The sequence below is a fragment of the Callospermophilus lateralis genome, chromosome 15 (genome assembly GCF_048772815.1).
Source record: "Callospermophilus lateralis isolate mCalLat2 chromosome 15, mCalLat2.hap1, whole genome shotgun sequence".
NCBI classification, from domain to species: Eukaryota; Metazoa; Chordata; class Mammalia; order Rodentia; family Sciuridae; genus Callospermophilus; species Callospermophilus lateralis.
Genome location: NC_135319.1, coordinates 88,973,287 through 89,550,002, shown reverse-complemented (window position 1 = coordinate 89,550,002; position 576,716 = coordinate 88,973,287). Strand labels below are relative to the sequence as shown.

The window sequence follows — 576,716 nt, the reverse complement described above, 5'->3', positions numbered from 1 at the left end:
TTACGTACTGTGGCTTTGCAACACTACTCCCGGGCAAGCCATCTAGGAAGCTAAGAGTGCTTTTCTTTTCTTGCCTAACCTTTGTTTTCCCTGGAGATAATAACTTTATCTCTTTGATTCACCTAATTTTGTATGTACTTACCATTAATCCAACACAAAAGCTTCAGTAGTGGTATAATCGCCTCTCAATGCATCTGTTCAGACTTCCTGAAGAAGCTTCCGGAGCTTGCCACCCACGGCCTGGGCCTCTGCCCCCTGCCTCTCCAGGTGCCTCCGGAATCGCAGGCTTCCCTCCTCTTGCCTTCTGTCTTCATCAGACCTGGTGCTCTGCCCTGTGCTCCTCTTTCTGCACCCAAACTCTCTTCTGGTGTGGAGCACGACTGTCCGTGGAGTCCCGGGAGAGAGTGCATAAGGAGCCCATCTCCAAGGCTGCTTTCTGGAGACATCCTGACTTCACATCCACTGACTGATGATCTGGTGAAGAACTCCTGCCAGGAAACCACTTCCTTCAGAACCAGGAAACCCGTCCGCCATGGCTCTCAGCTGAAGAAGGAGGCCCTGCTTTGCATGTGACCCTTTTCTTTCTTGCTAGACACTTGTAGGATTTTTTCCCCTGAGTTTTCTGAAATGAACAACGTGTGAGCAGACCTGTTGAGGTCTGTTTTCACTACATGCTGCCTCTTTTGTGTTCTCTCTGACTAGAAACTTATATCCTTCTGCATTGGGCATTTTATTTCATTACTTCATTTCCTTTTCTCTTTGGGAAACCTATCTGTGGGGTCTTCATTTTTTGGAGGTGCTGCGGAAGGAGCCCGGGGCCTTGAGCATGCCAGGCAAGCGCTCTGCCACTGAGCAACACACCAGCCCTAATTGTACTTTTAATTCCTTGGGTTTCAGTTATTTGTAGTCACTGTAGTCCAAAAATATTAAGTGGAAATCGAAAAAAAAAAAAAAAAACAATTCTACATTTAAAAAAAATCTTATTTCTGCATGTTATTATAATTGCATTTTACTATCATTTATTGTTATTCTTTTACTGTGCCTGAGTTATGTATTAAGCCTGGTCATAGGTATGTATATAGAGGAAAACAGCATCCACAGGCCTCAGTGCTGTCTGTGGATTCAGGCATCTGTAGAACATGCTCCCCCTGGATAAGGGGGGATTGCTATATTATTAGGTATGAAACCTCCTGATCCTCTGATTACTTTCTCCTATTTCACATTCCTTCATCTTTCCACTCTGCTTTCTTGACCAATAATTCAAACTCTCTACTGACATGTGATCTCTATTGTGGTGTTTGGGGGTTTTTTAATTCCCCAAAATGTTTCATCCTTTTTCCCTGAGTGTTCTTCTTCTGTAACACCCAGTTCTTACTTTATGCTTTCCTTATATTTGCTTAATTCTGAAAGAATATTACTAATGGCTTTCTGTTTGGGTTTGGCGTGATTTTTGATGTAGTTTTCCTTTTTCTGTGTGATTCCATCTCCTGAAAGTCGCTTTTTTCTATTTGTGTTGATTTTCACCCTTCATGGTGAAGACGTTTTCAGATGACTCTTAACACTTGGCTGTCTGCTTCTGTTAAGCAGAAGCCATGGCAGAACTCACTGGAAGCTCTAAACACAGGGACAAGTCACCTTCCATCAGCCTCAATATGGCTGACTGCTCAGTCAGAGATCCAGGGCTGGGTTTTTTCCTTGGGTGCCCAAATAACCAAGAAAGCAGCGTCTTCATCTCCTGACTAGAGGGCGAAGTCCAGCCTCATGGATCTGGGTGAGAGTAGAGACTTGGAAGGGGTCCTTGGCCCCAGTGTGTCCTCATTCCCCACCCTCAAGTCTCAGTACAGCCCCTCTGTATTCAGCCATGTGTGTCCCTCTAGTCCAGAGGCTTCTTCTCCAGCACAAACAAAGAATAAATCCTGTGTCGTGAAGAAAGACGGGGAGAGGTATCACCTGGAAGAGGAGAGGGATTCGGGAGGCTGTTTGCTTCTTAACAATTCTGAAAAATCATCTTTATTTGAGTCACCTGCCTTAACCCTACCCACTTCCAGCAGTATCCAGGGCCCCTAATCACTAGGTCTTTTGAGACTTATAGGTTTAAATTGCTTTAATTCTGTTTTTCCTGCCTCCGGTTCTAGACTGTGATAGATCTTCGACCCCTTTTCTATCATGCTGTGTCCAAATTTTTATTGCTTTCATTGCTCTCATTCTCCTTGACCTTGTGAATTTATGCCTGCTTTAAACACTTGGGTTGTGATTTTGGAGAACTTCCGGAGGAAATAAACATGGATATATGCATCGCATCTTCCACCTCAAAGCAGAAAGCCAGCCAGGGTTTCCTCGACAGAGCTGCAGTAATCAGTGTCGTCAGAATTCATTCTTTTAGGTCTACCTTTAGAGCCACATATAAATGTTTAAAATCATTTCTTCTTGCTCCATTTCTGAAGATAAAATACAGCTAATCGTGGTCTTCCTGATGCACGTTCTCAAGCACTCTGCTAAGCCACCATTACATGCAAACGGAAGTGGCTCTTCTTTCTTGTCAGGAAGCATCTTAACTTTTAGCTGTGCTCAGTGCCCTTACGGTCCATTCTGATTCTCTAGATATCTTTTAGCCAGAGAATCCTGGCTAGTCATTTTTCAAATAAAATAAGTATAAGTAAACAGACACTGTATTCACTTAGTAGGTGCCTATTGTCCTCCAGGCACTGTGTTGAGTACAGGAATTGGAACAAGGAACTAGAAAAATGTGCTCTATCTGCGGGAACCACAGGTCCTGTTTTAATGGAGCCTAAATTTGATGGTCATTTTCTCAACTGAGCCTTGAAACTTGGCATGACCTGCATTCTTCTGACTGGCCATTTCTTAAATATGCTTGCAGTCACTTTGAATTATCTTCTGAAGTTCTCTCCTGCAGGATAATGACCCTGTTAGTATATCAGAGAATTCACACACACCAAATAATTGTCTTGCAGGCCATGATCTGGAAGGAAATGGATTTCTGTTTTCATCAACTTGCAGCAGGGATGTCGCTGGTCCTTCTCGGCACATTAGTTACATTTTGTATGTGATGTAGAAATTCCTCTTCACAGTCTTACCTTCTTTCCCAGGCTCTGTGGTCATGCAATGGAAGGAAAAAACGTCTGCTTATGTTTTTTCATGATGTTTAATTCATTTTCAAACTTAAACATTTTACATAATGTATTCAGATTTGCTTGCCATTAAAAATACGTTAAAATACTTATGTGTTTGTTAAAACCATGTTTGGTTCTCCTAAGGTCCTCGCTTAGCATCTGGACGACCATCTCAAGAGACAGCGGCCTTAAAGGAAGAGTCTCACCTTCCCGCCCAAGGGCGTTTCTGGGAAGGGCTCACCTCTCCTCAGACCACCCCACCCCTAACCACCTGCAACAGGACCACGGGGCTCTGATTCCTGAGTCTGCCCCATCAAAGTCCCAGAACCCAAGCCTGTTTGGCCCCTCTCCCCACTATAGAGACTTAGCCTTTTGCGTCAGCTCTGACAAATACATCCTCGTGTGGCTCTCTGCCTGGTCTCCGTCGTTCATGTCTCGTCCCCCGTCTCTTGTTCCTCGCTTTCCCTTCGGTCCTTATGAGGACATGAAATAGAATTAAGAGTCCACTGTAGGGAATGATCAACTGCAGCGGCCACAGTCAATGGCATAAAACTTGCACCTAGAAACTTAGGAACAAATGTGTGCCCCTGAGAGCTCTGTGGACAGGTCTAGCTGTAAAGTCGCCTGGATTTCCCAGTCACCGGCAGAAGGGATGACCCAAGCCCATTGTGTGGCCGCCTGGACTCTGGGTGAGCCACGGTCCTGAGGCAAGTAGCACTGGCGGGACTCGCCTCCCAGAAAGGCTGCCCCCCGGCAGAACACCTGAGCCCAGGGAGGGGCTGTGAAAGGAAGCTGATGGGGTATGGTGAAGGTGGCACTGTCTCTTCTTATCTCTCAGGTCGCCTGTCCTATTCCAAATAGCCAAGGGCAGGTGGGAGACAGGAAGAAGCACCGATCCTGAAGGCCAAGTCTAGACCACAGAACTCCAGAGCAGCTGGCCTCTGAGGGTTCGTCCTACTCCTTGATCCTGGTGCTTTAATTTCCGTAGACTCTGGAACACTCAGAGAAAGCCTTTCCTTAAGGAAGCATCCAGTGGACTCCCACAGAGTGGCTCTCGGCATGAGGGTTCAGTGACTGTTGTCACAAGTGAGGTTCTCTCACACATGCGTGTGGTTCACATCTGAGGTTCAACGCACCATGTTCATCCGGAGGGTCTTACTCTTGGCCACAGCAGATGAGTCCAGGGAGAGTGTCCACCTGGAGCCAGGTCAATCCGAATCCTCCTCTCAGGGTCCCCAGACAGGAGTTAGAGAGGCTCAAAGTGCCCCCATGTCTGACTAACGTGGAAGCTCTTCTCAAGTACAAGAGGAGGTGACCCAGAGCAGAGGAGGGCTGTCCCCACAGGAAGCTGGCTGAGGCTGAGGTCTGCTTCCAGGGGCTTCCGAGGCCCAGCCACATGCTCTGCTACGTATCCTATGACAGTTCCTCTTACCTGCCACCAAAGGAGTCTGATCACTACTCCCACCGGGTCCCAGCACATGCCAGATGTTGGTTCCCTCTCGTTCTTCCTGCAGCACAGGAAGCCACAGTCCTCCCAAGGCTTGCTCACTTCCCAGAGCTCACGGCAAGCGGTGTTTCAAATTACAGTGAAGAAGCGAAGACAAATGGAAAAGAGAAGCACACTGGGACTAAAGTCACTCTGAGACGGCAGAACGCTGCTGGAAGAGCCAGCGCTGCCAGTGTCCAGCAGCCAGGAGCCGCCTGGGCACTCCTCCTCCCAGCAGGCTCCTTCTGAAGGCCAGGCCGCTGGAGGGCAGCATCACATCCCTCTCCGCCCTGCGTCTCTGGCCCACTGGGCTCATGCACTATGCAACACACCTCCTAGTTAGTTGGTGGCAGCTGCTTGGGGACAGGGGATGCATCTTCTCCTCCTCCTTGGTCTTTAAATCCTGTGATACACAGTAGGAGTGACATACACAGATCCTCGTGCCTTAGCAGATTGCCTAGCGTCTGCCTTCACCAAGGAGTGGATTGCCCTGCAGCGAACCCAACGTCTCTCCTCATGCCCACTGGTGTGAACGTCATATTCTATTTATGCCTACATCCCAAGGATCCAGAACTATTAGGTTTTGATGTTTTGTGTTAGTGGCTTCTCCTGCAAAAATCCCCAAGGCTATGCTATCACAACCAAAGCAAAACCACTGCAGGGCCTCAGAGCCATGTGGCTACCGACTCACAAGGACTGGGGATGCGAATTTTGTGGTTCCTCAGAAATGCTGTGTCGACAGGATTAGTGGCTAATAATAGTGTAATATATGATTAGTTTTTTATGGGTAAATATTTTCTGCAAACTTGAGTGCTATCCTAAAATTAAACATGGAAAAAGAAACTTGTGCACATAACTTAAGCAAAGAAAATATAGCTGAAAGTAAATAGACATCCCACACAACCACTCTACTGGAAGAATTGTGAAAATGTATGGTTTTTAAAAATGTGCATTTCATCTTATAATTGCTTTCTTTCTCTCTTTCTTTCTAGAAACAGAATATCTTACTCTGGAGGAGAGGAAGGAAGGGGAAAGCAGAGGACTGTCTAAGTCTATTAGGCACATTCTAAGTCTATTGGCACATTCCACCATTGGTCTGAGGACCATTTCAGTGGGTAGGAAGATTTTCTTTTCTTTCATTAAACCTAATTATATTTTGAAAGTTCAAAAGCTTTTAGTGGCACTTACCAGTACAGTATTTTCTTAGTAGAAATACCTAGATGGAGGAATCTCTTAATAGCAAATGATTTTCAAACCAGAGGTGATATTTATAAAGTCATTATCATGCATCTCATGTTATTATATATAACCATTTACATGTAAAATCATTTTTGATGTGTATTAATTAGCAAGGCCTCCTCAAACGAAGCCACCAGATTTAGACCTGAAAGTAGCTTCAAGTAAAATGTACCCCTTCATGTCCAGAATCCTAACAGGTGTCCTGCATTTCCTCTTGGTCTGCGGTGTTACAGCCTGTGAAACAGAATGGCCAGAACACAGGCCCAGATCAGAGTCGCCAGCAGAGCCGATTTCCAGCCACTGAGGATTACAGCTGTAAAGCAGACAGCCCCCCACTTGACCCTGGAATTTGGTAGTGGAACATTAGCACAGCTACTGAGTCATGGGACTTGGATTACATAAGACCTCCTGTTGGAATTAAAAACAATGTCACGGTCATGTTTTATTCTGACTCCTATGTGTAAAGCTCATGGCACAAAATGCAATCCTTGCATTATGGGCAGACACTGAGTTGTGGTAGAGCACAGGAAGCTGATTACTAGTTGTCCCAAATGAGAGCCCTCAGTTAGCTTTGATGACTGTGGCAATGGAGATGCTGGTGATGCTGGTACTGTGCTGAGATTCATCATGAAATTGACAGGGGGTTTTGTTGGACATATACTATCAGGCCCTATACTGAGTGTTTCATAAATATGAAATCATTTAATCTTTATATAACTCTATACATAGTTATTGTTATTAATAGTTCTCTAGAAACTGAATCCTAGAAAAAATAAGTGACCTTCCCAAGGATGCCAGTTCGTGAGAGGCGAGCTGGAATTACTCACGGCTCCACAATGCCAGAGCCCACATCCTGGCAGGGATTGGAGGAATCAGAGCATGCCAGTAACACCTGATTCTGTACATTGGGCTGAGGCCAGGAGCCCAGGAAGATGCCCTCCCATGCTGGGTTTGCAACCATGCAGCCGCAGCTAGTTCCTAATTAAAGAGCGGTAGGCTTAAACTTGGATCTTGCAAGTGTAAGTGTCTCCTCCCCCGACCTGGCAATCTTACAGAGATAACAGGTAGTGCATAATGATTTAAATGTCCCCAAAGTTCTTGTAAGAAATTGAATTTAGTCTATAAAATTAATTAGTTTAAAAAATTACTAAGGAAAGCCTAGCCTCAACAGTAATGCTGGCCTTTTGCAAAGTCCTTATAGAGTTTGAAATTTCTAGGATCCTGGACAAGACCGACTGTATTCTCATTGACAAGTTCACGCACGAATCATTTGAAGTATAACACGATAATATCTGTAAATCAGAAAGCAAAGACAGTGCTTACCCTGAGAACCCACAGAGTATGGATTAATAATTAGTTACATGCCCCTGGTTTATTTCTATAGAACTCACTTTCTTCAACTGTAAAACTGGAATTACAATAGCCTTTCTAGCTATGTCACAGAATTGTAAGGATCTGTTCAGATGTGGATATGAAAGCCCTTTGAGATATAAAAAGGAAAAAGCCTTATCCAAATGGAAGTGATTATTTTTTTTTATAGTTACAGCTCCAAAGTAAAGCAAAAGATTTCAAAAATCTCATCCAACTAACTGCCCTTCCACTCTCCCTTGACATTGCCCTTTTCCTGCTTGTGGGTGGGTGTGTCCAGCTAGAGAGGCCACTGCCTTTACCATTCCTTGCCGGCCCAACTTGGAGGAGGCTGACATCCAGGGCACACTGAGATGGAGGGTGATCCAGAGCCTGCTGCAGCCACTCTCACCTGGGGGTAGATCAGCATTCACTCTGGGCTGAGGGAAGGGAGATCCCACCCAAGAACAGGGCAACTTCATCCTGATTCTGCTTACTGAAAGTGTTCTGCAAGACTTCTCCGAATCAACACCCCAAGCCAGGTTCCTTGGGCAGGTGAAATGCTGGGGCCATGATCTTAGAGAACATCAAAGCTGTTTGGTAGAAACCATGACAGGGGAGGAAGGGCTGTCATCTGACTTCAGTGGGATCAAAGGACAATAGGGTCTTGCTCAGGCAGCAGCGAGGCAGCACAGGTGCATGGCGTCCTGCAGTGGCCCTGACTAGGAGCTGCAGAACTGTTGGCTCTGAGCTGCTTAGATCAAAGAAAGCCCTGGGTCACCGCGAGTGCACTAGGATAGATGGGGCTTCAGTCATGATGGACTCTGGGGCCCCAGCTTTTTCCCCAGGGCTGGTACTCCCTGTCCTCCTGTATCACGGCCCAGTGTTTGAAGTGTTCCCAGTCATGCAAAAATGGCTGCCAAACTCCTGACCCCTCCACTCTGAAGCCAGGAGAAAAGAATTGTCCCAGGCAGGTTCCACAAAAGTCTGGGTTTCACATGCTCATCCTGCACCAATCCCTGTAAAGGGGAACTTGGGAGCTGTCGGGTCACGTGAGCACCCCTGAAACTGGGGCTGAGCCTCACAGAATGCCAGGACCCAGAGCCTCCAAGTGCCGTCTTCTGTTACCATAACCAGAAATGGGGGTAGAGGATGGGCAGTGCCGAGCAGCCAACATCCACTCTGCAAACCTGGAGGAAGCCAAAGGACATCATGACAGTCACCTCATGACACCCTCTAGTTCCTGAAACTGAAGTCCAAATCCTGGGCTCTGGGGTTGAAAACAGTCACCCTCCTGTCCTTCACAAAGCACCCATCTCATCATTCCTATCCTCACTCACCCAACATCAGCTCATCCAACGATATCGTGGATAAACACTTGGTCCTTGTTCGTTTTTTGATAATGGAGTACCCTCTATGGTGGTTTGAGAACGGCATTCATTAGCCCAATGTCTCCCTCTACGGCATCGTGGGCAAATACCCGGTATTCTACTCCTTTGATACCTAGTTTTGTTAAACCCTCCTCCTATGGGGCAATTCCTTTTAAAATGTCCTGTTTGTTCACAATTGTAGCATGTTCTTGGCCTGGAATCTAAAGCCTGTTTTACTGCAGCTGCCACAATTTGCCCTTGTTCATTAATGTCTCTGGCATCTAAAGCCTGTTTTACTGCAGCTGCCACAATTTTCCCTTGTTCATTAATGTCTCTGGCATCTAAAGCCTGTTTTACTGCAGCTGCCATGACTTGCTCTTGTTCATTAATGTCTCTACATAATTTAATATATGTGTTTAAATCTTCATGTTTCCATGGTCTAATGATATCTCTGCACCAACGATTCGCTTGGTCATAAGCCAGTTGTTTTATTAATGGCATTGCTTGTTCTGTATTCCCAAAAACTCTGGTGGCTGTTTGAATAAGCCTATCTACAAATTCAGCATAAGATTCATTAGTTCCTTGTATTATCTTAGATAATTGACCTTGTAAACCTCCATGTCCTTGTAAAGTCTTCCATGCCTTAACTGCATCTACAGCAATTTGTAAATATACACCAGGATCATATGCAATTTGTTGCTGCTGATCCTCATAAGGTCCCTTTCCTAACAACATATCTAGATTTCTCTGAGGATAACCAGCTGCTGCATTTCGCCTAGCCGTCTCCTTGCAAAATTCCTCATTGGCAACCTTCCATAACAGGTATTGTCCTCCATTTAGCACAGCTTTACACATATTAGCCCAATCTGCTGGCGTCATGTTCAAGTTGGTAATGGATTCGACCAAGCTTACAGTGAAGGGTGCTTGAGGACCATAGGTTATTACAGCCTCTTTTAGCTGCTTCACTGTTTTGAAATTTAAAGTATGGTAAATTCGCTGCCCTCCTACCTCAAATACAGGGCATGTTAATACTTGAGATCCTGTCTCAGGATCTGAACTATCCACTGCGGGGTTTGGGGGCCTCTCAGCATATGGACGTGGCCTTGTCAGTTGGACACTTACGCCCTCTGGTGATAGAAAGGTGTTAGTAGCAGTCTCCTGTAGAGGTGGTGCTGTTGGTTGGACACTTAAGCCCTCTGGTGATAGAAAGGTTTTAGTAGCAGTCTCCTTTTGTAACTTTCCCCCTGATGGCTTTTTCTGCTCTAAACTTTCTTTCTCTGTCTGATTAGTTCGAAAGACCTTCTCTTTTACTTGAATCTTTTCCTTTTTCTGACTAACTTGAGAGACCTCCTCATTTACTTGAATCAATATGTCTTCTCCTTCCTCTACCTTTGTCTGAATTGAAGGCTTTGGACTAAGCAAACCAGATACCAACGCCCACAATGCCAATGTGCCAGCTGGCAGAGTTCCTGGGCTGTTCTTTTCTATTCTTTTTAAATCTTCACCATGATGGTTCCATTGTGATATATTTAACAACTCCTCCTTAAAAAGCCATGGGCTACATTTTTGCATTGTATCAACGTATGCCCTGACTGCTCTTGATTTTACTGGGATGCCTTCTTCCTCTAACAATTTACTTAACACTCTTTCAGTTTGTTTTTTACTAATTTCTGATCCCGTATTTCTACTATAATACAACCCAACAAGATGACGCCAAACAAAACCGAGACAGAATGAAATAAAAATGGAACCACACAAAATCATTATAACCTTTCTATCCTCCTGACATGTGCATCCGTCCTTTCTCCCTATCTGTTCCTCAGACGTAAATAGTTTTTCCTCAGAAGTGAGCGGTTTTTCTTCCGTCTCACTCATCTCCAGGGACAGGCAACTTAAAACAAAAATGAAGCAAAACAAAAGAGGAATCTTAAAATGGCTCCCCATCCTCTCACCCTGCCCTCAGGGGCGAGCGGTTTACTTACCCTCAGTCGCTCCCCGTACGGGCCACCAAATGCCGCAGTCTGGCTGGGCACAATTCAGGAGCCACTTGTCAAAAGAAACTAACTTTATTTTTAGAACCACACAAGATAAACAAAACAGCTCCTCAGGAAAAAACCCTCAGAGCCCAACTGCCACCACTGGCTTCCCACAAGCCACACACCCCAACAACCAACCTCCCACAATCCTCCTGCTCTTGAGGCCGATTGGCTGGGTCGCATGGGCGGAGCCAAAAAAGTCCCCCAATGAGCAGCTCCGTGGTCTGAAAGGGCAGGGAAACAGCCCAATGAGCATCACCGCAGAGGAGCCAATCAGCTAGTTGTTGCTGGGGCCGCTGTGAGCCAATCATCAGCTGGTAGTCTGAAAGGGCAGGGAAACAGCTCAATGAGCATCTCCACAGAGGAGCCAATCAGCTAGGTGTTGCTGGGGCCGCTGTGAGCCAATCATCAGCTGGCAGTCTGAAAGTTTGCTGGAGCCCCTTCGGCTGTGGCTCTCAACACAAAACACCCAGGAAATCATCAATTCAAAACCTACAGAATGTGCCCTCCCTCGTGAGAGAGGATTTTATGTTTTCAAATCAGTGTGCTTTACCCAGTCTTAAGTGCCTCTGTGCATAGTTGTGTCTGCCCAACGTGCAGAGCAGGGCCGAGTGCCAGGGATAAGTGTGTGACCAAGGGGACTTCCTCCAGAGACCCTTCTGAGGACAAAGTTCCTCCCTTTGAGCTCTGAGCAGTAAGATTCTAGTTTCTTCTGCTTCTTGAGTCAGTGGCTCATTGCAGCCCTGCGACCAATCAAGACCGCTGAGGGTGGGGGAGCCCAGCACTGGCTTTTGGGGAACTCCCTCGAGGCACAAGAAGAGCTAAGTGTGCAGCCGCTTCAGCCCTGGACAAGCAGCATTTGAAACTGAAAGTCCCAGTGAGGTCTCCAGCACCCAGGCCGTGTGGGGTGGGAGGGAACAGACAGGAAGTCGGAGCAGAGGGAAGGTGAGCAAGCTCCCTGTGGGGTGGGAGGGAACAGACAGGAAGTCGGAGCAGAGGGAAGGTGAGCAAGCTCCCTGTGGGGTGGGAGGGAACAGACAGGAAGTCGGAGCAGAGGGAAGGTGAGCAAGCTCCCTGTCTCACAGACAAGTGCCATGGCTCGATCATTGTTTGCAGTGAGAGGTGAGACCAGGTTGGGAAAGCAACCTGTGGGCCTTTCTGGAGGGCACAGGACGCACTGAGTACAAAAACCCTCAACAGGCAGAGGCAGGGTTTGGAGTCGGGCACAGCTAGTGGAAGGCTCGTGTGTCAGATGTACAACTTTGGTGGCTTAACAGATGACTCTGGGCTTCACAAAGACAATACTTTTGTTTCAGGGAAGAAACAAGAGAACTCATGTTCAATTCTCAATGGAAAACTTGCCATTAGCATTCAGAAATGCATGGCTATTCTGAAATTATTTGGGGGGATTAAACTCAGAGCCTCCTGCATGCTCTAAGCATACTCTCTACCACTGACTACACCACAATCCCCTTGAAATCTATTTTTTAAAAAGGAAAGGATGGAGAGCAGGTGGGAGAAAGGGAGGGAGGGAGGGAAATCAAATCAATCAGGGGATTTCTTCACATACAAAGGGAATAAAAAGAACAAAGTTTAAATACCAATGAAGATAACAGAATAAGATAAAAATAGATTTGGCAGGCCTAAATTAAGATGATGAGGAAGAAATGGTGCCACTGCAGAAATTTAAAATGTTTTAGAAGCTAAAATTATGAAAATCAACACTGGAGAAACCAATTCAGTTACTGTCTGGACAGGAGTGTGAGGCAGAGATAACATAAAGGCCCAAGACAAGAAAGTGAAAAAATGACAGGAAAATTTATTACATTAAGATCAAGATCCAAGTCTCAGATTGGGTCCCTTGGGGGACCTCAGCCAAGGAAGCTGCTCTACCCCTTGTAGACCTCTGTGATCTGGGACTTTGGCCACACACACAGCGCAGCCAGGGCACACACCTGGCCCTGGGTCACAGCCTCCCCCCATCTCCTAACATCTGGCTTGGGGGTGCATCTTCCCCCAACCACTGTGATGCAGACCCCTGCTCCCACTGCCTCCCAGATGAAGCAGTATGTAGAGGAGGAGGAACGTGGTTCTCCTGCCACTCCTGGAGGCCTGAGTGTTGGAGGAGGAAGAAGAGCATCCAGGACACATGAATGGAGAGGAGCAAGCAGACAAGTTTGAGCAAAGGTTTGGTGGGTGGATGGTGGTCACCACCCCCTGTTCCAGACACAACGGCTCATCTGCAGCAAGGAGGAGCAGCCACGTTTTCCCAGGACTGCATGACCAGCCCCCTGAGACACAAAAGTGCCTGTGCATTTCCTCCTGACTGGCTTCCATTTTCCTTCCTCCTTGTTGTTTGAATCACTTTCCAAGTGAAGGGCGGCCATGATGCCTTGCTCATATTGTTTGGGGGGAATTCAGACCAAGATAAGGATCAAAATAGGAAAGACAATGGAGATGACATGGATATGGGCTGCTCCACAGATTAGAGAATAGACTAAAGGAATTAAATGATAATGAAAACATAAAAGAACTTCAAACAATGTACCATGAACTGGGAAATTAGTGAAGAATAATTAATAGAGATTTTTTTCCTGGTAAGATTATTGAACTTTAAAGAAACAAAAAGAATCTTACATTCAATAAGAAGAAACAGGTAAACAGTTTCTTTTAGCCAAAACAAAAGAAACAGAAAGAAAGACAGGCTATAACTTCTTCTCAAAGACATAATAAGATCTCAGAAAAAAATGGAGCAGTCAAAGGCCTGCACAATTTTGACAGGGAAGAAATGCTAACCTCAAAATGGCACACCCAACAAACTGCTCCTTACATGGCAGCTAGCAAAGGGCGTTCTAAACATGCAATGCACCGTGTGAAAACACACTTGAAGACAGACCCTAGCCCAGTAGGAGACAGAGTCCTTGTCCAAGATTTAAATAAAACCTTAAAACCATTTCTGATCTTGAAATGGGAATATATATTTTTCTTTCCCATAACCCAATAGCTACAAACTAAAGGAGAAAAATTTAAAAATATTTGCAAGAAAAAAACAAATTAATACAAAAAAATACTTGTAAAAGATGATAAAAGATTAATACCTCTTTCATAGGGAAATTTTAACATCAATGAAAAAAGACTGCCAATTGAAAAATGGGCCAAGCTCATGAAAAACCTCTGATAGAAGAATTCCAAACATGTGCAGGCACGCCATGTTTCTCCTCACCAATCATGAGAAAGTGCAGATTCAATCCAGGGTGCCCTCTTGCTTTCTACCTGCCATATAGGCAGGATTGAGAAGGGTAGACAATGTCCATGTGTCATAGCAATGTGACTCTTCTTGAGGGCAATGTCACTGTGTATGTTCAGGTTTTACATGGGTAGCCCTGTCGCAGCTTTCCCAGGGGTAGCATCTAATCCTTCAAAACAATCAGACCAATAGGAATGTATGTTTCCCTTAACACAATCCTGTGAAGGCCTCAATGTCCACAACAGAGGGTGCTGAAACTAACAACCGTGTGTCCCTTCAGTAGAATGCTGTACAGACGTTAAACACCATGGTGTATTTCAACATTATTTAACATGGAAAGACATCCATGCATATGGATGTGGAATTGAAAAAGTGATTTCAGAATGAGAATTGTGTGATTACACTTATCTAAAAATGTGTGTGTGAGTATGGGTGTGTGTGAGTGTGTCCTCCCACCCACATCACACAGATATCTGAACACATGGAGTGTGGTCACCTATGCACAGCAAGATTAGGGTTATACTTTGCAATCTTTGTGTTAGAGTCTGTAAACAAGTCAAGATGGCGCCTGGCATTTTGCAGAGGGAGTGGCTTGTGAAGTAATGCCATCGAGCCATTAAGTGTGGAGATTCCTTATTGGTTGACTGCTGTATCTAGTTTATGCTAATTAAGATAAGCTGTGTGGAATGTATATATACCCCTCCGGTCCTACAATAAACGGCTCCCACTCCTGCTGTATCAATCTACACAAGTTTCTCGTCACCCCCCCCCCCATTAGTTTGCCCAGCCAGCTGGGCTGCAGCATCTTTGTCCTTTTTAATATAAATTTCCTAAATATCTGATTTTTAAAATTTACAGTATGATGAAAAATACAAGCATCTTCATTTTAGAAAAAATACACCAAAAAGTTTATGCCAATAGATTCTGATTTGGGGCTGATTAGTAGGTTTCCCATGAAGCTTTTCTTGATGTGTGTAATCCTGACCACATCCATGTTGTGGAGATAGAGACCATCCAAACTGTAAAAAACACCCTGCTGTGGTCCAAGGATCAGGCACCATCGCTTGTATTGGCAGAGACTAAAGGCAGGTGGGGAGGGAGGAGCTTTGTAGTAGAAACATGGGGGGCTTCTGGTGGGCCCTGATAGGAGGGCGCTGTGTGGAGAAACTCGAGGTGGGTTACCTGAGCTCACATATCCTGTGCGACGGGGTGCAGCGCATCTTGGGCTTTCTCTGCTGGTTCTAATCTGGAAGGGGTCGGGGTGGAGGGTAGGGAAGCTGGCAGTCACTGGCCACGTCCTGACTGTTCTGAGCCAGCTGCTGCAGAGTGGCCTGGCTGCTGCAGAGGCGTGGGCCTGCATGGGCCTGCCTGGGCCTGCATGGTCATGTACAGCCCGGCCATTGTCCACTCCTGTCACCAGTCACCCAGTGCACTGGTTTGAGTTACACACTCAAACCCTTGCTCCATGTTGAGCATGGGCGTTTGGAATGTTCCCTTTTCTGAGTGCCAACATGACATCAGCACTGTGCTGCATGCACAACGGATGTTATTTCACTTTGTTCTCCCTACAGCTCTACCGTGACTTCACTGCAGGTTCCATTCTACAGATGAGGCAACTGAGGCTTGGAAAGGCCCCCGAACATGCCCACAGTTTGTTAAGTGAAATGCCATTTAAACTCGGGTAGGTCTGACTGCAAAGCTTGTGTTGTAAATCCCAAGAAATATGAGGCCCTGCTGAAGTGATTTGGCCACACACGTGGGCTGGGTTTCCAAAGCTCAGAGGCGCCTGGGAGAGAACACAATGCACTGATCCTGAGCTGCAGATCTTGCTTATTAAGGACTATAAAAGGACCTTCACCCATAATTCTTTTATGTACCTGGAGGGTTTCCATCATGGTGTCAGGAAGCAGGATTCTAGCTAATGTCATCCTTTGGCAGTGACCATAATTCACTTTGATAATTACTAACCTGCTTGCCCAAGGATGTGCAAAGTCCTATTGTGGACAGGAGAACAAGAGCTGCAAACTCGCCATCGGCCGTTTTCTCCAGTAAAATGTTTGGCACTTTTACTATTGAAGATGGAAAGGCACCACCTCCCTGTTATCTACAGAATGGCTGCTTCACAGTATCATGTCAGAAACTACCAAGTGCATAAGCAGAACTTTTATAATTTGGGGATTTTCCATTTCAGTTGGATCCAGTTGTTTTCTAATTGCTCCTTTGTTCTCTCCTCTGGGAACACATTTCCCCAAAGGTAACGTATCCTGGAAATGTCTAATGTCCTCATCTTGCCCACTGTGTCCTTCTGCCTTTTCTGTGGACTTACCCTCTGCCCCGTATCTCCCATACCCCACCTGCAGTCATCTTTTCCTACTACCCTGTGGCCATTCAAAAAAGGTCTGCATGCTCCAGTGAGAGGGCAGCTTTCTGAAGTCCAAGGCCTGAAACTCAAGTCCAACATCAGGCTAAGATCCCTCAGTGGGGACAGGCTCAGTGTCTAGGGTTAGACTGCTGCATTCCCCACCTGGCTGTACAGCTCACAAGCTCTGCGACCTTGGACAGATGGCTTAACCTCTCTGAACCTCCGGACTTAGCTGTGAAATGGGAATGAGAAGAGTATCTACTTCACAGGAGTTCTGTTGTGTTTTTAAGGTTATCATGGGAATCAAATGAGCTTGTATGTAAGCCCTCCACTATGTGTCTGGCACAATGGAAGACTCCCATGTGTTCGAGCCCTAAGGTCTGTCTCAGCCCAGCCTCACGGTTGTTTGACAGGACATGGGCACAGTCTAGGCCTGAAGGAGAGGGCGGTGTGTAAGCTGGAATAGGCCCTCGCCCTTGCAGGAGTTGCTCCTGGACTGTCAGTCACATTTGCTATGGATCCTTCAGCTTAAGAATCCAATCTGGGCTGGGATGATCATCTTTCATGGCCAAGGTGGTCATCCATAGCTTCTGTGGTTCACAGGCTGCAGGGTCCCCCAGAAACTCATCTCCCCGTAGCCATACCATGGGTAGCCCCTGCCTCCCTTGAGTCTGGGCTGGACCTGTAACTTTCTGTAGCCATGACGGGGTGTCAATGATGCCCTTCTTGGGGGGATTCTCCCCTTGCCGGCAGCCATATTGGGGCCTCACATGGAGAAGCACAGGTAGCTTCAGGAACCGGGTTGTCTCCAGTCAGTAGCCAGCAAGAAACAGCCGCAAAGAGACGGATTCTGCCAATGATCACGTAAGCTTGGAGAGAGACACTTCCTCAGTTGAGCGTTAAGATGAGACCTGCCCTGCATCTTGGACTGGAGTCCTGTGAGGCACCACTTTGGACAGCCCAGTGATGTCAGGCCTGCCCTTCTGACCCTTAGGGAATGGTGTGTGTTGTTTTAAGCCACAGGGTCTCTGCAACGATAGAAAACAAATGCCCTTGCTCTGATTTTTTCCTTCTCCTATTCAGCATCTGGCATCATTCCATGGGCAGGTGGAAGTGGTGGACTGTGGGCACCTGCTAGGGAAGCAGGCAGATCTGCCCCTTACCGGGTATGTGACCTTGAGAAAATCACTGTCTGTCTCAGCTCATCACCTGTCTGCCTGTGCAGATAGCACATCCCAGGCCCTCACGGGACTGTGGAGGAGTAAAGGGACAATATCTGGAAATCACTGGGCACAAAACCTCAAGCTTGTCAAGTGGGAATCAAACTGTCATGGAGAAGGAGCCTGTGTATGACCACATTCTGAATCCCATAGACAAGGGTATCTTTAGGTTCTTGGGTGGGGGGCAAGCTTTCTCCATATAAGGCATTAGCTAAATTTAGCACTTGATAGGCAGAAGGCAGCGAGGCTCAGAGACACTTCAAACACAGCCGGCACGAGGTGGAGCTCACAGGTGGGAGCTTAGCAGCTGCGTCACCCACAAGAACCTGGTTTTGGTGGCCCACAGAGGTGTGCTTGACTAGCATGACTGAACTATGGATCCATTGTGGTCTGTGCTCCAGGAAGGGGTCCTGCTGCCCTTTGTATAGGGAAAACATGTGAGTGGCCTCTTAACCTGGGGACAAATATACTGAGCCAGGGTCTCCGCTGCTCGGGGAAGTTACATGCCCAGCTCTGGGGAAGATGGCATCAAGAGTAGGACTTGTGCTCTATCTGCTGTGCGTGTGGTAAGAATTTGCCCCCATTCTGTAGGCTCTCTCTTCACCTCACTGATTGTTTCTTTTGCTTTGCTGTTTGGATCCATCCCATTTATTGATTATTGATTTTATTTCTTGCAGTATAAGAGTCTTGTTAAGGAAGAAGGGGCCTGATACGACATGATGAAGATTAGGGCCTACTTTTTCTTCTATTAGACGTAGGATCTCTGGTCTGATTCCTAGTCCTTGATCCACTTTGAGTTGAGTTTTGTGCATGGGGAGAGACAGCAGCTTAATTTCATTTTGCTGCACATTGATTTCCAGTTCTCCTAGGACCATTTGTTGAAGAGGCTATCTTTTCTCCAATATATGTTTTTGGCTCCCTTTTCTAGTATGAGATAACTGTATTATGTGGGTTTGTTTCTGTGTCCTCTATTCTATTCCTTTGGTCTACTAATCTCTAGAATATATAAAGAACTCAAAAAACTTAACCCCCCAAAAACAAATAAACGGGCCAAGGACCTGAACTTACACTTCTCAGAAGATGATATACAATCAACCAACAAATATCTGAAAAATGTTCAACATCTCTAGCAACTTCAGAAGTGCAAATCAAAACTACTCTAAGATTTCATCTCACTCCAGTCAGAATGGCAGCTATTAAGAATACAAACAACAATTAATGTTGGCGAGAATGTGGGGGAAAAGGCCCCCTTATACATTCCTTGTGGGACTCCAAATTGGTACAACCAATATGAAAAGCAGTATGGAGATTCCTTAGAAAAGTTGGAATGGAACCACCATTTTATCCAGCTACTCCACTCCTCAGTTTATACCTAGAGCACTTAAAAACAGCATACTATAGGGACACAGCCCCACTTCAATGTTTATAGCAGCATAATTCACAATAGCTAAATTGTGGAACCAACCTACATGCCCTTCAACAGATGAATGATAAAGAAACTGGTATACACACACACACACACACACACACACACACACACACACACAATGGAATATTACTAAGCATTAAAAGAGAATAAAATCATAGCATTTGCTGGTAAATGGATGGAGTTGAATATAAAGCTAAGTAAAATAAGCCAATCCCCCAAAAAACCAAAGTCCTAATGTTTTCTCTGATAAGTGGATGCTAATCCATAATGGTGGGGGGAGTATGGAAGCAACTTTAGATAGGGCAAAGGGGAGATAGGAGAAGGGAGGGGACAGGGGGGTAGGAAAGATGGTGGAATGAGATGGACATCATCACTGTTAAGTAAATGTATGAAGACACAAATGGTTTGACTCTACTTTGTATACCACCAAAGACATAAGAAATTGTGCACTATATAGGTACTATGAATTAAATACATTCTGCTGTCATGTATAACAAATTTGAATAAATATATAGATAAAAAGAGAAAATAGGACTTGCGCACAGCCCCATCAAGAGGTAGAGCCACAGGCTGCAGGGTTCATCTCATGCCATCTGAGAGTGCTGCCAGAGTCCAACAGAAGACAGTCCTTCTCAGAAGGGCAATAAAACAACACTCTCCCACCAGCCGAGAAGCCAGCCTCTTCCCCAAAGCATATGTGTGAGTATTCAGAGAGCAGTCCAGACAGAGAGGGTGGAGGACAGGCTCTTTGATGCTTTTTCCTTCCTGTTATGGCCTGATAAGCTAATAAGAGATGGGGATATTGAGCACAGGAATAGGACTCTGGTAGGGAACTATATGGAAAAGAGAATCCAGTGGTTCTCAGATTTGCCTTCCCCAGAACACTGATCCTTTCCTGCAACTGGGCAAAGATGAAAGAGATGGGGTGGAGCAGTAGCACTCTTGTAGGAGACGCCCTTTTTGGTTTGTTCTTAGACTTCAACATTAGAAATCAATAACCAACAGAAAGACAATGAGGTGGGCACCCCCAAAATACAAGTGTCAAAGGCAAAGCCTCAATTCTTGTATTTATCTGCCTGGGCTGTGCAGCTACTGTCACAAAATATTTGGTATATTTCTATGAACATTGCAGGAAATATTTGTAGGAACAAATCACTCCTCAATCTCACATGAAAAAGAATCCAGGGGGAAGGCACCCCACCTGCCAGGCAGGTTTTCAACCAAGGGCAGGAATCCACTCTGCTAGCCCCAGTTCCCTCAGAACCTCGGACAGCGCCTGTCTCCCTGCCCCGTCCTGGCCAAGACCACAGCTCCCGACTTAACTGTCTCTCAGGGCAGAGCTGTGGAGCAGGCAGGGAAGGAAGGGGACCTGTGGCCTGCTGTGACTCATAGGATGAACTGCTGTTTTGTTGAAGTTACTGCTTGTGTATTTCATTCCTGTTCCCTTAAACTCATGAAAGCTAAAAGATGCATTGGTAATGTCATCTCTCTGAGTCACTCAGAAGAAAAGCAGAAGTCTTGCGAGACCCTTCAGAAACCCCCTGACCTATCTGGCTCCATCTCTTTTCATCTGCTCTATGCTCACTCTGCTCCCAGAATATTGAAATTCTAGCTAGTCTTCTCCAGCTATAGCTTCCCGAGTCACTGTATTGGAAATTACATCCCCACTCTGCCCCACACCGCTCCCTCTCTTCCTTGCTGTTTCTCCTTGTCACCATCTAAAATATTTTGTACATTTACAAATATATATAATTACCTATAATAGGGTGTACGTTCCGACAGTACACTATTATATGTTGTGCATGCTATATGTATGTGTGCATGTTAAATAACACCTACCAGTTCATCTAATTAGCTCCTCCACCAATAATGCTAGGCAAATAAGAAAAATCAATTTCCCTGAGAACTTCTGCCAGATTGTTCACATTTTATTGGGCACACTTTACATGTATTATATTTTAAGTATATCATGTTTCTCCAACTCCATCCCAATAATTTTGATCTGTTTTCTTTTCGGCAGCTTTCCCAGTACCTGGAAAACTTTCCCTGGAGGTATGTGCTCAATAAATACATGCTGAGAAAATGGAGAAATAAATTCACAAACAACCCCGAAGGCTGGTCATAATAGCCCTGTCTTGGGGTGGTGGAACTCGGACTCAGAAGTTTCTAGAAGCTTGAGCAAGGTGACGCAACAGAGCAAGCATGGCACTGGGCTGGAGTGTGGTCCAGGGGCCCAAGGTTCTTGGGTCTTCTGCCTCCTGATTGCCTGCTCCTCCACACCGACATTCTCTCCCCAGACACCTACATGCCTCAGGGGCTCTTTTCCTTCCCCTCCAACGAAATCACTCCACACAGAACATGAAAGACAGTCAGGTTCAGGTAGTATTGGGGGAAATTAACTGAAAATTTACTCATCCCTTGGGATGCTGCATTCACAGGGCTTCCAAAACTTTGCCTGGTGCCTCCGTCTCTGAACATAAAGTTCTAGCCTCCACCAAAGCCGCCTGGTACTGAGGGGTGGGGGATGCCCAGGACCCTCTGGTCACAACCTCTGCCACCCTGCCACCCTATCATTTTCCTGCACACAGCCTTAGGCACGGGCAGGCAGGGTTGCTCTGGACCCTTAGAAACAGATGTCAATGGCCAAATGCAATCTACTGTCTCAGGGCTCCTGTTCCCCAGGAGGTTGGTGACCATCCTTGGTTACCTCTCCAGTGACTCTTCTTAAACATGACTCAGATATTTGTTTTCTTTAATACTTCATTTTCAAAACCTTATCAAAGCTATAATTTTTCCTCAGGAAGCAAAACTTCCAATCTGCCCTCTTGTAATCTGCTATAATTTTTCGAGTGCAAATACTTTTTCACAGTCCTTTTCCCTCGAGGCTGAAATGATATTTGAGACCTGGAAATGGAAAGAGAATCTTTCCAATTATGTGTTGGGTGTTTTATTATTTCAACCAATCCATATAAATGCAAATAGTTGAAAATTAGGACAATTCCCCTGAAATAGCAATCTCCCATTTTCCGTACACAAGATGCCTATCGACGCCAAGCTCACCCCAAGCTTATTAATGCAGTAACTCGTTTTCAGCTTTGAAGTAGTAAATAAGGCCTATCAGGCTATCTAATTAGCTCCCTACCAATAGTGCTGGGCAGACAAACTTACAGCAGGTTTTCTAATTTTATTGGACGTGCTTTCCGTATTGCTGGTTAGGCCTCGCTGTGCTGCAGAGTCTTGAGCTCCCACTTAGGGGCAGCTCCTCGCTGCACTTCCAGGTGCCGAGAGAGGAGTCCTTCTTGGGGCTTCGGGTAAGGAGAGTGGAGCTGCCTCTGGCTGATTGCTCTGAGTGTTCAAGCTGCCCCATAGGAACAAAGGAAAGGACCACAGTGACAGAAAACCAAAGAACATCGGGGTAGCTAGCCCACAGGGTGCAGTAGGGCATCTTACCTTCGTCCGCACCCAGACACAAGGAGTGAGCTGGGGAACAGGGTTTCCTTCACAAAAAAAAAAAAAAAAAGGATATTTCAGTGACTTTTAAAAACATCACCGGCACATACCTGCAATCCCAGAGACTTGGACTATGAAGTCGGCCGAGGAGCATCCTGGGTGTGTCAGCAGTGCCCCCATACCACCCACAGCCTGCACCTCACCCATCACCCAGCAGGTCCTCGAAGGCCAGGGCCAGTTTGTATCAAGACCAAAGCTGTGCTTGAGGATCTAGAAAATTAACCCTGCCCGCCTCTCAGGTGTGTGCAAACGCATGTGTGTGCACACACCTGTGTGGTTTGAGAAGTAGGAATAAGGAAAAACAAGTCATCTCAGAAAATGTGAGTTTACCTAAGAAATGTTTAGAAACTGCTGCAGGCTACACCTGGTCCCTTTATATGTGAAACACATGAAAGAAGAAACAGGCTCAAAGGGCCCAGTTGCCCTTTGGGATCCAGGGTACGGAGGGAGCACAAGGCAGGCAACACAGCGGTATATGTGACCCCCCTTCCCGTCTGTCCCACAGGCTCCGGCAGTGTCCTTAGACAGAGGACCCTGCACACTGGCTCTGGGATGAGGACAGCAGTGGACCCCTGTCCCCAAAGGAAATGGAAGGTGTGACCCAGGTGTTAGGCACTGGAGTTGAGAGGTGATCAACTCAAAGCCAGGGTCCTGGGGAGCAGACACACGGTCTTACAGACCATCTGGTCTTTAGGCAGGAAATGCCACGGGGAGGGGACAAGAGATAGCCTGTGTCCCAGAGAGGTCAGAGAGGGCTGCCTGAAGGCCTTGCACTTGAGGAAGGCTCCTCTGTGCTTCCCTAAATGTGTCTCCCTGAGGTCCCTGGTGCCTGGCTAGCTTTCCCCCGTACTTCATGCTCATCTAGACAGCAAGAGCTGACCAAACCACACCCAAACCGTGAAGCACAGAGGCCAGGACAATCCAGAACTGTACAGTCCTCGGGCTTGCTGTGACCTCCCAGCACTGTCCCCAGCCAGCCCTGCCTATGTAAAGACTTGTTTTGTAGAACCCACTCGACTGAGCAGGCTGCCTGGCCACTCTGAGACCTGCTCAATGAGACCATTCTCTGAAGACTCTGTGTCTGTATGTAAAGCTGGTGACCTAAGACAGTGCCTTTCTGAAGCTTCTGCGATGGTGAGTGGTGTCCAGTGAACACCCCTAGCGTGGTGCGGACTCTGGTGTGAGTGAGCCCAGCATTGCCCTCCTGCTTTTGGAAATAGCACAACAACCAATGCTGCAGTATCTTTTTTTAAAAAAAAAAAAAATCAATGTCAAGAGTTCCCGTGGAAAAGTCACAATCAAACCCATTAATTTGTACAATACTCTGTGTATTAATAAGCACTAATAACTACACCTTCAAAATGATTTACCACGCAAAGAGATTCCGTGGAAACGATGGCTGCACCTCCTGGGAGGAACGAGAGGACCTCAGTCAGCACAGTTTTGAGGACTGAGCACCCCAAAGACTCCCCCACCCATCAGGGCAAGCAGCAGGCTGTCCCCTTCCTGTTTCAATTTTAAAAGGCAACAAATTAACAAGACAAGCCATGTTTGAGTTCCTTTAAAACCAGGAAAGGGAAGAAAGAGTGACATCCAGAGGGCCCCAGTGATACTCATCGTGTGTATTGATCGACTGATGGATACAGTGGTACCGACAATGTTTCCTGCAGTTAGTTTCACAAGATGCTATTACAAACCCAAGTATCACAGCCCAGAAGAGTTGGCCCAGCTATGCCATTTGAGAAAACCATATTTAAAAGGAAAAAAAAAGAGCATATCTCTATCTCACTGTGGTATTTGATATGACAATACTGCAATATTACAGGCAGGGAAAAAAATCATACTTTCCTCATGACTGTAAAAAAACAAACGCTCACACCTTCTAGTCAATCTTAAACCAAAGCAAATGTGTCCGACCCCATTTGGAAAAGTTGCTAACTGAGCACAGAAATGGGTTTTTCTCTCACAAGCAAAAGTTTGGGACTGGTTTACATTTTTCTAAAACTCAATTTACTCTGAACCAGTTAGGAGAGGCAAGATTTGAGGATTGAGAGCAACCGACACTTAATGATGAAGATAGGACGGACTTTAGCCCATCAGTCACACTTCACATAGTTGGAGATTAATTCCCAGAGTCCTTCGCACACTTATTCATGGTTTTGCTCTTCGAAAGGAAGTTTTTTTCATCCCTGTGCCAACTCCATTGCGAAAGGACCTTTTCATAGATGTCTTCTCCAAAATTGGCTTTAAAAATGCTGGTCCCTCGCTCCCATCCAGCCTGGCCAGGCAGCTGCTCAGCAGGACCAGAAAGTAATCAGGCTTCCCAGACACCTGGTGATTCTGGTGGGGGAGGGAGGAGAGAATATAGCTTTAGGTTAAAAGTTTATTGCAACAGTAACAATTTTCAAAATCTTTTGGGGACAAATCCAATATATCTAATCTTCTTAAGGGCAGATATTCTGCTAAAACACAACGTATACTTTATCCAGATACAAAATATTATTTGGAGTGATCTGCCCACTTATCTAATTTTGCACTCCTTATGTAATTGCTGCTGTTCGGCATTTATATCAGGCACCGCATAGTTATCTTGTTGCTGGAACTTTATAAGGAATGTTTCAAGCAGCTTTAATTAGTCCTGGGAATCGTTCAAAAAATTCCCTTAGAAACACCACCCAGGATGACCAAATTCCAAGTTTCAGTCGGGAGCACGTTCCTTCCGGGCTGTCCTGGAGACTTGCCCAGGTTCCCCGAAGGGAGGTCTCGCTGTTTGGAGCCTGGCATCTGCAACTTTTGACTTTCAGTCCATCCCTCATTAGCCATGGGAGGCCTGAACTGTGCTGGCCACCGTTGGGACACTGAGCCAGAGAACCAGGTCTGGAACCCCAGCACTGGAGCTGGGCACCTAAGTCTAAAGTTCAACCCCATGTTGGCAGATGAGGAAACTGCACTGGAATGAGGATGTGCCCCCAGCCCCAGGGGAGAGCCGGACCCAGGGCTCCCTGAGAACCGTCACCACTCTCAGGCTTTCTCTCTTGTAAGGTTTCTGAAGAATCGCAACACACTGACGAGACACTAATACAAATCTCATTGGTAATCACAGCAGTGATTTGTCAGTGATCTCTGGGCTATGCTTTCTGTACTTCATCTTGTTTTATTTCCCCCCAAACCTCTATGAAGCAGGTACTATTAATTCCTTGGTTTCAGATGAGGAAATAAAATAGCCTGGAGCTAAAGCGGAGACATCTGATCCAAGCCCATGTTTCTCAACTGAGTAGAAGGACAAGAGCTGAATGCTTTTATTACAAATAAAGAGGCACGCCGCAGAGCAGAAATCATGCCCTTTGCTGTATCCATGCAGGAAGAAAAGTTTGGCCTCAGGTTACTGTGTTTGGAGGTGGAAAAGGGGCTCAGATGTTCCTGGAATCCTACACTCCCACAGGGGTGGCCTCCTGGGGGCTCCATCAGTCAGACCTCCCAGGCAAGCCATTCCTCGTGATCCCTGGAAGAACAGATTCGTTTTCTTTCTTTTCTTTCTTTTTGATTTGGGAATAGGCAAAGACAGTTTCATAAATATCAGTTATGGGAAAACCAATTCAAAAACTCAGAGTTGAACACCACTATGTGTTTTTCCCTGTTTCAACAGAGGGAACCTAAACATGATAGATTAATGCCATCTATTTTAAATTCCCAGCAGGAGGGGCCTCTGAGTCACTGCAGGAAGGGAAGCAATCCAGTTCTCTCCAGAAACGCTCCTGATGCCAAGTTTGTGCTAAGAACAAAGGTGCCAGCTCTGGTCATGAGCTCCCCAAGCCCTTCCCAGGAAGGCAGCAGCTCGCTGCTCCGAAGATAGCCTCTGCCAGGGCGGGCCCCTTGCCTGGTTGACAGACTTCATGAAGTCCAAAGCAAGCACAATCAACTCCTCTGTGCACCTTCACCTTAATCAAATGGACACAAATATCATCCACATCGGTACCAGATGAGTGTCAGGTGCAACAGCAGAGATACAGAAAATGCAGCGGGAGGAGAGATGTTTCATTTATGAGCAAAGAGGTCTCTTAAGTATTTTAGAAGAAAGAACATTTTTAATTTAAAAAAGCGACAGACAAGTGCCTCTTGTTCAACAGAAACGTCACAAGCAAATCTTTGGGGGAAGAATAGAAAGTCATTAGGAAGACATTTGAGACAATATACCAATTTATGGTTTGTGACTCATCAACTTGATCAATGTGGTGTCTTATAGAATCAATGACTAAATTAGTGTCGAATACTCATAGGGATAAGAAGGGGAAAGAGAAGCTATATTAAGTAAATGAGAAATAGAAAAATGGCAGATGCAAGAGTAGGGAGGGACCAGTAGTATAAATAACTAGGTCATCATGTCAGGATGCAGATTTGTCAATTAGGATTGGTGTGACTTCTCTTTATCCTATAATTGATTTCATAAATCACATTGATTTCAAGAATTACAGTATGATAAGTTTTAATGAAGAAAAGTTGAAGTTCACAATGTCATAAACAACCAAAGATATTTTAAAATTTTAACCAAAATATTGACATAAAACAACTAAAATATCATAGAAATAGTATTAAATATTCCAAAGAAATACATTCATTTTTTGAACATCCTAAATGGCTCAGTGAGCATGGTTGAGACCTAAATCAATACTCCTGAATAAATATATGAATTAATATTTTATGTAACATTTCCTTGAAACCTCACATTTTCTCTACAGTCTGCCTCTGAAAAAGGTCTCCTTTTTTTTTGTAAAACTAGAAAACTCACTGTTTCTGAAAATGATCATAGTATTTTTTATGTAATTTCAATGGCTAAATGTTTGCTGTGACTATGAGACGATGCATGTGGAATAAATAAATTGTCATGGGCAAGAAATTACATTTTATACCGAAAAGAACATTTCCCTATGCAGGGGGCCCATCCCAAATAATCATCAACACATTTAACACAGCCCAGCATTGCTGATAGTCATATAAGGCTCCCTTTAACCACCTGCATGAATCTGCTTATACTTTTTTTAATTGAAATCTCTAAAAATAAAGGAAATTCCTGCTCCGTCCCGAATTCCTTGAGATGAGTTTGAACTTAGGCACTCTAGAGATGCACTACTAGTCTAGCCACCTATCAAGCATCGAAAACAGAGCAACACCCTTACCTGAGATGATAGAACTGGATAACAGGGAAGCTCGTGCATTGTGGACAACAGCAGAGCGAAGACGAGGCTGGATTTCAATGAGCTGCAGAGTAGGAAAAACAACAGCCTCAGATTTAGTCTAATATTGACAAGTATACATTTGAAGGCATATAAAAACCCAACATTTCTCAATGAAGAAAAATGAAGTGTTTTACCTAATCATGTTGGACTTTCCAAAATCTGCGCAGGGAGGTGGTTTTATTGCCAAATTCCTCACGCTTGCTGGAAGACGCTCCTGCGGTGGCCCTTTTATACCAGAAGAGTTTAGAAGTAAAAATGTCATTGTGTCCCTTCACATGTGACTGGTTGGTCTGGCTGTGGCCTTTTGTTCTTGTTAAGAAGGAAAAGGACAATAACGTATAAACATTGTCATGCAGTTACTAACAGTTGACTTAATTTAAAGGTTACCATTTAGAATGCCCTTCAAAAGTTTGGTCCTCTACACCACATCACTGTGACATAGATGGCCAGAGGTCTCGAAAAGAACCCAAAGATTTTTTTTTTCTTTTTATTTGGAGTTTAAATATTTTAGAAGAATGACATTAGTTCCTTGAATATCTCAGACATCTTGTTTCAGAGACTGACACAAAAGAAATGGTTATAAGACCAAAGATGTTGGCAGATTATTCTCAAATGACACATGCAGGTTATTTAAGGTCTCTATGCTAGATTTCTTTCCTTTAGAACTTCATCTGTTAAAGTAGGGAAGTAATGGTGCACCCTTTTCCACTGGTCCTCCAAGTCAAGGAAGTACGCTGGTCTGACCCTCCATGGGCACACTCCAAGTCCCAGTCCAGAGTTCTGTGAGCACCATCCTCTGGGAAGCCTTGGGGCCCTGGTCTTCAGTGGGCATCGTGTTAATCAATTGGAGCAGGAGCACTAAGTGGGAGCAGATGCTGCTGAGCTTCAATGGAGGACAGCACCAAAGGCGGAGCTTTCTGCGTGGACAGCCAGCGCTTCTGAGATGGGGGCAGCATGTTTCTAACAACACCAAGGGCAGTCCTCGCCTCCTCAAGATCAGCACCTCTTGGAGGACAGTGCTGCCCCGGGTCTGGGACATTTGCCACCATTTATCAGTGCTGCACCCCTTTCTTTTGAGACCTGCCACTCCAAATGACTCACATGCCACTGTCAAAGTCCCAGTTTGCCTATCACAAAGAAAAGCAGGTGGACTCTCAAGAGGACCCAGATCCCAGCACTAGCACCAGGCTGGGGTCCTGGGCCAAGAGATCCAAACACCTTTGATCGGGAAGTTCTTGGGGACTTCATATGGGCACTGGAAGACAAAGGGCCTTCAGAGCACCAAAGGCTTGAACAGACACATTTTATTTCAATGTTTCCTTAAACGCAGCTGAAACAAACACATAAAAGCAAGAAGAATAGGGAGGAAGATGACAGTAGCAAGATCTTGTTGACTGATGAGCAGTTGACTGAGTAGATCTGAGAAATGTGCCAACAGAGCATTAAAGGACTCCAGTGACTGAGTCACAGTGGAACCAAGTGCTTCACCTGTGGCGAGCACAGGGCCGAAAAGGGGATCAGGCAGAAGTCTGCAGGCTCAGTGCCACGCCCTCCCACTTCCTGTTTTCAGACAGTGGGGACTTGGGAGATGGGTAGAAGTTTTTCCTGAGGAGAGGGCAAACCAGATCTCCCAACAGAGAGAGTCGGGCTCAGTGGCCCAAGCAGCCACCCTTCCAAGAATAAGCTCAGGCCAGCCTGGGACGCAGTGCTGAGACCCTGGACCTCTGTCCTGGCCACTCCCAGCACACTCCAGGCAGGTGTTTTTTCCCTTAAGACAAGCAAACAGAAGACCATCTCTGAGTTCTCTGACCAGCCCCAGAGGAAAACCTTGGAGATAGAGATATCAGGGTTTCCTAGTAAAAGCATCTCAGCTGGAATCCACTGAGTCCTCAGCTGAAAACTCCCAATAACACACAAAATTCTCCCATGGACTTTCTGTGCATACTCTTAAGTATAAACAGGAGTCCTGGACACAACTGCAATGACTATTTATAAACTTCTAACCCCCTAAGAGCCCAGAGAACGATAGAGATGTCAACAGCAATGTTGTGGACAACAACAAAAAAGTAGCTTGAAAGAAGTGAGAGGAAATAAAAGAGGAGTTCACTGCATCAATAAAACAAGAAAGAAAGCTATGTAAAGAGAAAAATAAAAGACAAAAAAGCTTATGAAAATTAGAACTAAAGAAAACTCAGTAGAAGAATTTAAAGATGAGGTTAACTAAATCTCCCAGACATTAGAGGAAAAAAGGACAAAGAAGAAAATAATAGAATAAAAGAATAAGAGCAGTCTAGTATATCTAACATAGAAGTAATAAGAATTCTTCAAGAAAAATAGAAAACATGAAGGAGCAGAAAACTCAATAACAAACTCAGGAACATTTCCCAGCAGAGAGTGATGATCTTTCAGAGCTAAAAAACTATCGAGTGTTCAACCCAATGGATTCAACACATACCAAAACATGTTATCAAAAAAGTTGATCAGGGTTGGGGATGTGGCCCAAGCGGTAACGTGCTCGCCTGGTTCGGGGGGCGCTGGGTTCGATCCTCAGCACCACATAAAATAAAAATAAAGATGTGTCCACCAAAAACTGAAAAAAAATATATTAAAAAATTCTCTGTCTCTCAAAAAAAAAATGATCAATTTTAGATCCTATCAACTTCCAGGTTACCTGCAAAAAGTCAGAAGTCAGGAATAGTTTGGGCTTCTTAAAAATAACACAGAGAATTTAGAAGTAGAAAAATGCTTTCAAAATTCTGGAGGAAAAAAAAGAATTCTAATCTAGAATTTACTTCTAACAATTCAAAAATAAACAATTTATTCCTATTCTTTAAGGATAAGTCTATAATAAACATTTCAAATATATAAGATCTCAAAGTTTTACTTTCCATAAACCTTTTCTCAGAAAGCTACTTCAGGGTATGCTCCATCAAAGTAAATACAAAATCCCATAAAGAGAAAAATGAGAGGTATACATCCAGGAGACGAACACAGGAGACAAAGGCAACAAGCAGCTTGGGGTGGGTGAGAAGGCAGTGGGAAAGAATTCTACAAGAGGATGAAAGCCAGACAAAGTCTAAACACCCTGAGAGGAGAATTAGACAATGAGTATTGGGGCTGAATCTATAACAGATCCATAGAGAACTAAGTGAAAGAAGAGAGGGATACTATTCACTCCAGTGAAAACAATGTTACACAGGAAGGAAAAGTACAAGTTAACTGCTTGACCCAGGTGGGAGAAGCATTTTCACAGTTAGAACAATGTAATTACTTAATAATGATCTAACCCAAAGAGTCACTCCGCCATATTGGGTCTTGGGTCTAGGGATGAGGGTATTTCTGTGGTGACGTCAATTACTTACCTTCTGTAGAGGCAGCTAAAGACATAATGAAGAGTGAAAAATAAAAATGCACCATGTTATTTGGAGATAAACACAAAGATAATCTTTTTTAAAAGGTTGAAAGTGATGGCTCTGGGGGAAGGAAAAAAACAGGGAATGGAGACTGCTATTTTCATAAAGTACTTCTTAGAGCAATTTGATTCTTTAAATAGAGCGCACTGTTGGCTGGAATAAAAGTGAAAAATTATATCATTATGGGCTAGGTATTTCTGAAGACGTCGGGGTCAGCTCTACCACTGCTTAGAGAAAGCTTGCCTGATTAAAAAAGACCCATCCCGGAAGTCAGAAGGAAGGGATAGAAAGGGAGAGGAGGAGGAAAAGGAGAAGAGGGGAGGGGAAGTGGGGGAGGGGTTGAGGAGGCAGAGGGAGAGAGAGATGAAAGACGGAGAGACACAGAGATGCAGAGAGAGACCTGGAGGAAGAGGTGGGGAGACCAATAAAGAGGTGGAGGGAGAGACGGCAAGATGGAGAGAGGCGAACACAGAAAGAGAAATGGGGAGAAAGAGGTTGACACTGTTCAACGTTCAGATCCAACAGAGTTTGAAACTCATTTCTCTCCTTTGATACCCGGTGTATATAAAGCAACCGTCCCTTTTATATGAACTACTAGCTTTAACTCTCTGGGAGCGGCCCTGCTACTAATCCATCCTCAGCTGAGGACACTGAGCCTCTAGAGGCTAAGCGATGTGCCAAGGTCACCTGGCAGTGGAGGGGAAAACCACATGAGCACCACAGGGCATCCACTCAGGGTGTCAGAGAGCACTTGAAAAATCAGACTCCCCCAACAACCGTGCACGCATGTGTACACACACACACACACACACAGAAGCTGGATTCTATTTTGAAATAAGATCTCTTTGAATCTCTGGTCACATTTTCTCCACATCACCACTTGAAGATTCCCACGTGACAACACCCCTCCACCGAGGTCAGTGCCCAGCCCTTCCCCTGGACCTGGTGGGGGTCAGCTGGCCGTCTCTTGCAGGCACCCACTTGATAGTAAAGGGAAGAGTACAAAGCTTCACACTGGGGAGGCTGGTGGGCATTTCTGATGTCCTCCCTCACCTTGCTCGGCACGTTCTCGCCCTCCTGTTTTCTGTCTACAGGGACAGAGGGCACGTCCCCCTCTTTGGAATGAACCACATAACTTGTTTGGACCAGCGGATCTTAAATGCTATGCAACCAACAGCATGAAAAGCAGCTGCTCGCTCACATGTCTGCCATCGTCCTGAGAAGAACATGCCCTCCCAGGCCTGCTGCTCCCAGAAACTCCTGGAGAAGAGCTCTCCCAGCCCGACTGACATTGGCCACCCAACCTGCAGACCTGGAGCAGTGAACTGGCTGGGGCACTGAACTGCTGAGCCTGGAGGGCTCTGTGAGCAGCACACAGGAGGCGTAGGTGTCGGATAAACACCGACTGAAGAAGGAACTGCATAAACCTCCTGCATGGCTCTTTCTCAAATTTAATCCTGTGACTCCTCCTGGCACTTTGACGGTCCCTCTCCAAACTCAAAAGACCACTTGGCTCCATGAGTGGGGGTAGAGACCTCTCCTGCATTGGCAACTGTTCAGAGAGTGGCCTTGTGGCGGGCGTGCGGGGTTGTGAAAGTCATGGAGCAGCAAGCATTCTGAATCACTTCCTGGAGACCTGGGTCTACCCATTCTACCCTCTGCCTTTGACAGTCACTTCTGCTACATGAAGCAACCACAGCGAACATGGCTGGTTTAAGAGGTGCTCTGTCCGCCATGTATTGACTGGATACCTGTTCTTCAGTCATTTGCTATGTGTGGGCCCTGCTCTGGACGTAGGCACTCAGGAGGGAGGAAGACACCACCATGCCCCGTCTCGTGTCTTCGTGGGATTCTCAGTCAAGGTTAGATACCAGGATTTGCTTTCTGGTCCTAAGCTTATTAAAAGCAGGTCTCAGGCAGCAGCTGGGAAGCCTGAGGGCTGGGCTGGGCTAAGCATGTGCTCCTGATTTCTGGATCAGGGCCAATGCTCCAGGCCCCCAGCCTCCTCCTGAGACCTGACTTCCCAGGAATGAGAAGCTGAGCCTGGCTTGTCCATCAGCATCAAGGACCAAGTGTCCTCACTCAGCAGTACAGTGCCCCAGCCTGCAAACATCTAATGCAAGATATTTCTTTCAACCATTTTTGGCAGGTGGGAGGGTCCTTAAAAAATGTAGGTGCTTCTGGGCCAGGGAGGGCAGAAATGAGGGTAGCTAGGAGCCTCAGGAGAATTCTCCCAGGGTTGCCGGTCCTGGGTGCCTCTGATCCACCGCGTGATGTTTGGGGTGGGCAGTTGGGGTGCAGTCAGCCCACGCACAGACTCCGTGTCAAGGCCTAAGGGGAAGGTTAGAGCCAGCTCAGACTTGGAATTTACCTGCCCCCTCATTAAGAGTCCGCTCTCCCACTCGTCGCAACGGAGCTGTCTTAGAGTCACCAAAGCCCTTTTCACGTAGCTCCTCCTGGCCTCAGACGGGGAGCCGAGAAGGAGCCAGCTCTTTTCAACTTTCTTCTGTGGGTGGACCCCGGACCATTTGGAAATGCTTCCACGTCAGCCCTCGGAAGCTCGGGGCCTCAGCTGGACCTGCTTTGGACTGACAGGATTGAAGCAGCTCCTTTCTTTTCTAATTGCCAGAGCCTGGTGTTATAGCACCAATAAACTTCCATCAAGAGCCAAGTTTATTGTCCCTGGGTTGAGCAACTTGCAGAAAGTAGGATTGAGAAAGAGGACAAAATGACTTTTTAAAATGACAAGCTGCCAAAGCTGAGCCAGTCAGTGCAGTTTAAGGTTGTGGTGTCTTTAAAAACATTCTGCAATTTATTTCATTGGCCCTAATTATAATACATATTAGTCCCTGCATCTCTCTGCATGTATGGAAAAATCGATTTGATTTTACTGCTTCATTCATACAACCGCTATATGCTCTCAAAGTATAATTAAAATGCCGAAAGTGGCCAGTTGCACTTTCTGATTTTATACCAGAGCAGAAGAAATAAAGGCTTGTGTGAAGCTTAGTTTCCTTTACTGAGATAAATCACAGCTCCAGTTCATGGCTGCTTCTAGAAGGCCTTGTGATGGTTTCCCATATGCATTCGGAAGAGCCCAGTAAGATCAATCTTTCAAGGAAATAAAAGGCAAAGAAAGTCCAGGCAATAAAGGTTCTCATGGTGGTGGAATGTAAAAGTGCCAGACACCCTTGGCTTGCTCCAGACCACAGTTTCTCAACATGGGCACTGTCCACATGGGCCCTGATGACCCGTGGTAGTGGACAGCTGCCCTGGCATTGTGGAACGTTCAGCAGCACCTGCCTCTGCCTGCTAGATATCACTACCCCACTGTAACAATGTCTAGAGACATTGCCAATGTCCCTGGAAGAGGGGTGCAGCAGCACCCCAGCCAAGACCTACTCTTCTAGAGACCAGCTCCATCCTCCACCTGGAGACAGGACAGGAAGGGTGGGAGCACACATCTTGGTGTCCCAGCTAATTGGCAGCATATTCTTTTTTCCTGATGGTGCATAAAATAACAGGCATCTTACAATTGATAGAATCTTAGGCTCCATGAAATATGGTGCCTATTTTTAGATACCATAGAACGCAGGAGTTTGGGACAAATGGCTCATATGTAATAAAATATGCTATTCGATTTTATTTTCACTGACACATGCTCTTAGTTACAAACTTCTGCTTATGCTCCCATTTTCCCTACACATTAGTCTGATTTTAACGATACTCTGAATTCACTTAAGAAGGAACGCCATATCGGACATGGCTTCATCCCATCATGGATGGCATCCTGTTTAGGAAATTTCATCAACAAAGATGTGATTTCTACAGCCAACTATTTAGGCACCTGGTGAACAGCAGCTGGATCTTTCTGGTAAGTCAGTGGCCTTTCTAAGTACCTACTAGGGGGTGGAGAAACCCCGTTGTGTAGGGCTTTGCCCTCCCGAGGCTGGCAGCCTCTTAGAAATTCGTCCTGGAAGCCAGAGACGGCAGTAAGAGCAAACCCCACCAAGGGGCAGATGCAGGAGCCACAGCAGTGCCAAGATGAGGGTGGGCAGCCCCTTGTAGAGGTCACCTTGACCATGAGGACAGGGCCAAGCCTGGGGATCTGAGCACCCGTGAGGAGCTGTTTTGCTGCTGCAAGGACCTCCTTGGATGGGCACAGTGGGTCCCCTGCAGGGCATGGTACCAGGCCAGGGCACCTGGAGGAGGAGTGTCGGGGAGTGGGCAGGGAGGCCACTTGTGGGCTGTAGTAGGACCCAGCAGGGAAGAGGCTAGACCAGGGCAGCAGTGGTGGAGGTAGAGATGGCAACCCACCAGTGCAGCTGTGGGTGGGACAGTGGGCGTGACGGGATGGTCAGGGACAGTGGGCGTGATGGATGGTCAGGAGCTGCATTTCTCACCAGCTCATCACAGGCACCCAAGCACTTGCTCCCCAAAGATGCCAAGGCCATGCCAGGCCACGGCCTCCCTCTCCCGCTCCTCCAGGGAACTTGAGCCTCACACGCCTCCTGGTTTCTCTCTGACCATCAGCTCACCATCTGTCACCCTCTGGGGCCTCTCTTCCTTCCTGGCCCAGCTCAGAGTCCCTCAGCATGATCACCCCAAAAGCAGCTCTCTCCCTCCGCCCAACATAGCTGCTCCACCCTGGGCCTCCCTCAAGAGCTGGCTGCAGGGGTGGCCAGGCAGCAGGAAGAGTCCGGGGCACTGCTGTTCTCCGGTGTGGGACATAGTTCCTGGACATGACGCGTGTTTTCTCCAGCAAAGGGAAGCTGCCGGGCAGCACTGACAACACCAAGGACCACTCGTTCCTGCCCCAGGGCCTTGGCAGTGACTGTCCTAGTGTCTGAGAGGGGATGGAGGGCACCAGGAGGACTTCCTGGGACAGTGGACCAGAGGGTCAGGTGGGCTGTCCCAGCAAGTGGGTTGGGATCATGGGCTTGAGGAGGGGAGGAAGGAAGGGGACATGAGGAGAGGGCATGGAGCCCTGGCCTGGAGGGTGGGGAGATGCGGGAGGAGTCCTGGGGACAGGAGGTTCCTGGACAGAGGACGGGAGGTAATATGTCAGCCCCCTGTGGCTCAGCCGAAGGGCAGAGCTGAGTCAGGTGTGAGGTCCTGGAAGGCACAGAATGTTCTTGTTTCTGGGTCTCAGAGGAGAGTGGACTGGGGTCACCCAGGAGACAGAACCCCTGCGCTGGCCATTTTGCTTGCTTGGGCCCAGGGCATCCTCTCGGGCCTTTTAAGATGGAGCCGTTCTAATCCTTGCTCATGGGTGTGAGTCAGAGATGCATCTGGGCTCCACCATCAACAGTCTAGGGTCACTTTCATGATGGCCCAGCCAGGGCATGACCACACATTGCCATGCCCAAGGAAGGACTGGAGCCTGCAGACATGGTCAGGATGGGCCGTAGGAGCCCAGCTCTGCCTTCCTTCCCACCCCGAATCCTCAGTATCATCTCTGGGTTGGCCAATGCAGAAAGCAGTGAGGGGAAAGGCCACAGTGCCCACCTGGCCACTGGGTCCTGTCACCCCACATTGTCTCACTCCCCAGGCAGAATTTTGCCTGGGCTGGGCAAGTGGCTTGAAGGAAAGGCATCAGATCCCTCAAGGCTGCTGAGGGGGAAGCAGGGGGATCTCCTGTCCCCTGGGGGCAGCCCTGGACTCAGTGGGCAGCACACTCCACCTGAGGGTGAGGGGCTGGCCGCGTCCTGCTCCAGGCTCCCGCCTTGCCTTCCCGTCCTTTGGGCATCTCCTCCATAGATTCTCCTGCCTGGTTTTTATGGGTGCCATAGTTATTTTCCAACTATGTACCCATTTAAACTTTACAATCTTGTATCAGGGTTGTATTCATGGACAAATAAATACCAGGCTCTTGAAACTTTATCTACTGGAAGCTTCTGCCCTGGCCTGCACAATGATCCTGATCTCCCAGCTAAAATAATTTCATGTCATTTCGCTCTAAAAGATAGAGCTTTCTGAGTTTCAGACTCCCAAACAGGGTGAAGATAAATTTCTATCTGATTCACACTCTTGTTATTCTGCAGAATATTTTTTATGATTTTTTGAATTCTTTCACTTAGAATGCTGAAGCTACCAGTGAGAATCAAGTATGTTTAATTTTCCTGTAAAACTGAACTTGAAAGCCCAGTTACAAATATGAAAATTACACTCGGTGAGGTTTGGATTTGAGTACACAGTTTAAGGTCCCCATGTCACCGTGGTTATGTTGCCGTCATGCGTGTTTGTGAGGTAGCATAGAACAAATAAATAGAAAGGAGACATAACGGGAGGAAAAGAAAAGAAAATTTCAATTCAAAGTTCTGCTTACTTTTCTGGGGCCTTTCCCTCCCAACCCAGTCCCTCTCTCCGGCTTGTAACTCACAAATTTCCGGGAAATCTACCTGAACTCTGTTAATTAGTCCCCCAATAAATAGATTAAGGAAAGAGAGAGAAAATATTTTGAAAAAAAAAACTATTAATTAAGAGAACTTTCCAGCAATACCTATTGATCAGATAATGAAGACCAGGTCATCTAAGGATCCTGAGGGTGACAAGACCACCATAGGCCATCCTGAGATCACCAGGCTGATGTCAACCCTACATGCCTTCCCATGCCCACCCTTTACTTTAAAACGAAGCACCGGGGACCCCACCACCGGCCCCAGACGTGTTTCCCTCGGCATGGCCCCTGTTCTCCCCTGGATGTGCATTCCCGGCTCTCCTAAACAAAGCTCTCTACTTCTGCTGACCCCTGCTGAAACCCTTTTCTGCCATGAATGTCAAGGACCCCACCTGTCCTGAGTCAAGTCCCACCTGGCCCTTCCTGGACTCCTCAGGCCCTTCTTGGGGAGACATCTCCTCTCCCATAACCCTGAGACTGGCTGTTTAAAGGCGGTTGCCTGTGGAAATTTCAAGGGCATCCAACTAATATTTTAACCACACAATTAGTAACAGATACTGTAATTCTCTCCAAACAAATGAACAGTTGCCGAGCCCAATGGAAGAGTCTCATTTGCACTAAATACATGTGTCATTTCTTCTTATTTTGCCAGCTCACTGAGAAAAATTCGAAATGCAGGTCAGATGCTGGCCAGGAGGAAAATTAAAGAGCCAGCAAGTACAGATGTGGGGGACAAAGAAGAGAGACGGGGAGGCCCCCCAGGGGCTCTTCAGGAAATCTCCTCAAGCTGGGAGCACAGCCCGGGCAGCCACTGTGGCCGCTGGGACAGGAGGAGCTCTGCTCCTGGTGGGAGGCTTGTGGGCTGGGCACAGGGGCCACCCGTCCTTCTTCCTGTTCCTTCCTCTGCTAGCTGAGGGTATGTCACTGCCATCTACAATCCTAGGCCCCTTCCTAATGCTGTCATCTGGTTCCTTCTCAGTGCCGTAGAGAAAACCAGAGGACGCGGGTGAAGCCAGCCCCGCAGGGCCCCAGCCTGGGAGCACTAACGTCGCCGTGCTTAACCCTGAACCGCATAGCAAGCACATCATGGTCTTGAAAAGCAGTTTCAGGCATTCGGTCCTTAAAACGCACCATGTAAATTTGAGAATGCTTATTTTGAATTCACCAACAAGGCACAGGAAGGTGAGTAAGCAGTCACAGTGCCATTTTATCTACTCCAGCCTTGCTTTTTTTCCAGGATTCTTGAGGGGAAGAATGATTCTGAAACTGTTTTAAAGTTGCCATTAAAGGTTACCAAGGGTCTCCTATCTTTGTGTCAATCTGGGTTTGGGGGCTTTTTGGTCATCTCCTGCTCCTATCTCAGAGGCCCAGGGGTCGCTGGTGGGGTAGGGATTTCAGCTTAGGGCTGCTCCTCCTGACTCTCCCACGCTCACTCTTCTGGCCTGGAAGTCAAGGAGGAAATCCTTCCAGGGACCAGGAAGAAGGGTGGCAGACACCTGCTTTCGCACCTTTTCTATTTACCCCGAATTTTTCTACCACCCCCCTTTCCCACTGGGCTTCACTGTGGACAGACAGGAGGGAAGGGGCCATGAGAATTCCTGACCTCCCTCCTCACCTCTGACCTTGCCCTGAGCTCAAGCCAAGCCCAGGCGACAGCCCCACCATCTTAGGGGGCCTTTGGTGCCCTCCCCCGAGGAATGGCCCAAGGGAGCCACCAGCATCTGGCTACCAGATTCCCTTATTTGACATCCCCTGAGTATACAGCCACCTCCAGGCCAGAAGATTAGGAAGTGGTTTTCTGTGCCATCACCAGAGTGGACTGAAATCAGGCGAAATTAGTGAAGTTTTTAAAACTTGTTTCCATGTCTATGTCAGGTGCTTCTCGTAGAGGGACAGCAGTGTAGCAGTGTTCTGTACATTGAAAGTAAATTCTGATATCTTGATCACCTCGGTTTAAGGACTGAGAGACCCTCGGAGGCTCCTAATGTGCAGAGAGCTTTGGCTGGAAATTCCTGACACACACCTGACAGTGTCTCCCAGGGCTCGGATCCAGGTTTCTCCCAATGCTCTGCTCAGCCCTCCCCCAGCCCTAGCGGCCGCCTTCTTATTTCCCAGCAGGACCTGGTGGAGAGTGCCCTGCAGGTCATTCTGGGGCCACCATTTGCTGTTTATTTATTTTTTCCTTTTAAGTTGTAGATGGACACAATACCTTTATTTATTTTTATGTGGTGCTGAGGATCGAACCCAGGGCCTCATGCATGCTAGGCGAGTGCTCTACCTCTGAGCCACAACCCCAGCCCCCCCGCCCCCCATTTGCTTTTAAACCTCCCTGGGAGGGACACATGCATACTCATTCCTCCAGAACAGACCCAAGGCCTGGTCCCAGTGCTAGACTCTGTTACATCAGGCCACTTTGCCCCCCAGAGCAGCCTTTGCAGCTTCCTAGACTGTGGGCATGGCCTTCCCTCTGGAATCCTGCCCCCACAGCAGTCTTGCCAGTGGCCTCACTTCTCCTGCAGGGAGGGCTCTGCCAGTGTCCACCTGAGTACTACAGACAGTGAAAACAGCCCTGAGGACTTTGCAAGTGACAAGGCAGAGCCAAGCCTGAAGAAGGGAACCCAGTAGGATGACGCGCACTTGCTGCCCGCTACCACAGGAGGCAACGGGGGGCAGGTGCGCAGGGGACTTGTCTTGTGTTCAGGAAGCTCTTCCTGGTTTGGGGCACTGCCTCATTCTTCCCTGAGAGCATGTGATTCCCAGAAGGCTTAGCAGCCCCCAAATCTTTTTCATAGTTATACTTTTCCTTCTTGAAAATGCGAATTTAGGGAGATCCTCAAGAAAGAGCAAAGTGGAGAAAAGGCTGAGTATGTTTTGAGGTTCTCTATGGGATTGGGGCAAATCCTAGGGTGGTGGGAACAAGAAGGCAATCTCCTGCCAGCTCCGGGGCGTAGAATCACCCCCACATCCCTTCTCAGTTTCCCAGGCCACACTGTTCCAAGCCAGCCCATCCGACTGCCACGCTGGGCAGCCGTGAATTGGGAGAAGTTCCAGCAGCCCAAATCATCCTTCTATTTGAATAGCACAAATAACCTGGTTGGGAAAGATTTGTGAGGACTTTTGAATTTTACTCTTTTGGAATCATTTCACTTATGTTGCATGAAAGACTGCTAAAGATTCATCCAATTCAGTCTAAAGAGTCAACACACCCACAGGGCAGATCACTCATTTCCTTACATTCACATATGACGCTCTGGGAGGAAGGCAGGGGACTTAAAGGCAGAAGATGGGACATTCTTGCACTGGTTTGAATGTGGCATCTGGAGCTTGGGATTTGCCACCTCCACCTGGAGGCAATCAGAGAGCCCATGGGGCTACTAGTGTGTGCCAGCATGGGTGACAATTGCACAGGCTGCCCCAGAGGGCTGACAGGAAGTTGCCACTGAAGAGAGATGTCAGCAAGGCAGGAAGGAGACCTGTCCAACCCTCATTTTCCTTGAGAATGAAGAGCTCCTTTGGTTTCTCAGCTGAGTGCATGACAACATGTCTTTTCTGTATGTAGCCACAAAATGAATTGCCAGTCATTCTGTGGAAAAGCAAAGCCACAGGAATGGAAAGACAATCGTCCTCAACTTTAGGTTCAAAGGGCAACAGCCACACGTTTCTGAGCCCGCTGTGTGTCCAGTCCACGTCAGCCGTGTGCCAAGCTCTCTTCTGTGACCACAGTCCAGTGTAGTGGGCATGGCCACCTGTGCTCCACAGACAAGCCCCAGAGACTCCATGCAGGACGGGACTTTGGGATGCAAAAGGCCGGGGAGACTGCAGGAGGCTCACAGGAGCCGCGGGCCTCTCGACGCTGCCTGGGACAGCACTGCAAGCAGACCCAGCCTCTCAGGAGAGGAGCTGGGGATGCACAAGGTTTGCTTCTCATCTGGAAAACCACCTAAAGGAATGAGCTGCTGCTCTGAGGAGCTCAGGGATAAGCAGAGTGGGAGCGGCCGGGCCAGAGGCTGATGCGCTCCCCTGCTGTTGGGGAGGAGGCGGGCAGGGGCACAGATGACCGTGACGTGGGCTTAGCAAGCAAGGTCAGCTACTCACCCCGTAAGCGCTCAGGCGTGGGAGTGTGGGGAGAAAGCTGCTGTGAGTGCAGAGGGTATCAAGTGCTAGGGAGAAGGCCCGAGGGAACTGAGCCCTCACCACTGCGAGGCGACATGCTTTATTAACAAGTGACTGGCAGGAGACGGAGCCACGCTATAAATGTCAGGAGCCCAGGTGTTGATGCCTATCGTCGGCTCTGAAAAGGTCCCTCTCAGAGAAGGTGCCAGCGTCAGGGCTGCAGTCCTGCCTGAGCGACAGCCCCGGCTGGCTCTGAGCTCTGGCCTGATTTCCACCCGAGAGCAGCCACTCGTCCAAGAATATCGCACAGCCTCAGGGACAGCATCCCCCTCCCAGTCCCTTCTGCACCAAATCAGAGGCTCTGGCTTTGTAGGCGTCTTTCCAGTGACCCTGGATGGCCATGTTTGCCTGGTTTGGTGATGGAGCCACCTGCAGGAAGCAAAGGAGGACCGGGCACCCCTCTCTCTGGCTCCGTCTCTCACGTCCTGAGCCCACCTTGTTCCAAGAGAGAACGAGGAAGAGCCTCAGTACTGCTTCTCATTGGCTCAGGTCCCCGGTGACAGAAACAGCCCTTCCTTCCTGGTGCGTGGCTTTCTTGCAGCTGCAAACCGACATTTTGCTGACCTTGTCTGCCCAGCACCCGGAGTCCCTGTCTGCCTGTTCATGACGCGCTCCTCTGTGGGCTTCTGTGGCACACCCTCTTCCTGACTTTTAGGTCCTAGAGGCACTTTAGCCCTCCTGGACCCCTTCCTCCAAGGAGAAATATGTAAATTATTTAAAAGAAATTATACCTTATGACTTCATTGGTATAAAGATGAATATAGTCCGGGCTGCTTGTATGCTTCTAATTTTAAAAGAGATCGAACGCACGCTCATGAACCCCAAGCCCTGGTCCCTTTGTGCCTCCTGACCCCAGGAGGAGGTTGGCTGGGAAAGCTTAGCTGCTTAGTTTAACACCCATTAAACTTTCTCCTCCGTGAGCTACCTACTGCCCACCACACCTCTGTCTCCCCTGGGATTCCTCCAGCCAAAGCCTGGCGGCCACGCCTACCCTTCCTCACAGTGCTCATTGTGTGTGTGTGTGTGTGTGTGTGTGTGTGTGTGTGTCTCCCTCAATGACCTGGCGACTCCCAGACCAAAGACTGCACCTTGTCCAGCGACATGTCCCAAGACCCTGAGGGACCCATGACAAAAGACCCATGAATACACTCGACATGGTAACCTCACTCAGTCTTGAATAATCCCTCATGATAACCTAAAGTCTGTACACACTTTTTTTAACTAAAAAAATAATTACCTAGGAAATAAATAGCACTACACCCTAATTCCAAGTTCGGGAAACTAAGAAAAATTGCTCCTCTGGATTTCCTTGCCTCTCTCAGCCATTTAGACTTGGTGGTGTTGGCTGTTGGAAAGAGAGGGCAGTCATCCTGAACCAGGGCTGTGAGTTCAGTGAGGGGGTCAAACCAAGCAGCACAATCAGGGTGAAGATGAGGCTTGACTGGGAAGCCCCCGGGGGGATGGTGTGGAGTTTCGGATGATGTGGCTCCACATGCAGGATGGAACGATGGTTCAAGCAATCCCAGAAGCACTGGAAACACGAGGAAACCCAAAAGTGACGATTCTGAGAGGTGCTGGCACTTTCCAGATGGCTTCAGCCCAGGGTTACGCTGAACACCATGGGCTCAGCCCATTCTAACAGATCTGGTTAAATCTGACCTGTGTCATGTGCTGATGATCTGACAGCTCTTTAAAAATGTGATGTCCTTTTCAAACCAAGTCAACAAGATTGCAGTCCTCCCAAACACATGGGTAATCTCTAATAAGGACCGGGGTCTCTCTACCTCCTCATCTCCATAAAAAGAAGAGATCTAGCTCCCACGCAGACACACACCTGCATGTGCCTGACCACTTTCGGCGTAGCAAGACTGAACCTTCCAGTTTGGCAAATAAGCACAACCAAGAATTTTCCATCGTCCCTACACTATACCTATCTGACATTCTCAATTCTTGTTTTCATGTTGGAGGGCTAATTTGTGGTTTCAGATAACTACTGCACTGTTTTCTCCTTTAGGAAACATTTTGCAGCTCAGGCAGGACCCTGTTTCCAAGGCTCTTTGTCGGGTTCCTGTGCACTTTAGCTTTCTTCAGCTTTCCAACATGGCGGCTCTGCCCACCATTGGCTCCCTCCACTCAAAGCTCTGCTGGCTCTGAATACACTGGCTGGTGCCCTGTGCCACAGCCCCATGTGACTTCCTCTCTTGAAAACAATGATGGCAGAAATCAGGATGCAGCCTTCCACAATATGCCAAAAAGACAAAAAGCACCTCCTTGTGCATTTATTTGGTTATCTACTGCAGGTGCTGATTCTCTGACAACCATTTCATTACAGGTTAACAAGGAGAAAATTTTAGGGTTAAGTTCATCATCTCAGGGGAACCCTCCCTTTGCCAGATAAGAAAATCTGCTTCTTGGCTACCCTGAAGAGCTTTCTTCTATTCCTTGTAAAGGTGTTCACTCTGGCATAGGAAGTTGGATCGCTCATTTGGTGGGATGACTTTGCTCACTCCTGGAAGGTTCCGGCTTTGTGAAGTGTGGATTTGCAACCCGTTCCTTTAGATCTTTGCATTGTGATGCAGATTTGGAAAGAGCTAAGACAAGTAGAAGAGGAGGGCATTAGGAGGGAGGTGCTGGGGCCCCAGTTGGAGAGAGCAGCAGACCCCAGAGGAGGGCCTGGGGGAGCATTATGTAAAAACCTCGGGTTGGCTGGATTTACTCTCTGGTGGCTGAGCAGTTATTAAACCTTCTGAGACTGGACTTTCTGCGTTTGGGCTTTAACCGTGTTCCATTTCAAACCTCAGGGGTCCTCAAGCTTAACCCCCAAGCTCTGTCCTCCCCTTGGTCCTGCCGAGTCATTGCACCTGTCCTGGCCTCCTTGACCTCTTCAGTGCTGGGCAGCTTCAAATGCCCTTCATCTTCTCTGTAGATGAGGACAGACAGCCTTGTTCTCCCTGGTGCCTCTGCTCTGCAGTCTGCCTCCCTCTGCCCACCTGCTGCACACCTGCTCAGGTGATCCTTCAAACACACTGCCCTGACCGATTTTGATGTTTAAGACTTCATGGCTCCTCGTTACCTTGGAATCATATGGAAAATTTTCACAGTGGCCAATGAGCACCTCCATCCCTGAAGGTGCCCCCTTTCCCAGCCCCATCCCTACAATCCCTGTCCTACACCCTGACCACTCCTCCCCATAGCTCTGATTGCTAAGGAGGAAGAAGAGATTTTTCTACTGGAAACTGGAGGTTTCTCTTGGCTCGCCAGACACCATGTTGTCCAACTTTCCCTGTATGAGTCAGGGTTCTCTGGAGAAAAGAACCAACAGAAAACATATAGATCTATATTAGATATACAGGATTTATTAGACTGGCCCATACAGCCAGCAGCTGGACAGGGCCACAGTGACTATCTGCAGGCTGGAGAATGGGAGGAACCAGTAGTTGCTCAGTCCAAGATGCTAAAGCCTCAGAACAAGAGGGATCCATAGTGCATCCCCAGTCTGGGATTGAAGGCCTGGAAATTCCCTGGAGAGTCACTGGGCAGAGTCCATTTTGGAGGCCTGAAGGAACTGGAGTCTGAGTCCTCAGGGGATCACAGTAGCAATAAAGAACCTGCTCAAGACTAGTTGAACTTGCACCTACTGCTGCTCCATTCAAGCCTCCAGCCTTTTGGGCTGTGCTGCCCACATTCAGGGTGGGTCTCGGCTTCAGTTCACTGACCAACATGCCGGTCATTCCTAGAGACGCCCTCACTAAGACACCCAGACGCCTCTTGATCTTAGGCATCTCTTAATCCAATCAAGTTGATGGTTCAGCTCAACTTCACATTCCTTTTCCTGTTTCTCAGCCTCCATTGCTAAATCCTAGACTTCCCTTACTCTCATCTGCACAGTCTGCCTAGGAGTTCACATCCCTGTAGCTTGACCTGTGATCTACGTACAAAGAATCTCAAAAGCCTATCAAAGCCCAGGCTTCCCCTTTAAGTTCTAGACTCGCCTTTCCAACCACAGTGTGTTCACAAGAGCACCTCTGGGAGATCTTAACACGTTCAAAGCTGACATTAGCTTTCTTCCTGTTCCCTGTCTATCCCTGTCTATAAACCACCCAGCTGTTCATGCTGACGATCTGAGGGTGTCCCCCAACCCAGGGATCAACAAGTCCTGGTCATTTAACTACAGAACACACCTCACCCTGCTAGTAACTGGATTCTGTGTACCCTCACTTCCGATCTGGATTATAAGCCCACTCCTAAGTGAATCTTAGCTTCTCCATGGCTCCTCTCAGCCCCTCTGCACACACAGCCGCCTGCATCCTTCTCTGAATCACAAATGAGACCTGGTCCTTCCCCTCACTGGACCTCAGAGAAGATCCCAACTCAGGGCCATGTCTTCAGTGTCCTGCCTGACCCAATTCTGTCTTCTCCCCATTCCTCCACTCCTTCCTGCCCCTGCACCTTTGCACATGTGGTGCCTTCTGCCAAAACACTTTCACCTCCATCTCCACAGTTCTGGATCCTTTGAAGCCTTTGAAGAAGCATAAATACCACTTTTTAAGGAAGTGTCTTCCCCTAGTGGCTCCTCTAAAATATTTTTCAGTTCCCTTTCTCATTACTTTTTGGATTTTACAGCAGTTTATGATTTTTTTTTGTTTTTTTTTTCATTGACATAACTTTCTTCTGACTGCCCCTACACCTACATAATTCTAACTTTCATAATGGCAGAAATCATGTCCTCCTTACATACCCTGCTGTGCTCAGAGCCAATTAGAATAGCACACAACAAATTCTTGTTGAACAAATGCACTTGAATACCATTTGCACTTTAAAAAAAATCATGTGTGATTACTCAGGGTATGCCAGGCTCTGGTGACAATCAGACCCAAATGTGCACTGCAGAGAGAACACAATAGATTCTTTTCTTTTTAAATATTTTTTTTTAGTTGCAGATGGACACAATATCATTATTTTATTTATTTATTTTTAAGTGGTACTGGAGATGGAACCCAGTGCCTCACACATTTGAGGCAAGCTCTCTGCCGATGAGCCCAGACCCAGGCCCAACTGCAGATCTTATTCATGCAATCAACCCCAGGGCACCCTGGTGGGGAGGACACTCTCCCCCTTGTGGGCTAAAGCTCCTTCCATTCCAGGACTTTCAAATTCTATATTCAGCTGTCAGAGAGGGGAAGCAAAATCACAAAGCAAACCATTCATTTATTTAAAAAAAAAAAAAAATCTTGGTCTCAAAATGGCACCCAGTGGGCATCAGCTGGGGAGGGAGACTGGGAAGGACATGGGTTTGGATAAAGCATGTCCATCCCTGCCGCAGTAGGGAGCATGAGGCTCCCTGAACCAGAAGAAGGGACTGAGGGAACCTTGGCTGGGTCACTGCTGACCTGAAAGACCCAGAGTACTTTACCTGGAGGGCCTCAGTCTATCAGTTTCAAGAGCAGGTTCAATGAGGCTATGTCTGTACTCCAAGAGACCCTGGTCACCATCTGTCCACATGGGGTGGGACAGCACTTCTTTGAAGTAGATCTGTTGCCATGAAAGTCTCCATCTGAGTGTCTCTTTTAAAAAAAACCTGTGATTGAAATTGTTGACAAGTCACATCAATCTCAAAGTTCTCCTTTGCTCCTAAATGCTTGAAATGTCATTTGATATGGCCTCCCCTGACTAGATATCCACATGATCATTCCTGGTTGGAATTTTAAATACAGGTAATTGATTCTGTATCTTGTAGCTGGTAATAAGTGGAGAACCTGTCCATCTGTTGGCAAAGAAGGCAGTTACTGTTTACCTCTCCATTGTATCTGCCTCCTGTAATTTGGGTTGCAGACGGCACCATCTGTTTCCAAAATCCACTTATCTGCAGTCGAGCAAGAGGGTAATAACCTTGCTGGCCCGGATTCAATCCGCCCCTCACTCTGGCCAGCCACTGTCCTCCCCCTTCCATCTGCGAGAAAGGCTCAGGATAGAGGGCTGGGAGCCCTCGCAGCTCAGCCAGGACAGCCCACCTGCCTCCCATGAGGAGGAGGGTCCTGCACCCAACAGCACCCAAAAGCCCTGGGAGGAAAGAAGCTGTGAGCAGACCCTGAACCTGGTGAACATGAAGATGTTTCTGTTGCCTGGGAAACGACTCCCTTTGTGTCCCAGGACCAACACAGACGCATTCTATAAATTTTCCTCTTGATGATCCTCTCATCTTGGTGACGTTCAGCATATCAGAAAAACCCTGACATTTAATAAAACTCAGAGAGCAATCCACTAAATCTGATTAACCCTTTTAATGTTAACTGTCACTTCCTGACACCCAAAGCAATGCTAAGAGCTTTAAGCTTGAGTTCAATTCACTACAACAGTTAACAACACAATCCCCCAGCTGCAGGGCCCCTCCGTCCCTCTCCAACTTATGTGGGGAGGAAATGGGGTTTAAACCATCTGGGGTGTATTTAGCAAACCAGGAAGAACTGTAAGGTGAGACAGCTGACGAGGAGTCATGCCAGAAAGGTTTGGGGAGACCCAAGCTCCATCTATGTATTTAGCCAGGACACTTGCGAGTGGCAGTTAAAACATGGGAGGATCATTTAGGAGAATTTCCTAGTTGACATTTGTGTGATAATCGACTCATTCTTAGCTATAACATGGTGAAGAACTGGGGATCCTTCTATTTTCTAAATTCAAGAATCGCCACTTTATCAGCATCCTATCTCCCATGCTCAATTCAAAGATATGTAATAAAAAACTCTATTAGTGTGGACATAAATTTTCAGTGGTTGTTTCCCCAAAATTGCTAACTACCGATGTCTCTACCGATTTAGAGATATTATCCTAGAAAATTAACCCGAGCATAACTCTCCAACCCCAGAATCAGAGCTGGGCTGTTGTGCGTGTCTTGACCCTGCCTCACAGGGGGGATTCTGACTCCCGGGTGGTGGCAGGAAAAGGGGCTGGAGTGGGGCTGGGAGAGCTCAGCTGAAAGACATCAACCCAGGGACCAGAGCAGGTCCTCTGGGGCCAGGTGGCCTCGCAGGCATCACTAGCAGATGGTAGCACTGTCCTTTGTGGCCTGGGATAGGCAGCCTCAGAACTTCTCCACGTGATCCCCTGGCAGCCACTGCGGATGAGGACAGTTTCCGTGTAGGGGACACCCATGTGCCTCCCTCGAGGGCACTGTCAGAGGTGGGAAGAGACTTCTCCCTGGACCCACGTCTGCTCATGCTCCCCAGCCCAGGAAGACCACCTCTTCTGAGCTAAGCCAGAAGTAACAGAGATGGATCAAAGTGCCTGAGAGGTTGCCGTGATGGCTCTGGGCCATGGTGACATCCTGCTGTCCTGCTGGTGGAGGTTGGGGTACGTATGGCTCTGTCCTGGTGAAAGGTGGAGCACCTGGACCATGCCACTTAAGAGGGCACCACAAGAGGCTTTACCTGAATCCCCACAAGCCACTCCAAAGACGCAGAGACCAGAGTCTTTCCTGAGAGGGGCATTTTCGCTGTCGTGTGCTGCTATTTGGCTGGGATAAAGCATGTTGGGGATGGAAACCAGACCTGCAGAGGAAGGAGACAGGGTGTGTCGAGCTAGGACTGGGGACACCTTCACAGGAAGTAAGGTGCTCACGTCTGCAGGGACTAGCAGCCAGACACCACAGGGTGAAGGCTAATAGGCCCTCGAGGCTGCAGATGGTCATCTCCAGGGAGAATTCTCTGGGAAAGGCAGAGCACTGGCTCACTCAATGAGTGTCTTCCGCCACAGAAGCTTTGAGCTTCTGTGGCGGAAGACACAACAGGAACCCCAGGGTTCTACCCTGGAGGGCTTCCAGTCCACCAGAGGAAAGAGGGTTCCTCACGCAACCCCACCAGCGGTGTGTGCCTCCGGGATGTGATGCCATGCATACTGTGATCATGTCACATGGTTCTGTACTAGTGTCCTGTTGCTCCTGGAACCAACTGCCACAAACAGTGGCTTAAAACCACTCAGATGTATTACCTGATGATTCTGGAGGCAGGGAGTCCACAATGGTCTCACCAAGCTGAAATCAAGAGCAGGCTCCAGGACAGAGGTGCCCGGCTTTCTCTAGCCTCTGGATGGTCTTAAAGTCCTTGGCTTCAGACTCCGCCATCTGGGAGTCTCCTCTCCCACCAAGGCCTGTTGCCACAGCTCCTGTTTCTAACTGTGACCCTCCTGCCTCCCTTGGGCCAATCCCTGTGGCATTGGGCCACCCAGAAAACCCACGGTCACCTCCATATTTCAAGAAATCTAACTAAACACATCTGCAAACTCCCTTTTGCCACGTCAGGTTGATTTGCAGGCTCCAGGGACCAGTATGTGATCCTGTGGGGGCTTTGCTTGGCCTACAATAATGACCACCCGTTTTCCCTTTGAATTGCTTCTCTAGTCACCACCACTCCAGTGGCAGAAGGGCTTTCTCGGTGACCCTGCTCCTCCCAGAGTGGCCACAAGAAGGTGAGAGGAGCTGGAGCGCGCAGGTCCTGAAAGCCTTGATACCGACTACTGGCACCAGCTCTTGAGAAAAGAGGTTGGTGATTGAATTCCAAAAGCCTCCGTTTGGAAAATCAAAATCTGAAGACCGAAGGAGGAGGGCATCAAGCCAATCCATATGCAATAGATTAGAGAGAGAACTCCGGTGTTCTGCCAAAGGGGAATAAAGCTTTGCCTGCTGGTCACAGGGCAGAGAATAGAGGGGACCAGCGTGAAGTCAGGAGTAGTCCCTGCAGCCCTGGCCTGCCACAGAGGTCAACACAGGGTGGGCGATGGGGTCTTCCGTGGCTGGGGGCTGGGAGGCTGCTCCCAGGCCCTTTCCTCAGTGCAGTCGATAGGGTGTGTCCCAGACTCTCCCCTCCTGGACCCCAGAGTTCTGTGCACCCTGCAGCAGGGTAGAAGGGCACTTGGAGGCCCTCCTTTCCCTCAAGATGTAAGCAGAAAGTCTGAGAAAGAGCTAGGGACCCAACGTTTAAGGTGCAGTGGGAAGCCAGGCTTCAGAGGCAGCACAAGGACGGGGATCAGATGGGTGAGCCACATGCAGAGGAGGCTAGCCCCGGGATGAAGGCAGAGACCCAGGCCCGGGGACCCACTCATCCTGGTGTGGCAATTGCACCGCAACCCAAAGGACAGGAGACGCAGGAGACGCAACCCCAGAGAAGAGGAGACACAGGAAAGCGAGAGATGGGTTTGCTTGAGTGGAAACTCGATTTTGACCTCATTAAAGAAGGAAGCCCTGCGTTACCCTTGCTGGGATTCAGGGAAAATGGGGCGTGATTGGCTTGCTATGTCTCAAACTGTAATAATCCCTCACTTGTTTTTTATTTAACTTTAAAAAAATGTGTCAGTGCATTATAGTTCCACGCAGTAGCGGGGTTCATGGGCACAGTCATAAATGCACACCACACAGCTCTCTCCATTTCAGTCCCCAGGCTTCCTGTCCCCGCCTCTGGCCCCCTCAGCCCCTTCCTCTACCTATGGGTCTTCCTTCTATTTATTTATTTTTAATTGGCATGTTAAGGCTACGTATAAAGTTGGAGTGCACTGGGACACATTTGTGCATGCACCTGTCAGCTTCGTCCCTCAGATCTTCCCCATCCTCCCTCCCTCCCTCCCTCTTCACCCCCAGTTTCTGTTCTACTTCTCTCCCTTCTATTTCTGGAAGATCCCCCTCTTCACTTTTCCCTCTGTCTTCTGTTTAGGAGAGCAAGCATTTGCCTCTTGACTTTCTTAGTCTGGTTTATTAGCTCAGCATGACGTCCTCCATTTCCATCCATTTACCAGCAATGAGACCTCACTTGTTCCTAATGGCCTTGACCCTTTGACAAAACTAGTCTAGTTGCCTTAAAAAAAAAAATACCCTCTGTTGTAGATTTGCTGATTGTTTCCTTGAGTAGTTGACTGATTTTTCCTCTAAGTACAGACTGCCAACCTTTTATAAATCATATTCTTAAAATGTCCATTTTTTATAATTTTTACAGTTTGTATTCAATTACAATAAGGATCCAAATGTGCCTTGATCCAGGCCATTGTGTATCTTATGGGGTCCCCACAGGACAAAGGAGAGGACATCGTGGTGCTGTCACTAGGTCCACTTTGTGAGTGAGGACACTGACCCTTGTCAGTCACAATCTCTCAGTTACAGGGAGACGGCTGGACTGGGACCTGAACCCTGCCTTGTCTCCATGGCCCAAGCACACTGTATCATGCCCACGTCACCCCCCAGAACACGGGCTCTTTGGGGGTCAACCTTAAACCCTCTAAACCCTGGGGACACGGCACCTCTGCCTCAGTACAGACTCGTGAACGTGAACACCGTGAACGCCTTCAGTGACCCGACAGTGATGACTGGCCCATGGCACAGGGCTGTGGAACGCAGGAACCAAGGCCCTCTGTTGGGCCATTAACTCAGCCCGAGAGATGTGAGGTTCATACAACCCCAGGCGTGGGCAAGGCAATGAGCAGGTCTGATTCTCATGCCGGGTCATGAAGAGGACTTGGGCACCTTGTGAGGGACAGCAACGACCTGGCTACAATCTCACACCCCTCTGCATCGCAGTGCCCTCAATCAGTCAATTGTACGGAAGAGCAGATGGGCCCCTAGAACCCTGTCCAGAGTCCCGTCTTCCTGGGGCCCGTTCTCCTCCCACTGTCCCAGCAACCCTGGCTCCTGAGAAGATGACTTCAAAGAATGGACTCAGGCCCTCCCTTCGTGCAGCTGGAGCATTTGCTAAAGGAGTGTCAAGCTGGTATCTCCCAAAACTCCCAGGAGAACAGAGGGAGCACGCGGGAGCCCACCCCCGTGGAAACCCAGCTTCTGCCTTCCAGGTCGGGTGTCAGCAAGTGGGGCTTTGGGGTCCAGCAGGATGGCCACACACAGCTCAGGTGGCTCAGAGCAGTGACTTCACATCTCTCAGAATTTGAGAAGTCCACATGCACCAACCTGTGTGCATTTTTAGTACATTTAAAATATTGTATGTGTTTATTTTTTTTCCTGAGAATACTAAAAAGAAAAAAAGAAAAAGTGCAAGAACAACCAAAGATTCTTTGATCTCTATTTCTGTAGCAGGTTCCTATAAGAAAAAGTTCTCAATACCTAATTCATTGATCTTTTCCAGCAAAGACCTGCAGCGCCTGTCCAGTACAGGTGCTAGGGTGCTCTTTACAACCATGTTGAGTAAGTAAAGTTTCTTGGGAAAAAAACTGGATATAAAAGAATGGCTTGGCCTGAACTCAAGTAACCCTCACAGTTTTATCTCCCTTGCTTGGTGTTCGGAGAGGCCATCTCGACCCCTGGTCATTTTCCCTCTATCAGCAATCTCTCCGTGATAACTGAACATCCCTGTCGGCATTCCCACAAGCACCAAGTGCTTATAAAGAGAATCAGATTTCCCATCTTTGCTCCTACAGATTCTGATTCAACAGACCTGGGATTTGGCTCAGAAATCTTATCTTTTAAATGCCTTTTGGGATGATTCTGAGCAGAGCCTTGTTTGGGAATCACACATTTCTAATTACTCAAAGCCAGCAGCAGGGAGAGCCTGCCTTGAAAGAGGACTAATTCCCTGCAAGGGGAAAGGCTAGCTGACTGTGGTTCTGAGCCGGGCAGACTAAGCATCTCATCTGGCTGCACGTGAGAATCACGGGGAGTGTTTACCATCAGGGTGTCTCACCCTCTTCCCCTCCACTGAACTGGGAATCCCTGTGATGAGGCGAGCGCATTGCTGATTTCTCAGAACTTTCCCAGAAGATTTTAGACCAGCCAAAGTTGAGGACCGCGTTAAATCAAACTCTCCAAATTCATACCAATTCAGTCGCCTTATGCTGACTTTTGAGGTCATCCCAGGGGGAATAAAAAGTCTCTGTCTTGTTAATTACTTAATAATGCCCTATACCTTGCAAATTACATGGCGTGTAATGCTCTACATTAGTAAGGCTGATCTTACCAATGTCCTTTTGCCAACAAAGCAACACTCGCAAGGTAAAAGTCGTTCACAGGTGAGCACAGCAGGCGGGGTATCTGTAGCGTGAGGCCACCTCGGGGAGGCGTACTGCTGAGTTCATCCCACATAGGTCAGGGGTTATAGGATCACTGCAACCTAAAGATCCATGTCAGTGTCTCAGCTTGCCTTTGAGTGGCAGGTGGGTATAGGGCGGGGTTCAGCATCCACACAACCACATGCTGTCAGAAAAGACAGCCAAGATAGACCGATTTTCTGGGATGTTCATAATTTACATCTTATTAAAGTATGATGTGAAAAGAAAAAAACCTTCAAAGACAAGCAGCTAAGTGAATCAAAAGTTTGCAGGAAAATGGATAAATGACTCAGGGAAAGAGAAGGCAAAAACAAGATAATATATATATTTAGGATCAGACTTTCTAATTTACTGCAATCTGTGATTCTCTGAAACTGACTACATCGGGTATAATTATTTCTGTCTAAATAATTTTGCAGACTTGCAGCATAATAACTCAGGATCACAAATAAGAATCAACTCCACCATGCTCACAACACAGCAATAATTATGTTCTTGAGTTGGTACATCTCCTTACAGCTTGGTGCACAGTAATTATGGTTTTCTCCTGGTGCAAAGCATATTAACCTGTGGAAATTACAAACCTTGAAGTGTAAGAAAAGTCTGTTTCTAATGGGAAAACACTACATAGGGCCAACTCAAATTTCCCACCTAAGTGAATTCAGTGGTACAGAATGGGCCTCCCATGTGGAAACTTCCAGGCCTTCAGCTTCCTACATGGAGAGCAAGAACTTTCAGTAGATAAGGTATAAATACAGTTTCCTGGGTGCTCCACAGAGATGGAAGGTGTACTCCACGCAGAGAGACCACAGGAATTCTTGAAACCTTCCCCAGTGGTTGGAGTTGCTGTAGCCTTCATCTTCATGCCGTTCACTCCCTTCAAAGAATAACCAGAATTCACTGTAACTCGTGGCTGCCTCTGGGGAGTGGTGGGGTTTGTAGGGGGCTGATGGATGTGGCCAGGAGAAGCACCTAGCAGGTGCATAGGCATGCATGATGTTTGACTTTTTTTTAATGTTTGATTTCTTAAGCCAGAGAGTGACAGTGCAGTACTTGTTATCTTATTCTTCATATATTCTATTCACCTAAAATAATTCATAATTTTTTTTTTCATTTTCAAAAAAGAAAAAATACAACTCTGAAAAGATGGTAGAGGAGAATATTTTCAGATTTTCCAGAATCTCTATATAACAACAACTAGGTAGCAAGTCAATGCCCAGGGACAATTCACAACAAAGCTGGAGAACAAGGTGTTCCCACAACTCCCCAAAGGCAAGAAGGTGGAGAAAATTCTCCGACAGCTGCCAGACTTTGGGGGCCAGTATGGGAGAAAGCAGAAGAAAGGCCTGAGAATAGAAGAGAGAACAAAATATACGGAAAATAAGAGCTGGCTATTAGAGGCAGCCTGTGAGCACAGCAGCTGATCTAAGAAGGCAGAGAAGCGTGGAGAGCCTGAGCCTGCCCTGTGAGCAACAGTAGGCCCTGTGCGGGGAAGGTTGAAAGGGTCTGAGGCTATGCAGCCTCTGTGAATCACTGAAGCAGACCCACTGGACACCTATCTAGGGCAGAGCTTCAGGCTGAGAGCATGCTGTTAGAGTTGCAACCAGAGCTGAGCGGGAAAGGGGTCCAGGGACAGTAGAAGTAGAAAGTGAGACACAGTGACAGGGTGGAGGAAACCATCAGAAGTCAAGCAGCCATACCAAACTAAGAGAAGGAGTCTATGCCATTAAAAAGCCCTTTCCAAATCACACCTCCACCAAGGTCAGGAAAAGGAATTGTATGTTAAAAATGACGTGAGAATACCTTCAAGATCAAATCCCATACAAAGTTACAATAAGGAAAGACATGCTACTGACTAGAACAACAAAAACGCCCCAAAATCCACACTATGAAAAGAAACCATGTCAAAATGTGCAGAAAGACCTAAGAAAACAACCTGAGATACAGGATAACAGCATAGATTGAAATTAGAAAAACTCAGAATCTGAGTTTAACAGAATTTAAAAACAATTAAAAGAATTTAAAAACAATTATAAAAAGTTTTAAAATGTAATTAGAAATAAGAGTTAAACAAGAGTTGATGCAAGAGTACATGATCAAACAGATATTGTCCTAATCATCAAGAGCACAGATGACGATAAGCGTTGGTGAGAGTGTGGGGAAACAGGCACACTCATACATTGCTCATGGGACTACAAATTGGTGCAACCAGTATAGAAAGCAGTATGGAGATTCCTCGGAATAGAATCACCATTTGACCCAGCTACCCCACTCTTCGGCTTATACACAAAGGACATAAAGTCAGCATACTACAGTGGCACCACCACATGAAGTTTATATTGATTCACAAAAGGCTATACTATGAAATCAACCTAGATGCCCTTCAACAGATGAATGGATAAAGAAATTGTGGTATATATACACAATGGAATGCTACTCTGCTTTGAAGAAGAATGAAATTATGGCATTTGCCAGTAAATGGATGGAGTTGGAGAATATCATGCTAAGTGAAATAAGCCAATCCCCCAAAACCAAAGGCTGAATGTTTTCTCTAATATGCGGCTGCTAATTCACAATAAGGCAGGGGGAACTAGAGAAGAATAGCATTGCCTTAGATTAGATAGAGGGAAGTGAAGGAAGGGGAGAGTATTTGGAGATAGGAAGTACAATAGAACAAGACAGATATTATCACTTTATGTATATATGTGGCTGCATGACCAATATGATTCTGAAATATGTACACTGAGAAAAATGAGAAATTATATCCCATCTATGTATGAAATATCAAAGTGCATAAAAGCATTATAGTGCCATGTATAACTAATTAAAACAAAATTTAAAATTAAAATTAAAAAAAGTCATAGGGACAAAATATGCAGTCTTAAAAATAAAAAAGAAATGAAGATTTCTTAAAACAACTCAAGATAATGTGACAACGTGGAAGACAGGCAAAAAGGATGCTACATCGTATCAGTCCCCACAAGAAGAACTCCCTGAGGAGCACTAGTGGACACAGAGTAATAATACGGTCTAATGCAGAGAGGCTTTCTTCAAGCAAGAAAAACATGACACTAATTATTGAAACAGCAGCCTACTTACCTGAGGCTATAGCACAGAAAACCAATAAGATTTGTTTCAGTAAAATCACTAGAAAAAATAAATCAAAAAGTAAAGAGAATCTTTTATATATCTAGGCAAAAAAAAAATGTGATTTAAAAGGGAAATAAAATTGGATCATTATCAGATGATTTTTCCAGCACTATTTTATGCCAGAAGAAAGGGAAGTAGCATATTTAAGATATTTAAAGAAAGAAACTAGGAGCCAGGATTTGGTAACACAGAACCACTGAGCTCAAGTAAAAGGAGCCACAGACAAAGGGCTACGAAAAGAGAAGAACTTGGGAATGTCGTTCACCTGAGATCTTCAGAGAACCTTGGCAGAAACAAGCACCACGTGAGGCCTGCTGTGGGCATTTAATATGTATTTTCTCAGAAAAGGACAACTGAACGAGAGCTAAAAGAGAAACGTCAGAGTTTACAAAGGCTGTAGTTAGAATATGAGCGTAACGAAAGAATTAAAATGTCTTCGACACTCACAGCTGGGAGAGGTGCCAGAGCTGTCCTCAAACGTCAGCATGGAGCGGCGGGTTGGAGGGAGTGATTCGGGGGCACTCCAATTTCCCCATCCCCTGGATCTTAATGGGAAGGAAAGGAGGTCCAGGGGAATATAGCAGAGGTCAAGTCAAACCCTGTGGGGCCTTGAACACACAGAAATATCCATAGCTACTCACGAGCTGTTTTTAATCTGTGTTTGGGGCAGAGCTGGAGAATGGTTATATATATATATATATATATATATATATATAAATATATATCCATTAAATATATATTACACACACATATATATATCCATTAAATATATATTACCATTTTATATATGTATTTGTTAGAGTCTGTAAACAAGTCTGGATGGTGCCTGGCAAAATGCCAGAGGGAGTGGTTTGTGAAGTAACAAAAGCGAGCCATTAAGTGTAGAGATTCCTGATTGGTTGACTGCTGTGTCTAGTTTATGCTAATTAAGATAAGCTGTGTGGAATGTATAAATACTGCTCCTGTCCTATAATAAATGGCTCCTACTCCTGCTGTATCAAAGTACACAAGTTGTTCGTCACTTCCCGGTTAGTTTGCTGCAGCTGGACTGCGGCATATATTCCTAACTCTGTTCACTGCAGCTCTGAACATCCAATACCAATGACAAGCACCAGAATCCTAGAACCCAGATTGTGGTCTGGAAATGTCATTTCCCAATGAAAGAAACCAGGGCTTCAAGAGAGACTTGATTTCAGGTCTGGAACAGGGGATGTATAAGATGGGTTTGGAGCGGCATGTAATGCCAGAGAGCAAGGAGGCTGACAGGATGGCTTCCCCTTAAAGCAAGCTTCAGTAGTGAGAATTACAATGGCTAAGACCCCCCCCCCCCAAATACATTTCAATCTATGAACTCATTATGACCTTTTAAACAGTCATCTGTCCTTTAGGGAAGTATGACAGAAGCCAGCTCACCACCTTGGAAGCCAGGCGAGCAAGGAGGACTCAGTGTGTGCCCAGCCCTTCCTGCAGGAACTGCACTGGGCTAGCTCTCGGCAGGCGAGGAAGGCGCTCCGGATGAGATCCTCCCAGCAACTACATGCAAAGGAAAGGAGGGAAGCAGGACATCACCAGTCTGCAGCCCCCGGTGATCTAATGGGTCTGGGCATCGAGCATCGTGGTGGCTGAGGTCTTAAAAGCACATAAATCAGATCCCCTGCCACCCCCAATGAAAGAGCACCACCTGTAGTCTTGGCAAATGGTCCAAAGTGAGTCAGATCGGGGGATGGGATCAAGCCGCCACATTCCAGGAAATGCAGAGGACCAGGAGCATTTGACCCGCCAAGATTATGCAGTCAGCAAAGCCCAGGGTAAAGGAAACTGTAAGGCGAACATCCCGGGACCTTCTGCATACCAGATGTCAGGGAAGAAAAAACATGTCAATCATGAAAACCTAAAATATGAGAGAGATTCAATCCTAATGGCTCATGACAACTGGATGGTAATTACTGTAAAAGTGAGATAGTGGTGACTTCCTGAGCAGAGGGAGCGGGGGTCTGTGATGGGGATGGGTCATGTGGAGGACTCAGGAGGTGACCCACCAGATCCCATTTCTCCAAGGAGTGGTGATTATTAGCAAGACTTCTTGCCTGCAATAATTCAGTAAGCTCTTCAATAAACAAATTAATAAAGGGTGAAGAGAAAGAATGCTGGGCTTTAATCCAAAGTGTGGCTAGACCACCTTGGATTACGATCCCAACCCCACTTGGACTCGCTGTTTTACTTGAATAAGTTGCTTAGCTTTGCAGAGACTTCACCTTCTCCATCATCAAAATGGAGTCCGCCTTGCAAAATAAAGATCAAAATGCTACCTTCTCCACATTTTTGTCAAGATGGAATACAACATGGTGACGTAGTTTCCCAGAGCCTCTCTGACTCGCAGGACACCAGCCCTGGGGACCCTGTGGGATAAGAAGGCGGGTCCAGCCACCCAGAGACAGCTGTGGCTTGCAGCAGGCCTGGGTCTGCCTCTCACTCCCTTAGCCATGATTTTTAGAAAAAGGAATAAAAATGAAACCTGCAGCTTTGGGTGACAACTGAGGGAGAGGACAGGCGTGAACATGTGGCCACCACAGGGAGAGAGAGCTGTGGCCATTGCCCTCCAGCACCTGGAAGGGGTGACCTGCCTAGTGGCAGGTGGACAGACTCCCTGTGTCCCCGTGGTCACTCCAGCCTAGGTGATTTTTAAATGAACCTGTTAGAAACAGAAACAAAACTTCATGGGAAACTTCTGTTGTGCAATTGCTGTGATTCAGGGGCAGGGGCAGTTCTGTGGGTCACAGAAGCAGCAGAGTGTTACGCAGAACAGAGAGACCACCCCCTGGAACAGAGATAGGCTGGGGACCAGAACGGCAGGGTGGAAGGAGTCCCAGCCCCAGGTGGCCTGGCAACATGGCCCAGCCCTTCATTTCCAAGAGGCCCTGGGAATAGACGTGGAGGTGAATAAGGAAAGTTCATCACAACATGCCCGGCTCTCCCTCCAGGCCTGGTCCTGGCCCTGCTCCTCTGTACAGAATCACCTGGGTCTGCTGGCGGGCAGTGAGGGGGCTCCTTCCCTGAGTCTAGAGGAGCAGGGTCCCCAGAAGTTGGGTTGCTCTGTCCTCTGGGTCCACTTTACCATGAGGCTCTGGCAGACTGCAGCCCTGTGAACACAGAACTCTGCAATCATCTTCACAGGAAGATGGTCCTCCTGATTGACCACTCCCCTTTAAAAGTGGAGGCAAAGAGCCCAGAGGTTAAAGGCTTAGATGTGTGGGTCAAATGAACCTGGTTCAAATCTCTACCCCTTGGCTAGCTAGATGGCCTTGGTGTGCTCCCTAGTTTCTGCCTGCCTCAGTCTTCTCACTGGGAATGATGTTGCCTCCGTCATAGAGATGGTGGGGAGATTAAAGATAAAGTGCTAAGCAAGCACTAAGCTCATAGTAAGTGCTCAAATAAATGTAGTTAGTTTTTTTTTTTTTATTACAATGAGGTATAAACTAGGAAACCATGATCTGCCCTACCTTTCAAAAACCCTCCAAACTATTACAAGAAAGTCTGTCTCTTCTCACTGATTTTAAGAAAGAGTCTTCTCTAAATCTCTTACACTCAAATTTGTGGGATTTTCACATTCTACTTCTATGTCTTCTGGGAGAAAATGTTCACATCTTAAATATAAGGCAAACAGTTAATGTCCTAATGTATAAAAAGTCTCTAAAATAGCAAAGATAATATAACTGCATCTCTAATTTCAAACATAGATACAAAACACAGAGTTTAGACTAAAAGTAAATGGCTACTTGATGTGTGAAATCACATTCCACCTCAGCCGTACTTAGACAAAGTCGAGCAAAACCACTGCAGTATCACTAATTACCTCTCACTTTTTTAACAGAATGCAGACTCTGCTCAACACACCATGTTGGAGAACCTGTGGACAAAGGTGCTCAGGTGTTCCTGCGGGAACCCACACTCATGTGAACCCTTTGCAGGGAAATGCAACGTTAAGCAGCCCTCAAAAGTCACCTCCTTTCCACAAAGCTGAGTCTCCCCAAATACAGAAACACATATTGTTAATTGTATTAATTGTTCCACTTTTTTGCAACAGTGCTCTATTGGAACCCATCAGAATGCCGACCACGAGAGACGAGTGAACAGGTAAAGTGCACCTGCAGTAGAGTCCTGACCTCGGAACTGGTGGGAGGGAGCCTCTGGATGCTGACAGGCGGTCTCTCTCGTATGCATGCGTGCTGCTCAGAAGAGAGCAAGGTGCAAAGCAAGTGTGCCCGGGGAGCAGTGCCTGGGGGTAGAGAGGAAGGGGGATGAGAAAGAACAGGTTTTACTTACCTTTGAAAAGAAAGAAACTCTGCAAGAGCAGCCGGAAAAGAACAAAGACCGCAGAAATGAGCAGATGGAAAGGTGACTGCTCAGAGAAAGCCTCTGATATAGTCTAGGCATTTGAATCCTGAAAATAGTCTATTTACTCAAAAGGAAAATTAAAACCAAAAGGGAAGGATGGGTGACAAAATCCAAAATAAAAATCAAATGGAAAAAACAAAACAAACTGCATTCAAGCCGGGAAGAGAGCAGGTGGGAGCCGGTCACCCCTGGGCATTCCAGCAGGGAACTCAGATGGTCCCCGGGAAGTGAGATTCGCCACCCGCGGGACAGCAGGCTTCACCAGCGGCTTCAGCCATCGACATGGCACTAGAATTGGGGTTGTGAAACAGTCCAGCCTATATGGAGGTGAACACCCAGAGACCGTCGTAGGAGAAGGGAGGCACCTAAAAGGTCCCGAAAACCTGGCCCTGGCGTGAGAACCAGTTAGCAAAACAGAAGGTGCCATGAGATGGAGGAGGCAGACTAACCCAGGACGGCATGGCAGGCGGTTCATCGGAGACTTAAGGGAAGAAGCACAGCGTGGGCCGCAGGAAGAGGAGAACACCGCACTGGGCCAGGAGGAAGGGGCTGATATGCCAAGCTAGGCAGAGGGGACATGGCCAGCCAGGTGAACCTGGTCTTCCTCAGAAAATATTACAAAGTGCAACATGAATTAAGAAGCTGTGAGTGTCCGTGGACAGCACACACACTCCGCTATCTTAACCACTTTGCTCTCTAGGGTTGGACATGCATGCTGGGGTCACCTGGTGGGCAACATGGTGGTGACGGCCAAGAAGGCTGTGGTCATGCCGAGCTGGATCCTTGCACCTCTCTGATATTAAATCTGAATTGGAGAGTTAGAATCCGTAAACAAGTCAGGATGGCGCCTGGCATTTTGCCAGAGGGAGTGGTTTGTGAAGTAACGCCAGCGAGCCATTAAGTGTGGAGATTCCTTATTGGTTGACTGCTGTATCTATTTTATGTTAATTAAGATAAGCTGTGTGGAATGTATATATACCCCTCCTGTCCTACAATAAACGGCTCCCACTCCTGCTGTATCAATCTACACAAGTTGTTTGTCACCCCCCGGGTTATTTTGCTGCAGCCAGACTGCAGCATTGGAGTATCAATAACGACTTGTAGTTACAATAAGTTAGTAAAGTAAATCCTAGCTTTGCCTACTGAAAGGGCCACAAGGCAATGACACCTCAGTAACCACATGGGTATTTAGTGCCCAGATCTTGATTTCTAAATATCATTCCCCTGTAAAAGGAAATAAGATTTCTTGGAACAGGAAATATGACTATGTATGGAGGGTGAACTCAAGACAACATTTTAAGCCAGAAAACATGCAAACACTCAAGTTAACAACCAGACTTCATCAAAATGATGGAGAATATATCCTGCAGGTCTGTTGGCTAAATGGAGTGACAATCTGAGATTATAAAGAAAGATTCTTGGGCTGGGGATATAGTTCAGTTGGTAGAGAGCTTGCCTCCCATGTACAAGGTCCTGGGTTCAATCACTAGCACCAAAAAAAAAAAAAAAAAAAAAAAAAAAAAACTATAAACAACAACAATAACAACAAAAAAACCTCATTCACAGAATAAGTAAAAATCCACAAGTCCATGATGACCAAGTGGGTTGGGGAAAGAGACTAGTTTCCAGGGTTATAGGTGGCTTGGCATCTAATCCTCACTCTAAACATTAGATTAGGTAAAAAGCATCTTTTTTTTTCATTTTATTAGTGCATTGTAGTCACACATGATAGTGGGGTTCTTTGGAGATATTCATAAATTCATATAATTTGCTCCATTTTAATTATTAGTACGTCTCCTTCCTCTTCCCACCTCCCTCCTTCTATTCCCCCTCCTCCACTCTGCTGGTCTTCTTTCTATTTATTTATTTTAAAAATCTGTAATTTTAATTATGCATAACAGTGGAATCCATTGTAATATAGTCGACATGTACACGGCATAATCTGAAAAATTCCACTCTGCTGTCCTTCCCCTTCCCAGCGCACCCTCCCCTTCCTCTCTTTCCTCCACTCCACAGTTTTCCATTTTCAAAGGGGATCTCATGAAAGATGCATTTTTGGAAGAAACTATAGTCATCTCTGGTTTATACTGAAAGCTATTTCTTTCAGAATAATGCCAAGTAATAACTGTAGAAATAATGATAAAATAGCTCACCATTCTATGTTCCTCAAGGAAATAACTGATATAGGGAAAGAGAATTAAATAATGCCCAAATCATCCTGAAACCCGGGGAACAAATGCTTGCATGGCACAACTGTGCGCTCATGATTGCTGATTGCCCACAAGGGAGAAAATCAAACATCCCGAAGACAGATTCTGCTGTCACCCCTTAACCAGGCCATCAGGCTCCTGTAGGTCATTGGGGTGATGACCTACACAACATCACATGAAGCATCCTATGAAGCCCAAAATGTCCAACCAGAGTCTAATCGAGTCCTTAGACCTAGTTGCCAGTTTACAGTAAACTTAGAGGGTGAGGGAATGGATCAGACACTGTCTGTCACTAACACTATAGGATTAGCAGAGGGCCACACTCATGGGGCTCTCACACCCTGAGTCTGGACTGAGCAGAGGCGCTGTGCCCCGTGTTGGGAGAATGAAGAGTTAAGGCATGATGTCACCCTCCAAGAACAAGTGTTCTGCTGGGGGCACTGGCACGAGCATGGGGTATACTTGGCCGTGGAGACAGAAAAGGGTGAAAAATCCTTGTCCCAGCCAAACACAGAAAGGCAAACAGCCCATGCTCTCACCTGTTCATGGAAACCAGTAAGTCAGCCTTGTAGAAGAACAGGAGGAAACAGTGATCACTAAGAAGGAGATGGGAAAAAGAGGGCAGAATAGGTTCAAAATGGCACCAAAACCCGAGTGGAGGAATCATTTCCGGTTCTTATTTAGCACAATAGAGTAGCTGTTGGTTGAGACAATGGTGACCTATTTCAGAATGACTGGAAAGAGAGTGTGCAAGGCCAACACACTGAAATGGTTCATGGTGAGGAGACGAAGTGCCCATCACCCTGTTTGGTTATTACACATTACGTGCATGTGCTGAATCGCCTCCTGTACGCCATAAAGATGAGCAGATGCTACGTCTCAATTACAGAAAGAAAATACTCAGCCCACCCAGGGGTGGACTCTGAAAGGGAGGTGGCCAACCTTTGCCGTTGTAGCTTCTAGTCTATTCCCAAGGATATTTGTAATCAGGGTATTCCCCTGGTTTCAGCTGAGGAAATTAAGTAAAGAAAATACAGAGAAAAGAATGTATGAGGTCTCACAGCAGAAAACTGGTCAAGAGGAGACCAACAGTGGATGGAGACCAACTGGTAATAACCCAGTAAGAACTGGAAAGAAGAACAACAGAACAACGGTCTGAGACATAATTGCCAAGGACTAGGATAGGTCACCCCAGAGCCACTCAGCAGGGTGGCTTCCAAAGGACTCCAACCACAGGAGTCCACTTATCTGAGGAGTGCATCCAAGACCCTCTGTGGGTGGTTTAAATCGCATAGTGCCAGGTCATACACTTTTCCCTGAAAGTTCATACCCATGATAAAGTTCGACTTACAAATTTTAGCACCGTGACAGACCAACAAGCCTGACTAATAATAAAGTAGAGCAGTGCTGACGATATGCCGTGATGATAAAGCGCACGTGAGTGTGCTCTCCCTCCACACTTTCCCATGATCCCACTGTGCTGGACGCAGCCCCCTTCCTGGGACACTGTGAGGAGAGGCCACGCCCGCAAGAAGAGATCCAGGGCACCGAAGGACATTGTGATGGATCCTCGGGGTTCTTTGAGCAGGCGCAGCTGTGAAGCCATGTCATCCATCTGCTGATAGCAGTGGCGCTGAGTGGCGGGTGGCTGGGCAGTGACACGGCATGGTATACTGGATGAGGACGATCCATGCCCTGGGTGGCATGGAGTGGGAAAGAGTTCTGTCCAACCGTTTCCTAAGTGACTGCATGCTGCAAAGAACAGCGTCCTCATTTACAAAGTGGCATAGTGCAGTACCTGGAGGTCTCCGTGTGAGCTGCTGCAAGGACAGTGCGTGTGACACACCCAGCATGGCGTCAGGCTCAAGGGCGGCCAAGAGCAGGTGTTCTGGGGGGCGTCTGGCATGAGGACAGGAGGATGTTCCTGACTCTGATTCCCATTCACACCATAAAAGCTGGAAAGCCGTGGTGTTTGTGAAGAATGGTTGGTAGGCCTGGATGTCACAGCTGAGGTGAAAAATAGATCCCATCACATCTGCCCGTCCCCACCAATTGACAAAACTCCAGGAGTACCTTGTAGGAATTTTCCTTTTTAAGATATTGTTTTCAGACAAACACTTGACCTCAGGGAAGGACGTGCTTAAAACCTGAGAGCAGGGGTCTGGAGAGGTCGCCCCCATAGTGTCTTCAAACTTCTGATGGTCACAGTAGCTTTGGGACAGAAGCCCAAGGCAGCCTCTGGGTCCTCAGGAAAGGATGTGGCTTCTTCTTCCTGCTCTGGTTGTCCCTGTCCCTTGGCATGGGCCTGATTTGATGAAGATGTGGTCAGGGAATGGAGCCATGGCAGGTTTCCTGGTGTCTGAGGTGCACGGCGACTTCTCTTGTCGAGTGGGGACAGGAAGCCAGGCAGCATCAACTCCTCCCCAGCCTGGGGCTCCACAGGAGGGCTCCTCAGCATGCACGCAGCGGCAGGCGAGGGCAGAGGGCAGAGGGCAGAGGGCAGAGGGCAGGGCAGCACTTCTGCTCTCCCAGATTTGCCTGGTGGTTGTCTCCTGAGGTTCCCCTTAACTGAAACCCCTGAGCAGAGGGCCGGAGGGATCCCTGCTGAGCACCAACACCTGCTCCCACTCCACGTGCCAGGCCTGAGGGCACTGGCTGACCTGTGATCAAGTCTGATACCTATCTCCTGGTGGAGTCGAATATCAGTAAGAGCAGAGCATTAAAAGGATCCCAAGCCATGCATTTTAGGCTCATGTTTAAAAATTCAAATCATACAAAATGCACTCAATAAAACGTAAGTCTTCTATTCAGAACTCCCAGTTCCTGGGAAACCATGGTTAACAGCATCTTCTCTGTACCGGCCCATGTAGACACGAGAGGTGTACACACTTGCTTGTCTATTCTTACACAACAGGGAGCACACCACACATCCTAGAATTCTAGACCTTGCTTTAAAACAATAGTTTCTATTGTGAATTGTAACACACCAAAAAAGGAAAAGAGATAAAACATAGACATACAGCCTAAGAACTATGACACCACAAACAGATACTCCCACAGTCAAACATGTACATAACCACCATCCATGCCGAGGAATGGGGTGAACTGTGTATCTCTAGTACCATGGTTTAATTGTACCTGCTTTGGAGCTTGCTATCACAGATGAATGCAGCTTTTAACCTTTTGAAGGTGATTCTGTGTGTGTGTGTGTGTGTGCGCGCGCGCGCGCGTGTGTGTGTGTGTGTGTGTGTGTGTGTGTGTGGTGCTGGGGATGGAACCCAGGGCCTTGTGCATGCGAGGCAAGCACTCTACCAACTGAGCTGTGTGGCCTCATTCTCTCACATGGTAACTGGGAGGCCTGTTGGTGTTATTGTCTACAGTTGCAATTTGTTTATTTACATTGTTGTACAGACATATTTCATTGTATGGCCATTCAAAAATAACTCACCCCTCCTATTATGAGGGATGTGTGGGTTGTCTGCAGTCCTGGTGTGAACCGTGCTGTGAATGCTCCTGCTCACCCTCTCGGGGCCTAGGCCTGCCTTCCTGTGGAACAGCTGTCCAGGACAGGGTTGGCTCCCTGCAGGAGATGATGCAGCGTACTGCCAAGACAGCCAGGCCAACTGACCCCCACTGTCGGAGCACAGAAGCCCCCCTGCCTCACACTCTCACCAACATTTGATAGTACCCGTCTTTTTATTTTAGCCATTCTTCTGAGTACTAGGGTCTTTTTTTTTTTTTAATAGGGTTTTAATTTGCATTTCCACCATTTAAAATGGCCCATGTGTCACTGGCCATTCCGTGTTCCGCACTTGGAACTGCCTGTTCATATTTCTTCTCTGTTGTCTGCCGCGTCATCAGACTTTTTGTTACTGATTTATGGAGATTGAAAAGGTATTGTGAATATTACCTCCTCATCAGTTTTACGAGTTACTGATATCTTTTTTGACTTTTCCACTTAATGTATTATATTATAAATATGTCATATCCGGAAATGTAGATCAATCTATTTTTAAAAGACTCATATTTTGAAGTATTTATGTTTTTCTGGTCATTTGCTATTTTTTTTTAAAAAAGCAGCTTTATTGAAGCATAAATTATGTGCCATCTAATTCATCCATGTAAAGTGTGCTATTCAGGTCACTTGGTCTATTTGCAGGATTTGCCAACAGCCTCAATATAATTTTAGAATATTAGTGTGTCCCCCAAAAGAAACTGTAGACCCTGGCCCTTGTTACTAACTTGCTTTCCTGGTGTGTTCTTACAGGTCTTCCAAGTTGGAGCAGGTGTGGTACCTCGTTCTTTTCTGTGGTGGACTCGCTCTCCACCACAGAAAGACCACGTTCCACCCTCCCACTCGTCAGCAAAGGGCATCTCATCCAGCCAGCTGCCATCTCAGAAAAGCTGCCCATCAACCTGGCAGCCTGTACACATGAGCCATTTTTTTTCTAAAGGTTGCAAGCATTCCTAGTTTTGATAAATATTGCCCAATTATCATCTTCTGCCTTCAGAGCAATGCTACATGGTGGTGGTGACTGTGGGTGTCATGGTGTGAGTTGGTCCCTACAAATTCATTTGTTGAAGTCTCAACCTCAGTGCCTCAGAATGTGTCTATGTTCCGAGGCAGAAGTAATCATGGTGAAGTGAGGTCGTACGGGTGAGCTCTTACAAGAAGAGGAGATGGAGACAGAGATGATGCATCCCGAGGCCTGACTCTGTGAGGACAGGGAGATGATGCAACCTACAGGCCAAGAACAGAGGCCAACCCTGGCCCTGGGACTTGTGGCCTCCAGAACTGTAAGCAGATGTACTTTTATTGTTTAAGCTACCAAATCTGGGGCAATTTGTTGTGGCAGCCCTAGAAAACTATCTTAATCCTCTCTTTCATGATCTTATTAAAAATGTTCCAACAGTTCCTCCCACTGGCTGATGCTATGTGGTTTCCCATTGTGGAAAGACTTCCATCATTTCCTGCTTCGTTAGAGGTTTTCATACTGTCAAGGTGGGGCAGGTGTGTGTGTGTGTGTGTGTGTGTGTGTGTGTGTGTGTGTGTGTGTGCGCGCGCACAGGAACACCAACTTACAGCTGGTTAATAGGCAGCACAAGTAAAATAACCTGGGTTCTGTGACTGGAATCAGAGGCAGTGGCCAGTCTAGTAGACCCGAGCCTCAGTGAGTGCATCTGACCTGAACTCCAGGCAAAGTAAAAACTGAATTGAGTGAGAGGACTCTCAGCTGCAAAATCTGTTCAATTGCTTGCTTGGTAGGGACAAATCACTTGTTTTAGTGACCAGATATCATAGAAATATTCCATGTTGCAAAATTATAGTAGGAGAAACGGAACTTGTTTTTCTATTACTTCAGACATTAATATACTTGAAACTTTACTTCATATGTTGCTTCAATGGTTCATCTTGGAAGCATCTGTGGAAAGGTTAAGGATCCAGGAATTTTCACCTTCCCCATGTCCACATCCTCCTCTTGATACTAAGATTATTCTATAAGTGTTCTATATATTTTTTCATTATTCTTAGATTGGCCTATATTTCACAATTTGCAATATTTATTCTGTTCTGTGTCCATCATTATCATTAATTAGATAGATTGAATCTTCACTGTCAATTCTTTCAACCAAATGTTTCTATTTTTGCTACATTTTATCATGTAATGTTTTAAATTGCTCGAATATTTTCAGTGTTCTTGTTCTACCAGGTCTGACTTGACTTTTATTCTCTTTTGTCTGGTATCCATACAATGTGTTCCCTTTTCTTCCCCACCTCTCTCATTCCCTTCCGCCCTCCCTCCCGCCTATATCGGTTTTCATCCTGTATTGGTTCATGCTGTTCTCAGGTTCACACTCAGTCAGTACCTTCTCACAGAAAAGTTTTCTTCTGCTATATCTCTGAATATGTTTTCAGCTCCATTGGCTCTTTTCTCAAAGGTCACTAATGTTGTTCAGTTTTCACTTTGCATCTCCTTTCTCTATCTTCCATGTGTAACATTCTCTCTGTAATCCTTTGAACTCTTTTCTTTTCCATTTTGTTTGCTCGGAGTTTCTCTGATTGCAATTTTAGCAATGCCAAGCTCTTTTGACAGATTCTGATTTGGCATGTGTTTCTGCAACGACTTGGTTTCTTCCTTCTCTCTGTTGGCTCTTTGTCCCCTTCTGCTGTCTCATCATCTGCCTCTCAGTGTGTCTAGCTGCCCACTCTGTGCTCGCTTCTGCATGACCGGGCTGCCTTTCACTTGCTTACCTTCACAGAGAAGTCACATCCACAGACACCTGCTCTTTCAGAGCATAACTCTGCGGTTGCCTGTTTTGGCTCTACATTTCATTTAGTGTGCTCTTTTTATCACTTTATTTATCATTTATGCAGTTTTACTTCTGAGACGGATTCAGTTCCTTTTGGGTTGCTTCTCAGGTTTGAATAAGTCCTTTCAAGGCCAGGTGTTTGCTCAAATCAAGGTCATGGAGGGTGGGCCAGGAACATGACTTGGGACAGGAACTGAAGGGCACGGTCGGGTTGCTGGGCAGTCTGCCCTGGAGCTACCTCTCTGCTTTGGGCAAACAGGAGGCTTGCCTGGCTCCCAGAATCCCAGCATGTAAGGGCCTTTCTGGTGTTAACTTGATGCTCACGTCTTGTCTGCTGACTGAGACCTACAGCTGCAGAGCTGATCCTCACCAGCTGTCACTCTGTCACCCTGGCACTCCCACTATGAGCTTCTTGCAAAGACACCACGTCTGCCTGGGTCCACTTCTCAGCTGTCTCTGCTGAAACCACAGAGTCACAGCATGCTAAGGAAGCCCCACCAGAACCCACCACTCCCCACGAGGTAGTTCTCATTTGGCCACTTGATAGTGCAGAACTCGGTTTCCTGTCCAGCGTCTGCAGAGTCCAGGCCCTCTCCTGGCATTGGCACTGTGTTCCCTGCTGCAGAACGAGCCAGCACACAGGTGTGCACCCTCCCTCACAGTGTCTGCATTCTGGCAAAAAGAAAGCCCTCTCTGGAAACCCACTCATTGACAGTCGACCCAGACAATGTGTCCAAAACTATGGCTTTGAAACCTGGAAATAACAGGGGAGGCTCCAAGTGCAGAATCGTCCAGTGGCTTCTGGATGCTGTCTGTTTGTCAGAGAAGAGACGTGGACCAGGAGTGTTAGCATTTTACTTTCTTCCTGAGAGTTTTACTGCAATTTTCTTTGAGCCAGAGAAATTTGGCCATACCAGCTAATAAAAATTCTCCATCTGCATATCTTCCCATGAGGTTACATTAAACCCCGAGAGCCCTGATAGGAAACCTCAGCTGTGGTGACAATATGTCTGATTTCAACCTCCCTCATGTTAATTGGGGAACTTTGCTGACACATGGCGTAATGAAGGTGGAAGTGATGGTGTGGTGAATGATTACATGTCAGAGGTTTTATCAGGAATGCTTAACGGCTAGATCTGCTTCCTGCTGATGACCAGGACGGCATGAGGAAATTAGCAAGAGCTAGACACTGGGGTCAGGCCACCACACTGTGATGAAGTTGATGGAGTGTGGAAATCAAAACACAGCCATTGGTGAGAATTAAAAAGTGTGGCTCGGGCAGGCAGGAAGGTTGCTTGGTGAAGCACACCCAGTCGGCGGAGTTCAGAACCCGTGAGCCACTCTCCCAGACGGAAATAGAACAAACAGCAGTAAAGGCTGTTCTGCGAGCCATCCCAGATGCAAAACAAACACAATCTTATGAAAATTAAAGTCTGATTACAGAGAGGGCTGTGCAAGAGATCAAATAAACAGAGCTGCACAAAGACATAGCAGCTTCGCCATAAAATAGTGCTCAGTTCCTGCAGGCGGGGTTTGGAATAGGGCTGAATAGGATCGGATTATTGGTTCTGCCCCTTACCTGCTGTTACGGGAGACTGTGCATTACAGCCATTGCCTCGTGACTTTGCTGCCCCCTCCCACAGTTGGCAGAAGATCTTGTCCTCCCCTGATGGCCTTGGCATGGGACTTGCTGGGTGTCTGCATGTTAATGGATGGGTCATGAGCATCGGCCTTACATGTGCTAGTGCCGTTGTCCCCGGTCCCTTGTGGTGCCCAGCTATGAGAAAGCCAGGTAGCGGGGGAGCAGGAGAAGCAAGTAGAAGACCTGAGCCACAGCCCAGCGGGGAGCCACAGCCAGCCCCCTCAGGGCTGCTCCTCCCAGCCCCACTCACGGGTCCACCCACTGCTTGCATCAAAAGAGTTTTTTCAATGAAATAAATAAAACTCAGGTCTCCGACACCTAGTCTCCTGTGCTTCTCCTTTTTCAATAGTTTTATTTATTAAAATTCCAAAATCCAATTTTACAAAAGTCTAAGATTTTCAATGAGCTCTATCTGTATTTGTGGCACTTTCAAATTGTGGTAAGATGCAGGTAACATGAAATTTGCCATCTCACCCATTCAGCGTGTTCAGTTCCGCGTCACCAGCACACACACTGCTGTGCCACCAGCCGTCCTCAGGACCCTGTCCACCTCACACCCCTGAAGCTCTGCTCCCGTTAACGGGCGCTCCTCCCCGGCAGTTCTTCTGTCTCCCTGAATTTGACGGCTCTAGGGACCTCATATAATTGGAGTCATACAGCATTTACTTTCTGTGTCCAACGTCTTTCCATTAACAAGATGTCTTGAAGGTTCATCCATGCCGCAGCCAGTATCAGAATCCCCCTCCTTTTCAAAGCCAAATAATCTTCCATTGCATGGGTAGACCACATTTTTTGTTTATCAATTTATCTGTTGATAGACACTTGGGTCCCCTGGATTTTTTTTTTTTTTTTTGAAAAATGCTGCTATGAACATAGATGCACAAATATCTGAAAGTCCCTGCTTTTAATTTTTTGGGGGTCTATATCTGGATGGAATTGCTGAATATAGAAATTCAATTTTACGTATTTATTTTAGGAACAGCCATACCGTTTTGCCTATTTTTACATGTTTTAAAAACAGTTGACTTTTGTGGGGGGAAATGTGCATTCAGAACCTAGACCAGGTCCTGCATCAAGTAACTCAGCCTTCAGAGAGAATGAGGAACTGACACAAGCTCGGGCAGCAGAAATCCATACTTCCGGAAGTTTATTTCTGTTTTGCTAGAGAGTTTTAAAAGTGCAGTTCAAGAGACGTTTCTCCTGCACAGCATCTCTTGACTCCAGGCCAGCACACCCTGCCTGGGTCCCGGGCCCATCTTCACTGTGCACGCAGACACCTTGCTCAGGTGTCTGTCTCCCTGACCTGGTATGAACCCTTGGGACGCAGGAAGAATTAAAGGCCTCTGCTTACCTGAGCAGGGATTTGGCTTGATCCATGTTGTGCAGCAATGTCTTCTTTACATTTCCAGTGATGTGCACCTCCTGGAGCGCCTGGCTGATTCTAACTGCTGGACTCATGCAGTGTGCCTGCAGGCTGCTGGCACCAGACCCCGGAGCAGCCCTCCCCACGGCCACCCCTGAGCTGATTTTCCTAACCTGTGGAAACCTCTGGTGGCCCTTTCTGCCAGCTCCCGTCCTGCCTCTCTGGTCACTGTTTTTGGTGTGGGCAGTGTCCCTTCATAGAGGCCTTCTGTCCTCTGTGTCCTTTCCATCAAGACTCGTCCCCAAGCCTACAGTCGTGCAGAGTCGAGCGCCCACCCCGTTTCACCTGGGAGCTCCTTTACTGGATTTCGCATCTGCACACCCTGCCACCATCCACCTGAGCTCCAGGACCACTCTGTCCAGTGGCTCAGCAGAGGTCCCCCTCACAAGCGCAACAACCCTTCACGCTCACTCTGTATCTGTCACCCCTACTGTTCATCCGGAGCTACTTAGTTTTGGTAATAACCTTGTCATCTTCCTCATCACACCTAGATGCCACTGACACCTCTCTCCAAAGTATCTGATGGTTTACTGAGAGGTCAGCTGTCCTACAGGGGACGTTCCTTCCTGCTGATGCTGCCATGCAGTTACTTTAGGCATGCACCATCTTTGTTGCAGCCATCAATGTCCCCAGCACATTGCTGCACAAGGTGGATCAAGCCAAATCCCTGCTCAGGTAAGCAGAGGCCTTTAATTCTTCCCTTGCAGAAAGATACCTGAGCTGCCGGAGCCTGGCCCCCTTGTGTCCTCTCTGCTGTGCTGGCGCTCAGCTGGGAGACAGAGCAATGGAGGAGTGAGCCCTCATCACAACAGGAAGGGGAGGTGCTCGTGCCAGCTCGCCGCCCTGTCCTACGCATGTACTGGTGTTTTCTGGTAGCAAAACAGAGGTCTCAAAATGCCTTCCAGCCCTGCCCTCACTTCTGTCCTTGTTCTTCACCTGCTGAGCCTCATGGGGACACACCACCTTGCCTCCCAAATCTTCCTGACAAGCTCCTTCTGTCCTGGTTTCGGAACAGAATTTCATCCCAGGAGCAAGTCATGAGAGGACAAATCTCGTGTCCTCTGAATCCCCCCTTTCATTGCTGCAGATGGTTCCACTGGCACTTGGGATGCAAACGCTGTCCAGGTCAGGGGTCTTCATGGTGCCCACCGGTGCCCTTCCCTGCCGTGCCATCTGCCAATGCCATTCTGCAGCTGCTCCGGCCCCACGGGGATCACAGCGGGATCACATGAAGATGCGACTGTCTGGGTGCCGTGCGGATCAGCGAGCAGACAGATGGTCTGCTCTCTGGAAACCTTCACCATGTGCTCAGCTCAGCAAGCCTGGAGGGTGACATCCTGGTCCTGGCCAGAACGGGCTCCTGACCTGGGCCCAGCTGCACGGGTGCTACCAGCCCAGGAGATGCAAGGAGTGTCTGTGGCACAGTGTGGCTCACCCAGGCTGCGCAGCGAAACCACACGTGTTCCAGGCCTCATGATCCGTGGTGGCTGCTGGAGCCTGAAGGCTAACATGCCTCCTCAGTCACATCACATTAATTCTCAAAAGGCAAAGACCACTTGGAGAAAGAAGGACAAATTCTAGGCACTATGGGTCTCAGGAGAACTGACTCATTACACAACACAAATCCTCACCACTCCCAGAGCCCCAGTCTGTGCTCTGGACCCTCCAGCCTGGAGCCAGAGGCAGGATGCACTTAAACTCTACCAGCTGGGAGTCGGCTGGCGGAGAGGGGAGTCAGGTTGAGACATGGCCCGCATGTGCATTTCCAGAGTGAACTCAGGCCCTGCCACTCACTTTCCAGCATCCTGAAAAACAATTAAAAGCCTGCTGCTGATAAGAGCAGGAGAGAGCACCACCCAGGAGGGCAAGTCTGCACCGGGAGCCGAGCCAGTGTCCTTGAGTCGAAGTGGGCTGAAAGTGCGGCCAGTGACCGCGCATACGAAATCAGCTATTTTTGATTCTTCAAGAGAGACATGGATAGGCTACTTCTCGAGGCAGGCTCCTGCGTAGGAAATGAGCCTGGGGATAGAGCAGGAACATGAGGATGAAGAGAGTGTGGATCCTTGCTCAAAACTGATGTCACTTATCCACGAGGAGCTGGATCGGAGCTTTGCCAGGGCCACTGATGGAGTAGCTGGCAAGGCACAGGCTAGGACCACACTAAACCCAAGAGGCCCCGGGCGCAGGCTCCGCAGAGGGGACCCAGGGAGACTGATGGGAGCCTGGAGGTGGAGCCGGAGGACAAAAGCAATCCCGAGTGCCCACGAGGCTGAGCCAGGCTGGGAACCCCTGGGAACAGAATAGCCTAGCACCACAGGCTAGAGCACAGAGAAGCGAGGGGACCTGCGTAGGCTCCTGAGAGAACAGCTCTCCTGATTGACATCACCTGAAGACTCTAAGCTGCCACAGGCCTCCTCCAAAGTGCAGCCCAGGCAGGGTGTTAGGACGTGAAATCACGCCATAGGGTACCTGGTGGTGCACACGTGGCCCCGCCTTGGTTAAAACCCAAAGAACCATACAACGTAGAGCAGCCCTATTTAAGCCATGGGTTTCCTTCATCACGCTGTACAGTGTTGGTTCAGTGGTTGTAACAAATGTGTCACACCAGGGCAGTGTGTGAGTAACAGGGCGAACTAGGGGAGAGACCATATGGGAACTCTGTGTGCTCTGCACAATTTCCCTGAAAACTGAGAGCTGCTCTAGGAAATAAAGTCTATTAATTAAAAAGAAAAAGGGGCAGCCTTAAAGAATCATGGGAGCCCAACTGATCTCACGCATCTAGCTCTTAAACTAGAAGAAGCTACGTGGAAACTAAGGGGGTCTTCCTAAGCCAGCTGACCTTGGGGCACTTGGCTGCTCCGAGATAAACTGGGTCCCCCTAGCTTACTAGGGAAACTGTCCTGGACTTCAACACCTGCACTTTAGTTTTTAATAGATTCCTGTGTCCTTGCATCAAGATTTAGCATTTGTATTTCCTTTTTGATGAAGAACTTCCTTGACCTCATGTGAATGTCTTGTTGTTGGCTACACAATACACAGCAAGAGGGAAGTTTCACAAAATAGTGCTGTCATTTTTCATCTTCCAGAAGAGCACAGAACTCCTCCCCAAACTCAGATGGAAATGCTCCAGCCAAATACCTTGTCACAGTTATACTTTGTAATTATACCTTTCATTTTAAATCTTAAACAAGACCACAAATTTAGTAAAAATTCTAAAACTCACAAAATCATTTCTATAGCCAGCTCACAAATAAACAGGTGACATAGCATAGCCCCAATTTGCTAGAAACAATTAAAAATAAACAAGAATCCTATCTGATGTCACTGACAATTTTTTTTTTCAGTGAGTGTTTCAAAGGGGTTCTATTTTTGCTAAACCACAGTTACGTGTAAGTTCCTGATTTTACTTCTTTGTCCCTGAGCTTTGATTACACCAAGATATTTGCCTCTCTGGTTCTCTCCTGACCCCTGAGGCAACTCTGGCAGAGGGAGCAGGTGGAGGACTCACAGTAAGGCCCCTGCCACCTTGGAGCAGACAAAGATGGAGCCCTTCAGGGAGGTTGGACAAATCCTCTGGAGCCCAGGGACCCACTCCCACCCGACTATGACAAGGAGCACCAAAGCACTGTGGACTCTAGGAGCCATCTGTGGGGACTTGCTCTCCCCAACAAGTGTTGACAGTGGTCACAGTCCCTCTTCAAAATCTCTGTGGAGTTGCCACCTGGCAGAACTTGGGCCTGGCCCCAGCCTGAGGGGTGTGGTCATCCCTTGACTTCACAGCACCTGAGGCACAGAAGCAATCACAACATACAACTCCTGAGACTGAGAATGAGAAGATGTCGTGGCCTGAATATGCGTGGCCCTCCCCCCAGATGCACATGCTAAAACCCTCCCTCCCCAGATGCTGAGACTAGGAGGTGGGGGCCTTCAGAGGTGATTAGGTCATGCATGGGAGCGAGGCCCTCATAAATGGGACCTCCGGGTTCTCTACCCCCTCCTTTCCTCTCTGTGAAGACGCAGAGTTTCCAGCCTGCATCTGGAAGAACCCTCACCAGCACCCATCTGCTGGCTCCCTGATGGTAGACCTCCAGCCCCACCTATGGTACTTGCTACAGCAGGCTGAAGGGGCCACGTTGGAAAGGGAGAGCAGAGAGAGGCTCTGTGAGAGCTGGACCCACTGTTGCTGGCTCTGAAGACGGAGGAAGGGACCAGACGCAGGAGCTGGTTGAAGCCCCTGAAGCTGGCAGAAGCAAGGCAGCGCACCCTCCTCTGAAGGCAGTTCTGCCCACACCCTGAAGTCAGCCAGGAGGGTCCACACCAGACTCCCAGCCTCAGACCTTTGAGGAGTCCTGAAGTGGTGGCCGTTGTTAGAGCAGCAGAGCATTGACGCACAGGACATCCTTTCTAGCTTGTGTTTTGGTGCGCTCACCGTCTGTCAGACCCTCCTCATTTCCTCACTCTATCCTCCTGACAATCCCAGGACAGCCCTGGTATTAACCTCATTCTTTAATGAAGAAACTGAGTCCAAAGAGTTAGTGTTGAACATGGGCTTGTGGGGTTCCGTGGCTTCCCCAGGGTTTGCAGTTAGGGAGAGGGAAGGAGGGGTGGCTCACAGATCATCTCAGGGTCCCTGGCTCTTCTGGGCTGACTGAGGAGACCGATGGAGGATGTCTTGGTCTGACGTGTGCTGCTCTATCACAACACCACAGGCTGGGTAACTTAGTTCAAAAAGTACTTCTTACTGTTCTAGAAGTTGGAAGTCCAAGAGCATAGCCAGGGGTCTGGGCGTTCTCATTGTCCTAACCTGGTGGAGGGATCACTTGACGAGACGGAGCAAGAGTGCAAACTTAGGTCTTTCTTCTCTTCTTATAAAGCCACTAATGCCATCACGGGGCCCACCCTCAGGCCCTCAGCCAATCCTAATCACTTCCCAAAGGCCAATCCACCAACAGGGCAATTGAGGGGTTAAGTTTCCATCACGTGAACTTTTGAGGGGCACGTTCAAGACAGAGCAGAGCGAAAGAATGAACCGTGCAGAGAATGACTCGGGTCCTTGAGCTAGAGGTTCTGGCCCCTGGGCCCACAGCAGATCCTCCCCCAGATCACCTGACTCTTTCTTTTTTTATTTTCATATTTGAGTCATTTTATTAATTAACTGGAATATTGGGTAGCTGAGCTAAAATGAAACGTTGAGCTGCAGTATATCATTTCTTTATTTTATTATCTTTATTAATTTTTTATTTATATATGACAGTGGAATGCATTACAATTCATATTACACATATGGGACAAGATTTTTTTTCATGTCTCTGCTTGTATACAAAGTATATTCACACCAATTCACGTCTTCATTCATGTACTTTGGATAATGATGTCCATCACATTCCACCATCATTTCTAACCCCCTGCCCCTCCCACCCTCTGCCCTATCTAGAGTTCATCTGTTCCTCCCATGCTCCCTCTCCCTACCCCACTAGGAATCAGCCTCCTTATATCAGAGAAAACATTCAGCTTTTTTTTTTTTTTTGAGTTGGCTAACTTCACCTAGCATTATCTTCTCTAACTCCATCTATTTACCTGCAAATGCCATGATTTTATTCTCTTTTATTGCTGAGTAATATTCCATTGTGTATATATATGCCACATTATTTTTATCCATTCATCTACTGAAGGGCGTCTAGGTTGGTTCCACAATTTAGCTATTATGAATTGTGCTGCTATAAACATTGATGTAGCTGTGTCCCTGTAGTATGCTGTTTTTAAGTCCTTTGGGTATAGACCGAGGAAAGGGGTAGCTGGGTCAAATAGTGGTTCCATTCTCAGTTTTCCATATTGGCTGAACCAATGTGCAGTCCCACCAGCAGTGTATGACTATACCTTTTCCCCCACATCCTTGCCAATACTTCTTGTTGTTTGTCTTCATAATAGCTGCCATTCTGACTGGAGTGAGATGAAATCTTAGATTAGTTTTGATTTGCATTTCTCTAATTGCTAGTGATGATGAACATTTTTTCATATATTTGTTGATTGATTGTATGTCATCTTCTGAGAAATGTCTGTTCAGGTCCTTGGCCCATTTATTGAGTGGGTTATTTATTTTTTTAGTGCTTAGTTTTTTGAGTTTTTTATTACCTTAGAGATTAGTGCTCTGTCTGATGTGTGAGGGGTGAAAGATTTGCTCCCAAGATGTAGGCTCTCTACTCACCTCTTTCTTTTGCTGAGAAGAAACTTTTCAGTTTGAATCCATTCCATTTATGAATTCTTGATTTTAATTCTTTCACTGTAGGAGTCTTATTAAGGAAGTTGGGGCCTAATCCCCCATGATGGAGATTAAGGACTTTTTCTTCTATTATACTCAAGGTCTCTGGTTTTATTCCTAGGTCCTTGATCCATTTTGAGTTGAATTTTGTGAATGGTGAGAGACAGGGGTTTAATTTCATTTTGTTGCATATGGATTTCCAGTTTTCCCAGCACCATTTTTTGAAGAAGCTATCTTTTCTCCAATGCATGTTTTTGGGGCCTTTGTCTAATATAAGATAATTGTAATTTTGTGGGTTAGTCTCTGTGTCCCTCTATTCTATATCATTGATCTATCAGTCTGTTTTGGTGCCAATGCCATGCTGTTTTTGTTACTATTGCTCTGTAGTATAGTTTAAGGTCTAGTATAGTGATGCCATCTGCTTCACTTTTCTTGCTAAGGATTGCTTTAGCTATTTTGGGTATTTTGTTTTTCCAGATTAATTTCATGGCTGCTTTTTCTATTTCTATGAGGAATGTCATTGGGATTTTGATCAGAATTGCATTAAATCTGTATAGTGCTTTTGGTAGTATGGTCATTTTGATAATATTAATTCTGCCTATCCAAGGGCAAGGTAGATCTTTCCATCTTCTAAGGTTTTCTTTGATTTATTTTCCTTTAGGGTTCTGTAGTTTTCATTATATAGATCTTTCACCTCTTTCATTAAGTTGATTCTCAAGTATTTTATTTTATGTTTTTTGAAGCTATTGTAAATAGGGTAGTTTTCACGTTTCCCTTTCTGAGGATTTGTCACTGATATTCAGAAATGCATTTTATTTATGGGTGTTGATTTTATATCCTGCTACATTGTTAAATTCATTTCCTAGTTCTAGAAATTTTCTGGTGGAACTTTTTGGGTCCTCTAGGTATAGAATCATATCATCAGCAAATAGTGCCAATTTGAGTTCTTCTTTTCCTATGTGTATCCCTTTGGTTTCTTCCGTCTAATTGCTCTGACCAGTGTTTCAAGAGCTATGTTAAATAGAAGTGGTGAAAGAGGGCATCCCTGACTTGTTCTCATTTTTAGAGGGAATGCCTTCAATTTTTCTCCATTTAGAATGATGTTGGCCTGGGGCTTAGCGTAGATAGCCTTTATGATGTTGAGATATGTTCCTGTTATCCCTAGTTTTTCTAGTGTTTTGAACATGAAAGGGTGCTGTATTTTGTCAAATGCTTTTTCTGCATCTATTGTCACCCTGACTCTTGACCTTCTGACTCAGCAGATGCCTGGTGTGTGGAGTTCAGCAGCGTGAAAGTCCAGAATCAGGATGCTGGCTTCTTCCCGACCCCACTCTACCTCTGCACCCGCAATCTGTGTGCAACGCCCGTCCTCCCATGATTCAGGGTCAAGGGCGTGTCAGTGCAGCCAGCCAGGTGCCCAAAGTCTGCGTCCCCCTGGGAAGCTTCACCTCGGCCTTGCAGTGACTCACAAAGTTCTGTTCTGCTAACAGAGGCACATCCGTGAGTAAACTGCTCAAAGTTTTTCTTTTTTAAAGAGTTCAACATTGCTTTATTTTGTCCCTACTTTTTCCACCTTGAAATTTGAAAACAGTGAAATTGTAAGAGAAAAACAAAATTTTGAGAACCAGAATTCTCATTAGAATCTACTTAGAGGCTCCTTTTGTGTGAATTTTGAACTACTCTAGAGAATTGCTTATTACCTAAAACTAGCAAATGCATCTGCAGGTGAAAGAGGGGCTTTAGAAAGGAAAACGATGCACTTTCCCCTTGTTTTAATTCATTTTTATTTTTATTTTATAAATGTCACCCGACCTTGGGTAATGAAGAAGAGACCTAGTTCTGAGTTTGTAGAATGGGACAGCCCTGCTGTCTTTGGCAGGAAAGGGGACTAAGAGCAGAGGAGGGAGAAGAAGGAAGAATCGCACCACACTGGTGAGACGCACCTCGGAGACGCTCCTGGGACATTTAGGAACAGCTCTGCTGAAAACTAGAACAGGTAATGTCACCTCTGGTGTTTCATCTGATCTAACTGAGAGAACGTGGCCTTGAATTCAAAAAACAATCAATAGAACACTTTTCAACAGACATTAATTGTGAGTATGTTGCCTGCCCGCCCTTCACCAGCACAGACGTGGTTACACCCCCCAGGAGCTCACGGGGAGACAAGGTAAACTGCGCTACAGGCAGAGAGGAACATCAGGGAGCCCATCACTGCAATTTATTACATTAAGAGGTTAAATGAGAACACCATATGGTCATCTGTGAGGGTGCCAGAAAACATTTACTAAAATCGCACATCCATTTCTGATATAAATTTTAAGTAACCAGAGAGTAGAAACACATTTCCTAAAATTAAGAGTACCCATTAGAAACATCTACCAAGCATCATACTTAGCAATAAATCATTAGACATTCCCATTAAAGCCAGAGTGGCAGATTGCCAAAAGTGGCCATAAATTTGTACCATCTCTGTGTGCACACTCTCCATAGGATGGCTTTGCCTCTCGTCCTCCTAAGTGGTGGATCTTTGTCCCCACTTCCTGAACATGGCTGGCCTCACAACATGCCTGTCAACAAGTGTGGTGGAGTGATGCTGTGGGAATCCAAGATGGCGACCCTGGAGGCCTTGCACTCTCTGCTCTCGTCCCTGGAAGTGCTGCGTGAGAAGTCAGGCCAACCCATGTAGGGTACAAGTGGACACAAACTTTCCCCACTGAGGGTCACTACTACCATCAGGTGTGTGCATGAGGCTCTTAGACCACTCTGCCCAGGTTGAGCTGTGGGTGGCTGCCAGCAAGTACAGCCCAGCTAAAGCCCAGCCCACCTTGCCACCCCCCCCCACCCCAGAATGGTAGATAGAGTTAAAAACCACTGCTGTGTGTGTGAGTTTGCTAAGGCTGACACAAAACAGACGGGGGGGGGGGGGTTCAAACAGCAAACAGTGATAGTGGCAAGCTACAGTTCTGGAGGCCAGGAGACAAATCCAAGCACAGCCAGGGCTATCCTGAAGGCTGCAAGGGGCAGTTTCCATTCCAGGCCTCCCTCCTTGGCTGGTGGCTATACTCATGAGCCTGTGGCATTCCGCCCAAATATGTGGCTGCCCAAATTTCCCATTTATAAAGACACCAGTCATATCAAATTACAGCCTACTTAAGGGCCTCATTTTAATTTGATCCCATCTGTAAGACTCCGTCTCCAAATGAGACCACACTCTAAGATACTGGCGGCTGGGATGTCAACCTAAGAATTGTTGGGGACACAAGTCGACCCCAATATTATACAACAATGGATGACTCATGCAGTCAGGCACAGGAATAATCACCATTATCCACCTTTGTTCTGAAGATTTTAACTAATAAAATATGAAAATAATGAGAAGCAAAATGCTTAACTATTGGAAGGGCAAAGACAGGATTATCATTATTGTAAGATTACCTTATTGTTAAAAGCTTTAACTAAAACACTGTTAAGACTTTTTAAGAAGAGAATTAAGATTCCTGCATACACATTAATTTAGTTTTCAAAGCAGCTTTCCTTTATATCAGAAATAACCAATTTGAATATGTAATTTTTAAAACTGTATTCAAAAAAGACTTGGATATGAATGTCCTATTAGCTTTATTAATAACACAACAAAATATCATTTCTACACCAAAATAGAAACAACACAAATATCCATCAATTGTTAAATGTCCAAATAGTGGTATATCCACACAGAAATGGTTGCATTTGACAATGTATACAGGTGTAGTATATACATTTTTATATAAAAATGTATTACGTTGAGGTTTAACACCCATCAAACCTGTACTTTATATGGGTGCATTCATTCTATGTATGTAAATTTTAATTCAAAAAGTAGCTTTTTCAATTTCCAATTTTATTAAAGTGATAAATCAAAAGAGAGAGAGAGAGAGAGAGAGAGAGAGAGACAGAGGGAGAGAGAGAGACATACACAAACATTAAAATGCCCAAAGAAAATGCGGAAGAACAATTTTATAACTTTTTGGTAAAAATAATTTAATTAACATGACAGAGCAAAGCAAAGCCATAAATTAAAAGATTAAAATTTTACATTATGTAACATTTTAAATTATTGTGTATCCAAGGGCATCATTATAAATGCTTAAAAATAAGCCACAAGGACTGGAGATGTGGCTCAGTGGCAAAGTGCTTGCCTAGCATGCACTAGGTTCAATCCCCATCTCTGCAAAAAAATAAAATAAAAATAAGAGGCAGGGCACTAGTTTGGAGAAATGGTAACATACTTGGCAAACAACATTGTTTGATCCTTTCCAAAACTGTTCCAGGACATGAAATAAAAGGGGAAAAATTGGGAACTAGTGACACTTGGAATGCTGAAGAACTGCGAAGGCAGCGACGTTAGATCCATGCAGGTGGCCAAGGAGCCAGGAGGGCGGGCAGGGCAGCAGGGGCTCCTGGCCTTGTGCACTGAGGGGCCCCGGGGCAGGACAGCAGGGAGCATCACACCCTTCCACACTGAGCTCCCTGCATGGTGACCGCACCTTTCGGACTCATTGACCCAGCGCTTCCTTTCTCCTTCCAAAAGTTGGGAATGAGAAGGGTAAACTGCAACCCCCATCCTCAAAAGTGTGGGCCTCAGAAGCCCATCACACCACCGGGAGCCCAAGGATAGTTGTCACTTACACGCTATAGCTATCAGTTGGAAATCAAGACAGAATGCACAACAATACTTACTAGTACTTCTTAAGAGGACAATACTAAAGCCATGATGTGTTAACATGAACAAACTTTTATTAAAAAGTAGCTTTATTTTCCAAGGCCAGCCACAAAAAATGTTGAACAGGGTGGAATTTCTTCATATCCCTTTAACACGAGGCTTAGTAGAAGGCGCTGGAGCCTCAGGCCTAACCTGTTGTGACATGCTGCTTTGGTTGACAGACAGGAAGAAAATCAAACCTCATACAGGCAGGGAGTTGGAAAGGGGGAGTTCTTAAGTAGCCGCCTCAGATAATCATGGATATTCTTTTCACACACTCACTCATTACAGGCTGTTAAGGTTTGTTCCACATGGAATCAGAAGTCCCACCAGGGATCTCCTGCTCTGCCACCTCCAAACTCTAGCTGTCCTTTGTGCACTTTGAATGGATCTTTTGCACACAAACATCACACATTAGACATTTGGAAAATCTCAGGTCACCGAATCATGCAGATCTTCCAAGGGTTGGGACATCTCATCATGAAGTGTTTAAAAGTCGTCTTTGTGAGCATCACCACCAGCTTTGTCTGGAAGGTATCTGCATACTGGGAAGCTGTCAAGCACATGACGGCTGACACAGTTTTCCAAAATTCCAAATTTCACTTAAAAGCTAGCGTTTTATCACTGACAAAAAAAAAAAAAAAAAAAAAAAAGCTGTCAGTTGTTTTCCTTGAAGTGACAGGTTTGCCTCGTTCCTTTTTGAAAAAAATGTCTAGCAAATACCCAAGTCTGAGTGGCGTGGGATGTCTGTCAGTCATTCCTTGAAGAAGCGGCATGTTCCCAGGAGGAAGCTCACTCAGCTCAGAGCAGATGCCGTGGCACCGAGCTCTCCTCTTTGAGTCGGGTGAGGTCGCAGCGGGCAGCAGGGAGGCCCTGTGCATGCCTCCCATGTCCCCACACAGTGTTGCAAAGGTGTGGGGACAAGGGCTTTGCTCCTTCATCAAAGGCATCAACTGAAGCTGGCGGGGTCCGTCATTGAGAACACATGAGCACCCACAGTGCAGCGTGAGCCGCTGCTGGGTCCCTGCAGAGCCGAGGCTGCCTTACGGCCACTGCTGCGCTGTAAGTACTGTGTCAACAGAGGCCACGGGGACAGACATCCAAGCACTATCAGAAAATGAATCCTGATTCCACAGAACTCCTGAAAGCATCCGAGGCTCTGGGAGATGCGCCCTGCTGTGCTGGTCCAGGGAGTCATCAGAAGGCTGGGCAAAGGGGCTAATGTTTAATACAAAAAGATATATATATATTTCATTTATGAAAATTTGGACAAAACTTGCAAGTGCTTGCGGAGGACACTGTTGAACTAGATGTCGGTGCATCCACGCAGTGGAATACTATAAAGCAGTTCTGGGGACAGGCAGTCTGCCAAGAGGTGGACGTCTGTGCCGGGGGCTGTGCTGGGGTGCGTATGGGGGAGTGGAGGACGCAGGACTGAGCAGACACTGCTGCAAGAGGCCTCAGAGCACTGCGGAGCCTGGAGGGCCGACCCGGGGAACACAGGGGCAGAGGCAGGGCTTTCGGACCCCCACGGAGGTCAGCCATGGAAGTGGGTGAGCCCAGGCAGGAGGCTGGCTCAGCAAGCTGGTGCCTGGCTGTGTTGAGAGCCAGCAGCGGGCAGGTCTCCAGCAGCCAGGCCATGAGTGTCTCCTTGCTAAAGGGGATTCTGGGCAGCCAGTAGAACACCAAAAGCTCTCAGGGAGACAAGGCAACCGTGTAATATTTAATACAAAAAGATATATTTAAGTGGAGTAAAAATCTCTAGCATAAGTCCATTTTCTGTACCAAAAAAAAAAATGAAATGAGAGTTTTTATGAAAATGAAGGCTTAAAGATAAACTAGGAACTCCACAGTAATGATCTATAGAAGTATCATTTAGGGAGAATGTCGTCTCTAAAAGCCCTGGATCCTTCTAGCTTCCTTAGTAATGAATATATGTCACTTTTATAACCATAAAATTACGTCTGTTCTCAGAAAAACAACCACAATGAAAGAAGTGCTGCATCCAGCCACAGCACCACGGCCCAGACGGACTGTCACACAACAGCTGTCCCAACCCGACTCTTCTCATGTAAGGGAACCTCACCACAGCAGCCAGGGGACACGTGCTGGTCATGCAGAAAGGGACCATGTCCCCCGGGTCTCACACCCAGTGCCCTCCATTCCCTGCTCAATTCCCCAAAGTGACCCAAAGAGCAGAAGCATGTCCACAGGGAGTCAGGAAACAGGAGGTGCAGAAGAGGGAGGTGCTGGGACAGCAGGGACAGCAGAAAGGGCTCTCTGAGCAGGCAGAGCCAAGTCCAGGCTGGGGACCGTGAGACAGAGGGACACTCAGGGAACAAGCAGTCCCGGCAGGTGGCTGCCCAGGAGAGGTGGGCTGCAGAGCAAGTCTGGCAGAACTGAGTCTTGAAGTCCTGCCCCAGGGAGTGACGGACAGCAAGGCAGAGGCTTGCTGGGAGTTTCCAAGCGAGTGATCCAATAATTCTGGTTCTGAAGTTGCACCCCAGGAAAATGGAACTGGCAGCTCAATTGTCCAGAGGCACACACCAAGTACAGAAATATCAGTACAGGAAATAAGCGGAAAATCAGTTAATGGATTTCGAGAAAAAGAATAGACCCCTTAGGAAGGAAGAATCCTGAAGCTCTTAGTGACATCGAGGTGTGACCCGCTCTCAGTGCGGCTCGGATCTGCATCCAGTTAGGCTACTGCAGGAAGGGTCTCCACCAGGGAGGGCCCCTTCCACTTTCCATCAAATCACAGGTGATTGACTGGACGAAATCAGTTAAGCGTCAATTTCGGGCATATCTGAACAACCACGGAGGCAACTTTGAGAAAATGGTGGCGGCAAGCTGAGACTGTGAAGCATGATCTTCAGCATGAAGGCCCTTCAGTGACTGTGTCACTTCGCCTCGGAACACAGAGGCCATCTTTGCACAAGGATTTCATGTCAGAAAGGGCAGGATCTGGGCCTGGGGACTCAGTGTGAGCCAGTGCTGTGGGTACCATGTAGCACTGGCCCAAGGGACACGTGGTCAGCCAGTGGCCCAGCCCAGAAGCTGAGTGCCTCCAGGCCAGCCACAGAAGCCAGGGGTGGGTGAGGCCCTGGGCTGCTGCTCTGAGGGAGAGAGCACAGAGCAGACTCCCCAGAAGGCTGCTGCCCCGCTGACCATGACCTCTGAGCCCAGGCAGTGTCTTGCCACTCACCACAGAGCCCACTCGGGTCCACAGGCAGGCCAGGGCTCCTGGCCTGGGCCACTACTCGTGAGAACAATCCCCATTCTTGAGCTTAGGCCAACCTGTGTGCTGGAAAACCCGCATCCCACCAGCTGTAGCCCAGGCCCAGCGGTCACCAAGAACATCAGGGGCAGCAGCAGCACCGTGGGGTCTGGCAACAGGAGCTCCGAGAAGCCCTGCCATCGCTGCGGCCCCGGCCAACGGGAAGAGGGGTGCCGCGTTGAGCGTTTCTGAAGTTGGAGACGGTTGCCCTATTTCAGGCGCGCAATGCTTTCAACACAACCCCGGGGAAAGTGTGATCTTGCATTTAGACAACCCTGTCCGCCCTTCCTCCCTAAACTATCTGCTCGGCACCCAGGATTGAGTGAGTGTTCCTAGAGCCGTGTTTTCACGTCACTCCCAGATCGTACCATGACTCTGCATTTAGAGTTGTTTCAAAAAATCAATGGAACTAAGAAGCATTCTCAGGAAAAGGGGGGCAGCCCTCTGTTTGCCCAGCAGCCCTGCAGAGCAGGGGGCGGCATGGCCAAGACACAGGTCCTGTTGGAGCCCAGGCAGGGACCTCTGGAGTGACTGGTCTGCACGTGGGCTGGGACTGTGTCTAGGTCATAGCATCCCATTATTGGGTAGGACTCTGTGTCCCTTTGGAGACGTTGGCATCTGAGGGGACATTGCCATGTGGGGAAGCTGTAAGGGGGGCAGGGAGGGTGAGGAGGGTCTGACCACCATGGGGTGGGATCCATGGGAGAGATGCCCCAGGAGGGCCTGCAGGAGCTGGGACCCCAGAGAGCAGAGGAAGGGCCAGGGGGGCTCTCCATGAGAGCCACTCAGCAAAGGGGGTGGCGGGTGGTGACACACTAAGCCAGGAAGTGGGCATGCCCAGCAGTGGCCAACGCCTCGCTTCTTCCTCAGATCCACCCACCCTGGGTGGCCGTGGGAAGAAAAACAATGTGGAGGCAGCTCTGAGGGCTGGTCCCTAGGCTGTGTCCCAGGTGGCCCGTGCAGACACAGCACCTGGCCTCCAGAGCCTCGCAGTCTGTCCAGAGCAGAGCTCAGCCAACAGCAGCCCTCAGGCCGCCTGCCCACTGCCCGCTCTTGCGAGTGGTTTTACTGGCACACACACGCTCAACTCTTGCGAGTGGTTTTACTGGCCTACGGTGGCTTTAGGCTCGGTTGGCAGCAGGGAGAAGATGGAATAGAGGTGACATGGCCCACAACGCCTAAAATGATACATTCAGCAACTGTTTGCCACTTCATCCCTTGGGGAGCAAACGAGCTATGATAGGTGCCACCTGCCTCTGAGGGGCTTTGTGATGGTTACAGAACTATCCTCAAGGAGCACCGTCCTCAGCCCACATCTCATGGGCAGAGTCAGTCAGTCAGCTCAGGTGGGAGCAACAGGAGGAGAAGGGGAAATGCCGAGTCAGCCGGGAGTGAGAAGCAGCATGGGCCCTTGCGGCAGTTTCTGCACAACTGGAGTGGCACCCGAGACAGGAGGCTGCAGGGCGGTGGGAGCTGGAGGGGCAAGAGGGGGGCCTCTCCTGGGGGGGTTGGCAGAAGCGTTCTGGCTGCAGGGGTGGAGGTAGGAGAAGAGGGGGCAGCCGGCAGGGTTCAGCTGGGAGATTGGGAGACAGAGGAGGGCGCCTGGGGTGGTGAGGACCAAGTGCAGAAGGACAGGGGGTGGGGAAAGAGCTAGAAGGGATGGGGGTGGGATCCAGGGAAGGGAGGCGTCAAGGTGACACTGGACCCCTGGCTGGGGCAACTAACTGGGTAGCAATGTGCCATTCACTGAAATGGAGAACGGGGGCAATCAGGCTGGGGGACGAGGGCAGGTGGTAAGAAAGAGTAGACCGTAGTTGGGGGTCATCCCTGTGGCCAGCGGGGAGCAAGAGGCAGGCCTGCCAAGGTGACTGAGGTGAGGGCAGCAGAGACACTGGCCATAAAGGTGTGGCTGGGATTAAGGGACATGAGTGACGGTGGGACTGCTGGAAAACTGGGGGGCAGGAGGCCAGCAGCACCCCAATGCCTGGCACGAGGGGAGAGAAAGTGGACACAGCAGGGACACCACAGGACGGGCCCCAGCCCTGCAGGGAGGAGCAGGGCCAAACTCCCGGCTTCACCCTCTTGCTCACCCACCGTCTCCTGAACAGGCCCGAGAGGTAGGTGGCTTAGTGCAGTCGGCATCCTGGATGCGGAGCAGGCATTGAGAGGGGACAGGGGAAGGGCGGCACAGAACCGCCAGCACCAGCACGGTGGCTCTGAGGTTTCAGGACGTCCCCAAGGGGAGCTGGCCCTGGGTAACTGAATACGTGCCCCTGACACTCTGGACAGAGTTCTGGGCTCAAAAGCCACCAGCCAGGATTAGGGACAGGGTAGGAAGATCCCCAAAGGTGCAGGAGACGAGCCACCCGTGGTGGTTTGTAGCTTCTGCTTTTTTTTTTTTTTTTTTCTTTTTTTGTAAATGCCACGATTGCAGGAAAAAGAAAAGAAAAGAAAACTCATAAAATCTCCATCTGGCTTAAAACTATGTGACAAAGGGTAACTGTTCCCACCCACTGCCATGTAACCAACCACCCCACTGAGCATAAATCTAAGAGAATTTCAAGATTCTGTGTCCAGAGATTTTTTTAGGCCTAAGACCCTCTGAACTGCTGCAGCTAAAGAGAAACCTGCCTCCTGAAGATTCCTTGGGTGTCTGGCCTCTTCCGTCCTTCTTCATTGTTAGTGGCCTCAGGGACAGGAATTTACACCCATCAGGGAGGAAACATTTGTTGACACAGTGAGAGGTGAGCAAGCGTTTGCATCAGGTGTGGTTTGGTTGGGAAGAGGGGCAAGTGGCAGAGCCAAGTGACAACGGAATGTCCCTCTGCACATTGTGGGATATGGCGGGGGGCAGGGGTGGTGCAGAGTCAAGGATGAGGCTCCTGCCTCCCCTGGAAGGCTGAGCAGGGCAGGGATCTGGCCTGCAGAAGCCTCTACTTCTCTGGGCCAGCAAACTCCTGGGGTTTGGATTCAAATAAGCCACTAGGATCTTAAGGGACAGCTGACCATCTCATCTGTCACATACTGGGACAGCCGGGGTAATGAGGGCATTACATGAGATGGCACAGCCGCCTAGGAAATGGAGGAACACCGAGTAGGCAAACACCAGAGTTTCCAGGATACACAGAAACCTGAGGAGTGGAGCCACCTGAGAAAATCCCTCAGCCCTCCCAGGTCAGCTCTGCAACCCCATCCCTAGTTTCATGGTGACAGTTAAGCAGGATGATGATTGTCAAGGGACAGGAAAGGCCTTGGCATTTGGAGGTGCCCAATACGTGTGAGTGCCCCCTGCCCGTGTACATTTCTGGGTGTTTGTCTTGCCTCTTTGGTTGACAGAGGCTTTAAACCCATAAACATGAGGGAAGCAGCCAAGCACCACGATGAGAGAACTGAGGCAGAGAATAGTTCACCCTCCTGACACAACGACGCAGCTGAGTCTCTTTGGAAGGACACTTGGATCCGCAGTCCCTCTGACGAGGGAAGTCTTTAATGGTGCGTGTAGCAACAGCCACCACCAAAAGGTAACGTGCTTTAACAGAGAGCTTTGCACCTGGTATTCAAAATACAAAGGGAATAAACCCTTTTGTTAGGTTATTCCATCTTTGCTTCAATGTTTATTTTAAATAGTTTAAGCTCTAGCTACCTAAATTATGGAGGAAAAAATTAAGCCAAGCCTGATTTAAAAAAATAAAAATTTTTCAGCTACCAGTTAACAACCGAAGAGTACCTTCTATTTTTTCCCCCCAGAATCTCCTAACTGTTCCAGTTTGACAGGAATTATGTTATTGTCAACAGATTTGTTACAAATTTATGAACCATTTTAGCCTCTTTCTGCTGCACCGGGAACATCTTCTGGTGAAGAGTTTGGAGAGAGGGTGCGAGGCAGATTCCTGCACGGAGCTCCCCACCCTCCCTGGAGAGCTCTGGAGGGAGGCTGCTGCACTCCGCCAGGTCCACGAGAGCCATTGCTTGTGTCTGTGGATGGAGCCTGATGCGAGGACATTTAGAAGTCATCTTCATAATACAATAAACAGAATGGAGCACCGGGAGATTCTCCATGCCCATTGACCTATGAAAGTGAAAGAAACCATGTGGCCACATAAAGAAAGGAGAGGAAATAAAGTTTCCTTTATGGAAACATTTTTTAAAACACTCTACATTTCATCACTGGTGAGAACACCCCAGAATGATTAGTCAATGTACTTTTCTTAACCAAAATTCACCCCTGACATTCTGTAGAGGGCATAGCTGCATCCATTACAAACTGCTGGAAGAAAAAAAAAAAAAAAACCAGTGCCCAACAAGCTGCTGTGCTGCACCGTCTGGGCCGCCAGCTTTGCCAGGGGTCTCCACGAGAGCAAAAGCCGGTGCCTCCCACCAGCCCTGCGACTGGGGGCCATCAAAACGTTTTCTTTACATACAAATGTCACATATGAGCCTTGGGCATGTAAATTAGAATATGATCATTTATCCAGACTTAGTCCTTATTTTTTTTTTTTTGAGAAACAGCTCTCACGCCAAGTTCTCAAGAAACAATTAGACGCTTTCTGGGTATAGTGTCTCTGACTGCATCTTTCGGTGGTGGAGTTGACCCAGTGGGCATTCAGAGAGTTGACAAGATGTCGACAGACTTTCCACATTTTGAAGCATGGACTTTTGTGAATGAAAATAAACCCAAAAGGAACTTCTACAATTTAAAACAAAAATCCTTGAAAATGACTGAGTAGCAAGATGAGAAGAAAGTTCAGGCTAAGTCCCAGAATATCAATATATAACAATTGTCTTCATATAACTATCAAGAAAATGGTAAATAGTCTTTCTTAGAAAATGCCTTGCATTTGGTTGAAACAGGTATACAGAATTTTAGTACCTTCTGCTCAATTTTGTTGTGAACTTAAAATTGCTCTTTAAAAAAAGGGAAATATCTTGCATATGCTATATGGAATTGCATTGGATACCACTAGGTAAGCCTTGGGTAAGTATTTGCAAACTGAACATTCAAAGGATTTTAAATCTACTCCACACACGCTGTTAGTTAACCTGGTCAATTATCCAAAAGGGCCAGGTCATCCAGGAGAGGCAGAAGATGTTTTTTCACCTCCAAATATCAGCCTGGATTGCAGATTGGAATAATGACTTCAACAAGACTAAGTTGAAAAGGGTTCATCATAATGGACCTACTACAATTGGAATTTTAACAAATAGCCATTTTATGCTCTGGTTGAAAAGTTAGCTAATCTATGTATTTTTATATATATATATATATAAAACATTTCACAAAGAAAATGTGTCTCCCACTGACACTGGAATCCGTGACCTTAGTGTTCAGCGTTCCACCCTCGCTGGTCGCTGCTCAGTGCTGAGCATGGTGCTCTCCCAGGGAAGGCCAGCAGGAGGGAGACCTAGCCTCCAGGGTAGGGCACAGGCAGCCTCAGCAGGGCGGGGGTCACTCCAGGCACAGGAATGGGCGCCAGCAGGAGTACTGCGAGGACTCAGATGATTTGGGGCCAAGGAAAGCTCTGCAGAGGAGACAAGGTGTGATTTTGGCTCTGAACGATGCCTAGACATGTGAGACAGGCAGGGCAGGGAAGAGGGATATCAAGGCAGGAGGGACAGGGTGGCCATGGACTAGGCAGGCAGTGTTTATAGTTTATATGTTTATGCTTATTCAGACACATAAGTAAATATATAAAGTAGCATATAAACATGCAAGTAAAACTTGATCCTCTCAGATAATATGTCTTATTTAAAAAACATCTGTGGATTGGGTACAAAAACTAAAAATAATTCTGAAAATAAAGAATGCTTAGGTCATGTTCTCAGTCTACAGTATATTAAAATTACAAGTGCACATTAATAAAAATTTAACCAGGGATTTTAATTTATAAACATGTTTGAGACAAGAGGAAACCAAGACAGCAATTATAGAATGTTTGTATAATAACAGTGAAACTCTAAAAGCAAAAGCCTTATTTAGATGAAGTCAGACTCTCATATGTTTATTAAATCTAAAGAGCTAAAAATATGCTTATCATTAAACTGAAGAAATGAGAGAGAGAGAAACCTGAGGAAACCGTGATAACAAAACTAATCAAGATAAAAAGAGAAAATAATGAAATTGGCATATGTTAAAAAAAGCTCAAAATACCAATGGGTCCAAGCAAGGCTTCTATTCAAATTAATAAGATTTTCCTCTGAAAAATCTAACTAAGAAAAACAATTGGCAACGAAAAGCACATCATTATGAATAAGAAAAGAATAAAATCACAGTTAGGACACAAAGAATTCTATGATAAGAGGTTTTAAAATTTGAATGAAACACATATTCTCAGGAAAATATACATAAACCAAAATCAATTCAAAACGAAATCAGAAGCTCAGGTGAGCCACAATAATTTTGAAATTCGTCAGGAAACTGAAAACCTAAGTGAGTCAAAGAGAAAACTCCTATCTCTCAAGGATCAACTGCCAAGGTCAAACCAACCGGCCAGCCCTCTTGTTCCAAATGCATCTGTGAGGTCCGTCAGACTCTGAAGCTCTCCAGGTGGTTTTGACCAATTCAGACCAAAGACCCACGGACAATGTCCCAATTAGTTCTCCACACAACACATTACATGGATGATCTTGAAACTCCTTGGCTTTAAACAAAAAAAACATTTATTAAGCCCCATTTTGGGGGGGAGTCAGCAACTCAGAAGCGACTTAAGTGGGTGATGTGGCCCCAGAGATTCCCCAGAGACTGCAGTAGGCTGCAGGCTGGGGCGACAGTCATCGGAGGCTGTCTGAACTGTATATATAAGTACAAGGGGGCTTGTTCTCAGGGCCACTGTCAGGGGCCAACATTGTTCTCTGGCAAGTGGACTCGGTTCTTCACTGTGTGGGGTTCCACGGAGGTGTTTGGGTATACTAATGCCATGGCAGGTACTTCTAGAGTGAGTCATCCAAGTGAGACCAAGGGGCACAGTGCCATGATTCCTTTAGACCTAGACTTAGAAGTCACACGCTCATTCTGCCATGTTCTGTTCAGTGAAAGGGAACCGCCGAGTCCAGTCCATCTTCAAGGGGAGATAAATTAGGCACCACATCTTGAAAGAGGGTCCTATTTAAAACACCAACATAATCTGCCTCCTGGCTACAAGTTATTTTTATTTCTCCCACATGCAAAATACACTCACCTCAGCCAGTCCCAACGTGTTCCTTATGGCATTAGGCCTGAGTATAGAACGTTTTCCTGAAGTTGGGTCCCTATTGGAGGTGGCTGCTTGGACACAGTTCCTGAAGTACAGCTCCTCAATGCACTGCTCTCGTGAGTTGAAGGGAAAGTTACCCGACCCTCTCACAATCAATAATGGTTGGAGCAAGCCAAAGATAATTGCTACTGGCAGGAAAAAATGAGAGGTATATTGTCAATCTTTAAATCATCCAGGCGTGCCGTGGAGTTTCTCAGATCTCAGTCCTATTCCTGCCTGGGTGCTTTGAACTAGTCTGCTTTCTGAATCGTCCTTGCTTTCCCACAACAAGCAATCATGTCCACACATACAGAATTTTCCCATCCTGTTTCCGTCAATGGAATTCTGGGGCCCAAAGGCCTCATTCATCTTCTATTGTCTCTGCCCCTTTCAGGCCAAACTAATGGCATTTACACCAATAATATTTCTTTCTAAAAGTTTGTGGATCTCCTACAACTCTTATTGGAGATTCCTCCCATTAGATGGAAGACACAGCCACAAATCTTTTCAAGATAAATTTTTCTCTGCTTGGGTTTTGGCCATAGGACAACTCTCCTAAGTTTCTGGGAAATACTGTTATTGGGTGAAACAATTCTCTGAGGCACCGTGTTTAGTCTTTCTGAGGTCTAAACAGAGGACTGTTCGGTAACAGCCTCGAGTCATCGAAGGCCAGCTCTCCTATGAGTGCCCTGGACTTGGCCTTTACTCAGAATCCATTTCTTAACTCCAGCACTCTGCCTGCTAGAGAGCCAAGACGTTTAAAAACTTCCCAGCTCCTTTCACAGTCCTTCCTTTCTGTGTCTTTGTCACTTGAACCTTAACTAGATCACGCGGTCCATTAGTCACCTCTCCATATGACCACAGTTGGGGTCTTGCTGAACTTTTTTCTTTCTGTAATGAGAGGCATCATGTATCAGCATCTTTATTTTTTTTTATTTTTTAAAATATTTTGTTTTAGTTGTAGATGGACACGATGCCTTTATTTTATTTTTATGTGGTGCTGAGGATCGAACCCAGCGCCCTACACATGCTAGGTGAGCGCTCTACTGCTGAGCCACAACCCCAGCCCTTCATTTCTTATTTCATGTGAATTGGTCAGCATTTCTCTTCTTCAGATCCTAATGGTTAGTTTGTCTTCAATAAGTGAGTCATTGTATTGAAACGTGCTAGGAAAATAGTGCAGTCCTGTCTGCAAGTCTGAGACGTGTCCTCAAATGCCTCACTGACTATCAATTCTCAGGACAAAATTTGGTTTGATTCCCTCAGACTTTCTTTACATGTGGATTTCCAGGAACATATTTACAGCCAGAAGTTGCTTGGGTTTAGAGACAATTGTTTAATAAAAACTATCCCCCAAACAAACTTTGTGTGCTCTGATAATCTCTTTTCCTCAGGGCAGATGAGAACAGAAAAGAGCACTTGGAACGGGCGGCAGTGGCCCGAGAATGGCGTCCCTGGAACGGTGTCCCTGGAGCAGTAGGGCCCTTCATTTGCTGTGGAGGAGAGCTTTCAGGCCCGTTTGAACTGACTCCCAGAAGAGCGCAGAGCAGCAGGAAGCTCTTTTACAGCTGCCTGCCTTGGAGCCCTTTGAATCAAGCTTGGGTTTCTTCCTTGCCCACTATTTCCGGTTCCCAGAAAGGATTCCTTTCTCCCTTTTCCGACATATGCTATTTTGGAAGATGCTGTTCAAAGCCATTCATCCCTCTGTCCTCTCATCCATCATCATGACCAAGTACCCAACAAGGGCATAGATCCAGGGGCCGAGGAGCTGCACCCAGGCCCTGGCCTGCTCTGATGGGTAGCTCCGTCTCCACTGAGGTTAAAGTCAGGTGACCTGTGTGCTCATCCTCTAACTAGAGTGGTGCACCCTGGAGTAACTGCCTGTTCTCACTGACAATGCTATCCAGTCCTGAGCATCGCACATGTGTCCCTGGAGATCAGGTCCCTTAATGCCACCCGAGGACACAGCTTGCGTCTTCCTAAGAGCCCTGCTTTTACGTTGGCAAAGAGTGCACCCAACCATCAGGGCAAACTCGGGGGGCTATGGGGGAAGGAGCCCTGTTTGAGGTCAGAGACCAGGGGATGCCGGGGAACCCTCCCACATGTCTGGGCTGTTGGACAAGAACCTTCTCTATGCGGCGTCCACCAGGGGTGGCTTTACCAATGACTTCTGAACCACCCCAGGGGGGGCTCTTGACTCAGAGGTCACAGGCCCAGAAGGCCTGCCAGGTGACCGGAGAGAGCTGGACGGCAGGGACCCTGAGAAGACCTTCAAAGGGACACAGGAGTCCCTGATGGTTGCAAGATGCGTGGACCCTGGTTGGCCCTGACCACAACGGCTGTCCTCTGATGTCCTCCCAGCACACTTCGCGGTCTACCATCCTTCATTTTACAGCTGGCTTAAGGCGTCAGAACTCCGTCTGCCTGGGCTTAGACCTGTGCTCTCTTCCCATCGGTGGCTGTGCTTGGGCCCCGTTGTAAATTACGAGGGAACCGAGCTTAGCATGAAACTGCCACTGTGGACAGTCTGTCACGTGCAGTAATAAGCAGCCCTGCTCCTAAGTGGCTTAAGACCACACACACCCACCTCACTCATGCTGCAGGACCACCTCGAAGAGAAGGGGGCTCAGGTTCCAGAGGGAAGCTCTGATTCCCGCATATGCCCCAAGGGGGAGGGCTTCCGTCCAATTGTTCATTGCTTCATCCCCAGCAGCTCAGCTGTGTCGAACCAGGGAGAGACAGAGCTCCAGCCACCTCACGGGGTGCTGAGAGGGTTTAGAGAGGCCACACATGCTCCAAAAGCCCCAGGACACCTGATTGGGCCTGCTGTGAGCCTGTGGGATGTCACAGGTACATGTCACTAAAACTTTCAAGACTTAGTTCCTCCTCCATGAAATGGGGAGGGAAATAATGTTCCTCCTCCATCTACTTATGACAATTACAAAAATCCAATGAAATGCTAGATGTGAAAATATTTTGGAAAAGTCAAGAGATTGGAAGTAAAAATAAACACACTTCTACTTTATATACAATGATAATTTACCACCAGTATAATTTCCTCAGCTCACTGCTAGGTGACTCCTGAAAGTCAACGGCAGTGATTTAAAGTTTTCTGAGAATTTTCTTTACATTTCACCACATTCAAGACAGAGTTTCCTGTCCCACCCAGGAAATCCACTGGAGAGGAACAAGTGAGGGGAAAGGGTGAGAATGAGCCTTGTCGGCAAGAGGCGAGCCTGGACACTCGGCGGGCACAGATGCCGGCTTCCTTTCCTTTCCTTGGCTGCTCACTCTGTGAATCCGCGAAATCCATGACAGGTTCCGGGCGTGTGCAAATTAGGCAGAGCTGCAGTCGGTGCCGGCAAGGTGATGCGTTGTCCCATGCTTTCTCTCCTCTTCTGACTTCTCTCTCTTCCTGGCTCCCTGCGTCCCTCTTCCCTGTCCACCTCCCTACCACTCTCCTCCTCTCTCTTCTCACTTTTCCATCAATCCCATTTTCTCTCTCTGTTCTGGTTTGAGATACCAAGATTTCTCAGAGATACACATGACCTGGTGCATAGCTGCGCTGATCTTGGGGGCCTGGTGATCTCATCTGCACAAGTTCCTGCACCTAAGCCACTTCCAGAAGCCCTCTGCCACCCCCACCTCTGACTCGACCAGAACCCGTCTGCACTGGGGCCTGTACCCTGCAGCACTGTTGTCTGCAACCCGCTCTCATGGAAAGGATTTCCTCTCATACCACATATGCCTCAGAGCTGGTGCTGCTGCTGGTGGCAGTAAGGATGGTGGTGATGATGGTGGTAGTAAGGTGGTGGTAATGGTGATGGTGGTGGTGATGGTGATGGTGATGGTGATGGTGATGGTGGTGGTGATGGTGGTGATGGTGATGGTGGTGGTGATGGTGGTGGTGATGGTGGTGGTGATGGTGGTGGTGGTGGTGATGGTGATGGTGATGGTGGTGGTGGTGGTGGTGGTGATGGTGATGGTGATGGTGGTGGTGGTGGTGGTGGTGATGGTGGTGGTGATGGTGGTGGTGATGGTGGTGGTGATGGTGGTGGTGATGGTGATGGTGGTGGTGATGGTGATGGTGGTGGTGATGGTGGTGGTGATGGTGATGGTGATGGTGATGGTGGTGGTGATGGTGGTGGTGATGGTGATGGTGGTGGTGATGGTGGTGGTGGTGATGGTGGTGGTGGTGGTGGTGGTGGTGGTGATGGTGATGATGGTGATGGTGGTGGTGGTGGTGATGGTGATGGTGATGGTGGTGGTGATGGTGGTGGTGATGGTGGTGGTGGTGGTGATGGTGATGGTGATGGTGATGTGATGGTGGTGGTGATGGTGATGGTGATGATGGTGGTGGTGATGGTGGTGGTGATGGTGGTGATGGTGATGGTGGTGGTGATGGTAATGGTGATGGTGATGATGGTGGTGGTGATGGTGATGGTGATGATGGTGGTGGTGATGGTGATGGTGATGGTGATGGTGATGGTGGTGGTGATGGTGATGGTGATGATGGTGGTGGTGATGGTGATGGTGATGGTGATGGTGATGGTGGTGGTGATGGTGGTGGTGATGGTGATGGTGGTGGTGGTGGTGATGGTGGTGGTGATGGTTATGGTGGTGGTGATGGGATGGTGGTGGTGATGGTGATGGTGGTGGTGATGGCGATGGTGGTGGTGATGGTGGTGGTGATGGTGATGGTGGTGGTGATGGTGATGGTGAAGATGGTGTTGATGAACAGGTACTTGTCCTGCTTGCTCCTAGTTGCCACTGCCTGACCATTCCTCCCCCAGACTCCTTCTGCTCTCAAGGGGGGCTGGTGAACAACAGGGAGCAAAGCACCTGCCCACCACCACCACCCTAAGCACCTCCATCACCTGGCCCTGAGTTACATGTGGGAGTGGATCTGTCATCCAGCATCCTCTGCCATCTGCAATCCCTTACAGTTTTTGTCCCCCATCAAGCTGACCCCTTGATCTCCCCCCTCAGTTTCCAGCAGTTCTGGAGACTGCTGTGTGATCCTCCCTGCACTCCTATGCCTGTCCTTAGTCTCAAGGTCCTCACCATCCTCGTTGGACTCTCTGGTTCGCCCTGTGAGCTCGCAGCTGATGACACTATCCACTGGCTCACTGGGAAGCACAGAGGACACCCTCAGCACATTGGGGTTGGTCTCTGGTCCGGCTGGCTTCAGTGCAGCTGAGGGGCCTCCAGCTCCCACTGACTGACCTTCCAGCTTCAGGCTGCTCCTCTGAAGTGTCTCTGGCTTTCTCCAAGCTGTGAAAGTGTGGGTTAGTTAAAACCTTAGGGGTGATCCTTAACCAATGGAATTGGAGTCCAGATGTCCCCAAACTACTGTGTGCAGTCAGGTGTACCTAGGGATGGAAGACAGTGGCCAAGGAAGGGGGAGGTAACTGGTCTGCAGACTATAAGGAGATTCACTGTGGTGAATTTCTGCATTTGACCCAAGCTCCAGTGTAGACAGACGATTCTCCCTGCATCCGATCTGCCTGTTTTCCTGGAAAGGACCAGACGGCTTCCCCCCACAATGGCACTGGACCTCTCCAGCAGGAGTGAGGATCTGCGAAGTGTTTGTGGTGCTGCTCCAAGGGGACAGCAGGGGAAGGGAGCTGCTAGCAGTGCTGGAGCAGGGGAATGTGAGGGGCACAGAGCCTTCCCCTTCAGCATCAGCTTCTTCTCAGTCCCGCACCTGGCACTGTCCCTGTCAGTAACAGCGTTGACGGTGCAGCCCCCTGGGCTTTCCCGTACTGAACCAGGAGTCTCGGGTCTCCAGGCTGCTCCAGTGGCCATCAGGGGGCCGGTGGGAGATGCGAACAGACACCTGAGACCTGGGAGGAGGAGGAGGCCTTTGAAAGGCAGGAGAAGGACGGTCAAGGAAGCGGTGAGAGTTCCCAGAGGCAGTGGAGGGAACCAGAGCACCAGGACAGCCTCAGGGCACAGCTGCCTCTGGGGCTGCCATAAAGTGGGGCAGAGAGAGGAGCCATCTGTAGGCCATTTCCAGGGCACTTGTGGGCTGTGCCCAAGCTCTGTCCTATGCTCAGGGGATTTCTGTGACACCATTGGTCCCAAGTGCACTTTCCTATCCAAATGTTGTTTCTTTGAATTCACTTTCTCAAAGCCTGGCTCACCATGAGCCCTGGGTTATTTTAGATTATCTGGAAGCAGCCTGCCTCCCATTTTCCCTCCCCAGGACTTGCACTGAGTGGCGGCAGTGTGACACCCTGCTGTGGGCATGGTCTCTTGCAATTGCAAAGGCCAGGCAGCCTCCTTAGTCTGGGGTGAAACCCCTGCCTGTCTGCATCTGTGGCCCCCTCCCCAGTGTCCTATCTGTGAGCACTGGTGCTATCCCAACCATCGGCAGGCAAGGAACTTGGAATCATATAATACACACCCAGGGTGGTAATGCACTGTGGCGAACTGACAATCATCTTCAGTAACCGCAGCTTCAGCTCATAAATGGCTGTTAGAAAAGCAACCACGGAAAAAAAGAAAAAAAGAGAAGACCCTCCTATTAAATGGTCCATTTCTAATCTGGAGTGACTTGTAAAAAGTCATCAAATAGAATACTGGCTGTGTGACCTTTGTATCTTATATGACCATTCTGTGCTTTGTGACCCCTAGACTCATCTAAGTATTGTGATGAAGAAAGATTATAAAAACAAATAAGGGGATTCAACCTCATGAGTTCTAAGATTCTCCTGAGACAAAATTCTGAGCTTTTTTTTTTTTTCTTCTTCCCTCACTCTTGCAAAACACGAGCCTCTTCTGGTTGTGGATGCCTCATCTTCTTTAACTTCTGATGGCAAATTTAGCAGGAAGGGCTGGAGTGGCAATGCACGTGAGAGACAGACCTCTCCGGCATTACAGGTTTTAAAATTCCAGATTGCTTGGGGATGTGGCAGGGCCCTGGAAGTCCTGAATGGTCTCTGCTGGCACATCCCTGACCCCAAGCTGCACAGAGCTGAGCCTGGAATGATCCCCAAATCACTGAGCACTCTCCACAATTCTGTGCAAGTCCTTTGCCTCAGCAGTGAGGCCCAAGGTACCTGGGAGCTGCACAGTTCCAGCCATTGCCTTCACAATTCCACTCTGACATTCCTCCCTTGGGGAGGCATTGTCCAGGGGACATAGAGGACGTGACCCCCAGGCCCTCATTCAACCCACCTGTGCTTCCAGGCTGCCAACTGAGCCTCCGCTGAAGGTTGTTAGACCATTAGACCAAAAGAAGCCGAACCCTTTACTCCAAGACTAAAATAATACATCGTTTCCATCAAACCACTTTTCTCTAACGTTTCTGAAAAACTGAAGGATGAATTCCACGTTGCTTCTCCATTATAATTGCTTTGCTTTTATGAAGCAAAGTTTGCTTTTCATGTGAAAAGGCTTCAGCAAGGCAGAGAAAGCCCACAGATGTCGTCCCTGTACTCTGCAGAGAAACCCAAAATATGTCGGCGCTTAAAAATCACCCTGCATTTTGCAGGTAGCTCCTTATTCAATATTAAGGGCCCTCCTCTCCAGTGCGAGTGTTCGTAATGCTAAATTAACTGTTAACAAGTATTTTTCAATAGTCTAATTTATGCTAATTCAAAGACATTCCTGTTCCCAAGCAGATTATTTTTACCTCCCAAATTGCGGTGCTTTCCCATTCATGGCTGAGGAGTCGGGGTGCCAGGAGGAGCGTCCTTCTGGGTGGCTGCTGGTCTCCTGGTCGTGATGGCTCCCTGGATGTGGCGGCAGGGCTCGCCTGGGAACTCGGTGGCGACAGCAGCTGTGTGTGCTTGGCTGTGGGCTGTGGATGTGATCTGTGCCGAGTGTTTGCAGGAGGAAGGCCACCAGCCTCAGGGAGCCAGGCGTGACCCTGGAGCAGTTGCTGGCCCCTCCCAAGGGCACCCCTCTCCCCTGCTTACCCCGCACCGAGATCATCATGGACTCTGACGGTGGGACAAAAACCAGACCCAAGACCCCTGCGGCTCTGGGCTTCAGGGTCCTCCAGGACCAGGCCTGGGTCAGCCGCTCAGGTTCAGAGGCGGGCTGTTCCGGCCACTCTGCTCCTCCTCCTCAGCAGGGAGAACCACACACCCTCACTTGGGGGAGGACGGCTCTTCGTTCCCTCTTGACTTTGAGGTGAAACCCAAGCTCACTCATGACAAGGGGACTCCTCGGCCTGGCCTGGCCTGGCCCAGCACCCTGCCCGCTGTTCCATGGCTCCTTGACCCGCCTGGCCCTCCTTCACTTCCCGCTCGGATGTCTCCCAGACATTCTCTGGTCACTCCCAGTCCCAGGTGCTGTGCCACGCCCTGCCCTGGGCAGGCAGCAGAGGCCCTCCGGACGAGGCGTGGTCCTCCTTCCCCACGACGACAGACGACTGTCGTTATTTCTGGTGTCCATTGCCGACTGAATGTTCTCTTCCCCTGAGGAACCTCAGGGACCACGTGCAGCCTGGTGACAGCAGTGCCTGAGTCTGAGGTCCCTGGCCTGGCAGGAATGCCAGGAAGATCTGATGGACAAGAAGGTCCCCCCCAGCCCATGGCTCCCCAGAGCTCCGAGACAGGGACTCTCCCTTCTTTTGGGCTCTGAGTGGAGGCTTTACCGTGGGAGAAGTGCCAGGGTAGCCCTTCATCTCCTGTTCAGGGGACACTGCACTCGGGTCGCCCTCAGGAAGCCCACCTTGTGGCCGTGGCAGCAGACTTCTGTGGAAGTCTGGGGAGAAGCCGACTCAGCCCGTGTGGATGGCATTCTGGGACAGCACAGCGCAGGGCGTTTCCCCTGCTTCATTTGAAAGCAGCTGCCCACGATGGCCGCGGACCAGTGTTTACCCAACAAGGAGGACTTCCAACATGGCCCCAGGACAGCCACGGACACCAAGAAATTAACAGGGATGCATCCCTGTCGCCCAATGCCCAGACTCCAGGAGGTGGTGCCAAGTGTCCTGGGAGAGTCCAAAGTACCAAATGACCCTATTCCAAAGCACAGGTCACACTTCTTGTCACCTGTCTCCAGTCTGGAAAGACACCCAGTGGCCGGCGCTGTTGAAGACGTAGGCAGGTGTTCCTGCGACGGCCTACGGAGCGGCCACTCAGCAGCCCAGCCCTCGGCTTGCAAGTGGATTCAGAGCCATGTAGGGTTGGCGCCGACCACCTCTCCTCTCAGAGTTTCTCCCAGGGGTTCTAGAAAGACAACTCACCCCACCAGCCTCTTCCCAGCTCTGGGCTCCACCTCTGAACCCTCCATAGCAATGGAAACACGAGCGGCGGGGCGGTGCGTCCCTCGCTTTGAGTCTGGCGGTGCTTCCTGGTGACGCGGTTCTGATTCTCTGCATTGGCAGGGACTTCGGTCTGCAGTGCATGGAATCGGGGCCCATGCACTTCACTGTCCCCTGTGATGCTGTTCTCTTCTATTTTTTGAAGAGGGTGGAGCCTGCCAGCCTTTCCCCTGTTAAACTAGTGGTTTTCCCTTATTAATTAATAGATATTTGGGGAGAAGAGGTCTTGAGATTTTGAAGACATCCTGTGCTTCCTCAAACTTGCAGTTAGTTATTTGTTGACTTACATCATTATGGACCCAGGGAAAATTCTTACTTGAGTCAACCTGTTGCTATTGTTATTTACTGTGACGTTGGGATTGTCCCCGACGTAGCCAGTCCCCCGCAGCAGCTACATGCTGGCTGCGTCAGTTCTTGAGCAGGTCCTTTCTTCCTGGCTCAGAATGTTCTAGGCTGTCTTGAATTCCCAGCTGTTTCTCCAACACGCCAGATTTGCTTCCTTGGAGAATGATATTTAGAAGCCAAAGGATGGATCGAATTTACCACTTGCCAGTGTTAAAAATAAGTATTAATTAGTGTGACAGAGTAAGGCCAGGTGCCGACAAGGCTGTGGGGCTGGCGAAGACATGGAGTCCTCTCCTGGTGGCGGTGGGGACAGCATGACTGCTGGAGGACCCCGTGACATGCCCTGGGGTCTTCAGAGCTACGGACAGAGGTGGTTGGCAGAAGACCAGGGGTACAGTGCCAGCCACCAGGTGCAGCCCAGAGTGACAGCCCCCACAGCCAGGAGGATGAGAAGGGCACCCCAAATGCCCAGCTCTAAGGCCACGCAGAGGGACAGCGGAGAGCCACCAGGTGGGCCTAGAGGAGGGCATCTGCGCCATGTCTGGCTCCCATGGGAAGGTCACAGCCCCAACCTCATAAAGAAAATGAAGGTTCAGAATTTAAATGAGGAAAATGTGCGATATTTCACTTTCTATGGATGAGACAGCCCTGGAGAGTGGACAGAGACAGAGAGGCGGGGAGAGACAGAGTGACAGGGAGAATGGCGAGAGAGGGAGAGAGAACGGCTGGGGTGTCAGACACAGGCAGAGGCCATCTTGGACCTTCCAGTCCCAGGGAGCAATGGCAACGGGAGCAGCTGGTGTTTGACCCTGTGGCAGTTGGTATTGTCATTGGCCAGTGCAGGAATTCATGAGTGCAGAGGCTGAGGGGCTCAGTGGGCGACTCTGTCTATGGGACCCTATCCCAGGTGCCTCTACTCTGAAGGCACCCCTTCCTTCAAAAATGCCACCTTACTAAAGGTTTGCTGTGGCCTCCCCGTGTATGTGTGTGTGTGTGTGTGTGTGGAGAGAAAGAGAGAGAGAGACTTATTTTAATGAATGGCTCATGCTATGGCGGGGCTGGCAATTTCAGTTTGTAGGGCAGGCAGCTGGGAGGTGGGCAGGAGCTGACCCTGTGGCCTTGAGGTAGAGGTCCTTCTTCTCCAGGAAGCTGTCTTGCTCTTAAGTCTTCCACTGATTGGATGAGGCCCACCTCCGGTATCAGGGGTGGTCTCTTTAGTCGCTTGTTGCAGACACTAACCACATCCACCAACATCCTCACAGCAACACCTAGGTTCTGATCACTCACCTGGGTGTTTTATCCTTTGCCCGACTGATGCAGACTACACCACAACTCCAAAAATAACTCCCTGGAATTATCAAAATGAGCCACGTCTGGTATCAAACATCCAGGAGTCCCCACTTCCCTCTGGAGCTTGGGACACTGATGCTGTCACAGGGCCTGGGAGGATCAGCAGCTTCTTCATGGGGATGAGGAACAAACTGCGTACCAACATCGGCAGGATGGGGACGATTACTGACCCTGCGGGTCCCTGCTTTTCTGAGCCGTCAACAAGACTGTAGATGATTTTCTGAGAAAGCATGTTGCCAAAAAAGTAGCAAAAGTTCCCAAGAAGACTTTAAAAAGTCAGTACAGTATTATAAAGTAATCAGAGATAGAACTACAAAGAAAACCGAAAATCCATCTAACCAAAAAAGACCTCCACAAACATGAAACACGAGGTTTGACCCCATGAATGCAGGTGGAGGAGACGATGAAATCTGTACGGATTAAAAAGATCAAGTCTTTACATGAAAGGATGATCTTAAAATTGATTTAAAAATAGTTTATTTAGAAACCAGGAAGCAATCTTCAAGCACCGAGGGTGGCTTTTAAATAGAAAAAAAAATTCTGTTTGCTAAATATAACTTTGAATAAAGGTGTGAAGAGATCATATTTAAGTTGGGTGAAGTAAAGGTGAATTTTAAATAAGCCAGACCACATTCGGGAAGGTCGAATTGTGTGACAATTGAATTTGCCTTTTGAGCTTCCTGGCAACCAAAGCAAAATTAGATTCATTTTAATGAATAAGTCTATGCTATGGCAGGGCTGGCAATTTCAGAGTTTGTAGGGCAGGCCAGCTGGGAGGTCAGCAGGAGCTGACCCTGTGGTCTTGTGGTAGAGGTCCTTCTTCTCCAGGAACCTGTCTTGGCCAGTGCAGGGATTCACCTTCCTGTTCTGGAGCATGCATGCTCTATAGGCAATATCACCGCCAAAGGGTGAAAATTTGCTCTTAGAGGACAAAAATGTCTTATTTTTTAACATAAAAACATAAATATACAAAAGCTACATAAACATATAGTATATTTGTGCTATTAAAATTTTACTGTGGGGAATGACTAGGGGGAACTAGGTTCTCAGAAGGGCCTAGAAAGGCAATGGTGAAAATCAGATTAAGAACACAGCTCCTGAGAATAGAGTTTGTGGCTGCTTGCAGAGTCCAGCCCCGAACCTCACCCCAGAGGGCCTGGACCTGGAGACACTGGGCACACACCAGCACTTCTACCATTGACACTGGAAAGCCTGTGCAGCGTGCTGGCCGCCTCCCCGCACCCCCAACTCTCTTCTGTTCTCTGTGCACTTCCCAGTTCTGGAGACCTGTGTGGGGAGCCTGCAAGGGGGCCGTGGGAGGTGGCAGCTGGGTTGTGGTGGGAGGCTCTCCTGGGTTGGGGACAGGGAGAACGGCACCCGGTGCCATTCCACTGCGATGCCTATAGGGCTCCCCTCAAATGTCCCACAGCCAGGGCTGGACTCGCACGGTCCCAGGTGGGTGTGCCAATGTCGCTGTCCAGGATGGTGCATCATATGCAGTGTGTCTACACCAGATGATGGGCATCTGTCTTGGAGAAAGAGCTCGGACTCATGAAGAAAAGACTTGCATGTTCACAGGTGTCCGCAGAAGCACATTCTCCTGGACTACCTGTGTTTGGAAAGAGGGGCAGTGGGGCCCTTGTCCTCTTTGTCTCCTGCCACCTACGATCCAGCCTTGAGGGCCTAGAGAAAGCTCTAAGAACCCAGGTCTCCCAAGCTAAGTTGCACCCCTCAGCTCTGCAGCAGCAGAGGAGGATTGAAGGAACCTAAGGGTGTAGGCAGGGGCCAGGACGGGAAGGAAGGCTTCCGAGTGCCTGCTCCTGTGGCCAGGACACAGACACAGAGGGACCCGGGTGCTCTCTAGCGGGCTCCAAATCAGAGGCGATCAAGACACACGAGTTCATCTTTGAGACACTAGAACAGAGACAGTCGCATTTGTACTTGAGATTAAAGGATAAAGACAAAATCAGTAGACACTGAGTTTTTTTTAAATAACATTTTATTTTTCATTGTCAATGATTAACTTTGAAGCCTACTAGAAGAGTATCATGATCATGGTGAATAAAAAAATATAGATGATAGAATAAAATATTAGGTTATATAAAGTTAGTCCTTAAAAAATCATCGTCCACCAACATTTTCAGGACTTTGGAGCTCTGAAAAACAAGATTGAATTTTTGCGTGTGTTTTTTTTATTTCCAGAAGTTAGGAATTAAAAACACGGACTGAGAATCCTTTGCAGATGTCTATTACAATCAACAGAAGGACCGCAAAAATTAAGACAAGTCGTAGGAACCATCATATATACAAACTTCTGTACAGAACCAGGGTGCAAGTAATCCATCCCACGGAGACTGTCTTACGTGTGGCATACACGTTCTTTTTCACGATAGAGTGGAAATTCAATTTTGCTAGACTCATATTTGATCCAGTATTCTTAATGTCGTTTCTGCCCCATAAATTAGTAACTGTTCAGTAGCTGAGAAATATCCTATTTTAAATTATACCAAGAGAAATGAGGAACTGCCCTGGAAAGGCTGAACTGAGTTGCCTACGTAGGTGGAATGTGGAGTCAACCAGGGCACAGGGACACAGTGCAGCCAGGAGGGGCTGGCCACACAGCCCGCGAGCAAAAGCAGGGCCGAGAGGACGAGGATCCTCCACACAGCGCCGTGCGCCTGCTCAGGGTGCCGTCTCCCACCCTCGGATCAGCCGAGCTCCTGCTGACCCAAGTCATTTGGCACAAAAAGAAAGGACGCTCGGGCAGACTGAGGCTCTCTCCATGGCGCCACACTCGGGGCCCAGCTGTGATACACTCGGTGGATGTCCTGTCCCCGTCACCGCCATGACGCTAAGGGCCACTGGCTGCACGGTAGCAACAACTCCTTTGACGGAAAAGCCACAGCAGTGAAGAGGAGACACGGGCGGCCCGTGAGGTAAACAGCAGACAGAGGCGAGGAGGGGAGGACAGACGGACGCCTCGCGGCTCTCACTGCACAATCCCCGAGTCCACCGACGTCTGCTTGCGGGTCGTCTTGGGCGGGGGAGGCGGGGGGGTTTTGCTGGGCAGCGGAGGTGGCAGATGCTAGAAAACAGGAGGAAGAAGTCACATGACTGATGTTCCCACAGAAAGCTCCCGTCTCCACGTGGGCTCATGGCACAGTGGGGGGGGGCTTGCCCTGCACTGGCTGGCTCAGGGCTGGCAGGACCAGGACACCCAAGCCGAGCACTTTTCACCAAGCCTGCGGGCCTGGGCAGCAGCACCTCCACCATGTGGCTGGCATGGCCGTGTGCTTTTCACCTAGCAGGTGCTCTGTGTCCTCGGCGATGCTCTCCAGGGGACACCCTCCTGCCGGGCGGAGAGCCAGGGTCACAGGCTGCTCCTGGAAAGGACCGGAAGCTCAACACCTCCAGCTCCATGGGCTCATGGTCTTTGCTGAGGCCGGAAAGCAGCCAGGGGCCGTATGTGAGGGAAGGGCCACAACACTTTATTTACAAAACCAGGTGGCCGGCTGGACAGGCCCACAGGCCAAAGATGGCCTCAGATTCACAGAAAGAACTTGGACTCATGATTGTAGAGCTGACAGAGAAACACCCGTCCTAACGGAGCGTCAGCCGTGTGACAGACTACGGCAGCTCTGCCCTACGGTGCTTGGGACCCTCTTGCCCCTCCAGACACCTGACCAGTGAGTCTCCGTAGGGCTGGGTCAGCGTGAACCAGCGAGGAGCGAAGGAATGAATGGAGACGCGAGCAGGTCAGGGGGCGGGAGCACACCCTCCGCAGAGCAGGCTGGACGAGGCGTCAGAGCACCCCAGCCAACTTCAGGGTGAGGGCGGTCTTCAGGCTCACAGCGGGGCTGGCGTGGAGCAGAATGTGAGAAAAGACGTTCTCCAGAGCAGAGCGGTGGCCCCGGCGTCTCTCCCCCCTGCCCAGGCTCCTCCGATTCACACACAAGTAACTGCAAGGACGCCCGGTGCTGAGCAGAGCCAAGCAGATCTGCAGCCGTGACACATAGCCGTCCTAGAAAGGAACGTGAACTACGGACCCACAGTCTTTCCAAGGTCGGGACGAGCAGGTGATGCCCCCCGGGAGTCTGGCCACCCCGGTGGTGTGATCACAGGGGAAAGCCACGCTGGGAGGCCTCGGGAGCGAGCAGGCCAGACGGACTACGCTAGAGATGCCCTTGGCGGCCACATGAGTGTTGGGCTGCTCACCACCGAGCAGGGTGACAGCTCAGGTGACTGGTCCTTAGCGCCATCGTGAAAGAGATGACAGCTTAAAGCAGCAGCAGCCAGAGGCAGAGCTGCCTGAAAGCCTGAGGCCACCGAAGAGAGTGGCAGGAGCTGTTGATCACCCCCACGGCAGACGATGAGCATCATCCTAAACAGCTCAAGGTGGCACCCCAGGGAGGGCAGTGGCCAGTTACAGCACCCGGGCCACCAGCCTGTCACCTAACACGCTCTCGCACTCAAGGACATTAACAGGAAACAAGGAGCAGAGAGAGTCGGGCAAGTCACCTGAGTCCACGCCCTGTGTGGACTGACCAGAGCTCGCACACACACACAGTCCTCCACTTGATCGACTGCACAGGGCACCCTCAGAAGGACGTTCCCAAGACACTACGACAGTGAAATGTTACCCCTGAGATGATCTGTAACCAAAATGGACCTGGGAGTGGTTCTAAGTTCAGAACTTTGAGTTTACTAGTGTAGGGACCTGGGAGACGTTCTTGATTTAAAACATAGAGTGAAAACAAAGACGTGATCTGTCAAGCCATTAAGAAAACAGCCCCCCAGACAAGACTGGGTGCCCTGGACCTTGTCTCCTTTGGTGCTAACATGTGGTCACAAGGGCCAGAGAAGGTCGGGTTTACAGAGGGTGCAATGAGCCCTTTCCGCCTCCCGGAAAGCCCCCTTCAGGGTAACCTGGTCCCTCCTCCAGGGCCGGTTCCCCACTATGACATCTTTGTGGGGACAGCGCCTATGTAAATGGCACTCAGGAGAGTCCCCTGTTCTTTCAATGTCCAGGAGGATGCCCCGTACTTAGTTCTCTTATACAAAAGGAATAATCAAAAAGACACTGTTGGCCAACGCCCTCTCTCCTGCTCTCGCACAGGAAAGATGAAAGATGAGCAGTGCTCAGGGAAAGAGTCCCCATAAAAACAGAAAAAGGAAAGAGAGAAAGGGACATGGCATGCAGAATTCACGACATCTGTGAAGGGAAAGGCCCACCTCCGGCGGCCACTTCACCCCTGTGTCCTCAACGCTCGGCGGGAGTTCTGCAGCCCTGTAATTACTTTATGGAGGCTGAAGAGCGAAAAATACGACCACTGCACAAACATGAACAGGGATATTTACTCTTCAGACTGAGCTGATTTGATTTTATAAGACTGCAAATAGCATGGCAGTGGACATTCTCCGCTCCCGCGTAGGTCACACACAGGCCTCCTCCCTCCGCGGGCTGCTGCAGAACCCAGGCCCTGAGCAGCCGGTGGCGGGGACTGGCCGGAAGTATGGGGGTGAGGGACACATGACATCAGCCATGACAGCCCAGAGTGCAGTGTGGTGGCCCTAGAAGGATGCTTCTAGAACCAGCAATTGGCACAGAGGCCCTGGCTCAGATGGCTTTTTGAGACTCTTCGCCAAGATTGGCCTTGGGAAAGGCCCAGGAACACCTCAGACAGGACTGATGACAAAACAGTGTCCTGGCGCTGGTCTGGAGGCAGCCAGGTCACTCCAGGCCACGGTGCAGAGGGCGCCAAGGCTGGGGGCACTGTGAGGGGCAGCCGTGCCCAGCCTGAAGTCAAGCTGGCTCCCTCTGCAGATCCTCCGAGCAGCCAGGGCCTGTAGCAGCCCAGGAGCCGCCAATGTGAAGGCGACGTCCCTCCGGGGAACTGCAGGGACAGAGCTCCTCTGGGGCCAGGCAGGTGCACGGTGGGTGTGCACCACCCCTGGGGACCACATGGCAACTCCAGTCACACAGACCCCTCAGTAGGAAAGCTGCTCTGCAATCAAGATTTCACCAGCACTGCCCCTGCAGAGGGGTGGCCCGTATGGCTGTTTGGAGCGCCTGTCCCTCCTCCTCCTCCTCTTCCTCCTGGGCGCAGCCCTGGCTGTGCGGTTCCCTGCAGTTACTGATCATGACGCAGGACCGTGGGTCTTGGCACAGTCCTCAACACGTCCACCAAAGCAAACTGTCCATCATATGATTTATCCCATCAGCCCAAAGCAAACCTGCTGTCCTCTGGAAGGAGATCCCAGGAGAGGAGTCACCACAGTCCTGGGTCCCAGACCCCCACTTACCCTCTGGTGTGGAGGAGGGGGCGGAGGTGTTGACGAGCCCATCAGGTCCTGGTTTTCCATCAGATTCCCATAGTCTGCCATGCTGCCCTTGAGAGGCAGAGGGGGCGGGACATCAGCCACATCCACCCCGGTCATGCCGTTCAGCTCCAGACCTAGGAGAGCGGGATCTGATTAGAACGAGACAGACACCCTTATGAGCTGATGGCTCACAGGGCTGCTCCTGGGTCTCTGTGCAGCAACAGCTTCTCCTGCAGGATCATGTTTCAGCAGAGCACAGGGCAGGGAGGGGTAGAGAACACAAAGTTGGAATTCCCTTCTGGTGGAATATTCTAGAAAGGAGACAGCAAGTTTAAAACCAGAGCTTAAAGTGAGGAATCTGCTGTGAAAACACATGTCAACATGGTCCCTCCCCTCCCCTGCTGGGGCCCCTTTACTTTGGAAGCATCTGCACGGTCGGTGTCATGGGCACTGCCTAGGACTGTGGTGTTTCAAACCCTGCCAGGGCCCTGTCCCCAGCCTGCCCTCCCTGCCTGCAGAGCCAGGGCCCTGTCCCCAGCCTGCCCTACCTGCCTGCAGAGCCAAGGCCCTGTCCCCAGCCTGCCCTCCCTGTCTACAGACCCAGGGCCCCGTCCCGGGCCTGCTCTCCCTGTCTACAGAGCCAGGGCCCTGTCCAGGGCCTGCCCTCACTGCCTGCAGACCCAGGGCTCGGTCCCCAGCCTGCACCCCCCTGCCTGAAGAGCTCCCTCAAGCAAAGCCACACACAGCCTCCACCTACTTTCCACTCTCACCAGGACAACCCCCACCCTGGGACACGAAGGTGTCGGGGGTCACGGTCACTGTGGCTGCTGCTTTACATAGGTGTAAAGTTGATGGATAAAGTGACGGGAGAGAAGGCCTCTCCATTGGGTCATCAGGCAGGTGCCTCCTCAACTCCTGGTTGCCTCTTGGGGGCGATTCATTTTCTTTCACATCAAAGAGAGAAAGTGAAACTCTGAAGTGTGACTCAAAAGTTTCCCCAGTGCTTCCTCTGACGACAGATCCTTCCTCAGAAGAGTTGCCCTGGGGGACAAGGAAGCTCTGCCCTGCAGTGGGGAGGGCAGGAAGGAGGCTTCCAAGAGGCTCTGTCCTCAGGAGTGGTGACTGTGGGTTGGATAGTGGAAGAACAGTCGTGACATAAAATTTGCTGATTTGACCATCTTTCAGTGCACAGTTCACTGGTGTGGATCATACTAACAGTATGGTGCAGCCGTCAGGCAGTGACCACCTCCCGCCCCCAGCACCTGGACACCTCTGCTCTGCTTTCTGCCCCCACAGGCCTGCCATCCTAGACACCTCACACGAGCAGAGTCCCGAGGCCCCGTCATGATGTCTCATTCCACTCACTCACTGTCTTCCAGGTTTGTCAGGTGGCAGCCTGCGTGGGAGCGCCACGCCTCTCGTATGGCTGAATAGTGTTCTCTTGCACAGATACTTCTCGGAAAGCACCTTTTATTCATCTGCTCATCAGCTGATGGACACTTGAGTTGTTCCAGTTTTTGACTACTGTGAATGTGTTGCTACAAATGCTCACATAAAAATACCTGTTTGACCCCGGTTTTCAATTCTTTGGGGGTGCAGACCTCGTACTAGCATTGCTGGGTCATATGGTAATGCTACACTTAACCTTTGGGGAACCACCAGACTATCTTCTGAAATCATTGTAATGGTGCCTCTTCTAATAAAAACCATTTTTTCAAAAAAGATCATGTAGTAATAGCATAAGGCTGTGGAGAGGCCCCTTGAGCCCTTCTCTATCCCATGCCCAGACACCCTTGGCTCACTAAGTTGCTTATGTGGACAAGACACTCAGCACCTGACGGTCTCCAGAGACAAGGCTGCTCCCCTTTTAGCAGGAAGAAAATCAGGCACAAAGGACACTTGTTCTCTGCCTCACAACCCCCCTATAGGGTAGTGCTCTCCTGCCTGGCGGCCCCGGGAAGGAGCAGGCTCCCTGTTCTGCTGTGGCCCTCACCCTGCTCCTCCCTGTCAGGATTCCTCCTCTCTGATGGGTCTGAGCTTAGTGGTGAAGAGCTGGTTACCACTTGTCGTGGGTTGGGTAGTATCTTTCCAAGATGTGGACCTACAAGGTCCATTCAGAACCTCTGAGTGTGACCTTACTTGGACCTAGTCTTCAGAGGTGTAATCAGTTAAGGATCTTGACATGAAATCATCCTGGACTTAGGGTGGACCCTATATCCAGTGACTGGTGTCCTTATGAGAGGAGAAGGTGCAGGGGAGGCAGGGAGGCAGAGACTGGAGTGATGGGCCACAGCCCAGGAACATCAGGGGTTGCCAGAGCCGGAAGGTGGGGAGCAGTCCTGGACCGGATCCTCCCCCAGAGCCCACACAGGATCCCGCTTGCCAACACCTTGATTTCACACTGTGGCCTCCAGAACCAAGTGAGAGTACGCTCCGTCAGTGTGAGCCACCCCCTTTATGGTAATTTGTGTGGCAGCTGTAGAAATTGGTGCAAACCAGAAAAAATAAGTTCTGCTGCTCTGCCTTCCGTCCCACCTGGAAGAGCTTCTTCACTCCGCATTCCTCCCAGATGCAGAAGGCCCAGGACCCTGGAATGCCTCAGGACCTGGTGATAAGGGAAGGGGCTGCCCCTGCACCTGTCAAGTCCCTCCAAGGAGAGCACAGAGCCTGAACAGACCCCTGCACTCTGCCTGCGGAGCTCTGCAGCCCTGGACTGGGCTGGGCCTGACTGGTTGGAGTCCAGATCCCCAGCCCATGCCAGGGACATCCCACACCCAGGGACATCCCATGGGTCAGGCAGGTGCTCATCCCAGGGACCTCCATAGCCCACACTCTCCATCCCATCTGCTGTCTGGAGAAGGGGTCCTCACTGTGGAGCCATCCATCAGGGGGTCCCAGAGCAACGCACAGTCTGTGTCCAGTGCAGGCAACGCTCCACTTACTGGACTGAACACTGAAGCTGAGCTTGGCCCTTGGTGTGACTGGAGGGGGTGTTTGCTGGGACGACGGTGACGTCGGGGACACTGAGAAGCGCCTTTCACTTCCAATGATGCTAATCACCTGGCTCTTCGGTCTCTGGGGTCGCAGGGGACTTATCTACATTGGAGGAACAGGAAAAGCACAGTTAGGCCTGCAATGGACCGAGTCGTCTCCCCGCCAAATTCCTTTGCTGCAGTCCTAGCCCCCCAGAGCCCCGAACGTGTATCTGAAAACAGGGGCTTTAGAACTGATCCAGGTAGACAATGTCCTTAGGTGGACCCTAGTGCAATACGACTGGTCCTTATAAAACAGGGAAAGTGTCATGGGAAGACTTAAGCAGAGGTGGCTGATGTTTTTACACCAAGGACCACCAAGGACACTGGAAAACCACCAGGACTAGGGGAAGGTGAGGACCGAATTCTCCTTCACAGCCACAGAAGGAAGCAACCCCACAGCACCTTGATCTTGGACTTCAGCCCTCAGAACCAGGGGAAACAGGCTTCTGTTGTCTGAGCCCCCCACAACATGGAGCTCACGCTCATCTACTGTCCCCCTGCACAGCCATCTGGAACAGAATGTCCCAGAGCAGCACGGTGAGCCACTCAGATGCCGAGTGAGACATCCAGGGCGCCTCCAAGGGTCAGGAAGGGACCAAGTCCAGCGGCTTCCTGTGGGCTTTCTGCTTCCCCTTCCTTTGTTTCTTTTCTGCTGCGCCACCAGGAATTCTGTTCCTCTCCCCTTCCTGCTCATTCCCGACTTCTGGATGCACTTGACTTCTCCCCACCTGAGCCCTTCCCTGTGTTTTGTTACATCAGTAAATTTAATTTATACATTTCTTACAACTGTTCGCAGATCATTAGGCCTCAGGGAACATGAACAATTACAAAATACTCTGTGGAAGGAGTAATCAGAAAAGTTATTAACCCCGCCGAACAGCAGGAGTGGAGACTGTCCCCCAGGAAGGGTGGCAGGTGGGGCTCTGGGCTTGCTGCAGCCTGATCCAGGGGCCTGGTGGGTGGGCTGAGCTGGTTCAGGCGCTCAAGAGCAGGTAGGCTGCAGTATCTGCCCCAGAAGAACCATCAAGGCCAGAGCCAGTCTGGAGGTTAGGAGGCTGGCGAGAGGGGGCTGGGCCCGGGAAGGGGTAGCCCATCTGGTAAGGAGAAATCCATTTTAGAACCACCTGTGGCCATGGGGGCCATGCCCAGGTGTCACCCCTCCTCTGCAAGAAGGCCAAGTCTGGCAGCCTCCCTGCTAGAGGAACTGGGAGAGGCCTGGGCACGTGGGTGGACATGCACACTGTCACGAGCTCCTCCCACTCCTCCCTGCCCATCCCACAGGGGGCACGTTCTGAGTCAGAGAGTGCAAGGAGGCTTTATGGGGGGACGCGGATGGCAGTCAGGAGGTCCAGCTCAGAGAGGCTCAAGTAAAGGTCATGAAATTAATTATTGACCTTTCAGATCAAGGTGGGCCCAGCCCCAAGGAGCGAGGAGGAAACCTTTGCAGAAGCTGGGGAGGCCCAGGGGGATGGGGAGGGCATTGGCAACCTTAGGAGCCCAGGGGGCAGTAGGGGGCACTGGGGTCACCCAGGAAGGAACTGCAGCTTCTCCCCAGTCAAGCACCCTCCAAGGCAGCCCTGGCCCTCCTTCCCCACCCTCCATGGAGCCCAGCTGTCCTTGCAGACCTTGCCAGCACCTGTGCCTTGGAGAGGAGGCCCCTCGGGCACAGACACCTAGCTGGACTGCTTACTGTCAGGATTCCTGGCCTCCTGGTGCTGCAGCCATGGTCATTCTGCGCCTTGGTCAGATGCTAACTGTGAGGTCAGGGTTCTGTGCTCTGACCCTGCTGGGTTCCTGTGGATCTGCTGAGGGTGCCTAGAGCCAGTGTGGGAGGCCCTGGTGCTGTTGCACCTGGCCCTGTGTTTGCAGGTGTCCTCGAAGGGGCACCATCAGGAGGGATGGAAACCTCACTGCGGAGGCACAGCACCCTGTCCTGGGACTCTGCACACATCTGGATGGTGCAACTCTGCACACAGCTCCCCTTCAGAGGCCTTCTGTCCATGGAGCTTGAGTAAAAACACATGAGACTCGTACAGTGGAGATCTGGGCCTGCTAGGGGCACTGGTACCCCAGCTTTCCAGGACAGTGGACAGAGAACACAGGGACAGTTCATCAGAAACATCACTGTCTTCTTTGTGTGTGTGTGTGTGTGCAGTGCTGTAGATTAAACTCTCTACCACTGAGCTACATGTACTTTATTTTGGGGCAGAGTCTTCCTAAGTTGATCAGGCTGGCCTCAAACTTGTGATCCTCCTGCCTCAGCCTCCTCAGCACTGGCATCAGAAATCTCTAAGTCTCGATGCTTGACCCCAGAGGGCTAGCCTCGGCCAGTGCCTCCTGAGTTGAAGTTCTTGGCCAGTTGCCTGCGTCACTGAGACACTGTAGCCTAGCAGCAGTCAGAGCACATGTCCACAGGCCTCAGAGGGTGCGTGCCTTCCTAAGCCATGTCAAGGCTCAGGCCTCTGCCTTGTGCCTCCAGACAGGCAAGCAGCATGTGACTGCAGTTAGAGATGGACATTATTCTCTGGTGGTTGAGACACAAACAAGCGGGTAAGTATGTCTGATTAAAGTTTTAGTCCCTTCTGAGCCCTTTGATGAGGCAACCTTTTAATCACAGCCAAGACAGAGCTGGCTGGGTCAGGAGCCACCCAGGAAGATGACTATTGGCCGCTGAGAGGCAAATGCCCATCTGTCTTCAGGGGAAGGTGGCCGCAAGCCCGACCTCATCTTCAAACTGACAGCCTGTGAGACCATCTCTTGATTTTCATTCTGCTCCCCAAACAGCACTTTCTGAAGCAGTCTGGGCCTTATTTTTTCCCTTGGATCCCAAAGACTGTGGTGTGCTTCTGGGAGGCACAGCCCCAGCCTGCCCAGGATAGCAGGCCCTGTGATGTCATGGCCTGGAATGGAGGGCACTCACGAGGATCTGCACATGTCCTACTAAGTCCCAGCAAATCCTTATCAATGATGGTCGAGAGATTTTGGATGTGGAGTGGAAGAGGTGGGAGGATAACCAGGAGCACAGGTCAGCTGGTGGAATCGAGAGGCCAGGGGCTGGCTGAGTGAATTGCAGCTCTCGGGCATAACCATGGCTCAGAGATTTCTGGTCAGGAAGGGGCGTGGGAGAGGCACTAGCTGACACGCAGCAGGCCTTTCTGACAGCAAGAGCAAGCCTGCGCCTCCGCTGGGATACCAGGACGCACGGGGGACCCAAGTCCAACGGCAGGACAAAGAGCCTAGGAAGGCCAGGGCCCTGCTGGAGACCACCCACCTGAGCCCCTTCAGGACGGAGGAGGAATGGGAAGACAAGCATCCTCCCTCCCGAGGAAAGAGGCCTCGCCTCTGGCCTTCCGATGGCCTACTGGGTAAGTTATTCATGGTTAGGGTTGAGGGGGACCCTAGGTTCTCCAGTTACAGTCCCATCAGCTACTGGGGGGCAAGGCAGGTCCAGATCCCCCTGCAGAACGTTACCGTTTCTGAGAGGATCACGGCCTCGGACTGCTGCAGGGGGATGTCGGTGGGTTTAAATTCCTTATCAAATATCTCCTGATGCTTGCTGTTCCGTTTTTCCTTCTTTTTGTCCTTCTTCTCCTTCTCTGGGTCGTCCTTGTCCAGCTTGTCCTGGGACCTGGAGTGCATTTTCTTTGGCAGCAGAGGCTCCAGGGCAAACCTAAAAGGAAGAATTTTGGGAATCTATGTGGTCTCCCAGGAGAGCAGTGGCTCTTCCCCTGCAGGGTCTGCAAGGCCACTCACAGGCACGGGGGGCAGAAGGCCTGCAGGCTTCCAGGAGGAGAGGAGTGACCGCAAAGAGAGGCTAGGAGAGTCAGACCCTGGGTGCCCAGCGTAAGCACCGTCCATGATCCCAGGGAAGTAAAAAACAGAAAAGGAACACTCAGAGGACACAGGGAAATGTGACGACGGGTGGACATTCTACGATGACCTTGAGAACTTTTGTTGATTTATGATGGTATTCTGGGTATACTTAGAATTTCCTGATATACAACAAGGAAAAATATGCAGATGCCAATGAGAAGAAATTTCTGGTAGCTTACTTCTGACCAAGTTTCTCTGATGACAGATATAGGGGTGGCTTCCAGGTACAAGCCCTTTGGATGACTCAGTGGGAATTCTAGCTCACAGATGCGTGGAGGTGCCCCTGAGTTTTCAGTCACAAGTGAGCCAGAGACCAAAGACCAGGATCTGAGCCTGGTACCTGCTCGTGGGCCTTGACATCCTTGTGACTTTATGCTACAGGTCTCATGTTCTCATGAAGGGACTGAGGTTGGTGACAAGTCCCATTGGTGGTTACTGAGTAGGTGACTCTTGTGCTAGTTTGTAAGGCACATGGCCCCAGGCTAGAAAGCACACCGTGACACACAGCTGCTCCCCTGCAGATGGCCGTCTCAGCACATGCCCACCGGGTTCTTCCTCCTAGCAGGTCACAACAGGAAGGAGAGAAATGGGTGCAATAATAAGATGGGAATCTCCCTGATCTGCAGCTTCTGCTTGAGAAAGGAGTGGGGAGAGAGGGCCAAAATGGTCAAAAGCATGAAAACACCTGAAGAACTTACAGCATAATCTATAGGCAAGGTCTTATTACTACTGGCACATTCTGTTGTCAAAATATAGCACATGGAAAATAGCACTTAAAAAGATGTGTGTTTGGGGCTGGGTTGAGGCTCCATGGTAGAGCCTTGCATGTGGGAGGTACTGGGTTCAATTCTCAGCACCACATAAAGATAAATAAAATAAGGTCCATCAACAACTAAAAAACAAATTTAAAAAAATGTGTGATCTCTTAATGGAATTATACTCCACCAGTCACATGAGAAAGAGCCTGCATCCTGATTTCTGACAAACATGTCCCCCACAACATTTTTTTATTGGTGCATGATAATTGTACATCAAACATGTCTTTTTAAACTGTGGTCTCCACATCAGTTCCACATGGTCAAGAGGAGGTCAACAGGAGGAGGTCCATACCTTAGGTGCCCAAAGTCCAGGTGGTCTCCAAGCCATGTGGAAGGGCAAAATCCAAGCCCTGCAGTGAGACCCAGCCAGACCTCAAGCTGGGCCTTGGCGCTCTCCACCCTCACAGCAACTTCCACACCTGACTGCCTCCACCTTGCAGAATCGACTGACCCCTTCAAGGGGACAGTGGCTTCACGAGGAGGGCAGTGAGAAAGCTGGTCACTGTTTTGTCTTAGTTGTGCTTTCTCTTAAACTTATTCTGATCAGGACAGTTGGAACAAAGCCACGGCACCAACCCCAGCCCGGCTCCCCGACGTGGAATGTGACCCTTGGAAAGCAACCCTCTGATGGGCACTCACAAAACTGCATTTAAAGTCCACTGAAGACACAGATGCAGAGGCAGAGAGCAAGAATCACACCTCCTGCCTCTTGATCTTCCCTCCTGACAGGGCTATGCAGTCGGGTCTGTTGATAGGGTGTGTCTAACAGGAATGGTGTTGGCCTAGGTGTTGACTGTGGCTGTTAACATCACCCAAACAGAGAAGCCTGCTCTGATGTGCTGAATGGAAGAACGTGCAGCTGGGAAGCCCTCTGGTCCAGCATGCAGGAAAGTGGAGGACACAGATACATGTCAACAGCCCTGCAGGGCACACAACCAGCAAAGGGACACAATAGGACGTGGCACCTTGACCCTTCAACGGGTAAATTACAAGGAAGAAAAAAATTTAAGTGCATTAAGAGAGACATAAAGAGTTAATAGCGACCAAAATGCAAATTAAGGACCTGCTTTGCTCTTATTTCAAAAAATGTTTATGACAACGAGAAATGAACACTGTCTCCTGATAATATGGAATTCCTGTTAATGTTCTGTGTGGTCATGAAGTGACATAGTTTTATTTGCTAAAAAGGAGTCCTTACCTTTTAGAACTTCAAATTGGAATGTCTGTGAATAAAATACGATCTTTGAAATTTACTGCAAAATCAAGTATATGGTGGGAGTGGGTAGGTCCAGATGGGAACAAGAGCGTGTAGGGGTGGGTAATTGTTGAGGCTGGCTGATGCGGGGGCGGGGCCTCATTATACTATTCTGCCTGCTTTGTATATGTCTGAATATATTCCATAATAAAAAGTTTAAAAAATTAAAAACGTTTGATGAAATATACCAACATTGACTTTAATCCTGAAAGCATTTTGAGACACCTGGCTTTGCAACAGGATACATATTAACCAATAAATCTACAGCTATTGGTGTTAAATATGAAATCTAATACATTATAAGCAACATCAAAATCTTCACGATTTTGTTCCAGGTTTTGCAGAACTTGAGACAATTAAATGAGCACGAAAGGACAGTGGACGACTTCCTGCTGAGGAAGAGAACTATGCTGTGCAGTTCCAGTGGCACACACACACACACACACACACACACACACACACACACACAAATAAAAACCCAAGAGAAAGACAGGTGGTTTTAGATTTTCCACATTATGAGAAGCAACTGCTGGCAGGGCGAGCTTCATTCTGCATGGAACCTGTGCCATTTGAGACCAAACCTCATTTTTGCCATGATAGTTAGATAGTGGAGGATGGTAATTCCAAGAATGAACAAAAATCTGAACTCTAATAAAGATGAGTTCAAGGTTAAACAAATGCAGGCTGGGGTGGAGTCCGTTGAATGCACCCTTCTCATCTAAAACTCCATAGCCGTTACCTACCTCACCCTGAGCGCTCAGAAATACAGACGAGTGCTCAGCAGGGGCCACCAGCCTTTTCCTAACTAGCCTGGAGATTCTCTGGAAGATCAGCTGCATTTAATTTCTGTATCAGTCTTGTTCTAAGTGACAGGCACACAAGATTTAAACCTCTCTAAATTGAGAATTTCCATATGGCTTTGGCCTTATAAATATCAGACACTGACTGATAAAAATTATTGTTCAGAAAAAAATGTGGGTATAGCTTGGAATTCTCTCCTGGGCACATTAATCATTGGCAACAAAGAACACTTAAGGTTGAGCCGTCCCTTGGGATTCTCTGGAAGCGTACGTATGTGGGCGGGTGAAGGGAGGCTGTGCTGGGTAGGGTGACTGGTTGCAAACCACATGGTTTCTCCTCAAAAACACACAAAGAGATCATCATTGAGGTCTTTGCAGTAATCTGAGGTAATTCAAAAGCCACAGTGTGTGCTCAGTGCTAGTTAACTAGTCTCATGAGTAGGTTCACGTTCCCGCTTGGTCACTCTGTGCTCTCTGGAGCAAGAATAGGTCTCCCCTGAGGTCTTGCAGAAAGAACGTGGCTCATAATGCCACTCATACGTGTTAGTAGCTGCTGGCAGGGAAGGGGAAGGGCGGAAAAGGAGTCTTAGTCAAGGATACAGTTTCAGTTTTATGAGATGAAAGTTCTGGAGGTGGGTGGTAGTGACAGTTGTCAATAATGTGAGTGTACTTGACGACACTCAACCTCAAAATGGTGACACAGGTAGTTCTATGATGTCTACCACCATAAAATAAATGGGGAAAACAAAGGATAATATGCTTCCTATTTTCCAGAACAGTCCTGGAAAGTACAGGACAGACAGATGATCATTCTCAGAAGTATTCAACTTAAACAGTATTTCCCCCCGACACACTTTTTTTTTTTTTTTTTTTTGTACCGGGGGTTGAACTCAGGGGCACTCGACCACTTAGCCACATCCCAGCCCTATTTTGTATTTTATTTAGAGACAGGGTCTCACTGAGTTGCTTAGCTCCTCGCTAAGTTGCTGAGGCTGGCTTTGAACTGAGATACTCCTGCCTCAGCCTCCAGAGCCACTGGGATTTCAGGTGTGCATCTCCCCACCCAGCTGCATTTCCCTTTAAAATTAACTCATCAGAAACAAAAGTGAATCTATAAAGTTCTTCTCTCCAAAATAAAAGGAGGCTACACGCCACTTGCCATGTGAGCCTCACCGAGTGCCAGCCAGCTTGGTGGGCAAGCGGAGGCTGCCAGGCTGGACCACACCAGCCGGGCCCTGGGGACGACCTGGAGGTGAGTGCGAGATGAAGAGGGCCCGCACACTGCGGCAGCATGCTGCTCCCGAGGCTGGCCCAGGAGGACGCCACCCACCTGACGGTCTGAGGTTCGATGGGAACCTTGCCCCAAGGGCCAGCTGAAGTGAGGACCCCTTCCCAACCACCACAAGACCCTGAGGGCCACGTTGGCACGATGGCCATAGTGTCCGGAGGGGCTGTTTCAAAGAGAGAACCCACTGAGCCAAAGTCCTCCGTGCGATCAACACCCAGGGGCTGGTGGCCCCTGCTGCGCACTCACCCGTCGGAGCCCGGCCTGGAAGGGGTGCTGTCGGAAGAGAGCGAGGAGACAGACGCCAGGGACAGGGGCCGGGAGGAGGAGGGCATGGTGAAGGACCGCACCATGGACCGGGGACGGCTGCCTCTTCTGTCGTCCAGACTTGAGGGCTGAGAGAGACAGAGAGGGAGGTGTGTGACGCCCGGGCCTGCATGGCCAGACAGCTGCGTGGCCTCTGGACCCCAAGGGCCCACACTTTTGTTAACCGTCACCTGTTCTGAACTGAGGAGGAAGATGATGATTATCTGAAAACTGACCCAACGTAAAAGATACCAGAGAGAACATTCTTGGTCTTTCCATTTTAAACTCAGTCTTCTTTCCTGAGACGGAGACGTACCAACCTGCTCCACAGAACGCACAGAGCAGAAAGTGTAGCGGGTCTCTGGGTAAACCCTGCACATCTCTGCATGTCCACACTGGACTTCTCTAGCTACAGAAAGAGGCTCCTGCCTCTGGCTCCAAGGTGGATTTCCTCCCGTGAGTGATGGGGCAGGAATTCGAGGAAGCCACGGCCTGAGTTGCGGAGGCTCCTCCTCATGGCTAAGCAGAGGACGAACGCTCTGGGAAGACGGTCTCTGCGTGGAACTGTGCACTCCCTTGGCATCTTGTTCAGCACAGAAAGAACCCGGCGCCACTGAGCACAGCATGTGCCCACCTCTGATGAGCCAGGAAGGGCTCGTGTACCTGCATCCTGAGCCAGATGTTGGCACATCTGGGGCTGCAGCTGCTGCACAAGCACTTCAACCTGAGGACCCGGAGCCACTCTCCTGGAGGCCATGTCCTCCTGCCACTTCAGCCTCCCACCCTGCCACCCTGCCCATGCCACACCTCGTTCAGCTCGTCACCTACAGGTGACCTGGGCTGGACCCTGGTTCTGGCCCTCAGGAGGGAAGGCTGGGTCTGTTTCTCAACATGTGATTCCAAATAAAATATGATTTGACTTTAAAGCTCCTTCCCAACAGCAAAAAGTTCAGAACTACAAGAGGGCAGGACTTGGCTAATGTTTCCTTAAAGGCCCAGGTAACAAGTGTTCAGGGTGTGCAGCCCCAAGGCCTCTATCAAAGCCAGTGCACTCGGCCATGACGGCACGCAGGCAGCCGCAAACCAGACAGAGATGAGTGTGGCCTGTGCCAACAGAGCTGGACTCACAAAAGCAGGCTGCAGGCCACAGTCTGACCGCCACTGGCCCAAAGCGGCTGCAGCTAGAATGTGGCAACAGAGAGCCTCCTGCACTAGCCCCATGATGGAGCCAGTGACATCTCCATGGAGATGTCCCTCGTAACCGATCAGCCTCTATGTGGAAACTAGGAACAGTACCTATAGATTATTCCCAAGGTGAAAAGGTTCCCCTACTCAACCTGGGGGCTCGGAGCCGTGACCCCTCCTTTTCAGAGCCTTTCTGTAGCCCCCTGGCTCCTCTGTCCCTGGAGGCTTTCCCCCTCAGCCTCTTGGCTGGACCCAGAGACTGGTTTTGTGTCCTTGCTATTCCCAATGATCCAGGAAACAGCTCTGTCAGCGACTCCAGGTCTACCGGGGCACTCACTGGTCACCGGGGCACCATCCCGCCCACCAGGCCCTTGCCTCTTCTCTCTGCCATCTCCAGGGCCGTGACCCTCTTCACATTTGAGTGAGATTTGCTGGCAGCTGTGGTCTTTCCCTGGCCATTTCTTCCACAGGTGCAGGGGTGGGTGGGCTTGAGAAGGTGGCTTCTGGACACCCACGGCCACCCCATGACTGTGCAGCAGCTGCCTTCTCGCCTGCCCCACTCTGCGTTGACTTCCACATGGTCCCCTTTGGATGCAGGTGGGAGAGAAGGAAGAGCCAGTGGCCACAGACCCAGGTGAGTCTCTGTGGCCTGGAGGGGGCCGCCTTTGTGCCCCAGCACCTGCTGGACAAGAGGAGGAGCAGTGCCCGGGAGATGCTGCTGAGCTGAAGTCGGGGACTCGGCCTGGGGTGCTGGAGCCAGGAGCCCCACTGCTGGGAGCACCCACACACCAGCTGACACATCACCAAGGGAGTGGTCTTCACATTGGCCACAAAGACCTGGGCAGTGGGCAGGTGGTGGTCAGTCAGAGGCCAGGAGGTGGAGGCACCCAGTGAGGACAGCCCAACCTGGCTCTTGGGAGGGTCAGAAGGCAGCCTGGAACCTCCCACCACCAACCACCAAGGGCTGGCCATGCCCTTGGAAGGTGACCTGGAGCCTGTTGGGATGTGAGCACGCACTGCGATGGATAAATGAGGGAGGACGGGGCTGGGGCAGGGGCCACTCCTGGGTTCCCACACTTGTGGCACCCCACAGGGTAGCTGTGGCTTTACTAGGTCACTTGCTTCACAAGGTCTTCTTGATTGAGCAGAGACTCTAGAAAATGGGAAAAAGGACTTTCATTTGATTCATCTGAAGCAATTAGAGCCTCGCCCGGTATCATTAGGTGTAGCTCCAGGGCCAGGACAACATGAGTGGGTTGCTATCTGTATGTCCCAGGAGTGGGGGAACCGGAACAGGGTGGACTTGTGACTCTGGCACTGACAGCATGACCTTGCATAAAATAAGGAAGCCCTGTGAGCCTTAGTGTCCTCCTGGGCACCAAGGGAGTCATCCTCCCACCTCCAGTGGGGTGGGGATTGATGGATGGTGCGGCTGGAGGCTGGTGGGCCCAGCACAAGAGGCAGCCACCGCTCGTCCTTGCTGCTGGCGCTCTCTGGTCTGAAGCAAACACTCATTTCAGCTGTCTTGGCAGGAGCAACCCTCTGGCCCTGCCCAGTGCCTCTGAGTTCTGCATGGTTACCTCCCAGCAGGACTGGAATGTCCAACCTGACCACAGGAGCTAACTGCCCACTGAGTCATGGATCGGGGAGGGGGTGCATTGGCAGAATGTAATCAAGGTGACCAGTGCTTCCGGAGAAGCAGGCATGTTTCATGGTTTCCTGAAAATGCTTCTTTCCACATGTTACTCAACTCTGAGCTTGGGCTAGACCCAGAGGGTGACATGCTGGTCCCTGGGAGGGGAGGCAGGGGCCAGGCCAGGGGTCTGTGATGCAAAGGCAGTAGTGGGGGCATCCCAGCATCACTCTAGTAGTGATGCCACTAGAGCTGGTCTGGGGGTTCTGACCAACTGGGCAAGGTGTGCTGGCGGCCAGGCCGGGGGGGGGCGGGGGACAACAGGGCCGCTGGAGGTTTCCATGGTGGGTTTGTAGGAGGAGGCTGGAGAGATGGGTCTGGAGATTCTAAGTGGCACCTGCCCCCTGTGGTGGTTAAGGTGAGCAGGGGGATGAAGCTGAGCAGGTGGAGAGAGGGAGGAGACTGGCAAGGTCCCCTGCACCAGATTTGAAGGCAGAGGCAGAGGACAGGATGAGAAATGCAGAAGTTTTCACTGGCACAAAGGCAAACCTGGGCCCTACCCAGTGCTGAAAGCTGCTGGCATTCCTCCCCAGGCCCCTAGGCCTGTGGCTCATCCCTGGAATGGTGGCCACTTAGAGCCCCAGGACTGGCAAGGTGAAGGCCAAAGCGAGGGGGCCAGAGGCTAGTGTATTATGAGTCAGAAGGTGTCCAAATATCTTCCTGAGGCTTAGGCTGGCCCACAAAAATTGACAGAATGGCTTATGTGCTTTCTTTGTTTTTTGTTTTTTTTTAAATCCATCCTTTTGGAAGCAGGATGGTACCATATTGTTTTCTGAGTTGCTTGCAAGCTTCAAAGCCAGCTAGGACGGGAAGGACACATTCCAAATTGCTCTTATTGTTGCATTTCTCAGTGAATGACAGGCCACAGGCCTGACTCTTTGCCTGCTCAGACAAGGCTGGCTGCAGGTTATCCTCTGGAGACCGAGGGCCCAGGATCCAGGAAGGCAGCTCCTAGGGTTATAGCACCCTAAATCCCCCTCCTAGCAAGCATTAGGGACCCTGGCCCGAGGCCCTGGCTGCCCCACAGAGGGTAGGTTTGGTGAGGATGATGTTGTTCTGCACATTACCCCCACCTCCTACTCTTGCTCTCCCCCACCGAGACCTATACCAGCTCACTCAGAGATAATGGTGACTGCAGAGACAGAGGTATGGAAAGTGCATGGTGAGTTTGACACTTTTCTGTAGTTTTGAAATATGCATTAAATGGTTGATGAAACAGGAAGCTTTTCACTTGGTAAGAAACTTTGAGAATACACAAGTGTTTATTTCTTAGAAAGAATTAAAAGTGGCATCAAATTTTGAAAGAGCTGCCTTCTGACGCACTCTGAAACTCTTCTTGCCACTCCACTCTGATTGCAATGAGCTGCCGGCTCCCAAGCTATCGAGCACTACTCAAGGATTCTGACTTGCAGGAAGGGTCCTCTAGCATTGCAGAGAGCCCTGGTTTCCAAGCCTGTTTACCTGCGGGGGCTCCCGCTGGGCTGTCAGTCCCAGCTTCCCACCTGCTGGGTTTTCAGAGCCAAACCTGCAGTGTGTCATTGTTGGCTCACAGGCTCAAACCCTGTTGGGCCCAGGAATAAGAACACGCTCATCTGTTGAACCTCAGGCCCTGGCTTGAAGACGCAGGGCTCAGTCATGCCCAGCAGGGGCTCATCTACAGAAATGAAACCGCACAGTTTTTTTGTTTTTGTTTTTTTTTTTTTGCATCATTAAAAACCTCAACTGCTCTTCTATTGTGCTCCTGACCCCAGCCCTTTTGATGAACTCATCACAAAAGTGCTTTTCGGCCCCCATCACAGCAGTCTCCTGCCCCCAACTGCCCAGGCTCTTGGAGGCAGAGTGATTTTCCAGCTGCTGCCCTTGATCTCTCTTCTGCCCAAGGCATGCCTGCGTCCCTTGGCCTGCCATTCAATCCCTGCCTCCTTCTCGGCCTGGGTCATTTCCAGTCCTCCCACAGGTGAGTCTCTGCAATGATTCCAAACATCAGTAGTCTGCCACTTTTGCTTCATGGCTATGGTCAAGGGTTTGACCTTGGACTGGGTAGCTCCACCAGTGCTTTGAGATGTCATGAGTACTGTTGCCCCGAGGGTTAGTTAGTCCTGTGTGTCCTGTGCTTGTGGGAATGGGCTCTGTCAGCCAGCCAAGCCACATGGCCTCTGTGAAACTTCTCCCTGGCTCCTTGACACCAAGGGTAGATGGTGTTTAGAGCAGGTAAACAGGGCATCTGGAGGTCAAGCAAGCCCAGGAGTTTTGCCTCACACTGACATTTCCAGCTATTGAAGGGAGGTTGCTGGGTGGCCAACTAATGGGCCAAGGGGCTGAGCTCCCTCCAATCCCACCACCTATGTGGGCAACACCTGCTCCTGTCAGCTCCCCTGTGCCCCAAGCCCATCACCTTCTCCTGGACACCGGACAGCCCTTCTCCTGAGACACGGCCCACTTACCATGGTGCGGACGCCATACTGCTTTTCCACTTTTTCTTTCAGCTGCTTGAAACAGGCTTCCATTCTCTCATGAAACGGCCTCAGGGCCTCTGTGACTTTGTCTCCATGAATCCTGATCCCTTCAGCCAAAAATGGAATCTGAAAAACACAGAAGGCGACGTTTGTTCTCTCCTTATTTCTTGGTTAATGGTCTAGAGAGAGCAATGCACCCCAGCGGAGAGTGGAGCCGGCTGAAATGCGCCTGCTGGCTTCCAGATCAAAGTGACTGGTTACTCGCCAGCAGGCCACTTCCCCCAAAGATGGATTTTCAAATGAAGAGCACTTGGGTCCCTACTGGAGGTGTCCAGTGGGCTCCTGAATGCTGAGGCCCATCACTCTCAGAACAGACTTCCCCCTTCACCTTCCTGGAGTTTTGGAAGAGCTGCACTTTGAATGTTTAGATGTAACTTGTTCTGCAGGCAAAGGGTCATGTTAGAGCATAAACATTTTTAAGGTAAGAATATCGCCTTTATAGGCAATTGAGAACCTTACTCCAAAACACAAAAATCTAATTATGTGTGATCTATAGTCCTGAAGGATATTCTTGTTTGGAAAGGAAAACTGAATTCATCCTTCCTTAAAACTAAAAATAATCGCTTCTCTGCCGACACTGCTGTCACAAGATATCCACGCCAACACTTCACTTCCAAGCGGGGAGATGACGCTGACCTTTACAAGCGTCACAAGAGACATTTTCATTCTTCCAGCTGCAGAGACCCCAGAGTTGCTGTGGAGGTAAACCTAGGAACAGCCTCCCTTATCTGTCCCTGGCCAATGCTCCTGCCCAGTGCTTGGACTGGGAATTAGACATTCTTCCATGCAATCAAACTAAGAGGCTTCCTCTTAATAATTACAATTAAATCAAAAAACTGATTAAAAACAGATTTCCTAATATGACAGAAGACCTATCTGCACCAGCAGATTTATTAGTAAGAGGGATAATAAGTACACAATTGAATTTCATGTGAACAAATTCAAGACGCCCTATCAAGATGAATCAACGCATGAAATGTATTGGGTTGCCATTTTTAGCCCGCAGCTGCTGCCTCTCTTGGTATCCAGGAAAGGGGGATACCACCTTGTTCCAGCGTGCCCAGCCTGCTCCGGGGCTGCACTGGCACAGAAGTTGGTTTTGCTGACAGTTGGGCTTAAACCCAAGGCACAGGCCAGGTATCCCTTTCTGGCCAGTTAGCACCGAAAGGACGGTGTGCAGGTGAGACTTTAAAATAGATGGGACTTTTTAATATTCCATGTGAATTCCTCACACAGATGGCAGGCTCCCTGGGGCCAGCCACAGTTTATTCAGGACCAGCAGCAGAGAGTGCTCACTGTACTCCTTCTGCTTCCCGAGCTCTGCCTTGGGAGATGACAAAGGCAGGCTGAGACCACTTTGGTGGCACAGTGAATGTGTCCATCAGGGCGTAGAGGCAAACGTGTGCCGGAAGGCCACCTCAAGGAGAAACACAGCCATCCTAGATACGGAAAGCATTTTTTATTTGGAATGGCCTTTCTTAAGTGTGAAAAATGCAATCTAATCATTTCTGTGTTTTGTTGTGTTCTGTCGGCATGATAAAACTCTTAATTGGTCAGATTCTTTACATCACAGGAGCCGCTTGCTGGAGTAGAGCTGAGGATACTTGGATGGGCGCTGGGACCATCTGAACTGTAATTTGGTGGTGAAACAATGTGCAAGAATTCATGGTTCTCAACAATCTGTGACAGTGACCGGAAAAGACCTTCCTAGAGGGTAGGATATGGTCCCCGGGGTCTGAGTATCTGGGGCTGAACTGAAACTGTGATGTGATTTGAAATGAAAGAAAACAGAAAACTGTCCTGTGCATATACCCTCCAACATATGAGGTGCTTCATCGACACAGAGAAGACATAGACGCCGACTTGAAATGGTCTTTAGAGACACTTAAGTGCTCAGCCTACAAAATATCTTAGAGTCATGACCTGCTGCAGGTGAACCTGGAATCTGCATTTCTCCAGGGGTTCCCAGAACTCAGAGAGCAGAGAGTATGGTCCCAAAGTCACACCTCCAGCTGTTCCAAGTGAGCTTACAGTCTACTCTCAAGGCTGGCCTCCTAACGAGTGTGCTGCAATTGAAGTTTGGTCTCGTGTGTTCCCTGCATAGATGCCAGCCTGCTCAGTGCTCCATGAGCACTCCATGAGCACTGAGCCTGGGGATGATGAGGGAGTTTGGTCTTTTTTCTTCTGTACATTTCAAAGGAGCAATATGTTCACACATAGCAGTTTCACATAAGAGTGTCCAGATTCATCTCTGGACACTGAGCAATGACAGGTGTGTTCAGGGGAACACAGAGCTATGCCTTTGAAGAAGTGGCTCAGGACTGGGTGTTAGCTGCAAACCTGGAAGAGACTGCAGGTAGCCCTGCCTCTTGTGTGGTAAGGAGCGGCCAGCACCGTCCTCTGCTTTAGAGACAGTAAGCAGGAGCCCCTGAGGCCAACTGGCCAGGCTTCCCTGTCGGCCTCGGAGATGAGCTTGTACATCAGCAATGGAAACTGGGCAAATGAGTCCCACGGCTCCCAGGAGGACAGCCCTGCTCCACCTGCCAGAGCTTCAGGAAAACCCAAACCAAATGAACTAACAAACAAAAAGAGAACAAAGATCCTGATAACCCCAAAGTTCTTATTTTTAATGAACACATGACTCAATTACTGATATTAAGATATGCCTTTTCAAAACATTTGCAAATGAGAGCAAAATCACAGGTAATGTTTTGAATATGTATTTTTCTTCACTCTTTGATTTAATGAAGTTGCTAGAAAACGAATTCTTTCAACTTCCCTGTGAGCTGCTTTAAAATTCATCCTTTAATACAGTTATTAGGGGTGATGACAGAGGGCTGACATAAAGTTGCTCTCTGGGGAACAAATTATTTTCCTCTGTAGGACTTGAAACTCTTAAAATCCAATTTGCTGTAAAAGCTTACGGGGGGAAAAAAATCAATAGAACTTTTGCAGACCAAACTAGTTTTTGTGTTATAGCATTCAGAGTTTTGAATTTTGTACCCTTTAGTTTCTATGGCATCTAAAATGGGATCATTTGAAATTTAAAGTCCCACTTTTTAGTAACGGAGACTGCTCACATAAGGCTTACATTTCATGCAAAGAAACCAGCGTTGGCCACCAGTGCCCCTTCCCCTTCCTGTCACCTCAGAGGGATCTGATCACAAAATACTTCCCAGGCAAACGGATTTAAGGCACGTACAGATTTACGACAGAGTCTAAGTATTTCCTTTTGAATGTAATCCTGGGTGTGTAGCTGAACACCCATAAAAATGGCTATTATAAAAAAAGAAAACAAATTAACAAATCTTGGTGAAGATTTGGAGAAATGAGGACCATGCATCATAGCTGGTGGGAATGTAAAATGATACACTCCCTGAAGGAAATCTGGCAATGACACAAAAAAAATCAAACAGAATTTTATAAGATCCATGAATTCTTGTTTTTTGTAGATGCCACAAAGCATTGAAAGCAGGGACCGGCACAAGTATCTGTGCACTCATGTTCACAGCAGTGTGAGTTACACTAGCCACAGGCAGAAATAACCCAAAGATTCATCAACAGATGATTGGCAAACAAATCCTGGTCTTCCCATGTAACGGAATATGGCTCAGCCCTCAAAAGAAGAAAATCCTGACACGCGCCACAGCATGGATGGACTTTGAAGCCATCCTGCCCAGTGAGCCAAGCCAGAGGAAGAGGCAGATGCTGAAGGAGTACACTCAGGAGAAGTTCCCAAAGTTGTCAAATCCCATGGAGGCAGGAAACAGAATGAGGAGCACCCGGGGCTGGGGGAGGGGAGGGGGAGTCGTTTGATGGGGACAGAGTTTCAGTTTTGCAAGATGAAAAACGTACGCTTCAGTGCTGTTAAGCACCTTCACATTGTTGTACACATCGGATGTACAACCATACGTTTAAAAATGGCTAAGATAGTGAATTTTGTAGAATTTATCACAGATTATATGCTTTATAAATACCCATATGATGTGCATATATAAATACAAATGATCAGAATTATAAAAACAAGTCCAGCCTGTACATTTGAATGCAAATTAGGCGGACCTCTAACTGCTCAGCCTCACCACCCGCTGTGTCTCCCTGGCCAATGTGCTGATGTCAGGGAGCCAGGAAGAGGGGACTTGCTGGGACAGTCAGGGTGAAAATGCCCAAGGGCTGTCTCCTCAGAGGACAGCCTTGCCCAATAAACTGCACAGATCTTCAGGCCCCAGCAGGGAGCTCAGGACCCCTAGTGTAGCCACATGGCCTGAACAGCACCCCGCCCAAGACGGGCAGGCCCCCCCTCCATTTCCTCAGCCCGGCCTGTGGGGTTCTGGTGAAGATGGGGACAGCCCCCTCCTCGCCTCCCACATGACGAGTGGGCAACCCAGGTGACAGGGCAAGTAGAGGTAGAGCTCCCCGAGAAGCACTCTGGACGTCCCCGGGCCACGGAGCCAGGAGGGTCTGAGACACACGGGCACGTGGGAACTGAACACGAAGCACCCTCTGGGTTGGGTTACCCACCTTGAAGACAATGGCCCTCCCTCAGGGCTCGGTAGCCTCAGGAGCATGAGCAGAAACAAAACACGATACAGAATCTCCCCTGGGGAAACCAAACTGAGGACACCCTGCAGCCCAGAGCCTGCAGCTTCGGCTATAGCTCCCGAGACTGCAGAGGCCGACACCTTTCCCGGGACAGGCTGCGGCAAAGGGCTTCGTGCCTCTAAGTCCTGGTTGATGTTAGAGAGATTTTCCAGCAGCTGGGCTAACTAAGCAGGGGGTGGAAGAGACCTTGTTCATTTGCGAGAGAACTTTCTGGATGTTCAAGTTCATGAGCGCAGCCCGGGGTTGGGCCCATCATGCTGGCAGGCAGTGTGCAAGGGGCCCAGGAGACCTGAGCCTAGAGCTGCTCCCCCGCCCCCCAGGCAGGCAAGGCCACCATTGCATACCCTACCTGCCAGGCAATCAGGTCCTTGAGCTTCTCGATCTGAGCCAGGGACTCGGGGTGCTCCTGCAGGTAGCGATCTGTGAAGAAGGCCTGTGGAGACAGACAGCCCTCAGTGCACCTCTCCTCCAACACGGAGGCGTGCACCTCTACCTCACACCAGGCCACAAACAGACCCTTGACCCTGCTCTCCCCAGCTCACTCCAGACCTTTTGTCACTCTCTCCCCAGTCCCAAGGCAAAATGTTAAGGTGAAACTATAAATGGAGCACACGGGCCACCAATGGGCCATTCACAGCGATGCCCCAATGCTGAGAGTCCAGCAAGGTCACAGCTGATTTAGGTCACCTGGCCAAGTTGGGGGAGATTGAACACCACCCAGCCAGCTGCACCTGTGTCCCCACCCTGCACCTGCCCCAGGCTGGACACAACCTGAGGGATAGGGGAGTGCCACCTTTTCCTCCAGGGATAGTTTGCCACCCTCACAGCCCACTCTCTGGCAGTGCACTGTCTCGTTTTTCCTGGTCTAGATCAGAGGTCAACAAGCCTTTTGTATGAAGGGTCAGACGGTACACATTTTAGCCCCTGCAGGGGCTGCCTCTGTGCCTGGCCACGGCTCCATCACTGCTGAGGTTGTTCAGTGAAGCCAGGCAGTCTCCAGGCTGGGGGGAAAGTGTCTGGAAGGCACTTGGTGACCCCGGGCATGCCACATGCCTTCTCGTAATTGGTGAAGCCCCCCATGACAGCCGGGTCCACGATGCCATTCAGGAGCATGGACAGGGGGTTGACGGGCAGGCTGGGGTCGTCCAGGTGCTGCTGCACCATGCTGCTGATCTTGTCATTCGTTAGCTGCATGGTCTCAATGGCATTCTCCAGTGGGCTGATCTCCACCTGCAAGGAATAGAAGATTGTACCACGGCATGGCCACATTCTCTGCCTGGGCCTCTCCAGAGGATCATGCTGCCCAGTGGGGCGGGCTACCTCCTCTCCCAGACCCCATCTCACAAGAGATGGCTGGACATGCGGTCGCTTGTGGCCCAGGCATGAACAGCTGGGTATTCTATCATCACTGTTCATGGAACTCTCTTGTGGAAATTCCAAAGAAAGAAAGCAAGGCTGCCCGGCTGTGGTCACATGTGGTCATCCTGGGAAAACACACAGCCCTGAGCGGTGCCTCAACACTACCCCAAAGGAGACCTTGAACGTGTTCTAGCTCTCTGCTTGTTCTAGAGTTGTCCTTCTAGAAACCTGCTGGCCACTTTGGTTTGGGAAGGCAAAGGAGGGGCCTCCACACACCCCCATGTGGAAGACGAACGCTTGCAGTCTCATCTGGAAAGTCATCCTTGTAGTGGAGCCGTCCGCGCAGGAGGCAGGGGACAAGTCACTCCTCCTCTTGGGCTTGCTTCCCTCTCTCCCGCCTCTGTCCTTCTCGGGAGCCCTGTCTGGCGGAACCCGAAGGTGCCCTAAGAGCAGCATGGTACGCGGCCCACACTGCCTACCAGGCCTTGTGCTCTCCCACTGAGGCTGGGGCCATGGGACCCACGTCCAGATGGCCTCAGTCCCTGTGATCCTCCCAAAGGAGGTGCAATGGGCCCCAGCCATGTCCAGGGACTGGGGTGTCCCCAGCAAATGGCTAAGCAGAGCCTCCAGCATTCTTGCTGCAGCCTCTGGGGGACGCCTGAGGGGTGGGGAGAGGAGGCTGGAGAAGGGAAAGCAGAGAGGACAGAGAATGGACAAGTGGGGATTGCCAGATTCTAGCATGACAATCCAGCGGCTGCAGAGGAAGTGGTCCACAGAGGCCATCGCCTTGTCGATGTGCCCATCTGTGACCCGATACAGGGACCTGTGGTCGACCATGTGCACACTATTGAGGGTGGCCCTCGTCACATGTGCTCTCAGGAAAGCCGTCCTCACCCGTGTCAGACAGTGGAATGTCCCATCCTAGGAACATGACTTCTGGGGCAGGATGCCATTTAACTGGCTGCTCATCCCCAGTCTCTAAACCCATTTACCTCAAGAAAGAACGTTTCCTGTTTTCGTCAAACAGGCTAGTGGCTGCCCCTGTGGGGGCAGGGTCTGTTCCCGGGGGCAGGGCAGGGGAAGGGGGTCTGCAGCAGGTTCCAGTCCCATCACTCTGGGATTATTTGGCTTCCAGCCCTTTTAATCTGTTAAAAATGGCCAGCACAGACCCAGGAGCCGCGTCCTCACAAAAGGTCAGGCTCCACTATCTCAGGGGCAGAGGCTCACAAGAGGATTAGTGCCTGCTCCTCTGTCCCATGGGACCTTACCACCTCCAAACTCCCCATGAAGGGGCTGCGGTTTTGCCACCTGACCCCACTCGGCACAGCCCTCCATCTACCTGAGAGGTCTGGAGAAAGGAATGGGAGGTCCCAGAGCAGAAAGGGACAGTGTCTCCCAACAGGGTAGGCAGAGAGCCTCAGAGGCCCAGCAGGAAGCAGGGCTGCATCCTGGCAGCCTCCTGGGGCGGGGCGGGAGGTCTGTCAGAGCAGGCAAATGCTCATGGAAGGACCTGGAGCTCAAGCCAGCCAGGCCAAAGGGGGATGGTGGACACAGGCTGGACAGAAGGTTGCAGCCTCGTCCTAGAGCCAACAACCAGGTGCTTTGGGGGACTCACTGCAAACTGGCGGCGAGTGCTACCCCCGGGCTGGGATCCTGCTGCATGAAGACACAGGAACAAAAACATTTCTCAACCAGCACTTTTAAACTGGCATTGCCACAGCCCTGACATTTCCACGCAGTTAATAGATCTGCTGCTTCATGTAAATGAGGCTGTCCCATAGCTCACCATAAATGTGAGTTTCATGTAAATGAAGCTGTCCCAAAGCCACGCAGAGTTTAGTTAACGAGACGGGAACCATCCTTCCTTTAAAAACTGTAGGGGCCGGGTCTATTCTCAGGCTATTTTTACTTGAAATGAGCGAGTGCTATTAATTCAGTTGTTTGTCATGTAAATGGCAATAAAACCATCAAGAAGAAAGATTTTGTAAAAAGTTTATGTAAATTGGAACTTGTTTTAAACTTTTCATTTAGTGAAGGGAAAGAACTGTCAAAACAGCCCAGCTATGATTGAAATTAAATATTGAGAGGAGAAATGAGATCTTGGTCTGGTTTTCTTACAAAGAAAGCCAGTTCTTGGTTGTGTTTACACAGCTCTTCCACTAAGATACTGGGGGTGGGATGGGGCGAGGTGTCACGGACGCTCGGAGGAACATGCAGCAGGGCCACCTACATTGCAGGGTCTGCCGTGGGCAGCCTGCCAGGAGGGTGTATCCGACCCTAGCTGGGAAGGGAATGGGATGATGGCTTCCAGGGTTTGTTCTTACCATGAAAACAGATTTGACTTCAAACCACCTTAAAATGCCAGGCAATTTATATGCTGTTGTGTATATGGTCCTCTCGATCCACATATTCTGTAAAAGGAACACAAAACATGTGTTAGGAGGCCATCAGCGGTGGATGGCTCTGCCCTCATGGAGATTTATAGGACCCCTGGGCAGAGGTTTCCTGAGCAGCAGGTTCTGCCTGTGTGCGGGGCAGGGCAGGACAGGGCAGGTGTGTGTTGCAGTGCCACCTCATAAGCCACGGTCTGCTTAACAGCCACACAACACATACCCAAGCATCCTGTTTCCTAGCCATGAGGTTCCACCTCCCTGGTATTTGGCAAAGAGAATGTAGGAGATGGGGAAGTGTAAATAGTTCAAACTGGTGGGGCCTCTTGAACAGATTTGGGATGGTGCCAAATGAGTTTCATATTAGCTGTACTTTGAGTTCAAAACGAATTCAAAGGTGCTAATGCATTCAGGAAGGCTGGGTTTATCAAAACTGACCTCTCACATCCTAATAAAATTGGTATTTTAGAACATTTTTGTGAAAACATAAAAATATGAAAATGGAAGGGAGAAAGTTACTCACCATGCAGAGATGACAACCTGAACATTCTGGTGTATTACTCAAGACTTTCCACTCTCTGCATTTTTAAAATGTGTACATACATTTTAAATAAAAATGCCATTTTATGAAATGTACTCTTTGTAAAGTAGACATTGCATATTGTAGGAAAAGGTGTCAAGCATCATTCTGCGCTGCCTTCAGGTTGCACAGAGCCACAACTCAGGGCAAACTGCAACCCTGGCCTCCGCCTGCTCAAGCCTGCCTGGCTTGCGGCCCTCCTCTGCCATTCCAGCCTGTAAGGCGGAATCGTGAGCACCAAGTCTTCTGCCAGTGGAACCAGAGGCCTTGTGCATGCTAAGCATGTGCTCTATCGCGGAGTTAGATTCCCAGCCCTACCAATAGGGATCTAGATTTATGTAGATGGGATCATGGGATGTCAACAATTCCGGAAAGCTGTCTGGGATCTTGGAAACCTCTAAGATTCCTGGAGAAGGAAAGCAAGGGCCCAGTTGGAACCTCAGGGACACAGGCCAGGCCCCCTGGGGTCGCCCTCTCAGGCACCAGCCTTTGAAGGGTAGCACTTGCTCTTTCAGAACCTGTCTAGACCCCACCTCCAGCACTTTCTCTGTGTTTCCACTCCTGGGAGGGGATGGCCATCTGGGTCTCCTCCTCCACTGGCCCTTGCCTGCAGGAGCTTCAGCCCTTGCAAGGTTTGAAGGCGCCGAGCCTCCTTGCCCTGCTCTTGGCTGGGCTTCCACAGCCTCTGCCCCTGGGGCCTGAGAAGCCAAGCTCCCGGTGAGACAGCAAAGCCCCATTTCCCTGGGCTGGAAACACCCTGTGCTTATCTGGAAGCCTGAGGTTCTGACCAGCCCATGGAGGACTAGACCCTGGGCTCCTGGCTGCATGCATGCCTGAGGACCTAGCGGGGTCATGTGGGTTTTCAGGGCCATCCAGGAGAGGCCCAGCCTGTGAGGCTTGGCATAGCTCAAAACATCAGGAGCCTGGGTTATTCCTAGTTCTGCTCCCCTGTTGCTGGCAATTTGGCAATTCGCTGGACTCCTTGTGTCTGTTTCTTTACGGTGAAGAATATATGCACTTCCAGATGGGAGAGGAGCGGAGCAAGGAAAAGCCAACAAACCCGCGACCCAGACACAACATACACAATGGCAGGATGGCTGGAGGCCGACTGCTCAGAAAGCTGCCCCCTTAGTTGGGTGTCTGGGTTGGACGTACCAAGGCTGGGCCCCCATTGTTATAGAAACACAGCAGCGACACTGGCCTTAGGCAAGAAAAAGAGCCTTGGTCTTAAGCACCAGTGTGTTAGAACTGTAGGTCTTGGATTTACTCAACTCCAAGCTCCTATTGACACACAAGGGGTTGGGCCTCCTAGCTGGAGGGGCTCCCCCAGGGAGCTCCCAGGAGTTGACATAGGAGATTCAGCTTTTTTTTGAGGATCACATGATTGAAAGAAACCTGAAGAGTTGCAGGGGGACAGAATGGAGGTCCCCAAGGCAGCCCTGACAAAGAGTTCCAAGCTTTGCTCTGGACCATGAACAGACACTGAGGCACCTTTGACCCCTCATCAAAGGCCACCAGATTGCAGACTAGAGCAGTGCCATCTCCTGCAGTGCTGGTGTTCCCAGAGTCCCCAGGGCTGCAGTCTCCATGCAATGTGGGCCTATACATGGGTTTCTGGAGGTTTTCCATGAATAAGGGAGAAATGTTATCATTTAAGAAAATTCTGGCTTGTCTGGTGCCTTTTTAAAATGAAATTCATTAAATCAGTTTGTACATATAATTTCTAAAAGGCTGTAATAAGGATATGTGTTAATATTTCCATGATTTCAGTGCAATGGTTTCCAAAAAGGGACAAATATTTGGTGATGTCTGGAACAACTTTTGGATTGGTTGTCACAACTGGGGAAGTGATACTGGCATCTGGTGTGCAGGGGTCAGGGATGCTGCTAAACAACCTGCAATGCATAGGACAGCCTCCACCACGGAGAATCACCTGGCCCCTGGCGCCAGCAGCATCCAAGCAGAAATCCCTCTGCAGCTGCTGAGATATAGTGAAGTTCAGGCTGGACACTGCATGGTGTGCCAGCATCTGCATCTACACTCAGCCCATCTGCTGACCCCCACGTCACCTGCAGGAGGTCCTGTAAGCACTGGGCATCTCATACCCAACTGTAGCTAGAGATTCAGCACCTGCTCCAGCACAGGGGCTGGGTTCAAGGGAAGCCCTGCACCTTCCCATGTTAGGCACCTTACTATACACCTGAAACCTCAAGACCTATTTGTGAAATGTTGATGGCTTTGCTACATTTGGAGGGGAGAGGAGATAGGATTCCCACACGTATTGCCCAGAGGCATGGCGGCCCCAAGGCCACACTCTTCCAGGGCACTCCTGTTGTTGGTAGAATGAGTGGTGTTGTTTTACCGCAAATTCATTATCTGGGTTTTTCTCTCCTTTCCGAATCGGCCTGGAATATTCAAATCTCTGGACCTCGTTCGCCCTGTAAAAGCTGCAGAGACAGAAATGTCATCAGACATTAACCTTAAACAGCCCGTTCACTTTTAGATGCAGGATCTGGCCTCAGCCATATCCCGGGAAGTGGCTGCCGCCTTGACCTGCTGCCTCCTCGCCCAGCAGCCTCTGAAGGGAAACCCTGGCAGGTGCAAAATAAACTTGAGGTTTTAGCACCTCTGGGTCCCTGCCAACCCTCAGGGAGAGGGGATGCTGGGTCAGAGTGAGAAGGTGAAGTGGGGAAAGGGAAGGGAAGCAGAGGGGCCAGGCCGCGTCTTCAACGTTTGCGTTTATTATTTAAGAAATTGTTTCATCATCTGCTTCAATAATTTAGCCATTAAGTTATTTGATAACTTAATAATTAATTACTTTCTAAAAGAGTTAAAAATTGATGCATTCATTATTTTTAGAAAGATGCTCCATAATTTAGTTTCAGATCTATAGAATGCAGATCTGAAAGAGTGGCACCCGTGGAATGTATGTGGCTGCCTTCCTCCTGTGGGCAAGGGTGGGCTTTGCCTATACCAGGCAGGGCGGGGGACTTCTTTCTCCCCCTACACTGAAATACGTCTAAAGGAACTGAGAGACCCTACGGTTCTGTATTTACTTAAAGGCCCTCCCTGAGAAAAGACATTGCAAACCTTAAAATGCATGCCTTGTGAAAACAATCTCTTGAAAACACACGGAGTCTGGGTTTACATCCATTACTGCTGACGAAAGGTCAAAGAAATGAGGAGAGTTCGGAGAAACCACCAAACTTGAGGATGCAAAACAAGCAGATCCTGAGGACCCTCAGGCCATCAAGGAGGCTAATGTTTTCACCGGAATGAGGATCAAACAGAGAAGAAAACTCTTCCCATCAAAGAGCCATCTGCAAAAGCAGATGTGCCCGCACCACTGCTACGTCAGGGGCGACTCAAACTGCAAGGCACCATCCCACGCAAATTCGGACAGTGAGGTTTAAAAACCACTCACAATCCTGGTTCATGGGTGGAGGGTTTTTATCTTGAGCTTAATCAGGAGCAAATGTTCGAGTCTCTTTCCGCCACAGCCTTGTATTTCCACTCAGATTGGGTGTGGGACTGGGCTTGGGCACAGCTGAAGTGCTCCACAGGGAAGTCTCCCCACCTAATGGGTCTCAAGCGACCAGAGGCCGCCTCCCTCCCCAGAGTTTTCCTTGTCCCCAACCTTGGGAGGGTAATCAGCATGGTACCCTTCAGGCTAGGGCCACTCCTCCCCACCCTGGGTGGAAGCTGGGAATCATGAGCTTCCCGTGCAATTAGAAGAGGGCAGAAAGAGCATGGGAGTGCTCAAAGCTGGCTGAAATCCACCCTTCAAAAGGCAGAGTCATCAGCAGGAGGGCCCCACAGCCACTCCCATTTCCCATCCTATGAGCAAAATTACCTTACAATCTGCTCGGACACCGGACGGTGGAACTTAGGGGGCAGATCGAGTTTGGGTTTCACCGTGAAGCACTGGATATCTGAGGGGAAGGGGGTTAAGGATCAACAGGCAGCAGGGATGCTGACCTGGAGAGAAGCCCGAGCCACCCAGCCCTGCAACCGCCAGGGCATGCCTTGCTAGCGGAGTCAGCAGGGTGTCTTAAAGGATACACTGGCCAGCGGAGTTTTTGATGTCGTCGCCTGGTGGAGACGTGGTCTTCATTTTCTCTGCGTTTGGAAACTGAGTTAGTAGTCGGGCTTCAAAGTCTTCCCTGCGTTCATACTCTTTCCCCCGGTAAATGAAAACTTTTCCCTGGAAACAAAGACGTTCATTGCATAACACCACAGGGGAGGCCAGAAACGCTCACAAGCCAAAGCACCAGTCTTCAAGGTATGCGGGGAAGTTTTTTTAAAAACGCGACTGCATGTAAGAACAGAACGCGATGGTGTGGCTGTTCCTCGTGGAGGACCCAGGGACAAAAGCCTCCCGAGCTGCACTGCCGAGGCAGCAGCACGTTACCCGCATCTTGAGATGTGTCAGTCTCAGCAGAGGCAACCAATTTAAAAGCTATGCAGAACCAGGGGAGCAATTGGAGCCCCAGGCCTGGTCAGAAAAGGCGGAGGCTGGCACGGCAAGCAGAGAAGGACACCTGCACTCCTTCCTGGGTAGGCCCCGAAAGGGTGAAGGACTGGCCATTGCAAAATGTGCCCAAGTGGTGTAATGACTGTTTCAAGCTGGAATTACTGGGGAACTGTAACTTCAGAAAGGATGTGGCCTGTTTTCCTCCGTGCAGCAAGGCATACCATACGGATCCTTCTGGGAGGAATGTCCTACCACGGATGGAAAATAGCCCTGATCCCTGGTAACTGGGCCAGCAGAGAACCTGAACAACACATTCTAAAGGAATCCTGATCTTCCGCCCCCATAGAGATAGCCCTAGAATTTACTACCAGAGTCCAGATTCATCTGTGCTGTCATTCTGTTAGGGATTTACTGTTCTTTGTCTAGAAAGCATTAAAACATCCTGCTTTAGCCATTGCCTTGGACTTCACTCTCTTGTGAAGATCCCCAGATACATGCAAAAATCATCAACTCTGATGCTTCCCTCTTGATGGTCAGCTCTTGTACTAACAGGTTCCCAGACCCAGCCGGACAGCCCACATAAGAAACTGAGGTGGGGGATCAGAGAGCAGGTGTCTCTCCCCCACAGCTCTACTTAAGTGGGTTTTGTCCTTCTGAAGGAATTGAAGATTGCCTGAGACAAAGGTGGGAGCTCAGAGCTTGAGCATGGCCATCCTCGGCTGATTCCTGGGCGACAGCAACAGAAGGGCAGAAACCAAGGAAAATGGATCCAGACCAAGATGCTGGGCTCTCAGCCTCCTGGTGGTGAGAGGCTGGAGAGAGGTGGATGGCAGGTCTGTCCTTACTGCAATCAGAGTTGCCGTGCGATCCCCGTTCACCAAGGAATGGGAAAGTAAATGGTGGTGACGTGAGATGAGAGCTCTTCTTCTGAGGGTTGGGTTTGATCCATCTCAGATGATACCCCCTAAGCTGGAGAGTCCGTCAGGGGCCAGACAAGGGACCTTGGTGGAGCGATGAAGAAGGTAAGCTCCCCTCCCTATACAAGGCTCTCGTGGAGCCCACCTCCAGATGAGTGTGACAGGGACTCTAAATACATCTGCAAGGCAGGTTCTTCTCCATCCCTTCGCAGATCCCCGAGCGGGTTCTGCATGTCAACTGAGTCACAGACAGGTCAAGGCTCCCCTGCCAGGGCTGTCTCCACCTAATTAGAAACTGTGGCAGGGAGAGACAATGGGTAGGAGCCCATGGGTGGGTCTTGGCTGCACTGGACCTGTGTCTCTTCCATCCGGAGATGTTGGGAAGACTCAGGCTGGTCATGAGTCAGACACAGCCCTGCATTATCTTGGCAATCCCTGGACAGACGCCAGAGAGAGAGGCAGCCAGAGGCAGCCGGGAACAGCATTTTGCTGCATATTTTTACATTTATCTCTCAGAGACTCAGCCTGAAGTCAAATTAAAATTTGTCTAATTAACGGGTTTTCAGAGATAGAGAGGAATCTTAGAACATTCGATTAGCTTATCCCTGCTACTGTCTGCAAGTTTGTGTCCCTCCTAATCAACAAGGCGGCGACGGTGTTAACAGTGGGATACTTGGGAGGCGATCAGGTCACCGGAGGCTTCAGAGAGGTCCCTTCCCTCTGCCTTGAGGGGAGCAGACCCCCACAGATGTCACATCTGCCGCATCTTGCTCTGGCTTTTTGGTCTCTGAACAGTGAGAAAACAAATTTCTTCTGTGTATCAACGACCCAGTTGAAGGTATTTTGTTACTTCAACCTGAGCAGACTAAGACATCCCTCTTCTCTAGGACCAGTGTATTCTGAGTTTTTACAAATTAGTGAGGAAGAAACGGTTTAAGAATTGAATAATTTTTCCACTTTATGCTTAGGTATGTCTAAAAGCATCATTAGGGAAGAAAAATGTTTTATTTCTATGAAAACTAATGCCAAGCAGAAACCAAAGTAATGTGTAGTCTTAATTAGAAATATAAATACACACATGGGTACCTTAGGAGGCTATATAAAGTCAAACATTCCAGAAATTCAGTGAGATTTAATATATAACAGGCTACTATGAAACTAGCATGCATTTATTATGTTTTATATTAGAAAAAAGCATAATAATAAAAATGTATATAAAGGCTTTAATATAAAAACACTAGTGAGTTATAGAAGAAAACACTAATACCCTTTTCCAGAAATGTCAATTACTTTGCATGCTGAGGTAGTCCCTTCGAACAAGAAAACAAGGGGAAAATGTACACACAGGCAAATATATTTATTCCTTGTGAGGAGTACAAATATTAATATGCAAAACCCAGATTGATTCGGGGAGAACGGCAGAGCCAGAGGAAAGCGAGTTCCAGAGGCTCCTCTGCCAGCTGCCTTGCCACCAAGTCTTCCGCCTGCTTTGTGGTAACTGCTAATGTCATTGTCAGACTGACCCCTGCCAGGTGATCTGTGAAGCGTAATAAATATATTGCCACAGCCCCACAAAATTATTCAGGTGTGGCGGGAAAGTCAGCTCAATATTAATCAAGCCCATTAAACTCTTTATTCATACTTTGCATTTTGTCCTCGGACAGTGCAAGTGACCCAGAACTGTGCCTGCAGCCCGCGGTGGCTGGAGCCCCCAGCAGAACTTGCGGCTACTGGCTCTATGGCCTCCTGTGTCCCAGGCTTTCCACGGGCAGACTCGAGGCAGGCTGCTGCCTGGCTCAATGTCGTCCTCATTCCTTGCAAGTCCAGCTAGCAGGTGCCACACTCAGGCATCCCAGTGTCCGCAGGGCCCACGGCCCCTCTGTCACCCAGCACAGCAGGGACTGCACAGTGCAGGGTGGGCTCTCACAGATCCACGTGGGGGCACACTTGCAGACACAAGCACTGATGAATGCCCTTTGCAACTTCAAGTGCATCGACCGCCACCTCAGGCCTTCCTTCAGTTTGTTTTTGAGGTTGTCACTGAACACCCTTTGTCACTCTCTGGGCAGGAAGACCTTCTCTCCAGTCTGGCTTTCTGATCCACCACTGTCTTCACTGCACAATGAAGGCAGCGGGAGGGGCTGGCAGCAGTGAGCCCACAGCCAGGTGCCTCAGTCACTGGGGCGGTCATTGAGTGAGGGGTCACCCAACCTTACCTTCTAGAACAGACCAGAACTGTGTGGGCCATTCCCAGAAAGAGTGACACGTCCTCAGCAGGGGGAACATTGGCATCTTGTGGGTGTAGGTGAAGGGGTGCCTCATCTCACAGGGAGCCCTATGCAATCAGCAAATGTAGGCCGGGAAGCACAGCTCTGGGACCAGGAGGATCTCCTTGCCAGCCTCACGGCCCCCCACCCCCCATAAAAACACAGCCACGCTCCTGGCATGGAAAATCCGGGCTGCCTGGGGTAAGAAAAAACCATGTGTCATAAAAACATGCCACAAGACATGGCAAGAAATCACGACCCTCAGGTCAGTGGCATCCAAGAATGTGCTTTTGAGAAACTTGAAACCACTTTACTAGTTGGTCAGGTAGCCTTTCTTCATACACATCTCCTCCAGCCTCCTGTGAATATTGGGAAATGGAGTCTGGTGGGTGATGGTGGTTACCACTCTGATCACATTCCAACAGCACCCACCGGCCTCCGGGATGCAGTGGATTCCTAGCATGGTGGCCCTGGGAATCCATCTCCAGTGTTTATATGTAATTACAAATACACATTGTAGCAGCATTATTCACAGCAGCCAAAAGGTGGAAGCAACCGAAACTTCCATCAAGAGATAAATAGATAAAAAGAATATGATGTATTGATACAACAAAACATTTTTCAGCCTAAAAGAATGAATGAAGTTCTGACACCTGCTACAACATGGGTGGACCTTAAGGACTCCATGCTGAATGAAAGAAGCCCGACACAAGAGAGACAGTACTGCGTGAGCCCACTCACAAGAGGTACCTAGAGCAGTCAGACTCATGGACATGGAAGGCAGAAGAGTGGCTGCCGAAGGCTAGAGGGGGCGTGGAGAGCTAGGGTACCGAGTCCTAGCTTTGCAAGATGAAAAGTTCTGGGGGTGGATCGACAGGGTGACAGCGGTGCGTGGGCCACTGAACTGTACAACCCAAAGTGGTTCAAATGGCAAATTTCATGTTATGCATATTTTAGCACAATTAAAAATACACATAAATCTTGGAAAGAGAGTTCTTTTCAGGAAAAATCAAACCTAAGGGTTACACGCAATCAAAGAAGACATTCTCAGCTCCTCCAGTTCAGAGTTGGGCTTCAACTTGCAAATCACCTTGGGAAAAGGGACTGCTGTCCAGGCAGCTGCAATCCCAGCTCAGACTGAGTAGAACAGAACTTACCCGAAGGAAGGTGGGGAACCCTTGTCCATAGTAGCCAACAGCGAAATAGTCGGGCTTGGGTCTGATCACTTTGACGATGTTTTCATAAAACTGAGCCTGCTTTTTCTGTAAGGAAGAGAAAGTGCAGTTCAGGCTTAAGCATCATTCCCCTGGGCTCCTCCTGTGAGCTCTCTAAGCTTTGGCAGCTCCTGCAGGGCGGGAGGCCCGGAGGCCTGCACCTGGATCTAATCTCACTGATGGTTTTGACATTCTTTTTCACTTATCCTCCATCAATCAGCAAGGGATCCTGAATAAACAAGCCAAATTCAGCAACCAGTCGTAATTCATGGGTGTTTTCAATAACCACAAGAGGTAACACCGAGACAGTCTGTTTCACTTTGATTACATGGCTGGCCCTTGGTGGATAAATGGTATGGACCAGGTATTGAGGTACATTAAAGAAGAATCAAAAAGGCTACAATTACTTTGCTCTAAGTTAATGATAAATATTGCCACATCATCATTGTGATCTCTTGAATACAAGACTGGTTAGCTGAGAAGGCTGGACTTTAGAAACTTCCAGAGCTTCCATCTGTCCACCCACCTCTTGTGGAAGGCGTTGGTTTTTAGAATCCAAGAAGCTCCTGGAGACTCCTGCATTCCCCAGATCACATACACAGGGGGTCCACTGGTGTCTATGTAAAATCCACTCACAGGAGCCCCAGTCTGGTAACAAGGGCTGGCCAGGGCCAGGAGCAAACAGCAGATTAGCAGGCCATCTTGCTGGATGGCACCAAGAACCAGGCCAAGGCTGGGGGATACCTGGGGCGAATCCCAAGGAGGAAGTGCAAAAGGAGATTCCAGGAGAGCAGGCTTGACCTGCCTCTTGTCGTTTAAGCAAAAATGATGAAGACCTACCAGCAATTCACTGAGTTGCTCATAATCAAACATTTCGTTCTCATACTGCTCCGCGAGTTCCTTGCCCAAGGCAATGGCCTCCTCCCACATCTGTGTGTCACAAGAGAGAAGGATGGTGAGGAGACATGAGCTGAGGGCTAAGGCCAGGGTCCAGCAGTAGGACAGCCACCCACAGCTCACAGGGGACAGGGGAGACTCACACTGCGTTAACCGAAACGCCAGGGGATAATGTCGGGGAGATGTCAGGATTCCCTGGAGGCTCCTGTCCTCTGGCTTAGGATGCAGTGTCTGTTGACTAAACTGGTCAACCCCTGGCTTATCTATCACAGTGCCCTCTGCCCATGGTGGTCTGCGAGCCCGTCCTCACCCACCCTGTCCTCCCACTGTCAGTCCTGCCTGCCAAGACCCGTCTCTCAGGACAGCCTTGGAGCCAGGCAGAAGGACAGCAGGTGACGGGAGGCTGTGAGGAGACTTAAGGGATGAGGGGCCTGATCTGGCCACTTTCCCAGATGATCCCACTTAATAAACGCCACGGTAAATAATTAAAAGTGCCTTTCCAAGTACCTGATTCTTAAAAATGTGGCTGAACTTTTGACACATGAGTAATGTGATCATTTGTTGATCTACAGGAGGCTAAATTTTCCTAGGGGAAAAATAAGATCCAGGGGATGCCTTGAGAAGAACGTGGAAATTCAGAGGAAGCACCCCCTTAGGAAGCCAGTCTGGTTGCTGCCCAGCCTCTCTGTGCTTCCACAGTGGCCCTCACTTCAGAACCTTCTATGATGGGTCCAGATCCAAAAGCTCCCGGCTCACCCCCTCAGAGACTGCAAGCACCCTGCACCGCACATCCGTCAAACTGCTGGACTCCAGACCGGAGCCTGCTTAACAAGGCTCAGGAACAGCCTCGCGGCTTGAATCCAGGGAAGCTCTACCCTCACCCATGCTGGGTCCCCAGCCACAGCCCCTCCTGCTGGGACCCTAAAGACCCATGTGGGCATCCTACTCCAAGGGAGGCAGCAATGCTGACACCCCCAGGAACATGCCCATGGCTCTTAGCTTCTCGCAGCTGACGATAAGTCCAGCCACCCGTCTTTCCGGGTTTAAGCCCTTCAACCACCTTGTGGGGTGGCTGTCTCTTCTCCGTCTGTGTTGCCAATGAGCAGGCTGAGGATCAGGCAGGCAAGTCATGGGCCCGAAGGTAAGTGGTGGACTTGGCCCAGGTTGGCCTTTCTCCAAAGTTCTTGTTCCTGAAGATCATGTACCAGTGCTTCCAGTTGCTCCCAACCTTCCTGCAGCAATGGGTTTCAGGATTCCAGGTGAGTCCCTAACCTGGAATCCCACAGGAATACAGGCTGCGGATCCTTACCTGGTGCACCTGTGGCACAAAGTGCCCCCACCCCACCTACTCATCTTTGTCTTTTCTTGTTACGATGGGCCCCTGAAAGCCTTGCTTATGACTGAATCACCCAATACACTGAAGAACCCTGTTTTACTTAAATGTTTCCAAATTACTCTTTTCATGTGACTACTCTAAAAAGCCATCAGCTACTTCTGACGAGAAAAAAAAAAAAAAAGATATTCTGGAGTAAAAGTCGTATTTTAGTACTTCGAAAAACAGCAGCAACAACAAAATAAGCCCAGAGTAAATTTCAGAGATAGGAGCAGTGTCTAGGGACAGGAGGAGGTGGCAGAGATGTGCTACCTGTGGTCCCCCACTCTGGGTTCCTGTTCCCTTTGGTTCAACAAGGCCTCACATTCTTTGAATACCTACATCTGATTCTCCAGATCTTTTGCAGTCCTTTGTCAGAGCCCAAGCCCACATTCCCAGGGAGGGAATCTCTCTCACTTTTAATGTTTCTTTTAAGCTCCAGTGAGCATGCCTCCCTTAGCATATTTCCATTTCAAAGATAACATTACTGTTCCTTGTAGGTCCCCTTCACTGGATTTTTCTTTAGTTCTCTGCAAGCGCATACGTTCACTTAGCTGCCCAGAATGCTAGAGTTTCTAATTCATTCCCCGGTAAAAGCTTAATCTGTCTTTATCCTAAATGACAGATGAGGTACTTTAGATACATATCAAAAGTAATTGTTTTTAAAAGAAATATAAGTCTTGAGTAAATATCTCACCCGGCTCACCCTGAGGTTACGTGCTTGTGTTTTCTATCAGATTTTCTATAAATATATATTTCCTTCTTCCCCTCCGCCTGTGTTAAAGGATTTTGCACCAAGGAGATTCTCATCTACTTCTAATTGGACAGGGCTTGAAAGAGAGTGTGGGTAATTCATATTTCCAACGTGAGCACCGTGGAAAATATCTCAGTGCCAGAGAGAAAACAGATTCAATATGATCTAGATTTAGATTATCTCAGTGAAAGAATCGCTTTAACCTTGGCAAGAACGTCTGGCCCAGCTCCACTCTTAGAAGAGCTGGAGGCTCAGGAGGCTCACGCAGCCCCAAATGAAAAAGCCCGTATCCGCAGACAGCTTTATTTTCCAATCTGACGTCCTGGATCCAGTGGTGACACCTCGGGAAAGCCAGCTCCTGGCTGCTCAGCGCCCGCTCTCTCTCCACCGCTCTCCACCGGAGGGTGATTGCTTCCGTTCCCTGCAGATGACGGTCTGTCCCCGCTCTGCGAACCTCCTGCTTCCAGGAGCCTCCATTTCTTCACGTTCCTTGAGTAGAAACCCTTCCTTTCGGATGAAACTCCTTTCTGGGTTCCCAGAGTGGCGGCAGGGAAGGTACCAGGTGAGGCTGATGGCTGACCACTGGGGTGCAGGGGCACGCTGACCCTGATCTGGCGGGATCAGGGAGCAGAAGTAGCCGAGTATCCCTTCGATTCCCTCCACCCCGATTCCAGCTGAATCACCAGGACCCAGAAGTGGCTCTGTTCAGCTTGCTCACCTGCTGTGACCCACAAGGGGATACTTCTTAAGGGAAGCGGATTCCATCCATTCTTCAACTCACCTGCTTCCCACACAGTGAAGGGAAAGGGCATACTCCACTCCCCTGAATTCCCAAAGTCCCACAGAGGCCTCCGATGTTTAAATGGATGAGAGGCAATGGAAGAATCCAGAGCTCCGGTTTAGGTCCCCCAGCATCAGTGGGGCCACAGGGGCCCGGGCCCAGCAGGAGGCCTTGTTCAGTCAGCTCTGTCTTCAGCCAGCTCTGAGAGTGAGAGAGAGGCCCTGTCTGTCCCCAGGTGTGTCATGAGGGGCCCCTTGATCTCGTGTGGCCTGCAACCTCTCCTTACACAGCGCATGCACCAGCCCCCACTCCCTCTTTCCTGGAGCAGATCCCCATCTCTGCTCCTCCTCCACTCTAACAGTACATTTTTCTCACACTTTGATAAAATAGGGTTCTTTTTAAATAGGATCAATCATAATGAACATATAATCTCTTTGAATATTCAAGAAAAATTCTGGCTAATTGATGAGACTCTGGCTAACATCATTCTGACCTGAAATTTGTCTTAATAACAACTGGGTTTTTAAAGGGAAACTCACAGGATGAGAAAATTTCACCCCAAATACTTAGAAAAGAAATCCAACCATTTCACCCAAAGCAGGAACTTGTTCCCAGACCCCTATTTTTAGTTCACAAGATGATGAAAAAAATGCGTCATTTTTTCGAGTTTGGTGCAAGGCAACGTGTGAACTTTGTCAAAGGAAGGTTATTTTAAGGAAAAAGAGCAACGCTTCAGCTGAAAGAGTCTCGGGGATCCAAACACCCCCGAGCTGTAAGTCCTGGGTCATCTGTCCACATGGCCAGGCGGTCTGGGTTCCAGCTGACTTAGCACCGGCCAGTCCTGCTTGGCGCGCTTGGGCCAGCCACCCCTTCTAGCTCAGCGGCTGTTTCGACTCCCATCCTCCACAGAGAAGCCTGGTGATTTTCAGTGCAGAACTTGGATTGAGGGCTGTATTGAAAATTACCAGGCCTCGACCACGCACATTTTTTAAGACAGACAATTCAGCGCACCTTCAGAAAAGAACGCTCCTCTGTCCTGATAAAACCGAACAGAGGCTTTTGGTGGGGGATGCTCAAAAGGGGAGGTAGAAATGGAATGGGGAGGGAGCGAGGAGTAATTATTAGCCCAGGAAGGAAGAAATGTTGGAGAGTGAGGAGGGGCAGACAGGAGTGAAGCGGGTGCAGAGAAAGGAGGAGATTAAGAGACCAGGAGCCGGGCTGAAAGGCATTTTAAACTTTTTAAACGGTGGAAAAGCAAAAATAGAAGAATGATTTTGTGTGGGAGAAATACAGAAAGATAACAGAACATAATTCAACAGTGAGAGTGTCCAATAGAAAGAAGCAGAAAATCCATTCAGCCTTGCTGGTTTCAGGGCACAAAGGCAGAGATTTTAATATAATCCGACCCCGCAGCCCCACCTCCACCTCCCTGCACGCACAGGGTGAACTCAGCAGGGGACTCAGGGTGGGGACCCTGTTCCCTGCCTACCTGCCCAGGGTCCTAGGGGTCACGCCTGCCTTCTCTGTCCCCCTGGGTAGCTGTATAAACTTGGAAGGTGAATGAGCTCAAGGATGTATGTGGTTTCACACAGTCATATACAACAAAGGCTTCCCTAATGACTTGAGCAAACAGGCCCTGTGGGGACACACAGTATCAAGAGAGGTGCCATGGTTTCATCAGACCGAGCTAGCCTTTGCCTTCTATTTCATAATCTTGCAGACCCCAGTTCTCCTTAATCTTCGGGTTCAACTGAGGTATTAGGTCCCCTGGCTCAAAGACACTTTCAAAAAATACGAACTGTGATTTGTTTCCTTAAAATTCACTAAGTTTAAAATCAAACCAAGGCAACCCTGGCGATTTAAACGCTGCGAATGCAGTGGGTACGGGCTCAGATTGAGCCTGGCGGAACCCGGGTCATCTGATAAGGCAGGCAGCCTGGTGGAGGCCCGTGGCCCTGCCCATCTGTAGGCAACCTCAGTCATTCAACCGACTGAAGGTGGTCATTTTTAACAGATTACAGGACTCTAGTCAGGAAGGCCAGCCTTGTCCTTGCAAGAACTTGTCTTTTTCTGATCTACAGAGACAGGAAACGAAAAGAGAAATCATCTTGACAATGACAGTTCCAGAAAACTGGTGATGCTTCTCCGGGGTTCTTAGAACTTCTCTTCACAGCTGTGCTTACTGCCCCGGGCCTTGTCCACGTCTCCTCAGGGTCAGATGGAGCCCCAGTTTGCTCATTCTCCAAAGGCCCTGAGGCTCACAGCTACACTAATCCTGGCATTTATTTCAAAATCACAGAGATGACATTGGGTCACAGGAGAGAAACACCTTATTTTGGTGCTTATTATATTTCTTTTGTCCTTCTGACATAAGTGCTATTCTTTCCTGGCTTTGGTTTGCATTTTCTCATTCTTTTTAGATACATTTCATCTTCTCACGTACTCATTTAATGTAAGGAATGCATACCAACAGGCACATGTGGGGTTCTGGCTGCCTGTGGTGGACCCAAAGGATATGCAATAAGCTTCCATTTCCTGCCAACATGTGGAGGAATGTGCTAGTTAAATAGCATTTTTGGTGCTTAATGAGAAAAAGTCCTGGCTCAAGGCAGCAGTGTCCAATAGAAATGCAACGTGGGCTACATATGTAATTTTAAATGTTCTAGTTACCACATTAAAAAAGTAAAATTAATTTTAGTAATACTTAACAATATCTAAAACATCATCATTTCAATATGTAATCAACGCAAAAAAACTTAATGAGATACTTGACATTCTTATTAGTTTGCTAGGGCAGCTATAATGAAGTCCTGACTTGTTACTAGCTAGGTTCCTTAACAACAGAGATTTATTTCTGGAGGTCAGAAGTCCAAGATGAAGGCCTTGGTAGCGCTAGCTCCTTCCAAGGCCTCTCTGCATGGCTTGCAGATGGCACCTTCTGGCCGTGTCTCCACGTGGAATTCCCTTGAGGAATGTCTGTGTTCAATCTCCTCTTCTTGTAAATTGGACTAGATTAGGGCTCATCCTAATGGCCTCCTTGTACCCTAACTACCTCTCAAAAGACCCCTTCTCCAATCACGTTTCCATTTGTAGGTTTGGGGCATTGGGACTTCAACAAATGAATTTTGGGAGGACACAAATCAGCCTATATAACAATTTTTTTCTTTTCTTTTTGCACTAAGTCCTGGAAGTACAGTATGTACTGTAGACTGAGGGCACAGCTTGTCTGGGACTGGTCACCCTATAAGTGCCAATGGCCTGCAAGTGGTTTGTGGCCCACTACTGGACAGCACAGGGCAGAGTCCCATCCTATCCCCAGCTTGGAAGCTGGTTTTTTGCGTACCAAACTCCCAGGGTCCCTCATTAACCAAAAATCTCCCTTCCAGTTTCCTTTGGACATGTCACCCACCAACCATCACCTGCGAGCCATTTTGAAGCACTTTTAACTATGACAACTGCAGTCGAGGAAGGGCCTTCCCACTCTGTGCTTCTTAGTGGTCAGCAATGGTCTCAGCCCCTCAGGCTTGTAAGAAAGGAGTGACGGCCGTTATTTCTCAAGTTCCCATAGACACACAAGCCTGGTAGAGACCTCGTGCCTTGGCCTTATTTCCTAAATAGAAGAGAGTCTAAATCTTGCACAGAGTTCATCTTCCTCTGTGCTCCACCTCCCTCAGCCCCCACCTGGTAAGACTCCAGTATCCTGGTCAGGAGGTGGGCGTGGGAGCCCAGTTTCTCAGGTGCTTCTGCATTGTCACCTACCAAGTCCCCTTGCAAGGAGGAAAGAGACTCAGTCGGCCACGATGAGGTCAGGGTAAAGGCCCAAAGCCAAGTTCTGAGAGACAAGGCTACTCTTACACTCCAGCTGTGGGAAGCTCTTCCCTTAGAAGAACTGCGTGCTTTGGTAATTTCTAGGCTTGCTCCTCCTGGGCCTTGAGCACTCTGCAGGAGGAGCCCACCTCCCTGTCTGATCGCTGCTGTGGTGCACACAGCTGCTGCTCACCTTGCCCTGCCCTCTGGGCTCTTGCCTACCCACTGAAGTCCCGTGCGGGCACAGACCTGCTTCAGCAGATGAAGTGAGCAGAGCATGGACAGGCCAGCAACCCCTTCCTGTCCCTCCCCTGGCTACACCCACGTGGCAGAACCTCCACTCACCTGGACGCTGAGTGGGTATAGACCAAGAGGGAGAAGCAGGCCCATGTTACCTGGAGCTCTGGAGATTCAGGGCCAAAATTCCAGCACATTCCAGCTCGCCCAGGCTGGCACGGAAGGTAATTATTTCCTATTGCTCTTTTCTCCAGAAAGTTGAATGCTTGTTGGGGTTAAAATGGACGTTTTGCCTCACCGCCAATCCCCGGTACTTCACGTCTCGTCCTCTCTGATCTCTCAGGCCCCATGCTCTGGCCACTCCAGTTCTCGAGCATCAGCAGAGGTCACTCCTTTCCCAAGCCCTTATTGAAATGTCACAGAAATGGCTTTCCAGGCTCGCGGTTTTATCATTACACCTTGAACAGGTGCTCCAAGACGACTTTCCCCAACCCCCTCTGACTCAAGGTGGGCTATAGATCATGTCACCGTGGCCGTCCTTCTGACTCCACCAAAACACCAGGAACCTGAGGACAGTGCCCACGGGCTCTCCTTCATGCCATTCCACTTTATCACCTGGACTAGTTTTCTCTAAGCCAGGCCTTTTAGCCTGGGTTCTGCTGGCGCTCTGGGCTGGACTGGCTCTGGGCTTGGGGGCCCTGTGTGCTGTGGGAGGCTCAGCTGCCTCCTCAACCTCACCCACAGGTGGGAGGCACTGGATGCCGTAAACCACCGTTCTGACCTGAAACGTTCTTTGTGTCCCTCTGTGTGATTTTTTTTTGATGAACCATCATTGCATAGAAGAGATAATTAGGCTACCTCTGCTTTTAAAAAGACGTTGTTCTTCTGTTTTTCATATCGGGGGCTGAGTATCCTGCTATCCGGAGCGTTTCACTGTCTGTCGGGAAGCTGTGGAACGCTGGGTATTCCCTTGTTGGTTCACCCATTCAACGAACGCCCAGTGAGCTCGGGCTGTGTGCGGGCAGCCTCAGCCTCAGCTCCATGGGGGAGGAACGTGGGAGCCTCTATTTCCTAGTGCTTACAGCTTCTTTGGGGAGTCATTAAAGATACACATATGCAAATTCTTCATTGAAAATTGTCATAAGAGCTCTAAAGAATGGCCTAGGGTGTCTTAGGGGCTGGAGAGGAGGTGACATTCTGGCTGAGATGGGAAGACATGTACCAAGGGACAGGCAGTAGGGCCTGCTGGGCAGGGCTGGAGCTCAGGACCCCAAAGGGGCCGAGTGGCTGGAACCCAGAGCGAGGGAGGGGAGGTCAGAGGAGGCAGGGCCACTGCCTGCAGGAGCTGGTATGGCTATCTGCAGAGGCACAGATTCCCAGCCTGAGGGCCTTGGGCCTTGGGCTTTCCAGGGCTCTAGGGGTTCCATCTCTGGCTCTGGACACTTCCCAACTCCTAATGGCCCCTCTCTAGAACACCACTGAGCATGAAGCCGCTGGGGGAAGGAACAGCCGGGCCCACTCCATATCTTTAGCCGTCCTCTGAGAAGTGGATTCCCCTGGCCAAGCCAATAAAACTGGTAAATGGCCCTAATTGTGAGAGCTTCTCATTTATATGAAGAAATATATTTGCTTCCCCTGACCTCCAAGGAGGTGCAGGTCACCCAACACTTCTGACCTGTCTTTCCAAGTGGCCTTTGTATGGGCCACAGGCCATTGTAAAGATTTGGGACTTGTTTCTCACATTAAGGACATTAAGGGACAAAAAGAGGTACATGAATGGTCACTTCAGAAATAAGGAGAATCCTGAGCTGGTGCCATAGGGATTCTGCAGTCAGCCAAAGAGAAGCAGCCACCTCCCCTCCTGGCATGGGTGCTGTTGAGGGTGGAAACGTGTCCCCAAGAAGATAAGTGCAGTCCCAAGCCCTGGTATCTAGGAACGTGATGTTTGCAAACAGGGGCTTTGAATATAACCAAGTTGAGATGAGGTTGGGCCGGAGAGGGGCGAGCCCTAACCCAGTGGCCAGTGTCATTACAGGAAGAGGGAAATGTGAACAGAGACACCCGCTGGGAGACGTCATGTGATGACCGGGGCAGAGACTGACGTGGGGGATGTGTCCACAGGGAGCAAATGCCAAGGACTGCCAGCCACTCAGCCATGAGCCAGGGACAGGAAACGCCTCCTCCCCAGAGCCTCCAGGGCAGGCCCCGCCCCGCCTGTGCTTTGGCTTTAGGACTAGAGAGGGTTCTGTAGCTTAAAGCCTCTTGGAGGTGCCATGGCACAGCCCAGGACATGCGCAGAGCTTCCTTCTTGGAACCCACATGTCACTTCTCTCAAAGAGGAAAAGACACAGACCCAGAGGCGTGAAGGACCCCCAGGAGGAGTTCTGACGTCACGTTGGTGGCAGATGTTAAGAACCTCTGAGGCTGAGGCAGCTCTTTTCCATGGTGACTGTGCATCTGAACCACAAGAACTACAGTGACGAGATGTGACACGATGGCTAGTGAAGGTGGCGGCAGGTCTGCTCTGAGTACAGGTCACTGAGTACAAAATTAAAGTCAATTAATCTAGACACTGCCCAAGTGTAGTGACACATGTTCCACTGCAGAGACTTTTCTGTGACCACAGAGAAGCGCAGGATGTCAAAGGAACACAGTCACTCCAAGGGCAGAGAACCCATCTGAACCACTGTCCCAGCCTCGGTTCCCCCAGCAATAGCCTTAAAAATATGGGTGCATTTTCAGTCCTTACGATCTGCAGAGCATTTTAAAAGAGGCTATTGACTTAAAAGAAAAAAAAAAAAAGATTTATACTTGTAAGCACAAGCTGGAGGAACATGCATAAAATATTTCAGTACACAATTTGCAACAAATTTCTGCTTCTGCAAACATCACAAGTTAAAAAGTGTGTTTACAGAGCCGTGGGGAGGTGCACATAAAAGGAAAACAAGAAAACGATCATTTTACCTTGCCTTTGTCGAAGTAGTGGATGATTTCTTGGTAGAGCTGCTCCTTCAGCTGTCCCTGCGTGGTGGCCTGGTAGCCGTCCCGCTGTGTCAGGTGGGCCACGCACACGTCCTCCGACCACTGGGGCAAAAGCAGAGCATGAGCAGTGCTGGGCGGGGTGTGTCTAGGAGAGCGCTGTGCACCTCGGGGGCCATGACGCGGTGGGAGCTCCCTGTCTGGGGCGTGCATGTGTGCCCCGATTCTAGGCAGGTATGGCTGGCTCTGTCACCAGGCTGCCAAGGCCTGGGATGGCAGAGCAAAGCCCGTCCAGGGGGCCCAGAAATATGAGGGAGGCAGAGTTGTGGTCAGATTCATAGAGAAGAGAACCCCAGGGATTCTGGAAAGCAGAGCCATCAGCTTGATGACAGACCCCTGAAGTTGGGGTTCATTAAGAGCCAGGTAACAGAGACCGTCTCAAGTGGGTAACCCGGCAAACTCTCTGTCATGTGGGTCCTCTGTTGCTCAACACAAAGAAGGTACGTGGATCATAGGTCGTCAGGATAGGGATCCAACAGTCCATCAATTAATACAGATGATGCCCTAAAAATAGGCAGCTGTCTGCAGATTTAACCACAGACCAGGGCCTGGCACAGACTGGCCAATTCTCCTGTGAACTGAGGATGCACCAGGGAGAAGGTGTGGCCGTGTGACAGGTGAGGCACGTAAGCTCTGGAACTTTGGCTCAACACATCAATAGCATTACGTAGAGGGCTCCATGACTGTCAGCAAATGTTTGGCCAGGACCTACTATGTGCCAGGCTCTAGATCAAAGATGAATGAGAAGGAGCCTGACCTCCAGGCTCCCCGCCACCCAGAGCCAGTGTGATTAGGGGTGACAGCATAAGGACATAAGGCAATGACAACTGGCTGCCTGGACACAGCAGAGTCCATAATGGAAGGGCCATGGCAGGATGTCCAGATGGACTCGGTGCTAGGGAGGCCACATCTGAACAAGGGCATCAACTGTGTGGCGTGTGCCAGGGGCCACACAGCTGATGAAAAATGAGGGGAGCTGTAAGTGGAGTGGAGAGCAGGAACAACTGTGGCCTAGCGCAAGGAGCACGGCAAGGCCACCTAGAGGCTTGCTCTCACAGTACCTGCCCAGTCACCTTTCTGCAGCCAAGGCCCTGGACAGCTTGAGCTGGCCCTCAGGGCTCCAAGGACAGGAAGCGGGGAGGACCTGCTGGCCTCCCCACCCTAGGCCTATGGGGGCAGAGCCAGACAACAGGACTTGCAGACCTGCCACCACGGGAAGGGACAAAGCTGCTGCCTTTGCAGGTGGCTGGTACAACTTAGCCGGGGCTGTGGCTACTTTTGTTAGGGGGTGGGGGATAAAAATAAAACTTTAGATGGTTCTGAAATGTAACTACAATAAAAAAGAGTAAGAAGGTTCAGACTCCTTTGGATTTTAAAACCAGTTTGTAAAAATGCAACATATTTGAATAGGGAAACAAAAATTCTCTGTACCTTCCACTTAAAATGGTGATAAAAGAACTTGATTGCTAAGCTATAAACGAATGTCTTCATTGCTCTTGTTTCTGGCCAAAAATATCCTTGGACAAAAAAGAAGCTTCTATTTGAGGATTTTAGTCAGCAAACAAGAACATATTTGTCAGGTTCAAGAATTTTCATAGCAATACAAATTATGTTGTTTAGCAAGTTGATTAACCAGTATGAATCCACATTTACAGCAATATCCAAATAAATTTAGGAAAATTTGCAAAATGTAATGGTATAAGAGATATGGAGAGAGATAATGTGACATTCACCATTTAGCTACAAAACTCAGAACCCAGTGGAAAAGAGCATGCAATTGGGCCTCTTGATTTGGACTGTGAAATATGCCATCATGCAATCTGTGGTGGACCCAGCTGTACCCAATAAATCCAGTGATTAACCAAATGTTGAGTTTACACACGTATATGTTTTACATTCACATATGCATGTAAAAGTTTATGTTCTATGTGAGAGAAAGAGTGAGAAAGCAGTTGTCAATCCCATTTTAATTTCCCTGGTATATAACACAAGGCTGACATTTGCTAAACACCTTGTTATTGAAATTTGGATTTCTGGTAAACAAAGACTATTGGAATTCACAGGGGGGTAGCTGCGGTCAGATGCACTCCCTGCAATCCCTGTCTTTATAAAGGATTGCTGTTGGGTCAGGAGGCCAAACAGGTCCTCTGGCAGTTAGCCTCGGAGTACTACCAAGAGGCGCCCAGGATGAGGCCTGAGCCCTTCTGCTTTGAGACAGAAGCAACGTCCACACTCAAGCCCTGCAGAGAAGCCGGTGTTGCTCATGTCACGGACGCTATGGGGAACTTTAGGATTGGCACCCAAGCTGAAGGAGTCTTCCTCCCGAGCTCAGTCCTGACCTCCCCCTGCCAGACAGGCATCACTTCCTGCCCATTTAATGACACTTCCTTTGGTCCTCTGCTATTCCACTTCAGATGTCTGGAAGACGGGCCTGGATCTGGGAGTGAGATTCCCTGAGGAAGCAATCTCTGCGGGATCACTCACCAAATTCTAATTGTTCTCTACCCGGTTCAGTATTTCCTAATAGTCATAAGGATATCATGAGAAGAAAAAACCTGATGGCCTGCTGAAATTCTAGATCATAAACCTAGAGGCTGTACGGCAATTTCCAGAACCACCTGTCCCCCACCCCTCTCTACCCATCATCCATCCACCTGTGCCTCTGTCCACCCACCTATTCTGGTTACTCACTGAGGGTCCTCTCTGTACTCTTCACTGCTGGAATTGGGCGCGGGGGACACAAACATGTAACTGCAACAAGAAACCCTGTCTAAAGCTACCCGTGCAATAACAGAACCACTGAGAGACGGCCATGCCAGACCTGCGCTTCCGAGCAACACTACAGAATAAGGCAGAGGACACTGAAAGGAGGTCTCAGCTTGAACGGCTCAGCACAAATGGCAGGATCTGGTCCCCACGCCCTTTGCCAGGATAACTAGGGGCGTGTCCCTGTGCTCCGCCGTGGATGGTCCTTCTTATTGATGTCGCTCTCCATCATTACTGAGGCCTGTTGCCAGGAAAGAGGCATTTCAGAATCCCTACATTGCTACCACCTCAGAGCCTGATGGTGGGAGCCTGGACTGCCTGGCCTCTTGTTAAGTCCGCGTGCAGCAGGGCCGAGTCCATAATGAAAGCACTTCCTCAACATTTTTGTTTATGTTGTTGCAGTTACTAAATATCCATAAAATAAATATCCTAAAATCTGTAACAGCAAACTAATATTCAGAATGATCTTTGACTCTGTAACAACAGAATCATAAAAGTGCCTGATGATTTTCATTACCTTAAGGAGCTTTGCATGGAGCAGCAAGGTGTAAGCCGCTTCCGTGTAGTTATCACACTCTTTGTGCAGGTCACAGAGCTTGTACAAGTACCTGAGATGACGAAAGAGAGGCGCGTGCTTAAAATGACACGGAATAATCTGTGTGGAGGATTGCAGGAGCTAATTCAACATTCAACAGTAACTCCTATCTGCACTGTCTTTTTATAATGTTCATGATTCATAATACCTCAAAAACTTTCAATGAAAAAAAAAAGCACTAAAAGCCCCAATAAGAGTAAATACATTCTTGGATAGATAGGTAGTAGATAGATATGAACACATATGTACATATGGATACACGTATTTTAAATTTTAAGTCTTTTCAATATAAAAATGAAGATGAAAAAGGTAGAGTTTCACTTCAAGCTGTCTTATTCTTTTTAATCTTTTCCAGATTTTCCCTCAGTCATTTGAAATGAGATTACACAATCTTGATTGTCATTTCCTACGTGTCCATTGAATTCAAATGCACAAAAAATCCATAGGAATCCAAATCCATAAGAATAAAGAGCTCCCCCGATCACAGTGAATAGGATCAAAAGAGGTTCTCGGCTATAAAGAAATGAAGGTTGCTTTTTAATATAAAGCAAGATACATTTTGGATGAAAGAAGCTGATTGTTTTCCCAAGTATACTATAGTAGTCAGATGCTGTTTTTGAAGGAGAAGGAAGAAAACACACACTCAATGTAATAAATATATCCTCAAACACTAATGCCATGTAGAGTTCATGCTTAGCCTGTTTTTCCAGTGTTGATCTTGATAATTATTTGACACTGGACCCTTACAGTGACCAGGAGAGAGACAGGCCTAATCCTGGTGCGTCACGTCACTAGCATGTTTCCCCCGGGATCGCTGAGGATCTGACTAGGGCCTGGTGCGTGGAGGCAAGTGCACTGTGGTTGAGCTATCCCAGCCCTGTCTTATCCTGGATGGGAAACCAGGTGAGGGAGCAAAATCTAGAAACATGGGGATTTGGAGTGAGTTAAGTGAGAGGAGACTGAAAATTCATAATACTGTCTATTTCTGGTAAATTTATAACTGGACTTCTCACTTAATCAGATGAGCGACTGTGAAACATTAAAATCAGTCAACTTTTTCCCCTAAAAGGGCCATATGAGTTGGTCACAGGGGTATAGAAGCCGTGAAATGATCATTTATAGTTTTGCCTCTGAGTTGGCTAAATGTGACCTCCAAATTCTGTACTGGTGGGGATCAGCTATACATGCTGAGAACAGACCTGGGGACCCCCAAACTCAATGTCAGGGGAGTCGTAATTTCCTATGAATTAACTGCTGAGGTTATAAGCGGTTCTTAACACGGATTGCCAAACAGCAATTACAGTGAGCAGGGTGCAGACCTACCTTAGATACATTTCTTCTCTTTCAATTTCTTTGTAGAAATTCTGAAAAATTAAGCCACATGTTGTTTAAGAAACCTGTTCCACGAAGGGTGTCATGTCACATTAAAAATTCAAGTTTCTTCAACTTGTGTCAAACCTGGGCTCAGGGACCCAGCTCTTTGGAGAGAGCTGTAGATTCACCCAAGTTACAGAACCACCTCCCGCTGTCACTCACGTGCTTTGCTTTCCTCGTGACCTGGCTTCCTGCACTTGGAAACCTGATGACTCAGTCTACTTCTGTTGGTCATGAGAAAGTCACCTGTCGTCAGTTAAAACAAGGTGCTAGCCACAGACAGGATCTCTTAACTGCTGTAATCTCATTCAAACAACCTGGATTTGGGATAGGCAAAGAAGCGGCACCCACATGATTTTGAACAGGAGGGGGCCCTTCTCTAGCTTCTCTGGAGCTAGAGAAGCTTTTGCGATATTCTAACTCTCGGTGTCCAATACAGTGGCCACTGGCCGAGGCCGTTTACAGGTGAAGAAATGTCAACTAACATTATATGAATTTAATGGTTCACCTTCCCAGGCACCTGCCACACTTGGACTGCTCAATAGCCACATGGGGCCATTGTTACTGTACTGAGCAGGGTCCACATAGAACCTCCCCTCTTCCCAGGAGTATGCGTTGGACAGCACTCAATACTTCCAATGCACACGAGAAAACCAGTGGCATCTTAAAGGCCCCTCGTGCACAAATAGGTCAGCAGATTGCAACTGATGGGATACTTGTATGAATTACTGCCAAGGACCTTCTGCATAAACGTTTCTATAAAAATTACCTTTCTTCATGTGACTCTCTCTACAAACACTTTAAAATCTTAATCATACCTGGGGCCCCAGACAAGCACAGAAGTCATCCAACAAGGCATGTGAGATTCAATACCTGAAAATGACGTTAGCACTCTAGAATCGGTGCCCGAGGTGAACAGGTGAACATCAGTGATATGAAGACCTACAAGGACCCAATCAGATGGCAGAGGCGCTTTAATTGCATCAGCCAAAGACAGTATTGCTTCCAAGATTCACCTCTCTGAGATGATCCGTAAGTACAGAAAGCAAGCGGGGCATGTTTAGAAACAGGGACGGAGACTTCCACACTGCGCTGTGTCTGACAGTCTAACATGCTGCGGGACCTGGGTGTGGCTGGGTAATGAGGATGTTCCCAGGTGAGAGCTTGGAGCGTCGGTGTGGAGGCGGAGCAAGGGCCGAGCTCACTGATGTTCACAGGCCGATTTCACACTCGTGTTTAACCCAGTCCTAGGGCTGGGTCCCTGTCCTTCACAACTGCACAGCAGGGATATCGTGACCTTCCTTTCTCTCAGAGATACAGAACGTCTTCTATTTTCGGTCAGATTGACATGTGTCCTCTTCCCAGGTCTTCAAAACCTCCCCAGAGCAGAGCCCCCATCTCCAATCCCAATTCCTATGGAAACCTCTGTGTCTTTTATGTCCAGTTCTGGATGCTCTGGTGCCCCCTGGGCTCTGCAGCAGCGCCTCTCACTCTCCCAGCAGCCGAGCCTCAAGGCCCCACTGCAGTGGCACTAGAGGGACCCTGTCCCTTCCAACCGACTGGTTGGCCTTGACATCCAGGGCTCAGACATGTGCACCGTGTTTCAGTTCTGGTTCCTGAATCGCTCCAACAGATGCGAAGTTGTTTAAGACTCTGGTCCCAACACGGCATGCCTTGCCTTGGAAGGGGTCATGGAGACAGAAATGGGCCTCTGTCATAAAGCGACTCTCAGCCTGCAAGGTGGGCATGCTGACGACTGCAGAAGAGCAAGGGGCCACACACCGAGTCGGCCACCCACGAGTAGGGACACCCCGAGTGGAGGCGACAAGGAATGCTGCTTCCAGAGTCAGTGAGGTGGGAACCAGGACCCAACACACACCCAGAGAAGCTTGCAGGTCAGGATGTTCAGGGGACTTAGAGCGCTGGGCAAAGTGACTGCTCATGACCCTTGTTTTTTCATTTTCCATTTTGATTTTCTTAGAGGGAAGAGCACGGTATTAATGAGCCTTATGACTTAGCATATTCCATAAACCCGGTCTTAAAAAAAAAAATCACAGAACTGGTTCTAAAATGGAAATTTGGCAGTGGACTTAAAGGGTACTGACACATTTTATGTTCTCTATTTTATTTGCTAACTTATTTATAAATGTACTTTTATTTTTAATGGACGCATCGTGACTGTACGCATTTGGGGTACAGGGTGACATTTCAATACACATAGCGTGGAACGACAGAGTTGGGGTAAATGAAACATCTTTCCCTCAGAACTTTTTCATTTATTTCTTTGTGCTAGGAAAATCCAAATTACTTTCCATTTTGAAATATTCAATTAATTATTGCCAACCATAGTTCCTGTATATTATGGAACATTAGAAGCTATTTCTGCTGTGCTACTGCACCCCTGTACCTGGTAACTCAATTTTTCACTTGATTTTCCACTTGATTTTTTTAACTTTAAAGATTTCTGCTTAGTGACAAATTGAGTATATTTATGTACCTCTAATACACATTAACATAGCTATATTCATTTAGAGATAGATATATGTATTTGTCTCCATAAAATTCTTGTTTCTACAAGTAAAGGTAAAAATGGACCAGGAGATTCATGTATGTATATAAAATTTAGAGGTAGGAGGCGTCTCCGTAAAACTCTAGCATCTTGTTTCTTTTTATCCCATGGACTTGTTATTTCATATCAAAACATTACAATAGGTTGGGATCCACTCTGGCTTCCCCAGGGGATGGCTCAAGACGGAGCTCTCGGCTCCTCCTGAAGTGACCCGGGATGTCACTCGTTGGGGGAGGTTAGTAGTGTGAGATCGTCCCGGCTGTCCCGGTGTCTCCCGGTTAAGCAGAGCTAGTGCTGACCCCAGCGACAAGAGGTGGGCCCTGAATCAGACTCTAAACCAAGGAGGAACGCATGTCAACATCGGAAACCAAACCGCAGGTGTCATTACAAGAGGGTTTCCAGGGGGGATTCTGGTGACCCATTCAGGCACATTCAGGGCACACCATCTCTTCTCCACCCAGTGCCATGTTCTGGTGAGCACAAGAGATCTTGCTTAAAACAAATACAAGGCTTCATCATCAGAATTGGAAACCTAATAAACCTACCAATAATTCTTCCTTATAGACACTCCAGGCCCCTGAGGTCCTTAAGGATCGGATAGAGCACTATAACTTTATGTCCATAGCGGGGGGCGGGGGTTTCTGAAAAGACCTTCATTTCTTCCCCTAGCAACACAGTGGTTTCTATTTCCATCAACCACATTGGCACCATGAAAGTCACTTATTGAGGGAAGAGGCAAGAATTTAAAGACACGGAAGGCAGAGTCAGGTGACTTCCTCTGCCTAGGATACAGGCCAGCCTACCTGGGCAGAGCGAGTTGCTGTGCTACTTGGTTAGTTTATAGGTAAATGCAAAGACAAACAGAGCCATGGGACAGATCTCAGAACACACCCCAGAAGCCAGTGACTCTCTGGTTGACCAAGACTCTTCTTAGCATGAGCAAACATGCTAAGGTTTGGGGGCTTGCGAGTTTTCCCCTCCGTCATGAGCAGTTGAATGATGAGACTATCCAAGGAATTCTTCATTGTGTTAGAGTGTTTTGAATTTCTCATTGGTGGGGGCGGTTTCTGCATCTATTACACATCTGTTCTTGCACAGTAGCCCCTTTGTCAAGAGAGCTCTTAGCATATAATTCGTGGTTGTTTCAAATGCCTGGATGGATAATTCCAAAACCTCTGTCCCATCTGAGTTGGGTTCTGATGGCTGCTGGAGTCTTCAGCCTGTGCTTGTTTGCAGTACTTGATTCACACTTCAGTGCTCAATTCACATTGAAAGCAATAATGATGCACTGGGTAAGAGCAAGAGGCATCTAGTTCTGGCTCCCAGGCTGATTTCTATCCCAGGATTCTGCTGCAGTAAGCTGTGCTTCTCTGTAGCCTCCTGTCTCTGTGGTGGTGGAAGCAGCCGTTTGCCTGAGAAGATGACCTAAGAGGAGCTGCTGATGCTTCAGTTTGACATTTTTCTAGGGGAAGGCAGTGACATTCCCATGCTCTTCAAGTGCTGGACGGCACACCAGAAGACCCAGTATTTGGCTTCTAAAGGAAAAGAAAACTTGCTACCCAAAATGTTTAATATCAGCCTAAACAGATTATCTGACCACAGGATGAAGGGGCTAGGACTGCTCATGAGCTTTAGCTGCAGAGTTCTTAATGGAAAGACACAGATTCAATATTGACACAAAGTGTATAGAAAGTGAAAATTCTCCCTTTTTTTTTTTTTTAATCTTTTGAATTCAAACACCTCGAGTAGCTTTTTAGGAATGAGTGACTTGTCCCATTCCTCCTGGCAGGAATGTCCATTTTGTGAGCTCCAAGCACCTGCAAATAACAGCTGTGGAAGTTAGGGGAAGCATCTGTTTGTTGGCCAACAGCAGGTAGGCGAGGGCTCTGAAATCCAGAGGCTGACGGCTGGGAACTGAAGGCAGAGATCTGGAGCCCAGGAGGAAGCAGGAGCTCTAGGTGTGAAGTGGTGTGGCTGCTCAGAGCTGTGAGGCTTGCCAGCCACTCCCTGGATTTGAGCTCTGGTGTCATCAAGCTCATCAGCTCCACTGGATTTCCTGGGCGTACCTCAGGAAGGGCATGTCCACAGACCCGGCCACACCACAGCAGCAGTGCATGGATGTCTCCAAGTTCACCTAGCCACTTGCCATCAATGCTGCCCTGCACTGACCTCCTGCAGCTGCTGGAAAAAAATGACCCCAAACTTCATGCCTGCAAGAACAGATGTGCATCCTCTCACAGTTCTAGAGGCCAGGAGTCCACAGTCAAGGCATCGGCAGGGCTGTGCCCCTCCTGTCGGCTCTGGGGAGGGTCCTCCCTGTGCCTTACAGCTTCTGGTGGCCCCAAGCATTCTGCAGCTGTGCCTCCCTCATTTGGACCTCTGCCTCCTCCTCCTTCATGTGGCCTTGCTGTTCCAGGTCTTCTCTTCTGCATCTTCTGAGACCATCTGTCATTGGACTTAGCCCTCTTCTCCTGTCCCCAGGTAATCCAGGATAATCTCATCTCGAGATTCTTAATTATATATGCAAGGACTCTTTTCCAGATAAGGGCACTTTCGTGGGTTCTGAGGATCAGGATGTGCGTGCATTTCCTGAGACCACCATGCACCCCGCTCACCAGAGGACACCTTCTAAACTCCTAGCAGCAGAGACTTAAGATCTGTGACCCACGAGGTGCTACCATGGTTACATAATGAGATGGCTTGGCCACCTTCGACCACGGCAGGGGTACATCTGCAGGGGAGCTGTTTCTGCACACGTTCAGAGTGCATCTGCAATCAGGTCATTACTCGGTCCTGGCAGCAGCAGATGAGGAGACGGGCAAAGGAAGCCATGTTCTGCTGTGGAGAGCCCCATGCCCACGGTCAGGTGGGCCCCGGAAAACCAAGGTGGGGCTCTGGGCATGCTGTAGAGATGGAGGGCCTGATTAGCTTCCCACTCACCAGCACATTGACGGTGCAGCTCATGCGGTTCTCCTTGTTCTCGTCATGCATGATGGTCCTGTAGTCCAGCAGCCTCTCCATCAGACGCACCACCAGCCTCACGAAGGTCTCCCCGGTCTTGGCGAGGTACTTGTGCTTCCTGCAGTGCTCCAGGAGGCTGGAAAATAACCAGGCACACCTCGCTGGTCACGCTCAGGAAGAAAAAGTCAACGGAGGTGCAATTTTAAGTGCTTCCCATTATTAACACATTTTAATTATTTCTGGGCTACAAAGTTCATTGTCGTCTAATTACAGCCTCCCAGTCTCTGCTCTGACATAGATCCCAGTGCTCATCAACACTTACATTTTATCGAACAGCACTTTGTACTGCTCGTCTCCGCGGCCTCCCTCCACTTCGTGATCCAGCTTGGTGATGATCTCATTTTCAAACTATGATTCAACAGAGGAGGAGGAAATCATCAGCATGGCGGATACTTCGTTTTGACTTGAGTGCAAAACATATGTCGGTGGGTTCATCACGGGTGCCGCTGAAGGCTGACCGCGTGTGAAAGATGCCATCCCTGAGCCCTGGGGGTCTCTGATGGTCCCCAGCCATAGAAAGTCCCTCATTTCCTTCCAATGGCAGAAGTAAGAAGTGGGGAAAGAAAGGCAAGAGAGTCACAGGGAACAAAACCAAGGAGTAATGTGAACACACGTCTCCAGCTTCAACTTGCCGAACAAGTAACCTCTGAAAGAGTCGGTGGCCCCTGGAAGTGAACTTCCCAGCCAAGAGCTCTCGCAACCTGAAAACACCCCAGGCTCCACTTCCTGCCCCCCTGCCATAGATCCTAGTGCAATATCTCCCTCCAGGTGAAAAATATTAAAAGCAACAGGGGCAAGGCCCCAAAAGAGACCACTCAGGAAGATCGATCCTGGGCCTGTCCTGTCCCCACAGAGCTTCTGAATGGATTTCCAGTTCCTCAGAAATGACTCTCAAATCCATGCTTTTCAAAAACTCTAAATTCTGGGGAGTGGCAAATCTTCAAACTGTCTTGAAGGGCCGCCTGGGCTGGAAGTCACTACCTTGAAGAGGAGGAGTCGGCTTGCCCCACCTCCTTCCCTGGTGGGACTGGGATTCCCGCCAGGGGACCACCATGCCACGGAGGGCCCCTTGGCTGCCCGTCCAGGTGAGCTAGTAGGAAGGAGGGGCTGTGGAAGTGTCAGGTCATGCAAGGGTCTCTAGGAGTCCTTTGAAAGATACCATCAATCACCCGGTTTGATCAACAATCCCCAAGGCCCCCACTATGATTAGGATCCTGTAAGAACTGAAGCTGCATGAGAGCAAGCATTTCTTCTCATCTGGGCATGGCTGTATTCCAGGGCCCAGACCGTGCATGAGGTGGAGACTCTAATGGAACGAACTTGCAGTGAGTCCATAAATGACTGGATAGAGCTGGGCAGGGCTCAGCATGTCAGCAAAAAAAGCCGGCCAGCAGACTGCTGACACATCCTGATCTCTGGGCCTTGCGAGCCATGTGGCGAGCACAGCTGGTCTGGGGCACCTGTGTCAGACACTGTCTATCCACTGGGGACTTGGGGTGCTGCTGCTGCTGCAGTGGCAGCTACCTGTGGCTCCTGGGCAACAGAAAGCCCGACCCAAGGAGGGATTTCCACACTGGCACAGACCCTCCTGTCCTCAATCAGGACACACGGCCTGAAGTCAGCGTCATCCTGCTGAAGATGAAACAGGACCTCAAAATGGGGCTAGAGAGGAGTAAGGAGTCCCGCGTGGCATCGGGGCTCAGCCATGCCTCAGCCTCGGGAGCTCTGTGAGGGTCCTCAGTTCTCTCCTGACCTTCTCCTTGTCTCCTCCCCACGTAAACAACTCCTTTTGATTCTTCTTAGACTAAGAAGTTCACAGCTCTTAGGAACATAGAAAGAACTGCTTCTCTTAGAGGAAAAAGAATGCCTTGCCTTTTTTTCCCTACCTGAAGTTTCATGATAAGGACTTTCACTATAAAACAACAACCCTCTTAAGTTGACCCACGATTACTCTGCCCTTCATAGAATTCTGTAAGAGGTCATTCACTTTGGAATCTGACATAGGAGAGGTAGCTTGCCAACAATTGCAAAGATGGGATTTCAAGCAGTCCTACCTTTTGGGTGGGGCCAAATATAAAACGATGCTTCGGAACAAATAACGGAGACATAAAGTAGGACTAAATTTAATCAAAATATATGATCCTACTTCATACATGTTTAATGAGTGCTTACGATGGGGAAAGTAGACAGAATGCAGAAAGCATGCTTCCTCCTAATGCAGAGACACACAGGCCTTTAAAATCGCTCATCACGTGTCAATCAAAGGTATTAGAATTTGGAGTCTACTTTGTGAAAATGGCATGTTTGCTCTGCTTCCACATAAACCTTGCTGTCACAAACAAGCAACGAGGAAGCTCCAGCTCCTTAAGTATGCTGCTTATCAAATTTTGACTGATGAATTTAATGTTTTTCTAAAAAGAGTGGATGAATGAGCACATCAGAACATAGCTGATTCTAATTTTGCTAACCTCTAGTCTAAACTAAGTAATTTGCACAAACACCTGGCAACTGTGTGCTGTTTATCAGCAAGGATTCAACACCAGAGATCTGCAGCCAGCCTCTAAGTCCAGGGTCTCTGTTAATTTTTACAGAACATACTAGAATCAATTTGCCACTGTGCTGTGAACTGTTGTCATAATCAGAACTAAACGATCGTGTCCAAATAAATTGGAGAAAGTACATTTGCTGACGGAGCAGAGTTGGTTTTATAAAAGTCATGTTTATCTTATTCTTGATGCACACTGTCTAGTGAGCTGCAGCAGGGTTCTCTGTGGTTAGGATAAAATTAGCAGGGGCTCACGATGCTGCTGAAAAGGCGGCAGAGCCACACTCATGTCACAAGCAAAGTCACTACGTTTCCCCTCTCTTTTCTGAATCACCAATGTTGCTACAAAAATACCCACAGGGTGTCCAACTTTAAATACTGAACAGAGCACTTCTAAGTATCTGACACCAGCAGCCCTCCGGGAAGAGGAAACGTACCAGGATAGGGATGTAAGGCTTCAGAAGGGTGCTTTGCATTGAACCTGACAGGGCTGGGGGCTGCACTCACGGTGGCATTAGCATTGATTTTAACTAACTAGAAAGGAACCATTGCTGTCCCCCCTGTTACCGAGGCAAGCCACGGGTTATTGACTCCTAGTCCATAGATTGTGAGAGAAGCATCCCCAGTAGCGGATAACCCCAAAGCCAGTTACTTTCAGCTTGGAATGCCTAATTTCTGTTTGGGGTTAGATTTATCACTGTCATTATAATACATTTATAAACATATAAAATCAGGCCTACATCTCTCAGGGATCCAAGAACACACTTTCATAAGAGATTGGGGGTTCTGTCCTAGCTTGGGCACAAACAATTCACCTCATGGACAAAGGGCACAGAGGCTGTCAGGAGCTGGAGAAACTGGGGTCTACACACGTGGTCTGCTTTGTATGACAGCAAAAGGTTTATTGGACTCTTTATGTGGGAACCTTAGTACACAATTGTTCCCTGCTCAAAGAGCTCGGCTTTCTCCTGGTTTTCAATGAAAAAATGCTCTGAAGATTCTACAGGTAGGATTGGGGTGTTTGAGCACCTCTGATTTGGGGCATGCCATGGAAGCAGGCTCCCTGTGTCCGCCCCACCTCCAGATGGAGCTGGACCATTTCCCATGGCATCTGCAGGAGGGGCGAGAGAGAGAAGATGCTCGACTGTATCTGGGCAGGAAACATGCCAAGAAGGAGATTCAGCAGAGACAGGCTGGCGCTTGAAAACCCCAGGGGCTCTGGGCTCCCACACTGCTGTCCTAAAGGTTCTGGATCCCCCAATCTGCCCTCAGCCTTTAATGCCTGTGCTCAGACACACATACACGGACACTTCCTCTTGCCCAGCCACTCTCTCCACTTCATTATGTACTGCATTCATCTCTGGCCCTCCACCCGCCTTCTGAAACCCCCGAGTCTTCCGGGGTCTACAGGCAGGCAGCTCCCTGACCTTGACGCCCCTGCAGAAGGATGCATGAGGCTGCGGACGCCAGAGGCACACACGGGGGCAGCCTGGCTGGAGCTGCCGGCTGCCTGGTCGTGACACCTGGCAACCCCTGGGACAGACACAGCAGCTCCCACTCCTACATGACACAGATCTAGGAGTGACTTTGGGCTGGGAGCAGCCACAGTGGAGCCTCATAGTGAGTCCTATTTAATTTAAAGGTCATGGGCACTTGGGTAGCTCTTTGGTGAAGAGCTTTTAAGGACAGAATTCAATGTACTCAGCACTCCTGGATCAAGGGCACCTTTACGTCTGACTTCATGTTGCATGTTGCACCTTCTCTCAGACCACTTTACTTCTGGCTTTAACAAATAAAAGCCTAATTCTTGAGCCACGTTTCCTTCTTAAGTATCCAAAGCAATAAAACCAAGTATTATTTTGAAATGAAAAGCACAAATAAACAAACTAACAAATAAAAATCCCAATGAATTGGAGAATAAGCAAAATAAAAATGCCACCAAACTTATTCACATTCATATTACAGTGCAAAATATATTGGCTTTTCCACCAAGTGGCAGAAGCTGCCAGCATTTACTTGGGTTATTCAATTATTTGCTTCAGGTTACTGGCATGGGCAGTAGGAAGAGATTATTCAAATAGAAACTCAGAAACACTGACGACACAAAGATTACTCATGTTCTAACATTGTTACAACTAAATGGGAATTTCTGGAAGTTGTGGAGCAATTTACTGAGCCTCACAAAGATGACAGAAAATAGCTCCATGATTGAAAATATTATTTTGCTGTGGCGCCTTTTCCATTCCACTTTTATTAATGGTATGTGGCCCATATGGTCATTTGCTGCAATTCTCAGCTGTTAGTTCTGTATTTTCCAAAGGCATAACAAATGGAATTCTTTAAAAGGATGTCAGGGGAGAATTTAAAGCCTGCTTTTGTTTATGAAGTAAAATCCAGTGTGAGGCTGAGACGCCAAGTATCATCCATTCAGAGGGCAGGGTTCTCGGAGAGATGGAAGGGAGGTCAGCTTGAGGCCAGGCCAGGGCTCGGCTCTGGCTGCCAAAGCCAGAGTGAATAGCACCCCACACTTCCCCCAGGCTACCTGGGCACGTTCTGAAACCATATCAAGTGAGGGGTCTTCCTCTAAAAAATGCAGACCTCATAACGTCCCCAGTTCAAGGGTAGATGTGCTACTCTGGGATTGGGAGAGGAGCAGGATGGGGCAGGTGACAATGACACAAATGTGGGGGTAACGAGAAGGTGACAGGTCACAAAGAAAGTGTCCTGGAGAAGTAATGGGAAGGCAGAAGCAGTGGGGGGAAATGCTTAGGAGAAGAGGAGGGCAATCCAGATCATGGGAGACTCTTCAGGAAGGTCAGAAGAGTCAGGATGGCCGAGGGAGCTGGGGCGTTAGGAGCACCCTGAGATAAAAGGGGAAAGGTGAGAAATGGGCTTCCATTGAGTATAGACTCCCTGGACAGGGCAGAGAAATGACGGCAGGATTGTGGGGAAAATAATGCAGGAGCCTGGCAAAGTCCCCTGTCCAGGGCCACCCTGAGGGCCACCGCTAGGGAAACGGCACACACAGCACCAAGAAGGAAGAGAACCGCCCAAAGGTAGGAGCTCATGCCCTTCCCAAGCAGGGGTGGGGACAAATTGGCCCAGTGCAGAGGGGTAGAAGAGCCACTCTGGTCACAAAAAAGTCATGCAGTATCTAGTCAATCAAGATGTCTTCCTTCCAGGGACCACAGATCACCCCGCTGTGAACACCAGCCTGAAAGGAAGCTTTTAAGTGGGAGGGATCTCTGTTCCCAGGCTGCTTTGTACAAACGGGGCCTCCTACTTCACCTGCTCCTACCAGGTCCAGTCTCCTCCTTGCTGGCTCGGAACAACACTCTCCCTTTGTGCCAGGTCCACACACAATGTGGTCCTGCACAAGTGACTGCCACAAGTGTTAGTTCTTTGCAGAACTGAGTCCCCATCTGCAAGGACCTGCCCGGCAGAGACAGTCAAGATGACTTGGGGACTCACTGAAGCCCTGGAGGGAGCGTCCCAGGTCACTGTGAGGACATGGCTCCCAAATGCATAACTCCACGCCACCTTGTCCTGCCACCAAGGCAGCCTGGCCAAGATGTGGCAGCTGGAGAGGCAGGGCAAGGGCAATGGCATGCTGATTTTCAAGGAAGAATTCTGGCTTTTCTTACAAAAATGGAGAAAAGAATTTGACTCTTGGGGGAATGTAAGGGAAAGAACATTCTGGTACAATGGCCTCCACAGGCGTGGAGGAGCACAAGGGCAGTGATTCTGGACAACTGTGGAAAAGCCGATGTGAAACATGCCCTTCTAAAGCGCCAGTGATGGCTGGATGGGGTTTAATCTCAAGCAAAATGGCAGGTGTCCCCCCACCCCCAATCCAGCAGATCCCCTCTCCACTCCAACTGCAAGAGCGCAGCCCAACCCAGACACAACACATATTTCACAAACAGCAGGAAATTAGGAGCTCCACCCCCAGAGACAGAGAAACTTGAAAAGGATGAGCTATGTCATATGTTCAAAACACAAAGTTTTTAAAACAAAAGCCTCTCGTCTTCCCCTCACTCCATTAGGTTTGCACATCTGCTATGAACGTGGAGGCAATTTAAGCCCTTGTTGATGTGACTAATAGTGTTAGATAATTGGATTTGTGGTGGATTAGTTAAACAGCAGCCAACCATCCCTGTCCCAGGAGCTCTTGGGTGGAGAGGCAGGCAGGGCCAGCTGTGCTCTGTGGGGGCCTCTTGGCTAAGGGGTGAGCCGCAGTGACAGCAGGAAGGAGTCGGAAAAGGTAGGAGGAGTGCCAGGGTGAGGACAGCCTCGCTTACAGTACGGATCTGAGCGTCTCCCGAAGGTCCTGGGGCTAAAATCTGCTCCCAGTTGGCCCTACCGGGAGGTGGGGGACTCTTTAGGAGGTGAGGCCTGCAAGTCTTGAGGTCCCTGGGGGTGGGGGGGGGACAGTGGGACCCCAGCCCTCCATACTCTCCTTTTTCTTCCTGGCCATGAGGTGTGCACCTCATTCCTGCCTGATGGCTGCTGCTGATCACCATGGAGTGACCACCTCCCATAGGGAGCCGCAGTAAGCCTTTTCTTTTCGTAAATTGATTATCTCACTTATTTGTTATGGTGAAAAGCTGACTAACAAAAGATGTTTTTTTCTTTTTTTACAAGCTTTAGCTTACCTGCCTTAATTTTAAAAACCTATTAACCAATGACTTAATGGCCAGCTTGAGTGGCTGACCATGTGCGGTCTGAAGCAGGCTCTCCTGTGGACCTGGCCCTGCCTGCTGTGCCCTTGCTGGCCTTTCCCAGGCTGGCCTGCTCTGTGCCAGAGAAGCTGCTTGCAGCTCACACCATGGGACTCAAGGTGCAAGGCTCCTTCATGGTAGTACTCAGAGAGCTTGGTTTTCTGGGAGAACACTGGAAGGTCTCAAAGCCCCTGCTGGGGAGTGGGTTAGACTGGAAGCAGAACTCATGGCTCCTGCCCACACACCTGGGGGAAGCTGGGGGACGGAAAGTGCTCCCTCCCAGGACTGTCCTGAGATACTCTGAAGCCACAGTGAGACAGCAAGTAGACAAGAAGAATGAGGAAGGGAACCAGACAGAAGCCAGGCCTCATCCATCTTCATTCCAGCTGCCCTTGGCCTTTACTTTGACCCAAAGACTACTTTTTAAAAATGATGAATGGTGTAGTGTTTTAAAGGCATTTGACCTTATTTTTCTGGGCTAGCGACATTTATCTATATAAACACATTTCCCCCTTTGCCTGATATATATATAAGTATATATTTGGCTTCTATTTTATTTTTATATTTCCAAGGATTGAACTCAGGGCCTCCTGAGTGCTAGGCAAGGCACTACCACTGAGCTACATCCCAACTCCTTTTTAGTTTTTCTTCTGAAACAGAATCTGGCTAAGTTGCCAAGGCTGGCCTCTAACTTGAGACCCCCCTGCCTTAGCTTCCCTTGAAGGTAAGCACACACCACTGTGCCTGGCTAAATACTGATGCCTGAGTGTTTTGAAAGCTCCTGGCAGTGTTTGTAATATGCAGTCAGGGCTAGGAACCAAAGCTAACTTTCCCCCCTGTGTTAGGATTGAACCTGATTCTTTAATAGCACTTTTCATAAACTCTGTCTTTGGGCTTGATTTACATAAAATTCAAAAAGTGATATAAATTTTCTGCCTAGGAAAAGTAGTTTAAATTATAATTTGTAGTTTCAGTGGGTTGGCAGTGAGATTGGGACCATGATCTGGAGCCAGCAGCAATGAATGTAGATGGGGCGTATCCTACAGAACTGATTCCAAACATTTTGGCAATGATGTCAAAAGTTACAAAATTACTTTGAATCAGCAATTGCATTTCTGAGAATGTATGCTGGGAAAACTTTCGAGATGAATTCGAGCTGTGTGCTTAAATGTGCTCACGGCACAGTTATTCACAGTAGTGACAATCTGCCAAGGATCCAGATGCCTGCAGTAGGGAATGGATCAGTCCAGGACAGTCACTCTATTCCATGAGAGGCAACACTCTTATTAAAATCAGTGACTACCTTGCAATCAAGGTCAGGGTCTCTAATGTATTGTCAAACATATAGTGTTAACAAAAAAAAAAAAAAAAGAAAGAAAGAAAGAATAAGAAAGAAAGAAAAATAAAAAGCCTAGCTACAATATTACACACATATAGGGAAACATACGTGTAAAGAAACAGGACATTTCATGTGCACTGATGACCTATCAATGAGAGCAGGCCTTCTGGTGTTGTTGTTTTTTTTTTTTTTTAAATGTCTTCTCTTTAATTTTATAAAAAATAAACAAGAGGAGACCTTCCTCTCCCATGTAAAAAAAGAAGGAATCAGGTAGGAAGGAAGGAAAGAAGGAAAGGACTGATTTTACATTTGGGAAAATAAAATACAGCTCCTCTGTTGTCCACACTGGAGTAGTTCCACATAGCAACCACCAGTCATGTTGTAAAGGTAGTAGAGGGGTCAAAGTGCAAGCACAATGACATCCCAGCCAGGGATCCTCTGTGCTTGGAGGGTATAATGGGTGTGCAGAGGTCAAGAGGTCAAGGGCAAGAACTCCAACAATCAGACTCTGTTCTTGTGCTCCCTGGAGCTTCAGGGGTCAATCCCCAAAAAACGAGCAAGCCAGGCTATGTGCAATGTGGGGCCTGCACTGGGAGCTGCCTGCTGCCTGGGTGCAGCCCAGAGACGGTGATCATGGCTGGGTTTCTGACCTCACAACAAGGCACAGCCACAGAAACACATCCTTCACGGTGCCCGGTACTCTGATACAGGATTTACAGGCCTGCTTTTATTCCACTTTCACAAGAGCCCTTCGGGTACAGCCCATTTTATGCCTATGTTAGAGCTCTGAATTGGAGACATAAAGAGACCAGTGATTTGTTCAACATCCAGGGACTTCGCTGAACCCAGGAATCCATGTCTATCTGATTGGGAAGTCTGGACTCAGCTCTGGCTCAGAGTGGCAGGTTCCTTTTGTTTTGAAATTCTCTTTTCTGTTCTAGGAAATAGCAAATGGTTCTTCATGGATTCTGCCTTTGTACAATAATGGTGAAGTCTACCAATGAACATCAGAACTGTTAAAAGCTCCCTTAAAAATATAGAGTACAAAGATGGGTAAAGAAACTCTACCTTCAACATTAGAAACCACTAAAATCACACTACTTTAACAGATGCAGTTTTCATTTCCTTTCGAAATAGGACTCTTTCTCAAAATTCTCCAGAAATCCATGCAGGTTGCTCAGCATGCCAACTTGCCTGAGTTGCTGTATTTTCTAAAAGCTAACTTTTTTAGGAGTCTTTTTTTTTCTTCAATAGAAGAGGCCCTGTCATTTGGACATTCAGGGGCATGTGCAAACGCATGAGAGCACCTGTGCATACGTGTGTGCGAGTGCGCAGACTGCAGGAACACTATGCTAACTTTCATGGGATGGAGGGAAGGAGATTTTGTTACTTGCTAAGAGTAAATTATGCAGAGATGCCCTTCATACTTTCACAGTGTTTCAAGCACTTTCTTTGAGGAATTCCCATCAGCCCCACAGCACAAATAAAAGATCCGGATGCATACATGGAAGAATTAAAGTAAAGAGTTTAAACTTTAAAGTAACATTACTATGCAATATGCAGCCAGTCTGATAGAATACAGTAAATAACATTTGGTCAGACACTTTACCATGCACAAAGCACGCAGGGTGGGAAAGAGACATTGACCCAGGGTTTAACATCTAAGTCCAGATAAAAATAAGCAAATAAAAGCAAAGGTTGAGAACAGTCCCTCCCCAGAGATGACGAGAAAGAATGACAACTTAGCCAACAAGGAAAATCCCAGGCCTTTCCCCCTTGAGCTGCAGGGAATTTTCACGCTTACCACCTCTAACACTAGAACCTTCTTTGCATCTCTTTCAGGGTTTCCAGGCTGTCCCCATCAGGCCCCCGCTGGCCACGCTGCACACGTGTGCCCTTACCATTTGGAAGCTTCGAGTCGAATGGAATTCACACTGCATCATATCAAAGAAGATGGGGATGGTGGCTTTGCGCAGTTCCGTCTCAGGAATGAGTGTCATTTCTAATATTGGGCCAACCATTTCTGGAATGAACTTTATCTTATGTTGACCTTGGAATAAAGAAAGGTACTATTCAGAAATAAAAAAGCATTCAAACATGGGCTTAACTTCACAAAACAATGTGACATTGCACAGGAGATCTTGGGAATGTTCCCGTACTTCTCACCTGTAGACAACAAACTTGAGAACCTCCAGCATTTCGCATAGGAAGTGGGCTGTCTTCCCAGTTTACAAGGGAAGCCATTCAAAGCCTATCCAATGGAAGGCCTGTGATCATGACTTGTGGGTTGCAGCAGAGCAGCCGCTGTTCCCATACACAGCTGCATGATCCAGGGCCTGAGCAGCCACCTGACAGCCAGCTTTGGAAGGGGTGGGGACTGGGATCCGAGGGCCAGCATCTCATTTGCAGACAATGACAAGAACAGAAGTGGACATGGGGAAGGTGCAGGTGGTCTCTTGGGCCCTTACTATCGCCGGCGTCTCATGAAAGTTTACCATGTGGCACCTCTGTAGGTAACGCAGAGTGACTTCTATGAACATTCCAAATGACCACAACCAAAGGAACCAAGAACAGCCCTCAGAACTTGGGCGGCAGAAACAGGAACAATTCTACCTGCTGTGGCTATTGGCTGATAGGAAAAGGCTTATTTCAAGAACTATGTTATCAGTCCCAGCTCACCTATCTGTCCAGAAATAAATTTTAAAGAACTCAAGAAAATGTTTCTTCAAAGGCTTTTCAAAAAACAGAACCATAATAATGAGCATATGTTAGCTAGCATCACTGATCATGGGCTGCAGGCAAGCCTCCGACGAAGCACCTTCTCATGGACCCCTCACGAGCGCCTCACGAGACAGGCACCTTTCCAACCCATTTTACAGACGAGGACCCAGGGCTGTCTCCATGGCTGCTCAGGGAGCTGCTTGGAGCTGCTCAGGGACCTGGAAGAGCAGGATTTAGACTGGCTCTGAGATTCTGGCCCTTCAGCTTTGGCCTCATTTTACTGATCCCTTCCCTGTCTGCTGGGCCCAGGATCTCTGAGCAACATTCAGACCCTGCCCACCTCTCTGCAGCAGCATCAGTGCACCCTCCACACCCCTCCTGAAGTCAGCAACCTCTCATCTTGAAATAGTACAGTTGGAATATTACAGTTCTAAGATAAATCCCTCAGCAACTAGAATGGCTTCTTGCAAGCACCAAAATTTTTATTTCAATAGTTTTTGCTGGAAATCTTGGCACTGCACTTTTGTGGGCCTCTGTCATTGGCTCTGATGGCAGCTCAGAAACAGCACTGGAAAATCTGGCGGCTGAGCCTAGAGACCCCAGGCCCTCTCTCCTGCTAGCTGTGGGTCTGCTGCCACTGTGCCCCACCCTGTAGTGGCCCCAGTGCCCTTTGGCTGTTCTGCCTCTAAGTTCCTGAGGTCTGGTAACCTAGGTGACCTTACAGAGCTTTAAATGAATGAGGAAGGCAGAAGGACAGAGAGGTGGCAACCCCAAGGTTCCTTCAGGACCTGGTCACTGGGCCTCTGCAACAAAGTTCTGGGAAACACTCTGCTCCACTCAGGGGCCACTACAGGACAAAATACAGAGGGGGTCCGTCAAGAGGGGGTCATTTAGAACCCCACCTAATCGTCTTTCATCTCCGAAATCTTCACTTATCTTCAAATCACTCCCAGATAACGAACATTATTTCATTTCCAGCACTTAAAAGAAAAATGTGCAAGAAGTTAGATGCTTGAATGAATTATTTGTGACATTTTGCTATGAACACCAGCACTTTATTCAGAGTTAATCAATCTTACTAATTCTTTTACACAATCAGGAAACAAGATGGATACCCTAAAGAATTTAGTATTCTTTACAATTCAGCTCATACAGATTTCCACAAAGAGAATCATCAAACAAATTTGGCTACTATAAATAACTGTACTTAAGAAAATACATAATCCTCCTACCAGCCTAAACAAAATTTTTCGAGGGATACACACACACACACACACACACACAATGTAACTTTCTATAAGGAGCCTGCATTTATTCATATTTGACTTTCAGCTTTTACTAAATCATTAATATTTAGACTGAGGCTGTTACAGCATGAGTCTCATCCTCGCCCAGCTGCTTGATGTTTCTGGAAGGCCCGTAACCACTGGAAAGCATTCTCTTGAAAATGCCATTAGATTCCGTCTCTCAGGTGACGCTTTCCTTGTATTATGCCGAAAAAATGTCAAAGCCAATGTTTCAGAAAACAGATGATACTGACAGCGAGTTGCTCATCAACCATGATTTCAGCATCATAAAGTTCTGCATGTCACCAATAGCTTTTATCCTTCCAAGCTGGGAGGAACGTGAAGGCAGGAACAAGTGGGTATAGATGGGGAGATGGGAAAACCATGTTACAAAACCCGGGCACCACCCTTCCACTAGGGTGGGAAACACTCTGGGCTGGAGGGGCTGGGGTTCTGGGGACTGAGCACAAGCTAATGGTAGGTGATGCTCACACTCCTCCAGCCCCTCAACCAACTCTTCTCTATGGCTCACCTCTTTCCTTCCTTCCTTTTTAACGTCTGCATCATGGCTTTCCCTGGGAGCAAGTCTAGCTCAAACTTAATGATGAACTCGGGTTTTAACCACGAGGAGATTCCTGCAGTGTAGACCTCAAGAAAAAGAGGATGCATCTTTCTTCTCCTTTGGAGACAGAGGAAGAGCAAGCCACTCACTACACCTCTGGCCATCTGGCCAGTCCCTAAGACTCCCTGGAACTGCTTCCCAGGGAGCTGACTTGCTCTGGAAGGCAGGCCCTCCCCAAGCAGCAGCCTCCATGGTGTCTGGATGACAGCTCTACAGTCACCAGTGCTCAGAAATCCAGGCATGAAACAGTCTTAACCCAGGAAAATCTCCCTACCCAGGAGCAGGCAGGGCAAAAACCCCACCAGCCGACCAAGACTATCAGGCCACACCGAGCCCTGTTGGGGTGGGCTCCGAGGAGAGCACAAAATTTACTCAGGCCCTGAAAACACTCCTATAGGAAATCCTGCAAGAAAAACATCCCAAACCAAATCAGCCATTAAAGACCTTGCTGTGGACACACTGGTTCTGGCCGACAGGAGGCAGGTGTCTGCTGGTTCTGGTGCTGAGGTAGGAAGGCAGGAGAGGTGCTCAGCAGGCTGCCTGGGAGTGAGCTTTGATACATAACTGAAGAGCCAGGTACACCACATCCCTGCTTTATTCTTTGGAAAGAGAGTCTGCCTTTGATGTCCCCTTTCACACTCAAAATATGAAAGACCCTGGAGGGAAAGCACCATGCCCGCCCCTGGGAGGTGCCCTGTTTATGATTGTGTCAGACTGAGCAGAAAAGCCCAGGTTCTTGCTCTGAGGCTGGGCTTGGAGGTGCACTCAGACCCTTCATCTCAAGGGACCACAGGGAACACTGGAAGATCCAGGGAAGAAGTGGTGTCCTAGAGCCTTCTGCACAAGGCCTGACCGAGTGACAGGTGACTAATTATAAGATGATAAATGTATCTGATCTGACTTCTATTTTTATTTTCTTGGCACAGCCAACTCTAGCAGTCTGCCAAAATATCCCAAACCTGAGCCCATTGGAAAAAAATAAAAAGCTGTGTAGAAAGTAAGTTGTGCATATCCTGAGATGTGCCGTCATGAGTTTTGAGAATGGCACCCTGCACAATGACTCCTATGGTCAGGTTCCACCATCTGGGACCCAGAGGAGGCAGGGGTCACTGCTTGAGGTGGCCCTTGGAGGTATTCTCAGGTGCTGCCTGAGATGATCCCTAAGCAGCAGATACCTTTATTATTATTTCTCTAACTTTTAAACATTTCGTTCTTTCCTTACCAAGGAACCTGACCTGGTAGGTAATGGTTATTACTCGCTGTTTCCGAGACCTTGCTTGGCCAAGGTCATGGTTTCCTATTGACCTCTAAGCTACATCTCAGGCCACAGCTGATGTTCCCAGCTGAAGATCTGCAAAACACACCTCTTATACATTGATCACTATATTCAAATCAGCAAGTGACAGGTTCAAACGAGGGGATTTTCTCTCTTAACTGCATCCTTTATGCTACAAATCAAAAGTCTCCTCTCGCTGGGCTCCGCTTACTTGGAACATAATGACAGATAATGTCCAGAGAACAAACTGCTCTGAAATGGCTTTAGAAATGTAAGCCAGACCTGAGTGGGTCTCTCTAAGGACCAATGTAGCCCATGGGAGAAGCATGGGAGAAACTCCCACCCCTCTTCCCCCTCTTTGCTTTCTTCATTGCTGTCACAGAAAATGGCAAAAAAAAAAAAAAAAAAAAAGAAAGAAAGAAAGAAAGAAAGAAAGAAATGGGTCGTCCAGTTTTGATGGTGGTCAATCTCAGGGATTCCAGAGTAACATTAAAAATACTTTTAAAAAAAAGAAAATCCGGGCTGGGGATGTGGCTCAAGCGGTAGCGTGCTCGCCTGGCATGCGTGCGGCCCGGGTTCGATCCTCAGCACCACATACAAACAGAGATGTGGTGTCCGCCGAGAACTAAAAAATAAATATTAAAAATTTTTCTCTCTCTCTCTCTAAAAAAAAAAAAAAAGAAAATCCAACACATGCTCTCGGGGTGTGGCCCTGGGGTAGACCACTTGCCTAGCAAGCACAGGGCCCCACAGAAAATCAAAGAGAAAGAAACAAAGAACAAAAAATAAGACACAAAAACTGAATTGGAGAAAGCACAAAAGCACTCATCAGGGTGACCGCTGGCCAGCTGTCGCTTGAGCTGGGTTCTGGAGTGTCCCTCTTCTGCAGGCAGTGACCCTGTGGTGGAGGGCCCTTCAGGGATGGGAAGAACCCTGGGAGGTTTGCGGGGCCAGGGAGAGCCATGTGGTCACTGCAGCCACTTTTGCAGTGAGAAGGAAGCGCTTCAGTATGCACGTAGGTCTCTTCCCCTGCCAGGGTGGGCGCCTCTCTCTCTTGGGAAACAGGATCCAGCCATTCCAGCAGGAAGTGCCTTCTTCATTTGAAAGCACGGGTGGGCCTGTCCCATGGGGCGGGGGGTAGTCCCACTCTTTCAGAAAGGGCTCAGGTAGAAGATGGCCTCAGAGAGAGGACTGTCTAGGAGAGCTAAGTGTCTGCACTGAGAGTCCAACCTGGCAGGCAGAGCCCATGTCACCTCCTTCGTTGATGCTGGGCCTAGCAAACAAGAGCCAGCATCTCCCTGAAAGCCACCTCTCCAAAAGTCCCTTTGGCCTGCCTGCCTGTCTCATGGGGCTGCACACTGTCCCTGTCTGGCACAAGTCCTGTCTCTGGCTGCCAGGGCAAATGACAAATGCATCTGTTGTGGCATGATTTTAAGAAGGAACCCAGAGAGATCAATTGGAGTGAATCACAAACGGTCCTCTTCTCTGCTCCAAAAGCCTTAACATTTGATGGCTGAGATCATCATGCATTTATGCCCTAGAACATCTGAGCCCTGGACTGGAAGGCTCCTGAACCCTTCAGCCCTAGCTCCTTCCCTCACAACCCAGAGAGCTGAGTCAGGGCAGGGCGGGACCAAGCCCGCTGACTCAGGCCGCCTGGGCAAGGCAGGCAGGGGCAGGGCGGGGTGGAGTTCCCAGGTGGGGTGTACTGGGTCTCTTGACCCCATGGGTTCCCACTCTGCCCCCAGGAGCACCAGGAAGACCAGGACAGGATGGCCACTGCAGGATTCTTGCCACAGAGACTAGTGGCCTCTGATAACTCAGAGCCTGTACTCAGGTCCTGCAGTTGTCACCTGCAAAAACCCCAGCACAGAGTGTCCTTATGGGGTCCTCGGTGGACTCTAGTTCTGACACCTGGGGCCTGTGGGCCTGTGCAGGCTCTCTCTCTGAGAGGGCACAGGGGACAGGGCCACTTTGATGCTCTGAATCCCTGCCTGGGGCTCTCACGGCAGAATCTTGCTTCTGGAAGTGTAACTGGGGTCCAGTGGGACTCCCACACCGTCAGCATGGCCCACAGAGTGCCCTGGTCTTGCTTTTCAAGGGGTTTGGCATTTCTATTTTGGGGTAAAAATCCATTTGAAAAAAACTCCATTCATTATTTAATCGGAAAGACAACTTTTGGAAGTTCTCTTAACTTTCCCTGGAGACAAGATGAGGCCACTCTTTCTGTGTCTGCTGACTGAGGAGGCGAGGTGTCAAGAGCCCTTCCAAGGGAGTCACAGAGGTCACTGAGAGCTTGCTGGCCACACAGGCATGGCCTGCAGAGCCTGCTGCTGTGCTCCCGGCTGTCCAGGAGGCGCTGGAGTCCATGCTCAGAGTTTAGCACTTGTTCTCTCCGCATGTTCCTAACCCCACTTTCCAGGCGCTGTCCAGAGCCAGCACTCACTCAAGAGCCAGCGGCCGGCTGTGGCTCTGTTCCCCAGCCCCACAGGAACAGGTGGCATCCTGCACAGGGGAAGCGAGATGAAGTGGACAGGGAAAAGAATCTCTGGGACAGAAGGGAAAGCAAGGCCCCCCTCAGGAAAGCCATTTCCCAGGCCACCCGAGAGGAAGAAGCACAGCCCTGATGATTCTGAGGCAGGAATGCAATGGAAGCCTTGCTCAGGACCTCCAAGGCCACCAGCCCCTCCTGGCCAGGGACACCTCTGCCTCAGGCAAGTAGAACAGCAGAGAGCAGGCCAGAAAGAGAGCAATCTCAACTAGGCCAGGTTCTTGGAGGGTTCAATAAAGGCAGGGAGAAGATCCCAATTTGTCACCAGTCACATTTCTTTCAGGAGCCTATCTAGAAGAACTAGACCTTGTATTGGCTACAATTCAATAAAGAGTTCCTTGTGGTTGTTGATGATAAAAGCAGGTGGGAACGCTGCCTTCACTTACATACAAAGCTGTATCAACTTCTTATTATTTCTTATTATTCTGTATCAATGACTTATTATTGCCTCAGCTGCAGGAGCACATTATGCTCCCACCACTTGGTGGCAGTGTACCTAAATACCGCATCCAGGTTTGAGTGGTCCATGAACTCCTCAGATGTTAAATTCTGCAAATCTGAACACAGTCAGTGGTGGAAAGGTCACAGCGGGATGGGCTGCAGGATTTCAGACCTGAGAAGTTTCCAGGGCAATGGCGCCTGCAGCAGAGTGTTCACCAGACACCAGGGGGTACTCTCCTGGATGCTCTGTTTGCCCACCAATCAGATTGTCTCTCCTCTCCCTTGGCCTGTCTCTCAACTACTGAAAAGTATGAATGCGGAGAAGAGTAATTCCTGCTGCCCAGGAACAGAAGCAGTCAGGTTGAGCTGTCCCAACGCTGCCAACCAGGGCTAGGGGCGTGACCTGGCTGGGAGTCATGATGTGCCCCCCAACCCCCCAATCCTGGCCACTCACCAAGGTTGTACCACATGTCTCTGATTTCAAAGCCGATCTGCCTCCTCATGTCTCCATACCTGGGAACAAGGGGAAGGAAAATGCTCAGTCACTGGGAGCATCTGAAATTCAGGCTCCAGCAAATGCAGCTAATGTCTCCCTCATTGACAAATGAAGGATGGGTCGGAGCTCCAATTTCCGTTGCCACCAAAGGCATCGCAGGTGGTGGAATACGGGATCTCACTTTCTGTGGGTAAAGTGTGGGGAGGGTGGTTGCTTGCTTCAGTCCCCAGGCTCTGGGGCCTCGGGGGAAGTTTGTTGTCTATGCATGCCGTTAGCATTTAGATGCCAAGCCGCACCCCACCACACACATAGCTTTCTGTGTTAAAATTAAACCCGGAAGAAAGGAAAAGCACATCCAGATTTCTCCTATTCTTCGACATCACTTTAAATGTAAGGAATGACTTAACACCAAAAAATGTCAACGAATGTTCCACCGGATTTTGTTTATCAGGGAAAATAAATGCTAATTTTCCTCCCGGTGGGCGAACAGAGGAGGTGTGTGTTTCATGAGTAAACAGAATTTGATGCTTCAGAAGATAAAGCTTTATTAGTTTGTGAGCAATTTAACTTTTTCCTTTATTGCCTAAGGAAAAAGCTGATTATATTAAAAATAATAATTTGCAAAATTATCATACAGTATTGCGGCTTAGCAGCTGCTTCGAGGAGCTCGCTGTTTGTCCTCCTGGCAGCTGACGAACAAAGGGAAGCCGATCGCAGATGAGCGCTCCGCGGCACTTGAGGCCAAGATCGGGCTGGTAAATCAAGCGCCCCGCCTGCCACCACCTTATTAAAGTCTCTGGTGCCCCAAGCTCCTGTCTGTCACTCACAGCAAGAGGGTTCCAGCCCTGTACTCATCTCTCCCTGGGAAGCGACTCTAGGCAGAGAGTCTCTGGGGGTGGAGGACGCGGTACAGATGGAGACTGAACTGGGAGCCCAGCCTCTTGCTCCCAGAGTCAGCTGTTACCTGCAAGCCTGGCCAGCACTCAGGTGAATGCAAAGCAGGTACTCTGTGAATGGGGGTGGGGGTCCTCAGCTAGCAACATGGCCATACCCAAGGCCACAGTGAGAAAAGGGCTGTCACAGACAACAGAGCCCCTGACTCAAGTTCATGGGAGACAGAGAAGCAGCACCCCCCACATATAACTCAGGTACCCCAAATTGCCAGGCGCAAATTGCCACCTGAACACTGTTAAGCTGTGCTTCCTTTGGGGGGTCTCCTGATTCCCTTTTGTGCCCTGGCACCATGAGAGGGGCACCCCACCTGGGGAGGATGCAGCTGGCTGTGTGGTGACCTGGCCTCGTCATCCTCCTGGCATTTATGGGGAAGGGGTGTGGGAGGCAAAGCTGCGTCCACGCCCAGTACAACCTCCTCTGAGGGTGGTCATTCTCACTGTCCAGGTGGTCCAGTCTCTTCCAGCCAAGCATGCATCCCACAAGCTTGGAACACAAGGTGGCCCCAGACACAAATGTCCCCAGCCTCTGTTCAGACCCTCAACACACCCAGGAGGCCAGCCACCCAGAGGAGGTGGGAGCCCTGTGCAGGGGGTGGGCCTCTTGGCTGCTCTCTCAAGCCCTGGACACTCCCACGTCCGAGCCACAGGGGACTCTGTATCCTTCTTGGATTGCGCCTCTGCAAGACCAGCACAGCCCAACATCAGGCTGAGCGCCTGGACTCCCTGCTGCTCCACCCCTGCCTCAGCTCCTCTCGGGTCCTAGGATGGGGACAGTTACAGCGACTTAAAGGAAATCCTAAGGTTTGGAAATTCATGCACAGGAGACCAGAGGCAGCCATGGGGGCACCTTGCAGCGACCCAAGGTGGCTCTCTATCTGGGTCTCCCTGGCAGCCACATTGATTTTAAGTTTTAATAAGAAGGAATCTCAACATGCCTCAGTCATCCCCAAAGAGTCACGGCTCTCATGAGAGCTCGATGGGGCTTCCGGTGCTTCCGGGTTCCTCCCCTGGAGGAGGGAAAGGTCACGGTGGCCCGTGTCTGGGCTGAGGCTCGTTATTGGAGCTGGTCCAGATCATGGTTAAATTCCTCCTGAAATCTGCAATCCAGGGATCTAGGCAGAGACAGCCACAGTGGGAATGAGGAGAGAAGGGTCCAAGTGCTCAGGCCCCAAGCCACTGTCTTCCTGTACATCTTGGGGTGCAGAAGCGCTGCACACCACAGCACCGAGCTCTGGCTTTCGCAGCACTTTGCTGTGTCTCCATCCTCCCTAGGACTGTGGGGCAAGCAGGCAGACCTGGCCTAATGCTCTTCCAAGGAACAAGTTGCAATCCAGTGTGCAGAACCGACATGTACGGGACCACAAAGACAGAAGGTCAGGAGCTGGAGGCGCCTGGCTGTCAGTGCTTCTCAGCACACCCAGCTTGCCTGTGTCCACCTGCAAATGGGGCACAGGGGCATATGCTTGGGAGGGAGCTGTTCCACCCCCAGGACAGCTAGGATCCTACATCCAGACCTACCTCTTATCCCAAGGAACAGAAAAACCATGTCCCCCAGAGACAGCCCAGACTTGGAGGTGAGGTCAACCTGAGCCCAAATCTAAGCACATCTGCAAATTGCTTGACCACTCTGACCCTCAATCTCTTCCATAGTACTGGCAAAGTTCATTCCCAGGCTTTGGTGAAGGATAAGAGGGGAGCCCTGGTGTGAGCAAGCACATGAGGCAGTCTAGGTTTCTGTTTCAAGCCTCCGACTGGACCTCATCTCAGCACCCCTGTCAGGGTCCCAGTGGTTGTTTAGACTGAGTCTACTAGTGAACATTCAATGAGCATTTCAGACAAGACCCACGAGCCCAGGGGACTAGCCAACGATCACGCAAGACATAAACACAAGTCGTGCACATCGCACCTATGAGTGTGACCTCACCTGGAAATAGGGCTGTGCAGATGCAATCTAGATGAGTAGTGGGGTCCCTAAATCCAACCACTGGGGTCCTCACAAGGAGGGGAAGATGTACAGACAGACACGTGGGAAGGCTCATGGAAGAGCCTAATCTGAAGACACGGCAGAGACTGAGTTAGCAGTCGTAGGTGAAGGGATGCCAAGGCCTGGGGACGGCCACCAGAAGCTGGAGAGGCCTGGGACACATTCTCCCTCTGAGCCACAGGAAGAGCCCACCCAGCTGGCATCCAGAGCTCAGACTTCCGGCATCTGTGACCATGAGGCGGCAAGTTTCTGTGGTTCCGAGACAGGCAGCTTGCATTCACCGTCCAGGCAGATGGACCTCGGCCATTAATGCAGTGAGTGACCCATTCAGTTAATATGCTGGCCAGTAGGGGTTGGGACCCACCAGGGGAATGAGCCCTTAAGGAGACAGGATGAGAAGACCTGAGACAGAACTGAGATCCAGCACTCACCCTCAAGGGACAGGCACGGCCAGGAGAAAGGCCCAGAGAGACCGGGCAGTGAGTGGGGAGAGTGCACGGCCACGGAGCTGTGGTTGGGCTGTGGGGTCCCTGAGGTTGGTGTGCTGAGGCTCGGTCTGCAGGGGGACCACTGAGGGAGGAGGGGACCTGATCAGGTCATGTGGTGCCACCCCGAGACTGGAGTGATGTCCCAGAGAGACTGGCTGAGCTCCCCAGACTGGCTCAGGTCCTCAGGGAGGCAACCGCTCTCTTAGGAGTGGGTTGGGAATCCTGGACAGTCAGGTCTCAAGGCTGGACGAGTCTCCAGATAGAGGGCCATCAGGAAGCAGCTGGCCTCCATCTCGCTCACATGTGTGCCCCTACTACACCTCACTTCCGCCCCCACTCCTCATCCCATGGTGACACAGCACAGGGCCCGCACCAGAAGCTGAGCAGGTTCTGGCATCACGCTCTTGAAATTTCCCATCTCCAAAGCCACTAGACCCAATAAACCTCCTCTTTTTATAAAGCAATTGGCATAAGGTATTTTGTCATAGCAACACAAAAGGGATCAAGATAAGGGGAAGGACAACAGTGCTGAAGGATCTGGGGAGAGCAACGGAGAGGACTGAACCCCGCCTCCCTGAATGAGGGCCTTCCCACCTGGCCAGGGGTGCTGAGGACCACAGGGCTGTAGCAGGAGCTTGGGGTGATGTCAGGGGAGCAAGGGGCAGAGAGGCAGGGAGGGGGCTGAGAGCAGGTGAGGCATCTGCATCTTGATGACAAAGATAGCAGGTTCCTGGAAAGGCAAGAGGGGATGGGAGCCCAGGTGGGAGCACCAGGAACCTTTCTCGTTAGATGCAGGGCTGACGCGAGGGCGCCACCAGGGCCCGAGGGGTGTTCGGTTAGCTTTGCCAACATGACGCTGGAGCAGAGTTCCCACTTAGGAAGTCTCCCTGGCTCTCCTTCTGATTCTCAAAGTGAATTTGTTTTGAGTCATGAGTCTCTTGAAAAACAAATCAGCACAAACACAAATTAAACAGCTATTTCCTGTTATAATCTGTGATGTAGAATCATAGCTTCCGATTAGGTCACGCTGCAAGACGGGGCTTGTCACGGCACATCAACTTCCTCCTAGTTTCCACAGGACGTCCTGCCTGCAGCTGGACGGAGCCCATGGGCCCCTCAGAGCCCACGGTGTGGGACCGGACGTGGTGTTTTGGTCAGTTGCAAACCTGCCCGTTGAGGAGGGGGTGGACTTACGTGGGGACAGCCCACAGTCTGAGTGGGGAGAGGGTCTCATGGAGGGCGGTCTCCGCACACCCTCAAGGGCACAGCGGGCCTTTGCCCCTCGGCTGCATCTTCTCATGCTGGAAATTTTCAGGGGCCTTTGATGCTCAGATGTGCTGGGAGCCAAAACTGTGAGCTGTTTTTCCTTCTGAAACAAAGTCCTGAAGAAGCTCTTTTGCCACATGGTCCCACAGGAGGACACACGGTGACTTGCATACTAAAACTGTCAAGCTGGCTGCTAATCAAAAGTCCACTCCAATGCGTTTTACTCCTACTTCTCGAGCCCTGAAAACATACAGGGCTGGAGGAGGGAAGGAAGCAGCCACAGCAGGGTAAGCGTTCCGTTGACACCTCGGTCATCCCTTGAGTCACTAGCACCCCGAGGACGTCTGAGGCTTCGGCCAGCTAAGTTTTCTTATTATGCACTTTGATTCTGGGGTTGCCTGTTCTGCGGATCACTGACCAGTTCTGTGCTCAGTTTGGGTTTGTAGCCGGTCCTCGGTGAGGCAAGGCCCACTCCTGGGTGTCGCCTCATTCACTGTGGGGAATGGAGATCCTAAGCAATCTGTGGCCCCAGCATCAGGAGGGCGGAGCACTACACGGGGGGATGCGCGGGCAGCCTTTGGGACTATAATTTCCTACTATTTGAGCCACAACGCTATGGACCAAGCAGAGATGAGAAGGTGCTAGGCTTGTGAAAAAGGAGAAAAGGGGTGGAAGATGCTCCTGAGATTCCTTTGGAGAGAGCCCAGGGGCAGCAGAGGGGCAGGCGTGGAGACAGTCCTGAGGATGCCCCTTCTCTGCAGAGCCTGGGTTCTCCACTAGGCGAAGATAAGCAGGTGCAACATGCTCCACTGAGCCCCAAGTCGGCCTCCAGCCCTGGCTCAGACCCATAGGGTCCCCCAATCCCCAGCCCCTCCCTCATGCCCTGCCCCAAGCCCCCTCCAGGCTCTGCTGCTCCCTCCACTTCCACACCCTGAGCACCTCTTTCTTTGGATTGACCATCGTTTAGGACTCTATGTCCCCTTCTGAGCTGACTGTTGACGAGTCAAACTGTCAGACCTCTCTGTGTTCCCCCCTTCCCTGACAAAACGTCCACCTGCTGGGAGGCCTTCTGATCCCTAGGCCGACCCTGCAGGCCCCCCTCCCGCTGCCAAGGCCACTCCCTCGCCATCTAGGCACAAGTCTCCATCAAAGGGGACTCCTCCTTATCTTCTGCCCCTGGCAACCGACTCCCCCTGCCTGACACGGAGCAGCAGGGCCCTCTTTACTGGATCATTTCAAACCAACCAAAACATTTCTAGATGTTGTATGTGCCTAGAAAATTTAAGAATTCAGGTGGGATATCTTAAGATACTTCTTATGCAGATTTTGCTGTTTGAAATGAGATTTGCACATGGATTATAAAGTGTTTAAGGTCGATTAAGGGAAATGAAGAATACAGCAAACACTGGTGACTCCTCACAGGGTTTAGGACGCTGAAAGGCCTCACAAGTTGCCCAGGGCTTATCCCAGGCTTATCTCAGTAGGAGAACTCTTTGTCTGCATGGCCTGTCATTGCTGCAGGGGGATCCCAGGACCCCGAGAGACCTCCCCCCCCAGACTCATTGTGGCCCTGAAGCAACCCTGTAGAGTTTGGGGAAGATACCTTCCAAAATGCTCCGGACTTTCCCTTGGGAAATGCATGGGACAAGGCACAGGGGACTCTGGCATCTCCTGTTGCTGCAGTCAGGAGAGAGCTGCATGAGGCCCGGCCCAGAGGCCCTGCTGGCTCAGGGAGGAGGACACCAGCTGGTGCCACTTCTTCTAGGCACCTCTCCTCCTGCAGACATCTTAAGGGCAGGTGCTTGGCAGAAATGGTTCTGGAGTCAGCTGCCATGGGGTCTTTCACTTTGGGTGGCCATCGTGAGCAGCGACTCTGGCACAGGCTGAGCTCTCCTTGTGCGTCAAGGAGTCATGGCAGCCCTAGGTGAGTTGCACTGCAAGGGATCGGAATGAGCGGGTTGTTACTATTTCTGCACTAGGAAAGCTATTGAACTACAAGGACAGCAACATCGCCAGCCACTGTCCCTCATTTCCTGTGGTCCTAGGGAACATGAATGTCCTGAAGTAGGAGTCCCATGTTGGGTGTGTCTCCAGCAGATGCTTCAAGGTAAGTCTGTCTCTGGATGGGTGGGCCTTGGGGAATGATGAGGATCTGTGTTTGTCCAAGGAGTGCACAGAACTCGTGGCCATGGGTGGGCACCCTCTGTCTACTCTACGCATGGCTCACCAAGTGCAGGTCTCTCTTCTGAGCCATGATGATTGTCTTCTGGGCCATGATCATTGTCCACAGCCAGGGCTCTTCGGAGCTGCTCAGCTGTAGGAGCCTGAGGGAAGCTGGCCAGGTAGTACCTGCTTTTCAGTTCGTTGGTGTGGGTCAAAGGCCAGGGAGCCCTGAACACAGTACAGGTTAAAGCCTTGGGCTCTGAGCTCCCCAGACCAGGATCCTGCCTTGCACTTTCTAGGCACAGTTAGCCAGAGATTCGACCACCCTGTCCATCACCTTGCTCATGTGGAAGATACAGATGACACAGAACTTAATGAGTAGTTCTGTTTATGTAAGGATTACATGTGAAAAGCACAAAGTGCTTAGAAGTTCACCAGCACATAGTACAAGCTCAGTAAATTATTTGCTGAAGCCTCTCACTCTCCAGGGACAAGGGCTTTCCATTTTTACTGCACACTCAGAGGATGCGAGAAGCGCTGAGCAGCTGCACCTCCTGAGCCGCCCCTGCAATCTTGAACCTCAGGAGCAGCAGGGACTTGGCAATGCCCGGGCACAGCCAGGACGTTGCCGAGGCATTCTAAACTGTGACTGGGCACCACGGTGCCACTTTGGAACTCTTTTCAATATACTTATGACAGGGACAATGGGAGCAGGGCAAATTCTTGAAACAGAGGCAGAAAGAGAGGAGGCAAGACCTCAGGGTGCCCAGCTGTTGGAAGGAACCTATGTGACCATGTTTTCCTTGATCCGGGAGCAGGTGCAGTGAAGGGTGCAGACTAGGGTGAGGGAACCCCAAGTGCCCTGCAGCGACCTCGGCCTTCACGGAGCTTCTGCCAGGTTTCCTCACAGAGGCCCAAGGGGCTGTCCAGTCCACTCAAATCTCCTGGACAGAAGACGGCTGTCTGTTGCCAGGAGGGAAACCAGCAGTGAGAGCTCCGCCCTGAGTTGCTGGACAGTCCCAATAGGCCAATGGATTTCACCAAAAAGCCTGATTTATAAGCAGAACTGGAGAATTAAGCAATAAAGTAAGGTGGAATGACATCAGAAAGAGTGCACAGCAAAATCGTCATCTCCAGAAGCTTAAATTCTATGTTGCTCTAATCGTCTTGAATTGCACCGACTTTGAACCTACCAGGATGAATCCTGCAATTTCAGATCTTGATTCATGGGTTAGAAAAGGCAATACCCAATTCATGATTTAAAACCACCCCTTCATTACACCGTGATTACATCTCAATTTGTACCCAGTTGGCTTAGAGAAGACATGAAAATTATGCTAATAGAGTTGGAGGCGCCTGCCCAGGTTTCTGATCAGGACGAGGACTTACTTGTTCAGGATTTTGGCTCTCTTAGCACTTGAGAAATTCTCCAGTTGCAAGGACTCTTGGGTGAGGAAAGCAACAGCCAGGTGAAAGTAGTTGTTCCATAGCTGAAAACCAAAACCGGGATGTGTTAAGTTGTTGAACGGCCTAATGTGTGATCTCCCAAAAGCTCTGAAACATTTATCATTTGCTTGACACAGACTTCTGAAATGTTTTTGAAAACCACAGAACTGCCAGCCAGTCTCCACGATGTGTGGTTCAGGCTGAGCTGTGGCTTCCAGGTTGCAGTGTATGCCCTTAAACCCCAGCTCTGCAATTCACTGCGCAGCTAATCTGACCTCTCTGTGCCTCACTGTCCTGGTGAGTTGGGAATTCCAACAGTATCTCGTTTGGCTTATGGGAGGCACCATCAAAGGCATGAAGTGTACAGAGGTGCAGACAGGGGCAACGCTGCAGAGCCTGTAATGAACACTTGGCTCTTATGATCATCACATCTTGGTGCTCCTGGTGGAAGGAGAGCATGATAATTCTTGATTCAGTTTTTTCAGTGCTGGGGACGGAATGCAGGGCCTTAGGCATGCTAGGAAAGTGCTCCATCACTGACCCGTGCCCCAGCCCTTCTGATTTTTTTTTTTATTATGTCAAAAAACTTTATTCATACACTCAACAATTAAGGAAAACTTGTTAAAAGATCAAACACTTTATATTTTGAGGATTTATGGATGTGATTTAAAGACAGTATTTAGAAGAAATTCATCTACCACCAGGACTGTAATCAAATGAGTTTCAGAGTCATATTGAAGTAAGTATGGACTGTGGTTTTAGTTACCTGTCAGGGGCATGGACATTTAGGGGCACTCATAGGCTTGGAGAGTGTGGGCTCCATTTGCTGGACCCTGCCTGGGAAAGGGCACCTTCTATGGTAGCACATCTATGCTTCCGATTGCCACAGGGCCCAGGAGCCACAGCCTGTCCTGCCCCACAGCGGGCTGCAGACATGCCCAAAGCTGCAGGCCATACGTGACACTGGGCAGGTGCCCCGGCCCCACAGCCCATGCATCTTCACTGCCAGAAGGGCCCTGCTGCTCTGGCCTCTTCTTATAGCAGGGGGGCTCCCACCCACAAACAAGTGTGTGGATTTTAATGTGTTGGGGTTCAGGCTGAGAATCCAGGGGACCTGTGGCAGCAATATAAAGTACATTGTCACTGATGCTCTGGGAAGAAGGGCCCCTCCCAAGTTGTTCCTTTTCTTTTGTTTTCAAAATGACCCCTCCCACCTATGTCCTCCTTCCATAGCACTCCAAGGACCCTGGCCATCACCAGCTGCATGCTGAGAACCACAGTCAGCACCTCTGCCAGGACGGGCCCGCTGTGTGCATGGTCCCAGAATTCATGAAATGTCAGATCTTAGGCATTTAAAGACAATGCGCCAACACAGGGCGTTTCTTTTTAAATGACAGTGTCGCTAGCTCCTCACTCATTTTCTTCTAAGGACCAGGACTACTGTGGAGCCAGAAGCATTCATGGTATATCACCATGACTCCCCCAAACAAGAGTCAAGTTTGTCACATCTGCCAAGGTGCAGAGCTCCATGCTGAACCTAAAGAGCACATGGCTTTTAGTGTGTTGGGGTTCAGGCTGAGAATCCAGGGGCCAAACTCATGTAGCAATATAAAGTAAATTGTTGCTGATGTTCTGGGAAGAAGGACCCCTCCCAACAACCATGACTGTGACACACAGGAATCCACCAGCCTGCCATGTGCAAGGCCAGTCCAGATGGACTCCGAAAACCTCATAAAGGACACAAATACCATCCCACATATTCCAGTAGGGGTTAGGAAAACACATGTAGGGTGAAGTTCCCCAACCCAAGTTTATTTATAAGTTCAGCAGAATTCCCAGTTAAAATCCAAGCAATGTGTGTTTAAAATAGAAATCTAACTGGCTGATTTTGAACGTCATAGGGAAGAGGAAATGCACAAAAATAGCCAAGATAATTTTGCATTAGAAAATGAATAGGGAAGAACGGGCACCACTGGCGGGACCTAGAGAGGCAGGTACCCAGCAAGAGGAGCTGACAGGCATGCGTGTGCAGCCATGCTCTCCAGGGCCTTCAAGCCATCATGATATGTGGAGCAGAGTGACATCAGAGCCTCACCCCAAGCTAGCTGTCTCAAGCCCAGATGGAGCACCCCCGGAAAGCTAAGAAAGGGGGAAGGCACGGACAACTTTGAAGCCAGCCTCAGCAACGGCGAGGTGCTAAGCCACTCAGTGAGACCCTGTCTCTAAATAAAATACAAAATACGGCTGGGGATGTGGCCCAATGGCCGAGTGCCCCTGAGTTCAATCTCCGTACCCCCCACCAAAAGTAAAATAACAAGCAGGAAGGATTTGCCAAGCAAAACAAAACCAAATAGCTGTAAAACAAATGTCAAATTTGAACAGAGACAAATTAAGTATTCTTAAACATAAGCTTAAACCCATAACCAGGTTATATCAAGGACTCCAACATTGTATATATGTGTATGCATATAGATAGATGTATAGATCAATATACCCACATACATATCTATATAGAGATGTGTGTATCTACACACACACACACACACACACACACACACACACACAGCCCAACAGAAAAATAAGCAGAGGAGATGATTAGACAGTTCGCAGTTGAAATTCTGTAGCTGGACGGTATTCTCAAGCTAACTAGTCCTTGGGAAAATGCTGATAAAACAAAAATCAACAATATCAAAGAAGTTGGTGCTAGAGAAGATTCTGCTGCTGTCAAAGAAGACTGGGGAGATTGCAAAGGGCTACATACAGCATTTTGGGAGAGTGGCTCGTCTCTTCCATCGGGCTTAAACCTTCCTAGCCCACCTGGCCATTAACCCTATCTACGCCCATGCCTGCAGGGTGACACACAGGTCTCACAACTCGTGGCAGCAGGTCTAGGTTGGTGATAAACTGGAAGCAGCTTCTAGGTAGTCAGCATAGAAATGCTGGATGAGTGCCATACATTGTATTGCAGAATATGACTGGACTGCAGACACAAAATAGGAACTAATTCATGTTAAAAGCAACAGGCAACAGGTGGCGGGCTGCAGAAGCACATGAAGGGTCAGGGAGATCACGCGGCAATTAGTCACAGCTGCTATTCCAGAGCAGGGACGAGAGCTGTAAGGGGCAGGAGGAACTTCCCAGAAACCCCAGGCACTGCCCGTGCACGGCTGCCACAGAGGACATGTCTGTGTCTATGAGGTGAAAACAAGTATCAGCAGGAAGATGATAAAAAATTAAAAATTATAAAAAGTCACATTGTTACCTGGTATATTATGACTATAATAGTATACAAATCTGATAGATTAGAAATTTGAAATTAAAAAACTATAAAAGAAATAAAGTGCACGTGCCTCAGAACTTCACCTAAAACACTCTGTATTGCATTAGCTGTGCATTTTCTGGAGGCTGGATGTACGGGAGAGTTCACAGGTATCTAATTTCTATTATCTGATGACACATTTTTGGATTAGCTGCTCAGAGTATATACATTTTTTTTAGGGTCCTTCTCGGTGAGCAATCCTACCCAGAAAATAAAAATACCATTTGCATTCTTTTTTATTTACAGACTTTTGAAAAATATTTTAAGTAATAATGAGAAATAAAATCACCATTAACAAAAAACACATCCGGAGTGCAACGGGATTGAGAGCCACTGATCCCAGATGCACAGTAGGGCATTGTGCCACCCTGATGGTGCATACACCATACGCATGCCACACACACACACACACACACACACACACACACACACACAAGCACTGCACTAACGAGATCTTTCTGAAATTGGTGGACCAGGTGATGACAACCCTGGGGCTGGGGACATAGATGGCACAAAGCCAGGAGACAGTATCAGGGAAACACAGCTCTACAGCAAGCTGAGTGCGGATCCCTCTTCTGCGCCTCAGAACAGGCAGAGAGATCTTGGCAGCCACACACTGAGGCTCGGGCCTCCTGCATGGAGAGTTCCTCCCTGTCACTCTGATTCTCTCTGAAACAACTCCATCTCCTAACTTGCTAAATTGAGCAAACACCCCGGAGGCGTCATTTCGCTCCTCCAGCTGCAATAGTACATACTGTAAATTTCATTTCCACACCTCGGATAAAGACCAATTAAGTTCAAGGATTAGGAATATAAACCACGGAGCGCCCATCAGCCATTTGTTTTAACACGATTCCTCTGCAAAGGTCGCGTCTGCCTCTTCTCTTACCTGTAGCTCAAAGTTGGCTTGGTCCAGAAATTTCTTGTTCAGCATATCTGCATACTGATTAATCGCTCGCAGGAAGACTCTGAAAGATCAAGAGAAAATTACATAATTACACACTCAGGCTCTGGCACCTCTGTGGGCTTGGCATTTCAATTAGACACCGCCCCAGACTGTCTGGGATGTGAAGCCTCCAAGTCCTGTGCAAAGCTGGGAGGTTTGGCCAATGAAAAGCTCACAGAATTCTGTGCAGATGTTCTCCAAATTTAATCAAGGAAATTAGAACATGCAGAATGAAGGAAACACCAAAATAACAGCTCTGAAAGTAACATTTGAGAAGTATTACTAGAAAAAATCTAATTAAAAAAAAAGGTGCAAATAAAATCCCTTCTTGAAGTTGCAATGCCTTAATATTTTATTATTAAATGATCTTTGCTTAGCTGGCTTTTTAAAGCCATAAATTTGAAAGTGCTGTCAGCATACACACAAGCAGGCTAGGAATGGGTTTGGTGCAGCACCACTGTGTTGGGTGTACGCCTGGTTTCAGTATCGTCTGCCTCATGAGCCACAGGCTAATTTGGACCCTCTTTACATGTTAAAATGAAAAATTTTTAGTGGATAGAGAAGTGATTTGATAAGAATTTTCACGGGGATTTCAATTCCTTGAATCATTAATAATATACCATTTTAAGCACAGTCTTCAATTCCTTGGCGTTGTCTTTCCTATGGTGAGATTTGCAATTTGGGCTGTCCCCAATGACAGTAGAGTACTGTGTTTCCCCAGCTCACTCATTCAGTAGATTTGTTTTACAACCCTCAAAAGTGTTGACATAAAGCTTCGACCAGCTCCTTCTCTGCAAAGGGCCCTCTCCCCCTGCAAAGACGAGGCTGCAGGAGGAACAGGCATCAGGTCACAGATAATGAACTTAATTACACTGCTCCATTCAGACAGCAGGAAGCAGCCAGAGTGTAAGGCAGATCTAGGTTACTTACTACCACCTGCTGCTCTCGGACAGCAGTCTCTCTTTGCTCAGCTCTCTTGGAGAAGTGCCCTGCCCTTGCCATCCCAGAGGTGTTCAAAGCCAGTGTGCGTGGGAGGAGGGAGGAAGGGGTGCCACCCCACTTCGCCCAGTGCATACTGCCCCACGGTGTCTCTCCCACTCCTCCTGCCTGCAGCTCTGAGAAAGGGGGCAGGCAGACACCATTTCCTCAAGAAGCCTATCAGCTGGAGGGAGGGCCCACACAGGTGTGCCACAGGGACCCCCCAGTGCTGGAGCTTGCTCTCAGTCATGGAAGAAAGCTTCAGACAGACTGATCTGGGTTCTTCCCTGGGGATGTTAAAATACAGCCGGAATGGAGGACTGCGTGTCTTTAAGTAGCTGTTAATGGAGGGCTGTGGGGATCACTGCCTTGTCCATCACCCAGAGCCCAGCTGGGCAGCAGCACCCATCAGCTCCAGGGCTGCCAGATTTTGCAAATAGAGAATGCCCAGTTAAATTTGAAAAATAGCTCTTGTTGCTGAAATTTGTAATTGCCTTTAAAAAAAATAAACTGAAAATACTACATTTGGGCATTCTGACAAATTTGTGTAGAACCCAGGGAAAACATTACAGAAAACAGGACTTGCCTCATGTGCACAGGAGGCCTGGAAAGTCTGGTCGGTGCTTGGTCTTGGACTGGGGTCTGCCGCCCCATGTTCAGTCCTTAGAGCAGAGACATGAGGCTAAAGAGAAGACGGGCCATCCTACCCACCTGATGCTCAGCACTTGTATGCAGATGGCCACTGCGGATGCACACTGTATGGACCCTGGGAATTACAGACCATGCCCTGGGCAGCAGCTTCCCGAACCCCAGGGTAGGCTCCCAAGCTCAAAAGCACAGACCATAACATTTTTTCCCTTAATTTTTTCCTTCAGTTTTAGAACAGGGTCCCTATGAACTCAAAGAAGACACTGTCTCCAGCTCTCTATGACAATAATGACAAGTTTACTAGAACATGCGTTATTATTATACAGTAATTATTTTGCCTCAAGATAGCACCCAAATAGTTGCAATATGCTATTTCTAATTAAGCTTTGAAACAATTCCAGTTAGCTAAATAAAGATATTTCTTAAAATGTTTTTTTCTTTTTAGAAAAAACAAAACAAAACATGTCATGCTGAAATGATATAAATCCCGAACAAAAACTTTTTAATGAACCGTCAACTGTAAGAGAGCAATGCGGAGAGATAGATTCTAATATAAATTTTTTAAAAAGCAAGGAGAGAAAAAGTAATACAAAAGGTAAGTTCTATGAGGAAAACTAAAGGAGAGATGGCATGAAAACTGTAATCAGGGCAGTAAATAAAGATCAGAGGAAGCTCAGGCTCAGTGCATGAAGGGTGGTGTCACTTCTAGAACCATCCAGAACAAACACAAACAACATCTTCCATTTCACACTTGCTGGGATGAAAAACCTAGCCACGTTCTCCAGACCATTTGAAGATAAATCAATTAGCTAACTAGGCAAAAAGAAGCATAAACAGAGACTTTTAGGTAAGAATATCTATTATACAATGTAATTAATAAGTTACTTCTAATAAATGTCAAACTGGGGAGCATAAATAAGGAAATCCCATTAGAATCTTAGCATAACGATCGCCATCAGTAGCAGAGGAGCAGGAGGAGGATACAGGCGAGCCATGTACCTGGAGTGAGGGCAGGATACCTCTCCAGACAGAACCAAGGGCTGCGCTGGACTCCGCAAGGCAAGATGGTCACTGTTTTTCAGGAGGTCAGTTGGAGGGACGATGGGTACAGTGGGCTTGCCTCTGAGTCCCTGATGTAGCTCTATCTATGCCAGACACTGGGGGAGCTGGCCCAGGGTTAGGAAGTCCTCCAGACCAGGAATAAATGACAGCAATCTCAAAGTCAGTGGATACACCTACTAGTGCCTCTGAGGACCCCGTGTCTACTCAGCACCTGGCGCGTGGAATATGTTCACTAGGTAACTGTCCCAGGAATGCATGCAGGAATGAGTGTATGGATGGGTGAGCTGGTCAGACTCTGACCCAGCTGGGCAGCTCGGGGAGGCCAGAGTGTTCCGTAGCCTCTTGCTCTCCCAGAGTCCTTGAATTCCATGCAGGCCTTTGGTGGCCGGTGGCAGGGCTCCAATCCTTTCAGGCTCCTGTTACTCCCGTTCTCATTAGGCATCTGCATGGATGGCTGGGTGTTGTCCCCCTTTTCCTCTTCACTGCCTTCATTCCTTTCTCCTCTCTGGTGCTTGTTCCTTGACGGCAAGGACCTTGTCTTTTACATATCAGGGTCCCCCAGTGTGCCTACAAGAACCTCCTGCCATGGCACATATTCTAGAAGGCCCTGCTTGAAGGAGCCACTAGTTTATGATGTGCCAATAGACCTCTCTGAGCCCAGGTGTGCGCCCAGGACTTTCCCCCAAAAGAACAAAACAGAAACAATCAAAAACACCCTGAGCTTGCTCCAGTGAAGAGGTGGAGTCCTCCGCCCGGCAAGCTGAGCGTCTGTTCTCGCCACTCAACTCTGAAGTGGGGAAGCCGCAGGTCACAATGAGGCCAGGCTGGGCACCACCCAGGGAACGGGAGAGGTGCTTGCAGAGACCAGGGCACTGGAAAGGCAAGAGCTGCTTCCACTCTTCCAGAAAAGTCAGGGACTTCAGGGGAAGAGATCAATCACTGAATAAGGAATGTCTCATTCCGAGCCAGGAGAATTAGGAAACTTCTAAGAAACAAAGCCGACGGTATGAAAATTTTAATGTTGTCAAGGACACTGTCCCAAATGATTAAAAACAGGGTAAGCCTGCATTTAATAGAGTTCTTTTCAATCATTTTTAATCTAAGGAAGGATTTATATATAATCAAAAATTGTAGAAGATAAAATCAAACCTACAGATAAATAATGCAGAGAGAATCAAGGGCAAATTATGTCATCCTAAGAAGGTCCAAAATGCCATAAGGCAAGAAGCCTGCAAGTCTTATTTTTATTCTATTATTCTATTTTTCTTTCTTTTTTTTTTCTTTGGGTGGTGCTGGGGATAAGCCCAGGGCCTCTAGTGCACTAGGGAAGAACTCACCACTGAGCCCCAATCCAGTTGATTTTATTCGTCCCTGTTCTCGGTAACTCCTGTGTCCAGGGAGTCAGAAGCAACATGCTTATCCTAGCATTACCCTCTTTCAACAATTTGGGACCAGTGGTAAATGGAGGCAGTTCATTCCCAGGACCAGATAATTCAACAAACAAATGAACAAACCAACCCAGGAAGTTTTCCCGTCTTCCTTCTCTTTCACCATGGACATTTAACCCTGGGGAGCTCCACTTGAAACAACACACAGTTAAATCCTGACACGTCACACGTGAGTTTAAGTGTAGTCGGCACACATACCCATGTGTACAACTGAAGTCTCCATCCCGTTCTACCTGCCGGCCAAAGGCTTCAGGTTCACAGAGACGCTGGGCCATGCGACCTTCAGTAAGTTGCTCAGCAGCAGGAACATGTGATCCTCATGTGAGGTGTGACGGATGTGTCCATCATCTTGACTTAACTGACACACAGTTCTGCATACACCAGACAGGGTGCCCCTAATGTATACCATCAGTATCTGTCACCTTAAAATAAATGTTACAATAAATAAAGAAGTGTCTCGAGTTCTTGAGATTCTCATATGTTCCACTAGAGAGAAAGCCACACAGCTGTGGCACCTCTAAGCTCCCAGAACTTTGAATCCATAGGCTTGGTTTTGTTCTTAACTTGGAGACAGAGGTGAGAAAGAGATATGACCACATCATACAAATCTCAGAACACTATGATCTCCAACGACACTTCACAAAATTTTAAGTCCCATTTGGTATGAGGGAAAGACATGTCTGATGACTTCTGCACTCTGCTGTCTTGGGGGTTCGGGCGGGGTGTGGACTGGGAAGGCTGCACCTGCAGGAGACACTGGGCACATGTTAAGCCTCTTGGGTTGTGATGTTTCTAGGGGGCGTCCAGCCAGCCTGGCTTCTCAGTCCACATGACACCCTGTCTTGCACAGAAAGGGCCAGGGGCTGCCTATGGCCCTGGCAGGAGACCATCTCAAAGGCTGCCTGATGGGAGGCGAGATGTGGAGCACCATCAGCAGCACAGTCCTAAATAATTACGTGTTAATTGAGAAGAGGGGAACTTAGCAAGTGGAAAGTAATCAGAAACCAATTTGACTATTACAAGCTCCTGGCACCATCACAGGCACTAAAATGACTATTATGACAGAGCCTCAGGCATTTCTAGAATCTCTGTTACCCAGTGTTTGCTGCCAATGAAACTCAAGATGAGGTGCCTCATTACTAAAGAGGAAAAAATATGGAGAAAGACATTGGATTTCCACTGGAACACAAAGCTCCATTTCTCAAATTGTGATGCTGTGAGGTTTTGTTTATTCCTTCCCTAAACTTACTTTAAGTTATATAATTAGATTATACAGTTCAATATGAGGGCATTTAAATACTTCTGGCACTAAAACAACTCCCTTTGGGGGAAAAATGCATCCTTTAACAAAAATGTTTTGCCCAAAATGGGCGGAGAAAAGGAAACAAATTAGAAGTGACAGATTTCATCCCTGCAGGACAGTAAGTCAAGTAATAGTAGCTGGAAATTTGTCTTAAAATGATTTCCGCATAATTCAGGAATGCTGGGAATCGCAGGCAACTTGAGGTCAAGAGATAAAAAAGACGCAGAGATCATCACTCACTCAAAGGGAAGGAGGGAGAAGGATGCTGTATTTTGGCTGATGGGTCCTCTTGCACAGCCCACGCTTGGCAGGGTGGCTCTGTCATCAAGGCAGTGACTAGAGAGTCAGCAGCTGCCATCGTGGGACCTCAGCTGGGAAACCGAAGCCACACGCACAGAGGTGACTTGGGAGAAAGACTTCTGGCATGGGGCGGCGGGGCGGGGGCAGGGGGGCGGTGTAATGAACACACAGAAGCTGGGCCCTGGGGAACGGCCTTGTGTTCTCAGGGCTTGGGAAAGAGTGGGAAGGCCAGTGTCACCAGAACTTTCTGGGAATCAGGCTAAAAGGGGCGGCTGGGGCTGGTTTATTGAGTGACCAGCAATGTGGGTCACAGTCTGCATGCATTTGTGGGTGGGCAGAGGGGGTGGGGTGGCCTGGGGACTCCAAAGCAGAGGTTGCTTATGGTCAGAAAGCCCCAAAGCCAAAAGACTAAATTGCTACTTTGCTCTCTGCACTAGCGAGAGTTCTTTTCGTCCAAGACTTCTCAATTTCTTTTTCAAATCAATAAAGGCTTAAACATCCATCAAGCTCTTAACTAAACCCCAGACTGCCTTGAGCATTTCTGCCCACTAGCCCTGGAGGAAGCAGACTGGGCTGTGAGGTGGACAGGACCACAGAGACTCCACGGGAGACCTGCTCTGCACTCTGTCTGGGCCCCCATAGCAGGGTCCCCAACCCAGGGGCAGAGGTCACAGGCCCTGGTCTGCTCATCTGGCTCCTGCTCTGAAGAGCCGCCCACATTCTGTCCCCGTCCTCACTGAAAAGCACGTGTGGTCAAGAAATCCTCGGGGCCAACGGCAGCAATTCCAGGAGTGGCCAGGCCCCACCACTGGGCCCCGTTTGCTCTCTCAGGTGACCCCCTGGCCCGTGCAACCGGATGGTTCCAGGTGCATTGGCAGCTCCTATGACAGGTGCTGTGGCCTCGTTCACATGAACCATGTTTCGTGCTCACAGGACCTCGGTAGGGATCATGTGATGTTGTACAAACCAGGAAACTGAGGCTGAGACGTTCCTGGTCCTGGAAGGGCAGGGCAGGCCTGGCCCAGGCCACAACCCACACCATCACGCTGCCCTCCCTAGGATCTTCAGCCTGTGCGGTCAGCACGATCCAAGTCAATCCTGCGATCATGTTGCTTTTCCTTTCCACTCAGGGTACTTGCCAGCATGGACCAAGTAGAGAGCAGGATAAGAGATGCTCACCAGGCTTCGGTAGCCACCAAGTTCCGCCCAAGACTGTCGCCCAGGGGCGGTGCCCTGCTCCTCCCATATCACCACCACTACTTCAATACTTCATTTTTTACAGCAGCTTTGGGTCCCAGCACCACTGAGCAGAGAGCACAGGGCTGGCGTACTCATTGAGACACACCAGGTGCACGGCCTCCCTCACTATCAACATCACCAGCAGAGGGTTACGTGTGTGACAACCAGTGGACCGGCCCTGACACCATAGTTTACCTTAGGGTTTTCTGGTCTCAGGCATCCTACAGGTTGGACAATGGAGAACAACATGCATCCCCCATTATAGTATCATATCAGTGCCCTAAAATATCCTGTGTCCCCCTGATCACCCACCCTCCCCTGGCAACTGCCAATCATTTTGTTGTCTCCTGGTTCTGTGTTGTCCACAACAACATCTCCTAGGAATCACACGGGTCAAGGCTCTCTGGTGGAAATGTGTTTCCAACACTGGCTACAATGGCCCTTCCCATCCTGCAAAGCAGGGCTTGGTCAAAGACTGTTTTTTTGTGAATGAACAGGCAGCTATAACATCAAGGGCACCAGGTAGGCTTTTTAGTGGCATCAGCACAGTCACCGCCACCACCCTCAGGAGCCTGCATCTGATCAAAGTAAGGCCCACACACCCTCCCCGGCCCCAACCCTGCAACCACCATTCTGTCTTCTAAGAGAATCCGACAACTCAGGGTGCCGAATCTGAGTGGAATCATAACAGCATTCATCCTTTCATGAGTAGCTTATTTCACTTAGCAAAATGTCATCAATTTCATTCGTGTTGGTGCTTGTGTTGGAATTTCCTCCCTTGACACCACGTTCACGCGAACGTCTCTTCGAGCCTCTGGATTCAGCTCTTTGGGGCGTACGCCAGGAACTGGACTGACAGATCACACAGCAGTTCTGTTTTTAGGGAACTGCCACACTGTTCTCCATGGCAGATTCAGCATTTGACACCCCCACCAACGTCTCCATGCTCTCGATCCTCGTAGGCCCTGTTCCCCTCTATGTCTGAGCAGCATCCATCCCGAGGTGTGTGAGACCATGCAGAGTCTCATCAGGACACAGTGACGGCCACACCCACTCACGTGGGGGTGTCCATGGCTTCCCACTCTAGCAACAGCAGTGTTGAGCCTGTGGGCACTTTAAGGAATGTTTTGCCAACCCCTGAAAAGCTGTGATTCAATTACAATCTGCCCTCTTCCATCTTTTTTTTTTTCTTTTTTTTTTTTTTTTGGTGGGGGTGGGTGGGTTGATGGTTTTAAAAAAATAAAACTTATTGATCAAAAAAAGCTTTAAAAAGCCACTTCCAAAATTTAGGGGTGATAATGGCCCACTTGGAGCCCTGAAATGGAGGTGCTGAGTGTTGGGATGAACCTACTCCGAGAGCAAGGGAGGCGGGTCCCCTGTCTTGCAGCACCAGGCTCCACCGTGCCTTAGCGGATCTCATTTCAGCACCATGTTTCAAAACCCATGTTCTGCAAATATTTTCTCCAAAAGAACCTACAGATTGGGAGCACGACTTTGCAGACTAGACCTTTGCCAATTTGGGCCTAACATCCTTTGAAGCAAAAAACCAAACCAAACCAATCCAAAGCCTGATTAAAAGATGGGCAAAGGGGCTGGGCTGTGGCTCAGTGGTAGAGGGCTCGCCAGGCATGCATGGGGCACTGGGTTTGATCCTCAACACCACATGAAAATAAATAGAGGTATGTGTCCAGCTACAACTAAAAAAATATTTTTAAAAAATGATGGGCAAAAGACCTGAACAGAAACTTCTCAAAAGAAGACACAGAAGCAGCCAACAGGCAAACACACTAATTGCCAATAAGGGGCGCATCAAAACATCAGTGAGAAATTGCCTCACTCTAGTCAGAATGTCCACGGTGGACAAGAGGAAGGGCACGGCTCCCCAGGGAACCCTCTTCACTGTTGGTGGAAATGTAAATTTCCTCAAAAAATTAAGAATAGAAGTACTGTGTGACACAGCAACCCCATCCCTGGGTCTATAGCCAAAGGAAAAGAAATCAATGTCAGAATGGTATCTGCTGTCCTATGTTTTCTGCAGCAGCAGTCACAATAGCCCAGGCACAGAATTAACCTGGATGTCCGTCGATGATGGATACAGGTGTGGCAGACACACACAATGGAATTCTAGTCAGCCATGGAAAGGGACCAAATCTTGCCATCTCTACCACAGATGACCCTGGAGGACATCAGGGCAAGTGAAAATAAGTCAGACCCAGAAAGAAAAATACCAGTTGGTCTTGCTCATGAGTAATCTAGACAAGTTGGACGGGTGGAAGTAGGGGAGAATGGGGGCTCCCAGAGGCTGCAGGAGTCACAAGGGAGGAAGACGGAGACGCGGGTCCTGGGACACCATTATAGCTCACCAGGAGGAGCACCCTGCGGGCGAGCTATTGTACACAAGTGACAATGGCAAATGGGAGATTGCACTATAGAGACGTAAAGGACAGTAGGGCTAAATGCCCTCACCCCAAAAATGGTCCCTGTGTGAAGCCATGCATCTGTTAATTAGCACAGGTGCAGATACCTCACAACATCCTGCCCTCTACCCCCTCCTCTGCCTCCCCCAACCCTGCCCTGTTCACCTGTGTCAACTCCACAAGTTGTTGAGGCGTTGATGGATTTCCAGGCACCCTGGATAACAGGACAAAAGTCTCCAAGACAAACTCGCCAGCAAGGTCCCAGCACCCAGGGAAGGAGAAGTCTTACTGCTGGAGGGGGCAGGAGGGTCCTGGCCCACCCAAGACCACACCACCCTCACCCAGCGCCTGCCGGCCCAAGACCCTCCTTCCCCACAGCTCCCCTGTTGTTCCCGGGTGGGTGTCTCAAGGACCACCTGGAGGACCTGCCTGCCAGGAATAATAGTGGGCGCCATCTGTTTTCCAAGTTCCAGACTCATGGGAACGGGGGCAAGAGTCAGAGAGGGGGTTACGGTTCTCTGTTCAGGGCGATGAAACGATTTGGAAATAAAGAGTGGGGATGCTGGCACGACATTGTGGGTGTCATCAATGCCGCTGAACTGTACACTTGTAAACTGTTAGAAGGGCACATTTTATGGCATATATATTTTATCATAATAAAAAAGAAAAGCACGAGAAGCAAAGGACACAGGGCAGCTTCCGGGGGCTGCGGCAGTTGGAGCCGTGGTCTCTGTCCGTATCTGCACCATCAGTGCGGCTCAGCTCCATTGAAACAGATAAACCTGGGAATAAACGTCTGACCTTTGCTCCCCAAAGCACCAGGCTGTTCAGATGTGTTTTAGGGAGAAGCAAGGCATCACTAAATGAGCACCAAGGCACAAACAGACACCAGCCGTGACAGTAGCCACACGCCCAGAGCCCCCTGGCTGAGAATGCTGCTTCTCCCATAACTCTGCACAGGCCAGAGGCCAGCCATGTGGCACACGCCCTGACACCCTCTGCATCCCCTGAGGACACACTGTGCTAGTCTGACCCCCACAGCACCCAGTGTGCATCCTGTTATAAACAAGAATAGCTGAGACAGTCCTGCAGCCAGTCTGACCCTGAGTGAACCCTGGAGCTTCAGACAGTGACTCCCAAAGGAGACCGGGGACAGAGGAGTGTGTTCCTTTCCAGTCATGTCACACTCAGCAGGTGCCAGCCCCGCCTGGAGTCCATGCTGGTGCGCTCTCCGGGCCTGCTAAGGGCTCCTCAACCATTGAGCAAGCTAATGGAATTTGCTGGAGGCTCGTCTGCCACAGGCTAACAGCTGGGACAAGATCCTCTGCCCACGGGGCCTCGGGCCTGAGAGTGTCTGGGAGCAGCCACATTCTCCGTAGTTTCTCATCCTCCTGGTATTAAGTAACTGCCTCCCACGACTCATTTAGTTCCTCTCTCCCCAGGCCTGTGGGCCTCTGTGGGAGAGGACCCGGAGAAAGTAAGAAAAAGGCGCAGAAGGAACAGGAGACCCACACCCACATGTGCAGAGGGATGTGCTTTCAAGACAGGCTGTGCAGCCCTGGTCCAGTTCATCAACAGCTCTGAACTGTTGTCTTCACAGGGGATCGAATGGGGCAGTGTTTGTAAAGACCTGGCAGCACCAGCAGTTCAACAGCTGGCAGCTACTGTTGGAAAATACGGACGATGCCCAGGAGGATCTCAGGGCCAGCAGGCTTTCAAGGACGGCGAGTATGAGACGATGGGCAGATGACAGCAAAGTTCCCTTGTTTCCCGGGAGATGTGGCTGGTGGGCGCTTGTGCACTGATTTGGCCACAGGTGATTCTACTTGGCCCATCTCTGCCCTGTGAGGCCCAGGGTGGAAGGCACCGGAAGCCAACTGCTCCTGCCACAGGGGCCCCTGTGAGTCAGCCTCTGCCTCACACCTCTTCTCCCTGACCTTGAGAATACTTTCCCTTTCCTTCTGTCCCTTGATCCAGTGAGGACGCAGCTCACAGCTAAGCTGGCGGCCCCTCTGCAGGAGCAGGAAGAGCTGGGCCTGTGGCCACCTGTGGGTCCCTGCCTCCTCTGCTCGACACCTCGCTCTGGAGTCATGGAGCCAGATGCAGATGCAGGGTGGTGGCCCACATCACAGGGCACGGCCCAGCAGCAAGAGGAAGGCTGGGCCACGGGAGAGGTGCAAGGGCCCCTCAGGCAGCCCTCCATCAGCCAGGGGCTCGCACAGGCTCTCGATCAGCCTCCCCAGTTTACAGGTAGGAGAAGGAGGACCATGAGGTCCCCACCCAGGGTACCCAGCTAGCATGTGGCAGGAAGAAATCAGCCAGCGCCAGGCCCTCCTCAGCACCACAGCTCAGTGTCCCACATGTGAGGAGGAGGGCGCCACGGCCAGCACTGCCCCTCGGGTGCAGCCCAGCTTCCCAGCTGCCTCTGTATCACCAGTACCCCTGGGGGTAAGGGGCTTCCAGAAGGTACACCGCAGAGCCACAGTTTAACTGCCTGCCTCTGCCCAGCACAAGAACCAGAGGCATCTGGCGAGGGACAGCCCAGGCCTTAGAAGGGGATGGAAGGAGAGCTTGGGTGAGACAGTACAAGGGCAGTCATTAAGGGCACCCTGCAGAGAGGCCACGGGAAGACGAGGCTCCAGCTGCGCCAGTGCTTATGTCCCCAAAATTCATGTGGAAGCCCTGCCCCCAAGGTGATGGCTTTAGGAGGGGCCTCAGGAGGTCGTGAGGTCATGAGGGCAGCCCTCAGGAGGAGGGCAGTATCCTGAGAAATCTCCCATGCCCTCCCACCAGGTAAGGACTCAGCAAGGTATCACCTACCAAGGGAGAAGCAGCCCCACCCAAACGCCAAGTTGGCCGCACCTCGATCTGGTACTTTCTGTCGTTTCTCAGCTCCCCAGTCTACGGGATGCTGTTGTTCCCTGTCCAGGTGGACAGGCCTGCTGTCCCCCACACCAGGCGAGTCAGCCACAGGCTGGCCCTGACTGCAGCTCTTCCCATCCAGCCAGGCTGGGGTCCAGTGGGTGCCCAGTGCTGGGTTGGCACGAGCAGGCACAGGTCTCCAAGGAAGGCGGGCATACATACCGGAGGCTCTGTCTCCTGACAGGGTACAAAGGTGGGAAGCAGGAAAGAAGATGGACTTGGATAGGACTCTACCTGAGGGAGCTACTGTGAAAATCAGTGGTCTGTTAGGACCCTTGGGCCCTAAAGTGGGGTGACCGGGTCACACAGGCAGCACCCAGGACTGGGGACACGGTCTGCACCAGGCGCAAGGCTTAACAGCTGATGTTGTTCCCCACCGTTCTCCACACCCCCGCCCAGGCAGTCGGCCGGACACCCTAAATGGGGACAGAGGGCCAAAGGAAAGCAAAGGCTTGCAAAGGGCCAGGCTTGAAGGGACAATATGGCCCGTTCTCTGTCCTCCAGGCTGTCGAGTCACGTAACTGAAGTGCTAAGCAGCCTCAGAAGCTTAGAGTCACAGGGAATTGCCTTGAGAATTCCAGAAAACTGCTGCTTAGGACAAAATCCACGCCTGTCCAACCATGGCAGAGGGGGACAGTAGTCCTGCTGTGTGCCAGTCCACTCTGAGGGCCACAGACAGATACCAGGGAATCCCAGGCCCTACCTGGCCCTCAAGGGGGGCCAAGGGCAGGGAAAGGCAAGCAGACCTGGCTCAGCTCAGAAGAACAGAGTCCTGGTGTTGTTATTTTTCAAGTAGGAAATTCAGAAGGGACCCAGTAATCTTCCTGGGTGTGCTGGAATCCTATGCTGCTATGACAGATTTCCATAAGACGCATTTATCTCCTTACAGTTCTACAGGTCAGACATCCAAAACAGGCTTCCCCAGGCTGCCTGAATTGTGCTCCTCTTGGGAGAGGAACTACTAGAGGCTTCCCACAGTCATCAGTAACCTTAACACCCCTGACCATGCAGCATGACGGCTCGCGGACCTGGGAATTGGGACATGGACCTCTCTGGGCATCTTCCTCTTCTGGCCCTACTGCCGGGAGAAAATCCTCTGGCACCCATAACACCTGCAGGAGCCCACAGCACCAAGAGGCGCCTCTCTCCCACCGAGGTTACACTGCTCATTATTTCCTCTGGGTCACAACCTGGCTCCAGGGTGGCAGAGTCCACATGCAAACCATTCTGTACCTGCTGTGCCATGCTTTGCACATGGTAGTTGCCAGTCCATATCAGAGTGATTGAGTATGGATTATTCTTGACCACACCAAGTTAACAAACGGACCCTGCCCTTCCATACTGAAGGCTCAGCCATGGTCAGCAAACTTTTCTGTGAGGGGCCAGACAGTAACTGAAGAGGCTTTGCAGGAACCTGGCTTCTGTTATAACTACTCTACTACAGGTGTTGGTGGGCCACAGTCGCCAGGTGGGTGGCTGGACTTGGCCCCTGAGCTGCTGTTTGCCATCTTACCCCTGGGTGTGCCAATTGTGGGTGTGCTGATCTCCCTTGGCCTCTCCCTTTCCACACTCAATCTTTTAGGAGATTGGGCACCCCACATGTGCCAAGAACTGTGCTGCCCAAGAAGGAGTGATGGGCTGAGTTCTGGGCAGGTGTGAGAGCAAGGAGATTCAGAGAGGGAGACACCTTCTGCCTTGTGCAGGATGGGTGGGAGCCACGTGCAGCCAACGAGCGTGGTCAGTATCCAGCTGGAAGGATCTGGGCATCAGCGAGGCCTGAGGTCGGGTGAAAGGTAAAATGTGGGACAGACATTTGAAACTTGATCTGAGTCCGTTCACAAATAAATCCTTGGGAAAGGATGCAAGATCACCACAGAGGGATTCCAGGCTTCTTCTTCTTCTGGCAGGGGGAAAAGGAACCAGTAAGAGATATGGTGGGGGTAGATATATTAGGACAGGGGCGGAGGGAGAAGGGAGAAGAGGAACCAGGCACATGTGGGGTCAGAGAAGTTCAGGGACAAGAGCATTTTGAAAAGAGGTCATCAGCCATGACCAGGGCTGGTGAGGATGCAGACATGGTCTGGGTTGTTGACAAGATGTCGCTGTTGACTCCAGCAGAGCAGATGTTGGAAGGGTGACAAGGGAGGTGGGGTTGGGACACAGACAGGACATGGACAGTGACCTGGACTCCAGGTGATCTGGCTGAAAAGAGGACAAACTGGGGTGCTGACGGGGGTGGTGTGGGGCCAAAGGTGCATTTGAAAGATGAGCTTGTCTAAGTGTTGGAGAAACTGGGGGCGAAGGGGCAGTCGACTAGGGAAGGGCCCTGAGGTGGTGGAGAGAGAGATACTCAGAGCCCTGTGGAGCCCAGATGGGGTTCTCACAGGCTGGCCTGGGGCTGACCTGCTTCAGTGCTTGATAAATATTTTGAGAACAAATGCATGTCCAAATGATCCATGTCCCGGCCAGGTTTTAAACTTAGGATTGTGACCTTCCACCTGCTGCTCTTGTCGCGGTCACTCCTCGTCCTGGCCCACCTGGGCCCACTGCTCCCGCGGGTGTCTGTTTACCAGCCCCCACCCACTTCCCCGGAGCTGACCTCATTCCCGGTTCCCCACTCGGGTCCACGCTGCCCGATGTGATGCTATCCAACCTGACATGTTTGCAGCCACGTGGCTGCGTGTGAGGAGCCCTGGGCGTCGGGGCCTACTTACGCAACTGCTCTTGGGCGGAGGCAGCCCAACGTGTGGCTGGTCTGTCTTCCCAGCCGCCTCTGGAAAGGCTGGAAATAGATTTTAAACCAGCTCCACATCTGCCTCTGCCCTCCTGCCAGGTTCTCGCGCCCCTCCCCCACTGCCTGCTGTCATGGGCTGTCCATCCTCAAGGGGGGACGGGCACGCCAAGGGCCAGTGTCTGCAAAGCCAGGCCCCAGCACCTCCTGCTCCTTAGACGGGGTGGGGGGGAGAGAGGGAACGGAGTCAGCGGAAAGGACCCCACAGGCAGTTCCACGGCCTGTAAAACACGAGGAAGATGCGCTCCCACTCACAGGTTGTTTTGAGAATGACAAGCGGACAGGGGTCAGCACCGAGGGGTCCACGGAGCTGGGAGGGAGGAAGCACCTCTAAGGACTGAGGAAACGGAAGGAACGGAGCCAAGACCTGGTCTGTCTGCTGTGAGACCCTTCGAGGGAATCCAGGAAGGAAGGCTCCCTGTGCTCAGGAGAGCAGGACAGAGGGTCCAAAGCCACTTGTCACCTGAGCGGGACTTTGGGAAGCAGTCATCGTGTGGCCCATCAGGATGAAAGCCAGGACCTCCCTGTTCTGACTAGTTCGATAGAGAGCTCCAGTTTCCCCCCAAACACGGCCACGGCAATGGTACGCACCGACTTTGCCATTAGCGGGAGGCCATTGGGAGACCGTGGGCTCCTGCTTGCCCGCCTTCCTAATGCTCAGCGACTTACTACCAATAAACACCCACCGAAGAGCTCGGGGAAGCTCTCGCCAGCCGAACGCGCCCAAGTTAAGCTTCTTAATTGAAAATATAATCTGTATTGCGGAGATTAAAATATATTGGATTCATTGTAGCTCTATTCTTCCCCATTGTCCCACATACATTTTCTTTATACTACACAATCAAATTAGTTCCCCAGCTACGGAAATTATTTCAACACAATAAATCAATTTTAGAGTGAAGCTATGACTGAATGTCCTATTTAAGGGAAAAGCAAATCGGGGATGGAAACAGCTTTCTTTCTGATGGGATCAGTGTTTGCCCCACATGCCTGGGGCCGTCTCGTGGGTTTATCTTTTTAACTGTGTGCTTTTTTTCTTCCCTTCATTGTCCTTGAGGACGCTTTAGTTTGGGGATGTAGGAAGAATCAGGTGAGTGCTTCCTGCTGTCAAAGGGCCAGAGCCAGCCTCCCAGGGAGACCTGGGTAACACTGGCCGCCTGGCCCAGGCCCTGCTCCAAGGACGACTGTCCTGCCCTCCCCAGGAGCTCTCCCTCACCTCCCTGCCAAGGGAGCCAAAGCTTCCAGGCTGCTGCCCGTGTCGGGCTTTGTGTATTTATTTGCATGACCCTTACTTTTCACTAACTGTATAAGACTTCGTTTTACAGGCTGGACCAGTGTCTTAGCCCTCGCCCAAGCAGAAGGCGAACTCCAGGGAGGCAGAAGCTGGGTCCATCTTATTTAGCATTCATATGTCCAAGATGTCAAAACACCTAATAAAATGAGAAAATGCCACCCTATTATGGCCAAAGCAAACTGAGCCTCACTCTAGCTGGAGGAGAGTAGGGAGGGAACGTGTTCGTCAGCAGTGACCTTGGGGCAGGCACACGGACTTGCAGCACTGATACCCTGATCTTTTCGACCTTCCCCCACACTAGGCCTTTGCACATGCCATGCCTATCATGGGAAGCACCTGCTTGGTGCCACTCAAGGCTAACTCCTCCCGATTCTTTCAGCTCCCAGCCACTCCAGATCCACCAGAGCCACATGCCTTCCTTCAGGGGTCCTGAGCCCACATGTGCCATACATTGCTTGGTGGTCAATGTCCAGGGTGTCCTATAGAGGGTGCACCTTTAAGCAGGCTCCACATCTGCTTTGGCTCATGCAGACCCCAGTGTCCGGCATTCACATGCACTTAGATCAAGAAAGGATGGACAAATGTTGCAATGAGTATGACCCAGCAGCTCGACTGTCATTTTCTATTGGAATGCTGTGGAGCCTGGCCATTCAGGGTCCCATGGGCGTCCTTATGAACATTTCTACTTTAAGGTGGGAAAGAGAAGGGACTAACTGGAGGGCAAGGACTGTTCCCAAACTGGCTGCCAGCTGTCCTGGAGACTTTGCCTCTCTTCAGTATAATGGCTTGCTATATAGTAAAGTTGCAGCGTCTGGATGCAAATCCCGTGGCCATCAGGCACCATGTACCTGGGAGCACAGCAGCTGCTGTGGGCTGACCACCTCAGCAGGTGGTCCAGTAAAGAGTCAGGTGTTTTCCAGGATCACACGGGTGAGGCACGCCAGCAGCCCAGGAGGGCACCCGGAGTGCATGAATTATCAGATTGAAAGACTGGATGCCCCAGGATTTTCAAAGATGGACATGTTCATTATCTCAACTCACCAAATCGAGAAGGTGTCAATATGTGTGCTAAATGCCTATGAAGCGGCAGTACAAGGGTTTTTTCCATGGATAACATGCCACACATAACCAGGGAACAAAAGGGAACTCAAATCCAGAGTTCCTACCTCAAAAATGCACTCTCTATCTATAACCTGCTTCAGGTGGCCTCAGGGCCATGCTGGGCATGAGGAGCAAGACACCTGCACTCCACCGTGGGTGTTTGAGAACGCCCTTGCGTTAACATCTCAAGCAAAAGAAGACAGAAAAATCGATGTGACTTTAGCAGTTCCACTTATACCATGCCAATATTCAGAAAAAAAGGTGTCGTTTCGATGCTTCTGTGCCAGAGGTTCTGTGGTGGACCAGAACCTCTCCGTTGGTCCAGACTCCGGGGTGTGGACCTCATCCTTAGGAGCAGGGCTGTTTCTAACTTGGGCTTTTTGAATAAGAACACACTGCATGTCCTTGTGCCCATACCCACAGGCTTCAACAAAAATATGCGTTTAATGAGGTCAGAGTGAATACTGAAATGCCCGAAATACATACTGTGGGCCCAGAAAAACTGTCAGCAAAGTCTCAAAATAGCTTTACTAAGGTCTGTCAAGTTTCGGGAAATAATCCAGGAAAACGACATGCGCGTGTACACAGAGGAGCAGCCCGCTTCCACTAATGAGCCGTAAGCAGGGCTCGGGGTGAGGTGCTGGTTATTGGAGGGAAGCTCCAGTTTCCACACGGGCATTTGCTTAGCCTTGGGAAGTCTTTGCTCTAAAGGAGAAGTGGCTATTTCCAAGTTCACCCTCCTGAGCATGGCCAGGGCCCAGGTGTGAGATGAGCTGTTGGAAGCCACTTGGGGACTCCCCTATCTGAGCACTTTGGTTTTCCTGGGACAATGCTGTTCCACAGACCCACCCTCCCATCTCGTCTGTCCCATTAATTCAAGCTACATACAGTAACACGTCTTTGCCCAAGTCACCCACAGTCCCCCAAACTAGACCCCAAATGTCACAAAAAGAACAACCCAAACTGTGCTTTCAAATACAATGGAGAAAGGAGAAACCAAGTAATTAGACAAACAGACTATCAGTCTCCTTTCTCCCCAACCTGGAGAGAAGGTCGGTGGGGAAGGGTGATATAGCTACAGAGGAGAAGGTGCTACTGCACCAGGGGACCAAGTCAGAGGCTCAGGGACAGCACAGGACAGCAAGCAGGGAATTCACCCAGGAAGAGATGAGAACTCGAGGTGGAGGGGTTGATCTACCTGGCTGCAGTATAGTTGCTTCTCTGTGTTGTATATCAAAGCATCAGGCATAGACAGGTATAGGAGGGAGGGTCAGCTCTCAAAAGGCTGCTACCTGGGGAGAGGACGGAGTAGGAGATCACGTGGGGCAGGCAGGCTTCTCCCTGATGTCTCTCTCCTGGCAGAGACACCTGCGCCTGCTTCCCCACAGGGCCTTCCCTCCACCTGTCTGCATCCCAATTTCCTTTTCTATTGAGAACACCAGTCTTATGGGGTTAGGGCCCACCCTAATGACCTCTTTGACCCTGACTGCCTCTTTAAATGCCCATCTCCAAATCTGGCCAGAGCGGAGGTCCTAAGGAGTCCCAGGGGCTATTGGACCTCAACGAGAATTTGAAGACACACAATTTAAACATGGTGGTCGCGCTCCCTTGGCCTGTCGCTTGCTTTCTATAGTCACAGAACAGGTTCCCATGGGTGTCCCTAGGGTACCTTTGGTAGTGACTTCTCCTGGCCAGCATTTTGGCTTATCCATTTCCTGGAGGAGGAGCCAGCTCTCCGCAGTGCCTACCAGGTAACCCCAGGGGCACAGGGAACAGAGCCGCCTCCACCCACCTGAGACCAGCAGGCCCCACAGCCCAGGGCCAGCTAGCCCAAAGGGCCTTGCTGCTCCCAGCAATGGCTCCCCACTCTTCGGGTGCTGCCCTGCAGCGTGGCTGTTCAGAAGCCTGCCTGTGCTGTTCTTTATACACTCGTCTTTCTGCCTGACATGCTGAGCACCTTGAGAGTGGAGCCAGCACCTTCCCCTCCGAGTTCCAAAGGCTCAAGACTCAACACGTTTTCTGGACACATGAGCCTCCCACAGTCTTTATTCACAATGCTGCTGACCTGTGCTCATCTCAACTCAGGGGTGTGGGACCCCTGCCAGTCCTAGGAGGGGATCCAGGTCAGAGTGCCCAGGTAAACTGGCTTCCAGGTGCTGACAGTCAGGGTTTGGGTTTCCTGCCCCACGGCCAGGCTCCGGGAGATCTGGGCAGATGGAACCCAGGCCTTCCTGGTGGGTGCTTCCAAGGCTGGGCAGCTCTTCTTGGTTGAGGGCCTGGGGATGTTCTCACGTGATGGCTCCTAGTTCTCAATGCAAACCTGAGGCTGAGCTAGGTGTATGGGGCTTTGCTGTAGTTTGAATGTCCTCACCAAATTCCATGTTGTGATTCAATCCCCCAGAGGCCCTGGGAGGGTAGGGACCCAATGATTGTAATTGGAGTGGGACCTTTGGGACACAACGAAGGTTAACTGGGGCCGTAAAGATGGAGCCCAATCCATAGGACTGGCCTTTTAAGAAAGGAGGAGAGACTTGGGCTCGGACATCCTGTCCCTGTCTCACCATGTGGACGACCTGTGCCGCCTTGGGACAGCTGAGAGGCCCCAGCAGCCAGAAGGCCCTCACCAGATACAGCAGTCTGACCTTGGGCTTTCACCTTTCAGAATCAGAGGTGGAAGAATGCTCTTCCTTTGTGAGTCACCCAGTCAGTGGTACACAGTGATAGCAACAGAAAAGGGAACCGTCCTCGTGTGTGCCCGCACAGGCTTCCATTCCCAACTGCTAAGGAGGCGGCAGCTGGGAGGCCAGTGAGCCTTCCAGAACTCCTGCTGAGCAGAGTCCCTCGACCGTGGGAGCTGCTCCAGGTGACACAGATGCCACCTGACGCTGGGTGGTACTCATCTCAGAAAGCTGGTGCAGCTCATCCACAGCTTGCCCAGGACCCGCCCCTTCAGGGGTTGTCATTCATTTCCAAGCGGCTGTTGGCTCTGGCCCTTCATTATTCCTTTCCTCTTCTTGTGCTTATGGTTGAGACAAATGATCTATCAAATCACACACACACACACACACACACACACACACACACACACACACTCCTGTCCTGCACTAGGTAGCCCACTCCAAAGGACAGCATCGCTATGGTCCACACTTGTTTTCAGGACACACTAAAAGTAGACACAGGATAACTTGAGTCCTCAGAAAACCGTCACATCATGGGCAAGCTCATTAGCCCCAGTGTGAAAACAGGTGTGTGCAGCTGCCTCTGATCTTAGAGAAATATTTCATTTCAATATTTGTGGGCATGAAAAATCATTTTCTCTGAAGAGTACAGCTCCAAAAACCACCACATAAAACCTTTCCCCCACAAAACCTCAGAACAGAACAAATCGATGTGTCCATGGGAGAGAGGCCCCATAAAAACCACACCGTAGTCCGCATCAAATGCAAACGGAACTCGGAGCCACGCAGCTCGGAGCTGGCGAGAGCCGAGGGCCCCTGGAATCACTAAGGGGCTTAAGCCTTGGATTACGCTGTCTGCTCTCAGGTAACTCTGTCCCACAGGAGCAGACGTCCCTGGAGGAGTCAAAGGAGGCAGGAGAGGAGCCCTGAAGGAGCTTGCTGAGGGAGGGTCGGAAGATGGCAAGCGGGACAGGGTGGAGGACAGTATGTGTGCATAGCAAATGAGCGGCCCTCTCCCAAGACCCCATCTTTTGAAGACATGGACCTCTGGCAGACCTGTGGGAGGTGGCAAGGCCCCAGTAGGCCCAGAACATCAGAAAGCAACAAGTCAGCTGTTGACTCAGGAACACAAGCTCTGGGTGGCAAAGTCCCTGGTAAGCATGGATGTGAATTCTGGAAAACCTGAGTCGCTCTCTCGTCACTGCTTCAGTGCTGTTCCCTGAAGCCCAGCACTCTTAGCAGTTGAAGGCCTGGCGATAGCGCGCTTCTCTGTCCCCCACTCTTCCACCCGGCACTCAGCACTCCTGGGGAGCTGGTCTGCGGACACTGTCCCCCATGTGTGTGTCAGGTTGTGAGCTGCGCTCGGGGGTGGGGAGGCTGCACTCGCTGTCACATGAATGCAGAAAGGGAGCGCTCAGGATCCCAAAGACTGGGCTGCAGCCACTTGGGAAGATGTCAGGGGCCTTGCACCTGGAGTGGGCCTCGAGGGTCAAGTGCAGAGAGAAGATGGCACGGGCAGAGGCCAAGGTCAAGACAGCCCAGGACCGGGGCCCTCACATCCCATTCCTGCAGGCCGATTCCCTGCCATGGGCTTGGGTTGACCCGGTTCTCTTTTTCTTCTTCCGAATGCCACCAAATGAGTCCCCACAGGAGATAAATCAGCCTCCTAGTTGGGGCACCAAGAGATTGTAGTAATGTGTCCTAGAAGCCTGCTGGAGTTTATTTCCTAGTATTTCACGACATCTGGGGCATTAAATAGTCTTAAATCACTGGGCTGTCCCTTGCCTGCTCTGTGGCTACTCCTGTGGCTTTGAAAATCCAATAGGAGAAATTATTCTTTATGGCTGCCCCCATAGCTGCAAGCAAAGCGATTTAGAGAACGCTTTTGCGAGACGGGTTTCTGCATACCCCGCCTCTGTTACAAATGACTCCCTCACTTTGACAACACTTAGGAAATATGCAGTTTAAGTAATACGAATGGGTCATCCAATTTCTATGATGTAAATAGTCAAAAAAGTTGTTTCCTTTCAACACAACCTATAACCAGGCAGCAGCACAACCCAGCCTTTAGCTCAGTGGCCCATCCTTCCAGCTGATTTGGTGCTTGGCCCCTGAGGGAGCTTTACACACATTTCCCAGGGTAATGGGTTTAATGGTGGGTGGGCGGCTTTGTCTCCTCCACCTACTGGAAGGTGGTGAAGTGGGTGAGGGTATGCTGGGTGGCCCCCAACAGGCACCTACTCCCATTCCTAGAAAGTCCCATGTTCTAGTTCCCAATTCTCATCAGGACTTCAATAAAGAGCCTGGGTCTTGGCATTTCCATAACCTAAAGCATATGTCATGGAAGGATTTTTTTTTTAAATGTTGTGAGTCATTTCTTGGATTAAAATCATTTTCACTGATAATGAAGAAAGCCCTTGGAAATGGCCAGAGAAATTCCATCATATTGTATGACTGAGAGAAGACAGAGACAACTCTAAGCTGAGTCCAAGCAGAGAGTGGGCCAGATCCCCTCCCAGAATGAGGGACAAGCAGTTGGGGACACCTCCTGAGAGGCAGCATCTAGCTGATGGGTGCCCAGAGCATCACGAGGATCCCACGAGGATTCCAGGAGGGGGTGCAGGTTCGCCTGTGCCTGGCCAGGAGAGAAGGCCTAAGCATGAGGTCACAGGAAGGCATGGGGAGCCACAGCCTGGGGACCCAGGGGGCAGGCCAAGAGCTCTGCAGGAAGGGCTTCATCAGCACCTGGCACGGTGCAGAGCAGGCCTCCCACCCAGGGGCTGCAGAGGGGCTCAGCATCTGCTTCTGTGCCCGTGGAAGGCCAGGGCTGGGCCACCCCTGCTCTGAGAAGGTGCCCAGCCTCAGGTAGCACATGTTTGCTTCTGGGCAGGGCACGGCTCCATACAACGTTGGGAGTTGGCTGTCCAGATTTAGAGGCCTAGGAAAAGAAACCCCTAAGACAGAAGAGGGTGGGCAGGGAAGAGCGGGCAGCCCTACAGAGAAAACGTAGAAGCTGAAAAAGGCCCAGGACAAAGTGAGACAGCACAGAGCTGTAGGGTATGATGGCCCCCGCCTCGGGGTCTGCCATGGTTCAGGTATGAGGTGCCCCCGAAAAGCTCATGCAGGACACAGCGCAAGAACATTCAGAGATGAAATAACCAGGTGAGGAGTGCCTGACCGATGGGTTGATCCACCGATGGGGATAAGCTGGTGGTAACCACAGGCACTTAGTGTGTGGCTGAGGAGGCAGGTCACAGGGACATGGCTTCGGGGTGTGCGTTTGCCCCTGGTGAGCCCAGCTCTCTCTCTGCTTCCTGGCTGCCACCTCCTCACTGCTGTCCCTCTCCACGCCCCTCCAAGGTGCTGCTCTTCCTTATCTCTGGCCCAGGGCTCTGGAGTCGGCCCACCCTGGACAGGAAGGTTTGCGCCCATCTTCAAAAACTGACCAAGCGGTCAACACAGAAGACTTGAATATTCAAACACACTGATGAAAGGCCAGGAAAATACAAAGCACCTAAATCCGATGAGCACAGGTCCCGTGGGCTCTCAAAAACTCTGTGTACCTTCTCTCAAAGTAATACCCTGAAGTTATCAGAGGAACATTATTGAAATGAAAACATTTTCTTACAAATGGATCTTCCTTTTAATCCTGAAACCATTCCCAAATTATTGTCAGTGAATTGCATCCTTCCAATTATGGCTAATTTAATGGTACTCTTTTCACATAATACATGTAAATATTTTTCTTAATTTTCATCCAGAGAGAGATTATGGTAAAGTTCCTTTTAAGAAACTGAGATTTCCAGATTCTCAAATTTCCATTTTCATGTCCCCCATTGCTTTATTTTTGGTTTTATTTCATAATAGCTGAAAATCTATCAAAGAGATAAATTTAAAAGCCCCCCAAACACATATCCAAGTTTCCCATTATATGATCAGTATAAACAAACAAGATTTCCCTGATAAGTTCCTAAGACCGTGGCAGAGCCAGAGTAAGTTGATCTAATGCTGACTTGTGTGACCGAAAAACTTTCTCATTATCATCAAAACCACGATGTGTTCAGGTGGTCACTCTTCCAGGTGCCCTTGAGGACCCCTCTGGTGCCAAAAGCTGAGTTTCTGTGTGCAGTTATGGAGAGGAGTTAGGAGAACATGTGGGCTCAGTGCACCTGCAAACTTGGTGCTAGGTAGTGGGGTTCCTGACGACCACTTTGGAGGTTACCAAGTTCATACGCCAACTCAGAAACGACTACACATGTAAAGAAACTTGAGCTAACCACGGTCAACATTCAACTTCCAGTTACCATATTTAAATATATGGGGCCCGAGCCAGCTAAGCACAGGGTCTGGTCTACCACACCAACGGACAACTTTACTCTCAAAAAATGACTTCTGAAATCCATCAGAGGAAGCAAATCAATAAACTTCTACCTCAGTACAGAGCCGCCGCAGAAAACTGACATGTCAATTCTCTATCCTACACGTGGTCCCCCTGGATTCTTCTCTGATTACAAATGGACTGTGGATTGAAAACAAAATTGTGTCCGGACAGTCAGTCCCGGGGCCTGACCACATTCACTGTTGTCCCTGTTGGCTCCTTGTCTAATCTCCCTAAGGACACATTCCATTTTTCACACTGTTACCTGAACGCTGTCCTGTGTCCTATGCTGTGTGGCCTTAGAGTGATAAATATCTAGGTGTTTCCCTCCAGGCCCAGCAACATGCGTGGAGCAGTCAAGTGTGTTGGGATCCTCCTGAGTGATTTCCAGAGCACAAGTCCCCGACACCAGTGCTTTGTATGCCACAGCAAAACACACTGACCAGGGTCCATGGCACACTGACCACTCGCAGCCATGGGCTCCCATGAGAATGTGGGCTTTTCCCACCCCACTCCTTGAGCCCACATCCCAGGTCATTGAATTTCACCCAAAACTCATTTACACCAAGTCTCCTTGCTGTCGTAATTGTGTAATTCAATTAAACGTGATATGAGACAGTGGTTTAGGAGACCAAAACCAGGAAGAACCATTTTTTTAAAAAATAAAGGGAACGCTTCAGAAAGGCTATATCAGTAACTAAAAAGAAGAATGCAAAGTTAGACACAGGTGAGTAGCTGGAAAATATGGCCCTTTCCCAACTCCACTTTTAAAAATGTTTTGATGGAACTGATTGGCCACGTATTATAAACACTATCAGTGGATCCAAGTTCAAAATCAAGCACTGGGTCTCATAAAAAAAGTCAGCAAAGGATCACGACCACTCACAACAGAGGGCCTGCTCGTGTGACTTCAGTAAAACCCAAAGGTTAAGGTGTGTTATAATCAGCAAAGCAGCTCTCACTGTTTGAACTACCCCATTAACTGCTGGTCTTAAACACGTGTTGCAGAAGATTCCTTCCACTCTGGAAGCTTTCAAACTTAATCAGAAGTCACAGGAGATACAAGAACCTTCAGGAAAAGGGCTGACACTTTTGTGCTTGGTGTCGTTACTGAAAAATGCAAAAATGCACCAGAATTTTGCTCATCACACATACAAAAAAGGAATTTATTTTCTAAGGTGCATTAAAGGCCACTGAACGCACCCCAGATGACAGAGGACTGAATAAGCAGTGGCTGGGTTACACCTCCTGAACAGCAGGGCCCAGGTGCACCTATTAGTGCTGGTGGAGGCCCCTGTCTGTGCTTCTGTCCCAAGTCCTATCCCTCCGGGACCCCGAGACCTAGCTGGGACGCGGTGCCCTCAGCAACTGCTCAGAAGCTCCTGTGTTCTGCACTGCTCCACATTCTGTCCCTCACCTCCCTCTCTTGCCCCTTCTGCTCTCAATGGCAGATGTGCCCCCTTACCTTATGTGTCCCATGAACCCCAGGGGATGCCTGAAGTCACAGTGCTACCAAACATTACCAGACCTTACACATACATACTGTGATGAAGCTCAGCCTAGGAGCTAGACACGGCAGAGGTCAACAACATTTAATGATGATGTAGAACACATAACAGTAAGCTGTCATAAACGCTATTTATAACTTATGAATTTTTCATTCGTGGAATTTTCCATTTAATATTTTGGACTGTAGTTGACTACGGTGACACAAATCACAGAAAGCGAAACTGGGTAGGGGAGCTACCACACTCACTCTACCACGAACAACCCCTGAATCAGATCCTCCGCGACCTTCTAGGTGAGCCGACACCACGTCCTGCACAAAGTCTGGCTCTTTCCTTTTTCTACACTGTGCTTTATGACACTTTCTCTCCTCAGCTTCTTATTTTAAAGAGCCTAACTCAGAAGATGCCCATAACTGCCGAGCAGTAAGTCCAGTCAAGGTCTGACAAAGACTGCTCTTGACCACACGAGAGTCCAGCTGCCCTGAGCCTCCTCTCCACCAGACCTCAACCGTTGCCCTGTCCAGCCATGTCAGCCCAGGGAGAATCCCTCCTTCTCAATCCCTGATGGATGCCTCGTCCCCATCTTGGATGTCTGAGTCCTTGGCCTGCCTTCAGCAGGGGTCCTATCTGGTGGGTTGGGCCAGAGTCCCCCTACCTTGGGTGGGGGGTCTCGTCCTGGCCATGTTCCATCCATCACCCTCCCCACATCCCCAGCCTGCTTCTTGTCCACAAAACCCCACTGTCCTTATTGTGCTCAGAGAGGAGACTGATCTCTCTCCCCCACTGCAAATGTCTGACACCTATGGAAATCGCCGGGGTGAAGTCTTTCTGGCCCTCTTAACAAGTATCAGGGATTTTTTTCCCCTTAACAGTACATGTTGGTTCTGTTTTTTGTTTTTTTTTAAATGCGAATTCAAATACCAGATTTCATCTTGCTACATTTTGGTGAAAAATTTAATATCACACTGGTGTTTCCAGGAGCAAAAGCCTCAAAGAACGATTCAGGTTGTGCAGGGATCTCAGACCTATATTTTTATTGCATTTGGAGCTGTCCATATTGCATCTGTTCTGACAAGACCCATTTTGAAAGGTTTCTTTTAAACACACACACAAACACATCTCCTTCAGGCTAAGAGTCAGGGAGCGCTGCACCACGTATAGGATAGTGTGTCTACAACCACCAGCATTAACTGCAAAGACGTCGGCTGAAGGAATAAATTGAGAAGACAAACCTGAGAGAATTGTGCCTTTCAGCCGTCCATCTCCTAACAACAATTTAGCCAGGGCTTGGGCTACCACGGTATCAGCAGATCTTGATGAATTCTGTGGGAGGGAAGTATCTTTTCTCCTCAGATGGCCTACAGCTCTTACCCAGAGACAGGGAGATGAAACCAGGAATTACAGAACAGCCTGGGCGTTCCCTGGGGAGTGGCTCCTGGCCCTCCCAGCAGTGGCCTCTGGGAGCTCCCCAGAGTCCCCTCCACGCCCACCTCCTCTTCAGTGAGGTCTCCCCGTACCTCCTTCCCAGGCAGCCTTTCTGCCTCTCCTGCAGGTGGCTGGAGGGGCGGGACACCTGGGCTCAGATGAAGACAGATGAGCTCGGGCCCAGCACTCAAGACTGACCCAAATCCCAGCAGGGCAGACCAGGAGCTGGCCAGACAGGAACCTGGGTCAGCATTCAGAATCCATGCTGCTTCCAGAGGGGACCCTGGATCCTGAGGCCTGCCAGGGAGGGCCTGCCATGCAAACCCACGGGCCAGCAGAAAGCAGGCCTAGAAGTCTGTCACCAAAGGAAGACAAGATCTGATGGCAGTGGACTCACAGGCTTGGCTGAAAGTTTGCATTGGATGGCCAAGAATCCTTAAGTAGGTGACTCATTATAAACTCCCGCCCACGGTGCATGTGAATTTCATATAAATACTAAAAGCAAGATGCACATACGTATTAGTCAACTTCCTGTCTCTATAACAAAATACCGGACACAAGCTACCTATGAAATTGAGATTGGTAGTTTGTGTCACCATTGGTTCACCATTATAGAGTTTCAAGTCCAATATCAGACGTCCTTGCTGGTTTGAGCCTGTGAGGAGGACAGGCTCAAAGGGGGCACATATCAGAGCAGGTGTTAGGTAGGTGCTCACACCAGAAGCCAAGAAGCACAGAGACCTAGACTCGCGGGTTCTACCATCTTCTAAAAGCATGCCCCAGTGACCTAAGGGCCTCCCACTAGGTCACGCTTCTTAAAGGGCCACAACACCTCCTAACGCTGCCATCCTTGGACCAAGCCTTTAAGTATGAACATTTGAGGGACAATTATCCAGATCATAGCAACATGTTCCCAGGTGACCACAAAGCATCAAGAAATTCTTTTTTCCACAAAAAAGAGTCAAGTCAAGCCAATCTGCCAACCATCTCCATTGCCCTCTGCCACCCCCCGAAATAGAGCTGTTAGTATGGTACTGTTTAAGGTTTGCTTTACGCCATTTGTTACATAAACCAAATATTTGGTGTCACTTTGCTAAGGTCAGTACACACGGCCAGCAGCTCAAACAGCAGAAGCTAAGTCTGTTTTTAAAAGCTTACCACTTGGCTCTGGTGTGAGAAGGAGCATGGGAAAGGCTCCTCATGAGCTCTGATCCAGACGCCCTCCTGCACATGGCCCCTGCGTCCCAGTGCCACTGAAAGTGAGGTCCCGTGTCCGCTCAGAAGTGGACTTCACCTCTCACCACAGTGGGAAGAACTTCAAAGCCCTTCCCTTTGTGGGTCTTGGCTGCTTTCACAGAGCTCTGAGGGCACAGGTGCACACTGCTCTGCGAAGACAGAAACGTCAACCCCTCTTCCCAGGACAGCTGCTGCTCTGACCTCCCTCACACAGCTCAAGGGATTGAGCTTCCCAAAAGGTCAGGAGGCCAGTAGCCACGCAGAGATCACAGGGAGCCAGTGTGTCCAGCCCTCGCAACAGCCGGGCTGGGCCTCCCGGTGGCTCAACTGTGCAGGCACAGCTGTCCAGCCCCTGACACAGCCTTCAAATGCCGAGAACAATGGAGGGATCAACCCAAAGCCAGAGCCAAGAAAGCTGGGTGGCACCTGGGTCAAGGGCAACTTGAGAGTTCAGAGGGACGAGGCCGGAGCCGCCGACTGCAGGTGACAGAGCAGACGAAGGGCCTGGAAGAAACCAACCGCCTCAGAGCGTTCAGAGATGGAAAGATGGGAGGAATCCAGATGTGGACTCCTCATGCAGGAAGGCCTAGATAGGAAAGAAACTGGGATGTCATTCCTGGTACCCACATGACGGCAACGGTCAGAACCAGGGAGAGGATCAGAGACCCTTTTCCTGGTCCCTGTGGCCCAGCACCAGCGCTGGAGGGTGTGCCCAGGGGATCCTGCCTCTTGGTATGTGCCTGGCCAGGGGAGGCTCTTCCTCGGGTCCCCGGGTGAGAACACACTGCTTACACCCCAGACTCTGGGCAGCTCATGCTCCGCTTGGCTCTTCCCAGGTGGCTCGGAAGACAGGAGTACAGGGACGAACAAGCAGGATGGGGAGGGACACTGGAGACAAGGCCCTGAGGGGCCAGCGGTGCCAGTGAGGCCTTGTGCCTCCGTCCAGTGCCCACGCATGCTCTGTGGTCTCTATCCGGCACTTCCCGAGAGCTCAGGAGAGGACAAGCCCTCCCAATGTAGCCCTCCAGCCCTGCTCTCAGAGGCACGTCAGCCCAATCTAAGGCTCTGGAACTTTCCAGAAAGGAAAGGCAGTATTTGCTGAGCCCATCATGTACCTTGTCACCTTTCTGTTTTGGCTCCGGGTATGGTGAACGTGAGGGAGCTGGCTTTGGAGAAACCGAGTTTCGTGTCCAAGGCCAGGATGTGCTAAGAAGCGTCAAGGAGACCAAGATACAGCACTTTGAAGGGACACTTTCCTCTCCAAACATCTCCCAAGAAGCAGAAGAGAGGGGGCAGGAGCAAGCTCTGGGTTTCCTGGGTTGAGGCGACTGGGTGGCACAACTTAGATTGGCTGACTGAGTCCTCTGCCAGCAGAGGACCACACCACAGAGACGTACCAAAGTGGCCGGCATGGCTGCAAGGTCCCACCAGGACTCAGCCAGACACACCAGGAGATGACATGTTTGTCTCTCAAAGCTGCTGAAACAAACCACCACAAACTCGGAGGCTTCAAATTATAACTTCAAACTATAACAAGTTATCCTCAGTCCCAGAGGCCAGGAGTCAAAACCCCAGGTGTCAGCAGGCCACACCTCCTCTGCAGGCCGCAGGGAAACCTGTCCCCAGCCCCCTTCTGTGTCCGGTGCTGCGTGCACTCCCGGGCGCCCTCAGATTGCAGACACATCATTCTCTCCACCGCCTCATGGCTTCTCCCTGCTTCCTGTAAGGACAGGGGCACGGGACTGAGGCACCACTCACTCCAGCATGACCTCACCATTCCCCAGCCAAGCCCTGTTCAGGCTGGGGCTCGACACACCTTCCCAGGGGACACACGTCGCCCAGCTCAGGTGGGCACCTCTGACTGTGGACATTTTCTCAGGGACTTCGTGAATCGGCACCTAGCAGCCCTTTCCCCTCCCTCAGAAGACCTTCTCCTCTGCCTCCTGAGCAGCGCCTTCACATACCTTCTGTTAGGGCTTGGATACAAGATGTCCCCCAAAAGCTCATGTGTGAGAAAATGCAAGAATGTTCAGAGGTGAAATGACAATGAGAGTTGTAACTAATAAGTGGGTTAATCCACTTGGGTGGATTAACTGGGTGGGAACTGCAGGCAGGTAGGATGTGGCTGGAGGAGGTGGGCCACTCTGGCATGCCTCTGAAGGTTTATAGTTTGTCCCTGGTGAGTGGAGCTCCCTCCCTGCTTCCTGCTGTCCTGTCCTGAGCTGCTCTCCTCTGCCACATCCCCTGCCATGATGTTCTGCCTCACCTCGGGCTCAGGGCTGTGGACTTGGCCCTCTGGGGACTGGGACCTCTGAAAACGTGAGCCCAAAGAAACTTCTCCTCTATGATTTCTTGTCAGGTCCTTTGGTCACAGCGACAGGAAGGCTGGCTGAAACACCTTCCAAAGCCAGAGCATGGGGAAGTCCCGACAAATGCTGACTGATTTTCTGAAGTGCCGACGGCTACCCGCAGGCGCTGGGCCTCGTGGTATGAACCCACACGAGTGTGCTAGGTGTCTGTTTGGAAATCATCCACCAACAGTTTTTATGCGTCTTCATAAGGTTTAACAAGGCCCAGTGTTGAGCGGATCAGCAGCCCCAGGCTCCCCGGGAGTAGGCGGCAATCTCAGTCGGGAAAGGATTTAGGGCCCAGTTGGGACGAGAAACTCTGAGAGGAAGTACTTTCAGGCCCCAGGTCCAAGCAAGGGCCTGGGTTCACTCAGGGAGAATGGAAGGAAACTCCAGGAAATTCAAAAAGCAAGGAAAACTCCCTCCTAGTGGAAGCACGAGAGGTAATTTAATGAAAACATTTCATTTCAGTTAATGAATGATTGATTGCAAATGCAAACAGATGCAGCCCTCTGCCACCAATGCCACCAGAATTCCAAAATAGGGGACTCACCATCTAATTAGCCACAGATTCAAACTAATCCCCAACAAAGGGATTCACCTGTGGAACATGTGATTGGCTGACCTGAGGTTTTTGACACTAATTACCATATAGATATAATTTGTTCGGGAAGTAAGGTTCCAAGGTCACAGAACACAGTGGAACAAAGTATGCATGAGCAAATACTAAAATTATGGTGCTCATAACGAGCAACCAATCTGATCTTAATAATAGCTTTTAAATTCACATTGATTCACACTTAATGGATGATTTTCCCTACAGACGGGTTATTACATATGGTGGGAATAATTGCTTTTCCAATATTGTGTTTGGTGGGATTAATTAAGTAGTGTTTGTTTCCTCTCAAGATAATATAAACAAAACCTTGAAATGAATAATATTCAGATGAGGGAGCGGTGAGAAGGCGTGCTGATAGGTCACCATGGAAGCTGCCTCCAGAGTCTCCGAGTAATGCAGCCAGGGGAGCTCAGGGAGCCCAGGCCTTTGTTCTAGAAACTCTCCTCCTTTCGCTCACTTCCTCTCACTGAACTGATTTCCACTGCAAAGGCTCCCTGAGCTCCCACCCCGAGGGCTTGGTTTGGGTTTTCCGCATCCTGAGAGGCTGAAACCGACCGACAGGGAGACCCCAGCTGTAAGATCGGGAGGCTGAGGCCCTCTGCTCACCTGGCGAGGATGCGGCCATCTAGCACTCCCAGGCTTGACGCAGCTCACAGGGCTCTCTTCTCCTCTGCCTGTCACCTCCCTCCAGCCTTCTCCTGCCCGCTCATAGACAGGGTCCCTAGAATGCTGTCCCCACTTCTCTTACCACACATCTCACCCTCATTACTCGGGTGGCCCAGCCACACTCCTTAACCACCAAGAAAAGCACTGGGTCTTCCAGATGCCACTTGTTCTGAGCTGCAGGCGGTACTTCCGTGTGCCGGCTGCTCAGCTTATCCCATGTCCAGGGGGTACCTCAAGGCAGACATGTCCAGGCTCAGATCGATTTCTCCGTTCCCCAATGACAGCAGTTTCTGATGCCCAAATGCTCACCTCCATCCCTCCCTCACATCCTCTCAAACGCTGCTGGCCTGGGAGTGGGGACATGCTGCCCTGCCCTTTATGCTGGCCTCCAGGGCACCGAACGCAGCCCAGGACACCTGATCCAGTCTCTGTCCTGGGGAGACACTGGAGTGTCACTGATGAGACCCAGCTCCACACGACAAGCTCTGCAGGACACATTTCCAAGCTACTCTTCTTCCTTGTGCACCACGAGGTTCAGCTGCCCCAGCCCTGCCCACAGCTGGGGATGCCTGCCTCCTGCCTATGCATGCCACACAAAGGCCTCCCTGCAGCCTCTGTCCAGCCTTCCCGCCAGCCCAGAGGCCCAGGAGTTCGGCTCTGACTGGGCACAGGAGAGCATGGCCTCTGCACAACCCCTTTCCCAGAGGTGCTGAATGCAGACTGGGAGCAGAGATGTGGGAAGAGTCCTCATTTGTCATTCACAGGACCTTGATGGCATCTGGGGAGGCTGCTTGCGGTCGCTCTGGATGGCAGATCTCGGGTGGCTTTGGGCAGCAGGGTGAAAGAGAACAGCAAACTCCACTGTTGACTAATCATCTGTTTTGCAAATTAGAGCCATCATGGTTCTGCATGTGGCTTCCTTATTTAAGAGAACGATTCACATAAAATACAACATGGTGCAAACAGTGGTCTCTTGAGAAAAATGAAGTTCGACTTGTGAATAAAAACACTTCTCTTCCATTACAAGGATATCTGAGAGGCCTTAAAATGAGTAGCAATGGCCACACCAAGGGGTATGAGGAGGGACAGATGGGTGATAACAGACATGGTGGTGGGGCCAGTGGGAGGTGGCCACGCCCACCGGCACTAGAGGGTAGTGGGAGCACGTACTGACTCCTCCACGCTGCACGCCTCTGGTGTGACCCTCGGCAGGTTCCCCTGAGAGGTGAAGGGGCCCAGGATGGGAGCCTACTGGAGGTAGACGGGGAACTGGGAAGGCATACCAGGGGCAGAGGGTTGGGGTTGGGGGCAGAAAGGCTCCGGCAGAAGGAGGGCCTTCCTCTCCACACAGGTGCTGAAAATGCACAGCCTTCTCTTTTTTGCAAAACCATCCCACAAATGTGTCCTGAGAGTGATATAGTCACAGAGACGGCTGGCCAGGTCCAGAGCGGCTGGTCCTCCGGCTTACCAGGACCCCTCTTCTTCCCCCACCCCATGGCCCAGCACACATCTCTCTGAAAGCAGGTTGAAGAGGATGTCCTGCCGCGCAGTGGGGTCCTTGGTCAAGGACACGTGTCCACCTCAAAGGCAAAGGCATCGCTGTGCACATGTGACCAACAACCCAGCCTGGCCTAGCTGCACCAAGGGAGAAGGCAAGTGATGTGTGAAACCCAGGACTGGACCTTCAGTGTCCACACAAGGACAGCAACGTCCTTTACAGGCCTCAAGACACAGGTCAGGAAGAGAGTCACCTTCGGGCCACGGGGTTCTCCCCATGGGGGGAGGCAGTGTTTCTTTCCCCCCTGTGCTCAAGCCTCCTTTGAGGTGAGTCTGCAGCTTCAGTGCCCACCCCCGCCTCTCTCACGAGTGGCCACTCCTGCCAATCCTGGGTTTCCTGGAAGCTTGCAAGCAGCAGGGCATCCAAAGGGAGCCCTTGCTATGTGAAGAAAGCCTGGGGACCACAGCTACCCAGGTCTCCTCTCAGAGCCACGTGCCCCACCAGGGGCCTCCCGCATTCTTGCCACCTACACACACCTTCCCGCTCTGCCTTGCTGAGTTTCGGCGCTAGGTCTGGCAGGAGGCTGTCTGGCCCTCGCTTTGTTTCTCAGAGCCTTTCACATTACAAATTGAACCTGTCAAGTTGGGACTTCCCATCTCTGTTTTTAATATCCCTAACAACTCCGAGGCAGCAAACTGGTGACCAGGAGACGGGGCATGAAATTTGTCTGCCAATATCAACTCTCGGTGGGTCGGATGTCAGTTCACATCATCGGCAGCTTTTCCTCGGGAAGCACAAAACAGAAAGCCAGTCACTGCGGGCGACTGTGCGAACGGCTGCATTTCTTCTTAAATAAGTGTGATCAACAGCTACCTGACGACCAGGCCTGGCGCACCTTTAATTAGTCAACAGTGAAAGGAAAGTGACCACAACACTCGGAGCAACCAAAAGATCTTTATTGCAGCAGTGCAACAAAGAGAAAGGAGAGAAGGAAGAGAGAGAGAGAGAGAGAGAGAGAGAGAGAGAGAGAGAGAGAGAGAGAGAGAGAGAAAGAGAGAGGAAGCACACGCAGGAGAGAGACAGAGAAAGCAAGAGAGATAGCAAGAGAGAGGGAGCAAGAGAGAGAGAGAGAGCAAGAGAGAGAGAGCAAGAGAGAGAGAGCAAGAGAGAGGGGGGCCTGGCAGGAGGGAGTTTTTATAGCCCAAATCTAATGGGGCCTCTGGGTCTGCAAGCTGCCTTGTTGGCCCAAGGGGGGGTTAAGTGTTCAGCCTTGAGCAGGGTTGAATGTTCAGACTTGAGGCAAACAGGTGATAAAGGACCAGATAGAGGGGGTTTGAGTGCGTGGGCTATCTTGCAGCCAACATCTGTTCAGCCTGCTCTGCAGACCACACAGTTCAGCCTGCTCTGCACCCAAGAAATAGGATGGCAAAAGTATACGGAAATGCGTAAAAGACACACTGAACACACCTGCTGTCTGTCAGTAACACACACCTGCTGTCAGTTACCAAGTTTCTTCCCTCCACAGACTGACCTCCTTGCTCAAGGTCCTGCTCCCTGTGGTCCTGGGAATGTTACCAGAAAGACCCTGTAAGCCCAGGAGTGCTGTCCCACACCTCCATGCCCTGGGAGCACACAGCCACGTTTTGCAGCAGTAATGTCCTACAGACAGTGCTTCCCCCAAGCAGAAGTCTGCCTGAGCGCCTGGGTCCTGGGCCCGGAACACAGAGCTCAGTGCTCCAGTGGGTACTTCCAGATGGACATGAGGCCCCAGCTAGCAAATTTTTAATTTTTTTGTTTTTGATTTTTGGGGGTCCCAGGGATTGAACCCAGGGGTGAGTCACATCCTCAGCCCTTTTTAATTTTAATTTTTAATTTTAAAACAGGGTCTCAATAAGTTGCTTAAGTCCCCACCAAGTTGCTGAGACTAGCCTCAAACTTATGACCCTCCTGCCTCAGCCTGCTGAATGGCTGGGATTACAGGCATGGGCTACCACACCCAGCCCCAGGTAACATTTTACAGAGGATTCAAAAAGGGGAAAAGAAAAGGCAGAAGCTGGAGTGGTCATATTGGAAAAAGCACATGATGAAAACTGTTCCAAATCTGAGTGGCCCCTCAGAAATGCCACTGGAAGCCAACCGTGACTAAGCTCAGCAAGTGGAGGAAATGTATCCAGAGGCACCTTGGACATGAAGACTTTCCAAGGATCTGCAGCTTCTCATGTCCCTGTCAACCCCCACATTTCTGTCCCAGAGCAGTGCCTGGCTCTGTACCTGGCATATGGCCCCAAGGGAGCCAGTTCTTTGCAAAGATGGGAGGAAGCGGGAGGCCTGTTTCCTCCAGGGACCCCGCCTGCAGCTAAATGCTTGTCTGATAGATTATTCATGGGCTGCATCTCCCTGGGCCTGGCTTGTCACCAGACCCGCTGTGTATCCTCTGTGCTCTCCACCTAGGCCTGATCTAGTGCAATCCACCACAAGGCAGTGCGCCAAGGCTGAGCTCCAGCTCTGCAGCGGGCAGAAGCAACAAAAGACAGGTGGAGGCCAGCTCCTGAGTCTGGGTCAGTGCTGACCCCCGTCTGGCCTTGCACAAGCCCCCGGCCCTGGGCTCTCACAGGGGATCGAGTCAGTGGGAGGTGCTGCTGTCTTCCAGCAATTCCTCCACTTCTGGCACTTGCTGTTTTAAGGGGTTGTATTTTGCAGCCTCAGTCCTGGCCACACCACAAAAAAAGATGCCTAGGGACACTCAGACTTCCACCCCATGATTCTGGAACTCAAACTAAAAACTTTGTCTGGGCTGGGAGCTGTGGGGCCTCAGGCTGAGAGGGACGAATGCCATGTCCTCTGCCTGACGTGAGGCTGCAGGGAGCCCACAGCAGGAAGGCAAGGAGGAAAGGCGACGTCCTGGCTCTGATTATCCCCGCGTGGCCATCCACAGGGCATCCACTGCCGAGGGGTCCTTGTAGCACATCCATGCTGTGCCCCGTCTGCCCTGAGCCTGCATGCCGTCTTCTCCCCCTCCCCTGGGCCAGCACACAGAGGCCCAGACGTGTCTGCAGTGGAAGGGGTGGGGGATGCAAAGCCCCACTTACGACGTACATCCCTGAAGCCCCAGCGACTGTGAAATCCAGGAATAGAAACGTGCACTTGGCACAGGACCCAGCAATTGCACTCCTGGGCATTTATCGCAGAGAAATAAAAACCTGTGTCCACAAAAAACTATACGTGAATGGTCACTGCAGCTTTATTTGTAATTGCCCCCAAATGGAAATGACCCAAATGTCCTCAATGGTTAAAAAAAAAAAAAAAATCATACACAGTATGGAATATTCTTCAACAACAACAGAAATGAAGAGACAATTGCTACATTCTACTTGGATGGATCTCAAAGGAATTATGTTGAGTGGAAAGAAAGCCAGTCTCAAAAGGCCACCTACTGCATAATCCCATCTACATAATAGTCTTGTGCTGAAAAAATCATACAGATGGAGAGATTAGCAGTTACCAACAACCAGGCAAGTTGAGGAGGACGAATGGGGCTGTGGATATAAAAGGGTAACTCAATTTCTCAGTTGTCATATGTGTTACAGTCAGGCAAGATGTTAGCACTGGAGGACACTGAGGGAAGGGTCAACAGGCCCTCTCTGTGTCATTTCTTATAACTGCACAGAAACCTACAATTATCTGAAAATATGTTCCAAAACGTACAATAAAAAAAAATCTGCTTTCCACTCTGTTACCTTCATTTTGTTTTGTTTTGTTTTTTTTTTTTTAAAGAAGAGAGAGAGAGAGAGAGAGAGAGAATTTTTTAATATTTATTTTTTAGTTCTTGGCAGACACAACATCTTTGTTTGTATGTGGTGCTGAGGATCGAACCGGGCTGCATGCATGCCAGGTGAGCGCGCTACCGCTTGAGCCACATCCCCAGCCCCAAGTTACCTTCATTTTGAACATCACAGGACTAAATGTGTTATATTATATAAATATATACAACACAAAAACACAAGAATGAAGAGAAAAGGTAGATGCTATCAGGAGAAAGACAACATCATTGTACCCTTAATTAACTCATTTTTTTTTTTCTTAAACATAGGATTTTTGGCATTCATTTCAGAAAAATCCAGGCATACAAGAGATCAGGATGTAACCATAAACAAATACTCCTCCCACAAAAGTCAACAGCAACAGACCTGCAGAAAGAAAACCATCAAGAGTGTTCAAGGGACAAAGAGAGTAGACAGAAGAGGATCTGGGCTAGCAAAAATAACAACGCAAAAATTCCATGACAGAACCTGAAATCAACCTGTATGGATTTACCAGCAGATTACATGGTGGGAGAAAAAAAAAACAGACAAAACAAAACAAGAAATCAGAAAAAGGTAACTAGATTAAAATACAGAGAGAAAATAAAAATAACAGTTAAAAAACCAGAAGTGAGATGCATGAAAAGGCCTTACATTTAATGCAATTGAGTTCCAGAAAAGGAAAAGAAAGAGGCTAAGGTAGAAGCGATAATAATAATGGAGATATTCAGTGAGGAGTTTCCAAAGATGAATTCCAAGCAACAGAGAATCAAACACACCAAAGCCACACAGAATAAGCCATGCAAAGGCATGCTCAGAAGCCATTCCTGACGCCAAGCTGGAAAAAAACCACTAGTTTGGAAACACAACATGTTGGAATGGTGGCGAGGAATAAACATGCTCCTTTATTTCTGGTGAGAACGTGTAAGTGGCTAACCCTAAAGAGTGGATCCCGTGTTCTCTACCAAAGTCTTGTATTCATTTGCCCTCCCAGTCAACCCACCGCAAGGGATCTATCAAAAACAGACACTGGTAAGAGCAAGACAAGGTGTGTACACACAAGACTATTAATCCAAGAGCAAAAGACAGAGACCAGCCAGGTTAGAGGACTGGGTGAATAAAATGCAGGGTACACAGGCAAGGACTTCGGGGCAGTGGTGAAGTGATGAGTGACACCTCCACAGACCGCGGCAGACCAGTTACCAGAGTGCAAAGTTAGATAGAAGATTCTAGCACTAAATAAGGGTAAGAGTGGGGGGATCCAAATGTGTGCAAGTGACAATGTAGACACAAACTACAAACTAATAAAAATGGTTCCCTGGAGGGCAGGGGTGGGAGCAAGATGAACAGATTACGCAAACACCTGTTTACTACATTTGAACCACCTAATTATAACAAAATAATGAATGTATAATCACTAAAAAGCAAAAACAAAATGAATTGTTATAAACATCAAATTGACAGCTTTAATCACACAAGAAGAATTATCTCATATGCCTGGAAAACACAATGACTTGAGGTGTATCTCTTGCAGGACACATCTTAGAGAGAAGATGGACTTCCCAAGAAAACACTACCTGCTACATCAACTGCTGAGTATTAAGAATGATTACTTTATATATACACATACATACAGAGAGAGGGAGAGATGGGCCAAACAACAAGGAATCATGCTAGTGTACTCAGCGACCAAGATTTTTAGCGTGAAAAGCAAATTAGAAATATAAAATCAAAGAAGACAATTGAAATCGGAATAACCCTAAAATGAAAATAGATTCCAGTATGGACTCTTGTTGATTTTTTGAAAATGCTTTTCCCAGCTCTATCCACTAGACTTGGCAACAGTGACTAGCTCAGTCACATTGAGCACACTTGGTGCCCAGATTTGGTCTCTAAATACCTCTTCCCACTAAAAGCAACTGCAGGTTTCTGACTTATTCCAGGTCTGTCACAGGAAATTTACAAGATCAGCCTGGGACACTGTGTCATTTAAGAAAGCAAAGACATTCATTATCGAAGACTACATGGGTTGTAGGAGAAGGACCTAGGAGAAAAGTTTTCCCCGGCCTAAAAAAAGAATAAGAATTGCGATAGTCGGAGACACATGCTAATTTACAAAATTATTAAAGGAAACACCATCATTAGTTATCCTTGGAGGTTGCCGGGCACCAAATCAAGTATTTGGAAAATGAAGAAACGTGGCAAGCATTTATCCTCCCTTTCCTTTGAAAACAGATCTCCATGATGACCAAATATTTAGTGGAAAAATTTTCTACTTTATGAAGAATTCCAGTTGATGAATGCACACAGAATAACACAATGACAGGAATATATTTTGATACTCCAAAGGAAATAACGGGTCTAGTCAATGTTCACCATTGGCTACTATAACCCTTAGGTGAAAAACTTCCGCATGCTGAATGTATATGGATAAATGGATGGATACTGATATCACCCGAAGCCACGGATGCAGCTTCATGTTCCAGGAGAAACAGATTGACAGGAGTGCTTCTTGGTGTGATGAGAGGGGACCACTTCACCACCCACCAGGTATTGTTGCCAAGCAACCACTCCAAACAAAAACCAGAATCTCACTGAGTCTGCAGCTCCACCAGTTTACAGTAAATAGAGCAAATAGACAAATATGTTAATAATACAATAGGGATCCACGGGAATCCAATCTACAAAACCTGAATGTGGAAATTCCTATAGGATAAGCAATGTGATAAAAAGAGGGAAGGGCAGCCTGAAGATTACAAAGAAGCATACTAGATGTGATGTGTGTACCTTGTTTAGACACTGCATTGAGCAAACTATAGAATATATAGTTCATATATAACAACTATACATGTAACTATACATACACACATACATATACGCATATATATAAATAAAGTGCACATTTTCTAAGGGATAATAGTGATGAGGTATTAAAATTATCTTATTTTTAAGTGATAGAAATGAATTACTTATAGATTATATAATACCTGAAACTTCTTCAAAATAATGATAAGAAAGAAAGTTGGTCTGATAAGCTTAGCCGTGGTTGATAGCAAAGTCGAATAATGGTTATAAGAAGGGGTTGTGGTTCTATTCAACTTTTGTAAATGTATGAAAGCTTCCATAATATAAAGTTAAGACACAAAAACAAAGATCCACTTAGAGTAGACCCTACTGGGGAAGAGGACACACTGCCTTCAACAGAAACATGAGAGCCAAAAGATGGTGGGATAATTACCTTCAAGTTGTTGAAAGAAATTAACTCCCAGCCTCAAATTCTAAATTTGAAATCTTCAAAAATGAAGTCAAACCAAAGACATTTTCAGAAAAAAACAATTAAGAGAATTCAAAACCTACAGACCCTGATGTTCCCCCAACAGAAAAAATGAATTATCCCAGATGGAAAGCCAAAGTTTGATTCTTATGCACAGGGAAGGAGACACAGGAAAGGTGAGTGGATCAGGCACACTGGGCCACCCCCATGGACCCTGCTGGGGAAGGGACCCTCGGGACATGTTGTGTCTGCTGGCCTCTGAAGGAAGGTTTGAGAGTAGGATGTGCCCCAGACTCGGGGAGCCCAGTGACAGCAGATGAGCCCACCCAGGAATTGGTTCAGGCAGTTCAATGTGCCCAGATGGAGGTCTCTCGGGGGTTCTGTGCTGCAAAGCCACCATCTCACAGAGAGCATATGGGGGCATTGGGGTGGGGCTGCTGAGCACATTCATTGAAGAATGTCCTCAAGTCCCTCTCATTCCTCCACCTCCCCAACACCAGGGCCAGAGGATGGTGTGACGATGGTAGACCAAGGCACTTTGCTAGGGGACAAGTCCCTGCGGCACCCCTTGCCTTCCAGACCCAGCTCCCTGCGAAAGGGGTGCCAGGGCACTCAGTCCTCAGCAGAGACCCTCTCCAAGCTGCATATAGGAACTGAACCGGGCTGGGAATAAAGGGCAGCAAAGCCTCACAATCAAGCCTGAAGGAAAACATGGGATAAACTGGAAGGTTCTAGGTGACACTGTCAGCAGAGGTCATTGGTGGACCATGAGCCTCTTTGCTCTTCACTGTTGTCTGTAATAAACATGGATCGCCTTTGCAAAGCAAGGAAACAACAAGCTCTGAGCTGGAAAGGTGGCACTGAGACAGGAGCCTGGTGCCAGGAAGCTCCAGCGCAGACCCAGTAGGATCTGAAAACGATGACCTGCAGTGGATCTCAAAAGACGGCTGTAAATTTTATTTGGTAGAACAATAGATAAGACTATTAAAAACAAGAAAGAAAAAGAAGGAGAGCTGAGCTACCAGGTATTTAAAGCACATTATGAAGCAGTAGCAATGTGGTCCTAACCCAAGAATAAAAGAACATACCATTGATGCAGCAGACTGTCTAGATATTGCCTATAACATTATCCCAAAAATTTAGTTGATAGGATCATTTTTAGACTATGGAGGATTAGTTCATAAATGGTGCTGTCATAGCAAGCTGGAATTTAAAAAGGCAATTTTGATACATTTAGCACCAAGTATCAAATTCCAGATAAACTGAAATTAAATGTAAGATAATAAAATAAAATAGTAAAACCTAAAATTGAATATTAAATTTGCAGAGGAAAGATGCCCTCATGGAGAAATCATAAAGAAGAAAATGGAGAGAGATAAGTTAAACATTTGTTTATAAAATACCAAAAAACAAATTTTAAGAAACCATAACCAAGCAAAATGGCAAACAACACAGAAAAATATTTGAGAAAATATGAGCTAGGTTAATGTGAGTATTCTATAAAATGCAGATAAAATTCTTAAGAAGAAAATTTTAAAACACAAGGATAAATGAGTAAAAGATGTGAACAGTTTGTAAAACAGCAACAATAGTGAGAAATAAAATGGACAGAAACTGTTTCCTTTTGCAAATAATTGAAGAAATGCAAATTTAATGAAGATAAGGCAACTTTATACTATTACATTAACAAAAATTTTCTTGTTTAAGATAAATACTGGAGTCTGGCAAGAATGCAACAAAATTGGCAAAATCCTTTTGGAAAGCAATTTGACAATGTGTATCAAGCTCCAGTAATCCCACTTCTGGGAATGTATCCTAGGAAATAATCCAAAATATAGACACCATATGCATGAATACACTTACTACAATATTATCTCTAACAGATACAACCCAAGAGCAAGTAAATGTACAAAGATGAGAGAATGTCCTGGCAAATTCTGGGACAGCCATTGCACAGACTCTTGGGCAGCCAGTGAAGGAGTTGGTAATGAACATCTGTAGTAACAAGGAACGGGCTGGTGGTTCTGTGAGGTCACAGGTGTAGCCGCAGGCGGTACACCATGATGTGAGCAGTGGAGCATGCTTGGGAACACACCAGTGGGAACAGGCAGAAGAGGGGCCATGGTGGTAAAGTTAGAGGTTCTTTTCTCAGTCCTTCATTTCTCAAGCTAGGTACAGGGTGGCTTCATTCCTTCTATAATTGAAGAGTATAATGCATTCAAAGGAAACAGCATCCAGTGCTCCTCTTTCCCGGATGTTGGAGAAGGCAGTGTGCCTTCTCCAGGCATCTGTAACCTCCATGGTGAGTGTTCAGGTCAGGACTGGGGAGATGGGCTCAGCTGGCAGCCAGGGTGTGGCACTCTCCTCCCCCCCCCTCCTCTGATCTGCTGTGCCCAACAAGCACTGTGCAGGGCAGCCCAGCAACAGAGCAGTTCCACCCAAGAGCAGAGCAGGGAGTAGAGTAGAGCTGGGAGACAAAACTGATGGTCCCCTCACTCAAGGCAGCCGAGTGGAGTACACCTTCCACCAGGCACTGCAGCCTCATTCAAAACCATGCAAAGGGCTCTGCACCCAACACAGACCACCACCACTGCTGTCTTTGCCTAGTAGGTCCCCAAGAACGTCCTACCCTTCTGCCACATTTTAAAGTCACAGGATGACAGTCCTTTGTGAACTTTCCCTGGGAGTCTGCATGTATTCACTCTCATGTAATAGGAGGTAAGAGCCCCCTTGCTGCCCCCGACAGCTCCCCACCATCACTGCAGAGAACATCTTGCCTTCTTTTTTTCTTAAAAATATCTGCCACTAAGAAATAACAACTGGAGGTCACCAGAACAGAGCTTGCTCTCAGGAACCAGCGGCAGCAGAGGCTAAGGAGCCAAGTGAGTTACTTGTCCGCTGAAGAAGCAAAGAAAGAAACGGGTGAGAGGACAGAAGAGCAGAAACGACCCCCGGAAGATGTGAGTGAGGTGGAAGGACACGGGGCCTTCCACTGTGACCTCCTCTGAGTCTGCCTCGTCGGCCTTTCCAGACCAATCCTTACAGTATCTCGGACGAGTCTTCATGGACTCAGTGCTTCTGAGGACAGCTCTGGGGCAACACGGGCCAAGAATGCAGAGGGACCTGCACAGCAAGTGCGAGGAAATCCGCCTAGTCGGATGCAGGAGACTGCCTCGCTGCATCCTGTGACCACAGGGCTCTGTGCACCTCGACAGGCCTGAGTCTTCCGCCTCTCCGACAGGGGAAACCTGTGGGCTCAAGTCAAGGAGTATCCTTATGGAAAACCTGCCCTGCCGGTCCAGAGACGCCAAGGAGGGTTCTTTGACCTTGCATGCTGAAGGACAGGACACTACTGGGAGAAGAAAGGACAGCGACACATTCCGATATGTACGATTTCCCCACCAAAGTGCAGAATCCGGGTTAGTAAACCCGCTGCTCCAGCTCACCAGAATCCCCAGGCATTTCTGCCCACACAGCTCGGGGCAGCAGTAAGTCTCACAATCTCAAATTGTATCTTAGTGAATGTAAAGTGGGCCTCAATAACCTTGATTACATTAAAGCCTAAGTTAAAGCGTAAGCTCAAAGTTCTCAGAACAGGGAGTGCTGTCAGTGATAACTTCTTTCTTTCTTTTTAAAATTCCTTTGGAACAAGGACAACTGCTTTCCCTTTCCCCTTAGGTTTCTCAAAGAAATCTATGAACCAGAAAAAGGAAGCAAGTGAGACAGGGAGGGGGAAAGACGGAGAAAGGAAAAGACAAGACGGAAGACGACTAAAATCTCCTGAAACCCTCGCCACCCCTGTTTAGTGCGTAGGACTTCACTTGGGCCAAGCAACTCTGAAGACACCAGTGGGCTTTGCGGGGTAAGAGTCTTCAACTGCCAAAGCAACTGACCAAAATAAAATCTTTCCTGATTTTATCTTGGTCAATGTTATGGTTTGGTAAGAATGAATATGTGTGGAAAAGTCTAGAGTTGATTAAGAATTTAGCTCATCAGAGACTCCAGTTATTCTAAGGAAGATATCTCAACTCTTCCTGGGCAGGAGACTTTCCTGGGCAGGCGCCAGCCCCACTGATGACTGGATTTACTTCATCAGAGAGGAAAAATACTGGTCACTGAGTGTCTCTCACATTTTTTTCTTTCTTTTTATTTGTTTGTTCTAATTAGGTATCTATGACAGCAGAATGCATTTCGATTCATTGTACACAAATGGAGCACAGTTTTCATTTCTCTGGGTGTACACTATGTAAAGTCACACCATATGTGCAGTCATACATGTACCTAGGGTAATGACATCCATCTCATTCCACCATCTTTCCCACCCCCATGCCCCCTCCTTCCCATTCCCCAACTGAAGTCCCTCCATCCTTCCCATGCTCCCCCCAATATGGATCAGCACCTGAGTGTCCCTCACACTTTGTACCCAGGTAAGAGGTGTCTCCCCAGGCAGGCTAGAGGCAGGAAGGAACAGGAGAGAGCAGAGCAGACATTGTGGAATATCTACTGTGTACGCCAGGGGCATCTCTGAGTGCCCACCCTGGACTAGACCTTCACATGCTTAAGGGACAGGAACATCCTGCCTGTCTGGGTAGGCAGAAGGATGGACCCCAAGGACGCCCTGTCTTACTCCCCAAGCTGTGAATGCTGAGGGAGACAGAGGCTGCAGATGGAATTCCAGTTGTCAGTATCTGAATGGAGATGGGGAGTTTATCCTGGACTGTCCAGAGGGTCCAGTAAGATCACAGTGGCCCTTACGAATGAAGGAGGAGGCAGGAGAGCCAGTGTCACAGTGAACCAGGGAGAGGAAGACTTGACCCTCCTGCTATCCTTGAAGATGGAGGAGACCACGAGCCAAGAAATGCAGGCAGCCTCGAGAGAGTGCAAAGGCTGTCTCGGATTATATGTGCCCAAGAGCTTCCAGAAAAACATGCAGCCCTTCAACAACTTGGTTTTTGCCTCTAAGACCATTTTGGACTTCTGGCCTCCAGAACTATAGAAAATAAACCTGTGCTGAAAATCTGTGAGAGCAGTAATAGGCCACCAGTCCACCTGCTGTCACCAAGTGGGAAGTCCCTTCATGGCTCCTATAGAAACTGTATGTCCTGAGTTTGCAATTCAGGGCTCCTGTGATCTGGACCAAGAGCCCCTCTCCAAGGCTCCACCCTATTACCTCTATGTCCTGTGTCCCCCTCCGTCCAGCTTCCTGGGTCACCAACTGCTTCCCTAAAAGGCCATGGTATACTTCTGGATGTTTGCACGCTCTCATCCCCCAAGTCATGGGAACCATCCTGCCTGCTTCTGGCCATCAAATCCTATTCTCAAGACGCTGGGTTCAGTTCCCACCACTACAACAACAGCAAACCTGTTCTTCCTTTAAATCTTAGGTTCCAGATCAGCTCTGCTTAATGCTTTCCCTGAGGCCCTGTGCCAGGGGACCCTGTGCTGTGGCCATGTACATGGTGTGCACCTCCAATTGGGGTGCACTTTCCCCAGCCCAGTGGTTAGATTGGTTGTTTACATATCCCTCCTGAAGCAGGACTTCTTCCAGAGAGAGAGAGAGAGAGAGAAAGTCAAACACAACTGGGAACTTACACATGAGCAACCAACCAAGTCAAAACTGCAACGTGTTCTCTAAATGAATCCCAGATTAACCCCCCACCCCCACTGACCAGAGGGCCATCAGTCTCGTCCTCGCCCCTGCATCCCCAGAGGTGCTAAGTCAGCATCTACTCATCTGGACCCACAGGTTCGGGTGAGCACCCCAGCTCTTGAGATGACGGGAGAGCTGTGAGCCGGGGATGACTCGGGCACAGTCTTGGAGTCCCCTCCTCAGCCATACTTATGAAGCACAAGAGCTTCCCCAGGATGTCAGGGGCCCATGCAGAGGCTGCCTCCTCCCATGGTCAACACAGACTCCTGACAGATGACGGACAGACCTCCCTGTTCACCCTTCCTGATAGGGCACAGCCTCAGACGTTCCTCCGGGAGGGTCCAGAACTACCCTGTTACAAACTTTCCACAAAGTTTTGTGTGTGTGTGTGTATGTGGGGGGGGGGGGCCCTCCGTGTCACTGTGTGTGCTGATGTGTGCTAAACTGGATCATTTTCTCAACCAGCCACAAGGCTAGACAGTGTGCTAGGCCACGGCTCAGGGAGCTAATACCTCTTTCTTGCATACCATCTTGCATACGATTATAACTTCGGCAATGCATTTAGGAAGGCTGTGGCTTTATGAATTTATTTCTTGTAGGATGTTAAACAAATTCACTTTTCAATTTAAAAATGAAACTGTATCAGGTGGTGAGGCCCCAGAGCCTCTTGGAAACCCAGAAAGGAAGTCTCCCCCACAAACCAAACATGGAAGCCAAGTCAGTTATTTAAAACAAATACTTGCTAAATGGAAATATATTAAATATGGCCTTATTGTAAATTCCAAAGGAGTAACTTGCGAAACTAAACAGTGTCGGTGATTTGCTAACTCAGGAATAAAGTAGGAACCAGGGGCTGAACAAATTGCATTTCCTTTGCCCTCTTTTACAAATAAAAGAGCTGAAAATATTCTTGATTTTTCCCCAGGTTGGAGTGAAAGAATGAAAAGGAAAGAGAGAGAGAAAAGAGAGAGCCATCTTCAGTTCTGAACCAGCCTAGGTGTTGATGGCAGCATCAAACTGCTCAGGTGTTGAAGGACGATGGCATTTTGCATTTCTGCCACACACCCTAACTTACCTGCACATAATTCGCCTCTGCAGCCACTGATTTTTGATCTACGCTCTGAATTCTGGGATGCCAGGGTGCTTGGCAAGAGGCTAAGTGCCTGCAAGAACAATGAACAAATTGCCAACTCTGTCCCCAGCAGCTGTCAAGGATGAGTGAACCCCTTCTTTCTGGCCTTCAATTTCCCGAGTGCCTGAAAGCTGTCTGAATGTGAGGTGACGAGAGCCGTGAGCGTGGTGCAGTGTGAGATGTGAGGTATTTTTGTCTGAATTGAAAAAGAAAATCCTTAACAACAAAAAAAAAGATCTTTACTGCCAGGGCATTTTACTCAGAGAGTAAAAGTCTCCCTCTTTTTCAAAAATAAAAATAATTTTAAGTAAATTTCTAATACCCGAAAAAATTCTTTAAAAATGAACGTGTTCTCCAAGTGGGACATTGGATTCAACTTAAGGTCACTTTCTTACAACTCCATTATGTGAGATATTAAGGGAAAGCCACTGTCTATGGGAGTGAAGAAGGATGGAGAAAAACAAACTGCCAAGCCCTCTAACACAGCTGGGCCCTGAACGCCGGGCCCTGGGGCACCAGGCTGGGGGCTGCACTCGGTCCTGTGAAGGAAGGTGAGGACGGCCCCCGGAGTGAACACCACCAGGTGGCTCTGAATTCCTGCTGTGTGACTATCCCTGAACACCCACTCTGCTGGCACAGGCTTGAGATGGGCGCAGAGGCTCTAAGTCAGCATGACAGGGGGAGACATGCTTGTTCAGGTGGTCACATCACTGGATGACCTCATGCTTCTGCCTCCTGGCCCCACACGGCAGAAAGGGTGGAGAAAGGGGACAGAGGTAACAATCACTGGAGGTGGAGAAAGGAGGCCATGGACCTTGTGGTCAGGCAAATGCTCTGCACCAGGCCTTAAAGCTGCCTGGCTAAAGCACTGACTTTACTGGGGCGTGCAGGTGACTGATGGGTGATTGGAACCAGGAGAAAAGCTTCCTACTGCATCTGTCTCCTTTCCTATCCTAAAGTTTGGGTCAGATTCCTCCAACTCTGCAATCCCTAAAGTGGCTATCTAAAACTGGCAATGTAAGGTGATTATCCCTAAATTTTCCTAATCTCTTTCCTCCCCTTGGAGGCTAAAGGCACCAAGAGATTCTCCAAGACTAACAGGGACATGGTCATCACCAGCATCAACAACGGCTTTCACAACATCCTGTTCCAGACCACTGGAGTGGCCCTAGGAGTCCCCAGCCAGTGTGCCAAACCTGGAGCAGGACTCTGTCACCGCCCCAATGAACTCCAGCCTGCCCCTCTGGTCTGTTCTCCTGAAATCACTTCTCCTAAGCTTATCGAAAGTTTTAGGGATAGCGAGCCTCGCAAGCCATCGTCTGCCCTGGCACCAGCAGGACCCCACAGAACTAGACCTGAGAGGTGAGCAAGGCCACAGTCTGACCGAGGCTGCTTGCTCTACTTCCTGCTGCCGGCCCTCGCTCCTGCCCTGCAGAGACCTGGAGCCATCCTCAGGGCCTGGAAGTCAGCTCTTAGGAGGGGCTGGACTCACTGAAAACCAGTTCACTTCCTGCTCCACCCCCTGGCTTCATAGTGAGTGCAAATCTGGGGCCCCAAAGTCAGGTGCCTAGGACTCCAGTAACAGTTCTCTGATTAGCCATGAGATCCTGTGTGGGCTAAGAAGTCAGTATCAATGCCTGCTCCCTCACCTGTGAAATCAGGACCACAAAATCTGCCTCCCATGGCTCCCAAGAGGATCAAAAAAAAAAAATAATTGATTAAAGTCAAATCTGTGGCTTGGACTAAAGGGTCAATAGACATTAAATGCTTTCATTATGAATTTCATTATCCTTGATAATAATTTACGTGAAATCTGCCTGCAAGCCTAACAAATAATTGGTGGATGTTTCGGCTGTTTTTAAGCATCATGATGACATTTTACTGTGAAACAGCCGTGTGTGGAGTCATAGCCATTAATAGGAATCATTTTATTGATTAAATAAAATGCCGGAATGAGGAAATTCATCAATTCACCAAGCATTTCCTGGGAGCCCAGAATGTTCAGGGCACCGAGCTGCCACTCGGGAATACCACAGCTCCACAGTTGGGTGTCCTGCTAGGCTCTCTTTTAGCTCATGCCCCAAGAGTCAGGGGAAGTGCTTATTTCCGAGCCATCACCTCATTAGCAACAGATCTGAACATTGCCACACTGACACCTGTCATTCAGGTAACTTTCCACGTGATAAACGGTGCCCAGAGGGTCTCACAGTTTGCTAACGTCTGTGATTACGTTTTGACATGAAAGAACCCATCTTTTTGAAGGAGAACAAAATGCATTTCTCTCCTTTCTTCCACACCCCCAGCCCAGCTCCCATCCCAGCCATCCGGGAGGATCCAAAACATGGTGTCAGGTGCTCTGGCTCAATATCTTGGAGTTAGTTAGGAATGAAAACAAAACTTTGAACTCAAATTGACTTTCTTTTTTAACTTTCTGAGCCTAGTTACCTGGAACTCCCTCACCTCCGTCTATGAGAGCTACTGCTGGAAAAGGGAGAACAGAGCTTTCTGGTCCACTGACTCTGACTGCTGCTTCCTCTTTTATTTTTTTCCTTAGATCCTAATAAAACTTGGTCTCATTTTCTGAGGACACCAACCGGCCATCTTGGAGAGGGAAGCAAAGATGGGATGAGTAAGCGAGACCCAGCAGCCGCACAAGGGCAGGAGCTGACTTGGTCTCTTAGTTTGGGAAAGACGAACACAATGGGGTTCAGGTCTCTCCTTCTAAAAGTAAGTGCACTGATTTAAGGACACCTATACATAAAACTGCCTGCCCCCAATACTGACAAATAAGAATCTAACTTTTTGACTTTAATTGGTTTTTTCTTTAAATCTACATAGCAATGACACCATGGGGTTCCATTAACTAGCTCTTGCTTGAGGTAGACCTGGAGCTCTGCAGCTGAAAAACATCCACACAAATCGCATGTACCCACAGTGCCTCTGTTTCCTACCTGGTTTGTGCCAATTAAGTCTGTTATTTTGTAATTGTGCTATTTACTGATGTGTTACATAAAGTACGATATGACTATGAAAAGAAAGTTGACTTTTACATGAAAATCAAGTCAAAAGCTTTGAAAAGACTAAAAAGATGACTCACTTTAAAAACTGCTGTCAACTCAGATGAATGTGAGACAACTAGAGGAATCATAAAGACCTGAAAGTTTCAAATTGCTGCACCAGTTGTCTACGGTTCTCACTTGACTTTAAAGGTACGAACACTACTGGCTCCCTGGTGGAGACGCTCGGGGGACAGCAACCTTATATCAAGTCAGCATTGAGCAAGGAAGGGCAAACTGACACACGGATGTTTTGAAATGGATGTATGTTTACATATTTCCAGTTAAAACACAGCATGCGCGACATGTATGTATGTAACGATCCCCCGCTGTGGCACACAGGCTTTGCCCTGCCCTGTCACTCCACGGAGTTCAGAATGGAAGTCTTTGGGCTGTGCCTAGCCCTGCATCACTCCACTGTGTGAATTCATGGTTTTCCAGGAGTTGCTTCATCTTAATTACAAGCACCAAAGTAGGCCCGTGACTCTACGCTTTGTTTGAACAAGTAAACAACCACCATCTGCACAGCACAGCCACAAGGCACAAACTGATAAACCAATTAATCAGACTAATAAAAATGACCACCTGTGAACTTATCAAATTAAATAAAAGCACGTGAATGCATGAGTGTGGCAACCACATATCTGAAAAAGCAGACCCATGAGCTTATCGAACACATCAGTGAACAAAGCAACCCGCTTACCTGAGACCCATAAAAGGAGGAACACCCCAAGAGTGGTCATGGCAGACGCGAGGTCCACAGGCAATGGTCTCTGACTCTGGCTTCAGCTCAGCTAGGTCTCCCTGCTTGACATGGCCCACTTTGAAACTGTCAGCCATCTAGACCATGGCTAGAATAAGTTCCAAGCACTGACAGCTCTGCGACTGAACCAGTTCTTCATCTGGCTCCTAATCTATCCTGATCACCATACATGTGTACGTGCATGCGTGCTTGTATGTATGATAGAGAGAGAAGAAGGATGTGTGACTTCAGTGTTACAGGTATCAATAATTAAGATTGGAATAAAATAACCTGTGATTGTCCCACTCATGACTGCCAGGTGACCTGTGAGTTCTAGGTGAATTCTGAGTTAATTGCAACTGAGGAAAAGAGATGTAGCTTTGAACTGGCTCTTAGTAAATTCTGGCATTGTGGAAAGTCACAAGGTGTTTGGTCTACGTTGATGGCATAGCTCACTCACAAACACCACCTTCTCATATATTTTAATTAGCAACCAATGATGTTTATGGATCATATTGATTAAAATGCTTCTGTCGCATTGTAAATGCAATTTTTTTGTTTTTTTGTTTTTAAGATCAAAAGGACATTAGAATCTCTGGGTTCAAAAGACATTTCCAGACCAACATTCTTTTCTGAAAGGGAAACTAAGCATGTACAGTTGAGCTTGGTATCCACACAGGAGCAACTGAAGCGGGGACCCTTGGTCATGGCTGCCCCAGCAGGCAGTAATATCTCCAGCTGACCAGAGAGATGAGGCACTTCTATATGAATGTGATCAGTAAGATGCATCTAGTCCATTAGCTGTCCCAGCTCTGTGCACACTGACCGGCTGCTGGCTGGCCCCAGGGACATTCATCTTGTATCTATGAGGAACTGGGAAGGTGAAGTCAGCAACAGGAAATGGCCCATAGCGCCCACCGTGTGATTCCTAAATTCCCTCCAAGCATTCTGCAACAGAGGAACTAGAAATGAAATGGTCTCGTGGAGACCAAAGAGTAATTGTGAGAAGAATTTGACTCTCACACTTTTTGGTGCGCCCAGGGCCTGATAAGGGGGCCCTGAGCAGAGCTGTTCAGTGTGTGCCTGTGGCCAAGGTGGAAGGGCGTGAGAGCCGCCTGCCTGAAGGGATGTCTGTGAGCCCCAGTGCATCCACTTGGTTGTCCTTGATGCATGGGGCAAAAGGAAAGGGACAGGAGCCAGGTCTCCCAGGAATTTCAAACAGAAGCAACAGAGGAAGAGCAGCAGGGGTAGGGAAGAAACCCAAGCATCACAGAACAGGCACCCCAGGTGCTTAACACTGCCCACTCCCAAGAAAGATGTCCCAAGTCCAGTCAGAGAGGCCCAACACGGTGGTGGACTCAGACACAAGGAGCCTCCCGGGGTCTCTGGTCCTGCAGCCCACCCGGCCTTTCTCAGGGCCTGGCCACCATGATGTACTTGCGTGAGAGGAAGTCGGAGAGGGCTATTTTGAGACCAGAGGATTTTGATGGCTAATAGGGTTTGCTGAAGCTTAAAAGACAAGACCCATCTAGAAATGTTCACAGGAGGATGACTTAGCAGGAGTTATTTAAAGGATGTATCGTTTTAGACTCCCCCACATGCCAGACCTCTCCTGGGCATTATGCAACATGGCCGCAGTGGTCCTGGAGCCCTCACAGCCAGGCTGCCCCCTGGCAGAGCATTTGAGGGGAACTGGGGCAGGGGCAATGTCAACATGGCATCATGGTGCTACAGAAATGCCGTAATCTTCAAATATCCCTGCACGCCTGCTTGCTAAGGACCCAGCTTCACACTTGAGGAAGCAGAGACCACACAGGGTTCCCCCCATCATCCAAACGCTGTGGCCACACACACGTGTGGACAGGCTACCTGCGCTTGTCTTCTCTCCTGCCACCACACGTCAGCTGCCCTTGTCCTCAGGTCTCCCTGCTGTCCCATTCCTCCGGGGCTCACTGCCCTCATGGCCCTCCCGCTCCCTGGCATCTGCTTCTCCCTGCACCAGACTGTTCCCAACATGCCCCAAATCAACAAGAAGCATGTAAGCCCCCTCACACCACGGCTCCCATAGGCACCTTTCTCTGACCCCCAGCACCATGAAACTGACGGGGCTGCCCATGGCCAGTGGGCACTTCCTCAACTGCACACTGAGGAGTGGCCACCCAGAGGGCCTGCCCTCGTCCACATCAGCAATGACCCCTATGCACCCAAATCCTCTGGTCTCTTCCGTTAGATGCCCCCCCCCCCCAATTCAGCACTGTCTCCTCTCCTCACTTCTTTTCCTCCACTGGCTGCTGCTTAGTCTAAGCCCCTGGGCTTCCCCTGCCTCTGCTTCTCTGCTCCAGCTATGCTCTCCCCAGGTGGCCTCAAACCTGCCATCTAAATGCTAATGACACCCAGAATTGCATCTCTGACCTTACCTTTCTTCTGACCGCCAGTCTTGGATTTCCAGGTGCTAGATGGACCTCCTGTCTGGCTGTCTCCTGGGAACCCCACAATTAACTAGGTCACACATGCTCAATGGAGCAAGAGCTCCCAGCAGGGGTGGGGACTGGGTCTTGGTGGTGGGAGCAGCAAATGCATTTTGGATATTATACTGCTTGTGTCCCTCCAAAGCACACTCTACCCCACAAAAATCTTACTTTTCCGTATTTAACTCTTCTTAATTACCTTTAAATTTAACTTCATCCTTCCCATAGGAGGATGGCAATGAGGTGAAAAGTTAAGGGAAAAAAAAAAAAAAAAAAAAGTCCCACCAGCCACTTTTGGCTCAAACAAAATTTGAAGACTCTCCCCCAACTGTTTATTCACCTTCATTCCTTGAATCGCTTGTAACAGGTCCATTTGGCACTGCCCAGAAAATGAGAGATCCACCAGGTCCTCTTTCTTCCCCAGGATGACTACCTTAGCCTAAGACAAAGTCACCCTGGTCTAGATCATCTCAAAGCTCCTGGGGGGGCTCTCCATGGTCAGCCGTAATCCCCTCTCCATGGGCACACCTATTCAGGTCTCTAGGGCACACTTACACCATGCACTAGATTCTGCACAGAAGCCCTAGGGTCTCTGGGAAAACTAAGTCAATGATGTAATTTCTGTTTCAAAGTTTCAAACACAGTAAGGCTGGCCTTCCTGTGTTGCTGGGGCTTCCCTCCAGCAGTCCCCATCTGGCTGAATGAATCTACATAGATATGGTGCCTTTAAGCTGAAAAACCATCTCACATCCATTTGCAGGCGGAACATCTATGATAAACTGAACATTCCCTTCTCTGTCATTTCAGTCTGACTCAGACACTCACTTCTCAATGCACTGAATACTGGGGAGCTTACTGTCTATGAAGAACTCCTATTTGAATACTGCTGATCAATGCCAGCTCCTTGTGAATTACATGCAAATCACATTAAGCCCAAGGGTGTCTCATAAAAGAGAAACACTCCATTCTGTCCGAACCCAGCTGAATTCTTAAGTTTAATATCAAAAATAAATATATCCAATATGCAGTGTACTTCTTATATTTAATTTCTAAATCATCTACAAGTTAATAGCTAATTAAAAACACCCCCACATCATAAGCTACAGCATCAGATAAAATGAGCCATGATCCTTTACTTGGTCAAACAGTGACATTGGGTCTGAAGAAGCAAATCAGATTCCTCACCCCTGACCCCCGAGACTCTGGGGAATGCAGCAAGGAGCCAGCTCTAGGTCATCAGGGAAGGGTTTGCGGGGGAGGGGGGCCTTCAAGAAAGAGCAGAAGCCGCCACCTGCCAGAGCTGCCCCAGTGCCCAGCCTCCTCCTAAGGCAAAGGAAGAATGGTAACAGATTGCAGGACCAAAGACCCTGAGAAACAAACCCAAAGTGGGAGCTATTTATGGTTCAGTCTCCACCAAGGAGCTCAGCCCTGCAAAACACTCCCCCACCTTTCCTAAGCCCACGTCCACCCTGTTGCATCACAGCTGTGAGTCCTAGTTGGTAACTTAGGATCCTCTAGCTCTTGCAGGAAACTTCACTCAGTGTTCTCCCTCGAACATAGAATCAGGAGCAAAGGTGTGGCTGTTGGGAGTAATCATGGAAAAGAAGAGAAAAAGAGGGCTTCTCTACTCTTCTCTCCCAAACCTCTGCATCCCAAGCAGCTCAACGGCACGGAGGCGGAGGCAGCAAATCAAACTGGAAAAATCCGTCTCTTCTGCCCATGAAAATTAGATTGCACGCTGAGATAAGTGGCAGGTACTAAGCAGCAACTCATGTGGCCAGACAGGGAGAGCTCTCGCCCCTTGTGGGGACGGTTAATATTTATACGTAAGACATTAACAGCACTCCCTAACTCTTCCCGAGAGCCTGTGCGTCTAGAGGCGGAGTCGGAGGACCCCGGGTCTGCAGCGTGAACCGCTCCGGCAGCATGTCTGATAGACAAGGCAAGAGGAGCCATGCGGTGTAGGGTTTCTGTTTTGGACCATTAGAATGCACTGAACTGAAAAGATCAAGCTGTCAGAGTTCATTTTCTTCCTAAATCAACCAAACTGTGGAATAACACAAAATATTTCACTCTACAACATAATTTGTATCTTCAATTTACTTGCAGCTCTGGGAATTTGACAGGTACAATATTAAGTAAAAACCCTTCTCTGAAGTCTCAGTGGAAAGGTTAACCACCGACAGCAAGCTCCAGCAGACAGCAGCTCCCCGCCGCTGGCCTGGGCGAGCGAACACAGATCTCCCTCGCAGGCTTCGGTGGGAAATTCAGGACAAATTTCAATTAAGGAAATGCACTAGCTCTAGATCTTCAAGAGCGAAAGAGGTTTCCCTGCTCACTGTGTACTGACAACAGGGATTAGTTCTTTGCGGACCCCGATATAAAAAAGGGTAACTGCATTTCGTTCCTGAAAAGGATCTGCTTTGAAAGTACTCCATGTTTTTGATCAGCTGACATTGTGATAGCGACCATTCCCTAGTGATATTCATTCTTTCAGCCAGACAGTTCAACACACACTGTTTGTGAGTACCTACTATGTGCTAGGCAAGATTTCAATGTACTGCGCAGCCTCTAAGATGATCAGGAGAGGTTTCCCCCACTCAGTGTCCCAGACCCACACCCAGAGGTACAGAATTCCATGTCAAACACAGGGGTGCCACACAAAAGGGTCTCGTACAAATAAAACCAGAGACTTCACAATCCTGTTAACACTTTGATTCTAGGAGGAAATGAAATATTATTATAATTCTTAATCATTCTTAATTATCACTATATTTTATATATTAATTATATATAATTATATATGATTACTAATTATATCTTAATTATTCTTAATTTTAACTTCTTAATTATTCTTATTATAACTTCTTAATCTGAAAATGCATTATAAATGTAAATTTTTATAGTTTAGGTATACTACTATCAGGTTGTCCTGAAGATGGAGACAATTTATTATGCTACTTTACTTATGACCTTGTGTCTAGAAAGTAGCAGTATATGGATAAGGACAGGTCCACATTTGGCTCCCCAGATGGCTTCTAGTAAAAACTGCATCTCACGGGGATGCCCCACTGAAGGACAGTCATCCTGCTACCTGGACGGTCCCCAGCAGGCGGGTCCCTTCAGCTTCCTCATGCAAGCCTTCAAGAGGAGTTTTAAATGTCACCCAACAAAAGCAGCACTTCCCATGGAGACCAAAAGAGCAGCGACTGAGCAGGGGGCATCTGCAGCAAATAGGCCCTGCCCAGGCTCTCACGGGGAACAGAGGCGCAGCACAGAGCAAGAGACAAGAGAATCCAGAGGAGAAAAGGAACCAACAACAGGAGTCACAGTTCCTCACAAATAAAGGAGTAGGTGATCAAGGTAATGAGAGCTCAGGGGCACGTGAGCTCGGTGCAAACACACACACACCAGCAGGTGTACTGCTGAGACCGTGCAGCAGCTGGGGCATGATCTGTGCACGTGCAACCAGGCGTGCACGTAAATAAAAGGGTAAGAAACCACTTTGGGAAGGAAGATGGCAGCATGTGTGGTAATGAAGCTGCACAGACCTAGTGAGTACACACCTCTGTCTCCTCTAAGAAGAGAAGGAGGGCAGGAGGGAGGAAGGAGGACAGCTCTGTAGACAGTGACACTAAAACTGAGTGCTGTCCCCACTGCCATGACCCCAGGAGCAGCACTCACTGGGGGCCTGTGTGTGACCAGCCCCTCTCCCTTCTGCTTCCTTGGTCCTCCCGATGCTGCTGGCATCTCACATTCTGGCCTCAGCCTGGGGTCCAGAGCACTGGGCTCTAGAGTCTGATTGGTGGCTCTCATGCCCAGGCAACTCACGTCCCCCCCACATCTCAGACCCTGCGTCATCCCTGGGGCCTGGGGCCCGGATGCTCTGCGATACTGAAGGAGACAGGACCACAATCTGTGAACAGGTGGCTTTGAACAGACACAGCCTCTGCACCCCTGCCCTTTCCTTAACCCCAGCCCTGCCCCATAGGACAGTTCCAAAGGCGATTTCCCCAAAGGTAGAGGGCAAAGCTGGTGACGTGATCATCTGCACCTCAAGCAAAACTGTAACCTGGACATGTGAAAAAAAGCTGTAAGAAGTGAGTGAATTTGTGAAAACAAAAAATGATATTTTATAATATACTTTTTCAACCCAGCATAAAGTACTCTGAATCTCCAAGGAAATGTCCTGCTTCCAGTCACCACCAGAATTCTCGGACGTGGAGAAACAATGACATTATATTATCTCCATAGAAACAGAAGTGGCCAGTCACAGCTTGTTGGCCACTCCAGGCCAGGCTCCGGGCAGAGCATTCAAGGGCGCCCCCTTGTCAACCCCCGTGACGTCCCAGGAAGCTTCTCTTCTGTCTTCAACTCACAGCGAGAAGCTCCAGATGGGGGTGAGATTGCCAAACACAGCCAAGCCAGGAGGAGGTGGGGCCGGGGTTGGAACAGACAAGCTGCTTTCAGAGCCACCGCTCCCGCACCATTTAAGGTGGCCGGAGACTGAGAGAAATGGAGGTGGGGAGCTGGTACTCTGCAGAAGCAGGCATGTGGACAGGAACCCAAGACCCCAGAAGAGACAGACATTTCTGCACATGTCTTCTATGCCAGGAACTAGTGGGGGCAGCCCTGGCATCTAAATTCATGTCGGTGTGACTCCAACCTCCATCTTGTGACTCCCAACACCCATCACTCCATCACCTTGAGCCATGCCATCAGCGATCTGCTCTTGGCAAGGAGTGTGAGGAAAGCCACCTCCAATGCTCAGCACCCTCCTAGTAAGTGAAGGTCAGTGCTGCCATCTCCAGCGGATGGCTGCTGTCATTTATTCTAAAGAGCACTGGTTTTGCTGGGGTCAATGGCAGAGAAGGGTGGCTGAGAAATGGGGCGATAAAAGGGAACCATTACAATGAGTCATATATTTTGATGGGTTACTTGGTCTCCCAGAGACTATTTTCATCTATAAAATGAGACACAGGTGATACTTCAGGCGCAGTGATATTTTTGCAGCAGGCACTGACTGCAGCATCGCTGGGTTCCACTCAGGAGATGCCAACGGCCCTTCTTCCCCTAGATGGAGCAACTGTCCTCTAGGGGGCAAAATTGCCTCTGGTTGAGTCTCCAAAGACACCCAGGACACCTCTGGACAACCTAGCCAGCCTCAGTGAACTGACCCCTCTTCCCAGTCTTGACTTCAAACAAAAGCCTACACCAGGGGCCTTCAGCTACACAGGCTGCACAGTTGTACTGGGGGCAAAATTTTAGAATGGGAGAAGCTGAGGACCTGGAGGAGGACCACATAAAGTGTGTCTCTTCCGTGTTGCTTTCAGGCGAGGGATTTTTCATGCACAAGTGTGAGAAGGCACTTGGATTCAGCCCTTGTGAAGTGCATTCTCCAGCACTGAGTGCCAGCAGAACGGCAGGAGCCACAGCAGCCAGAAGCGCACAGTGAGGCTTGCACAGTCGGAATTGTGAAACAGACTGGCCCTTTAAAACCTTCCCTCTGAAGTGAGCATCCCTAAATAAGAGCCCTGGCTGAGAGCTCTTCATCACTGCCATTCCTTTGAGAGTACTTTGATTTTTCATCTCGGGATTAAATAAAGAGGCATTCTGAATCAAACGCACCATGTAATATATCTAGGCTACATGAAATAAATTGGTTATAAAAACCAGGTATAATCAGGAAATTATTTGTTTTAATTTACCAACGAAGAGTGGAGGCACGCATGCCACAGGACAGCTGTCACGGAAAGTATTAAGGATGATTCGCGGAAAGCAGATGTGCGGGGGGGGGGGGGGGGGGGGGGACACGCGGGGCTGGCGGGCCCTGCTGTGCCGCATGGGGGGACAGCCGACATCCCCGCTCCCCAAGAGCATCCTGGGGTGAAAATGGAACAGCGCCACAGCAACAGAGCAGCGAGTGTGGGGGCCTCCCCCTGATGGGCAGGCCACACCCGCCTGGGGTCCGAGCCATGTCTAAGCCCCCGGGCCCACCCGACCTCAGAGGAAGTCCCAGGAGCTGCTCCAGGGGAGGCCCAGGAAGGTCTCAGCTGCACCTGCATCAGCCCAGCTCGGAGGAAGCTCTCTGCCTGCAAGGGCCCCGAGCTGCGCACTGACTCTGCTGGGGTCACGTTTCCTTGGCAGGAGGAAGGTTCAAAGGCACGAAGCCCAAGCCTGCAGGGCTCCAGGGAAATTCTCACCCCAGAAAGCTTTCCGTAGACGGAACTTGAATCCCCATTTCTTCACTGAAAAACAAAACATATAGTTTTTCCTTTTGGTCCTTGGCTGTGGTGCTGTCACCGTGCGTATGTCAACAGCCGCTGTCTTTCAAAGGAAGACCTAGTTCTCAGGTGAGGTTAAAATCGACAAGCTGTCGGAGGTGCAAGCCGATAGTAAACCCATCAACTAATTAAATTAAAAGGAACAACCTCAGCTAAACCCCAGGCTTCAAAGAAATGGGGAGGGAGCTGTGACCTTATGATCCCAGGGTCCCCAGAGCCCCCCAGGCTTTGTCACCATGCTTTCAAGCCATGCGAAGGCTGTTCAGCACGTGCACGTCACGGGGGCAGAGTGTCCTCTGAAGGAGGCTGAGTGGGAAAACACAGGATGCTTCCGGCCCAGCCATCCTCAGGCTGTCCCCATGGCCGCTGCAGCAGGTCCTGCACCCAGTGACCCACAGCCCCTCTCTCCCATCCCCAGCCCTGGGCCCAGTGCTGCACAGGTGTGAAACGGAGCAGCAATTCACTTTCTGAACAGGAACCCCCGGTCGACTCCTGGGAAACCTGGTGTCCCAAGTCAACTTCCTTTCTAGTGCAGGGGAAAGCATGCGGGGCTGGCGGGCCCTGCTGTGCCACGCTGGGGGGACTGCCGACATCCTTCTCTCCTGGCTCTATGCCAAATTGACTTTGGCAGAAAGATCAGTGAGCTCCCCATCCTGGGCTCTGACCACCTGATGGGCATTACTTATGATTGGAAAACGTATTCTATTTAAAAGGGGAGAAACCACTAAGTTACAGAAATATGGATGGGAAGTTCACCTCCTGAGGTGTCTGTGTGTCGGTATTGATCGTGGGCATTCAGCAGGGGAATCACAAGAGGAAGGGGGCTGGGAGGCCACAGAGGAGGGAGGCAGGTCCCCATGCACTGGGGTCCCAAGCTTGGAAGGGGCCTCTGTGAGTCAACGGGTAGCTCTGTGCCAGGTGCTCTGGGATGGTGGCCATGTGGCCATGATATGAGACAAGGGCCAACAGGGACACAGGAAATGCACAAGGGCATGAGCCACAAACGTCATGAACTCTAGGTGGGGACAGGAGTCCCGAGTGCAAAAGGGCAGCAGGAGGTCGGCTGATTCTGGACCCGGCAACACCAGACCACAGATCTGACTGCAGGTTTCCAGAGGCCTAATGGTCACCACCCAGACAAGCCCCTGTAGCAGGCCAGCAGCACCCCTTCCACATGCTCAGTTATCCTCCAGACAGGGCCAGTGACAACCCACCACGGCTCCGCCATCGCGGGCCGGGGACACAGCATGTCAGTCAGAATGGAGACGGTACTCTTTCCTCCCTGTGGGCAGCATTCTGATTCCCACTGACCCCTCCCAGTGGTCCCCTCCTGCTCAGTGTCATGACCTCGTCACCAACGGTCAGCATCCCCAGAGAAGCGGCCATTGGTGAGTCTTGGACAGCCCAAGTCCCCCTTTGGCTCTCTCTCCCACTCAGCTTCAAGGGCTCTGGCTTCTAGAAAACCTCCAAGTTTTCCCTAGGATTTTACATGTTCTCTTCCATAGTCAGGATCTGCGAATCCTTACGTGCAAAACCTACTTTGTCTTCAATGGAAATGTGCAGGAACAGGCCACAAATGATGAACTTGGTCATGCAGGCCCCAGCCCAACATGGAAGACACAGTCAAGGACGAAACCTACCCAACAGAGAGGGCCCTTGCCAACACTGAAGGTCACGAACAGCATCAGCTCTGAGGGGTAGACCACTGATTTCACTCGTTCTCATCTTCCGAGAGGAGGGCTTGGTGTCCATCAACCCTACGGAGAACTCGGGCAGGGGTAGGTGGATTTTATGCAAGTCCAAATAGTGTACAGAAGGGGAAAGGGTCCACTACCTGCTATGCAGTCGATATGAACAAGCCAGATTCAAAGAATCTGAAAATGGCACTCGGCATGACCCTTCCCACTACTGCTCAATGCAGGAATGCCGTTCTCAGGTGAAATTAAGGCAGTTAATAACAAGTGCTTTCGTGGGGGTGAAAGGGGAGTCCAGGGAACCCGCAGACTCATGTGCTTCAGCTCATGCAGAGGCTCACAATTGTAGGGGGCATCATTGTTGTGTACAGTACCCTGCTGGGGTGAAGCCAAGGGCCAAGACCACAAGCGACATGAACACTCAACCAAGTCGCCACCTATCTGTTAGCAGCTGAGAACTCTGGGACAGCAGAACAAGGCTGCTGGACCATGCATACACACACACACACACACACACACACACAGACACACACGCCCCACTCCTGCAAACATACATCTGGAACAGGCTGCTGACAGGAGACCCAAGACAGACACCAGCCCTCGGCTGCTGGCTGGGCAGGTCTGTGGTTCCAACACACCTGAGCTGTTCAAGGTAGGTCAACCCTTGCACAATCAGGACGCGCACTGGATGCGTGCACACAAGCAGGCTTCGACGATGTCTGAACTGCGCTTACCTCAAATGTCATCCTGCCATCTGGCCCCACCATTCTAGCACCGAGCTATAATGTCAGGCCACTGCCAATCAGTCATTCTTTTCAACACGTCAAGCACACAGTGATAGTCCTTTGGGACATCCGTCCAGTCTTAAGGCTTTGATTCTTGATTTACAAGTCGCCGCAGCAACTCTAATGCCTGCTGTCTTTAATTACCTTTTACAAGTCCGGGTATGAGGGATGTAAGTTCACAGAGACAAAGCTGAACAAGCACACAAATATTTAAGGGACCGTAGAGGCGGATTTTCTCCATTTCTCAGCCGTGGGTGGTAAAACTACATGTCCAGCTGTGCCATTAAAACTTAAATACAGACTCCAGAAGCTTCCGGGAGTCACAGTTTATCCTACAGAGGCGAGGCAGTCTCTGAAGTATGCCAGGAGGAGGGAAGTGCACAAGCCTGGCAGGGGGCGAGATGCTGACCTACGAAGTCGCAGGAGAAGAGCAAGGCCAACAGGAGGGGCACGAGAACATGCTGGGTGGGGCCTACGTCCTGTCCACAGGGAGCCGGTTTTATCCTGGCGTTGGGGAGATCCTGTCCTTCCTCATGCCCCGGGGATGGGCAGGGAGCACATTAGTGGAGGGCATCCTCCCCGACGGCTCAGGCTTTGGCTGGAAAAGGAGGAGGAGCAGCAGTGCTCAGCTTCCGTGTTCAACATTCCCTCAGTAGAGGATGCGTCTTGCAGAAAAGTTATCTTGTAAGAACACAGGAGTAAAAGCCCCTCTACACTTTCCTGGGGAAACAGGAGGCACAAGATGGAGGGCCGGGGGCAAGGGGTTTAGGCTCGGCTCTGCGGCAGGACTGAAACACCAGCCTGGCCGCTGCAGCTCCTGTCCTTCGGTAAGTTACAAACCCCTGCCTCGGTTTCCCCAGGAGCAAAGCAGGCTGTGCTGGAGGGCGACTGAAGGGGCCAAGGACACTACTGCACGGGGAATCCCCATGTCAGGCCCAGTGCGTGGGGAGCAAGCCACACACAGTCCCTCTTAGTCCCAGAACCAAGTGTGCCGCACTCCACAAAGAGTGGATGCATCTCGTGAAAATGGAACAGACCCTTCCTCGAGAAGCTAGTGTTCAAGCAAAGGCGTCAGAAACTTCAGGGTCACCAACCCAGGGAGTGGTGTTGGCCCCGTGGTGGCAATAACCTTCTCCAAAACCCAACTGATTTGGCTTCTGAAAATGAATGCTGTCTACTCCACAGAAGGGGCAGCATTTGTGGATTGTAGAATGTGGGATAAAAGGTGCGCTGGCCAGTGCTGCTTCTGCAGTTGTGTCCAAAATGCCTCCTTCTCACCTGACTCTTCTGTAGCTCTCAGTGGCCTGGGGACATGTGCAGTGCTGGGTGCAGAAGGTGGGTCTGTGTGAGCTTCTAAGGGTTGGAATGGCTACAAACACAAGTGCCTTTACTTGCAACCACAACCCCCATGCACAGACACAGGCACACGTGCCCATGTGGACACCCACACATCACTGGACCATAGAAAGCTGCAGTGGAGACGCTGCTGGATTCCAAGGAATATGGTCCCCCAAAGAATCAGGACATCCCAGGGGAAGCCAGACAGGAAGGAATCCTGGACCAGAGTACTGTGACCACCTGGGTGATAATCACACAGCTCTGGGGCAGCCTTAAGGGGCTCAGGCTGGAGGCAGGGGGTGCACAGCAGGAAGAGGGAACCAAACAGTGAAAACAGGCTCTTAGTCATCAACAAACACTGTAAAAATTAATCAGCAATAGACTTTGTGTTCTCAAGAGGATAACAGCTCACTTGGGAACCCTGAAAGTTAGGGTACCATGAAGTACAGCTTTGGAGAGCCACTCACATGTGAACTTTGCTGCAGCAGAGAGCACCCAGGGTTGTGGAATCCACAGCCTGAGCACCAGGTCATGGCCAGTCTACCAGAGCCACCTAGGGATGATGTCCCCATGGAGAGTCAGAGGACAAAGTCCTGGGCATCTCATGAACATAGTGAGATTTACATTTCCCTACTGGTGGTTTTTTGTTTGTTTGTTTGTTTTGTTTTTTGGTTATTCTCGCTGATTTGTTTGTTTCTGTGGTGTGAAAACGAAGTTCATTAAAAACACTTCTGTAGCTCTTTGGAGTAATTCTTAATTGTCAATCACAAAAGTAAATCCTAACAGAGGAAAAGGGAGAAAACACTAGTGATTTAAGTCCCTCATTATCTAGATGAGGATTCAACCATCAAGAGAGATCCAGCTGCAGGATCAAAACCTGCACAGCAGGAGAGAGGCAGAAGCAGAGGTCAGGACCCTGCTCTGAGCCCCAGGCCAGGGCTGTGACTCCCATAAAGCCAGCCCTGCTGGGTCCAGATCCTGGGTCCCAACCACAGTCTTCTTGGGAAAGGAGATCACATCCCAGCAGCATCTGACCTGAGCCACCCAGCACTGCTTCCTGCATAGCCCCGTAGGGACCAGCTCACAACCCTGCAGCTCAGGAAAACAAGGCCAGTTCTGTGCCCTTTGTCACAAAAAGGAGCAATGACCAGGAGAAGCCAAGCGAAAGGTTGCTGCTGCTCAGGACTTGCCCACGAGGGGGCAAAAGCCATCAAAAAGAGGCAGAGCCGTCAGGGAAATGCAAACTAACCTAGGAAGGAGAATCACGACCGACCTACCAGAATGGCTAAAACTAAAAATGGTGACAATTCCTGTTACAGTGTGGATATGAGGTGTCCCCCATAAAGCTCATGTACTAGGCAACACTGGAATGTTCAAAGAAAGGATGATTGATCAAAAGCCGAGACCTATCAGATATTAATCCATTTGATGGGTTGACAACTTGACTGGATTACTGGGTGGTAACCATAGCCAGGTGGGGCGGAGCTGGAGGAAGGATGTTACTGGGGGCGTGCCCTTGGGGATGATATCTTGTCCCTGGCTCTCCTCTCTTTCTTTCTCTGCTTCTTGGTTGCCATGAGCGGAGCAGCCGTCCTCCACTCCAACCATCTACCATGATGTTCTGTCCCACGTGGGCCCAGAGCATGGGGTTGGTCAACCATGCACCAATCCTATGAAACCACGAGCCAAGATAAACTGCATCTCCTCTAAGTCGTTCCTTCCAGGTATTTTGGTTATAGTGACAAAAAGTGGACTAGCACAGTCCTAGAGCTTGGCTGTGGAAACACTGGACCTCTCCTACTCTGCAGCTGGGATGGAGAACGGTACGGCATGGTTTGGCAGTTTCTCTCATGCAATTGCCATACAAGCTAACACTGCCCTCCGGGGCGTCTGTGTCACAGGAATGAAGACTTATGTTCATTCGGGAGCCTATGCAATGGACGCTTGTAGTAGCTTTATTCAGAAACACCAAGATGGCAACTAGCCAGGTGTCCACCAGGAACATGGTTAAACAAACCGAGGTCTGCTCATACCATGAAGTATTCCTCAGCCATGAAAAGGAGTAAAATGTAGACACATGCAGCAGCCTAAATGGGACTCTGGGAAATTAAGCAGAGTGAAAAAAGCCAATCAAAAAGATCGTATACAGATAACCGCATTTATAGGGTCGCTGGAAGGGAGAGGGAAATATGCTGATAAAGGGGCAGGCAGAGCGGCATTTGTGGGGGCAGGCATGCACACGGCACCTTGACTGGGAGCAGATTCAAGAACACACACGGGGTAGAATCTATAGAACTCAACACAGCACTCAGGGGTACACATGAGTGAAGGAAACAGGTCCAGTCCCTGGTCACATGCAATACTACGGTCCTGCAAAGTGTCACACAGAGGAGAGGTGGGTGCGGCGTCCATGGATCTCTCTGTCCCATCTCTCTCTGCATGTGAGCCAACAATTCTCCTCACAAAAAATGCAATAAGAAGAAAGAGGCCAAGAGAAATCTCTCCCCCAAATCCCATGCAGTTGAGAGCTCTACGATTACCGTTAGTACTTACAGAAATTATAAAACCCAAAGTGCTAGAATATTCACCAACAGCCTCTATAGGAAGATGATAAGCAAGGCACAAGTTTAATATTTCATGGAGAAAATGCTCATGAGGTTTTTTCTTTTTTTAAATCTGAAATATGTGAAATATAAGTCCTTTCAAAAGCTGAGCGTACAGCTGAGACTCACTTTGGCTAAGAAAAACATACGGTTGAAATGAGACGGAGAAGTCATGGCCCAGAGCACGTCTCTGCCTGTGACGGGGGCTAAGAGAGCAACTCAGGCTGTGTTTCTCCAAGGGACAAAGTCCTGCTTCCTAGTGCCAGAGCTCCCTGTGGACACGCAGAAGTCACCAACATTCCACTTCCCCATCCCCAATGCTACCCGCATCACGGGAGGGGAGGCACTTTGTTCAAAAGCCACCTTCGCCCCTAGAAGCACTCCACTCCCATGGGACGAGTGGGCATGGGCCCTTCCCGGGTACTTACTTGTTCTGCATCATGTTCATTATCACCCAGTCGAAGGGGTACACGTTCTTCCCAATGAGGTTCTTAAACATGATGAAGGTTTCCATCAGAAAATCCTGAAACAGAAAACACACAGTTGGAACAGCCCCCAGGAAGAGGGGGACGTCAACGCCCACGAAGGCATGTGTGGTGAGATTACAGAAGGTTCTTATTTTTAGCTGAACGAAAGCATTCTGAAAGCCAATGAGGACGCACATTGTGGGAGTGGCATAGCAGCTCTGACTTTCTGTGTATCTGGGGTCCTCCTGACCGAGCTGCAGGCTCCAGGATGTATTTTGAAAGGGTCTCTGGGTACGTCTCTCTCAGAGTCAAAACCAGTAGATCGGGATCTCCCAGATTTTACAAATACTCATTCTTGCCCTTTCTGCTTACAGGAGAACAGGATTTTTTTTTTTTTTTTTTCCAAACATAACCGGCTGGTTGTACCTTTTCATTATTTACTCTAAATCAATTTTTCAAAAGGAACAACACCCATTAGGTCAAAGAAGGCATATTATTATCCCTCCCTCCTCCTTACGCCATTTAAAAATACAAGGCATGTCCTGGCCACCTGCACACAGGCATCCTGCTGCATACCACTGGAGCATGTGGCCTCTTTGCTAAACCCTTGCACATAGCAGTGCCATCCCACTGAGCCATCAGCCATGCCTCTGTGTCTCACAGAGGGTTTTCTGTTCTTCCCAGGCTGACCCCAGGGTCCGCAGGGATCAAGGCTGGTAAGAGGGCTCACAGTGATGGGAAGGGGTACCGCTCCCCTGTGCCTGTTGGAAGGAGGATTTCCTACTACAAGGGCTTCACACTTGTTCTGCTCTAACCTGAACATGGCAAGGGTTATCCCGAAAAGACCACACCTCTAGGAGCCCCGTGTGTGCTCAGGGCCTGCAGGTGGAACGGGAAGGCACCGGCGAGTTGACTTAGAGAAATGAGGCCATGGTCAGAGAACACCAAATGAGTGGATATTCCTCATTTCTTTAATCTATTGAATCATAATTAGGTGCACTGGCTGTGAAGGCCAAGGTGGTGAATGGAATTTAAGCAGCCAATAAAGTGATTTCCAGCACAAAGTTCTTAACCGGCATCACTTGCAAAGACTCACAAGCTAAATGTGAGGAGGACAATCAGGCGATGTCCAAAGTTCACCTACTTTCTCTGCCACCTGCATAGCCATGCCAGGTTCCTGCAACGCACGTCTATTTTGTGGAGGGCTTTGGTGCACCCAACCATGAATAAGACTCAGGGAGTGACAGTGGCCACCTCCTGACAAGGGAGACCTCTAGGCCAGGAGGGAAAGTCAGTGCAGATGGGTTCCAAACTCTGCCTGTGAGGCCTGCAACCGCCAAACCTCAGGGTGGGAGCACTCCAGGTGTCCCCTGGTGCACAGCTGGCTTCTTTCCCCAGTTAAATCACTGAAATTCACATTTCGTGCGGCTTCCCCACTTTGTCAAGATTCCCCCATTCTGATGCCCAGGTTGCACGTTCTGCTGGCTAAGTGCTGTAACTCAGCCGCCCCTCCGTTTGCAGGAATTTGCTGGCTTCCTTGTGATCGCTCCTCGAAGCCTGATAATTGAGATGCAGGGTCTGGTTCTTATTATTCTGGAAGAGAAGCATCTTTTCCCAGCTCCTTTTCTTCTCTCGGAGACACAGTCCCATACTTCATTAGCATGGCTCAGCTGTTAAATTTTGGGACTTTGCTGAACAAACAGAACGCTGCCGAGAGTGGGAGACGAGGTTCTGCAAGGCTTCCTTGTGGCTCTGCATAATTCACTAGCCATGGTGGTCCAAGCAGCTGCAGCTGCCCAGGCAGGGCTGTGAGGCTCAGCAGCCTGTGAACCTGAGGTCCCCAAGTCAACAAGGGATGTCCTGTGAAAGGTTCATCTTTAAACCCTGATTTATTCCCTTTGCACTTTGCAGTTTGATTATTCATGGGGTGTCCTAGATAATAAGTGGGCAGCTCTAACAATAATCATTAGTGCATTTCAGAGGCGAATTCTTCTTAGCCTAAAGCCATCTGCTTCTCTCCATTTCTAAAACACAAGCTATGCCAAAGAGTCATCCTCTCACACCTGGACTGTGGCAGGGGGATGCTGGCCCATCTACCTGTGTCCATCTTTGGCCCTTTGACATGCACTTCATTCAGAGTGACCTTTTTAATTATGAATCTGATCAAGGTGCCAGCACACTCCTGATCCTGCACTACGCCTCCTCTGCAGTGGCTTCCCAGTGCTCTTGGACTAAACCATCTTGATATTCAGAACAAGGAAATGACCATTTTGCTCTGCCAAAGGGTGATGGTTATAGACGAGGGGCATCAGTATATTTTCAACCAATCTGATGAAAGATTATTGGCAACAGGATAGATGTTGACTTTTGGTGGATTTCAGTCCCATCCAAAAGCTTTCTTGATAATTGCAAAGGGGAGATGTGTGCGTGCAATGGGGACGTTGGTGGTGCTCTTTTAACCAAGTATCTTCGCCACTGTGGGTCCTCAGCGTGCCCTCCCAATGTCCTGAGGGACGTAACAACACCAACTTTCAACACCAACTCTTAAACACTCTTGCCAAAAGATGGAGCTTGAATTTTAGGCAAAGCTTTCGGTCTGCAGGACAGACTGGGACGTGGCGAGGAAAGCCAGACAAGCTGGTTGAAAGGTACTACAAGGCAGATCTCAACAAATCTAGAATGGGTTCGGCTTCCAAAGACTGGGCTTGGCATGCTCAAAACTCAAAAAGCAACACCGGGAAGAGAAGAGAAACAAAGGTACTGGGTTTATTATAGAAGGAGAAAGAGCATAAAGAGACACAACCAAACTAGACAGATGAGTCTGCATTGGATCCTGACTTGAGGGAGCCCCTCGTGAACGCAGTCGGGAAGGACGGAGGAAGCCCGAGTCCCCTGGGATAAGAGACAGCTGTCTCTTTCTGAAGAGCCGCGTGACGGCCGCCGGCCCCTCACTCCCCTTGGGAGAAGCATCCTGACAGCTCTCAGTTCTCGGGGGACTTGTTGTATAGACAGAGACTCTTGGGGATGCATAGAAGCGACACTGTGTACAGAGCTGGCAGTGGAGGGACTCGGGTGACGGGAACCTGCTCTTGCTGCACTGTGCCCTCAGCTTTTTGGAATATTTGAAAACATGGTTCCACCTCATTAGGGCAAAGAGTACAGGAGTTGCTGGGGAGATCCGAGAAGGGCGAGGGGGTGGCATCCACGTCAAAATCCTGGTTGCCACATTGTACCACAGTTTTGCAAGGCGTCTCTGTCAGAGGAACCAGGGGAAGGGCACACAGAACCCCGCCAGTGACGCTGCAGTGATCTCAGTATAAAAGGTTCGTTCAAACAATCACGCTTTTACAATGATTCCGAAACAGTGGGAAAACAGCCATGAAAAACAGAAAACAAGGAGGCAAAGAAGACAAAGGTCTTCACGCTGCTTAGGAGGAGATCTGCTGTGGCCTGCCGCCTCCTCCCCTTCAGGCGCTCCCAGGGACCCTCTTTCCCCAGCACTGCCCCCACACTGTCCCCTCACCCACTGTGCCAATGCCTCCACCACTGTCCCTGCTTCACTCTGATCTGCCCCATGGTCAGGACCATCCTTTCAGAGCAGAGATAATTTTGGTTAACGGGAAGGATTCTGTTTGGCTGTGATAGACCATGAGCCACAAGAGCTGGGCAGTTCCTGCCATGATCCTACCCTGTGCAGATGCAAGGCCACTCACCAGTGACCGGCCACGGAGAGAATTTACCATGAAGGATTCCGCATGCCCCGGGTTCAGGTGCAGGGTAGAGGGCCTTCACAGGGCCACACTCATAGGGAACGGTCACCAGGAATAAAGGAGCAGGTGCCCAGAGCTCGGCTCCTCTTCCAGGACACATAGCAGGAGATGAGCACATCACCCGTCGGCGGCTGTTGCACTGGACCTGAGTCCTTCCAAGGTTTCCTGGGCCGCAGCAGGAGAACACTTCTTAGGCGGACGCTTGCCTGCTAACACACTTGCTTTCGTGTTCCCCATAAGTGCACAGGCAGTGTGCGAACCCAGACCACTCCAGTCTTGGCTGATGGTCAAGTGGGACTGATCCCTGAGAGGCTGTGATGGAGAGAGGTTGCATCCACCCGAGGAGACCTGGACAGGTGTCAGGTGGTCCCAGGGGGTGGGATGAAGCTGTGTGAAGGGAGAAAAGGACTCCATCGAGAGGGCTTGGAATTGGCTGAAGCTCAGAGGCCTGCCTTCTCTGCCTCCCAAGGGAACCCAAAGGTCGACCAGGCCCAGCTAGTCCACAGGAACCTGCAGCTCTAGATAATTAGGTCATTTAGACCCAGGGTCCTGCCAACCACCCACTGTCCCTCGCCCTGCTCCCCCTCAACTTTACCCACTACACACTGCCTCTACCTGCACTGTCCTGACACCTCTCTCTTCACTCAGACACTCGACAGCCATTTGCTAAAGGACACTGTGCTGTATAATAATAAACACACATGGTCATGGCCAGGTTGTTGGGACAGAGTACCAAAAGCCCCTGAGAATTTGCCGAGTGGCGAGACTGGCAGTACATTCATAATGAGACCCTTGGATCAGACCTCAGTTATGCCAAGGAGGTGACAGGATGAGTGGGCTGATCACCAGAGAGACTAAAGAGTTGGAACTTCCAGCCCTACCCACCAACCCTGGAGAGGGGGCTGGAGATTATGCTAGAAGAACTTTCAGCCTTGTCTGATGAACTCTGAGCTGCTGAAGAGCTGGAGGTGCAGGAGAGGCCTGGAGAGGGTACCTCTGCTGCAGCCCCGTCCAGTGCCTTGCTCTCGCGGTGCTTCTGTTGGCTGTTGGCAGTTGTATCCTGTACAGTGAACAGTGCACATAAGCCTGGTGCCTCCTGAGTTCTGAGAACAAGGCCAGATGACTACGAGCCCTGGGAGGCAGTTGTAGGAGCCCCAGACTTACAGATACTTGGTCAGCAGTATGGGAGACAGGAGCACCAAGTGGACGTAAACTGGCCCTGGAACCTCTGGGTCAGGCACTAGCTTCAGGCAGTGTCAGAATTGAACTGAGTCATGAAACTCAGAAAACAGTGTCACAGAATCAGTTGGGGTGGGGGTAACCTCCATGTGTGTGGTCATGGAAGAGTCCTCGGTGAGGGTGCAAATAAGCAAGTTGTTTTTCCAGAGCCATGTAGTGGGGATCTGTGACAAGAGGCAAGGTGACAGTCTCCCTTGGAAGGTCCAGAGTCGACCTCATCCCTCTGCCAGGCGACGCAGGCCTTGGGCAAGCTGTCTGCTTCCATTCCTGGTGCTGAGACTTGGACACGGTGCAGTACTGTGGGTCAATGGGTGTGTCTGCTGCAGGGTCTGAAGACTTGTCAGGGGCTCAGATCCTTGAGGACAGGACTGGCCCCGCTGGAAGGGAGGTCTGCGTGGACCGTGTCCATTCCTTTTCCTTTCTAGGTCAGTCTTTCCCGTGTGCTCTGTCCTCACACTACCTCGGATCAGAGGGCCACCAGAGAGGCTGTAAAAGCAACAGCTCTGTGACCCATGGGTTAGTGTGGGAATGACTCACCTCATAAAGAAGGACTGGACTTGCCGACTTGGGGGAGCCCTTGTCAGAAGGAAGGAAGTCTCCAGAAGGTGGCTGAGGCTGTCTCAGGTGGGTATACTAAATACCTTCCAATTAGTTCACATAAAATTATCTTTTGTCTTTTAGGGTAGAAAAAGAGTCAAACACCCTCTACCTAAAGTTAATGGATAGAAACAGATTCTACCAAGTTTCTGATGGATTAACAGCAATAAAAAAGGTTTACCATCCCTGAAGTATGAATTTGAGATATACAAATCACAAATTCCATTTTATAATGGAAATGAAATCATCTGCAAATAATTGATTTTCTGACTGGTTGTGCCAAAAGGAAAAAAATGTCCCTTGGGAAATTAGGACCACAACATGGAGTAAATATCTGAGTCTCGGCTCGAGGAAGGAGAGAGGGCACTAGCTTGGAATTCATCAATTACAGCAATTTTTAAACACTGTGGGTCATTATCACTTTTCACAATTCACAGACCCCCATATCAGTAGCACCATTTAGGAGTTCAGATGAGATGGTTTTAACAGTCTGCATGTGTGGGTTTTGACCGTGACTGTTCTGCTAATGCACAAATTATTAACTGGAATCTTTACTTTGCAGGATGGGTAATTCTTCTCATTCTGAAAACTGTTATTATTTAGCCTGGAATTTTATCTAAGAAATTATTCATTGAGCTTCAAGTTATAACTATTCTTTTCATTGACCAAAGCAGGATATATGAACACATTTAAGATTCAATTATGGCACTACAAGCTGTAAATACAAAATCTGATTTCAATATACCATGATTTAACACGAATCCTAGTATAAAATGTGATATATATCCCATATTTGAATATGCCTCTACTATAAACTATTCGTTAATAGTCAAAGGAAACCAAAAGACACATGCATGCAAACAGGCATGCTTTCCCGATTTTTATGTAAGGGAAATTGCTATGATGTTGAGGGATAGGTTCATTTTTATTCTACTTAGAATTTTATCTACCTACCTACCTACCTACCTATCTACCTACCTATTGTGGCAACAATTTTAAAAAATTGTCCCAGAAAAAATTCTTGGAGAAAAAAATCATAAAATCATTCTCCTCTTCCCATCCCTTTACCCGGTGGATGTCACACATAGCAAGTCCCATTGTGCACACCCCAGCAGGTTTGCTGTACTGTGCAGGAACCTGTGGGTAGTCTATAGGAGCTGATCCCAAGAGTGGAATCCTGGAGCTTGTGTCGATGTCTGATGGGAAGCTCTGCCAACAGGACTGGCTGCAGCTTCTTGCAGGATATCGGCCATATGGCAATGGACTTTCAGGTCACTGGGGAGATGGCTCCGTCGTGATGAACTCCCTCCATGATACTTTTCCTAATTAAGTTGCATCATAGTTTCACTGAGGGTGACTAGAGAGTTATTTGGGGAAATGTTGTTGAGCATCCATGATCAGAGCTAATTAACAATGGTGTGCAGCTTAAGACTGGGAAGCCTGTCAGGCATTGACCAGCCAAGTTGACAGTCATCGCAGGAAACACCTCCAGCTGCCAACCCAAAGCTCATGAAAGGATGGACCAAAGAAGACAAGAGGTGAGTTCTCCAGGTCAGCAGTGGACACGAGTCTGCAGGTCAGGACTCTGGTCTTATGAGGAACAAGGCTTTGGTGATACATCAATCACTCAGAGGCACATGCTTATGCACAAATCTATGTAAAATAGAAATACCAACACCATACAGGCATGTAATAGTGGACGAAAGGACACCCACCACAACATCAGTCCTCATCTTCCCGAAAGTCTTGATCAGGTGAGCATAATGATAATCTTCCATTTGTCGTAAAATAGCTGTCATGCACGCCACGAAGTTCCCCTGCAAATGATCAGAAGATAGAATCAGAGAGGAGAGAGCCAAGGTCAGGAGAGTTGCTATCAGTGTGGCGTCTAAGCCATCCAGGAGAGGCAAGGGGGCTGCCGGGCCCTGCATCCTGCCAGGTCTTGCCCAAGGATGAGAGCACAGGACTGGTCCAATTCAACCTTGAGATTTTTGGAAGGGGAGTATATATTTCTTTCTCCCTGACTGCGTTAAATGCCTCCTGACACGCGGTTGTCCAGGCTAGAAAGACAAACTTCAGTTGTTTTTCTATTAAATATGCAAAGATTAAAGAAAAGATAAAAATCAAGGTCACTTGTGTTTTGTGCCTTCCTGGCACTTGCTGCCCTCATCATCAGGCACCCTGTGTGCATGTCCCCTCCTCTTGGGCCATGGCAGAGAGAGGTCTTTTATTGCTCAAAATCTGCCTGTGTCCCCCTTGGCCAATTTGGAGGCAATCGCCACCGACTCCACAGTGAGTTATGGTCCAATTCTCTTCCTGGGGAAGATCAGTGCGAGGAAAGCGGGCTCACCGGAATGTCAAGTGAGAGAGTTGGAAATTTCTCATACCAGACAGAGCTGGCTGCAAAGGGGAAGGACGAGGAAAGAAGAAAACAGCAAATAAAATCAAGACATGGAGAAAGTAAAGAGTCAGAGCAGAAAGCAAAGAGTGAGCCAGGGTGTGACTGTGGGTGTGCAGGTGCCCATGTACGCGGGTGGGTACCTCACTGATGCGGGGGGGCATCTCACTGCAATCCCCACTCCCACGTTGGGAGCTAAGGACCCTGAATTGTCTTCCTTACTTTTAAGTGTGTGTGCCTAAATTAAGGCATTTTAAGAAACACAGACCATTTATTTCCTCTCATTAAACAAGTACAAGCTTAGAACAAGTATAGAGCAAGGCATAGTTTATGACATGTCCCTATTTTTCCCCTAATAAATGAGTGCCTAAATTGTGTTCTTTTACCAACCCAACTTTTTCCAGCCACCTATCCGAATGCCTAAGTGTCTGCTCTATTAATTGGGAATATGCACTCCACAGTGAAACATTAAAGTCCAATACTTTCTGCAATCCATTTTTGTATCTATAGTATATGCACACGCTTCCAAACGAGTCCTCGAAGGATGCATTATACAAATCGAACAAATACAATAATGATGATATGGTATCTTCCAGTTGCCCAGAAATGTAATTTGTGAATGATGATAATTGCTGAGATTTAGGTTCCAAGTTGGTGATGTTCAGGGAAAGAGCTAGATAATACTTGTTTTGCATTGGAGGAACAATTAGTAAAAATGGTAAAATGTCTATTTATGGATATGAACTTTTGAAATTTGTAAATATTTGGCATCCCACTGAGCTCAAGAACAGTTGCATTGGTATCCTGCCTTCTGCTCATGAGATGCTCTCCTTTGGACAACTGTGAGACTGCATGTGGACCAAGCACTGTGTAGGACTGTGAGTACCAGGACCTTGTTCCAGCATGGGGTGGACTCTCTGAACCCATTCTACAGGCTGTGGGATTGAGGCTCAGAGGCTGCACTCTGGAAAGGAAGTGGCCACAATGGCTGTAAAACCAGCATTCCAGGGCTCTAGGGTGGGGGCTCTCTGGATGAGCTTATTTCTTTCCCTCTTATCCACATGTACATATTAATTCTTTCTCTGAGAAATCTGAAGCTACTGCTGACAGCCAACAGGAGGTAGACAGTCAGGAGAAGATGAAGAAAGCTCAGGCCTCCTCAGGACCGTGCCCTAAAGTCTACTTTGACACACCATTGGTGACCTAATCTCCTCCCTGTGAGATGAGGAGCTTTTCCTGAGCACACACACACCTGTATCAATCCAGGTGAGCCTGGAAAGTGCTGGAAGTAATCTCTGCATGCCAACACACTTCACCCATGGAGACGCTCACAGTGGAATGGCTATCTTTGACCAGAGGTACAAACCAAAGTGCAAAACTTCAAATACCAAGTCACAAGCAGAAAGAAAAGAGGCCCCTGGGAGGTCTTGAGATGCTGAGGGCATGTGCCCAGAGAAGCTCCAGGGAGAAGAGTCAGCACCTCTGGAGTCAGGCCCAGTGACCTGTGGGCGACGTGGACAGGCTTGATCCAGAGAGCAGACCGCCAGGCACTGCTGGAGAACCCAGGCACGGCCAAGAGCGGGAAGCGACGCGGTGCCAGATGTGAAAAATGAAGTCAGACCAACAACATCCAGAAAGCAAGGCCTGGGGAGGCACATGCGGCCAGGCTGTACCTGTGCAGGCCGCCCACCGACAGGGCTGGAAAGGCCCAGTGAGGGCAGAAGGGCAGGCCCCACCACGGGCGACAGGAGGCCTGCCAGCACAGCACATGCAGGAAATGCACCAACAGCCACTGTGCTCTTCGGTCTTGCTTCTCCTAGAGGAAGGGCGTTCTGCCATCTCAGCGCTTCTCTACGTTGGTGCCTGTGGCCTCACTTGGAAAGTGGTAACGCCTCTGGAAGTCCACAGACCTCCCTCATGTTGGAAATGGAGCTCCATCTTCCAGGTATTGGTACTTTTTTGGCACTGAGGATTGAACTCAGGGGTGCTTAGTCACCTAGCCTCCTCCCCAGCACTTTGTATTTTTTTAATTTTGGGAGAGGGCCTTGTTAAGTTGGTGAGGCTAGCTTTGAACTCCTGATCCTGTGGCCTCAGCCTCCTGAGCTGCTGGGGTTACAGGTGTGCACCACCACACCAGGCCAACGTACCCACGTGGGTACTCTCATAAGGTAAGCATTGCTGACGCCATGGAGTCCACTGTCCCTAGGAATGCAGCAGAAGCCTGCACAGCGTCCCTGTGGTTGCTAAGCATGGGTTAGCCAGTGCGTGCAGAAGCTGAGCTTGAGATCAGTCATATGTTAGGAACAAAAATGGGGAAGAACTGTGAGAAGATATCTTGAATCCTGCAAATGCAGAAGAACATTAGTATCCTCAATGTTTTAATGGATTTATTGTAAATGCACTTAGTAGTCATGGGGAGGCTTTATTTTTAAATGACAGGTAGACTGGCAGGTAGGCTGGGGGTGAGCCATGGTGCAGAAACTGTCCTGTACATGAGCCTGGGGACCCGGCTCCAGCCCCAGCCCCTGAGTAAAAATAATTAACTAAGTAAAAACAAGACCTATTCCTATGACTTCAAAGCAATGCAAAGTAAGGGCAGAGAAGTCAGGATGCACTTGCAGAAAATTTCAAAATCAGGACATCGAATGCTTAATAAACAAAAAATGTGAGCCTCATTAGTAATCAGAGATGAAAATGATATATCATTATTTGCCTGCCAAAATAGCAAAGAAGTGTTTAAGTGATGATAATGGTAGCAAGGGAACAGGGAATGAGGACTCTCATACGCTGCTGGTGGGAGCATAAATTGCTATAACCTTTTTAAGAAGCGATTTGGCAAAAGTCTTGGAAAAGTCTTGGAGAAAACACTCATCTCTTCAATAATTCTACTTCTAATAACCCACCAGAGAAAGCAATTGGAAATAGGAAATTTTAAGTGCAAAGATGTCCATTGCATCACGGAAAATACCAGGTATTCAAGGGAAGAAATTGTGTAAGTAATAGGAACTTTGTAGGTTGCAGGATGAAATACAGAATGCCCACTTCCAATTGAATTTCAGACAAAGAACAAAAAATAAATATGTCCCAAACACTGCACTGGAAACTTTGCACGGGATCCACATACATTGGAAATAAATTGTCCACCTGAAGTTCAAGTTGAACTGGGTGTCCTGTATTTTTAATCATTAAATCAAGTAATTGTGCCACAGTGTTTTAATGAAATATCGTACAATCATTAAATATTAACCATACAAAGTGAAACATTTTAATGACATTAAAAGATATTGAAAGAACAAAAAAATGGAGAAGGACCAAGAAACTGAGAGGAGAAGCAACTGAAGTCAAGGGAACTCTTGAAGCTGCAAAGTGGAGGACTGGTCGCTGGGCACAGAGGGCCACACCTGTAATATATAATGACTCAGGAGGCTGAGGGAGGAGGATCACAAGTTCAGGCCAGCCTCAGCAACATGTGAGACCCCATCTCAAGATTAAAACAATAAAAAGGGCTGCGGGTGTAGCTCAGGGTTAAAGTGCCTCTGGGTTTAATGTACAATATTGGGGGGGGGGGATTGACTCCGAAAGTAAGGCTGCATGTGAAGAAGACAAATGGCCCCCGCTCACTTGTAAGCAGAAGGCACGGAGGGTGCCTGACACAACGAAAGAGAAAAGCTGGCTTGCAGATACCTAGGGATAACAAACCTATAACAAATGCCTCATTCTCTCCTCTGCCCACCTCCCAGCATATCAGCAAGAAGGTTAGGACAAACTCCCATTTTGACCTCAGTCACACACTAAACAAGAACACAAGACTAGTCTTAGGGGAAACTGACCAGCCAAAGAACAAGTCGGTAATGCTGACCACTGGGTTCTGACAGTCAGCCATCCTCCCTCGTAGGCTCACTTTGTAAGGCGGCACCAGCCTCAAGGTGTGGGATAAGCTCTGGGAGGCAGAAGGTCTGATTCAGATACCAGGGCCTCATGTTCAAAGTTCACAGATCATTCATAAATAAAAATAAAACCAGAGGAAAGAAAAAAAATATTCAGAGCATGTAAGAGAATTTAAAGAATTGCAATTATTACCTTTGTATATATGAGATTATATCAATGAAACAAGAACCTCATGTTATAAAAAAGAAAAAGGAAAAAATAAAGGAGTCTCAATTTTAAATCAGAGTATCTGAAGTGTGTAAGCAGAAATAAACATTAAAATAGAAGTTTGGGAAGGAAAAAAACTAATAAAATCCTCCAGAAATATAACAAAATCACCAACACACTCAAAGAGAAAGAGAAAGAATTCATTGAAGATATATTAAATATCTAATAATCAGGAATCTCTGAAAGAAAGAACAAATAAGAAGATGATTAAAAGCTATTTTTACAAAATCATAAAAGATCTACATTTATCAGGTTTCAGAATACAGGACTAAAATACAACAACCAATTTTCCTATACACTACCAATGGTCAATCCAAAAATGAGTCTCAGAAGATAATTCCGCTAAATCATCAAAAATAATAAATTAGGAATATGAAAGAAAATTTACATTGAATATTGTTAATATCAAAAATATTGTTGAAAGAATTTAAAGGCGGTTTCAATCAATGGCAAGATGCCCTATGTTCATGGATTAGAAGACTCAATATTGCTGGGAGAACAATGCTCCCAGACTGATCTATAGATTTCTTACACTTCCTATAAAAATTCCAGCTGAAATCTTTGCATAAACTGGCAAGCCAGTCACAGAAGTCCGGATAATGTGTAGCTGCATTTCTAAGAATGTCCAGAAAAGGCGAACCTATTGAGACAGTAAGTAGGTTAATAATTAACTGGGGGATGGGGGCCTGGGGAGAATGGGAAGTGGCTGATCAAAGGTCCAGGTTCCCTTTCGGGGTGATACAAATGTTCTAAAATTAACTGTGCTAATGAACAACTAGGCAAATGTACTAAAAAGTATTAAATTGTGCACTATAAATAGATGAATTCAATTTTCCATTAGATATATCTCAAGAAACTTAAATTTTTTAAAAATAAAAATTGATTAATTAAATGATATAGTGTCAGTTGTAAGGGGATGCATATTCAGAACGAAAGGCCACCGAGAGTCAGCAGTACCTGGGTGAGAGGACCAGGGATGAAACAGTGATTCAAAACAGTCTAGAGAGGAAAAAGGAAACGAAAAGCCAAAAGACTTTGGCCACTGCACCTTGGGAATTGCCAATGGAGAAGGTAGCACTGGGAATAGCTGATTTTCAGGACAAATAGAACCACTTGCCTTTGGAAGCAATGGAACATACTATTTAGTTGTAAAATCATCATCATGATAATAAAGGACTTGGGAAATTCCTTTCCAATTCTATAATCCCAATAAAATTGTTCTCTTATTTTGTATTTGTTGAAAAAAAAAAAGAAACAGTATTTCCCCAATGTTTTAATTTCCCACTTCATGTTTTCATAGCATACGGAATTTCCTTAAAGCTACCTCAAAGCTCTGCTGGGACTGAGAGAGGCAGGGGGGAGCCTAGGAGCGGGGATCTCAGAAACGCAGAGGAGAGCCAGGCAGCAGAAAGACACAGGATGGTGCCGGCCACACACGCTGAACATCAAGAGCCCCGGCTGCGCCTTACAAAGTACTTCATCTGTTTTTGATTAAATATTTTATTAAGCATAAGACATCATTAAAAAGCTGAAATGGGTTCTCTTGCTAAAACTGAAGTTCATGGAAAAACGAGTTTCTACTCACATCAATCATCTGAACTTCCTCCTTCCCGCCATGAGAACCAGGTTGGGTGGGCTTCGGAGGGAGGAATGACAGCACACGCCCAGTGTTAAAAAGGAGTAGGGGATTGCAGGAGGGCAGGTGTTTTGAAATACGAGGCAAATACATAAGGGAACACAGATAATCTGTTATCAGATATTTACTGTGAAATTCCTGCTTGTACATCATGTGAACACACAGAGTATGTGGCTGTTCATATAATGTACAAACAGGAAAACACCGGAGGGCTCTTTTCTCCTCTAAAGATAAATTCAGCCCCACAATGTCTTTATTCAATGTGTGGCTAATTTTTACTCATTTAATTTCCAAAATACTGTGATTTACTTATTTTATAAAGAACCGTAGCTCGAGAAATGTTTGTAAAAAGAAGCTACACAAAGGTGAAAAGAGTATGGTTGATCAACTACATTAATGTCACCTATTAGCTATTTTAAACTCCCAAATTAAACCTGCATCTTAAATTTAAAATGAGTGCTTGGTTGAATTCACAAAATACCATTATCTCATATAATTCCAGATACTATAAGGAAATAAATCTAATTTTAAAAACAAAATCAATGTCAATTTTACAGCAGCAGTAACTGCAGGAAGACATTGACAAGACATGACCCCAACAGGGCATTTAGATGTTAAGTTACCCATGATAATTATATGCCACTCATTCAATATAATAATCTAAACACCTGTTCACATTAGGAGTGAATGATGAAATTTAAAAATTACACTGCATGATATAATGAGGAATACATACTTTGTATACAATTTTTTGTTGTTGTTTTTTTAGTTGTCAATGGACCTTTGTTTTTATTCATATCCGGTGCTGAGAATTGAACCCAGGGCCTCACACATGCAAGGCAAGCATTCTACCACTGAGTTACAACCTCAGTCCTGCAGAAAACTTCTTAATATAGCTCATTCGGTACTTACAAAAGACAGAAAATAAAGCAGTAATTTTTACATTTTATTTTTATGAACTCGATAAATCAGGTGATATTAGAGCCTTAGAGTGTCTAGGATTCTCCAAGTCTCAGCCCATGCTACACAGCATCAGTAAATACGACATAACGGACCTAGAGTCACAGCCATCACACCCTCCTACTGAAGAGGGAATTGAGAAGTCTACACACTTTCATAGTCAACTTCTGCACCTGAAGGACGTCATTAGCATCAGGCATATAGGTCAAAGGTGACAGGTAAAATGGAACATATGGATCATAAAAGCATATTGTGCTTGATTCTATTCTCATTGGTGATGTCGTAGGGATGAATAATGTCACATACCAGGTGTTAAAAACAAGTAGTGGGGGGCTGGGGCTGAGGCTCAATGGTAGAGCACTTGCCTAGCCCGTGTGAGGCATTGGGTTGGATCCTCAGCATCACATAAAAATAAACAAACAAAATAACGGTGTTGTGTCCATCTACAACTAAAAAAAAAAAAAAGAATTAGTGAATTACAGGGGAGCAGATATTTTGAAATACATGGCAAATATATAAGGGAACACAGATAATCTACTTTAAGGTCTTTACTGTGAAATCCCTTTTTATACATTATATGGACACCCAAAGTTTATGGCTATATGTCCCAGAGCTCTACATCACAATAGACCACCCAACCACACTTCTGCTTAAAACTAGCTAAGACCCGAGTGACCCGGGCAGTAAACACCTGAACCCTGACTTTCAAAACTCCTGACATGGAAGGGTGACTCAGTTTGTGGGGCCCCAGGAACTGCTGTGCAGGAGCAGGATGCCTCCAGCAGCCTGCAAAGCACAGCAGAGGACGCACCTCCCGGGGGGCTGGTGCCCTTCCCGTCATCTGGGTCTGCCCTCATCACAGCCTGCAATTCCGAGGAAAGGGGACTTGCACGTGTCATAAGAAACAGCAGAAAGCAAGATTCAAACTGGGGTGGAGTGAGGCCAAGAGCAGCTTATAGCATGTGTCCCATGAATGGGCAGCCCTGAGCTCCAGGGGCAGGCTGGATGAGAAAGAACCCCCCGGGGTGAACACAAACGGAGCCCGCCTTCCAGATGCATGGAGGCAGAGGCAGGAGGCTCCCCTGACCACACGTGGGCCGCTGGGACAGCCTGAGTGTCAAGGCAGACGGCAGCACATGGAGTGAGGCTAGACAGACACACAGCCAGGATGGGCAAAGGACCATAACACAGGAGTGAGGCTAGACAGATACAGCCAGGACGGGTGGGAAGGGCAACCTGCCAGCCAAGGAGTGGGAGGAAGAGGAGGCCGAGAATCCACCAGCTTCAGGCCTAAGGGAGTGGCAGATCCAGGCAGATCCCTCACGGACATGGAAACCACGCAAGGAAAGGTCTTTCAGGACCAAGACCCTCACTCCACCTGAAAATACCGCCTCACAAGTTCCTGATGATGGTGTGGGCCTCCTGGTGAGATGACTGCTAAGCACACACTGCCACTTATGAGGTATTTTTGGCCAAAAATATGCAACCATGAGGAAGGGAAGAGAAACACGTGGCAAGATCCCTGGCCTGGATGCTCTAACAAAATGCCAATGGGAAAATTTCATCCTTAGTAGACATTATGTTAGGGAACCATTGTTAATTTTCACTGGTGTCATACTGCTGTCACTAGGTAGCAGAATCATTCTCATGAGATAATGTGTCACGGGTCTGTGATGCAGTGTTGGTCTGGCAACAGAAGAGGCTTCCTTGACACCTGGATGCAAACCTATGGCAAGGGAGGTCTCGTAGAGTTTAATATGGCATAGCCCGGTACCCAGAAGGTCCAGCAGGCAGCTGCGCAGGGTCACTGTAACCCTGCTCACATTCCTGTATGTATGGAGACTTCAACAATAAAGAGCTGAGGGAAAACCACATCTACACAGTCCAGGGAGAAGCGGACAGGACAGTCATCAAGACACAAGGCTGCCAGTGTTATAAAGGGATTAGCACAGACTGCCCAGGGCTTTCTAGTGAGAAGTGGTTACTTTCCATTCAAAGAAACTACTAAGGAACACAGCCACAGGGCTCTGAGCACTGATTTGGGTGTTTAAACTCATATTCCAGTAGTAGAAGCAGTGGAGAGATGTAAGCAGGAGTATTCACCCAGGACAATGTTGGGGAGGCTAAAATACAACTAAATGGAGGGCGTATTGTTTCTGCAGGTGAAGCTTCTTCAATGTATGAGTGGTTAATTACCGGATAATTCACAGCAGGGATGTACTCTGGCCTTAACAGATACTCTGCAGGGGGAGTGTTACAAAAGAGTACAAATGTCCTTTTTTTTTTTGCCTTATCAAATATGTCTAAGATATATAGGTTCATGATAGAAAAGTAATCTAGAAACCAACACCAAGGGTTTCACAGGAGACAGGTGGAATGACCACCCAACAGGTTGCAAATGCTGTATAGGGTACTGCAGTTTAGCCTTCCCAAGCTTTAGTTCCCTCACCTGTAAAACTGGGATAATGAGTCTGTAATATGGAATTCCTGAGAAGTTTGAATTAGGTATGAACTGAAGGATATGAGCACAGTAGCTGCCTAGGTAAGTGACAACGGTGATGATGAATACAATACAAGACCATACCAGAAAGAGTATTTCAGAATCACAACAGTTTCTGAAACCCAGGAAACACTAAGGAGAATCCAATGAGACCTAAAGAAAGTGGAGGGGTATACCATGCTCATGGATTGTTAAGATGCAGCAGATCTGTGGTTTCCAAATGCCAGTCACCATCTATGTAAAAACCAGCAATCCGATTCTAAACTCTATAAAGGAGAGCAAAACAAAAAGCAGCCAAGGCTATGTTGAACAAAGTCAAAGGACACACACTGCAGACTGTAAGACTTATTATACAGCCACAGATACCAAGAAGGTGCAGGACTGGGAGGAACAGACTCACAGAATAAGCAGCCTGACTACAAGCATACGGTGAGTTGACTGTCAACAATGGGACCATTGTTATAGTCTTTCTAGCAAAAGGGCCAACATGGTTGGCCACTCAAATGAGAAGGAAAAGCAGGGAGGAAGACTCAACCCATACAGCATACAAAAATCAGCACAAAATGCTTCAGACACTTGAATGCAAAACTCAAAACAATAAAACTCCTTTTAAAAAATATATAGCAGAAAAAGTCTGTGACCTTGGCTTAGGCATGCATTTCTTCTTTTTCTAACTATAACTTTTATTTTCAATTACATTTGAACCAAATTTCTTCTGTTATTGTTATTTATTTATTTATTTTTATTAGAAAACAAAAACAAAAAACACAAAAGAAAAAAATGAGAAATTTATCTCAACATTAATAACTTTGGTCTTTAAAAGACTGTAAAGAAAGTAAAAAAAAAAACACAGCTGCAGAATTGGAGATAATACTTACAAAACAAATATCTGACAAATGGTTTGTATGAAGTATTCAGTCCATCTAAAGAATGCTCGGAAATCAATTTTAAAAACTTGTAAAAAAAATCCACAAAAATTTTGAAGAGACATTTCACCAACCCAGAGACACAGATGGCCAAGATGCACATGAAAACACACTTGATGTCATTGGTCAGTAGGAACATGGAATTAAACCAGGAGGAGACCACTATACACTTATTAGAACCACTGATTCTTTTAAAAGGCAGGAAGAAGAACAATGGCAGCCCCCACACACTGTTGGGCTGAAGAGGATGGCCACTGGGGAACAGAGTGTCACCCACATACAGTTAATTAGGTTCCTACTATATGAGCCAACCAACCCACTTTTATGTATTTGTATGTATTTCATATGAAATAAAATCATATACCCATACAAAGACCTCTACACAAATTTTTGCAGCAGTTTTGTTTGTTATTTCCAAATGCTGAAAACACTCCAAATACCTACTTCCTAGGAAATGGACAAATTAACTAGGCAAATCCATATGGTGGATTATTATTCAAAAATAAGGGGTGTAAACTATTGTTCAATCAGCAGAGACAAATCTCCAACACATCGTGCTGAGTGAAAGAAGCCAGACACATAAAACTGTAGGAATCCATTCAAGGGAAACTCTACAAAAGCAGAGTGAGACGGGGAGGGGGTTGATGACAGAAGACCTGAAGGATGTTTTAAGGGGAAGAGAAATATTCCTATATTTGGTGGTAGTTACACAAATGGACATAAGGGTCAAAGTTCAGAACTAAAATGGATGGATTACTCAGTATAACTTCAAAAATATATGAAGAAGAAAATTAAAAAATCATAATTTCCCATAAACCATGTGCATTTAAAATTGATATTCCAGGATTCCCTCCTCACTCTGACACATATATAGAAACGAACTACTTTCAGTTTCATTAATTGTTTAAATTTATTGCAGCTTTCAAATGGCTTTATCGTTCATTCTGTATTACAAGTCTTCATTACTCTTGTTTTACACATTTTTCTTAAGTGTCCATGCCAATTTATTTTCACATGAACTTTAGAACCACAGTTTAAAATTTGAAAACAGCCCCATTGGGATTCAAATGGGAATTCCATTCCATTTTTGAAGGAATCCTGCCAGCTAACAATACCAGCTTCCCATTCCAACTGCTCCCCCAACTGTTCCAGTCTATGTTCAGGCCACTGGGGAACACTTTGAAGTTTTTGTCATATGGATCTTAAAGAGTTCTTCTTATTTTGGTTTCTACCGGGAGGAGTGCTTTTGTCAATAAGCTTTTAAGCATTCTCTTTTTCTTTTTATATTTGGGGAAACTGTTGAATTTGGTGAGTATATTTTATAACTGAACTTACGTGATTACTTTATTACTTTCAAAAATTTTTTTTGTGGTTGTTGTTTTGCACTGGAGACAGTTTCTAAAGAAGTTCAACTAACCACTGTCAATCATCTCATGTTGTCTCTCCTAATGGCAGCCAGTCCTGTTGCTGTCTCCGGATGCACCTGGCAGACCAGCACCGTCAGGGCCATGAGGACTTACAGTGTCAGCCAGGCCTTGGCTTCCCCAGTGATTTCAGTGGGCATACCCTTAGGGCTAATTTTAAAATGATCTTGAGTGATAGTTAAGATAGACCTTATGTATCATGTTAAACAAGTTCCTAGCTCTCATGCAATCAGGTCACAACACACACAGGTCTCGGGTTTGATTACTGCAAAACGAGCAGATGGATAATTAAAGTGAGCGTCAAACCACACGTCACATGGAAGCTCTTAAATTCCTACTAACAGGGTCAGAACAGCACCTCAAAAGACATCATTATGAAACTCCAAGCTCTAATACAACACCCCTTAGGAGACTGACATCTCCCAAGCTCCCATGTGGCTCAGGGCCTGCCAGCCACTGCCTGGAGTCCCCTGAAATGACTTCCCATTGGATGGTATCCATGGCGGACTGGGGTGTCAGCAGCCGAATTTAAACATTACCTTTCCCAGGTCAGAGCTGATGTTGATCAGTATTTTTACACACTATATGTGACCTGGCTTGGAGCCAGTGAACAGTCTTGGAATTGGTGGGTATAAATTGTGGATGCTTCACATCACCTTCTGTGAAAAAAGATGTCAATAAGAAAAATACTAATGTGGACATCAATCACAGACATATGGTAACGTATCCAGTGTCATGTAGACATTATTCATATTTCCAGTTTCCACCTTATAACATGAAAATGTTATTAACACATAAAATATAAAATAAATTTACTTATGTATTTATAAATACATAAAATATATGTCCCCTGTAGAAAGCTCCTCTTATTATGTTACATAGACATAATTTAAACACTAAAAGAGCCCATTCCACTGATTTTATCAAAATTTAAATCTCTTTATAAATTGCCAAATAGAAACTTAGCATTGTTCATAATGGTAACCATCCTAATTTTAATTAGAAAATATAAAACATTCTCTATTAAGATTAATCTGCTTGAACAAAATCCTCATGTTTTACAGATTTTTAATTTATGATCATGTTGACATCTCAGCTAAATGTCCCACACATAAAATTACAAAGGTGTCCTAACAGATCAGATCAGTCTCCTTTTACCTGAACCCAAAACCCCATTCACAAGTCCTAGAGAAGATGCAAATTGGAAGTCACTTTGTAACAGATGTTCAGTCAAGATTTTTTTTTTTATTAGTCTTGCTTAGACAAGATCGCAACAGCATGTAGTAGAAGGTAAACCCACAAAGTGGTAGGATAATGACTAATTTTAATTACTTTCTAGAATCACGACTTGTTTGCAAAATTGAGTATGGTTTTCACAAGCTAATTATCAGGCTATACAGTTAAAAGTGTACAGCATGATGTGTTTCTCACTCCTGTCTAACCAAAGCTTACAGGATAATGACACAGAGCCTGTGTGTGTGTGTGGGGGGGTGATTAAAAAGATGACCTGGAAGGAGAACAGGGAAGGCTGGAGGGCCCAGCTCACCCTCTCTGCACCTGCTTCCTGCCGGACCCGAGGGGTGCTCAGGACGCACTGAGGAAGCAGAACAGAGGCCCTGGGCACAGTGGCAAAGGCATCAGGTTCTGACACCTGGAGCCACTAGTGTTCCTTCCAGGCTGGGCAGAGAGGTGGAGAGGTCCACAGAAGGGAGAGGGGAGGACCCGGGCTCTGAGGAGCCTCAAGTCACCTGGCCTGGCTGGCCCGGGCTCTGAGGAGCTCCGAGTCACCTGGTCTGGCTGGCCCGGGCTCTGAGGAGCCTCAAGTCACCTGGCCTGGCTGGTCCAGGCTCTGAAGGGCCCAGCTGGCAGCACTAGCTCTTTTAATGTCCCACCCTCCCTCAGACATCAAGAGATGACGGTAGGCAGGATTGGGAGAGAAGAGCTCCGTCCACGTTTCTGTGCCTTTAGTCTCCTGGGTCTTAGGCATCATCACTCTGCTTGCAAATGCAACCCCCTGCAGCCCAGGAGCAGGCTCAGGGTCAGGAGGCACCTGCCCATCAGGGAAGCCTGACAACTCTGGAAGTCACTAAAATGAGCACATTCTCTGTACTAATTCTTATGAATAGCAGTTTTAATTTGTTTTTCAATTTGTATACTCCTGCACCCAAATTCCCTTCCTGGCAAAAGGGTGCTTCCAATTTTGTAAGCTACGAATTCAATCCTGGAATTCAGAAGGCTAATTTCCCCTAATTATTCCAAAGCAACCCCAAGCTGCCTGGATGGGACTCCTTTGGTGTGAAGTATAGATATAGATATGACTAAGGACCTTTTGGTGGGTGCTGGAAGTCTGGGGCAACAGGCTGGCTAAAGACTATAAAGGACAGAGCGGGTTCTCTCACATCCCACAGGATGTCACTTCTTGGGATCTAACGGGGGGAAAGAAGCTCAGAGAGGCATCAAGACCCAAGCCAGGACCTGCCATGGCTGACTGTTCTCTTCCTGCTGCTCTGCAGGGCACTTCCTGCGCCTAGAATCCACTGCCTCCCTGGGCAAGCAGGGAACTTGCTGCTTGATCAGCTAAAACGTCTTCATTTTCTGTCTTTACTAATAAAACAAACAATTATGAAAAAAAATTTGTCAGTTTAGTATTTAGAAAATTTAATTATATGGGCTGTGTGTAACAAATTAGAATTCTTGTTCTCCTCATAAACTGCATTCTCCATTCTTGACATGTAATAATGTATGATTTCCAAACATCTTTACTCAGATTTACTGGTGGGAAAAGAAAAGAATCAGTTGGTAGGAAATGTAAATTTGAGGATATATTTTTAAAAACAGATTTTATGTATACCTAGTAAGTTAATGAAAAGTAGACTGCCCACTGGAGTGGACAAAGGGGAGTGAAGGGGACAGACAGGGATGGGATTGGAAGGACAGGCAAATAAATCAGACTGCACTCTCCTACGTTCACATATGAATGCATGACCAGTGAAACCCACATCATGTACAGCCAAAAGAGCGGAAAGTTCCATTCCACGTATGTATGATAGGTCAAAATACATTCTATTGTCACCTAGATCTAAAAAGAAAAAATTTTAAAATCGGGGAAAAAAAGAAAAGTACATTGCAAAAGTAAAGGCGGCTTTCCGGTATCGGCCAAAGGTGGTTTTCCCGTACCCACCAAAAGGTCCTTAGTCATAACTTGTTAAGGTCTGTAAACAAGTCAGATTGGCACCTGTTATTTTGCCAGAGAAATGTTAGAGTCTGTAAACAAGTCTGGATGGCGCCTGGCAAAATTCCAGAGGGAGTGGTTTGTGAAGTAACAAAAGCCAGCCACTAAGTGTGGAGATTCCTTATTGGTTGACTGCTGTATCTATTTTATGCTAATTAGATAGGCTGTGTAAAATGTATAAATACCGCTCTTATTCTACAATAAACGGCTCCTATTCCTGCTGCATCAACGTACACAAGTCATTCGTCACCCCCCGGCAATAACTAACATCTATATCTTTATATCTTTATCTATATCTTTATATTATATCTAATATCATTTCTCATTTAATGAGAAAGTATGACACTTTCTCTCTCTTCTGAGAGCCCAGGCAACATAATCAGATCTGCTCTGTACTTCAACATTCTTCCATTCTGTGTCTAAAGGGAATTCTATTGCAGGTGCTTGCTCTTCCTTGTGCTGACCCCCAGATTCCTACCTATGTTTCCACTCAATGATTTATTCCATGTCTCTGGATTTAATCATATCCAGAGACATATCTAATTGTCTCTGGATATGCTTAAAACAGAGTCCTGTCAAGTAGGTGTTGACTCATAGACAAAACTCCTATCCAGACAAATAAAGGGATGCATTTTGAAGAAGCGTGTACAGGTAAAGCCAAAAGATGGTCACAAACATGAACCCAAGGAAAGAGTGACCTCTTCTTTTACTGTGAATTTATCACGTATTTTGATCAGCTACGTAGCATAAGCCCTGCAGCTAACCCAGCAGAAGTGCCCCGGCGAGCCCTGCCCATCCAGCAGCGCCCCCGCCCCACCGTCCTTTCTCTGCTGCGTGAGACAAGAGACAAAGCTCCACCCTAACTCTCCCCGTCCATAACAGGTAACACAGTCAGATGCCCCCCGACCTCATGTCCTCTCTACATAGAAGAAGACAGCGACAGACTAAGAGAGGACGCTGAAGAGAACAGACCAAAACCATTAAAAATGACACTTCCTTATAGAAGCATCACCCGCGAAGGAGCCAAGGATTCCCCCACAGCTCAGAGCTGATGTGCTATGTCTTTCCATTGTTCCTGGTGAAGAAGAGCGTTGACAGTCTACATCATATGCAGAAATTGAAAATACATTACCAAAATGGAATTATCAAGCTCAAGGAAATCCTCAGTTAAATACTACCATGCCATTAAGTTAAAAGGCATTAAAAGATAATTTAATGGGACTAATTGATTTTTAACTTTCTAAACAATAAGTCCATACAGTTTAATAGTTAATTTGCATTTGTACACATTTCTAAGCTACCATCTTTCAAAAACTCCTTGAAAGATGATGAACTGTGTGGTTCTACCTTTTTTTTTTCCCACAGATTATTAGACTGTACAATCAAACATCCTTATAAACTCAAAGACGTTTCCAGTGCTGACTTCTTAGTTGTGACACCGTGCTTAACACCAGGTTGTTACAACAGGGCCTGAGAGGGGCACATCGGAATAGGAGATACAATTTTCAATTCTTTTCTGTAAATTTAAACTGTCAGGGTAATTTTTTAAAAAAAAAAATAGCAGAAATGAAATATTGAAAAAAAGAAATTCATCTCCTGTGAGAACTTATGATGTCGGGATGACAATTTGACAATGATAAAAGCATTTTGTTAAAAGCCTCAATAAAATAAAGAAACTGGTATTTTAAAAGAGGTGTTTAAATCCCACAAACCTGGCACACTGAGCACTTCGTGCTCCTGCAAGCTTATCCTCAGAGACAGCAAACAGCAGTGCCGTAAGGGTCATCTCAGAGAGGCGCAGTGCGGGGGAGGAACGGATGGTGGGAGCTTTACACAAGGACTTTTAGACACCATTGGTTGGCATTAATCCTGATGCAAAATACATGCTGGACTTTCAGCGTGTATAGAACTTGACATGGGTCAGCCTCCCGGGCTGGTCCTGGGACCTCAGGCCCCGTGGCCTTCCTCCCTGCACCCACGTGGAGACAGAGAGGAATGAAGATCCTGATCAGGTCGCATGGAGGTCAGGAGGCTCTGTCCAGCTGCCCCCCACCACAGCACGGTCACCCAGCAAGTGCCCTCACGCCCCCAGCACTGCATCATTGCCCCCTCCTGAGGAGGCTGACACCTCTAGAAAGACCAGCAAAGGATGCAGAATGTCCTCCAAACGTTTAGCACCAATATTTTTTAATTGCACTTGCACTAAACTCTATATCAAATGAAAGAAATGATGAAGAAAAGCCACTCAAGGAACGACAAGGCATAAATCACAGGTTCCACGCAAGGGGGCACTGGAGCCGCAGGCTGACTCCTAGCTCTCCTGTGACACCCCTTCCCTGAGGTACCACGAGCTCTGTCCACAACAAGGGACACTTGACCTGGAGGGTGGACACTCTTTCGGGACATCCATGTTTTCGACAATTCACATCATTCACTGCGATTCCTGGAGCAGCGAATCAGAGGATCCAAGTGGCTGGTGCTGAAGGGAAGCAGAGGAGGGCCAAGGGGTCACACAGGATTCGAATCCGATCTGACCAGACCATGAGACAAACCGTAGCCATCTCTGGCAGTGGAGACGCTCTCAACAGGGTGCACACATGCCTCTTACTCTAGCTTAACGTGTACGAGCATCAAGCTGGGCTGAGCACGCCAGGCAAGCGCTCTACACCCCACTGCTCCACCGTCCTGAAACAGGAGGTGATGGGGGCTTGCGGTCACTGCCATAAAGGGACAGTGCATACAGGGTGGCTTGGGTGATAACAGTGTACTAACTCAGTCTGGAGGCAGGGACTCCTACCTCAGGTGCCAGCAGGTGGGCGTCTCTGAGTTCTCTCTCCTGGGATCTCTGATGGCCACCCTCCTGCCCAGCTTCCATAGGGTCATCTCTCTGCTCACCCCTGGCCTCTTCCACTTCTCGGAGGGACACCAGTCAGGTTGACGAGGGCTCATTTTACCTGCACCACCTCTTTAAAGACCTCTCCAAACACAGCCATACTTCCCCCCGAGGTTTTGGTGGTTAGGACCTCGACATATGGCTCTCAGGGAGGGAACACCGCAATCCAGCAGATACAGGGCAGTCCTATTTTTAGCACTGCTTGAATGTGGGTCACATGAGTGGCATACTAAGTCATTTTTGTCACATAAATCATACCCATAATGCAATTTTTTGCAATTTTCATTTTCGGCTCCGGCAAGGAACCTGCAGACCACATCTGAAAAGCACCCTGAGTGAGACCTTGCCCTGTTTTTGTGATTTCTTCCAGTGTCTGACAATGATCTCACCCTAACTTGATGCAAGACCAATTGTTCGGTGACCTGGATTTTTTGGACTTTCCATAGCTAATAGGAAAAAAAATAACAGTTTCTGCTTACACTTCTTTGGCTTATGTATAGTCAACAAAACTAAATAATTTTAACACCATGGAGAGGTGGCACAAGCAGGTTGACCAGCAAACACCAGAGACTCTGAGCAAACACCCACCTGAACGTCCCCAAACCCTGCCTGCCCCCTGCCACCCTGAGGATGCTCAGGGCTCACACAGAGGGATGGTGACACCCCCAGACCCCACATCTCAGAGCCTGTTATGGCAAGGACATTTAAGAGCACTGGTTTTGGAAACTGAGTTCATGATTAGTTAAAAGAGAACAACTAAAACAAGACGGGGGTGGGGGGAGACAAGTTCTTTAAAGGCAGGAGAGAGAGGTGGATCGCCCCCCTCCTCAGGTGCCCCTGGGATCTCCACCCTCCTGTCCACAGCACTGAGCTGGCCTTGGGCCTCTGCTGCTTCTCTATCCAACTCTCGGCTCCCCCCACAAAGCTCTTCCTTCCCTCCTTAGCTGGGGTTGCCAGAGTAAGTATAGGACACCCCCTTAAGGCAGAATTTCAGGTAAGTCTAGTGTAGGTCCCAAAGATTTTGTGGGACATTCTGAAATCAAAAATGAAACTTTCATTGGGATGAAACTTTGAGGTTCTGTTTCTATTTTCCCACCTGCCATTCCCACCTGCCATGTGTTCTGCCCAGTTGTTGCCAGAGCTTCCCTCCACACTCACCGCTGGCCTCTGGCTCTCTCCTCCCCCTCCCTCCCTGCCTGCCTCCGAGTCCTCCCGAGTCCTCGGTCCAGGTGCTTCCTCGGGCACCTTCTCTGCACTTCTCAGCTTCTCCACATTTTCTTGGCAAACTTCAAACTCGTGTACATTGAAATATCATGTCGATAGAGAAAGAGTGCCCATCAGCTCAGGACTACACAGGAACACACCACCCTGGTCATCCCAGGACATGGAAGTGGACTGAACCAGATGACATCGCTGAACTTTTTTTCTGGAATTTCCCTCTAATATTCTTAGCCTTTATCTTGAACCCATGTTCTGCACCAAAGAGTGCAAAAGGTCGAGGATCCAGAAATGTGGAGAGAATCTCAGAAGAGGACCCTGGGAACGTGAAAGTGCTGTGTGGGCGAAAGTCAAGGCGAGAACCTTTCTACACCTCCCCCAGGGTAGGCTGGGGCCATGCTGGGTGACACAGAGCAAGGTGGGATGGGGGGAGCAGGGTGGCTCAATGGATGGGGGTCAGGCCTGGCACCGCTGACATACGGGCTGTGAAGGAGATTCCCTGCCACAAAATGCTATCAAAATTAGCCCGCTGGGCTCGAGTAGCCACATTCTCAAAAACACGAATGGAATGGTTGTTCTGTAGGGGAGGAGAAGGGAAAATGGGAGCTGATGATTTAGTCTTGCAAGATGAAATGGGTCCTGAAGATTAGTTGCGCAGAATTGCATATTACACATAACACTACTTTACTGCACGTTTAAAATGGTTAAGCCAGATGCGCTGGCACAGTACAGGCCTGTAATCCCAGTGGCTCGGGAGGTTGAAGCAGGAGGATTGTGAGTTCAAAGCCAGCCTCAGCAAAAGCAAGGCAGTAAGCAACTTAGCGAGACCCTGTCTCTAAATAAAATACAAAATAGGGCTGGGGATGTGGCTTGGTGGCCGAGTGCCCCTGAGTTCAATCCCTGGTACGCCCTGGCCCCACCCCACCCCTGACAAAAAGGGTTAAGATGGCCAATTTTATATTTCATTTATTTTCCCATGATTAAGAACTTTAAAAAAAAAAAAGTGTGTGCTAGCATGGCCACAGAGACAAGTGGCAAGAGGTGTCTGGGTCAACAAGAGGTGAGGAAGTTGATGGGGGCCATGCTGGGTGTTCACGAGGCCGCATGGTCACTGTCCTGGGACCTGCCGAGCACTGTACAGCTCAACACTATGGTGCTACTTTCTTGTAAAAGGGAAAACCTCAGAACACATCAGCAGACTCTACTGATTATTTGGAGAACTAAATAAACGACATTTCAGAAGATAATCCTGGGTCAGTTCAAATGTATCCCTTACAGAATTCAGGTGTTGCCCACGCAATGGTAGGCAGAGGTGATGAGTCCTGAAACCAATTGGGACTGAGGCACTTACAAAGGAGGCTTCGTGCAGTTTCTGCTTCACTTGCCCTTCTGCCTTCTGCCATGTGAGGACACAGTGTTCCTCCCCTCTAGAGGAGGCAGCCCTTGGGCACCATCTTGGAAGTTGACTGCAGCCCTATCCAGACAACTGAACCTGCCGACACCTTGATCTTTGACTTCCAGCACTATGAGAAGTAAAATATTTTCTTTATAAATTACCCAGCCTCAGGTACTTTGATATATCAGCACAAAAAGGGCTCTTTGTGAAGTAACAGAAATCAGAGGGGGAAAATAGAAAATAGACTGAATTTAATATGGCACCAGCTATGGAAAGAGCATAGAGGTATATGAATCTTGAAATAATGCTGTTGTTTCTTAACACAAAGTACAGGGAGCCATTGCTAAGGGAAAGTTCTTGGCCGATATAGTCAAAAACATTTGATAATCATAGGTTTGGTGGAGAGAACACTGGACAAATTAGAAGTCAAAAGACTTGTGTTCTAGGGTTGACTCTGACCAGCAAACTGTGCAAGTCAGCAATTTCTGTCATTTAAAGAAGACTCCTCTATGTTCTATTCAAACAACAACAGCAAAGACACAAAGAGAGGAAAAAGTAAAGAACTTTGCTGTTCATAAATGTTATAACATGATTCCATTTTGAATCAATGTTTCTGTGTCTAATATTAGTGATATAAAAAGGAAGTTAGCAGATTCTATTTAGGCACAATATTATCAACAGTGCCATCTCATGTGGACTAGTTTATATTAAGTCAAATTATGGTTATATTTCTATTCAAATATTTTAATGAGGCTTTTCTTAGAATACCGAGAGGCATTATGTTCTGCAATTTTTATGTTTCATAAAAATATTTTCCACGTGGCATTTTTCCCTCATACGAATGTTACCAGCAGATAAGAAAACTTTATTCTTCAATATGAAAGGCACACTGGAGATGCTTAGATTGTAACATGTTAGCATCCCAGACCTAGAGCATTGCTTTGCCATTGTTTCCTTATAGTTTTCCAAACAGAAAAGAAACTGTCACGTGAACGGAGACTGGAGTGAAAGAAGGAGGAGTCAGCAGGTGTCCCACCAGCACAGCCACTGCCCCCAGCTGTCCTGTCTGAGACGTGCGACTCCGGGACTGTCCCATTCCTTTCCTACGGTGCCTCCCTGCCTTCCTTTTCTCCTCTGTTCCATGATACACAGACATAATACCGCTCCCTGAGGACAGGGAACAGTGGCACTGGGGACAGAGCTGGGTGCCCACCACTCAGAATGTGGCACATGCTGAGCACTTCAGAAACATGGCAGACCAAGGAATGAACAAGCAGTCCTCAAAATCCCCCTCTTTCTATCCTCCCATACACCAACAGCAGGAGGGACGAGCAAACGGAGGGCCAGGCACAGGGTCTTCAGAGGGGAGCAGGTCAGAGGGGCAGCCTGAGCAAACCTCGACCCAAACCACTGCTCAGACAGACCCAAGGATGGAAACGTGATGGTACAGCCAGCAACTGGGAGGCCCCGTCCTGTGGGAGCATGTTTCCCTCCCAGGGCATACCAGGCACTCCTCCTCCACAGACGTGCTCAACCCCCTGACTCCAGACACTTCTGAGAGAGCTCTTCACCTGACAACGTCAGGCTTCTGAAAATGCCTCCTTCTGAGAACAGCTGTGGAAAGATGGTTCTGAGGGCCGAACGCCGTCCTGCAGTAGGAAAGAACATTCCAGAAACCATGGCACCAGAATCCTATCACCAGTCAAACTTGGGTTTTGCAGTGGGCCTCGTTGATGCAGTAGCTGACAGAGAGGAACAGGGGGTGTTACCAGGAGGAGAGTCCGTGAAACTTATTGAAGAAATGCACCACTTACTGTGGGCCACCAGGGGTTTAAAGTCAAGACAAAGGCTACGTGCAAACATGGCAAACCAAGTGGCATTTCATTTTTAATCTTTTAAATTTTCACTTGATTTTTTGTTTTCTTTCACGCCTCTGAATTCCCAAGCTGAAGTGTTTAAGTGCACATTTAAGATGGCTTTGACTCTAGTTATGACAATCTGGAGGACAGACACTAAACAGAGAAATGTCTAAGGCAGAAAGATGTTCCGTTCAGCGTTACCTATCGTTGGGAAAAAGTCTAAATCATTCATAGGTACAAAAAAAAAAAGTTAAGAAAAATAAAGAACATGTTTTGGACTGATAAAATCCACCATTTAAAGCAGGAGTTAGGGAGATAAAGCAATTACACGGGAAAAGTGCCCTCCTAGGATCTGAGATGTGAACCCGCATGAGACACACAGGGGGAGATGCCCAGGGGTGGGGGAAACGCAGGCAGGTAACACTGAAGTCACCCAGAGGGTCAAGGTTCACTCCAGGAGAGAAGAATAGGAAAAGGGGATTGAAAGAAAAGCACCAGGGGAATCACAAGAGGAAGGAAACGGGGGGCTAAGAAAGGGCATCAGAAGGTGAGGGAGGAGCAAGGAGTCAGAGGCTGAAAAGGGAGGGAAGACTGGGTCATGAGTAAGCGACGGCCATGGGACAGGCTGACTGGGGAGTGGGAGGTGCATTCCAAGGCCCGACTCGGAAGCAGAACCCCAGTTCTTTCTTGTATGATTGTTTCAGTCAGATTTTGCATCACTGTGACCACAAGACCAGACAAGAACCACTTAAGGGAAGAAAAGTTTATTTTGGCTCCTGGTTTCCAACGTTCAGTCCATGGCCAGTCAACTCCCCTGCTCCAGGCCTGAGGTAAGGCAGGACATCAGGGCAGATGGGCATAGGGGAAGAAAGCAGCTCAGGACAGGGCAGCCAGGAAGCGGAGAAAGAGCTTTGCTCTCCAGGGACAAACGCATACCCAAAGCACACCTCCATGACCTGCTTCCTGCAGCCACACCCTACCTGCCCACAGTTACCACCTGGTTGGTCAATCCACCACACAGGATTAATCCACTGTCCAGTTTACACCTTTCTAAATTTGATCATTTCCTCTTAGTGTCCTTGCACTGTCTCACACAAAAGCTTTTGGGGACATTCATATCTAAACCATCACAATGATCTAACACTAGGGAAATGACCTAATATCTGAGTATCTCTGAGTACAAATTTAGGGTGATTAGTTTTATCCTCCAACTTTGATCTCTGTCTGTTGGTCACTTAGAAGGAAGAGGTGACATGTGATGAGGAGAGGAAGAGGACACCCTAAGGGCACTGGCTGTGGTTGCCAGGAGGTGCTGGGGACTCTAGGAGTGAATAGTTTCTAGAAGAGAAAGGTAGGAAGGAAGAAGGGTGATCAGAGGTGGAGGCCATAGCTGGGCACTCTCCCGAAGGAGCCGAAACTGAGCAGAACAAGGAAGAACCCAGGAGGAGCTGGGTGTGGAAGCACACGCCTGCAATCCCAGCAGTTCGGGAGGCTGAGGCAGAGGATGACAAGTTCAAGGCCAGCCTCAGCAACTTAGCGTGCCCTAAGAAACTTAGTAAGATGCGGTCTCAAAATAAAAAATAAAAAGGGCTGGGGATGTGGATCAGCGGTTAAGTGTGGCTGGTACCAAAATAAAACAGAAAAGAAAAAACTGAGGGGGGTGGCATGTGACATAGAGGAAGCATAGACACAGTGTTCCCAGGGTGAGGAGCACACTGCAGAGGGCATGTCGAGATAGGAGAGGACATGGGGACAGTGACAGCAGCGAACCCAGAAACATGAGGGAAAGCAACTGCGACCCAGGCAGAACTTGCTTTGGGGAGGACGGGACACACTTCAGCTGCAGTGCAGGGAACAGCAGAAGACTTTGCAGAGACAGGCATTCATCTGAGGTGTCACTGAAGGAAAAGGGAGTGAGGGCACTCACGTTTGAAAGCTTGGAGTAAATGTGTCTATGGAGCAAAATGTAAGTGCAGGGAGCTCAAAGCACACAGTTGGGTCATCTGCAAGGTGGCACTTGGGGAGCACAGATGGATGCAAAGAAAAGTAATAGGAAGAAAAAGTCCTTCACTGTGAACATCTGCATCCCGGCAGAGCAGAGCAACTGCTGGGACTTGGCCCACGTGAACTGCACTGCAAATTCTGCAGGGTGAGGGTCCTGTGTCAGCTGCAGGCAGGAGGGGGCTGGGCTTTCAACCAAATGGCAATGATGGCAGTCACTTCTGGCAGGCCCGCATGGCATGAGACCTGTACCCACCTGGAAAAGCAGGCAGGAAGTTGTACCGGCTGGGAAACTAGACACAGTTCCAAGTCTTTCACAAAAATAGCAAGTTGTTTTTTTTTAATACTTCCAAACTTTACCCGCCTTAAAAAGTCATGAGAAAAGGCAGTGACTTTGAAACTGGACGTGGAAGGTATTTCAGATTCACCTGCGCTTCCTGAAGAGCAACATTCTTGAGCAGTTGGGATGGTGTGCTGTTGTTATTGCAATGGGGAAAATCTGAATTTATCAACAGCAGCCTTTTGCCTACATGCGACGACACAAAGTATCCTCCTTATTCTCAGAGAGGTGAGGCTGCACCACACTGTATCAGGAAAATATCCAGGGGCTTCTCCCAGGACCCGCTCACTGGGAAACAAGTCAATTCCTCCAGCTCAGCAACAGCGACCTCTCCTGTAAGGACCAGCGATGCTTCCAGAGAGATTCAGGACTCTCTGCCCAATGAGTGTCTGCAGCATTTCCACACTGGTTTCAAAGACGTTTTTGTTCTCTTTCTACCAAAATATCACTTTGACACGAAGAGTGGTGGAATAACTCAGAGGCAGCTACTTCCTAACATGGAGACTTCGGAGACTGCAGAATGAATGATTCTTTTGCAAACAGACTTCTAACAGCTCACAAGTGACTGAGTCCAAAGGGTTTTTGCTTTTTGTTTTCCCTCATGCATTCCAAGGATATGGTAGACTGCACACCTCCTACAAAACAGTTTCATTCATGAATTCCACAGCCAACCCCTTCCCTCACCCTGAGGATCGGGGATTCTGCTACACTCAAGCCCTGTGAGTAAACTCCTGTCAAAGCTAAAACATATTAACTGGGGAGGAGCATCTCCATGAGTTTATGGTTCGATGGAAGGAAGAGTTAGATAATTCAGCAGCAGAAACACTAAGGGATGTTTAGGATGCACTGGAGTAGCTGTGGTGCAGTTCCTTGTGGCTGAAGGTCTGCGATAGGAGGAAGGGAGTCCTACTCTCACAGAGTGTATCATTTAAATATTTTCACTGTGGTTGTTTTCTGGGTTGTTTGTTCTTACTACAATAAAGTTGGATTAGGAGTATTCTGAAAATGCCCATTGATCATCCTGTGTGCAGGCACGGGTATTCTTCCTCTGCTTTAGCTCAGCCTGGTGTATCTTGAAATCAACCTTATGAAAACATGGTCCAAACCTTTGCATGGGATTTGGTTATAAAAGTCCCTTTCAGTCATAGAACATTATTAAAATCATCTTATATATTTCCAGAGTCTCAAACACAAGGAAGAGTGGTGTGTTCACAATCTCCTTTATTTCCACATGAGCGGGAACTCAAGATGAGCAGAGTCCAGAAATTATCTGCAGCTTCTGTTTGGAACCATCCTGGTCACCTGCTCTGAAGGGGGTCCTCCCACACTGCAGCGGCACCTGCACTGCTCGGCCTTCCCAGCCCTTCCCGGATCCCACAGAAACCCCCAGGTTGGTGGACCGCGGGGCAGGGCCAGAAGGTGAGGCAACTGGCACGGCCACTCCTGAGCTTTACACACTCTGTCACCCTGGCTCCTGGGACTCATGGGGAAACAGCAAACATTAGCACAAATACAGCTCCTGCCCCCTCACGTGGGGTGTGGGCTGACAGTGAGGCCGCAAGGGAGAGAGTCCTGGAAGAGGCAAAGGAAGAAATGGGAGGAAGGGAACCTGCCTAGTCGTGTGTCCAGAAGGAAACGCAGTGGGTGCAACAGTGAGAGCCCGGGGCTGCTGTGTGTGTGCTCCGATCCTGGGGTGGAGAGCAGGGTCCCAGGCCATACACTGTCATTCCCACCACCTCGTTCCCATCACACAGAAAGAGCACATGGACCTTATAAAACTGCAGTACCATAAACGGAACACTGATAGGACAAGAGAAGGAGTCACAGTTGGAAAACTGAACCAGAGAGTGAGCTACGCTTCACTGTTCCCATGCAGACCAGACCTCCGCAGGCTCAGAAAGACAGGACGCTCCTTGCCCAGGATAAACATTTGCCTGCAGAGATGTCCACCCTGCAATTCTGAACCAGGTGTGCACCTGGCAATGGTGAGATGGGTGATCCTAACAGTGCTGTTCCCATAGCAAACACCAACACCCCATAGACACCTGCGAAGAGGGGATACACCTGTTGAGATGTGTTCCCACAACTGGAATATTATTCCGCAAAGAAGATGAATGAACTGCAGCTGTACCCATCAGCATAGATTACTGCAAACCTGCAGTGTTGAGAGCAAGAAACGCATTCAGAAAAATACGCATCGCCCGACTCTGCTTGCACAAAGGGCAAAAGCAGACTGAGCCCCAAAGACATACTGCAAAAGGGACACTTAAACATGAAAATCCAAACAGGAAAGAAAAGGGACAGTGAACCCCAAGTCCACACAGAGGTCACATCAGGAGAAGGAATTCGGACAGAGCTGGGGGAGGAGGACCCTTCCAGTGCCTTGAGTTGGCCAGCACGTGGGCCATTTTTCAAACTGTCCATACTTCTTGTACTTATTGTCTTATGTGCATAATTTGTTTTGATTTAATAATGGAAAAAGAAAGAAATGTTGATGAACATTATATCACCATAGATCAGCAGGATCAAGGCGGAAAAGCTCACGTCTCCATTCACAATACACAACCAAAGGAGCACAGTTTCCCAAAATGTGTCCCCTGGAACACTGGCCATGCTGTGCTAAAATCAAAACAAAACAACACAAGTATTAAAGAGCAACTTGGTAAGAAAGGTCAGAGAAACCCTGCAGTGCTAAGCCCTGCACCCTCTTTTTAAATTCATGGTGCTACATTCTGAAAATACTGCCACAAGGAGACAGTCTTGATTTTGTTCAAATTGGTGTTACCCAATCTTTTGGGACCAATTCCCTTATGTAGAATTTATCAATATTCCAAAACTAAGTTTGAAAATACCCCAAAATATGATTCCAAAACATAAACTCAATCCCTGCTCAGGAAAACACAAAAGTACCTTCTGAAGAATAAATCAAATCTTTCCAGGGAACATTGTAGATATAAAAATCTTTCTAAAGAATTAAAACAGTATCATGGGGGGTGGGGGGGTAGCCTGTGTCCAGTTCTTTCTGTCTCTAGCTACTTGCTACTGACAATGCTCCAAAACACCTCACTTGGGAAGAGTATCTTAATCTTGCTTCCACCTGGAGGAAGAGGCATGAGAACATTTGCAGCAAAGATATTTAGTACTAATAAATTTGTTCTCAAAAGCTCAGGGAGAAATGATAGCCTTTGGTTTATAACAGATGAGGAATGCTTAAAGAATATTCTGGTTGAAGAAAACAGAACACTTAAATCTGTATCTATGGAGCTACGTTACGCTGTCAGTGAAATAGAGGTACCAGCAGAGTAATGTGAATACTGTAATTCTACTTTATAACAAAGAAAACACTTCTCTCTCTTCCCCTCCCAACAACACTCTGAGCTTTTTGAAATTCACGGGAATGAAATATGTATGCAGACAAAGCTTGCCCGACTAGATACAAGCAGGAAGGCAGGTGTGTAAAGATGGACAGCTGTCAAGGGTGTTATCGGGAGGAGGCAGGAAGGGGTGGGAGAGAGAAGTGATTGGCTTTGATTTTATACATCAGTTTTTGTAATTCTTAATTCATTACAAAACCACGTATAACTGCTGTATTTTTTAATTAGGGGGGTTTTATTAAAAGTGGAAATAACTTCACAAATGGTGAGTTTAAGAAGCAGGAAACCCTTACAGAAGTAAGATGCAGGAACTTGGCTTGGAGACAAAAGCAATACGCTCCATCCTTTGGGGAAAAGGGGAAGCCGGGAGTGGGAATTGAAAAGAGGTGTGGACAAAGCCAAATAACTAAGTGCCTTCCAGTCCTTCACAGAGAAGCCTCCATCAAGCAAGGCACAACTGTGGATGTAGTCAATCTAATGAAACCAAGTCTGCAATACATGCAGAACCCTCCTAAAGCAAAGGAGAGCTTCCGGTCAGCCAGGCACCCCCTCTTATGGAGGGGCCACTCAGAAGGGTGGCCTGAAGGTACAGAAGGGTCCGGGGCTTCTGGAAGTGCAAATCAGCTCCTCCTAAGCCCCCTGCCTATGAGATCCCAGGCTTGTGACAGGAAAAGCTCTTTACCTTCTGATACAAACACATCTTCCAATCTCCTGTGGGTTGTACCACACATTCACACACTCCTTCAGGCACACAAAGCACAAAAAAAAGGTGTAAAAAATTAAGTCTTGCTGTTTTGAAAGGCATCTGGCACTGTCACATGATGGTCAAATGTAAGTTTGCTTCTAAAAACGTTTCTCTTTTTTAACGTGAAAACAAAGATCCTTTAAAATAATTTAATACTTTACCCAAGCAAGTACATAATTGAACACCACTTCATAGCTAACCCTGAGAAATCAGTGCACAGGAATTAAACAATTTTTTTCCTTTAGGATGTTATCCTCAGAGCCAGGGCAATAATTGCAATGTATCTGCACTATTGCAAAATTGCAACAATAAAATATTTGCAATAATGCACATAACCAAAATTACCTTATATGGCTCTTTTTAAAAGCTGAATGAGATAAAACTGATTTTTTAAAAACACAAAAACTATTTTTGAATAATTTTATAATCCAGATATTTCTTGGCTTATGACAGAGTCATGTCCTGATAAACCCATCATAAATTGAAAACATCCTAACTCAAAAATGCCTTCAACCCTCCACACGAGCCAGCCTTCCTGCTTTGCAACCTGGTTCAGAGTGGAGAACCAGCACCGACTAGGAGCGGCACTAGCTGTCACTGCCCAGTACTGTAAACTGCTCACCTGGGAAAATATCAAAACTCAAAGTAGGGTTTCACAGAATGCATATGGCTTTTATACCATTGAAAAGTCCAAAAATCTTAAGTCAAACCATCCCAAGTTCCAGCCAGCCGTCTGCATGTGCTTATTCTCCAAAGGATCAACTCCTTCAAGGAACAAAACAGATTGCATTCTCCACAGTAAATCCAATTCTACCTATCTTTAAATCATTTACGGTGACATTGTTTTGTAACTTTGGGAGGACAGAAAACGGCACAAGGCTCTAGGAGATGCAGCCGACTTGCAGAAAGAAAGAAAATGAAGTGCAAGACTCATTTGACTATGAGAAGGGCAAAGGCCTCAGGCCAGGCCAGGGAAGGGGTTTGCAGACACCTGCTCTGGCCACAGAGGCCCTGCCTCTGCCGTCCTCCCGCTTCACCAAATGCATGCATTCCCTTCAGTATGTTTTTTTAAAAAATTATGGTGTCTGAATTTTTCTTATTTGATGAATTATCCAATCTATAACTCCTACTATTAAAAAACCAATGGCTTCAAAACTCAATCATAAAAGCTGTTAAATGTCAAAGGCAAGTAAAACAATAATAAAAAGCATACAGACAAGTATATTTCCTGTAAGGAGCAATAGATGCTCATCAGTTTTTTTTCTCTAGACCCCAAATTCACAAATGGGTGGCAAGGTCTGTAGAAATACAACACAGGGGACAGCTGAGGGCCTTGCTGAAGGTCAGCAGGAGGAATGTCAAGGGCACATGTAGCAGCCTGTCTCCAGAGCTCTGGGAGCATCAGCAGAGGACACTGACAGACATGTCCTGCCTGGAGGAGAGAAGTGGAGACTCCATCCATCTCAAACTGCACTTGGCTTCCTCAGCTGCCCTGTCCACAGTCAGTGTGCAGGGCTCCACGGCCCTTCAGAGGGGCCTCCACGCCACCGTAGGTCTGCTCTTCAAGACGAGCAAGTTCTGCAGATGTGCCACACAGCACAGCTCCCAGGGTGAAAACTCTATGAAGACCGTGGATCTCACATAAAGTGTTATAAATAAAATAAACAAAACGGTACAGTCAGGCTGGGGCTGGGGCTGGGGCTCGGTGGTGGAGCACTTGCCAGCAAGTGTGAGGCACTGGGTTTGATCCCCAACACCACATAAAAATAAACAAATACAATAAAGGTATTGTGTCCATCTGCAACTAATAAACAAATAAATAATTAAAATGCAGTAAAAAGAAAAAGAAAGGAAGACAACAAAATAAAACAGATCTTATGATAAGAGGTGCAGGCTGTAACGTGTGTAGTCATGAAGTCACGTGTCACGTTCAGAAAAGAGCCACAAGAATATTCTGAGTGATAGTTCCCTTTTTTCAGAGAAATTGAGTTACACTGAGAACAATGCAGCTGAGGGACACAATTTGCATTAGGTCTTAACTTCCAGAACTGGAGAACTTTGAGGAAGGTGGGGAGAGAGAAAGAGAACATGAACACAGAGGGTGAGAGGTCACCTGGTCCAACTCCCCAGCTAAATCAGTAGCCAGGAGGGCAGAGCAAAGGGCCTGGCCCGGAGCCCAGGTAAGACACGGCCTGCTCCAGCTGGGGGTGGGCAGCAGAAGTTCAGAGGCTGGACTCAGACAGGGAAAGAGGAAGGATCAACAAGACTGAAGAGGGGGCAAAAAGAAAGCCCTGACTGGCCTCCTGGCGGGGAGGCCCTTCGGGTTTCCTGGGCTCAGCCCTAGAATTATTTGCCTGTAATCACAGAAAGGCCCCTCCTGACTGCATTACTGTCCAAATGCACAAGGCTCACATTCTTCCGAAGAAACTCTGAGGCACTGGTCCCTTTACAGCCCCTCTAATGCCTCCTGTCCCCTCCCTGGCTCTCCACAGCTTCAGTGGGAGTCATTTCTAGAGTCAAACAGGGGCCGTTCTTCCAAGGATGAGCACAGGGGCCACCTCATGTGGCACCGATGATGCCCACAGCTCGTGTTGATGGCAGCCGAATGCCGTCTTTACAGTAGTTTCCATAGGTAATGGGGCAATAACCACCAAATTTAAGACTTCATAAAAAATTTCATTCTCTCAGTGAGGGAACCAAGAAACTGAGAGAGGAAATCTTTTTTCCCTGATTGGAGGAAAAAAAAAAGTCTGGCATTACATGGCAATGTATCCAAGTGACTATAAAGAAAGAATCATGACTTATCCCAGGGCACAGCAACCAAGTGTGGGACTTCCTCATCCCAAGTCTCCATGTCCTGTCCTTGGAAGATCAGACACAGGGACTTGCCAACCCTGGCAGCCCTACTAAGGTGGACTAGAATCAAAATAAGATTTTTATAGCAGGCTCTGAGCTGAATTTCTCTGCTCAGAAGGTCTGCATATCTGGGCATGTGTGCTAGTGAGAGGAGGAGAGCACAGGCATTTGGAGTTAACTTTGTAACCCCTGGAACATTGAGGTTCTTTGCATAAAGTCTACCTGTGCCACTTAATTGCCCCACATGTGGAAAGTATTTCTTTTTACACCATATTTGATGGAGCACTTACGGATGTGACTCACTTTCTTCCACTTTCATCTATTTTTGATCAACTTTTCAAATCCATCAGTTTAAAATGAAAGGCACTGCCACTCAGGAGAAAAGAAGGCGGGCCTGAGGATGCCCCCGAGCACCCGCCTCCCATGGCAGACTGCATGCCCCAGCCCAGGGCTGCTTTGATTTCTGGTAGGGCGGAGCTCTACCCTCAGCCTCAGGTCTGCACATGGCATGAACACTGGCACCCAAAGGGCACATGGGCTCCACGCTCCCTAGTTCTGCTCACAGAGCAGCCCCTCCTTGCCCTTGGCTCCTCTTATCCATCTTCAATCTCAAATGAGGTCTCCCCATACAGCATGACCTCGGCTTTTGCTTTCTTTAATGAAAATCCAACAGAAGATCTAAAGCACACACACACACACACACACACACACACACACACACACACACACTTGAATGCTCACTCTCAGCCCTCGAAGGCAAGCTCAGTCCTGGAACTTCATGGAGTTAAACAAACACTCTGTCTCAGCCAGTGGAATTGCAGTGCAGAGAAGATGGGCCTGGTTCTCAAAGCTGCCACTTGGTGAAGGAAAGCAGAAAACCAAATAATTGCCTCTGCATATTCAAAGGAATCTCGGGGCTTCCAGGAGTTACACAGTGAGAAGATAAATTCAAAGATGCTTTCTTCAGTTAACCATACTTGAGAAAAATGCAATGTAGGCTAAGCATATCATTGCCTGGTAAACAAAAAGCCATTGCCTATCAAAGACTGCAAAGTGCCACTTGGTACATCGCAGCACTGCACAGGGAGACGATTTTAAATAACAAGGGAGCTCCACGGTCTCCATGATAGGCCATGCACAAACAGAACCATAGAAATGAATCCTGGGTCCTCAGGGAATACTGCAAGTTGATATCAGATGAGAGAGTATGGAAAAATTTCAAAGTGGGGTAACAACCCAAAGCAAGACTGGTGAAGTTGATAATCAGTAGGTCACAATTTTGGCATGTTTAAGAAATGATACTGGGTCAAGAAATATTGGCTCCCTGATAATATTCAAATCTACAATATTAAACATAACATTAAAAGGGAAATTTGATGGATTATTGATTCTTATTCTAGTGAAAATTTCATATGAAACTAATAATAATTTTCCATGTGGTTACAGAGAATAAACTATTAATCTCAATTGTTTGGAAACTATCAAAACAAAACAAAACAAAAAACCTTTATGTCGTATCAGTCATCATAATAGCTCTGATATTAAAAGCCTACAGCAAAGATATTCCATTTGGTTGCATGAGGCACTTAAATAAATCAGTCAGAGATGAAAATCCAATAAGAAGAGCCCAGTTTTCTCTTGTCAAGCTCTGGGGGGGAAGAGGCACGGAGCACCCCCAGTGATCCCTGAAGGGATCATTTTGGTTCCAACGACTGCATCATTTCCATAATTGCAAAACAAAATTCTCCTGGTTCACAAAGACAACGATTTTGCTACCAGGTTGTTTATATTGCCATTGTTTGGTTTTGCTGTTTTTTTTTTTTTAAATGTATGTGCATGTCCACCCCGCAGCCCAAGAATGTGAATCTTGAGACAGGGAACTGTTATTCATTAGATGAATGTCTAACAGATAATGTATCCAGAACCATTTCTCTCACCAGAAACAGTCCTTGATAGAATATATTGTTCTAATTCTTCCCAATTCCCAAATGAGGCAGCTTCACCTAGAATCCAGTGTCATGAGAAGCAAAAGGGAAAAAATACTGGGTTCTCTAATGATGAATCAAAGGCTTCAATTCATTCTTCAAGTCGGGGTCCAATATGGTACCAAAATTATGCCAAACAACTTACACTGCAAACAGGGGATCGGGGAACTTTAGTCTGTGTTTAAGTCAGCTTTTTCGCCACCATGACTGGAAGACCTGACAGTAACAATTTCAGAGAAAGAGAAGTTTATTTGGCATTCAGTTTCAGAGGTTCCAGACCATAGAAGGCCAACTCCATAGCTCTGGGCCTGAGAGAAGGGCCTGGTGGAGGACAGCAGCTCAGGACATGGCCACCAGAAAGCAGAGAGAGCTCTACTCACTGGGGACAATATATACCCCAAAGGCACACCCCAGAGACCTACCTCCTCTAGCCACCCCCTACCTTCCTACAGTTAGGGCCCTGTTAATCCACTGGAGTAGATTAATCAACAGATAAGGTTACAGCTCATGATCTGACCTTTTCACCTCTAAACTTTCGTGCATTGTGTCACATATGAGCTTGCTAGAAGTGGGCTATACCTGAGGAAGGACAACACTTTCAAACTGCCGATTCTAGTCTGCATTTCAAATGATTATGCATGCTTGTCCAGAAGTCGGAACAGGGAAGTCTAAGGGAGATCTTTGCTTTTTACATGGTATGTGACATTATTTCTGCTTTAATAGAGCTCATTTAAATTTCATGGTAAACATCATCTGCGTTTCAACACTTGTCATATGTACCAAAACTGAAGGTGATTTCATTTCAGCAATATTTTAAAATGTACTTTAAACACTAACAAAGTACATACTTACATCAAAAAAAAAAAAAAAAAAGCAAAAATTGCCCAAGGAGCTCAACATCTGCCCGAGCACAAAGGGAAGCATTTCTCAAAAAACTGCAGGTTCCAGGCTTCATCCACACTGGAGTCAGCGGCAGAGAAAGCTCCAGAAGCGAAAATATTCATTAACACCCAGAGACCAAAAAGGAAAGAGCCAATAACCTCTGAATCTGCAGGTGAAGATGTTGGTTCTCCACTATTTTCATGGTGTGAATGAATCACAAGTCTTATTTTAAGGGACTTAGAAGTATCATCAGCAATTTCATGTGACAAAATTTACTCCACTGGGAATGGAGGGATGGGGGGTTAACATTTAAATGAATTTCCTCATTTTGATACTTGGATTCAGTGAACAAAAATAAAATCAGTGAATTGTGTCTTCTAGAACTTCGGGGCATAACACGCACAGCCCAAGACATCCTAATGAAAGGGTAACTTTACATTTGCTCATGCAGATCAAGTGGAACAAGAGGCTCCACATTCGAGTGGGCAGAGAGTTCTGAACTCAAGATGAGCCCCAAGAAGATGAATCGTGCAGTGACGACAAGCAGAACCAGGGCCGTAAGCATCCAGGAAGGACAACGTCAGTCACAGTCTTTGAACACACATTTATTTCTTAAATGCTCAACCCTAGGGATTCTCTTCAATACTCAACAATTTCTGAAAAAAAAAACAAAAAAAAAACTGTTTGGGGTTCATGCTGGAAAGACACACAGAAGGAATAAGATTTCCTTTGAACTGGGCACAGGGGTGCACACCTGTGATCCCAACTACTCAGGAGGCTAAGGTGGGAGGGCTGAAAGTTTGAGGTCAGCTGTTGTGACTTAATGAGATGCTGTCTCAAAAAATTAAAAGGGCTGGGGCTGTGGCTCAGTGGTCGAGCATCCCTGTGTTCAATCTTTATACTATATAACAGAGTAACAGATTTCTCTGATAATGATAGTTCTTCTTTTTTATGACTCAATTCCCAAATATTCACCACAAATTTAGTTTTTTAAATACACATTGAATTTCAAGTTTCTTCGTTGGGGATCCACTGAAACAGTCAACCAACGAACACAAATGAAGAAATTCACTTCGTGTAATTCGCTTTGTATAATTCACTCCTACGACTTGAATGAAATGAATGTCCAGGAATCCTGAAGACCCTTCCCTATCTCCAGACCTGGGAAGGCCTAAGGGGTATCCCTCCAGACAAGAGGGGATCCTACCAGGGAGCGATGATGGCTGAGAGGCAGGGCTTCTGGTTCACCCACGGTCCTATGCATGCATTGCAAGCTGTGGACACAGGCTTTTTTAAATGAAGAAAGAATACAAATAATATTTTAAAACAAACTTCTTTGCTTTCCTTTGAATCCAGGAAGAAATTAAAATTGTGTATGAAACATGTTGATATGTTTTTCATTATGACTTTACCATTAGTTACAGGTGCCCTAGAACCAACAGATGAGCACCCAGAAACAGCTTCTGAACCACGTGCGGTTGGAGTACAACGTGGCTCCGGCAGATGCCAAAACACAAATTAGGCAAATTGGAGACAGAGAGATCTTCAGCCCACAGTGCAGCAGAATTACAGCAACGACCTGTTTATTTAATTGCCCAAGGGTTCAATAATGTGAAAAACAGAAATGTGTATGAAAGAAATGGCACTGCAAGTCTGTGCGTGACCTCAGAGGTCATTCAGGATAACTAGAGATTTTTTTCAATACTGTGGTCTTCCCATTTGGAACTTGGCACTTGAGGACAATGGGCTGACTTTTCAAAGCTCAGCAGCTTCCTATACCAGGCAGGACCCACACTCCTAAGTCAATACAGCATCTAAAGTCAGGAAATCAGCTCTTAAGACTGAAACTAGCAAAATCATTTATTGTACTGAGTGTATAAAAATGCCAAGATTAGATAACTAGAATGATGTGCCCAGCGTGTTCATCATATTACACACACACACACACACACACTCTCACACACACACACACACACATGTGCACGCGCGTCACTAAAAGCACCTGTACTGTCCTGGTGAATCAAGTTCAGCACCCAAGGGTTGTCTGGATAGTTAAAGGGCAGGATAAGACAGAGCTATTACACTGGCACCAGGAAAGGCTCAAGAGGTCATCTGTGTAAGTGTGGTGTATATGTGGTGGATCATTTCAGTAGCCACTGTTCTGTGAAGCCACTGGCTGCCGCTGCCATTGATGTCACATGGAGAGGCACACAGTGCTGTCCAGCTGCAAAGCGATGACACTTTCTTGCTGTTTCCGTGCCTGTTTTTACTCAAAGCGCAACTGACATGATGAGGGACGAAGCACAGATAACAAAGGCAAAAGAGAACCCAATCAGAGCTGCTCTTACCCAGCCTGGGGGTGTCCTCTGCTCCAGGAAAGTGGAAATAAGCACAACACGCAGCAGGGTTTGAAATCTGCCCCTGGAGGGCACCAAGCTGATCTCATCAGAGCCTGGAAGGTGCCTCTGGGCACAGGTCCCTGGTGTTGCTGAGGGCCTGGGTAAGGACCAGAAGGGGATTCCAGTAGCTGGTGCTACTCCTCAATTAGGACCACCATGTCTAAGCACTATTTAGCACAAGCAGCAACATATGCTCTTGAGTGATCTTAAGGTCGGATTAAAAAATAAATAAATAAACCTGAGCAGGGCAGTTCTGCAATGTGCATAACTGCATGTGAATCTAGTCTCTAGTACTTTCTAGCTGTGTGACCTTGGAGGAATTGCTTACCTTTTCTGATCTACATCTGTTAGAGTTTTCCAGTACCTACTTCACAATTGTCTTGCAAGGACAGAAGATGATAAGGCACATTGCAACGGGGCCTGGAGGGCTGAGGCACACAGCTAAAGTTCACACTCATGAAAGTCTCCCTGTCAAGCAGGGCTGGAGAAGAAAGAGTAGAACCTGGAGGTTTCCATTTTCTTCTTGTCCTCCCTAGCCCTCCTCCTTACCGGTGAAGTGAAAGATGGGAGTGGGCAAAGAAGGAACTTCCCTTCCCAGATAGCACAGGGCACATGTGAGAAGGCCCAGGGCCTTCCTACAGCAGCCCTGAGCTGACCTGGGGCCTCCTAAGTGCTGGGACTAACCAGAGAGGGGATAGCAGGGAACAGTCTTCACACAAGCAAAGTGGATTAGCAGGCCAGACGCTGAAGTCTGAAAGCAATTTTTATCCCCTCTTGACCCAGCTCTGGTCCAAGGTATCACTGTTCGTCTGGGCATATGAGCTGCTCTGTGCGAAGCTGGTTTCAGCAGCTGCGGAGACGAACCGTGTTACCAGCAGGGATTAGGAAAAGCCCATTAGCTATCCACCTCTGCTGGAAAAAGCCTGGTCCTAGATTAGACCTGGATAAAAAGAAAACCCTATAGACACCGTCACCCAGACTGGCCAAATTAAGGTCAACGAAATAAGGTCTGCATGGTCATTTCCATGGTGAGGCGACCCAAGGAAAGGAGGGGAAGCTGCCTTTGGGGAAGGGGTTGTTGATCAGAATCAGAGCCTGCACCCGAGGGGCAGCAGCTCCTGTCCTGCACTCCGCCCTTCCTCACAGACCACCACGGCTGCTGTATGACATAGGAAAGAAAAGCTAGAGACACTTCTGTTCCCTTTAAAAATGAAAACGTCATTGATTCTGCAATCTTTGTAATGTTTTGAATAACCAATAAAAAAAAATCAAAGAAAAAAAAATGAAAACGTCCCATTTCCTACAGAAAATCATATTCACAAGGTGCAGTACAGAAAACCAGGGATTTCAAGCAGTCTTCACAGTACTTGGTTTATCCCAAACAAACTCTGTTTGGGACCAAAAGGCAGGCTCTAGTCTCTGGTCATGGAGGGAACAGAAGACTATGGTAAGGAGCCGAGCGTCTCCCCAGGAGGGTGGGCCAGCCCTCAGACACAGCTGCATGACCTTCTGGAAGGAAAAGAGACTTGGCTGGCAGGACACTGGAAGAGCCACAGGCAGGGGTTTCACACCAGGGGACACTCTTCAATGGAAAATCAGTACAGAAAGTGGACAGTGGAGGTTTGAGTGCAGCATGACAGGGGCGAGATTCCAGGGCTTCTCACGGGTCTCCCACGCAAAGATGAGGCCTGGACAGAGACGCTCCGAGTGCACCATCTTGATCTAGGACAGAGGGAAGCTTTTAGGTGTCACTGATATCACCTGAGATGCACATGGATGTGAGTGACCTCCCCTACATGGGAGTGTGTGAGGCAGACACACCGCCACAGCTTCTGAACAGATGGTGCCACCTGCCCACCGTCTAGCGTCACCTAAGAACATGAAAGTGCGAGGTGGCAGGGCCATGTCTTGAGAACGTGACATGGCAGCCTGGGGGGCGTGCTCAGGAGGGCAGGGGCTCAGCAGCAGCCTCCCCAGGAAGGATGTTCTGCTATGCAGTTAAACAAGAATTCTCCCCACAGCAGCAGCGGCTCTGGGGGAACCTCTCCTTTCCCTCATCGGGGGTGCTGGAGAGAAAGTGGCTTCAGCAGACACCAGTTAAGCTCACTGATGATTCCTTTAAAGGGATGGATTAGTAGGAAGTCATGCACATCACATGACACACTGACTATGCTCAGACAAGATGGAGTCGTTGAGACAAGAAGACACGGTCATGAGCTGGTATCTATGTACACAACTGGGCAACCACCTCCTTCAAGATGCAGAACAATCCAGCAACATGAAGGATCCCTGGCCTATAAGTCAGCATGCCCCGAACTCTGGCCCTTCTGCGACTCCAGTGAAGTGACTCCTGTCACGCACATCCTTGTGGCTCACTCCTCTGTTCCCCGTTTTTGTGGATTTCGTCTTGCTGCCACAGGCCTCCATAGCTTGTGACTTTGTGTTTACTGCTGCTAGCTTCTACTGCACAGCATGAATAAACCAAGTCATTTCTATCCATTCTACTCTTGATACATATTTAGTCTATTCTCCAATATAAGTTTGAAAAACTAATATAAAAAGCTGTTATGAACATTCCTCAACTTGGTTATTTTTTTTTGACTTGTATATTCTTGGTTATTTATTTATTTTTTTTAATGTAGAAATAGAGACCTCAAAACCTAGTACTCAGGAGGTTTGGAATTCCCCCGATGCTCGGTATTACACATGCACACATTTCCAAGAAAAAGGCAAAAGAAGAAAAACGTGAAAGAGGGGCCAGTTAGCTGTCTTGCACTTCCTTCATTTTCCTTCTCTAGGTGCCTCTGCCTTCAAGAAATCCCACGTGGAAAGCAGTTCATTTCCCCCTTGCAAGGCTCTCTTTTGTAGCAAAATTCTGAAGCAAAATATAAGAAACCAACTTATACTAAATTGATTCCTAAAATTAATCCATCTCCAATCATTCTGCTCTTTTTCTAAGGAAGCTAAACATGACTGACTTTAGACCCTAAAAGTATGCATATGTTCTGTACACAAAAAATAACGCAACGGGGGTCTCTGGGCAGGAAGGTGGCCAATCTCCTTTCTCCCGGTAGCCCCAACACGTATGCTTGGAAGATGGGCACACCCAGTTCACCCACACAGAACATCCGTCCCTGGCCAAGGGTCTGCAAGACAAGCTTTCATCAATATTTTAACTTGTGATGCTGAAGCCTGGCACTTGAGAAATACATTAGGGAAATGGTTTCTGACTTCAATTGCTTTTCCAAGTCTGTTAAAAACATTGGGATCCTTCCTTTTGTTGAAGTCTATGAGGCAACTGAACAACTCAAAGCAGTCTTGGTGAGGCTGTGAAGCGCAATTATACTCTCATCTTCATAGAAGAGGATTTTTTAACCTGCCAATCACAGCATTTCATTTTCCTCCTAGAGGTGTATATCACAGGGATCTCAAATAGCATATTTCTTACAAAGGTCTCCTCACCAGCTCATGGAGCACTTTCCATGAGCACTGCCCTCCTCTGCCTGCATTTGTGTTTATCTGTTGTCACTCATGGTCCTCAAAACTTTAGCTTTCCATTACCACCAGAACCATTTCCATGTTTCCTGAAAGCTTTATTGACAATGGCATGTTTAAGAGATAAAAGGCAGATTTCCATTTGTGTAGATTTACAATAAAACAAGGTTTACAAAAAGCTCCTCAGACCCCTCTGGGAATCCCTGGAGAGGTGCACAGCTGAAACAGCACTTTCTCATGGGGAACATGTTGGAGGGGTCAGTAGAAGGAACCCTGCCACCTGGTGTTAAAGGATCCCAACATCAAATCACTCCCTTGTGGCTCTCTTCCTGACAACAGAGGTAGCTATAGATTTGCGGGCTGTTCATACCTTACCAGGCACATCCCACCAACAGCCTCCCTGGTAGAGCTGACGTCAGACTTGGGGGAATCTGAGGGAATCAGAAGGGAATCAAAAAGAATGTGGTGGGCAGAGCTTGGAACCACAGATTGGGGACTCCCTTCCTGGGAAGATCTGGATCATGAAGTTGTAACCCCAAAACTGCTGAGAGTTAGATGGGAAAGGAGGACATTTTAGAATAGTCTTCTGTAATGTCACCCCAAACATCCACATAGAAATAAAACATTTCACATAAAGCCCTTAACGAAGAACAGACATTATATAAAGCCAGGTGTAGGCTCAACGCAGTTTAATGACAGGAATGCAATGATGGCCTGGCCCCAGGCACAGGATGTATAAGTCCTGCACAAGTGCCAGCACACTGAGTGTTTGGGAGGTGGGAGGTGCAGCGTGAAGAATTCCCACTTGTCTTTCCAATTCACTCTCCAAAGTCTCACTGCTCTCCAGTTCACCATTACTCTGTTCTTTCCTCCGAAATATTCAGACTAATAAATGTGGCTAATTTCAAGTATGTTCTGGGAGAAAACTTAGGGGGTAAGGAAATCTGCAGCCGCTGGAGGCTTAGTCCCAGGCAGCAAGACCTTCCAGGTATCAGGGAGGACCTAGGGCCTGCTGTTCTGAGCTCAAAGGATCCAATACTCTGGTGGTTTGGAGGGGGAGGCATTTGGGGGAGCGGAGTGTGATTCATTGTGAATCCTACTAGATAGATCTCCTCTTGCCAAGAGAACTCGCCCCAGATGCAGCATGTGCCCAGTGGCGTCTGCAGGTGTGTATGTGTGGGGCGTGTTTGTGTGTGTGTGTGTGGGGGGGGGGCGGGCCCGGGTTCTGATTAGGTGCCTGTTTTGGACTTATCCTAAATGTCAGCATGCAACAGACCCAGCCAGCACTTCCACTGTGACCTCAGGCTACTAGGAGGCTGGTCTGCCTTCCTATTTACATTCGGAGGGAACCCCAGGTTGACCCAGCACAGAAACGTGACTCTGACCCCGAGTATCCACAAAGCACTGTGAGAAGGTGAGAGAGGCCAGTTGCCTAGCCCCTGCCCAAATCTGTGCCTCTGGCTTTCAAAGCCCAGCTGGGCTGCGCCCTCTGGCATAGCCTGAAGCCAATGCGCAGGGTCCCGGGAGACCACTCATGAGAGAAGATATGGAGTCCCCTAACCGCCAGCTGCTCCAGAGACATCTCCGGGGTAGACTCAACAAGTTCCTGGGCCGCGCAGCGCCGCCTGCAGCCCAAAAACCCCGAGGACTCGCCACGTTAGAGCCCCGCGCGCAGGCGGCAGCCGCCAGCGGCTCCTTCCACCTCCTCCTCCTGAAGCTCGGGCTCGGGCTCGGGCTCGGGCTCGGGCGTCGGCGGGAGGGGGCTCCTCCACTCGCTCGCAATCGCCCACCCCACGCACGCAGCCCTGCCCGGCCCCGCGCCGCCCCCGCCCCCGCCCCCGCCCCGCGGGCCTGGGCTCCGCCCGCCTCGGTGCCAGCCGAGCGCACAGGCGGCTGGCGCGTGGCTCAGGACGCCCTCTCCTCCGGCCGCCGGGCTCAGCGGAGTAGCTGGGACCGGGGAGCGGCTGCAAGGACTTCCCTCCTGCTCCCTCCCCCTCTCCGCCCCCGCCTCCCGGCCCCGGCTCGAGATCTCGCCGAAGACAATTGCAGTAAATGAGGACATCGGAGGAGCACGGAGCCGGGTGGCTGTGGCTGGCTCCGCCGCGCCGCGAGCGAGCGAGCGCGCGGGCGTCCCCGGAGCCGGCCGAGCCGCTGCCTCCCCGCGCGCGTCGCTGAGCGGGGCCAGAGGGACGCGAGCTGCGGCGCGGGGGCCGGCCGGGCCGGGCGGGCCGGGCCGGCGGCAGTGGAGGGGGCGGGCGGCAGGCGCGCAGCCGGCCAGGTCCCGGGAGCCGAGCCTTTCTTCGCGCGAGCCCGGCGAGCCTTGCCGCGGATGCCCTGCCCGGAGTGCTCCGTGTCGCGCCAGGCTTGCCAGGGTCCGCGGCGAGACATGCCCGATCCAGGCGCTGCACCGACCTCGACTTATCTGTAAGCAGCGGAAGGTAAGCGGAACCCCGCGTGCCCTCCTCCTGCACCCGGCGCCCGCTGCACTTGGCCACGGGCAAAGCGCCGCTGGGACAGGCGCAGACCCCGCTCGGGCGCATCTTCTCGCCCCCAAACCGGCTTCGCTGGGGCCAAGATACGCCGATTCAGCCGGGAGCAGAGCAGGCGTCGGGCGGGGGCGGGGGCAGGGGGCGAGGTTATGCAACTGCAGCTGGCACGACTGGGGGGCGTCTGGCAACTTTGGCGACCGCCAGGGAGGAGCGGGGCTGCGTGTCTGTGAGGTCGGTTCTAGACAACGCCACAGCCTCGTGAGCGCCCGACAGCCCCAGCCAGGCACAACTGGGGGTACTGGGGGCGGCCGTTTCCCCGTAATGTTTGGAGGCTTTTAAGTATTTTCCAAAGTAAAGCGAACTAGCAAGTACTGCTGATTAACTTCGGGGGGATAAGTGGGAGCCCAGGGGCCTGGCGCCGGCCACTGAGGAGGCGCGAGCAGGAGCAAAGGCAGATACCCACGTGAAATGCCCGTCTCCTCTGCTCGCTGACTCGCTTGGGTTGGCACCTTCCCGGGGCTGCAGGGCTGGGGTCTGCGCCCGCGGGGCTTTCGGATGCCTGACATCCAGAGTCTGACCGGCACAGGCGTGGGAACCCAACCAACGCTGCAGGTTGAGTGAGCTAGCTAGCAAGCGGGCTCTGAGCCGGCGCTAAGCAGGAGGGAGGAGGCAGCCCGCGGGCCAGCCAGAGGCCCGGGCCATGCCTGGAGCCCAAAGTCAAGAGCAAGAGTCTGCATCTTGCTGGTTCATGCTCAGGGTTCCTGGCTGGTATCTCCACTGCTCTGATTAAAAAAAAAAAAAAAAAAAAAAAAAAAAAAAAAAAACCTCTCCTGTGACCTCAACATTCTACTACCCAAAATATGCCACAGGGAGATTGAGTCAGTGATCAAGGGAGGCCAAGAGTGGGGGAGGAGGGGCACTCCTGGAGTAAATAAGCGAGAAAATGGGTGCCTTTTGCTCATCCTCAGAACAGGACTCAGTCCATTTCCCTCTCGGGCTGCAGGTCTGGCCTGGGGGGCTGAGCCAGAAGCAGCAGCAAAGCAGTTCAATTTGACCTTGTCTGCCTGGCACTGAAATTCTTCCCAAGCATCCTTAGGTGAAACTGGCAAGAGTGGGAAGGAACTTTGGGCTAGCCCTGCCTTGGCCAGGGACCAAGTGATCACTTCAGATCTCAGCTCAGGCCAGCAGAGGGTCGAGGTCAGCAGCTTAGAGGTTTTCCCCTGGACAAGGACTTGCTGGGGGATTACCTTTCCATATCCCAGTGGCAGGACTGTCAAGGTTACAACACAGGGGACTTGATTAAAAAATACCACTCAAATCACAAGACATGGCCATCCCTGGTCAGTAGTGCACATATGAAAATAGTCTGACCTTATTTAGCTTACACTCAGATTGAACAGAAAGTAACCACGTTTCACTCTGCAGAGGCGTAAAGTGAGGTTTCACTTTTCACATTGTGCTATTTATTACATTCATATCCTGTTGAATGTTACTTTTCAAAGTTCATATTTATCTTTGCATTTTTTTTTTGCAAGAATGATGAGTAGACACACACGAGCCACTCAAAAGAAGAAATGGAAGTCTTGCCATCTGCATGCTTCACCAGATATTAATAATTTACTCTCCATGTTTACTACTTACATTAGATGGCACTGCTCCTCACGATGGGTTTTATCAGAGGCACATTTTGGGGAAAAAAAATTCTAGCGCAGCCATCACTAATTGCATGATTTTGCATAAATTAGGTTAGCTACAGAGTTTTGTTTTCTTCTTGACTAAATTCAATATTCCTTAAAAAAGATGGAATGATTCAGTTTAATTTCTTTAGCTAATGGAAGAGCTCTACTAAAAAACAGAATGCCCTTGAAAAGCAGAATATGCCTTTAAACTTATTACAGTTGCCACGACTTTCTGTTTCATTATTGTGATTAAGACTGAGCTTTTACATCAATCAGTTTCATTATCCTGTTGAAAAACAGAACTACTGGTCAAGAAACAGTATACAAGGCAAAAGCTGGAAAGCTCCGTGTTTGCTCAAGGAGCTTTCAAAAGCCCTATAGAAGGCTGGAGACTCCATTACTTGGTTGACTTGTGTGTGTGTGTGTGTGGGGGGGGGTGTTCCTCTGTTTTGCCATGATTGTTTCCCCCCACAGCAGAACAGGGATTTTCCTGTCTTTTGTTCCTCTCTCTGTAGGAAGAAATTTAAAATAAATAATAAGTAAATAAATGAAAGACTTGTACGTGAAAGGCATCCCTCTACAAGGAAGACTCCTACACATGGAAACAAGCAGCAAATAAAAATGAAGCTCAGAAATCAGAGTCAGCCGCAGAGGAGCGCGGCTGGACACACTCATTCTCGTAACTAGACATTTGTATTCTCTTGTTTGCTCCAACCCATAGTTCTTGCATTTGGAGATACGACGGGACTCTCCTGTATGAGAAGCAGATTACTTATGTCGGGGCCAGACTGCTTCTCAGAGAATGACGACACAGAGGTGGTCACAGCCACATCACAAGGCAGCCGTCTGTGGACAGGCATCCACACAGAAGGGAAATGACCTGCCCACCAGGGATCTTTATTCTCAGACCACGGGCCAACCCCCAGACACCAGAGCACATCAAGGATGCACTCGCCATGTCATTTGGGCAAAGCTCAGTAGTCCTGGGAATGGGAGGTCAGAAGGGCTCCCTATAGGAAATGAGCTTTGCTACTTGAAACACCCACCATAATTCCACCAAGACCTACATTCCCCAACCAGAAGTTAGCTGACATAATTTATGAAGCAGACCCTTTCTAGTCTCCTGACATATTTAATTTTAATATTTCATAACATTATGGAGTGACTTCAATATTTTAAAGCACAATTTAATATGATTGATATTACATGGCAACATGTGCATTTCCATGAAGTTCCCATACAAACATTCAGGGAAGTCTTGATCTAAATCTAACCTTGATCTAATCTTAACATAAATGTAGTGAAACTTCACAACTTTTAATTCATTTATTTTAAAAAAAATCTATCTTATGTTTTAAGGACAGAATACAGATTTGGAACCAGTGGTAGGGGTCCTGAGAGACTTCATAGAAACAAGTCATTTGGACATCTGTGCTAAGCAACAGGCCACACAAGGGGTACTTTGAACCTTTGGACCATGACTTAAAATGTGTCCATTTTTGATCCGAAAGATACTAAGGTATCTCCAGGACAAGAACCTTGCCTCTCAGAGTAAGAAACAGCCTAACTTAATCTCTGGGTCCTGAGACAGTCTCTTCCAGAGACCCCTCTACTCTAACACATGAAGACATTCAGTATGAATTTGAGTCAATATGCACCTCACACTTTTTCAAACCATGAGTGAGGTGAAGGACTATGATACAAAGACATCATCAAGTTACAATCCAGTATCTAAGTAAAAGAAACATTCTAACCTGGCTTTATGCTGAGTACATATTCCCAACTCTACTGGTACCGAGAGAACTGAGCTCAAATATAGAAAAGCAGATATTAGGGACAAGAAGGAATTATATCTCTAAATTACTCTGTAAATCTCATGGCTAATGCCATGTTCCCAGGGATTTGGAAAGAACTCTTTCCAAAGTCATTATTTGTAAATATTGCTTTTATGGAGTACAGTACTGGTAATTCGGTCTATTGTATGTCCATAGACTTGCTTCTTTACCACATCCTGATGTTAGGAAGTCTGAGAAGAAGAGACCAGAGAGACATCCATTGTTGCACTGTGTATACGCACATCAGTTACAGGATTTCACCCAGTAGAGTGGTGAAGAAACTTATTTAAAAAAAAAAAATCCTAACAGCACGTCAAAATGAGGGCTGAAGTTCATGTTGCAGTCACAATGGAAAATTCCAATTCAATCCTTAATAATCTAGCCTTGGGCATAAAATGAAATGCAGTAAACTATAGCATATAAGGGACATGAGAAGGAGGCTATGGAATGTTGAAAATATTACAAGCAGATTTGCAAATAAACTTTGCTTTCTCTCTACTTCTGAGCTCTAGAGAGAAAGAGAAGCAGGGCAGGCTAGATAGAGAGCCGACCTCCTGTCAGCTGCTCTGTGGAGGGACCCCATCAAGAACACCCGACCCACGGCAAACCTTAGTGACACTCAACAACCTCGGAGCTACTCGGTCATTCCATTGGTGATGTGCTACACCCTCCTTCTCAAGAAAAAGTCCTATATTGGTCACTTGTCCTTTTAAAAAAATCTTTTTTTCCATGTGTTCTTGGTGGTTAGAGTCCAGGCATCTCATACTTGAATTTTGCTTCACAAAATCTGCTTATTTGTTTAAATAAATGACGTTGGCATCCTTGGGAATGTAGTGAAACTATAAAATCGGACTCTTAAAATGGGGTATGCCTAGAGAAGGGGGATTGATGTGCAGGGGCTCTATTCGGAAAGGACTTTGCATTTACTGGACTGAACTGAGGCCTGGCAGCAGTGGCCTCAGTGCTTCAAGGTTGAAAGAGAGGTCCTCAGGAAGTACAGGTCCACGAGGAGGACAGGAGGTGGCAAACCGCTGAAGAGTCCCCGAGGGAGAGGCAGGAATGGCAGCTGCAAGGAGAGTGTCACCCTGACTGACGTGGAGGGTGAAGGTTGACCTGGGCCAGGCACACAGCTGTCCTGGGGCTTGAGCCAGCTGTGGTGATCAGAGCAGGAGATTTACAAGGAAGGGTGACAGGTGGCTTTGGGCATGGGTTTTGGCTTTGGAGGGCGGGGGGAAATAGGTTGAAACCAATTTGAGGAGAACCAGCAGGACAAAGAGAGGCCTCTGTTCATTGACTGTTTTGCACAGGAACGTACAGCATCAGAAGATTGTCCTGCTCTCTGGAGACGAACCAGAGAAAAGGGACGGGAGGCTGGCTGCAAAGGTGTCACAGATGGGACTGACTAGGGCCAAAGGAGACGGATGGTGAGGGACGAGTATAAGGGGACAGCATGAGAGACGGATCTCATGGGCAAAGCTTTGTGATGTGACACATGGGTGAAGGGATTAAAGATCCCGAATAAGGCCAGGAAGCGGGTAGGTGATTGTGAAGTCCGGGAGCCAGCAGGGGGAAACACACTGTTGATTATTACAAATTTTTATATGGAGTTTTTGACTGGAAATGGTATCTTAAAAAATAAGTTCCTCATTGTCTCTTATTCCCTAGAACTTCTGTGAGGAATGCTTTCCATTAGGGGAAAAATGGACCAAGGGATTCTCAACACAATGAACTTCTTAAAGGACAAAGCATAACACTATCTAGTAACAGGTGCTTTATAAATATTTAATGAGGCTATTAACAGTAAACCTAGTCAGTGATTTTGCTACGAATTCAGGGAATCCTGAATGGGAAATAATTGTTCTATTCATTTCAAGTTCTACTTTTTTTTTTTTTCTTTTGTAGTAGGAATAAGCAGGAAGGATCAGGAGGAGGTGGTAATGGAGATGGAGAATCAGGCCTTACATCTGGCCATGCAGTATCTAGAAAAGGAAAAAAGTACCCAAGAACTGGGTTTTCTATCACCAAACAACCACAGGAATTTCTCTTGGTAAAAATTCACGTGGGTAGAAGCTGAGCTTTTAAAAAAAGAATGTCTGAATTTAGTGACTCGGTGTCAGATTAAAAGAAACGAACAGAGAGGTGGGAAAATACTGCCCTGATCAGAGGGGAAGACGCTGGCAGATTGGTTGGAAAGGCATTTTTGCTAGAGCTCTACCAAAAACCTGGAGAGTTCACTGGGCCACCTGGAGACACCTGGATACCTGCCTCTCAGCCTTGACCTCCCATCTCAGTTTGACATTGTGACATCAATTCCATTGATCTCTGTGCTAAACCCATCAATTTGCCACTCTTTTTTTTTTTTTTCCTTCTTCTTTTTAAATCGATACTAGTGTGGTGCATACAGATTTTCCCATTTTCCTTGTTGAAACCACTGGGCACTAATGGCTAATGTCCAGTTAATTGTGGACTTGAAAATCCCATAGCTCCCATCATGGGCTGGATTCGGTGCCAAAAGGAGCTCCTGATATAGCCCACGTGTAAATGCAGACAGTTTGAAATTAAAGACATATGGAAAAGAATCAGTTTCTGAAGCTGAATTTTCCATTCCATTTCTTGGGCCATTTGAGGGCCTGATGGCAGCCGTCTTCTCAAGGATTCATTGTGTGTGTGTGATGGGAGCTGTCAGCTTGGTGGCTTTGCTGCGGCAGTCACACCCTCCTTGCTTTGGTCCTGCTATTTGTATTTACTCCACCGAGTGCTGCCTCTCCTGTGTCCCTGGCTGCACCCCCGCTCCACCTGCCACTTGCCCTGTGTCCTTGGCCAGGAAGCCTGACTGTTCTTGCCTCGGTTTCCCCAGCTCTATTAACATGGTCATTTTTTCCGCCAAGGGTGTGTGCAAAATGAGATGTCTGAGCACGTGGGCAGTGAAGAAGGGCACCATCCCAAGAGTGGACACCCTGAGTACTGCCTCTTACTCTCAGCTTTACTCTCCCAAGCTGTGTCACTTGCTCAGGATTCTGGAAGGACCCCAATTCAAAACCAAGCAGCTGGTCTGTCAACTGCAGTTCCTGAGGACTGCAGCCAGCAATGACCAGGCCAAGGAATCAGCCTCCAGTGACAGCATGCTCAGTGGGTGACCTTGAGCACCCCCTTACCAGTTTATAAAGCCCAAAGGAAGACATTCAGTGAGACGCGAGCACAGTGCTTGAGAAGGCCTATCCCACCCACGGAATTCCTGGAAAGGGACAGAAGCTAGACATTACACGTTTTCAACCAGAAACACAACACTACCACCCTGCAAAGGTGTGGCATGCCCTGTTCATGCTCTAGACCTGCCCAGTGAGTTCTCTTGGACTATGCCATTGAGGAATCAGTTCACATGGAGAGAGACCTGAACTTTAAGCTGTAACAGTGACTGGTCACTAGTTTTACTCTTCTGCACTGTGCGTCCACTTGACTGCTGAGGCACAAGTCAGGGCCAACAAGGCCACAGAAAGCACAAACTGCAGCCCCTGCACAGGGTCTGCTGGCATTGGCCACAACACCGGACCCAGCTCCAGATCCACTCCAGAAAAAATATGGAAGGAGCCAGCACTCCCTGCCCGCCTAGGACATTCACTGGGTCTTTTGGTCACTATTTCTAGGTACCTTTTATGGGCAATGTGTTACTTTAAGCTTTGGGAATATGGCAGGAAATAGGAAAAAAAAAAAGGGGGGGTTGTGGAAGGAAAAATGTGTAGACTTGTAATTTTTTTGTGTGAATGTGTTATTAAAATTACTTGAGAAGTTAAAAAAAATATATACTGCTACTCATTCTTCATCCCCCAGAAATTCTGACTGACCTGGGTAAGGAGGGAACTAACGCTGTTTATTTCTTACCTTTTAATGGATTTGTTCCCTGGCCTCCAAGTGTGGCATTCCAGAGAGCAGGGCTGGGACAAAGCCCTTAAGACAGATGCCAATGTCCCTCCTTCTGTGGAGGACAGCCACCCTCCAGACCTTCCTCTCCCGCAAGCAGGAACTGCTCTCTTTAAACACATGCACGCAAAGAGACCCCCGCTTCCACTTCTTCCCTTGGCTTCACGAAGGCCAAAGCACAGAAGGGGCATTGGAGGTTTGGGGAAGATCTATGCTTTCATTTTATTAAAATCCTGTTAGGATTCTGAAGTCTGCAGAGAGTGTTTCACAGATCCTCTTACTCTCTAGCAGGTGGACTTCTGTTCAGGAGCCACAGTCTCCCACTCTGGTTCTCAGGCTCCCTTTCCCATAATCTGGGGGAAGAACAGGGCCTCTGATCGGGAGACGCTGCAGGGGTGAGAGCTGGGGCCAGCACAGAATGGGAACCTGGACCCTTCCTTCAGTTGACACTGGAGCTCCCTGTGTGCTGGGTGCTTCCTGCCCTCAGATGGCCGCCCTCGCCTTGGGTCTGATCTGCCCCAGGATCAAGTCCAAGTTCCATTCTGGACAGGAGCAGAGAAGGTTGCTGCAACTCCTGTGAAGAGCAGCCAGGAGGCTGATGGCTGTGGTTCAAGGCCATCAAAACTCTACTGGCCTTCCTGGCGGGCACAGCGAGCGGGATGCACCAGTTTGGCTGCACTGGCTCCCGAGTCTCCCCTTCCTCTCCTGTCCATGTGCGCTGTCTGGCTGTCCGCCTGTGTGTGTCTCTGGACCCACTTTCCCCTCCCATTCTCTTTCTCTGTGTCCCCTTTCGCTGTCACTTCCTGTCCACATTAATCTTCATGGACAAGAGTAGCACGGAGTTATATTTCTAAGTATTGATTTCACTTACTGGTTATAATTATACATTTGCTGTTCTCAATTCAAACTATGCAAAACGGAAGTTCTTTCGTTCAAACCTCCCTGCGCCTCTGAAGCCCCTGGACTGCTGGGGTGCGCTGGCCCTGAACTGCTTCCTTCTCCTGTGAAGGTCAGCGCCTCGTCCTCCCCGGCTGCGGAGTGTGGAAAGGTGCCACACTCTAAAATGTCTGCTTATTCCAAGCGATTGAGGTGCCTGAATTAAATTCATAATTTATTTTATCACTGCCACATCCTGTTCCCAAGAAGGAAGTCAGATAACATAAGAACAAATCTCCAGATAATGCCTAGCAAGTCGCATTTCCCACAACAAAACCCTGACGTGCTTCGTGACAAAACATGAAACACGTTTCTGGGCCACCTACTCACGTTTGAGAGCTTGTGTGGCATCGATTCTTCTTCTGTCAGTCAGCACACAAGCAAATCCATACAAAAACCTAACTCCAGATAATTTGGGCCAAGATTCAGAAGTTAAAAGTCTCTACATATAAATTTACCTAAAACCTAATGAAACTTTATCATTCTCCTTTCTTCTTCCTCCCCGTGTTTCAGAATACAGCCATGTTCCTTCTCCCCTGGGCCTCCAGGCAAGGTAGAAAGGACCCTCAGAGACCACTAATACGGCACACCCATTGGGAGCCTTCTTTTTTTTAATTTTTTTTCTTTTTAGTTGTAGTTGGACACGAAATCTTTATTTCAGTTATTTATTTTTACGTGGAGCTGAAGATAGAACCCATGGTCTCGCATGTGCGGAGCGAGCACTCTACGGCTGAGCCCCAGCCCCGCCCCGGGAGCCTTCTTGACACAGCCACGCAGACCACACGCTTAAATCAACAAGCAAGGGCTGAAGGATGGCTGGGCACAGGGGAGACAGGTGCTTGCAGGGACCTTGTCCTCACGGCACTCATGTCAGCATTCAGGAGAGAGAACTGGCAGGCAGCAAGGCAAACTGGCATGTCCTTCGGGCCTGCTGCCGAGCGCCTCCCCGGGGAGGCAGCCCTCCCTCCCAGGAGCACCATCAGCTACAGCTCCAGGCCTCCAGAGCCCAGCGGCTGATTCCTCCACACATGAGCCTCTCCCCGCGGGGCCACAGAGGAGCACTGCGTCTCTTCTTCCTCGGGGTACCCAGCAGGGGCTGGCGTCAGTTGACACACTCAAGTGCTATTCACTGAGGACCTGAAGGAGCAGAAGAGGACTGCAGAAGCTGGCGGAGGCCAGACTACCTCTGAACCATCAGAGAGGCTGTCCATGGGCGCCGAAGTCAGGCACAGCCCTGGAAAGCGAGCCAGCAGAAGAGGGGACGCTGCGTGGGGATGAGCCTGGCATGTTCTGGAGTCCCTGGGAGGGACTGTGTCCCTTCAGCAGATGGAGCATGACTGAGTTGTGCTGAGAGGTCTAGAGACACCAGCAGGGAAGAGCAGGAGACTGAAGACCGGCTCCCTTCTTGGAAGTTCTGCCAAATGGGGCTCTGCAGAGAGGACAGGTGTGGGGCCCCGAGGCTGGACAGGCAGGACGGCAGATGCAGGGCAGGGGCAGGAGAGGCAAGAAGGTTGGGACCAGGGTGGGAAAAGTGTGAAGACAAAGGATGAAATCAATAGAAGAAGCAACAGGAAAGAAAAAAAAATCAATGGGGTGTGGGCGGTGAGTGGATTTGGGGAATTAAACCAGGAACGGTTAACCAACGGTCGGCAGCAGCCATGAGGGCATCCTCAGAATCAAGGTCCTGAAAGACCCCACTCTTACAAGTCGGGATGTGTCTCGATCCCAGGCCCGTCCTGCCTTTAACCCTGAGCACCTAGCTCAGCAGAGGACGGTGTGCTTCTGGGTAGAGTACTGACCACTCTCGGCTCTTAGGCCATCATGCTGTGTGACCATCTCCCAGGAAGACCACAGCCTCCTCTTCTGGCGGCCAGAGACGCCACTTGGGTTTTCCCGAGCAAGGGGACAAAACTTTCAAGACGCCAGAGTGGGCGCCGCGAAGGAAACGTGTGATGGCCTGTTTTCAAAAAATGGCTGATGGTTGTTATGCACAGATGAGCCCCAACTGCTGTTGGTCTAGGAAAGAGTTAAAGAGCCAGACCTGGAAGAACAGAAGGTGCCACCGCGCCGGATGAGGGGTGGAATTCATTTTCAGTAATAAACCGTGACAACTCTTTGGTTGTCATTGTCTAAAGTATACAACATCCACACCCTGTTTTGCTTACTTTCTCTCCTCCCCACCCCAACAATGACCTTGTACATTCTGAACATCAGAACTTCACCCCACGTGTACCTGCAACTAGGCATGATGGGTCACTCTGCTCAGAACAGTCCCTGCTTCCACATCTCGAGGAATTCACTGTGCACACTATCTAGCCTGACCGCATCCCTCCTTCAGGATGATGACCCATTCCTGGGGTCTCCTTCACTGCCCATCAGCTCCAACAGAAGGGGAAAAGGTCTCTCACTTCAGGTGGCTCTGAATTCATGTTCTTTTGTTCAATTCTAGATTAAATCATCCCCGCATCATTTGTAGCCCATGAATCAAGAGGAAACCTCAAGAATTCAAACCAGACGGTCCTTCCACACAGACCACCACCAACAGCTCCCAACATCCTGGTCAGGATTGTGCACATGGTCTCCAGGGGCAGGATGTCTTCTCCTCATTCAGCTATTGGCTTATAAATAGAACCCTATTCCAAGAGTTGCTCATGGCTCTTTCTTCTTGGCTGAGCTGTCTCTGCAGTAAACCCAGAGCTACACAAAGAATTGGTCAAACCAAGAAAAATAACAGTGGGCAGGGATCCTTCTGAAGGAATAGGGAGACACTGGCATGGCCTTGCCAGAAAGAGAGATTGCATCTTGAACTCGTAATGATTTCAACCAACTTGCAAGCAGAAATCCTGCCCTGGGTGTTCCAATATGGTGTCCTAAGGTCAAACTGAGAAGCCGCAGGAAAGCCATCCTTCTTTAACATAAGTCATTTTTAACGCCCCCCCCCCAAAAAAAAATTACTTCTAATTTTAGTTTCAGCTATATCATGAATCAAAACATGACATTTAGTAATGATGTATATATGTGTGTATACATACATATAAGCATACATACATACATGAGTGTGTGTTTGTGGACTCAGAACAGTCAATAGCAAGGCAAAGTCCACTGCAGGATTGTCTGCCTGATTTCATGGGAGTGAGAATTCCATACAGTCTAAGATAGAGAGGCCACCTCTTTGTGTCCTATCAACTCTTGCTAACCCAAACCTCTTCTGGACCCCAAATGACCATCCAGGGAATGGGGGCAAACAGGACACTTATGATGGTAATCTAAGTGTACCTCTCAGCTCACTGAGAACTACAGTCCTGAACCTCACCGTCTCGGTGACTGTCAGGCTGATGGGGGAGGCCAGAGGAGATGGAAAGTCAGTTCCTTTTACATCCTTATGGGTGATTTGGATGAGTTGTTGGAATCAGATTTACTGAACTCTTTTTGGACATTATTAGCAAAGCTAACCGCTGCAGATAAGGTTAATTTTTTACATTGATGTAATGTCTCATTTGGAGGAGGCATTTTTTTTTCCAGTGGATTTTCACCAACATCATAAAATTTTGCTAATTCATTTCCAGTAATTTAGATTCCGTTTGGACAGTGGATGAGCAAAGGTTAACGTCAGTATAAGCTGGAGCTCAAAGAACTAAGTAAATAGTGAGACATAAATGAAGAGGGAAGTCTGCTGCATTGAAGACAGCCATTTTCTGGTCCTTCTAAACCTCCATCCAAATCCAAAGCATCCGTCCTTGGCAGATGGGTTCCACTCTCAGGGGCAGGCTGGTGTACCCCTCTGTGGCCATGGGGGTTTTTACACAGGTGGCTGACATAACTGATGCTAGGATTTTGCTGGTTAAATGTGTGTTCTTAAATCAGAGACAAGAATGAACAGGCAGCACCTACGATGGTTTCTCTTCTGCCTGAAATCCTGCTTTGAGCTCCAGGAATTTCCCTCTTCCCAACTTCAGACTGGATGGTCATCAGTTCTAAAATACCAGGGTTTCACCACAGTACTCCACACATCTAGAGAACAGGGCACGGCTTCCATGCGAGTCCTCTGATGGCCGCAGCTCTGCAGCTAGAGCTCCCTCCATGCTCAATCTCAGGAAGACACTGAATTCATTCAGTTACCCCTGTTCAGTGCTCTGAATCAGCAACCTCTGAAGAGAGAACAAATGTCTGGAAAATATCCTTTGAGTGTATTGAAGGAAATTAAGCTGGATCATGAATCTCTCCAAGGCACAGTCCAGAATCTACAGCAGGTAGTGTTGCCTCAAGGAAAAACAACTCCCACTTCTGAAGAGTCAACTGGTGCCTAGAAAACAGGTCTCTGCATCAGTCCCTTCACAGCGCAAGTTCACTGAGCGACAAGACCTTCCACACTGGGAGCTGTGATTTCCAGAACAGCACAGCCGTTCTCACGACTCGAGACTCTCAGGCATGCCCTCAGCATGTGGACTGAAATGCTGGCCCAGTTATCCTTTAACTCCAGCTCTGAGGTGTCGCAATAGTGGGGAAGCCACTTGGAAAACCAATAATTTCACACAGCTCCTGGTGACGCTCATCCGACCACTTGCTAAGCTTTGGGGCTATATCAGAGGCCCTGGGCTTCCTCCTGGCCTTACCTAGGAGTGGAATGCTGTGAGTCGATGCAGACATGGGAAGAAAAGACATCCTCCCGGGAGGGCCTCCCTGTGACCCACCCCCCCTCCCGACTTCTGCAGATTAGACGTGCAGATGACAGACAGGTCAAGTCCATCCTATTTCTAACTAAAAAATCAATTGCAGATCCCTTCCTTTGAGTAATTTCTCTTGAAAACCAACATACCTTCTGCTAAATACTCTCTCAGTCACCTGCACATGTGTATGACATAGGTACACACACGTGTGTGCACACACTATTTTAAGATTCCTTTTTTTCCCTTTTCAGGGCTTCCTCAAAACAATGAAAGGTAACCTTTGGAGACTGCTTGCACCCAAATCTAATCACTTCTGGGTTTTTCTCATTCAGACACAAGTGTCCTTGCTTGCAGAGACCTGCTTACAGGTGAGCACAGCCTCTGCCGGGCTTTAATTGGCAAACTACGGCAACCACACTGAGCCTTCCTCTGCACCCCCAGGATTGGAAAACATACACAAATATATATCTTAATATCATTGCAATGTTCTGGTGTTTTTTTTTTTTTCCTGGTAAAATTTGGTAGATTACTTTCTTGTACCTAAACATTATTTCAAAAGTGGTTTTCTATGACACTAAATAATCTCTATAATTATCATTTTAATGGCTGCGCAGAGCGAATGTACGCCATAATTTACTTAACTGTTTACCTATTGTTAGGCATTTAGTTGCTTCCATTTTTCACTGCTTTAACTTGGGATGAACATTTTTATATAAGCTATGAATTTAAGCAGCATGCAAAGATGACTCTCCATCACTAATCTAAAAATACAGGGTTTATATATTTACAACTCACATTTGATTATGAAATTTAATTTGAGAGTAATTAAGACACGTATATTCTAAACAGCTCCTCACTTCCTAGTGCTCCCTGAGCCTGACGGGCTCCACCATGACAGGCCATGTTCACCTCAATATGCATAGTCCAGTGAATTCTGAACCTCGATTTCCTTAGGAAAAATAAACTCTGAATCCTACTGCTATAGAGCCAAGAGATTAACTCCAAGGACCAGAGGGCTCTAGGGGTGACCCTGCCAAGGCAAGCCATTGTTCCAAGTCCCACATGGGTTTCATGCTCACTCCAAACTTAAAGGGCAACCCTCCCTCAGTCTGTGCTCTGGGCTAGGTGTGTTCCTGGGGTCACCTTGCCTAACAGGTGCATCATGGGAACAGGCCAGGGACACTGCTTGAGGAGCTTCCACTTTTGATGTTGGCCACAGGTGACTTCAGGTGACAGATTCCCTGCTTGAAGATAGTGGTTCTGGTGTGTGGGCTTCACACAGACTCGGCGTGCAGCCTGCTATCTGGGCGGCCCCAAGCAGGTTACAAGAGAATCTTATGCCTCAGTCTACGGTGTGAGGATGATGCTCCCCTCGAGGCCGCCGAGGGGGCAGAATGAGAAAACGCAGAGTGAGGTGTGCCCGGCAGTGCTGGCAGTTCTTGAGGACACAGAAGTAGGTGGCCTATGTGCACATGAGCCCGGCAGGGTAACGTGATCTTCTCACCCGCTGATGGGGTGCGTGAAGGAATCGTGAAGGAAGGGTCCCACTGGTCCCCAGGACAGCCTTCTGTGGGGTCACCTTCCTCTTTCAGGACAAAACCATCATGTTAATATAACCACAATAAGTCTGAGTCCCCAGTACACTGTAAAGAAAGAGCCTGCAAAGACGAGTCCACCTTAGAAGTTCCTAACGTCCAGGATAATTCCATCTTAAAGCTTTAGAAAATGTCATCCAGCCATCAAAAGGAAGCCCTAGCCTATCTGCAGCGAAAATGATCAGCCACACAGGTCCTTAGCTGTCTTCCCAATCGGAGCAATCAGCACCATTCAGTCACTACGGCTCCCAACCAACCAAGCTGGCTCAAGTCCTAAGTATTACCATCGTTTTTACTAATACGGAGATGATGTCTATGCACTTAGCAACTCTGTAAAGCAGAGAAGAGCTTAGAATGTTCTTTTTATTATTATTATTGTTTTGCCACTGGCAATTAATTTCTCTGATTTGTTTTATGAGTTTGATGGTTGGGTCCAACATTCAGAATATCTTTCCAAACCAGCAGCGTGATGTAAGAACATTAGTTCAGTGCAGTTCCCGGCAAATGGTGATGATGAATAGCAGGGAAGGACAAACTTATTCAGACACACATTTTTCAGTAGTGGCAGGGAAAAGGCTGAAAAATTACTAGTAAATTGCTTCTTGTAAAAATGCTCTCTCTTTCAAATTTCCCCTAGTATGAAGGTCTTCTGCAGAATGATGGCACAATCCGTCCTGACACCCCCAGATGACAAAGGCAGTTAAGGGATGAATATGAGATAAGATTCAGGGTTGAGAGTTCATTTTCTTATTTTACCCACCTCCCCCCTCCAAGTTTCCATGCTCCACCCCAAACCACGCTATTTTGTGTGCATCTTTTTAACCTGTAGGAATAAGTGCCTCTAAAAGATACCTATTATCTCCCCGAGCAGCCTTTCCCTGCCCCATCCGCCATGCGTAATCTAGGCCTTTGCAGAATGGAACGGGGTTATTGAGGGGTCTCTGGACCGTTCCTTTTTCTTCCCCAGCTTTCTACAACCGCCCTGTTGGTGGAGTTTCAAGTTACAGAGGTCTCCTAATATCCCCAGCACCTGGTAAAGCACCAAAGCCTTTTTGCTTTCTCTGAAAGCCTTGCCTTTCGGGACATCGGGGGAATGATGGACCGGAGCCTGAGACATTCAGGGCTGAAATGGCTGGAACAGTGGTCTCGGCTAGGATGGTTTTGCCCCCCAGGCTCATTCGGCAATGCCTAGAGACATTTCTAGCTGTCACACCAGGAGGAAGGTGTGCTGCCTCCAAGGAGTGGGTTGGAGTCAGGGCTGCTGCTGGGAACACTTTGCTGGGTGCTGGAGAGCGCCTCCAACGACAAGCTGCCCGGCCCGTCACGCCAGTCCTGAGCAACTGAGGACCCTAGCCTGAGCTAAGTCAGATGCTGCAGAGATTACTTCCTGTTACCTCAAACATGATTAGCAGCTAGTTCATGGCATAATGTAGGAAGAACTTGATTTTTCTGAGCCCTTCATTCAGTAAGCACTGTTGTTGGTCTGCAAGGTGCCAAGACCATATTGGTCCAAAATGCAGAGGTCAGCTTAACAGAAGACCCTACTATAGAGAAGGCCAGGAGTATAACACACTCCCAGACAGGGGTTGTGAAGTTTCCTCTCTTCCTCCCCTGAACTGGCCTGTGAGGCTGACTAGGGATGTGGGGAGGTGTTGGACCTCTGTTCCTTGGATGCCTGGGTCCATTAGAATTAGTGGAGGTGGGTATGGTGGATCAGACCTTTGTTCCAAGCTGTGCTTCTTTCTTGCTGTGTGATGCAAAATAAGCAATTTAAGCTCTCAAAACTCGTGTTTCCTCCTTGAAATGGCAAGGGTGGCATTGACCTTCAGGGACACAGACTTCCATACAGAGATCAGTGGCGGTTCTGGCCCACAGATTCTGGCAGTTGGTGCTACAAGTCTCTGGGGCTGGGTCCACAGGCTCCAGGACAGTGCCTGAGGTCTGTCAACACCCGGCTGGGCAGTGCAGTACACTGGCTAGTGTCCATGACCTTGCTCCTCGGGACACTTGGCCCCAGCCACCAGCACTCTGCACAGGACCCTCTCCTGGGCCCTCATGGCTTCACTGTTCGCTTCTCAAAACAGTGGAAAAGTAAAACCTGGGCCCCAAACAACACACTGAACTGTATTTTCTTGCTTTAAGTTCAGCCTTCAGGAAACTTATTCCACGTACAATAAGCAGCTGTAGATCTGCCTAATAAAGTGAGGGCATTTCACCCACTGGTGTTCCCCAAGAGGACTCATCGGCCACCTGCATCTTTTTAGCTGCATTTAATAATTCAGCCCAGGATGAATTTGCATGATTAACATAAAGCCTCGTGATTTTATTTTCTTTCAGGATTTAAGGACTAAACAACTACCATTGTTTTTCACTTTCAGAGGCTATGATCAAAACACAAAACTTGATTCTAGAATGAATAATTTCTTTTTTTTTTTTAAGTATTTTTAAATACCACTCTCCATGGAATCAAAGAAAAGAGTTGCTACTGCTCTCTTTTGTCAAAGCCGGGAAACCCAAATGCCTTTTATGTGTTAACCCATGAGAAACAGCCTTCCCTCCACAGTGTGTCCTTGATGGCACTGCCAGGCAGGTGTATGGCCAGCCCCCAAAGGGACCCACCACAGCCAACTAGATCTATTAATTTCAGTTCTTCACCGCAGGCCCTCCTCACGTATCTGCTTGGGACCTGGAATCCCAGGAAGCCCTTAAAAAAGCAGTTCTTTTGGATTCCAGTAATAGATTAATCACATCATCCTCCAAAAAAAAAAAAAGAGTAAAAGCCCAGTAAGTCGTGTTTGTGAGCCATCTGCCTACAAGTGGAGACACATGTGAAGGAGAATGTGCAAGGCAGGCGGGCGAGGCAGCATCCTGGGGTCCCTGATGAAGGTAGTACAACAGGTTGGTCTAACAGGGAAACATGCATTACTATCAAAAGAAAGCCAAGTGTATCCCACGTGGAAAAGCAAGCAGGCTTTAACATCTGAGAAGCGGCTCTTGCTGTGCCTGCCAGCAACTCCCCGCCGGATTTTTCTTAACAGAAAGGCTGACCTCACCTGTTTAAAAATAATTAGGGAGCCGGCAGTTGTAATTTTGGCTAGAAATCCATGCTGCCGGTGTTTGCCTGTGTATTTCTGATCCAGTGACACCTCTGTTGCTGTCTCTGAATGCAGGAACCATGGTCAGTAAGGAATCCGGCAAATGCCAACTCACAACGCCCGAGAGTGAAGTGGAGCCGGCTGCCTGCCTGGCCCTGGAGATGAAATACGCCCTGGATCCCAATCGGCAGATTAAAAAACGGAACAAAGCCCTGCAGGTGCGCTTTAAGGATATCTGCGAGGCCCAGAGTGAGCAGAGGGACACGCAGCTCTCCTCCTCCTCCGGGCAGCCAGGAGAGAAGAGGGAGGCCAAGCCCATGTCCTGCAGAGCAGCTTATCGCAAATACATGACAGTGCCCGCACGCCGCTCTATCCCCAACGTCACCAAGAGCACAGGCGTGCAGACCTCGCCAGACCTGCGAAAGTGTTACCAGACATTCCCTCTGGACCGCAAGAAAGGGAGCCTCAAAAGCCTCCCAGCCGCAGATCCCTTCAAAAGCCAAAACAATGGGTTTCTAGCAGACACTAAGGAGAAGAGTGAGGCGGGCCCCATGGAAGAGTCCCGGCCATGCATGGCAGGGCGCGTTCACAAGACCACAGCCCTGGTTTTCCATTCGCATGAGCACGTGAATGCTCTGGATCAGCCTCTGGGGGTCAACTGTGCAGAGCCCTGCAGAGACCCCGGAGTGCTCGGCCATCCAGAGGGTCCTCTGCAGAACTCCTCACGGCCTCCCTCCCAAGAGCCTGCTCACCAGCTGCAGGGGCGAGCAAAGCCTGATGGGGGGACCCCAGACTCTGAGGAGCCCGCTCTGCCCACCCATGGGAGGGTGTTTAAAACAGAGGTCGCCACCGTGTACGCACCTGCCATCAGTGCCAGGGCCCCCGAGCCTGGCTTGTCAAACTCTGCTGCCGCCAGCCAGTGGTCCCTCTGCCCTGCAGATGAGGAGCAGAGGAGAGCCACACATCTCAATGGGCTGCAGGCGCCCCCGGACTCTGCTCTGGCCTGCTCGCCCCCAGTGCAGTGCCTGTCCCCCGAATGTAGCGAACAGCCCCTAGAGACCCAGCCCAGTCCCACAGCGGTGGCGGCGGGTGAAGAATGCCAACAAATCGTGCCTCACACGGAGGTGGTGGACCTCAAGGCACAGCTTCAGATGATGGAGAACTTGATCAGCTCCAGCCAGGAGACCATCAAAGTGCTCTTGGGGGTCATTCAGGAGCTGGAGAAAGGAGAGGCCCATCGGGAAGGGTACGTATGCCCACCATGTCTAATGCCCTTTTGCACCATCTGTAGCCCACAAAACCCAAGTCCTTTAGGAGACCAAGGCCAGCATTTCTGTGAATGGGCTGTAGTCTAATGCCCCATGCTACAAGGGGTTACACACACTGTGTTAAAGGGTCAGGATTGGTGGCACAGTCCCCTTCAGGAATATACTCACTATCTGGGCTTGAATTCAATCTGAACCTATATTTTGAATGAACTGATGCATCTTTCCTTTTGATCTACTGGGACTAAAAGTTTATGATCTTGATAATGCGTAACACATATGCCAGTCTATACTATCTGAGTAAGAACCTATTTGCGTCTGAGGAACTATATTATGAAAGAGAAAATAAGTTCAGATGGTATTGGGAAAACTAAAGTCTGACTTATAAGCTTATAATAAATAATTGGGTTGACACTGATATTCAGGAGGACTATATACTGTTTTATTTAACAGACAATAGGCTTTTCTTTCTTTTTCTGGAGCACACATAGAAATAGTGCCCCTCCTTCAACAGGATATGATTAGGAGACGGATGCCCATTCCCATGGGTGCCCTGTGTGTCCAGTTGGGCTGCAGAAAGAAGAGTACCAAGTTCACGGCCAACGCTGTGTAGCACCTCTAAGAGCCTGCTGGACGTGATGGTCTTTTGAAGTTGAAATTGTGCAGCAGCATCTTTAATAACAAATTACCTAAAGACAGACCCAGTTGTGAGGTCCTCGGTTAGGAACCCACCAGTAAGCCAGGCAGGGTGTTAGGCTGACACACTGGGTCAGTGGCCTCAGGTTCCAGGCTGCTCCTCACCAGCCTTTGGACTGCCATGCCTGCTCCTTCCCTGTGCCCTTGACCATGCCTCGCCTTGCTCAGCCAGTGTTCTGGAGGCTGGAACTGAGGATGAGCTCTGCTGCCTGATGTGATCTGCACCCTTCCCACTGTGGGCTGCAGGAGCTGGCAGCCGGCACAGAGAAGGTCAGCCAGGCAGTGCATTACCAGGGCAGCCTGCCACCCGGGCACCAGCTCCTCAACAGGATTGCAAGCAGAGGAGAAGAAACAGCCTCGGAATTCCAAGGCAGGAGCTGAGGATGCAGGGTCGCTCCAGTGGCGAGGGATCTGGTGCAGGTCTGGTCTTGGCTTCTGGCTGCTCCAGCTGAGAGCAGGGGCCTATCCACAAAACCAGGGAATGCTTCATGCCATCCCCTCTGATTTACACAGGGAAATTGCAGTTGTTGCTATTAAACAATAAGAAGTGCCAGCCAAATGTAATCTAACAGGAGATTAGGATCATCTCGCACGATGGAATTTTCAGAAAGCCTTTGTTAATCTTGAGTTTGTGTCACCATTTCCATCCCACTTCAGTCATCTAGACGTGAGTCTGTACATATCATAAAACAACACAGGGGAGGCAGAGGGTGACAGCAGGGTCCACTGACCAATAGACCCCATTCCCTTGGGAAAAACTACAAGCGTAGACAGTGACTCCCAACCTGACTCTGATGTGACTGGCAGTAACTTGAGCTAGACAGCAAATTAGAAGGAAGCCAACATAGCCCGGGGGAAAATAATCCACCAAACGGCATAAGACCAAGCATGTCCGCTGCTGTGCATGCTCACAGGATGTGTGCCAGGGAACCTGGGATGGCCGCACACCCACAAACACCCTCTCAAAGAGAAACCGGGCTGTATTTTAGGTTCTTCCTGATGCTATTAGGATACTATGACCATTGTATTCAACAGCATCCTCCAGCTTCTCTGAGACTCTTTCTGCCCAGTGAGGGGGTTTGGTTGAGTAAGACACATGCAGGTGGGATTCTGGCTCCACTGACTTGGCCTGGGCTCTACCTCCCTGTGCCTCTTCTCCTCGCCTGTAATTGGAGGGGCTGATAACCAGTTCCTTAGTGGGGAGAGGACATACGGGTGACCTTCTCAGGGGATCCTCCCAGTGGCAGATGTCCTTAGATGGGTGTGTGTCCGCCAGTGCATGAGAGCTGGTCTTGTTGGCCAGTGATGTCAAAGACAATCATTTAGAGGCCTGCATTTGAGTCCAGCATGATGAGTGCACATCCCCCATACTGGGCACACACCTTCAACTCAGGTGCCATCAGGCACATGTTGCTAATGAAACTCAAAGTCACACTAATTAATCAATCGCAATTGAAAATTCAGTTCCTCGGTCACACTGGCCACACTGAAAGTGCTGACCAGGGAAATGCACAAGATGGCGCAGAGGGAGAACGTGTCCCTCAACAAGAGAAGCCTTCACTCCACACCGTGGCACCGTGATGCCTGGCTGCAAGCCCTCTGAGGACCTGGGCACCGTACGTCAAAGCAGAGGGTCTTACTTTAAAATCAGTCCCAGTCCAGCTGCTGCCCCACCAGTCACACTCACAGCAGAGGGCAGGTTCACACTGGTGGTCCCTACATCTGCTCTGATAACCCCCACGCCCACCTCCCTCAGAGCCCTCTGGATGCAGAGGACGGTGAATCAAGCACCAAGGCCACCATCATGATGCCCCTCCTGCCCAGTGCCCAATGTGGCTATAACTCAGGCGTCCACCCCTCTTTTCCACATCAGAATACTGGATAAAGCAGCAGCTTCTGAGGAGACAGAGACAGACAAGCTCTTTCTTCACCCTCTCCTGGGCTAGGGTCACGCAGAATCCTGGGCACTGCTCTGGGGAAGGGGAGCATCTGCCCATTTTTCTGGTGCAGCCACAGCCCTTTCCAGCAGATCCCAGATCTTGAAAGATCACCACCCTGCTCCTCGGAGCACCTGACCAATCCCTGGAGGGAAGCCCTGGAGGTCACTTGAGAAGGTGGAATTCACTCACTTTATGCACTTGATTAAGGCTGGGAAATAGATGCCTGAGTTGCCTCTCAAGACAAAAACCAGGAAAATGCAGTAACTTTTATGTCGATTCTTATATAGTCATTTGCAATATGAAAAGGATTGAATGACCAAGTTAAAATACCTCCAGTTTTCTTTGGAAAACATTCTAAGACCTAAAGTCATTAACTGTGGAGAATCCTAGAAGCTGGGTGGAGTCAACAGCTCTGCATCCGCCACCCCCAATGAAACCCAATAAAGAACAACCCTGGTGAGGCCAGGCACCTTGGTTTGTCCCCAAGGTTTGTTTAGGGACAAACCTTGTCCCCAAATTTCCACAGCATGCTCCAGGCTTGCCCTGGGCCCAGGGGAGCCCCAGCCTGCTCTTGGGCACAGTGTTGGGACTGCTGGGGAACCCAAAGCTCTCTGGATCTGGCCAGTAGCCCTCAGCCACTTCTATTTCTTGGAACAAAGCTAATGTGTAATCTTTTTCGTAGGACTTCTTGTCACTACTGAGTTCGTCAGGCGAGCTTTTCCCAGTAGTTCTTACTCTGGAGGAATTTCTGTGCCACCAGCCATGACCAATTTCAGTAGCTTCCAAATAATTTTTCATAAGAGACTCTTTGCTTAATCTCATTTGCTTGTGTAGATTTCTGCAAGGCCTCAACAGAGAAAGGTCTCATCGTAGGCAACTTACTTAGCCTCCATGAGCTTCAGCGTTGTCTTCTATTGGGCAGGAGTATCATCCGCTAAAAACGATGCCCATAAACCCTTTCCTCTAACCAGCACACGGTGGCTGGGAAGAAAGGACAGTCCTATAAGAGCATTTCATCAGGACTCATTCTGTGAGCAGGTAGACGGACACAAAGCATCCAAAACCATGTCTTTTAGTACCTTGTAAGAAGTTTGCACAGTTCGCTAAAATCACTCTGCATTTCAGCCTTGGCTTGCACGAATGCCAAGAATTACCAGCTTATTTCAGACTTCTCAGTATTATTCTTGTTTCTTCTCAGAAAGGTTAGGGTCACACAGGCTACCTAAATAAGTAGTCATTGAGGGCTAGAATAAGCAAAGCAGAGAATTTTGAAAAAACAATCAATTCCTAGAAGAGTGGTAATTCCTGACAGCAGCTATGGAAATCCCAGGCAGAGGGGCTACAGACCAACTGGCTGCAGGCCATCAGTGCAAATGCCATCCACTGTAGTTCAGTGGCCCAGCAGCACCCTGGGTAGACACAGCTTTGTTTGCTTCCAAGACTGCACATCCCAAACATTTTAGTCTAGAGGAAGTCACTGGTTCGTGACAGCCTACTGATGCTGGGTATTCAGAGAAGCTGTTGAGCCTTCATGCACAAGTCCAGGATCATCAGCTGCCCAGAGTGAAGCAGGCTCTTCTACGGGTTGGGTCTCTCCAGCATCTGCTGTGTGATGCCCACAGGCTCTGGTCAGGGTACAGAGGGACCCAGGCCTCGCAGGCCCATAACATGACCACAGTAGACAGAGATGAAATCAGGAGGCTTCGTGGCTATACTAAATTAGGGCTAATGTGAGACCCTGAATCAAAAGGAGAAATCCTAAATAACAGGCCAGCCCCAGGGGTCCATGGCTTGCAGGAAAACCTCGGATCCCCATGATCCACAGTCTCCCTCAATTCCTGCCATGCCACTGTGGGGACAGCTCCCTGTTACTCAGGTTCCTTTTCACCCAGAAGGAGCCGTTTCTTGGTGACCCAGGCCAGTTCTCCCAAGTTCAGGGAATACAGTGGTAACAGAAACAGAAGCTTTGAGAATCCCCTCTAAATCAGGGCTCCCTGAGGGCAAGCTTTCAGGACAGGAAGAAGATACTACGTGGACATCAGTGCAGAGTCCTAGATTAACGCCTGCTCAACTCTGGTTTTCCTTTGAATCACTAAGAAGTGGGAACAGCCACAGGGGAAGGAAGGGTCTTATGAGGACCCGAGTATTTAACAGGTACTGACGAGGCTCCAGGGACCTGGACTTCTGGAGGGTCTGAGATAGTTCCTCCCATATGGGGGAGTGAGCAACCATCTTCTGCAGAGAGCGACTGTCCGTGTTTTAGGTTTTGAGGGCCATACAATCTACGACACAATGATTCAACTCTTCCAGTGTATCCTGAAAGCAGCCACAGACAATCCATGTACAAATGGGCACAGCTGTGTTCCAAAAAAAACATAGAAATCCAGGCAGAAGCCAGATTTGAGTCTTGGGCCACAGTTTGTGGACTCTTATTACGTGCTTTATAATGTAAGGACCATGTTTGCTAAGTGGCACTCAAGCCAGAATATGGGGGCTGGCCCTCCAGGGTGTGTAGCTCTCAAACCTTCATGCTCTTGAGAAGCTTCTACCAAGCAAGTCCTAGTGCCAGGCAATGAGCAGACGTCACAGTTGCATGCCTTCAGGACCTGCCTCTGAAGGGTTCCCGGAAACCTTATCATTTATCCAAGTATATGCTTAATTCTTCACCAGCCTATACAACCTGTGGGGAATTCTATGTTTTGGAATTCTATGTTTGTGTTTTATACACATATATGTAATTTATATGTACCTATGATGGCATCTCTTGAAGCCATGAAAAGGGCCGTGACAGAACATTCTGCATGCTGTGACTTGCTTTAACCCTAGATATTGATGCTAGATGGATAGAAATGATATGCTTGCTCTATCTCATGTCCTTCTATTGACAAATCACTCAGAATTAGGCATTCTTCAGGAGGCTCTGCCAGGGGATGAAGAAATCTCTCTGAATTTGCTCTAATCGCCCATGCCCAAACAGAATAAATACTGCATCACAATTATGGAGGAAGCATAAGGGGACACTTTTAATTTGTTTAAGTCACAGAGCAGAGAGAACCAGCATGGAAACTGTGCACTACTGCAGCAGCCAAGGCACAAATGCTGTAGAATCCAAAGATCTTCCATTAGATTCCGACTTATTAACTCTCTGGATTCCCCGCTCCGGGAGCCTAGGGAAAAGTTGGGCACGGTGAGGCGATCCCATCCCAATTTGGCTGTGTAGTGTCTAGAACGATGATTGGGTTGCTCCTGCCAAAGCCTACCCACTTAATAGAGATGGAAGTCTTCCACCTGGTTAGCTGGGAATGGCCACATTTGAAGGAGTGGGTCGGTGGCATTAGACAGTTCCTCCCCAGCCTCTGTGGTCCTGAAAATAATCCTGTGGGTCTCTGGGATGTTGAGGGCTGCCTTCCCCAGCTCTGGTACGGTGCATCACAGAAAATCAGGGCATCGTGAGCAGCAGAGAGAAAGAAGCACTCGCCACGAGATCAGAAGCAAAAGGGTTCAGATTTCTGCCAAATGCTCCTCCTGTCCCTTCGCACTCTGTATTTGCATGGGATGAAAATGTCAGCACTTCATTTTCTAATATTCTTGATAAATCCGTCTCGGTGGCTCTCTCCACAGTTACTGTGACCCAAAACATTTTAAACCCTTGCAGCCAGCCGGCTGAGGTCAGACTCCAGGGCACTTGCTTGCTGCATTTTCAGGGCATGAGATTCAAGAGGGGAACAGAGCAGAATAACTGGCGCTCTGTGGTCGGCCGGGGCAGAGCTGGGAACATGGCAGGGACCTACCCTCCCCTGACTGCTTGGGCAGGGTCGCCAACCCCTCCCAACCTGAGACAGTTCCTGTGCACCAGAGTCCCGAGAGGGCAGCCTGGCGCTGCTCTCGGAGACTGGATGAAAGGCAGAAGACCAGGCCCTTGTCCCTAGAACAGGGCTGCTCTCAGTCACTCCACTGCCACAGACATCGCTTTCTCACTGAGAAGTGACCTTCCAGTGCAAAGATGCAGGGAGGTTAAGCAAGGGCACAGGCTGGACGTGTCAGCCACTATTCTCTGGGTTTATTCTCTAGGCTCGTTTATTTGGGGTGAGGAAGGCGTTAGGATTATAGAATGGGGGCAGCAAGGTTTGTACTTGTTTTCAGAGAAAAGCACATGACACGTTTATTTGGAGTCATGGGCAAAACTGTGATCAGAGAGCAGCCCTCCCGGCCCACGCTCCCTGGGGGGTTGCATTTCCTGGCATGAAAAGAAGAGGGTCCAAGCAAGAAAAGGAACCACAGAACACAGTCTGCAGGAATAGCTAAAGATATCACAGTTTCAGCCCATCTTAAAATCCTTGTAGTAGTTTTCAGAGGATAAAAAGTAAGAAAAGAAGCCCTCTCGGCAGATCTCTGTCAAGGTGCTCGATGATCCTAACGTGCCGTTTTCCTTTCTCCTCTTGACACTTCGTCAATTGCTTATCTCTTCCACAGCCACAAACGCTAGAGTCAGCCTTGGCCTTCAAGGTTGCATCCTCGGAACAGTCTTCAAGGAAACCATTTTCCCCCCTCTGGATGCAGCAGATTTGTGATAGAATGTTCAAGTCCTAAAGTCCGACTCTACCTATTATTTTTATGCTTTTGAAATAGAAGCATGTATCATATTCCTTCTAACGTATTCTTAGAAAGGATGTGATATTCACAGGGTCATGGTGAGCCTTTTCTATAGCTTATATTTAGATAACTTTGTAAATACTATTTTTAAGTTCTAGAAAAAATAATAAGCCTTTCCATCTCTAATTTGAAAAATAAAGTAAAATGTATTTGTAAGAATATAAAACACATTTCACATTCTCGCTCTGGGCTTCATGTAGGTATCACACATACTTGAAAATGTAATTTAAATAATCTTCCTGTGCAGAATGCCAAAATAGCTTTCAAATACCTCCCCAGCCTTTCAAGTTGGTAGGTGAATAAAAACCTCACCATCGAGCCACTAGGCGATTCAGACATCCCATTTGCAGATAAAATGAGCAATTCAAGGCATGACATGAACGTTTATGGAATTTATGGATTTGTGTCCCAGAATTCAGATTTTTTTAAAAAAAAGATGAAATGCAAGTTCTGGTTTTCAAATACTTTTTAAAATCCTATGCGATTTCTGCTAAACGGTGGGAAAAAAGGTTTGAGCTGTATTTCCTAATGGGCCAGAGGGAGAGTCCAGTGCAGCAAGTCCTCTTGGCAGAGCACCTACACAGCTCACCAACTTGGTGCACCTCCAAAATGCCAGTCGTGCAGTCTTTTCTTATTTAAACCTTTTTTTAAAAAATTCAAGACAGGAATGATCTCTATCAGGAAACTTTAGGTGGGGTGTGCTCAGTACCTTGCCCAAGGTCAAAAGTGTGGAAAAATGGCACAGTCCCCTCAGAGGGAGGAGCCTGATGCAAGCACACAGGGAAGCAGCAGGCATTGTCCTTGATATTTTCAGTCTAGGTTCCTGCTTTACTTGAAGGTATAGAGGCTCCTGCCCCCAGACCTGCAGGGGCTTGTGCTGATTCATCTTCTGGAGAAAGCGTACTTTCAGGGGTCCAGGCAGCAGGGTCTGCCATTCCAAGGTATCCCAGGAACAAAGTATATTTTTGAGGACTCATAATCATTAAGAGGAAGCCCCTCTCTGGGATAATTTTAGAAAAAAATCAAAGCCATTGATCTAAACCTAGAGATTTTGGTAGCAGGACACAGAATTCACCTGCCTGGGTGAGCTGATCCAATAGGGCCCTGTAACAGGCCCGGCCCACTGGGTGACCCTAGGTACCCACCTGGCCTGACTTCCTCAAATCAATACCTAAATTCATGTGAGCAACAAATTAAAGCAAAGTTTTCAATGCATTGTAAACATAAACTTTGCACGTATTTTAAAAAAGCAGATGTAAAAAAAAAAAAATTTATAAGAATTGAGATCCTGGGAAAAGATGATCTAAAAATGGGTTATTGTAATTAAACTGGAGTAAAATTTTTAAAAGTCAGTATTTCATTGGCAACAGCATGAGACTATTTCCCCAGATAAGTCTCATAATTGAATATCAAGGATCGTACAAATGATCACACTGAAATTTAAAGATTTTAATCTTCAGCGACAAGAGCTCTGAAGCATTTGTTTAAATAACCAATGCAAGGTCAGGCCATTGAAACAAAGCTCGAAGCTGCAGGAAGAGTAAGTTCTTACTTAAAATCGTTAACTAGGTTGATCTAAAATTCACGTACACACATAAAAAAAAACTATAAATAAATGATAAAAGCCTCTGTGGATATTTACCAACAGAACAACTGGCAAATGCACAACACTAATACTTTAAAATGAAAACCTCTGTAAGTTATAGAGTGTGTGACAGTCCTCAGGTAGGAAACAGTGACAGCCCAGAGGGACAGTCTGTTATCATGCCGGATATGCACAGTCTCATTTTCATTCTGGTTTGGTAGCCTGTGGTACCAACATTCATTTTCATTAATTTCCAATAAATTATAGCTTCAGCTTTAACTCTCCTCCAGGAACACAAGTTAATCAACTTGGCCTCAGCTCAGCCCCCGAAAAGTTGTCTTTCCCAGTACCAGCTACACTCGGTGCCTTCTGGGGCCAGTGACGTGTTTGGATCATTATTGACATCATTTTGAACTCACTCTCTTCCTGACTGCATTCATGTGTAAAAGAAAATGGAAGTCTGGCCTCCTTTACACTATAGCCAGGCATTCCACACACAAAATAATAATTATTCTTGTTCTTGATTTTTGCATATTATGATAATATGATTAACAAAAACTAAAGGAGAAAAAAAGTCTTGCCTTAATAATAGTGTTCATCTCTGTATTTTCCTCTCCAGATCTGCATGCATTTCTGACAGTAATAATAATGTATGTACAATAATGAGAATGCATTCCCTTTTCCTTGCTTGGCTCTGTGTGCAAGGAAGCCAGCCAAGAGATGGGCCAGGGCCTTGGGGAGAGACAAAGAAAATAAAGAAGAAGCCCTGGAGTTTAGACAGAGGATGAGCAAGGGAGCAAGGGAGACCCACTAATGGCGCCTGCTCTGCAGGGACAAGGCGACTACCCAGTTTGGATCTCACCCTGGCTAAGATGCTTTTCTTCCAACCACCATTATTGTTTCACTTTAATTCTTTGTAATGAAAACAAGCATTAAAAGCTTCCCTAATAGCCACAGCCTCCCCAGAATTATAGTGTCACTACATTTGGGGAGCTGCTAGGCCAATAAAAGTTAATTTGTCAACACCATCTAAAGAAAGCAACCGAGTTCATTAAGGGTGTTTCTCAGGGAAACGTGCTTGGCAGGATTGCTCCTGGGCTCAAGGAATGACCTTTTCTGGGCAAGCGAAGATGGGCTGGTTGTGGTGCAAGGCTAAGCCATTTATTTTCATAACTGGGTTGGGAGGCAGAAGATGACTGACCTTTTCCCCCACTTGCTCGGGAACATTTTACATGGGATAACGTAAGACTGTTAGACAGATGTTCCCTGCCCAGCGGGAATGTCACAAAACCCACATTTCTGTTTTGCTTTTCAGAAGCAAAGGGGAATTTTGCCCATTAACCCCGAGGGCTATTCATGCAGACTCTTCAATCACTCACTCATTCATTCATCCCATCACTATTCAAAAAACAGTTCTCGACCATCCATTCTACTCCAGGCCCCAATGTGGGTGGCAGGAATTTATCCGAACAGACGGGGAAGCCTCCCCCTCACTGTGCTGTTGTTCTGGATGTCAGGAGAACCAGCAGCTGAAGACTCTGGCAGGTTCCATAGGAACGAAGGTTGAGCGGGAGTTTATAGCTGGGAAGAGGGCAGGGCAGAAAGGGTACTGGCCCTCTCCAGTCATGAAGGAGCCCGCCACCTTGGCACGCCATGTCCCAGCCAGAGAAAGGCACCACGCAACAGGCCTGGGGTGGGAAAGTGCACCAGAACATGTTCCCCACCAGCGAAAATGCTCTCAATCAGCTGCAGAAGAAAGGGGCTCCATCGCATGGCCAAGGTACCTGGAGTGGACCTAGAGTGCACTCTGGTACTGAGTCTCAGAAAGTGCCGGGGACTTAATGTGAGATATGTGGAGCTGCCATGAAGGGTGGGATTTGCATGAGCAGTGCCAACAGTAACAGAGAAGGACGGTTACCTTTCCTAAGTCACGGCAGCTAACTTCCCAAGCATAGAAGCAATTTCTTCATTCTAGATTTTAAGTATCTTGAGAGCATGGCTTGTTTCTTATGAATGCAGGTAACTGACCCCCAGCAAGGGTCTTGCACTGTGTTAATGCACTGGGTACACTGTGAGCAACAAGCACTGTTGTTTTGGTTACTTTGTAGCAAACTCCTTTAAGGTCTCTGATTAGTGCCCTCAGTAGAAATAAACAGGATTATTGAAAATCATCCTGATGTTAAGATTGAATGGGGTTTGCATTACCATCTCAATTCTTGGCTTTGGGAGAATGGAACAAGCATGATTTTGAAAAGCTCACCTTCTGGTGGAAGTTAAATGTAGGGAAGACAAATAGGATGAACAAAGACTCCCTTTAACTTGTCAAAAGAATGTGCTCTAAAAACTCATTTCTCTATAACTTGGGTTGGAGTTCCCAGGCTAGCCCCCCAAATGCTTTAAGCAGTACAGAGAATTAGCCACAGAATGCTGTGGAATCTCTCATTATGGTTCTTAGAGGGACCGTCTTCTGAGTCCTAGTCCTGTATCCTCAAAACAGATCTCGCCTGGTAATATCACCCAGAGCAGACTGTGTTATATAAGAAATGTTTGGAATATACATGATCATATTTAGGGGAAATGCATGAATGTTTGTGAAAACGAAGTGTCTGATCTCAGTGAGAGCCCTTCCCCCAAGAGATGACCTAGATGACCATGGGAAACTAAAGTTTAACAGGACCGGCCTTTCAGCCTGACCTCATCTACAGGCCCATGAGCTGGAGAATAGAGGAACCAGAGTCATGGAGTGCGTAACACTTGTGTTAACATTCCCTACACAAGTATGACTTGGGGGCCATATTGAAGTCACTCTAGTAGAGATACTGCTAGTGGGTGCAGAAGACACAAAGTGACTTGTCTAGAGGTTCATTTAACAGAGATCAAGTCAACTCTTGAAGGGCTGCTGAGACCAAGTTACTTCTCAGTGTGTGTTGGGTTCATTTGCTCACTCATTCCACGCATGTCCGAACCTCCACTGCCATCTCTTCTGTGACTGGCATGGCGACATCAGTTGGGCAAGCAGACGGCTATGAAGGGCTGTGTCAAGGCGGAATGCTAGGTGCAGAGGAAAGTGGGTGGAGGAGGGTGGTTTGAGAACTGGCCAAAGGTCACAAGCAGAACATCTGAAGGGGGCTCCTGCACAGCTCCAGGCAGGCAGCCGCAGGGGGCCACGTGGATGTCTCCAGGGCAGGAGAAACACCTTCCTCACACATCTTTGCTAAAATTAGAGGACACTGTGACTTGGTTTCCAGAGCACAACCTTAGTTTTAGCCACTAACACCTACCTTATCTGCTTGGAGAGCCCAGGTCAACAAGGCCACCAGGCTGCACAGCATCACTTGGCAAGTCTGCCCTGGTCGGAGACAGCTCCCAATGCTATGGGGGCAGAGGGAGCTGTCGGACCATCACCCACGAAGGCCTGGGCCCCCTTTGTTGACTGACAGGTGACCTTGAATTGGCCAGGAAAACTGACTTTGTATTCTTCACATTCTTTTTGCCAACTGCCAAGATTTAGGGAGCATCCAGTGTATGGCAGTTAACAGCTCAAACATTTACAACAGATGTAGCTGAGTTTCCACGGATCCTCAAGAAGGTTTAAACTCACTTTAGCAAGTGAACTAGGTACACTTCCAGGACATGGCCTGGCACATTCTTGGTGAGAATGTGGATACAGGAACAAGCCAGGTCTACAGCAGAGGGTGGCCAAGTCCCTTAAACATCAGACATGGACTACTTTCAAAATTTACTTTCCCCACACATGCACAATTGTAGAGTTGTCATTCCATGTGTCTAATTAATGTCACTTTGAGACTATTAAGTGAAAAAGTCTTCAAGATGCTGACATAAATGACAGCTTAGTTATCAAAATAGGACAGCTGGGCAACAATGCAGAAGAAAAAAAAATCATTTTCTTTGGCTCCCAGTGAAGAAGCCCAGAGAAAACAAGAGATCAAAATCACGACAACAAGTGAAACACCTGAACATCATGGAAAAGAAGCCCTGGGGGCTCCATTTTTGCAAGGACCACCATCCCTAGCCTAGGGCCATACCCCAGACCTAAGAGTTAAAAGAAGACCTGGGCTCATGGTGCTGACCGTGGTGCTGAATTGCCCTGTGACAATCCCAAGACCCTGTGTCACTACTGTTTTGAAGGCCACATTTGGAAGCCATGCCCTGACTATAGCATTCTCCAAAATGACATCTGCTTATAGGCTAGAAGCTGAACTTCTAACAATTAAAAGGACATTTAAAAGACAGCAAATAAGTCACAGGGTCACTTTCTGTGTCCTGCACTGTGCAGAACTTCAGGGAAGGGGTCCACAGCACATTGTGCACCAACCTACTGGCAATGCTGTGAGTGTATTTCTGAACTCCGCAGCCAGACTGCACCTACTCAAACGTCCCATGCAGGCGCCCAGGGAGGTGAGCAGAGGATTTTCAACTGAGAATTTAAATGACTATTTTTTTTTTTTCACATGGGATCTTGCTATGTGATCAGGCTGTCCTTGAACTCCTAGGGTCCAGCCATTTTCCCACTTCAGCCTCTCAAGTTGGTGGGTTGACAGTGGCCACCACTGGCGAGAATTTAAGATCTTAGAGAGCTGGGGATGTCACTCAGTGGTAGAGTGCCTGCCTATCTCATGCAAGGTCCTGGGTTGGGTCCTCAATTTAAAGAAGACGACACCGACGCAGCAAGAGAAAGCAAACCTCACAGATAGATCACGCAGCAGGCAATATGGTGGCCACAGGAGCAGCACCTTCAAGTCCATCCGGTAATCAACACTCTGGCTCCTTTCAGCACGGGAAGAACAACCCCACTCAACAACTCTTCTCCTTGGAGATACTCCTGGCTTTGTTGGGCTTTGCTTCCCATAACAGCACAGAGACAGGCAGAGTCGCCCTTCCTGATCTTTAACAAACAATGTTTTGCCTTGTTTTGTCTTGCTTTGCTCGGAGCTGTTTGTCTTGCTTCTCAGACCCTTCTTCAAGGTGTCAGCCAGAGGCCCTGGGCAGCTTGGATGGACGGCCAGGAAGAAAGCTCCCTGTGACCTTCCCCTGACATTTCTCACACCCTTCCTGCCAACTTAGCTCTCCCTACCGCCTTCACAGAGGGGCTGCTGCTATCTGCCAATACTGTCCCCTGCCTCCCAGGACAGGTCCCTGGCGCGGCTTGGGCTGAGGTTGGCAGCTGTCTTATTATCATTTCTATGAGTGTCACAAAAACTGCTGCACAGCGCCACCCTGGGACTCCCCTTCTTTGTTTCTTTTATAAATTCTGCTTCGGAGCCCCTCTTTTGCTAATGACCCATGAAAGGAATAACTGAAGATTCGCATGCAGAAAACTGTCACCAACACTTTTTTCAATAGATATGCCATAACTTATTTTAAATATATTTCAGTCTGTAGATAGTTATTTGTTATACACTTATAAACACAGATATATGTTTGTATAATCTGGGATTTTTCATATTGACAACTGAAGAACTGGAGGTAGCTAGAAAACCTGGTGATTGGCATGCTGAGTTAAACTTGAGAAGCCCAGGCCACCGCAGGGAGGTAGCCCTGAGGTTTTCTTTGGATGGGGATGCCCCAAGCACCAGGCTGTGTTCTGTAAAGCATACTCACTCTGCTTTTTTAAGTAGAGCAAGGGCCTCGTGAAGAATCTGGCTCGCTACAAAGTAGATGTGGAAGTGACTCAACAACTGGACCCCACAGTTAGCGTGTCTAGATCCGTCTATTTTGATCAGAGCACAAAGTCCCTCTCCTCCGTGTGTTTCCACACAGTCACCCTTGACGTCCCTGGTAGCTTTATACATCACGTCTAGTGTCTTCTCACTTTCAAGGTGACCCATCCCGACAGAGGAGTGCTCAAAGAACACTGAGCAAGGAGAGGGCCAGTGTCCTAACTTGGTCCCTGGGTTGAACCTGTGCTCTGGGGGGGATGGCAGGCTACAGGGCAAGCAGAACAGAAAACCTGAAATCACCAACAGGAAAGACCCCACCTGGGAACCTTGGTGCTTCCTGGATGCTGAGTGCTGAGTTCAAGTAACCCCCTTCATTCAGATGCAAATGATAGCTGTCCACAGTGGGATGAGAGCCAGGCCACAGCACCCCTATGTAGGATGCAAGTGCTCGTCCTCAGAGCCCAAGGGGGAGAAAGGTGAGAAGAGAACTTTTCACAATTTACACTTTTCATCTTCTTTCTGCACTCAGTTGGAATTCTTTGATTAGATTAGTGTGTTTTTCTGGATTTCAGTAGAAGAACACAAACACTGAGAATGACTTGGCAAAACTAATATTAGCCAAACACCCAGAAGGTACCAGGAATCGTCTCAGGAGTGAGGTCATAAACCTACAAACAGCAGGGACTTCTCAAATCAAAAGGGAAGGGAGCCTTACAAAGGAGGCCCTCAACTTTCAGGACAAAAAAAAGAAATGTTTGATCAAAATGCTTTGTTCACACCTTTTAGATCAATAACCTAAGCTCTAACATCTCAGAGCGTCTAATTGACTAAAGATCTCTACCTCCCCCTCATTGGATAAGCATCTACTCTAGCAGATTGAGGGTTCTGGACTGCCCCTGTGCATGGCAATGACAATATGGGAAGACACCCTCTCCAAGCACTGGTTTCGTGACATGTTTCCAAATTGAGAAGGAAACATAGGGGATTCCCAGCAGAGCATTTGGTGCGTCCTGTCCCACAGAACTTCCCTGCTTTGTCTGTATTTGGAGTGTGCATTTGCTCAGTGGCTGCAGCCCATTTATTAATGTGTCCATGAAATGATCCTTGGAAGCTCCGAGGACACTTGTGGATGACCAACCAAGGAGCACAGCGGGATGCAGAGCTGCAGGCCCTCTACCAAGAACACTCGTGCCCCACGACATTTCAGCAGGCACAGAGCGGCTGACGTTAGCTGTGGCAGCAGCCTTTGTTTGAGCCATGTGACACGGGCCAAACGGGCTTTTCTGGACCCCAGGCATTTGAGTCCTTTAAACATCAAGGATTTAAACAAAAACTTTTGAAACATACCAAAGGGTCTCTCCAGGGAAAGTTCATGGAATGGAGTTGAAAATAACTTCTCAGACATGGTAGAAATGTGCCTGACCACCCGATTTCCTTGTTGATAGAAGGAACTAGAGAGAGCAAAGAGGAGGACAGTGATGCTGTCACTGTCCCAGGACAGGGAAGGAGAGGGCTGACAGGAAGTGTCCTTCTCATCCTGCCATTAAATATAAAATCATGTCCAGCGAGCTTCCCCTTTGGGTGACCTGGCTTCACCTCCACCATGTGCAGCCACACTGGCCTCTGGTCTTGTCCTGCCACATGCTGCCATCTCCCCCTGCAGGATGCCAAGACTGGGGGTCCTGCTTGCAGCACTCAGCCCCCACCATCCAGTAACTGACTGCTTTTTATCATCTCCCTGGTCTCCCTTCAGATGCCACTTCCATGGGGTCAAGCCAGAGCCCCCCCCCACCCACAGCACTCCCTACTGTACAGAACCTAACTGCTCATTCTGCCATCCTCCTGTACCTGGTGCTGACCGCCGGCTCTCCCACTCCACTATGGGCCTGGGGAGAAGGCTCTACCTCACTCACACGCCTTCTTCATGGCCACCATGGTGTCTGTCACTCGGTAGGCACTTAATAACTCCCACCTGCTTCCTGGCTCTAAAGGGGCAGCCGTACGCTGGGCAGGATGATTAGGACAGCCTTCTCAGGAGGGCTTGGGCGAGGCCAATCTTCTGCATCTCTCCACCCTCAGCAGAAGAAGCCTCTGGGAACCTCAGGTGCCTGAAGCCTTTGTCCTGTCATTGCCCGGTTCTCTGACAATACCAAGCTGCCAATTACACGAGGTGCAGAACACAGGTCCCAAGCAAAGCCACACTGAGCACCAGAAGCCTGGGGTCTAAGAATAATGAGATCCTGGACCTGAAGTGTCACTGCGTTCTCCTCTGTGGAACGAGGAAGCACAATTAATTGGAAGAGTCTAGGCTCCAATGTCAGCGCAACACTTGGAAACTCTGAGGTTACTGAGCAGAGAGGGATGTGGGTGTTGATGAGGCTCCACCGAGATCTGTCCTGAGGTCTAGGGCAGGAAGATCTATGGGAGTGAAATTCAGAGAGTGCCATCAGGCAGCAGTGAAGTTACACCCAACTCCACCTTCTTTAAGCACCACAGCCTGGTGTGACAGCACAAAGACCAGAGTCGTGTCCCCCCCAGGACAGCAGGAGAGCAGCAGCACCTCAGCAACCCAGCCAGGGGCATGACCGCACATTCACAAACATGTGACGGAGGGCTTGGGCTCAACTCTTGCACTTATTTCATGGTGCAAAATGACCTTGTTCAAAAGTGAACTTCGAGCCAAGCTCAGGGAGAATAAGCTGGACAGAGAAAAGCCTTGTGCATACACTAGGCCTGGGAGCTTGGGATGGGCTGGGCTGTGCCCTGGGTAGGGGGACTGCATGGCTGGGCAAATCTGTAGCCAGGAGCCATGCATTCTTGGGGCTGGCCCTTGGGGAAGGCAAGGGCATAGCCACATATTTCTCCATCTCCTGACAAAGACAAGGGGGAAGAAACAGCCAGGTGGCAAGCATCTGCTCCCTGCATAAGGCATGATGGTAGGGAAAGGAAGAGCCGGCCATTATCATCCCAGTTCCTGTTCAGATAAGTGAACCTCAGGAAATGCTTGGCAACACCTTGGGGCAGAGGTGGCCACTCGATTAACAAAGTGAGCAGGACTCAAAGGTCACATTCCAGTTTCTGGAGCTCACAGACAATCACACATGAGCAGACAATCCTTTTGTCAAATGTTTATGCAACGCAAAATAGAATGAGGAAACAAAAGTTATTTTCAATTTAAAACCCATGATGCATACATGAGAAGTGTACATAGTGAAGGTGACAGAGGTGTTGACTATTGCTGTTGACAGAAACCCTCTGTGCACACTATTACTTTGTTGAGTGACTCTGTGTGTGTAAATTTGCCCCCAGTGATTAGAAACCAATTTGGATGGAAGCTTTTCTCGAGCCACAAGTTTAACAGATTCCTGTTATTCTGTTTGTCCCTGAGTACAAAATAATTTGCAGAAAAATTATACCTGTATGTTGATAATATCAGAGAGGAAAGGCCAACCCAAGTAGGTGGGAGAAACCACAAGAGCATAGAGCCCGCTGTACAAGTTCCTGGGGTGACTGGTGCAAGACAGCTCCAACCTGCCCCAGAAACACCCTTCACACTTCAAGTTTATATAACAACAGAACTATGAATAAACTCCAAGGTTACTGTTTAGTAGCAGGGAGAGTTAGCGACCCCTAGACACACACACACACACACACACACAAACACACACACACACAAATACACACCCATGCTCAGTCCAAAACCCATCTGGCCTCGTAGGGCACAGAACTCCCCAGAGAATGCAGCCAGGGAGGGTAAGTCAGAGAGCTGACAGTGCAGCAGGATGCTCTCACGAGGACCCAGGAGGCAAGCAGTAAACGCTCTGGGATTTATAGACCAGGAGGCAACAGAAAGGCTACTGTCTAGGTCTTTATATTTTAAAAACAAAATGTATTCAAAAGTTTTACTGTCAAAATTTAAAACATCATTTATGGACACTGAAATTTTAATTTCCCATCATTTGCCTGTTTCACAAATATTCTTTTGACTTTTTTCAAAGATTAAAAAATGTAAAATCCTAGTGCTCAGTGGTAGATCACTTGCCTAGCATGTATGAAGCCTGGGGTTCAATTCCCAGCACCACCAAAAGCAAAAAGAAAAGGCAGTGTGAAACCCCTCTTGGCCTGCTGGACCAAGCAGGCAGGGGAGGCAGCCCACGGGCCTCATGCCCACTCTGCTGCCGCAGGACAGGGGTGGACCAGAGCAAGCCAGGGAGTCACCACCCAGGTCTACAGCTGGTTTTCCCTCAAAGTTTCTTCATAACATTATAAATATAAAGCTGCACTGAAACATCCCAAATTCCCTGTGCTTATAACAAAATAAGATTATATACTTCATCCAGTAGCTTATGCTTCTAAATTATTATTATTTCTATGTCCTAAACTTAATTTAAAGATCATGTCAGCTTCAGAGGCTGCAAGGCTTGTGTACAATAAATGCAGGGACAGGAACAAACTGGGAACACACATCAGTTGGTTTCCAGGACGGGGATGAGCTTGGCACTGGGAAGCATCTGGTGTGAGGCATCTGCTCTGTGCGGCCAGCGACCCCCAGCCACCGCTTGTAATGCTTTCCTGTTCTTATCTTGTAGGCTTTCATATCGGACGGGGCAAGACACAGCTAATTGTGACACATGCAGGAACAGTGCATGTATTATCTATAGGTATGTTAACCTCCCCTTCCCGCTTCTCATTCTGAGTGACAAATGGTGTTTACCCACGAGTGCGAGAACCATCTGGGGCCATGCTGGGATGATTCTGTAAGATGAAAAGGGAAGGACCTGCCTTGACCATGATCCTCAACTACCTCCAAACGCTCCGCCCCAGGTATATGGTCACGGGGTGAAGGACAGCTTGAGCCCATTCATCTTGCAGAGGCACCGCTGTGGTTTCCAGAGCTGGTGTCAGTTTGATGGCTTGCTCCCTGGGAACCCATAGCCGTGGGCACCGTGCGGTGTGCTCTGGAGAGGCTGTAAAACATAAGCCCTTCAGATGGCATAGATCAAAGGCTGGGGACCACCTGCACACACTAGGAATGCCACCAAGGTCCCAGGCTACTCACGTCACACGTGGGATTACTTCCTGGGAACTCAGAGGATTGGGGCACAGATCAGAAGCCCCTCTCTAGAGTCCCTAGAGCTGTTCCTCATTGTTGTTGTGGTGGTGTGTTTTGTCATTTGATTTTATGACTTGGTCAAATCCTTCAGAGGGATTTCCTACTTTTTTTTTTTTTTTTTGAAATGTAATATTCCAAACAAAGTGTGAGAGCAATGAGAGATGTCATGATGTGGCTTGTTCTTTAAAATGAAGACTGAAGAGGCTTAGGTTGACCCATGTCCCGTGTGCTGAGGGCGGGGATGTCATACATACTACAAGCCCAGGCCTCTTCTCCACATGCTGCTCCATTCCCTCTGGGTGGACACCAGCAGTGGCCACTGCTGGATCATGTCGTTTTTCTAGTTTTTTGAGGAGCCTCCATACTGTTGTTCTTCAAGGCCGTAGGAAGCACCTCCTATCACCGGTGTGTGAGACCACCCTTCTCTCGACACCCTTACCAGCATTTGTGATTATTGTCTCCTTGATAACAGCCACTCTACCTGGGGAGGATGGGAACTCATTGTGGTTTTGACTGGCATTTCTCTGCTGGGTCGTGATGGGGGACATTTTTTCCTATACCCATTAGCTACTTGTAGATTTTCTTTTGAGAAGAATAATTTTAGTGATCTGTCAAATTGTCAGAAAACTATTATAACTGAATAGTTATATACCTAAAAATGTAAAAAGGAACCCCTTCTCCTAAAATACACTCCCTAAAATCATCTTCAAAGGTAACATCCTCTACATCGGAACAGCTTCAGGTCATGCAATCTCAGGCCCAGCACCTGCTCTCCCCAAGACAGGGAATTGCAGGTGGGATCCAAGATCATCAAAAGAAGAAGAGCTGGGGGCTGGGGATATAGCTCAGTTGGTAGAGTGCATGCACAAGGCCATGGGTTCAATCCCTAGCACCACAAAAAAAGAAAGAAGAGCTCAGTCACCTGGAGACTGTGCCAGGGAGCCGGTGGAGGAAACTGTAGATAAAAGTGGCCATCGGATTCCATATCAGCCTACTGCCCACAATGGAGGTTCTCAACCCAGGGCAATTGTGACTCCCAGGGGACAAGTCTGAAGGGAACCACTTCCCTTTGTCACAGCTGGGGAGCTGCTGACATCTAGTAGGTAGAGGCCAGGTCGCTGCTGATGACATCCTGGACAGCCCACAAGAAAAGGTCATCAGTCCAAAATGTCCATGGCACTGATGCTGAAAGCTCACCTACGGAACCACCCCGGCTTTGAGGCCACTGGGCAGCAGGCAGGGAGCCAGGACCCCTGCAGCATCGAGTGAAGGCCCGGATGGCCCCTGGCCATTGCTAATATGAATGTGAAATGAGGACCCATGCCATGATTCTTCTTCAAGAACTCCAAATTCCACACTCAGAGACAGCAACCTTTTGGAGAGGTTTGCCTCATATGAATATTTTCACCACCTTCATATTGCGAAAGAGCGTTTGGAATCAATGGTGAAAGAATGCAATTGACATAAAATGACCCCCCACTAACATCAGCAAATTATGAAAAGAGGGGATGACGTAGAGTGCCAGGCATCTCCTCAGAGTTCCGCTTTTACTTCAAGAGCTAAAGCTTATTTAGCCTTCTAATGCAGCAAGGCAGAAGTAAGCAAAGATTTCCAGGAGTGTTCAGAGAGTGAGCATGTCCAGCCTAAACCTATTTAACATTTCCTGGGTGACTGAAAAAAGAATTTGTTAGGACACCCTCCAATGTAACTGAAATAATTTAAATCCATTTTGTTCTAAGTCCAGAGGTGACTTATATAAAAAGTAATATGAGAAGCAATTTAACAAGTCTAAGAAGGAATCTGTCTTTGCGGGAATTAGCATGGAGTGGTTACTATTTGGATTGGTTCAGCCGGCGTCCTGCATGAATCCCAACACACTGGCCTCCCGTCCAAAAGAGCCAGGAGTGTCCAAACCCCAGAGCAATCTTCTAAAATCGAGGAATTCTTGCCAAGTGAAGGGCAGAGACACTGAGCCCACTCTGGCTCTCCTGCGAAAGCGGGAAGACATGCCTATTCACAGAGGCCCTTCCACTGAAGGTGGGATTGTAAGGACGGTCGATATCAGTGCTTGCATCTTTAGAAACTGAACAGAGGCGAGACCTGGGCAGACACACAAACTCTGCCCCTTTGCCTCGAAGCAGAAGCATCCCAAGAGGCAGAGCTAGAGAAAAAGTAGAGTTTGGGATGCCTCTTTCAGAACTGTAGTTTAAAATCCCTTCCCTTGGCAGTAGGTGATTCCCACAGCCCCCCAAAGTTCTGTTGCAGTCAGAAGCTACTAGGGTTCAGCAGGCAGGTCCCAGAGCGTTCTGTACAGAACATCACAGCTGGAATCCCAGTGTCCCCTAACGTCCTCATTTACTCTTCGAACTAATTTTCCACAAAGCTCTCACTGTTCCCACCAAGATGAGCACAGTCAGCTCAGTAAATGATTTCTCAAATCTTCTACCCTTTTATATTGGATATAACTGAAACATAACAGTTACTCTGAAAGTGGATATTGATATTAGAGGGAAGCTTCTTGAGGTCTATAGGAAAAGACGAGAACGAGGAGTAAAAATTTACTCTGGTTAATTAACTGAAGACCCAGTCAATGGAGAAGCCATAAAAACTGATGTGTAACTAACATAAACATGTTATTTAATTTAAGTCATGGAAATTGAAATCTCCCATCTCTATGACCTAAAGCTCTGCCGATCTTTGGCAGTGAGGCCCAAATGTTTTCTTGAAGGCAAGACCCCAGGCCACCACCAGGGTTCCAAGTTGTCTTCCAGGAGTCAAGCGGCTTTGCTTCTCCAGAGTGAAGGGACTTCTGGGAAGGAAGCTCATTCAGGAGGCTTCTGAGTGCACCCCTGAGTCACCCCTACTTTTTTCACACCCAATATTTAGTAGCACCTTGCTTTTTCCAGACTCACAAAAAATGACAATTCTTTCTTACGTCTGTGGTTTCTGCAACATTAGGATGATTAAATCATGTCAAAACTGTATACCAATGGCAGAACTAGTCCAGGAGCAAGTATGACATCTTAGCACGCATGCAACTGTAGCGTCAAGGGCAGAGGGTCACGTTCAGCAAGAAAGAAGCCTTGGAGCCTTGGTCTCCTGTGCTGTCGGCAATGTTGTAGGTGTCGGGGGACAGCTGGGTTAAACAGCTGTGGGCTAAGGGGCTTCAAGGATCCCACACAGATATCAAAGATCAACATGCTAGGAGAGGGGAACGGGAAGGCCTCCACAGAGAGCCCGGCTTGGATCAGAGTCCTTGCAGTTTTTTCCAAGCCTGGCTTTGGTACCCAGGTGCTGGGATCCCAGGGCTGCACTCTAGGGATCAAGAAATTTGCTATGAACCCCCACTCACGATTTCTACTTCCCCTGGGAGGCCTGGAGCACCTTTGCAATATTTGGGATCCCATAAATAAGTTTCAAAATAAAGAAACCTTAAACACCACAAGGCTGTGGTTGTCCCAGAGGCTGGAGCACACAGGAGTCCATGACAGCCGCCAGGTCCCTATGCTGCAATTTGTCACACTGCCTGCTGGCAGGTGGAGGGCCCTGGAGGTCAATGAAATTGACCCCACCTGTCTTGCATTTAAACATTGCTTTTTACTGGAAACCCAACTGCCTATTGGAGCAGTATAACAACCTCATGTTCCAGGAAAGCTTGGCTTGGGAAGACGAGAAGGGGGTGTGCTCCGGAATGCTGCCTGCGGTTCCATCAAAATGGTCCCATAATAAATGTGCACCTTTGCTATGGTGGCAGTATGTATTTCTCTGTAAAAAATGATTCTGTCATGGAAATACACAGGACTTGGGAAAAACATCAAAAGGACAAAACGTTTTGAAGCAATTTTAAAAGCACAATGTTGGAAACATCAGGCTGTCAGAGCCTGGCGCTCAGATCAGGGTGCCCTGGAGGTTGGGCTGAGCTGCGGCCTTCTCTCGTGGGCAGGTGTCCATTCACCTTTAATTCCTGCAGAATCGCAGCAAGGGACCCCTTCCAGCCCTGAATCCATGAGCCTATTATTCACAACTATGAAAGGAAGGACCTGAGATCTCCCATGGGGTGTGCGCATGGGGTGCAGGTATGCACGCTCACAAGGCGTCTCTCCAACCAGAAGCAACCCTGCCCTCCTGGCAAACTGATTTCCATATGTGGCGGGGAACCCAGTGCTCTGCCCCAGTCCACTGAAACACCGGGCTCCGAAAGTGGTAGCTGGAAATTCTGAGATGGTTGACATAGCTACGTTTTTTTCCCTAAGATGACATCCCTTTGATTGTGATCTGGACCGATGGAGATATTCAAATTAAGGAATGTCTCAGCGTGAAAGAAGATTAAAAGAGATTCAAGCTGAAGTTTTCTTTCAGTGAAACTTTTCTGGCTTATCATCCATATTTCTTGTCAAAATATGGTTTAATTAGTTCAGAGAATGTTTTAAGGATAAATTACCAATATAATCTTTGCTAAGAAGCAGCTGAAATCCTTTGTCTCCAGTCTCTCTCTGAAACTCCTGACACAAGAATCTGATGAGTCACGCTACCCATGACTCACCTTTTGTTCAGACTTGGATTCAGAAAGGAACAATCAGAGACACCAAGGCAAACATACCCCTTCCCCCCTCTACTGAAACGGTTAATTTGTAAGATAATACTGCAAGAAAATGCCCTGAATTCTAATTTGTATGTTTTAATGAAAATAACACAGTGCCAACTCTGATGCAAAGGCTTTTGGGAAATGGAAGCAAGATTTAAAAGATAATAATAATGCTGACTCAGATTAATTAGAGAGTATCATTTCCAGAATATTAAATGTTCCTGTGAAGTGTCAGAATCTGAGCCAGTGTGTTCTCCAGGAGGAGCTGTCCACACTGGCTTCGTTTCTGCATCGCCAAGGCCACCAGGCAGGTGGCCTTGAGTGACACTACAATCATGCCATGGAGCAGCGAGTGGGCTGGCACCTGAGTGGAGGGGAGCACCATGGTCCCCTGGGCCTCTGGTTTCAACAGCACAGAGGGAGGGAGCCTGTGGAGGGCCCTGCTCTCTACAGTCATCAATCCAGGTGACCCATGATGGTCCAGTGTAGACAGAATCTCAAACAAGTATTTAATAAAATGCCTGAGCCCTCTTCTGCTGGGGATCATGTGCAGTTATGGAACAAGCATGGTCCAAGAGACTTCCAGGAAAGAGGTTGTGCTCCAGCCACTGGGAGATGGGGACAGATCTGAATCTGACAGAAGTCGCCCACCACACACCCCTCACCATAAGACCCCGCAATGAGAGCGACAGTGGAGCAGGGACAAAAGGGACCCTCGATACTGAAGGTACAGAGGCGTGGACATGAAAGGAGGAGGAGGAGGAGGAGGGATGCTTCTCCTGGCAGAGCAGGAGGGTGGAGCAGAGGTCACCCTGGAAGGACGTCAGGCTAGTGGGGACCTAGTTGCATTCTCTAGAGCCCCTCAGCTGGTTAGGAACAACTGGCAGCAACAGCTAGATCACCTCCAAGGACGGAAGGGGACACCTGGCTGTGCATGGGCACTCCTTCCTGTCACAGCTGGGGAACATTCCAGTGACTTTTTCTCAAATAGGAAGCTCCTCAGCTAGGCAAGTTCCTTCCCAAAATGGCTGGAGGATTTCAGGAAAGATGAGGACCAGATGCACGAGGAACGCGCAGGAGGGCAGTGTGCGTTCTGAACTCGTCCCTGTGGCTTCCTGCCTGTGAGCACTGCCTGGGTGGCTCACAGACCTCCTGCCAGGCACGTGCAGTGGTCCTTCCGGGATCCCAAGAGTTCTGCAGACAGGGAGCCAGCCGTCAGGGTGTTGTCCAGCAAGGAGCCGCTGCAGCAGAAGCACCATGGCTAAGGAAGTGCCCTGCTGAGAAGGTGATAGCACCAGCATGCAGATCAGGGCCAGTCCTGGCCGGCCAGAGCCTGTCTGCATGGAGGCCACAACCCTGCTCACCAGGCGGTCATCCACAGTGGACACACCTCCTGGTCTCTCTGCAGTCACACCGCTTGTCAACAGCAGGGACAGGAGTGGGGAAACCTGCCTTCAGCCTAAGGCTCAGCACTCTGCACTTAGCACCTTCAGGGAGGGAGGGGACAGCAGGAGATGACAGAAGGGGACCCCTGGATATTACCTTACACAATATTATTCTGCTGTAAGGGAATTTTTTTTTAATAAAGTAGATTAAAAGTCAGAGGAAACCAACGATTTTGACAGGCCTCAAAATTCTCCTTGAATATTCCCGAAGCTGATGATCCAAGTTCTTTTTTCTCTTGTCTTATAATTCTAAAAATATATTCTTTCTTTTCCCCCGATATGTAAAGATTTAACTTGTAGTCCTTTTAGTAGCCTTTACTAACACCTTACTTTCCTTAGGGAGATGTTATAAAACTTATTACAGTCCTGAAACTGAGAACTGATTACTCTTCTCAGCATTTTATTTGTAAAGCAATTATTTAAACTTTACTCAGTAGAGAAAGGCCAATCATGTGAGTGACCCTCATTTTTGGTTATTCCCAAAGGGAAAACTATGCAGACTCTCACCCAGAACAGGCTAAGGGAGCTACCTTATCCATTTCATGGGGAAATGAATGAATCTGTTTATAGATCACAGAGCATTTCTTTGGGGGCTTAGTACAGGCTGCAGTCTTGCCACAAAGCGTGGAATTCACCTGGACTCTCCTGGGGAATTTGCACAGTGTCTGGAGGACACAGTGGCTCCTACATGGACTCACTGACTCTCAGCCTTGTCCTTCTGCCAGTCTTTTATTTTTTATTTTTTTATTTTTTTGTACCTGGATTGAACCCAGGAGGACTCAAACACTGAACCACATCCCCAGCTGTTTTTATATTTTATTTAGAGACAGGGGTCTCACTGAGTTACTTAGGGTCTTGCTAAGTAGCGGAGGCTGGCTTTGAACGTGCAGTCCTCCTGCCTCAGCCTCCTATGTCACTGGGATTACAGGTGTGCACCACCACACCCACCTCCACCAGCCATCTAGAAAGGAGGGCTCCTAGATGTGACTTCCTTGGGGCACCAGGAGTGGAGGAGCCTGATGTCATGTGATGAGAACTCCAACTGCCTGCAGCAGTGCAGATGGCTCTTTCACCAACGTCAAGATGGATGGTGAGCTCCTGGGCACTTAGAAACAGAGCTCTGGGCTGGGGCTCGGGAAGGAAGAGTGGCTTTCACCATGAACCTGGAGAAAGCACCCACCCATCTTCAAAATGAGCAGGACAGCAAGGTGATGTCCAGGATCATGGTCAAGTCCTGGCACCCCGGGGGTCAGTGCAACCAGTCCTATGCTCCCTTCATTCAGTGAAGTAGCACCCCAGAGACACTGTGTGCTCTTCTCTGAGGTCAGGGACAGCAGCACATTCTCAGGCTACATCCAGTGAATCACTCATCCCCTCTAGTTACAGTGTGTGACCTCTGTGGCTTCTGTCGCTGTGACATATGATAAACACACATGACAGTCTTGCTCTCCACATGGGGAGACTGTTCATAGACAGAGGCCATAAAAATGACTTCAGTCTACCTCTGCCTCTCAATGTGACCTGCCCTGGACTCCTCCACTGGGATGAGGCCAGGGTGACCACGAGAGCAGAGGCAAGATGGACAGCAAGATCTCCACGGGGTCTGGGAAGAGGCCCAGGATGCACTCGGAAGGGTCACTTCTAGGTGCATCCTCCAGGGTATGGGTGATAACTAAGATGCCTGGCTAATGCTTTGGTTAAAAACTAATCACAATTTCCTGGTCATACCAGGAAAAGGGATAGATCTTATAGCTTCAGGATTGATACTACCTATTAGCCATTGATTTCTGGTATTTTAAACCTTACAGTGATTCTGTAAACATGTGCCTACTATGTGAAACAGTGCTGAGGGAAGGATACAAAGTTGAGATGAATCATTTCAATATGGCAACATTTAGAAAGCTAGTAACTGTACATCACAAATACTTTAAATGGGATCCATATATGTCACTCATATATATAATCCATATATATCTATTTCTACCTATAAAATCCATTAAAATATAAATATATTTGTATATATATTTATATTTTAATGGATTTTGTAGGTAAAAAAAACAAATAGAAGTCTAGCTGGGAACAGTGGTGCACCCCTGTAATCCCAGGGGCTCAGGAGGCTGAGGCAGGGGGATTGCAAATTTCAAAGCCAGCCTAAGCAATGTAGGGAGGCCCTGAGGAACTCAGCGAGACCCTGTCTCAAAAATTTCAAAAAAAAAAAATTTTTTTTTTAAAGGCTGGGGATGTGGGTCAGTAGTTAAGAGGTTAATCCCTGGTATCAAAAAAAAAAAAAAAAGAATTCTATAAATAGAACAAATGTTAAATGTACAACAGATAATAGAGCAGCAGCATTCTGCTGAGATAAGAAGTGAGGAGTTTGGTTCAGTTCATCGGTTTGTGTCAATTCACTAAGCAAAGAGAGCATGCTCAGAGCCTGGCACTGTGCTAAATGCACCCCAGACAACAGACAACACAGCTTGGGCTGTGGCTCCATGAATTCACACTGAGAGAAACCAGCGGGCGCTGACCATGAGACATGCTCCCCTAGAAACAGGGAGAAAAACCTTCCAGGGGAAAGTTCCTTGCATACAACCAGAGGGGTGGGCAGCCCTGGTTGCTCTAGAACCTCCACTGGAGGCGATTTGTGTCCTGAGTTTTGAAGAATGAGCAGAAATTTGATGTGGAATTTGCCAGATTTCCTAAGGTGACTCTTGCAACTGGCGAGTGGGAGTGAACGAAGAGAAAGGAGGCCCAGCTGTTTTGATGGCCAAAGGGAAAATGGAAAGTGAAGTTTAGGGCCAGGACACCAGAGCACGGCCAAGTGGGGAGCTCAGGGAGGCTTTGCTGAAGGCAGATCCAGGGACCCCGCTGATGCGGAGGCAGGAGGGACAACTGGGCTGGGCTCTGCTGGGTCTGCTGGAGGAATGGTGGTCGCCAGCCACGAGTGGAAGGATGGGGAGGCAGAGAGGGGAAAGATTGGCTCTGGACGTGTTGGACTGCTACTGCCCCTCAGATGTTCCCGGGAGAAACATTTAGAAGAGAGCAATGACTACTTTGGGTCCTGGTTCTTCCAGGAGGGGTAGTCAGAGTGACCTAGACAAGCAGAAGCTCGGGAAGAAAGGACAGGCTTCAGTTCCCTGGCATGTGAGGGAGAAAGCAGGCCTGGAACTGCACCTGACATTCAGTCTGCGTTGGACAGTACAGTGCTGCCCAGGTGCTAACAAAGGTGCCCAGGCTGTGGCCTAGGTCCCCAGACATCGCGTATCATGCTTTGGGGATATTTTGTGTCTTATTCACAGCTACACCCCAATGTGCCAGCTCTCCTGGGCTCTGCATGGCCGCTCCTTGGGACCACCATGTGAGCAGAAGCACAGCTCCACCATCACTTCACAGCCAAGGGAGCTCAGGTCCCCAAGGTGAGCATGAGTCAGCGCAGAGCCACAGTTAGCACCGAGGACTCTGTGATCTGATTCAAAGAGAATTAAAAGCAGAGGCCTCGATCCACAGCCCACTGAGCCACGTGGCCTAGCAGGCTGAGAAATCAAAAGACTTCAGATCTCCTTCCACTCCAGAAAACAAGCAAGCGCTGCAGGCCACGCTCACCTGCTTTTAACTCGTCACTACTGCACGGAGAGGCCTGGAAAGGGAGACCTGTTTAATGCATTCCTCCGAAATTAACCAGAGGACCTGGCGACAGTTTGCAGGGAAGCTGGCAAGGCCTGAGTATTTATAGGAGCATTAGACAAATCGTAGGCACTGGAGAAACAAGGCCTGCTCTGCAACATCTAGGAAGTGGCTGGAAGTGTTACTACAAAACCTAGCACCTTCCCCGGGGAGAAGATAAGAGCTCCTGAGTGGGCTGACAGAACAGCCTGAGGCTTAGAGCAGATTTTTACTTCTTTGGAAATAGAATAATAATTTTTTAAGACAGTCCCTATTCTGAAAATTCATTTTTAAGAGAAAAGACTAACCAAATAAATTAAACCTCTCCCCAGTTGCTTTAATTGCACCTCACCATCTTCACGGTGTGGCCCAGGCTTGGCTTTATGGTGGTATGCACAATGGCAGGGCTTCCTGTACCAGGAATTCAGTGTTCTTTTGGATGGTTCAGCCGTCAGCAGAGGATGGAGACTCAAGCATGGCCAGGAGCTAGAGAGAGAGAGCTCCAATTCCTGGGCTTATATCTTGTAAACAAGCCTCGAAGCCCAAAGATCTTTCTTTTCCACCCAGCACAATGTGCTGGCTGCGTCCAATAATGACACTCAGGGAGGGCCAGCTGGGCCCCAGCCTTTCATACATTGAAATCCAGAGGCAGGACTTTCTCTAGGCTGCTAATCAAGCTAAGAGTAAGCACTCAGCATGATGTGTATAGCCCTGCCTGGTTACAAACCCAGGATTCCTCCTGAGTTGGGCAACACACCAGAGGCGTGCCTTGAGTGTCACGGGGCATTAAGACAGGATGGTTGTAGCGACTCCTTAAGGGATGAAGGATCGGAAGCCCAGCTCCTTCTGCATGGTGGTCTTGGGATAAGCTTCCACCTGGTCATGCGGAGGAAGGCACTCCAAACCACCTGGTATGGGTGCATTGCCTTTAAAGGCATCCAGAAGCAACATCATGAGTAAAACAAGAGAATGGGCCCAGATTCTCCTAGGTCACAGGACAAATGCAAAGGGAATAAAACAATGTGCCCAGAACCCTCTGAGCAGAGAGCCAGGAGCAGCTGGCCAGAAACAGGCATTCTGCTGATGCCACCGCTGTACCCAAGATCTCCCTTCAGATAACTAGCAAGAGGGAGTAGGCACTAGAACCCTCCTCTGGAAAGATCCTGTAGTGGTCCCCGCTGCCTCCAGGGGGAGCTCTGTGTTTCTGTGGTTTAGAGCAGGAGGGGGCAAGGAGAATACCACTGGCCAGAACAAAGCAGGCCTGGGTCACTTGGACCAGAACCCAGGTGGGACCTGCCTTCAGACTCTGCTCTTGTGCATTCATCTCCAGGTGTCACTTAGCAGTGACAGGGCCCTGCTGCAGGTGCTGGGAATAGAGAGAGGATAATGCTCTTCCCCAGGCAAGACCACTGCACAAAGGGAGATGGAGGTGAATAATATGGAAACAAATGTGATAATTCATCAAGGTTAATGCACAGAAGGAACTCAGAAAGAACAGAGGATGGGGAGACCTGTAGGAAGACGGTCAGCCAGTGCAGAGGTTGTGTTTACCTGGGGGACAGTGGGTCTGGGGTGGCCAGCCATGCCAGGAGCCAGGAAAAGCTTTCCAGGTGGGAGAATGATCAGGTAGGAGGAGGCAAGGGGAAAGACAGTACCGCCCTACGGCGTATGCAAGCAGCAGATGGCGAAGACCAAAGTGTGGGTCACCGTTCCTTCACCAGGCAGCCCCCATCCCCCATCTGGACAACTCACTAACAGGAGGGAGGGCTACCAACACAGGAATCACAGTGCCCTGGAATGTCCAGGTCGTCCATCTGCCCACCAAGAGGTCAGGTGCGGCTTTCTTCTGGCCACTTGGCTCCTTAGCACCACAAACACTTCTACTGTATGTCACCCAGAACTGACCAGACTTTTAGCTTTGTAGTACTGCCCTGTCCAGTCTGCTGTCTGCTTCAGACCCCTGGGGACCTAGTGTGCCCCTTCCCAAGAGGAAAAGTCCCAGCAGTCAGCGCTGCACAGCAACACACAGTGCCCGTGCTCAGCAGCCGTGGCACACCGCCCACTCTGCCTGGCTGCTGCTCCTCCCCCAGCAGATGCTGTGTAACCTGGAGGCTATGGGTGGAGGAGCAAGGGGCACAGCTCACCATCACCCCACTGACTCCCACTGCAGGCATGTCCCCGTGGGCACTCACAGGCTCTCAAGCCTACTACCAAAGTCGCTCTCCACCAATAAACCTGCTCCTGGCTGCAGCTTCCCAGGGCAGCCTTCTGGGGGAGCAACCAGGAATTTACTCCAAAGACCACGTCAGGTGATTTTGTTAACAAGAACTCAGATTAGATTACTCTGTGATTACATGGTTCTGCGGTGTGATAAATTGGTTAATAACAGGATTCCCAATGTAGTTGCTTAATGGGAATTCAATAATTACAGGTACTGGGATTGCACTGTAAGCCCAGGAGGTGCTAGCATCTGCCCTGCTCTAATAATGCAGAAGTTACCTGGGACAGTTGAAGTGGCTGTCCTCACAGACTCAGTAACTAAGACTCTTGTCTGCCTAGCTAAATGTCAAATTGAAGATCCTATTCCCATGAGCAAATCAGTAATCAGCAGATAAGTGAAGGATAAAAGAATATTTGAGTCACATTGTATAATGGAGGAAACGTTTGCAAACACTTGGTTTTGGTGGTGCGTTGGGGGAGGGGGCAGTTACCACAATTCAGTGAATGATCTACCCTGAAGGAATGAAATTGAAGTTTAAAGAGAACGAAGGACTTAACCCAGCACCTGGGCAGAACCTTTCGTTCTTTCTATGGCACATCACAGAACTGCAGCTGGAATTCTGTACATGCAGTTTATGCTCAGGCTTGTACTTTCCACAGATGTCCCTAAAAGGGACTATACTTCTGGGTCATGTGCTCTAGGTTAACAAGGCTTGAGTTTGTGAGAATTTTTCCTAAGTTTTATAAACTGCAGCATATCTCAGAGGCCTTCAGAAGAGGGAAGAATAAGTCTTGGTTTTAGGCTCAGGGGTTAACTAGCCCATAACATTCGCTGACAATTTTTTTTTTTAATTTTAAGTAATATTATAGTCTTTGACAATAAGAAAAATGGAGTGCTGAATTTAAAACATAAAATGGCCCATTAGAAAATGGTTGGAACTTATTTTGAAAACTCCAGATAATACAGCTTTGCTGTTTTGTCTTTCCAAAATGTCAAAATTTGGCTAGGATTAATGGTTCTCTAAATCAATAGGATTTCATGTTTATAAATGGCTTACGGTTCCACCGGTTATAAAACGTTATGAGCTCATGCATCCACATCACTACCAAGCTTTTACTGAAACCCACTGACGTTGTTTAGTCTGGCATCCAGACCACACAAGCAAGAGGACACAGCAGAACTCCCCTGAGCCTGGCTGGAGGCAGCACCCTTTTCAACCCCTAGGGGTCCAGGGAGGCAGTGAGCGTGAGCAGAAAGGGAGGTTGTCGTGGAAAAATGACACATGGGCTGGGCCCCTGTTAGAAGTACCATAGGAGATCTCACAATGCTCCCTCTCACAGACATGGGGGAGTGGAATCCAGACAAGACGACGGCATTCTTCAGAGAACTTTCGTAAGGAAAAACACATATTTTTAAAAATCATTTTTAATCCCATCTTTCTAATACAAACATCACGCCTGGCTACATGTTTACCCACAATGGCTTCAGCGATGTCATTACAACTTTGTGTTATTTTTACCTAACACTATCTATATTGCTTTCTGAAAACCTCTGTTTGATAACTACTGAGTAATGTTCGATGGTGTTGACTCTATAAACACACTGTGTTCCCCAGTGTTAGCCGGACCCTGTGGCTCTGAGGCGTTTCTCAGACAAATAAGATCTTGCCAGGAGAGTGTAAGCCAAGGTCATTTTATTTCACAATGCTTTTGGGTGAGATAAATAGGTGTTTCTGAGCCATGGCCAGCTCTCAGCACCAGAGTTGACAGGCACCTGGGCTGTATGGATTAAGAGGACCTCTTCCTCCTGTCTTTGGTCACCTCTTACTCCAGGAAGCACAGGTGGACAGCATGTGGGACAATGAGGTCATTCGAGGGTCCTGTTTTTCATTCCAACAGATGTGACATATACTTTGTTATGTTAACAAAGCCTTAAAGGTTCACGTATGAAAACAAATAACGTTACTTTCTGAAGAAAATTAGCCTATTTGAAATAATGTACAGCAATCTAGATCTAAAAAGTAATATGGTCAGTTGCTTAATATTAAGTCATAAAATTATATTACAAACAAAATATGAGCCATCATTACCCCGGTAGAAGGTTGCCAAATTCCGCTGCCCAGAGGGGGATTTTCACAGAGGAGAATGGAGGGCTGAGTGCTTTGCTTTGTCTTTCTAGTGTGGAGCTGGACTTTAAGCAGCAGGAAGACAAGCTGCAGCCCGTGCTGAGGAAACTGCACCCTATCGAGGAAACTCAGGTCGCCCCTTCGCCTTACACTCAGGAGACGTACTCCGCAACGCCCAAGCAAAAATCCAAAACTGAGTCTAAAAAGCATGGAAGGTGGAAACTCTGGTTCCTTTAACACTGGTGGTATGAAGTCTCGAGGCTGTCTTTAAAACCCACTGGAGTTAAATCAGTCCTTTTCCAGAACGATTAGGATCGAGGGAACTGCGGTGCCAATCCACGCGCTCCCCGCTTCTCGCCCTGCGTACCAAAAAGGCCTTCGTCCCACCAGATAATTAACAGAGTAAGGTAATCAATGTCACACCTGGCTAGCTGTTCTTTGCAGTTCACGGATGTGGGATGTAAAACCTGAAATGAAACTTATGTACTCAACGATGATAAGTAAAAATTCTAACCCCCCAGATCTGCAAGGATTAGGTGACCAACCTGCACCATGGCAGGCTGTCTCTCTGCACAGCGAAAACTCATAATTATTTTCCAGCCTTTACTTTATTTTTAAATAATGAGAAGAAAAAGCAAGCCTTATGTTTGCAGAGGACTTCATTTTTACGTTCCATCTTGCAAATAAGCAGGGGGCGAGTGCAATTTTCAGCACATCAAATTCCGGAGAAAGCACAATTTTTTCAAGTGGTCAGAGACCATGAATAATCTCTAAAATGTGACTCTATGTATATTTGCCTTCATGTGCTGTAGCGCTAAGCCAAGTGACCACATCTCAGTGTCACACTGACACCTCAAATTGAGCACCCTCTTCATCTCTAGACCTACGACATGTTTACTGCTCATTTTCCAAATGGCCAGCAGCCAGGAGTCCCCCAAAGTCAAGACATGCCTTTAATCATTGCAAGTTGACAGGGTCAGAGCTATTGGACACTCAGCTTTCTTAGATCTCGTTTTTAATCTTTTGGTACCCAAAGGCCAAATGATAAATTCTGGCAAGAATTTGAAAACACATATAGAGATACACAATGGATAACACAGTCACCAATAAATCACAGGCTCTCTGCCACAGTGGGAAGTGTTTTTGTGGATCAATCCTCAGAGACATTGCTTGCCCATAGAGCAGCCAGACATTTTATATAATTCGTTATGCTTTATAACAACCATGGAAGGTCTGACCATCTCAAAGAGAAACAGCGTGTTCCGTTTAGCTGCTACCAATGGACAAACTTAATATCACCTACATTTAACCTGTTAGTAAGTTGTACTAAACGACATACTTAGGGGAAAGCTGTGAATCAAATGTTTTTAGGTATTTTTTAAATCCACAGTAACACTCAGAGTTCTCTCTTGATTACACATTGCAATGTAAATCTTAGTTCCTTTATTTTTTCACTCATTTCTTTGCACCTTTGCAAGTATCTTTTTATAGAAAAAAAATCCCCTAGTCTGTTAATGACTTTGTCTATCAATTTTTCGCTTTTCACAATAGGAGGTAGGGATCTTACTTTGCCTTTTTTTGTACAACTTAAATTTTGAATAGTTTGTGAACATACTGAAAAACCCAGTCTTCGAGTTTTTGTCCAGCAGTTTCATATCTATTCACGTGGTGCCGACGTGCACACCTCATTGATCAGATGCCAAACACAAAGTGGCTAGTGTTGGGAAAAGGATCGCAGCCTGCTTGGTTCACACCGGAGCTACTTCTTGCCATGCATTTTCCTCCTCACTCAACAGCAATTCTGTTTTAGTTTTAAGCATCTGGTTCTATAAGGACCTAGCTATTAGCAATCAGATGTGGACTTGAAAGAGACGAAAGAAGAGTATTTGTGAAAACATTCTTTAGGGGTTACTCAAACAGTACTGCAGAAGTATACTTAATTTAACACACACCCCTGTTGTAGAAATATTGTGTAAAGATTCAAATCCCTGAATAGCAGTAACAGAACTGAGAAATATTTTTTGTGCAAGAAGAGCGATAGGCAAGTTGTTCCTGTACCTTGAAGGAAGTGCAATTGTTTCATGTAGACTAAAACTTTAAAAACGTGTTTCATGTTTTTATACTGTTTTTAACTAAAGTTATAAAAATGTTTGCGACAAGTTCTCTCTCCTTCTGTTTTAAGAACCCTAGTGATATCAGTGAATGGAAAGAAGAAAGGTGTCAGCAGCTTGCTAAACCAGCACTGTACACCTGACCCACCGAGAGGGCATCCTGGAACAGGAGATGTCCCCATGTCAAACCAGTTTAGACCAAAATCCTTTGGTTAAAACTTTCAGAGTCAGAAAGCAAACTCTGTAGGTAAACTAATTCTTCCTGGAAAATGAAAGCACCTCCAAAACATTTGAAAATAACATTTTCAAAATCATTTCATGGTTTAATTGCGATGCATCATTAATGGATAGAGATCCTTCTCTTGACAGATTTAAGCAAAAACTTTGACACAAAACCAAGGCAACATGTCCCGTGCTCCCTCATATGTACATGTACATGGCATTACGTATAGAGATTGATTATTATACTTGTCATCAAGTTCTTTATTAATTTTTAAATAAAAAAAGCAAAGGTAATGTTTTGTGTGGCTATCAAACTTATTTCATAGCCTCAATAATTTGAGAAAATAAAAGTAATCTGAGAAAATAATAACAAAGGAAGGGTCCTTGGGCTGAAAACCATTTCACCAGGACTTGGCAAAGCGGGATACTATGGTGTGGCATGCTGCCTGCCCTGTGGGGGTGGGTGGGGCTCACACCTTGCCCAGCCCATGCACTGGGCATGGGCTTGGCTGCTGGGAAGACGGGAACTTTTCACAGTCTGCAGGACTCCATGCAGGCTAATGCCAAGACGCCGTCACCTGAGGCCTAATTTCTGAAAAAACTCCAAGTAGATAACTAAACTCATTCATGACAAATCCTCGAATAGCCGGGTGTAGGCAGCTTCTCTCGCCCGTTTCACGAGCAGGTCCCCAGTCCCAGGGAATTGGCCAACATCTTCCTTTCTTCTCTGGCTGCCCCCAGGTGGAAAATGAGCACCCCTGCTGGGCTGCGCCCCTTCCTGGCCTGGTGTCCACGGGCAGACCACTGCTGTCTTGCCTGGACAACCTGTGGGGGCAAATGCACTGCCCAAGGTCTAGAGTCCCTGAGCCAGGACAGGGCACCACACACTTGGACGTGAGGCTCCTCCTACCAGCACAAGTTCCTCAGAGAAAGGAGGGGACAAATGCACAAGGGGACGGGCCACATGCACAAGGGGAAGGCAAGCCCAGTGCACTGACCCAGGGCAGTGCAGGGAACACCCAGCCCCTCTACATCAGCCACCAGCCACCTACCAGGCCACGCCAAAGCTCCTCCTGTATACATACTGAGATGCAGCAAGGATAGTCTGCCATGCTGGTGCCCAGGGCCACTCTAAAGCTTGCCACTCAGTTGCAAGAAGCAAAAAGCCAGGACCTCTGCTTTTTGATCTTCAATCTCAGACGCCCACACCCAAGTCCCTCAGAGTACACATGAGGAAGGAAGCAGGGCAGGGGACACCTCACTAGCTCAGGGCAGGAGCGACTGGCAGGCTCTTCCTGAGCATCTGCAAGATTGCTCAGCGGCGCCTGTGCGGACGGCAGAGTGCGGCTGGACCATATGGCATCAAGGGTACTGTAGCCCCTGGCCCAGGATCGGCCCACAGAATAGGGAATAGGGACGGCCTCTGCAACCCCATTTTCCCTGGAGGACCCCCCAAGGCAGGCCATGACCCCAGGCACACGATCGCTAATTACAACAAGACTCACCATCGAGTCAAGTGTTCAGATCTTTGTCAGTCACGGAAGAGAGTAAGAACTAGAAAGGAAGAATGGCCATGAACTCCTCTGTATCGTGCTGACAGTAACAGCATGGCATGTCAATAAAACCCACCACGGTGGACTGGTTCTTTGGGAGCATTTTTATCAGCAAGGAAAATGTGAACTGATGACTAATTGAGGCAGTTTCGAGGGTGCGATGTTGCCCAAAGATCAACCACAACCCAACCAATCAACATAGCCTCTTTTATCTATAAAAGCTCTATCAATAGCACCTTTGGCATGGGCTAAATGTGCAGCCCGCTCACTAACTGGACATAAACAGCTATGTGATGCAAAGATCAGAAATCACATCCTGTTTAGTGAATTAGCATAAACTAACCATGCTGGGGTGGGTGGCCTGCATGTGGCAGATAACAGGTGGAGTGAAAGCTACCGATTACCCCTTAACATCGCTCAATAATTAACTCAAAGCACCTTTGCAGGCAGGTCTGAATATGTAGGAAATACAGAGCACGTTTTACCCACCGATGACTGGTTTTTGTTTCCTCTGCTACAAACCCACAGTTAGTGACCAATCTTTAAAAAAATATCAAGGCCCCAAGAATATAAAAAGGCATGAAAAACTACTCTCCTAACACCAAATAAAAGTGGACATATAGTCTTTGCTGCTCACAAAAACTCATGTGTCAGGGTGGCTTTCCGGGAGCCTTATGTTTTGTAAGTAGATTTGCTGGCCAACTGTGTAATTAGAGACAGTTTGTGCGATACCTGTATATAAAAGCCAGACACCATCCATTTGAAACATTTATAATGAATTTTTTTCTGTTGCAAACATAAGTTTAAAAAACAACATTTTTTGAAAGCACATTCATATTTACATTCCATGAGAATAAACATCTCAAAATCAACACTCATGCAGGGGATGTAACATCTTGTGGAACGATTTGGTTAGGTCTCCTGGTTAAATAGGCACCATTCACTGGGAAACCAATGTAGCACCTTATTTTCCAGCTAAGAAAGCATGCCAGGTCCTTATAAAACACCCAGGTTAAGTGAAAGCTCTGGGTTTTTATTAACAGCAAACTCCCCACCCCATCCAGACATCCACAGTAGAAGAAGAAGAAGTGTATCCATGGCTCGAGGCCAGCGGTCAGGAGGCTCCTATGGTCCCAAACACAAGTCAAGGATCCAGACAGACTTTTTCCTTCTCTACACATGCCTCTGTGAATTTTACGGATCTTCCAAAGCACCTTCCATTGAAAGAGGCCGCATTTCCACTTTGGAGAATCAGTCCTTTTCCGCCTGCTGATTTGCATCTAGGCCCGTGTGACAGTCCTTCCCACCCAGTGCATCTCACTCATGAACAAGCAGTGAATCCCATCATGTGAAAGCAGCAGCACCTCCAAGCACAGGAGAGGGCTCACTCCAAGGCATCATCGCTTTCTCAGGTCTCATCCCAGTTAGTGCACAAATGCTCATTCCAGAAAGGACACTCTTGTATGGGACGGCACCAGGTCACCACCAGCCAGGTGGCCTGCCTACCTACTTGCCACACAAGAGCATCTAACCCAAGCAAGGCCCCTGGCCCAGACCAGACGTGCACACAGAGAACGGTGCTTGATGCCCAGAGCACAGACGGCCTCTCAAAGGGAAGAGGAATGTAAAACGTGAAATTAGACTTAATATAAACCCACATATTTCACTCAACTATGTCCCGCAACCGAGTGGAGGAGGGCAGGTGAAACTGCTCCTCATCTGTGCGGCACTATGGCCAAGCTGGTTTCAGGGCCTGTGTCCCCTCAGCATGTGGTCCCCAGTTCCACAACTGCCAGGTGGACTTGTCTTGAGTGCTGTTTGTGTATAGTACTTAGGATGGTGGATCCCCACAGCCCGTGAACTAAAACAAATGATGCGCAACTGACGGCAAAGTGGAGTTTCCACAAAACACGACAGAGCAGAAGCCTTGCATCAGGGATCATCACAGGCCCAGCTGCCTGGCCTCTGCAGCTGCAAGAAGCCCTGTACTGCAGGTCACAGTGGCACGGTCACAGGCAGAGTCCCACACTTCTCCACTCCACACATAAACAAGCAGGGCAGTGTGAGCCCAACAACATCACACCATGCCCCTGAGGGACAGAGGTCACGCTCATACCAGTACCGTTGACCATATCCAGGAGTAAGTCATCAGGGAGGCACGTCTAGCCAAAGATATTTTAATCACTTTGATTTTTTAAAAATCCATTTTCATCAGTTACTTAAGAGTTTTTAAGCTGATTCAGTCTTATGATTTCTACTACATTTATGCATAAATGAGCAACACAGGAAGATTGAAATCTCCAAGGCACAATGGAACGGTACAGCTTATCCAAACAGATCTATAAACTATTTTCTCTTCCTTTTCCACCTTGGAAGACCCACTGATTTTGTCCACCTCGTCAGGGATCTTTTTGTCCCGATCTTGCTTTAATCTAAAGTCACAAAGCAATAACAGTGACATTAAGAAGCAAATGCATCCACCCTGGTTGGAGGCAAATGAAGAGGGCAAGGCTAACATGCTGAACTCAAAGGGGAAGGATTCCAATCCTGCTTCTCTGTTGACCCCAGAAGGGGACTCAACCACAGAAAGACCCTTCCCAACAATTTTAAGTGGTGGAAGTCCTTCCTGAAATATCCTGACGTTGTCATGGCTCATTAAATAATTACAGCTCATTCAGAATCTATCTTTTCGAGATTTGTTCCATGACAGCTTAGTTTTACAAAATAAATTCAAAAGAACTTTAGAAGTCTTTTTATAAATATTGGAGATGTTAGAATCGGGAGGGGCCTCCTGAAGAGCTCAATCCCCTTCCTGGTTCAGGAGACAGACTTCTTTTTGAGAAGGTCAGGGTTGTGGGGTGGGCCTGGGTCCTGGCCAACTACTGGCCAAGGATGGGACCTTGTTGTCTCAGCTGCTTCTCAGAACATGCAAAGGTTCACCTTAAGAGCTCCTGAGAACATACGGTACCTCCAACCCGGGGCATCCCTGCCCTTCATTAGATGAGCAGGCAACTCCTAGACTGGCCCTATTACCACCAGAAGACCCCTAGAGTTTGACACTATGGAAACTACTCAAGGTAGAAAAGAGAAGAGGGCTTATTTTCCTGGACAGCTGCCTCCTAACAAGGACAGAGACCAGGGAACAATTCTCTGTTCTCTCTGATGGTGCTAAAATGGACCACACCCATTAGCACCCCCTGACTCAGTCTCACAGCAGAGACTTGGAGAAAATTTTGACATCAAACCCAGGCTCCACGCAAGTCCTGCCATCATAGCTGCAGGGCTCTGAACCATTTCTCTATGCACATGGGGATATTTTCTGAAGTTGCCATATGCAGGATAAAGGCGAAAATTAAATGAACGTCTTCCCATTAGTTATGTGGGGCCCAGCACATCAATAAATGCTCAATATTTACTACTGTTGTTGTCATTGTTATCATTATGACTGAGAAAGGAGAAATTTCCCAAAGAAATCCAGAATCACAAGGTCTGGGAGGAAATGCCATGCTCTACAAGCTGCTTTCTGCCTTTGTTCAAGATGTGAGCACAAATCACGAGCTCCCCACATTCCAAAGTACCCATCCAAACCCTCCCCACATTCCAAAGTACCCATCCAAACCCTCCCCACATTCCAAAGTACCCATCCAAACCCACCCTTCTCTCCCCAGTTTAACTGCTGGCCACAAGGCTATGACCCAAGGGAACACACAGCTAGGATAATGCCCCTAGCCACAGCAATGGAGCTCAGAAGTGCAGTGCATGCACAAGGCCCCAGGTTCCGACCAGAGGCAGGACAGTGGCCTCCTAGCAGTGGCAAGACACTATGTCCCTAACCAGAGCAGGACTGTGCCCCTAACCAGAGGGGAGCAACCTCATCACCCCCTGAATCCACACCTGCCATCCCCTCATCTGAACATACATACAAGCTGGTCCCTCACCCAGGGTGAACCTAGTGCCACTCCAGGTAGGACCAGAGCAGGGGGGCACGCTAGATTAGCTTCAAATCATACAGCATTCACTCTCCCTTCAGCTCTGCCCTAGGTTCCCTGGGAGCATGTCAGAGTATACTGGAGCAGGACCACAGGGTATGGGACCACCAGACCTCAGGGGAGCCTGGGGTTGCCCTAGTCCCTGGCCATGGGCTTCATTCCCTACTCAATATTAAGCATACAAAGGTGTTCTAGATTCTAGAGAAAAATAGTCTTAATGAGGAGCATGAGGAAGCAAAGTTACATAATGTAATAATGAAAAAGTATACAGCAAATAAAGTGATTTATATAGAAACAATTTATTTCCTAACTCCTACCTGTGATAGTCCAAATTCAAATGAGATAGACTTTAAAAAGGATATTCTGGCCCAGCATAGTGGTGCACACCTGTAATCCTAGTGCCCTGGGAGGCTGAAGCAGGAGGATCACAAGTTCAAAGCCAGCCTCAGCAACAGTGAGGCACTAAGCAACTCAGTGAGACACTGTCTCTAATAAAATACAGAAAGGGATGGGAATGTAGCTCACTGGTACCAAAAAAAAGATAAGAAAGGAAAATCTGGACAGAGCAAGTCCTGAAACTCTGAGACGTAAACTGGGCTACTTCACTAGATGGAAACACTCAGGCATGTTAGCTGGCCCGCACTCTCTGGGGTTCATCTACACGGGCATCCTTTACCAGGATGCCAGCCACAGACAACAAAACAAACCCAGTGCTATATGTTGGCTGTGCACCCCAAGGAGACACATGCTCCACCTCACTGCTCTGTACCCTTGGTCTGCAGAAGGAACCCAGCTCACACACCAAGAGACCAAGTGCCCTGACTGGCCGCCAGTAAGACTCTTAGCAGCCTTTCTGTCCTTTGATTAAGGAAGTTGTTTAGTTATTTCTTCTTCTTTCTTTTTTTTTTTTTTTGAAAGGCCATTCAACAAGGTGAGTTTACTGATGGGCACTGGAAATGAAAAAATTAGCAAGACCTATGTGTGGATTTTTTGCCTAAGTAACAAAATTTAAGAATAATGGGCAGGGTAGGGTGGGAGGCAGGATGGGAAAGGGCAGCAACTGAGGAATGGAATTGACCAAATTATGCCATGTGTCCCACTTGTATGCAAAAATATAATGCACTAATGTAAAAAATAATAAATAGAAGGAAGAAGAGTAGAGGAAGAAGATCCAGCGGAGGGAGAAGGGGAGAGAAAGGGAGGGAAAGGGCTTAGAATGGAGCCGATGATGGAACATGGATTTATGAATATGTCAAAATGAACTCCACTGTTATCTGTGAGTATAATATATTAATTTTTAAAAATATGGGAGGGCAAGGGGTGCCAATAAACTCTGGAAAAAAGGTACTATGATATGAACGTAGAAAGACTGTCTAAATAATCATTAAACTATTCTTAGAAAAGTAGTTTTCCACACAGACTAAGTGGCCTAAGAACAACACCCTTAATATACTGGACTAGACAATAAAAGTGCTAAACTGGAGTACCTCCATTACATTTTAAGGTGCTTCATAAAATTTTATTAATGGCATCTTAAATGTATATATAAAGAAAGAAACAGCCAGAAGGTTGAGGACTCAGAAGAAAATCCATGTCTCTCACTGGAAGTAATGGCGAACCATGCACCAAGTGCTCTGTCCCTAGATGCTGGGTGCTAGCCCTCCAGCTCGGACACTATCCCCTGGAATCACGGAAATGAGAACATCTCATGTGCCACATGTGTCCCCCCTACTTACTATGTTTTAAAAAAATTAACTCATCTTCCAACAGCAGTTGGAACAGGACCAGATGAACCCGGGGCTGGGGAGTCTGTGACACTCCCAGGAAGATGTTCTGAGCGACACCTGAGTATTCAAGCACTTGGCGCTGGGCACTTACAATGAGCTCCGAGTCCCGCCCCATGGAAATCACGGTCCGGTTCACTGTCCGGAGGAGTTTCTCCATGATTATCTGCACATGCCTCTGCGTTGGCCCCTGGAGGAAGACACACCAGTGAAAACCAACACCAAAGACAGCCCTGGACATACCAGCCCCCCTGTGGTCACTGGATCCATGTACGCCGTAAAAAGTAAATCAATTGCAGGCCATGGTGGTGCATGCGTGCAATCCCAGAGATTCAAGAGGCCAAGGCAAGAGCATGCGAGTTCAAGGCCAGCCTCAGCAACCTAAGAAGGCTCTGTACAGAAATGTTTAAAAACAAAATAAATGGACTGGGGATACAGCTCAGTGGTAAAGTGTCCTGGGTTCAATTCCCAGTCCAAAAAATAAACTGATTAAATTAAAAAATGAATAATTATAAACCTTAATGAGATGAGAAATGGTCTTTGTCAAAGGCAAAAGCCTTCACAAAGAAAACTCACAACACTTTCTTACAGTCTATTAAAAATAATCTCTTGGGGTTGGAGTTGTAGCTCAGTGGTAGAGCACTCGCCTCATACGTGTGAGGCACTGCTTCGATTCCCAGCACCACATATAAATAAGCAAATAAAATAAAAGTCCATTAACAACTAAAAAAAATATTTTAAAAAAATCTCATATAATTGTAATTTAATTTACACAAACCTTAAAACAAAAAGGAAATCAATTTAAACCGTATAATGTTTATGATCCCTGGTTAGACCTCCAATAACTCACACTGGGCCATGTTGAGACAACAACCCAGGCTGCTGGGTAAGCCCGATCCCCAGACCTCAACAGTCCCACACCACAGCATCTCTGCACACCAGCTGAGGGTCAGTTTTGATTATCTAAAAATCATACCACATGGAATTCTCTATCAGTAAGAATTCACTTTTATTTGGTGTGCAACTGATCACATTCCATGCACTAGTCTGGTCAGATGTGCGCTTGGTCCCTTCTCTGAAGAGCCACTGCCCACTCCCTGAGATCTGCTCTGCAGCCTCTTCACAGAGCCTTCCGGCCAGTTAGAAAAGCAAAGATCCTGGAACAGGACCCTGGGGCCGGCCTTCAGTGAAGTTTCCAAACCTTCCCACAGGAAATGGCGGAAAGAGTTGAGGTCCCTGTCCCCAGGGATGGATTTAATCTAATCTTGTTCATCAAGAGTTTTAGCCAGGCTGAGGAAGAATGAGGGGAGGGTGTCCAGGTGCAGAGGTGTGTGTGTGTACATTGCCCAGAAAGGTATCCAGGTCACAGAGGAGAGAGCTCAGAAGAAGCCCAATCCACTTAAAGCCCTGTCCAGGGCAGAGACAGGCAATGTCCTGTTCCCACCTTCCAGACACACCTGAAAAATCAATAGTGTCCGGGCTGCAGTTGTGGCTCAGTGGTAGAGTGTTTGCCTAGCATGTGTGAGGTACTGAGTTCAATCCTCAGCACCACATAAAAATAAATTAGTTAATTAAAGGTTTTGTGTCCAACTAAATCTAAAAAGTTTTTTTTTAAATCAATAGTATCACTCCCATGTGCACAGACATACACAGTGTGCTGAGGATGGGGGCACAGGGCAAGACTCCCTCACATGCTTGCACCAACTTCTGATTTAAAAAAAATGTAACTGGAATAAGCACACAGTTCCAAACCGCCAAAGAAAATCCCAAGCTAAGAAAGCATCAGAGGCAGCTATCCATGGAGGTAGAGCAGAGATCTGCTTTTCTTGAAAGTCTCAAAGCACCACTGGCTTGTTTAAAAAAAAAAAAAAACTTTGTGCATGTGTTTGTTACTTTAATAAAAATAAGAATTGCAAGTATGAATGCAAGTAATTAGCCAACTCTTAGCCTTTTATCTGACCTTAAGGATTGCATACTCGGCCTTGGGAGGCATTTCACTGAGAAGATACAGGAAAAAGAAAACAAATTTCAATTCAGGATAAACACTGCAATGTGAAAATCATGATATAGACATAAATAAAAGTAATTTGCGGGTGCAACTCTACAGAGAGAAAGAGAGAGGCTAAGACTCAAAATGAAGGCCGTTATTTTCTAAATGAGTCTGGAGTGGTCACTCACCACGTCCTTCCTGTACAGCACCTCCAGGATGTTGCTGAGCAGCTGGCAGCAGGCCTCCAGGTCCTCCTGCCTCTCCAGGTGGTACTTGAGCTGATCCGTCATCATGGGAAGCAGGATTTCTCTGCAGTCTACATATGAAACAGGGTTACTGGTCAGTGCGAGAGCCACCAAGGTGCAACTCATGTGTGCTAGAAGTCTGTGGACCCCGTCAGCACCTGGCACTCACGTTCTAAAGCATGGAAACAGACAACTGGAAGGAGCAAAGGACTCAACTAGTTTCTACTGTCCGTGAGAAGAGACTTTCTGTTGCTGTCAATGATTTTAAAAGATGCACACATCTATCTATGTGTGTATTTCCGTGCACTGAAATAGACACGTAACGTGACCCAACAACCCACAAACATGCAGAACATACTTAATCAGGCACACATATATTTCCCTCCTGGGGCACATAAATACAAACACAAGCACACATGTTGGGTTTTTACTTATTTTCTCTGCATAAATTAACTGATTTGCAACATTAAAACACTTCATATGACAAAAATTATTCTAGTTTCAGATTTTTGAGACTCTTCATCTTACAAGTGAACTACATGGAAGAGGTCCGCTCTGCAAAGTGATGATTAAAGGTACACAGAGCCCTTCCCAGGGCAGCTTCCTGGAGTAGGCAGAAGAGGGACAGGAAAATGGGAACCAGGGGCAGAGACACCGCTGTGAGGAATGTGACCGTAACATGGAGGACGGCTGGGCAGGGAGCGGGGTCCCGGCAAAGGAGTTTGGACATTCATCTGTTTTTAGATAGGAACATAGAAAGGATCATTAGAAAATAGAAGAGCCATTAGGAAACAAATACAGAGATACCAAAGATACAATGATACCAAAGATGAAAATTCCTAATTTTCTCTTCAAATTGGGAAATCCAATGTAACCCTAGCCTCTTCCATTTTCCAACGTGGCCTGTTCACAGTGCCATTTCTGCATTTCGAGACTAGCCTGGCCCTCACCATTCCTTGAAAGGTGCAAAGCCTGAGAACCTGGTCCTTAGGATTATACATTTTAAGATTTCCAACACCGATAATATAGACCCACATGTTTTACATTAATGGGTCCGGAGTTTTATGTAGGAAAAAAAAAGCAGGCAACACTGGAGTGAGCCCTCTGTTCAGAAACACTTAGAGCTTTCCCCAGGACCACACTGAAATGCAGGGCTGGGAGGAGGCAGGAGTGGGGCACCGGCAGGAAGAAGGAAAGAATCCACAATAACACAAACCCTTCCACTCCATGTCCCCCAAGGACTGTGTGTGGACAGCCCATGACAAGTTGTTTTGTGAATTCTATTTGGATTCAGCCTAGGAAAGAGCTTATAGCAATACCAATGTTCCAGAAGGAGTTGTGTCCACTGAATGTATGAACATGAGGATTTGCACCTTGGCTTCATGATCACACCAAGCACAAGCAATGCATAGGTTGTGAGGGCTGCACATACTCTGACAAGTCGCCAAGCCAGCCTTGCAGGGGACACCTCTGAAGGAGGCACACATGTATAGGGATGAGGCTGTCTGAGGGATCAGGGCTCTGGTTTCAGCCAAGCCTGTACCAATTCCCTTTTCACCAGCCCTTCCTGCAATGCCGACTGAAGGACCACAGTCATCTGCAAGAGGGACCGTGGCCCCCTGGACTTGAGTGAAGGACTCCAAAAAGCCAGGACATGAGGTTGCTATAGAACATGGTCCAGTGTTAGAACCACCAGATACAAAGCCAGTCCAAGGGCAATAGTGCAAGAAATGACCTCGCTGGAGTGGATTTGTTTGAGAATGAGAACTCACTGAATATGCTATTTCCACAAAATTCCCCAAACCCTGACATCTTTCCTACAGAACTCCAATGTCCACAAATACCATCCACCTTCAGGAATTCTAAGTCAGCTGACCCTAGCCACATGGGACATCCAGGGAAGAACCACACTCCAAATGCTCCAGCCCAATGGGTAGAAAGATGCCCTGGAAAGCCTCCCCCATCCCAGCCCAGCCCTGCCATGCCAGGCCCTTCCACGTGGCCCCCACTCGACATCGTCCAATGTGTCCTTTCTGCCCACCTCAACATGAGGCGAGCTCTGGGGTCTTCCTGTTCCCTTGATCAGATATCACTGCCAACTTTCTGGATAACAAATGGATTTCCCAGGCATCTGTGGGGGTAGGGCAGGGGGGTGGTTAGAGCCACTAGGACACAACAGGCAGTAACAATCCTGACAATGTGACTTCAGAGGAAACAATGGAGCCCCCTTAGCAAGGCTGTTCCTGAAGGTAGCCGGGGATCAGGTCCCGGGGGCTTGCCAGCCAGGGCAGGTCCATCAGTGGTTCTCAACATGCAGAGCTGGCCCTTCAGGCTCTGGAACCCAGATGTCCTGACCTAAATCCATCCCTTACTGCCCCATTCATCTACCAACCTGGGCAGGTCGCTGTGGACTGCACTATGCTCGGCGCTAATTGAGTGTGTTTGTCTCATTTGTCAGGATTACTCCAGGGTGAAGGCAGCCAAGTCTGCCCCTTCATCTTGGCAGGGAGGTGCGATCAGCCATCTTGGGCTACCTGATAGGAATACCCATGTCCACCCTGCCCCAAGGGCCCTGTTAGCTTCACCTGGTTGCTATCCAGCCTCTCTTTGATTAAAAATAAAAAAAAAAACCAACTTGGAAAATTTACTGCCACTTTGTCACATTTAAAGACATTTCATTCACCAAGCCCCCTGATAAGCCATTTTTCTGATGGACCGGTATCCCATTGCATCTCATCATTCAGTTCCCACACATCCAGGGCCAGTCAAGATGAAGCAGGGAAATGGGGACAGGTATACCTTACTTACAAAGATGCAATGAGATAATGCTTGAGGAAGGACTTTGCAAAACGCAATCCACCATGCCATCCTGAAAGACCACCCTGAAGGACCCCCCTGCCCCAGCGCCAGCAGCCGCATCAAAAACCCCAAACAGACAGAGTTCCATTCACACTGACCACAGGATCAGCCCACTGAGGAGGAGCATCCAGGTGCTGGGAGGTGACGCTGCCCCTGCCAGGGATCTTGAGCAGCCTTCAGGGACAGGGTGACACCTGGTTCACAGGCCCACAAAGGAAGAAAGGAAACTCTGAGACACCAGGAGGACAAGAGCCAGGGGTGGTGTGAGCCACACCGTCCACCCTACTAGTGACCCGTGATCTGCAGACCTCAGCACACAAATCTAGGCACAGCAGGCCTCTAATGTCCATTTCTTGGGCCATATTAAATACTGAGGGCTTTCAAGGTCTGTCTGTCTTTATTGGGATGTCATCCCTCTGAGAGCATACACCTCCTCATTCTTTGTAACAGGCTCAGCCCAACACACAAACCAGCACCCGAAGGTGGGGTGTGTGTGGATGTGTGTGGGGGGTGGTGTTCATATATACACTGTGTGTTCATGTACTCAGTACTCTCTTCCTTGGAGTATTTGCTGGATACTCAGCTTCACCAAAAAGTTTCTGAGCCAATCTGGATGACAGAAAATGGGTGCACATACAGGCGTGCTCACGAGTACATGCACATGCGTGTGTGTTGACTCAGCTGAATTTGTAATCACATGCACATGGTATCAAATTAAAGAGTCTAGAGTCAAAAACAGGTCTATGACCCAAAGCTGCTGTCAGTTAAACGGAAACTGTTAAAGCAATAATAAAAATGATATCATCATACAAAGAAAACTAACGCCTTAGAGTGGCTCTACCCATAGGGTAGACTTCCAGTCACCCTCCCGCAAAGCAGAAGTTATCACAAATATCTCAGAACCTCAGGTTGTTGAGGGTCTTCTCTTATTTTGTAGTTCAGTCTACAGACTATCAGTTATTAGAACACTGAGAAAAGTACATCACCAGACAGACAGACAGACAGATACAGACACGCATGTCTGCAGTGAGCACGGAGCAAGGTGCACCACCATGCCCACCCACTCACACCCCTAGAAGGAAACACTTCAAAACATGAGAAGCTGCTTCTAATGCTCAAGAAGAGGAAATCCCTGTCGCATTATGGACGTCCCAACTTGGCATCCTGAATACCCTTCCCTAAGGGCAGAATGTCATTTCTACACAGTGATTAGCACTGACAAACCCATTGGGTCCAAAACAGATGGCCAATCAAAAAAAAGAAAAAGTCTTATATTCTAAAAGGAGAACACATTTTGAATAAACTATCCACACATAACCTACTTGACTGGAAGTTGAGAATCCTGATTCCCCGAAACTTTGGAAGAGTCTTAATCAGTTCATCCGTACACACAAAGATCTTGGCTTCATATCTTAGGAAAGATGATTAAGCTCTCTGAGGCTCAATTTTTCTTCTTATCTACAAAATGGGGCTGTTGTTTGTTGCCTCTCAGGTTTATTGTGGGAACTAAAGGATGTCATGTGTGCATTTAGCACACGGCTAAATAAGGGATAGTTGTTAAAACAACAGAAATAATAGTATTGTGCACAGTCAACCCTTTCAGCTAAAAGCACGCCGAAGCAAACTAGTTGTTCACAATTGCACTATCAAACATGGTAGTCACTAAACACTTGACATATAGCTGGTGCCACTGAAGAATGGAATTTTGATTTTATTTAATTTTAATTGGTATACCGTAAAGTCAAATGTAAAAAGTGACACTTGATTTAGTTACTGGAGATAAGTATTCAGAACAGCTTGAGCATGTGACTCTAGTTTTACAACGGCAAATTACATCAGATGATAAATACAAAGAACGAGTCCTTGATGAAAACGTAGCACCAAAACAGAGATGTGAAATGAGGGTGAAATGCACATTGGGTTTCGCAGACTCAGTGTGAAGAAAAGAATGTAAACTGTGTCATTAGTTATTTTTAGATTGAGTTCATATTGCCTTGATATTTGAGATAGAACATTACTGAAATTAATGTTACCAACTGCATCAGACTTTTTCTAATGTGGTGACTAGAACATTTTAAGTCACATCTGTAGCTCACATCGTGTTTCCGCAGGACAGCACACCCTAATGGCATACCAGGAGGCAGAGGCTGATGGCCTCATGCAACTTCTCCTCCTAGGAGTCAAGGCCACAGCTTTCTCCCACCAGACATCCCGTCAAGTGTGTGTGACTCCAGGGCCTCTCAGAGACCCTGATTCCAACTCTAGGCACAGCCGCAAGAAATCCAGAATGAGTACGGTTGCCCTTGTTTTCTCTGCCATGCACAGAGAGCAGTGAAGGCAGCTGGGCTCAGGCAGCCAGGGAAGGGGCAGGCAGCCTAGAGGACTGAGACCCCAGAACACTGGTTTTGCTGCTCACACCAGCCCGCTTCCATGCTCCTGTCCGCAGGGTGACCCACGATTACAGGCTCCAACCATTTAACATCTGTTCATGCTCAGTTGTGAGGGCTAGAGCCAGGATGATTAATGCTCTGGTAATGGGCACAGAGAAAAAAATATTAATCTTTATAAGAGGTATTCAACAGGCATCATCGGCTTATAAATGTCCAAGCAGAATATCCGTCTATAACCCCATTACAGCTCTACATTAAAGTAAGATACAAAAATGAGAATGAATTTGTCCATTTAAAACATTCATTTTTATGAATACTGAGTAATGTGCTTCTTAATTTTTAGTTTGGTCACATTAAACAAATGATCCATAAAGTGCATTTAATAACCTTGTGTATGTTGCACAGACTGAGAGCCAGAATAACACTTTTAATGAGAATTAAACAGTGAGAGCCATATAAATGGGGAATGCTTTCTATTTATCTTTTATAGATAACCATCTTATTTTCAACCATCTATGAATCCTATACCCACGTTTCAATATGTTCGAGTGATTTTTCTCCCTCCACGCAGGTCTTAAGCAGCAGATTATGCAGGAGACAGTGCCAGCACTGGAAAGGGTCACGGGAGCTGTCCATTCATCTCCTCTCAGCACAGGAGTGGGGACCAGGAGCCCAAGGAAAAACACATTCAGGAACCACACTGCTAAGCAGAAGCTGAGCCAGAGTTAGACACCTGACTCTTGAGCCAGAGCTCTGCAGGACAAGTGACCCAGGCATGTGTACGTGTAAATATGGGGGACACTGGCCTGTCAACTGAAGAGGGAAGTTCCCAAGAAGCATCTCCATAGAACAACTTATGAAAGTGAGTGTGCCCAGAGGAGACTAATCAAGTCACCCTGGCATGGCGCTTCTCCTTTCTGGATGTTAGTGTCCTCGTGTGTAAAATGGACAGACACAAATGCTCTGCACAGCATTCCTACTCTGACTGGACAGGCAGCTCCTTTGAAAGTGTTCTGCTCAGAACAGTGACACCAGGCTGCCCGCTGACATGATCAGAAGTGCAGAGATCTGCAACTCAACCTAGAGGTGCCCCATGTCATGGAAATTTAATTGAGAAAGTAACAGAGCTAGTAAAAAGAGCACGAAAACTGGAAGGAGCATAGCAGTGCACATGGGACCACGGGAAGAACACGGAAAAACAATGTCCTCCGAATGTGGCCACAAGGCCAGGCAAGAAGGGAGCTGCCATTCAGAAGACCAGTGTGTGGAGCCGACAATCTGGACCTTTAGTTTGAAGAACTATAACAATAGGGATCAGCTTTCCATTATTTTGTAATAACAAATGATAGTTCAGAACAAGTAAAAGAAGCATGGTGGAGACATATCGTAGATGAGTCCCATTTAGAAGTAGATGAGAAAATTAGAAAGACTATAAAGTCAAAAGCCAGGAAAGGCCGTGTGGGAAGCACTGGTCAGACAGGGAGTCTATCTACTATGTGGATGGGAGAGATCAAGGAGGTATTTGGTAAGTCTGCCAGTCTGTGGGCAGACTCATCATATGGAAGATGAGAAAATAAGGAAGGACACACAACACTACGGACAGATGTCCTACCACTGGAGAAAAGAGGCAGCCAGGAACAGAGTCAGGGTCTGGGTGGTCCTGCCCATGTGCTCCTCCTGGTGCCCTCACGATGAGATTTATACATTGAACATAAATGACCACAGACCAGTTGTAGGCCTACATTTTAAAGAAACTCTGGATTGTGCTCTTGGGCAGGGATTTATATACTAATAGAAGAATAGGGTCATGAAGCAAAACCTGCAAGATTGCAAGCTGATGTGGGGCTCTACCCACTGCCACAGCAACATTATCACACGGTACAGAAATCCACACTCAGGGCCCAAAGGGAATCACAGGCTGGAGGACTGAGGGGCACAATCTGCTGATGAGGTACAAAAAAGGTGAGGCCCCCTCCTCAGAATGTCCTTTCTGTACTGAGCATCAAGCAAGAAGGACAGGAGCCCACTCCCAGGTGGGCACAGAACTGAGTCAACAGGAGACCAGGGTGACGAAGTTTAGACTGCACCATGAGGAAAGGCTGGCACTGCCAAGTGATCACAGAGAGAAAGAGAAAGAGGAGAGAACAAGCCCACTCCTGAACACGTGAGCACAACGCTCCGTGGTTCATGTGGGTATAGCCCATGTATGCACTTGCTTGTGCATGAGTTTTTATTTGTCTTATTCCACTCAGCATTTTAAGTCAATCCAGCTCTCAAGATGCATTCCTCATTCAGTGGGTGTGAAACCTTTTAAGAAAAGAGCAGATGATGGATTTGAACAAGCCAGCGACTTAATCAGCACCAGGGTGGTGGACAGCTCCCTGCCTGGGATGTTGCTTACACATTAGACCTTATTTAACTTTGATGTCCTTATCTGTAAATTGAGATAATTACTCTTTTTGAGTTCTACATTTTTAAGTTGATGACTTGAAGGCTCTCAGAGGATTCAAACCAGCTACCCACAGTCCTGAGCACATGGTAGGTGATCAATAAATTATGATGGGATCGAAATGGATACCACTAAGACATTCAATAAGTCATTTCTAAAAGCCTGCACTGTTTTAGCAAATGATCTCTACAAAACCATATGTAATGAAAGACACAAAGTGATATGCAGAATGAGGGGGAGAGGGTAGTGTGATACAGGGGTAGAGATTAAAAGTTTTCTCAAGGTATGCATAAAAAATAGAAGAGGGTGTGATGTTTATATTCCACATTATTTAAAAGAGCCGGTTTTCAGTGTTCCCAGGTGGCAACATTCATTAGAAGTCATCAGCACAGCAAACTAATTAAATAAAGTATTCCAAAATGCTATACCAGTGGTCCATTAAGTGACTATGGCAAAATTAGCCCCAACCCCAATTTTTCTCTCTGTACAAACATCCATCAAGTTAACAAAATCACTTCAGAGTAGTTCTGGGTTTAAGATCTATTTTCCACAGTAGAGAAACTCAAGAGACATTGTTTCGATTTGTTTATGGACCAAAGCATTAATACTATAGATACACATTAACCATGCAGCTTTCCTTGTTTGTGACTTAAAACAATTTTTTATTAATAGGGCAATTTTTAGAGATGTAAATTTTCTTTCTTGGACCTGTTCACTGTAAAAAAAAAGGAATCTGACCTCAACGGTGCCTCACAGCATGCCAACAGGCATGTGGGTCTTTGCCTTCAGACTTCTCAGGGCTTCTGTCACTAATGCCTCCCCCATTTGAAAGCAGAGTTTGACTGTTTATAACTAGAAGATATTCTTTTCACCTTGAAAATAAAAATGCCAAACATGATTTAAAGTCTTTAGGCCTACATTTTAAAGAAACTCTGGATTGTTAAAGTGGAACAGAAATAAAGTTTTCAGAAGGCTGAGACAGACTTATCTCAAAGGAGACCATTTGCTATGCTGAAGGAAAGGGCACAGGACGGGCAGGGTTTGAGGAAACAGGACATTCCCATTCCCACTCACCACCGACCCCCACCACAGCAATCATAGAAACTGACAAACCAAAGGGCAGCCAAGGAATAGCAGGCTCACGGGAGAAGCCGTCCATCTGGAGTCCAAAGCTGCTGCCAATGGGGAAAAGGACGTTCCTGCCATTCAACTTTGCACATTTTTCAAAGCTTTGCACATCAGAACTTATGCTCCCCTCCAGAACACAAACACAGGACATAAGGGAAAGTCCCCAGTAAATGCTAAAATAAAATATCCATTGCCTAAGTCACTGTTAACACCGGAATAGAGGAAGATTACACCTTAGAAAACAAAGAAATGGTTCCATGTTAACTGCAAGAAGCTGCCCACAAAGGGCTCCGATGCCGAGCTGCAGGTCAGAGGAGGCCTGAGGACAGGAGTGCCTGGCCCCAGGGATGCTCACAGGGCCTCCTGCAAGCACAGCCAATGTTCCTGACATTCTTAAAAGTAAATGCTAGCTCAGGTTGATTTATTTTATCCCAATTTCTATAACATTAATGTAGAACATTTTTGTGGACATAAATCCTAACCCTCGATGTTCCAGTGCTTAATTTAATTATACTGAAACTTTTCATTTCTATAATAGGATTTAAGCTTTAATTTTCATCGCTTTTGTCAGTTATGTGGGCAACAATATAATCACATGGGAACAAAGCTACAAATTACAAAGTGTCGACCTTCCCTTCTCTTTGTATCTTGCTTTGAACATCAGCTCTCTCCACACCACAGATGATATGCAAGAGTCAACGTTTTGTGCTGCACGTAGTCTATTCAGCCAGCTCTCACGCAGTCAAGTCACGTCGCTGGACCAGGCTCAGAAGCCATTACCATCCATTCATTGGCCCTCCTGCATAGCATGCTAACGAGCCCAAGGCCACGTGTCTCAGCACAAGAGCGTGGACAGGACATCCAAGGTGGATGTGAGACACAGCACAGGGACCGGCCCCAGGGCAAGTGCTCCCACTCAGGTACAACATCATTGCTGAGTCCTACCACTATAGTGAAATGCCACGATGATGGATTTGCTTCAAAATGTCTGGGGTGCAGGGTGCACACAGATAAAAAGGGTTGGCCCTGAATTCAGAATTCTTGAAGCTGGGGCGAGTACATGAGCCTGCTTACTGCCATCTCTCCACTTTCTGTGTGTGGGAAACATTATGTGGTTTTCAGGAGAAGGCATCTTGAGTCAGAGGTAGGGTAGAACTGTGCACACCCCATCATGTTTCCACAAACTGGGGGAGCAGCACGTCAGAAGCCAACTGAAGGCCGTGTGGACTTCATGACACCGCTCACAGGTGACTTTCCCCTTAGGCCTCTCAGGAGTCCCCCACTTTTCTCTCTCATTGTTACCCCTTCTCAGAGACATCCCCGCATTCTCACGTGATCAAGCCATCCAGAGGCCAAACCAGGAGAGAGAGCTGGTTTCCCCAGGAGAGCCCAGAACTTCACCTCCCTTGGAGCAAGTGAGCCACACACGTGTGGCTGGTCACACGTCACCTTCTGCTCCAGGGAAAGAGATGCTGGGTTGGAACACCCTTGTACATCTTCCTCCCTCAGCACCTGGGGTCAGGCTGGCTCTAGGTGCCAACGGTGGAGAAAAAAGAAGATGAACAAGGCACTGGGAGCTTTCCTTCTAGGGAGGGACCAAGGGTGACATGCAGTAACCAAGGGAAGAAACAATGATTTCACAGGCGGACGGGGCTGTCATGAGGAGCACCAGGCAGGTGAACCCAGTGCCTCTGGGAGGAAACTCCTAGGACAGGTGAATTTTATGTGCAAACAACTGGGCCATAGGGTGCCCAGATAGCTGGTGACACGTTATTTCTGGCTGTATCTCTGAAGGTGTTTCCAGAAGAGATTCCATTTGAACTGGTGGACAGAGTGAAGCCAACCCACACTCCTCAATGGGGTGATCATCCTGTGGTCCCTGGGAACCAGGAGCAGGAGAGGAAGTCCGCACTTCTCTGCGAGCAGACGGCAGCAGTGACAGAAGTCCACTGTCCTCCTTCCAGCCAGTTCCACAAGGGTTGGGGCCCAACGCAACCCTCTGTGCCAAGAGAAATGTCGCCTGCTGTAGCCCAACAAACTCGGCTGGATACATCTTCTGTCTCCATGTGCAAAACAGAGAGGTGGGGAAAAAAGGCTGGGAACAGCCAGAGTGCTGAGAGCGGTGGCCCCCCAGGGGCCCAACCTGGCCAGGGAAGGCTCTTCCAAGGAGCAGCCATTCCCACCTTGGAATCCATAGCCCACATGCAAACACATCTCTGTCTCATTTCCATAGAAATGGACCCCTTCAGTTGTGGAATGGCTTTGATATCAGGGGAGATGGTGCCAAGGAAGGAAATCAAAATGGAGTGGCATTGGTTGTGGTCAGATAAGTGGAGTCCAGCACACAAGAACTCTTGGGGACACAGCAGTGGCTAAACTTTGAAATGGGCTACAGATGAGCCCAGCCCCACCCAACTCCAACACCCATGCTGACCTTTGACCTGAGCCAATCTAGGTTTCCTAAACTCTGTGTAACCTCTGCGGACCTTCTGTACAATACACCCTTTCCCCACACCACCCAGAGACAGAGACCACACCCAGCCCCTTCCTTACAAGAGAATGCCTCAGTCTGGCTGGGCACAAATCACGAGCCACTCAAGCAGGAACAAACTTTATTTTCCAAACTCCACCAGCACACTCCCTGGGAACTCTCCCGAACGCTACCCACTCGGTTCCTCTAGGAACCACCACACAGCCACGGAACTCCCTCCCCCGGGCTGCACACGCACTCACTCTCAAACCCCGGGAGAACTCAATGGGAACTCCAAAGTAGCGGGTGCCCGATGCAGCAATTGTATATTAGACCTTTACTGTCCAGTAAAGGTCTAATATACAATTGAATCAATCCAACATCATCTTAATGGCTGGCCTCTCAACCATTACTTCTGGCAAAATGCCAGGGGCCATTCGGACTCCGCTGTGGCTCTCAACAAGAGAGCTTGGCTTTTGCTACCACCTGTCACAATTTTTGACTAACTAGTGATGTAATTGATGTGTGAACCTTTAACACAGTTCTATAAACCATAGGAGCATACTTTCAAGACTTCTTGAATCTGTATTTTTCCTGGACAGCAATCCTAATTTGACCGCAAATACATGCACTTTTATTTGTTCTAGACTAGGTTGATTTTATTTTTGGTGGAGGATGGAAACAAATGCTTTAGAGCAAAAGAACTTGTGGGTGTTTAGGAGTGATGAGAGACAGGGGCTGGGGAGCCTTGCTCCTACCTGGGACCCCACAGAGGAGCCCCAGTGACTTGCTCATGGATGCATTAGGCCATATCCTTGGAAGGACCTTGCACATGCAGCAGCACCTCAGCTAAACCCACTTAAGGCAAGTTCTGCAGATCTAGACACAGGGAGAGCTCATTTAACTGATTCCAGTAGGTTCAGGGAAAAGGACAAAGACAACTATATTTTTTAGAAATTAACAAGAAACTGAACAAAGCATGAAAATCAGAGCCATCATATCTCATCAAAAATGGTTTGGCTTTAAATATTTATACTAAATGTGGCACAGAATATTTTGTAAAAGTAATGACATCTTTGTAAGAGCAGCCCAGCCAGAAGATTTCAGCTGATAAATCTTTCCTGACAAGGAGGTAAGACAGCAGTCAGCTGCATGGCAAAAGCAGAGAGCTTGCAAATGAAAGATATCAAGACTAACTCTGCTGCCCCTATCCAGAGAGACTCCTAAAACCCAAGCTCAACAAACGAGACCATTTTCACACTGGCCAAAGCCTTCTGAAAGGATTCCAGGCAGCCACGACATGTTCAGAAGCACATTTGGGCTGCCAATTATGGTATAAACAACTCTACTGATTGGGAATTCTGGAGCTCCTTGTAAGACACAACACTTTCAGCTAATTTTGGCTCACTTTTTACCCACAATAATTTTAGATTCATAGATTTCATATAAATTTCACTTACTATGTTAGGTATGAATTCCTATTAAGATCAAACCCCAAGCTCTATACTTAAAAAGACAGATTAATTATTTCAAAATATTACATTATCCACTAACTCCTCACGGAGCTATGCCACATGTTTATTGATTCACTGCATAGTTCCAAAAAGGACTGGAGTTCGTCCATGACAAAGACTCGTGGAAGAAGAGTGAAAACAGAAACTGGGCACTATGGAGAGGAAACCAGTCCCCGGGCACCTATGCTGAGATCATCACCCAGAGCGAGTAGTGAGGTTCCCATCAGGCTTTCCACCAGCTAAAGAGAGAGCAAATGTTGGGCTGGGGATGTGGCTCAAGCGGTAGCGCGCTCGCCTGGCATGCATGCGGCCCGGGTTCGATCCTCAGCACCACATACAAACAAAGATGTTGTGTCCGCCAAATACTAAAAAATAAATGTTAAAAAAAAAAAAGAGAGAGAGTAAGTGTCCACGAGAGAAGGGATATGTCCTTTAGGTTTAATCTTAAAATCACTTCCATTTCAAGTACTTTTAATCAGTGCATATTAACTATACAGAATAGTGTGCACACCTAAAAACATAATTTGATCAATTCACTCCCCAAGACATCCCTCCCCTTCCCCTCCTCCCTCCCTTGTTCCCTTCCTCTATCCCAATGGTCTCCCTTCTGACTTCATAGGGTTCCTTTCTATGCCTATCTTTTCTTCTTCCTTCCAACTATGGAGAGTATATGAGAATACACTGAGACACACTCCTCTGACTTATTTCATTCAAAATGATGGTCTCCATTTCCATCCATTTTCCAGAAAATGCCATGAGTTTGTTCTCCTTTGTGCTGAACCAAACTCCATTGTGCATTTATATACACTGCATTTTCTTTATCCGCCTATGAATGGATACCTCACCGGGTTCTTGGCTATTGTGCATTGTGCTGCAATAAACATGACTATGTACAGATTTCTAACATATGCTGGCTTTAAATTCTTTTGGATAAACACCAAAGAGTGGTGTAGTAGGATAAAAAGGTAGATCTATCTTTACCTTTTAGAGGAACTTCCTTGCCAATTTCCCTAGCAGCTGAGCTAATTTACATTCCCACCAACAGTGTGTAAGTGTGGCTTTCCCTCTGCATCCTCATTAGTAATTATTGTTATTTGATTTTTTTTTTGAATTGATGATCGAACCCAGGGGTTCTTAACCACTAAGCCACATCTTTTTTTATTTACTTTAATTTCGAGACAGAGTCTCACCAAGTTGCTTAGGACCTAAATTGCTGAGACGAATCTAGAACTTGCAATCATCCTGCCTCATCCTCCTGAATCACTGGGATTACATGCACCTTTATTCACCATTGTACTTGGCTCTTATTTGAATTCTTATTAATTGTCATTCTGACTGAAGTGAGATGAAATTTCAATGTAGTTTTGGTTTGCATTTTCCTGAGGGTCAAAGATATTGAACATTTCTTCACATAAGTGCTGGGCATTTATACATGTTTAGGAAAGTGTCTGTTCTGTTCCTTGGCCCATTTACTGACAGGGTTATGTGCTTTTAGTAATGCTAAGTGTTTTGAGTTCTTCATATATCCTGGATATTAATCCTCTTGTAAAAATAGCTTGTGGAAGATTTTTTTTCATTATGTTAGTTATCTCTTCACTCTGATAATTTTTCTCTTACTATATAGAAGCTTTTTAATTTGATGCTATGCCATTGATTTAATATTTCTCTTATTTCCTGAGTTACCGGGGTCTTACTCAGGAAGTCTTTGCCTGTGCCTATATAGTGAAGCATTTCTTCTCTTTTTTTTTTTTTTCTTCAAACAGTTCCAAAGTTTCTAGTCTTAAAATCGGATCAGTCAGTATTATTACAGGGAGGTGTACGTTACTTCCTGCTATTTTGTTTTATTCCTAATACTCATTTGTTATTTGTCTTTCTAATGTGGTTCTCCCCCGTGCTCCCTTGGTTGTTTTTACGTTCCTGTGTGTAGGATTCCTTTAAGTACCTTCTGAACTGCTGGCCTAGTGCTCATGATCTCCTTGAGTTTCTGCTTACCCGGGGAGGGTTTCATCTTCTTCAATTCTGAAGGACACTCTTGCTGGATACAGTACTGTAGGTGGGCAGTTGTTTCCCTTCAGGACTTAAAATACATCATTCTGTGTCCTCTTGACCTTCAGAGGTTCTGTTGAGAAGTCTGCCATTTTTTCGGATGGGTTTGCCTTTATAAATGATTTGGTAGGTTTCTCTTGCAGCTTTTAAATTTCTTTCTTTCCTCTATATTTTTGAAATTTTAACAATAATGTGTCAAGGAGAAATTCTTTTCTGGTCTTGCCTCTTTGGAATTGTAAATGCCTCCTGTACCTGGATGTCGATTTCCTTCCCAAGATTAAAGAAAGTGTCTGATATTTTTCACTGTTTTCTACGTCAGTAGTAAGAATCTCCTCTGCTTCCTCAAGGCTTATAATTCTTACATTTGGCCTTTTAATGTTGTCCAACAGCTCCTGTATATTCTGCTCAGTTTGTTGTGTTTTTATTTTCTTTATGATTGTCTAAGTGTTCTAATTCCTCCATCTTTTCTATCAGCCCTGATATTCTTTCGTCTGCATGATCTAGTCTGCTGGTAAGACTTCACTGAGTTTTTTTTTTTTTTATTTGATTAAGTGAGTTTTGCATTTTGAATATTTCTTATTCTTTTTCAGAACGTCTATCTCTTTACTGAAATTCTCTCTCATACCCTGCATTTTCTCCCTTAGTTCTTCTCTTAATTCATTGACCATTTTAACCATCCGTTTTTTGAATTCTTTGTCCAGTATCTCCACTACTTTATTATCTTTGGATTTAGTTGTTGGGGAGTTTTAACCTCTCAGAGGCATCTTCCTGCCTTGTTATCTCTTGTTATGTGCGTTTCCATGTTGAAATCTGTTCTGTTGGGAGGGAGATCTCTACCAGACGAGGAGCTTGTTAGTGAGCTTCCTTCTCTTTATGATATGCCCCAGGTGAGGGTTTATCTTACCCCAAAGCTCCCATCCAACATATTCAAAGTGCTGTTTGATTCCCATACCATTTTGAGAAGAAAGAATACTCATCAGAACCAGCTACTGCTTTACAACAAACCATATTATCAAATATCGTAAAAACTGACTGAAAATGTTTCCCACCTCTCCACTAACCAAAGAAAAGAAAGGGGGAGTGATTACATAGAACATGCTAAAAAACTAGGTCATAGAAGCAAAATTAATATGATGCTAAACAGAAAATAGAAGGGAAAGGGAAGGAAGGAGAAAAGGTACAGTAAAAAGTGTGGAGGAGGAAAGAGAAAGAAGAAAAAAGAAGGGGAAGGAACAAAAATGAGGAAGAAAACATAATATTTAATTAATGAATATTTATAATCATATAACATCATAAAAATAACAAGTGGTGACAGAAACTCAAACCAACCAAATAGAAAACAATACAGGTGAAATTAAAATAATGTGTGAAGACAACAGAAGCCTCCTTGCCAAGGTGTTTCACAGGTAGACTCCCTTCAGGTACTTGTGAATCAGCCAGGTATCAGAGGTGTGGCAGTGTCCAAGCTCTGGCTGCACAGCCTCTGACTGGCTCTGAATGTAGAGGCAAAGTCTGAACAGCCTGGTTCCAAGATGGAGTGGATTGTGCATCCCCCGCCCCCCACATCTCCATCAGAGTCTTGCTGCAAAAGACACTGTGAAGTGCAGCCTCTGTATCCTACCCATCCAGTCTCCACCACGTCCTCCTCGTCCAGGACCAGCCGAGGCAGCTCAACGTATTATTCTGGGCCTGTGAGCGGGCAGCCACTGGGGACTGTGCCCTCCCCGACTTGTTAGCCAGCTCCCCCTCTGGTACAGGGGGCAGTTTCACGTGCTCTCGGAGGTTTCTTGGTGCCTGGGGGAAGCACTGTCGGCTGGGTAACCGCGAAGACTTCACACCACCCTTCTCCTACAGTGCGACTTAGGTGGCTCTGGAGATTCCCCAGCTAGCCTGCGAAGCTGTGAGCACCTTGGTTTTGCAGAGCAGGTGGCACTGGGGCATCCCCTGCCTAGCGGGCTGAACCCTATTCTGTGTGGACAGGATGCTCTGTGAGCGCCCTGAGTTTTCAGGACAGTTGAGTGGGCCTTCCTGTGTTCCCTCTGCGTGTCAGCGGGTTTCACTGGCTTCTCGGCTCAAGGTATCGCACTATAAAAATTATCTAATGGCTTGTTCCAGCTGTTTCCTTCATGCTACTCTTTGCTGTGGTCTCCAGGGGAGATGAAGGGGATTACAATTCCCTAAGGCGCAGGCTTAGGGAACAGGGCTCAGGGAGTCCCAACTAGATGGCTCCCTGACACAGTTCTCTGCTTAAAACTCAAGAAAAAAACACAATTTGTCTCATGCATCCGCCCCACCGTGCAGTTCTGAGTTCAGCAAAATTCAGACTGACCTTCCTGCTGTTTCTGTAACTGTCTTGTTAAATATGCCCTGTCTGTCTGTCCCTTTGTGTGATCCCTCCACCTTGACCTGCCTGGGTACCAACCGCAGGTACAGGTGCAGAACTGATCTCATTCTGCCTCGCTCTCTGTTCCAGGAACCACGTCTCTGTCTAGTGTTGAACCTAGTGTGTCCCTCAGTCACCCAGCTCACTAAGCAGCTCTTCTCCAGTGACTTCAAACCTGAACTGTGGAGGGGTGGGACACACAGCCCACTTCTACGCTGCCCTTCCATCTTCTCAGGTCTATTTTAAGTATTTTTACTGAGTCATTTGTGTTTTAGGCCCTGACTCAAAGGGAACTCAATGACATTCAGAACAAAGCTTTGCAATACAAATTCTGACACATATGTATGCCCTCAAGAAGGTCTCGGCCACACAGCACTCGACAAAGGTCAGACACAATGCACAGATGATCCACTGACAAGTGTCATTCCCTGACAGCTGGCATTCATTGACAGTGCTGGAAAAATGTGAAAGTTGTCAGAATCAAGATGAAGTCACTTATGTCAACCCATGGCAAAAACAAGTCAGAGAAACCAGGATGCTATGAAGGAAGGGTCTTAACAGGACTGCCTGATAATGACAATCACACAAGACTCCGACAGATCCATGCCAGGGCAGGGACCACCGCGGCCTGTGCAAAAGGACCTTCCGTCACGACACCTGCTCGGGCACTGTAGGACGTATCACTAACCACTGTAGCCAAGGGCTGTTGTTCCAAATATTTGAAGTGAATCTCTCCATTTTTATCTATGAAAAGACCCCTTGTCTAGCCTCTGTGAACAAACCCAGAGTTTACGATGGCATGTATGTTGTGTTCCGGTCGCTATGCTGGCTCTTCCCAAAAAAGATATTCTTTGGAGCATCTCTCTGTTTTCTTCTGAGGTTGGCATATCTGGTGACTGCTGAGGGAACAGAGGCAAGACCACCTTCAGAGAGAGCCGCCTACTCCTGGAAGCGTCTTTGAGTCCCCCATTTCCGTGGCTTGTCTTTTTCTGCCTGGTGGATCTTCTCTCGGGTAGAAGGCCCCTTTTTTGGAAGAGGACTGCTGCTGATGGTATCTTGAAGAATTCTTTCATTAAGGAACAAGGCAGGCCTCCTTTAGGCCATCATTACGGTGAATACTCCCACTAAGGGTCTCTTTTGGCAGGCACCGTTCATTTTCTGAGCAAGAGTTTAGGGAAAGGAAATTCTTCAATTTCTTGGCAACTGGGGCAGCAATGGGAGAATTTAATTCAAACCCATCAGAGTTAGCTGTGCCTGGAATTCCTAGGGACAGGTCTGGTGGGGACTCCGCGGGCAGCTCTGTTCTTGCTTGGCAGGGATTTCTCCTGCACTTTTTAATATAATTGAGCTCATGGTAACATCTTATGGCCTTTCTCTGGTGAATTCACTTTCAATTCTGTGTGCCTGGCTTCACAGTTTGGTTTGACCTACATGCCTGATTTAAAATTTCTTGTGAGACTCCCTGAGAGATTCTTAAACAGCAATTACAGGCTCAACACGTAAAGGATTTTCAGGTCTCTGTATTTTCTTTCCTCTGCCGATTTCAAATCTGTTGACTCTTTTGCTTATATTAAGATAACTTTATTATTCAAGGTTGCATGAAGTTTCCTATTTCAGAGAGTCCTAGTAAAATGCAAACATCTAAGAGTTAACTCCTAAACTCATCTGCTCAAAAGACTATAAATAAAGACCTTCGAGTTTATCCATATGATAAGGTGACCTTAACTGTTCCATTTTTTCCATAAATGTAATTTAGATTCAACTCTCTTCTTATAAACTGATAAAGTTATATTACTATATTACTGTCTCCTCAATTTGTTGGTAAAGTAAAAATGAAGTTGTCTTCAGAATTGTTAGTACACATTTTTGCTTAGGTATCGTGGCTCAACAGGGTTATATTTATCTCTGTCAAATGTTTAGGATCATGAAACGACAAGTCTGACCTAAGAACCACTTTGCAGATGAGAACAGAGTGCATTGTGGGTTCTTCCCGTCTATCAAGCGTAGCACCTTAATGTTTAAAGGTTTTCCTTGACAAAGAAGTAACATAAAATGGCAGTGCTCATCTAATACCTCAGTTTTCATAAGGAATCTGGGAATCATTGCTTAAAAATAAGCAAATGAAGTAAATATGCATGAGGTAAATGCCTCTGAATATAAATATAAATTCAAAACTCCATAGCTACTTAAATTTCATGAAGTAAAGACTATACATGTTGGCCTACTGACATATACCCTTTCATCAATGGCTGGCATATGACGAAAAATTCAAGGTTTCTTCCTTCCTGAGTCTTCACTAAAAATTACCAAGAGTTAAAAATTCTGGCCGAGTGCAGTGACACATGCCTTTAATCCCAGTGTCTCAGGAGGCCAAGGCAGGATTGCAAGTTCAAAGCTAGCCTCAGCTACGGCGAGGTGCTAAGCAACTCAAGGAGACCCTGTCTCTAAATAAAATACAAAATAGGGCTGGGGATGCGGCTCAGTAGTTGAGCCCCTGAGTTCAATCCCTAACACACACACAAACAAATTCTGATTAACATGTCATTTTATGTATAAATAACAAAGAAACCAAGATGTGTTTGGATTTAAAAAAAAAAAAACTATTAAAAAAAGATAAAATCTTTTACTGAGAAAAGAAATAATTTTATCTAAATTTGAAGATTTTAAAGAAGTGTTCTGAAATGTAAATTTGAGAAAGAAAACAAGACAGAGAGTAGCCAGAGAGCAAGAGAGAGGAAGAAAAGAGAGCTGCAGACGAGGATCTCTTTGGCTGGGATGATTAAAAAAGAGATTTCTTTTTCCATAGAAAGGGATTTATTTATAGCAAATAAAACCGCTGTTCTGATGTCGAACGGCTGGACTCTTCCAAAATGGGAGAAAAGAACAACAGGGCACAGCTAACGGCCACAGCACACTGCAGGCTCAGAGCAGGTCCCAGGGTCCTGAGGACCAGTCTCCGGAGAAGAAACGGGTGTGACCTGGTCGGCTACCGTCTGTGAAAGTCATCTGCAGGATTCTGAGTTTTCACAACATTCATACACTGATACAAAATCAGAATCAAATTCTCTATTTTGAAGCAACAAAATTTTCTTAAAATATTGCTCTGATTTTAGTAAAATTCACAAAAATTGGCCTGGGAAACAAGGACTTTTTGTTTTAGCAAGTTCATATCATGTTCTCGGCTGTCTTTATTAGGTTTCTGATGGCTTAGGAAAAAACAAAATCTCAAAAATGGTTAAAGTCTTTTTAAGCATCTATTTGTTTTAAAGTCTTTTGAGAGATTATTACTGGTTAAAAAGCTTAAAACTAAATGACTACTACTTGACAATGATGTTTACTATATATTATTAATGTAAACATTCTAAGATTGTGCAAGGTCATATGAGATCTTTAAAAGTCTGATGGCCTGGCATGAAGGCTTCAGTCATGCCTGGCATCTCACAGCGCTGAATGCAACAAAAGTCACTAAATTTTCTTGTCATCTGCTGAATTCATCAGAATCTAACCATGCCTATTCTTAGTCATCTGCAATACATAGTTTTCATTCTTCCTTGAAGCACCTGTAATCAGATTCATAAAAACACTCTAACAAATAATCAAGCACAATTTTCTGATAAAACAAAACTCACTTTATAAACAAACTCGTTTTCCTTCAAGTACCTTTGGTAAAAATTTGTCTGACGATAAAGAAAAAAGATAATGTTGCTTGATTCAAATTATTACACAGACTGCCATTTATTCTCCTGTGGATACTTCTGGAATTTCCTTTGTAAATGTGTACCTGTTGCCTGTCAAAACCCTGCAGAAATACAATTCCTGGTAGAACAGCCTGGCTCAGCGCTTTGAGAAGACCCCCATCTCACCAAGTGGAGAGTACCAACTGCACTGTGGCTTCACCTGGGAACCTCTCCCCTGATCCTCCTGTTCTGGATGGGACAATGACTCCCAGTCACTAATTACTTCCGTCCCCATTGTGGGAACAGAAGAACAGCCCAGAAAAGCACATCCGGGCAGTGATGGCCAATCAAACCCCAAGTGCTAGAGGGCCAATCGAAGTGTGTTCAGGAAAGAATCTTGATCAAAAGCAGAGAACGTGGAAGAAATGTGAAAGTTGTCAAAATAAAAACGGACCCACTGTGTCAACCCTATCAAAAGAAGCAGGTTATGAAAGAAGGGACAGCAGCTCTCAAAAGAATCTGCCAAAACTGCAGGTTTCCTCAGAGCCACGGCAACCCTGTACAAGGAGTGGCTTCACCAGGACGTCTGCCCAGCCACCGACCACTCACCGCGGGCTGGTCACTCTTGGCATCAGTCATTCCAGCCAAGGATTACTACTTAAAATTCCTGATGGAATCCTCCTCATTTCGCCTCTAAACCCTTCCCCTGGCCTCAGCCTCCTTGCAAACACCCACAGTTTGCTGTGGAACACATATTCCCAATGCAATGCTCTGCCAGTCCAGAATAAATTTCGTAATTCTTGGAGAATCAATCTCTCTCCCTCTCTCTATGACATATATGTTTGTCTTGGCCCTGAATGGTGAGTAGATGGAACATCTACCTAATGAGACCTACATATAAACTTTTGGAGAATTTACTTGCTCCAGTATGAAGCGTAGTCCATACAGGCATGACTGCGGAAGCTGGGTCCCAACACACCACCTCCCCATCAGCCTTTCCCTAAACCCCATGCAGTCCCTCGGATTTGGAACAGTCACCCAGGGAGTAGACAACTCAAGTACCAGCCTCTCAGTGGGACCTGAAATACGGGTAGTCAGAATTAATGGCCCACTCTACATTTGTGTGATTTCAGTCTCAGACGGCGGGGACAGTTGACTTTCTTTTATAGAAGTGAGAAACAGGGTTCTGGCCAGAGAAAGGTCTACATGAAGGGGCTGCACAAAGCCACCCCTCCTTGATTTGGTATTTTTCTTCCTCCAGAAGAACACTCCCACCCAGGTGAACTCTTAATGTCACCTCTTAACATAAACAGGCACACACTCCAGTGATATGATGAAGGTAAACCAGCAGGCAAACATGGCGCCCACCAACCCAGAAGGCACAGAGGACTGCACCCGACGGTGCATTCTCAGTCCGGCCAGCAACCACTCGGCGGGCATTTCCCAATGAGCGCTGCTCGTTGCTGGAAAAACACAGAGGAATCACGAACAACACCACGCCTGAGGACAGAAGGGAATGAATGGAGAAGCCCAGCATCCAGACACAAAAGAAGGAGAATGAATCTATGCCATCGGGATGTCACTCCGCAGACCTCACACCTGCGTCCAATAAATGAGGAAGGTTAAGGAATTATGCACAGCTTTTAAGCGCTCAATAAAACCACCTGACAAATGTAAAATATTAATTCAGTCTGTCCAAACAGAAAAAAAAAAAGTGATTAATAAAAAGGATGGGGAGATAATGAGGAAAAATATAAGGTGTTCCTCAGGATTGATGAGTTGAGGAATCATCAGAATTCATAGGACTCTGAGCAGGGTTGGAAGAAACCCTGTCAAAGATGGCAAAGTTCAGATGACGACAGAACCATTACTTCTAAATTTAAAGAAAACCTGAACTTTTTTTTTTGGCCATCATCTCAGTGGAAGCTAGTAATTGCCACCCCGGGATAGACCATCCCACGGTTTAAAGACCACAATGTATGCCGACTGTCCTCAGGCTTTGGTGTGCACCTAGATTACACACTACCACCTTCTGCACGCATTTCCCAATGAGCTGCTACTACGCGGCGTCAATCACTGTTCTCTTGTGAGGGCTACGTCTCCCTGTCCTGTGCTGGACACGTTTTAACCACATGCCACCCCCACTCCTCACAGCAGGGAGGAGGGAATTCAGAGGGGCCAGGACTGCAGACCCTGGATCCCGTGACGATATCTGTCACAACTCACCGTGCTGGGTGAAGAGGTCACTGTGAACGATCTCAATCAAGCAGTAGAGCTTCTGAATGGTCAGCAAACCCATGGGGATGTTGAGGATGAACTCGGTGAACATTTTACTATGAGAGAGAACATGAGCAAAACTCTTGAGACACACACAGCAAACAACCCGGTGCTGTTACAAGACAGGAGGTCCCTTGAGGTCCCGACATGCCCCTGGCATGCTGGACAAGCCCCTCACACAAGATCGGCCAAAATTACACACATCCCCCAATAAGTGTTTTCTTTTTTAACTCACACTCATTAAAATAGCTATTATCCAAGTGACAGGCAATAACAAGCATTGAGGATTAAAGAAACCGGAGCCCTCCCACCATGCTGGTGGGGGTGTGAAATAGTGCAGCCACTTTGGAACGTGGTTTGTTATTTTCTCAAAATGTTGAACATAGTCATTGTGTAAGTCAGCAATTCCAATTATTAATTATAAACTCAATAAATGAAAGTATATATCCACACAAAAACTTGTATATGACTCAAAGTGACGACACTGTTAAATAGTACTGAAAAAGGAGAAACAACCAAATATCCATGAGCTGGGGAGTAGATGTACATGTCTGTCCATAAAATTCATCCAAAAAAAGAAGCCAGCACTGACCCTTGCTACAACCCAGGTGAACCTTGAAACCTGATGCTAAGTGAAAGCCAATGTTGTATGAGCCCATTTATGAAACACCTGGAGAAGCTAAATCTTACAGATACAAAGAATAGATGGGTGATTGCCTAGGGCAGGGGTAGCAGTGACAAAGGACTGGTAATGGCACGAGGGATCTTACTGGGGAAATAAAATGTTCTGAAACATGCACTAAAAAATCTATTGAACTGAACACTATAAAACAGGTGACTTCAGAGTATTCACCTACTATTTCAATAAAAACATTTAAAACTTTCCTCTCACAAATGGCCAGAACTATGAAGGAATACCGGAAGAGCACCAGCTGGCATCTCAAGGAAAGCCAGAAGAACGGGAAGTACTGCTTATGGGTCAATAGGCCTGGTCCGGTCAAAGGCTAGTTCCCAGCACTGCAAAGTCTGGGTATGGAGACAGTGGGGACGAACTAATGGAATGTTAGTTTGACCTTTTGGATTTTAAATATCTATTAAAAATCTTTTAAGAAAATATAAGAACAAGTAATTCCACTTCTTTGATTATCCTAATGATATACAATTAAGCTACAAAAAATGCATCCCTGTATATTTTGTAAAGATCAAGAGCAGACTTTACTCGGCACCCTTCAGGCAGCATAATAGTTAGAGACCTGTTCTCTATAATCAGAAAGCCAGGGTTGGCCTTGAACCAGTGCCACTGGCCAGCTGAGTGACTGCAGAGAGGCAAAATTAGGCTAATAATAGAACCAATGTCATGCCATTGTTGTAAAGACTAATCGACTCGCACATGGAGGTGCTTTGTGAAATGCCCATTTTGTATGGAGAAAGCACATAATAGATGTCACGTCTGTGGTTGTGGCTTAAGCAAATGATGGGCCAGCATAGAATGGTACACCGTGAAAGTCATTAATAATTACGATGCAGAAGAGGATTTGAAGACACGGGAAATAAGATGTGTCAGTGCCAGAGTGGTCCTAAAGAAAAGAACCTGGGCCTCTGAGGGGTGTGTGTGCAGCATGTTAAGGATCCAGGTCTTGCTGGCTGCGCCTGGGCAGTGGACTTAAGTGTGAATCTTTCTCTCCTGTGATGACTTCCACTTTATTAAAACATGGGTTGATTATTCAAGCCGGAAAACATACAAACATGACTTTTAATGTCATGTTTGAAATCAGTATAAAAGGGACTGATGCGGACAGACGTGCACCAAGAACAGAGGGCCTCGGCAGGACTTCCCTGGAGCTCCAAGCAGGAGGCTCGAGCAGGGACAGTGACTCTCCTGTGCTCCTCTGATGGACAAGAGGCTGATCCCCCTGAGCAACAGAAGGATGGGAGCAGAGTATGGCCGCACCCCAGTAGACGCAGTTTCCACGCCTCCCCTGTTTCTCCAGCCCTGAGTTCTCCAACATGTGCCGGATGCCTTTGAGGGCTGTACAGAGACACCACGGGGTGACATGTTCCAGGGCAAAAGGAAGGACCTGGTCGCTAGTTCCCTCCTCAGTGAAAGCCCAGTGGCTGTCTCCCACCCAGTTTGTCTTTGGGGATTTAAAAAAATTCTTGTCTGATTCTTCTGCCTGACGCTCTCAGCCCCTCCCTCAGGAGCTCAGGAGAAGCTACACCCGTTATGAAGAAGGGGAGGTGACGCAAGAGCAGGAGAACATCTACGTGAGGACTTTCGGGTTGTGAAAACAAAACAAAATGAAACAAAAACCAACAGCTACAGATTGAAAATCAAAACCTAACCATGCAAAATGCCCAGCTGGCGTCGTATTCCCAGTGCCTGCTGATGGGTGACAACTTCCCCACACAAAGTGATGATTAGCAAAGGGACAGACACCAGCAGCAGCCCATGCCCCAGGACGGTCCAGGGCACTGACCCATGCAGACCCGAGGCAGGCCCGGAGCATGCCCTGGACGACAGCAGCCCCAGGAAGGCGTGATGGGTGAGCACCCGCCTGCGCCTAGTTACCTGAGCTCCTTGGGGTCGAACACCAGCTTCACGTCGTTGACGATGGTCGGCAAGTACTTCAAGGCCGCCCCCTGCAAACCAAGAGGAGAGAGGGCTGAGCTGAATGCAGGGGCCAGCGTTGGCAGAAGTTTCTAATTCCTATCAAGACCACAGACGTGGCAAGAAGAGAACCTCTTCAGACAGAGGCTGACGGCTGAGCGTGAAGAGAGGAGAGTGAAGAAGGCTCCTTCAGGCCACAGAGGGGCGGGAGCTAGCATGGACACGCGAAGCAAGATAGCACAAGGGACAGCAACAGGAACCCACGCCTAGCCCGCAGGCAGACCACCGCCCTGTCACTGATGTGGCACTAACGTGACACTAACGTGGCCTCCTAACAAGGCTTCACGCAATGAAACCAAGAGGGTCCCAGAAGACCTTCTTGCCTGAAGCCCATTCCTCTTTCAGCAATGCAGACGAAATGCCCTTGCTCCATCCTAAAACTCGTCTCCTACATACCTGTGTATCCCTAGTTAAGAAATCATTTTGTTCTTTAGTAACAAGTTCTGCTTTATCTAGAAAACCCACAGCCTTGGTCAGTGCAGTAATGGCGATCACAGACCCCGCTGCCCGCATTGCACGGGGCTTGGGCCCTGCGAAGCTCAGCACTAATTCTAGCCGACCCACTACCGGGAGTTAGCTGTGTTGGAGGAAGCAAGTGACAAGGGAGACATTAATTACGCTGCCCCTGTTCACACAGCAAGTAATGAACTAAGCTGGAATTAAAATTCAATTTGGGGTATGCCGCAGACCCAAGGCCTTTGTTACACACTACTGGGGAACGTTCCTGGATCTTAAGCATCCTGACCTGGCTTTGCCACCTGTGACTCGAATTCCTTCATGGAGGTAGGCTGAGTTCTACCTCCAGGAAGGAAACTGGCCTGTGTCAGCTACATCAAGGGCTGCATTAACACTTAGATTCAAATTGAGAAGACAACAGGACATCCCTGTGCACACTGGAAAATATTACACCCATTATGTAAACAGTTGTCATTACCACCCTCCAAAAGCAAGTAGTCAGAAACTCGCCCCAAAAATATTACCCTGGGGCTGGGGATGTAGCTCAATATGCAGCTCAATATGCGGTGGCTTGCCCAACATGCAGGAGGCCCTGGGTTGGATCCTGGAACATACGCAGTCAATGGATTTGCTACCAAAGTTCACTGGCCTCTATACCAACGCCAAATAAATTCCATTCCATAGCTCACATGTGTACAAAAGTTAACTTCAGATGCATCACAGATCTTAAATGAAAAACTTGGAACTATGAAACTTCAGGAGAGAACACTTGTGACTCTGGGTTAAGCAAAGATTTGTAAGATATGATACTAACAGCACAATCTTTAAATGAAAACATCCCAACAAAGAGCTGAGACTCTTGGAAAAGTGCTGTTTAGATAACAAAACAGGAGCCAAGCACAGCACGGGGAGAGTGTTGCAAATCAGGATCTGATGGAGATTGGTATCCAGGATGTACCAAGAGCTCTTAAAGCTCAGCCGTAAGAAAACAATCCTCCACCGCCGCCAAAGGCAGGGGCGGGGTGGGGGGGGCACTTCTCTGAGGAAGACACATGGATAGCAGATAAGGACCAAGCAACTTACTCAGCACCACTACTCATCAGGGAAGGGCAAACTAAAATGACCACAGTGAGAGACCACGACCATCCATTAGAGAGGCTAAAAACAACTCAAAAGAAAACTCTAAGAATGTGCCGTGTGCATTCGCTGCTGGTCTGAGTGCAAAAATATTTAGGAGACTTTAGAAAAGAACATGGTGGTCTCAATGTGAGCCGTGAGTGATCCCCGAGACTTGGGTAGCTGCACTCCTGCATATTTATTTACTCAGATGAAATAAAAGCTGATGTTCACAAAAAAATCCCGCAAGTGAAAAGTTGAGAGCAGCTTTATTTATAATCGATAAAAATTAGAAGCAGCCCAAATGTCCCTCAGGAGGTGAACCCACACCATGGAGTCCACTCAGCACCCACAAAGAAGGAACCGCTGGCCAACACTCCAGGAAGCTCCGACGCACCCAGGAGGAAAAAACAAGGCTAACTTGAAAGACGACGTGATTCCATTCCAGGCCAATCTGGAAAGGGAAAACCTGCGTGGTGGCCAGGTGGGAGAGGGTTGTCTGCAGTGGGAGAAGGTCCAATCCAGAGACCCTTCGGCAGGGCAGCTGGGTTACGCTTCTGTGGAAAGCTACGAACTTCCCAATAAGGAGGAGTGTGCTTTACTGAGTGTAAATTATACCTTAATTTGAAAAGTGATTAAAAACATATTACCTGGATTACGCTGCCCTTATCAGGTAAGGAAAATGCCTGTCGGAAGGCTGAGCACGGGTCCCATCTCTGGTGCCCAGGATGGAGGATCCAGAGTTGAGTCACTTTTAATGAGTCTGAGTTTCCTGATCTACCAAACGTGAGCACCCTGCACACGCCAGACATGTATCTGGCTGCTCCTCCAAACTGACGTGTGAAATCCTCATGGCAACCTCTGGAACAGGTCCAGGATCGCCCCTGTCACCCATGAGAATGTGAAGGTGCAAAAAAAGCGAAGTCATTTGCTCAGATGGGCACTGCTGGGATTTGGAGCAGCCCGCCCGCTCCAAGGCTGGTGCTGCCAACCACTGCACCACCTTCACTGCACGTCCCAGCACTCCCAGGCCAGAGGACAGGGGCAGGGGACAACTTCCACCCCTAAATCTCCACTGCAGAATCACACGCACGATGGCTGCTCTTTCCGCTGGTAACCCAGCCCTCAACGCCAACCCGACTGAGGGATTCCAATTATCTGCGGGGAGCCGCAGTCGAACAGCATTAACTAGGAATAATTTCATGCCCGTTTCAAACGTTCTGCTTCGACTACCTCAGAGTCAGTTTGAGAAACTAGAAAATATTTATCGTGACATTTAATAATAAGCGTTTGCACAGGCTGATTGCTTTCCGTCTCTTAACGTGTCTCGTTTAGTTTGTGGATGTCCAGAGGGTGAGGGACGGCTTGGCTTCCTGCATTTTATACCGTACCCAACAAAGCATCCTCTGCCTGCAGCCACTTCATAAATACCACTTCACAAGGGCAGAGCGACAGCTACACACAAGAACAGGCCTTTGTGGCCTGCCTACCCCGGGCCCCTTCGGCCACCCACCCTGTGTTAACCAGGATGGGCAGAGGGCCAGGACAGCCAGGGCTCCCGGGCTTCCCTGCCCATTCCCCAGGCCTCCCACACCAAGCGTGTCCTCCGAGCGGACCGTGCCTGCTGAGGCAAGGCCAGGGAGGATCCCACAATGCTGGCCAGCCCAGAGCTCTGCTCCTCCGACCAAGACCACAGCTGAAGGACAACCCCTGTTGAGCCACAGATCTGAGTCACAGTGGCAGCAGCCTGTTCCTAGGCCACCCTACAGCACGGCTGCCACCTCTCCTCAGGCTCCCATGACTCACACCCCCCTGAGCCCTCCTTCCCAATGTCTTGGGTCCTCCCTACATGTGGGGGTCCCTGGGATCTCCCCACATCACCCTTCCCCCTCAGGAACATCACCTCAAATAAGCTACCGACACCTAAAGCTGATCTTGGAGGCCGTCTCTCCTGCGCCCCGCACCTCGAAGCCACAAAACCCACTCCTGCACCCCGCACCCGTAACCCACAGCGACGACCTCTGGCGGGCTGTCCCAATGATACTGCCAACTCCACTGTCTCTGATGGAGCCCCACCCGCCATCCCTTCCCCAGGGAACCACACTACTGACTCCTTGCTGCAGAGCAGAGGTTGGTCCACCTAACATCGAACCTCCACCTCTCCCTGGCACAGCCTCCCCCACTGGCCTCCCTGCCTCCACCCAGACCCCTCGTTCAGGCTCACTGAACAGCAAGAGAAGCCCTCCTGTTATGTAACTTGGGTGACATCCTCAGCTCTTGGGATAAATGTGACCCAGTCAGCATTCTCAGGGCCCCTAGGCTCCAGCCTCGATGCCCGGGGACTGGCCCACCAACAGGACCCTCTCCGCCTATGCAGAACCTCTTCAGGTTCCCGGGGGGGCCAGGCTTTCCTGCTCCTCAGAGGCTTGTCCACAGCGGGTTTCCTCTTCCTGGGTCCCTGCTCCCCTCCCCCATCGCAGTCCCCACCTCAGTTAATCCATTTCCCCTCAGTCCAGAGCTCAGACCGCGTTCCCCAGGACGCAGGGACGCTGGGTCAGGCACCCAGGGCACTCACATTCCCCTCAGAGATCCCAGGCGGACCTGCCCACACCCCCGAAGACAACAAGCCCCCTGGGAATGAACACAGTGGGCCTAGTCACTCGCCTGGTCTCCCGCACTCCTCACAGAGAGCACAGGCCAGGGCTGGCCCCACGACTCCCAGACCACCTCACCCTGGCACAGCGGCTCTCAATTCTCAAGGAGACCACCCCCCCACCCCGCCTCTGCTTCCACCTCGGTCACCATCCCTGGCAGGAGAGGAACGGTGCAGAGCCAGCAAGGCAAGGGGCTCAGGGGCCCACCCTCCAGGCCTCCTCACGGGCGCCACCTCCTCCCTGGCGTGTGCCACCCTGCCCCTGCCGAGGACCAGTCTCCAGTGCTTTGGACCCTGTTTGCACTTGGCATGGAAAGGCTTGGGCAGCCCCCAGGGAGCTGGACAGCTGTGCTACACTGCGGTCTCTGTTGAGAGGAGGGCTTCAGCTTCAAGAGCCTGGTGAGGGGCACAAGCTGGTGCATAAGTAGGCTGGTGGGTAAGTCAGGGGCACCCACCGGAGACAGGTGCGGGCGGGATCTTCTCTGCAGAGACACCTCCAAAACAAAAGTCGGAGTACACCACACACAGGAAGAGTCAGAAGCAGAGTCTACAGGAAGCAGGGCCCAAGGGGGCTCAGGGCAGGCTAGGGCCAGAGGAGAGAGTGCACAGCCTGCCTCCACCACCTGCCCGGGCAATGCCAGAGGGTGCCCTTTTCCATCAGTGCTGCCAGGTAAAGCCATGGTGCTTCCAAGGACCTGCCTCCAGGGGCTGCTGGGATGGAAGGGTGGTCCTGGCTCAGGAGGACCTACTGCAGGGGCTGCTGGGATGGAAGGGTGGTCCTGGCTCAGGAGGACCTGCCTATGAGGGCTGCTGGGATGGAAGGTGGTCCTGGCTCAGGAGGACCTGCCTATGGGGGCTGCTGGGATGGAAGGTGGTCCTGGCTCAGGAGGACCTACCTATGGGGGCTGCTGGGATGGAAGGTGGTCCTGGCTCAGGAGGACCTGCCTATGGGGGCTGCTGGGATGGAAGGTGGTCCTGGCTCAGGAGGACCTACTGCAGGGGCTGCTGGAATGGAAGGGTGGTCCTGGCTCAGGAGGACCTGCCTATGGGCGCTGCTGGGATGGAAGGTGGTCCTGGCTCAGGAGGACCTACTGCAGGGGCTGCTGGGATGGAAGGTGGTCCTGGCTCAGGAGGACCTACTGCAGGGGCTGCTGGAATGGAAGGGTGGTCCTGGCTCAGGAGGACCTGCCTATGGGGGCTGTTGGGATGGAAGGTGGTCCTGGCTCAGGAGGACCTGCCTATGGGGGCTGCTGGGATGGAAGGTGGTCCTGGCTCAGGAGGACCTGCCTATGGGGGCTGCTGGGATGGAAGGTGGTCCTGGCTCAGGAGGACCTGCCTATGGGGGCTGCTGGGATGGAAGGTGGTCCTGGCTCAGGAGGACCTACTGCAGGGGCTGCTGGAATGGAAGGGTGGTCCTGGCTCAGGAGGACCTGCCTATGGGGGCTGCTGGGATGGAAGGTGGTCCTGGCTCAGGAGGACCTGCCTATGGGCGCTGCTGGGATGGAAGGGTGGTCCTGGCTCAGGAGGACCTGCCTATGGGGGCTGCTGGGATGGAAGGTGGTCATGCACATGGTAAGCTCAGCTCGGGATCCCAACACAACACCAGTGCTCAACAGACCTTGGTCACTGCCACCTCCCACAGTGGCACACGTGGCGTGTGGACACACACACAAAGATTAACCCAGACACCCTCACTGTGCAGATCTCTCAAACCCCAGTCTTCATTCAGCCCTTTCATTTATAAAGGGCTACATACCATGACAGATACTGAGTAGAACTGGTCACCAAATCACAGAAACGTTCACGACTTTTCTGGTGTTGTTTGGTTTTTATTATTTAGGGTAAATCAGTGGAGGTCTTCATTTAAACACATCAGTCAGGCTCTTGTGAACTGTCACAAGCAGCTGAGATGCCAGCCTCCCCCAGTGCTGCCTCAGGGCCTCCCATAGTGGATGACCCACCTGCCATCTCATGGAGATGTGCTGTGACAATGACTGTGGACAGTGGATGTCCCCAGAGACAGAGCCAAGTAGACTGGGTACCTCTCAGTCCATCCCCACCAGGCTGGGAACCACTGTTCCTACCCTGAGTGGATACACCCAGTGGCCTGCCCAGCCAAGAGCAGAGAAGAACCCCGGGGATTTGGATGAACTCACCACTTTGAGCTTTGCTCATTCGTTTCCTGTTCGTTAAGCCATAAGAGAACTTACAAAGGAATGTTTGCTTTTTAAGCAAGTTATTTCTTCACATTTGATTTTAAACCCAGCAAAATTAACTCCCCAGCTTGAGTTTTCCTTTGAACTTGGTGAAGCTTTCATCTGTCCACCTGAGGGTGGACAGGTCCGATTCTAAACACATTTAGGCTTGGGGCAAGCACATGCGTGCCCTGACCCACTGACTCTGAGACCAGGCGCTCAGGCCTCCGCACGCACAAGCCAGAGGTACCAGGGATCCCACTAGGCACTGACTGAAAGCCAGCCAGCCGGGGAAGGACACCAGAGAGAAACCCGGAGCCCTGGCTGCTGGTGACGCCATTTCTACTTGTTTTAAAAGACAGGCTGTTGAGTGTCCCTCTTAAAATCAGGTTCATCCCCAGACCAGGCAGTCAGGAGCTCGTGGCACTCGGCACTCCCAGCTCTTGGGAAGGAAAGTGAGGTCAAAATGGAATCAAAGGGACAAGGGACACACTGGGACCAAAGGATCAGAGGGAAAGAAAAAGAACTCCTAAAAGCACTATGAAGGGGCAGAAAATGCTAAAAGTTTTTTAGTTGCTAAAATAGTGCAGGTTAATGATATTAAGGAAATTTTATAGTCTAAGCAAATTTAATTGTCATGCATCTCATGAGATTGCCAACTTAATCCAACAAAAAAAAAAAAAATGTGCTTTCTATCTGGCATCCGTTTAATGTTGTAAGTGTCTCTCTGGCTAAAAATATTACTACTGATGATGATTAATAGATACTATTTTAGGGTAAAGTTCAGGCGACATTATTCAGTATAATTATTTTAATTAAATCCATTAGCATATCTTTATATAAGGAGAGCTATCAGTGATACAAAATAAGTTTTTCTTGAATAATGTATGAAGCAATTATTAATTTACATATTTCTCAAGAAAATGCATATTAAAAGGATTCCATTTGGAGGTTTTGAACTAAAATATATGGTGTCCACAAATTCTCCTTTCAGACTTAAGACTCTGTCTTTGGAAGATCTGAGACAGAGCCAAACACTCTCACAAGTAACCAGTAATGTGAACAGAGAAAAAGGGAGCCAGCCCACTCCCGCCAGTGGGGGCCCAGAGTCCAAAAGAACAGGGGTCTTAATAAGACGGGGTGAACGCTGGACAGGCAGCCTGGCGCTGCTATAGGAGGAGTGCCGGGCCCCCGGGCGACTCAAGGATGTGCTCCTGTGGTTAAGTGCTAGGAATCCAGAGCAGAAGGAAGAATGAGGCCAGCCGCCTAGTCCACTATTAAATACAGACTACCCACGCCTCCCGTACCTAAATCCAAAAATACCTCCTCTCCGGGTCATCAACATCCGTGAAGCAGATGCTGGTCGCTAAAATAGCCCGGCTTATCTCTCCCACCAGCACCGAGGTTCACTCAACCCCAAGTGTCAACTGTGATCCTGGGGGGACTGTTCCCATAAATATCTCCATGTTGACCCGTCAAAAAGCCTAAATAAAAACACTAATAAGGGAAGCACAAACTTACCAAGATTTGAACCCAGCTCAAGCTCCTGTGCTTGCAAGTCCTTGGTTATGCCACCTTGGAGAAGACTGGCACAGGAGAGGGCCTCTCCAGAGTCTCACATGACAGTGGGGGTCTTCACTATATAGGACTGTGTTCACCACCGGGGATCCCATCCACAACATGTCTACACACACACACACACACACACACACACACACACTTCCTGGCCATGTGGCTGTGTCACAGTGAATGCCCACAACACAAAAGTCCTCAGTCCTCAGTTACCCTTACAAGACCCAGGTCAGCAGGTCTGAGGGGCTGGTCCACTCTAGCCACAATGACCATTTTCCCTATGTCCAGCCTGGCTAAGCAAGCCTCCTGTTCTCTCACACGCAGTCAGAAACAATGCTGGAACAAGCAATTGGAGCCCATACCTGGTCCATTCCCTGGTCCCCAGTGCTGGGTACAGGGGAGACCAGAAGGGAATGTAGCCGAGGATGGGTCGGGATAGGAGCAGGGATGACCCAGGGAGTCAGGACAGAGCAGCAGTGGCCCAGCAGGGCAGAGTCACCAGAAGACCACAGGCTCAGGAGCAAGAACCATGCAGCAAAAGTGGAGCAGGAGAAGGAGACAGGGGTGGACGAGCCAACCAGGGCGCACGCAGAAACAATCCCTCTCCCTGGGAGCCTCTGCGCTCGCCTAACCTCCTATGATGTACCTGACGGTAGGTAAGTCAGGCTAAATGGGGAATCGCCCAGTCTCTCAAGAATAGAGCTGAATTTAACTCCTGAACTTCTCTCCCCTTGTTTTCTGTTTTTTCTTTGGTAACCTTTTACCAGCTCAGTTAGGTAGATCAAGAGCTCAGGAGGAGGGGAGCCATTCTGTGAAGAGGCCTCCAAAGCCCCCCAGGGGGTGGAAATTGGTTACCTGTCTAGACAGCTTCCAGGAAGCCAGACAGGACTCACAAATGACAGAGAAGTTCTAGAACAACACTTGAAAGTGCAGTGGGCAGATTGGAAAACACAACACAGTCCACTCGTGTCTAATTCACGGTCTGAACCATTCGACAAAGTGGAGCTTTTGGAAACAGCAGTGGGTGGAGGCAGGGACAGGTGCAGGGACAGGGGCAGAAGGGTGCAGGGAGACCTATAGGCTGCTGGGGCACAGCAAGCCCAGCCGCCTTCTCCACCATACTGACCACCTCGCTGCCCCAGAGAGGGCGGCCAGGGTGTGCAGACACCCAGCAGACAGAGGAGCTGAGCAGGATGAAGAAGGACCCTGGGGTAGAGGAAGCAAAAAGGGATGCCCCACTAGGATGGCCCTGCCACTCGACCCCATCTGCACCCCAGCCCCTGCAGCAGGCAGAACTACCCCAAAACATGTTCATGTCCTGACCCTTGAGCATGGTTTGAATGCCCCCCAAAGTTCACATTGAAATTCAAGCACCACTGTGACAGGATCCCAGGATACATCAACAAGAGGCGACTGAACTCTGCGGGCTCCTTCACGGGAGGGATGGGGTCACAGAAGGGCGAGTTCTCACCCTCCTGCTTCCCTGGGTGATGACACATACTGGAAGGCGGTAAAGTTGTGAGCCAATAAATTTCTGCTCGTCATAAATCACCCAGTCTCAGGTATTCTGTAATAGCTTCACACAAATGACTCAGACACCAGATACCGTGGCTACGAACTCATTTAGAAACAGAGCCTTTGCAGATAACATTAAATTAGGCTTCAGATGGGCTCCAAATCCAATGGCAGACATCTTTTTCAGAGAATAGAGAGGGACCCTTGGGGGCAGAGACACACAGAAAGAATGGCGTGAGGGCGGGGTGCGACTCAGAAGTACAGCCCTCGCCTACCATGCAGAAGGCACTGGGTTCGATCCTCAGCACCACATACAAATAAATAAAGATATTGTGCCCACCTATAACTAAAAAATATGTTTTAAAAAAAAGAAAGAATGATGTGTGAAGACAGAGGTAGAGACTGAAACAGAGGATCCAGGAGCCCCAGAGCCAGAGGGGCAGCAGAAGATTCTACAGAGAGAGCATGGTGTTGGACCTCTGGCCTCTGCCCCCATGAGACAGTGAACTTGCGCTGTTCTGAGCCATCCACCAGGCCAGCCCTGGGCAGCTAACCCATCACCCATTCCAAAAGTGGCAAAAAGAAACCGTAGCACAAGGACTCCCCCACTGATCACAGCAAAAGATCAGGGGCTGTTTCTATTTTCATTCTGTTACTGACCTAAATCTTTGTAAAATACAATAAAAATGAATTTCTAGAAAGCAGAAATGCCACCTGGATGGCACAGCAGTGTCAAGACATTAAAAGTTCCCAACGTTTCTCCTTGCAAGCTCATCTGTCTCACCGTGCAGGACAATCACAACCCACATGTTGTGTTTATGGAAGGGCGGGCAGCAGTGGTCAAGCCCAGGACTGACGCACAGGAAGACAGAGACCTGGGGCTGGGGGACTTGCCTTGCCCAGCATGACCGCCAGGACTCAGGTTCCACACTGCCAGGATGCAGCACCTCCGTCTCCCAACCCCCAGTACCTCCTCCCTGAACCCAGCACAAAGTCACAGTGCCCATACCTGTGGTCTAGCTAATGCAGGAGGATTTTCTCCTCTGACAGACACTCTACAGCTGCCCTGTCCAGAGCACTGGACAGTAGCCACCTGAAATACAGGTGGGTAGCTGAGGAATAGAATCCTGGCTTCACAAGGAGACGCATCCTGAAGACACAGTAAGGAGTAGAAGCCAGGCGCAGAAGGCCACGCTGCCATAATGCCACTGATGGGGACTGTGCAGGACAGGCTGGTCCACAGAGGCAGGACCTGAGGCTGCCAGAGGCTGGGAAAAGACAAGGGAGTGACTGTCGGGCACAGGGATTCCTCCTGGGGCAGTGGAAATGTGTGTGGACTATGCAGAGGCGACCATTGCACAGACAGGGAGGCCCTCAAGGCCAGTGAAGAGCTGACACAAGACGGTCACAGTGGAGGGCTTTGTATGTATTTTAGCAAAACGAGAGACATATATGAGCATGTCCTGTCCCAGCTCTCCTCGCAGACGCTGAACCATTGTGTGTCCCCAGTCGCAGCTGGGACTGACCACACAACGGTCTCCAGCAGCAACAGACACTGGGAAACGTCAGGGTGCCTTGGGCTCCTTTAAACAGCACGAGATGGGACATCTTAATGATGATCCTGATGCCGAAGCCCAGCCCTGGCTGCTCGTCCCCTGAGCAAACCACCATCAAAGCCATAGCTCTAATTATAAGAAGTGACAGGACCCACCCAGGTGGGAAGCCAAGGGAACCACAACAGGAGTGATTTAGCCAGCTTTGGGGCTGCGGTGATCAAGAGAGCTGACAAGAACAACTGGAGGAGAAAAGTTTATTTTGGGCTCATGGTTTCAGAGGTCTCAGTCCATATTCAGCTGGCTCCCATTGCTCGGGGCCGGAGGTGAGGCAGCACATCATTACTGAAGGGCATGGTGGAGAAAGCAGCTTAGGACATACCCAGGAAGCAGAGAGCTCGCTGCTGCCCTAGAACAGACTCCATCCCCCCAAGACAAAGTCAGGAAAAACTAGAAACAATTCCTGGGGTTCCTACGGTGCACGGAACCGCTCGTCAGTTTAATAGTGTTTAATATTCCTGAGGGGTCATTTACCCTGTTTATAACTGGTGCGGGGGGAGATGTTTTGCTCTAGAAGAACATCCTGCTTCCAAAATTGACTGGAGAAAAGGAGGAATATTTTGGAAGGATGGTAAACAGTGCAACACAGAGTGAAAAGCACCAAAACCACGACGTCCAGTTTATGAGAGCTCTGGCATTCGGTGATCTCACACGGAGTCCAAACACAGATGATGACAACTAGGAGGCCTGTGGTGGCAGCTAACCGGTTACTAAGTCAAATAAAATTTGGAGTAAATTTTACAATTGCACTTATAATTGCCAACATCAAAAGAGAAACCCTGGTAGCTTTCGCTTTGTTTGTAAAGGATGATTTAGAGCAAATCAGAGAAAACTTTGAAATTAAAGACAAAAGCAATAGCAAGAAAATAATTACATTTATTGGAAATTGAAATGACATGACCATCAGAGAAAATTAAATAAATCAGCCCTGGATCTTGCAAGGTCTCGAATTTGACCAACACAATAGCGTATAAAAATAACCCCATGGAGGAGAAGGCTCGGGATAAGATTCTGCGTTTATTTCCAAGATGAGTATTTGAAACCAAAGCATCTTGGATCTATTTAATGACTAACACCAACATTATTTTGGTTCAGCTTTATGTAGATGGCCCTATATGATGCAGCGCTTGGCTCTGGAAAGCCTACATTCCATCAGAGGCAGTTGGCTCAGGCTTGGCTACAATCCAAACCTAGGAAAAGGCACTAACTCCCCGAAGGTGTCCTCACATGGAGAAGGTCCCCGTCCCCGCCCCAGTTCCAGCAAACCCTTGGCTGGTTTCTGGACAAGTGAGTCACCAGGATGGCTCAGAGAACCCCTGGACCACAGTCAACCCTGAAAGTTCCAAGGACCAACCTCTACGCAATGATTCTACGCAAGGTGAGTCCGCAGAGCAAGCCTGCTCCCCTCCCCTGCCCCCATGAGCACCACGGTCAGGGTCTGGATTTCTCCCACTCAGTCAATGCAGGTTCAGTGTCACAACACAAGGATCATCCAATCTGATGCTCTAGCCATGGGAGAACCCGGCACCCACCCGAGAAGGGGATGTCACCGTACCAGCCCATCTCTCAAGTCCCCTCACTCTGGCAAGCACAGTTTGGATCTAGTGCACATGCACTGTGAACAAAGGCCCTCGTTTGGGCAAGTGTTCAGTAAGACACTTAGCAAACGTGGTGCTTAGCACATTTAGTTCAGTAAGACACTTAGCAAACGCCGAGCTGCAAAGTCATCTTCTTTCCCCACAAGCCTGACCTTGTTCTTCGCCTTCTGAGGCCTCTGGCAGCCGATATCGCACATTCCCTCCCACCCACTCAGCTCATGGAAATGCTTTTAGTCCCCCTGAGTGAGGTGACCCTGGAGGTAATGAGAATTTGACATTTTGGCAATCTCCAATGTAATATATACACCTGTATGGATGTAGACAAAAGCCAAGTGTCTACTTATAATAATTATTAATTTAACTATGCATTTCCATCCAGCTAAGACTCATAGTGCATGGATATTAACTCAGAAGTGTTTGTGTGCATTCTCCCATCTCATGAAGCTATTTTATATTAACTTTTTCCATGTGCCCTGAAATCAGCATCTTCATCAGCACCAAAACCCACTGGTCATCCTGTTACCCCAACCTACAAAGCTTAAGATATGGCACTTTTTATGAGCCACAGGAAGATGCTGCCAAAACCACAAGTATCCACTTACACCATATTAGCAGTAGCTGTTTTCTTTTTTTTAATTTATCTGTTAGGTACATTTTCATGATCTCTACAACGAAGCCAATTATTCTATTTTTAAAGTGACCTTTAAAAGGCTTATTTAAAATGACATCCAACAATTGTGTTCATGCCGGCAGGGAAATGCCAAATATATGCTAAATTTCCTTGCTTCTTTTTTATTCATTCTGCCGGTTACCTTCTGAAGTCATGCCCAACCAACACGGAGGTTTCAGGCAGATACGCTGGGGTATTTTTTTGTTTGTTTGCTTGATATTTTTCAAGTAATGAGAAAAATGTTATTCGGAAGCAAAGAGAAGGCAGCTGAACCTTTGAGGAGGAATCCAGGGAGACTCGGGCGTCCACGCCAGTGAGGACCAAGTCGGGGACGCTTCCAGGTCTGGCTGGTGGGACCTGCAGGGCAGTTTCCTCCAGCCCTAGCCCCATCCAGGCCTGAGCGGGGCAGGGCCTGTGGCCCCTCACTGCTCCCTTCTGCACCTCTTCACTAGGTCCCCCCTCTCCCACCCCCAGACTCCCATCTGTACTTGGGGTAAAAAAGGGAGTTCATAACTCACTTGAAGCTAATGTATGCTAATGTATGAAATATGATATGTCAAGAGCTTTGTAGGGTTTTTGAACAACCAATAAAAAAATAAATAAAAAAAAAAAAAAAAGAAAAAAAAAAAAAAAAAGACCCGGCCCACTTGATTGTACTGAAACTCAAACTTGCAATTTCTTCTTGTGAATACCTGACCCAGGAATCTGCCAACGGTCTCTCCTCTCCCCCAGAAAGGCATCCTGCCTGTGGTGGGACGCTGCCCTCACAGGGACATTACGGTGTTTTCCTATGTTGGCTACAAAGAGAAGTGTCTGGACGCCGCAAGGACGGCCCCACCCAGGTACTGCCCAGAGTCCACCCAGGGCCAGCGCCTTCCACCACACCACCAGAGAGAACCCTGGGCTGGCTGGGGACCGACGTCTTCAAAACAGATGTCCTTTCTTAACAAAAGCAAGGTCAGAGATAACTCAAGGTGGCACTTAGAAGCCAGCGAACCAGCCCCATAGAGAATAAGCCCATATTTAGTTGAAATGGCTTATGTCACCTTACTTATTGCAATGTTCAGCAGTCACTCGCCAACTAAGGATTTATTCATTGTAAGTCCTGAGATACCCACAGTCATGGACAGGAGATTACTGGGTAAAGGATTTAAGGATAAACAAAGTAAAAAAATAGCATCTTTAATCACCAAATTACAGAACAATATTACCTAATGGGATTTAGAAGGATTGGGACCCTTAACAACACTAATTTTTTAAGAGTAATAGAGCAAAAAGATAGGAAATTATAAATACTTCAAATGTGAAAATCCGTCACAGTATTTATGGCAGGCGTTGGCAGAAGCTCTGGGCCAGATACACCCGGCAGCGCAGGCCCCGGAACCCGCACGCAGCCCAGGCCTGGGTAAGCGGATTCCTCTCCTGTGCCACAACATACTCCAGGGATAGAAAGAGGCCTCCGCTTCAAAGCTCTAAACAGCTTCTTAAAGGTTTTAAGTTACTTCTAATGGATTTTTCTTTTTCTTCTCTGTATCACAGGAATTTGTTGGGAAGATTAAGAAACCACCTTAGGAAAAACAGAAAACAGAACTCACTAATCATCTTCCACTTAGCCCTTTATATGAGTAAATAGGGAAATCATTTATAATCACATCCATTATAAAGAATTCAAATTATTCCACTCTGTCTTATTATCTATCAACAGGAAGCAGGCTTCCTCACTACGAAGTTCAGCAGTGAGTTCTTGTGAGATTAACTCGGATTTTAATAGGAGGGTTTCTCCAGTGAAAGCAGGCAGCTCAGGAGCACAGCAGAGGTGGCTGGAGAGGCAGAAACCCCCAAGGCGCCTGGAAGGGGCTCAGGGAGGATCAGGAGCAGGCAGGGACACCCTGTCAGTGTATTTTGAGAGCAATACTCTGACTTCCAGCTGGGAGAGGGCAGGGCACAAGCACTGCAGGGAGATGGACCTGCATACAAGAGACACAGAGGCAAACACCCAGCACCCCTGCAGGATGAGCATTTGGGCACACAGACAGAGAAGGAGGACAGGGCCCCAAGGGGCTGGGAGCCTGAGGACAAGCGCAGCTGGGAGGAGGCCACGGGCAGCTCTGGCCCTGCTAGCCTGCCAGTCTGCCACCTTTCCTTCTCCCACAGGCACCTCCACTTGCCGTCTCCGTGGAACCAGACCTGGACAGACACCAAGTCCCAGGACATGGGTGAAGAAGGCACCTGTCTGCCTCCTGGGGGAGGAACTGGCTCCTGCTGGAGAACCCTCCACACTGCTACAAGGAACCAGCACTGACCACAGGTGCCAGAGGCCCTTCACATCGAGGAGAGGGAGGAGGAAGACACCTGCCACTCAGGGACGAGTCACAGAGCAATCCCAGGGGAAAGGAGAGCAGGGCTCCTGTCCACCCTCCTTGCGGCCACTGCATTTCTGGAGGTGACACATGAATAAGTGTGGGGACCAAAAGGGGATCCCAGGGTTTGGAGACCTTGACCCTCCACTGCTGCGCTGCAGAGAGGACGGGAGTGGACACACAGCTTCTCCATGCTTCCAACTCTGCTCCTGCAGCAGCTGCAGCCTTGGGACGTAAATCATGCCTCAGTGAAGGTGATTCTAAAAGGAACTCACAGAAACCACACTTCAGGGTGTCCTTGAAGAACTGAAGAGACTGCTGAATTCCGAGCCAGGACACAGGTGTCCCCCCTAGAGTAAGGTGGGAAGCGCAGGGTCCCCAAAGCTGCTGCTGCATGGAAGGCGACAACCACAGCTATTTCGGGGACCCAGGATGCCAGTGAACACAGCATCAAAGGCAAAACAGATGTGGGTGGGTGTCATGCAGGGAGAGGACTCGGGACACACCACTTTCTCAGGCCCGAGGACCACCGACACATTAAACAGCACGAAAGGTCCCTGTCTACGCCCAGAGGTGGGAAGCCTCAAGCAGGCAAAAGAGCCCCGCACACAGGGACCCCAGGCCAATCAGCAAGAACTGTCCCAGGTACAGAGAGCAAAACCACCAGCAGCCACTTCCCCCAGGAAGAACGCCTACTGAGAGTCACTTGACTAATTCAATCAGCCCGCCCCCTCATAAAGAAACTGTGGGTTTTCATGGATAGGTTTTAAATTCTCCAAATATTTTGCCAAAATACAGCACCAAGGGTTCAGGAACATTTCAAATAGAGACGACATATTGAATTCATAGAGAAAACCAAGCCTCATTTAACTACCTGGAGGGGTCATCAGGGGTGGAGAGCAAGGTCACAGGAGGCTGGGGGAAGTTAGGAAAATAATCTGAGCTAACAACCAGACACAGAGAGAGCAGAGGGCACTGAGGACGAGTGCAGACCTGCTGCCCGGACCTCACCCCCACAAATAGAAGACCGGAAATTCCAGATTATGGACTAGGAAAGGCCAAATCCCAACACGGAGCAAATGAAAGTGGTTCAGAAGAGGCCAGCATTGGAGACGGCTGACAGAGGCCTGGGAAAGCTGTCAAGGCACAGTGTCAAGTGCATACTCAGGGCTCCTTCCTGCTCACAGACCCTGCTCACTCTGAGGGATGACATGAGCGGGAGGTGCCAGCAAAGTCCTCAGCAGCCGTCACTTTGCAGCCCCAACAGCTCTGGTGTGACATTTCCATGTCCAAGAAGAGGCAGCTGCAGTGAGGATGCAGAAGGCTGGATGTCAAATAGTACTGAGGTCACCACGCAAGGAGCAGTGGAGCCCTGGAGTCTGCTGAGGGACGGCATGAGTGAAACGCAGGAACGATAAAGTCCCCAAAGAAGGAGTGCTATCACTTTCAAATTTCCAAAGGAAATTAACAGTCCAGCATAGCATGACACGGGCAAGATGTCAGAATTTCTGAGCTGAAAGGAGACTCGGGGTTCATGGGTCTTCAACAGCTTGGCAGGCAGCTGGTGGGAGAAGAGTGGAGAAGGACACGCACCTACAACCTCACGCTCTCAGGTGCGAGGGCCCCAGTCCCCTCATCCTCTTGCAGCATGCATTGGTGTGGCAAAGCCTCCGGCTCCTCTGTGGCAAAGGTGACTGGCAGTCCAGCCCCAACATTAATTATCCCAAATCATGAATAAGCGAGGTGTGAATGAAACTCTGCTCCACGGAACTTAACAGCGTCAAAAAAAAAAAAAAAAAAATGAGCAAGGTAAAGATTTTAAATATCACAAAACCAGTGTGCTAATTCTGGCAGCTGTGATTAGCTTAAAATACAAAGCCCAACGCACTTCCAAAGACCGATTCCTGCAGTGCAAAAATATCTGTCTCTGGGCACACTAAAGGACACCGCTTTCCAGTGCAGGCTGAGATGGCATTGAGTCCTTTTCAGACCATGCAAGGCTTCCTTTGGCAGTCACTGTCTATGTCAGAAGTGACCATTTTGTTGCTGGAGAGGATCACAGGAAACATAAAGCAGAGGGACCCTCAGAGCAGGGTTTCGGTCCTTTCCCTCGTTTTACAGATGGAAACAAGAAAATCTAGTACAAAATTTCTGTGCAGAGAAACCAGAGCTGCTGGGCTGTGGGTACCAAGAGCAAAATGCCTCCAGGGCCAGGCTCAGGAGCTGGTGTCCCCAGAGCAAAGGACAGCTGTGAAACCCAGGGCCTCTGGGTGGGTGACCTCCATGGCACAGAGATGGCTCTGCACATGGCACAGCCTGTAGCCAAGATGGCCCATGCACATGGGAAACGATCGTGCTTTCCTGGAAATACATCTCACCTATGAGGATACCAGTGGATCTCATCTGCCCTCCAGCTGGTGGAGGCCCTGGAACCCCAGCCCAGCAACCTCCAAGCAGCATCCTGGGATGGAACATTCCCAGTCCTGAGGGCGTGAGATGGCCATGCACACCAAGGAGGGGCTCCCAATAAAAGCCACCAAACTCTGAGAGGGGTTGGGCAAGGTTCTAGGAAAGCTCTTTTTCAATTAAAAACATATTTTATTTAAAAATATAAATGAAAAAAAAAAGTTATCCCATGACAAAAAAAAAAGAACTAATAAAGAATTCCATCAGATAAAAATTTAAAGAACTCATATAATTTTCATACTGACACCCTCCCCCCAGTTCTACTCCTGTGTCTTCCCTGGGAGATCTTAACCTTTTCTGAAAATGTAATTAAAAATAAACTTATATGTCAATTCTCAGCATGTCAGCTGGGAATCGCACACACTGCCATCTGACTACCAGAGCACCCCCACACTCCTCTTCCCAGACTGGGCTGCCCCCACCCCAGTCCTTACTCTCAACTCAGCTCTTGGCTCCAGCCCCTGGGTTGCCACATTCCCCAAACACCAATCCATTCCTGCCACCCCCTTGCTCTCTCCTCTCTTCCATCCCTGGAATGTCCCTCCCGCCCCCTAATTTGCATGCACCCTCAAAGCTCGAAGCCAGTCCCATCAGCTCTCTGGGGTTTCAGGCCACTTGCTACTTTCTTTCGATACCTGCCTTGCCTGCAGTCTCTCATCTCAACATCCAATGACTCAACACTGGACCACTTTACCTGCTACCTATCCTGGGGGTCTACACCTGGTTTCCTCTCCTGCAGACAGAAAGCTACTATTATCCATGGCCTCTAGCCAGTACAAGTCCATAGCTGACCACAAAGGAGCATACTCTGAAGTCAAATAACCCAGTGCACACTATCTTTGACAGCATGCTTTATATATATTTCAAATGCTGATACCTACAACCATGTCTGGGAAGAGGTCACATATGAAGCAGATGTGCAGAAACTTTTCAGTAAGAGCTTGATAAACATCAAGTAAGCTGATTGTGTGGACCCTTAAATTAACACATCTTTTTCTTTCAAGAATCGTTCCCGGGGCTGGGGATGTGGCTCAAGCGGTAGCACGCTCGTCTGGCATGCGTGCGGCCCAGGTTCGATCCTCAGCACCACATACAAACAAAGATGTTGTGTCCGCCGAGAACTAAAAAATAAAAATATTAAAAAAAAAAAAAAAGAATCGTTCCCATGGCCTTTCCCATGGGCACATCAGCTGCCTGCTCAGCGTGCACACAGGAGCTCCTGGCACCTGCCTGCCTCTGTCCGTGGAGGCTGCAGACTGCAGCGGAACTTCAGGCAGGAATGTGTGGAAGCAAGTACTGGAGGCACTGCACAAGTCCTGTGTCCAAAGAAAATCAAGCAGGGGAGATGGAGTATGGAAACGCCCCCAGGAAGGAAGAAAGAAGGGCAGACCCTGGGGTAAGGCGAGGAAGCCCACTCACAGCTTAAGGAAAGATGAGGCCTAGGCCAGGCCGCAGAGGAGCCCCTGGTGCAGGGGCAGACGGCCAATAGGAAGGCTCACCTAAAATGGAAAGGGAAGAGTGATGGAAGGACCTGGAGTGGTTCAGTGAAGTGGGACAAGCTGGGGCCAAAGAGGCAGCTAGCACACCCTGCAGGAACCCCTCCCCATGCCCTCGGCAGAGCCTCGGCCTTAGACTTTGGGGTCTGGGGGCGCCCTGGGGTCTACACCATGGCCCCCGCATTCTGGTTCTTGTTGTTCCAGTGCATCTCTGCTGGTCATTGTGGCTGGGCTCAGCGTCACCTGCTGTCAGGCAGCTCTCACTCCACACTGATTCAACCAACCTTGGGGTCTTTCTGTGGCAAGAAGGTGTAGCCCACTGACATGTCAGGATGCCCCCACCCCCGTGTAGAGAAAGAGCAGAGAACAGACGCTGGCCATGTCTACCACGGACCCACTTAAAGACACACATATAATCCAAAGGGCCGACAGTAACCTGGAGTGTAGACTCCCAAGTGATACTGTCTGTCTCCTTGTCAGTCGTCTGCCTTTGACACGTAATCAAAGGGAGGAGATGGAAATTCCATTTGTACAAAGTCTTCCTACGTTTTGGATCCAGATTCTGTGACAGGTCAAATTACCATTAACAAGGTACACAGAACACCCCCCAGCTCAGCCACAGCTCACGTTGCCCCCAAGGCACCGCCAGCTACCTCCATCTCCAGTGCAGCATTGTTGGGAGGTGGTGGACCTTTCCGTTAAGAGGCAGGGCCTAGTGGGAGGTCTTCAGGTCACTGGGGGCGTGCCCTTGAGTGTAGGTGGACCAAGGCCTTCTTCCTCTCCTTAGTTCCCAGGTCTGAGGGGAGAGGTCCACTGCCCACACGCTCAGGCCTTCATGGGCTGCTCCGCCAAGGCCCAAAGCCCCGGTCTACCCATCATGCACGGGGGCCTCTGAAACTGGTGCCTGTCCTCTTCACAAGCTGACCGTCTCAGGTATTCATAATTCTGACAGAAAGCTGACCACACCAGGTGGAGTGCATAATGTCGGAGGTGTTTCTGATTCTATGAAAACATCCTCAAAATTCCTCACACTTTTGTAAGTTTTACTGATCAGAGGAGCAGACAGCAGTCCCCCCTTCATCATTTATCTAGACAGCACACAATTATGTTTAAAAATCAGCATCTCTGACAATGTGTCCCCAAATGTAAGGGAAGGGCACACAGGCAGGAAGAAAGCCTGCTTTGTTCTAATAAGACGTGCCTTTAGAGCCTTCTCGGTCCCTTCACCTCTTCCCTGCTTCGGTGTACCACACTGAGCGTGCGGGACTCCCCACAGGAGGAATGATTCTACTTGAATTATAAAAGTGTCACATCCACAGTTCACAGAGAATAATACTGCTCAGCTCCTCCTGGAAACCGTACAGCCAGGCCCAGGACTGAGTAAAGCCGCTGTCATGCACATGTTGACAATGTGACTGGGGCAACGTTACAGGAGAATGGACTGAAGAGCAGGAAGCCAGCGGCTGGTCCCCTCGCCTCCTCAGCGCTTCCCTGAAAACACGCAGCCGTGCCTTCCCACTCCGGCTCCCCGACGCCCAGATGGAAACACTCAGGAGCTCTGGAATCCAACCTTACCAGAGTCTCGGTTTCATCTACACACACACAAAATAATTTACGCCATCATAACATTCTGCAAAATAGTTTTAATGAAACTTTATAACTACCCAATCTAACTGTGACAGAGCTGATGATTTTTAAGTTCACATATATAAAATAGTCCTTTTTCATGCATGCTAACGCAATGAAACTCGCCACCTGGTTTCTCAATAAAATTCTTCCTGGGCATACTGAAGGGCCAGTCTTCTCCAGGGTCTCCTTGGACTACTTGTCATGCCGGCTGAACACCGACTCTAAATGAAGGCTTTAATGACCCTTTCCATCAGCCTTGCAGACAGGCCCAAAGAAGGGCTGCAGAACCCATTTCCACAGCATCACAAATGTGTACTGGCTTCAGCTGCATTTGAAAAGTTCCCTGGCCCCCGCTGAAGGCTGCTTCAACCCTCTCTCTGCTTGCTGCCCTGGGACACCTCCACTTCTGTTTCAACTTCAGAAGGTCTTTTCCTTCTCAGGAAGAGCCCCTTGCCTCAGGGAAAAGGTTCCTTCTGAGGACTGACATGGCCTTCAAGAGCAAGACAGCTGCTCTTTGTGTCCAAGGTTACTGTACAATGAGAACAAGGCAAGCTTCGGCCTCCCCGCTGCAGTCATTGTTCCTCCAATGGAGTAGATATCTGTGCACCCTAGATGCACCCACCACACCCAATGCTTTGGACTCCCCATCTGTGTGAATGAACTGATTTCCTTCCTTCAGAAATCAACCTGAGTTGACTCTATGCAATTAGACCACTAGAGCAGTACAGTAAGACTTGAAGGTGGGTACTGATGCCCTCCGTGTTGTTCTTCTCCCTTAGTATCTGATGGTTATTTGGATCTTTAACTTTTCCACATGAACTTCAGAATCACTTTATCAATAGTGACAAAATTACTAGCTGAGATTTTGGTTGTAAATGCATTGAATCTGTAGATCATGTTAGAAAGAACTGGCATCTTAGTGATACTGAGTCACTTATCCATAAACAAGGTATCTATTTCTTCTTACTCTAAGCTCATTTGAGGTTTATGCAATTTACAATCAAAACAGGTCCCAAAGCCACAGAACTGACAAACATCCATGGCAATTCCATTTGTAAATGTAATTCCAAAAGTAAAGTGCACACCAGCCTTCAGAGGCTGGCACCTTTGACTCTGTGAGCCTGGTCTCATAGAGACCAGGCATCTGTCTGAAGGGTTCCCTGGGACAGGTGCAGTTGAATATCCCAGACAAGAGCTAGTGGATGTGGAAAGCAATGTTTCCATCAACAATTGTGCTATTAAAATGCCCAGACTTTACATGATTATGTCCTCTGCCCAGCGCTTGAGAAAGCTTTTCATTATTATTTTTAACAGCTACTATGGCGATACTGGGAGGATCCTAAGAGATAACATGCATCAAAAGGCTTTGGTGACTGAGAAGCTGCACAAATAGAAAGGGATTAGGATTATTTCAGGCTGCACCATCCATGGGGACAAAAGCAACAGATACATTCTCTCCAAACCACATGGGAGTCTGGGTTTGGTACCTTCCTTGGCTGTATTATACAACCACACATCCAACAACAACCAACTTGACATCAGAACAAACCTGACAGTCAGTCAGCCAACAGCACCCACTAAATAGACATCAGACGAGATGTAAAAGAAAATGAAACCCAGCCCTAAAAGAAGTAATGTAGTTAGAAGTGGCAGGTGGATACAAAGAGGCTGTTCAAATGCAGACCTGAGGGAGGACCGGTCAGCTCCCTGTGACTGCACAAGACAGCTTCCTATGCCAGAGGGAGGCAGAGTCTCAGCAACACTGTACCCTCGACACCTGTGCATCTCTCATAATATCCAACAGGTGCATGAGTCCAGCCAAGGCTTGGGAGATGACCAAGGCACTTTCCTTCCACTTCCTCTCCTTCCACATAGGATCCACCACTGCAGCCTAGAGATTAGACCAAATGTCTCCACCCCCTTCCCAAATCCTGCAGCCCAGTGGTTCTCAACCAGGAGCCATTCGACCCCAGGCCCCACCCAAGGGACAGCAGCAATTGCTAGAGGCATTTCTGGCTGCCATGACCGGCGAGAGTGACTGGCATGGGCCAGGAGTGCTGCTAAACATCCCACAGTGCACAAGAGCCAACAGCCCCAGTGGCAGCAGGGACAAGGTGGATACATGACAGCATCTCATCCCTGGCTTCCTCTCTCGGCCTCTCAAATCCATTCCATAGGCAGAAGCCAAATGTCTCTCAGATAAGCCAGTGGTGACCTGAGCCAGCACCCTCAGTGGCTCCCACAGGTCCAGGACGCGCCCACGTGCACACAGCTTCACCTCCACCGCCAGCCCTGATGTCCATGGTGCTCACCCCCAGCCACGACCACACACCTTCTCATTTTTGACCAGCAAGCACCTCCTGCCTGCTGCCTCCACCTGAAGGTGACTCCCTCTGTACTTTGTCTTGCTCCTCCTTTAAACCTTCCTAGAACCCCCAAATGGTTCTATCCCCTCAAAGTACCTCCTCACCCCAACCCTCACTTTGGTTAATGACTTACTACAATCCACAGAGAGGTGACGTGGACAATTCGCTTGAAATCATTTCCTGCAATGGTCTAACTGGGTGCTCAGGGCGGGGGTTACTGGGCTCACCTCTGCCCACTCAGACATGAACATGAGAACACACACTGCTCTGGCTTGGATCTGGAAAGTTCCCAAAGGCTCCTGTGCTGAAGCCTGGGCCCCCAAAGCAGCAGGATTCAGAGCCAGGGCTCCAGGAAGTGTCTGGATCATGAGGGCTCCGACCTCAGCAGCAGACTAGTCCACTGAAAGCTGAAGGACCACTGGGAGGTGGCGGAGGTTGAGGGACGCGGGACCTACTTGAAGGAAGTGGGTCACTCCTAAACCAGGCCAAGAGAGGGTACTTCTTGTCCCTGGACATCTCTTCCTGCTTCCCAGGCACCATGAAATGGGAAATTTTCTCTGCCATGTCCTTCCCCCATGACAGTCTGCCTTGCTCAGGCCCGAAGCCATGGAGCCAGCCAACCATGGACTAAAACCTCTGAAACCTTCAGCCAAAATAAATCCTTCCTCCTCCAGGTTGTTCAGATCAGACCCTTTGTTCATAGCAACAAAAAGCCGACTGACACAGAGAACGTACTGTATGATCTGGGCGGCACCCAGGGCCTGGCACCCGGTACAGTGAACACAGGAAATGATTTTCAAAATAAATGAAAAAACTGAACAGCTGACGGATTGCTAAGTGGAAGCCTCTATGGACCTCCCGCCTCCTGCAGGAACACTAATAAGTCCGGACCAGGGAGAAGAGAGGGCTGGACCGCACCTTGCATGTCAGCAGGAGACAGGCTCTGAGACGAGCTCGCGGAAGTAGGAGGGGTACCAGGGAGAGCGCTTTAAAGGCCAAGGTTCGGGCAAGAGAAGAAGTCACCCTGGGTTCAAAAGCAGAAGTCCTGGTTCAGAGGAGAGTTTAACTGCCAGTGAGCTCCACGGCAAGGGAGATGGGAAGGCGATGAAGTGGCAGACTTCTACAACCCCAAATTAAAGGCCTGGCCCCTAATACAGGTAGGCACGACGGGGGTAATCAACACAGAACACCAGTCATGACATTTAAAGCAACAGGTAAATGCCACCCGCTATAGATCAAGGAGATCATTCACTGCAGGTATAGAATCCTGAAAGCAAAATTCAAGTATTCGACAGTAGAAAAATTAATTCGATAAAAAAAATCATTTCATTAAGCAAGTGAATGCACATCAATTCAGGCGTACGTCCTGAATCAGCACAGAGCCGTCACGATTATAATTACGACTACATATTCATACGGAAAGGTGCTTGGTACTGAATGATTAAAAAGCAGTAAACCAAAAATCATCGATGCCGTAACTATGAAAATTCCCCAACACACAGACCAGCACTGGTAGAAGACCAGTGTGAACGGCCGGTTTGCTGAGGGAGAGTGGTGAGACTGGAAGGGTCTCCCTGGCCGCCACCGATGTCCTTCCACATCGCTGGGGCCTGCTGCAGCGAGCTGTGAGCACCACACTCAGGGCTGAGAGGGGGTCAGAGAGACAAGCACGGCATCCACCCAGGCAGCTCCAGAAGCAGCCTTGCCCAAAGCAGTAGGTCTCACTCCCACCAGGGCAGGTGAGGGGAGCCCCGAGGAAGCATCAAGAGGGCAGGAGGCTGCAGGGACTGGTCAGGGGACCACTTTCAGCTACACAGTGGGGTCCCCTGCAGAGCCACAGACCAGTGACCCCAGAATGAAAGCTGTCAGCAATTGGAACTAAAGTTCCACCAACAGTGAGCTGTGAAATATTTCCTCCACCTTCTTTCCTTCTGCAGTTGCTCGCCACTGATAGGAACCCTAACTCCACACGCAAGTGTCTTACCACCAGTGGGGAAAGGCAACCTGTCAAATCAAAATAGTGCAGAACCTGGGCAACAGAGGGCAGGAGGCCCTGGTGGAGCTGGCCTTGCAGGCCGCACCAGCTCGGACCCCTGCTGGTGCTTACAGCGGCCAGAATGCTCCCCGGGCCAGCGCAGGCCTGGACACTTGTAACTTTGAGTGGCCAGAAACCAGCCACAGCAGCATCCCTTGAAGCTGGCTAGAGACCAGGCACTCCTCGGAGTTAGTGTTGGAATTTGCATCTTTACAAGACGTGGGGTTGTTGGTGTGCACACTGAGGCCTGGGAAGCCTCAGGTTGACAGCTCCATGTCAAACTGGCTACAGGCACCCGGCTTAGGGACCACCTCCTCCAGCCTGGGTGCCATTAACACCCACCACCCACGCTGACTCCTCCTGTGTGTGGAATTGTGTCCGCCAACAGGACACATTCAGGTCTCACCCTGGAACCAGTGAATGTGGCCTTATTTGGGAACAGTCTTTTTATAGTATAATCAAGACAGCAGGAGGTCATACTAGAGTGGATGGAGCCCTAGATCCCACACTGGTGTCCCTACAAGAAAAGGAGAACAACGGAGGCCACAGAAAAATAGGAAGGCCAGGTAAAATTAGGGGCGGAGGCTGCATGACACACCTAGGAGCCCCGCAAGGACCCTCTCCCTCAGAGGCCCAGACAGAAGCAACCCTACACCCTGACTTTGAGTTCTAATCCCCAGAACTGTGAGTCGAATCCCTGCTGTTGGAGCTCTTTCACTTCCGCAGTCCTGGGAGGCTGACACAACTTGCAGGCTGGCTGGTCCCTTCAGCTGCTGGACCCCTGGACCCCTCCCCAGGCTGCAGTTCTCCACCAGGTGCAGCCGTTCCTGGCACAGCCAGTGCTCCTGAGCAGTCAGCCTCGTCCACCCCAACATCCTGTCCCACAGTCCATCTCCTGCCAGGGTAAGGTGACCTACAAAGTCCCCATCCAAACCATCAGATCCTTGCCCAGGTGAAAGAGCAGAGGCCTAAGGATGACACCCAGACACGTCCAGGGTCACCCTGAATCACTCTCTGAAACACAGTCAACCCTCCCCCACCTCACAGGAAGACGGAGGCCAGGGGCGCTGCCTGCACCGAGGAAGCCCTCCAGGACAAAGGACCCCCTGACACCTCCAGCTGCTCGCTGGTCTGCAGTGGGACAGCAGCTCACTGGCTAGTTCCAGCCACACCCAGAATCACCTGGGCTGGGGCAGTGGGTTGCCGCTGTCTGGCTGGGCACAAGATCACGAGCCACTCAAACAGGAACAAACTTTATTTGAAAGAACCGCCAATAACACGTCCGCCCGGGAAGCTTCCCGATCCACCCACGCGGCGTTCTGCTGGTTCCTTCCCGGAACTCTAGCGCAAGCGCCTCCCCGGAATTCCCTCCTACTGCACTTTCCCAACCAATGGGAACTCTCCAGGAGTCCCGTAGCAGGAGTCCGGTATCCATATGAATGTACTTTTTAACATAATCGTATCATCTCAATGGCTAGCTGGCATCACCTTTCAATCAAAAATGCCATGCATCATATTAATTGGCTGTGGCTCCCAGCATCTCCCCCTTTCTGTTTAATTAAGCAACAAGTAATGTGGCTAGGGACCGTGCCTGTTAGGTTTGTCCAATTCAACATATGGTTCTTACCCGTCATTGGAAAACTGACCTTTAGGCGTCAGCCTCCTGTCTTAGGTTGATACCATTGCAATTGGATCATACCCGTCACTGACTACCGATCCAGCATATAGCCATACTTGTGGATAGGCCTATGCACCAGTGGGGGGGTGAGGTTCTTTGCCTCACCTCTGTTGGCCCCCAGATTTGGCCTTGGTGCCAGTGGGGGGGTGAGGTTCTTTGCCTCACCTCTGTTGGCCCCCAAAATTAGACCATCACTAGTAGAAGGGAGGAGGATACAGAAATGCCACAACACCAAATCAATTGACGACTCCTAGGGAAAATTGCATCACTGGTGACACATCAGCAAAGATACGCCAGCATTACCATAATTTGTTGTATCAACAGATAGATCACAGTGCATACAAGTGATACATAGTCCAGGCAAGTTTTGTAAGCAGTTCAAAGTGGAGGAATCTATCAATATGTCCCCGTACGGGCCACCAGTTGCCGCTGTCTGGCTGGGCACAAGATCACGAGCCACTCAAACAGGAACAAACTTTATTTGAAAGAACCGCCAATAACACGTCCGCCCGGGAAGCTTCCCGATCCACCCACGCGGCGTTCTGCTGGTTCCTTCCCGGAACTCTAGCGCAAGCGCCTCCCCGGAATTCCCTCCTACTGCACTTTCCCAACCAATGGGAACTCTCCAGGAGTCCCGTAGCAGGAGTCCGGTATCCATATGAATGTACTTTTTAACATAATCGTATCATCTCAATGGCTAGCTGGCATCACCTTTCAATCAAAAATGCCATGCATCATATTAATTGGCTGTGGCTCCCAGCAGTGGGTCACCAGAGCTTCCCTGGCATGGCCAGCAACCCTGTGCCAACAGACATGAAGGTCATAAAACCGATCTTTAGCGATGACACTGGCCTCGTCACGCAACACGCAGAGGGCAGCTCAGTCCCAGGAAGCGCAGAGCCAAGGACAGCAGGGCAGACCGGAGGGCCTTCGGAAAGCAGGGCCCAGACCCACATTCAACACCAGCCTGAGAAAGACACGGAGTCCCCACCTCGGCCGGAGTCCCAGAGCCAGGGCATGACCTTCACAGGACCCAGGAGCACATGGAGATGCCTCCCAGCAAACCAGGCGGGATCCACCTTGGCCAGGCACAGGGGGGGTCAGACAAGGAGGGTCACAAGCACCCACAGAAATGAGAAGGAGAAACCATCCGAGAGCTCCGAAATAGGAAGATGGCGAGTAAGTCAGGATTCCACCACAAGGTGACCTTAAAAAGATGGGCAAAGAGAAAATCTATCTAGAAAAAAATGATGTCTAAAAGTGTGTGGTGTATTCATAGGAACATATACTATGTGTATTTTACATAAAGACATGCCCCAAATCCTTGGGCCCTACGTCTGCAGACATAACCAACTGCGATCAAAAAAAAAGTTTTTTTAAATATGTTTACATTAAACATACACAATTTTTGCTCATCACTTCCTAAAAAATAAACATAACAACTATTTGCACAGCTTTCAGATTGTCTGAAACTTTATAAGTAAACCAGAGATTAAAGTATGATGTGGGAGGACGTGTGTCATGTGTAAATACTATGTCATTCTGCCTCTTATTTATTGATTTACTTATTGATTTTGCAGTGCTGGGAATCAAAGGCAGGGCCTCCCACAGGCCAGGCAAGTGCTTTATCACTGAACTACATGCCCGCCCCACTGTGCCATTTTCTATGAGGGACAGGAGCATCTTCAAGTTTGGGTGCAGGGTCTTGGAACCAACCCCCGCGGATGCCAAGGGGCAGTTCTGTAGACATACATGTGAATATACAGTCCACATAGATGTAGACATATGTGGGAAGGCACCAAAATGAGGAGACCAGCAGGCAATTATAAGGGTGGGACACTGCAGTGGAATCTCCCAGAGGTGAAGTGGTGCATGATTCTCCTCATTTTAATCCATTTGCTTGTGAAGAGGGAGCCTGTGGGCCTAGGAGGAGGGGCTGGGGGAGCGGCTCCTGCAGCCACTCAAAGCCATGGAGAGAAGCCTCATCTCCTCCACAAGGAAATCCTGCTGTATCTCCACCTTATTTGTCATCGACCCTGGTACCTTCTGACTATTTTTCCAAACTTGCAAATGTGTGAGAAGCAACGTGAACCCAAATGCTAGTTCAGAAATAGGCAAAAAGCAGCAAAAACTTCACCTAATGAAGAATTTGGGGTAACATGTAAGGCCAGCAAGTACCGCTAATTCAAGTCAGAGGAAATTAAAACTGTACCTCTTGGAGGGCCAAACTCACCCATCCACTGTATTTACTGAGATTACAAAACAGCTGATTTCCAACACAGCTCCCTCCTAGAAGGCCAGATGGAAACAGCACCACGAGGTGGTTAGAAGGGAAGAGAGAGGGAGGGCTGCTCCCCAGGGACAGTTGCCCTCGCCTGCTGCATGCCAACCTCAGCTTGGGGGGCCTCGAATTCAATCAATCTTCACCCCAGTCCAATCCACATGCCCGAGCGCCAGGGGCCTGGGGCTCTATAAGACAATGGAAGAAGTCTGAAAACTACTGAGAATATTCTCATAATAAACTACACAGGAGAGGCAGGAGAAGAGCCCTAAAGAACAGTAACAGGCATCGGTTCTCAAATGTGGGCTGAAATCCATTAAGCTGTTCATAAAATACGCTGTTAACCAGCAATATTCTTAGTGCAAACCATTAGTGTAGCATAGACTAAAGGAGACGACAATAGAAAAGGCCAGAATGTGGGAGGGCAGGCACTTCTCAGGAACAGTTTTCAGCCACACATACAGCACACCCACATGCCTGCACATGCTCAACAGGCACATATCCAGCACTCACGCTCACATCACATAGGCATGAGCACACACAAACATGTGCACACATAACATGCCCATGCACACACAAGTCACACGCATCTGTGCACAGAGAACATAGCCACACATGCACTCATACATCGACACACATAGACACAACATTCTCACACTAACATGCTACATGTATGCCTGTGGCACATACACATACACACACATATATAACACACAGACGTGCAAGAAGAATCCATCTCTTGTCATGGCTCATGTTCAAACTTTCCTTTTACAAAAGATCCTGGAATTCTTGGCTCCAGACACAGGAACAGGAATGGTTGGGTGTGGTGTGTGAAGTGTCTCCAGAATCATCCCAGAAAGAAGGTGGAAACACTTGAGGAACTGAGTCACCCTGACTACAATGCTCCAAACACCTTGATCTGGCCTTGCAATCCACTGTTGTCACACAGCAGGGCCACGACCCATGTCTCCTCCTCCAAGAGGCCTCCAAGCCCAGCCCGTCAGCTGTCTCCCTCCCCTTCAGACTCACATGACCTTCGTGGCGTGTCATCAGAGTTTCTTCACGGCTTTATGCACACACAGAGTGCGTGTAGGTAGGAAGCTCTACTGGGAATAGGCAGGCCCTATGCCCTTCCAGCCGGGACATGGACTCTGCAGCCCTAGTCCATGAAGGTGGACAAAAGGAACCAGCCTGGTTCCCCATGTCAGGAAGGAGCTGGGGCAGAGCTTCACTGTTCCCCCAGGAGCCATCCCGGGAAGACCTCAGCACAGGCGGGGTGGCTCTGGGTACAGGGATGGACTTGTCTTCTGCAGCGGGAAGTAAGAAGGCCAGGTGGCACTGGTGAGAGCCGGGTGACCGTGCAGCGTGGCAGAAATCAAGCCTGAGGAGCTTCTGAAAACCACTGCTGAAGCAAATGCAATAAGGACCCCAAAGAAGGAGTGGGGTACAATTGTCATACACTGGAAAACACTGTGGTGACTCTTCCAAAACCTGAAGTCAAGATCACCATATGACCTAGCCGTTCTCCTGCTGGGTATGTGTTCAAGAGAACGGAAGCCAGGGCGCGAGGGGTTTGCACACCCACATCACAGCAGCTTTACTCGCAATGGTCAAGGTCTGAGCAAAATACGGTCAATCCATACAAATAAACACCATCCGGCCTTCAAAAGGCAGGAGAGTGGCACAAGCTACAACAGGGAGGGACGCTGAAGGCCTTGTGCTGGTCGTGGGGCAAACACCCCCAACTCCACCTCCACGGGCTTGCGAGGGCAGTGAGGTGCAGAGATGGAGACCGGAGGGCACCTTCCAGGGGTGTAGGAGGAGTGATGGGCTCTGATCTTTGATGGGGTTTCAAGTGGGGAGATGAAACCGCTCTGAAGGGGCTGGGGTTGTGGCTCAGCAGTAGAGCGCTCACCTAGCACATGAGAGGCCCTGGTTCCATCCTCAGCACCACATAAAAATAAGTAAATAAAAAAAGGTATTGTGTCCAACTGCAACTAAAAAAATAAATATTTAAAAGAAAAAAGAAACTGCTCTGAAGCAGAGGGCAGTGGTCACAAAACAGTGGACACACCAACACCGCTGACGTGTGCCCTTAGAATGGGAAATTCACATCATGGTATCACAAAAAAATGTGCCTCCAAAAGGGTTTGGCTGTAGCCCTGAGGTTGGGGGCTTTAAATGAGGGGCAGTGAAGGGGCACTTGGCTGACCCTGTCTCCAGAAGCACCGGATACCCCAGAACCTGGGAAGCGGAGGTGAGCTGGGGTGGTTGCCAGGTAGCGGGAGTGAGGGCAACGGGGTGCACACGCCCTGCAGCCCCCTCCATCAGCCACGGTGTGAGTCTCCCACCTAAATTAAACCATTCTAGTAAAGACCTTCGCTAGGTCAAAAGGAAAATGGCCAAGTCTGCCCCACAGCAAGTGAGTGTGGAAACTCCTCTGCCCTGTCATCCCGAGGCCTGAGCCCTGCAGCTGCCCCTCACCCATGACTGGGCTGTAAGTAGTGGGTTCTGTTCCACGAAGGTGACTCCAGGGTGCTGACAGTGAGAAGCCCCCGTCGGGTCACCCAGACCAGGCCATGAAGACAAGAGGCACGCTGACCTCCAGGTCACAGACAGAAGATGCAGCAGATCCCCCAACTCCAAGCAGCCAACAGGGGCCACCCTTTGGGAAACAACATTTAAACCCAGGAAACGGCACAGTCTGGAGAACGCCTTCCGTAGGCAAAGCAATTCACAGCAGTATTCACACGTCAACACGGCAAAACCAAAAGTCAAAATGCCACAAAAACCAGAGTTCCGCAGCAGGAGCCCTTAAATCTCCAACGGTGACAGAACAACTATAGTGAAATAATAGAATAACAAATCAGCGGCAAGGTGGCAGGGGTGGGGGCAGCCTGCCAAACAAAACCCGTGCATCTGGCTTGCAGACGGGGGATCAGCACCAACGCACAAACGTCACCAGATCCGCTCGCATCTTACAAAAAAAACACCCCGCGAAGGAAATTCTTCCTGGTTTCCACTCACTAAATGATGTGACTTCAAGGGAGGCAGGAAGACACAAGTCAAGCCCAATCAAATTTAATAATGTAAGAATATATTTAGCAATCTAAAATTACTTCTGGGCACGAAACTTCCTGTAATTTTTATCTATTCTTACCCGGTATGCGTCTGTTTTTCTAAAATGGCACTAGACGCGGTAGTAAATGTACCCAGCACATTGCTAATTTTAACCCTGGAACAATAAGGAAGCTCTAAACAATACTGAGTTGCCAAAATTACCAACCTATAACTTGAAGATGCACACCATGTGGCTTTTCCCTAGGTCACCAATTTTTAGAACTAACTCTTGTAACGGTGAATGACTAATGCAGAACACCCCGGTGGCCCTCCCCGGCCGAGGCACCCCCTGGGAGGAAGAGGGAAGCTCGACTGTGTTCCTGTTTGGCCCAGCGGTTTCTCCTGGTGGCAGCAGCCAGGAGACGACTAGACACACGGTGCTTGTTCCCGAGAGCATGGCAAAACCTGAGAGTTGGAAAAGGACTTGCCCAAAGTATTTTTAAGAGAACAGGCCTGGGGACGTTTCTGAAATCATACATTAAAAGAAGATGACAAGAAAAAGGAAGAAAAGGGGCAGTTACAAAGCACAGTGGAAAGACAGCCACCAGTTAATCACTCGGAAGACTCGCTCATTGAGAAAATTACTGCAGGCAGCAAACTGCAAATGGCACAGCCTTTGTGTAATAAATCGCCAGGAAAGTCGCCTCACTGGAGGCCCAAGAGCACAGGGTGCTGGGCTGCTCCACCTGCTCTCCCTGCACCCCACGCCACAGCGTCCTGGAGGACGGTGGCCTTGCACAGCGGAGGCTATTCCACGGGACAACAGGGCAAGCAAAGACTAAGTGGGAGGAAGACGATGGTGGGCATGCTGCATCCCTCACTGTGCACCCGAGGACCTGGGAAGCCCAGCTGAAACGCCACCGGCAAGGCACAGCCTGAGGTCTGAATAATGTCACGCACATCTGCCCGCCTCGCAGGCTCCCCAAACCCAGCTGCCCTGACCAGTGAGCTGTCCAGCAGTCGTCATCAACACCCCACTTCCAGAGTTCATTCAGAACCTCCTCCTGCCCAGGAGCAAGAAGCCCAGCCAAGGAAAGAGCGAAGCACTCCAGGGCCAAGGGGAACAGCTGCAGCAGGCAGAGGAGGATCATGCTCCCACCCAGGAGATCCCCGGGTCCGCTCAAGTGCGGGTTGCAGGGTGCACCGCCCCTCTCAGCCCGTGCGGGACCCCTTCCTCCGCGTCCTCCCGGTGTGGTGCCTACCTTCACCCTGACTGTCTGGTCGGCCGTGCTGCTCATCATGTCGTTGATGGAGCGGAAGAGCTGCAGCAGGGACTCCACGAAGTCGGCCTCACCCTTGTCTTCATAGAGTCTGCAAGGAAGCACAGGATGCTGCGGGGCCTGCCGGAAGGCCACCTGGGCCGGCCGCCAGGCCACGGAGGGCTGCCTGGGGGAGGCAGCCAGCGCGGGATAGGCAGGTTGGTCAGGCAACCAGGTTGGTCAGGTCAGGAATCTGTGCAGGCCGGACTCCATGTGCAGGGGCTGGCTCTTAGGGACACCACCTGGTGCTGTCTCCATCACGTGTGGAACCTTTGACAAACCCCCAAACCCACCAACACAGGAAGGGAGGGACGGAAGGAGGAGGGGCAGAAGGTGGACAGGAGGAGGGACCCCAGAGACTGCCCTGTGAATGTGGTGTTTTCTGCTGGTTACCTTTAAACCCAAATGGTATATAATTCACAATCATGAGACACTTAATAGCCTAAATCTAACATGATCGCACGACCATTCGGAAATGACATAACAATTCATTCAAAATTACTTCATTCATCTTAAGAGTCAATGTTTACTGGAAAATTTTCAAGAGCTGCAGCATATTCAATAAATTGATAAAGAAGTTGTACCCTGGTAACGTGGATGCTGATATATGTTGCTAATTGTAAATAAGCTTTGTCTATAAATTATTTATTAGAAGTTACTCAGAGTTGCTATGTTACTAAAAAGCAATGCATTAGCATTTTAAAAATGTTGCAACTCTGATGTTTTATTAATGCAGACTAGTTTTCTGCCTAATTAAAAGTATACTCTACCTGAAAACTTGTGTACAATGGAAAATTCTGTAAACTAAGTGATAATTAATTACCCTAGAGGTGATCTTACATTTAAATGAGTTCCATTGTGAAGAATTCTGTGTGAAATGGGAAATTGCAATGTTGTGTATCTGTTTTGTAAATAAAGTTTCCAAATAGATGTCTGCTTAAACGTTGTACCAAACAACTAGAATCATGCAGTCATGAACTTGGGCTTGCAGGTGGCTGGGAAGCGCTTGGCAGAATGGCAAGAACTCGGGGTGAGGCTTCAAGCCTGCAATCCTTCCCCTCCCCAGGACATTTGTCACTTCAGGAGCAGCATGGGGTCTGAGACTAAAAACCCCAGTGACACTTCTACCAGAAGAGCAGAATCTTTTTATGTCCTCAGAGAAAATGACTTGAGCTTGGAAAACGCCAAGACGAGAAGCCCAGAATAACAGCAGACTCTGGGGTAAAAACACAATAGAACCTGGGCAAATGAAATGCAGACGGAGGCTCACCAGGGCCACCCTGCAGCCTTGCCCAGGACAGTGTCTGAGAGTTGGGGACTCGGCCCACATCCAGTCCAGAAGAGAGCGGATGACTCGCCTCCGGAAGATCACAGCAGATTTACCTGCTGTCAAATGAAGTCAGTCGACTCAGCAAAAGACCAGACCACATGGCCACATCAAGGAAAGAAAGACCCGCAGGTAATGGGAGCCCTGCAGTCAGCTAACAGAACATCGGGATGCTGCAATTAGTATACTTTACAACAAAGAAAAGAGAAAGACGAAATTATGGGAAATGGGAAGATAGCAAAAGAGAAGGTGAAACACAACATTTTGTAGAAAAGTGGATCTATAAAAAAGACTCAAGTGGAAGTTCTAGGAAAAAAAATATAATATCTAAAATTAAGAATTTAACATATGCTTTAGCTAAAAAGTAGACAATGCAAGAGACAGAATTAGTGAAATGGAAGACAATTCACAGAAAAAATAACCACACAGAAGGTCAGAAGAGGAGACTCCAGAGAAGAGTGTTTGGGAAACAAAGGTGCGATGAAGGCAGAGGGAGAGACACGGAGCTGCAGTGCCGAAGACCGGGCACAACGCAGGCAGAGGCAGACCCGTGGACGACAGGCAGGGCCTGAGCTTTCTAAAACCAGGGGACACCTCAATCCAAAAGTTCAAACATGTAACAGGGAATACATTCAAAGCAAAGCTCTCCCGTCATCCCACAGAGTCGGCAAATCCCCACAGAGACAAATGGTAACGGCAGCCAGCAGAAGAAACACTGCTCACCTTCAAAAATGTAAGAATGAGTCGAAAGCTGACTTCTCACCAGAAATGACAGAAATCCAAGAGAACAGGACATGGCCCAGAGGAAGGGGACAACTGCCTCCCTAGAAGGCTACGAGAGGAGAAGATGCCCTCAGACACAGGAGGAAATGAGTCGCTCAGGCAAGCAACACCTAGAGCTGACCTCTGCTAAGGGAAATCCCACAGAAGGAAGGTGACCCCAGAGGGAAATGGAATGGAGGCTGAAAAGCTACCATGAATCTAACACACCGAGGACTGATGACCGCACAAAACAGTAACTTCTGATGGAGTTTAAAATATATGCAGATTTAAAATGCATGATGAGGGCTGGGGTCGTGGCTCAGAGATAGAGCACTCCCATGTGGGAGGCCCTGGGTTTGATTCTCAGCACCGCGTATAAATAAATGAATAAAATAAAGGTCCATCGACAACTAAAACAATATTTAAAATAAAAGAAAATGCATGGTGATATCAACACAGAAGAGAGGAGGGGGTGAATGGAGTTCGGGTTGCATTTTCCAGCTCTGTGGAGCATTAGCGTGGAGGGAGGGGAACCGTGCAATGGGAAGGACCCTCTAGCTGGAGATACATGATCCCCCGGCAATCACCGAGGCTAGCAATGGAGGGCTTGCTAAATTTGGAGAGAGCAGAAAGTGGGACAGAGAAGAGCAAGTCTGATTGGTACTGAAGTAGGCAAAGAAAAGCAGAAACGGGGACAAACCAATGATGCCTAAAAGAGAAGGCAGTAGCTACAAACCTGTGGAATAAAAAAAAAAAAAAAAAAAAAATGTAAGAGCTGTCAAAATCAAAACAGGGTCGTTGTGACCAAGTAAATGCAGCTGGGAGGTTGTGCAGGAGGGCTCTTATGCAGGGCTCCCTGACACTAACCACCAGGAAAGGCTGCCAGCTGCACGATTGCCCCAGGGCCACTGCAGCCCCAGTGCAAAAGGGCTTCTACCTACATGCTGTGGTCCAGCTCAAATCACCATGGCCAAGGAGCAGGTTTCAAATGTCTGACGTGGTCCTCGTCATGTTTGTCCTTCAAACACCCTCGTGCCTCAACCTCTTTAAACTCATCCACGGCCACAGTGGCAGGTATGTCCCCTGGGCAGCGTTCTGCTGTCCTCGCAGCAGGGTCATTCCCAAGGGTCATTTATATTTAAATGAATGGAAATCATTAAAAGGACTGTCAGACTGAACGAAATAAAAATAGAGCCATACGTAAATATCAAGGTCCCAAAAGGCTGGAAATAAGAGTGGAGAAAAGGGTGTTCTGCACAGTCACCAGCCAAAAGGCCAGGAGAAGGTTTTCATGTTGAGTACGAAGTGGATCCATAAGAAAGGCATCACGATTATAAATACGTAGGTCTATAATACCACTGCCTCAAAATCCATAAACATCATTAATGTGTCTTCAATATATTTAACATTCTACCATGAATGTTGGCAGGTGAATCAGTGGGTACATGGTGCAGTGATCATCGCTCTAAGGCATCTTTCTGTAATGAAAGGCCACTAAGGAAGTCTAGAAGTTTACCTCTTGGTTTTATCACCTAAACCAGAAGAGTCACCTGTCTGACCTCCTTTGAGGTGGAGGAAGGGCTGGGAAGAAGGAACTCAGAGACTTGCAAACAAGTTAACCGATGAATAAAAACTCCTCTGCTTGCTCCATTCTAAATAAGTATTTATTAACAAGGAACGACAGGATCTTTGTCTATTAACTAGGTTCTATTCTGTGACCCACGGAATGATAACAAAAGGACAGCTCTGCACAACTTACTCCTGATCAATAACTAATTATTCACCAAGCAAGCAGCAAATGACAGGCAAAAGCTCTACCAAGCGATAGTGAGATCTAGCCGTCTGGCTCAGAAAGGCTGCTGAAGGATGGGCCTACTTTCCGGTTAATGTGATCCACCCACACAGAAAACACAGACAGACAAAAACCAGCAAGAAGAGCCCTTGGCACTCAGAATCTTGCAGTGGGTTCCCCATGAACCAAATGTCTTGGGGCCAGAGCTTGCAAACTGCTGTTCTCATTTCAAGACAAAATGAGTTTTTTAAACAAAAAGTACAGAATTGCAAGCAAGAAAAAAATGGTAAGAGAACTATGATAAGCTTCCACATCTTCATCTCCTGAGTTTCACCTCTTTGTTCTTAGGAAGAATAATTACCGTCAATTATCCCAGAACTTAACAAAGCGACTGCATGATATGAAAACACAGCAGACCGTTTTGCAAGAAGAAGAAAAATAACAGATCTCAAAAGTTTGTTCCAACTGCAAAAAGAAAAACACACTTGTCAATTCCAGCTGTGAGCACAATTGTTTTTCTCCCAAGGTAATAAATGTGTTCCAGGTAAGAAAATGAGAGTCCGGGTTTGTTTTCTTCCCCGCCTCTGAAAACACCCCACATGAGACCTGCTCAAAGCTTGTTACAATCAACATTCCAGACAACTGTGTGGGACACTTCTTCAGGCAGCCTACGCAGAACCGGAATATGACTGCATCTGCAGCCGGGCCTGTCACGTTACAGGTGAAGGCTTGAAAGGACAGCAGGAGGCTGGCGAGAGCAGGGCAGCGGGAGGAAGGATGAAGGCTCTGGCCCTGGTGCCTGTGATTTTAAGGTTATTTGGTCCCGTAGAATGTGTAAGACACTAAATCATCCTACGTAGACTCAAATTGAAGAAGCTATGCATCACACCCATATGTTTAAAGGGGTGGTCCTGCCCTCCCCAAGCCAGTGGGTGGCCAAGATTCACACTCCGGAACAGTAAGAGGGAAAAACACAAGGTTGGAGACCAGGACCAAAAGCTCATTCTGCATTTAGGAGGACAGAAGGAAGCAAAGAGGGAAGGAAACAGAGAAAGCAAAGGCCGGGAGGCATAGCCGCCCTCCGTGTTCCCTGGGCCTGGCCAGAAAGGTCTGCTGCTCTGTGTCCTGGACAATCTCAGCTCTTCAGACAAGCAAATGATGGCAGCAAATAAACTCAGTTCAGGATCAGGCTGGCTCCTGCTGGGACCTCACTGGGACAGTGGCCCGTGGAGGAAGCTGCTCCACTACTGAGCACTTAACACAGAGCCCTCCTGGGTGGTGGACAGAAGTCAGCTGAGCCTTTCACCCCATTTCTACATGAACCAGTTGCACTGATCATCTGTGAGTCACTCAAGGCCTCGATGATCTAATAGCAAAGAGGAGCCATAGACAGGAGCCCCGGAGACTGACCTACACACTAACTAGACTCCACCAAACCTGCTCAAGGACTGGTGACCAGCAGTGAGGGAGATTCTCAGCTCCCAGGTGGCAGACGTTCTGGGTTAGAGAACAAGGAAGAGTGCTGTAGCCCCATCCACGGTACCCTTCTCCCAGAAACTCCGATTTTGGTGAAAGCATCCACAAACCCATCTAGAAGGCCCTTCCTTTCCAGCTAGGGTGGCCATGTGACAGTTCTGCCACTGAGGTGGAAGGACACCGCCTGCAGAAGGAGGCAGGAGCCCTCTGCCAGGACAGGGGTGGGCGGAGCTGTCCCTGCCTGGGGCGCCCCCCCTGCTTCCTGCAGTGCAGACCTGACATCAGGAAGGAAGGAGCCAGACCCTCAGGATGGGGGGGGGGGGGGCAGGAAGATAAAAGCAACAAGTGAATGCAACCCCATGCCTTCCTCTGGGCTCCGAGTCTGTGGGGAAAACCAAAGGAACCCCATCTGGCACAGCCACACACCCAGGGCGCTCCTGCTGCACCCAGCCAATCACATGCCTGACCACCACGAGATGAGCAGGCCCATGACTTTTATGGACCAGGGTTCAAAGATCTTAAGCCATCTGTATTTTGAAACTGAAAAGAGTTGAAAAGAGAAACAGAGACGACTTTGTTACTGCTCCACAGGGGAGACCTCCATCTCTAAAGCATGTTGCTATACAAAAGACCCGAGCGCTTTCCAGGACAGCACAAAACACGGGTCATCAACATACATTTCTCTTATTAATGAATCTCTGAATGAACAGAGATGGCAAAATCCTCGGTGTTTGAGGAAGAGACACACACCATCAAATCCCAGACTCAACACCAGGGGGGATTCACAAATGGCACCAGGTTAGAAGTTTTCAAAACAAAACATGAGAAAATCCACATGACCCAACTGTTGCCTTCTTTCAAGTTCACCCTTCCACTTGGTACAGATTTTGATCTAGAGTAACCAGGGGTTTAAAATTCACAAGGAAGAGAAAAAAAAAAAAAAACACAAAAGCAAAACAGAGGAAGCCAAGAAGTCCGTTTTCACAGCATTAAATTTACTGAGATGAAATCAGACAAAATATGGGAAAACCCAGGCTCGACGACCTTGAACTGTTCAGGCCCACCAGTGAGAAAATCGCTGGCAGCTGAGACCTTGGATAAGAGAAAGCGTGGGTCCTCAGAAAGGGTCACGCCTGGCCGCTGTGAGCACAGGCAATGAGTCTGTTGCAGATCTGAGTGGAGGACAGAAGCCAATCCATCCAACCTGGGGTGGGTTTTCTACACAGGAGTGGCACTCTGTCCTCTGACGGGCCTGGACCCCGACCCTGGGGCTTTCTCCCTCCTGTGACTGCTACAATGAACTGCTGTGGCTCTGACCAGCACGAGCCGGGGTCTGTATTCTCTCCCTCTCCTCCGGGCACATCTGATTCAGGCAAATGAAGACGCCATGAAGAGGAAAGAGGAAGGTACGGACCTGGGACCCATTTCAACCATGTTTTCACCCCTAATGAGGCATGAGTGCTGTGCTCTGAAAGGCAATGGGTATTCTCTGACTCACAGGGACGTGGACCCATGAATCTATCTCTGTGAGCAGAACACACTACGGGACGAGCCTGAAACCAGAATGACCAACATCCCCCGACCCGGCTCATGGCAGGTCACCCCCAAAACGGCACTCAGAGCACGTTCACTTCAACACCCAGCGCCCACCCAGGCCCTTTCCACATGGCTGCTATCCTAGAGTGAAAGGTCCCAGTGGGGCCACAGAAAGCTCTCGTTTAGCACAGTTCTTAATAAATCTTAATATATAAAATATTAATACTACAGAATAATAAAGTCACACACGACCCAATGTACTTTAAAGCTCAAAATCAATCCCCAGTCACCCAGATGGTACAAAACCATGTCACTGGTCTGAAGCGCCTGAGTGTCCTTTCACCTACAAATGGCATGTGAGGAGCATCTTCCTGGAAATGAAGCTCTATTCTGGCTGAGGAGAGGGGAGGAGGGCGCCCCGGGTCTCCCGGGTCAGGCCATGTAACTTGGCTTTGGCTTTTCCTTACTGCTGCTTGTTTCTCTTTGTTGCTCTTCTGGGGCTGTTTGCTATATAAAGACATACTGAGAAGAAGCCCAGAGCCCTGGTCAGCACCCAACAGGATGTGGGGGGCATCACAAACACCTCCAGCAGGCAGCAACAGCGGCTGGCACGCCCCCTGGCCACCGTGGTCAGCTCCCAAGGGACTGCACAGGGGCACAGCGGTCAGTGTGGGCCGCCCCACCCCGGCTCCCTGCTGATGGGTGCTCTGCCAGGCTAACAGCAGGGAGAGGAAGGAGGGAGAAGAGGGGAAGGGAACAGGGGGGGACAGGAGAGGGCGGGAGAAGGAAAGGAGGCCTCCCAGGACACCTACTGGTTGAACAGGACCCGGGAGCGCACGATGAACTTGAAGATGTACTCGAGCGCTTTCATGGCTTTGTACAGCTGGTCATTCACGCCCGGCTTCTCGGCACTGTCCACGTAGTTCCGCAAAACCTTTGTCAGCTTCCTGTTGAGGGGGGGGACACGGCAGGGTAAGTTCAGAGAACGGACACCTCTTAATTCTTCCCTGTTATTTCCTCCCATCAGTGTGTGCTGACTTAAAGAAGTCTCTGGCTCTTGGGGACACAGGTCTAAGCCCTTCAGAAGCACTTCCTGGCCTCAAGCTACGGTTCTAAGTCCGCTCAGTGTATCTAACTTAGTTTCACAGTAACTCAGTGAAGTGGTGCTAGCCTTGCTCGGCAGATGAGGAAGCCAAGGTGAAACGACAAAACCAAGAAGATCCTCACCACAGAGAAACAGCCACGATTGTTTTTCCAGAAACTGGAAGGGTCTGGAAGTTCTAACACCCAGCGCGGGCTCCCAGCGCAGGCAGGGGACCGTGCATTCTATACTGGGTGAGTAAAGTTCACGATGGGGTATTCCACCACAATAAAAAGGGCACGATAAACAGTATTTGTTACTGGAAATCGACTCCACCACCTCTCCTCATTTTCATAGATTTTTCAAAAACCAGAGTTCTTACATTGAAAATGATAAGCTTTAGAAGCCAAATTTCAAATAGGAAACATTGTTGAATTTTTAATGGATTATCTAAGATTCATATTAAAAAGGTACAAACAATATATGAAAATAACATGGGTGGATACATGACTTCATATGGATGGATAACGTTTAACAGTTTTTAACATTATTTAATAACAGAATCCCCCCAATATTATTAGCTTTAAAAGTATGATGACTACACTTCTCATAGTCCTTGTATTAATAACTTGTGAGCTGAAAATAATTCCTAACATGAAAACATTCAGAACCTCATTTTTGAGAGTTTAGACAGTTTATAGCACAAAAAAAAATAATAGTTGGGATTGTTTTTACATTTTCCATCAAACCACACATGTTGTTATAGAAAATGGATAAAAATAAATTATACATTGGAAATTTGGCTGTAATTCATAGCCTTGTAAATTAAGCATTTAATTCATAGATACAGTTCTTAAAAGTTTGAGTAAAAACAAAGGAAAAAAACATTAATTTTTTTTTCCATTTTGCTCAATTTCAAAAAACCAGCAAATTCACATAATAACAGATTTAGTCAAAGCCTCAGGATATGTAAAGAAGGTTAATTTAAATAAGCATACATTGAGAAATATATTTTTAAAATGATCAACTCTATTAATAAATAACTACATGGATATTAAGATAACAAAACTGGGGTGTAGCTACCTGGGAGACACCAGACAAGCATGTGCCAGGCCCTGGGTTCCATCCCCAGCTTTGCTAAAGCAAGTAAATAACATAATAAGAAGTAAAACTTTGCCTAGGATAGACAAGATGTGGGGAACCTATACCACTGCTGGTAGAATAAACAGGGGGCAGTTTTAGAGGGAAAACTGGTAATACATGATAAAATATCTATCAGCAATACCCATTTCAATTAAAAATATTCAATTCTTTTGACATCGGCAATTGCTAATGATCTGCCATACCAGAGCAATTACAAATGTATTAAATCATGCTCACTGCAGCCTTATCTATAAAAATACATAAACGGTGCACATGTCCACCATTTGAAGACTGCTTACATAAATTATGATACATCCCTACAAAGGATATTGCACACTGTAAAATACAGACGTTGGGGGCTGGAGGGGGAAACTCCATCATCACTACCAGGGGAAAGGCTAGTTACGTTGCTGTGCTGTTAGAAGAAAACAAGGCCCAGACAGAAGGTCTACTGTGAGTCCATCCTGTATTCCGCACCCTCTCCCACTGATATTTCGGCCATTTTTATGTTAATACCACATGATTTATGTTCCTGCAAATAGTTAAGTCTTGAAATCAGTTTCATCTTTTAAAAATTTATTGGAGTAGTCTAGACATTCTGTATATTCTCATAAATTTTGAAATCAGTTAACCAATTTTTCACAAAACCATATTAGAATTTTGAATGGGATTGTGGTGAAACAATAGATTAATTTGGAAAAAAATGGACATTCAAATAAGATTTTTTTCAATCCATGAACATGGTATACACCTCTATTTCATTCTCCTTAAATTTCTCTAGGCAATGTTTTACAATGGGGGGAGCAGAGGTTTCACCCATCTATTATTAAATTTATTCCCTGGTATCTGATGATTTTTTCAATAGTAGAGAGTAAATAGCACAATACTTTTAATTTCATTTCCCAATTATTTGTATGCACAAAACTGTTCTTTTTGGGTTATGTTTTGTTATGAATATGTAACTTGGCATTTTTTATTAAAAAAATCATAACACTTAAGGAATATAATGTGATGTGCTGACTTATGTTTACCCTGTGGAACTATTACACTATGTTTTGTGGCTCAACTTTCCTGCACTTACTAGTTTTAGTGATTATTTTTCTGTTTGTTTGGTCTGAGGCCTATCTCACCCTGGATTCTGCATGTGCATAATCACACTATGTGAGAATTCAGTTTCATTGCTTTTTCCCCCTTCTTAGCTAGTTTTCCTGCCTTATGCACAGTCCCAGCATAATACTAAACAGAGAGAGAGAACCGACATCCTTGCTCTGTTCTAAACTTAAGGGAAAGACTGTCAAAGTGAAGCTTTCAGTATGAGGTCAGCTACAACTTCAGTCCAATTTTTGTTTTGTTGTATCAGATTGAAGAATTTCCCATCCGTGCCTACTTTGCTAAGAGGTTTGATAATAAATGGATGCTGACTTTCATTAAATGCATTTTCTGCTTGACTGAGACTTCAAGCTAAAAGCACAGAGCTACTAATGTTCCATTGGTGCCAACAGAACTTCCTGCAGTTATGGGAATCCTCCGCAACTGAGCTGTCCAACGTGGCAGCCGTTCACCATATGTGGCAACGGGGCACTTGAAATGGACCTAGTGCAATCAAGAAAATGGATTTTCAATCTAATTTTATTTAAGTAGCTCCTGAGTCCAGTGCTGTGAGATTGGACAGTACAGGCATTGATGGTACCTTCGGTCAGGCAAAGACATTTTAGTCATGGAACTGAAATCTATAATTGTCTTTTAAAATGATAAATCAGGCTTCAAAAAAAAATTTCAAATTTCTGCTCATCAAAAGACACCAAAAGGATCATCAAGGCACAGTCAGGGAAAAGGGTTCAAAATTCATGTCTGATTCTGACCATCTCTGTCTGTGTATGTACATGTACATGTGTATATAGAGAGAGATCTCTTACAAATCAATACTAAAAAGTGAAAGAATCAAAAATTAAAAGGTGACTTAAACAATTCGTTCAAAACTAGCAAATAAAAAATAAATAGGCACTAACTATCTAAAGTCGTCAGGTTACCAATAATGAAAATCACGGAGATATCAATTTGTCCTCCTCACCATGGCTCTAAACGAAAAGCCAGACAATAGGAAATACTGATGAGGATATACTGTGCACGGAATGCCCAGGGATTGCGGGGGGAATACAAATGGCACAGACATTGTGGAGAACCAAGGGGCAACTCCTTGTGGAGTAAACCACCCAGCACCTTTGCTCCCACTACCCTGGTCCTAAGTGCACACCCAAGGGATGAAAACGATGTCCACAGACAGCAGACAAGACCGTCCGTCCACAGCAGCCTTATTTGCAATAAGCAAAATCCAGAAAGACACACTCCTGCAGGAGGACAGACACACAAGTAGGGGCAGCGCACCCATTAGACAGGTGCACAGCCACCAGAAAAGCAGAATCAAGCAATGATGGCCTCCAAAGCACCACGTGGAAGGAAGAGGCCGGACACAAGGAACACACACCACCACCAAGTCCCAGGGCAGGCAGAGCAATGCATGGGGACAGAAACCAGGGAGGACTGCTTCTAGGAGGGGGGACTGACTCAGAGAGCCAGAGGGGTCTCCCTGGGGAGTGGCAATGGTTTTAGATCTTGTCTTGGGCATTGGTCATAAGGATGTAAACAACTGTCCAAACTCATCAAGTGAGTTTTCCCGTATACACATTGTAACAATGAAAAGAAGCCTTTCAATTTTGAATAAGCAAAAATAACATTTTGTAAATAAGCAAACACCATCACACAGTGATGATGTCAACACGGCCATGGAAAATAGATCCAGACACAGTGGCTATCTTCAACATGCAGCGCTACACACAGAGACTTTCATTTTCTGCAATGTAATCTTTAAAAATGTTTTTTACATGGAGGATGGCTTATTTTCAACTGATGAAGGCAGTAGTGGAAATAAGCAGATTTTAACCAGTTCAGGCTTACTACATGTCTTACTGCCACTAGCCCCTAATAGAGTAGTACTTGCCCACTCCCAAGCACCTCTTCTGACTCAGGAAAGCTCTGCTAAAGGAGCTTCAGCGTGGCCTTGGTTTCCCACGGCTGGCCTAGGCAAGGCCTCCCCAAAGACCAGTGAGAAGAGCCGTTTAACCAAATTAACAAAAAAGGTGGCGACTGGAGACTTTATATACTCAAGAACTCGCTGTGGCTTCCAAGCACTCACCACACTCCCAACAAGAGTCTGCTCAGGTGCACATAGCTTTTCTGGTTACCTTCTGAGCCAGCCTCGCCAGCCTGTTCCTCTAGACCTGCATAAGGACTCACAAGTGCCACACAGGCCACCCAAGGTGGCTACTAAGAAGTCACAATGAAAAACCTTTGGGTGCCTGGGCAGATGTGAAGGCATTTCTAACACTGCTCAGGTCCTGGAGCTCCAGTGAGGAAACTGACTTCCCGGAGGAGCCTGCCACTAGGATCTGAGTGTGCGGCATCCTCCGCTCTGGGGTCCAGAGCCCAGGCCCACCCACTGCAAGAGCAAGTTGGCATCCGCATCTCCTAGAGGCTCCAGGTGCACAGGCATATCTCAGGTCCTGGCATGAGGTCTGTTTCACTCCTCTTAAATTATGTTCCCAAATGTGAGGGTACCTTTCCTTTCACCCCATTAATAGTACCTCTAAAAATAAAAAAAGAATTCAGAGTACACACTTTGGGAATTCTTCCAACAAATTAATCAAAGAAAGGAATGGAAAACAATAATGACTCACAAAGAGAACAACCCAGCACCAGAAAATAAATCTGCCAGGCCATCTCACAGGTACACAAAGATCAAGCCCCCTGGAGGGAGCACGCAGCTTCAGATCAAACGGAGCATCAATTCTGTCAGTGAGAAGCCGGCAGCAACTCCATGAGACACGGCTCGGTGGACAGAAAGGAGACCGGTGGTGTTGGTCACGTTGTAGGACAGTCCCCAAAGCTAACACCTCCCTCCCTTTCACTTGGCCCAGAGCTGGCCACTTCCATGTTGACTGGCCTCCGAGAACTACCTAGGCAGGGGGCAAAAACAGTCATTCCCATTGCCCAAATCCTTCATTTCTTCTCTGGCAGAGGAAAAAATGGGAAGAACTCTCACAACAGTTATTGAAGGAAAGAGACTCTGTAGAAGGCAGTGCTCCCTGATTTGGTTAGAACTGTGAGATCAATACTGACTCCTCTGGTATCTCAAGGTATAAATACTCATGTTCCAATTGCTGAGAACCCACCTGAGTTGGATAATTGATCAAAACATGATAAGAATACTTATTTTCCAAAACAAAGACGGGCCCTTGCTGCATTTGCAGAGATTGAATGGGAGGGTACTGATTCTTACCTCAGTCCCAGCAGAGATGACAGACAAAATGGTCCTTTGTGTATGTCTCCCTCCCATTGAGCAAGTTGCCGGAACTCCCCCATTTTCATCTTTCTGGCTGGGAACATGAGAGCACCCCTCCCCCAACAGCACAGCACAGAGAGGCTGGTGCCAGCCAGGGCGGACCGTGTGCCCGGCTCATCCTTGCTGTCCTTTTCTGAAATTAAGGTGCAAAGTCTAATCCGAAGAGAGCTGTCTGGCCACTTCAGACAAGGAGAATCAGGATGGCAGCCACACGTGGACATCATCTCACACTCACAGCAACCCCGATCACAGCCATGAACCTGCAGGGTCAGGTCTCAGCAGCCACAATGAGAAGACGCCACTCACCCTCCATCCCCCGAGGTCTGGGAAGAGCTACTCAACACGAAGACACACTGCCATCTCCCCTGAGCGAACAAAACGTTTTAAACAAAAATTTATTAGCCAAAGACTCATAAAAGACAGGTCGCAGCTTGCTCTACACGCTTGAGAACATTTTGAATCTCTCTGCCCACCTGGCGGCTCCACCCACCAGCCTGCAATAAAGATGCAGGCGAGGCAGGACAGGAAAGTTCTAGGCACAGGACCAGGTGGTCACCGGACAGCTTCTGGAGGCAGAACCCCATGGGGACCTTGAGCTTGAGGCTACACACAGGCAGGGAATACAGATTTTTAACTACTCAAAACCCAGATGGGATCTGGGACTCAAATCTTTGGACACTAGAAAGAATTATTTCCAGTGATTCTGTTCTTAAAGAAATGTTGTGAATCTTTATTTTCACTGCAACCTGCACAATACAAACTTAGAAGAAATGCCAATAAATCCCACCAGGAGAAAGCAAGTAACACATCATAATAACTCGAATGATAATGAAACCCAACAACTGCATACTGCTTTCTAAGCATCAGGGATTTTCCCAAACACTCTACATGTAATAACCCATCAAAATTCTCAAACAAATCTATATCCATGTCCTTTTCCACAGATAAGAAGCCTGAAAACCAGAGAGGGTGGTCAACTTGCCCAAGATCACAGAGCTTCTAAGTGACAGAGTGTAGCCAGACTCCAAGACTACACTGTCAACCTCGAGGCCCAGGTACAGCCCAGGTGTGCTGCCGTTCTCTCAGGTACCTCTGGGGACACTGGGAGTGCACCAAGAATACAAGTCAGTTAGAGCTGAGCGTTGTGGAGCCACAGGGAAGGCAAGGAGATACACTAAGGGAACAAACCGCATTGTATACACACCACTGGATCAGCCACCTCACAAGAGGGGCACACCCATGCACTCTGTGCCTGCTAGGGACCTGAAGTGTGGCAGACACTCTGTGCCCACAGATCAGCCTCATCGAACATGAGCTGAAATCTCCAAAGATAAATGGAAAGTAGGGAGGAGAAGAAGAATTCATTCCAGAACGTTAGGACAATTTATCACGTATCTCTTTCAACAAGATTGTTAGGTCTGTTAAGAGGGAAACAGTAATAAAAATTATCCCAGTGAGTTCAAGGTTTTAAAGAGGGAAACGTACAGTCACAGCCAAAAGTCGTACAAAAAAAGACTCTGAATATTAACCATTCAAGAAAATGAAGCGCTGGTTTTAAAACAAATGAAAGAACTCACGTGTAGGCCAGCGTCGCGCTAAAGTGTTTCTTAATGTAGGTCTCCAAAACAGGGTTAAAATGCTGGAACTTTCTATCAGCAATTAGTCCAATGATAAAAACCTGTCAAATTAATCAACAATATTTTCGTTCACAACATGATGATAACCCTTCCAGAGCCTTCATCTGGCTGGTCTATGAGAGGAAATGGACTATGACATTTCCAGGCAGAAGCCAGTCAGTCCCCCTTCGTGTCTTCCCACCCGACATGGCGCGTGCATAACTACAGTTCCACATGGAAAGACACTCCCCACCTGCCAATGCCTCCCCTTTGACCTGATTCACAAGTCCTGCTTTGAGGGGACACTGGGCAGCTCCCCCACCTGCCCCAGGCCACACCAGGAAAAGCCCCAGCAGGGAAGGGAAGGCCCCTTACCAGAGCGTCAAACACCAGCGTGTCGAAAGTCTCACTCTCCGAGTTCTCCATCATGATGTTGAAGAGGGCATCCAGGGTGTCCTGCAGGAACTGCACAGACACAAGAGCTCAGGGGAGACCGGCATGGCACCCGGTCCCCGCAAACTAGAACCCCACTGCCTCTGGTAAGACCCCAAACACCCCCCTGGCCCCAGGGCTGCCCATAAAGCACTTAACATCTGGGGATTTTCAGCCATTAGATGCTCGAGCAAAAAACCTCGGGAGTGAATCCCAAGCGGACACGTCACCCAAGGGAAGCAGAGGAGAGCCAGAGCTGTAGACCCCACCCCAGCCCAGCCCAGGACCCTCCCAGCCCTCGGTCCGGTTCTCATAAAGCTGGTGACCAAGTACTGGGTAGCTACTCCAGGAAGAAGGATCTGATCTGTCTGCACACACTAAGTGCAGGACGTGAGCCAGCGAGGGATGAAGCCACACGGGGTCAGGTCCTGCTGAGAACAGAAAGGGCCTTCCACCAGGCAGAAAGCCCGAGGACAGAAGAGGAGTGTGATTCCGAAGCTGACGTCCCCAGCAGTGGGACAGAGACACACACATCCAACCAGAGCCCATCAATTCTAGTCTACTAAAATTCACCAAGAACAGGACCCTGCAGAACAGGGGCACCGTGAGTTAGGAAAAACGAGGCTTCCAGGATGAGCACAGCAGAAGGAGCCAAGCCCTCCCCCTGCTCCCGTGAGGGAGGGTAGGATGGACTGGAGGGGGTGGACTGGAGGGGATGGGCTCCTGGTGGCAGGTGCATGCCATGGAGTGGGACTGGACATGCAAAAGAACGAACAGGATATGGAGTATAGCTTAAGGTCTGGCGTAGTGATGCCACCTGCTTCACTCTTCCTGCTAAGGATGGCGTTAGCTATTCTGGGTCTCCTATTTTTCCAGAAGAATTTCATGGTTGCTTTTTCTATTTCTATGAGGAATGTCATTGGGATTTTGATTGGAATTTCATTAAATCTGTATAGTGCTTTCGGTAGTATGGTCATTTTGACAATATTAATTCTGCCTATCTAAAAGCAAACTAGATCTTTCCATCTTCTAAGATCTTCTTTAATTTCTTTTTTAGTGTTCTGTAGTTTCATTGTAGAGATCTTTCACCTCTTTTCTTAAGTTGATTCTCAAGTATTGTATTTATTTATTTTTTGATGCTATTGTAAATGGGGTAGTTTTCCTAGTTTCTCTTTCAGAGGATTCATTACTGATGTACAGAAATGAATTTGATTTATGGATGTTGATTTTATATCCTGCTACTTTGCTAAATTCATTTATTAGTTCTACAAGTTTTTTTCATCATGTCAGATTAGACCCCCAACTTCCTTAATAAGACTCAAGCAAGAGCTAAAATCAATAACCAATAAATTGGATGGATTCAAATTGAAGTTTTTTCTCAGCAAAAGAAACAATCAGTGAGGTGAAGAGAGAGCCTACAGAATGGGAGCAAATTTTTACCACATGCACAGCAGATAGAGCACCAATCTCCAAGCTATATAAAGAACTCAAAAAACTTAACACCAAAAAAACAAATAACCCAATCAATAAATGGGCTAAGGAACTGAACAGACACTTCTCAGAACATGATATACATCAATCAACAAATATACGAAAAAATGTTCAACATCTCTAGCAATTAGAGAAAGGGCAAATCAAAACTACTCTAAGATTCCATCTCACTCCAGTCAGAATGACAGTTATTAAGAATACAAACAACAATCATTGTTGGGAGGATGTGGGGGGAAAGGCCCCTCGTTGTTGGTGGGACTGCAAATTGGTGCAACCACTCTGGAAAGCAGTATGGAGACTCCTTTGAAAACTTGAAATGGAACCACAATTTGACCCAGCTATCCCACTCCCTGGTCTATACCCAAAGGACTTAAAATTAGCATACTACAGTGACACAGCCACATCAATGTTTATAGCAGCTCAATTCACAATGGCTTAATTTTGGAACCAACCTAGATGCCCTTTAATAGATGAATGGATAAAGAAACTGTGGTATATATACACAGCATATATATGTGGAATATTACTCAGCATTAAAAGAGAATAAAATTATGGCATTTGCAGGTCAATGGATGGAGTTGGAGAATATCATGCTAAGTGACTTAAGCCAATCCCAAAAAACCAAAGGCCAAATGTTTTCTCTAATAAGTGGATGCTGATCCATAATGGGGGGGGGGGGGGGCGGAGCATGGAAGGAACGGAGGAACTTTGGATAGGGTAAAGAGAAGGGAGGCAGGGAAATGGGTAGGAAAGATGGCGGAATGAGATGGACATCATTACCCTAGTACATGTATGAACCTGTGAATGGTGTGACTCTACTTTGTGTACAACCAAAGAAATGAAAAACCATGCTCCATATGTGTACTATGAATTGAAATGCATTCTGCTGTCATGTATAACAAATTAGAACAAATTAATTAATTAATTAGTTTTTAAAAATTTTTTTAAAAATTATACTGCCCATGAATTTTGTTTTGCATATTTTACTCTAATTTTTTAATTAAAGATTAAAAAAAACAGAACACATTGGAAGTGACTGCACACTACACCAGCAACTGTGGACCTGGACAGAACAAAGGGGTGGATTTTATGGTCTATGAGTATAACCTTGATGAAACCATCACTTTTAACAAGGAAGAGGGGGTAAGGTAGCTCCGTAGCAAGAACATCAAAGGTGGCTGAATCACATGGGATCTGGATTCTCCTAAATGGTCCAGCCTAGGCCAGTATCAGAGGTCCTTCCAGACCACAGAGGCAGAAGCCTCCCAGCTCTCCTCTGGGAAGGAGGACAGCCCCCACGCCCAGCAGGAGATCCCAGACTCATGGAGGCCCGAGTCTTCACTCACTCCACTGCGCTGCCCAGCCCCCAGGTTATATCAGAACACGTCACATACAAATGGCAGAGAATAAAACCACCCTGACCCAAAGGCTCTCTAGTCTAGACAACAAGGGCTCGAGAAACTCTGGGATCATCTGGGTTTGCACCACCTTATGACCCCACAGCATTTCCCATTATTTCCAGAGTGTAGCTCCTCACAAAGGTCAAATCTGGTCACCATCTGCTAACGACCTAATGTTCCTGCCAACCGGTTTCCAGGTGCCAAGCCCTGGCTCGCTTGTTCTTGCAAACCCCAAAGGAGGCCGGCCAGTCCCACCCAGACCAATGACCTGCTCAGTAGCCCAGAAACAGCAGTGGAGAGAGCGGAGCCTCCCTCACATGGCTGCAGAGACCTGAGGTCAGGGATGAGCCGGGCAAGGAGGTCCCCATGTGGAGCCAGTAGACGGCTTCTGCAGGCACCCCACCCTGTCTCTGAGACCACCCGCTGGAGAAACAAAACCACCATTTTCACTCTCCAGTGGGAATGGGAGACCATGGCTTCAACTAAATATATAAAACCTTCCTCAATCTATCAAAGAAGGCCCTCTCTCTAGGATCAGTTGTAAATATACAGAAAGGAGGCCTCCAACAGAGTCAGTGTCCCTTAGTGAAGCCAAAGGAACCCTGAACAGCCAGAGAATTCCTAAGCCCTGGCCATCAACAGCCAGGGGCCTGGACACTCAGGTCACCTCTATGGGCACACAGAAGATTGTAGGACACGCCAGCAAAGGCAGAAGACCAAGTCAGTAGGTGAGGTGAGAAGGCCACCTGGGTACCCGTGTGCACAGGAAGGTGGGAGAGATGGGGAAATCCTTCCCAGGGATGAACAGGCAGAGGTGATAGGACCCAGGGGTGGGGAACAGGAAAGATGATTCTACATTTTTCCTGGTAAGCCACAAAAGTACAGAGAATTCCTGATGTGACACGGAGTCTTAAAATGAAAGAGGACAAAATTTCATTAGCTGCGTGTCTTCTAAAGTACGTTCACGTACTCACCCCCTTTCCATTTGAACTGGGGAATTTATAGAACCCGGAGAAGTTTAAAATGCAATTAACATTGTCCACGCCATTGGTAGAGGACTAGGACTGAGAAGATGATTAAAATTTTTAAGATTAGCAAGGATATGTTTGAATTGTTATACAAGGAATTTAGGAAAGTCGTGCAACCGGATTAATTCATTCTGAAGTTAAGCACACTGCTGGTTAATTAAGGCCATTTTAAGTAATTAATTTTACAGAGATAAGGCAGGCTCCCTTCCCTGGCACTTCTCATGGAGGGTGAGGAATGTACAGACGTCGCTGCAGAGACCTTTCTCAGAACACGCTGCGTGCTGGTGAGCAGGTAATGTCCCTGATCCACCCAAAGCACACTAGAAATAATAGTGCATTTCCTCACATGCAAGGAAAATCGTTCAAGCACCTCAGTGTGGTGCATGAGAGAAGAAGCACCCCATCCTGGTAGACATACCAGCACCAGAACAAGAATCCAGGATCTGAGTGATCAAAGGGATCTTGGATCACCCCACTCCATCCCACTGCCAGATCTCAGACACTGAGCAAAGAAGGCCGGAGGAAATGGTCATACTAACACACCCCCAGAGCTGATGTGTGGGGTGACAAACAGTCCAAGATCATAAGGAAGAAAATGATAAAATGAGCAAGGTAGACTCAGCGCTGTGCTGGGTGCCACACCACACGATCACCAGGCCTCAGATGAAGGACTTGGAGGAGGTGTGGGTCAGGATTACAGGTCACGATGGTCACAGCATATCCCAGCATGCCAGATGCGGGCTGTCAGATCTCTCGACAATCCCCCAGACAAGACACTACCATGATTCCCCCTCACGTTAGTGAAGGTAGGACTTGCAGAGGCCACGTAGCTGTGGCAGCACTGCGCAGGACCCATGAGAGGAGGAAATGGAACCCAGGAGACTGGCCACAGAAAACTCCAGGCTGACCCTGCAGCCTCCCACACAAGGATCCCAGCATACTCTGCCGGTTCGGAGGGGGTGCACTGCGAGTGAACAGGATTATACCCAAACCCTATGCGGCCATGGGGTCAGCGCCTCCATCCATCAGTGAAGTCCCTAGGCAGGGCCCACGTTACCTTCACCACTTCACCGCCGTCCACCTTCATGAGCTGCCGGAGGTTCTGCTGCAGCAGGCTGGTGTTGGAGCGCCACTTCAGCAAGCCCAGGAGGCCCACTGCAAGCAGAGGGACAGTCAGCTCTGCACCCAGCAATGGCCTCATCCCCCTTGCCTCCCACGCCACAGCAGACCAGGGTCCCCGTTAAACTTTAATAGAAAAATCAACCCTATTTCAAAAGGTTCGCCTGCTTTGCAGCAACACACTGAGTCTATTTCCATCTACATATACCATGGGGTGGCTTCCGGGCAGAAGCTGTAAGGATGCATTTGGGAGCCTGAAAAGACTGACCTCTGGACCTTTAGGAAGGCAGCCGCAGGGGCCACAGGACCTGGAGGAGGCTGCCCACCCGGAAGGTGCTACCTGGTAACTCCTGCCAAGTGGATTTCTCCGTTGGAGAAAAACCTTTAGGCTTTCTTTTTTTATTTAATTATTTATTTTAGATAAATTGATATAAAATAATTCATACAAATTCAGACACTGAAACTGCAAAGCCACCATCCTGCAAGGACCTTGGCGCTACGACAACCCTGTGCCACTGGGACCACTAGGAGCTGAGCTTCCTGCTCGGCTTCTGGAGCTGCTCGCTGTCCTAACTGTTGTGATTTTGTTCACATCGGGCCCCCTCAGCCTTTTCAACAGAAAAATCAAGGATCACATATGCTGATTTTTAAGGTCTAAAAGAATTTTTTAAGTTTAAAGGATTTTGTTTAAGACACAAGATGTACTCTAAGGTGGAAAGACAGAACCCAGAGCCTCTCTAGGAAAGGACCTCGGCCTGTACGTTGACGTGAGGAGTTTTACTAATGTCCCATTACTTGAAAAAAATGCAGTTAGCCTAGAGCATCTAATTTATGTTCATCAGGAACCAACTTCAGCTATAAAAATTATAACTATTAAAAACAAAACAAAAACTTTTAGTTAATACTGAAAAGAAAAAAATATTTCATTTATTTGACCTCACTGCAACTATAGCTGGCAGAGGACAGAATTGAAACCAACAGTGGGCAGCCCCACATTCTCCATGCAATACATATGCATGGGCTTGAAGGCAGCAAGCACAGGACCCTGTGCAAGTTAGCTTCCCCTGCTTTCTCATCTGAACAATGGGAACAATGTTGCAAAAATTTGTAGGATTGCTGTAGAGTGAGCAGACACAGTCAGTGTAAGAAACAGCCCACGCCCGGCACAACATACTGACAACAGGGTGATCTGGAACTGGAACGGATTCATTCATCATGAAAGTTCACGTGGTTCAATTTCTAAGGGAAACTAAAGTCATGGGAAAGGCTTCAGCCTGCCCTGGCATGCTCCTGGTCCCAAGGTTAAGGGCGACTGCCATCTCACACGTGACAACCAGTTTTCAGTGGAGTCGAAATCATAATCTGATCCTATTCATGGGAAGCTGGCAGCAGGTGAGCTGGGCTCTACCTCCGTACTGCAAACTGGAGAAAAAGTCCAACTGGGCTTATTAGTAGATCACCTCAGAGGAGGAAGAGAGCAGAGCTGCCAGTCCCCAAGGGCCACCAAGTCCCATGAGGCTCTCCCTTCTCCATGCCTTATTCCTGGGACTTCATCATCTCTTCCCTCTAATTACACAGTAAGCTAACCGAGCAGAGGAACCACCTCACACTTCTTCTCATATCTCCCATGGCAGCCAGCATAATGCAGAGGACAGCGGTATTTAATACAAACCTCGTTGAATATTCAGCTACTGCTTGTCCCTAAGTAATGGAACTTCGCGGTCACAAATCATGGCTTCAGAAAAATGACTCCCTCAAATGAGAACCTGGGACTCGCAGCTTAGGCGCCAACTGGGGCAACTCTGTCTTGTACACACCTGTCATGCCACCATCCCAGAGGGGCATCGATGCTGGCGTGAAATGAAAGCCATGAGACTCCCCCTCTGCTCCTGCAAGCAGCATCACAACGGAATTTCCTTGTTGCCCGGCAACAGCTGCTGCCAGGTCCAGGGCGCCCTCTCCCTCAGTTCCAGGGAGGGAATCACCCTGCAGCCTTGAGATTCAAGGAGCTTGAAGGTGAAAGGAGGGATGAACGCCATGCCCTGGGAGATCTCCTGGTTCCCAGGCCCTGTCCAGGGACACGGGGGGTTCCCTGTGCTACTCAGAACATTGCCTTAGGAGGAAAATCTATTCAAGCTGCAAACAACAAATATCCTTTTGGAACATGACCCAGGTGTAAGACGGTGGCTTTCTGCACAGTAATGATGGCAATACACAGCAGCTCACTCGTCCAGAACCTACTGAAAACCCAAAGTGCCATATACATGGGTTGGCAACCCACTGGAGATGTCACACTTGCACTGGGTGAAATGAGGTGCCAATGCTGTAGTCTTCAGGCACAGAGGGACTCTTGGGTCACATCCAGAAGACAACATTTGTTGTTATGGGGCCAGCACTGTTGACCACAGGTTCCCTGAGACCAAGCCTGAAAGCCGTCTGTGCACTCCCACCCTGAGACAACTTGCTCAGATCTAATCCTCGGGTGAGGCTTTTTATTTGCTCTTGAGGATTCCTGCACAGTCACCAGCAAGAACACTTTAAAATACTTCAGGCAAAACCTGAGTAACCTTAGAACAATGCATCCAAATGGCCTTAAAACATTTGTACCCAAAGGTATCTAAGTGGCCTTAAAGTGTCTCCTTCCAGTCCCAATCAAACAGCCAGGAAGCGTTTTGAGTGACCTACTGCCCCACACCCCAAGAGGCTTCCTCAGGAGACCCATGGTAGGAAAGCATTTCTGCAAACATTAACTCCAAGCCAGAGAACACAGAGCCCAGGGCAGGGAGCCTGACAAGCATGTGACACACGCCTGGCGTGCCCAACCTGCAGGACACCCCGACACCTCCACCACAGTGTCCAGACTCCATCTGAGGGATTTAACTTTTGTCCCATGTTAATCCCATTAAGGTCCAAAGGATGCCTGTCCCCCTCACAAATCCAGAACTACTGCCGTGATTGACAGACAACCCCAGAGATGCAATGCCTGATAGCAACGGCATTAATAATCACAATCCATATCGGGCAGTTAGGAGGAAAAAATTGGATTTTCAGGCTCAGTTTCAAGAGAGCATAAAGTCCCTCTGCACGGCTGTGATATGGTCACATTAAGGGGATGCAATTTTTAAATGAAAGATTTGTGCACAGGAGTCTCTCCCTCCTCCACACAGTGGCAACAACAATGCCCGTGTGCTCTGAATACGAAGCACCCCGGACGATGGCGGTGCTGCTGGGGAGGCTGCAAGTGATGGTAATGAACTCTGAGCAGTCCAGCGCCCCAGCCCAGGGACACCAGGCACCAGCTGATGAGTGATCTGCTGTGTTAGGCTGAGCTCTGTGTGTGTGAGTCAACAAAGGTGCCTTATCTCACATCGTAAGTGGGACCAGAAAACCAACTTTTTAAAAAAACAATAACTGGGAATTATCTTGATGAGTAGCTGAGACAGGGAAAGATACAAAAAGGGTGGGCCCCAGCATCCTGCCACTCGGGCACCCCTCAGACAGCCCTGAAGGCAGGAATTATTCCCCGTCTACAGACCAACTTCAGAGGACACTGTTCAAGGTCATTTCCAGGGCTGGCCTAGGGCAGGGCTCAATCGCAGGTCTTTGTTTGGACTCCAGACCTCTTTCATTCTCCCTGTGCCGTGCTCCCTTCCTCTGGCTGAAAAGCATTCTAAGGAGCCAGTCTCCGGCTTCGTCTCCCACAAAGGCAAACCTTGGACCAAGACAGGAGTGTGAATTTTAATTCATGATGGATGCCCCCTCCTCTTTCCAGTGCACCGACGTCCATGCGGGTCTCTGCCGAGGTTGGAGTGAATGACGCACACACACCTGCAGACACCTCCACTCCACAAGCAGGCGGGAAACGACTAGGGCTGAAGAGGAAAGATCCTGGGGAGTCCTCCTTCCCCAACTCACCATTCTGGGTCAGCTTGGTGGAGCACACCAGCGTGGAGATCTGGAAGGAGTCCTTGCTGATGGTGCAGCTCCCCAGACTCTGCATGCTCCTCCCCGTGGCCGAGTGGCCCTTCTCCTCCAGCTCTGCTTTCGTGGAGGGCAGGCTCAAGTACGTCGCCGCATCTTCCAGTTTCTTGGCCTCGGCCTGCGGGTTTCGTTACACAGCATGTCAGACGGCCCTGAGGCAGCCAAGCGCGGGCTTTGCCCAGGGTTGTTACCCTTGGCCCTCCTAACCGCACATCTGCTGCTAGATGGTGGTGCTCCCCGACGTATTTTAGTAATGTCCCTTGTTCCCGCAGATCAGTTCATCTCTGCGGCCTTTTTAGATAGCACCTAAGGCGTGGCCGTCAGCTTCTCTCAGGAGGGACAAACAAAGGGCTGGTCATCAGAAACGCTCACATAAATAATCACATGTAGCTAACCAGCTGCTTTCTCCTGACAGTAGCAGATGTGGGTCAGGAAGCCAGAGAGGACTGAGTCAACTGCACCTCAGGGCAGGGCAGAACAGCATACCTTGTAGACGATCAGATCGTGTTCCCCATCTCTCAAGGTGGTCCCGTCGTACCTCATCAGCTTCACGAATGCCAGTGCAAATATCTTCTCCGATTTATCCTTAGCTGCAATAAAAAAAAATCAATGATCATCTTCAATTGTGGTTTTGACAAAATAACATCACAACATACAACAAAGGCTACCTTTAGGAAACAGTTACAAAACTGTACTGACAGGTGTTAAAGTCGAGGGAAAGACACAGAGCAATGAACCATGTTCACCCACAGAAGACCTCGACACCAAGGGCTGGATGGCCCCCCAAATGAGAATAAAGTTGAAGCAATTTCAACCAAGAGACTCTTCATGGACCTGGAAAGCGGTAGAATAAAGAGCAGGAGGACCTTGCAGAAGAATGGGCAGGAAGAGTCACAGAATTAGGGTCCAGGAGTGACAGAGAAATGAAGACAGGGTGGCTTTTCACATCAGGCTGCAAGGACCAGGATGATGGACAGGTCCTGGAAACACAGGGCCACCACAGGGCACAGCGGCATGGAGGGAAAACTGCTTGGCAATACCGAAAAACAAAACAGACCCCGACCTCACGCCCCTGCTCAATAAACCTCAGATGGACTGAAGACCTGAGTGGGAAATTTGATTCCCATGAGCAAGAAAGTCCTGCCCCCGGGAATCGCACTCGGGACCCACACCCTGCCTTCACTCAAGTCTCTGCTGAATGTCGCCTCCTCCAAGGAGGCCACACCACATCTAAACCAGCAGCCCGATCAGACCCTTTTCTCTCATCTGATGGTGATTCCCATCACTGGCAGAATGGGTGTACACTTGTGCAAGAGAGAACCTGTTCTTGCTTATGGCTAGTCTTTTGTCCTCTGGTCCCTGGAATGTAAGGGACACTGTATTCTTTTTTTGAAAACTGCTACTTCCCAGTGTATGAAATAGTGCCTGGCATACAACAGCTACTCAATAAATATTTGTCCTGCTCGGGGAGAGAGCCAAGAACAAACAAGTTCTTTCAGGTCATAAAGAAAACAGAACTTGGTGGTTTATCCGAGGGTGACAGAGGTACCGGGCAATCTGACGGCATGGTGGGAACAGGCCTTCCTGAGAAGGTGGGCAGCACATGGGCAAGGTGTAGACCTTCCAGGGAAAGAGAAGGCCTGATGCTGGGGTCTCAAGTGGCCAGGCCTGGCTTGGCAGAGACAGAAGGCCAGCATGGCTGGTGGGTAGAACAGGGAGAGGCAGAAGTCAGCAGGGCCACATCAGGTGGGGACAGACCGGAATCTGCACTGAGAAAGGAATCTGCCATGAATTCCTCAAGTTGTCACCTGAACACGGAACAGAAACATTGAGTTCCAGAGCTAGAAAATACCTCAAAGTATTCATTCAAAATTATCTGTTTGGAGATGAAAGTACAGACGTCAGACAGGGAGACCACACCCCCTAGAGTAGGGTGCTCAAGAGTCCCCTAGACCCCACTTCATCAGGGACCTTGTGCATCTCAGCATTGCTGCAGTGTCTCGCATGCAGTAGGTGCTCAACAAATGCCAGCTAATGGGTGAACAGGATCAACCCAACAAAAACAAAGAGAGAAACAGAGATAAAGTAGGTGCACTCTAGGAATCAATAAAGTCACTTTCTTGATTGATACCACAACACACACACAAAAAAAATACCATGTTCAAGTGGCAAAGAATGGCTCTTCCTAAATGTGGGGTGGCTTGAAAAATCACACAGGCCTCCCTGAAAGCACCCGGGGCTTTGAAGGACGGCTGATGGCAACGGTCAGCAGACAGCTTACATGGCGCCGCCCACGCAGTGGCTACACCTTCACGTCCAAGCACAGGTGCTGGACAAGCCCACCCACGGCCAGACAAGCTGACTGGCTTCTTCCACAACACAGAGGCCTGCAGAGCCCAGCAGGAGACCGAGGGCTGTGGGGGAGCCCCATCCCCAATCTTGGGGCCCCACTCAGTCAAACCCACCACCTTCTACTTCTGGCGGGGCCCAGCACAATGTCCACTGCTGTACATGTGACTCAAGTGGACGATCAGGGAGCCAGCAGGCTACTGGAAAGGGTCCCGCCATCGCATCGGCACCAAACTTCCCGATCCAACCACCGACCCAGGCATGAGAAATCCCATCGCCCCCTCCTTCTGCTAGGTCTGCTCTGCAGCAAAGGGCAGCCAGGATATGCTGGGGGGCCATGTGGCCTCGGTTCCCTCTGCCTCCGACCTAGGGTGTCCACACACAGGCCCTGTCAGCAGCTACCGACACAGCATCTCAAAAGCACCACACCTGTGATGCTCGACAAGTTCCCAAAGCCCACAAGCAGTGACCTTGGAGGCTCCATTAATTACGCAAATGTGTCCTGGTGTGTGGAGTGATAGCATCTTGCCTATAACGAGGACTTAAAATTGACAAGAAAAACAGGGATTTTGAAAATTAAAATGCTACAGCAGATACCCCTCTGCCCTGGTGTAATTTATTAATCAGGGAGAAAGAGCTTGCTAGAGAGGGTGTGTGGGGTTGAGGCGGCCTCCCTCCGTGGACTCTGCGACTCGTGTCCACCCTGTTTCCTCCTGGGGCCCTCAAGTCTGGCCCTCTCCTGATGTCCTCCGGGTGATGTGGGTACAGGGCTCAGCTGACTCCCCCACTGGCCTTCCCACCCTCCCCAGAGGCCTGGACCCCTTGACCAAGCTCTGGCCTGCTCCGGTTCCCCACCCCTTGGGCTCACCTGTGCAGGGCCCTCCATGCCTGGGCTGAGAACACACCTGTCCCCTCAGAGGACACCCCTCAGAGCACACCCTCGCCAGCTCACAGCCTACCTGCCATTCCCTGGGGACTTCTTGCAGACTGACCTAAGCCCTGTTGGCAGAGGACCCCAGGCTCTTGCTGTCTGCATAACACCCCCCGAGGCACTTGAGTAGGATGCTCAGGCCAAGGGGCCAGGTGTGGAGCAAAGCTCCCCGCTGACCATTTGGATGACTCTGGGCCGCCTCACTAAGGGTCTCCGTGTCCCAGCTTCTTCACATGTGACGTGAGAAGTCATGCTAATAACAGTGACAGCACAGGGGTGCCTGGGAGGTCCGACCCTAACAGTACGTGGGCCCCTTGGCTGGCACTGACTGGGAACGTGGGCACTGCTGATCGCTTGCTAGTGGTGGTTCCCTCAGCCTCTGCCATCCAAGGAGCCTGCACACAGGAGAGGCCCCCGCTGCTGCCTGGGGCCTGAACTTGGCCAGCTTGAACCACAGGGCACGGCCTTCTTGGCTGGCCAGGCTTCACACCCCTGCTTCTCCCACCCAAAGCGACGCCTGCTGCCCTTTGACTGGACCCTAGTGGGTTTGCACTGCAGGATAGGCAAGGGGTGCACTGACGCTCGAGTGGCCATCATCCCCCACACACCACACAGTGGGCCTCGTGCCACTTCCCAGTCCTTGCAGAACCAGGCCCTGGCCTCATCCGCCACTACAAATGGTCAGCTGATGGCAGTGGTCAGCTCTGTAGCTCGGCAGGCCTCAACACTAGGAGTGACCATAGGCCTGGGCTTCTCAGTGGCCCTCACAGTCGTCTACACATTCAGGCACCAGAACTTCACTCCCGTTCACTGTCCTGACCCCTGTCCCCCAGGCACACCCTACACCACGCAGTGGGCCCGGATCCCCAGAAACAGTAAGATGGGCACCTGCTCACAGCACAGCAGCTAGCACAGAGCCGGACGCTACTGCAGAGCTGCTGGAGGGAGGTGCCCGTATCCTCGAGGGACAATCGGAAGAGGCTCATGCTTAGATACCTGTGAGAAGATCCAGAGCCAGAGCCTGACCACCGTCCTGAGGGGCCCCCAAAGCGTCATCCACAACACACATGGCCAAAGGCCACCCTCCTCCCTGGTTCTCTATAGCACACATTACCATAGTCATGTGGTATTTGTTTTCCCAAATACGAGCTAGGGCTGAATGAAGACAGACGAGGGACAGCTGAGCCTGCCTTCTGTGGTCCCCCTTCAGCACCTAGCACAGGACCACATCGTGGGAGGTAAGCAGCACGCTCCTCTGGAAGGAGAGGTTCCAACACCGGCTTTCGCTCCTCCTCCAGCATTGGTGTCACCATCAATATCACACCCACATCTAGGGAAGAGCTGGGGCCGAACTCCAGACACCAGGGGACAGCAAGGAAGACAAAAGGGGTCACGGCTCTGGATTCAATTAAATGACATTTCTGCTAGGCAGAGTATTAGGAGTCAAAAAGGAGAAAAGGAAAGCTAAAGAGGCTTACGAGCAGAAGCCCTCGTCGGGCAAGAGAAGGAAAGTATCCGAGGTCTGCCCGAGACATGTCCAGGAACAGGTGAAATGGCAACGGCTAAGGGGCCGTCACCTCGGTGTGACAGCAGAGTCTCGGAGTGGCCCAGAACAAGTGCAGCGAGGGGAGTCCCCCCACACCTGCCCGAGGTGGCCCTGTGCACAAGGGGCTGGGGGTGAGCATGAGTACTCACAGTCCTGCGACGACCGGTGGCGGAAGGTAAACCGGAGGTGGCTGCGGTTCACGTCCTCGATGGGAATGGCCACCTGTGTGAGTGGAGAGGAGAGAGGTGGCAGCTCCCCCAACAGCTCCCAGGGAGACAGCTTAATTCAGCAGGAGCTTTGGGCACAACTGCAAATACTTCTACACCTAGCAATGCAAACGCTGTCTATCTAATCCCCTGTGTGATCTTTCCAAAGGCAAAATGTCTCCAAATTTAAACAAGGTAATATTGGAAGGAGCCAACCCAACTCTGCTAGACAGCTGGATTTTTTCTTTTAACATTCTGATCCTCACTGTTAAGATTCTATTCCTGAACGTTGCCGTCTTCATATTTGGTCCCAACACAAAAGTATCTATATTCTCTCCACAGCTGCAGTAAGGAAGCTATCTTGTTGTCACATTATGGGAAAAGAAAAAGACCCCGTCCACGCTGCTGCAAGCAAGGACTGCCCCTAATTCTCACATCTAACATCTGTGTTCTGGGGCCAACCCCAGGCTTCTTCTCAAATATTCCAGCTCTTGGCAGTGGGCTGGTGCCTACCACAGAGGCCACCACAGAGACGGGGAGAGCTGCATTATGCAAACGTGCCAGTGCCACAGGAGTGGGACCCATCTCCCTGGCAAAACCTCATGGACTGGCATCCTATCTTTGCCAATCTGGTGTAAAGGCAGCAGGCCACACATAAAACAGAACCAGAAGAGAAAGACAATAACTATCTTTAAAAGGCTCTGTCATCTGTCTCCATGAAAGCCCTATATCTACGTCCAAAGGAGATGGGAGCAAATGTATTCCGAGAAATGCCAGCGTGGTTCCTTAGCAACCCGGAATGACTTTGTTGGGAGAGCCACACGGCCTGTGTGGTGCTGTTAGCGGGCAGCCCCTTGAGCCAGGGCGAAGGTGGGGGTTCCTTTGGGATACAAATGAGCATTTCATAATCAATCCAAGTGATAAAATGACCGTGCAAATAATACCTTCATGGTCTCAAACCAGCGTGGCTGCTTCACTTGGTAGTAAATCACAGATTTGTACTCCGAAATCGCCTCGTCACCAGCACCCGGGAAAATCACATGCTTTGAAAGAAGGCAGAGAGTTCAGGTGAGACCTCGTGGAGCCTGCCGGGCACACACCTCCCACCAGGCCCCCAGGAGGAGAGATCACTCCTGCAGTGCTGTGAACTCATCTCACTGGAAGCACAGTTCTGCACACAGCCTACGCCCTGACCACCCACTGAGGACCTGGGGGTCGTGAAACACGAGGGTAATACTGCGCCCACCACCCCAACCCCCTCCAGCCCCTCTGACATCAGGATCTACAGGAAGTGGCCTGACTCGTTCAGAGGTCTGGAGTAAAGGGCTGCAGAGCAAGGAGGCAGCAGCAGCCCTCCTGCCCGCTCCAGCCATGAACACTGTCCAGTGGACCCCACCTAGAGCCATGCTGGCAAAGGCCCATACTTCTGGAGAGATAGGGTGGGCAGCAACAAAGGCAGCCACCCCCACTCAGAGCTGAGCCCTAGACACAAGCCCAGGCTTCGGCTCCCTGGTCCCAGTCCACAGAGGTCCTGGACGGATACCTGCTCTGGTCTGGCCTCTGCTCATTAGAGATGACTGCAGCCCTGAGTCCTTTCAGGTGAACCCTGCTGATTGCTTTGCCCACAGAAGTTAATCCTGGTTACTATAGGAAGCACCAGGAGGCCATAGCTCAGGCTGCAGCAGTCAGAGGTCAGAGAATGCAACCCACGCCCATCTGCTCTCTGACCCTGAGTTAATTGCTTCTTCCTCAGAATCTCAGGTTCCTCATTTCTGAAAAGGTGACATAACGGTGTCTGTACTTCAGAGGGATTGCTCCAGGCTGGGGATGATGCCGCCAAATGACCCTCTCTGATAAGGCTGGGCAAAGAACATGGGCCCAACTCCACAGGGATCTCCTGAGACAGGCTGGCACCTGGACCCAGGGACACCAAGGCAAGGTGGAGACAGGGGAGCAAGAACCAACATATGTCCCCGAGTGGCTGCCGCGAGCTGGGCGACAGAGCCAGGGCCTGGGCCTGCAGACGCGACCCCCAGCGAGCAGTACCTCCAGGCGCTTCCCGTCTTCATCATAGACAGACACGGTCACCTCCACGTTCTTGGCCGTTGTCTTGCTCCCTTTATCAAAATCCCCTTGAACCAATGTCACATAGATATCATTCCGAACATCACCTGGGGCGAAATCACACCTTTAATACCAACCCATTATTCACAGTGAGACCCTGAATTTTGCAAAACCCTCTAACCCGCTCCCCAGCCTAGCAGAATGTCATGGATACTCTATTAGGTGATCATGAAATATTCTCTACAAACAATCTCAGCATTTGAAAGCACAACAAAGGTGATTTCTGTCATCGTCCTGAGACCTGCTGGAAAGAGAAAACATCTCCTCTGCTGATAGCTGGTCGGGGCAGAGCAGCCTCCACTTCCAAGTACAGCCCAGAGTGACTACAATGCCACAGAGGGGCTGCGAGGACCTGCCCCGCTTCATGTCCATGGCCCATGGCCACCAACATGCAGGCTGGGCTCATCTACACTTCAGTAGCCACCTCAACGCACACCCAGGAGGTGAGTGGCAGCATCGGCCTCCTCGACATTCTTCCCAAAGTCCAGGAGCTGAAACCTAACTGAGAATGAGAGCTACAGCCTGGAATCAGGGACAACTAGGAGGGGCCACAAGGGGAACTCCCCTGCTTGGCTCTTCTCTTGCAGCAAGTGGCTATCTGGTCCCTAGTGGGGACCAAGAGAGAAGAGGCAGAACAAAACAGACCTGTACACTGTAAGTAGGCAGACCCTTAACTATGGGGAAAAATTACAATAGAGAGTACTTCCCACTCAGGACGTACGAAGTCCTGGTAACGGTCCGACTGGGAAAACTTCACAAGCTTTGTTGGCAACGTGATTTAGAGGAAGCATCACAGCCCAGGGACCGTGACTGTGCTGTTGCCCGGCCCCTCCCACCTGACCCTGCTCTGCACAGAGCGGCTATGCTCCATCAAGGGCAGCAAGAGGCTGAGGAGCAGGGACCTTAAGGAACAAAACCTCCCCTTGCTGTCTTGTTTTTATTTTATTTTTATTTAATTTTTTTTTTGTTTAACTGATTTATTTTGCCTTTTAATGGATCCGACTATTAAATTAAGCTTTCATTTAAAAGTCATTATTATAACAGTCCCAGTGGGCTGCTCCCATAGCCACTGTGCCTGCCAGGAGATGGAGCACGGCTGCAACTGTGCCAGGGTCCATGGGAGAAGAGAAGGAAGGAGGAGCCAGGGAGCAGGAGGCAAGGCTGCCCGTCCAGGACCTGCCACTGACCAGCAGTGACCTGGGACAGCCACACTGAAGAGCCTCGTTGGTGAGGCAGGGTTGCTGGGCCATCACTCCGTCTGAAGATCTCATGGAGCTCAATCACTAAAGGGGACAGCAGCTTCCTAAAGATGACACCAGCCAGAGAAGTAGTAGGGGTGGGGGTGACGAGGGGCTGAACCCCACACCTGGCTCCCGTGTGCACCTAGAGAGTAATTCTGTGGGGCCAACCAGCCGACCCCATTCACAGAAGGAAAAGCCCACAGATGTTCACAAGGGCCATCAGCAGACGCCCCCAGGGTTATGGGGCTCTCTGTGGGGAGGAGCGAGCTGGGAGCGGGTGTGGGCAGATGCTAACCACCCCTCCTGCCCAAAGGACAGCTCTGCTCTCCCACCCGGTCCTCCAGAAGAAAGTAGAAAGTCGGCCATGAGGTGACATGACTGGCTCCCCCACTGTCCAAAGATGATCCAGGTCTCCATGAGACAGCCAACCAAACAGGTGATGCTCAGGTTCTGCCAGGAGCGAGCAGGAGTTTGACTGAAAACCACTGGCTCTGTCTCCTGGTGCCTGCAGCCTGGCCGGGGTCACTCAGGCGACAGAGAACAGGGTGATTCACTCCTGCTAGCTGCCTTCTCCAGGGGCCCCTCCCCAGGCAGGGAGCACACAGAACCTGCCAGAATCACGGGGTAAGTTTTAGGCTTCCTGTGTAAGTCTACTGATTATCAGGGAAACCCCACAGAGCCCAAGTTTCCTGGGTTTCCCTTCGCACTTGAGGACACCCTGAGCCACAGAAGTCAACACATACCACCAGTGACTTCATGCATGAATTTGCGTGGCAGGTCCAAATTCAAGGACTGTGAGCTGACTTCCCCCGATAAGTCTTAGCAAATTGGCTGGGTGACCAAAGTGGCCACATGTGCCAGGCAAGAGTGGCATTTGGACCTCATTTCCACTCGTTGGCCATGTGACTTCAAGCTGTGGTTTAATTTTCATGAGAATTAGCTCAACACTAACTTGCAGTGCCCCAAGACCTTTATGTGGATTAACCTATATTATTAACACAAATATTGCTTACAAATCAAACAGTATCACCCAGATATAAAGGGTAAATATCAACCATGCTTCCCAAGGTCCGAGAACCAAATCAGATTAGTAACATGAATCTACATAGAAACTGGACAGTGTTATTAAACATGAGATTAACACTCACAAGAAATCCCCTCATCAGTTTCCTGGCTTAAATTCTGCAACTGGACCAGAGCAGCACTAGTGGGGTGCCCGACACTAGCCACTGGCCACTCATGCACAGTCCTGCTGTCCCGCATCGCCTATGGTGGCCGCATGCTGGGGGGGGGCTCACTTGCCAACGCTCCTTCCTTTTTTTAATCAAAAAATCTATTCAGATATCTGCTGGGTTTCCTGCCTGCCCCACACCACCCTCGCAGCTGTGGGGAGCTTTTCCTAGCAGGGGTCCAGGTGGCCAGGGTGAATATCCCCCTCACTCAGTCACAGCCACTGACCTCCAGGTGTTCCAGAACCACCCTGGGGCTTCCACATCACCAAGGTGAGCTCAGCCCTCTGTGGCTCCCGGAGCTACATGTTACTGTCCCCAAGGTTTTGTGACCAGCTACATGTCCCGTGCGCAGAAGCCCCAGACGAGCCAGTCCTTACCAGGCATGATTATCTCTGGAAACCCTGTTTTTCGAGCCACAGCTGTGGTTCTGTCCACCAGATGAGGGAACTCTTTTCGAATCTGATGGACATCTCCAGGAAGTAATTTCAATGTTACCCACAAACCTGGGAAAACAACAGATGCCAGGGTCACATTGTATCTTGCTCGTTGTAAGACTATTTCATGACAGTGACTTCAATGAATGAGAGTTTTAATTCACAATTCAACATTTAAAGGCACAGTCAACGTCCAGATGGGAGGTACTTAGCACGGGGGAATGACCTCCCAGGTGGGAGGCAAACTCTGCCTGGACAGGGGAACCCTCAGGAGCAGCAGCTCCACGCTTCCCACAGGTGCCCAGGGCCAGCGGCTGTGCCCTCCTCCACAGGTGCCCAGGGCCAGCGGCTGTGCCCTCTCCCATGGATGCCCAGGGCCAGTGGCTGTGCCCTCCCCCATGGGTGCCCAGGACCAGCAGCTGTGCCCAGGACCAATGGCTCCTCTGAATCAATATGCATGTGAGATAAACCAGAAGGAGCATGGACTAGGAATGGACCCAGAAGGCTGTCCTCTCCCAGAACCCCAGGGAGGCCATCAGCAAGGAGTCAGAGTTAGATGCACAAGGCACTGGCAGCTCACGCCCCAGTGAGCTGCAGAGCAGGGGCCACGGGGACACTGTCACAGCTCAGGAGGAACAAATGCTCAGGCTGCCACTGAGCTCTTGCCTCCCAGAGGAGACAGGAGACTTTCAACCCTCGACACCAAGACGAAGGAGCATCCCACAAGGAGGGTGGTGAACACGGGCCTGGGCACAGGGAGTGAGCCCTGAATATACACCCAGGGGCAGGCCCAAGGGCAGGAGCAGGAGGGACATGCAGAGGCTCACACATCAAGGGCAGGAGACGCAGCCGCTGCTGTCAAGTACAGTGCCTGTCCCCCAGGTGCAAAGCGGCGTCACTCCCAGTGGCGCACTGAGGCGCTCACACAAGGCCATGAGCCTGGCCTGCTGCTCCCCAGCTGCTCAGCTCTGGGGGACCCATGAGCCACCACGGTATCAAGGTGTGCTCCTACTCTGTGCTGTGCCTGGGCCCCTGTGGGTGTCCCTGTGTGCGTCTGGGAGACAGAGTTTGACAAAGGAGGGAAATAGAACCAACGGAAGAAAGTCCCTAAGGCCCACCAGGGAATGGCACCCAAACAGAGGCACATGTACCAGGGCTCCAGAAGTGCACTGCACACGGTAATGGACCAAGAAAGGTGACTAGGAGCCCATGATCCACCCTGGCACTGACTGCGTCTCCTCCTTTCCACTAATTCACACAAAAATACTGAACTAGCACCAGCTCTGGACCTGCAGAAAAATTAAGCAGACAGACCTTCAAGGGGCCAGGCACTCCCTCACCTGTGTTCTGGCACCGTCACCCGTCCAGGAAACCACATCTAAGAGCCTTTGTGCTAGTATGAGAAGCCCTGCCTCCCAAGCACCTCTCCTTGCTCACAAACACCACGTCGCTCAAGTGTCTGAGCTCATAAACTCGAACACCGGTGACGGGACTCAAGTGTCATACCACCATCTGAACACGGAGGCCACACGTTCTTGATTATATTGAGCTTTTCTGAAAACACCTTCCTCAAGAGAACATGAGGCCAATATTCATCAAAGAAAAAGCACATTTGGGGTTGACGTCTGCTTCATCAGAATAACTAAAAATGAAAAGATGGAGCACCATCAGGTCTCAAACACGGGAAGCAAGGGGGCAGCGGGGGACACGGTCCACTTCGAACACCCAGGACCTTCGGGTTCAGGAGTCAGAATAATTTGGGTTGATTATAAAAGATTGTGTCCCTGGTGACAAGGACACATTGATGAAACGTAGAACAGACCAAGGCGCCAAGACAGGAGCCCGAGGGACAGGGGCCCCAGGCGTGTGCCCAGGAGACCAGGGCCACGGGACCTGCGCCCAACGATACTGGGCATGAAATACTCCCGGTTGTGTATACAGTGGTTCCTCCCTGCTCCTTGTGTGGGCACCTGGCCAGGACCCAGGTGAGCAGGATCAGGGCCAACCTGGGTCAGGACTGATGGAAAACAGACACCCCAGCCGTGCCCAACAGACCCAGCGGCCGGCTCGGGGCACTCCCTGGATCATCTCTCAGTGGTCCACCTGGGCGGGCCAGGAAAGGGTTCAGTGAGGAGGCTGCCAGGCATTCTGACTCGGGAAGATGCCGGGGTTTGAGGGTCTCCTCTCTGTTCCCGCTGTGGCCTGGAGCAGCCCCTCCTCCCAGGGTGCAGGCCCCAAGCACCAGCTCCGTCGCTCTCTGGCTTCATAAGATTTTGGCCATGAACCTGACAGAGGCAGGCTTCCGGGCATCTTTCTGAGTAGTTTCCTGATGGCCTGAAACAATCTCCATAAAGCTCAGCATTATGACAAGGAAAGAGAACCTGGAGGTCCACAGGGCCTGCTCCAGGGCCAGGGTGGACGAGCAGCCAGGGCCTGCCCCCAGCACCTAGCCTGCGCAGCTCCAATCTCAACAGCTGGACCAGACCCCTACTGGGTGGTTTTAATTAAAGTGCAAACTGCCATGGCTGATCCTCTACCAGGGACCAGGGCCTGGGTCAGCTTGAATGTTCATGAACCCTCAGGGTTAACTTTCAGGGTGGGGGTTGGTTCCGCTGTTGTGGGCCAGAGAAGGGTAGGCCACACCAGCTCAGGGTCCTCGCAGAGCCCTTAGGGGCCCATGTCTCCAGAACACTCTTCCACTGGGTCAACGTTCTCCTTGAGAGCTGGCCCCGCTATTCTGGAGGTCTGGTGACCGCAGGTAGCTGGACAGGGAGGCAGGCCTTCCCTCAGCCCTGCCCAGCTTCCAGGTCAGCACCAGATCCAGGACTGACGTGAGGACGTCCCCACCTGGGTGGGCAGGTCAGACCCAGTTCCGAAGGTGCTTCCCCCCGGCAGGAGGCAGGCTTCTCCAAAGGCCATCTCCTGGCCAAACCGAGGGCCAGTGTCTCCACCCAAGCTGACAGGGGCCAGCTCTGCCAGCAGAAGGGCAGCTGCTGGACACATCAGTGTGGGGTCAGTGTTGGTGCTTGTGGGACAGAGAGTGGGAAGGAGGATAACTGAGCAAACAGAAGGGAGGGGCGCCATCCATGCAAACAAAGCCACTTTCCCAGGGGACAAAGGGGCGGCCCCAGAAAATAGCCAGGCAGTGGCTTGCACTCCATGTGGGCCATGACACAGGGACAAGAGCACCTGGGGGTGAAGGTGGTGTCCAATGTCACCTTTTCCCTACGGGGAAGAGGGAGCTGCAGCCCGCGGGCAGGGACGGTATTAAGGATTTTGTTCAAGGGCTAGGATAAGAGGAAGGGCTGGGCTGGACCAAGGGAGGAAACCCAGCGTTGGCCCAGCAAATCAAGAACCCGCGCCCCGCTCAAGAAAAGATCAGTCCTCGCTGTCCTCAGGGAGGCTGGCCTCCAGTGGTACTCAGGAAGGTGAGCAGCAGGACACTGCAGGGGCCATGCGTTGGAGACAAGCTCTCCAGTCCCGGCACTGTCACCACCGCTACCACCACGTCAAGCTGACACACAAACCAGACAGCACCATCCACACCCCCAGAGGTGGACAGCAACAGGAACCAAATGGAGATACGTACCCTGGCCCTTGTGGTTGACCTCTTTGGCAGCGATGACTTTGTTTATGACAGTCTGCAGGAAGTCGTTCTCCCCTGCCACCCTGGGTGAAAAACGGGATGACATGTTCAGCGGCTTGTGTCGGGTGGCGTCGTCCAACGCGAGCCTGGAGGGCACGGGACGAGCAAGACCACAGGAGACAAAGGGCACGGAGACCCGTGGGTCCCGGGAACAAGGGAACACAAGAGGGCAGCGTCCCCGAGGGCCAGAGGGTCGTCATGAGTCAACGCAGGACAGAGGGTGGGAGACAGAGGGCAGGTGACAAGAGAAACAGGGAAAAGCATCGATCAGGAAATGCTGAACCAGAGAGAAGTCAGGCCAACCAAGGCGCCCGTTCCCCAGGACACCAGCCGCGGCTCAGGGGCCCCCGGACCACTGAAGGGCTGGTCCGAGGGCCAGGGGGCTGAAAGGCACCCCCACAGCCACTTCTCCAACTTCACTAACTCCAAACACAGCCTGGGTCACGGGGCAGGTGGCACAAAGGGAAAAGCAAAATCAAGAACCCCCACCCGGCTCAAGAAGAGACCCCCAAAACCTAATGGCTTGAAGAAGCTTCCCAACCTGCCCCCTTGCACTCCACAGAGCCCAAGTGAGTTCATGTGAGACGGGGAGTACACATTAGGGAACACAATCGGTGACGACCACATCGGGGAGGGAAGCCGGGACATGGCTAGGAATGCAAACCAGCAGGTCGGGCCCGAGAACAGGGAGCCGTCCACAGGGCTGCAGTGAAGGAGAGGGAAGCCAAGCAGGCAGCAGGTGCCAGCAGGAACACCCTGTACCCCCGCCTGGCCCAAGAGGAAATGAGAAGGAAACAGACACCATGTGCATAGTGTCCAAAATCAATTCTGAAGCAAGGTCGCCATTATCCATCACCCGAGCCACATAACTCACGGGAGCTGAGGGCTGTTTTTAATTTACTTCACCAAGTAAAAGAAGAGAGAGAGAGAAAGAGAGAGGAAAGAGAGAGGGGGAGCGAGGGAGAGATGTGCACTGCACTTCCATCCCTAAAACCAACCATGTGAGATAATAAATCAGTTTTAATGGAGCAAAAAACGGTTTCATTAGCATGACATTTCCCAAAGAACTGGTTTCATTGCTTATTTTGCTATTAAAATCAGGCTGCTCTTTTGCTTCTAACACTGCAAATATTAATCTGTATATTAGTCTTCCTTTAATGGAGCAAGGAGTCACAAATTACATAAGAGATAAGCATGTAATCATATTTTTTAAAATGGACGTTCACTACAAGATAAAAAAGATGGGGCTGGGGATGTGGCTCAAGCGGTAGCGGGCTCGCCTGGCAAGCGCGGGGCGCTGGGTTCGATCCTCAGCACCACATAAAAATAAAATAAAGATGTTGTGTCCACCGAAAACTGAAAAATAAATATTAAAAAATTCTCTCTCTCTCTCTCTCATTCTCTCTCTCTCTCTAAAAAAAAAAAAAGACGGCCGCCATGCACAGGCCACTGCCAGGAGCTTAAAGCACAGCCTGTGAAGACCAAGAACCTGAAACTCCGAACGCTCTGACTTTTCCAACAGCACCCCAGAGCACCCCAGAGCCCACTAGCCAGCAGCAGGTCATCTTAATTTTGCAGAGCACTGGGGCTTCGGGAAGCTGACATGTAACACAGCATTCAAAACAGCAGGGCCCCATTATTTCTCAGGGGAACAACAAGCCCCTTAACTTTATGATTTCACAAAAGTATGTCTACGTGTTACCTGCGCTGGGTGGCCTCACTTGCTGAGGAAGCTTGCAGACCGCAGAGCTCTGCCTTCAGGAGCCAGCTCGCTGGTGGGCTCCCGAGGTAAGGACCCAGCCACGCTCCCTGCAGTGGTGGGAACCTGCTCCATGCGCCTAGCACGGCAGCCGCGAGCCCCGGGGGGGCCCTGAACACTGATATGGAACTAATGTGATTGAGAAGCTAAAGTTTTGATTCTATTTAATTTTAATTAATTTAAATGGCCACACGGGGCTAGTAGTTATCACACTAGACAGAAAAGTGAACTGAAAGCATCGAAGTCCCCAAAGCCCTCTGCCTGCGGTTGTGCTGGGAAGATGTGCCACCGGACCCAGCTTCAGCTGGGGAACGTAGCGGCTCTGCCATCCTCCCGTCCAGGAAGCTGCAAAAGCCTCCAGTGGACACTGCAAGAGCCTCGGAAGCTGCTGGACAGACAGAGCACCTGCCTGCGCAGGGAGCATCTGCCAGGAGTGCAGCCCAACCGTGGGACGGGTGGGTCAGGAAGGCTGCCTGGTGCACGAGGAATCACAGTCCCCCTCCTCCACCCAGGACGGGGCTCCTTCCACAGCCACTTCCCCAGCCACCCAAAGCCCCTCCACCAACTGCTGGAAACGATGTGAACTTTGTAAAATGAACTTGTCTCCAGTGTGAGATCCCTTAAAGGAAAACAAACATGAAGAGGAAAGAGAACACAGAGGTCCGCGCAGGTCACCAACCGTTGGCAAGCTAGGGGAAGCCGTCTCACCATTTACCTAAGCGTTCCACTTCCCGCCCCACCTTCCCGAAGCAGAAGTGTCCCTGGGGTGGCCAAAGACACTGACTGGGCCTCGCCTGCTTCTGTCACCAAACACCCCCAGTCCCTTCACATCAGAGACTCCACCAAAGGCACCTCCCTCGAGTGCCTTCCCATGCTCCAGGCACCTCTCCAGAGACCTCGGGTCAGAAGGAGACAGAGAAGTGCCCGGCACCCATAGACCCTGAGCAGAAATCAGGATGGGAAACTCAGCAGTGTCACCACATGCTGCAAAGTCCTATTCCTCACTTTACAAAGGAATTCATCATCATTGTGTCTGGTTTTCTATTTTAAAAACAGCAAACCTCTTGTGATGAATTTGCAAGTATTGTATTTGGAAAATGCAAACTGCAACTAGAATAAATCAATTATGTAAAGAAACATCCACACTCAGAGTGGAATTGTAATTCTTCTGATAAGGAAATTCAGTGAACACATATAGAATTTACTTCCAGAAGCATAAACCAACTTTTACCCAGGATTCTTATCACTACCAAAAATTCCACGTGCTGTGGCAGTGACTACGCAAATCTTTTATGATTGTGCAACAATCTATCCCTATGTGGGCTTCACGTCTAAACGTCATCTCGAAGGTGATTAATCACTACAAACAGGATTTCCACACTGTGCAGGTGGCGACGGGCTTGGACCACTCCATACTTACGGCTGAAAGGGAATGAAATGCTGTTTATCTTCATCGTCTACTTTTCCATTTATTATATCGGTTACATCCATCACTGTGGACGAGAAAAGAACAGAGACTGTCTTACTTCAGTGCAATCATCATAGGAAGTCAACCAACCAAGGACCATCAGAATGTTCTGAACAATCATCACATGAGCTTCAAGTCTAAAGACTGCCATGTTTGAAAGACATGAGATCATCTGACAGGGCGGTCCAGCAGGGCTGGAGCGGAATGGTGGAAGTCCCCTGACCCTCTCTGGCCCACTGCCCACCAGCTACTGGAGCTGCAGATTCCGAGACATCTGTGGTAAGGATGTTCTGTGGAACAAGGGGCACTAAGAGGTACAGGAAGGACAGAGCCAAATGCTACCTTTGATTTATTCATTTAAATGTAACTTAAATATCCACACATGCCAGGTGGCTGCCCACCCTTAATAACATCCCAAATAATCATACAACAAGCCAGGGCTACCATATACCAGGAGCCTCCACATGCTGTTGCCAATGCGAAGGGGACACTCACAGAGAATCCTCAGCCACCAACCATCCAGCTGAGCAAACCGCAGCCACAGACAGAACTAACCAGCACACGAGCCCACTGTCTGCCTGCCTCCTGGCTCGGTCACGACAGGCTAACCAAAAAGAGCCAAGAGCAGCCCCAGAGGGCACTGGGCACCTTCCCTGTGCCCCGCCTCATCCCCCACACCTGGCTAAAGATAAGAGAGCAGTGCACCTGTTTGCTTTCCTAACTTAAGTCCTCCCCTGGTGACCAGCATTCCCAGGTTGAAGTGGAGACTATGTTCATTTCTACACGGTCGCCCCCCAAAAGAGCTCAGGGATTGCCGGGCAAATGGAAGCCCTGCCATCCAGCCCCTGCTTGGCCCTGCTGTCCGTCTCTTACTGGGTTTGGTGGAGCCCAAGGGGTCTGTGCAGTGTGTCCTGCTGCAACAGTGGGACGACAGGCGGAAGAGCGCAGGTGGAAGGAGCCCAAGTACATCAGCCATCGAGAAGCAGCTTCACAGGAGGTGAACGGCCAGAACCCAAGGCCCACCTGGTAGACTGTGCCAGCACTGGGCACTGTCTGTGGTGACTGGCACTACATCCAGCACTGACCAATGCTAAGATGCCCATCTGTGCATGGACACATTTTACCACAATTCAGAATCATGAAAGGAAGCTCGTGTGGGCAGCAGCCCACTCAGCAGTCACCAGCAGAGAGAATTCAGTCTGAACCTGCACACCAGCCACACGGGTGGCCTTGCCATGTGCCTCTCCAGTGTCACCTGCTCAACTCACCAGCTGATGGGCCTCCCCGGCCATCTAACCCCTTGCCCAGTCCCCGGTGCCCAAGTCTGCACACACTAGGCCCAGCAGCCCTTGCGGGAAGGCCGCCTGCCCTGGCACTCATCAGCCCTCCTCCTGCTCCTCGCCTCAGGCCCTCCCAGCCCCAGCCTGGGGACAAAGCCCGAGACCAAAGAGGAATGGAAAAAAGGAAAAAACCACCAAAAGGCCAACAATAGGTCTCTGATCAGATGTGTCCACCTGGTGCTAGGGATTCAGGACCCTCACACGGCAAACGTGTGCTCTGCCTCTGAGCTGCACCCTCAGCCCTTGTTTGACCGGATATTATTTTTTTAAAATTATGGACCACAAACATAAAAAACCAGAAGAAATAAAAAACATGCCAGAATAATCCTGAAGAACTCCCAATTGTGGAAAATTAGGAATGATTTATTCAATTATGCTTAGGTTTCTCTTCAATGAAATTTCCATAATTTTCTACAATTGCCTATCACTTTCACATTATCAAAAGGTTTAAAACAAAGAATGTGACATATTATTTCCAATACAAGGCAAGACACATAGGCCTAAAGGTCCATGCATGCTTCTCTCCAGGAGCTGGGTGCTGTCGCACAGACGAGCAGGGTTCACCCTGGAGAGGGCTGCAAAACTAAGTCTTCCTGTGGATCTGGGCAGAGCATGGTGACCACAAGTCCACGGCCCTCCTCAGCTATGAGAGGGGTCTGTCCTCAGGGAAAAGGTGTGGCTGGGGGCGGAGCTGCAGTGGAGGGAAGCCTGCACCCCCGGCTACACTGAAGAATGGCACGGAACGAGGGGGAGAGGGCAGCTGGTAGCCACGTATTGTGCCAAAAATCTACACAGCCAAGTCACATGATACACCACACCACCCCTGTCTCAGGGCACAGTGACCATAGGAACCTGGACACTCGACAAGCAGAAGCCCCGGTTCTTAACCGAACTTATGGAAACATACCAGTCAAGAGGTCCTCAAAAGCTGGCCCTCGGATGTGACCTTGGAGGCCCACGGTGCTCATGCTAGGACCCAGGCAAACCAGAAGCCAAGTGAGCAAGCAATTGCTGGGCAGCAGAGGGAGCAGGGGCCCTGCTGGGAGCCCCTGGAACCAACCTTCACAGGCCCAGGCCTGACATGTCCCACCAGGAGCCAGACAGGACAAAGGCCCCATGACCAGAACAAGCGGGAGAGTCCATGCTCCAGAGAATATGGGCAAAAACAGGCCAGCGGAGCTAGGGATGGCCCAGGCAGGCTTCCAACAGCCCACAGTGAATGAGCACCAGGGACACAAGACAGATGAGGAAGAAGCCAAAGACCAGGGTCAACGGGAGGAGCAAGGGGCTAGAGGAGGGTCACCAGGAATCAAGGCACATGGCAGTGGAGGCCTAGACACTGGCCATGTCTCTGCAGACACAACATAGGAAGGGCTCCCAGGGACAGGGCACCACGTCAAAGCAGGATACACCTGGGCTTCAGCAACTCCCAGAGAAGCCTCGGAGGTGGGGGCTGTGACCGGACACCAGACCCCACCATGCAAAATCAAGCACCTTCTGAACAGCGAGGCCACAGTGAGATCCGCAGGGACCGAGACCACCAACGTCCCCAGCCCTCACTCCCTAGGACATTCCAAATGTCAAGACTCAAAGGCCGGGAGCTGAAGGTTTTCCAATTTTAATCAAAGGCGGGGAGGAGTCACAAGCCTCCACCGAGATTTCGTCTTTGCTTCACAAACCTCGCTGTGCTCTCACACCCTCTGGTACCTAAGAACAAGAGAACCCGCGGCATCCGCGCTGGAAAGAGGCATGAGTTACATAACTTGTCAAAGTTTCCTCTGATTGCTTCAGGGAAGCCTAATACACCTAAGACAAAATAAAATATTTTCTTAAAACAACCTTGGGGCGGGGCTAAGGACATAGCTCAGTTACTCAGTTGGTAGAGGGCTTGCCCACATGCACAGGCCCCGAGTTCAATCCCCAGCACCACACACACACACACAAAAAAAATACCATAGCAGGAGAAAAGAAAATGCAAACTTCTGAAAACTTACAGGATCTCAACTAAACACGTGAAAGGTGCTACAGGCTCTGAAAAATAAAGCAAGAATTTTAAAATATGTGTTTGAGCCATAAGAGATGAGAATGTGATATCCCCCATACCAATCCCCCGGGGGTCTCAGCGAAGCAACCCACTCTGATGTTTCACTCATAAGCAGTAAACTTCCTCGTGGGGCTTCCAATAGCAGCCCTATCACCTGGCCTCTCACCATCCATTACTCTTTATGAAGTAGGAATCCTTTGTTTAAAGAATTGATGTATTTCTCTAAAAACTTCAAGACCACAGAGGACTTTTTTAATATTTATTTTTTAGTTTTACGTGGACACAATATCTTTATTTTACATTTATGTGGTTCTGAGGATGGAACCCAGTGCCGCGTGCAAGCCGGGCAAGCACTCTACCACTGAGCCACAACCCCCGCCTCACAGAGGACTTTGAAGGCAGTGAAACTGCTCTCCATGGTCCTGTTCTGGTGGACAAGGGACATCATTCCTTTGTCAAAACCTCCAGAATGCACAACACCAAGATCAGACAGCCACGTCAACTCTAGACCTTGTGAAACAGTGACATGCCACTGTAGGTTCGCTGACGGACAAACACAGCAATGGGGGGAAATGCTCAGGATGGGCGAGGCTATGTGAGAACCATTTTCTGCCCAATTTTACCTGAACCTAGAGCTTCTCTAAAAATAAAGTCTATTCCAAGAGGAGAAAAGTCTCAGCTCTGGGATGCTTGGTCACGGTAAGGAACGTGTTCCAGGTGGGTGCCAGGGATGGAGATCTTCCCAAACACTTGTTCATATGATTCCCCACTCACAGAAAGGACATGAACACACCTCAAGAGCTGGGTAAGGAATTCCCTATGACCTTAAAATAAGTTTCCAAAATTATTTTTTTTAAGTGAAAAAGATGGAATCATCAGAGGCTCCTGGGGACACTTTCCCCAACAGAGAGGACTGGTCTCACTTGTCTTGAGCTGTCACCCAAAATAACCACACATTATTTAGAATTAAGAAGGGTTAAAAAACAACAGACCCTGTGGACTTGGTGGCTGACTCTCCTCCTCATGACCCCGTCCACGCCAGTCCACTCCTAAACCAACCGCCAAGTCCAGAAATCTTGAAACCAACCCCTGCCAGTGCCCAGCTTCTCCACGGGCCAGGAAATGGGTCAGGGTCTCTCTGAGGAAAAGACCCCATCTGCTTTAAACCAAATATGTTCTATTTACATCTGAAACTCAGGCACCAAAGCATCCCGAGCTTACAGGTGGACTAAAACCACCCAGAAAAAGGATGATAGATTTTTTTCTCTCCACCAGAAAAGCATATAAATCAAAGCTGCCCACTGCCCAGTGTTCAACAGCAGCTCTTAGTCAAAGTGAAGGTGATGATCTTAAACTCTCAAGGAGAAAGAGAGAAATGGATTACCCGCCACTCCAAAAGGTCGCCGCAGCCCCGAGGTCAGCTTCCTTGTGTTGCTGTCCCTCAGCTCCATGCGACCCACGCGGACGATCTGACAGACGAAACTGATTTTCTCCCTTTTCAGGTCTTTGCTTCCAAGGTCCTAGAAATATTAATTTCCATAAATTATTTTGAAGAACCATTACTCAATGCAAGTCCAATTGAAAAGGACAGTGAAGACACTGAGATTCCCATCCCAGAGCAGCGTCCAGCATTTCAGTGCTAGTCCCATGACAAAACGTAATTGAATAACAATAGTCAGTTACTGTTAAGTGAACTTGAGATAGAAGTTTAAGAGACGTGCTCCACAGTAATGGGGCAAATCTCTGTTACAGTGACTCAAAGGGCAGCTAGAGACTCAGAAGGTTCCAGAAGGCATGTTATTCATCTCAGATTAACCTGGACTCCAGGCGTGCCCCCAGACCCATGTGCCAGTGCTGTAGGGAAGTCGCTAAGAACAGTATTAGGACAGAGAATGGTGCCACTGAACACCTGCAGCACACTTACAGTGAACACGGCTCGCAGATTGTGCAATCTGTCTATGTCTTTAGGTAATCCTGAACTTGACCAGCGGACCAGGTAGTTCTCACTTGAAAAAAGAAGAAATAAAAGCAAATTAATTTTCCAAGCACAACCACACTGACTCATAATTAGTACTCTGGAAGTCTACGATAGAGCAACCATGGGTCTATAAATACCAACGTCAGTGTGACCCAGCAGCAGACACGGACCACAAAATACCGTATTCCAGGCTTCTTGGGCTTAATGTCATGGAACCATCGCAAATGGCATTTCAAACTTTATAATCTGAAAAGCCTACTTGTCAATTTAGAATGGCACTAGTATAAAGTTCAACATGATGTGTGTGCTATACATACGTGCACATGCATATATAGAGAGATGAACTTGTGTACACACATACACATGACATGTATATGACAAACAAAACGTGCTGTAAAATACCTACTGTCTTACATCAAGAAGAAACAGAGTCCATTAGAAGTGAGAATAAAGCCACCCATTTGCTCTGTTTCAGTCACATACCACATTTTTCAATTCTGAATAGTACAAGTAAAAATACTGGAGTTTTAATACTCACAGACTCACACAAACTCCCACAGAGTTTAATCCTCATTTTTACATGTGGATAGAGAGGAAGTGATACTGTGGGCCGAGCAAGAACAGGTGATTTACAGTGTTTTCACTGAGCAGATGCTAAAGGTGAGCAAGCATACAGCAGGTGCCAATCCAGACACTGGGTTCCAGCCTCTTGGCTTGGAGAAACAGCAGTAGGACAGAAGTCACAAAAATGACATTCTAAGCCCCAAAGTTTTGAAAAAGGAAAATGAGACCTTTGGGGGTCTGAACATAGAAAGTTCTGTGGTGACAGTGTAGAAAACAGAGTACTTCAGCCCAGTCCCTACCACATTACGAGTGTTCCTGAAATCCCTGCACCTCCACAAGCAAACAGCAGCACCATGCAAGAAAACCTGCCCAGCCCAGAGCCCAACCGAGCTGCCCTCACACTGCCCAGAGAGGGCCCAGGGCCTGGCTACTCAGGGTGGGTCAGGTAGCTTTTCTGCTCACAGGCTCTTGGCAAGCGAGGGCCACCTGGGTGGTTCTGACACCACCTTCTTCACACAGGAGAGGCCGTAACCAGCAGGGAGCCCACCTGATGAACTGGGACTCCACAGGGTCGTAGAGAGACATGAGCACTTCGGCGTCTTCTCCTATTTTACAAACCACATTTTTGAGGTTGACAAACAAGGCCAGAGAAGGGGTGGCAGCAAACTTAGCTTGTCTGCTGACATCCATGTTCTGCTTCTGAGACTGTAATGAAAAGAAAGTCGACATAAGCAATATTCATCAGTGATCTTTGTTTTGGGGGTCTGTTGGTTTTTAATATCCTCTACAGCATGGAAAAAGGTGCAGGAGAAGTGAGCTTAAGAAAGCTAGGCCATTCATGTTATCTCTTCCCTGCCCCCACGAGTTCTCAAACCATGGTCCTACGTTTCAGAAACAACAGCACCCTATGCAATGACCCCAATCTCACATCAATATGCTGAGTATTTTCAGAGACAGAGTTTTTAAGTGTCCGATCAATGACCTAGAAATGATGAGCACAGGTGTAGTTGCACATTCTAATTAATGTTTCCCTCATTTGAATAAACACTCCCAGGACATTTTTTTTTGTCATTCTTCATTATGTCGTTGGTATCTGGCAAACGACTAGATGCCCAATGAATACTTGCCAAATTAACTGATGAGCAAATCAAGCCATCAATTTCTGAATATCTACCACATACATGATACCATCACAGAACAGAGAGATGAAAACATCGACCAGACTGGTGCTCTCCACCCTCATCAAGCTAGATGTCACGCCCCTACTGATGTCACGCCCCTACTGATGTCAGAGAGGGAACGCAGAATCAGTTGCAGAATTTCAATGGTATCATCTCCCATCTGGCAGATGACTCCACAGTCAAGGCCACTACGCTCCCATCCGCCCTGGTGAAGCAGGATGCTCTGCACATCCCCCGCAGGCATGAAATCCCCTCGTGCCCCCGGCCGCACGCCTGCCCCGGGCACATTCCTTTCATCCTTGTTGGAAACACACTGTGCCAATGCTCCTTTTCAGGTTCTTCTTTAGAGCCAAGTCTGAGCCCCTTGATATTCCACTGCTGAAAGCGCTTTCTGAGAAATGCTGCCCACGTGTGAATGGCAAAATACAGAGACAGACGAACTTACTTTTTCTTCTTGTAATCTTTCCTCCACTTGTTTAGAGGCTATTTCATGAGCTCGGAAGAGACTAATTGTGCTAGTTAGTTCTGGATCTAAAATGTTCCCATCTTCATCTCTAACCACCAGGTCCAAATCAAGAATTCTAGAAAAACAAAAATTCAGAAGGCGATTTGAATTCCCCACCAAGCAGATGAAAAGATCATAGGAAGTTGGGTTCACCCACAATTATTAAGGAACATGATTCTGTAAGACCACTATCTTTAACTTAAAATATGCCACCATAGGGAATGTTTTAAATTCCTGCAGTTGTACTACCACTGCAATAGTGCTGGTCTTTCAATGATAATCTGATAGATCTACAAAGTCCAAGAGAAATGTGCGTCACCAGTGCCTGTGGACAGTCACAGCACACTACCCACAACGTGAATGCATGCAGTCACGTACACACCCATGTGTCCAACACACAAAGCTGTGTTGTGACAGCACCATTAGGTTGGGGAGGTAAAGTAGGGCAGAGACACACCCACCACACCATGTCCTCCCCACTGTCCCAGCCAGGGTGGTGGCACACCTTCCTCCACCTAGAGTCAGGTCTAATCCCTACATGAAGCCACTGGGAGATTCTCAGAGGATGGTTGGAACGGGGAACATATGGATGTTATCCACAAGAACATGAACCAACTCCTGGCCAGATGGCCAAACATAGTGGCCAACTTAAAACACAAGCAACATCTGGCTAATAAATCTGTCCCTCTACCTGGAGATGTTTTTTGGCCACATTTGCTCTGATTCCTCAAATCCAATGAAACCGTTAGGTGATCGTTACCAAAGATTTTACCTTAAAGAATAAACAAAGGCAATTGTACAGCACAAAAGAAATCAGAAGAGCTGTGCTCGGGTGGCGTGTCCTAGCGTTCGTTGCAATGAGACGAGCGAGTCTTGGGGCAGGAAATTAGCCATGGCTGTCCCACTCGAGCTCTGCAGATGGGATTTAGTCCTCCTTTGACAGGTCTAGGGAGCAAGTTCTTTTTGCATACCCCATGACAAAGCAAGGAGAGCCTTCTGGGAGAAGGAAAGGCTGCAGTCAGAAAGCAGCTCGATGGGTTACAGGTTTAAAAGGGAAGCTGACCCGCCAGCGAACGCTCCACAGACAAGCTAACCCGGGGCTTCTCTGGAGGTCACAGGCCTTAAAGCTGAGGACAGCCTGCCGACAGGTCACGTGTGCTCAATTTTAGTGTCAGGCTGGGCCACTGCACCATTTGGAAGCCAACTGCAAAGGCCTCATTTTTTCCTTTTCCTATCCATTGAGAAAATTCTACTGATGGGGAAACAGGACCTACTGGGCCTGACAGTGGCATGAGGGTCAGCAGGCTTTTAAATAAACAGTCACAAGTTTTTGCACAGCAGAAAATCAGCCTTAGTAGTTGCAAGGAACAAAAAGACATTTTTTTAAAAAGCCTTGTTAGGCCTGATGGCTCTTTTTAATGTTTCACTAGTGAGGCAAAGCCCCTCCCTCCCAAATAGGACTACTCACCCTAGCTCTGACCCTGCCAACTAGGAGTCCTTGCTGGTGTGGGTGGGGTCAATACAGGGGTCAGTGCTACCTGGGCAGGTCAGTTCTGTGTGGGTGGAGTCAGTGCTGGTATGAGTGGGCTGGTATGGGTAGGGTCAAGGCTGGTGAGTGGGTGGGGTCAGCTCTTATGTGGGTGGGGTCAGTACTAGTGTGGACAGAGTCAAGGCTGGTGAGAGTGGGTGGGGTCAGTGCTGGTGTGGGCAGAGACAATGCGGATTTGAATGGGTGGGGTCAGCTGTGTGCACCCAGTCAGGGCTATACGAGCAAAGACATTTCTCCTGCTAGTGCAGCTACACAGCCCCGGCTTCTGCAGGCCCAGCCCCAGAATTAAGCCCCCTGGAGAAGGGCATGAGGGCGTGAGGGCATGAGGCTCAGGCCCTGGGCCAGCCTGCTGAGCATATCCTGCCATGTGGTCCTCACCTAAGTCCTGCCCTGCCAGAAGACCAGGCCAGACCCACCTCAGAGGAGACAGGGGCTCTGGGAAACTATTACCCTGTCCAACTGCAAGCACCTAGAGGAGCCACAGCTGGGACTCTGCACCGGAGCCCCCTCCTGGCAGAGCCCATGCTCTTTCAGAATGCCCCCCAGAAGCAGTCACGTGATGTGGGCTGTCACACCACACCATCCGACACCTGTTCTCAGCAAGCCATGCACACCTGGTTCTGAATGCAGAGTGAGTCTCTGTTAGAAGGTGCATCTCACCGTGGCAAGGTGACCTGACCCTTAGAGACTGACTGCAGAGACCCAGGCGGTCTTGAGGAGGAGGGAGAAAGTGGAGTGGACCTGCTGACAGCAGTGGGAGGGTGTCTGGCTTAGCCCACCCCTTTGTTTTGCACACGAAAACGTAGCAGTGAGAGCAGGGGAGGGTGAGCCTCCTGCCAGCCAACTGAGAGGAGCTGCAGACCAGACCTTCTTGTGAAATCTCAACTATCACCCAATTTTGTTTCTAGGAATTCCTACTTCAAGTGTGAAAAGTTTCTTAAAGCCTCATTATGAGCAAGATACAGGATTTGGGTTAGAAATGTTACAGAAGAAGGTGTTTCACTTTTGTTTATTTTTTTCCCCAGGAGGCCAGAGACTTCTGGGTATAGAATATTACATGCTGTTGCAGTGAAACCCATTTTAAGATCACCTGCTTAATAAAGCAAACTTTTGGAGCTCTGATCTCGTTTTCTATTGGAGTATTATATTTTGAACTTCTGTTCAGAGACCACCCGCTTAACTTAGCTGCAGGCAGCTACCTGAATGTGTTGTGTCATGGAACAAGCTAGTTAAGAAAGAAAATATTTCCAACTGTAATTTACTACATTGATAGGACATATAACAAGAGAGGTTCTTGCCACCAGGGCCACCAGGCTGCTCCATGATTCCTCCAGCGCCCAGTGCCCTGCTCAAGCTTCCTAGCCCCACGCATTGGTGCTGGAGTCTAAGATGGCTGCATCTAACAGCGCTGCATGTTCTGTGCCTTTTTCATTCATCACTTAGATGTTTTGACCTTTTTTTCCTTTAATCCTAGTAGATAGGGGTTCTGGGAGCCATTTGAGAATGCAATAAAGGTCATGGACCATGTACACTCAGACACAGAGCCAAGGACAACAAATGTACACACAGACACTACAGCCATAGACATAGTGCACACTCAGACACGCATCAGACACACTCAGACAATAACGCAGACATCAGAAAACAGAATCTTAAGGAACAGGTCCCGGGATTCTCTTTTCAGAACCTCTCCAAGTAATGCGGATATGAAAAGCACTGGGGAACCAGGTGACCAGACCATTTTAAAGACTTTCTGTAGCTTTGACATTACATAAACAACAAAATAGTTATCAGGTGGGAAAGGACATGGCCTCATTCTGCTTACAGACCTTGAGAATTAGGATCCCAGCAGCCCTGCACCTGGCAGCAGCTGAGGACTCTTGCTACCACCAGCACATGCTCTCTGAGGGTCCTGAACAGTCACTGCTAAAGCCATTCAAGTTTACCTGGCACAGACGGAACTCCCGCAAGACCCCTCTGTAAAAGAAGCAATTATCTATGTTCACCTGAATTCAAACCCAGCAGGGTCACATTTCTGTTTGTGAAAGCGGGCATGCTTACCCAGGAAACAGGCACCCTAACGTCCATCCCTGCCCTCAGAACCGCAGGACACAGGGTGCTTCTTATTGCACGAGGTCCCCTCACTTCTGGACACAAAGTCAGATACTAAGCCAAGAGTAAAACTTGCATGTTGGAGAAATCACTGTGGGTCTCGCCAGAACGGTGACAGGCTTCTCAGCTCCTTTGCCCTTCCAGTGGGGGAATGGAGAGAATAGCTTCAAGGATGACTCAGCACACTACTGACTTTCAGAATCTAATAGAAAATACTTCATTCTTTTCTAAATGAAAACCATGCCATGATGCAGATGTTAGAAATTTTGCTTCATGATAAAATGTGATTTTGGTGTTCTCAAGGCTTATGGTTATGCTATTATATTGGGTAATTTAAGCATGAAATCATCTTTCAAACAAACAAACCTGTTTCCATAATCAATTTTGGCGGTGACTTTCTTCTTCAGTTCTTTGAGCTCATCCTGGGGCAGAGTTCCAGAAAGAATCTGTGATCGCCACTCAATAAGGTCATAGATCATGTGCCGAACGCTGCGGAACATCTCCCTGTTATCTTGCTACATGGGAAAAAATAAGGTGAACCATAGCATTCTGGGTACAAAATAACATTCTGGAGATCATATTCAATGGAAATTTTTTCAAATACAACATGGGATCTATCAGTGTTAAATTAAAAAGTGTTTTTAGCATGAAATGGAGCACATCATATAGAATTTGATCCCCATAGAAATTAAATGTTAAAAAATAAGAAGGAATGCACAAGCCCCAAGATTTCACCCAACATTCCTGAGTAGGTACCACTGGGTCAAGAGGCTAGCCAGCAGGAACTGGACAATGACCTCAAGCCTCAAGTGGATGAGTGAGGCAGAAAGCTCCCTCTGAATGACCCTGGACCTACAGCTCCACACTCCCTCTGAGTAGTGCATACTCTTCGGAATGCCCTGCACCCTGGGCCCTTCCCAGCACCCTGAGAAACTGGGCCCCCAGGCCTGTCCATCAGCTGAGCCGCACTGGCCCCCTGGTGCCCTGCACACACATACAGGAGCTTCTGCAAGACACCAAATCTTATTCACAAGCTCTCAGAGCACTTATGCCCAAAGGAAAATGCAAATAAGACACAAAATTCATGCTTCTTACCACTTTCTATATATTCTGCGAGGATTAATGGTACAAAAAAAAAAGCAACATTTGCAATTGCAGGATTACGATTCATCAAGGGGCTTAGGGATTACCCACAGGAAAAAATGACCCCGTGGTTCTTTCCATGGGAAGAAGTCTTGGTGGGACCTAATTTAATATTTTAATCCCCATGGTCCCTTTGAAAAACTAAAATATGGACATAGCTGTGTTTTAAAATATGTCTTCATTTATCTGAACCAGCAACCCTACTGATTCTAGAACCTGACCTACTTTCTAAGAGGTTCTAAGGGCCCCACCACCCACCCACCAGACACCTAATGAGCTATCTTACGTCTCATGAGCTATTCTTCACATTATCTAATTTTAATTTCTTAAATGAAAACTAAATAGTCAAAATTCCAAATTTATTGCAAAACTGTGTTCCCTTCCCTCTGACTAGTTCTCCTTGTCCTATCAACTCTCTAAAATCCTTAATACTTTGCTGACTTGTCTACAACCACAGAGAAGAGAGAAAATGCTTATAAAAATAGTATAAGCATCTTTTGCTTCACTTTGCACAAACTGAACCATGCGAGTCCACCAGAGGTAAACTCTAGATCCGTGAAAGGAAACCAAGGTGATGGTCAGCAATGCCCACTCTGGGGCAGCTACAACCGGGTCCACTCACGCACGAGTCAGCATCGACTCCTGTTTATTTTGTTGCCATATTTTTGTTTAAAAATTGCTAAGTTGAACATGAAACACCGACTATGAAATTGCTTCAGATTTACACAAAACATTCATGGCTAACTTTACGCTTTTAGGTTTTTGAGTACATTTGATGAACAATTACTGCAACTGCTTATTACAGTGCATTTATAGGAAACCACTGTATAATCAAGAACGACAAGATGCCCAAGGAGCAGCTGTGGGACTTCAGGAAGTTTTCTATGTTCCCGAGAAATTAACGCACTGACTTCCTCCCAGAGCGCTTGCTTGGTGGTAATAACATTAGCATATGAGAAATCAACACTCTGAATAGAAATACAGGCTTAACAAAAGCCAACCTTCTGCAAATATGAATCTGTGTGCAAAGAAATGCCCTGAGGGGATATGAAATGTAGATGCCAGAACTCCAACCTCTGCATTAATAAGACTTCTCCTGTGATCAGCACAACTGGACAACTGCACACCAAGAGAGAACACAAAACACTCCCCACCTCAAAAAGATGACAAATCTTAACCGATAAGAGGCACCACCTAAAGTCACCCTCTACAGCATCCATCAAAAGGCACCTATTTCAGTCTCTGGATCAAAACAAAAACTCGGAGGTAACATAAACTCAGATTGCCTGGTCAGAGGGCCGGAGAGCAACCACATCCCCTTTGCACAGGAGGCAGGGGGAGTCCACGGCCCCTCGCTTGATAGCCTCCCACTGCTCCCCAAGTGTGCAGGTCAAAGGGCACACGGCCCCCAACAGCAGTCAGACCAGGGGGCAGGAGGCTTTGTCTGCCCTCTCTATGTAAGATCCTGTCCCTGAGGTTCTCAGGATGCAGAAAGGTCCAGAAACACCACTCTTGGTTTTTAAGTTTAATGTCACGTCTTCTCACCACATAGAGCTGCCTCCAGATGGTGGACCACTCGCGAAGCGTCGTGGTGACCTCCTGAATGAGCGGGAGGTCGCCCGGGATGACCGTCTCATGTTGCCTGGGATGAAAGAAGGAAAAGAGGCTGATTCCAAGGTTCCCCAACCACTGTCCGCTGTACCTGACGAAGTCCCAGTCCAGGCCCGAGTTCAACATTTAAACAAAGAGAAAGACAATATACCAGCAAGCCTGTTCACACATATAAATGTACCCAAGAACGTTAAGCATGGTTTGCACAGAGCCTGAGAGTGTCCGTGTGTTCTCCTGCACGTCAGCCATCCACCTGCACGTCAAAGCAAGATGAAGAAGGAGAATGATCTCCATTAAAAGCCTTCAGAACGTGGGGGTCTGGAAGTGGAGAGCACATGCATAGCACGGCCCCATCTATCTTAGAGAAGCGGTAAATTACCGCCCGTCCACGTGGCGCTTGCATGCGGTTTGGGTTAAGGTTGTTTCACATTTCCATCATGCGTAAAACTCGAGTGACGTGCAGGAAGTGGTTGTCCTTGGTGAAGTGCGAGCCAGGTCACAGCGTTCACGTGTCCTTGGGTACTCCATCCAGTCCCGAGCCTGACAAGCCTTTTACCTTTTCGCTCCACCCTGAAAGATAGCCCTTGCCTTATTTCTAACTCTGTCCACGTCTGCATCTTCTTTTTGGCAATCAAAGCAGCCTTCGTTTTCTGGGCAGTGCTCAGAGCTGGCACTACGCTCACAGGCTGGGACTGGGTAGGGCTGAAGCTATGGCTTGGATATTAGGGTACCAGGGACCAGGAGCACTCTGAGTATCCTGAACAGACCAGAAGCCAGTCAGGGGGAAGGTTCGGGGCACTACCATAGGTCCCCCGTGTCCTTGAGTACATGGGCCCAGGCCTGTGGAGAGACCTAACTTGGCTCATGACTGGGGTTCAGCATGCAATGGCTTATTAGTGGAGGGATCTTCCAAAGCAAGGGACAGTGACTCCCAAAGGAATGCTGTCCTCATGGGGAGACCCAGACCTAATGCATAAGGAGGAGCTGTGTGCCAGGCCACCCCCACCACAGGACACGGCGCTGAGGACCTCCCGTGATAGGACACCACCAGCTTCTACTGAGATGTGGCTGCCAAGACAACCCCACTGAGCCTGTCACCAAGGGCCCAGGGAGGCTGATACGCATGTGGTTCTCGCATGGCCTGCAGGGAGGGTGCCGTCTGCCCCACTGGGCACACACTGGCAACGTCTGGGCTGTTCCATCACAGGCCTGAGTCTGGGGGCTCTTCTCACACTACAGGAAGCCTGGCACTCAGTCACACAGACCAAGTCCTTGTGGCCAGGGCGTCAATCCATGCGCCAGGTCCCTGTCTCCGTTCTGGTCCCTGCTTCCTTCCTCCCTTTCCATACACCTGATGTCCCCTAGGCGAACGTGCCAGCTGACACTAGTGCCCTTGGTCTTGCTGTGCCCGCCAGGGAGCAGGACCCCCAAGGACAGAATGCCCAACCCCAGTGAGGCGGCCTGTAGGCGTGGTCAGACCGAGGAGAGGTCAAGGCAGAGCGCCAGTGAGAGTGAATGGCCCACCGGGAGTGGACGGTGGTAGGGGCTGGCCAAAGGCCACAGGCTTCTAGTGGAGTGGGGAGAACGTCTGAGAGCTCTGCCACGACTAAGTCAGCAAGGACACTTCCTACACCGGAAAATGGCCCAGGGAGCAGATCCAAGGTCTTCTCACCACAAATAAACAAGAACGGGAGGTCGCGCAGGTTAATCGCCTGACTCAGCCATTACAGCACAAATACATATTTCAAAACATCATGTGGTACATCATAACTAGATGCAATTTTTATTAGTCAATTCGAAATAGAAAATATTTTTAAAAATGGATGAGGCAGAGCAGATGCTCAGCCAATGGTGGTGATTCCTCTTGGTCACTTGTTCTTATACAAAAGCAAGATATCAAGAGAAAGGTCAGGCATGGAGGCCCCAAGCTGAGCCAGAGGGACCAGGTGTGAGGACAAGAGGCCATGTCTCAAGCAAGGAGCAACAGAGAAGTCCCAGCAGGCCAAGGACAGCACCGTACAGCAGCGGGCAGGGAAGGAAGGGGGAGCAGCACCGGGAGCAGTCAGGGGACCCGCAGCAAGGGGCCAGGAGGTCATCAGCCCCACCACGGGGCGTTACATGGAGTGGTGGCCACAGTGTCCAATGCTGGAGTGACCCCAGGCCCGGAAATGAGGGCACACAGGTCACCACGACAGGACAGCGAGAAGTGCTCTTTATATGGGGGGAAAAACAGAATTGGTGGCAGCAGGCATCTGTCAGTCATTTGGGATGTTCAAAAGTGGAAGAAGGCCATGTCCCGAGAGAAGAGAGAGCCCAAGCGAGAGAGCGATCACGTAAGAGAGAGAACCAGCGGGGACTGCGCCAGAAAGAGACACCAACCACAGAGATCCTCAGAGAAGAGCCTGCAGAGGGGCGGGAGCCTGAAACTGGACAGCACAGAGGCAGCAGCAGTGGGCAGTAGTGGGGGAGAGCGGCCCACACCAGGAAGGAGGAGGGAGCTCAGAAGGGAGGGTGGATGTCTGCAGCTTCAGGAGGAGAGGAGGCACCATCCCGTCCAGCCCGTGGACACCAGGCCCTTTGCAGAGGGAGCAGGTGGACAGCCCAGCAGGTCAGGAGCGTGGAGTGTCCAGAAGCAAAGGACCAGCAGGACAATGGTCTGCACACCACGCATCTCACATCTCCATCTGCTGACCCACTAGAGCACCTGAGACCAGGAGACCCAGGACAGGAGGAACACAGTGCCCCTGCCTGCCTGGGAGGGCGTGGCTCCCCTCAGGGAGAACCAAGGCAATGACTGATCACTTTATTAGCGTGATTCAAAATTACATCTGACGTATATTCCTTTATAGGCATCAGAATGCTTTGAAAAAATATTAATCTATCAAGCTGACAAGGATTCAACACAGGTATAAAGTACATTAAATGCCCACATTATTCAGTTATTTCTGTAAGAGGATATATAACAATTTCGAAACTTTCTTTTTCTTCCCCTTAGAACTTTGCATACAAAACATTTTATCTCTAAAAAAGAAAAAAAAAAAAAAACCTCTCCCTATTGCAGGTCATCACCATTCATGCCTCTAAATTATTTTCTTCATTCTAATTATGCATCATGGAACTAGAGAACCCGAACAGCCCTTTCATATGTTAAAAGTACAGTGCTTGGAAAGGCAATTTTGTAATCAGCCAGAGAGATGTCATTATGCAGTAATCATATGATTAGTAATTTTATAATTTACATATTTAACTGAGTGTGAAGATGTAGCAGAGACCAAAAAAGAAAACATTTTAATGCTCCTTCTTCCGAATTCACACCTGGCTGTTCATTTGCCATTCCTGCTGAATGGGTTCCTGCTCCACAAATGTCCCTTTAATGACCGTATGCATCAGTGTGATGACCTCCAGGAAGCACAGATCATAATGAGATGAAATGCAAATTCATACGTGTCCCAATTTAACAACTGCTGCTACCCCCTAAACTCCATTTGTATTACAGCATGCTAGCCCTTCCAGAAAAAAATGGACTCCGAGCTGAGTGGGAGGGGGCAGGGCTGTGGAGTCTGCCGCAAGGGTAGCTCACAGGGAAGCAGAGACCCAGGTTCAAGGAGAAGGCCTGCAGTTGTGCTGGTGACCTCGGACCCTGAAGGCTCAAGGCAACGTGGTACTGCACTCTAAATCGTGGATTCCCTTTCTGACCCCTCAACTCCTGAATTACTGGCGTCAATCATACAGGTGGTCTTACCCCCGACTGCTACCCAGCTGACTGTTCAGCAGCTGCACCACAAGTAATTGCAATTCTTCATTTAAACATCGAGAATAAACTCACCCTTTTCCTTCAACTATTGCTTCTTTAAGATGAATATATGAAGCAGGAAATATACCCTTTGAAGGGAAAAAAAAAAAAAGTTTTCATTACCAACATGAACAGTGCATGCAAATCAAACAGCAGCCCTGCCAAGGTGGGGGTCCGGATAGCTGGGTCACTATTAATTTTGCAAGTCTTATGCTAAGCCTGACATACAACACATCAGAGAGAATACAAAGTGTGAAAAAACAGCAACGCAATCAGCTTGTATTTCAAAGAGTCCACAGATGTCTTAGAAGAAAACAGAGACAATGTGTTTGCAAAGGAAAAATTTCACTTCTCATTTTCTCCCTAAGTTGCTCCCTTTTCCGCTGTTGATCTTGCTGCAGGCAAGTCAAAGGCCAGCTGGTGATGATGGTTGAGGAAGATTTCCCCCTTTCAAAATAATAAGATTGTCATCAGAATTTGGTTTATATCATGGCTTGCCACTTATGCACTGACCCCTGCTCTACACCCATTGGAACTTTCTCAAAAATCTCCAAACAGAGGGACCAGTGGTAAAATAAAGGGGAATGAACATGGTCCCATATGCAGCCAGGGGAGCATGCTAGCTCATGCTGTACACCACGCTCCATCTCCAAAGTGCGACACACACACAACCCACAGGACTGGGCCCCAGGGAGGTGATTTCTTAACAGGACACGGGTGTCAGACACAGTCTGAAAAGTGCCAGGAGGAGCTTTATCAAGAGCTTGCTGAAGCGGAGCAGAGGTGAGCACGGGAAGACGGGCCACGGGGCCACGGGGCTGGGGTCTGGGCAGCACAAGCCAGCAAGCACTTCCTGCGTGAGGTCTGGAGCACAGAGCAGAAGCCCAGTCAGCGTTCTGTGGCAGGAACAGGAGCTTCTCACTGGGCCCTCCCTGCATCTGCCCCCCAAAGAATCCACACTAGATCCAAAACCAGACTGGCAATTCTGATCAGAAGGGCATGGGGCACAGAAAGGGCTGACCAGGGTTCCCTGCTCCTCCTGCCTACAGGGACAGTGGCTGGACTGAATATAAGGAAATGTGATCGCAAGAGTCAGGCAAGAAGTCAGAGACCGACCCACATGAAGGACCAAGAGACCCAACCCAGCTTGAGCCAGCCAGGTCCCAGGTATCCCCGACACCACTAAGTTCCAGCATGGTCAAAGGGGCATCTTTGCATGATGCCAATGTGTTCAAATGAGGGTACAAAAGCAAAGGAGCCCCCCCCAACCCTGGCAGTGCACAGGAAGAGATCCCCTCGGTCTCAGCAAACCCACCCAGGAGTGAAGCCAGAGGAAGGGCAACATCCAGATGAGGCTGGGCACACCTGGGGGTTGAAAATGAGCATTTTGGTCTAGGGCACTCGGGACCGGCCTGCAGAACACTGAGAGTCAAGATTTCTAAGGGCCACGTCCCTTCCCTGCTTCTGGGAATGAGGCAAAACTAAAGCTCTGCAAGGCTTCCATTTGCTCCTCTGCCAATGAGGGCTCTGGTGCAGGAGGACTGTGGTCCAGGAGGCACCGGGGAATGGGAGAGACCCTAAACTGGGTGAGGTGATCCCCAAAGCCCAGTGCCACACAAGCACCAAGGAAAACAAAGAGTCCCTGGGCAGCACAGGAGGCTGCAGCTTCGTCCTCTGTACGGGCAAGGCAGGGACGGGGGGTCAGTCCCCAATCCTCGGGTCTTCATTACCGCCATCTTCAACTGCGGGGCTCCAGAAGAAACTCAGGGTTTCCTCTGCAAGAGTACTCCTCCATCAAAACACAAGAGAAATTGATGGGAAAAGAGAACGTCCTTGAAGACTCTTCTACCGCAAGGTTGGAATCTGTCTGTTCCCAACTCTGGGGCTCAGGACACTTACAGCCCATCTGAGCCCAGCAGGGCCAAGTGGGGAGGTCCTTCCAATTTGGAGGTTCAGCCGACCACTACTCCTTCGAGTGACTCTCTGTTAGAACCTAAACATGGAATGCCAGAGAAGGCTGCCCTGGGGACCACCCTGCACCTCTCCCAAGTAACTGTGGTGTGAGAGGATGAGCAGCTTCAGATGTGGTCAGCATGGCCTGGCTCAGGCCTCCGGGGAAGGCAGAGCAGAACTTCCAAAGCCTGTCTAAAGGCTCAGGACCACAGTGGAAAGAAAGCCCAGCCCAAGCTGGAGATGAGGGAGGCCAACTCCAAGAAGGGCACAAACCGTCCGTCCAATGTAATTAGACCTTAAAACATATAAGTTAGCATGGGCGCCTAAGTACAGCTGCGAACGGACGGTGCTTCAAAATCGTGACATCAGAGAGCCAAACCAAAGAGCCATAATTAGGTTTTGCAAAGCTAAGAATGCTAAAGCCACGGAATTGTGGCTGGGAGTGATCTGAGGTCTAATTACATGTTTTAGTTTCAGATATTCAGAGACTCGGGCAAGCAAACAGCCCTAAAAAAGCAGTTTTTTGTTACTCAACCTGAGTGGTACACAGATCATCCAGTGCAAGAGGAAAGGCAAGCCTGAGCCTCGCCAGCTGCTCCCTTGTCGAGGCCGAAGTGAGGCTGGAAGTTGCTGGCAGCCTGTGTCGCTCTGAAGTTGCTCTCTCAGCTCGTTCCCTGGCCTGCGCTGCCTACGCAGGAGGCCAACCTCACCAGGACAAGAGGGTTCCCACTACCTGAGGACAAGAGGCCAAGCGCGTCCCACCCAGCAGCTCCCCCAGAAAAGGAAGCAGCCATTCCTCCATCCACAGGCTGCCCAGGAGGGAAGCATTCAAGGAAGCTGACCTTTCCATCCACGTATTTTTGAAATTCAGAAAAGAAGACATGCAAGTACAACCCAGGCCCAGATGAGATGAGACTGATTCCCTCCCGCACCGAGCACCACGTATAATGACAAGGACTTACCTTCTTGGACTTCTTCCTCAAGGTGTAGCCTCGGTACCACCCTGCACAGACAGAGTGAGTGTTAGCAATAGGAGGGCCACGGGGCCAGCAGCAGCCTCAGGGCTGGACACCTCCCTGAGGGCCATCAGCCCAGAATGCGATACCCTAGGGCCCTGAGATCCAGCAGGCAGGCCAGACCTTCATCTCCACTTGCCTCACCTTGCCCTGGGCAGCAAGCTGAAGCTAAGGAGCTCAGTTCCAAGAGGAAGCTGTCCTTTCAGCCACAAGTCCCTAGTAGGCTCCTTATGTATGCACTGACCCTTCTCTGCACCGCCTGCCTTGAATCAGGGTCCAAATGCACATACCAGCACCCTCAGATCACCAAGAGCTGCACTGCACAGAAAACCTATTGAGAACCAATTTCCTCCCTCTCCACAGGAGGAGCCGAGCCCTGGGGCTGCCATGATCTCACAAAGCGCTTCTGTGGCCAGACTGATGGCAGCAGGAAGTGTGGTCCAGCAGAGGCCCACCTACCCCCTGGGGGTTGCCTGGACTCAATTTCCCTTTCCTCCAGAAAGAGAGAAAGTAAACAAGGGAAGGACTCCCTATTTATATCAAACACTGAAAGCAGTCGCTTCGCCAGCAGACAGACCCGACCCCACCCAGCACCTCCCAGCAGACTCTGTGAAGGAGTGTGTCCCTGCAAATGACAGGGGTCCACGGCCTGTAACCCGTCTCCTGACCACTGTACCATACCCTGACGTCAGGGGGGTGTCTTCCGACCCAAACATTCTGCAGTTCCTCCAGGTAAACTTACCTCTGGAAAGCAAACCCAAAGCTCAGAGACAGACCCAACCCTGCCCCACAGGAGGCAAAGGACCTCTTTGGAGAGTGGCAGAGAACACTTGGAAAATGTGTAAGCTGGGCAAATTCACAGGGATTCACCAAACGCCGAGCTGTATACATTATCAAAAAAGCCAAACCCTAGATACCAAGGACGTCCAGGCATGAGAGAGAAGCCCAGACAGATCTGGGAACAGGCAAAGGCAGCAGCAATTACCCTCTGCCCCATCTCAAAAAGAAGCAATTTTAACAACCAGAGGGGAAGGAGGTTTGGGAACCAAAAAGTGATGGTATTAAGATAAGCAAAACATTAAGAAATGACAGGAACCCCAGCCTGAGCAGGGGGCACTGCAGATAGTAAGTGTCCAGACATCAGGCGCGTATCTGAAGGGTCACCTCCTGATAGCCACAATGGGGTCCAGAGGTTTCAGATACTCCAGCCCCGAGTCAGGGCCACCAGTGACAGTGTCCACAGACAGAAAAGTGCAGGAGGAGAGAAGGTGAACCTACCGAGCTGTTCAAACTGCATTTGCTCAATTTGGAGGACTGTCCTTTATCCTGCTATTATGTCCTTCCTGCATTTCAACACTAATATGTCCATTGTTTTCTGAAACTGACAAAGGATTAATAAGGATAAGGAAATTTCACAGAGGAAAGAAGAAAGCAGCAACCAAATAAAAATCAGAGCAAATTGTAGGAACAATGCATAAAGAAGAAGCCTAAAGACTTACGCATTTGAGAGATGCTCAAACTCACTAACAAGAAAGGACAAAGTTAAGCTGGGTGCAGTGGTGCATGCCTATAATCCCAGCAGCTCAGGAGGCTGAGGCAGGAGGATCACAAATTCAAGGCCAGCTTCAGCAACTTATCGAGGCCCTAAGCAACTTAACAAGACCCTGTCTCAAAATAAAAAATAAAAAGGGCTGGAGATGTGGCTCAGTGGCTGAGTGCCCCTGGGTTCAAATTCTGGTACCAAAAAAAAGTAAAAATTTAAAATTAAAAAAATGAATCAAAAGCTTTTTTAAAAAGCACTGCTACACAGTTATCAAGAGTGGTAAGAACAACGCAGCGGGGAATGTGGATTACAGCTGCCAGCAAGGGAGCAGCAGGCCCAGTGCACCTAGGGAGGGTCCCCACCGCAGGAGACCAGCAACCACCTCCAGGAAACACAGCCCAAAGACATCCACGGGACAGACAGGTGTGCCCACGGCTCAGGACCCAGCGGCTGGCAGAGCGGCCATCTGAGCACCCACGACTGGGAGGGCGTTGGCAAAGCAGCTGGAGCTGCACTGGGAGGAGGGGAGCCCCTTCCAGAGGCAGAAGGAGAGCTGAGGCTACGTTCATCTACCCTCAACACACCCCCCAATAGGGCAAGGACTCGGGTAAACAAGACCCCTTCAAACAGAGCAGAATTGTTTCTTGGAGGGGCAGGGGGAGCACACTGTGAGGACAAGGAGGGACCTTGCGTCACTTAATGTCAACAGATGCTAGTTTCCTTTTAAATGGGCTTCCTAAGCAAAGTGCAGACCTACAGTTCGCTTCCCCAGGTCTTTGAAGCATGATTCCCTCATCTAACGGAACTATGTGTCAGAAGTTTCCTCGGTGCACAGACGCAGAAACGGATGGACCCAACCTCTGTCCTCCGTGAGCTCATACCCAGAAAGCCCCTCAGACAGGCAGGGGCCAAACCACAAACCAGCCTGCAAGACAGCAGTCAGTCCAACAGGGAGAGAATGTCACCTGGAGAATGAGGAGATGGGACACTGTGACCTCCTTCTTGCAAAGCAGAGAGGAGGCTGGGATAGGAGAGTCTTAACTAGCAGAACCCACAGGGCTTGCAGCAGCCTCCACCGAGGCAAGCAACTGGTCAAGAAGAGACTCACCCAAGAGACAGGCAAACCTGGGCAAAACACAGTCCCTGGACTCAGGGAGGCCACTGTCCAGCACAGGAAAACAGCAGGTCATTTTTGGAATAAAATATAATAGTCATTAACACTTTTAAAATTTTAATGCTGTGGCTGAACCAAAAGGACTATTTCCTGATCTTTATAAGTGATGCCTGCAGCTTCCCCCAGGTCAGGCATTCAGCCCCTGGGGACCCTCATGGAAATGAGCAGACAGCAGAACTGTCCTGGCCACACCAGAGTCACTTGACCTGGCATTAGGTTGTCCCTGGATGCTGCTTCAGGGCAGGAGCCTCCAGCAAAGGGCCGCAAGCTCCTCCCCCTCCACAGGGGCCTGGCAGTGTCTTTTCTGTGCTCTGGGCTCCAGGCCTGGCGGAGCCTGAGAAAGAGCAATTAACCACAACCTGAAGGCAAACGTGTTCTCAGAACCTTATTTACTAAAGAGTGACCGAGGAAAGCAAGTCCCTGTGGGGGAGCCATCTGAAGCTACATCCTGGGAACAAGCCTGGCCCACCCGAAGGGATCACAGAGAAAGGCAGAAAACTTTTCTTAGAGCAAAAGTGGGGGCTGGGAGAACAAGCTCTAAGACGGACCATGAATCATGAATCGTAGACAGAACACGAGGAAAACAATGGAAATAACCAGTCCACTTCTGTTTGATGTTGTCACCAAGTTTCTCAAATTTGCATCTAATTCCCTAAATGGAGCTCTCTGATCAGACTGACCAAAACCAAGCCGTTAGCTGTCAAGGGAGGGAAATCCATTTCATGTCAGAGTCTATGAAGACTGAAATGTTTTAGAGGGCTGGTCCAGCCTGAGAGGAAGGCTCCGCGAAGAACCCCTCGCGGTGTCGGCCAAAGGGCCAAAGGCCACTCACTGTCAGATGACCTGGAAGTGCATCCCAAGGACAGCTGAGGTCTAAGGAGGGCCCTGTTTAAAGAGTGCATTCTTGTTCCTAAGCAAGGAACAAGACACTGAAGTCCCTACATCCGGGGCCCTGCAGGAAATCGTTAACTACTCAGGAATGATGTCACAGCCCAGTTTATTACCCATGATTTCAAGTTCAACTGACCAGCGGCAAAAATAAAGAAGATATCAGAGCATTTCCCTTCAGTCTGAGATGAAAGGGTTGATCCTTAACCTCTACTTAATTTCTCTGTTTCCTCTAAGCCACGGGCAATATGTACTGAGAATAGATAAGGAAATCCAACTGTCAGCTGTCAACATTGGAAACAAGCAGCCAGTGCCTCTCACAACTACCGATTCACTTAAGAAACAGCTCTGTTCTGCAGAGCGACAACTGTTCCCAGCCATACACCACTAACACACACACACAAAAATTGAGATAGGACTTTCAGGGTAAGACATGCAAACAGAATAAGTTTTAAGTCAGCACGCATCAGAAGGGGAAAAGAGAGACAGCCACAGCCATGCCTATTTTAATGCATCTGTGTGTCTCAGAGGTGTACCCAAGGACACCTGAGCCAGGCACGGCTCACCTGGTACACACAAGTCTAGCACAGCTCATTCTTGTGCAAAGTGGATTGTGAAGACTGAGCTGGATGTTCAATTTGTTGATTGCTATGGGATGTCTACGATTCCCTCTCCCATTTGGAAGGGTTTAGCTAAAGCTGGTCTAAAAGCAATTTGGTTATTTAAATGATCCATCTTAATCAGTTCTTTTTATTCGCATGCTGTATGGGAATCACCCCTTCAAGCAGAAAATGAACCCAACAACAGGAAAACACAATCTTAACATCCAGATTGCAGCAGTGGTTAAAAAAAACTAAGCCCAGGGCTGGGGGTGGGACTCAGCGGGAGAGCGTCTGTTCCGCCTAGCATGTGTGAAGCCCTGGGTTCCAGGCCCAGCACTGCAAAAAAAAATAAAGAAAACGGCCAGCCCATCATCTCTTCCCTTCTATGCAATGATAAGCACAGCATAAAATGAAAGATGGTCTGCTCAAATAATTTGCAAAACACTAAATATGAAAACCAACTGCCTGAAAATTAACAAGATCGCCGGAAAGACACTATGACCAACAGGGTCTTCAGTGAATGACTGGAAGGACTGCTCACAGGACTGCGTCCCACAGAGCTGTGACAATCCGCTCACCCCTGAGAAGGTGGGGGTCACAGATAAAAAGAAAAAGGAAAGAGAATGAGAAATAGTGGCAGCATTAAAAACTTCACAGTTCACACCAAACACATCAAAGCAACAGACCAAGCACTAAAATATCTTAGAGCTATTTTTTTTTTTTTAATCAAGTGGTCGGTTATGAACAGCCCAGATCTACATCCACTTGCAAACCAAGGTGCCCATGGGGGTTTTTTAGATGTTAAAAATGGGGATTTCTAGTTTTAGGTTGATCTTATTTTAAAAAGGAGAGCTGCCCCGATACCTTCACCCCCAACAGCAGCCATCTATGAAAAATATCACAAAAACAGAATGGGATGACATACGTTTTTGGTCATAGGGACTGAGAAAGTATTCAACTGTCCAAAACAACATGACACACCTTCATAGGTCTCCAAGATGTGCACCGTGTCTCCGATCTGCAAAGAAAGCTCATCGGCTCCTCTGGCGTCGTAGTTATAAAACGCTGTGGAGAAAAGGGGGAAATGTGTTAATGGAGGAGGGGTCGACTACTCTAGGTTATCTGCGCTTGTTTTCAACGCTGTTTGCTTGTCACATTGAATCACAGTCAGTCTTCGCCTCATCCCCTCTGACACCCACAAAGTGGCCTCTTCCTCCTGACACAAAAGCCAAGGCCCTGGTATGGAGGCGTTCCTAACTCCCACCACTCCAGACGACCAGGATCATTTATTTTTAATGGCGCGAGGTGTAATATGATGCAAAATTTGCCACTTGAACCACTGCTAAGTGTACGATCCAGTGACATTAAGTACATTCACAATGTCGTGCAACCATCTCCCCTACCTGTTTCCAAAACGCTTCCGTCTCTCCAAACAGAAACCCCATGTCCATTCAACAGAAGCCCCATTCTCCCTCCCAGCCTGCAACCTCTAATCTACTTTGGGTCCCCAAGAATCTGACAGCTCACCAGTGGAACCCCACAGCGTCTGCCCGGTGCGTCTGACTTCTGTCACTTGGCATGATGCTCTCAAGGGTGCCCTGAGTAAAATCTGGTATCAGGACTTCATCCCCTTTTATTCCTGAGGAATACGCCATGTCCTCTCCGACACCTCCCTCACCTCCCTTCCAAGCCCGCTTCCCTGGAGGGGCCAGCCTGCAGCCCTGTGTGCACCAGCACAGCCCTCCCTTGCCACAGGGTGCACCTGGTCCACAATACCAGGCCCTGAACTTGCCTGCTCTTTCAACTCTGCTCCTCTGAGCAGCCCCAGCACACAGCCCACTTCACCCCTTCCTATCTTGATCTGTATGCACCAGTCTCCCCAGCTAAAATAAAAGACTTATTTTTACAAGACTTTCAATCTTGCATGCCTCCATCTCTGAGGACAGGACCCCGCGCAGCCTCCAGGGGGTGGCCTCAAGGAACTGAGCTGCCCTGGGCTGCAGAGGCAGGTTAGACTTGCAGGCTGTGCAGCCTCCAGGAGCCCCACGTTCACAGTCTCTAGAGACCGACAAGTTGAGCAGGAGACCCCCTACCTCTGAACACCTGCGACTACCCATCTATCTCCAGTTTCTCAGTCTGTTAAATAAGGACCATGACACCCACCTCAGAACTGTGGGTGCATTTTGCATCTTAAAGGGTACAATGGGACACGGAAAATACTTCACTAATGGTGATGGTTCTTGTATTTGTAGATATTTTGTTTTTCCTGCTATAAGGACTTTGTAAGTTTCCAGAGTCCTTTTTTAAAAGTCAAGACAAGGACACTTTCACACGGTCATAAAAATTCTTTAAAAGTCTCAAAAAAAAAATCATATATGTATTAAAAAATCCATTTTTCTCAGGTAGTTTCCTATATTTCCCCCAAATTCATAAAATGGAAGTGTCCTCAACTGACAGAGATGGTTATTAGCAGTTATTAAGTTTATTTAGCATTTTATGGTGACTCTTTAACAGGAAATAACTGTGCCAGGTAAAGGAAGCCCAGAGCATATGCTGACTCCCAGGTTCAACATACCCATATTCTTAACCCACAGGAACCATAACACGCCCATCACCCCTACCAGCATGGCTACCAGCTTGTATTCTGCTACAGGTAAGGGGAAAGCAGACGTGAAAAATAATAAAGTAAGATAAAATGAAAAGGTCAAGCCTTAATGCATTTGGACGTGTGTCTCTGAGAAGCTCACACATCATCCCTTCCTGAGCCGTTCGCATTCAAATGCCCATCCCATCCCTAGCCCAGAAGTGGACAGTGGAATCTCACACACAGATTCAGAAACCACAAGTTCAGCTGTGAAATGAGCCTCCAGATCCATGGTTTTGTAAGTGGAGGAGAAAAGGGCCCCAGAGGGGTGTGCATGTGGCCCCAGGTCCCACAGCAGGGTCGGGGCAGAGGCACTGGCTGAGCAGCCCTGGCCCTGTGTTCAAGTTAACAACCAAATGACCAGCTGTAAGGGTGAACCAAGAGACTACAGTGTAAGAGTCATTGACAAGAGGGTGGCAGACAGAATAACGTCTTCTAAAGATGTCCCTATCGAATTCCCAGAATCTGTGAGGAGGTCCCTCATGTGGGCAAGGTGACACTGCAGGTGAGATGAGTTCAGGATCTTGGGAATGCTCATCCTGGATCACCCAATGGGCCCACTGTAATCACAAAGGTCCTCATGAGTGGTACGCAGGAGAGACGGAGTCCAGAGAGGAAATGAGTCCAAGTGTCACAAGAAAGGGGAAAGCAGCCAAGGAACGCAGCAGCTCTAGAGGCTGGAGAGGCCAGGGAGCGCGTCCCCCACGAGCTCCCGCCTATGGGGGTCAGGCTGTGAGTGCAGACCACCCCTCTTCCCCAAACCCAGTTACCTTTCTTACCAGCTCAGTTGCAGATGGACAGTATCTGCTACTAATGTACATCCCTGTGGACACCTCAACCCTGGACAGCAGAGTCCAGTGCAGAAGCTTGAATGCTACCTGTGACAAGTGGAGGGGGGAGGGCGCAGAGACGAGCCCCGCACGAGGGGCCTCCCTGGCAGCTCTTTTCCTCTCCTTGTAAACAGCTGCAGCAGCCCAGAGTGACAACGCACACCTTTTTCCAAAATTAAAGAGTTAGCACTCCAGTCTCTGCCTCATCCAGGTTATGAGCATCAGAGGTTAGAAAGACAAAGCCATCACCTCTGCTCACTCTCCAGATCACCCTGAAAACAGCTGTCCAGTGATGTCAGGAGAGAACTAGGACTCCTGCCCATAAGAAGGGAGGAAGGCTTCCGTCGGCACCAGCGCTGCTCGTCATGCTGAAGACGGAACGACGCTGAAGTTGAAGTGGTTACCCCTGCTGCTGATACAGCTCCAGGGACACCACAAATGCTGCTGCTGGTGATGACTGTTTCCTCAAAGAGGGCTTGACTGTTTCTCTGTGGTGAAGATATGATGATGGTTAAGATGTTAGTGATGATGGTTAAGATGTTAAGGTGACAAGGATGGATATGGTGATGATGATGGTGAGGTGATGGTGATGATGTGGTGTTGATGGTAATGGTGGTGATGATGGTGATGGTGGTGATGGTGGTGATGGTGATGATGATGGTGATGTTGATGTTGATGCTGATGGTGGTGATGGTGGTGATGATGCTGATGGTGGTGATGGTGATGGTGATGGTGATGGTGATGCTGATGGTGATGGTGGTGATGGTGATGGTGATGATGATGGTAATAGTGGTGATGATGGTGGTAATGCTGGCGATGGTGGTGACGGTGATGGTGGTGATGATGATGACAGTGGTAATGACAATGGTAGAAGTGATGATGATGATGATGGTGATGGTGATAATGACTGTGATGATCGTGACGTTGATGGTAAAGATCACAATGATGGTAAATAACCGCATTTGCCGACATTCACAAAGTATATTTCATGGACCACGGAGGGAGTTACAAGCTCTGCATGTTCAGACTAATTCAAGGAGGTGGTTAGAGATTTGTTCTGTTTCCCTCAATCAGGGTTTCCAGCAGCTCAGAATCTACCCATCTGCAAGCAGCCAATGGGACCCTGTGCAGAGCCACGGTCAGCCTGGATGAAGGCCAGGGTCCCACATCCCTGCAGAGTCTTTTCCCAGCACTTAGTTCAAAACAGGAATAGCCCCCTCAGCGCCTCGGACGGCCCTCCTGATGGCTCCCCGAAAATCACAGCATCCAGCTTGGGTATCTCTGACAGGCAAATACGCCTGTGCATTCACCAAGGGCCACCCAGGTCTGAAACGCCTGATAATGAAGTTTCCCCTCACAAGGAAAATTCCAGAAACAAAAATTTGGTTTAATATTCAAAAAACAATCCATGTAATTGGTCACGTTCACAGAGTAAAGGATAAAAATGGTGCAGTCCTCTCAATCGGTGCAGCTGAAGTATTTGATGACATGGAACTCCCCTTAGGGCAAGACAAAAGCCTACTGGACCCTTCTCACCTGGAAAGTCCACGGCAGCCCATCATCCCTGGGGCCTACAGCAGAGTTCTCGCAAGCTCAAGGCGGCACCATAATCTGCCCTGGGACCCCGTGTCCTCCCTTCTATGGACACCGCCTGGACCAACCCTCCTCCACCCATCTGTGAGACCCACAGTCTCTCTTCTCTTGCCTCCAGCACCAGAGTGGCTTTCCTGAAGCCTCCCTCCACAACACCGCACCTGGCCCTGGGCTGTCTGAAGGCGGCTAAACGCTCCAGCTCAGCATTCCAGGCCCTGGGCCACGTGACTTCAACCTGCCGAGCGATCTCACTCCACTCCACTCACCCTGCCCCATCCCTCTCCCTCCCAGGTGCTCCAGAAGCTGCCCCCCTGCTGGGAACACCCTTCCTCCTCTGCCTCGGACACCCCACTTGTCCACAGAGGCCCGCCGTTAATTCTGCACCCTTCCCCAGTCCTAACTCAAGCCTACCTTTCTCCAGGACCAAAAAGTGTTGCAGGCATAACTGAAGTAAATGCTTGCTCCACACTCTCCTTAAACCCCTCACCACCCACCAGCTTGCAGAGTTGCTTCTCTAGAGGTCTGTCTCTCCAATCAGATCTGGGGGCGGTAAACACCCTCACCCCCACACCCCCACACCCCCACACCCCTGTTAACTAACACCGCCAGGCTTCACAGGTACTCAGTGACAACCACTAAACTTAACCAGATCACGAATATCCCCTTCTCGGGTGGTTTGCAATTAAGTGAAAGAAAACCATCTTTTGTTCCTCTTCAAAATGTCAGGAGGTACAGATTTATCCAATCAACAGGAGAGACACAACATCAGCTTTCTCAGCTGCTTGGGTCTTCTCCATCCAACAAGATGACCAAAGTGTCAGGCCTCGCCCATGGCATCAAAGGCCAAGGCATGAGCCTGGTCAGTCCTATGTCTCCAAACCACCTAGCTCGAGAGTGCTTCCTGTATCCCATACACCCTTGAAACAGGACTTCAGGATTTCAAGGAGCAGCTTAATAAGTTAATTGAATTCATTTAATAAGTCAATTTGGAAAAATTAATCGCTCTGCTTGTGGTTTCATTCCCTGTGTCTAGTCGTCAGTTGGAAATACGTTGGTCCAAGGGCAGCGTCCTCTTGGGAACCAGGAAGATGCAGACCATGCCCTCAACCAGATGGGGGCCAGGACCCTGTGTGTGTCCTGCAGGGCTGCATATAAAAGGGCCATCTGCTGTCCTTGGGTTTCACAACCCTAGCCTGTGCCAGCAACACACTTGGTCCCAACCTCGGTCAGCCCCCACTCTGATCTGCTGGGAGGCCATGGCGAGGGAGGTGGAGACGGAAGTGGAGCCAGATGTAGCCCCGGGGTGCAGTCATCCCACAGCCTCCCTCTAAGGAGAGATTTCACACACCAGGCCACTCAGGAGAGACTGGGTAGAAAGAACCAGAGCAGTATACACATGCTTTGAACGTGACCCTAAGGAAGAGGCCAGGCCCCTGCCCCTGGCTTGGAGATCTGAAAACAAGGTCAACAACACTGCTGAGCAGCTCAGCACCCAACATGCCCAACAGCACTGGTGGCAGTTTAGTGCCAGGTGGCCCTGGGCAGCACCCGTGTAGAGCTGGGGCCTGGCATCCTAAACTCTGACTTCAAAAGGAAGTGGACAGACGCATCTCTGTCTGGTGCTGGCCCCTAAATCAGACTGGTGTTCAGAGCAGGCAAATCAACCCTGGGCAGGGCTAGAGCCTCCTGGAACAGGGACCAACCGGAATCCAAATCCAGAGGCTGGGAGCACTTGCTACATCCTGTCCGTCTCCTCTGGGAGGACATGGGCTCCTCAAGGACACAACCTGTGTCCCCTTTCTACAGCCTTCCCATACCTGGCACACAGCACGTCCTCTAACACGAGATGACAGATGGGAGGCAAGGAGGGAGGCAGGGAGGGGAGGGAAAGCGGAGTGGAGCCAGGTTTTAATGGCACCATTAACATTTTTTAAAGAAGAAATGAATGAAAATACTTAGGAATAAACTTAACCAAAGAAGCAAAAGACTCACACCCTGAAAAATACAAGACACTGCTGAAAGAGACGTGAGACGCCCGTGGAAAACCATTCCTGCTCATCACGGAGGAGCACGGACACATCAAGATGCCAACATCGTCCAAAATGATCTACAGATCCGACCCAACACCTACCAAAACCCCAGCACGGTTTATGAGGGAAATGGAAAATCCATCTCAAGGACCCAGGACAGCCAAAACGACGTCGTCGAAAAAGAAGAAGAAAGGGAAGGCCTCCCATTTCCTGATTTTAATACTTACTACAGAGCTACAGTGACACAAATAGCGCGTCACTCACATAAAGACAAACTCACAAACGGGTGGAATGAAACAGACAGAAATGAACCCTCACATTCAAGGTCAAAGGCATCCGCAGGTATGCCAGCACCTTTCAAGGGGAGACAGCAGACTCTTCAACAAATGGTACTAGGAAACTGGATATCCACTTAGAAATAACCAATAAAGCTGTGCCTCATATTTTTCATAAAATTAACTCAAAATAGATAAAAGACCTAAGCATAAAAGTGAAAGCTAAAAAAACTCTTAGAAAAAAAACATGACATTGGCTTTAGCAATGATTTATTGGTTATGACACTAAAAGTACAGTTAAAGACAAGATAACCAGTGGGCTTCCATCAAAATTAAAAACTGTTCCAGGTAAGGTGGTGCATGCCTATAATTCCAGCAACTTGGGAGCCTGAGACAGGAGGATTACCAAGTTTGAGACCAGCCTCTGGAATGTAGCAAGACCTTGTCTCAAAATAAACACACAAAAATAAAAAGTGAAAAGTCAGGATTTAGCTCAATGGTAAAGACTGTGGGATGACTGCACCCTGGGGCTACATCTGGCTCCACTTCCTTCTCCACCTCCCCTATGTCAAAAAAGAAATAAACATTTATTTTTAAAAATGTTATTTTAAAATATTATTTTTAAAATAAAAATGATTTAAATGTAATGTAAAATAAAAAATTTGAATGTAGAAAACATACCATTAACAGAGTAAAAAGGTGATCCACAGAATGGATTTGCAGATTCTGTATCTGATAAGTGACTGGTGTTCAGAATAAGGCCAATAAGCATATAATATCACCAGTCAATTCCAAAACCAAAGAGCTACCTTTCACACACATTCGGATCCCATTATAACTGCTATTAGCCCCTCCCCTAGCAGTAAAAGCGTTGGCGAGGGTCAGAAGAAACCCCAAGGTGAGGTCGCTGGCAGGAATGGAAAGCATCACCAACCGGCACGCACCCCAGGGAGCACGCAGGGCACTGAGCAGACACTGCACACCAGGAGCCCAGGAGTCCAAAGGCGGAAGCGATAAATGAATTGACAAAATATGAAAGATGTACACAATGGGATGTATCTGAACTTGTAAGGAAGGAAACAAGTCACAAGGACACTGGGAAGACACTGTGCTGAGTGAAGTAGGCCAGGCACAAAAGGAGTGGGGAGTTAGTGGAAAGAGCCCGCAGAGGGACAGGACGATGGGTGACCAACAACATGAATGAGTCTGAGGCCCTTGAAATGCACGCTTTCAAATGATGAAAACGGTCAATTTTATGCTCCATATATTCTACCACAAATTATTTTTAATACAGTGAATAAAAGTAAAAAGGTCAACAGTGGACTTAACATCAGTGTTGCTGAGAACTGCGGAACACCCAGGGCTCCCGGGCACACACCCAGGCAGGCACAGCAGCCTCCACACCCAGGTCAAAGCAGCGGGTTGAAACAGGGAAGATACACTCGATGCGCGAGAGAGGATGAGCTCAAGGTCAGAGAACCTCCCTGTGCCGGTGTGCGTGTGCCCGACAGAACACCCATCCCACGAGAAAGAGACTCCTTTCAAAGTCACCCCGAAGTCCTTTTGGGCTTCATATCTTTCCTCCTTTGGAATAGAGAGATTGCCTCCCTGCCAATACAATCCCCTGTGGCCGTATTTCATGCACTGTTTGGATATTAGAATCAAGGAACTCATCTGAATAATTAAAGAGTCGGAGCAGGGGCAGGGTAGGATAAAGGAACTGCCATTTGTTATTCTGTATTTCTTTCTGCCTTTTGGAGGGAAACAGGTGGGAGGGATGGAAAAGATAAGAATATGAAAAGAAAAATATAAAAGAGCCTTTCCTCAGATTCTAATTGAACTGATAGACACAATTCAAAGACATTTTAATATCTTTCTTCAGAATAAAATATCACGGTGTGCCTTATCCACAGCTAGCCGGCCTCTATCTTATTTCCAGCTAGTCCAAAAGGCCACGGGGCGGGCACAGCAGGGCTGGGGAAGGCAGGGCTGGGTGCTGACCACTCTCCCAGGGCAGGAGGGAGCTTCCGCCCTCCTACATTCTCATCCTTCATAAAGTCCATTTAAGTACAAAACTCCTGGCCCCCTTATTGATGAGGTTTTGCAAATCCGTCCACAAATAAGAAAAGACAGCTGACCTGAAAATTATCTACTTTGGCATTGCATTCCCTCAGCCGCAAGGAGATGCAGAGACGAGATAAGAGGAAGATTTAATCTCTTTAATCATCTTTCTTCAAGACAGAAAGGTTATTCAACTTGGGAAAATACTGGTAAAATGCCCAGCACGTACCCCCAAGACTTGGGGGGACTTTACTGGGACCTCCCTTGGCCCACCCACCACTGGCTCCCCGCAGGGCAGACCAGCCAGTCATGGGAGACAGAGCCCTGGGGACCTGCAGGACCTGGGCTGGCCCAGTGAGAGGACCAGACAGAGTTGAGGGTGGTCCTTCCTCCCACTTCCTCTGCAGTAGGCCAGGCCAGGACCTGCACCTCCCAGACCCGACAGACAAGTTCTGCACTGAGAGGAGTGGGAACAGGAGGCCTGGGGCCCCCACCAGACAGACGCAAGCTGGGACACGTAGGAAAAGACAGGAGGGAACAGAAAAATTGGGTTTAGGACCATTCATTTGTGAGGCCCAAGGATAAGGTTGTTTTGCCACATCCCCAACTCCTCTCTCTGGGCTTCTGAGAAAATCCTCAAATGATTTATTCATTTGAGAATATTTGTTCAATTTGAGAATATGAGGCTACTCTTTCTCCTCTCCTTTTTCATCAAACCATTAAGTCAAATGTCAGCGGCAACAATAAAGAAAGGGAAGCACAAAGGAACATTCTGGAATGTTAATTTGGTTCTCTTAATGACAAAGACTATGCATATAGCATAAAAAAATCTATAGGTATCAAATCCACAAGTAAAGCCAGTAATGAACGTGGGGAAACAGCGCGTGACTACGAGCAGAGGAGTCACAGAGACTGAAGTACAAGGGCACCCCAGTGCCTTCCCCACGGGCCTCTGTCCACATCACCTGCTGCCTGGCCCGGCCTCCAGGCCACCATAGCCTCAGTAGAAACCCCCCCCTGTGCATTCAGACGCCTCACGTGCGCTCTCAGTAGTGCCCCACACACCTGACGGAACTCGACCCAGCGACTACCCCCTGCTCCTTCTCACCGTGGAACAGGTGCCCAGTGAGGGTCAAACCCTGTGCGGAGGGGCTCCCTGCAGCTTCACGCTCCAGGGACAGCTCCTGCAAACTGCAGGGCTGCCAAAGCTCTCCCCACCTCCCTCCCTCCGCACTGCCCTCTATCTCCCCATCTCTGCACCCTGCCCAGCACCCAGAGCGACACAAATGTTTATTAATAAGTCAGGGTAGGAATTCAAGGTGGCAAAACCATGACCTGAATCCTAAGTGCCCTGGAAAACACTGCGGTTTTGTTTGCCCAAATTTCATAATAGAAACCAAATACCAAACCTGGGTCTCGGCCAACACAGACAACTTCCTAGATCCTCCCCAGGAGCCTGCCCACAGGGCCAGCCCCATCCCAGGAAGCCAGGCTCCAAGCTGAGGAGCCCCAGGCCACCTGCTCGCACAGCCTCATTAGCAAACTACATAACCTGGACAGGCTCCAGGGACCACAGAGACCACACAGGTCATGGGGATTCTGCTGGAGGCGGGGTCTGGAGAAACCGCTGCCCCAGAGCCACAGACCTACCCCACCCAGGTGCTGGCCTCCATTCACAGCAGACCTCACCAGGGACCTCCTGAGAAGAGAGCTGAAAGGCTGAGCAGCACCAGACCAGGAATAAACCAAACTGAAGTCAGAGGTCACCAGAGCCCCAGCCACACACCAACCTGTGCCAACACAGGGCAGCCCTCCACTCCGTCCAGCAGGGCCGTGAGCCTCCCCTTCCGCTCCACCCCGTCCTCCTCTCCTGTAGGTCAAGGTGTCTTCATCATCCATGAGCACGTTCCAGGCAGACACGGAAAACACGCTTTGCCAAAATGCCCACACACAGAGCCCCTCTGCGGTCCCTGTATGCTGGTACCTCCCTCTCCACCTGCCCTCCGTGTGGCTGGTTCTTGGACCCCAACAAAGCCCATGAGCTAAAATCCACCAAGTAAAAGAAGCAATATTCCCAGGTAGAACAGGAAGACAAGTGAACCTCTGGAGCTGCGAGCACCCCCAGGGTCTGCAGAGACACATCCCCATGGACGCTTCCAGTGGACATGATCAAATGCACAATCTCAGGTGGCCAGCGCCATCAGATCTTGACAATTTTACAAGCAACGTGCACCAAGATAGAAGGTCCTGGAAAGCACTCCCACACCCCCCCCCCAGAGATTTTCCTCTCCCAGCACCATTTCCTAATTTCCACTACCACCAACGAGTCTCGCTAATTCTTAGAGTCCGTACATTGAAGTGGTATTATATGGATTTCCTTATGTCTGGCTTCTTTTGCTCAACATTTTGAGGTTCATGCACGTGCGTTCTTTGTAACCCATGAACACAGCGCATCGCTGTGTTTATCTGTTTATCTGTTCTCTTGTTGATGGACATTTGGCTCATTCATTCCCAGCTCAGAGCTATTAAGGCTGCAATGAACCCCCACCCCGAAGCTTCCTGTGAATGTGTTTCCAACCAGTGGCCATTTCTGCCTTGACTGGAGGTCTCTGTGCTCTGTGAAAAGCTGCACACGGCAAAGGTACCTGGGAGCAGCAACTCCTTCCCCAAGTCTGGAAGGGGTTCCCTATCAGCTGCCACTCAGAGGGAGGAGGCAGCCCCTGGGAAGGACTCCCTTATCGCCAAGAAAACATTTGGTTTCTTTGTAGTTTGTTGAAATTCCTTCTCCGTAGTGTTACATTACTTAGCTTTGATAAAATATAAAATGGAAGATTAAAAAACAATCAAGCCCTCTTTGAGAAAAACAATCAAGCCGAGCGCATGTGGGGTGCTAATGAAGAAACCTCACACAGGCTGCTGGAGGGAGCCCTCCGCTGCTCTGGGCAGGGTTTCTGGCCTTCCCTCCCTCCCATGTGGGAGCTTGTCAGGTTTCAAAGCTCTATGCTCCCTCTGTGCTGAGGATCCTGCACCTCCTCCGACCCTGAGAGCCAGCTGCCCTGTCCCTCCACTGTGCATTCAGGGCTCAGCAAGAGACGCGCCTGCGGACGGGATCTGAGAAGCAAAGCAGCCCCCCCGTACTACAGACTCCTTGCCATCTTCCCAAAGGACACCCTGATGGTCCTCCTGTTCCACCCCACCCCCTCAGCACCTCTCTCTCCTGCCACTCACTCAGCGGGAACAGCACAGTCCAGTCCCTTCTGAACCAGCAGGGAAGAGAGGCTCCCAGGCCTCAGGGCCTCAGCCTAAGAAGGTCAGGGCCATCCTATCCCCCAGCCCCTTCAGCATAATCCCAGGCTGCCAGAAATCCTGATGGAGGGCTATGCTCCAGAGAGCGGAGGGTGGCTGCTGCTGAGCGCCCCAGCTGCCTCGCAGTCCAGACACTGCCCTCTTGTTCCCCAGTGGGAGAATCAACGCTGGCAGCGGCAGCTGGGGGCTGGACCAGATGCAGGATCAGGGAGAAGAGGGAATGTCCATCCTCACAGGGAGACCCGGGCAGCGGCAGGGAGAGCACATCCCCGCACAGTCTGAGGGAGGGGTCCAGGCCCCAACTTGGCTAGACCTGGGCACCTGCCTTTGTCACCTGGTTTTACAGGCGTGAGGATAACACGGGTCCAACACGTGACTCTGGCACGGCAGTGGGAGGCAGGCAGCGTGCCGCCTAAGTTTTTGGAGGCACAAGGTAAATCTTTCCTTAGTCAGTCACTTGATAAATTTGCCTTTCCTGGCTCGTGCCCCAAAACATGGAGAAGACAGCGGGCGGTGACTGAGAGGTGTCTGGGGGGCGCTGCCCGCACAGACAGGGCCAAAGATCTGCCAACAAACCTTACGTAACAGGGACACCCTGCACGAATACAGATTCAAGGAGACGTATTAAAAGGAGCCAGCAGGGCCTGGGAGAGTCCCGCTCTGCAGCTCGCTGCTCACAAGGCCACTCGGAAATGTCCTAGACCTGAATAGCACAGGCCCCTGTCCTCCCCATCAGCCTGGCAATCCCACCCCTGGCCCAAACCTCCTGCTCCCCAGCAGACACCGCAGAATACCCAGCCAGCCTGCAGCCAGCCCAGGGCAGCCTCTGTTCCCACCAGGACTGGCTGCACTGTTTTCAGGTCACGATGCAAAAGAAAAGTGCGAAGTCCCTCATTCAAAAAGTACATGACCTGGGGCTGGGGTTGTGGCTCAGTGGTAGAGTGCTGGCCTAGCACATATGATGCACTGTGTTCAATCCTCAGCACCGCATAAAAATGAAATAAAGATACTGTGTCCACCTACAACCAAAAATACATTAAAAAAAAAAAAAAGTTTATGACCCGGGCTGGGATTGTAGCTCAGTGGTAGAATGCTTGCCTCACATGTGTGAGACACTGGGTTCCATCCTCAGCACCACAAAAAAAATAAGTAAATAAAATAAAGACATTGTGCCCATCTACAACTAAAAAAAAAAATATATGACCCAGTGGCTCAAGAGGCTGAGGCAGGAGGATCTTGAATCAGGAAGATTGTGAGTTCAAAGCCAGCCTCAGTAACGGCGGCGAGGAGCTAAGCAACTCAGTGAGACCCTGTCTCTAAATAAAATACAAAATAGGGCTGGGGATGTGGCTCGGTGGTCAAGTGCTCCTGAATTCAATCCCCCGTGCACCCTCCCAAAGAAAAGTATATGAGCCAGGTATACTGGCACACATCTGTAATTCCAGCAGCTCAGAAGGCTGAGACTGGAGAATGGCGAGTTAAAAGCCAACATCAGCAACAGCGAGGTGCTAAGCAACTCAGTGAGACCCTGTCTCTAAATAAAATACAAAATAGGGCTGGGGATGTGGTCAAGTGCTCCTGAATTTATTCCCGGGTACCCCCCAAAATTTAAAAAAAATATATATATATATATATATTTCAAGAAACCTGGGGTACCTATTATTAAAAAGTAGTGAAAAAATAGTATCTAGTGTTGGTAAGGATTTAAAGAAATTGGATCCCTGTGCATGACAGCTAAGATTAAATTCATCAGCCATTGTGGAGGCTTTGACGGGTCCTCCAAAAGAAAATAACAATTCCATTGCCAAGGAATATACTAGAAATAACTGAAGGGGCTGGGGATGTGGCTCAAGCGGTAGCGCGCTCGCCTGGCATGCGTGCGGCCCGGGTTCGATCCTCAGCACCACATACAAACAAAGATGTTGTGTCCACCGAAAACTAAAAAATAAATATTAAAAAATTCTCTCTCTCTCTCTCTCTCTCTCTCTCTCTCTCTTTAAAAAAAGAAAAAAGAAATAACTGAAAACAAGGGCTTGAACAGACACTGATGTGGTAGTGAACAGCAGCACTATTCACAACGGGCCAACACTGGGAAAACACCAAACGTCTGTCCTCAGATGAGTGGATCCAACATGGTCTATCCACACCCTAGAATACTACTCAGCCTTAAAAAGAAGGAAACTGATACGTGCGTGACACAGCAGAGAAGGACTTTGGAACGGCACGCTAAGTGAAAGAAGTCAAACCCAAATGCTACTTACACGAAGTCCTGAGAGCAGTCACATTCCCAGAGACAGAAAGGAGAAGGATGGGTGCCCGGGGCAGGGCGGTGGGGGCGGGGGGGGGGGGCCCTGCTCCTGCTTAATGGGCACAGAGTGCCTTCTGAGAAGATGAAAAAGCTCTGGCGATGGGTAGTGGTGACGGTGGCCCAACAACGTGAAGGGACCTAATGCCAAGGACTGCAGACCTAAAAGAAGCAGGACCGCTAACTCGGGGAACGTTATGCAAGGTACACTTTTTACCATAATCAAGAAGAAGAAAAGTTCAAGATTTAAGAGCAGAACATAGAACATAGCTCAGGGTCTCCCAAGGGGGGCCTTCGTACGCCCCAGAGGCCTCCCTGTCCAGGACTCGGTGGCCCTGATTCGTAAGGGCAGGGCCTCTCCCACAGGGCTGCTGGGGGCAATGTTGTATCTTAATAGTCGCCTCAACTGACTACAGAAATACAGCATCACATAATAAAATCGCTTTGGCTCTGTGGTAGAGGTACTTAGCGAGAGCGGAGAAATACTGAGCGAGAAGCTATAAAGCCCTCTTGCTGGCGCACGGAGTTCCTGCCGAAGGGACAAAAGCAGAATAGGATGAGGGAGGCAGGAGGCAGCCTGGCCCCGACACAGACCTCCCAGTGTGTCCACCAGGACGCAGAGCAGACCCGAGTGCTCACGACATTTAAAATGTACTGAGCAGGAAAATGAGTGCCCCACCACTCTGTTCCACTTTAACTTTTAAACCTCCATCAGCTCTGACATCGGAAAACACTCATTTCCCTGCGATTCCCGCTGCTTCATGGAACCCAGCTACAGTGTTTTCCAATAACATCAGTGCTCACTGACTACCGAGAAGCCCACCCCCTCCAACCCCAAGAGCTGACAGAGAGCTTTCCTCCACCAGGACAGTATTCTGGGAAAATTCCCAACCACCAATGAGGCCTATACCACCCTTGCTAATTCCCACAAGGCCTTTGCCCCACAGGCATTTGGCATTCAGGGCTGTGACTCCGTCTACAGGGTGCAGTGTATCAACACCAGCACACTCAGTAGCATCACCAACAATACTAGCATCACCACCATCAACCCACCACCACCAGCATCCCCACACTGCCACCATCAATACCATCACAACCATCAGTAATACTATCACCACCATTACCACCAACACCATCACTACTACCATCACCACACACCACCACCCACAACATCACCACTACTAACACAAGCAACACCACCGCGATCATCAATAATACCGCAACCACCACCATGTTATCACTGCCACCACCACTATCAACACCATCACCACCATCAATAACACTACACCATCACTACTACCACCACCAACATGGCCACCACCATCATCAGCACCATCACTATCATAAGCATCAATAATACTACTGTCCCCCACCCTATTACCACTGCCACCATCATATCATCTTCACCAATACCACCACCACTGCCACCATCAACATCACTACCATCACCCACCTCACCAATACCATTCCTACCATCAACAATACTACCACCACCACCACCACCACCCACAACATCACCAGCACTACCACTACCACCATCACTACCACTACCACCGTCACTAACACCAACACCATCACCACCACAACCAATACTACCACCAGTATCAACACATCACCCACAACAATACCAACACATTACCAACACCACTACCACCAACACTATCACATCATGCACAACATCAATACCATCACCACCATCAGTAGTACAACTGCCACCAACACCATCACCACCTCCTCCATGACTACCACCAAAATCATAACCAACAATAATATTACTACCAACAATACTACCACCACCACCATCACAACCATCACCAACAACACCATTACCAACCACCCATCATCATCATGGAAACAGCCAAAGTTAAACTTCATTCTACACCTAGTCAGAATGGAAATTCCAGCAAACTTCACACACTGCTCATCTAACCCTCACCCTATGCCATGAGCACTAGTGTTCTCAGTTCTGCACAGAAAAACTCCAAGGCCAAGAACAGGAGGAAGGAGGGTGTGCTGCCGCCTGGCCAGGCGTCACGTGACCACCTCCTTGCACAGCTCAAACAGTGACCATACTGCCGCCCACACAGCAAGAACTTCAGCATCCCTCTGCAGCCAGCTCCCCTTTGCACCAAAGGAGCTGTGACAGCTGAGCACGGTGTCAAAGGCCCCATGCCTTACTTAGAAAGCCCTTGAGACCAGATGAAATAACAATTCCGCGAATCCATGAGCAGAACTCAGGCCAGAGGAGCGAGAACCTTTCCCTGTCACTTCTGGGCTAAGCTCACCCTGCAGGTGAGCGGGAACAGACTGGTGATCTCCGAGTCAATTCAGTCCAACCGAGGGCACTTTTACTCCCCAGGCACCCAGGGAGACGCTGCTGCAGGGCATGCGGAGATTAACAATAGGGCATTCCTGCACCCAGAGGAGCTCAGGACCTCCAGCAACCTCCAGCAACCTCCCTGGAGCCTGAAGCAGAGAAACACAGCCTGAGGAGAGAAGACTCATTAGAAACCAGGTCTCCAGATTGTGACGTGACCAGGAAACCTGCAATAGGCACCGTGAAATCCTCACCACAGAGCGGCACCGGGACAGTGTCCTCTAACTCACTTTAGGTCCCTATCACAGGGATTCTCCTGTCTTGCCCATTTCACGGGTGAAAACACTGAGGCTAAGAGATGATTTTTTTTTTTTTTGAAGAGAGAGTGAGAGAGAAGGAGAGAGAGAGAGAATTTTAATATTTATTTTTTAGTATTTGGCGGACACAACATCTTTGTTTGTATGTGGTGCTGAGGATTGAACCCGGGCCGCACACATGCCAGGCGAGCGCGCTACCACTTGAGCCACATCCCCAGCCCAAGAGATGATGATAAGATGTTACTCAAGGTCACAGGTGTAGAAGTTGGGAGGAGTCAAGTGCTGGAGTCTGATTCTCCTGACCCCTGCCGTGTGTCCCCAAGTGCCCCCCCCACACAAGGCTGCAACAGTCCCCAGGACACAGCTCTTCCTCCCTGGCCACACTCTCCTCCACGCTCCCTGAACAGTTCTCATAAAGCCGGCCCAAGATGTCAAAGCAGAAGTCACACAAAATATCACCCAATATCACACAAGGACTGTCACAAGCAAACCTTGTCACAAAGTCCTTTTTAGGTGACATATTTTCCAGTAATATGTTTCCCCTCCACGTCCCTCCTGCATCCATCAAGCCCCTACATGTTCCTGTTTAACGCAAATTTATAGTCACGGCCCAAGAAGGTCATCCAATACCCACGCTCTGGCCACACAGGGAGATCCATCCACGTCCCAGCCCTGCCCTTGGGACTCTGAAATTAAGTAGGTGAGCTTCAATGCCCTGGGGCAGGCAGGGCACAGACTGGATCCCATCGTAGGAGCCCCCACACCCAAGCCCGCCCAGCACTTCCATGTGCTGGCAGGTGCTGTAGCTTGGGGGTGAGGTGTCCCCTGAAGTTCCTGTGCTAATGCCGGAGTGAGCAGCAGTGGTGTGATCAGAGCACTGGAGCTGGAAGCCAGTCACGGGTTGATCTATCTGCTGGATCTGAAAGCACTGCTGTGCTGGGTGGTAACTACAGGCAGGTGGGACTGAAGGACCTATTTTGTCCCCAGCACCTGGCTTCCTCTCTGCTGTCATGAGCCCTCCACCAAACAGCAGGACACCCCAAGGGGACACCTTTCTGTAATCCACAAAGGCGTGGCCAGGCTTGGGGGCTGTCCAGAGAGAGGGACAAGCAAGAGTAGGAGCTGGGATGCATTAGCCAGTGTCCAGGACCCCGCCCACAGGGCATAGCATTCAACATCTTCAGGACTCAGCAGAAATGCAAGGGCAGGGAGCAAAGGGTCAGAACACAGCAGAACTGCCCGAAAACAGAGGGCCAGGGTCCAGCAGGGAGCCCGAGCAGCCCAGGCCATGGTGAAAGCTTGGATAAGAGGGAACAGGGCCTAAGGCAGGAGGGGAGGTGGGATCTCAGTGAGGACCAGCATGGACAGGCTCCAGCCCCGCCCCCCTACCCAGCTCACACTGCCCCTGGCCCCAGCACAGGCCATGAGGTGAGGATGGGAAATCCAGCCGGAAGGAAGAGAGGCGCTCAGGGACGGTCCCAGGAAGCCTGGGGTTGGTGCATAACAGTCAGAGGCACCAAAGGGCAGAGCCCCCAGGAGGCTGCACCTGGGATTCAGAGTACCAACCCTCTGCTGCATCTGCCTGTGCCCTGAAGTCCGCCCGTGGGGAACTGGGCCCCCAGGGCAACAGTGCTGAGCGCTGGGACTCTCCAGGGGGCTTTGATCAGGGGCGCTGCCCCCAGAGAGGGATGGGTGCCAGGGAGGAGGTGGGCTAGTCATCACAGAGGGCCGGAGAAAGGGGCTCGGCCCGCCTGGCTCTCTGGCCCTTGCCCTCCTCCTCCCACTCCCAGCTTCACCCTCCACCTTCCACGCAGGCAGACACTGCAGGAGGCCCTCGCCAGGCACCAGTGCCCCAAGTAGGGACACGTCAACCTCCAGGACCAAGACAGGCAACGTCTCTTCTTTATGAATTCCCTTCAACAGTCCTTTGTCAGAGCAGCACGCAGCAGACTGACCACTCTCCAACCCTGCCCTGGGACCTGTCCACCCTACCTGCGGCCCAGGAGCATCCTTGGAGCCCAGGAGCCTCCCCTGACCTCCCTGCAAGCCGGGAAGGTCCAGTCAGGGGCCCTGGCAAGGGCTGGCTGGGTACCTGTCCTCTTGTCTCTGCTGTTGCCAAGCTGAGAAGGCCACGTCTGCCCCCAGCCGAGAAACAGGAAGGGGGCACAGAATTTGACTTCACCAGGTCTACTTTACAATGTGCATGAACCCAAGCAGTGGGCCTGTGCACCCTGTCCCTCGCCCGGGACGATCCCCTACAGAATAGAGTGCATCAGCCCAGACGGAGCCATTCCCAGCGCCCACCAGATGAGTGACTACCCCTGTGACAGGCGCGCACAGTGGGCAGCGTGCACACAGTGGGGGCTGACCCCTGGATGAGCTGGAGGGACTTGCCCATGCTGAGTGGAACGAGGTGGTGCCAACACACCAGCCCTGTGGAGTCTGTCCAGGGAAGGTCCTGAGAGTGGTCAGATCCAGAGACAGAAAGTCCATCAGAAGTTAGTTATCGGGACCCAGCGGGGAGAGGATGGGAAATCGGTGTGTAGGCTATCCTTCCTTCTTTGAAAAATAAAAATCTGCCTTCAGGATTAAAGGTGATGTTTTTCCCTTTTGGCCATCTCTCTGGTCCACTCTGGAAGACACATGGGGTTGGCCTTGTTCCCCACACTGAGGGAAGAGGGGCTTGTATGGCAGCTGAGTTACTGGGGTCCCTTCACCCTGAGCAAGGGCAGGGGGCCCCACACAGCCATGCAGCCCCCCTGGATAACCTGGCAGTCTACGCAGCGGGCAAGACGAGGCGTGGCAGAGGCCTCTGCTGTGACCACATGGCCGCAGCTGTGGGTATGGGCACAGCACCCGGCGCCTGGCACCCTTTCCTAGGCTGCCTTCAGAACTGGTAGCCACCCTGCCAGGAAGTGCCCAGGAGGCTATGAAATGACCGACTGCTGCAAGAACAGAGCTAGGCCCCGCTCCGTGGGCAGGGCCGGACCCTGGCACAGCCACACTCCAGAACAACGTGGCACCAGGCTGACAACCACATCTGCTGCACGCCTCTCTGTTGGGGTGGCCTTGTCCCTGTTCCATGGGTCCCCTGCCCTCCCACAGAGCCTCCCTCCATCCTCCAGTCACCCAACAATCCCCGACTCACACTCTGCTCCAAGGGACTTCACTGGGGACGTGTACAGAGCACCCCAACAGAAGGAAGTGCACCCCGTACCCATCAACGGATGCCCACAGCCACAGAAGGTCAAGCTCCACACCAAATGGAGGTGGGAAAGAGATGGCACAAAAGAGACGACAGAGAGGGAGCCACAGAGAGGGGGGAGGGAGAAGAGGGGACACGGGGAAGGGACGGGACATGAGGAAGGGACAAGACAGGGGGAAGGGACGGGGCAAGGGAAGGCGAGCCTCCAGCAAAGGAAGAGGGGCTGGCCGCCAAGCAGCTGCAGAGGGCCCCGCGAGCCCCGCTGCCTGGGTAGGACAGTCATCAAGCACCTCTGCTCTTCAGGACCCCCTGCAGCCACACTCTGCAGCAGGACGCAGGAGGCAGCGGAAGCCTGCTTCCAGGCTCCCAGCCCTGCCCCAGCCGGAGCCCCACGTCACCCCAGGCAGAGGGCACTGCCTCAGCAGCCGCTGCCATGCCCTGCGCCCCTGCATGGTGCCCCCTGCTCCCAAGGGAGAGCTCCAGCTGACCCCTGCCCCAGGCAACAAGGAGCCCAGGAACAGCACTCAAAAGGTGCTTGCTGGAAGCAGCCTCTGTGTCCTGGGTGCTGCCGTCCCATTTTTCAGAGGAAACTGGGGTGAAGTAGGGGGCGTTCTTGAGTCCACACCAGCAGGATGCTGCAGCCAGGGCAGGAACACCTCTTCACCACGGCAACTGTCACCTGGCGATGCCAATGCTGGGATCCAGCTGCCCCTCACCTCTAAAACCTTCGGAGCCTATGCTGCTGGTGTGTCTCCAACCTAGTCCACAGTGGCTGGTGTTTAAAAACAAACCAGAGAGGGCAAGCTTCTCATCTGAGTTCCCACAGCCCCTGGACAGGTTCCCAACAATCCACAGTACAGGACATGGGTGAGAAGACACACCCTAAAATCACAAATGTGTTTTAAAGACCATTCACAACAAGCCATGGGGCATTTTATCTGGTCATCCACAGATCAGGAGCCAACAGCCACAGCCTGCAGGTCCACCTGGCTGGATACCTGTTTTTTGGGTTTTTTTTTTTTTTTTTTAATTATTTTTTAGTTGTAGTTGTCAATACCTTTATTTATTTATTTTTTTATGTGGTGCTGAGGATCGAACCCAGGGCCTCGAATGCGTCAGGTGAGTGTTCTACCTCTGACATCTGTTTTTTCAAGCAAAGTTTTTATTTACTTAAAGGGAGAGTTGTGAGGTTGCCCACAAAGCCCTCCAGCCATGGTTCTGAGAACATGCTGCTGAGTCTCCTAGAACAGTAGAGCTGAGTGGGCCTGGGACGTCCCCACAGGAGCTTGGGCACCTTCCAGGGCTTGGCCCCACCCCTCCCCACTGTGGGCTCCGCCCCACAGCCAGGCCACCTGGGAGGACATCCCCCAAGCCCCAAGGCAGGCAGGTTCCACCTGTGCCTCCACCAAGGCTTGCCATCCAGGAGGGGCCAACAGGTTTATTCCAGTCAATGTGTCACGTCTGACTAAAAAAACACCGAATTCCACTGTGTACTCTGTTCTTTCAAAGGAGCATCTACCTTGCAATCACAGCACCTGAGACTCAGGCCACGGTCTGCCCCTTTTCTTTAAGGGACTCCTACAGGGAGCTCATGCTACCTGCTCAATCACTGTGTTGTGTGCAGGGCCGTGTGCTGGGGACTCATGGCAGCTGAAGGAAACAGGTCCCAGGGACACCCCAGTGGAGGGACACAAGAATCAGAGACAGGAACAGGCAAACTTCCAAGATGACTGCCAACGGTCCCATCTCCTGTGCTCAGGTCCTCTGTGGTCTTCCCCTGAATGTGGGTCCCCTCGGGCCAAGGACATGGGTGTCTCTCTCTTGCCTCTCTCTCCCTCTCACCCACCCCCACTCACTTCTAGTTTTGACAAAACCAGCCCAAAGTGAACTGTCCTGTGGAAAGGCCCACGCGGCAGTGAGCTACCAGCCAGCTCTGCCAACAGCCGCTGAGGAACGGAACGAGGCCAACCCGCCTGTGTGTGCTGGAAGCCAGGCCCACTGCAGCAGACAGCCCTCCACTGATTCAGCAGCCCCCTCAGAGGTCACCCTTCTCTGGGATTGGCCCCGCAGAGAGACAAGCAGCACCAGCTCCAGACCTGGACACCTCCTGACCTCCCAGAGACGGTCAGCGGTGATGAGTGTGGTCACCTGGACTCAGGCACACTCGGCCCACCTGCATCTGCCACTCACAATGCCATCACATGGGTGGCCACCACAGCTCCCATCTGCCCTCCCCTCCTCCTTCCCACAGCAAACCCTGACCATGTCCCTCTGCAGCTTACGGACCTTCAGGAAAACCCACAGCTCCAAGCATAGAGAGACGCCTAGAGAGACTTGCTGGCCCCCGGCCTCCTGCACTGTGCCCTCCTGGAAGCCTGGGACAGTCTCTTCTCCGCCTCGCCATCCCCCACTGTCTTGTGTCACTAGCTCTTCTCCCACCGCCACCCCGGCCCCCCGCTGCTGGCACGGCCTCAACACCTGGTGAATACTGAAGCTCACGGCCAGCCAGACTCCACGCCCTGAGGGCAGGCCTGAGTGACTCTGAGTGGACACAGGAGCCAACCCCAGACATCACCTGTCCCGCCCACAACCACTGGCGCTGTCTGCAGTCTGCAGTCTGCAGAGACAAGCAGGCACCCCAGTCCCGGTGCAGAGCTGGATTTGACCCAGGCAGCCTGGCTTCAGAATCTGTGCTCTGGGCCTCAGCAGCATCACCCCCCGCCCCCCACAAAGAAAGTGAGGCAGCCAGGCTCAAGGAAGTTCCAGAGCCTTCATTTGTTTGCTTTTAATGATCATTTCTAGACAAACAGGAAGGGACATCGATATTTTATTAGAATAGTAATTAAAATCACAAGGGCTCAGGAAAACTCAAACAATCCACACTGAGGCAGTGAAACATGCTACCTATGTAAGTACTTTCTGGAAAGAAGCTCCTTGCAAATTAATGTCAGAGGAAACCACTCTCACCTACTTTCCATTAGAAGCTTCCAGAAAAAGTAGACCATGGCTATCTTTTAATGAACTTCGGTGATGCTGAGTGTATTTATAGTAAATATAAGCTGGGTGGGGTCTCTCTGCCTCATCAAGACCCCAGGCTCCCTGGAGGCAGCTCATTCCACTAACTCAACTTGCTGCAGGCCAGAAACAAGCAGTGACCATCTTGCTCTTCTTGTCTGACGCTTGTGGTTCTCTGAAGGTTTATTCCTGCTGTATGATCAGGCAACCTGCTCCTAAGTGAACCCAGTACACAGCTTCAACCCAAAACTAAAAACGAACCTGAAAATCTGCTTAAAACAAACCAGGAGAAGGGCTGAGCGCACCTCCTCCAGGTTCAGTCTCTGGACTCATGAAGCACTCAGGAAATGAGCAGCCATTAAAGTGACAACATCAGGCAGCACCCCCCCCCCGGCCCCCCACACCCCTCACTGGGAGCTTAGAATCCTCTGGACAGAGCAGCTTCACAGACAAGCCCAGAGTGGCTCACAGCGTGGCGCTCACAGGGACATCAGGTCACAGCATGCCACCCCACAGAGGCCGGAGGAGACTGCTTTCCAGAAAGGGTGATCAGACACTATTCAGCTGGCAGAATCTACACGTGCTGGCTGCTGAAGCTTTGCAAGACTTCGCTGTTGTTGGGTTACTTGGCTGATGTCTCATTCTTGTGTTTTAAAAGATCGGAGTCAAAGCTAGCACTAGGCGGTGAGACGTTTCTTCAGGACTTAGGAGCAAGCTGCCTACCCCAAACATGGCCTCAGTCTACATTTCTTTTGGGGACTTCTTTGTACAGTACAGTGTCTGCTGTGGCTGGAGTATGTCCCCTAAAATCCAAGTGTTGGAAACAACCCCAGCTTTACATGCCAGTGTGCCTGGAGGTGGGGCCCTGGGAGGAGATGAGGGTCGGATGAGATCATGTCGACGGCCGGAGGCTTGAGAAGGAGAGACCTGAGCTCAGACCCACGCGCCCCCCTCTTGCTTGGTGAAGCCCTCCACAAGTCATCCTCCTCACAGCAAGATGACCTTCGCCACGTGAAGGTCTTCGCCACGTGCAGCCCTTCGATCTTGGATGTCCCAGCCTCCAGAACTGTAGGAAATAAGTGGCTTTTCTTTTTGTGACTAACCCAGTCTATAGGATTCCATTACACAGCTCCACAAAGCAGGCAGAGACAGCATTTGCCTTTTGTGACCACAGAATACACGGCACCAGACCTGCTCTCGTTCCCCTGGATCAGACACCAACAAAGGCAGAAGGTCTCCAGACAGCTTCTGGGTGTGGAGATGACGGGAAGCCCTCTGGTGAAATGGCAGGGCAGACGGACCAACAAGCAATTTCATGGAGAATGTCATCCTCCAGACAACGACCCAACAGCTTGAGTGGACCAGCAGGTCCCTGAAAGTCTGTGAGGACAACCCACGAAGATACAGCTGATGCCCGTCTGCTCCTCCACATGCTGGCTCTCTCTCAGACACACGGATTCCTGGTTCCATTTAATCTGCCTCGGTGGAACATCACGGCAAAGCTACAGAGCAACCGAACAGAGTCTCTGTGATCCAACAGACACTTCTGATTTCCCTGATGAGAGAGTCAGCCCTTCAGTTCACTGTCACAGATCCAGGTCTTAACAATACAAATCAAATTTCACCTGATAAACTAATCATTCAAAGGTCTACAGAAGTGGGCACTGATTGATTTAGACTGAAGAGTTTGTTTACTAACATAGGTATTTTAAAATTGATAGAGTTTGCAATGCCCCAGATTCCTTCTGCTATCTAATTTGGGAAAACACCTTGGTTTTTAAGAATAAGCAGAACAGTTGTGAGGATCTTCTCCTAGGAGTACTGCTGTCTGCAAAAATCACTCTTGATCCATTCCCATCAAATTAAACCCAAACTCTAAAGCAGTGTAAGTCACCGGGTCCCCAAATACTGGGAGTCTTCCACCATTCCTGCAAATCATGCTTAATTCACAGAGTGAACTTCCTGCTACTAAGACTGCAAAGAAATAACCAGATTAAAGGCAAAAATATTCTAGTACAATTTCCAAAGGTCAGAAAGGTATTTGGGGGAAATATGAATAGTACTTTCTTTGCTTTTTGTTTTCCTTGCCTCTAAACCTTTCATTCTAGCCCTATGCCCAACCCCAGCCCTAGGTCAGGGTGAGCAGCAATGCTAGGGTCCAGGCCAGCCTCTGAGCACAGAGGACAAAAGGTCTAGTGAGGCAGGGTCCATTCTCAGAACCAGGCACATCACACTGGCAGCTGTCAGGAGAGAGACCTAAATGCAAAAAGGCCTGATAATCCAACTTCTGGGAGTATTAAACACCAAACCCAAGCATCCAAGAAGAAGGAAAGCAGACATAGTGAATCCAGCTCCCTGAACTGCAGTCTGTTGGAAAAAACTGGTCTGATGGGTTAAGGATAGATTATGGCTGTTTAATCAAGTCACTGCCAACAAGGGAAGAATTAAGATAAACAAATTTAAATGAAGATAAATACATTGATGTCCCTGAGTGAAGCCAGTAGCCTAGGAAACATAGCAAAAGTAGACAGGTACATGCAAGAATAGAAAGATTCGTCCTAAAATTCACGTGAAATTTCAAGGGACGCTGAAGAGGCAAAACAATCTTAAAAAAGAATAAAGCAAGAGAACTTGAATTTCCTGATACAAAGCTACAGCTACAACCAGAATGTTCCCCAAAATTCATGTGTTGAAACCTAAATGGAGTGTTCAAGTGATAATAAATCAGGCGGGCAGAGCTCTCATGGATGGGGTAAGACCCTGAGAAAAGGACCTGGATAGGTTCAGTCTCTGCCTTCCACCTTGTGCACACACAGTCTCCCTCCCCACCACCTCAGCCAGTCGCCATAACAGGCCGCCATCTTGGAAGGCGAGAGCAGCCCCCACCAGATGCCAATCCTGTGGGCACCTTGATCTTGGACTTCCCTGCCTCCAGAGCTCTCCAAAATAATACATAATTTAACCAGTTTTGAGTATTTTGTTACAGCAAAACAAATGGACCTAGGTAGAAATAATAATCAAAGCAATATAGTACCGGTATAAAGACAAACATATAGACACCAGTGGATCAGAACAGAGAACCCAGAAATAAACCTTCATATATAAGGTCAAATGATTCCAATAAGGGTGCCAAGACCACACAGTGCAAAACCCCAACTGGTTTCAACAAGCATTGCTGAGAACACTGGACATTAACAGGAAAACAAGAAAGGAAGGAAGGAAGAAAAATGAAGTTGGACTCCTATATCATTCAAAAAAATTAATTCAAAATGGATGGAAGACCTAAAAGTAAAGTTGATACCATACAATTCTTAGAAGAAAACATAGGTGAGAACTTCATGATACTGAATTTGGCATCGATTTCTTCGATGGTACCAAATGCCCAGGCAACAGAAGAAAAAAAAATTATTTAAACTCCATCAAAATTAAAAACTTTGGTCCATCAGAGAGTATTAGCAACATGTAAGGCAAAACCAAAGAATAGAAAATGTTTGCAAATTCACGTCTTAATAGAGATTGGTATCCAGATAAAGAATTTCTATAATTCAGCAAAAACAAATCAGTGAATTAATCATAAAATGGGCAAAGGAGATCTCACATTATACTACAGGCCTGAAGTAGCAAAAAAGGCATGGTACTGCATCAAAATAGGCATGAATGGAATAGAAGACACAGAGACAAACCCACATTTTTACAGCCACCTGATACTTAACAAAGGTGCCAAAAATATATATTGGAGAAAAGACAGCCTTTTTAATAAATGGGTACTGGGAAAACTGGATATCTGTGTGTGGAAGAATGAATTTAGTCTGCACAAAAGACACCCTGCACAAAAGACAAATCAAAAAGTATCAAAGACTTAGAAATTAGACCAGAAACCCTGCAACTACCAGAGGAAAACCCAGGGTCAACCCTCCATGCATATACCTTCCTCAACAAGACCCTTAGGCTCAAGAAATAAAACCAAGAATCAATATTTGGCTGGAATTACAGGCGAGCCCACCACGCCCAGCAATGCTTTTTGTTCTTTTTAAATGCAGGCCCCTTTGAAAACCACTCTAATCTCCAGTAACCACATATCCAGGCAGTGGGCAAGTGACCGGAAGCAGCTCAATCTGGTCTGTCACCATTTTTTTACTGTTTTGAGCTAAAAATGTTGTTTACACTTTCACATAGTTGTGGGGAGAAAATTAAAATGAGATTTTTATGACATGCAAAAATTATGCAGAATTTAAATTCCAGTGTCCGTAAATAAAGCTTATTGGGACCCAGCCAGGTCTTGCACTTCCACACTGTTCCGGGCTGCTTCTGCGCTCAAGGCAGAGCTGAGGGGCTACCAACAAGACGACATAGTCCACCAAGACACAAATATTTACTGTCTGGCCTTGAGCACAAAAAGTCACCAACTCCTTTCTAGAACAGCCTCAAGTACTCTGCAACACTGCTCTACGAATCTTCAGAAGGTTCCCGGAATTTCCACATTTCAGCCTCATTCATCCAACAGTTACTTACTAGAAAGCGCCAGCCCTGCACCCAGGACAGCAGCAGTTGCCAGGAATACAGAAGCGGGCTGGGCGGAGGCTGTCCTGGTCTTCAGGGAGCCTCTAGACTGGCCCAGATACCCAGGAACCATCTGGTCACAGGCATGTTCAGTTGTCCACAGACACAGAGGATGTGGTGGGCAACACACAGTAGGGGCACCTTAGCCAGACCAAAGGCAAGTAAGTGTCCAGGGGAGATGTCCGGTCAAGAGAGGAGCAAATCAAGTAGAAGGAAGGGAGAAGAGGATGGCAAGGAAAGGTGAGGACAGGACAGGAAGCCCGCTCTGGGTTGAGACGCAGTCTCTCCCTGACGGCTCGAGGACCTGTCTGGCAGGCCAGGCTGCCAGGAGCTGGGACAGAGGCCAGGTCAGGTCTAGAAGTCCTGCTGACCTTGTGAAGAACCAGCTTCCACTCTGTGTCCCTCAGACCCTAGCACCTGGATGAAGGCCTGGGGCATGCTGGGGGCCACCAGGCTGGACTTGGGCTAAGCCAGCAACGAGTTCCAATGTCCTATCTCACTCAGGTGGGCAGCAGCAGCCCAGCACCAGGAGCACACCTCCCCTCCAGAAGCCAGCAGAGTGCGCTGATATTTACAACTGCTCTTCAAACCTTAATGAGTTCTCAATAGGAAGTTGCAGGTGAAAATCGGTAACATCCCGGCTGAGGCTTTTTAGGTAGTTATGATGCAGTGTCTATATTTCAAAGAAAGGTCTCAGGTTTCTCATTATCCTTATTGTCACCTTCTGACCACTTGGGTTCCATCAAGAAGATAAGACAAACAAAAGAACTCATAAATTCCAAAGAGGCCGTGACTCGTCAGGCCACGGAGCCATGTACAAAGTTGGACTCACAGCAGGTGGGAAAAGAGATAAAGCTGACATCCATCTTGAAGCAGAAAATCCAAACCCTGCCACGTGGATATGGAGTGGCTGCCGAGTGCTGCTCCAATGCGTGGTTCCATGTCAGGTGTCAGTGGCTTCTTAAGATAAAGCTGAAACTCATCTTCAGGCATTTGCAGAATTTATCAGGTTTGGGTCCAAAACCACCAAGTGTTCTGATTATGGAAAAGCGGGTTCAATGTTGCGTGGCTTCCCTCAGAAGGGGGAGTCTGCACCAGAGCAGCCGTGGAGGACGGGACCGTTTCGCAGCATGTGATGACACTCAAGGCCACCACTTGTCACACACGCACATCACTATAACAGGCAACTTCCACGGAGACCCTTTCCCAGACCCTGGATGACAAGGCAGTGCAGGCTGCTCCATCCTGCCTCAGTAAAACCAAATTCCAAGTGAGACTGGAGATGTCAAGAACTGTGTGTAGAACCTGAGCTTCCAGGTCATGAACGCCAGGGCGTGAAGGGTAAATAAAACAACTTCCAGGTCACGCTGGAGAAGGCTGCCTGGGAACTCCCACTGGAGCAGCTGAAGTCCACCCCAGCCGCCATACACCCTCTACAAAACCCTGTCTCCAAGGGAAGCCTGTCGAATGAGCGCTTCACCATCGACAGAGGAACTGAATCCCACTTCCCTGCACTTCTGAACCCGAGTGTGCAGTTCAGAGGGCCCAGTGAACAAGGGCGTGCCTCCTCCACCTCTCTGCACCCCCCACCAGGCCAGCACCCAGGACAGGAAGCCACATGTCCAGCCCAGGAAGCACAGAGTTCACGACGTTCCCTGGGGAACTTCACGTGTGCAGGAAGCCGGGCTCCACAGGACACACCAAGAGCCCACTGGTGGTGACCGGGGCCTCCCACTTCCTTATCCCTCTGACAATGGCCAGAAGGACATTCTGAAGGATGGGCAGGACCATTTCTGCTGCTTGGCACATCCCACAGGAAACGCTTATCCCCACAATCCCCACAACTGAGGTGCCTGCCTGGGGCACTGCAGGCGCTGGTACCTGCGCTCCACAGCAAGAACAGGGAACAGTGTTTATCCGCACTGCTCGTGTCCCCAAAACTCAAGTCCCATTTTCACCTCCAAGAGCAGCAAATCTGAACATCCCCACAGAAGCTGTCACAACCTGGGAAGCCCTCCACTCGGGGTGGACCCAGGGTGCTCTCAGCCCCGGGCATTCTGCTCCCAAGGAAGCCTGCAGACCCCCACAACACATCGGGGTCAGGCCATGGGAAGTGGACAAAGGGGCAGGCACCACATATCCTGGAGAAGAAAAGGAGGTGCCGGAATCAGGATGATGCCACCAGGGTCCCAGCACCAACTAACTGGACCTTGGAGCCGGCGGCTGCAACACTATCCAGGAAGCTCCCAACACCAGCTGCAAATGAACTGAATTGCAGGAGGAAAGGCACGGAGGTCAAGGATTAGATTCACCTTGGCCTTCCAAGGTCATACCTACCCAAACACCAAACAGCAGTCCACGCACAAGACCCTGAGCAGGTCCTGGGCTCTGCAGGGCCCACTCCACTCCCATTCAGCCCACGGTGCTTCCTTGTGCTCTGCTCAGGCCTGGCCACTTCTGCTTCCCTCGCATCCTCATCACGCCCCCAGGTGCACCAGGAGCCCCACTGAGGAAGGCACCCAGGTAGCCCACCACCCACATGGAGCCCTGACCCCTTCTTGGGCTGGAGAACGAACCCCCTGCATCCCCAGGCTCACAGTGGTGACCCTGGTCAGTCCACTCCACCCCGGGCTAGGCCAGAGAAATCCACTGATGCCTAACATGTCCCGTGTTGACATTCAGGCCTCAGGACGACAGGCAGGGGTGGCAATCACCACCACCCTCAGTCCACAGAGGAGTAAACCAAGGCCCGGAGGTGAAGTAAATTTCAAAAAAATTACACAACCATAGAGGAGCAAAGCCAGGTTCATCAGCCCAACTGCAGACGGCCTCTGAGCCCTCTGGAGGGCAGACCCATGACCTCCAGCCATAATAGCACCTGGTGACAGGAGAATCAGCTCCATGCGCATCACCCTGCAGGGCTTCCATCTGCACCTGGCGGCTCCGCAGGGCTGGACACCTGGTCTCCTGCCAGACAAGACTGGCTCCACGTCTAGAGCACGCTGTTCCCTGGACTGAGAAGCCGTCCTCAAGGAAGCCGTGACAAGGCCTCCAGTGAGGACACCCACAGCCAGGCCTCTGAAAGCGTCCTGACCAGACACCCCGTCACACCAGCCTGGCCTCCACAGCTCAGAGTGACCGGGCATGCTGCTCGCGCCCAGTGGCCTCCCCAGACGCAGGAAGAACATGGTTCTCCTTCGCTCCTGGTCAACTGGGAGCTGGAGACTTACTAATGTTGGACGAAACCACAACTCCAACAGCACAAGGGCTCTGGGGACACAGCTCTTGGCAGTGGGTCACACTAGACCCAGGGTGCAGCCTGACACCACGTCCCTCCTCCGCGGGCCTCTCCCTGGGAGGCCGCAGTCCTTCCTTCCCTGCAGGCTCTGTCCCCAATCAGGGGGCGTCTTCACGTCTCCTTCTCCTGCTGCCTCGACTTCGCCAACACTCTGTGCGGCCTCATTTCTGCGCCCTGGACACGCAGTTCCCCCCATGGAGCACACATCTTCCTCCCCGTACTGCCCTCTGCCCCTCAGCCACCCTGCCTGGCCCCAAATGCACCTAGCCTTGACAGTGGGCACCCAGACGGTGTCACCATGTGGGCAGCTCTGACTTGGTGCCTGCTGGAGGAACCTGCAAAGGACGGGAGGAAGGAAGGAACTCTGTGGCGGGAAGGGAACAGATGGTGGAGTCCACGGCAGAAAGGTAATGCGCCCGAGGAACTGCCCCTGTGGTCTCCAGGACCCTCACAGACATGGCCCCACGTGACTTTCCGCTCCCTCAAGTTCTGCTCAGCACACAGCAAATCTGCACTGAAAGGAAACACAGGGGAACCCGCCGACTCTGTCACACACCTGGCACCAGGTCACCACCCAGCTCTCTAGACAGCTTCCTTCTGAATGGATCAGGCCAAAGACCAACGGAGCCCCCAAGAAGGTGCCGAGGCACAGAGGGGAGGGAGGGAGGGACGCAGGGTGGAGACCTCCTTCCAAGTGGCCCCTCCCTGCCGGTTTCTCCACTGCGTTCCCACCTAACCCTCCAATCAGCGTCCTAGGCTGCTTTGACAAGTGCCACAGATTTGGTGGCACAACAGAAACTTGTGCTCTCACAATGGTTGGAGGCCAGAGGTCCAAGCCAAGGGGTCAGCAGGGTCCTGCTCCCCCCAAAGCCTCTGGGAGAGGAGCCTCCTGCCTGGTCCAAAGGTCTCTCCTCTCGCGAGCACACCCTCCCACAAGATTAAAGACCCAGCATAGCTCATGGCAGGACCCCGTGGTCACTAAACCCTGAGACACTCAGCTGGGACTCCAACCTCAGCCCGCCTCATCCTTTCTATACCACATTTATTAAAAGATGCAGCCAGCAGGCTGCAATTGGCAGTGTTTCCCTTAAGTTGGTGCGTTAATACAGGCAGATTCTGCTGGGACATGGTTTTCAAAGCTCAATTTCTTTTCTTTTGTCTATTTTTCCTGGAAATCTCAATTCAGATTGAAGTGTTTAGTAGTTTAGAACTGAGAACAAGCATCAGGTCATCGGGATGGAACCACAGTGACTCTACCTGACGCCTCTCTAACAGTCTTTGGCTTTGCTTTGTTTTGCTTTGCTTTGTTTTTCTTTGTTTTAACAGAAGACAAAAAACACTTAGCTTGTCCTGGGGGTGGATTCTGGCTGAGCTGTGGAGGGTGCACCCCATGCTCTGGGCAGTCGCCAGGCACCTCACAGGGCCAAACGCTCCCCTGGCATCCCCTGGCATCACGTCACTCCTCTCCGTAGAACTGGAATTGGATACTCCTCATTCCCATTTTATACATGTGCAAACTGAGGCTCAGAGAGGTTAATTAATCAGAGTCAAACAGGAATTCAGAATTTAAACCAAGCCAAGTGCCTCCCCAAGGGCTCAGCTTCTGGATCTCAGGGCTGGAAGCTTCTCCTGGTGACCTGGTCCAAGCCCCATACTACCTATCATACACAACAGGCCAATTCCATGTCACACCACACCATAAGATGACCCTGTGGAGATCTCCACCTTCCCATTCCCACCAAGAACAGTAACCTAGACTCCAGTTGCTAGGAGTCAGCCCTGGACTCACTCAGTTCAGTCCTCAAATCAGTCCTGGCAATGTCCCTCAGTAGTCCTGCAGACCCTCTTGCTGGCCAAGGCCACCAATGACTTTGCAGCCGTTGATTTAAGATCACTGCAGCACTTCATTCCAAGTCACAGCCCCCCCCCCCCACAAATGCTCTCAGTCTCTGACGAAGCCAAGCCCCAGAGCCGAGTGGGCATCTGCCCATGGCCACCCAGGGTTCCCTGGGGCTCTCAGGGACCCCCCTCCACCCAGCAGAGTGCATTAAGGCCTCGGCTTAGAGTCATCCTCTAGCACTTGACACCCCTGACATTCCAGTACTCCTCCTCCTCCTGTCCTCTCCAGAGAGGAGGATCCAGAGGCTCAGAGGGGTTGCAAACAGGCCCAAGACGTGACTTCATCTGGGTCTCAGCTGCACCCTGCGGTCTAAGATTCACTGGCACCTACCTTCCTATGTCACATGCAGTGTCCTTGCATGCATTCCAAGACCCCAGTGGACACCTGAACCCAGGACAGCACCAGAGCCAGACAGACTGAGTGTTCCCCACACGTATGCACCTACACCGAAGTTCAGTTCGTAATTAGGAACAGTAAGAGACTAACAACAAGAGGACACACTAATAGAACAATTATAACAATATTCTGTAAGTTGCACAAAATTTTTAATTGTTTCTGGAAATTCCCATTTAATATTTTCAGACTTCAGCTGATCACAGATACTGAATCCACAGAAAGAAAAACCTTGGTAAGCGGGGGAACTGTACTCTGCACACGTGTGTATGTGTTTAGAAACACCCAGAATAACCCCAGCTTCAGGACGCTGAGGCAGAAGGATCACAAGTTCAAGGCCAGACGGGGCAATGTAGTAAGATCCTGTCTGTAAACCTAAAAACACAAAAAGGGCTGGGGATGTAGCTCAGGGGCAGAGCACCCCTGGGTTCAATCCCCAGGGTGGCACACTGCAAAAACAAAAAGAAGAACAAATGTACCAGGATACCCTGGGTGGGACTAAAAGGCATCGGGGGTGATGGACACTTGCAGTGGGACTAGGGACAGCCAGGGCTCCTCCCGGCTCTGTGCCTGTGCATGAAGTACGTTGGGACAGAAGCCTGTGGCCCATTCCCAGCCAGGCAGGCAGGCTACACCAAACACGGAGAGAAAGGCTCAATGCCACCACTCCATTTCTCAGGGCTAGTGACACATTCCCAACCCTCAATGACTCTGCGGAGGTCACTGGCAGGAGCAAGAAGCCCATGAAAAGGCTGGTTAAAAACAGAAGAGGCTGCCACATGCGGAGAGAGCCTGCTGGGCCAGCGGCAGGTGAAAGGCAGTGCCGGGGAGCCCAGCAGCACTGCCGCCGTGCCGGGGCCACCGCGATTATTCACACTCCGTCCTTAAGAAACGCTGTCACCCAATCCTTCATCTCCAGGGCCTCAGATCCTTCACTCTGAAGGCTCATTCCACGTTAATCCCACTGCCAATAAGTCTCAGAGATGGAAGGGGAAATGGTGCAGGCCACGTTTCCCAGCCCTGGACCACATCTGGTTGCCCTGGTAACTGCCAGTCAGATGAAAACTGCCAATGGGCACTTTATCCTCTGTTCTTCTGGAAGCAACGGGTGAAGAGGTGGGAATCCCAAGGATCTGGGTTTCTGTTCACGGGTATTTTGAACCTTCCATCACCCTGTCACCACCCACCCCAGCCCCGGCACTGCTGGAGCTCTTGCCCTCCTGAAGGCTCTGGACAGTCAGCCGCAGGGATGGTGCAACCCCACCACCCGGCCCACCCTGCCCACCAGAAGGCTGAGCTCCCCGTGAGCCACAAACCAGGGCTCCCCCTCCCTCACCTATGCCTCTCCCTGATGGTGGGCTAGTCTGCTCGGGCTACTGATGACAACATGCCGTAAGCCGGGAGTCTTAAAAGCAACAGAAATTCATTTCTCCCAGTTCTGGGGCTGGAAGTCCAAGCCTGAGGTGTGGACAGTCAGTCCTGGTGAGGCCCGTTCCCTGGCTCACGGTGGAGCTTTCCTGCCAATAAGGGCACCAGCCCCTCAGACCGCCTCACCTCTGACCTGCCCACCACCCTGGTGACGGGGTCTCACTGCGTGAACCTGAGAGGACACAGCACTCGGCCACCGCACACGGGCAGCAGTTGTTCTGAAAGCCGGGTCATCTGGAGAAGGCCTTTCTTCATGTTTGTACCTTTCATATTGCTTGTATTTTTCTAACAACCACCACAGACCATTATTACAAACACAGTAGCTGTTATGCTAAAACTCAAGGACCCCAGCTCGAAGCCAAGCCCCAGCAACCGTGGCCTGCAGGACAGATCAGGCCCCGAGCTTGGCTTCATGCTGCCCATAAGCTAAGAAGGCTTCTTGGCTTCATTTTGAATTGAGGCAAAACTCATATAATATAAAATTAACCATTTTAAAGTGTATAACTCAAAAAATAAATGAAGTGTATAACATGAGAGTCACTTAGGGTTTACTTGGTCTGTAATGTTGCACAGCCTCATCCCCACCTCAGTCTGAAGCGCTGTCATTACCTCTAAAGGGAAGCCCACGGCGTTAAGCCCCCACCCGCAGCCCCTCCTCTACCTCCCCCCACTCACCTGTTCCTGGTCTATGCACCTGCCTCTTCTGCACAATTCACATACAAGAATCTTACGGTACGTCCTGTCATGACAGGCTTCTTCCCCATGGCCTAACGTCCCCCAGGTCCATCCATGCCACCGCAGGTGAGAACCGCATTCCTTTTTGTGGCTGAGGGACAGTCCATTGTGTGGACACACCACCTTCTGCTACCCACACACCAGCTACTGGACATTTGGACTGCCTCCACCTTTTTGATATCATGAATTGTGTTGTACATTTGGGCACAACTGTTTCTTTGAGTGGTCATTCATTCTTTGGGGATATTCCTAGGAGCAGAATCATTACATCACATGGTAGTGCCATGTTTAACTTTTTCAGAAATTGACAAACTGTCTTCTGGCTTTTACATTTTTAAATGGTGCCATTTTCTTAAGTGCTTATACAAATATAAGGAGCATCTCAATTTCGCCCTACAAGGTCCAGATTACTGGTCATCTGGGTCTGGACAGAAAAGTGCGCAATCTCTTCCTCTGAACAGAACCTTCTCCTGCCCCTTCAGCTGTCAATGCTTTACAATTACAAAGCACTCAAACATATATTAATTCCTTTTATTTCTTTAGCTTTTTATCACATTTGGTGGGTAGGAAAAGCTGGAGGCTGAGTCTCAGGTGATCAGAGACCTGAAAGCTCTTCAGAGCCTCGCTGAGGCCCTGGAGCGGCTGAGAGCTGGAGCCAGGACTGGACCCACCATCTCCCTCCACAGACTCAGGCTTCCTTCCATTCTGCAGCCAAGAGGTCAGGGCAGTCAATACACCAAGTGGACCAACCAAGTGTCCACCTTATTAACAGGCTTTACAAAGGCCTCGCGTCAACACTGGGGGTGGAGAAAACTTAAGGAAGATTCTAGGACCAATAAAGTACATCTTCATGCTGAGATGAAATCTAGGCCTCACCTTCCTGTGTAAGGTGTGCAGGGACCACACCAGGTAAAGGGGAGAATGCACAACTCAACCTTGGCACTGTCTGGCAGAGGAAGCCACCAACTGCTCCCAGGGGCTGGTATGAAACAAGTCATGGAACTACAAGGAGCAGCACAGGAGGGGCCCCTTGCCCAGCCTGGGTGGGACAAGACCTGAGCCTGGATAAGCTACGGGGGTAGAAATAAAGGGCTCTCTGGGCAGTCAGAAAAGCATCTGCAAATGCACTGTGGCCAGCCAGAAGGTATGGCATTGAGCTCCTCAGAGCCATGTGGTTAATGGCCTCAGAGCCCTATGATGTCCTAGAAACAGGGGCCACCAGCAAGCCCCCTTGGATGCCCCCATGTGGTGCTCCCACCAGGCTGGTCCTCACAGCAAACCCCCAAGAAGAATCTGAAGAAGCATGGCAGCCTGTTGTGGTGCCAGAGGGCCGGAGACGCACCCCTGCCTTTGAAAAATGGGCAGCTAAACACACATGACGTTAGAAGGACTTGAAATAAATCTTGCAAAGTTAATAGAAGTGCAGCAATTTGGAAGAAAAATAATCACATTTCCCTCCTGCTAAATCATTATTTGCCCCTGGTAAAGTCAATTATGTTAAAGAAAATAAGGTATTATTTTAGAAAAATAAAAAAAAAAAAAAAGAGGTTTGCTAAGTGCCTTTATTCCAGCAAAGACTCCCAGAGTGACAGCTGAGTCCCTGTCCGCAGGAGGGTCTCCAGCAGCCTGAGAGAACTCTTCAGGGAACGCTGGCCTGCTCAACAGCATCCCCCAGGGACTGCCACATCCTCGCTGGGACCTCTACCCAAGCCCCGCCTTGTCTCTTGGGGGAAAACAAAGTCAGCTCCTAAGAACCATAGCTAGCGAGGAGCCAGGCCAGAGGGCCCAAACTCCCTCTAGGCCCCCTTTCCTCCTTCTCCAAGTCCCCTCTGCCCCTTCACTCAGGCTTCTAACTTTTCTTCCCCAAAACAGGCAGTCCCCCCTCAGGAGGACTGGGCTGAGGAATATTTTTACTTCACAGTGGTGCAAGTAAGGGACAATTAATAGACACCATGCTGCTAATTTGCAATTTGGACCTCTTCTGGGGGCTAGCAGTATTTGATCCAATCCCCACGGTGATGCTGGGCAGTGGCAGAGAGCCACAGCTCCAGGGGACCCCGCGATAACGAGGGTGAGCAACAGACGCTTCGCTCCAGACACGTGCTGCTGGGCGAGGGTGCTGGGCAGGCCGGAGCACTCAGAGCCTTTTTGACTCAACAGAATTTTCAACTTGCACTGGATTTATCAGGGTGTCACACTGCCATAAGGGGCATTGGAACCCAGAAGAGGCCTTGCTGCCAATATTGCAGAAATGAGAATAAACGGCACCTGGGTGATTAGTGGAAGCCACCTAGGGGACACCTGGCAATGCCTGAGACATTTCAGGTTGTCCCAACTGGAGGGGGAAAGTGCTACTGGGATCCACTGAGCATATGCTGTCGAGAATTCTACAAGGCCAGGACAGCTCCCCACGACAAAAAATTATCCAGACCAGAATGTCAGTCATGCCAAGTTTGAAAACCCGACTTGACGTGAATTAGCTCACTTAACCCTCCCACGATCCTCACTGGACAAGAGCGCAACCTACTCCACAGCAGGGCTGAGCACACGTCAGGAGATGGGGCCATGCGAGCCCAGGCTGTGGGATCTGGGAGCAGTCCCCCATGCACCCTGCCTACCACAAGGTGGAAGTCCCTTCTTTGATTGCTGACATTGAATATTCACACTTTGCAAGAGCACAGCTACCAATGGGGGGAGCTGGGTCTCTCCCATGGAGATCCAGGGCATCCTGCAACAGCCATGAGCCCCTAACAGCTCTGCCCCATGCAGGAGAACTCAGGCCCTGGCCACAGAATCCCACCCCAGAATCTGCTTGAGGGTCCCCTGGCTAAAGAAGCCAGGAAGGGCAAAGCACAGCTCCAAGCGCTCTGGGGTCTGCAGGCCTCCCTCTACCTGCTTCTGTCCTGGTGCCCTCTGCGCTCCCACCCTCTCCCTACCCGCTCCTCGCTCCTCCTGCCTTGGACTCCCAGGCCTGGGGAATGGCTTAGGGACGAAAACTGGTAAGAGATCCACAGTTCACTGTCTACAACCCCAAAATCCCACTAATCTAACGAGAATTCACTTGGTGGCCAAGCCCTGGCCTCCGCCAAGGGCTGAGTGCGGCTGTACACGTCCCCTGGCCCAGGGAAGCCGCAGCCTCATGTCTGTAAGGCTCTGGGTGTCCACCAGACCCGCGGGGCTGCACAGCTAGCTGGGTCTCTCTCACTGTGACAAGCCAGAATCCTGACATGCTGCTGGCCTCAAGTTTCAGAAAGGAAAGGAGAGCTGTGCCACGAGGGCAGCTCTGGGCCACCAATGCCCGATAACAGAGCCACATGCAACCAGGGAGGTAGGAGGGGAGCAACTTTCCAACGTTCTTTCATTTCTCTGTGGCTTAAAAGTACATGTGTAAAACTTGGGCTGGGACATACACCCCCAGGGCCACTCTCTCCATACCTGGGTACAGCGGCCAGGCTGGCGGCTTATGTAGAATTGTCACCTGCTCAATTACTAGACAGCTTCCTCATAATAAAAAGTTACAAAGTTGTGGGGAAAGTAAAGCTCACGATGCCCTTCCAATTAAAACAATCATCACGAATCACCTATTTTCTCTGAAGTAAGTTAATGTAGTACTTTAGCCTGTACACGGGACGTTAGTGAGTGCTCCCCAGCCAGCTCCTCGCATGGGTCACTGGCCCGCCTGGGCACAGGGAGAGGCGGGCACTGGTGCTCCCATCTGTCCTGTCTCTGTTGAGGGTCCTGAGGCTCCAGGAGCAGCGAGGAGAGCGGCTGGCCTGGGCTCCCACCAGTGCTCCCTGCCCACACCATAAGGCCCCCAGCTTTAGGTCTCACCGATGACGTCACCACCCTCCCCACACCAGCCTCCTCATAAAGACAAGGGCTGTTTCAGAAAGTAAGGATTCCACTCTGGGAAGAGGCAAGCCACACCAAGGAACGAGACCCGGCTCTCATTTGCAGCCGCCTTCAGAGGTCAGAAGAATCCAACAGCCACGGGAACGGGGTCCAGGTGTGTATACGCTTTGGGGTGGTTAGATTAGGATCTGCCAGGTCGATGCGGAGAAGACTCCCCACACCCAAAGACCACCTTGAAACCTGCAGGACAAAAGTCGCAGGGCACACACGGAGGGAAAGGCTGCACTGCACCATCTCCCAACTTGTGGGGACGTGAACCTCTGTTCTGCGAGTGACTTTCAGGGATGAAAAGGTAAGATTAAAGCCTCTGTGCTCGATACCAATAATGCTAGAGGGTCCATCCCACATGCTTCCTGATAACGGGAAACGCATGACAGGACAGGTGGGGGAGACCACCTGGTCCACACTCTCCTCTTCCTGCAGAGCAGGCGGTGCCACAACACTCCTGGGCCCCACGTGCTGAAGGTCTGGCCAGGGACTGAGGTCCAGGCAGAGGCTCATGAGCCCAAGGAACAGCCACCACATCATCCCCAGCCAGGAAGAAAAACTGCTATGTGCCAAGGACAAAAGGAGCCGGATCCCTGAATAGCCTGGCAGAGCAGAGCCTGCGCCCTGCCTCCTTCCCCTCCCCGCCCTCTTGGATCATGACACCAACAAAAAACAAACTTTTATTGTAGAAAGCCAGGAAAATACTGGGCTTTTTGTTACAGCAGCTAGCCAACCCTAATTCAGGAAGGAAATCACTTTTGCTACATTTATATATAAAAGTTCACCTCGTGTATCCAATTAAGTTCTATCACTCAAAATGGCATAGAAATTCTGCACCACACTGCAGAGCAAAGAGCAGCAGATCACGGCTCTCAACAACTCCAGACAGCAACTGCACCAGGAGAGAGACTGTGCAGCATTTCTGTTGAGAGATTTATCCAGGGAGCGTTCAGACCTCTGCCTTCACCTTGCCCTGCAATTAGAACTGCAGCCCTGACCCGACCTCAGAGCTAGTGTTAGAATTCTAGGGAGCTGTCAATCTTCACTCCTCCCGCAGCAGGCAGAGGCTTCAGAAGCAACAGGCTGCCACTTACAAGCCATCAGCAAAGGATGGGAGAGACCCGCCCTGATCAGGCTCAGACCAGGGGCCTGGTATGTGCTGGGTCACCTCTCTTAATCCTCAGAACTGCCCCCAGAGGTTGGAATTGTCACAGTTTTACAGGGGATAAAATGGCTTAAAGTAAATAACTTGCCCAAGGCCACTTGGCTAATAAGAGATGAAGTCGGAATCAGAACTCGGATCTCTCAACTCCAAAACTGAGATCTTTTGATGGGGGAACAAACCATATGCTAAGAGAAAGTACCTTTGTCCCCAAGGCACCCAAATGAAAATTTAACAAGCTGACAGACATCAGCCGGGGTGAAACCATCTGCCTTTTGAAGGCAGGGTATGCCTTGTGTGTGCCCAGCTCCCCTCCCGCAGGCAAGAGTGGATGCCTGCCAGCCAAGCCAACAGCGCCTGAAAGGATCAACAAGCCCTGCGTCATTTATTTGTCACAAGTCAGGCCCCTCCTCTGCCCCTTAGCTCCCCAAATTCAAGTGTTCTTATGACTGTTCCAGGCCACTAAGGGCACACACAGTGTGACAGGGAGAGGAGCCAGCCCCCTGCAGCCCCACGCTGACAGAGCCCCTGGAGTTGCAGGGCGGCCCCAGATGTCAGGAGGCATGCAACATTGGCTCCTAGGGGCATCTGCCAGCACTGGTAGATGGGCTCCCAGAATCCGAGGGAGCCAGCCACCCACTATGCTACAAAAACAGAAAAGCCAAGAGAGTGGAAATAAACCCAAGCTGGGCTTGTCAACAAGGAGCACTGGGTGCAGCTAAAGCACAGACAGGAGCCGTTCCTACAGTGCCAGCGGCCAGCGGGAGAGACGCGCAACTTCCTCTTTGGCTCTCAGACTACCTGGCCGTATTGTCCTGTCACCAACTTGATAACAAGGAGTTTCCAGGTCTGAACACAGAAACAAATTAGACTCGAGTAAAAGAGTGGCTTAGACTGGGAGCCGCGCTCCTTAGCTCCCAGGGTCCCCATAGCACCCCCACAAGGAAGAACAAAACCCAGACTAGCCAAGACGGAGGGCATCTTCAGATGAAAACCTTCTGTCATACCCTGTCTCAGCTGAGTGTGAGCCCCAGATCCCATGCTGGCCTACTAAGCTCAGGGTCGCAGTCTCTCAGAATGCAACCAGGGTCCTCAAAGGGTGGTCAAGTTCAAATGAGGTCTTCAAGGTGGGGCCTAACCCAATACCACCAGTGTCCTTGTGAGGAAAGGAGGGCAGGACCAGATACTCACAGAAGGAGGCAGGGGAAGATGACCCCCTGGTAGCCAAGCAGAGAGAATACCCCACCAACGTGTATGGTAATGGTGGCCCACAGACTAACACGCCTCTGCACACAAGTGCTTCCCCTACATTCATGAAGCAACCTCACACACAGTGCCATGGCTAGCTGGGTACTGGCAGTCCCAGGCTGCCCACCAGTTCCTGGACCCTCCCATCGACCCTCCGGTCAACGCCCCCATTGGCAAGCCAAGCATTCCACTCCCTTTGGGAAGAGGTGGAAACGAGGCCAGAGAGCTTCAAAGACTAGCCCAATTCAGGTGACACCCAGACTCTGGCCCCTCCCTGGCCACCTCCCAGCTGGCTTCCTCCCTCAAGCCCTCCCCAATACCCTGAGGCCATTTGAAAGGCGGCAGATGATGGGATGGAGGTGATGTGAAGAGTGCTGGCCCTGCCCACTCTGCCTCCCCTCGTGGCCCCCTCAACCTGGATGCAGAGCCCTTCCCCAAGGAAGGACAAGACCCCACCAGGTGGCCTCCAGAGAATGGCACTGAGCAAAAAGCCAGTCCCCAAAGTGGCACGCTGCATAACTCCATTAACAGGCTTTCCTGAAATGACAAAAGTATAGAAACAGAGAAGAGATTTGGGGAGGGGTGCATAGGGAGGTGGGCGCAGTCACGAAAGGGTAGCGTGAGGGTCCTGTGACACAAGAGTCTGTACAATAACCGTATCCATGTCAGGATCCTGGTTCTAAGACTGTCCCTCAGTTTCGTAGGACATGAACTTGCTGGAAATTGATAATGGGTACATGGCTCCAGTGTTCTTACAACTGCATGTGGTGCTAAGAGCTTGAAAATACAAGCTTAATAAAAGGAAAAGAAGGAGAGAGGGTGGGTGGGTAGGCACGCACAGGCTCCAATGCTGCTGCACAGGCAAAAGAGGCAATCCTGGTCTCCCTTCCACTGTTGGAACCCAGAGGTGACATGTAAGAAAAAGAAGGACTTGCACACCCTAAGACAATCCTGATCAGACACCCAAGATCCTGGAAAAACACTGATACAACAATAAATTTAAAACTTTTATGTTTCCAGACTAAAATCAAGTTTGTGGAAATAGGACATGCCTTAATTTGATTTTTCTGAAACTCTAGTGAATGGAGATGCCTGCATATCAATTTGTTTATGATTAAATCTAATTTCTCTCCCAAAGTAGCGGCTTGCTTGCTACTCTAGATAACAAAAACAATCTCTCTGGCACTTCCAAATCTCTTCTGGCATTACACTATCCCTAACAACGATCAGTGACCATCACTCAGCAACCATGACCACAGACACATCATGCTCCCCACACAGAGCAGACAGATGTGACTTCCCCCCAATCCAGGGGCAAAACACACATTAGGAAATCAACTTTCGAAGGAAATCACTTTACCAGCCACTGTGATGGCTAAATCTAAACAGGAAGTCACTGGCTACTATACTGCTAAACTCCATGCTTTATTAAATAAAAAAAAAAATTAGTGAAAGTGTTGCTTTCGTTGAGTAGTTGGCACATCTCAGGCACGGGCTCTGCCACCCTATCTCACTTGAGTCCTCCCCAGTCTGGAGCAGGCAGACTTAGATCCACTTCACAGATGAGCAACCGCAGGTGAAGGAAGGGCGAACAATTTGCTCAGGGGCTGCAGAATGAGTAAATGCCAGGACTTCACCACGACTGTGGTACCGAGGCCCCGTCCCCTGCTGGAGAGCTTACATGGAAGAGGCCAGATGACAAACACTGGGTTCATTATCTCCAATCAACCTAATATCGGAGCTCAAGGGCAGCAGGAGATCCTACCCAGGCTGCCCTCCTCCCTTCTGCCTCGGTCTTCCGCTGCTGCCTTACAAAGTACCACAAGCTGAGCAGCCCAAGATTACACTTCCGCAGGTCAGATGCCCAGGGGCTCAGGCTCCAGGTCCCAAATCCAGGCACTGGCCAGCAGCTCTTATCAGGAGGCACTGGGAGGAGTTATTTCCAAGCTCATTCAAGGTGCTGGAAGAATCCATTCTTTGTGATTGGACTGAGGTCCCATTTCCTGGCTGGTGGTCAGCCAGGGGCCACCCTCAGCTCCTGAGGCCTCCTTCTGGTCCTTGCAAATGAGTCCCTACATCTGAGAGCAGCAACTGCCCCCTCCAAGGCATCCCAGGCTTGGAGTCTCACTGCCCCCCCCCCCCCCCCCCGTAGCAATCCTCCACTCACTCCCTCTCCATGACCACCCAGCCAAGGACCCCGGGGCTTCTGAAGAGCCAGGATGGTCTCTCCCCATTCAAGGCTGAAACCTCGATCACATCTACAGAGACCATTTTGCCATGTATCAGATCATATTGAGGGTCTAGAAGCTGCGGACATCTGTAGAGCCATTATCCTGCCTTCCGTACCCTCTGTGTGCTCAGGGGTACCTCCAGTACATGCTGTGTCTATTCATTGTATCTAAGGAAGAGGATTCAGAAGAACTTCATCTTACTGGTATCAGAACATACAAGGTAACATCATCTGGCCCACCCCTCAGTGTGATAGCCACGACAAGGTCTATGCTTGCATTAATAAGCCAGGTCCCTAAACATGGCCGGCCACACTCAGACCCAAGGTGGAGGAGGGGCAGAATCAGCAGGTAAGTTCCAGCCCCCAGTGGGATAGATCCACCCAGCGTTTCTTGCTGGGGAGCCACACATCTGGGGTATTTACTTTTTTCTCAATTTCACAAAACAAATAAATAACTGAAGTGTCTCATTTGCAAACAATGCTCCTACCAGATTCCAAGTACTTTCGAACAATGAGCTGTGATTCATGTTTCCAAATGAGATGGAGTTTTATCATTTTCTTTCCCCTCGTGATCCATTCGTGGGCCAAGTGGCCTGAGTGGAAGCAGGGCCCACCCACCAGAGTCCCAGGAGGGAAACACAGCCCTGTTGTGAGGCTCCCAAAAAGAAATGCAGAGGGCGCTAACTCGTTCTCCCTTAGACACCTACTGAGAACAGATCCCTGCATCTCAGGGCCAATAAATACCCTTCCCACCTGCACCTGTCCTGAGAACCAACACCACGTGAACTCCCATGCAAGAGGGAGCCTGGAAAGCAGGGTCCGGGGATGCCATCCGTCCATGGGCTTATCCTCAGCTCCCACCCTCCCCGACAGGCGCTGATCCTAAAAGTCTTCCAGAGGCTGCCTTGTTACTCCCAACCAGCTCAGCTGGTTTACGACCCCACTCTGGTGAAGGGAGACGCAGACCCACCCTCTCCTCCCCTGGACAGTCATTCACATTCCTTGCTAGAATTTCCGGGTAACATCTCATATACTTTTCTCTGGGGGAACTTTCCAGTGCAGGGTTTTCTTAAAGTCAAGGTGTGAGCGAGAGGTGTGATGTCAGAAGCCTCCACCCCGAGTGCTGGAGGAGCTTCTGGAAGGCATGTGACAACTGGGAAGGTCACAGCCAGGTTCTGGTCCACTGCTGGCCTGATGTGGGAGTGCGCTCCTTGGTCTTCTCTAGGTGATCAAGACACACTACAGGGTGCTCACCAACACCACCCAGGTTGCCCCCAGAGATCACAGAGAACACCAGGGTCTCTTTCAAAATGTGGTGTCCCAAAGAGAAGGCCCTGCCTGCCCCATGAGCACAGGACATGGTGGCAGACAGAGCATAGCAGGAGTGAGTGTGAACACTCAGGGACTAGGGTTCCAGTCCAGAACCTGTGGAGTGCGAGTACTGGTGGTGTAAGGCAGGGCTAGCAATCCCCAGAGCAGGACTGTCACCACAACCTGAAGCTCTCTCTCTCCCTTGGACTCTCCATCTCCTCCCTTATACGCAGACTGAGAGGGCCCAGGTTGCTGGTTACACCTTGGTCCCTGCAGAAACCCTCGCTCCTGAGCTCACCTTCAGGATGACTATGCCTCAGTTCTAAAGCAAGGAGACCCCACAAACCCCAAAGGCAGAGCAAGCTGCCAGTGGGCCCAGAGGGGGCAAAGGTTTTCCCAGGACTGTTCCATGGCCACCACCTAGGGTCACCTAACAGGAACACCTGGAGTTCAAAGAAAGGAGCAAGCCCTGAGAACAGGAGCAGAGGAGCAAGTGTGGGTGGGAAGACTTGAAGCAGCGTGCAGAGGGTGGGCAGAGGCTCCTGGGGCAGAGCTGCTGTGACAGGGCGCCTCGGAGGGCACCCTGGACCTGGACCTGGACCGAAGGGCAAGCTCCCAAGGGGCCTGCATGTCAGGCCCCTGTGGCCGGGTGAGGGAGCTGGGTAAGGACCCTGCGGGTGGTGTGGCAGGAGGCAAGGGAGACTGGAAGATCCCGGGATCCCTGGGAGCCCGGCGAGGCGCTGCACGACGGGGCGAGCCGCGAGCGGGCAGGAACCCGCAGGCCTCGGCAGGCCTGGGGCAGCGCGGCGCGCAGGGCGCGGAGCAGCAGGCTGAGGGGTCGGTTTGTTTTGCCACCGGGAAAGGCGCGCTCTCAGGAATGTGTACTCGGGTCGCAACACAAACTTGCAACCCGATTCCCTCCACCCGCCTCAGGAAACGACAAAGAGGAGCGGGGCAGGACCAGGTCCCAGCTCTCGCGAACCGGTCTCCAGCCCGAGGGTCGCCCCCTGGCCCGGGCAGGACCACCCAAGGCACGCAGGGGCGATCCGCCAGCGCGGGCGGCGCGGCCCCTCCCCGCTGGGGAAGAAAAGTCTAAGTTTCGAGCGCTGAGACCTGAATCTGCCCATCGCGAGCCCCGACGCCCAAGTTCGCCAAAGAGGCGGAAAAGCACGAAAACAATGACCCCGGTTCCCCGCGCGGGCCCAGCGCAGCGGAGCGCGGAGTGGGGCAGCCCGGGCCCCGGGAAGCTCCGCCGCCGCGGCGCGGGGATCCGCTGTCGCGGGAGCCCGCGGGGAGCGGCGCGCCCACCCCCGCCCTGCGCGCCCCGGCGGACGGTCGCGGACCGGGGGCGCGGGCCGGGGCGCGGGCGGGACGCCCCGGGAGCGCCGCCTCCGCCCCGCCGCGGCCGGCAACAGGCTCCGCGGCGCCGCCCGCCCGCCCGCCGCGGCCGGGAAGGGGGCGCGGGCCGGCGCTGCTCACCCACGCCGTATTTCTCCTCCCGCTTGGTGGGCACCCAGCGCGTCATGGTGCCGCGCGCCCCGCGCCGCCCGGAGCCGCCGCCGCTCGCGCAGGAAACTCCGCGCCTAGGCCGCCATTTTCCATCCCTCCGAGCCGCGACAGGATGGGGAGGAAAAAGTTTGCGGCGGAGGCGGTGTCATGTGGGACGGGGCGGGCGGAGCGTCGCGGGCCGGATGGGAAAGGCCGGGAGCGCCCGCGAGAGGCGGGACGGCCGCGGGCTGCGCGCCCGCCCCGCTGGCCCCGATCGCCCGCGCGGCCCGGCCCGCAGCCCCCGGCCCGCAGCCCCCAGCCCGTGGCTGCCGCGTGGAACATATGGGGCCCCGCGGGCGGTGGGGACGTCTCGCTCTCCGCGCTTCCCCGCGTCCCCGCAGCCCTCTGGCCCATCTCGTCCAGGACAGGGGCGCGCCCTCGGGAGTTGGGGGCAAGCCTGCGGGCACTGCGCGGCCGGGCCAGTCTGGGGCTGTGCTGGCCTTGGTGGAGAGCCCAGCGGCAGAACCCCGAGGGCCCCGGAGGGCCTTCCGGAGCACGGGGTCCATTCATTCGCGCGCGGGACTAGCGTGAAGTGAACGCCTGCCCCTGTGTCCAGTGCTAGGAACGCCAGGCCGGCCAGCGACCAGGTCAGTGAGTGGGCCAGGACCTCCCAGGGAAGGAAGAGGGTGCTTCAGGCTCGGGCTTGAGCCCTGAATGAAGGGAGCAAGCCACCCGGAGGCCCCAGCCGCCCCCCCACCCCACCCCCGGCCTGCTGAAGTGCCAAGAAGTGGGATGTCAGCCAAGCCAAGATCTTCGCTGCAGGAGAGCTGTCCTGGTGTTCCCCACGCGAAGTGGACGCCTTCCGATCTCCAGGGAAAATGTTTACACACACCTATTTATTTTCACCCAAACCATAAAGAATTGGTTAAAGCCAGGCTGGGGCTGTAGCTCAGTGGTAGAGCACTTGCCTCGCAGGAGTGAGACCCTGGGTCCGACCCTCAACACCACAAAAAGATAAATAAATAAAGATTTTAAAAAGAAGAAGAAGAAGAATAGGTTAAAGCCAAGAAAAAGAGGAAGGCCTTGGCTTGGGTGGAGGGCCTGGTGGGATGGGGTAGCCTGGTTTTGTGGAGAGTTCAAAGGGTCCCCTCTCCACCATGCCCCCAGGAATCAGTGACAAGGCACAGCCTCCAGGGATTGAGGAACAGGGTGGATGAAAGGCTCCCTGGGGTGGGGACTGGTGACAGAGATGCCAGGGTGGGGAGTCGGCTCAGCCTCCTGGCCACTGTAGAGAAAGCACATCACTGCCCAGCAGGGCCACCTGAGCCAGAGCAGTCAGCAGTCCACCCAGAATGCAGCTCAAAGAAACATCTGGAATGGCCAGGAACCTTTGCCTGAGAGGGAACTTGCCGTCTGCAAGAGGATGACGTGGGAGGTGAGAGTTCTGGTAACTCAGCCACAGATTCGTAGAAAGCTCAGGCCTGTTTTACTGATAAGGAACTTAACTCTGGCAGAGGGAAGCAGCCGGGGCTCACATGCCACTCAGTGTCACTCATCCACTTTGAGCCTTCTTTCTCTGGAAATCAGAGACTCAGGCGCTCAGACCCTGGTGGAGTAACCCAGTGACTCAAACCTTGGAAGGAGAAGCAGCTGTGAAGGTGCTGGACAGGAGAAGCAGATGCTCCCAGATGAATGGCACAGTGGCCTGACTTGCTTTTGATCAGGAAAGGCTTCCCTGAGAAAACTCCCTAAGCCCCAGACTGAAGATAAACAAAAACCAGCTAGGTGAACTGGAGGAAGAACCACGTGTGCAAAGGCCCTGGGGTGGGAAGGCACACAAAGCCTTCAAGGAACTGAAACGCTGGTATGGATGAACATGGGGAACAACAGGAAATAACAGTGAGCTGGAGTGGGAGAGAACTTCTCTGTCTTACTAGGAGTTTGGAATTCTGCAGAGATAACCAGGAGGACAGATTTCAGTGACAATTAACATTCTCTTCTATGCCTTCTTTCAATTCTGGAACACGACATGTTGTCGTGAAAGCGTGTTGTCACATGCTCCGGGGAGGCCAGCTTTGCCGAGGCCTCCTGTTTCTGGCCATCTGCCTGATTCCAAACCTGAGGTGCTCGTTCTCTTACATCTCCTACCCATAAACCAGGAGCAGTCACACCAGCTTCGCAATCACCGAGGACCACAGAGGGCATGGCTGCATGTCGGCAGCCTCCCTAGGGCCGTCTTCATCGCCTGACCCTCCCTCCGGGTCCGGTATGATGAAGAAAGGGCTCACATTTCTCAACAGTTGCTACTTTCACTCTGATATGAATACATTTATAAATCAGGATTTTAAAACTCGAGGTGACCGTGGACCATGTAGGTGAGACAGCCTGTTCTGGTCCCACGATGGCCATGTGTGCCCAGGTATGGCTGAGAAGTCGTGCCTGCGGCTGCAGCCCGGAAGCTCTGAGGAGATCCGCTGGTGTCCCCTGCCTGGCTTGGGCAGCGTCTCATCTTGCAGCTCTAAACTTGGGTCCGTGATTCTGACTCCTTGCCCTGTGGTTGTATGAGGCCAGGACTGGCCCACCAGTTGTGGCCAGTGGGCATTCTGAACTCCTGGGTTGACCTGACCAGGGTGCAGGTCTCAACCACACCTGCTCGGCACTGCGCCTACGCCAGCTGCCTCCAAGGACCTCAAGGCTCCGAGAACCAGAGAGAGCCAGTCTGAATCTTATGCAACCTCAGGGTCACCAGCCAGCACACAGACCACCCGAGAATGCTGGGGCTAGCATGGCCCAGCCCTAACCATCAGTGTAAATTCAGACGAGTGACCCCTAACAATGTATGGAAGAATCAATCATGTTACAATGTTATTGTAGTTTTAAATCTTGACAGGTTTTTACTTGAAATATTTTCACACATTCACCATGTGCAAACTCAGGAGGTAAATGGAGCAAAAGCTTCTCCTGGTGAAATAACCAGCACCAGGAATTCAGGGGCCCCGTTGAGGGAGCAGATGAGAACCGGGCAGGGTGTGAGGATTTTGTGCACAGAGGGGCTGGAGCAGATTGCTTGTCATCTGGTATCTGCCCCTTGACCCGGGGCAGAGCTGGGCGTCATATCAGACGAGCAGACATGGGGTCACAGTGCCCAGCGTCACACAGCTCAGAGGTGTATGATCCTGACTTCAGACTTGACTTCCAGTATCAGAAATAGAGGAGAAAGAAAGGAGTTAAGAGATGCCAGGAGGGACCGGTCAGTGGGAAGGCGGGATCCCATCAGACCCTGCCCTGGGCTTTTCAAGAAGTCAGTATTAGGGGGCATGGGGTAGCCAGGGAAGAACTGCTGTGGGTTCTAAAGGACAAAAGAAACGGGGTAATGTTGGAATGCACTGTTTCGGGGGCTGAGTTGTAGCTCAGCCCTTGCCTCGCCTGCACAAAGCCCTAAGTTCGGTTCCCAGCCCTGCAAAAGAAACAGTGTTCAGCCCTGGACTGGAGCTGCTTCTACTGATCAATTCTAGAAGGTGTTGTGGACAGGAGGCAATTTGAACTATGGACCAGGTTTCGATTGTATTAGTTATTTATTTCGCCAGGTGTGAAATCATAGTATTGTTGTTGTTAGATGGAGAATGTCCTCATGTTTCAGTAACAGGCCGGAGCATTTAGAAGTGAACTGTATCGCGGTTGTCATCTCCTTTGAAGTACAAGAAGAGGGGAAAATGTTCACTGCAGGTGATGGTCCATGAGCCTGTCATCTCTACTTCTTCTTTGTCTGCCATTGTTTATAATGTCAGGGCGAAGCAGGAAAGAAGCTTGAGATTTACGCCTGGCCAGGAAGACAGCTGCTGGACTGGCCTCGTGTCCAGGGCCCCAGCTTTGCTCCGCACCCAGGTGTGTGCTCAGCATTCTCTGCCGCTATTAAAGCAGGGCCCGGGCATCCAACGTCAGCCGGTTCCGTGGAGCTGCTCCGTGGGGGACACTGTGTGCTGTGCCAGTGTGCCTTGTGGGCCAACGTGACAGTGAATATAAATGCAGACCAAGCCGTCCCTGCCGCCAGCACACAGAGCAATGAGCCTGGAGCTAGGGCCAGGCAGCTGCAAGAGGAGAAACTGGAATTGAAGCATCTGAATCTGGGTTGTGAGCCTCAGCCCTGGGCCTCAGGGCCCTTGACCGTGCTGGGAGGGTACGGCATGTGAGCACCACCTTGATAGCTGCCCATTCTGGGAAAGCTCCCTGGACACTCTGCCCTCCTGTTTAACACAGCGTGACTGCTGGGGGCTAATGTGAGGATCTTATGAAATGACGTCAAGGACTTGGCCCGGGGACTCCAGATTTCCCACTTTGGACATCGGGTGGTGCAGGACTTCAATCCCCAAAAGGAGGGGAGCATGAGGTTCCCCCGCAGCTGCCCAGCTTGCTCCGTGGAGGCAGTGTCTGGGCTGCAGCCCGGGACAGGCAGCAGTTGAACCCTGGGTCGCCCAGTAAAGAGATTCGGAGTGCAGAGAAGCAAGGCCACTGGGGGGTGCAGGCCAGAGTCCCAGGACAGGGAGCTGCACGGGACCTGGGATCTCAGAAAATTCTGAGGAAGAGAGACATGTGTGCACAGTGAAGCTCCTGAGGCCAGCAGCCGCAGGGACACCAGAGGAGCTGGCCCGAATAGCTCCCGGGGCTCCAGCAGTAGTTTGGGTTCCCCGCGGTCCCCGTGGGAAGACCTCCTCATACACAGGGTGACAGGCAAATCCTCTGAAGGGCGACACCTTCCCAGCAAGGCTGAGGTAGCCCGAAACCCAGGGCTGCTCTGGGAAATGATAAAACCTAGAAGAAAAGCTCAAAAGAACAAAGCTGAGCCCAAGGAACTTCACTGCCTTAGGGACAAAGTCCAGGCTGTCAAAGATGGCAGGGCCTGGGGCCAAACAGGGCAGCTGCTGAACTCTCTCTGCCGCTTCCTCCTGGGAGCACAGCAGCCCCTCGGAGCCTCCCGGCCTGACCCTCCTGCCCAAAGGAGCCCTTTGACACCCAGCTCTCAGCCAGTGCACCCAGTGGATCTGCCAGTAGCAGGGCCCAGTGGACTGACTCAGGGACGTCGACCACGCTCCACCCCGCTCACCCACACCCGGCCTCTCCCAGCAGGACTGCGGGCATCCCAGCTGGGGGACACAGGGAGAAAGGACAAGACATGACAGCTGAAGGCCAAGTTGAAGCCTGAGGGTGACATTCCAGGCAAAGGGGACACCATGAGAAGGGGTCCAGGCTGGCAAAGTGCTCAGTGTCCAGGACTGAAAGGGGGTGGCTGGAGAGTGAGTGGCAGGATGGGGGCCAGAGTGGAGGGCTAGGCCTTGGGCCCAGGGCCACTCAGGCTGCTTTTTAGGGAGGTCACCCGGTGGCAGTGGGCAGGTGGGCTGTGGAGAGGAGCAACCGGACTCCGGACATGAGCGGGAGGAAGGAAGAGGGAGAGTGGGGGACTCCTGTAGCCTGTGACCTTCCCGAATTAGAAGCACACAGAGACCAGCCAGCTCGCGCCACCCATAGTGCTCCTGGTCATCCCTCCCACCGGCTCCCACTCACCACCCACCGCCTAGGCACCCCAGCCCCTCCACAAATGCGCATCTGCTGGTGCCCTGGAGCACACCCAAGCCAAAGCCCTTCCTGGCTGGTAGGATGATCTGCCCTACCTTTCTCCCTCCGGAAAGACTAGCCTTTCACCAGCCCAGGTCAAAGGGCAGCCGGGGGAATCTTTCTTCCCTCTGTGGTGTGCACGGAAAACTTTCCTTCTGGAATAGGCTCACCTGGCTGGATCCCATAATGACTCAAGAGCCCCCTGGGCTCCGGGGGAAGACTCCTGCATTTTACCTACAGAGCCCGGCCCTTGGGGCTAGCAAGGCTGAGATGAGAACAGTAATAATACAGGCAGCCCTTGCGGATCGCGTGTGTTATCTCATTAAATTACAGCCTCCTGATTGCAGGTGAGAGGGGAGCTATCAGTGCTGTGTCTCCAGGGCAGCAGGAGTGCAATAAAGGGTAGTGCTACTGCCATCGGCCAGCAGGAGCTCAGTGGCCGTTCACTGACGTGAGTGAGTGGACAAGTGAGGCGACTTGAGCAACTTGGCCTCCTTCCGGGGGATGCAGGGGCCATGCATGGCACGGGCTGCAAGCGAGTCCCAGGATCACGGCCCTGCTCTGGGAACCCGCTGACCTGGCTGTGAAGGGTGCCTCTGAGGGACGTGGAGGACACTACCGGTCTCAACCTGGTTTTCCAACTGCTCAAGTCACCTGACACTCAGTGTGGAAGGAGGCTCACCCAGGGTCCTTCTTCCTACAGGGACAAGCCTGCAGCCATCTGCCGGAATCCGTGCTGGAATCCTTGTGGAATGGTGCAGGCAGTGAACTGCAGGCGGCCAGCACACTGTCCCCACCTGACCGGCATTAGGCAATGAGGAAGTCACTTTTGGGTAGGCCAGTGGCACACTCTGCCTGAGGCAGGGCCCCGGAGCTCATAGGCACAGCTCAGGCAGTGCCCTGGGTGTTCACTGTGAGCCGGGCACCATGCCTGCCTGTGTCCCGCCCCCAGGAGCTGCTGTCTGCAGGGAAGGACAGAACCAGGAACAGTGGCTCGGGGGAGTGGTGTCCGGGTGGCATCCCTAGGGCTGGGGCAGGTGTCGGGAACAGCCCTCTCCCCTCTCCCACTGCCCCAGGACTTCTGCCATGTTAATACCACTTGGGCTCTTATTTGCTTAAGGTTTTTTTTTTTTTTTTTTTAAGAAAAAACTGGGAAAAATGTTGTTTTTTAAAAAAAGAAGCTGAATCATAATTTAAAAAGCAACTAAAAATAAAGTCCTTAGAAAGAAGGGTCTGTCCGTGTGCCTGTTTGAAATCCCCTCCTGTCCCACACTCTGGGCACCACGATCTCTGCAGGGCCTTCAGAGAGAGGGGCAGGACTGAGGGGCCAGGGGCACAGTGGGCAGCTTCTGGAGGCGAGGGTGGTTTGGGGAAAGGACTGCAGGAACGAATGAATGGAGTAGGGAGAGGCACGTGGCAGAGAGCAGGGCCTGCTGTGGTCTGAATGGTCCCAAGTTCATGAACTAGAAACTTGACCCCCAAATCTACACGTTGATGGTACATGGAGGTGGGGCCTTTGGGACACTGGGGTTCGATGAGGTCATGAGGCTGGTGCCCCATGGTGGCATTAATGGCCTTAGGAGAAGAGGAAGAGACCTGAGCTAACACACCTATGTCACCCTGTACTGCCCTCTGCCATGTCATGAAGGAGCAAAAAGCCCTCACCAGAGGCTGAGCAGACACCAGCATCACACTCTTGGACATCCCAGTCTTAGAAATTATGAACCAAAGAAACCTTTATTCTTTATAAATTACCTGATTCCAGCAATTCTGTTATAGCAGCAGAAAATGGACTAAGAGAGATATAGACTGGGCAATGGGACTGTGTGTGCATGCATGTGTGCATGTGTATACGTATGTGTTCCCTGTGGGTCCCTACAGGACTGCATCCCTAGAGGAGGTTGATCACAGAGTAGGCGTGGAAGCACACTTCCTGAAACACAAGGGGCCAGGCTAAGCCATCCAGGCTCTGTCTTGTGAGCAGGCCTGGCCAGGGGAGTTCTCAGGAGGAAGTGGTGCACTTAGTAAGATGTGGGGAACAAGCCCATTCTGCATTGGAGGGAGAAGGGAGCTAGCCATGGCAGTGTCCAGCAGCCTTCCCTCCAAGAGACCAGGTCAGCCTCAATGCGGTTCCAGAGCTCTGGATAGGTAGAGAAACAGCTCCTGGAACTCCTGGCTCCTGCCCTGACCTGTCTGCAGGTGGGAGACTGGCCCTCCTGCAGGACTCGCCTCCCTCCTGGGGTGCACGGGGGATCCTTCCTGCGTCTCCAGGTCCCACCTGCACTTGCTAAGATTTTTACAGAGACCCCCATCCAGGTGGACACCGGAAGAACTTGCAGCGCTTCCTGACCTCTGACTCCCTGGTTTTGATACTGTTACAAAATTAAAATTTCAGGTAGCTTCAATGGTAGACTAATTTCAATATACACAGAATTCCCATCCTGGATGGATCCAGTTTTAAAGGGATCTTCATTTTCTGAAGTTCGTTCATTTTTTTTTCTTTGATCAGTGGAGTAAGACAGTTTTAAGAAACAGATGCTCCTGGTGAACCTGAGACATCCTTGGTTTCTCTCAGCAAGTAAAAATAGTAATGGAGAAATTCCACGTAACAGCACCGCTTGAATCCGATTTCCTGGAGGCTATGAAATCTGTAGCTCCGGGCCCTCCCGCTATGGGAAAAGAGAGTGAGGGACGGGGTGCTCGGAGGGCCAGCGTGGCCCCCACCCTGCTCACTGAGCTGAAGCCACCATGGCCCAGGTGACATTGGCAGCTGTGGGGCTCCTTGGACCCGTGGGATGGAAGCCTGGCCCGAGTCCCCCGTGACACCTGGCAAACCTGTGGCTAAGAACTCACAGGTACTGAGCTCTGGCTGCTGTGGCATGAGGGTTGAGCCGGTGACCTGATGGTTTCCTACATATTTCCCATGCTGCATTCAGAGCAGGGTCCAGGCCTGTCCTCCGTCTTTCCTCCCCCAGGGGCTCCGCACACAGGCCGGATGCAGAGTGTGCCCACTGTTAAGAGCCCCCCCAGGGCCTTTGTGCGCATTCAAACCCATCAAGGCGAATGCAGGGGTGCCCAGGGGATCTACCTGCCAGGGCAGGAGTCTTTAGCTGTGATGTTGCACTGCCCCTTGGAGATCTTGTCCTGGTGATTGGGAACCCAGGGTGCTACACCCCACCCCGGGCCAAGGCCAGTGACAGGTTGGCACAGAGTCACAGGAAGAGGACCTCAGCCCGAGCCTCTTAGGGTTTGAAGGACGGGCAGGGAGAGCGTTTCATTTACAGGACAGGAGGGATTGGGGGAATAGTGACAGGGAAGGGTGAGGGCACAGTGGCAGAGATTCCTGTTCCCAGGGGGTCTACCTGCCATGCAGGACAGGAAACAAGCCGGCACACCTAGATTGACAGACCAGAGCAGGCAGGAAGGAGCACAGAGGAAATTAACCACCTCGTGGGGACAGGCGTCTGCAGTGGCCACCGAGTGGTTACTTGGCTGTTCACACACACACCGCGTACCCTGTGGAAGCATCTAATGGTCTTTGCGTCTTGTCCCTCAGCGAGGCCTCTGCTGGGCTGGGCTGGGCTGCAGGCCGGGACTGGAGCGGGGGCCTGGGTCCCTCCCACTGTTGGGGAGCTCCTGGAGTCCAGCACCTGCCCTGGTGTGTCACTCCATCTTGTAGAGACTGCAATGACGGTCCTGGTTTTCCCCGTCACTGTTGCGCTCCTGTGATGGGGCATGGTGACACCGGCTGGCAGCCACCCAGGCAGGCACAGAAAGCGCTGCTGCCTTGGGAAACACATGCCTGGCCTTGCTTCTGTGCAGGGCCCTGTGGTGGGAGCGCAGAGAGAGGAAGTGCAGCCCAGCACAGTGGAGGCCCTGTGTCTGTCACTAAGCTACTGGAAGCTTGTGGGCACAGTGTGTGGGGGGGGGGGACCCAGCCTCAGAGCGGGACAGGAGAGCCCCTGCAGAGTGAGGGTCTTGGAGTGCCCTGCCTCAAACCTGCCTGGACTCCCCCACGGACTGGAGCCAGGGGCCCTTGGTAGCTGAAGTCCAAACAGTAGGGTGGACCTCTAGTAACCAAGGGGCCTAGCTTTGCCCAAGAACTTAAAGAGCCTCCGACAGTCTCTCTGACAGTCTTGAGCGGATTGTAGAGAAGTCAGTTTTGTTCTGTTAAAGAAACCTGCCTGAGTCCTGTCCGGGGGGCAGGAGCTCTGCCTGTGAATTTCTCATGCACAGACTGGGAAAGTCACCCAGAGCCCCTGAAACCAAGCGGAAGGTGACTTTACGCTCCTTCCACTACGAGATTACAAGCTTCTGGAGGTTTTGTTTACTTTCCTGTTTTATAGAATACTTCTACGTACAGAGAAGATTGCAAGACAGGTCAGGTTTGGGCTTCCAGAAAGGAAATGGTCCTCGGGAGTAGAACATTGGTCTTTGTTTTAAATCATCTTATTGTAAAATAAATTGCAAATATAGAAAATGTCACCCAATGTAGAGTTAGTGAATTATGACCAGGCAAACTCTGGTCAGGTTCAGAGGCAGAACCCAGCCAGGTGCCACCCCAAGGCCCTTCCATGGCCTGTCCTGGTCCCTGTCCCGTCTGTGGGCTGGGTAAGAGCCATCATCCTGACTGGAACGTCCCTGTGGTCTCTAACAGATTCTGTCACTCCAGTGGGCCTCTACTAGGATCCAAGTGTGGCGTCCCTGCAAGGTTCACAGGCTGGAAGCTTGGACTCCTGTGTGGGTGGACAGGGGTGGCACCTTTAAGAGGTGGGGCCTGAGGGAGGCCCCCCCCCCAGAGGCATCTGAGCCCACACTGTGAAAGGGCAGTCAGCAGGGAGGCCTCCTCCAGCCTCCAGCCTGGCCCCTGCTGCTCGGCCAGTTTCCTCTGCTTCTCTGCCTGTGGTGGGTGAGGCTGGCAGGCGAGACACTCAAAGCCCTTGACCTTTAAACTGGTGCAGTGTCCTGGCTCCACCGCTGCCTTCTCCCACATTCGTTGGAATCTGTTTTGAAGGAGATGCTCCCTCAGTCCACCACGGGTTTCCAGAGGGGAGGACGAGTGCAGCAAGTCCAGGAGAGGACGGAGGACCCACTGGCTCTCCCCTCCGGGCTCTGGTTTCCCAGAACAGGAACTCGTTCTCTGCCACCCTCCAAAGCGAGCCCCCTCCGGGGATGATGGCGTCAAATCATGGATGCACACGTGCTGGTGGGTTTTGGTCCTTTGCAGTTAATGTCATTTTGAAGCTCATTGTCCCATCTTTGGTCAGGGGGCAGCATTTCACATAGGCTCCTGGGTTCTCAGGACGTGACCCCAGAACTTCCTTTCTAGCTAGTATTAAAAGAAACTTCAGGTCATCTGCATGCTTTCTGCCCCAGACCTGGAGTCATTTCTGTAAGAAACACTGGTTTCTTTCAGTATAAACTGTATTTCAAGATGACCATCTGATGAATGGATAAGGAAAGGGTGGCATATACACACAATGGAATATTACTCAGCCTTAAAGAAGAATGAAATGCTGGCATTTGCCCCTAAATGGATGGAACTGGAGAATATTATGCTAAGCAAAACAAGCCAATCCCAAAGAACCAAAGGCTGAATGTTTTCTTGGACATGCAGATGTTAATTGACAATAAGAGGGGAGAATATGGTATTTTGAACTAAACAGAGGGGAGTGAAAGGAGGGGAGAAGGTATGGGGTTAGAAATAATAGCAGAGCGAATCGGACATTGCTACCCTAGGTGCGTATATGATTACACGACCGGTGTGATTCCACATCCTGTACAACCAGACGCTGAGAAGTTACACTGCATTTATGTATGATGCGTCAAATGCATTCTACTGTCACGTGTAACTAATGAGAACAAAAAATATATATATTTTTAAAAAGCACAAAAATATAGATGACCATCTTAGCCACCTGAGCTCTAGGGACACTGATTGTTGTCAGCTTAGTCCTTGTTTCTGGGTCTTTCCAACAGAGTGAGGGGATATAGATGTGACAACAATGTCCCTGCATTCACATTGATCATCAATTCAAATTCAGCACTACAGAGCTTTGAGGAGTCTCTTTCAATACTCTCTGTCATGTCTGTACCTCCTTTTTCTTTCCTTTTCTCCTTTTTCCCATTGTTTTTGCAGAGCTGGGGATAGAACCCAGGGCCTCACAATGCAAATGCTGACCACTGAACCACACTCCCAGCCCTGCCTCTCTTTCTCAAGAAGAAAAGAGCCTGGACCACAGAAGAGCTCAGGGACTCGGGGCTGATGAAGATGATATGGCCCATGATCACACCCATCGGACGGTGCTCTCAGGATCACAGCACCAGTACTGCCGGGAACATGCTCAGGTTGTTTGGGAGCGGATGCCCTCCATTCTCTCTCCATTTGAAATAAGAGTCGTTTAATTGGGATGCAGCAACTCTGGAGGCTGAGGACCTGGCCAACTTAGGGAGACTCTGCCTCCAAATAAAAAATAGTAAGGGCTGGGGGCGTAGCCCAGGGCCGAGCACCTGCCACCACATGTGAGGCCCTGGGTTCCAGGCCCAGTTACACACACACACACACACACACACACCCGCTGTCCCTGTGTGTGCTGGCAGAGCTCACCTCATTCTTCCCACATGGTACGGTTTAGATGTGAGGTGTCCCCAGAAGCTTGTGTGTGTTGTGTAGGGTGACAGTAGGCAGGAAGGTATGCTGAAGGACGGGGATGGGGGGGGTGCCTCTGGGGTACATATTTTGTCCATGTTGAGCAGAGCACGCACTCTCTCTCTCTCTCTCTCTCTCTCTCTCTCTCTCTCTCTCTCTCCTCCCTGGCTGCACTGTTCCCAGCTGATCCTCCACCCCACACCTCTGCCATGATGTTCTACCTCACTGCACCCCAAGGAGTAGAGCCGGCTGTCTAGGGAGGGAGACCTCTGAAACCGGGAGCCCCCAAATGAACTTTTCCTCCTCTAACTGTCCTTGTCACAGCAGGGGGGACGCTGCCTTCGACACCAGGCCTCCCCCTGTGGCCGCTTGCTTTGTCTTGCTTCCGTGTATGATGACACGTTTCACCGTCACCAGTCCTTGTGCTGATGACTCTCCTCATTTTGGGATCTGGGCTCATTCCCTATTAGGTTCTTCAGGGAGAGTTTGTGGGAACACGACTCTTGCAGGTCACAGTGATCCCCGTGCGTATCTGGAAGCCAGTTTTGCTGGATATAAAACCCATGGAGCACCCCTGCTTCCTGTGAGACTCTGAAGTGGGAGGTCCATTTTGAAGATTGTCTAATTTTTTTCCTTTGTAAGTTCTGTGCTCTTCCCCCACCCCTTTCGATTCCCGAAGTTTTCATATGTCTTTATTTTACTTTTTTGGTGGTGTGGGGATCGAACCCAGGGCCCTATGCATGGGAGGCCAGCCCTCTACCAACGGAGCTACTGGCCCAGCCCCTCGCTTTATCTTCTGACCTCCATGATTTTCTGGACTCCGCCTTGCCTTGGCCATTCTGAGTCGGTGGTCTCAGAAGTGCAGTATTCTCTTTCAATAACTGGTTCCACATCTCGTTTGTTTATTTTCAGGAAATTTTTCTTGATTTATGTTTTTAATATTTGTTTTCTTCTTTGGGTTCTCTTCTTAAGGGACTCCTCTTGTCTTCATGTTTAATCACCTTTGCCCATCTTCAATATTTGCTTTATTTTCTCAAAAATTTTTTTAATTATTTTTAATTTAAAATTATTTTTTTGTTGTTGTTTTTTAATCTACTATTTCTTTTCAGGCATTATTTTTTGTTTGTTCACCCTTGTGTTCCTTCCAGCTCACTCTGTGCTTGTGATATAAACTTTTGCCTTCTAATTCTTTTATGAGTAGTCATCTCATTTTTTAGTTTTCCCAAATGGGATGCAGCCCTTGTGTTGTATCATTTTAGCTCATTTATAAAAGGTATGTTAATTTTAATCTGCTTTGTGGTCACCTCCTTGTGGTGTTTTGGTTGCCTATAGGTGAGTTTATTCTGTCGCTTACTATCTTTTTCTTATTTGTGGTCATTTTACGTGGGATTGGTCCTTCTATTGTTCGTTTTTAAGTGAAATTTGTTCTCCAGAACTTTCCAATTAAGCAGTGATTAAGAAAACTTTTCTTCCTCCAGAGACCTCCCTTCTCCATTGTTTTGTGTATTGTTTAAAAAAATCAATCAACAATCAATCAATCGATCAATAGACAGGGTGCCTGGCTTTCTGAGCACCCGGGGCCTTTCCCCGCCCTCAGTGTGGCCTGCATCCTCCTCTCCTTGTATCTACTGTCCCTGACCTGATCCATCCTGATTCCCTTTTCTGAGTTTCTGTGCAGGGTCTGTCTCTGAACTGAGCTCTCTGGAGGGGGTTGGGAGAAGTCACAGAGCTTGAGCTGTGCCAGCTCCTGTGGTCCTCCCTCTGTCACCAGCAATTGGAGGGACAAGCCCTTGGACTTCCCTGGCTGTCCCAGGGCTCTGCCTTTGTTAGCTTCTGAGGACCCAGCCCTTCGTGACTGCACTCTGGGTAGAGGTAGCAGAAGCCAGGAGATTTCTTTCTTTCTCTCTTTTTTTTTCAGTTACATGATTTTTTTTTAATTAATAGATCACATTTTTATTTGCCCCTTTTTTTCTTTTTTTCCACATTTTTTATTGGTGCGCCAGAACTGTAGTTGTCGATGGGCTTTGTTGTTCCATATTCATGTGGGCACACCATGTGACGATAACATGACCAGTTCAGAACACTTCACTGCTGGTGGCTACTTCAGCAGGTGGAGGAGCACGGAATGCCTTCTGGATGCTCAAGGGTACGCCAACAGTGTTTGGCAACTGAGCTTTCCCCCAAAAAATTAATGGTGTATAATATGGTTGAATGAATATTTTAGATAAATAGCAGATTGACAGTCTCTGTCATTACGTTATGAGCTGAAAGGAGTGATAAGTGTTTGTTTGAGTTTTACATATTAATTTGGAAAATTTTGACTTGATTGTAATTAATAATTATTAGTTTTCATTCATATTGATAATAAATATTTAATTCAAAGATCTGAATGGAGCAAAAGGGAAAAATTCTAAATCTTGGATAGGTCTGTTAATCTCTGTATTAAGATAGAAACGAAGTGAAAATTAAAAAAAAAATAATCATCATTCTTTTTTAGGGACTGATTCAGGTTTAAAAATTAATCTTTCAAATGAACTGAAAATTCATATTTTGTGACAGGTAGGGAAAATCAAGTTATGAATCATTTCTGTTCCACACCGAATGCAAATGTCATGAGGAGAGGAACGTGCTTTCCATGGACTATTATTCTTATTCTTGGGGTTGAATTATTTTGGCAGGCTGCAGTGTTACCTGGGCCTGGGGCCTGCCCGGAGGTCGTTGGAGGCCCCCTCCTCCTGGGAACACAGGAGGGCCAGGGGCCAGACCTCGGGCCTTCTCAGCCGCTCAGCCAGCTGTAGATGGTGGCGGGTGGTCTGAGGGTCCCCGCAGCAGGCTGGGCTGCTCCCTCCACAGCCCTGGGTGCTCCCCTGTGGGAGGCTTTCCCCGGCATCTTGAAGCCAGCCTGGGTGCACACAGGCACCGTGAGGGCCATCTTGAGCCCACGGGGAGGGGCCTGGCGCACTGTGCGGTCAGGGAGGCTCCCTGAGGAGGTGAGGTCCCCTCCAGGGGCTGCAGGAAGGGTGCTGGGGGGAAGCGCCTTTCCAGAGGAGAACACCGAGGGGCATGAAGCTGAGAAGACGGGCAGGCGCTGTGTGGGCAGTGAGGAGACCGGTGGCAGAGGGCGAAGGCCAGGTGGCCAGTGTGTCCTGCAGAAGGCCTCGGCTGGGGCCCCCGTCCACGTGGAGCGAGTGCCAGGGTGGGTGGGTCTGTGGCTGGGAACGAAGGCAGAGCTGCAGAGGGAGGGCCTCCCAGAGGCTGGGGCGAGGCTCACCTGCGACCTGCAGACAGGATGCCGGCCTGGCCCAGAGCAGCAAGGCAGGACGTCCCGCCGGGAGGCTTACAGGTGCAGGGGACGGGCAGGCACTTGGCCGTGACCTGCCTCCTTAAGTCCTTGGACCCTCCTCTGGATGCAGTGACCTTGAGGGAGAAGGAGAAGCGGTGACCTGAAGCCCACGAGGATCATACGAGGCTTTAGGATTGTAAAGTCAGCAGTCGAAGCGGGAAGTCCACAGCCAGACTGTGTGCAGAGCAGGTCAGAAGAAAGGAGCTGTTTCTGGGGGTAAAGCCCTTATTTTTTCATTTGATAGGCTCGCTGTGTCCTTCACACTCACAGAGAGACCGCCCCGTTGAACTGGTTGTGACTTGGCACAGCTCTGGGCCACTCTGGCCTCTGGGTTGTTGTTACCTGGTCACGAACCTTCTTGGGTTGGTGCTTTGGTTTGTTTGTTTGTTCAAATGGAAGACCTACACTTTTGAATTCAAACTGGTTTTCTTACCGAAATATAATTCTGACATATAATTATAGAAAAATGACTGATCAAAGTCCACATCCTGATGAAAGGGAACTTGGGCAGTTGATCCATGGCACAATTGTGAAGCTGTCACTCATCAGGTGGCCTTGAAAGGCCCCTGCAGGAGCGGGGGTGACGGTGGAAGTGAACATTTCTTTGAAGTCTGAGCCTGGTGATTTTAAATGGCCCATTCATTCGGCTGCCCTCCTTCCCAGGGTGCCGCAGGCTGCTGGGCTGTGGCTCTCAACACCAGGGTCCTGGTCACTGCTGCAACGTACAATGTTGTAATTGCGATGATGAAGCTGATTTTGAGGACTGATAAGAGGAGGACCTGCCCTGCACAAGACTTCTGGGCCTGACCTTCGCTCCGCAGCCACTCTTTGAAGACAGCAGAATCGTAACCTCTGGCTCCCGTAGGTCTACTTCTCAGAGACTCTCGGGGTTGCTCATTTTGAGAGAGACTTCAAGGCCTGATTCCCCTTCCCTTGGGTCAGTCCAAACACTCATTCATCTTAATTCTCAACACCTCCTGGTGACTGCCAGGCTCCCTGGCTGCTCCGGGCAGGCCCTCAACAAAAGACAAACAATAAATAAGAAATGAGAGAACAAATGGAATTGCACTAAGGACTCCCAGAGAATTAAAATGGGAAAGGGACAGGAGGTGCTGGGTGAGCCCGGGACACGCCTAACAGGACACTCTCCCTGGGTGGGAGAGAGCTGGGTGGCTGGGGGCCATGCAGGGGGCGTGGGAGGGCCGGCCCAGGGTTGTGATGAAGTGGTGGGTTTTGTTTTGATGCACAGTGAGCCTTGGTCTGGGACGGAGAGCAGCATAATTGACAGTTACAGGAACCTTCCCCCAGCTTCTTTATTGAGGGTAGACTGAAGAAGGAGCAGGCTTGAACGGCCCTTGGTAGGCTGGAGATTCTGGAGATAGCTGACCTAGCCCATGCTTGGCCAGGCTCAGTCCAGGCGTAGGCCAGAGAGGGGTCCTCGACGACTCCTGGAGTTGGGGCTGACCAGCTGATAGTGGACATGACTGAGTTGGTGGGGACAGAGGAAGTCCAGGCTGTGGCCAAGGGAGGAAAATGAAAGGCTCCCTTTGCCCTGCTGAGTCTGAGATCATGGACGGACTCCAAGGAGCCCTGGCCACAGGCAGCTGAGTGGAGGGGACTGGAATTCCGGGGAGTCCAAGCAATAGCCGGAGCCAGGAGTCAGGATGAGGTTCCTGGGAGGACTGTGCAGGAGGGAGGGAAGGCCCAGGCCAGCGGATGTGGGCCCTTGAGTCAGAGGGAGGACAGGAGCCGGCTGGAAGGAGCCCTGGCCCCTGGGGAGGAAGTGGGAAGGGTGGATCCTGGAGCCAGGCAGGTTTCGGCAGGAAAGAGAGTCAAGGTCACCAGGAGGCCAGGTGACACCAGGAGGGGCTGGGGCACTGACCTGGCCTTGATAGGAATGGCCCAGCTGGTGTGGGGAGGCTGCAGGCCCCTCTGGAGTGAGGTCACAGTGTCTGCCCAGAGGAACTTTGGCTGCAGGTGCAGATGTGTGAGCTCTGGAGGGGAGGGAGAGGGAGGGAAGCCCAGGAGCCAGCCTGGGCACAGGGCAGGGCCCAGGTCCAGAGCCCAGCGACATCCTAAGCCGGGAGGAGCCCTGAGATGGAGGGTCCTGGGAGCCTGTGTCCTTGGCCATGGTGCTGGATGGACAGCAGCACCGGGCATTGGCCCTGGACCTCCACTGGACCGAGGCTGGCCTCTGCGTGAAGGCCTTGCTGGGCGAGACTGACTTGGGATGTGCCCACCCCAGAGGCCTGCTTGCCTCTGACAGGGTTGCCCCAGGGCTGGAGATGGCCCCTGGAGGGATACCCACAGGAAGTCAGGGTCACGGAGCCCCCTTGGGGCAGGGCCCTGCGGGGTCCTCTGTCCAACCCCCCGGTGTCTTTCCACGTCCTTTGCCTTCAGAGGCTTCGACTCCGGTGTTGTCTGTCAGAGAACTCGGCGGCCCCCCTCCAACCTGGGTCTGATTCCTGCTTACTTCTTCCTTGCCCACCCTGACTCACGCCGTCCACTCCAAGGCCGGGGCGGCTACTTTCTGGGCTACATGTGCAAATCCATGAAGCTGGATGACTCAGCAGTGTCCCCAAAGACTGAAAGATTTAAGATGCATTTCTTTGGAACACTGTGCTCTCCTCAAACAGTGATGAAGTGCATTTCCCAGACTGTGGTGGCAAAGGGGCTGAGGAGCAGGCGTCAGGGCTCTGGCGTAGAAGGTGAAGGTTCCAATCTGCTGTTCCTGGCAGGGGGATGTTGAGCAAGTGGCACAACCTTTCTCACACAGAGCCCTGCATATGGTTGCAGAGGCTGCACACTGCACAACCCATGAGTTCCCCTTCACGGGGAAGTCTATGTGGGCAGCACCACTCGTCCGTGTGCGGCGTGCTGTTCACAGCTCTCAATCGCGAGCAGAGGCTTCCTCCTCAGTAAAGCAGAGTCATGCTCTCACACCACAGAATCTGACACTTGGCATAGGACGTGGGCCAAGGCTGGGGCAATATCATCACTGGATGCTGGGAAGCCTGAGAGTGGCCTTTGTCCTGGGTCGGGTTTCTAGGCTAGACTGAGAAGCAAGACGACCCCCTTAAAACAGTGCAGGGACTTGGCTGGCCCTCGGTCGGACACAGCCAGTGCCCCCACCTCCGCTCGCTGTGCCCGTGCGCCCTGACCAGGGGTTCTCTCGCCCGGGAACCTGCTCTGCACCCGAGAGAAGCACCGGGAACTGAGGTCTTTGGGGAGGACACTTAGCCACGACTGGTGAGATTGGGCACAGACACCCACCCCCCACCCCATGGACAGCCCAGGGACACCTGCTCTGCATGGGCTCCCAGACATGGCCCCGTGTTGCTGCGGTGGGCGGGGACCCTGGGGTGAAGCCTGTCTGTCCTGGGGGCAGCTGCTGGTGTCCTGGGGCATCCCGCCTATAGCCCGTGTGGCCTCTCTGCCTGGAACCCGCAACCTGGGGGCGTGGGCCGAACCTAGCTTGCTGCTGTTCCCTGGCCTTCCCTCCTGCAGGTGTCGGAGTGCTCTGGGCACATGGAGACTTGGTTCCGGCATCTGCCCAGCGGTGCTGTCCCCAGCTGCCACTCTCCCTGGTGGGGCCCAGCAGGCTTCCACCACCAACACGGGGCTCGCCGCTGTCCGTCATTTCTGATGGTCGCCTCCCAGGCCCCCGCTTCCTTATCTGGACATCACACCAGTGGGGAGCAGGTCACCTGCTTTCCCCTGTGGTGCTTCCCTCACAGGAGCATGGAGATAATGGACCGTACTGTGTGGTCACTGGAGGATTAAATGAGATGGTCCATTTGAATCTGCTGGGCCCAGTGCCTGACACTGTGCAAGTGCTCGGTCAGTGTAAGTCATGGCTGTGGGTACTGTCAGCGAAGCCATTTAATTCTGCTCTTGCGTTGCGGTCTGCCTTTGGACACTTTGGAGGTTTTGAGTGCCTCCTGCTAGACCACCTCAGTACCTGACTGCAGTTGCCGCCCTCCCTGGTGGGCCCTCCCTGGTGGGCCCGACTAGCACCAGGCCTGCAGCTGTCCGTCTGGATTCTGGTGGTTTCTGATTTCCAGGTTTCCACTCATTTATGATCAACTCTACACCCTCCACCCAGAGCCCACTGCCTGCCCCTCTCTGGGGCACTTGTCCCAGGGGCTAGCTCCTCTTCCCACCCCAGCGGAGGCAGGTGGTTGACTGTGGGGCTGGGGTGGAGGGAAGGGTGGGGAAGATGGGGATGTGCAGGGACTTGGGCTGGACTCAGTGACAGCCTCAAGCCAGGCCCAGGGCACCAGCCCTGGAGCAGCCAGCACTGCCAGGGGCTCAGGAGGAGGGGAGACCCTGGATACCACCTGCAGCTCCCCAGGTCCTCCCTGCCCTCCAGGCTGCCCTCGCTCCTGCACCCCAAGCCGTAGGCCCACTCGCTGTGCCCTGCAGCCATCGGATCCTTCACCACGGTGCTCCCTGAGCTTCTCAGACAGACACTCTATCACCCCGACACTCCTGGTCCCACGCTGCTGCGGTATTTATGGGCGTGTGGATGGCAGATTGCGATATGATAAGGGAGCAGGGCAGTGGAGGTGGGTCAGGTGCCCATGATGCCGGGCCGGGCAGGCTCAGCTCTGCTCTGTGAAGCATCCGATCGCTGCCGGATGCTCAGTGTCTCCGCATTCACCTCCGTTTTTCAAGGGGAGTGTTGGTCTGTCAAGCCAGCTCTGTATAAATGACCTGTCAGTTGTAGAGGCATCAGGTGGGTCTCCAGGGGCCTGTGGTCATACCAACGAGCAGGGGAGGCCTGACACCGACCAGCCACATCCCACCTAGAGTCCTCATGGACAAGCCGAGACGTGTGGCACCCGGGCCACATACCAGGAGCTGGGCGTGGGGCTCAGGCACCAGCGAGAATCAGGCCATGCTCCATCGAGAGGCCTCCCTTGCTGGAAAGCAGCAGCAGCAGCACAGTGTGCAGGGACGTGGCGACCGCGGTCAGCGCAGCCCCAGCAGTGTGGACACTCAGGGAGCCTTGGTGGGGGGTCAGTGTTATTTTTAAGAAGAGTTTTGTTAAAAAGTGGCGATAAAGCACACGTAGGAAATGTGCCGTCAACGGCACATTCGAGTACACGGTTGAGGGAGGGAGCCACACTCATCCTCACAGTCTCCAGGGCTTCTCCAGCGCAGAACCCCAACTCTGTCTCCACTGACAGCGGTGCCCCCAGCAGGCCTGGCAGCCTCCATTCTCCCGTGTCTGTGACTCTGAGCACTCCAGGGACCTCGCAAGGATGGGATCACACGGCACTGTCTTTTTGAGCCTGGCTCGTGTCACTCAGCAGGTGTCAACACTCCCTTCCTCTTTAAGGCCAAACACTGACCCTTTAAATGGACAGATGACATTTTGCTTATCCATGGATCTGTTGATGGACATGTGGGTTGTCTCCACCTCTTGGCTACTGTGGACGCTGCTGCTGGGGACTTGGGTATAGAGGATGGCTGTTTAAAAGGTGGGTCTCAAAGAAGCAGGATTTTCTTAGCAGAGCTGGGGAAAGCAGAGCTAGGGATCCTACAGAGCACGTGCAAAGGCCCCAGGGCAATGATGACATAAGGATGGCATGGGGTTTTCTGTTGCTGGGGCTCAGGAAGTGAGGCTGCCAATTGGGAATGTGATAGGCCTGAGTGTCTCAGAGACCCCAAGCCACAAGATTCCTATGAGAAGTTTAAATCAGATGCTGTAGCTCTCTGGAGTGGACCACTCTAACATTTCCCTGGGTCTCCATGGAGCACATCACAGTAAACACTGTGTCCAGCCCCTGTACACCTGTCTGAGGCACCCGGCTTTCTCTTGGGCTGCTTATAAGCCTGTCTGAACCCAGAGTAGGACTCAACACCAAATCCTACCGTGTGGCCAGCAAAACTGTTCTACAGCTTCTCGGGCCTCTGACACAGATTTTCAGCCACAAAGAATTCTCAAGAATTGAGACCTAGTGTGGTTCCAGTAACTCTAGGATCGAGGTGAGTTAACAAGCCCCCTGAATCCCAGAGCTTCACCCACTACCTGGATGATACGGGTCACTTCTGAGAACCCTAAAGCTCCCCCAAGGTCTACGCCCTTATAAATCCCATCAGTGTTAGTGTTGAATACGCCGCGGTTGCCCCCTTCCTTCTGCAGATCACTGGCCTTACACAGCGCTTCACTCCTCAGGTTCCCTTGGTCTGAATCATCTGTACAGAGGGTTGTACGATGTCCCCGCAGGTCACTGCATTTATTCACTGGGACCTTAGGAAAGAGAGCTGTGGGACAAAGGCGTCCCTGTGCCTTCAGCATGTGGCTCTCGACACCCACGCTGCGCCCGGGACACAGAGCCTTTCCCTGGCCTCCCTCAGGCCCCAGCCTCTTTCTCAGCCTCTGTGCCAGGTGGCGTCTTCCTGACGCAGCCACACGGTGGCCTGGACGGAGGTCAGGCCAGAACAGGAGGGCGAGAGCCCGAGCTCTGCAGCTTCCCCTCACGCATCCTGGCCTGGCACCGCGGCTCACCTTAGGACACCTGGGCTTCTTGCTGGTCCCTGTCCCTTTGTGGGAGTGCCTTCCCATCTGAGGCCGCACCCCCCCCCCCTGCTGAATGTCACCTCTGAACACCCAGGAAGAGAATTCTCTCCCTCCACTTAATGAGATGCAGAGAGACTTGGCATTAACCCTCCCCAAACATCAG

At 49.1% G+C, this 576,716-nt stretch overlaps 3 protein-coding genes across 5 annotated transcripts; 1 reads left to right on the top strand and 2 right to left on the bottom strand.

Moving 5' to 3' along the window:
- Positions 1 to 24,528: 24,528 nt before the first annotated feature.
- Nps (neuropeptide S) lies at positions 24,529 to 27,753 on the bottom strand. The gene is made up of 3 exons (XM_077105369.1): positions 27,746 to 27,753; positions 27,552 to 27,669; positions 24,529 to 24,708 (listed from the first exon to the last, which is right to left on the bottom strand). Exons 1-3 carry the CDS (start codon positions 27,751 to 27,753, stop codon positions 24,529 to 24,531), a joined length of 306 nt encoding a protein of 101 aa, XP_076961484.1.
- Positions 27,754 to 107,261: 79,508 nt separating this feature from the next.
- Positions 107,262 to 554,564, bottom strand: Dock1 (dedicator of cytokinesis 1). Of its 2 annotated transcripts, none has more exons than XM_077105459.1 (52): positions 554,414 to 554,564; positions 507,853 to 507,936; positions 502,611 to 502,651; positions 499,729 to 499,784; positions 495,837 to 495,933; positions 493,515 to 493,663; positions 489,428 to 489,563; positions 488,349 to 488,506; positions 487,184 to 487,265; positions 486,644 to 486,779; positions 481,828 to 481,900; positions 478,592 to 478,734; positions 474,946 to 475,071; positions 472,018 to 472,142; positions 470,916 to 471,014; positions 469,915 to 469,987; positions 465,426 to 465,529; positions 464,874 to 465,057; positions 460,897 to 460,994; positions 455,864 to 455,953; positions 455,450 to 455,550; positions 448,062 to 448,196; positions 440,300 to 440,408; positions 406,180 to 406,250; positions 403,560 to 403,666; positions 380,361 to 380,488; positions 378,277 to 378,372; positions 272,382 to 272,483; positions 265,022 to 265,116; positions 197,852 to 197,930; positions 193,587 to 193,687; positions 185,302 to 185,360; positions 177,852 to 178,000; positions 167,608 to 167,693; positions 167,265 to 167,421; positions 161,705 to 161,745; positions 160,304 to 160,394; positions 156,946 to 157,065; positions 146,974 to 147,063; positions 146,077 to 146,181; positions 141,324 to 141,465; positions 141,115 to 141,193; positions 139,624 to 139,708; positions 136,616 to 136,702; positions 133,986 to 134,162; positions 133,282 to 133,365; positions 128,259 to 128,396; positions 122,880 to 123,025; positions 118,071 to 118,269; positions 114,507 to 114,660; positions 111,547 to 111,698; positions 107,262 to 108,328 (listed from the first exon to the last, which is right to left on the bottom strand). In XM_077105459.1, exons 1-52 carry the CDS (start codon positions 554,457 to 554,459, stop codon positions 108,233 to 108,235), a joined length of 5,661 nt encoding a protein of 1,886 aa, XP_076961574.1. In that variant the 5' UTR covers positions 554,460 to 554,564; the 3' UTR covers positions 107,262 to 108,232. The 2 variants fall into 2 exon arrangements, with proteins under 2 accessions (XP_076961574.1, XP_076961575.1); XM_077105460.1 differs by having other exon boundaries at positions 478,592 to 478,671.
- On the top strand, positions 315,668 to 371,150 carry Insyn2a (inhibitory synaptic factor 2A). 2 transcript variants are annotated; one of them, XM_077105390.1, is made up of 4 exons: positions 315,668 to 315,778; positions 333,630 to 334,800; positions 353,964 to 354,035; positions 368,577 to 371,150. In XM_077105390.1, exons 2-4 carry the CDS (start codon positions 333,635 to 333,637, stop codon positions 368,758 to 368,760), a joined length of 1,422 nt encoding a protein of 473 aa, XP_076961505.1. In that variant the 5' UTR covers positions 315,668 to 315,778; positions 333,630 to 333,634; the 3' UTR covers positions 368,761 to 371,150. The 2 variants fall into 2 exon arrangements, with proteins under 2 accessions (XP_076961505.1, XP_076961504.1); XM_077105389.1 differs by lacking the exon at positions 315,668 to 315,778 and adding an exon at positions 329,161 to 329,232.
- Positions 554,565 to 576,716: the final 22,152 nt, after the last annotated feature.

What these genes read in the sequence shown, in the direction of transcription:
- Nps (XM_077105369.1), bottom strand. An exon ending in ATCCAGTTCTATCATCTCAG is followed by an intron (nt 24,709 to 27,551) that starts GTAAGGGTGTTG and finishes CAGAATCACCAG; the next exon opens with GTGTCTGGGAAGCCTGATTA.
- Insyn2a (XM_077105390.1), top strand. Translation starts at nt 333,635, where the DNA reads ATGGTCAGTAAGGAATCCGGCAAATGCCAACTCACAACGCCCGAGAGT. An exon ending in GGAGAGGCCCATCGGGAAGG is followed by an intron (nt 334,801 to 353,963) that starts GTACGTATGCCC and finishes CTTATCTTGTAG; the next exon opens with GCTTTCATATCGGACGGGGC. An exon ending in AGTGCATGTATTATCTATAG is followed by an intron (nt 354,036 to 368,576) that starts GTATGTTAACCT and finishes TTGTCTTTCTAG; the next exon opens with TGTGGAGCTGGACTTTAAGC.
- Dock1 (XM_077105459.1), bottom strand. Translation starts at nt 554,459, where the DNA reads ATGACGCGCTGGGTGCCCACCAAGCGGGAGGAGAAATACGGCGTGG. An exon ending in AAAATTGATTATGGAAACAG is followed by an intron (nt 489,564 to 493,514) that starts GTTTGTTTGTTT and finishes TTGTTTTTCTAG; the next exon opens with AATTCTTGATTTGGACCTGG. An exon ending in CAGCTTCAGTGTTCAGTCCA is followed by an intron (nt 111,699 to 114,506) that starts GTAAGTGGAGCG and finishes CCGCTCTCCTAG; the next exon opens with GTCTGGAGCTGAACGGCATG.